This window comes from Anopheles funestus, chromosome 3RL (genome assembly GCF_943734845.2).
Source record: "Anopheles funestus chromosome 3RL, idAnoFuneDA-416_04, whole genome shotgun sequence".
In the NCBI taxonomy this organism is placed as follows: Eukaryota; Metazoa; Arthropoda; class Insecta; order Diptera; family Culicidae; genus Anopheles; species Anopheles funestus.
The window spans coordinates 14,969,485-15,434,257 of NC_064599.1; the positions used below are offsets into that span (position 1 = coordinate 14,969,485).

General features: G+C 41.9%; 43 protein-coding genes, 2 long non-coding RNA genes and 1 other non-coding gene across 98 annotated transcripts; 21 read left to right on the plus strand and 25 right to left on the minus strand.

Annotated features, from left to right (window-relative positions):
* The first annotated feature begins 7,386 nt into the window (after nt 1–7,386).
* LOC125769275 (uncharacterized) lies at nt 7,387–11,982 on the plus strand. Of its 3 annotated transcripts, none has more exons than XM_049437931.1 (3): nt 7,387–8,066; nt 8,193–9,003; nt 9,247–11,982. In XM_049437931.1, the coding sequence occupies exons 1-3, from the start codon at nt 8,052–8,054 to the stop codon at nt 10,449–10,451; spliced, it is 2,031 nt and encodes a 676-aa protein (XP_049293888.1). In that variant the 5' UTR covers nt 7,387–8,051; the 3' UTR covers nt 10,452–11,982. The 3 variants fall into 3 exon arrangements, with proteins under 3 accessions (XP_049293888.1, XP_049293887.1, XP_049293886.1); XM_049437930.1 differs by having other exon boundaries at nt 7,390–8,066; nt 8,193–9,132; nt 9,376–11,982; XM_049437929.1 differs by having other exon boundaries at nt 7,391–8,066; nt 8,193–11,982.
* Nucleotides 11,983–29,260: 17,278 nt separating this feature from the next.
* LOC125769293 (2-acylglycerol O-acyltransferase 2-A-like) lies at nt 29,261–34,431 on the plus strand. 6 transcript variants are annotated; one of them, XM_049437958.1, is made up of 6 exons: nt 29,261–29,371; nt 31,696–31,857; nt 31,927–32,024; nt 32,106–32,237; nt 33,043–33,584; nt 33,648–34,431. In XM_049437958.1, exons 2-6 carry the CDS (start codon nt 31,726–31,728, stop codon nt 33,803–33,805), a joined length of 1,062 nt encoding a protein of 353 aa, XP_049293915.1. In that variant the 5' UTR covers nt 29,261–29,371; nt 31,696–31,725; the 3' UTR covers nt 33,806–34,431. The 6 variants fall into 6 exon arrangements, with proteins under 6 accessions (XP_049293915.1, XP_049293917.1, XP_049293916.1 ...); XM_049437960.1 differs by lacking the exon at nt 29,261–29,371 and adding an exon at nt 29,414–29,673; XM_049437959.1 differs by lacking the exon at nt 29,261–29,371 and adding an exon at nt 29,723–30,071.
* On the minus strand, nt 30,538–30,640 carry Trnay-gua (transfer RNA tyrosine (anticodon GUA)). Its single transcript has 2 exons — nt 30,604–30,640; nt 30,538–30,573 (listed from the first exon to the last, which is right to left on the minus strand). It is a non-coding gene; the product is annotated as a tRNA-Tyr (tRNA).
* Nucleotides 34,432–35,430: 999 nt separating the features above from the next.
* Nucleotides 35,431–39,187, minus strand: LOC125769282 (kynurenine 3-monooxygenase). Its single transcript, XM_049437942.1, has 7 exons — nt 38,545–39,187; nt 38,032–38,101; nt 37,706–37,945; nt 37,490–37,577; nt 36,100–36,754; nt 35,855–36,016; nt 35,431–35,610 (listed from the first exon to the last, which is right to left on the minus strand). Exons 1-7 carry the CDS (start codon nt 38,632–38,634, stop codon nt 35,458–35,460), a joined length of 1,458 nt encoding a protein of 485 aa, XP_049293899.1. The 5' UTR covers nt 38,635–39,187; the 3' UTR covers nt 35,431–35,457.
* A 1,700-nt stretch (nt 39,188–40,887) lies between these two features.
* Nucleotides 40,888–41,686, minus strand: LOC125769312 (40S ribosomal protein S13). Its single transcript, XM_049437983.1, has 2 exons — nt 41,384–41,686; nt 40,888–41,287 (listed from the first exon to the last, which is right to left on the minus strand). Exons 1-2 carry the CDS (start codon nt 41,591–41,593, stop codon nt 41,042–41,044), a joined length of 456 nt encoding a protein of 151 aa, XP_049293940.1. The 5' UTR covers nt 41,594–41,686; the 3' UTR covers nt 40,888–41,041.
* A 5,586-nt stretch (nt 41,687–47,272) lies between these two features.
* LOC125769276 (uncharacterized) lies at nt 47,273–50,433 on the plus strand. Of its 3 annotated transcripts, none has more exons than XM_049437934.1 (3): nt 47,273–47,629; nt 47,755–48,188; nt 48,257–50,433. In XM_049437934.1, exons 1-3 carry the CDS (start codon nt 47,618–47,620, stop codon nt 49,860–49,862), a joined length of 2,052 nt encoding a protein of 683 aa, XP_049293891.1. In that variant the 5' UTR covers nt 47,273–47,617; the 3' UTR covers nt 49,863–50,433. The 3 variants fall into 3 exon arrangements, with proteins under 3 accessions (XP_049293891.1, XP_049293890.1, XP_049293892.1); XM_049437933.1 differs by having other exon boundaries at nt 47,275–47,599; nt 47,693–48,188; XM_049437935.1 differs by having other exon boundaries at nt 47,276–47,599.
* Nucleotides 50,434–52,247: 1,814 nt separating this feature from the next.
* LOC125769292 (purine nucleoside phosphorylase) lies at nt 52,248–57,578 on the plus strand. 2 transcript variants are annotated; one of them, XM_049437955.1, is made up of 3 exons: nt 52,248–52,452; nt 56,328–56,601; nt 56,667–57,578. In XM_049437955.1, the coding sequence occupies exons 1-3, from the start codon at nt 52,412–52,414 to the stop codon at nt 57,246–57,248; spliced, it is 897 nt and encodes a 298-aa protein (XP_049293912.1). In that variant the 5' UTR covers nt 52,248–52,411; the 3' UTR covers nt 57,249–57,578. The 2 variants fall into 2 exon arrangements, with proteins under 2 accessions (XP_049293912.1, XP_049293911.1); XM_049437954.1 differs by lacking the exon at nt 52,248–52,452 and adding an exon at nt 52,476–55,111.
* A 686-nt stretch (nt 57,579–58,264) lies between these two features.
* On the plus strand, nt 58,265–61,110 carry LOC125769296 (purine nucleoside phosphorylase-like). Of its 2 annotated transcripts, none has more exons than XM_049437965.1 (3): nt 58,265–58,858; nt 59,746–60,025; nt 60,444–61,110. In XM_049437965.1, the coding sequence occupies exons 1-3, from the start codon at nt 58,746–58,748 to the stop codon at nt 61,035–61,037; spliced, it is 987 nt and encodes a 328-aa protein (XP_049293922.1). In that variant the 5' UTR covers nt 58,265–58,745; the 3' UTR covers nt 61,038–61,110. The 2 variants fall into 2 exon arrangements, with proteins under 2 accessions (XP_049293922.1, XP_049293923.1); XM_049437966.1 differs by having other exon boundaries at nt 58,293–58,858; nt 59,749–60,025.
* Nucleotides 61,111–63,163: 2,053 nt separating this feature from the next.
* On the minus strand, nt 63,164–122,598 carry LOC125769261 (neurabin-1). Of its 8 annotated transcripts, XM_049437888.1 has the most exons (15): nt 122,173–122,598; nt 120,672–120,982; nt 120,353–120,545; nt 91,944–92,399; nt 83,265–84,847; nt 73,407–74,418; nt 71,588–71,608; nt 70,316–71,406; nt 70,154–70,251; nt 69,701–70,084; nt 67,794–67,847; nt 66,803–67,012; nt 65,619–66,720; nt 65,043–65,329; nt 63,164–64,973 (listed from the first exon to the last, which is right to left on the minus strand). In XM_049437888.1, exons 5-15 carry the CDS (start codon nt 84,823–84,825, stop codon nt 64,689–64,691), a joined length of 6,105 nt encoding a protein of 2,034 aa, XP_049293845.1. In that variant the 5' UTR covers nt 84,826–84,847; nt 91,944–92,399; nt 120,353–120,545; nt 120,672–120,982; nt 122,173–122,598; the 3' UTR covers nt 63,164–64,688. The 8 variants fall into 8 exon arrangements, with proteins under 8 accessions (XP_049293845.1, XP_049293846.1, XP_049293844.1 ...); XM_049437889.1 differs by lacking the exon at nt 120,672–120,982; XM_049437887.1 differs by lacking the exon at nt 122,173–122,598 and adding an exon at nt 121,069–121,085 and having other exon boundaries at nt 120,353–120,982.
* Nucleotides 86,427–88,746, plus strand: LOC125769285 (thyroglobulin-like). 2 transcript variants are annotated; one of them, XM_049437947.1, is made up of 6 exons: nt 86,427–86,884; nt 86,989–87,180; nt 87,320–87,511; nt 87,630–87,801; nt 87,871–87,950; nt 88,484–88,746. In XM_049437947.1, exons 1-6 carry the CDS (start codon nt 86,551–86,553, stop codon nt 88,681–88,683), a joined length of 1,170 nt encoding a protein of 389 aa, XP_049293904.1. In that variant the 5' UTR covers nt 86,427–86,550; the 3' UTR covers nt 88,684–88,746. The 2 variants fall into 2 exon arrangements, with proteins under 2 accessions (XP_049293904.1, XP_049293905.1); XM_049437948.1 differs by lacking the exon at nt 86,989–87,180.
* On the plus strand, nt 88,859–91,950 carry LOC125769287 (uncharacterized). The gene is made up of 6 exons (XM_049437950.1): nt 88,859–89,341; nt 89,415–89,606; nt 89,672–89,863; nt 89,945–90,116; nt 90,319–90,398; nt 90,505–91,950. The coding sequence occupies exons 1-6, from the start codon at nt 89,041–89,043 to the stop codon at nt 90,711–90,713; spliced, it is 1,146 nt and encodes a 381-aa protein (XP_049293907.1). The 5' UTR covers nt 88,859–89,040; the 3' UTR covers nt 90,714–91,950.
* Nucleotides 122,599–125,109: 2,511 nt separating the features above from the next.
* Nucleotides 125,110–133,682, minus strand: LOC125769272 (YTH domain-containing protein 1). The gene is made up of 3 exons (XM_049437927.1): nt 133,374–133,682; nt 130,275–133,022; nt 125,110–129,749 (listed from the first exon to the last, which is right to left on the minus strand). Exon 2 carries the CDS (start codon nt 132,934–132,936, stop codon nt 130,282–130,284), a length of 2,655 nt encoding a protein of 884 aa, XP_049293884.1. The 5' UTR covers nt 132,937–133,022; nt 133,374–133,682; the 3' UTR covers nt 125,110–129,749; nt 130,275–130,281.
* Nucleotides 133,683–133,917: 235 nt separating this feature from the next.
* LOC125769267 (DNA repair protein Rev1) lies at nt 133,918–137,816 on the plus strand. The gene is made up of 2 exons (XM_049437912.1): nt 133,918–134,090; nt 134,152–137,816. The coding sequence occupies exons 1-2, from the start codon at nt 134,043–134,045 to the stop codon at nt 137,638–137,640; spliced, it is 3,537 nt and encodes a 1,178-aa protein (XP_049293869.1). The 5' UTR covers nt 133,918–134,042; the 3' UTR covers nt 137,641–137,816.
* A 110-nt stretch (nt 137,817–137,926) lies between these two features.
* On the plus strand, nt 137,927–140,028 carry LOC125769280 (zinc finger protein 714-like). The gene is made up of 3 exons (XM_049437940.1): nt 137,927–138,148; nt 138,209–139,558; nt 139,639–140,028. Exons 1-3 carry the CDS (start codon nt 138,035–138,037, stop codon nt 139,792–139,794), a joined length of 1,620 nt encoding a protein of 539 aa, XP_049293897.1. The 5' UTR covers nt 137,927–138,034; the 3' UTR covers nt 139,795–140,028.
* Nucleotides 140,029–140,069: 41 nt separating this feature from the next.
* LOC125769274 (translation initiation factor eIF-2B subunit delta) lies at nt 140,070–143,792 on the minus strand. Its single transcript, XM_049437928.1, has 6 exons — nt 143,674–143,792; nt 143,466–143,611; nt 143,100–143,207; nt 141,022–142,871; nt 140,595–140,953; nt 140,070–140,421 (listed from the first exon to the last, which is right to left on the minus strand). The coding sequence occupies exons 3-6, from the start codon at nt 143,139–143,141 to the stop codon at nt 140,198–140,200; spliced, it is 2,475 nt and encodes an 824-aa protein (XP_049293885.1). The 5' UTR covers nt 143,142–143,207; nt 143,466–143,611; nt 143,674–143,792; the 3' UTR covers nt 140,070–140,197.
* Nucleotides 143,793–143,874: 82 nt separating this feature from the next.
* On the plus strand, nt 143,875–146,029 carry LOC125769307 (partner of Y14 and mago). Its single transcript, XM_049437978.1, has 2 exons — nt 143,875–144,254; nt 144,325–146,029. The coding sequence occupies exons 1-2, from the start codon at nt 144,227–144,229 to the stop codon at nt 145,101–145,103; spliced, it is 807 nt and encodes a 268-aa protein (XP_049293935.1). The 5' UTR covers nt 143,875–144,226; the 3' UTR covers nt 145,104–146,029.
* A 52-nt stretch (nt 146,030–146,081) lies between these two features.
* LOC125769316 (transmembrane protein 258) lies at nt 146,082–146,847 on the minus strand. The gene is made up of 2 exons (XM_049437987.1): nt 146,724–146,847; nt 146,082–146,641 (listed from the first exon to the last, which is right to left on the minus strand). Exon 2 carries the CDS (start codon nt 146,602–146,604, stop codon nt 146,362–146,364), a length of 243 nt encoding a protein of 80 aa, XP_049293944.1. The 5' UTR covers nt 146,605–146,641; nt 146,724–146,847; the 3' UTR covers nt 146,082–146,361.
* Nucleotides 146,848–147,032: 185 nt separating this feature from the next.
* On the minus strand, nt 147,033–149,131 carry LOC125769284 (tumor susceptibility gene 101 protein). Its single transcript, XM_049437946.1, has 7 exons — nt 148,830–149,131; nt 148,673–148,757; nt 148,378–148,607; nt 148,208–148,307; nt 147,929–148,137; nt 147,524–147,858; nt 147,033–147,452 (listed from the first exon to the last, which is right to left on the minus strand). Exons 1-7 carry the CDS (start codon nt 148,872–148,874, stop codon nt 147,266–147,268), a joined length of 1,191 nt encoding a protein of 396 aa, XP_049293903.1. The 5' UTR covers nt 148,875–149,131; the 3' UTR covers nt 147,033–147,265.
* Nucleotides 149,132–149,364: 233 nt separating this feature from the next.
* Nucleotides 149,365–151,419, plus strand: LOC125769279 (NF-kappa-B essential modulator). Its single transcript, XM_049437939.1, has 3 exons — nt 149,365–150,614; nt 150,681–151,006; nt 151,072–151,419. The coding sequence occupies exons 1-3, from the start codon at nt 149,514–149,516 to the stop codon at nt 151,283–151,285; spliced, it is 1,641 nt and encodes a 546-aa protein (XP_049293896.1). The 5' UTR covers nt 149,365–149,513; the 3' UTR covers nt 151,286–151,419.
* A 1,273-nt stretch (nt 151,420–152,692) lies between these two features.
* On the minus strand, nt 152,693–155,725 carry LOC125769277 (differentially expressed in FDCP 8 homolog). Of its 2 annotated transcripts, XM_049437937.1 has the most exons (5): nt 154,035–155,722; nt 153,789–153,953; nt 153,679–153,723; nt 153,134–153,600; nt 152,693–153,054 (listed from the first exon to the last, which is right to left on the minus strand). In XM_049437937.1, exons 1-5 carry the CDS (start codon nt 154,756–154,758, stop codon nt 152,839–152,841), a joined length of 1,617 nt encoding a protein of 538 aa, XP_049293894.1. In that variant the 5' UTR covers nt 154,759–155,722; the 3' UTR covers nt 152,693–152,838. The 2 variants fall into 2 exon arrangements, with proteins under 2 accessions (XP_049293894.1, XP_049293893.1); XM_049437936.1 differs by having other exon boundaries at nt 153,134–153,723; nt 154,035–155,725.
* A 2,031-nt stretch (nt 155,726–157,756) lies between these two features.
* Nucleotides 157,757–224,636, plus strand: LOC125769264 (protein phosphatase 1 regulatory subunit 12A). 13 transcript variants are annotated; one of them, XM_049437899.1, is made up of 18 exons: nt 157,757–157,801; nt 159,218–160,205; nt 197,107–197,219; nt 197,304–197,855; nt 197,969–198,060; nt 198,609–199,085; nt 200,499–200,795; nt 201,496–201,571; nt 202,531–202,776; nt 203,049–203,291; nt 204,790–204,955; nt 205,942–207,012; nt 207,648–208,157; nt 208,234–208,284; nt 217,417–217,550; nt 217,621–217,711; nt 217,780–217,869; nt 219,593–220,338. In XM_049437899.1, the coding sequence occupies exons 2-18, from the start codon at nt 159,951–159,953 to the stop codon at nt 219,710–219,712; spliced, it is 4,584 nt and encodes a 1,527-aa protein (XP_049293856.1). In that variant the 5' UTR covers nt 157,757–157,801; nt 159,218–159,950; the 3' UTR covers nt 219,713–220,338. The 13 variants fall into 13 exon arrangements, with proteins under 13 accessions (XP_049293856.1, XP_049293857.1, XP_049293854.1 ...); XM_049437900.1 differs by lacking the exons at nt 157,757–157,801; nt 219,593–220,338 and adding exons at nt 157,854–157,980; nt 222,209–224,636; XM_049437897.1 differs by lacking the exon at nt 157,757–157,801 and adding an exon at nt 157,854–158,048.
* LOC125769311 (uncharacterized) lies at nt 175,084–175,808 on the minus strand. Its single transcript, XM_049437982.1, has one exon. It carries the CDS (start codon nt 175,790–175,792, stop codon nt 175,310–175,312), a length of 483 nt encoding a protein of 160 aa, XP_049293939.1. The 5' UTR covers nt 175,793–175,808; the 3' UTR covers nt 175,084–175,309.
* On the minus strand, nt 177,721–178,932 carry LOC125769314 (uncharacterized). Its single transcript, XM_049437985.1, has one exon. The coding sequence runs from the start codon at nt 178,237–178,239 to the stop codon at nt 177,844–177,846; it is 396 nt and encodes a 131-aa protein (XP_049293942.1). The 5' UTR covers nt 178,240–178,932; the 3' UTR covers nt 177,721–177,843.
* A 56-nt stretch (nt 224,637–224,692) lies between the features above and the next one.
* On the minus strand, nt 224,693–226,272 carry LOC125769295 (RNA-binding protein squid-like). The gene has a single exon (XM_049437964.1). It carries the CDS (start codon nt 226,009–226,011, stop codon nt 225,007–225,009), a length of 1,005 nt encoding a protein of 334 aa, XP_049293921.1. The 5' UTR covers nt 226,012–226,272; the 3' UTR covers nt 224,693–225,006.
* A 555-nt stretch (nt 226,273–226,827) lies between these two features.
* LOC125769259 (trithorax group protein osa) lies at nt 226,828–322,900 on the plus strand. 14 transcript variants are annotated; one of them, XM_049437881.1, is made up of 18 exons: nt 226,828–226,980; nt 231,561–231,658; nt 231,879–232,378; nt 252,273–252,363; nt 270,481–270,567; nt 300,619–301,478; nt 308,618–308,839; nt 308,912–309,091; nt 309,184–314,633; nt 314,699–315,337; nt 315,689–315,742; nt 316,645–316,740; nt 316,806–316,882; nt 318,071–318,114; nt 318,179–318,308; nt 318,941–319,032; nt 319,184–319,248; nt 319,369–322,900. In XM_049437881.1, the coding sequence occupies exons 6-18, from the start codon at nt 301,428–301,430 to the stop codon at nt 319,430–319,432; spliced, it is 7,164 nt and encodes a 2,387-aa protein (XP_049293838.1). In that variant the 5' UTR covers nt 226,828–226,980; nt 231,561–231,658; nt 231,879–232,378; nt 252,273–252,363; nt 270,481–270,567; nt 300,619–301,427; the 3' UTR covers nt 319,433–322,900. The 14 variants fall into 14 exon arrangements, with proteins under 14 accessions (XP_049293838.1, XP_049293833.1, XP_049293832.1 ...); XM_049437876.1 differs by lacking the exon at nt 231,561–231,658 and having other exon boundaries at nt 226,828–227,431; nt 231,833–232,378; XM_049437875.1 differs by having other exon boundaries at nt 231,561–232,378.
* Nucleotides 322,901–323,664: 764 nt separating this feature from the next.
* On the plus strand, nt 323,665–325,753 carry LOC125769290 (gamma-glutamyl hydrolase A-like). The gene is made up of 4 exons (XM_049437953.1): nt 323,665–324,284; nt 324,362–324,847; nt 324,926–325,179; nt 325,393–325,753. The coding sequence occupies exons 1-4, from the start codon at nt 324,031–324,033 to the stop codon at nt 325,485–325,487; spliced, it is 1,089 nt and encodes a 362-aa protein (XP_049293910.1). The 5' UTR covers nt 323,665–324,030; the 3' UTR covers nt 325,488–325,753.
* A 60-nt stretch (nt 325,754–325,813) lies between these two features.
* On the minus strand, nt 325,814–327,046 carry LOC125769310 (uncharacterized). Its single transcript, XM_049437981.1, has 4 exons — nt 326,932–327,046; nt 326,815–326,868; nt 326,351–326,724; nt 325,814–326,278 (listed from the first exon to the last, which is right to left on the minus strand). Exons 1-4 carry the CDS (start codon nt 326,939–326,941, stop codon nt 326,174–326,176), a joined length of 543 nt encoding a protein of 180 aa, XP_049293938.1. The 5' UTR covers nt 326,942–327,046; the 3' UTR covers nt 325,814–326,173.
* Nucleotides 327,047–327,287: 241 nt separating this feature from the next.
* On the minus strand, nt 327,288–329,153 carry LOC125769297 (brachyurin-like). Its single transcript, XM_049437968.1, has one exon. It carries the CDS (start codon nt 328,463–328,465, stop codon nt 327,479–327,481), a length of 987 nt encoding a protein of 328 aa, XP_049293925.1. The 5' UTR covers nt 328,466–329,153; the 3' UTR covers nt 327,288–327,478.
* A 58-nt stretch (nt 329,154–329,211) lies between these two features.
* On the plus strand, nt 329,212–330,918 carry LOC125769300 (brachyurin-like). The gene has a single exon (XM_049437971.1). It carries the CDS (start codon nt 329,934–329,936, stop codon nt 330,852–330,854), a length of 921 nt encoding a protein of 306 aa, XP_049293928.1. The 5' UTR covers nt 329,212–329,933; the 3' UTR covers nt 330,855–330,918.
* A 519-nt stretch (nt 330,919–331,437) lies between these two features.
* LOC125769299 (brachyurin-like) lies at nt 331,438–332,618 on the plus strand. The gene has a single exon (XM_049437970.1). The coding sequence runs from the start codon at nt 331,635–331,637 to the stop codon at nt 332,556–332,558; it is 924 nt and encodes a 307-aa protein (XP_049293927.1). The 5' UTR covers nt 331,438–331,634; the 3' UTR covers nt 332,559–332,618.
* Nucleotides 332,619–333,574: 956 nt separating this feature from the next.
* Nucleotides 333,575–337,217, plus strand: LOC125772374 (transmembrane protease serine 9-like). Its single transcript, XM_049444021.1, has 3 exons — nt 333,575–334,831; nt 336,127–336,136; nt 336,192–337,217. Exons 1-3 carry the CDS (start codon nt 333,903–333,905, stop codon nt 337,128–337,130), a joined length of 1,878 nt encoding a protein of 625 aa, XP_049299978.1. The 5' UTR covers nt 333,575–333,902; the 3' UTR covers nt 337,131–337,217.
* A 34-nt stretch (nt 337,218–337,251) lies between these two features.
* On the minus strand, nt 337,252–339,498 carry LOC125769289 (collagenase-like). The gene is made up of 3 exons (XM_049437952.1): nt 338,327–339,498; nt 338,077–338,234; nt 337,252–337,937 (listed from the first exon to the last, which is right to left on the minus strand). Exons 1-3 carry the CDS (start codon nt 338,584–338,586, stop codon nt 337,264–337,266), a joined length of 1,092 nt encoding a protein of 363 aa, XP_049293909.1. The 5' UTR covers nt 338,587–339,498; the 3' UTR covers nt 337,252–337,263.
* A 3,893-nt stretch (nt 339,499–343,391) lies between these two features.
* LOC125769308 (collagenase-like) lies at nt 343,392–344,472 on the plus strand. The gene is made up of 2 exons (XM_049437979.1): nt 343,392–343,711; nt 343,776–344,472. The coding sequence occupies exons 1-2, from the start codon at nt 343,497–343,499 to the stop codon at nt 344,362–344,364; spliced, it is 804 nt and encodes a 267-aa protein (XP_049293936.1). The 5' UTR covers nt 343,392–343,496; the 3' UTR covers nt 344,365–344,472.
* Nucleotides 344,473–344,560: 88 nt separating this feature from the next.
* On the plus strand, nt 344,561–349,693 carry LOC125772375 (transmembrane protease serine 9-like). The gene is made up of 6 exons (XM_049444022.1): nt 344,561–344,893; nt 344,958–345,543; nt 347,491–347,592; nt 348,557–348,897; nt 348,957–349,108; nt 349,175–349,693. The coding sequence occupies exons 1-6, from the start codon at nt 344,646–344,648 to the stop codon at nt 349,615–349,617; spliced, it is 1,872 nt and encodes a 623-aa protein (XP_049299979.1). The 5' UTR covers nt 344,561–344,645; the 3' UTR covers nt 349,618–349,693.
* On the minus strand, nt 345,682–346,661 carry LOC125769315 (brachyurin-like). The gene is made up of 2 exons (XM_049437986.1): nt 346,358–346,661; nt 345,682–346,300 (listed from the first exon to the last, which is right to left on the minus strand). Exons 1-2 carry the CDS (start codon nt 346,612–346,614, stop codon nt 345,730–345,732), a joined length of 828 nt encoding a protein of 275 aa, XP_049293943.1. The 5' UTR covers nt 346,615–346,661; the 3' UTR covers nt 345,682–345,729.
* Nucleotides 346,757–347,796, minus strand: LOC125769303 (collagenase-like). Its single transcript, XM_049437974.1, has 2 exons — nt 347,321–347,796; nt 346,757–347,261 (listed from the first exon to the last, which is right to left on the minus strand). Exons 1-2 carry the CDS (start codon nt 347,757–347,759, stop codon nt 346,846–346,848), a joined length of 855 nt encoding a protein of 284 aa, XP_049293931.1. The 5' UTR covers nt 347,760–347,796; the 3' UTR covers nt 346,757–346,845.
* On the minus strand, nt 349,641–350,796 carry LOC125769298 (serine protease 1-like). The gene is made up of 3 exons (XM_049437969.1): nt 350,255–350,796; nt 349,948–350,189; nt 349,641–349,876 (listed from the first exon to the last, which is right to left on the minus strand). The coding sequence occupies exons 1-3, from the start codon at nt 350,769–350,771 to the stop codon at nt 349,700–349,702; spliced, it is 936 nt and encodes a 311-aa protein (XP_049293926.1). The 5' UTR covers nt 350,772–350,796; the 3' UTR covers nt 349,641–349,699.
* A 121-nt stretch (nt 350,797–350,917) lies between these two features.
* On the minus strand, nt 350,918–352,140 carry LOC125769301 (collagenase-like). The gene is made up of 3 exons (XM_049437972.1): nt 351,778–352,140; nt 351,316–351,712; nt 350,918–351,242 (listed from the first exon to the last, which is right to left on the minus strand). Exons 1-3 carry the CDS (start codon nt 352,089–352,091, stop codon nt 351,063–351,065), a joined length of 891 nt encoding a protein of 296 aa, XP_049293929.1. The 5' UTR covers nt 352,092–352,140; the 3' UTR covers nt 350,918–351,062.
* A 710-nt stretch (nt 352,141–352,850) lies between these two features.
* LOC125769302 (brachyurin-like) lies at nt 352,851–354,103 on the minus strand. The gene is made up of 3 exons (XM_049437973.1): nt 353,744–354,103; nt 353,277–353,673; nt 352,851–353,199 (listed from the first exon to the last, which is right to left on the minus strand). Exons 1-3 carry the CDS (start codon nt 354,055–354,057, stop codon nt 353,023–353,025), a joined length of 888 nt encoding a protein of 295 aa, XP_049293930.1. The 5' UTR covers nt 354,058–354,103; the 3' UTR covers nt 352,851–353,022.
* A 106-nt stretch (nt 354,104–354,209) lies between these two features.
* On the minus strand, nt 354,210–355,613 carry LOC125769305 (brachyurin-like). Its single transcript, XM_049437976.1, has 3 exons — nt 355,276–355,613; nt 354,800–355,208; nt 354,210–354,724 (listed from the first exon to the last, which is right to left on the minus strand). Exons 1-3 carry the CDS (start codon nt 355,509–355,511, stop codon nt 354,545–354,547), a joined length of 825 nt encoding a protein of 274 aa, XP_049293933.1. The 5' UTR covers nt 355,512–355,613; the 3' UTR covers nt 354,210–354,544.
* Nucleotides 355,614–355,660: 47 nt separating this feature from the next.
* Nucleotides 355,661–357,472, minus strand: LOC125769304 (tryptase delta-like). Its single transcript, XM_049437975.1, has 3 exons — nt 356,562–357,472; nt 356,100–356,496; nt 355,661–356,030 (listed from the first exon to the last, which is right to left on the minus strand). Exons 1-3 carry the CDS (start codon nt 356,828–356,830, stop codon nt 355,851–355,853), a joined length of 846 nt encoding a protein of 281 aa, XP_049293932.1. The 5' UTR covers nt 356,831–357,472; the 3' UTR covers nt 355,661–355,850.
* Nucleotides 357,473–357,563: 91 nt separating this feature from the next.
* Nucleotides 357,564–404,920, plus strand: LOC125769268 (prominin-like protein). 7 transcript variants are annotated; one of them, XM_049437915.1, is made up of 16 exons: nt 357,564–357,671; nt 358,215–358,454; nt 383,030–383,046; nt 390,859–391,460; nt 391,527–391,800; nt 391,899–392,251; nt 392,329–392,453; nt 393,402–393,425; nt 394,137–394,582; nt 394,665–395,157; nt 395,226–395,369; nt 395,449–395,787; nt 395,868–395,989; nt 397,476–397,526; nt 398,104–398,232; nt 398,966–400,671. In XM_049437915.1, exons 4-16 carry the CDS (start codon nt 391,166–391,168, stop codon nt 399,684–399,686), a joined length of 3,516 nt encoding a protein of 1,171 aa, XP_049293872.1. In that variant the 5' UTR covers nt 357,564–357,671; nt 358,215–358,454; nt 383,030–383,046; nt 390,859–391,165; the 3' UTR covers nt 399,687–400,671. The 7 variants fall into 7 exon arrangements, 6 of the variants coding, with proteins under 6 accessions (XP_049293872.1, XP_049293870.1, XP_049293875.1 ...); XM_049437913.1 differs by having other exon boundaries at nt 357,581–357,671; nt 357,902–358,454; XR_007419042.1 differs by lacking the exons at nt 357,564–357,671; nt 398,966–400,671 and adding exons at nt 400,678–400,853; nt 401,518–401,695 and having other exon boundaries at nt 357,678–358,454.
* Nucleotides 387,883–390,608, minus strand: LOC125769318 (uncharacterized). Its single transcript, XR_007419044.1, has 2 exons — nt 389,323–390,608; nt 387,883–388,901 (listed from the first exon to the last, which is right to left on the minus strand). It is a non-coding gene; the product is annotated as an uncharacterized LOC125769318 (long non-coding RNA).
* A 2,355-nt stretch (nt 404,921–407,275) lies between the features above and the next one.
* On the plus strand, nt 407,276–420,696 carry LOC125769271 (circadian locomoter output cycles protein kaput). The gene is made up of 8 exons (XM_049437926.1): nt 407,276–407,444; nt 411,294–412,077; nt 415,859–416,457; nt 416,534–416,864; nt 416,963–417,179; nt 417,254–417,565; nt 417,668–418,137; nt 418,206–420,696. Exons 3-8 carry the CDS (start codon nt 416,420–416,422, stop codon nt 419,823–419,825), a joined length of 2,988 nt encoding a protein of 995 aa, XP_049293883.1. The 5' UTR covers nt 407,276–407,444; nt 411,294–412,077; nt 415,859–416,419; the 3' UTR covers nt 419,826–420,696.
* Nucleotides 420,697–422,006: 1,310 nt separating this feature from the next.
* LOC125769283 (protein henna) lies at nt 422,007–426,119 on the minus strand. 2 transcript variants are annotated; one of them, XM_049437943.1, is made up of 4 exons: nt 425,866–426,119; nt 423,378–423,684; nt 422,680–423,302; nt 422,007–422,597 (listed from the first exon to the last, which is right to left on the minus strand). In XM_049437943.1, the coding sequence occupies exons 1-4, from the start codon at nt 425,893–425,895 to the stop codon at nt 422,211–422,213; spliced, it is 1,347 nt and encodes a 448-aa protein (XP_049293900.1). In that variant the 5' UTR covers nt 425,896–426,119; the 3' UTR covers nt 422,007–422,210. The 2 variants fall into 2 exon arrangements, with proteins under 2 accessions (XP_049293900.1, XP_049293901.1); XM_049437944.1 differs by lacking the exon at nt 425,866–426,119 and adding an exon at nt 424,798–425,798.
* An 875-nt stretch (nt 426,120–426,994) lies between these two features.
* LOC125769317 (uncharacterized) lies at nt 426,995–445,029 on the minus strand. The gene is made up of 3 exons (XR_007419043.1): nt 443,431–445,029; nt 430,840–431,833; nt 426,995–428,814 (listed from the first exon to the last, which is right to left on the minus strand). It is a non-coding gene; the product is annotated as an uncharacterized LOC125769317 (long non-coding RNA).
* Between the last annotated feature and the right edge of the window lie 19,744 nt (nt 445,030–464,773).

The window sequence follows — 464,773 nt, forward strand, 5'->3', positions numbered from 1 at the left end:
AGAATTTGAATAGACATCCTGAAAGATGGTTTTGGCCAGTGGCGACAAATTCATCTCAAACAATACGCACTTTCGAAACTCAGTTTACTTAAGGATAACCAAATGGGAAAAAATGGTTCCCGAGTATTGCCAGATCATAAGTTCAGCTTATCGGTCAGGTTCGACTGCTAGTTGAATGAACATCTCTCGAGGGTGACATTTGGACTTCATTAGATTACGTCGTACTGATAGCTGGTGCCTGAGTGTGTGATATTGTGAGTGCCCTAACCGCATCTAATTTATGGATCGGATTGGTTCAATTTTCAAGGTGTTGTTGACCACGCCTCGGCTGCTGTGTGACACCGGTTTGTAACGTGGTCAATCTGTCATTCACACCATGCTTGAAAGGCACAAACTGTGATGTGGCAGACGTACCTGGGCCCATCTACAGCTAATCGATGTCTGATTAGAATTAACTCCCATGTCTGACGATGAGGTTCGTCGCTTATCAAGTCACTGTATTGTAATTTAAAGCGTGTCGAATGTGACGGAATATGTTATGGGTGGACATTATAAGGCACTAACAACAGAATTTAAAGTAGGACGTATCAATATAACGGCATAAATGTAAGATAAAGAACGAAATGTGATGAAATGCTATTTCAATGATCGGAGATTGACACTTTGGTGATTTAAATCTTTTTGTTTACGAGCTTATATTCAACCTCTAACCATGTGCTATTAAAAATGGAGCTCGTTCAAAATTTGCTGTGGTATTATATTTGATTAATTATGTCTACTACACCTAGCAAGGTGAGCATGTGTAATGTCACGATCATAATCGTTACATCCTAATGCTCCAAGTCAGCTGTTTATTAAATTTGTTTAAAAAAACATTCATAACAATATGCTGTAAACAATCGCATACATAGTACTATGATCAATTTAAAGTCAATTTTCTGATTGTCTAAAAATAGCTACACATTAACCTTAACGAAGCGCTTGCTTCTTTTTTTTTGGCACGATTTGATCACCTTTATTCATTTAATAGAAAATGCACATTCGCCTTGATTCTGGCGGCATTAAAAATTGGCAGACAATCTTTCGAAAACCCCATTCGGACACACATGGACGCACGTTGTTCCCAGGCTAGTGTGCAGATAAAAGAGATCCATCGATCGGTCCTGTTAATGATGCGAAATTCCCGCCGATTTCGCTTGTTTGAGGTGGGCAAGGGTAATCGATTGCGTTGACTTATGATCGTGTTGCGCTCCGTTCCGTGAATGGTAGAGCGTAATTTGTCAACTTAATTTTCATTTAACGTTCGATTGCATTCGGCATCAGGTTGCAGCTGGGATGAGGGTATGGATAGGTGTTTACTACGAATGAATGTTTTTTGGGGACACAGATGCTGCATTGGGGAATTCGCGAAAAAGTGAAAACTAGTGGACCTTGTAGTTTTTTTATACAAATTATAATTTAGTATTCGTTTTTAATAATTTTTTTTCTAACGTTTATTTTGGGTTGTAGTTGTAATTATAAAACTTTTTTAAAGTTAGGCTTATTTCATTAAAATATTTCATTAAACCCATTTTTTAATATTAAAGAATCGTTTTTTTATCCAATAATGTGAATGACAGATAAACTTGAACGTGATCGGCCATGTTCAATTACTGTATATCTGTAACTTGGACTATCTATTGACGAACATTCAAAAGTGTGGAGTGGATAGGAGTCGAGTGGGTTGCCCTAGATTAAATTATTAACTGAATAACGTAAATTGTACAGTCCCATATAAGTACAGCCGAAAATCCTTAGAAATTCAAGCAACTAATCACTTAGACTAAAATCTTCAAGATAAGACATTCATAATCTTCAGAGACATAATAGCAGAGAGAGCAGGAAATTTACAAACAATTTTGAATGCTGTTAGTAACTATTATCAGGTCACAGCTATGAAATCCCACAATTTTTTTTTAAATAATACCTAATTCTCTAGCATCACCCATTGGACTAAGACTGATATATGTGACATATGCTGAAACTCACTGAGATACATGACTAAACCATTCAGATCTGCGTAAGACTATACCAACAAACTTTTCCTTCGATTTTTTTTGTCACTGCAAAAACACACCTATCATCGTTATCAATCAAAACCACTCCCTTGGCCATTACACCATTTCAAATGAGTTATACTATTTTTAAAACGTTTCCACAAACTGTTCATAGTATTCGACGAAATATTATTCGATTTCCATCTCATTTACATTGCTAATCTATAGACAACTATCAACGGTTGTGCTTTTGTCGTTCGTCAGCAGCTTCTTTTTTGTTGTTGGTTGGAGTTGCATGTATGCTACACAGGAGGAATACGAGCCACGAGCCAGGCTAAGGTTTCTAGCGCAAGGTCATCCGTTTGGCAAAGCTTCTGCCTTTGCTTTCTGTTTTGCATGCGACAGGAGCATCGAACCTGATTGCGTGACTTTGCCAACGATTCGATAGTAATTCCCATCGGAAGGTAAGGATACGCCAGTACCAGTTCCTTCCTGCGATTCTTCCGAATCAATCAAAATCAATCACCCTTCCGATACGGATGCTGCTGAAACGAACTACGGCACGTCATGAACAATTTTCCACTCAAACGGAAGATTTCCGGCGGAAAGGAAAAGACGCAATCGGACACCCACTGGACGTGTCACACGCAAGGTTATCCAGTTTTGCGGGCTAAACGCGTCACTATCGGGTGCATCGATTGCAACGTCTGTCAGCAGGTGAGTTTGTGTGCCGTGCAAAAAAATAAGGCAACTCTCCCTGGTTCCTCGGGTTTACCATTTCGCTAACACACTTTTCGCAATGCATTCGGATCTCGGATATTTGCACAATCCGCACAGCACACGGCTATGATAATGTTTTGTAAGCCTTTCGGTGCCGAAAGCGAACATGGCATACTGCTAAATGGTATGTCGGGTGGCGTTTTCGACACTGCCACTGCGGCAAATCGTTAGACTTTGTTTGGACGCACCATTCTCGGGCGTTTGGGGCGCAACCGTGTGGGCGCTTTCTTTCGACTGAATATTCATAACCGACCTGGCGCTGGTTGCGCAGGACAATAAAATTCGCTGTTCGACCAGAAGATTTTGGTTATGATGTTTTTTTTTCGTTTACGCAAAGAAACCCTCTTCATACCTGTCAGGCACAAGCATAATAACGAGCTACGCATATGTTCGCGAGCGGCAAGTAAGGGTATGGTGGTTCGATTATGTTTATGCGCCAGCTGGTAGCTATATGCAAAGCAATACGCAAACTCTCAAGGCTGCTTGTTTTAGGGTGTTTTTTGTCTAGTTCCATCATATTACCAGCTAGTAGTAGTAGTAGTAGGTGATGAATTACAAATTGGTGTCGGTTATGTCGCCTGGAAATCGCTAATAATATTTGATAAATATTGGCCTTTTGCATGCGAGAGTTTTTCTTATGTCGGTGTGTCGGATGATTAATGTAGTCCTTGACAGACAATTTAGCATCGTTGCTTGTGAGGATGTTGAACTTTAGGCAAAAAAGGGATCTAGCATAATCGGTGCATGAGTTATGTTTTGCGTGACGAAAGTTATGTTTCGTTTACTAATAAACGTCAATTTATTATTCATTTTTGTTTCAAAAATCTAAACTCTAATGAGCCTTATGCGACTGGACAAGCCGTATGGCCGGCCTAACGGAAAATAAAAAAGACTTATGAGACAATTTTAATGTTATTCTTATTGTAGACTATGAGAAAAGGTCAGATGTGGTGTAACATTGAATGTAAAGCATACAAATATAGTTTTTCCAGTTATAAAAAAAATTAAATTATAAAAAATAAATATGCGAACAAATCAATAAAAATAAACAAGAAATAAATAAAACATATCATCTGAAAAACTAGTTTTTTGTGTTAATTTTGTTGACCTAATTAAATAGTACAGACGAAAATGTTTGGATGTTTCACTAACACGATGCCTATTCTATGTGTAATCTATGCTGTAGTCTTTTTCAATTTATTATAATTTATTATAAGCTTCTGTTTCGGTCTGATGTGTGAATTGTGTAAAAAGAAAGTAATTTGTTACAAGTTTTGTAAATTCGAATAAATAATAAAAATCGATTTAAAATATTTCATTTGCATACTCAGTGGCGGATCAAGCTTCTCGGAGACCCTAAGCAGAATGGTAGTTTAGGCCCTAAAACGAATGATGATCGTACTGCCGACAAACTTACCCGTAAACCAGGGAGAAAAAATTTAAATTGTTGGTAAACTGCGACCGATCGCGAGAAGCCAAACTTTTAATGGAATGATCGAGGAGAGGACAGATTTCATAAGGAATGATGATCCCTTCTTCTGGTATTAATAATTCCAACCTTCGTTTGTGGGTCCTCCTGGTTGACGAGTCCTAAACGACCATCTACACTTCCTACCGTAGATCGGTCAATGAATCACGATATGTATATTAGTACATTGACGGTATGCATCTGCTTAGTTTGCGTACCTTTTAAACCGCCCCTGTGCGTATCTGTAGTGTCACCATCTTCTTCTTTTCTCTGAGAGACGCTTGGATGATACGATGGAGAGATCCAGCTTCCTGGGCCTTCCCCTTTTATTCCACCGTATTGGGTTTTCGCTCCAAAGATTCAACATTTTTTCGACACCGGCAACTTAGGCAATATGGTCCCTGTAAATCTTCGAAATAAATAGTTCCTCATGACCCAGCAATGAGTTAATTGAACAAGCAGACACACTTGGTCCGTAGCATTAGAGGATTAAGGAAACTAAAAAGTCGCTAGCATTTAATATGAAATAGCTTTGAGCCCTAATCACAAGGCGATCTAGTGATATCGGTAATAAATATTATTAAACAGTTATCAATTCAGTGAGTACTGCTATGGGATGAAATTTGTATGCCATTTCGAGGGGTTTGTAATATCTCTATAACAACCCTTAATCTACTACTTAATCATCCCTGGCATATAAAAAGCTTTCTTTGACTTTATTCGCTGAACCGGTTCGTAGTCAATTTCACCCTTGCTTTAATTTAATTAAGGATCAATCTGAAAATCTCGGCGTAGTAAAAAAAAATCGAAGTTATCCATTCACTATTGAAGCCTACACAAATACATTATATGATCACTGGAAAGAAAGGAAGAAGATTAAGTTTTAATTTGCTTGAGTTGCTCCTCCACAATGATAGACCATTTTGAAAAGTGTTTCATCGAATTGTTCACACTTTTAAACAAATGATTCAAACACCAAAAACAACTTAAAAATGGATGACTCTTTCTCCACTAGATGAACGCACGCGAAGCATCTTTCCTCTTGGGCTATTCCGACGAGACTGATTTAATTTAAATAGAAACTGTCGCTATTTGTATCACTGCCGTGGTAGCAAGTAAAATGTATAGACAAAAAACGTTTTAACACATCCACAGACATGGAAGCACGTTTGATACGGGCTGACAGTGAATGATCAGGTGGACCCGATTTCGATGTTGTGAAACAGAGTTTACTATTTGCCTTAAAAAAAAACTCGAGACATTTTCAACAACCTTGCAAAGCCGTGCAAGCAAGCGCATCTGGTATGTTAAATAGAGCTACGAAATTTGAATCAATTCGTTGAACTCTAGTTTTGATTCTATCCCGCTGCTTAGCATATTCAGTTTTACTGCTCTATTGGCATCTTATCGAAGCTAATTTTGGTCCCCACGTGTTTTTTGTTTTGTTTGCCAAGTTGTTGTTCTGTTTTTACGAGGCTTTTGCACATTCGCCTCTTTTGTTTGTCAAGTGTCAAATGTCAAAGGTGTTTCATCAGTAGGGAATGGTAATTTTGAGATAAAAATGTGTTAGCGAAAAAAAAAATTATCTACAGAATATAAAACTATTGGTTCCATTACTCTAAAAATACGACGCCATTGCTATTATAGCAACTAACATTTCTTATGAAGATAGTTTACGATTAGCTCCTTAATCCCTGAGCAAATTCCTTTAGTCCTTTTAGTCCAAATAGTCCTTTTATCATATGTTTTCAAATCATTTGTGTGCTGGAAGTTAGAAACGGATGTCATCAAACATATCCCCGCAGATATAAACTCGATCATCGCACAAAATAATTCTAAAGAATGTCTATAAATTTAAACGAACGCATAAATTTAGAACCACTTGCAAACATCCGGTTCTGGACCGTGCAAAACTCAACTGATCCTTAAACAAAACCACAAGGTTGGTATATTTTTGTCCCATTTGCACACATCCTACAGCACGGTTCTACACCAAAACCTGACTGCCTGGCAAGAAAATTCTGCGACCCGTAGCAAAAAGCGATTGCGGAATCGCGGGTCTGCCTAATTCCTTGCATTTAATTTTGGAAAACAAATGTAAAAAAATTCACCGATTCGATAAGAAACGGCCAAAACATGGCCATAACCAGTTCACCTCTTCAACTTTTTGGTCATGAAGTTGTGCGCTTGATGGGAGAGTTTTAGAACCGAAACTCCATTTGCCAGTTCTTGTTCGGGTTGACTCAGCGGGGAGATCAACATCAAAAGGTCAGTAGGATTCATCCGGCACCCCTCGGGTTGCTTCCTTCGAAATTTCTATGTCTTGGCAGCAATCTGTGGATGAGCCATAAAACTGGTACGATCTACCCAAGAACGGATCGACAATTTTATGAATGTAGAATGGAAATTTAGAGTAAAATGTATTTTGCAAAAGGGGCAGGTTTTCGCATCCCATTTCCAAGTGACAATGAAACAGCTTGAGGGCGCGCTTCCACATGACAAGACCAACAGGTATCAAATCGTATCCGGACCTTGTAGCAAAGAAGCAAAGAAATGGTCAGCCATGCCTTCAGCACCTCTAAGTTCGCTATGCTTTTTGTGCTTTACTTGATTATAAATTTCTTGATTACCTGGGAAGTATTAAATGGAAACGACACTTTTTTCCTTTAATTATATTTCCTGCTTCTGTTTTTTTGTTTAAATAGTTTAATCTGAAATGGTCACAGTGATAAACATCTCCGCCAATTTTCATCTCATCTTTGTCGACATCAATCAAATGGTAGAAGAATATCCTTGACTTTTATTGACCCCTTTCAACGTTTATAAGATGTGTTTTGGGTGGTAAATTCGATAAACAATATTGGACCCATCTGCTAGACCTACTGTATGCTGATTTCTGTATGTTTTTTAGCGTATCGTGTCACCCGCGATCGATTTCCTACCACCAACATTCAGAACCCGTCCGGCGCATAATGTACTATCGTCGCGCTAGGCCCGTTGCTTTGACCGGGGATCGGTCGGGTCGATTCGCGAACTTTATCATGTGTCCAAGCTCCAAGCTCGTCGAACAGGCCAGAGAACCAGTTTCACTTTCCGTCGCATCGAAATCACCTAAATGTTCCGAGTGTATCGCGTGCAGCATTTGTTTGGACATTTTTTATACATATGTTTGTTTCTGGCAAGATTTTTAATGTCCGTTTCTTCTTTTTGTTTCCTTCGCCCGTTTCGTGTTCGCTTACATTTCAGCACACTAATTTGCGGACTCTTTCTAACAGTTGCCGGCCGGCAGTGTCTCAAAGTTCAGCCAGTATTTTGCAAAAATTTCTTTCACCCGTCTTCCTGCCGAAGGTCACTGCTGTGTTAAATGATGATAGCAGATGGATCTTCAGACGAAAGATACGAACGGCCCAACCTCTCTTCGCTACCCACCATCAGAAGAGACCATCGGTCGGAGGGTGCAAAAAATGCTTTGATTCCATATTCAAATGAGTCAAAAACCGAAATGGTTTGAGCAAGAATTCGGACCACTATCATCTGGACACCAAGCCCGTGCGTGGATGGAGACATCTTCGGGCAGTAAAACTGGACTGCAGTATCGCCGATCGGCATGGTATAAATATGTCCACACAAAGGATTCTCTGAACTAGTCTCAGTTCTGTGCAGCAAGGTGTAGCTAGTAGTCTTATGGTTTCCGTCACCGTATGAGGATATCAGTCCGCCAGGAGTGCAATAGGATTTAGCTGTACTTATTCGTTACGTGCCGGAAGATGATGGAAAACAAGGTACTGCAAGCGTTATTCCATGACATCTAAACAGTGTTTTCGATAGTGCATGATAGTGATCGTGGTGCTCTGTACGAATGGAATTGATAAACGAAAGTGTTTCTACTTTTATTGTTTCTTCTGTAGATCGTTTTCCTACTCTTCCTTGGGGCACTATTTTGCGCCTCGTGGACGGAAGCTTTACCGGATGAAAGCTTCCTTATCACATCAGTGAATAAGCAGAACTTGTTGAAGGCATTGCTTCAGCAAGAATCGACCACTTCCGATATTGGCCGCCGAGGATCAGGTCAAAAGGATGATAATGGATATCACTACGATCGCCCTAAGGACCCACTGTGTCTGATAAATGATGGTCCACACTGTCAGCCGACGAAGCCCGACAATGGATACCTGCCGCCTTGCACTCAAGGTGTTCAGGGACCGAACTGTGAACCTGTTGCGCCTATTTGTCCTCAGGGTGGAACTCCACCGCACTGTTGCACCAATGGAGGAAACGGACCAAACTGTGTACTTCCGGATGTACCGCCATTGCCGCCGATACATGTTCACGGCCATGCCGGAGCTCCTATTGTTCAGGTGCAAACGTTCGTCTATGGAACCTGCACGAATGGTGGCACTGGACCTCACTGCTGTACCAATGGAGCAAGCACGCCTGACTGTATCTTGACCGCACCTCCGATTGTGATTCCGGCTCCACCACAGCCACCACCAACGAGGCCACCACCACCGCCACCAACTACCACCAGACCTCGTCCACCACCTACGACGAGGCCACCACCACCGCCCACAACGACAAGGCCACGACCTCCGCCGACGACACGACCACCTCCGCCACCTACCACCACTCGTCCTAGACCACCACCGACTACCACTAGGCCGCGTCCACCGCCAACTACGACGCGTCCTAAGCCACCTCCGACGACGACCCGTCCGAGACCTCCGCCAACAACGACCCGTCCTAAGCCACCTCCGACGACGACTCGTCCGAGACCTCCACCAACAACTACTAGGCCACGTCCACCACCAACAACTACTCGTCCTAAGCCACCACCTACAACAACGAGACCTCGCCCTCCGCCAACAACGACCCGCCCAAGGCCACCACCAACAACTACTCGTCCGAGACCTCCGCCAACTACGACGCGTCCTAAGCCCCCTCCGACGACGACCCGTCCGAGACCTCCGCCAACAACGACGCGTCCCAAGCCACCTCCGACGACGACTCGTCCGAGACCTCCACCAACAACTACTAGGCCACGTCCACCACCAACAACTACTCGTCCTAAGCCACCACCAACAACAACGAGACCTCGCCCTCCGCCAACAACGACCCGCCCAAGGCCACCACCAACAACTACTCGTCCAAAGCCGCCACCAACAACTACACGTCCAAGACCTCCGCCGACGACAACGAGGCCACGACCTCCACCTACCACTACACGGCCAAGACCACCACCAACTACTAGACCGCCGCCGCCACCTCCGGCACCAACTACACCATATCCGAGTATTCCCGTGACGCAATCGGTAGTGTATCTTGGATGTCCGAACGGAGGCGTTGGTCCGTACTGCTGCACAAATGGAGGAGTTGGACCGAACTGCGAGGTTCCGCAAATTCCAGTATTCCAATCGTGTGATAACGGTGGTCAACCACCGTTCTGTTGCACAAATGGAGGAGTCGGACCGTACTGCGTTGAGATTCAGCAAGCGATCGAGGTGCGTCCGCCAACGACTATCATTTATACAGATCCGGTATACCAACCGTCGGTCACAGTACCACAACCACAGTACCAACCACAGCCACAGTACCAACCACAACCACAGTACCAACCACAGCCACAGTACCAACCACAGCCACAGTACCAACCACAGCAACAGTACCAGCCGCAGCAACAACAGCAATTCCAGCCACAGCGACCTACTAACGCACCCAGTTACGGTTATCGACCACAAGGGGTCAGCATAGTACCAAGCTCTACAGCGGCACCGTTCTTTACCGGATCACGCGTGCAGGGAAATAATGCAGGAGGACAGTCATCGGCAGATGCATTCGTACAAGCCATTACACCACGCCCACAACAGGCTGTTCAACCGACAAGGCCAGCATCTCCACCGAGAAACCAGAGCACTCAGACTAGGCAGCCACCTCAGCCACAAACGCCACGACCACAAGCTACTCCAGCACCAGCTAGACAACAACCATCGGCTCGACCACAGGCACCAACCCCACAGCGACAAAATGCCTTAAATAGTGGCTTCGATAAAGACTTCTCCAAGAAGCCTCCAGTTAAACCGGCATCCGTGGCTGGAGCAGGAAAATGTGAAGGATCTAACTGTGAACATGGTTTTTACTACAAACTCGGTAATCAGGCAGTAATATTTTAGATACTAGGAAAACGTTCCGTACGCTGTAAGATTGGTATATGTAAATACACGAATGGTAGTTCCGCCGTGCTTGATGGGACAACGTTTATTTTGGGATTTTTGGTTTGGAACACCTCCAATACACACGTTAATGCTAGTGTGTCAAATGGAAACTGTATTAACATACCCAAATTGTTGCTTTCCTGTTGGTCATCAAATGGCGCAATTCTTATTAAAAGACTAGGCTAGGCAATCGTCTGCTTGATTCCGCAACAGTCACTACGTCATCTATTCTTCTCTTTGTTGTCGGAGTGTAAAGGTCACACTAAACATCTCGGATCGTTCATCCCTCGAGGCACAACGTTAGGTCGATAATTTGTTGCCCATTACCACGCCAGGCTGAGCGCCATCAACAACAGCAAGTTCCATGAGCCACGAACTGCGATACTCCCGAGCCTTATCTGTATGGTGCTATATCGATATTTATGGTATCCCTTTTCCGTGCATTGAGCAGTTCGAGTGCCGGTAAAGTGACGCGTGACGTGACGAATTAGGCTCATTGCACCAAAGGCACAGCCGCTTGCCCTGGCGGGAAGAGTCGAACGATGTCCATCTTTTTATTGTACGAATGAAGCACATCTCATAGATGAACTCTAACGAGAGCCATATGCATTGAAAGTTTTATATTACCTAGTGCTTTTCGTGCAAAATCCGATTTCTTCCTGTCCCTATAAATCAATTATTTATGACACTAAACATAATGGGAGCAACTTTGAAACAGGTTACGTAAAGTGATCATGATCGATTAAAAGGCTTAATAAAATTTTTAATAAGCTATTTCTTCTACTGACTTGCAAAGTGTTAATTACTATAACACATGCAATACCCGATCTTATCCATAAGAAACATCAATAAAAGCTTCATCTAGTACGAGAGATAATTTTTAATTTTCAACACTTAAGTTCTTTAAACATAAGTCTAGCTCAATGTGGCTAAAGAAATTACAGTGGAACGCCAATTATCCGTCCTCATCGGGACTCGGCAGCTGCCGGATAAACGAATATCACGGATAATAGGCACAACTCTTTGTATTGACAAATATTAGTATTTAGTGTGTATTGGGTGGAATTTTTTTCTAAAGCTAAATTGTAATATTCTTAGGTGCATTATGCAAAATAAATCTGTTCCATTTGGACGAACTGGAGCAAATAATATTATTCCTTATTGATCCTATTATTTCTTGCTATCACCGGTTTGCAGTTAATATGTCAATTCGCCTTTGGAACTGTCATTTCCGAGCTGCACGGATAATGGGACAGCCGGATAAAGGGTTCCCGGATAATCGGCACTCCACTGTACTTTTTTAAGCGATCAACTAATTAGTTAGATAGTTTGTATTTATTGAGATTTGTTCGACTTCCTGCTTATGCTATTTTCTTCCGAACATAGCAAAAGTAATAACGAATCCGTCCGTTCGCACTCTCTGAAGGTCAAGGTGTGTAGCTAAGGTTTGATCATTTACATAAGCATGGCAAGTGTCTCTTGTTGGAAATTTCGCTGTGCTCTTTGAAGCACTATACGAACATCCCAAGAAAAACAAATCACTCAGTTCATCAAATAACCGGAAGCGCATCGTAATTTTCTCATTTCAACTACTGGCAAGAATTTAAACACTTGCCTCATATTCGTGCTAGTAAAAACCTTGTCTTTCATTCGGAACGCACCAAAAAAAAAGCATCAGTTTTGGATTAACAAGTCAGTCAGCAAAAGTAAAAAAATCCTCATATTACAACAAGAACAACAAATCACTACTGACACGAAGGACATGTCAGTTTCCCAGATGTTTCGCTTTCGTTTTGTGGGAGTTTGGACGTAAAATTGACGTGCTAAGGGTAGACATTAGTTCGCCGCATCGGTCGGAAGCCCACCGATTCAAATGATTCGTCGTCAAAGATGAGGAACGAATGGGGGAAGAGAATCAAGAAACATGACAAAATAAAACACGAAAACAACACAAACCCACATCCGCAAGCACGCAATCAGCGTGATCGCGGGTTTAAGACGAACCGTCTTATTACGGTGATCCTCGAAGGTAATGATTTTTGTTGCAGAATTTTCGCAACAGCTGGGTCATGGCGGTGAAACACTACGATGGTACATGTGTTTGCTGACTTTCTTGCGAATTTCAGAGTCGTGAGAAAGTTAGAGTTACCGTTAGACGATTGCATTAAAGTGTTTTGTATTAAAGTGTCCAAAAATGCGTTTTAGTTATTTGTTTTTTATCCTTTTTTGGAATAGATCTTTGTTTATCGATCCTGTTTCAGATTCAAATCTATGACTTTCAGTGTGGAACATTGACCACTGTTCTAACGGCTTTCTACGGATTCAAAAATGATTCTTATTGCTACGGCAATAGTGCAATGAATAGACTGACATAACTTTATTTGAAGTTTTTTAAATTTTATTTTTAATTTTTAGAGATGTTATTATTATCCCCGCATTAACAAACATTAGGACGAACCTAATAATGTCACAACCAGCTTTTAGAACTTGACCCAATTCCCTCGAATTGATAAAATCAACTTCTGTAATGGATGTCGATGAAATATTGTGCGAAAAAAGGCATAAAATTAATTGCGTACCGGTCAGACAATTCTATCGGTATGCACCCTAGTACAACGCATGTCTAAATTCGTTTACCGATAGTTGGCTCCAGTAACGTGTCACCTCTAGTGAAATCCATTTTTTTTCGTACGGGCCCTTTCGATTAGTAAATTCAAACAGCTTATTACACCACACAGTAATGTACGATTATGATGTGCTAAGCTTCTTGCTGTCTTTTCACACAGTAAAATTGTCAAAGTAGTTGTCTCAAAAACGCAAGTTAAATGTGTCTACTATCTATAGGCGAATTTTGATGCTACTAACTAATAGATAAAAAGTAGAAAAAAAACAAACTTAAAAACAAAAGCTCCAAACTCATCTATAAACTCACACGCGCACTTATTCCCCCCTGGTAAAAGATGACCTTCGTAGGAGGCATCTTTTTCAGACCTACGCATCTATGTTTGGAAGCAAAGTGTTAAATTTTGAACCAAAAAGCGTAACCATTTACGCTGGCATGGCCTGGGGTGGGCTAAGATACCGATCGCGATCGCGTTTTATGCTCGCACCATAAACAACCCTTCGGCCGGCCGGTCGGTCGGAGTCGTCTGGGAAGTATGAAAAATGATACCTCGAACCGGACGATGGCTTCATGGCGGTGCGCATGAAGATTAATGTGGCACAAATTTCGCCATCAACTGTGGATCCATTCATTTGAATAGTGGAATATGCGTGGAAATCCGTTGCAGTAATTTCGCTCAGTGAAGAGTTTTTCCATTTGTATGGTATGTGGTTGGGGACGCCTTCTGCTTGTGGTGAAGAATGTTGAGGTTGGTTTGCTAACGCATATGAAGTGTGAAACCGGTGGCTATTGTTTGGAAATGGACCGGTAGATTGTGTTTTACGCTGTGATTGTGTGTTAGAAAATGGTGCTCTGTACAAAGTAGTTGTTTAGGCGTAGTGCACTCAGACTAGACGATATATTTTGAAGACATATAATCGTACTAGTATTAACGAATATGTATAATAATGCCGGAGTTAACTGTCACACTATATCTCCCAAATAACTTTGAAGAAGGATCTAAATCTTCGGAAGATCGATCTCGAAGCTTCTATGCTGCAGAGAAACTAATGGCGGACTTTTTCAAGTAAAACAAAAGATGCTATTTCAAATTTAAGAACTACACTTCATTAGAATATCTTGATGGACTAAAACTTCAAACAGATGTATTCATTCATACGATTAGCTTATCATGCTTGCTGTTATTTGGCAAGCACACCAAAAACGCATCATATAATACACCCACCCTTAGTCCCTCTTGTACCTCATGTCGATTCGGATTTATGCAAATTTGCACACCACAAGATTTTTGGCAAAAACCTACATGACAAAGAAACACTCCTAAACACTGTGGAACAAGCCGTACGACCTTGAGGATGCTGACCGTATCCTGATGCAGCGGCTCATTCCCTCTAGTTGTTCATCTTCAAACAAACAAAAGAAAACAAAAACGCCATTAAAAAAACATCAAACAGAAAGCCTAAACCAGTTCGATCAAGATATGGTGAACCCGATCGGCAAGTGGTTCACAAATGGTCGAAAGCTTGGAAAAAGAGTTCAAGTTTTCAATTTGTCTGTGACCTTGGGGATGAGCGTCTACGTCTACACAGGAAGCCAGTTTCATTCCGATCTTGATCGTTATGGTCGTTGAATGAATGCAGTAAATGGGCATAACTTATGTATGAACAAGCGTTTCTAGGCGTTGTCTTGGCGGATTAACGAGAGTTCTTCGGTGTTTAGAATTCTGCTTTAGAGCACGTGATATTTTCGCAATATTTGGATGTATTCCTACCATTTTGTTAAACTGTCTTGCTTTTACATAGCGAGAATAGTGGAAGATTACGATACAACTCACTTGAGCAAAGCGTACAGACATGGAACAGGTTGCATGCATTAAGCGGAATTGCAATTCCACTTCCATCTGATGATCTGTGACAAACTCATGAAGAAGGTAATTGATTTCTCTTAGAATAGAAAGCGAAAATGAATTTATTAGCCTTCCCGTGGCATCACCGTACCAGTGCAGTAGGTCACGGTTAGTACCTATTAGAAGCACAGGAAGGCCAGACCTTTACCGTCCTTTTTGTACAGCCCTTGGCATCGTATCAGGCGGCACTTACGGAACGCGATGTAATTTGCTGTGGTACGTTAACAAAAAGAGTGAAAGAGAAAAAGGGAAACCCTCTCCACGGACCGGCGAAAGGTGAGCCCGTGTTGTGCTAAGTTGGCGCTAACTCGTTCATCGTTTCATGGACCAATGCCACCTGATGGGGTTATCGCGATGCTACAGAGGTAGATGATGTGAGGATGATCATGATCAGTGCGCGTAACTTTTTTCTGATGATGACAACGTTCGGTCGAACGGAGATTTGGTGTGTTTCGCCCTCTACACTGATCGTAAAAGATCACGACAATGTTGTCCTGGCCGGGCAACTGCCGTTGGTTATGTAAATTGGTAGCCGTACAGGTACGACCTGAAGTCTTCTGTGGGAAGTTATGCGCAGATTCACACACCAGCGAACGTGCGGCGTGATAAAAGCAAATATTTGCGGTCCGAGCGCGTGCGCTGCTGCATTATGAACGAGCATGCGATGCTACAACATGGTCAGAGGTTGGATGGTTTGCACGGTAAACTGTTAGCTACACTTGACCACGACTCTGGAAAACTAGTTGCTCTTTAACGAGTCGGAGAAGCTATTAAACGACAGCGATGGTGTTGGATTTGGTGAAGTCCAGGAGCAATTGCATCTTACTAGCCGTTCCTTGATCGATTGGTTTCATGTTACAGTAGTTACCGCAGGAAAGCGTATAGATGACGTCAAAGACCGATTTCTGGCTCTGTAAGCTTCTGCTATAATCTTCCTAGCGCAATCATACCGTTGACCTTTTTCTATATTTCTTGATTCTGATCATTGGTTTAGAAGTATCAGCAGTTTAAGTCATCGAATTTTAGAAGTACAATTTTGAGGATTTTTAAAGGTCAAAGTAAAGATTACCGATTGAAGTGGACGATCAAGATATAGCTGAAAATATCAAGAACATAGAACAATACTTCGTTGTCCACATGTGCTTTTCGAGACATTGGTATCAGGAGTATGCAATAAAAAAAATTACCATACGTCTACAGACTATGTGGTACTACTCTACAAGCTATTCTGGGCGTAATTCCAGCGAGAATTCTGGCAAATAAACCACACTAAAAAGCCTCCTACAAACCAGTAAGCTTCTTAACATTTGATGAGAATAATTTGGTGTGCCCCATGTCCAACTCAAGTAGCGTCTAAAAGTCAAGTACATCACGCGCTGCGCTTTGATTCCAACTTCGGAAGGTCGCTGTTTTTTTCTCCTCAGATCGTTGTGTGTGGTCATCACCGAATAAGGAACAACGGTGAGCGCAAGATATTCTCCTGATGGAAACAGTTTCATTACCCGAAAATGTTGGCCCATAATTCAAGTGCAATCGAACTCTTGTTGCGGGGAAAGGTTTTATGGCATTGTTTTTAAAGCGTTTTCGGTTGGGAGCGTATTTTATGAACCATTTTGTAGCTTTTGATGAATATTTTACCCGGTCTCGTTTGAGTAGCACAGTTTGAATTGCAAAACTTGATCGTGAACGAAGGAGATTTTTTTTAAAGAATAAAAAATGCATTTTTGACTTGATTTCATCTGACTATTGACAGTGTGCCCATCTCTATTCCTACACTAAGTACATTAGTGGCACTCCTTCTAAGCAGTTGGACTATTTTCTGCATCTTTTTGACCTGCATAACACAGCACGGACTAACCGCAGCCATGCCGCAATGATGACCTCTGAGCATCTTTCCGTTCGTGTTCGGTGTAACTCCTATACGCTTAAATAGTTAAGCTGTCGTACGTGCATCAATTCGTCACCCTGTGCCAGCGATTTGTGTGTCACTAAACCTCGCTGCAGTGCACCGTAAGTCATCTTTTTTGGGATGTCTGTTCTGTTCGTGAAAGGTGTCTACGCCGCGACAAGCGACCCAACAATTAGGCTGCATATGAATGATGTTGACGATGCACCAGACGAATGGTCCCCGACCTGTATCATGCGTAAGCTTTTTCCTTCACGCTCAATCAATGAGACACAAGCAAATGCACGTACACACCATGGTTTTGGGTACGATTTTTGGGTACAAATCTCACGCTTTTTGCACAGCTGTGTGCTGGGGAATTTTACTAAGCAAAGATGCTACAGCTCCGATGAACCACGTGCAGTCGCAGTGGTGCAATGAGTAAACCAAGCACAATCGTTTGCCCTGTATTTTGGATTGCATTTAAGATAGTCGCTGCAAAAATGTATAATTTATGGAACATGCTAACGATTTTGCAATTTCGGTGTGCACAGTCAAAGGCTAAATATCAGACAATCACTTGAAAATAATATTGTACCAAAGGTGTTAATGATGACACAAGTGGAAAGGCAAAATTACGATTGTTTAATTTTATCTATTTTGAGAAAGTATATGAAATATCTATGTTGTTTATATCTATGTTATTATATTATATTATGTGTTTGTTTTCTTCCTATTTCATATAACAATTTACTAATTGTCCGAAGACTTTTGCATGCTTCAGTTCTGATGGTATTCCTTGCTTGTTTTGTCTAAAATGCTGATTGTTTTGCATTATCAAATGAAACGTCTTGTCGTTAGCTAACTGACACTCAATTGCGCTTACGATCCGTCACTATCGATCGTAAGCCATCGGTTAAATTTAGTTTGAACTGTGAATGGATGAAACAAAACAGTGCCAAAAATTGTTTCACCGTATAATCCATTTGTAAATGTATAACCTCAAATTATGTAAAGCTAAAGCGCGTTCGCTTATTGATCTGTTGCGATTGCTTTGCCTGGGTAACCTGGAATGTAAGCTGCATCCCACTATTAGACATGCTAGACACTCCACCCAGACCCACCATCCAGGCCACGTGCACGGTTTGCTCTTGCATCACGTACAGTAAACGATGTAGCACGCGCGCCAAGATACGTTTTGTTGACAGTAAGTGACATAATCTTTACGTTTGTCACCCGTGCCACTAGTGGATGCTGATGGACCCACAATCGGTGTACGGTAGACAGTCGGGAAGTGTTCACTTTCCGTATGCGGTAATGATGAGTTTAGCAGCCGTCTAGTGGCATTTACGAAACGGGTCGGGCCGGGAAGGAAGCAAAACACCGGGCAAAGGTGCTAAAAATTACGTTCCCCTTTTATATGTTCCATGAGGCTGAGCATAATCATGCGTCGTGACATGACGCGGGGGTATGTTTTTTTTTTGTAGGTTAATTCCTACTAACCTACTGAAGATACAGTGTAACCCCGTACCGACGAGAAACCGGTCACATACAGCAGGTGTAAGAAAAAGACACAAAATTACTTCCGCTTCGCTTCCGTGCGGGTGATGTCGTATCCATCAGACACACTGGAGTTCGATGACGATTTAACCTCACACGCTTAGTTCTCACGCCTGAAGGTCGCGGCTAATTACCCGCTGGGTAGGCTTTAGCATCACTTAAGATGCATGTCGCTCGACAAGCCACAGGTGGTACGTTATGTACCAGCATGTCTTTACCACCACTGTCGGTGACATTGGGGGTGATGGTGTGATTCTTGGACGATGTGTCGTCTACTCGGTAAGGTCTGCAATGGATGTCTAATTCCAAAAACCCTTGACAGCACAACATAATTAGCGCTTAAGTAATGAATGCTTTTGTGCGGTGGAAAGATTTGGTGAAAATGTGTTGATAGTCCCTTCGATGTATTATTATTAAAGGGACGTGCATTTATTTAGGATTTTATCATCGTTCATCTTTTGTCAGTTTGTGTTTGTGTATAAATATAAAAACAAAAATATTTCATTAGACGCCATAAAAGGGCTTCTGCACTGTTCTAATTGATTACGCCTCGACCATATTTCCAGTTTTTCACGCCCTGCTCGATGCCTCGTTGTAGTGAAGATGTCCATACGTTGGAGAACCTTCAAAACCTGTTCTCACCAACCCATCCTATATGGATGTTATCCTACTGTATTCAGGCTAGACTCCGCTAAACGCCAAGTGCCCAAGTGTTCTCTATTTTTGCCATTCGCGTTCCATTAGCACATCATTACGGCGTATCTTATGAGGTTTGAAATGACCTATTGGATTGCGGAGCATGTCAATGCATCACCCGAATCGAACGAGATGTGAAGATGTGTCGATTGGTAAGCTGGAACTGGAAACCACCCACACGGCAGATTGTATAGAGTGGATCTCCTCCATGTCTAGAGCATGGGCGGAACATAAATGCGCAATGCATGCTGGCCTCCGAAACTCCGGATGGCACTGGACTGGACGGCTCGAAATGAGGGCACCGAGGGCATTATATTTATTACGATTGCAACCAGTCTTTCAACGCTTCGGATGCAACGAAACGCACCTTATGGTATTTGAATTCCATGCTTTTGGATGACGTGTAGGGTGTTGTGAGTCATCGTGACCCAACAGCAGCACCATAATGCACCTTTAAATATAGCCAAGTGTGAATTCTAATGGTCGCTAGATATACCTATATGGACTCAAAAGCTGGAAATGTTATTGAAAATGGAAATAAATTTGGAATATTGTTCATCATCATTTACCTTTGGAGAAATATTTATGAAGCACTACGAATGCAAATTAACGTTCATTTCTATTATCGAAAACTTCTGATACGACTTTGGTCTAGATAAATCCACTCAATCATCGTAGAATTCCATGGGAACTAAATTGAATCATCCTCACCTGCCAAACCGTCCTTCGCGAATTGATCGTTTTTCATGCGATGATTTCATTTTAATTCGCGTGAAATGAAGGCTGCTTCTTTCGCTCAACGGCGGTTGGATCGGTAATGACCATCCGTGGAGTATCCCCCATCGGTGGATAGAATCGTATTAATATACTCACCGCGTTGCGTATTTTACGCTCGAGAATCGCAACGCCACACGCGGTGACATTATGTGCATTGTCACATTCATCTTCTTCAAAACGCATCGGCGAACGGCGAACGGTTCCCGCGGTTTTGGTTTGATGGTTTTATGTACGCTTCTTTATCCTCTTTTTTCCCCCTTTTGCGGGGCACTGCTTCAACAGATCTCGTCTGTAGTGGGCTATTTGCAGCACCGAAAGTTCAAGACCAGATCCGAATCAGTCCGGAATGGGTCGAATCGGTGGGAGGAAAATTAATCAATGCTCGTTACCCCGGCGGGCATCTTCTATTCATGAGCTGCAGGGTGTTCGTTCAGTGAAAGGGAGAGTACATTTGGAGGTCATTTGTGGAGTGGAGATTTGCACACCGGTCCCCAAAAAAAAGTGCACCGGTGGTAGTATGGATGTGAGTAATAACATCCGACCGGTTTATTCACATCGATCGAAGATGCGGATGGACGCCATACCGGACCGGAAGCAAGATGCATTCTGACTGTTGTGTTTGTAAGATAAAGCTGTACAAGCCAGTACAAGCATTTCAATTACGTAGCTACCAAACTGGCCGGATACGTCTGATGGGATGTCATTACACAGGACAGAAATTCTAACTAAAGCCCTGACTTTAAGACTACTTAAGGAATTATGAACGTTAATCGTTAGATCGTAATCGTAACCGCGATCGCGTCGTGCAATTGCTGTCAAAATGTCAGAAGCTCGATTAATCGCCTAATGCTGGAGCGGTTTCGCCGGTGATGCGGATGTCATGTAAAGAAAAGATACATCTCCGATCGCGATCAGCGAAACTGTGTCTTGAGATCGGTCTATGTTCTTCGTCAAATGTCTGATGCACTCTTCTCAAAGGTTTAGAGGTAAAGATCTAGAGATACAAAAGTGATAGATTCGAGTAAGGTGTTATTCTACAGATATTTATTGTTTATTGCATATCGTAGAATCGAGAAGAGCAGGGAATCAATGTAATAGAGCAAGAATGAAGCAGCAAATAAGGAATGACCCTGAAGGCGACTACGACATCTGGACTCTTAGTTCGGCAGGGCAAGAGAGGAACCATCCAGAAATTTGTGTACTACAAACATGATGAAGGATCGCACCCGTCCATTACGGATCCAAGCAATAGGAGTCCAAACTATAGAGCAACATTTCCGCAAGGGCCAGTGAGAAGAGTAAGGCCATCAAACACAACGGATTGGAGAAGTATCGAGCAAAGCGCTATCAATCAAATTATTGGGTTTTCCGGGTTTCTACAAAAAAATCTAGTTGCAAAGGGTGTTAACTAAATTTATATTTGATTATTATGACATTTGGAGTTTACTAAAAAAATTCTTCTGCTCTACATTATATAGTATAATACGTCTTGACGGACTATCCAGCTATGCGGTAATAAGTTCAATAAGTGAGAATTGGAAGACATAACCAGGTAGGTCGTTACGACGAAAAGAAGGCATTTCTCACTATAAGTCGTACTGAAGATGTGCATTTTCTGCGCACCATGACCTTCAACAACCATCAATGGACATAGCAAAATTGCAACAGACGATGCATTTTAAATGCGGGGAACACCAACTTCGAACTTTCGCTAATCCGTTATCCAAATGTAAATATTCAATTTACATCTTCCATGCTCAGCAGTATTGGCTGCGCTAAATTTACCTAAAAAAGCATTCATATTGCAACATTTGTTAACTGATGTTAGCTGAACAGAGTGTTGGATTGGAAAGTTGTTTTGGGTTGTCTTTTAGCAAGGATCACCAACAAGTGACATATGTGATTTGTATAAACTCCCAGCATTTAAAGTCACAGAAACTCACTATTATTTACTCTCTGCTTTAATGTGCCATGCTATTATAACCTTATCCCACCCGAAATATATGAGTTGCGCTTGCGAGCTCTAAAGGATTGTTAGACTCAAATGAGAAATCCAAATTTATCTACACGTGAGTGTCAGTGTCGTTCTGTACGGTTCAGTGGGAGTTAAGTGATTCGTTGTTAAATAATGGAAAACACCTAACCGCTCTTATGTTAAGGAACATATCGAAAGCTGCAAAACACATTACGGCTCGGCTCGATGTCTAACACCGATTCCAAGGAATAGGAGGGACCTTACTGTCAGGAACCGGTTCGTAGGCGAAGGTCTTCTTCCGCATGATGGAACGTTAGGCGCGTTAGGCTCCACGGACGGACGGGGGTCACCTATTCGGCAGCCTAGCGTTGTTTGCCTGTTGGCTAATGAAAGGGAATCTATAATTATTATGCGAGCTATCAAATAGTTCTTCTCCAGCAAGGTAGCTCCAGTGCGGATTGGTGTCAATGATGTTTGGCTCACCGCATTCACTCCCCCCTCTCGCCGGTTTACGACCTCTTTCTTCTGTGTAAGGCTCTGCACGTACGAAAAGGGATTGGAAAAAATGTTTGAAGGTGGTCAGTTACCAAATAAATTGTCGATCGGTTGGAAATATCAAAAGCCGACGCCCTTTACGAAAGCAAACACAAACGAAAGCAGAAATGCCCGATGAAGCCATCGGATTAAAATTTCGTGTTTCTCGTGTATGTGTATATAGAAGATTAAAATATTTAGATAAGGACGCATCTTTTATTAATGCGAAACATTGGTCAAACATTAATTAAATTCAGCTGAATACTAACGAATCCTCTTCAACCTGTTCCATATATTCGCGGAAGGTTAAAACTACGTACTATAAGCCATCGTTTAAGTTACTGTAAAAAATAATATATCTTATGTCTAAGAAATGATCCTGCTTATGAATGATGCCATTATCTCGCATCACCTACAAAACAATCATCTTTAGCAACTGATTCGGAAGCTATCTTCGCAAGGTAACTCCCTCTGTTCAGCTACCATCTAATCCGATCAACCTATAATTGGTCTCGCATCCATCATCGTATCGATCGCGGTAGGTCCGGTGAACGATTGATCACATACCTAACCAGCGTACCTTACCTACATGATGAAGACGAACCTTCTGCAGTGAAATATGGTCAATGAAATGCCTTCCAAAAGTGCTATCATTAGCTACCAAATAGACAACTCCACCATCACCGAAGCTAAGCTCGTAAATCCATCAAAATAAACGGTTTTTGCGATAGATTATAAACAATCCGACGAAAGGAACATCTACGGTGGTGGTGACGTGGTGTGTTAATGATTCAGAGATTAACTGACCGCCACGGTGAGTATTGTTTAATTAATTTTACATTTTATCTTCAACCGTTACGCTTTTGTTTTATGGCAGGTAATTTGTTGTATTTCTTTTCTATAAAAAAAATATCTAAATTGACAGTTAAATCTTAACACCGTTACGGTTAATCTTATCTTAATGGTTGTTATTACTAGAAACTGAATTCGTGTAGAAATTGCCCTAAAAGATTTATTGCTCTTTAGTGGCTTAATTTAGCTGCTTCCAACATTGCCTAGACCTTTCGGATCTCGAAATCTATTCTCTCACCGTCAATGCTACCGGAAATGAAACAAATCGCAATGTCCTCCGATGCATACCTCATCCGATTGATTCATCCCGTAACGTGTTAAAGTCGTCTGATTGCAATTTTATTACCTCTTTTCTAGGAGATGAGCACACACTTTACGACCGTTGCAGCTCGATACAGAGGTCAACAGTGGCATTTAGCTGCCGGTTGTGTTTTGCAGACTGACCAGTTTTAAGTGAGTAATTTCTCGCCGAAGGACATATGCTTGGCGTTCAATTTCGACGAGAATCTACAAAGTCAGTTAATCAAACTGTAAGACACTCAGTTTCCTTCCCAGCTTCGGTGTCATGTGTGCTGTTTGATTACCTAAATGTTTGTGTGGCATAAACACGTACCACGCTACCAGCCGAAATTTTGGAGGTTATATACACCTGTCGGCACCATGGCGTTTCCCGTACACCAGGAAAACAAATCACTTCCAACCGATACGCAAAAAAAAACAACAAAGCAGATTTGGAAACGACGCACAAAATTTCGTTGACAATTGAATATGACAGATTGTTGAACCAAGATGTGATAGGGAGCCGAGCTATTGCTACTAACACTTGCCTGCCTCGCAACTTAACTTGTGGCAGTCGTAACCCAAACGAACGTCAAATGTCAATGGGTCACCTAGTAAATTGGTGTGCAACCGTTGTGCTTGATCTGCCTCTCCCATTCCCCGGCAATACCTCGCTCAGTGGAACAGTGTATGCATTGTCATCATGCTCATCGGTGTGAGAGTTATTAAATGTATCCGCGTAGAGATTCGAGATTTACACGATCGGCTGGAGAGACAGAGAACAAACGCGACATACCGACGCGAAATGTTAGCTATTTGTCATTTGTGCAATCAAGTGATAATTTTTGAATTTAAAGTATCAAATCAAATTAAATGTTGCCTCTCTGATTATGTCTTGCCTTGTTGAGGATGCTAGAACTGCGCAATCGTACGTCATTTTTCCGACAGCATGTTGCAACTGGCAAACAGTGACACTAGGCGCAGGTGTCTTCGTGAAAGACGTGCTGATTCTTCTGTTCGATTTTGTAGCAAAGTGCATATTGTCATTTCGCTAGAATGCCATATGTTTACGGTCACAGTCTCAAAGGAAGATATAAGTTTAACAAATGGGTTCGCTACAATGAACTTGTTTAGGTGATTAGAAGGATCTTTTGTATTATTTTTTTCTTATTTTGATGTCATTAGTGTCACCTGCTTAATAGAAAACATTAACGATTTGTTAGTGAGCAGACTAACGTTGATTAATATTTGATTTGTTCGAATCATATAATTGTCTCCCGCACATAACAAACTACTTCAACATGTATTATGTACTGTAAAAGGTGAAGGTCAGAACAGAATCGAATTTTAGACAAACCTACCATAAAGCTAATGTTTACAATTTACCCGCTAGGTATACGAAACCACGCTTGGAAGACATTGGAGATTGAACAATAACGAATCGTACACATAGTTGGACGTACAATACAAAAATCTCAAGGTAACGTAAATTGGCGTATGAACTAAGGATTTTTTCGTACAAAAATCACGTCATCTTCAGATAATCGTAACCAAAAACTGATGCTGCAAATAAAAAAATAAACATTTCTTTATATCTGACTTTGTAAATCCCAACAGTTGGACCTGGGTTGGCTGCTTATAGAACCCTAACAAGCGGTAGTGACCCCTTCAACTTGACCCCAAGCGATTAGGACACCAGATTAGGGTCCTGCCATCAGCAAGAACCACACACATCCGTGATGTGTTTTCGGTCCAAGTCGAAGATCAGTCGGTCGATCAATCAACCACAAGGGTCTGGCTGTTGGTGCTTTGTGCAGACGATGCGCACACCCGATCTGAACGGATCATATAAAACTCGTGAGCAGCTCGTGAGTGTGTATTGGGTAAGAACGGGTCGAATGTTACCGCCGTTCAACATCGTAAAGTTGATTAATTAAACAAATTACATCATACATCTGTAGACGAGGTGATATTCGATACGGTACCGATGACACGATCTACGGAGGTAGCGAAGGATGAATGGACAAGTCTTCTTCCAAGCAACTGGTCGTCGAGAGATAATGAAGTTAACGCTTCTAGAACACCACGGGAAAGGCCGGACGAGGAAAAGATATATCCATTATTGTTTGGTACTTAGATCCGCCATGCGAATCCGTTTTCCATTATGGTTCTATAGGCCGGGAAGTCCCCGAAAAATGACTGACCAAAAATAGACTTCACAGAATGGTATGGGAGATACCTACCATTCCCGGACCTAGTGCAATCAGATGTTCATTTGTGTGACTTCAGGGTACTTCGGAGAAGTAGTCGTGCTTATACGTTGAAAGTAGTCATGCCACTGATTCTGTCAGCATTGTTGTCTAAGTGCAAAAATCGAGAAAATGTGAAGGCTGACCAATGAACTACATGATCGATGGGTTGAAAAGTTCCCAGGATCAAGTATTTTCAAACAATTTTTTACAGTTGTATATACACATCAATAATATTTTTTTACTGCCGTTTGACTCTAATATTATCACCCAACAATATCTTTAAATTGCCTTTAAATTTACCCTAAAATGTCTTTAAATTTACCCTACTTTTACCGGTAAATTATCAATCGTTTTCGAGGACTTGGCGAACCCGGATCACAAGCGTCGGTGGCAGAAAGAGAATTCATCCACTCCAAACCTGCATTAGCGTCAACCGCGGGAGGTCGAAGGTTGTGCCGCACTCTGCTGCTTCAAAGAGCTCCAAAAACATCCCCTCTGTTGCGTATTCAAATATTCAACCCTCCAGGAAGTCTAAACCGTTCGGAAGAGAGGCCAAAAATTTGCACGACTCATTAGAGATTCGTTTTCATGGTTGTCGGTTTGCGGTAGGAAAACGAGTTCCTACAAACACTTCTGTTCTTTTCCGCAGCCTCATTCGAACCGCTCGGTCAGTAATCATGTTTAGTCAAATAATTCGGCGCTATCAGTAACGCATTTAATTATTCAAATCCTACATAACACATCCTGGTCAGGATTGGGGAAAAAACCCTGCGATACGCTTTTTGATCTGTAGTCACACACAGTAGAGCTAGAGAAACAAAGCAAATGTTTTGTAATTCTCCGATAACGTGCACCAAATGTTTCGCTGGGTCTAGCAGTAAATTGGTAGTATAAATAAACAAAAAAAAACACATCCATCCTCTTCAGGTGCCAGAAACGACGCACGATCATACAGAGATCGGCAGATGGGTTGACATTTTCACATTAATATTTTCTGTCATTTATCAATATTAGCTCACAGCGTGCGGGTGTCTTCTGGATGGCTGGAAGGCGTACGTCAAACAGCGCCAAATACTTAGGAAAGACATCTCAAGCACCTCGCACATCTGCTTTACCTTCACTCGACTCCTATGTTCGGCAAAAAAAAAATTCTAGAACTACCAAAGTGTGAAGATGAAACACGGACGTGGGAAGAATCTCACACAGAGCTAATGTCAATTATTTGTCACTATAATATTATTTCTAAACGGCAGCAGAAGAATATGACAACCAGCTTTGTTCGTTTATGTAAAGAAAAAAAAACAACAAAACACGCGATCGTTCGACCACTGCTCCTGTTCAATAACGACAGAAATAAAGTTACATTTAATTACATCACCGGGCGACCGGTTCCTCTAGCTGCCTAAACGTCATTCTAAGCTCGTTTCCCCGTTCAACCGGACTCACTTTAATTAGTATACCCACATCAATATAACCGCTAATCGAAACGATGTCGGTTCGAACACGCCAATCGCTGGTTGCTCTCCGTAACCTTTCGCGCGCGTTAGCATAACCTTAAAGGGTTAGAGGGAAGAAAATTAACCTTCCGCCGCAGATCACGCAAAGCGTCAAGTAATGTGACGAGAGAAGCAGATGAGAAATGAAAAAAAAACGAAGCAAATTATTATTACTATCATTGCACGACTTAATCAATATCGCATTTGGGTGTTTGTACTTGACGTTAGAATGTCAACCCAAGCTGTTGAATTCGTTACAATAAGAAACATCTTCAAAAGGCTTCCTCTGTGCTTTATTAGAAGCAGAATAGGTGGCATCGGTTCTCATTATTTTTATTGCGCTTCGTCTGTAATATAAGCTTAAGATAATAAGCTTTTAAATGGCAAATTAAACGATCACAATAGAATTTATTATATATTTGAATGACTTCATCCACTAGCTTTAGATTTCAATGACGTTTCATTTCTATGAGTTCTGTTATTTTGACTATTGTTTATATCTTTTTTGTTTAATTTAATGTTTATTGTAACTTCGAATTAACGTTTGCGAATTTTTTATGCAATTTTTGAAACATTTATTACTGACCATACACACGTGTTGTTTGACGTGCAATGCTAATCATCGTCAGATGAATAGGAACCCATGCGCAATTCGTGAGACGAAGAGTCAAAAGAGGGGACGAGAGAGAAACGAGATCGTTCGCGATCGTCATAGACGCGAAAGACAGCATCAAAACAAATGGCGAAAGCCGGCAATAACGAATGAACGCCGCCGTTTAAGATGAATCTTCGCGGCGTGTTTGAAAATACAACCAAGGTTTATATAGGCATTGTGATGCGAGTCGTTTCGTGTACTGATGGAAATTTAATTTCAATCAAATTAAATGTTTTTCACTCTTGTGACTTTTTAACAATTAGCGAAAAGGTATGATTTTAACGTTTTCTTAATAATATTTTAACTAAATGTACCTGACTAATGATATTTTTCAAGAAGTAACTAGTAGAAATTATACAGAAGATTTTTTTTTAGTTTGACCTCCATAAAATTGTTTCTTTTAGACATCATCGATTAATGGACTATACCTCCTTAAAAATTTCAAAATTCTGACAATTTGAGTCTTCAATCAGGTATAGTCCGTGTGAGCATAAGAATGTCTTAGTTCATAAATCCGTCAAAGTGTGAGTACGTTCGGTAACTCGACAGAGCCTAAGTTTGAAACTCTGTGCGTCTGATTTCCGACTTCTCTACACAGATTGTAATAGGATCAGCTCCTTACCTTGCTTTCTTTTTTTCCGTCATTGTAGTTGAAGTGTTGAAAAAAAAACAACTAGGAACTTTTTTTGTGATGATTAACAATGATCAGTAGATTAATCAGTAAAAATATTAGTTGAAGTCCACCGGATTGTTAACATTAAATTACACCTAAAAGTATCAGAAATATGAGAAATCTATGGGACATTTACCATGAAACATTGCGCTATCTAAGTATGAGAATGTTTTCAGGCCATGTGGAACTACTGTCTCATGCGATCTAAGCTCGTATGAGATCAATTTTCCACGTAACATGATTTTGATTTCCGGATGTTGATGAGAGGTCGTTGAAATCAAAAGAATAAAAATGCCTAACGATGTCATTATCCATACAACTGTAAGTAAACTTCAAGTAATAGCTATCGTGACTTTTTTGCTTACCGATTTATGTATACAACACACACACAAAATAAATTACATCTCTCTTATTGAAGAAGTGTCCCGCATGAATAGCATTTGTTGCGATACAATCACCACACACATCGGGGTCGGTAGTGGTGTTTTTCCACCAATTTTCCTCCCAGAGTCTGAGATGAGCGATGCGAGAGGTGATCGTGCGCATATGTGATCGTGAGCAATCGTTGAGAGTTGCCGTGAAGAGAACAGTTGACTGTGCAATTATTGTAGCCAAGGAAACGACCTCCCGTATGCGTTGTTATCGGATTCTACATTGTACCACTGGTCACGTTCGATGGTGGTCAGAAGAAAGCAACGCACAGCGTACAATGTGGGTGAGTTATTTGGTGCTAACCTTCCTATTCAAGTGCAGCGTGTAAGAAAGGCTGATTCATCACATCAGTAAGCAGAAGCTTTGTGCTTGGTGTTTGATCGTTTCCGATCAGAACTCTGGTTCTGAGTGTTGACAGTGAAAGTGCTACAGCGAAATAGTTCTAGCTGACATTCGATTCAACAACCGCTTGAATCAACTACGAGATTCGTTGATTTTTCGTGAAATCTGGCCGTTTACTGAAGAGAGGAAGCATTGCCTGATAACGTAATTGCATCATCCACTGTAGAGCTGATAGCATCGACAGTAGGTACCGCGATTTATGGGACGATTTGTATACCTCGATTGAGACAGATTCTTTGGCCCTTAGTGGCCGTATCTAGCAGGCGTTTTCCCCCCGTTATCAGTTTAAGCCTAGATAAAGCAGTTCGGTTGGTTGAAAAGAAACTTTCCGATAAGTTATCGTTTGGCCGAGAACTGATCAAACTAACAAACAAAGGGCCGTGTAGAGAACTACCATGAGTTGATTCATGTTCTGACACCCGTATATGAAGACGCATGCGCCTTGTAACGTTTTGTCCCCGTGGAGCACAAGTTTTTTGTGTGACAAGTGCTACAAACCCTACAAACGAAGCAGTGACCAGTTGTTCGCTTTACGCAGGGAAAGCAACATTTAACGACGGTAAACAAGCGTTGATTAACCGGTACGTATACAGTGGACAGTGTTGTGACGACGTGCTCTCTCGACGCTTGGTTTCATCTCGCGCACTAAATAATAGCGCACTTGAGAACGCGCGAGATCAGTCGCAAAAAGATCTGCGTGTGACAAGCGTTTTCATTTGTAATTCTTACTCGTTGGATGTGAGTGTTGACGCTAGCCGCCCCACACGTTGATGGGGAACTCGAGAATTGTTATGTGTTTGCCAATTTTCCACTGAACAAGGATATATTGCGAACAGTAAACAGATTTAGCTGAGTGATGGTTTATTGCTTGTTTTAACTTTGAAACATTGGAAAAAAGATCGTCACCAAAGAGTCACGTGCGTGTAAGTGAACATTGACGTCAATTGTTAAATTTCTATCAATCACAAGAATAAGACAGTATTCCGGCCCTGCGATAAAAATTACTGAGATACAAAGTGCTTATTATATAAGAAAAAAAAACTCTACTCCTTCGAGCCGGATTTGAACCAGCGACCTATGGATGACTACTATTTGTATGAATACTCATTTCCTCTACAGTCCACCGCTCTACCAACTGAGCTATCGAAGGTGATGAGTGGATCTTCGCTAATCAATATACCTGTTTGTGAAATGTTTTGTTGTTTGTTAGTCGAGATCTTCGCTTATCGCTAGAATAATGTAAAACATTAATTTTATTACATTTCTCGTTTAACAAAAACGTTAAGATACACATGGAAACAGCAGATGGCATGCAGATAACAGTTTAAATGTTAACCATACGGATCCCCATCCAAATGGAATTACATCCATATGATGATTATACGACTGTTGGTATCCTCATTGAACTCTTATCAAATTATCGTTGTATCGCGATTGCAACCATTTCGGCTCCTCGTTGGCGGGTGAAGTCTGAACATTTATCTGACTGTTTGTTACGAAGGATTTATATTTCTTTAAAAAATATATTACCAAATTGCCCGAATCGTCCCTATTTCTCTTTCGATCAAATCAATTTACTATGGCATGGCGTTGCATTTCACCTATGCAGCTGTGTGTTACAGACACAGTTAAATTCATCACTCCTTCGAATGCATCGTGAAGAAGAATAGCCGTTTCTTATCATGCTGAATTCACCTGCTTCTATCAGTTGCGTTATGGAACCGGTCGGTTGAAAAATACAATTTAAATGGCGAGTTCCCCTCGGGACCTGATAACGCTGGTGTGCGTACATTCGACAAACACCCGAAACCACCTAAAAGTTTCAATTGTGTTGGGTCTTTGACATAACCACGACAAACCATAGTATACAGTCGAGACACCAAACGGAGTAATAGCTGCTCTAGATCGTTTGGCTCGATCAAGGCTAGAGAAGTGTTTGTAACAGCACAAGCTCTGCGTGCAGTCACATTCTAACCTTGCACCCGTGCGGATCCCAGTTCCGAGTGAGAGGTCGCGGTGCACCGTTTGTTCTAAGAGATACCTGTGTAACCCCTTGTGTAGTGACTTTTTTTTCTTGTAGTATAACGTGTTTTTTTTAAATGTGTTAGTAAGTGTTGCTAGATTCACTCACAATTGCTGCAGCTTCCATCTAGGATAATCATCTCTGGATAATCACATGGTTTTATAACTACTTTTCCTACACAGGTATAAACCGGTAAGCCTACACAGAACAACATGGGTAAAATCGAATGGGCACCGTTAAATGTGCCCATGCGCCGTCGTCTCGAAACTCTGTCCACTGCTCTGTGGATGTGGTTGATATTATTCGGTGAGCTGGGAATGCTCATATCTTACTTCATCCTGCTGGTAAGCTTTACTGAACCTTCGTCAAGCCACGTGTAGCAAACTAACCTATGTTTTGTGTTTCGTGTTCAGATTTATGGAAACTTATTTATTAAAACTCTGTGTGTCATCTACGGATATTTCATCTACACTGATCGTAAGATCACCACAAACGGTGGCCGAGGACAGGGGTAAGTAGTAGAGGTGTAACGTTGCGATTTCAACACGATGCTACTACTATAGCTCTTAACTCATCCGTCTGTATTCTGCAGTGTAAAATGGTTTAGAGATCTATTCTGGTGGAAGCTTTACCAGAGCTACTTCCCGGCGAAGCTGCACAAGACAGTTGATCTTGATCCAAACCGGAACTACCTATTTGCCGCCTTTCCTCACGGCGTTCTAGGGTGAGTAGATAATGCAGCGAACACTAAACCCCGGCAAAGGAAAATATTCTAGAAATACGCTAAAAGAGATCCCTGCTTCAGTTCAGCTGTCGTTATTGCGCCGAAAATAATTACTCAATTCTTTGTGCCTCCGCAAAGCTCAAGATGATTGAGCACGGGGAGGGCACCAAAGCTAGCAATCATCTATCGAACGCTGATAAGATACGCAGCTCACACTGTAATAGTGAAACTCCGCGCTTCAATTCCCAAAGTGAGACCCAGCAAAAGGGTCCAAAGTGTCAAGCGGGTTAACTTTGTTTACAACCAAAAACGGCTACTTTTTGGGAGATTTTGACTACAAGATAGCGCCACCTTGTATGGCCGTGCGTAATTGAGCAAATCGTTGGGGATAGGAAATTTTATCGATTGGCTTGTTTCTAGCGGCGATAATCTCAGGTATGACCGGGTAAAGATCTTGAATCGGTGTGCATGAAAAATTGCCAGCTTACATTTGTGACCCTGTGTTATCATGCTTCTTAAGCGCATTTGAATTATTTTCTTGCTTATCAAATATAACAGCTCTGTGATAGTGAATTGTAGCAAGGAATTCAGATATTTTTCTTCTGTGTCCTTAAATTAATAATCTTTTTTCTCATAATGTTTCTCACAATCTAATCTATGTTATTGATTGATACTTAATCGAAGTTTCGTTTTGTACCTCATTTAAATATCTCAGAGGTGGTTTAAACACTCCTTAAAATTCTACCGATAATATTATTTAGTTGCTTCAATAAATTTGTTGAATTTCTATTCAATTTTCTTCCAGGTTGGGTGCTTTCATTAACTTCGCAACCAATGCAACCGGTTTCCACGACCAGTTTCCCAAAATTCGTTCCCGTCCTGTGACGTTAAACTTCCACTTCGTAATACCTTTCTTCCGGGAGATACTACTCAGCTGGGGCCTAGTTTCCGCAAACCCCGAAAGCATTCTAAGTCTGCTGAAGGCATCGAACAAACCAGACAACCCGTTAAATGATGACGGCTACACATCAAACGCTGTAGTAATTGTGGTAGGTGGTGCAGCCGAATCTTTACACTGCCGACCCAACAACTACACGCTAGTGTTGCGCAAACGGAAGGGCTTCTGTAAGCTTGCGATTAAGGCTGGTACACCGATCGTTCCGGTCATGACGTTCGGCGAGGTGGATCTGTTCGATCAGCCCCCGAATCCACCCGGTTCGAAGCTGCGTCGATTCCAAGAGTTCGTCAAAAATACGACCGGTATTGCTCCTGCCGCGTTCGTCGGCCGTGGATTCTTCCAGTATAGTTACGGGTTGATTCCTCGCCGGAAGCCCCTTAACACAGTCGGTAAGTTGTGGTACCATCCACAATGTGGTGTGCAGAAAACTAATGTAGAATTTGTATTTTTAGTTGGTAATCCTGTGGAAGTGACACAGATAGACGATCCTACGCACGAGCAAGTAAACGAGGTGCACGAACGCTTCTGTCGCGAGTTGGATAATTTGTTCGAAACCAACAAATCACGCTTCATCGCTGACCACAAGAATGTGAAGCTTGTACTGGAATAAGCTAAGAAATAGACAAAAGGTAAAACGTAATGCCCATTGGACCCTACACAACACAATGTGTAAGCAGGATGGAACACCGTAAGAGACAGAAACACACTATCACGATCCTTCGCTACAACGTCTTACGCTGGCTCGTGAGTACTGTATTATAATGGCACCACATAGGACGATCCCACCAGCGAGATGAGCTCGTTTGCCATTCAGAAAGCAAAGGATTGAGACTGTACCAAAAACCGTACCAACTTTTCGATACCTAAGAACCAATCTGGCATACAGTTTTGTGGTGATATTGCTGTCCAGTTTTGGGAGTCAATTACTAGCGTATAAGTAAACATTAGGCAAACTGGGTGTTAGCATTTAAATTCCCTATGCGTAATTGTATCCTTTTTTGGGGTTATTTTTGTTGTTTTTCTTTCCTTTTTGTGGTTTTTTGTTGGGTAAACAAAGGGGGTTTTTTCGTTTTTTTCTGAGCATGTTTAAGGTAACATATTAAATGAAAAGGTGACAAAAATATCCACTTTAGATTGTTTTTCCCGTCTATTTTTGCCATATGTGTAGTTGCATGCGACATTGAAGTGGTGTTTGTGAGAAATGATTGTAAAAATAAATTAAACAAAACTATAAAATGCGTTTAGTGTTTTCCCCTTTCATCCGAAACAACTTGTATATCCTTGTATGTATATTACGTAGTTGACGAACTATCGGGGAGATTTCAGAATGTGAAAATGTAGTTCCTGACTTGATCTGCGCTAAGCAGCCCAATTGTCAGAAGTAAATGGCGTTTTGACTAGACCACCAGTTTACTCTTCGTCCGATATTACTTCGTCGAGATATTACTCTTCGTCCAAAAAAGATTGTCGAAGATTTCCATTTGCTAATTACTGATGCTATGTCCATAATTAGGGACCTTCTTTTGTGGGACTACAACCTCGAGAGGTGGCTTGCGATTACAGGCTTTCCTTGATCTAATTTGCCCGTGACAGGACAGTTAGCCCTGCGCAATGGCTCGGATAGGATTTGATCCCCGGTCCTATCGTTTTGAGATCGGCGCCGCTGCCATTTCTACCACCGGGCCACTAGTGATGGATAAATTATAAATTTTGCCGGGGTCGGATCAGCCCGCCTGTAAAATATATAAATTAGTCAGTATACAATTTACCCATAGCTACCGAGGAAATGAGCGGGGGGTAGGGTAGGATCAATCCCTGAGCAATTTACTCGATCTGACTCATCTGGACCCATTCGGATTCATCCGGAGTCGATCGAACCCATTCGGATTAGACCGGACTCGCCGGAGTCAATTATGGTTTTTTGTCGGAATCGGAATCAATTTTTCATGTACGGAGTCGAAGTGGATCCACGATTCCGGATTACCCATTGTAAACCACCTTCTTCAAATCTACGATACGACTACGATTGGTTTACGCTTAGACATTCTTCCGATAGAACGATAAGAAACGTTTTCTCGAACTCATTTATGCTATTGAGCTGTAGATCTTGTCCCAAACGTACTATGTTACGTTACGAGAATGACAATGGTTACTTTACGAGGATCTACGAGGATAAGGAAAGAATGGGATGACGAGGTTGCTATTTAATTGAATCGAATAATCAAAGAATATCTGTTGTGTATTGTAAATATTATGCATTTATTAAACGCTTGCTTTCGGTTTCAGTAGCTGGAACGTGGATAAGACCGCCGTCGAGAGCTGTTCGAGATGACCCATGGTCACGTGTCGGTAGCACAGACCTCCGATAGCTGCGATCGAAGCAAATGAAGCGCCATACAATACGCGTGTGAGAATCTGCAAGAAAGAAGCACATACAAAAAACGTTATCAGTCCAATTTGTTTTGATGCCTCTTTTAAGAACGATCATTTTGACTTGACTTATTATTGACGGACTATTTACAATTGGTGCAATTAATTATCAGCTTGTAATGATTGACTTTTTGCATCATGAGAAATGAAAGCGATGCACTACTAGCCTCTGTTAAATCTCAAATAAAGCACTAAGTCAATAAAGGAAAGGTGTTTAGCATAACCCTACCTTGTCCTGCCAGGCACGATTAGCAATGCACTTGCTGTATCGCATGTGAGAGAAGGATACGGAGTTATACAAGGGAACCCAGGTATTAGGCATCAACCAGAACAGCAACTCATCCAGCTTCTTGCGGAAAAGGTACGATCGTTTAGTAACCAAATCACGCATCTAGATCACAGATCACATCACAGATATTTTTATAGAACGGTTAATACTTCAACGCAGCTAAACACGCGAATTCATATACAAACCTCAATGTAATTGTACATTGCTAAGTCACAGATGGCATGGGCATCCTCCCAGCGCTTCTCACTGAACTCCGGCAAGATATGCGTCAGATCAGAACCGTACTTGTTGAACAGCTCCGTCAACACGCTGCAATCTTCAAAGCCCGCGTTCATACCTTGGCCGTAGAACGGTACCATCGCATGTGCAGCGTCACCAATGATGAGAGCTTTCGAACCGACATGATACGGCCGGCACTTGATCATCACGAGCGATTGCGGTTTCGTTTTGAAGAAATCCTTTATCAACCGCTCGCGTCCGATCAGCGCGATCGCATCGGGAAAGTACTGGCCGAAGAACTCAAGTAGTCGCTCATGATCAGTAATACTGTGGAACTGCGTGAACGGCATGAACAGCGTCACGGTCCAGGTGCGGTCCTGGTTGGGTAGCGCAATCATCATGAACTGCCCTCGGGGCCAGATGTGCAAATAGTTGTGCGGCATGGCGAACTCTCCATCGGCCTTTGGAGGGATGCAAAGTTCCAGGTAGCCGTGCTCGATGTATGTCTGGCTGAAGTCATAGCGTGGTCGTTTGACGATTTCCTTCCGAACGGCACTGTATGCACCGTCGCATCCAACGATCAGATCCGCCTTAGCGCTCTTGACCTCCTTCGTTTGCGGACTACAAGTGGAAGCAGGTGGAAAAGAATTAATTAATTATATTAGTCTCATTAATGGAACGCAAGGTGTAGGCTTGAGTATGAGGAATTCTGCTGTATAAATATTTTTTTCTTAATCCACACTTGTGCTGTATTAGCAACTACTTCAGGACGCAACATGCTTGCATGTGATGAGTCAGACGGAAAACTCGAATGTTTAAAGGACTCTTGTAGATAACGAAATCGAAATCCACAGTAAAGGCAGTTTAAAGCCCAACGCATTTGTTGTTTACGGGAATGTTTTCGATAGACTCTCTTGCAATCATCTAGTCAGATCAGAAATTTCAGTACGTTGCTGTTTACAGTAAATAAGACAGTTCTACCCATTCAAACGTATAAGAGAGATTAGATAGCATTCTTATTGCCTTAACTATCGAGACGTCTTCATGAATGATCTTGATGTGATATGAATGATTCAAGATTGTCTCGATTCAATGATGGTAATATCTCAAACGCCATCAAGTGCAATAATGAATGCTTGAGATCTTCTTATATCACGTTAAAACACGTGAGCATAATCAACATCCGTTGAGAATAATCTTCTTTACGATCAGAAACAACCCCCCACATAGTTCCTGTTTCAAATGTTTCTTCTTAGATGAAACCTCAAGCGGTAATCTGAATCCATGGAACTTTGGACAACAGCGAAAATTCCTCACGAACTAAATGTCTATATACACTACTTATTTGCTACTTACTCAACCATAGACAGATTGCCCTCGTCCAAATTGGCGCTGACCAGTTTGTGGTTAAAATGCAGGTGAATGTTCGGGTATTTCTCCGCCGCTGTTGTAAATAGAAGACGAAAAGAAGCCTTAGAACTGTGCCCTGCGCTGGAAACCGATAGTTTCCGTCATTTGTAACACAATACATTGTCCCATCGGACACAATACTATGCTGCATCTACAACGTACCGTTTAACAATACTTCATTCAAATGCTTTCGGCCGACGGAATAGATGCACTGGTTTGTGTTTGCATCGTACGGTACGATCTTCCGGTTACCGTGAATGTCATGTAACATTCGTCCGGACATTGGGATACCATGATTAAGTAGGGCTTCCTCTAGCCCGACTTCGGCCAGCGCCCGTCGACCACGGGCCGACAGGGCTAGATTGATACTTCGTCCGATTACCAACTCTGCGGTGCGTATATCTGTAAAATCATCCCAAATCAGGTATTATTTATTTAATTACAGCACAGCCATACACAAAGCCTGTATACTTTGAAAACTTTCTTACCTTCACGGTATTCGTACAGATTCACTTCGTGGCCTTTCTTACCCAGATGCAATGCTAAAAGTGAGCCAACCTAATATGGGAGCAAAGGACGATTAAACTGTCATTTTTACTATAATATTCTTATTTTCTTAACTTGTCGAACGAATCCTGACTAAACTACATCGCTATTGACCACGGTCAGTGCGACGGAAATCGATAACATTAGGTTGCGAAATAGGAAAGATTACTTCTAGAAGAACTTTACCAATAAAAACAGTCGACATAATAATTGATAAGCACCGACGAAGAACGTTTTTAATAGCACAAAAAACAGTACTTCCGGAAAACAAAAGAAAGACAAGAAGATAATACAGACGAGAGCGTTCTTTAATGTTTTAAGTAATAGGAAAACGTCTTTAAATTAATTAAAAATTAATTACACAATTTTAAATCACATTCTGTTCTGGCAACAATGCTCAAAACCGGTTGGGTTTTTCTCTTTATGCTTATTAACGAAACATATGCAATACTCACCAAACCACCGCCAACGATGGCCACGTCCAGTGGCTGATGCTGCATACCATTGGTGTTTGTACGCTTGTACTTGCCACTAGCAGTTGCCATTATGCGATTGTAACGTTAAATTTTTCACAATTAAGCTTCACTTAAACAAATGTTAACACTTTTCTTACAATGCACGATCAACGACACACGATACAAAAGCTTTTTGCTTGACTGAGATGCAGAAAATAAATAGAACATACACCCAACCCTACACGTGACTCGTTGTGGCAAATAGTACCACACTTTTGAAGAACCACCAGCACGGCCAAACGTCCAAATGGAATTGAACTCTGCGGCGTACCTGACCGGACAGAAAAAGCCTCGACGAGTCTCGATCGTCCTGCTACCGTATCCTCCTTCTATCGTCACGCTTCTGTCCAACCTTCGGCGTGTCTATCTCTTTCGTACTCTACCCTACAACCACCGGTATCGCTCGCTACTGGTTCTGCTTCAATGCACCTCCCGTTCCTGCTGCCGGCAAAAGCTTAGTACAACATGGTGGTACGTTATCACATTTCCAATAGTTTCTTTTTCTGAAGCTGCTAGTGTATTTGTGCGTGCGGCTAATACGACGCCAGACGCTATTTCTAGTGGTAACATTAGTCTTGTAAGCTGCAAAGGAAATTCCATTCCCGTCGAAGCCCGAGATATTTTTTGTGGTTCCTTTCCAGAGGAAACAGTAGTGATAGCATCAACATTTGATACGTTTTTGTTTGAGTACCCTTAGCGAAGGAAGTTAATTAAACCGAAATTAACCCACTACGGAACAAAAACACATGGTTCGTCTCTATCTACAGTCTTTTGTTCGGTGAAATAAATAGTCAAATTTTGCGTGTTTTCTTTTTTTTTAATGAAGCAGATTTGTGCCTGATTGATTAGGGTATTATCAATGTTGGAAAATCGTTTTTATTTGAAATATGCTCGATGCATGATTTCAATGTTTGAATTGTTCGGTTGTAAATGTAACAAAATTACAGAAAAAAATAAAAAAACAACCCTTTATGACAATATACCGCAATGCCAACAAAGAAAGCCGCCAGAAAGTTCCAACGAACTTGTTTGCACATATTCCATACGTTATAAATAAAACTCTTAGCAAGATCTTAGTGAGGATTATATATGAAAACATCGCTACTGAAAGCAGCTCCCTTATAAATGGCCAATTGAATGTTTATACTACCACTGATGCCATGTGCTGCCGTTTATCATCCAACAATCCCCGCCATAACAGCCACATACCACAGCCAGATACCACGCGAAAGTGTAATCGGTCGGTTGAAATAGTTTAACACCATGTTTGTTTTGCTGCAAATGACGGTGAATTCCACGAATAATGAGAGATAGGTACATAGATACATCTTCTTCAGATGATAAGGTCTCGAAGACTTTCCGTAAACTATACAACATTTTTCAGGGGCAGAAACGATCTACCACCACATCAAGACCAGACACAATGCAGACAATTTTACAACCGATCACGCTTATCACTTGATCTTGTAGGTCGATTGTAAGGGCTTACTCATTGGCATACCGAGTACCGAAATACGTTACCGGTTCAATAGTGTTTTGTTATCAGTATGTTGCTGTCGTTTGCAACATTGGTGATCGATCCGGAAAGATTAGCCACGGTTTACTGAACCTACTCAAGATCACGATCCATACAGCGTAGCGACGTGCTGTTGTTGATCCGTGGTGATTGTTCTTATCACAGATACGCAACGGTGTATGTGACATCCGTCAGGTTTGCGCATCTTTTTGTGGTTCATCTTTTTGGAAGTGATATTGAACCAGCATTCATACAGATCGGACAGAACCAACGTAGTGTAAGAATGAAGTTCACGGAGTGAATTCAAATAATCTGAAGACAAATATAACATCTGAAAGGAAGACAGGATCTCTTTGAAACCAAACTCCATAAACCTAAAAACAATTATAACGTAGCACAGTTATGTTTTATGCATTGTGTGCATTGCGCAGGTGGAAATTAATCTTCCCGTAGATTTATGTATGTCGATTCCATTGGAAATGGATAAAAATTGCTCTCAGTGGATCTGTTGTTGAATAGTTGCTTTAAAGCTCCTATCCATGAATTTAGTGTTACCTTTGTGATGCAAAAGGCTGTTCGGTTGGCGATTGATCACGAAACCCTAATATCAAGATTCGAATGACGACACTACTCACATCACCAACAACAATACCGCCGCACGCCATCAAAACAAAACACGCAACCACCATTTTCGCCTCTTTCAGAACGCCACGAAACAACGATATCAGGTGAAATGCATTTTCGGCTTCGCCAAGAACAATCGACACTTTCTTCGTAGAGAAACTGACTCCATCCAGATGCCAGCTGCTGTGTATTATTACATTTTCAACATCGCACGTTTGAAGTTGAACATCATCAGACCCTCAAAGCATTTTTTTTTCTTCAATCCGGTCTGTCCGTCTCTTCCCGCTATCCCTCTGCTTAGGCGACCAGAGCGGAAGCAGTGCTCGATTCGTACTTCCAGTTCGGTGGCAGGACTGCCTTGATCTTGTAGTACCGGGCCAGGCGGTGGATGCGAGACTCGATCAGAATCAGGCGGAACTTGCTGTCGATGTCCTTACGGTTGCGCTCCAAATGCTTACGGATCGATACGGCCTTCTTGATCAGGAAGTACAGATCTTCCGGAATGTCGGGCTTCAGGCCAACGGCTTTCATGATACGCAGCACCTACAATAACAAACCATTGTACATTATTACACCGATCTGTAGCACACGACCCCAAACACACGGGCGACGGCGTTGCGGGCCGGAAGACAAACTAACCTTGTTGCCATTGACGAAGCGCACTTGGGCGACACCGTGTGAATCTCGCAGAATGATGCCGATCTGGGACGGAGTCATGCCCTTTTTGCCGAGCTTCTTGATCTGCTCCTTCACATCTTCGGCGTTCAATTTCAGCCACGACGGCACGGAACGACGATACGGTAGCGCGGATTTGGAAATACCCTTACCAGGAGCGTGCATACGACCCATTTTTCGATATTTTTATTCGTGCTTTCGCACCGCGTGTTTAGTTCACCGAGACTTTGACAAAAAGAAAGATGGAGGAAAACGTCAACTTATGACACGGCACTGTTTCCGCACAAAGGGCATACATCTGGACATCACTGGTGTCAAACAGATTCCGTCAACAGCTATTTATTTTATTCTCCGATTTTTTTCTTCAAGTCCCAAAAACAGGATTCCACGATCGTCATTGATCAATAAAAATTTGTTGCAATGCTCGAATTTTATAAGCCACATATAGGCATTAGTTAACTGATAAAGAATTACTAATTAGCTACCACAATTCGATATGCAATACAAATGATTAGTTTACATTTTCACAACTAGAGGGCCGGATTTAAAAAAGGCCTTTTCCTTGCATCGGGCTGATTATTTTGTAATACGGATGTATTACGGAAGATTTAACTTTTCGGAAGGAGGCTTTGGTAGCCTAATAACAAAGACGGAAGGTATAACGGAAGAACGGAAGACAGAACGGAAGAACGGAAGAACGGAAGATGTTGCTTGTACAACGATCCAATAACGAATATCTTTATTCAGCATGACAGTTGCGCAGCACACTGTCATGTCCAATGGTCATAATTCACTCTGACATTTCGAAAGCTCTTCACAATGATACCGGTTGCGGACCTGACACTACAGTATATTACAGCTCGGCTATCCTGACTTAGGATTGACCTCAATTCTACTTGACTACATACCTGATCATATTTACGTATTAGTGGCCCACTTCCTAAGTTTATCAACTTCTAGAACGCCATCATAGGCCATTTGTGTATGTTGACATCCCTCAACATCTCTAACGACATAGCGGTCATGAGGAAGAATTTTGTGAATTATATAAGGGCCGCGAAACCTACAGTTAAGCTTTTTGTTGACACCGCTTGTGTCTGTATATTTGATAGCTACTAGATCTCCTACGTTGAATTTAGGAGCTGGCTTGTTCCTATCGGCTAAGTATTGCTCATTTCGATTTTGCGATATTTCGATATTTTCCTGTGCTTCGGAACGGAGACGATTAAGGTCTCGACTAACGTCTTCTGTTTTGGACTCAAGAAATTCACGCAATTCATCCAAGACCCAACCCCGCTGCTCGACCCCGAAGAGTAGAATGGACGGTAGGAAGCCCGTGGAACTATGGACCGTATTATTAAGAGCGTATTCGGCAGATCGTAAATGCGAACTCCAATCAGAGTAGTCGGTGAGCTCAGACAGTTTGCTTAGTATAGGACGGAGTACACGATTAACGCGTTCGACCTGACCATTCGCTTGGGGAGAGGCTGTAGCATTAAGTACATGGGAGATATTGTGAGACTCTAGAAATTCTTTAAAAAGATTCGAAGTAAAACACGTTGCTCGATCACTAATGATCCGTTTTGGTCGACTGTAGTATGTCATATACTGATTGAGTGCGTCACATACCTCGTTAGTGTTAGTTGTAGCAGTAGCATATAATTTCGTAAATTTAGTAAAAGAATCTATAATGACCAAAACATATTTCTTGCGAGACCCAGTACAGGGCAATGGACCCAGATGGTCCAAGTGTATAGTGTCAAAAGGCAGCGGTACTTTTGGGATGCTAAATAGGTTACGATTATTTATCCTAGAGGGGGCTGAATATACAATACATTTTATACAATTTTTAATAAAGTTCTCAATCTTAACTGTCATTTGAGGAAACCAATAATGCTGACGAATAGTGTGAAAGGTCTTAGTAGTTGCGAGATGACCAATCTTTTCATGGTTGTGTCGTATGACGTTATCTACCATTTCACGAGGTACATACAATTGGAGGGGATAGAGGGGAGACTGATGATAAACAAGACCATCTTGCAAGACGAATCCATTAACAGGACCGACTTCGAGTTTTCGTTTTAAACAGTCAATGGAAGGATCTCTTGATTGAGCTACCTGAAGTTGAAAATCAAGGTCTAATTCGCTAATTGCACCTACTGCTTCAGTTCGGCTTAATGCATCCACGTGAGCCATAGAAGTTCCGGAACGATAATGAATGGTGTAATCATAGTTTTCCAGAAAAAGAGACCATCGAGCAATTTTTGCAGATCCATTACGGTTCTTTAGGGTCTCGACCAATGAATTGCAATCTGTGAATATCTTCAAAGGGAGCCCGTGAACGTAGGTATGGAATCTCTTAAGTGCATAGATAACGGAGAGCGTTTCTAGCTCATAACTATGCAGCTTCGCTTCTTCTTTCGAGGTTGTTTTCGAGAAATAGGCGATAGGATGAAGTTTCTTGTCGTCCTGCCTCTGCAACAATACTGCTCCAAATCCGAATGAGCTTGCATCACAGTGAAGTTCGGTTTCCCTTTTTGGGTTAAAAATGGCAAGTACAGGAGATTGAATGAGTCTCTCGCGGAGAGTTTCAAAAGCCTCACGACAATTAGCATCAAAGCTAAAGACGGCATCCTTCTGTAGTAACTGAGTAAGGGGTTTAGCAATGCAGGAAAATGACGGAACAAAACGTCGAAAGTAAGAGAATAAACCCAAGCATCTTCTAAGTTGTTTCACATTTAAAGGCATTGGGTAGTTTCGTAAGGCCTTAATATGCCTGTCACTAGGTCGGATACCAGAGGCGCTCGCCTTATATCCTAGATAATCCAACTCCTCATGGGCAAACCTACACTTATCCACCCGTAGTTCTAGGCCAGACTGTTTGATTCTTTTCAGAACAGATTGGAGGGTTTCCAGGTGGGACTGGAGATCGGCGGAAGCAATAATAATGTCGTCCAAGTAGACCACTACTTTTTCATCATCAATAAATTCACGGAAGATTGAATTAATGAAACGCTGGAATTCGGAAGGAGCGTTTTTAAGGCCAAAAGGCATTTTGGTATATTCGTACTGACCGTCAGGGGTAACAAAGGAGGTGTAAGGAATGGAAGATTCTTCCATCTGTACCTGATGGAATCCGCTATTCAAATCCAACAAGCTGAAGAACTTTTTGTTACTGAGATGCTCCAAGCAAGTCTCGATCAACGGAAGAGGGTAGTTGTCCCTTACAGTAATCTTATTTAGCGGTCGATAGTCCACGCACATCCGTATCTCTCCACTCTTTTTCCTAACGAGCACCAGGGCAGACGCATAAGGGGAATTACTTGGTCTGATGACTTCCTCTTCGAGTAATTTGGATACGATTTCCTTAACTTGGTTCCGCTCTCCATAAGAGAGTCGACGGGGTTTAGTAAAAATAGGAGTCTGATGAGTGAGATTGATCTTCATTTTATGATTTACTAACTGAGTGCATTGAATAGAATCGTCGAGATAATTTTCCTTAATGATTGATAGGACAATAGCGGAATGCCTGGAAGATAATGTGGGGCCAACATCAAGCTCAATTTCCGATTCATAAACGTCAATAGCAGAAATTTCATTGGTTGCTACATCTAGTGAATCCTGGTTCTGGGTTTCAATTCCCACTCGATGGGGCTGCATAAGAGAGACGTAATTCTTGGAGTACGTAAGACTGACGTTAAACGAAGGGAGTATATCTCTACCAATAATTATTGGCCAGGCCATAGAGTTCTCGGGTAATATAATAAATGAATGATTGAGGATCACCTCCTTAAATTTTATACGGCACGTTACTTGACCACGAGTATAAAGTCGGGAGTTCCCAAGGCCACGAAATCGAGAAGGGGCTAACGGAGCCAGGAGTCCAACTGGCACTATGGATTCATTTATAAAACTTACAGAACTACCTGTATCAAATAGAGATTGTATTCCTTTTACTACCACAACCGGTTTTCCTAACTTGAGAAAAGAAACACTCACCTCTTGTAATTCATCTAATGCCAGAGTTTCATTATCATCACCCGCAATACGAGTAATTGGATCCGGATGAGCAGCAGCATTCGCGACCTTCTTTGGGCAATTTTTGTAGTTATGCCCCATCTGGAAACACGTGAAGCATGCCCCCGGTGGTCGGTTGGGGCAAGAACAGGCACTCTTAAGATGTCCAAACTCCGAGCAGTTGTAACATCGAATGATGTTCTGCGTTGCTCCTCGATTGGTCGAAACAGGAACTTTCTCCGGAATTGAAGATGATGTCGTCGTCGGCTTGGGGACTCTTCTGGACCGAATGGTCTCGAATTTCTTAAGCATAGGCTTCAGATCTTCCACGTTGTTTGCCATGAATCGCATCCCAGCAGTAAGAGATGGGCTATCCAGACCATCAAGGATAATGTTGATCAATTCAGGTTCCGGGATGGGGGCTCGGCTGGCAATACGTTGCATATCCAACACATAACGTAAGGCGGTCTCCTTTGGGGAGAGACGACGGGATCGTAATTGTCGAAGAACGGCTTCAACCGTGGGCGGCACACTCAAGGTTGAGATGAGTTCTTCCTTTAACTGTTCCAGCGTAAGGGCACGAGATGACTGGGCAACGATAGCCGCAGATCCTTTAAGCAGCCGACGAGCATGAACGAATTTATCAGCATCCTTCACACGATGTAGGGAGAAAGTATAATCGAGGTCATCCAACCATTGGATGATACATCTGTCGTCGTCTCCCGTGAAGGGTTCGATTGTTTTATCGAGTTTTAAGTCAGCAATCGGTGGTGGAGCACATTCAGACTGGTGTTCCAAAGCCTGAATCTTACGGCGCAAATCCACTAACTCCAATTGTTGCTGCAATCTGCGAATTTCGTCATCGTAAGTAGCCTGGGTGCATTTGTTAGTCGGGTTACATTCTTTGGCCGCACTATCGATATCAACACGCTCCGCTTCGGTAGCGTCCAACATGGCAACACCGCACTTTACGGGGGTAACACTTGAAGCGTCCAAAATGGCGACATCACGCTTCGCGAGTGTGGCACTCGAGGCGTCCAAAATGGCGGCATCGCGCTTCGCAAGTGTGGCACTCGAGGCGTCCAAAATGGCGGCATCGCACTTCACGGGTGTAGCACTCGAAGCGTCCAAAATGGCGGACAGGCACGTGGTAGGAGCATCGGTCAAAGGCGCTTCGGCAGCTGGTTCCTCGTCTGGTATCGGTGTGGCGTCAATTCCCATAATTTCGGCAAACAATCTCCGGATCTGGGCAACGGTAGCGGAAGGGGGAACCACAATCCCCGCATCCGACAGAACGCCCAACATTTCATCACGGCCAGGCATGATCTAAACCAAGATGACACAACGGCAGCACGGGGCGAATCCCACTTCTGAGATGTAATACGGATGTATTACGGAAGATTTAACTTTTCGGAAGGAGGCTTTGGTAGCCTAATAACAAAGACGGAAGGTATAACGGAAGAACGGAAGACAGAACGGAAGAACGGAAGAACGGAAGATGTTGCTTGTACAACGATCCAATAACGAATATCTTTATTCAGCATGACAGTTGCGCAGCACACTGTCATGTCCAATGGTCATAATTCACTCTGACATTTCGAAAGCTCTTCACAATGATACCGGTTGCGGACCTGACACTACAGTATATTACAATTTATTTTAATTTCATTTTCTTATTCTGTTTGCCAATAAATTCGAATGTACATATATTGAGGACAATTATCATTCTAATGCACAATTCACATATATCAGACATGATACATATCCGTAGAAATATGTATAATGTTTCTGTATCACTCGGCGCGCGAACGCAGAATGCCTTCGCGGAAGAACAAAAAGAAGAAATTCAAATTTTTGCTTCCACGCATGATCACGAAATTTGTCAGGAAAAGTAAAAACACAGCGATACAACTTGCCAATTGCTTAGAGTTATCCTCTATTGTGTGAATAATAAACAAGTTCATTTGTGAGAAAGCCTAAATTTGATTAGATTCGATCGAATTAAAAACATACTGCGGGTGAAGATGGAGTCCGGGTGGAGGGTGGTCATCAAGCGCCCAGCGGAACCACATCGCTGGTCGTAAATTTGCAACCCAACCACAAACATTTCGCTCGCTGTTGGAATACATTCCAGGGAACAACGTCTACGCACGTCTCCAAACGGTAATTAAAGGACGACCAATGACCTACTCGGTAACGCTAGCAGCAATTAATTTACTTTTGCATGAATTCCATCCCGTTCACACACGCCACCAGTGTCTCTCCATAGCATGCCCAATAGTGATTCGTCCGGTGGTATATACTCCCCTCTTCCACAGACGACACTGACCGATTCAGAAAGTGAAGAAGAGCTACTACGCCGTACTACGATAACTGTCCGTCGAATATCGGAACGCACGTTTAGCGGCAGTACTAGGGGTGGGAGCGGTGGTGGTGTTGTGACAGCGATCATGATGAACGGTATGAAGGGACGACCGGTGGCGGAGCTTCGGTCTGCTGCAGGAACCGAGAATGGCGGTGCCGCTCTATATAACGGCGGTTATCCACCGAGCCCTAGCGATGTGGAGGATGCAAGTGGCGTATTCCATCCGGATAATGTGGCCATTTTGCACGAGGCCGGTACCATTCCGGATCGTAAGATGTCCTTCCCGAGGAAATGTTGCTTCGTGGCATCGCTGGTCATATGTTTCTTGGCCGTGGTAGTGTTTCTTTGGATTATTCCATGTTCGGATGAACTGTCTTGTCCAGCGCGGTAAGTTACTACAAACATTGTCCCCATACTTCAAAGTTTGTTCATTGTGTCGTACCTTTTTCTTCCAGTGGTGAACGGGTAAAAACGCAAAACTGGATACGAAATTACGAGAAAATTGAACTGAAAGGTGTGATAAACGTTGTCGAGGGTGTGCATGGAAAGAGTAAGAACCTTGTCTTCATGTACCGAGGCGATAAGCTGTTTCCAGAGTTTGATGAGTCGTACAGAAGACGGAACGGGATCATTTCCCTGGTCGGTAGCTCCGGAAAGGTCGCTTGGTACGATCAGATGATAAACGAACCGAAGAGCATCGATTGCACCTTGCTAGATGCAGATCGTAGCGGGGCTCCAGATTGTCTGATACTTGACGAGTACGGTCAGTTGGAGTGTACCGATCCGCTGTCGGGAGAGTGGTTGTGGCACGCGGAAGGATACAATAAGAGAAGCAACAGTGGTAAACAGAACGACATGCTAGACTTCCCACTGCTCATACCAGACGTCGACGGGGACGGAGTGCACGATCTACTGTTCGTAACGAGTTCGAGCGAAACCAAACATAACCGTCTGGTTATGATATCTGGTCGGAAGGGCGTCACAATCGGTGATTCGTACGCAGTTAAAGAGTGTCTGTACGTCCACAAGCTTATGCTGGACGAGGAACTGAACGTAAAGTTTAACTGCGTCAAGGAGAAATCTGAACAGCAGAAAGCCAAATCACTACCCGAGCTGTACAAACTCATTCATCGAAAGGCACTGGATATGCGTGTGGTTCGACGAATGCCTACGGATCTGCCCCAGCACAAGTTCTTTGGCCAAAGGCGTAACACCGAGAAACAGCGCACGATTACAAACGTAGGAGGGAAACAATTAGTGGTCGAAAATCGCGGTAAATGTCCGGAGAATTGTTCCACCTCTGTGCTACTGACGGAGGAGTCAACCGGTGAATTACTGTGGAACGTATCAGGTCGTCAGCTGTACGGTATGCAACCGGTACGATTAAGCTTTTCGAACTTCGGTACCGACAATCGCTCCACCATGTACGGTTTCGTGATCAAGTTCTGGGAGTGGAGTCAGCGTGATCCGGACAATCGTAGCTCACGATTCAAGCGTACGATGTTCCGCAGACGTAAAAACGACAGCAAGCAAAATTTCAACCCTCAGCAGCCCTGGATAGGACCGCCCGGACTGGACGCCATCTCGAGAACAATTGTTTTAACACGAGGCCAAAATCAATCATCGTCCTCTTCGCGACCATCCGGTGTGTTTCGCACGCGTATGCGCTTCCTCAAGGAAACGATCAAGCTGATCGTGTTCAACTCGAGCTACATCAAAATCGAAAACACCAGCCAAAGCAATGTGATCCAGTTCTGCCGCGAGGCGGTCAATGGCGATCCGACGGATGTGCTCTGTCAGCCCGATTTGAATTATCAGGAAAACTCGCTACTAATCGCCGATCTGGACGACGATGGTTCGCAGGAGCTTGTGTCGTATTATTCGACCTTCGTCAAAACCACCGTCAGCGATGCAGACGGGATGGGAGCAGGTGTGGGCGTTGGACCGGGTGCGACCATGAAGCTGAAAACCTACGTCCAGCTGTTGCGACTCGAATCGGAGCTACCGAAATTATACTCTCCGCCTGCGGGACAGGAGTCGGAAGGCGTTAAGCATCGTTAAAGAGGAAGTGACATCCATCCAGCGGAAGGCGGAGGCCACATTCCAAAACATGTGATTTTGTGATCTCATACCAAAAACCTTGTTCCAATAGCTTTGTGTTACTTCAATGTTGTATGTTTTCCTTTTCTCCTCATAGACTGTCACTGTACTAGGTAGTAAATGGAAGCAGATATTCAAACAGCTTAATAATAGTAATGATAGAATAAGTAAAGGCAAGTCCAACAAACGATAATGATAACAATTCGATATAATGGAAGGAGAAGCGCCAGAGAGCATTTGGCCAATACGGGTGTTGAGGTGGCAATGGCAAGCCAAACAGGAGAAACATTGGAACGTAACATTTTTCCAAACCCAGTTTTCCCGGGCAACTGTGTCCTCTTTATTGTACGAGTAGTGATTTTTCATCTTGCACTGTTTGCACCGAACCGTGTCCTTGTATACACATGCACACTACCAGGCGCACGCTTGTATTTTTAGTACACACTACATGCAATCAAAAGAAATGAAGTACTTAGTTTCAGAGAGGAAAACAATGAGAGAGAGGCAGAAAAACATAACAGTTGAATATGAATCCATATGGACCTAATGTTGAATAGAAATGTGAAACAAACATGTCTAGCAGTAAATAATTTGGCTTTTTTTATTTTACATAAATTTATCCACCATCGGGAAAGAAATGACTTAGTAAATTCTTGAAGCGTGATACAAAATTCGTATTCTCGGTAAAGTAGGTTGACATTAACACTCGATCGCGGACCGGAATGATTACATTACAAGAAAAAGGGTTTTATTCATTTGAATATTACGTTTAGCCCCATTTTAGCACAGAGTGAAAATCTACTTTAACTACTTCTCCCGAGTCTTGATTCCCTTAGACGTTACGCACTTCGAAATTGTGGTATCAAAGTCGAAGATGTTTACGACAAAGTATGTTCGCCATTACTATCGTCATCAGTTCTTGCGTTGAGTAGCGCAGATAATCCCTTGAGTACTATGCGAACGTTTGTTTACTGCTTTGTGGAAGTGGACGATGATCTAAATATGATCACATCAAATGCAGCATTTCCAGAGTGGCAATGAGCGAGTTGGAAACCCCCAAAAACAAAGCACAACAAGAGGAAGAAAAAGATTCAATGTAGAACCGAATATTTCATCTTCATGTGGCACGTTTTAGTTCCTATCGTAAACTCGTGTGCAGCGCGTGATGAAAGAGGTCACAAAAACAGTAGTATTCTGTTTTCCTGTTTTGAGTATTTTGAGAAAAAAAACTGTTTTTTTTGTTCGCGGAACATTTGTTATAAAAGTTCGTACACTCTCTCGATGTTTCGGACGATCGTTATTTGGGCTGGGTTTTTTGATAAGGCAACGGTCGCGAAATGGCAAACCCGTTGTTCAACATGGTTGCTGTTTCCAGCTGGCACAATAAGAAGCACGATCGTAGCCCATAGCCCGCATAGTGTCCCTGGAAGTGCAGATCTTGCGATGCACTCGCGCGCTTAATGAGCCATGTTAAAGAGCAACGGCAATCAGCAGGGGTTGTTAAACGGGAAAATCATTTTTACGGACAATTTGAAGATTCTTTATGATCAAGGATCCTTTCCCGGGATCTTGCGGGTTTCGTTTTATGTCCGTCCGGTTCTTGTGGCTTGTTTTCCATCATAGCCATAAACATTATCACTTCTTGCGTTAACAACCATCGGTATCAGTTGGAGTCGCGAGACTTGTAACGTGTTTCCGCCGTCATTGGAAACCTCAAACCCGTCTCATCCGCCTTGAGCTCACACACTCACCTACTAACACCCCAGTGAAAGAAACCTAGACAACTCTGGAGAATCTTCTCACCGTCCTGACTGATCATTTCTTATCAGTGGGTGAGTTTGGCGGGGAGCAACCATCGTCGTTGGCTACAACACAAACGTTTGGATGCCTGCTGACGTACGTACGTTGCTGGATGCGAGTCCATGCCCACCCTGCCGCGTCGTACGATCCGATGTCATCGTCGATGGTAACCATGCGGTCGTGCCGATTACTACCAACTCACATACTCAATACACGATCGATTGTTTTTGATTTGATTCCCTGCCTTATACTTTCACCCACCAACGGTCTAATGCTCTCCGTCTTCCGTTTATGGCTAGACAGAATCCATCGCTTGGCTTGGTGTTTTTCGGATTGTCTAGAGAGTTTGCTGAGAATTTACCCGCTTCTCCACTTTTCCTGCCATGGGATGATCTTCGAACGAACGAAACCAGCTCCACCGAACCATCATCATGTGTACAAGAGCGTGAAGTGAATGGTAACAAAAAGTTAAACAAATAGGTTTACGAGTTTTGTAAACTTGATCAAGAATACGATTGCACCCATGCACGGGTCTTATAAATATAAGATCGTACGTGAAAGTGATTTCACTAAGCTATAGATAATCTAACTGAACGCATTACAGCTCCTCGATTTGCTTCCTGTAACGGAAAAAAGTGAATTAAAGTTACCATTTTCCCGAAATCAACTCTGTCAAACGGTGTGAAACATATCTGTGATTTATAGTACAAATGGCAGCCTTCATCGATAGCAAGCAGGGTATGAGCAGAATGTAAGTATGAAAACTAAATGCAAAGAAAGTGGAGAAAAACATGGTTTGCTAACGGAATGTGAATGTGGAACTGTCGTAACCAGCAGTGCAAATTGTGTAGTGATAGTTGAGATAATTAAACTGCTTTGCACATTGCCTACGGTGTCCCCTCAAGGTTTTGGAATTTAAAAGAGACAGGCCAAGGCCATGCAAAACAAATCGTAGCGATGCACATTTGTAGTTGCATCTCTATCAATCATCTGCACCAGGGCAGCATCAGAAAGCTATTGAAACAAGCGACCCAATGGTGTGCCAGTGTTCGATTCACACTCAATTTGCTCCGGATCAGAATTGCATTGGACAGAGGGAGTAGTGCTGTCTGTGGACGAATGGCAATCACCACCACCCTGATCACAAACAAGCCCCAATCATGGTCATTTGCTTGGTTACTAGGTAGTAGTTGTTGGTGCACAAATTACATTACACCAGTCGGGTGAAGGGCTTGGCAACATATACAGCTGGGGCCCTGTATCCAACAGTGTCGCAGTCAGTGTCTAAAGACTGCACAGGCGAATTGAAGATATTGGTGAAGTCTCTTAATTGAGCATGGCATGAGGCTGTTGCTTCCTGAAAGAGGACACTTTCCACTGCATGTGATGGTAATCAGCCTAAGCAAACAACAGTAAACAAAAGAGTTTTAACAAAACTAAACCACTATGGACCATTATCGCAAGTTGTGATCATTCTTTCTGGAACAGTGGGGCAATCTTTTCCGGGCCCCTAAAATTGTAAAATAGCTACAAGAAAAGAAAGTAAATAATAATACAATCAGTACTGATGAAAAAAAAGGATTTCAGCCGTCTCGATCTTTCAAATCGTCTTGTTGTCTCGTGTCGCTTGGTAAGGGAATCATTGAAAACAAACCAATTTATTGCATCACCTTGTTTTGTTTCCTGATCGCAATCCTTGTTTTGCTCGCGATCATCATCATCATGAAAGCATTCTTCTGTATGATGACCCCCTGGTTAGTTTGTTGTTTACTAAACGATCCTCTCCGGTTGATCGATCGCATAGATAGGAGGCTACGATGTTAATTCTGGTACTATTGCTGATCATTCAAAGCCATAATAATTTTTTCAGCATTACAAACGAAACAATAAGACACCACACAAAACACATCCCGATCACGTGTTGGTGTGTTTGCGATTTTTGCATATTTTTTAGAGACGTTTTAATGTATTTTTTTACTGCAGCCTTGACCTGTTTCAGAATGATAGCAATATATAGAGTAATATATGTTTCTATTACTAGTCCTTATCGTTGGCGTTTAGCTGAACATTGATGATCGCGTGACGTCTTCATCTTGCACAACAACATGTTATTTTGTTGATCCTCCAGACCCTTCTTAACCCTTCTCCGTCTACCACCAAGAACCAGTATTTTGTTGTACGCTAGTTGCAAACAACTGGGACATTCTAGTACGAAGTAAACCGGCATAACTTTTTGCACTGAGTTGATTTTTTTTTGCTTCATTTAATTCATTTCCGCCTCTGTTGTTGATCAAAAGGGGATCGCTAAATGCACGACAGACAAAGAGCAATCGCAAGCTTTAGAACAAAACAAAGAGTTTTAAAATTCGCAACTATTAAATACCACTCGGACAATCGGATTTATCACCGGTAACAGCTGAACAGTTTTCTTAACATAAAACTCGTTCAAGCAGAGCAACACGGTTGCGAACAAACAACAACTGTATCATGCGTCACACACTTCCTGTACAGCGCGTGCCACCAACACTTCAAACTGAATTCCATCTCTGCCAACGAATGGTTTCATGGGTGTAAAACTACGGCACAGTGCTACCTGTTTTTGAGATGCATCCATTTAAACGCATCGTCGATCCCTTTGGCAGGCATGTTGACCACCGCTCGCTCAATGGAAACAACAACACCATTACTTAAGAGCGTCATCATCTTTTCATAATTACCCTTATCCTCTTACCGCTCCCGACATGCTGCCCACTCGCCCTTAACTTTCCACCGCTGCAATCAGCGCAAACATTACTCTCGGACGCTCGTCTCCAACCGGCGCCTCCCAAATACCATCGTCTTGAGTCTGTCACGCGAAAACATGCGCCATCGGCATCGTCCAGCGATGGAGGTTTTATGCTATCAACCGGCAAAGCGTACCGTCACTAGTGATCGAGGTGCGACAGTGTACGGTTCAGTAACAAGGAAGCACACGGGCGACACGAATCTTGTTCAGTGTTGGTCCTTTAGTTTTTTTTCTGATTTAAAAGTTGATACTATTAAGAGCTTGTCACTTTTTCGTTCAATTTTATTAAGTTTGGCAGTGTAATTTTAAAAGTGATTGAAGAGTGTCTCTTCAGCGAATAGATTTTACTAAACTCTATCCGTTCTACAAAATATAACAACACCAAAAAGTGATAAGCGGTACTTAGTCTTTCGAAAATGAGTAAATTCGGTTACCTTCAAAATGGCAACGTACCGAACGGTGTTTCGAACGGTGCTCCTACAGCACATTCGAACGGTCATCATCACCAAAATGGACATGCGAGCGTGAACCGGAATGGTTACGATTCGTTGCCGGCTGCTGAAACCTTCCAGCAGAAGGGAGCAACGAGCGGTCCCTTCCATATGCCACGCACCGAGCACGTTGGGTAAGTTAGTTGGGCGTGATGGTGAACTTTTGTCACACCACGAATGGCTTCTGTCCGAAACCGGAACCAACCGGCACCGACTGGCCAGAGCGGTTGTACGTAGCGGGAAAGATGATCCGATACGGTTTTGGGCCATGGAAAACATGCAAGTGCAGGCGTGGTGAAATTGCACGTAGTACCTTCTTAAGATGGGTAAACTGACGACCAGTGATTAATATGGTCTATCGGCCCTTCTAAGTTCTTGGTTAGGCTGGTTAGATGTTGTAAAAGTGAATATAAATACTATGCAGAAAATTACTTTTGGTAATGATACAGAAACTCTAGATTTTGTAAATAGAAATCCTTGATCGAATGTCTTCAACATGATAAGCGTACTGACTGGCTTTCTACTCTTCTCGGTGGTACTTCAACACAACAATTTGCCGAACAATTGTTATTACCTACTTTTCTAGTCCATCAGTGACCCGTTAGGTCACTGTCTAAACCTTCGGAGAACGAAACGATTTTTCCCATGAACTCGTCGCCATGAAATTATCAGCACGGAATTTACGGCACCAACACCAACATCAAATGATGCGACATTCGCAAATACATGATTATGGTAACTCTCGAATTGATTCGTCGCTCACCCTTATCAGCTATCATCGAGAATGTTCGTGTATTCGAACGGAATAACAAGCTTTGCGCAGCTTCTCTAATTTATGTTTCTGCACTTCTGTACTGACACAGATCAATGGAGTGGCCGAAGACAATTGTGTTCGAAAGTAGTGGCGCTGCTCCACCGATTGTTGCCGATTGACTACAGCCTGGTGTTTGACGATCGTGCCCCCACGAACCGATCAGCAGGGTCATCGCTAGGCGCGTTGACGTCTACTGACAACACGGGTGTCGGTGGGAAAACGGTTTCGTCGCTGGCTGATAACGAGCGGTGCAGCGTAATTTATTTGCCCAGCCTTCGAAAGCCAGGTGAAGAGTGGTATTCCTCTTCACGCATTTTAAACAACTTGGCTTGTACAGCTTTCTTTTTGCCGCAACATTTAGAACGCAATTCTTCAGTGAAAGCTTTAGCATTTCGTAGATTGTTTGAATATCCTTCGATTCTTATTACCCTTCCAGCAATTCATTCGTAACTCCGATACAACCTTCGATTCATTGATCACTCTTTGCTGAACCTTAACGTTAATCGTTTTCCTTTCGCTTGTCTCACCCGACATAGGTACACCTACGACACGCTGCAGGAAATCGCAAATTATCTCCTGGCACGCACGGAACTCCGCCCGAAGGTTGGAATCATTTGTGGATCCGGGTTGGGTACGCTGGCCGATCAGCTGACCGATGTGGATAGCTTCGATTATGAGACGATCCCACACTTCCCTGTCTCTACTGTGGCCGGTCATGTTGGACGGCTTGTGTTCGGTTATCTGGCCGGTGTACCGGTGATGTGCATGCAAGGCCGTTTCCATCACTACGAAGGATATCCGCTCGCAAAGGTAAGCATTACACCACCATAGCAAAGAGCACACACCAAAACTAACCGTTTTCTTTCGCCCTGCAGTGTTCCATGCCCGTGCGTGTAATGCATCTGATCGGTTGCACACATCTGATCGCTACCAATGCAGCTGGTGGTGCAAATCCCAAGTATCGCGTTGGGGACATCATGCTCATCAAGGATCACATCAATCTGATGGGATTCGCCGGCAACAATCCGCTGCAGGGACCGAACGATGAACGCTTTGGACCACGGTTCTTCGGTATGGCCAACACGTACGATCCTAAGCTTATCCAGACGGCTAAAGTGATCGCTCGTCAAATCGGCATCGAGAATGAGCTGCGGGAAGGCGTTTACACGTGTCTCGGTGGGCCCAACTTTGAAACGGTTGCCGAGGTGAAGATGCTGGCCATGCTCGGTGTCGATGCTATTGGTATGTCGACCGTGCACGAAATCATCACGGCACGCCACTGCGGTATGACGTGCCTTGCCTTCAGCCTCATCACCAACATGTGCACGATGAGCTACGAAGAGGAGGAAGAGCACTGTCACGATAGTATTGTTGGGGTCGGCAAGAACCGGGAGAAGACACTAGGCGACTTTGTTAGCCGCATCGTGAAGCATATTCACTACGAAACTAAGAAGTAGGTGTTTAGGTGTGAAAATAATGTAAAGCGTGTTCCGAAGTGAGAAAGTGCAATGTCGGGAAACAAGGCGAAAATGATCGTAAAGTAGGTTTTTAACTCAAAAAGTAGCTGTAAGCGTCAATTTTAATTAGGTAAACCAATTATCGATTTAGTTTTAGGTAAAGTAAACCTAATCGTAATATAGATAGATATATGTAACTCCCAAGAACCTTATATGTGCTATAGTATATAGAGAAAACGATCAAATTTTTACTACAAAATAGGTCATTTTTACAAGTTGTACCGACGATCTGTGAGTAATGCTTAAAATAAACAATTTTTTATTAACAAACACTCAATAATTTAATTAATCTCGAGAAAGAGATAGTATCTATTTAACAAAATAGACCAGAAGTTAAAATGTAATGCATTCCAATTGATAGGCTCTCTCAACGTTAACTCAATTGCAACACCACTGTGACCCACAGCGCATTGACAATGACCCCGGATTGAGGGGACGCGAAAAAATGAACCACAAAGCGCATCACAAACCGCTTTTATCTTTTCAGCTGTACCGTGCTTTAATGTTCCATTGAAACCATTTACGCATCATATGTAGCAGCTGATTTTCTGCCAACTCGCACTGATCGTGCGCATATCTCTTTTACCGCGCGATCATATCAACCTCACCGACGGAAGCAATTGTTTCTGATGATGCCATTAAATTAGCCATTTTACCCAGCTCGGTCGGAAAGGATAAAAAGAGTCCATATGAATGAAACACTGGAATCAGTTCCTTTATGAAAAAAAAATGAATTTGCTGAAAGAGGAACAATACAGAAGAATCAAGAACAGTGATTGTAACGAGTTCCAGTCACTTTTCCATCCGATTATGGTAACTTGTGCAGCGTGCTATAAATTTAGTTATAAATGCTATAAAATTATTATTGCTAGCTAAAATGCAGAAACGTAGGGGGAAACATTTTACTACCAAATTTGTTTCGTAATCGTTTGAATCGTAAAACAATATTGTGTTTTTTTCAAACAATATTTTTAAATAGTGAAATATTTCATCGAAAAAAAAAACATTACATATAATCTGCTCGCGGACAAATTCTCGGAAAAATGGCATCGTGGATCACATAACACTGGAGGCTGTGTTTGTTCTGAAGCCATAACATTCCACGCTTCGCATTCGAAATCATCTCACCGGTCGTATCATCTCGTATCACAAACACCAATACAAAGTTCGCTGGACCAGTCCCAACGGCCACTATTCCACCATCCATTATTCAGTCACTTGCATTCGATCGGGCACCGCGCACGTTCAGACGATCATACACTACGTGTTTCGAACGTACTGTCGACAAAGTGTACAAGTGTACCAACGTGAAGTTTACCTTTGCTTTTAATTCCAATTTTGTGTACAGTGAAGATCTGTAACTTCAGAGCAATATAGTGCTTCACAAAGAAAACGAAAGAAAGTGTACATTTGGTTAAAAATCTAGTCCGTACTAAAATGAATCGTACGAGTGTTAGCGAAAATGGCAACGGACAACAGCTGGCTGCTAGAACCAAACCACCAGGCAAGCGGACCAACGGATTGCACAACCCTGTGCAGGACCATGCTGGGTACATATAAAGTGTTTAATCTAGCTATCAGCCTACGATGGCGAACAGAGTGTTGCGCCTTATCGACGTCTAGAGCAACTTACCAATAGTGTCTCCAAAACTGCATACAAATAGCATTGCAGTGTGTAGTCGGAGAACTCGTTCAACGAAAGATCTCACTGTGACAAAGAACAGACCGTAAAAGGCGACCGGAATGTCTAACGGCCACCCTATGATTGATGGAAAAAGCTGGTTGTAACGGTTTTTGAATTGTATCACAGAGGGGTACAGAAACCCACACTGAAATCCAGCTAGATGAGTCTAGAGCTGTGCTAGGGCAAGGTCGGAGCACACTATTAGCATGACCAGAAAACGCATTTAGTACCATGCATCGAGATACTTTCTCTTTTCAGTGCAGAGTTTAGAAGCATAGCATGTTTTATACAAGGAGTAAATATAAGTTAAGCACATCTGAACCTTCTTGAGAAGCAGGTGGAATGAAGAGTTTTTGATGTGTAATGATGAACGGCATGAAGAACAAATCTAAAACGAAGGATCAGAAATACAGCATTCATGCATGATGTAATAATTCTTATAACTTATGAATCAATTTCCAACTCAACTAAACATGTGTGAGCTTTTATACGGTTTCAAGAAATGGAAGATTTTTCATTTAGTATTCTTGCAACATCTTTGGGCAATATAAATCAGCGTAGTAAAAAAGAAAGGTAACCACTTACCTTGCCTTAACAAGTGATCATCATTTACCTCGCACAGCAAAACATTAGCGTCGATTCGTTCGGGACGTGTCGTTGTCGCAATTAAAACATCAACCAAACACCTATTTGTGACCAGTGGGTTTTTTTTCTTCTTGCTATTGTCCACAATCACCACCTCACACCCGGCAGCAGCTATGGTAGCTACGAGATGGTGCAGGAAATCGCCACTTATCTGCTGGACCGCACGCGTATCCGTCCCCAGTGTGGCATCATATGCGGCTCGGGGCTGGGATGTCTGGCCGATCAGTTGACCGACGTGGATAGCTTCGACTATGAGACGATCCCACACTTCCCTATCTCGACCGTACCTGGGCACGTGGGGCGGCTTGTGTTTGGCTTTCTGGCCGGTGTACCCGTCCTTTGTATGCAGGGCCGCTTCCATTACTACGAGGGATATTCATTGGCAAAGGTAAGCCAATCTGTAGTATACACATTATATATAGCAAAACACTTCTGCGTCCCCGAAGCCTTTACCACTAGTCACAACGAATGATGATAGAGTGATTCAGTCTTCACCACTTACACTGCCAATTCGGCACGAAAACCAATCACAAATAGTAACGCAACTTAGTAAAGCTTTTCTTTCAACAAACGAACATGAATCATTGTTTTTATCTACAAAACTTTCTCATTTCACTGCAAATTGCACGCGAAACTAATTTTTCGATCACTACGAAAGCGTAAACAATGTTTGACAGTTGCAAATGGACGCCCGTTGTGTTGTCTTCTACATATCAATTCAAAATTCAATATGGCGGGTAAAAAAAAATTAACGGTTTTAAATTTTAGTAACTCCGGCGATTTTTCTAATTCTGTTCTTTCTACAGTGTTCAATGCCCGTGCGAGTAATGCGACTAGTCGGCTGTACACATCTGATCGCCACCAATGCAGCCGGTGCCATCAACAACAACTTTCACGTTGGAGACATTATGCTTATCAAGGATCATGTCAATCTGATGGGTTTTGCCGGAAACTGCCCACTGCTCGGTCCGAACGATGATCGGTTCGGGCCACGGTTTCTCGGTATGGCAAAAGCGTACGATCCGACCATACTACAGGTAGCTAAAGATGCAGCCAAATACGTGCCCGGTCTACAGAATATCCTGCGCGAAGGTGTCTACTGTTGTGTCGGTGGACCCAACTTTGAAACGGTGGCCGAAGGCCGACTCCTAGCATTATTGGGCGTTGATGCAATTGGTATGTCGACCGTGCACGAGATCATTACGGCACGGCACTGCGGTATGACGTGCTTCGCCTTCAGCCTCATCACCAACATGTGTACGATGAGCTACGAAGAGGAGGAAGAACACTGTCACGAAACGTTTGTGGACGTTGGCCGGCAACTGGAGGGTCGCATCTGTGAACTGGTAACAAGAGTCGTCGGTACCATCCGGGATTCTAATGGAACTCGAAAGGAATAAGATCAACACGACAAACTCAATGAGCGCACAATCACACAATCACAATAAAAACTTCCATTTGTTTCCCATTTAACTACCTTCGTTTGTTGTTTATTGTTGCCGTTTTTATAGTATGGTTTCGTTTTTGTGTGTGGATGATACTTTGGAATTAATTTTATCATGTTTGAATTCACATTAACTTTTTTTTCCATTCGTTCGATTAGTTCCCCAATTAGTGTACGTTCATTTTGAAACGGTTCTATGTCTTACGTTTTTCAAACTTCCACAAGAGTAAATGTTTCTGCTTCTATTTATATCTTCTTTTATCCAGATTAATACTTAATACTTCATGTTTGTTTGTTAGCTTAACGAGCCTGTTGCCACATTAGTTTCCTTCTTTTGCCTCCGAATCGTTACATTCATCTCTTCCACACATACCAACGGTTCCAATCGGTTGAGCAACGTTGTACTTCTTTATATTCATTTATATTCGATTCGATTTTTATTTGTGTATACAAACATTCATTTCAGTAATCATTTGTTATACCTTAGCTTGGTGCTTTTATAGGCTCTCTGCCACTGGTGGAAGATATAGTACAATCAGCAATCAGTTGACGATGTTAGGCTTCTCTATTCATGTGTCTGTTATGGGTTTGCTTCATGCTTTTACTTCGCGTTTGTATGATGTAAATTTTAACTTTCCTTTCTAGATAGCGTTGTGGTAGTAGAATTGAAGTAAGAAAAGGGTAAAAACGTGTATTTCTTTTGTTTGTTATTCTTAAAATGTGTATTTTAAAGGGATCTCCGATTCTGCCTTGTGTGTTTGTTCCATTGATCCGTTTACTTTCTTTACAGCAATTGCTTAAATTCACTTAATATCAAATGAGCATTTTTTTGTGTGTGTAGATATTGGTTCTGGGATAATATTTTCGTCCATTTTCGTTAGCGTTTATCATCAAACAAATGGGAAAAATCTCATACACGTGTTTTTGGGGGAAGGCTAACGTTATACTGTGGGGCAAAAATGTGTTCAAAAGGTTAATACAAAAATTGGACAACTGTTTGTGTTTGAGGGGTTTGTTTTCGGTTTTATCTCACGATTTACCATCTAATAGTTGTATCGGTTCGTCTGGTTTCTTCATTTAAGTTGCTATCCCTGTCTTCCGACGAGTCTGTTTTTGCCTGCGTTTTGTTTGGTTTGCTTGGTATTAATCATCATTGATTTTATAATTTGGCGTTAGAAGTTTAGTATTTCATTTTATCAACATTTTCTTTGAGTTGTTATTATTTATTTCATTGCCTTCTAAACGAATGTTTAATGTTTCGTCATCCTCGGTCGTGTTCTTCTTTATCGGACAAAATCAAAATGAATGCGATCGGTTTCATGCTGGAGCTTTGCATTCTAAACATGTCAACCGTGTTTGAAATAGAGCTGCATAATCAACTAAAGCCAACCAACAAGCGTCCATCAATCGAATTGTTGATACGCAAAATAAATCTACCGGACATGGGCGGCAAATTATGTTAAGGCCGTATAGCATTTAGAATTCCTTCCCGTTCGAACAATGCATGTCACAACTGCGCCTACCATCCATGTCGGCGCTTTACAAGCAGCAGATTATTGTCTAATCATTGCTTCACCAGACGATCGACATCGACCGTAGGTCAAATTTGATTCGTCAGCACACCACCAGACGGCATGGGATGGACGACACCGTCCTTAGGGTCAGACGCACAACAATTAAATCACTGTGAGAGTTCGTTTTCATAGGACGAAAAAAACGCACACACAAAGAAACGATGAAAATAAAAACTTGCTAAACCACGTCACATCTGCCCGAAACAATATGTCGAAAGGTTAATGGGTAGCATAGCGGCGCGATCCGATAGGGCGGGCCCCTTCGCAATAAGGCAACCTCAGGGATACCGCACATACGCTATCAGCTTGTAAAATTCTTCACTCTCGTTGCGCAATTTGCCATCGATGATGTCCAAAAAGGAATGTTTCCAAAAACTCGATGTGAAAGCAGAAAAATGGAAAACAAACAAAATGGAAGACCTTTATAAGATTTTTAAACATTAAACAAAAAGTGATATAACACAGAAAAAAATAATTACAATCATGAAGAAGAGGAAAAAAAACGATAAACCTGATCGACTGTCACAATTTATTATCGTGATCGTTAATCTTATCCGATTGCTGCAGCTTCCAGTTGTTGCAAACAAACTAATCATTTACTCGTTACTTATGCATATTATACTTGCGTATGTGTCTCCTGTACTTACAATTGTTTTGCAAAAAAAATATCATTTTCACTACAATTTATTTTTTTGTTTTCATTTCCGCCTAATCTAATTCACTACAACGATGATAGAAAGTGCATTTCCTTGCGGAAGGAGGAGGAAGGATAGGAAGTTGGTGATGTGCACGGTTTGGTTTAAATCGGTGCTGCACAACGTGTCCACCATGTATTTTTTGGGGGCCGATTAATTCTTATGACACACATTCACTCACACACGGGCGGCACCTGCCAATCCATCATTCGAACTAACCAGCCACACGCACACGCGTTTGCTTTACGTTTTGGAGTTGTTTTCTTCTATCAATAATGATTACATCATACAATCGTTACATTTGTGTACCTTGTTGCACTGTCTGTTTCTGTCTGTGGCGCCATTTGGCCTGCGGATCTTAATTAATAAATGATCATACGAAGTTCTCAAATCGCTACTCAACTAAGCTTAATAGTGCACTTTCATCCTGTTTAACGGCAGATCGCTAGAAAGGTAGATTCTTTCCTATTTTCTTTTTGTTTCGCTTCTATCCGGATCTAACCGTTCCCAGTACAAAGACGAATGTAAAGCGGCTGGTGCTACGGTTGCCTCTCCGTTGCACGCTGAGTAGGTACCAAAACAACAGGCCCCAGTACAGTATGAAGCAGTAAATTGCTTTACTTTAAAGATATTTTTGATCATAGCTACCATGGTTAATTTTTATTATTTTTTTCTAGAACCTTTTGCTTAGCATGCGAGTTTTAACACGGAGTATGGTTTTCCCGCACAGTGCACGGGAATCGCTGTAGCATGCAATATCAATTTAAATAAATAAATTATAGCCAACACACGCGAACTCAAAATATGTTTTATAATTAAAACGAAAACTTAAATAAAAAAACTACACACGTCTTAAACATAGGAAAAACAAAAAAACTAACTAAAATGTTTTGTAAAGGTAAACAAATACCTCCATATGTATCTCGTCCTTCCTCTTTAGTATACTATTCACAAAAAAAAACTAAACACAGTAACTTTTACAATTAACTAAATACACTTTTTTGTTCTAAATGGGATTTGTTTTCCTGTTCGGCATTTTGTGTGGGGGAGAACAACACAACCATATGGGGCAATACACATGATACATCGTGCGAGTAATACTTATTCCGCATCCTGCATAGCGTTTCATTGCAAATGTCTCTTTTGTCATACTTGCATAACCATTCTAGCAATTATACACGAGTACACTTCCTTCCTTCTTGTGCTCTTCAGCCAAATTAACCGATGGAAATGAGTACAAAAAGGCGCGTTTCGTAACCATTTTCCCTACCCGAACCGTATCTCATAAAACGAGTTCTCTTCTAAATGCATGTCTTCCAAATGTTTGCACGCGCCGCCTTACTTCTGGTATCGCTTTTTTTGCTCCTTTTCAGCTTTCTTTTCTGCTTTTTTGAACAGTTTTTCGCGCTCGCGCCGCTCCTTTTCGTTCTGTTTGCGTTCTTTTTCGTTCAGCCGGCGCAGTTCCTTAATGTTACGTTTTAATAACTTCTTGTCGTCTCCGCCCACGTTCAATATCTTGAAATCGGGCTTGTCGAGCTGTAGCAGTGCACCACCCTCGACCGAGTGCTGCATGAAGGCCGGTATATGATGGTCGAGACCGATGCCGAGCAACCATTGACATACCTGTTGCAAAAAAATGCCAAGGAAAGTTAATAAATAAGAGCAACATGAAAGCCGATCTGCACACATTACCTGTTCGTTTGACCACTCTTCAACGGGACCATTTTTCCACTGATGTGTATCACGGATTCGATCGCTCGAGAAGCTGGACGTTGAACCGGAAAGGTCGAGCGTACGGCTCGGCGAGTAAGCACCGGGTGAGGTCGATCCGCTCGAGACGCTCGACGGTGATGGAGGGCCCTGCGATCCTGTTGTCGGACCACCGCTGGTGGATTGTCCCTGCTGGTGTTGCTGTGGCTGCTGCTGCCATGGACCATTTCCGCCTGGAGGAGATAAATTTTGTGGAAGTATGTTTTTCACTGCGGATGAAACGGAGAGAAAAAGAGAAAAAGCCAAGAAAAAAAGAAAAAAAACCAAAAGAATCTACAATTATCTTTTGGCTTTTGACTAGGCACACGAACTGATTGTAAATCGAAACAAAAGAGATACATTCCACTGTATCGAACAGATCGCTCCATCCCCGTTAAAAAGAGGAAGCAAATCGATACACCGAAAACATACGCACACACAATGGTTCACACATGCAGGTTTGGAACCACACAATCACAAACAGATAGACAAAGAGTTGTTATAAGCGGGATGCATTACCTTTCGGTTGTGCTTCGTTGACAGCTTTCTTGATTTCCACCAACAAATTTTGCGACAACGATGCTGCTGGACTGATGTGTCTTTGCTGTTGGTTGATTTCGGAGTAATCATCGCTAGAGTCACGCGATGAACCATCGTCGATCAAACCACCACCGGAACCACGACGACCTTCGCGTTCCGCCAGCCGTTCCTTCAGCTGCTCCGCTAACAACGGTGGCGTAATGCCCTTTAGACCCTTCGGCCGTCGGCTTGGGTACATCCAGCTATCGCTCGATAGTCCACTATCCTTCAGCTTATCCGTCGACGAACCGAGATCACTGTCGTACGAAGATGCATTCAGATCGGAACCGTAGCTCGAGTTTAGTTTCCCATTATCCGACCCAACAGCGGCACGGTAAATGTTTGGAATCGTGGTGTGTTGCTGTTGATCTGTGTGGCCCCCAGTGGAACTGCGGTCCTTGTTCACCTGGGCGTACACTGGCGGACCAGAATCTTCTCCCTTCAGTGTGGCCACCTTACGATTCATGATCTGCGGCGTACTGTACAGCCCACTGTACTCGTGCGAACCTTCCGTACCGGTTGTGCTCCTCGTTATATGACCCTCTTCGTCGCTTTCGTCCAGAGCACAATCTGAACCGCTATTGCTGTGACTCCGTTTGCCTGGCAGATTACGCTTCGCTAGACCACCTCGCGCTACCAAATCGCTCTTCCCTTTGTTCAGTGAATTATCCAGCAACTCATGCTGCGGCACGGCAACGTCTAGATCATCGTCTTTAGCCGACGGAGGCACCTTGCGCTCGACAGTGGCTGTTTTGCCGTCCTCACCTTCACCGTCCGGCGAAAGATCACTGAACTCGGTATCGGAAAGATCCGTTTCCAGCTTCTGGAAGACGGGTTTGGGTGGCTGGCGGCGGGACATCTGAGGCGTCAGCTTCAGGCTGGCACTGTCATACGGCAGTATCACCGGAAAGCCGGCTTTTCGCTGCGTTTCTTGCAGCTCTTGCTCAAGGCTGATGACACGATCCTTTAACTTCTTTACCAGCGCATTGTACTCGGTGTCTTTCTCTTGCAGATGCTGCAAATAATATTCCTGGAACTGAATCTAGGAAAGTGGAAGAATAAAATTGGAAAAAAGTCATTCATTTCCAAACACTATAAATATCTCAATGCCACTAAACACTCACCATATCCCTTTCCCGGTGCTGATAGTCGCGCAGTATTTTCTTAACCCGGCTGTACTTCTTTTCCAGCACCAAATACTGTGCCTGCGATTGCTGCAGCATGTTCTGATAGTTGTTGGCTTCCTTTTTAATGTTGGCCAGTTCACGTTCCGTTTGCTTCACACGCTCATTCAGCAGTTCTGCCTCGTTGCAGGTCTGCTGATATTTAATGAGCTAGTGAAGGTGGAGTTCGTAAGCACAGGCGGTTGAAGGAGTACGGAGTGTTTGGATACCGGGTTGCAGTTGATGCGTTGAAGGAAGGAACCGTAAAAATAACATTAGCTTAACATTCGTACGCCGTGGGATATATAAGGGGGGTATGTTTAATGTACACTTCTCTCCTGAAAGGTGAGTTTTTGTGTTGCAAAATTCTTCTAAAGTTTGCTTGAGGCAGTTAAACATCTGTGTGTAACATTGAAAAGCAATTAACCTCAACAATTTGCTTGTGTGTGCAAAGTTGCATCATTTCGTTTATAGAAAACCAGCCAAGGTACCTTATTTGAATAGAATTTTATAAAAATGATAAAATATTATTTGTAAATCGTGCCAATATGCCGTAGCTGACCCTAAGTGCTTAGTGTTTAAGTGAGTCTGTGAATAAATATTTGTTTCATTTTTTGTATTGCAGATGGATACATTTAAAATGCGTGAGAGTTTAATGCCAAAAACGAGAAACAGGACAGACGCATGTCTAGTCAGAGCAAAGAAATATTTTTTTTGCAGCAGAACACAACGAATGATCACACACAGTTGTTGTAGATTTGAATGAATTGCGTAAATACACACAAACAAAACGCGCGCGCGCACGTACACTCGCACACATATACAACACATCGCTTTGGTATTAACTTTCTTCCTTGTCCCAACGAAAGGAAAACAAATAAATAAAATAATCCCATCCACCCGCCGGTTAACATAAAAATGTAAAACATAAACAAATGATAGATTAACTTACCTGTTGTTTCAGGTTCAGAATGTCGCCCTCATGCAGTGCAATGGTTTTAAGGTTCTGGACATATTATTGTTTGGTTTTGTGTTATTTTCAAAAAAGTGGACCGATTCATTGCAATAACATTCCGAGGGGGGAAGAGGAAGTTCCATTGGCATTTTCGATGAGTAGAGTACGGTAGATTTGTGATGATTTCGGGGTCGTGTAAATTGAACATAATTTTGACACCGAGAAAGTAAGAGGTACGTGAACATGGTACAGCCAAAGAGAAAAGAAAATCAAATTGCAGTGGAATGGTGTGTTTGGTTTAAATGATTTTTTTTTTGTTGCATAGATCGGTTGCGGTTCAGGAATTGTTTTTTTTTGTTTACATAATTACGAGCGAGTGGGGTGGGTGGTTGGTAGAGTTGGTTGGCAGTGACAAAGATACAGATGCATTGCGTGTGGCGGATTGGAAAGAAAGAAAAGAAATTGGGAAAATATTCCAATAAACAGATGTGTTTTTGTTTCTTGTTGGTATCGGTTTGTCGTTGAGAGGGTAACGAAAGTAAACTGTCGATGCAAATTAAAACGATCGATGGGAATTCAGATTGTATGACGTTTCATCGATATCTTATTCTTCAGTATCAACGGAAACAGGTTTTTTTTATCTACATTATTCATCTACATTGCATTATCGCAATCGTTTGAGGTAAATATTTAAACAAAAAAAGTATAACCAAGAAAACACTACGACCGCGGTGCATCTGTGAGGTGGCAGTGCGAAAGAATAACAAGGTAACACACATGCATGCATTCTGCTCAGTTTTTATACCTAGCGTGACATGCAGAACAATCTTACCGTCTCAATGGAAAGAGTATGAAATTCTATATACATGACTCTTGTAAGCCTTTAGCATCCAGCCCATTCCGATCTCCGCGCTGCTTGGGAGGTTTCGGTCCAGCCATTTGCTTGCTCCAGTTAGAGAAAACCCATAACGCAAATCATATTTGCTCTAGTTTTCCAAATTCTATTATAATGGCAAAGAATAAGAAGCCGAAAAACGACACAAAGCAACTGACGGAAACACTAATGCTGACAATAACACTGCTAAGCTTCTTATAAAAGAAAAGCGAGGCAAAACAAATCTGCACAATGACTAATAGAAACTACAACCTAGGATTTTCATAAGCTATGTTTAACGTCAGTGTTACGTCGACGCACAGGTGATAAACGCTGTGAAACGCTTGAAGCACTATTAAACGAAACTTTACCGCTTTATGCTGCAACAGACATATGGCCATTCCCAATATTGGTTAGAAGGATTGCGATTGCACAGTAAAAAAAAAGAACGAAATGGAATAGAACAAACCAGTTAAACGTATACAAACGCGAAAAACGAAACGCAAAACACTAAACTTGATCGTAAATGAACACTCTGTACGACAAATCTTATCATTGATGCGAATTATTAGAAAATACAGAACAATTTAATGAAAAATACTAAGCATTTCCGGTAGGAAGGTAACAAAAAGCCATTCAATTGTTAATTTTACACTGCCGTTCAATACTAGCAATAATTGAAGTTAAGTTTTGGCTTCACTCGATTTAAGAGTTATATTATTGCAAAGTATTACCATAAAAAAGTGTGTGTTTTTTCTCTATTATTAAATCCATTGAAATATAGAGATGCAACAACTGATAAAAAGTTTCATTTGGTTTAGTTTTATCTTGGATTAATCAACATATAAAGCAACTCAGGAATGATTCATTCCGAAAAGCGAACAAAATCTCGCAGACGACAACGAATTTCAAACCAATTGACATGTTAAGGGACGGTTGCAATGTAAAAAAACTGATGATGGTTGCGAATGGTAGATGAAGATGAAACGATAATACAGTAAAAGCGGTACATTGGCAACGAACTTCTTACCTCCTGTAGGATCCGACGCAACGACTCAACGTCACTGCTTCTTGCGGCCTCTGTTTCGAACAGTGATTCGGCGGCATTCGTCGTCGGACTGACGGGACCTTCCGAAACACTTGAATTCGCCGATACCGGTAACGTACTATCTTCGGAGATTTCTGCATTTCGACGAATATAATCTTCTAGCTGTCGCTTAACGCGTTCCTCCTTTTCACGATCTGCCTGCAAACTTTGGCGGATCAGCTGAGCAACTTCCGAGTTTTCTGGGTCTCGCTCGCGTCCGATTTGGAACCGTACCAACCCGGAAGTGTTGCGCAGAACGGACGCTGCGTACGCCTGCGTAACACCGACTAGACTTTTACCATCGACTTCAATTATTTGATCGTTCACCTAAAATGTTAATGAATGATTGGAATTAATTTCAAATACGCAAAACCTGTGGTCAAAAGTATTGCAAACCTGTATTCTTCCATCACGTGCTGCTGCACCATTATCCGTAATGGTTTTGACGAAGATGCCTAACTTTTCCAAGCCAGCGTCCGCTCCAACACCCATACCTGTAAGCGAGCGAATCAACAAACATGTTACAACGGCTCTGAACTTATGTTAACTATTTCTTACCTATTATGCTCAATCCCAAACCCTCAGGTCCCTTCATCAGTTCCACCGGGAAAACGTCCATCTTTTCGACACGCTTTTCCAGCTCATACTCAGCCGAGGCAGCTACCGGATCAACGTCCTCATTTCGTCGATCGTAATCATTTACGGAGAACGTTGAAAACACTTGCATTGGGTTGGAGCTGAATTTCACCTTTGTGTTCTTTTTCACGTACCCTCGCAAATCATCATCATCGAGCTCTCGTTCCGCCTCTATCAGTCCTGGAACCTCCATCCAGAAGTTACCATCCTCGAAGAAATGCACCCCATCCGGATTAACGTACACCTCCTTGCAGCGTATGGGCGGATATTCGGGAATGTAGAACCCGGCCGAATTATTCGACTCATCGTCGGCAGAAACGTCTGCCTCACTGACAGCATCACCAACCCCGGTTACATGCTGTCGGTGTATCGCTCCCTGACGACCGCTGACCATATCCTTCTCCTCATCCTGACCTTCATCTTCTTGTGTTGCCTCCCCATCGTCCTCTATAGCACCCGTTTCACCCGCAGATTCCTCCAACTTACTCAGATTAACACTATCTGAGGTGGTGGTTGTAACGCTTGGTATCGAATCGCCAGTGTCGACGTACGAATCGGCAAGAATAGATGAGGAGTCGAGAATAGTTTGGTTAAGCAAATCGCAGGTCGTGTTGTTGCCGATGCTCGCGTCCTCCGGTTGACTAGTGGTGGAATTGTTTCTGCTAGAGCTGGTTGGTGGTGGTGGCGGCGGTGGTTTATCACGCATGGAAGATCCCACCGTAGACGAAGAGGAGGTTACATTTTTCGGTGCCTCCAGAACATCCTTTAGCCAATCCGGCTCGTCCGCTGTGGCAGTGGTTGGAGCTTGTTTTTGCGGGACCGGTATCGATGGAAGCTGTGACGGTTTGGTGGCTGGCCCTGCTGCAGATTGGCGTTCTGGAACGGATGATACAGGTTGGCGAGTGCTTGCCACTATCCGTGGGGATGGTTCATCCGTTTCCGCTTTGGCTTGATTATTGAGGAGAATTTGTTCCACTTCTCGTGCCTGTTCATCTGAGAGCAGCGGTCGTTGTCTATGAACGGTATAAGGATAAACAATCAATTAATTTATTTGCGGGTTAATAATACAAGTTTTCTTTTTCTAGCAAAAAAAGCAACACCTCCGATCTTCAACGAACATCGCACATAGATTAGGCGAATTACCTTACTTCACTAAAAGTTAACGTATTGAAAGTGGTTCAATCTTCACTTTACCTGATCTTGTTCTCCAATATTCTACTCCAACGAAGTAGTACAGGAAATACGGATGAAAATGGAACATAGCGAACCAAACGAAAGCGAAGAATCGTAGCCCAACGTAGCGTGGCGGTGTATGGCGATGAGGTGGTGATGATATGTATCGTGTGCATGAAGTGAAGATGGTATTTGTGCGTCGTAGCATGTTGTACATGATGTTTTGTTGTGTTTTTTTGCATGTTTCGAAACAATAGTTTGAATTTCCGAAAATAATCAAATAAATCAGTAAACATAACATGATGCGTGAGAAACAAACATATGAAATAAAAAGAAAGAGATATGAAAACAGTGATCAATTTAATTTCGAAATCGTAAGGACAGGTCCTCTCATGGTAATATATGTAGTGAGTGACGCTACTTTCGGTATCTGAATTGTGCACCCATAAAGATAGCGTGTGTAGACGAAAGCGACTGAAAGAGACCATGCAGTTGAGGCGTGTAATAAAAGCGAAACCGGTGAAGTGGTACCTTTAGATAACAGCGACCGACCAATCACGAATATATCGAATGCCTGAGATACTAATACTAATACTTCTTCGCTATACGTCAGACCGTCGTACCGGCCGCCATAAAACGGACACATAATACCAACCATATAGCTGTTTTATGCGCTACTTTGCTAATCATAAGACGATTAATATAGACATTGTTCCAAATGGAGGCGCACAGTGCCCCGTAAAAACGTCTGTTTGTACCAATGAAAGGTTCTACATACAAATAACAAATTTCATTACATTTTGAAGCTCTTTGATCATTATCATTAGCTGCTGGTTTTTGTTTGCCTAATTCCAATAATATACTTCGACAAATAAACTTTTACATACTATTCCAAGTAAGCGCTCGGGCAACTTTTTATTAAATGAAATGTTACTAAATCGTGCATCGGGCATTTAAAAAAATCTGCGCTGATTGACAATTGCTGCAATTATAATGCATTCAGCAATCGGCATTTATGTGAAGCTAAAGTGATTGCCTCTTTGTTTATTCAATGAATTTCAATCATATCTCTCGTTCCCACCAGAGTATGCCACTAGCGATTCATTACGTTACACACGAAGACAACTAGGTCCCCACTTACAGTTGACGGCGATCATGGAGAGATAGGACACATTTGTAATGCAAAATATGCAAACCCAAACCACCCGCTACAATGCATCGCACGGAAACTGTACAAACGTCACTATGATCGATAGACTACATTCCATGGCAGCGAAATTTATGCCCTTTTCTTGTCGGGTCGTAAAGGAAATGAGATGTGTGCTGCTTGTAAACAACCATTAACACACTACACGAGAGTTCCATTCAATATTACTACTACTGATTTACAAGGAACATAACTCACAAATCCCACGAGAAAACTAGAACTGGGTCAACACAGATCAGATCAGAATCGGGTGTTTACTCAATCTCAGCGGAAGCAAACGATGAGAACCACCGCTGTGATTTACCCGTGCGTGCGACAACTATAGACAGAGATGCTTTGATGGCTTACTCCACCGATTATACTGGGAATTAAAGATGCCAAAATTCTGTCGAAATAGCGCGTGGTTTCTTTTCTAATTTTCACCAAACAAACAGCACCCAATGGTCAATGGTTTCATTAGCAAACCTTGTGTAATACAAATGAACTGTTATGCGGAAAGAATTAGCAAATACGTTTTGTACACTTCGAACTGCAGCTTTCTTTACACTTTTAGGTGAATGTAGTGCCACCCTCCTTGTCATATAAACAACTCACTCAACTGCCACACTACACAAACCATACGGCGATACATACCTGGAGCTTAGCAGTCGCTCAGCTTCATCCGCCGTCATCTCGTCAGGTAACAGGCTATCCTGCTCATTATCGCTTGCATCTGCGAACTTCAGCGTGTCTTGCAGATTCAACGGTGGCCCTTCCGGAATCGGGGGCGGTCTCATCGAGGCAAGGGACGGTGGTTCGGGTAATGTTTTCGTACTGTAATCATCCTCCAGCTCACTGAGCGTGGTTCGTGTCGGATCGAGCAGTATCTGCGCACTATGGTAACCCTTCTCGCCCATCTCGCTTAACTCGTCGAAGTCCAGTATTTTGGCCTCGTCTCGTTCACCATCCATGAACGCTAGTTCACTGTCGGTGGCTGTCGTAGTTGTTGAGCTATTGTCACCGAGAGAGGACGGTAGAATGGATGCGTAAAGTACACGATCGGTCGATGCGGATCGTCCATTGGTAACGGCTGATGCGACACCGGGAACTTGCGGTTCCGCTAGCTGTGTACTGCCTTGTCCATTCAGCATGTTGTTACCGCTCGCTCCGGAAGGTTGAGATCGGTTAAGGGCCGTCACTTTACTGGGAATACCGGCCGGATGTGGCTTTCCGTTAATACTGCTATTTGTGTTGGCACTTCGATACACATCCACCTCGCCATAGATTTCATCACATTCTGTACCGTCTGGCCGGACTCGATAGCCTAAGTCGGCGTACGTTAGTTTCGCTTCCGCTGGGCTACCGACTGGGGAGCGATCTTCGCCGATCGGGAGCTTTCGTGGCGGGGACGCTGGCAATGGGAGATCAAACTCGTAGGCTGGTTTAAGTTTGGCTTTGATCTCTGGCGACGGTTCATTGAAGCCACCTTCGTCCGTGGTGGTTGAGCTACTGATGATGCTCGGTGGACGATTGCCAAGCCCAGCGGCTGGCACGTCAAAACAAATGCTCGACACCTTCGTGCGGCGTGTAACACCGCCATGCTGTTGCTGCTGCTGCTGTTGCTGTTGTTCACCGGAATGTTCATCGTCTGTTCGTGAGGATTTTCCTAAAAAAAAGAGAGAAAAAGAATCAAGCATTAGAAGTCTAATAAATGTTACGTTTGCACGTTTAAATCCACTCTATAATCTTCACCACCAATATGTGACATCTCCAGCCGATGTAGCCGATCGTACTGAAACAAGAGCGTCACCCAACGGCCGGTTTCATCCAACAAATGGAAGGGATCGCCAAAAAATAAATGCCACTCACCTTTGCAGTCGATGCAAAAACGGCGAATGCTGAGACACATCTTCTGCTGCTGATTGTGTCAATTTGATGTCGGTCAGTGCGAAATCGCGCTGCCCTCCTATAGCTTCTCACTTGCAAAACAACATCTTAACTAACTACAACACAATCTGTCGGTCCGTATGATTGTTTTCTTTGCGCGAACCTCAACCTCAATTCTTCGTTACCACACGAATTTAACCCGAATATATCAACTAGCGCACCATGGGCAGTCATTTTATGGTTCACTTTTCACACAAAGACGGCGACCCGCGCCCGTTCGAGATTAGCGTTGCAAATGCACACCTTACCGGAACATTGTTCTGAGACCTGAGACGGTGAGTACAAAAGACGAACTACATATTTTCACTTTTCGTTTTTCCATAACTCTATTACTGGTAGCACACTACTCCCAACCCCAATAATCAGTGGGCTCCCACCATTTTTTTTTATACCCAATTCCCCCTCTCGTGTTGACGATGAGCTATTATGTGTTAATGAATTGCATTCCCTGATGTTGTCTACCGTTGATGGTCACTTAGGAACACGATGTCCATTGCAAAACATTAAATGTTTATTGACTTTTTCGGTTGGATTCATGAATAAAATAACATACCGACCATCCGATAATGGATGAGCATGGGAGACACTTTGGTAACGCGACGGGAATTTTTTCAAATTTTGCTCAAAAAAAAGCAAACCATTCTGTCGCCAGTCAACAGGGCGTTTGTCTACTGTTTGTTTTTTTAGTTGAAGTAATCTCTCCATCATCTTTCCAGCACAATCTCAGCAAATATTGCCAAAAGATGACCTTTTCTAACGCGAAAAGATGATGATAAAAACAATGTTGTAAGTTTAGATTGCAGTTAAATATTTCATTATGGTACAAATTACATTATTTGAGTACTTTTTCGTCATTATTTCATAAGAAATATGAGAGAAACACAGTTTCTCTTGTTTATACAAACTTCAAAAACTTCTCTCAAGAACCCCAGCATCTTCGGCGTTCTACAAAGTCGCCCACATCGACCAGCCCCAAGTAGTATCGGGTGAAAACGCCTCTCCAATTTCAAGAATGTAATCTTGATTTATGTTTCTCGCTGCACCCCTGAGCTGCTCTCCTTCGTGTCTATATTCCGAGCAAATGGATAAACATATCTTCGCTCTCGTATCATATATCCGACAACATTGCGTGCATTGAACAATTTGTATCGTAGCGACAGAATACAATCACCAAAAAGTTAACATTAAAAAAAAACAACTTGGTTTGGAAGTACATTTTATCCGGAAGGGATATATTCTTTTCATACAAGAAAGGGACTCATGTTACACCTTTCAAATCACTACTTCTGTCATTTGAGACACATCACAAAAGGGGAACGGTCTGATTAATTTTTCCGTCAACTTCGCGTCCAACCCAACAACACATGTTCAGTGTCGAGTGATCATCAAACCACCAGATGGCCACCAAAAGAGTGTAAAAGGGGGAAAGAGACAGAGAGAAATACCCTAGGATCAACTAACTTTTTTTTCCGAAATATTGCGACGCCATCGTAAAATCAAATGACACTTGCTATCGATCGCGTTCAAGGCAAAGGAATGTCGACAAAGAATGTTGATGGTCGACAAAGGTGGACAGCTGCTTTCATAAGACTTGTATCTTGCTCTGTACAAGCGTAACAGCGCGGACGCACAAATAGTATTGGAATGTTTTAAACGAATACTAAGTGGATACTCCACATTCGGTTCACTACTAGCGTTGGTGGTTTCGATTTGCGCATTAATGTTCTCTTTGGAAATGATTCCAACACATGATCGTTTCCAAATGAAATTCGTCCCCCGAATCGTTTCGGTGGAATGCCGGTAATGTCTATCAGAATTTCACCAAAGTACTTTAACGTTCCAGTAAATTTTGTAGTCAGAATTAACTAGGTTGTGCTATTAATACACATAGTTGCTTTTATTAACCGAAAATTTCGTTTTACCTTCCATCTATTGCAGTATAAATAACAAACTTTCCAGATTTTTATAATTTCAATCTACATCTTCTAATAAATCAGTATCCAATGAGCAAAATTTCTTCCCTGACGTCATCACACACTTGCGTCAAGCAGATTCAAATAAGCTCGCTGACAAGAGACCCTCTTTTTCGATCTCAATTTTTTATTACACAACTAATGAATCACCTTCTAGGAGACCCACACGAACCACACAGAGCTGGGTCCGAGGCGAAATGCTTTTGGGATGGGAAGTAATAAAAATTAAATCAATCCTCACAATCCGTTTACAGCTGTCTGACAGCTTGCTCAAAGCGTGTGTGTCATCTATCGGGGAAAGCAAAAACCGATTTCACCAACATGGTCAAGATGCTGTTTACGGCCAACTAAATTGCATGATCAAATATCGGTTCCACTTAGACGGAAGATTCTCATTTCATTGGCTTTGATCTTGTGCCTGTCCGGTAGTCGCGCAATCGGTGATCGTCAATGATTTTGCTGACTGTTTGCATGTTAATTCTGAAAGATGTTGTTTTTTTTCTTCATCCCCCACATTGGTGGCTTTTAACAACGTTTTGACAAACCACTGTCTAGCCTCGGTGGTGAATGATCGTAGCCAAAAGAATGGGCGAAAAAAAAACACCGTTGCAGACAACATCCCCAAGTGTAGAAGGAACAAGCATCGAAAAAACTAAAACAAAAAAATGTACATTTTTATTTATAAAAATTTCAAACGACCTCCCGACTGTCTGGTCTGTTGACATTCGCACATGTACATGGGATGGTTGGATCATATCGTGGTTAAGGTACAAGTGTGTTTTTGAGGTTGGTTGGGCAACGCACCGCCGACCAAACAATGTCGAGCTTGATGCTTGATGAGCTCTTTTTTATGACAGATTTTTTTTCCTTTCTTGGATGCCCTTCGGAACATTTGGTTGTTTGTTTGTTTGCTATTTGTTTCGCTTCACAATGTTTGGAAGAATTTGCTGTGCACTTGCGTGTGATGGAACGTGTATGGAGTTCTGTGTAACGTAGCCAAACGATCATTGTTTACAGTGGAATGAACACACATGGAGCACGGTAACAGTAGATCGCCTGATCGAATTGTACATATTTGATTTTTTTTTCAATAAAAAAATCGTAAAGTTTTTGTGAAAAACCAGGTCGAGCTTGACATTTTATGTAGATATCAACCGTATTTGATCAACTCGTTATGAAAGCAAATTGAAGCGTACTCTTAATCTTATATTCATAACAAAAGTAAGAGCATTTGATTGAATACTGTTTTAAAACAAATCGCAATTACGTTTATATTCGGAGTATCACGTATATACAAGTTAGCGCCACTAACGCACAATCATGTATAGCCCCGTCAATGGGGATCGTCTGTTGTTTACAACAAGCGAGATTAAATTTAAAACACCACCCACAATTTACCTCCCAGTTCGTCTCAAATCACAATGTTTAAGGTCAGGCTCATTATATTCCTATTTTTAATCTTAACATTTAATTTAAGCACTTTCTTTATCAGTCGCCATCATCAGGGTGTGTGAATATGTGACGTAGAATTTCATTCAAGAAGAAAACGGGTTACTACAACATGGCAAAATGTTGTAGGCTAAAACTTCTCAATTGGGCTTGAAGAATTAACAATTAATAACTATCCGTTATAAGTCTAATGTTTTCTTCAACAACAGGATCTCAATATTTCACCCCATTGAGTCTGAAACTTCTAACACCGGTTGAACAGGATTTCAATAATTCACTACATTTAGTTTGAAACTTGTAAACTTTGCTATACTCAATGTAAATTCCACCCAAAAAACCTAAAAACTTCGACTAAAAAACGTCTAAAGTGTCTCAAAATTGATTAATTTTTCATAAAACTCATGCCGATAATAACTAATTGCATACTTTCAGGCGTCGAATACCCTAGACACTGCGAAGCGAGAGGTTCGTCTAATTGACTACGGAGCGCTCGTCAGGCAAAACGCAAACTTTTCCCCAAAAGCATCGCAAACATAATTGGCATTCATCAATTCCGAGACTATGTCCGATGTGTTGGTGTTGCAACTTTTGCATGATGATGGTGTTTGAACAATTTCAATGAATTTCAAGAGCCTTCCCTATCTCTCTATCTCTGTTGCTTGCAGCAAGAACCCCTCGGACGGAGTTAAGATCATTTGCTCCAATTAAAATGTGCCGGCTGTAATAGTTGACTTTGCTGTTGGGCTTTATTCGCAGATGGCACATTCCCACTAACTGACTGTATATGAAAACACACACTACCACTACCAACTAAATGGTGCAACTGCCGAGCACTTTGCAGCATATATTCTTGCCCCAATGTTGTGTGACTGGCTAACTTCACTTGACCGACACTAAGGCAATCTCACACAAACACATTTCATCGCGTGTTCTGCTAGTAAAGCGACAGAAGAATTATATCTTTCACACAATAAAATTATTTTACACCTTACACCCTTCCGCTCGTTACGTATGATTCCTCTATTTTGCTTCGTTTTCCCCGGGGGGAAACGATTTTTGCGCACATTTTTCATCATAGCTTGAACGAACGAACACACCACCGGGGGGAAATATATTCCGTTGCTCATTTTCAACCTTCGCTTGAGTGAAATACACAAACGCACACACAACAAATCACTTGGGAAGCATATTTGGCTTGAATTCTCATCCACTTTTCCGAACGGACATTTTGTTTCCCCTTTTTTTCATTCTATACCGAGCAATACTTTCACTGCGGCTGCTAATAGATTATGATCCTTTACGCTACGTGCAGCTGAAGTGCGGTTAAATATAATCACAAACATGGCCACAGCATCACTGGGATTCACGTGAATACACATAAATTACGTCAACTTCGGTACGGCGCCGGCAGGAGGCCGTTCAGCAAATTTTGTGTCAGAGATTACGAAAAAAAATTAAACAACGCGCGCAGGGCTAATGAATTTGCATATCGAAGATGAGTTGCATATAACACTGGCGCATTGCAGATAGTGTCACTACTGCGCCCAAGGCCATCTCAGCAAAACATTTCACTTTCGAATATTTAACGTCAATGGAGCGTTCGTGAGTAACGCCAAATGGACTGGATATCAACACATGTGACGGCGCTGAACAAATTGCTCTCAAACACCCACGCACCTCCTTAATTCCACACAAAGTTTGCTCACAAAGGATGACAAATTTTTAAAAAAAAAACTACACAGAAAACCAGTTAACAAAACAACGCGACTGAAAGTACAGCAAGAACGCGACGTGAAACACCGAACACGCACGTCCGCATGGTACCAAAGCACGGACGTGAAAATACTAACCGTGTGTCGTTGGCGGGTGTCGATCGTCGGTCTCGCGGATGATGATCGTGCGAGACACTTCACTCTCTCAACAGAGAAAGAGCACCATGCAGGCGATGATCTGCCGATCGTCGAGTTCCCTCCATTTGTGGAGCATACACTACAACTTTGGCGTCGGCGAGACGCCACGCAACATTAGGGTTGGGAAGGTTCACCCGAACATTATGCGTCGCACTGAGAAAAAATTCCAACAATTCTCTCTTTGCTAGAGTTTGCATCGAAATTACCCTCCAGGAGGGAGCTAGTGCACTCGGACGGCACGCATCCAATGATCTGCGCCCGAAAACGAAGTGGTTTGAATCGTATAATGTGATCGAACAGGCCTGAACATTGGTGAATGATCCTTTCTCATGGGAAGGAAATGGAGCTACGATCACAGATATGTGGGGAATTATGGTATAGTTTTTCACTATTTTTGGAAGTTTATTTCGCCGTCCACCAAACAGCACTTCATGCCGAGAATGATGTAGTGAAGTGTTCTGAAATCAGACGACTTGAGATTTACAAGAGCAAGTTCTGGTTTGCTTTCATGGAGCAACTTCATCTTCAACGAAGGCGCTCTAACCATAAACTGGGGCCATTCTTCAAAAATTAAATACAAACTAATACAGTTTAATGAAATTAATGCAAACTACTTCATGAATATTCCAGGCAGATTAATAGTTACTGTTCTCTTATAACAAAAATAATTTCTATTTCAAACAACAGAACAGAAGCTGCCGTATCACATTGCTCTACCGGGCAGCTGAACTCCAAAATGAAAGGCTACGATTGTACGAAACGTTGCCTTCAATCGTTCTTTACCCACTCCAATCGACCACTCGCGGCCAATGTGTTTTCCAGCAATCGTTTCCATTCTTTAGCCACCATACGGCAAATGCATCCAGAGCGACCGATCGGGTACCGGAAAAAGCCGAAAAGTGCATTTTCTCTTCAGTCCCCGGCGTCTGGGTCTATTCCCTTCGCCAGCACGTACTTTCACACTGTGGTTCTATTTATAAAAACGACACCCTTCTTTTGCTCATCTTAGGGAGTGCCGGACGCCAGCATGCTGTGCTGGAATGAGAAGCGAACGGCAACGGAAGGCATATGAGTGTGATGAAAAATGCACAACAAACACATGTCGGTGCTAGAGACTGTTGCTGATGAGGGTGGCTTATGCACTTTCTCCATCGATGTCGAAACGTCGTTGCATTACTTCACACTGACCGCGATTTGTTGTGCTTTTTGCAATGAAACAGTGTGTCAGTAAATTCATTCCGTATTTCTTGTAAATCGAAAACGAGAGCAAGAACGCTTGTTGCTAAGAGCTCCTTGGGCGATATTCGTTAGTAATGCAATATATTGATCCACTACTTAAACTCAACTGTTATTCCATAATATGTTTCATCTAAAACTACTAATATCATAATATCATACAATAGTTATAGAGACCATATAAATAACTTTTAATAACAAATTGAACATGCGCGTAATAAATGAGGTTTTTGCTTACTATCATCCCTCCAAATGAATAGTCTATAATATCATCGTTAGTAAGCAAATTTGCATGCGGTACACCTTCAAAACCCCAACAGACTGCCGAAGCTGCATTGGTGGATAATCCTCGAACAGTGATGAAAAATGATGCTGCTGGTACACCAACATCATTTAGTATTACTCGTTGCATTCGCATCGCACCATTCCCAAATGAATTTCCCAGCTCCAGGGCTAACTGCTTCCCCCATTTCTGCATGAGCTAAAGTTACGCCTAAACCTGGCAATGGACTCATTGCATCGCTCCAATACGTCTGGTGCACTGTTTGTTTAAGACCGCGATAAAAATAGGCCAATTTTACATGACCGCTGGTGAACAGTTTCGTTGTACCGGGTCGCGGGTGCCCAACCTTTTGCGACCAAAAACATGACGTAGAAAACACAATATTATTGCCCACACTCTCTTGCGCCCGCGAACGATGCACGGAAAATTTATATTTTCCTACATCCAGTGTTGGATCTGTACAGCATCTGGAAGGATTTAGAGATCTTCCGGTGAAGGTATATCCATAGTAAAGTGTAATCCCAAAGCAAACATACGGTGTGCTTGAGTTGCGATGCGGATTTAAAAAAATAACTTTAGTTCATTTATAGCAATTTTAATACATAAACACCGTCCGATAAACTAAAGCATTTGCAATATATCGTCTAACTTTTTAAATACATAGCAGCATGTTGTTAATGTGGATTTAGAATTGGACCTTTGCAAGTATGCAATCAGAGCTACAGCTCGTTAGTAAAACGTACGTCAGCATCGTCACCTAGCGTAACTAAACCCAAAAAGGAACCCCATACAAAAAGAACACCAAAGCAAATAATGCTCCATACTCTTGCCTCCTAACGATTGCCATCTGTAACCGCAATACGAAAACACACCCTACACACTATGCTCCACATCGCTGTTTGCTTTGCCCTATAATTGTGATCTACCACATCACACTCCCTCTCTTTCTGATGATGAAGATGATTGAAGATTTCCAAAAGCAGTGAAAATTAGCTCAAAACCCCAGTCGGACCAGCGCAACCAACCAACTGCAACCGGGGAAACGTTACGTTTCGTTGAAAAGTTATTATTATATCGTGCACGACCCGATTCTTCATCTAGTCGAATTTCTCGCAAGGGGTTCTTGTCGGTACCTTCATCATAAAAAACCAGCAGCAAAAGGGTTGTAAGAACACTCTCCAGGCACATAGCATGCATGGTCACGTTCCATGCCGAATCCAGTCTAAGTGGAGCCATTATGAAGTACTATGTGTACTCCACACTCCACAAGTACGTACCAGCAGTAGCACACGTTCGGCAACTTCCTGACACAGGACAAAGCTATTGAAAACGAACAACTGTTATGCTCCATCCCGTTCAGCAGACGGCACGAAATGCAAACGTTCAATGTGAAGTGTTCAATATAAACTGCTTAGTGTTGCCAATGAAGAGTCCTAATGAGCGAACACTCCGTGACTGCAAACAATGGCGGCCATCTGTGATACAAGCGGGACGAGATGTATCTGTTTCCTGACAAGGATTTGAATTTCCATCTAACAATATCGTTCCTCTTTCAAACGCGTTTCTTACTTTTAATTCTATAAAAATATGTTTTGAAGAAATTGATTCAAACCTAGTTTCATCCCCTCTTTAATGCAATAATAAATACATCCAAGTCTAGGATTCTGAAAATTTTATAAAATGATTCCACACGATTCCTAATTGCTGTACTCACCATTTAGTTCCTCTACCGTCTTCCCATCGTTCGCCGGTGGTGAGTCTTCGGCTTGTGAATCTTCCCGCTCGCTGCTGCCAACCTTCATCAACTTTTCCGTTGATTCATTCTCCTGCTTCTCGTCCTCGGTGTGAATCGGCGAAGAAGGACCCGACGATGCGCTCGCACCTGGGCTGGGCGAAGAACTGATGGCATGTGCTGGAGACGTAAGTCCACCAGAACCGGTATCCTTCTCGGACGATTGCCTTCTGGCAAGGGCTCCAAGTTCGGGATACTTGAAGTTTGCTGCACCATTACCTCCATTACCCACCGGTAACCCAGGTTGCCGTTCGTCCAGATTACCTTCGAGCGATTTCTTCCGGATTGCTTTTTCCGGTGGAGGCGGTGTCACCTGTTGTTCGATACTGGCACCACTAACAAGCTGCTGTTGCTGGTGGTGTTGTACCGTGGAAAGCACCGTGGTACTACTTCGCACAGGTGCAACCGGGGGTAAATTAGCGTGTGGTGTTGCATTTACCGGAGGCGGTTCGGCCTGTCTCGGTGGAGGTTTAAGCTTCTCCGGGCTCAGCTTGGTTGGACTAAGGGAGCTCGGATCGGTGGCGTGCGGTGGAACCGCTGGCGGTGTCTTTGTTGGGCTCGGGAATGAGTTTTGTCTTAAATTAGCCGTCCGTGGACCTTTCTCCGGTGGTGGCGGCGGAGGAGTCTGTCGCTTTGGTGGGCTTGGCGGAGGTTCGCTTGGAGATGGTAACCGATGGTGGCTGCTAATCATGGGCGCATGGCCATGGTTAACAGCATGACCGTTCCGTTCCGCAGCGAAAGGAAGCTGCTCCTTCGCACTTCCATTTGGAATGGCTGAATAGTTTCCGTTTGTGGTTGGGCCGGGACCAGCCGTTGGCGCTGCAGGGGTAACCGTATTTGATCCGGCTCCAGCAATGATACCCGTACCGGGTACTGTTCGAATGATATCGCACCGGTTGAATTCGCTCGCACCGGAACCTTTTGTTGTGCGCGTCTTCGAGAAGTGTGACGTCCAGTTCTTCTGCTTTTCAATTAGCTCGCGGGAATTAAACTTCCGCTCGGGTTTTTCGGGCTTTTCTGGCTTTTCCGACTTTAGCCTTGATTGGTTGAGGATACGATTCGAGTCAAGCTTGCCAATGCCATTGCTGATCGCTGACGGGGGTTGCTGCTGTTGGCCGTGCAGTTGCTTTCTCTTTGGCGATGGTGATCGGTCCGGTCCGGAGCCGATATCGGACAGATTGTCCTCCTTGCTGCTGGAATGTGACATCTTAATACTGAAGGGCGGCGGGCGATTAACGCGCCCCTCACCGAGCTTCTCGAACAGAGCGCGAGCGTTGTTGAAACGAGCGGCGTGTGATTCGGTCCGCACAACTGTAGCTGTTGGGGAGTGAGTTGTTGCGGTACTATCCGTGGTGGGTCTGTCCGAGCGCGTTTGTATTTCCTGTGCTAGTTCGACGGGTTTGCGCTGGAAAAGATTGGCTATCTGTGACACCTTAGGCCCGGCGGCCGATGCCGGATGAGCGGTGGCCGTAGATTTCTCCATCTTCAATATTATCGTTACAATTCTACAAAGAAAAGTAAAACAAATTTCATATTAAAATTTTTTTTACCAACCATTTACAAGTATTCCTCCCGTTTAGCGCTAACCATTTTGAATTAATCTTTAGCACAGAATAATCAGTACCGAGTGCAAACGAAAACAACCGAAAGAAGTGGAAATATGTTGTACCCACACACCCAACTAGTCTATTATGCAAACAGAATTGCGGTAATCTTGTATCTCGCTTCAGAATTCACTTGATACTTTAAACAACAATTAGACATCAGCACGATCCTCTCGGGTCGCGAAATGTATCACTACTGATTCGCAGATTAGCGCTCCGCACAACTACACGCAGCACAAGATGCAAGATACTGGCAAGAAACAACACCTTTCTGCTGATTTTCCCCGTGCTGAAAGCAAGATAGTATTACTGTGATGCAAGATAGTGTCACACGTTGGTGTCACCGTGCGCACAAACACTTCATCATTTGTAGCTTATTTCGGTTGGTACGTCGGCGGCGGTACGTCGAAAAGGTAAGAATTCCTCCAAATAACTTCAACATTAATTGTTGGTTATGCTGCTATGAACCTTTATCAAAATGATACAATTTTTAGTCCACCGCTTCCGAAAACAACGCTACAAGAGTAGCGAAAAGTGTCACTATTCTTGTTCAAGAAGCAATATGATGGCGTTGGTCACTCAAAGTTGCAGTAAATAACACGAGTAATAATCGGAACTACTCTGTCTTGTCGGTAGGTTTCACGGTTCGTTAGTGATAAGACAGGCAGTAAGTGTCTTATCAGAAGGTTCGCATTCTATTCGATACGCAAGCACTGTATTGTGATGTCATAAACACACACGGCGGAAACAGTACCAAAAGTTCCCAGTGCGGAGGAACCACATTCCTATCACGGGTGCAAATGCGTGCGGAACGGATAAAACAGAGAGCGATTAAATTATTTTTTTGTTGAGCCATTTCCGCCTCAAGTAAATGAACTTGTAAGACATAATTGTTAGGCTTAAACCCAGCAAGTTACGCCAAACAGATCTCATGGATTACACGGAATTTTGGATACAATCAACTAAATTTAAACTTGTTACATTCTTTCCTCCGGAAATCATATTTATAATACTCACATCCATTTTGATGAATTTTATGTAATATACACTACTAAACAAGGCGATTGTTCCTCACAATATAAATTAATTAATTAAAAAAACACACTAATATTGTCTCTACGCTCAATTGCACATAATATCGAAGAGAACACTTTCGATTCGAGCACTTCCACAGGAACAAATATATTATTACGACGTCCGGCCAATCGGTCACAAAAAATACGACTGTGTTTTGCCAACTGCCGACTACGTTTACCGACAGCGGATCACAAACATCAAGACAAAACTGATAACACTGTCACGAGAGGTAGTTCGGCTTCGCCGGTTCGGAAGCCTTGTTTAGCTACACGAAGCTGTTAGACTTTCCGTGATAAGTGTAGCGGGCGAAAGATTGGCCATTTGCAGAGCAGGATGACTGCATCGGTACACTGTTGCTTTAAACCGATTTAGAAAGCTATGGCCAGGCTTAATAGCACGCACATGACACTGTTACTACACTTCAGATAGTCTTTATAAACCAGATATTATTATATTTTCAAGAGGGTAGAACTATGATATAGTTTGAGCGAAAGCGAACTCAGTTGAGTTGTAGCCACAATCCAACGATGGCACTGGCTATGATCAAGTCCTGTACGATTCGAGTTCTATCAGCAGCATTACTGCTTGTGCTATCCAATCCCGTCTCCACACAGCTAGTTCCAAATTGTGCTAGTACACTCGGCTGTCTCTCTTATCCAGTCGACACTTCCTGTCCCAATCCGGACGAGTTTTGGTCACCGACGGCTGTCCTCGGCGGATGTTGTCCCGGTTGTGTACGAGGTCTTTCCCTTGGGGCACCGTGCGGTGATGGAACGACAACCGAAGGTCCCACGAATCCCGCCACTCCCTGTGCTCCAGGATTAGTGTGTGGTGTTGGTAATGTTTGTCGCTTGAATACGGGTGAGTGTATGCTCAATTGGATTAGGAGACACGAATCCGACGTTAACTTTAACCTTTCACTCGCACGTATCCCCAACGCACTTTCGGTTATTCTGTCTGACCAGGAGACTGTTTATCGACATACCACGTACCAGCCGATATTATCGGCTGGGTTCCGCAGTGTGATAGCCGCGGCCAGTTCGCACCCAAACAATGCCGCGGAGATCGAATCAACGGACGGTGCTTTTGCTATTCCGCCGAGGGTAAACGCATTTTTGGCTGGAGCTGGCGTAATGCAGAACAAAACATGACTTGCGGTCAGTAGTGTGTAGCAAGGGAGGGTTAGCATTCTTTTCCCGCTCATCATGGTTATCACTCACGCAGTGTGATAATGCTTAAACGCTAATGATACGTTCTAAAATACGACTCAATCAAAGCTATTATTTTGTCTGGCAGCTTGCAGTCGACGACGTGCCGAACTAGAAGCGGAAGGAAGGTTTGATGTAACGCTGCACTGTACACAAAATGGAAACTACGAAGAATTGCAATGTGATCAAGATGTCTGCTGGTGTGCAGATGCAATGACTGGCATTCAAAAGCCCGGTACTCGTGCAGTTCCGACGGATTTGTGGACTTTGCTACCTTGCTGTGAGTATGGACTATATTTAACAAAAATCTTCATGAAACTTGTGACACAACCACATGCTAACGCTAGTGATGAATGACCCATCGTTCTGATATCGGTACTGTCTTTCTTCCCTTTCAGATAACGGAACACTTCACGGCGTACAGTATCTGAGGCGTTGCGAAAGTATAGCATTTTCGCAGATACTTCAACGCAAACAATTCATCATGCGCGGCCACACGGGCGTAACGTTCACGGATACACTATGCGAATACGATGGCAGCCATGGCCGGTACATCATCGAGGGACAAGAGTACGTTAGTCACAAAATGTCGGGAAATGTTGGAAAAATGTTATGTTTTCCTTCCCATATTCTTTACAGAGCTTCCTGTACGTGGCTTGATGGAACTAAAATTGATCCCTATAAAACATCACTTCAAACACTGGCTGCCATGAACTGTAGTAAGTAACAACTGGTGATATGTTTCTTGCCATCGAATACTTAGCATCACAGCTTAGAAATTACCACACTTCATAATACTACACACATTCATTGCATACTTTCTAGGCGCAATCACTGAAGCGTCGACTGACAAAACGCTTAGAAAACACCACCTTGCGCCTAACGCTATGCAATTCGCACTACACTCCATTGCACTTCCACGGGTTTGCGCTTTGTACGCCAACCGGCGTGTGTGTCTCCCAAAACGAAACAAACTCACTCAACAAGCACAGCAATGTGGGAAAACCGTCACAGGATGCATTTGCTTTCATCATCCGGCGAAACAAATTGGTCGTAACGTAGTTACTTAACGAGAATAAGCACCTTTCTGCACGCAACACACTTTACGCCAGGGCATGTCATACACCGCTTCCAAAACCCTTTGTTCCGCGTCGGCCGACACGCCACGGAAATGGCAACACATTGTGTTTCAAACCGGGGCCGTTAAGCGTCTATTTCGCACTTTATTCTTACAACCACCTTTCCTTCACAGATTGCGCACGCGACTGGAAGCTTTTCACGCTGGCCGGACGGAAGATGGAGCTGGTTTGCGAGGGTAATGGAAACTATGCGCCTCTACAGTCGCGCAACGGTGCGCTGTTCTGCGTTGATCCGCACGGATTCGTGGTGGCGGAGAACGTGCCCGAACAGACGAACTGTGAGCAGTTCATTTTCGGTGCAAGTTTGTTGTAACGAATTGGAAATAAACTATACAATAAAATTGTTTATGTGGATGAAACGCCCTACCATGAATAATGCGGAGGTGATGTCGTTATTACGGAACATACTACTTATACTATCTTATACCAGTCACAACAAACCTAAACCCTTTACTGTTTGCTGCACGGAAAAGTACGCTTCTTGAAATGCTTCTTCGCTCGTCAAATTGGGTGATCTTATCGCAGCAAATTACATCGAAAACCAATTTCCTTCCCCAAAAAAAAACTGATATCAGGTCTTCCACAACTCAACGCTGTGAGTAAGTTCTGCCTGGAGTAGGAAGTTGTTGTATCTACTAGTCGAAAAGAAACCTCCGAGAAAGTCTCTACGATGAGTTATCCCACATTCTACGGAAAAGTGATTCCATTGGTGATTCTGTATCACTGCATTTTCATCTTCGTCGATGCAGTGGATCCTCCGACATGTGATTCGTCATACGGATGTGTTTCTTCCATCAGCCAGGAGGATTGTGCCAAAGGAGAGATATTGATCTCTGGCGGTTCGCTAAATGGTTGCTGCCCTGGATGTCGCGGTGGCCGGACGTACCTAGCCGTGTGCAATATGAACATCCCGGATCGTCGCTGTGCACCCGGCCTAAAATGCGTCGGACGCAAGTGTATCTTTGATCGTTGTAAGTTAAACCTTTCTATGAACGTGAACGCCCTACAGATGGTAAAGTACAGTGGTTGTGTCTCGTTTCGTAGCTACCTGTCTGCATACGATGCATTTAGATGGTGACTTAGTCGGTTGGATCCCAAAGTGCAATCTGGATGGTACGTACGCAGTTAAGCAATGCCGGGGAGATCGTTTATCGGGCCGTTGCTTCTGTTACAGTGAGGTCGGAAAGCGAATCTTTGGATGGGATTGGTACCGGAACACCGAACGTATGACCTGCGGTGAGGAAACCAAACGGTTTTTTCTATGAAAATGATAACAGCAACTTACAATCTCGCCTTAAAAGCATGTAGCAGACGGCGTGACAAGTTGGAGAAAGAGGGTCGTTTCGATGTCACGCTACACTGCACACAGAATGGGAACTACGAGGAACTTCAATGCGATTCCGGGCTCTGTTGGTGTGCGGATGAGTTCACTGGAAGTGTCCAGCTCGGGACGACCGTGGTGCATGACAGTTTGTGGCAGTTGCTGCCCTGTTGTGAGTATTACTCCGTACATAGACCACATCTTCAATATCGTGCAGCTAACAGTGACTTCTGGTGACTTTCCCGGTACGCAGATAACAGTACCCTGCACGGGGAGTCGTACCTGCGCCAGTGCGAAAGTGCTGCCCATGCGCAGAAAATGATCCTCAAGAAGTTCTACACGCGCGGTACCGTTGGTGTAACCTTCAATGAGATTCCGTGCGACTACGACGGTGCCTACGGTCGGTACAAGGTTGAAAATGGAGTGTAAGTAACGCAAGCGCGCGTAAAACGTGCTGGTGGCTCGTGTGTAAAGATCCAAACAGGGACAGTTAAGACACAGTTGCCTCTTTTTGGGGTGAGGTGCGCGCTGTCTTATCGCTTTCATCCCTCGGAGGTCGTTTTTCGGCGGCATGAGGTTATTTTCTTTAACGGTTCACGGTTACGGTTTTCACCCTTGCTTTAACAGTGTCTACTGCACTTGGCGTGACGGAAAGAAGATCGGTTCGTTTCAGATACGCTCCAGTATGCTCTCGTCGGTGAACTGTTGTAAGTAGCCAAGGCAAAAGGGTGTCCCACAAATCACTGGAGAGCTTTCCATCATTTTCCTACCACTTGTCGCTTCTCCTCTCTTTCTGGTTCGGATCTCGTGCAGATTGTGCCCGAGATACGATCATCTACCGGGAGGCGGGTATACCATTTACGCTGGCATGCGGTGGCAACGGCAACTACGAGTACTCCCAGGATCAGAACGGCCAACTCTTTTGCGTGGACAGCGATGGGTTCGTGGTAACGACGGAGGTCGCACCGAATGAGTCATGCGATAAGTTCATCTACAACTCTGCTTTCTACGACGAGGACTGATGGTTATGGGGTGATGACGTTTGTGTCTACGCAATATCTATAACGCTTGAACGTTCGCAGGAAAAGCAGAATGAATATACTGTGAGATACGTGATACATCATGCGGCCACCGCAAGAAAATTGCTGACGCTCTTGGTTGTAACTGGTTTGCACAACTTCAGTCATTCTCCGATGAACAATGAAGCCGAACCGAAAGAATCAAACCCATTGACATTGGAAACCGAGTCTCCCCGGGTGCGTTACCACAAGCGTATCCTTTACTGACCACACCGAACCAAACAAGTGACGCTCGATATGTTATGATTTTCGTAACCTAACACCCAGTACACCATATTTAACCAATTCGTAAACATGGTATGTAGAGCAATCCTATCGCAGAAAAAAACCTTTAACTTCGCACAACGAACCCCCTGTCACCGTTGAAACATTACGAACTATAGGGCAAACGCTTGACCTTTCCAAAACACAATTTACAGTTTTGCAGGAACCTGTTCCACTTTTTGTCGCAGGACAGGAAAGCGGTATGCAAAATGTAACCCATTCAAGGAACTCGCAAGTGATTTGCTTTGGTTTTGCAATCGGATGGAAAATTAGCCTAGTAGAGGGCGTTCAATCGTTGTAGTAAAAAAGGTTACGAGGCTCAGATGTCTACCGGTATGACTTACATTTTAAATCCGTTTATCGATATTTTTGCTCCAACCAGAAGGTGTGAAGTAAAAGTGCATTAGAAACGATTCAGTAAGAAAACACCAAAGGAAAGACGGATCAAATTGCCTTTTAGACTAAGCTTTTCATTTTCTAATATTTGGCATATGAATTGTTTAAACTGTTATGCTTCAGTCATGTGCTGAATAACAATTACCTTTAGGCAACATTTAAACACCTTCCTTTCTTCACTACAAAACACCTGGCACCGCTTTTGTGCTGAGTAATCCTTCTTTATTTTCTAATGAAACAAACAAACATGCCCCACATGGTGTACGCGCTGAAACCACTTCACTCCAAGCATGTGACATATTTAATTTTAGCCAGTAACTCACGGCAAAGTCCGACAGACTACGACATAATTACATTGTATTACAACTTCTTGTCATCTTGTCCGACACCGATCGGACCTGGGCTGCCCGAGTTTTATGGCAGGTGTTGTGGAGTGCTTCAGCAGAATACCCGGTGGATGACACAATCCCCCAATAAAAGTTGACTCGTACTTCACCACACCCAAACACTTACCTCGCAGGAAATAAATCAGTAGAGACAGCTTCTTCTGCTGTTCCGTCGTTCTGCGGTATAATGCTGGAATGCTGGATTCTGTCCCTTTTGCAGTAATTCACCGAGACACACACAAGCACGCGCTTTTTACTTGTGTTTCATCCATTCAAGCTTGTCACTACCTACGAAAGATAATGTACCGCCTTTTTGCAGCCGTATTCTATCTAAACGTACGTATGTGATGGTCTCTGCCGCCTTCTCCTTAATGCGGTTTGCTATCCGCGGTTAGATGTTACGCTCCTTTTTTAGTGGATTTTATATTTACGATCCATTTTCAGCATCAGCAAAAAGGACAGTTACATAGGGTTTGGGGCTATTGTTTACATTTTTAATGGTGTCGATCTTGACAACCGCCTGGAATGACTTATGGCTCAGTTTGTTCACTGCTGTGCTTCGGTTTTATTCGCTTCTAACAATCTGAAATGAGAAAATGATCACATGGAAATTATTAGTAAATTTGCAAATCAAAACAAAACACAGTAACTATAGCGAATAGAGATAAAAATGGCAACAAAAACTTAATCAACTTTTTTTTCCACCTCCCGCTCATTTTATGGCTATTTTCACACTGATCACCAGACCTCCTCGGATCTTAAGAGGCACAGCCAAAAGGGGAAAAAATAAATAAAACTCCTCTCAAATACAATTAAACTTTTTTCTTCATTTTCCAGTCGAAAGAAAAAAAAGAGACCACCAACCATTTAGGTTTCCATCTATCAAATGGTTTGTTCATTTTATTCGGTTTATAGTATGCGTTAATGTGCGCTATTTATTTCTATGATAGTCGTTATTATCGTTTTGCTTCTTCTACCGCATCTGATCGACAATTATTAATTTTTCTTTTAACTTAAAACGCTGTTGTGGAATTTGCTCTACTCTGTTCGATAGATTGTGTTGTAATGTAGCACGAGTGGTGAAGCGTGAAAAATAATTTCTTCTTCCCCTTTTCATCAAGCTGTGTATGATTTTTTGTTGTTGCTTCCGTGAGTCCCATTTATGCTTCAAAGCAAATGCTTGCTTGTTTGTTTAATTATTTATATGGACATGAAAGTGTTGTACCACGCTGAGTGATGCGAATTTTGTTGTTGTTGGTTTCCACTTAATCATCGATAACCCATAAGCATTTTTATTAATTTCAAAATTGGCATAACATCGTAACAATTGCTTAGTTGAGTAATAAATCATGCTCAACGTGAATATTTTATTTCGGCTCCATGTCCCTAATATTTCTCATCACCTACATGGCGGCCGTGATATATTTTTTTGATTATGTAGATGTATGTAATGACAATGGAAAACAGGGAAGATCATGTACAAACCATCGTAAGACACATGACTTACATTCTTTTTGCAAAAAAAAATACCCCTGAAATGTTCACCATGAACCTCGAAGACCCAAGAAGCGAAACTACAACACTTCTCCCTGATTCATCCTTCACCGGGTTGCTCTTTCTTTGTTACGAAAATGGAGAAAATTCTGTTTTGCCATGACCTCCACCACCATCCACTACTTGCGAAACACGCACATGAAGCCACCCGGAACGAGAACAAAGCAAAGAAGCTCACTTACTGGCGTATAATGTAAGTGAAACGAAGAAGCAAAAAAAAACAGTTTTGTGCAAAATGTATGTGCTAACCATGAAGAAAATTAAGAAATGAAATTTTCTTCATCCTTGGCATACTCTTGGTAGCGATTGTGTGCTCTTTCCCGCTTCGTTTGGTTCAATCCGTAATTCTTTGGTAATTTTTTTTATTATAGACCCCCTATAAAGCGACACCCCTAACATAGAAACCGTGCTGAGCGAATTTATAGCAAACTACTATTTGCGATGTAATAGTTCTCATGATTTGGAGGATTTCGAAAGTGTGATAATGCTATTATTTTTAATTAATAACAATTATTAACAATTTTAAATTTATAATTTGAAAAACTTTTATTCAAAGTTGTTTACACTCATACTCTTTATCAAGTTGTTTACACTCATACACATTTTTTTAACCGAACGATCGATGTCTTATCTAAAGCTGAATAAATATGTAATCATACAGCAAACTTTTCACAGACGATAAACGAATTTCTTACACATCAATAAACAATGCCCCCTTTATCAACAAATCCGATAAACACTTTGTATCCGATCCGACTGTTTGTTTGCTCAATATTGTAAATGACTCAAAAGGGGATTTCATTCGAGTGATCACAAAAGCCACCGCGATTGCTTCTTCGTTCGTATGACCAAAAAGCTGTGGGTTACAAATATAAAGATGTAGAGATTTATCTCATCGAAAACCCACTCCCAAGTGCCCAATATTATCATCGTCGCAACCGATTGCATATTTATTAACTCGCCGCTTATCTGTTTTGCACTATCAATCTTTTGATGTTTCTTTTTGCTTCCTTTAGCATTTGCGGAGGATTAACCTCCGTCTCAAAAATTAATCTGTTCTACCAATTCACAAGGAAAAATTAATCGAACCATGTTAACACGGATGTAACGTATCTATTTACCGCAAAGACGAGGGTTTGCTTCTTGGTAAATTTCCTTCTCGCGGAAGCTTGACGTGGCGTAAAGTTGCTTATAATTTAAAGCAGTAGCTTTCATATTGAAACATCGTACCAGCGTAATTTAATTTATTCCATTTATTTTAAGCTCTCCTTACATGTCTGTTTGCCATCGACACTCGAAATAAGAACTGCACTCGTTATTCTATAGAAGGTAAGAGGTGACGAATTGGTGCAACTTTACTGCTTGTTAGAATAAAATATAAGGCAATGATTCTGTGAGTCATCATTACCGAATATACGAAGTCGAAAATAATATGCATTTACACGTTTGAAAAAAAAAATAAATATTTTCAAGAATCATATCCTTCTTTGTACCAAATATAATGATGCCTAGTATGCCTGATTATTTTCTTTAACTAAACTTAAGAACTCAGTTACAGTGCTATTAATTTCCGACACCTAGTTATATACAGTTCAATTAAGCTGCGTAAGCACATAACCAATAGAACCTCCAAAAGGATTTGTTCGAACGCGAAACCGTAATAGAAATAGACCGAAATTGCTCACATAGATTTAGTCATCCGAACCGTTCGCTAGGCTTCATGGTCAGAAGCATTAAAATGGGCAACAGTTCCTATAGCGCGCGCACACACACACACGGTGAGATACGAACCCATTCGGGTTAATTTCGGGTAGTGAAATGAACACACGTCAACATGCCAACATGGATGCCGGAGGCGTTTACGAACACGACGAGCCACCATTTCGCTGTGTGTTGTGCAGGCTAGTGTGATCATTATCGTAATTAAAATGGTTTTCATCTCCTTCGCTATTGATGGGACGCTTTTTTGTTCTCCTGGACCTGGTTTTGCTACAGACATTTTGCTTAATCCAACGGCGAACGTGACCAAACGATCGATCGATATGAAATTAAATTGTATTCACATCACAAAACAACCTGTAATTAGCCACCACTATACCACTGCAGCATTCTTATACAAATAATAGAAATAAAACAAATCGTAAGATATTGTTGATATGTGATATCGTAAACAATGCAATAGATGATAATTTCGCCCAGTATTGTAAAGATGCAGATGATCCGACCTATTGACTATCCTGTTTTATGTACATAATTTTTTTTGAGGTTATAATGCTAAAAAAGAAGAAGCGTTGTTTCCAAGCTTCTCCAAAAACCGTCAAAAAGGTTGGACACTATACTTTATATTTGACATATTATGCTCAAATACTGGTTTCTATTAACGGGATACTACTAACAATGATAATGTTTGCTTTCATTAGGTAAACTAACAAGCCAAGGTCACATAACATACTTTTCTTCTTCCAAACACCCTTCATGATCATCGAGACACGTGCAGCTGGAGTTAATGTTACGCTGGAATAGAAATAGCAGTTATTTTCCCATTCAGCTCTCCATAATCCTGGTGCTGGTCAGAAATGGGAGTGACCGGTAAATCCACTAATCTTGCTTTTTTTCTCCTACAGCATTTGTCGCATTTTCTGAAACCAGTAACAAGGTACTCGCACAATGAGGGCACTGCATTTCTAACCCGTACCCAAGGCCAAACGCGTGACCAAGTCTTTAGATAGCCTTTTGGTAGTGCAGTAAGATAAAGCTGCACAAACAAGGTGCTTTAATCCCGTCCGCAGTGCAACACACGGTATGTAGGAATGTGGGTTAACATAACTTGGTAATAGTCACATTTTTGCAAGAATTTTTGCAATATTTGCACGAAAGTAATGTGTCCAATTCTAAAAGTTCAACAAATAGTATGGGTATATTGCAGTTCTAAAATTTGTTCTAAAATCAACCAAAGACATCCTGGAATTGAAGTGTCTAAAGAAGAAGATCCCTACCATACGACTATTTACTCGTCTTTTTAGGGTTACGACTTACTAGATTTAGCTACTTTGGTCGTTAAAACTTTCAAGGATTATCTGTATTATTTCAACCTTATATTCTACTTATATAATCAGATCGTAGCTACGCGGCGTGCTGCCGGTCCATATGAGATCTACGCAACCTTTAGTGTGCAACACTGAAAACTGAGCCATTAGACCATGAGGTCGCTCCTAACTATGTAGGCTGGAATAGAATAGAATAGGTTGGAAAGTTTTTCGTAAATCAAACATAATGTATCTTGACCCGAAAAAACGCAACACATCAAACGTTCGAAAAGAAAACAACAAAACCCTTCCAGCATCATAAATCAACTCGAAGCTTCACTCGACCAAAGCTCAGTTTTATACTTTCATAATCAAACACCAAGCTGTTGGCAACGGCTGTCCGGGTGATAAGTAGCACAAATCGTGCCCTTTAAAACCTGTTGACTGCTGCAATCTGTTGCCTGGTTTCGGTGCTTTTCCAGCGGCATGCTGTTCAATTTTTCATACCCGCTTCCGGGAATGATGCGAATTGGCAGATGCCTGTGGATGCAGTACGGACCTACGTTATGGTGTACGGTATCAGTATCGATATCATTGCACGTACAACAGAGTTGCTTCAGCTTTGCCAAACAGTCTACTATACGTACAATGCGGCTACCCATCATCAATATGCATTTCAATTTCAACTTATCAACCATTGAACCTACCATATTCATGAGCATACATTATTGACCTCCTTTTTGGCTTGCTTGTCTGTCGTCGGAAGATGTGAATCGAGGGGATTTGTATCGAACCATCCGAACACACACGCACACACACACAATAGGGCCCCCAACAAATGGTTAGACATCTCTTCCCGCTTTCCCATGGGATGGATGATTTTACCAGAGGTTCTCCCCATTTACCCAGTTATTCCTCTATTGGGGCATCATCAGAAGTGTAGCTAAATGAGCGCGTGCTGGAATTCCAAAGTCGTTACAAGCAGCGACCGGTTCTCTGTGCAAGGCCAACAGTAAAATCCCAAAACGTCAGGATCGAATGTCCCGGAACGTATTCGCTACAGCAGATGAGCAAAAGGAAATACAAAAATACGTTACAAACGCTTCGATTTCGACCTGGCCAACTGATTGCAATTACGCCTAAGGTTCACGTTCAAGTACCTTTCCCAATGGCACAGCCCAGCCGGTTTCTCATCTAAAAATAATGATACGGCTCCCCTATTAGAGCCACCGCATGCCTAACGGGGAGCGCAACATCCAGCCAGCCCAGCGTTGGTTGGTCAGTTGGCAGATTCCAATTTCAGACGAACAAATCCAGCGCATGTGACCTACCTCCCTTTTTAACGTCACTAGGTACGTATATACAGAGATAGGAAGACAACAGTGAACCAACGACAAAAAAAAAACACGTCAAGAGAGCGATTGAATTTTTCATGAGCAAATACCATCTACTAAAGCTCACACACATGCCACTTGTTCTGGGGGCGCTGGTCTATAGGCCAGACCACCATTGTAGGATGGTTTGGAAGCATTCCAGTGCGGCGGGTAGTGAGAGGCGCACTTACTCCATTCATCTCAGCTCATGAATCGACTGCGACGCCATTGAAAGCATAAAATCTGCACCATATGTATTGTACTTCGTGTTGAGTTAGACGACCATGGCAACGTACAGGAAACGGTTGCGAGTCGACGTTTTTATTTTGCCTTCCAGTGGCCTAACACGACACTCCCTCTTGGCTATACAAACCTTGCTTCCCAACTGATGGTTGTTAGTGAACTTCAACAGTTCAAAGGGGAGAATTGACCTACCGAGGGCATCGAGTGTGTATACACTAGAGTAGTACACACACTCGGTATGTCAAAGTCCGCAAATCCGACGTTTTGAAGCACTAATGAAGCCTCTTCTCTTTAGCGGTATTGTAAACTATCAAACCGGACATTTAAACCTGTCCAATTATCGATTTTTTCGCGGTCTTTCTTCCTTTCTTCCAAGTAGTTCTCTAGCACCTATTCCCAATATCTCGTTAGGCAATGCACAGCAAATTGGGCTACATAAAATGCGGAAAAAGGTTCATCACCATTACCGGGACCGGAATATTGGTCGTCATCATCAGAGCTATCTACCACAATTACTTGAGCATCTTCTGGCCATTCACCCATAAAGTGATACTTCTGTCCTCCACGTCGTCTAGCAGTGCCGTAAAGTATCTCACACGTGCAGAGTAAAGTCTATCGAGAGGGGAATATAATGCTCAAGAGCTGTATACTACAAGTAGCACGTTGGCTTCAGGCTAAGAAGACTGCTCCACCACCGTTCACACGACTGGTGTGTCACTGGTCCCGCATGTAAACATCGTTCGCAAAACAGTGCTGGCTTCTCGGTTCCGAACGAACAAAATTAAAGCACCGAAACCACAGTATGGCGCTTGTGCAAAGCTTACCTTCCTTCTAATGCCCTTCGGGCGATGTTCGGCGAACGGTGTTTTGCTGTAGCAGCCACACCAGCCAGAGTTTAGTGTCGTGGAGTTCTGTGTCTTTTGCACGTTTATTTAACTTTTAACAGTTATGCATGATAGCTCGTTTCGTTTCGAGTACGGGATTGGAGCAGACTACGAGATGTAATATCTTGCTTGAAGAAAACTTTTTCAAGAAATACATTCACAAATATATAGAGAAAAAAAATACAATTCTTACTGAACTCTTAGCAATGCCGTAAGCTGGAAGTGGATGGGAAAGAAGTTTTATTCGCCAAACGAAATTGGTACACTTAGAGTACTCGCGAATTTCCTGTCACCCTATGCTAGCTGGTCCAATGGGAAGGAAGTTTGTTCATATTCAAATCCGGAATGGCTCATAGCAATTTAATGGAGGATACGGACAATTGAAGCTAAAGGAAAAAAGAATTCGCCTTTTTAAATCGGGTCATATCCTTTCAATGGGTTTTTATCCCAAATGTAAAGCACTCTCGGTGTCTTTTGAAGTATTTTGGAGTTTTTCTTTCCTTTACCAATAAAATAATATTGCGATGCATCCACCACCGTGCAATTGTATGGACCTATTCCGGAAGCATTTAACTCTCATGAATAAAGCATCATACCGGAAGCGGCAAAACATAATATATGCCGGCACACGACACAACGGGGCGCGTAGATCTTGCCGATTACAAAACGTGAGAAAACTGTTGTGCATATCTTGTAGACCCTTCTATCCGCTACTGGTACGGCACAGAGTAAATGAGCAATCCAAAGCGTAACCAAACAAAAACATCCAACCCTGGCACACCTTCAAGACTTTACCCATCAAAAAGGGGAGTTTCCTCACATAATCAGTAGGTGTACCACTATCGGGTCAATTCAAAGATGTCTCTCCATCTATTGTTGATTATAGCGGAGACGATACCGTGCATTAGGAGCGACTAGTACGATTGAGTGCGAGACCCAAGCGTGGTCATAAACCTCCAGTATCGGTTCATGTTGATCGGTATGCTGGTGAAAAGGGTGTGTCTCCCTCACTCTGGACAAAGCATCTAGGCGGAAATAAACTAATAATTGTTGGGAAATCTACCACGCTAATAGTTCATCAAGCTATCAACACCCTTCGCACAAATACTGACGTGATGTGGACGGGAAAATTAATGACTCCATCAAATAACGACATTAGCGATACGGATGGTTCTGCTTATGTTCACAATTATAAAGCTCAGCAGCATTAAGGCATGCTCCCAGCAGTTGGGAGTTGGGAGATACAAAAGAAAGCAATAAAAACGAGAGATGGAAGAAGAGAAGTGTATCATTAAAGTGCATCAAATGATCTAATCGCATTGAAGGTAATTTTGCTCAATATACACTCCAAGTCCTTCCTTTTAAAACGACAACTTTGATTCCTCTGGCGAAAAGATCTTCCACGAGTTTGTGACCGGCAGACCGAGTTAATTGACTGTGGCAAAGAGACTCCCGCGTTCCCTTCTTCAAAAAAAGCGAATCCACCATCCGCAACTAAAACCAATGTTACGCAGTTCATAAAAAAAGGAAAACAGTTCATATTTAATTTCCATACCCACACACTCTGTAATGGCAGCGAGAGACCAGCCGATTCGATTTAACCGCTTTGGCGATTCGATTCACTCTCGTCTTCACGGGATAAAGTACGACTTTAGGAGGTGACGGTATCCAATCCAAGAAACTACAAATTACCGTGCTTAATTGACCAAGACGCACTCTAATTCGTTGCTTGGGTCGCAACACAGTCACAGAAAAACGGCAATCGTTTCGCATTCACGCGATACAGAACCAAACCAACACGAAACACCCGTGGCGCTGCAGTTCTTTTTGCCGACGGAAAGAGCATTCGGGTGTGTCCGCTTATGTACACGGATATAAACCACCATCCATATTTATAATTTGATCGAACGATAAGCGTTGACATTAATTCCAATACCGGACGGACGGAACATTGAGTTGGCGGAGTCGTCTAAACGCGCGATGTCGGAGAATTTTGACGAAGCGTCCATACCTGCGCTTGGTAAAGATTGATGTTTTTGGTGAGTAACAATGTGCTCAAAACTGTCAATTCTTTTACACCCAATAAGTCAGACGGTTTAAATGTCTAACCACCAACCAGATGAAGTGAGGCGTGAAAACTTTGGACCGTTACCGGTAGCTCGTTACATCACAAAAAGTGTGACAAAATCGTCTTTTGTGAGCCAATTTGATTTCTATCTTACAGCCGCTCCTCATTAAGACCCAATTCCCAATTCACATCCTTCTGCTTCAAGCTAATTAGTTATTAAATGAAGAAAAGAAAAAATATACACATTTCGTTCGATACTACCTAGTCATCCTATTAATGAGAAAGCATTTTTGGAACTCAGATTACGTATCGCACACGTCTAAACACCTTTTCGGGATGAGAAAAATTGATTAAGCATTTCGACGACACCTGGAAAAAATAACAAAGAGAGTCGTCCAATCGCAAGCACACGCAACATAAATCAATGAACGTAAGACACAATCTACCAAAAAAACAGAAACAATAAAATCAGCCCTTTTTCAACACGCGCGTGACATAACTCAGTTTTTCTTTTGAGCACAAAATCGACTAATTCCAAAAAGCTACAAAGAAATCACGAACAACCTAAGAGAACCGTGCCGTATATGCGAAGGCGCGAATTCATGGGACATGCCTTCTTCTTCGTTTTCGCTCACAAAAATTGATGGCTTAAGAAAATCCAACCCTGTCGCAACGCGGTTGCAGCAAAACGAGCTACCCCGCACCAGATTGCATTTGGCTTCACACGATTACCCAATGCAACCTATAGGTGCACTTCACAGCACACCTTGGCCACCGACCATCCGCTAGAAGAAACTTGAGGATAGTAACTTATTTACGTAAAAAAAACCTCAACATCACGTGCCCGCTATGGAGCATGGAGCGCAAGATGCTGATTGGGAGGTTGCGGTTGCACTTTATCTGCCTTTGGTTGGTTGCGGTTTTGTTGGTTTCAGATCAGAATGCACACACCCTACAAAAAAGCACGGATCTTGCAAGGGCAAGATCTCCCTCCCCTCAAAAACTCCAACTTCAGCAGTTGGTACACTGACTTTGTTAATGATGGTGGAAAACTTGTACACGCTGAAGGGCTAAAAACTGGATGATCATCGTCTTATGCGACTGAGCATATCTTATCGCACACCCCGCATCATGAGTTCCTCACGACTGTTTGCTGTTACGATGACACACGTCTAGTGACATGACCTAGATGAAGTGCCATGTATAGAGATGGTTCCTTTAACGTGGCGAAGTTTGGTTCGGTTGTCAAGTTCGTCTAAAATGGGGTTCTATGCTCTATGAAAGTAAAACAAGAAACTGGAAAACCTCCACAACGTGAAACAGTGGATTGCGCTTCTTGAACCAATCTGTCAAGGACAAAGCATGCATCAGTTTTTGGTTAGCTCGTGTTATATGGATAATCGACTTATTGACAGACACTTGAAGAAATCAAATTTTGCAGTCTTGACATGGTGAAACACATTTTGTAATAATTTTGAGATATAATTTTTCCAGCATACTAAAAAATGTTAAGCAAGTACAATGCTCCTAACAAGCTGCAATTTTGATAGAATAAATCTGTAACAGAGTAGCAGAACGACTTCTTCTCACCGTGACAATATTTAACATTATTATCATCACCAAAGCGTCATCCCGTCATGATCGGATGTTTCTGAACAATTCCTTTTCTTCACCAGTCTTATCAGCATTGGTCATATCGCACCGGTGAAACCTGTTTAAAGCGGAAATTCAGGCTTACCCGTTTCGGACATTAAAATCATATGCAATCACCGTATCACATGATGGCATACAACATTCGCACTCGACATTGCTTCAGATCATGACGCTCAAATCATTAGGCTTCGAACGAGAAACTAATGTTTGTTAAAAATAATACCGCAGTGCTGTATTCTCATGATAAACTCATTGTACCAACGTTTCATACACCGCTCTCTTGTAGTTATGTTGCAGCATCATGAAAACACTAATGATGCCCCCCTATTTGGGATTGAAATGTGTTTACTTTGGAAGCCATATTAAATTACAAACAGATGCGAAATTTGTCGCTCCATGGTCGCGACTTTCACGACCGAAAAGGGGGATTCCCCCATTCGCGTAAACTGATGATGCTACGAAAGCATGATCTTTATGTGGATCCTTTCCCAACATGTCTGTTTCGAAGTTTTTATCTTCCTGTTTTTCTCTCGGTGGTTCCGTTACGCGAATTTTCATTTGCAAACATCCATGCAGATGGATCTGCCGTATTCTGCATGTTTCATTATGCTGCAGGTATTTCCGAAAGTGGTTTTTTTGAATTACTGCAAGTAAGCAAATCGGTTGTAACACTATTACGGATTTTTTTGCAATGGTTAGCAAACTGCAGGATATGAACGAGTTGAGCAAAGAAGGCGTAAATATACGTAAATGTTAAATTTAACAACAGCGTAAATTTGAAATAAACATCAGTAAACGCCATCTTACTCTAACACAAATTGTACCATAAAAGAAATAAATTTACATTTTATAATATTTTCTCTTTTATATGTACATATATTATATGATTTCTGTTAAAAGAAACGCTAATCAATTTAATGAAATAAAATCTGAATCAGAAGATGATTTTTTTTCTTGCAAGAAACGTAAATTGCACTACCACTCTTGGGCTATATAAAACGATTAACGACACTTTTTACCGATATAAAACTGGTTATAAATTTATATTATACCTTCAATCTACTAAAAATATTTCAATCCATCCGCAACATTTCATTATCCATTATGACATCGAAGGAAAGTGAAAACAGAAGGCTTTCTTTACGTTGATTTTAACCATTGTGTCTTTCAGGCCACACAATGCTATCTTAATTTACAATTCCTCTCCCGTGCAATAAGCAAAAATTGGATTAGTCCCAGCATCCGAAAGCCATCGGTTAAACAAGGCGCCCACACGATACCAACAGACCTTTTCGAGTGATCTTCTCCACTAAACATAAAGGAAAGTTTTCTACGGTCACAACGATCCAAAGTGCCCTATTAATAAACGGTTCGTCTTGGGTACATTGCTAAAAATATCGCTTCGAATGCGTACCAAAAAGTGGTTCCGTATGTGACTAAAACCTAAAACGGTGCAGTTCAACGAGCTAGTGAATCAACTTATCAAAAACTAATATTTACTAATTCACTTAACTCATCCACTGTCCCATGATGGAACTAAAAATATGTATAAAGCAAGTTACTTAACAATTCTTTTATCCTTATAAAGCCTCTTTCGCAATCGCTTTTAGTGTGATCTTGAAGAAATTTAAACTTTAATTTAACTTTAAAGAAATAAGAAAATAGATATATATTTTTTTATGTCAACACTTTTTTTGAATCACCTTTTTACGCCTTAAACTGGAGATAGAAACTTAAAACGCTAAACCATAAAATGAACCATTGTACGAACCTTGAACATGTAATAAAGTAAATGCAAAGGAGGAAAATCCTAACTGCTTCCCAGGGAAAAATCTCATATCAGCGCAAGTGATTGCATGCAAATTTCCCTTCGAAACGATCTACCTATGAGCAAATTGGGAAAAGAAGCTTTTTGAAACCAGTAAAGCGGTTATAAGCTACTTCGCGGGAAGTAGAAAATATCATCAATTTTCCATCCAGCCATAAGAAAAGGTAAAAGAAGGTACGGGTTCTTCCCGTACCTTGCAGACTACCCTCCTGTGCAAATACCTAAGAAATTGAAAAAGCCACCAGACGACGAACATTTCAATGTGCACAAAAAATGCAAACAATATTTGATCAAAAATCAATATTAAATCGTCTGCCTTCGCCTGTCGAGACGGTATCCACCTAAGCATAACGTTCCTTCTTCTTCATGCTTCATGTAGTACAATTTGTGGCAGTAAATCCGATAATCCCACACGTTTCTTCGTCTCCCTGGGGTAGCGCAGTGTTTGGTGCAGGCCCGTTTTCAACAGCTTCATATGTTCTATTGCAGAGCCTGGGTGCGTTCAAATGGAATCCGATAAATTATTCAATCAACGATTTACAACGAGACTGTTCTTTAAGCGCTTTTTTGCTGTGGTTTTTGCTTAAGTCTTAGACAAGGAAACTATAATTCTTTTCCAACCACGCCCGTTTACATATTTAGACGAACTAGTGTGCGCTAATCATTATTCTAATCGTGTGCTTTTGCCGGTGAACGAAAGCAACATACATTTGAATGGAGTTAAGAGAGCAAACAAAAATTGGACGGCCGACATTTTCTCACGAACTGTTTTTGGCCGGATCAATCAGACCGTAACGGACGCCAGAGCCTAACACGGCTGTCACTTGTCACTGCTAACGGCACAGGATACAAACATCAACGGTTTCCGGTGCGAATTCGATTCAAGACAAGCGAACTGCAGGATTTTAAACCCATCTTGTCGAACATGGTTTGGGACATAATTTGATTGAAACTTCATTAATGTTAACTGCAATAAATAAAAAGTTATAAGCTTTAGACATGTTGTGACAGCTTCCCTCAAATAAATTGGTCGTGTACGAGCAATAACGAATGTGTCATTGCGTTACGACAATGTCCCATTCAAAACGAAGCTACTAAATCTCCCTATCGATGTTGTTTCATGGTAATAGATATTATAATCTATCGTATGTAACTTTCTTATGCAATCTAACCTTGCATTGTTTCTGGCCATCATTTGCCTTTCAATCGAATTCATTTCGCATCTGTTTTGCACCTGTCTCCTTCAAGGAAAGCGACAAAAACTATGTTATGGAAATAATGCAACACAAACGCATCCAGTGCACCGGTGGTAAGGGGAGTTTGATGACGACTGCAATTTTTACAACGAGTTACGTTAGTATTTACGGCACCCAGAACCACAATTTCCATTGTCACCGCGGGCGGATAGCGTTCCGCTCGATGGTCTCAATGGAGACATCTTAGATGCGAATAGCACCCGGAACGGCACATCTCGCTACCGAGCGAAGTGACAACAACCGGAAGGCCATTACCATGTTGACAGCTGTAAATCTTGCTCCACACGTACCACGGGCTATACTGTGTTTGGTAAGAAATTGTCAAGATTGCCCTGCGCCGCACTAAACAGCCCGAACGAGCATAGTTTGCTAAGCTCTCTAAAATTAGACAATGGCAACGATGACAATCTCCTTCGGCTAACGACAACTATGCTGGGCGCTCTTGTTCCTTGTTTCCGCCCCAGAAAACCATGCGATTACGGAGCGGTGTGAGAGACTTCAAACGCTTTAACACTGGGAAGGAAAAACACGGAAAAATGTTGTGTAAACATCTGATGCAACGTCACATTTTCTGGCGAACCATCTTCAACGGAAAACCCGCATGGAAAGTGATTCCCAAGACACAGATGCAGTTGATGCTACAATGGTGACAATTTATTGAAGGCAATAAGTATGTGTCACGATTTAAGGTAATATGCTATACATTTTAACCTAACGAGTTTTGTCAGAACTCTCCGTCCAACTATTTTGGTTGATCCGGGGTCTCTCAATTTTATTGATTTTTTGAAGAATAAACAATTTTACAGCAATTAATGTAAGACTTTTACATAAGCTATGCTAGACAAACTCCAAACTTACTTCAAAAGATGTAAAAAAACGAAAGGAAATTATGCAAACACTTACAAACATACAACAAATCCATTAAACCACGTCAGTTTATCAACTAAAACATCATGCGAATGAAACATAACGAAAATGTTGATAATTAACTTAACCACAAGATAATAATCAAGTTGGTAAAATAGATAAACCTTGAAGTGAAGTTCATTCAACTTAAACCGCGACTCGACACACAGTACAAAATTTGCATTTGACAGGTGAGATTTCACTTTTCCCTAACGTCACCATATATAGAATAAACGACCAATTTCCCATCCGGCTTTCCACTGTGACGCCCTCCCAAAGTAGTTCCCAAAGGTCTGTCTCCTCCATCCAAATGGGCACCCATTTAGCGCATAATCACTTTAACGTGGACGTGACATGATTTTGTCAAACGGTAACTCCTACTCCTTTGCCCAAAAAGAACGGTGCAGTAACAAGGGTGTCTTTCTACCGCCCAATGTGCAGGGGAACATAAAATAGGACAAACAATTAATTAATTGGATCGAAGACCAAGCAACCCGTCGTACATCACGTGTTACTGCGCGTATACCAAATTTGGAATCACTACACTCTTTACCTTTTCTTGCCTGGTTGCGGGTTGCAAAGCGCGGTTAGGTTTACACTATTTCTTCGATTACTAATTTCTCCTGACAAGCCTTCCCCAAACCCCATGGTTGATCAACTGTTTCCTGAGCAACCGATTAATGGTATCGTTAGACAGTGGCCTAGCTGAAAATGGAAGCTGATTTCCTGCCGGTCTATAGCGGGGGGAAGTAGTAAATGATCCAATTTGATTGATTTCACTACCGTTTGCCGTTGTGACTACAAACAAACCTACCGAAATGGACACGACAGTGGCAGTACCCGATAAATAACCCATTTCCAACCGGTACCGGGTGCTCAATCAATGAAACACACGAAAGCAACAACCGAAAACAAAAAAACATTTGTTTCCTTATTTGCCATTTCCCCCCCCCCCAACCCCCCCCCCCCCCCCCCCCCCCCCCCCCGCCAAAGTCTCGGGAAATGTCTGGTCTTGATCACGTGCACCTAGACATCAGAGTCTTTGGGGGAGAGCAGGTTGGCAAAATGGGCAATTTGGCGAGCACCTGTGTTTATGGCCGTCAAACAACCTTTTTGGGGGGGTGGGCACCATAAACCGCTGTTTTGGCACACGAGTCCGTCAAATTTTAGCACACTGAGGGTTGATTCTGGGCATGTCTGAATATCCCCGAGTACAACAAAACTTGTAAATCGTATTTTTACGCCTTATTGCACCACGATTGCGATGTTGAGTGAAATGAAATGAAACGATCGTTAGCGTTAGCTGCTACGATGGCATAAATCATAATGCGATCTCGTTAATAGAAGAAGCCAAAGAAACGTCACATATCTCTGTGACAGACCAACAACATGTGTCCAACATGTTTTTTTTAATTCTCTGCTTTGAATGTTCTGGACATGTTGAGGCGTAAGTCCAATTCTAAGCGTGTAAATAGCGTGGGAATTTTGTTTTTGAAAAACATTCAGTTTCGGTTGTACTTTAAGCTTAAGTTATAGCGTACTAAAGACGAACCACCTACAGTAAATGACAGTCAAAACCGGTCGGAAGGTTTTATGGTAGGTGAATACGAAGGCTTTGCACCAAATTCAACTCCTAAAATGTGTCCATAAATCAACGTCAACAAACACGCAACAATCAGAAACAAAAACCGCTCATCGCATATTTGAACGCTTATTTATTTGCTCCATATAAGGCGTACGCTCTCGTCTAAGTGTCCGCTATGTTGGGCGTACAAAAAAAAATCACCAAAAACAATGGCCTTACTGTCGCCTTCTGCCTTTGTAACTTCCACCAAAGGTGCGATCTGCGTTAGCGCTAATTATGATTTATTTTTATTGGATAATTTATATGTTTGCTTTCTTTTCCCGAACCACCATTCGCGACTGTCTATTTGTATAGCCTCAAAAACCACACACGCTACCAAAAGCAGCAAAGACACTTAAAGGCATCGCGGTGTGTATTAAACAAAGTGATTGTTGCTTGCGTATCGCACCAACAAATCAAATGATAACACACACACACACATGTCTTGGGGAAGATTTGCGGACAAGAAAACAATAAAACACTGGTCCCGCAAACTTGTTTTCACGTTCGAACTTTCACCCAGCACCGTGTTAAGAAAGGAAAAACATAAAAACAATTCGATGGTTGTAGGCAAGCGGAGGAAACCAAAAAGGGGGCCGATTAATGCTTTGCGTAGCGTTTCGTATTGTGCTTTAGATGGTTTGCCGATTTGTTTCTTTTCTTTCCTCATTTTGGCTTCCCCTGGTGGAACTTCAAAATTATTGCAAATATGTGTGTTGTGTGCGTGTATGTTTTTCCTCTCCATTTTCGCCGCTTCAAGCCATAACTAATGATGCAACGAATTTTAAACAATCAACGGATTATTATTATGCTGCTGTTGGGAGAGAGCATCGGATAAATAATGAGCGAAAGGTGTGAATAGTGGAGTAGTTTCAACTACCAATCAATCAGACAGATACATGCCTATTTTCCTTGCAATCTCTTATGCTCTGGTACTATTTTCATTTTCACAAATCCACACTCAAGACGCTTCAAATTGCAGTGGAGCGCCGATTAACCGTGTATCTTTTATCCGGCTGTCCCATTATCCGTGCAGCTCGGAAATGACAGTTCCAAAGGCGAATTGACATATTAACTGCAAGAAATAAAAGGAAATTATACAATCTGCTCAAATTCGACCAAATAGAACAGATTTATTTTACAAAGTGCAACTAAGAATATTAACATTTAGCTTTAGAAAGCAAAGTCCATCCATTACACACTAAACACTAATTTTTTTTTTGTTCGGTTAGAACGGCCTGGCCGTATCAAGACTTATTTTACCACGTAGCAGGATAGTCAGTCCATGCTACGGGGGGACGGTCCGGATAGGATTTGAACCCGGTCGTGCCGTGTGGACGGGCGCCGTTTTTCACATGCACCACCGGGCCGCCCCACTAAACACTAATATTTATCAATAAAAAGAGTTGTGTCTATTATCCGTGATGTTCGCTTATCCGACAGGGGCCGAATACCAATGAGCACGGATAATCGGCGTTCCACTATTTCCATAAATAGTTTAAAATTTGCAAAACAAAGCAGAAAAAACAGCAATTTCTTCAATTTTTTTAAGTAGCAAAGGGACTTTTTTCAATTCAACCATAAAAACATTGTATGCTAAATGTAGCAATTTTTCGAAGAAATTAAAACTACATCATAACTTTTTAAATTACATCAATAAAATATTCATAACGCAAAACTTCCCCGCTGCTCTGTTCAGCAAGTGGCTTGTATAAGATATATTATAAGGAACTTCTTGTTTTCCATGAATAATACACTGAAGTGTAAATAATCGCCCATTTGCAAACTTGCAAGCGTTACCACCGTATAAACAAAGGTGCATAAACATCAGCTGACACATCCCGTTCTCAGCGAACGCTGAATTGCACCGAATGCACCAGGGTCAGATTTGTTGAAATTCCCATTAATAAATCGCCAGCGGAATAAATTACAATACTACACCGCGTTGCGGTTGATGGCAGGCGGGCGTGTCGCGAGAAAAGCTTCGTATTTCATTTAAGCAAGCGAAATGATACTGCTCTGCGGTTGCAGCCAAGATATGCAGATGATACATATGTTTGAGCAATAAAAAAAAGGAAATAAAAAAACTAACATTTAATGAAGCCCTTTTTGATCGAAAAAGTTAAATGTTAATTAAAGTTGTACATAAAAAATTGAGTTTTTTTCTTGCTCCGAACGAAAATTCCTCGCAAATAACCCGTTCCTTTCCCAGATCGAATGCTGATGAACTTTCTTCGAACCTTTTGTCGTATCAGGTTTCAAAATTATCTAGCCCCACACGTGCGTCTTGGTGTAGGCAGGGTCAATGTAGGGCAGAGTGACAAAAAAATACGCCCCTCCACCCATTCCCAAAACCTTCATATTCCAACGAATTCCCGAAAGTCATCCTCACTAATGGAGGTGAATGGTCGACACTGGTGGTGGATGTCAATGAGCTCCAGTCAAGTTGTCCGGTACGGTGGACTTTGCGCGCGGCATCATATAAACATCGGGAACCCATGATCACTCGCTAATCGATCAAAATCACAGAACGCTACCAGAGGTCTTCGACCACGAGAGGGCCACGACACCACCACCACACTGTTTGAACTTCATCGAGGCATGACTCCATGACTTCAAACCTATTACCGACGACACCCAACGACCGGAGTCGAGCAGTTGTGTCGCTGATAGATAGTGGGAACTAACGGACCGTTGATGACTCGCCCTGTATCTCTCTCTCTATCTCTGTTTCTCTGTACTGCAATGTACCTCAACATTCGAAACCGCACTACACTCAGTATGTGTCGCAGCACGAAGTCCACGACAGTGCAGTTGCTGCACTCGAATGCAAATGAGCTGATAAAGAATTCGTGTCCACTTCTGGCCACTGCTCTGCCTCGTCTTTCGCGCTATTACACCACTATGCTGCGTCGCATGGCAGAGTTGCTTCACAGAAAACAAAGCGTGGATGAGTCGCGCTTCCAGACGTTCCTATCAACTTTCGCTTCTCGCACACCGTGTGGTGGTGGGCAGACTGGTGGATGGCATATAAATCCACGAGGAGACCGTACGGGACGTTCTGATGGTATCCAACGAGAACCCGTCGACAGTATATGCTGACAAAACTGTACTGTGGCACGCGTCTCGCCAACTCTTGTCAAACACTCGCAGAAAGTAATTTTGTTATTTGCGAAACGGAAACAATGAAGCTGTAGCCAACGTTGCGCGATGATGTACCGAGTGACACAATCGTATGCACCGCAGATAAGATATGTGTGTACAGTATTCAGGTTAAGGGCTTCTTGAAATAATTACATCCCGTGAGGCAGATGCGGAGCACGGTGCGTAAATAATTAGCCATCGTCATGAATACCAATCGATCCGCAAGAACATAAAACATTACATCAGCTGTTACTTTAACCGAGTGCTCCAAGCCTTTAAGGTACATGGGCTTTCAAGAAAACAAGCGCACTTCAAGCTGAACAGCCGATCCTTTGCTGGAGTAGTTACGCGTCAAGGGATTTACAACACCCGCCGCTAAGTAATACCGTTAGTGGGGTTTAAGCTAGTTCTAGGAATAGGAAATAGGCTGTTCAGTAGGATGGCCACTTGAAGGAAGTAGAGGAAAAGCGTTACACAACCCCGACCGAACAAGCTGAAATGGGGGAATTTAGAATAGTACGCAACATCAAAACAAAAGCATAAATTTGCAGAAAACTTCCTTAAAGATATTAGTAAAATGGCAACCAACAGATAAGATAATCCTCCAAAGCCAGCTCAAGACACAGCTAAACATTCCAAAAAAGGTATTGCCGTATAGACCGTTTTCAAACTCGAATTGGCTATATTCTTAATGCCATTTAGACGTCTTCTGTTTCAGCGTAGAATATATTTTTTTGCTTACTTTTTATCTTCGTTCGCTCTACCTTACCACTGAGCCTGAACCGGACAGAAGCGGAGCAAAAGCTTTCCTTTGCTGCCAACTATGTTTTTAACGGTAAAAAAATGGATATCTACTGTTCCGTTTGACCCATTCGCCACCATTGCATCAGATCGCGACGACGTCCAGAGGACGATGACCAGCGACCAGTGATGGTACGCGAGGTCAGTCAACGTGGAACGATGCGAAAATGAACGAAAAGCTGATAGAAGCACCAAACGGGGCACACACATGGTGGTTGTGCCGGTTCGACCAAAAACCTGTTTGGTTTCATGGATACTCATTTTTGGATTTTTGGCAACTTAGAAGGCTAGATGTTTGATGTCGATGGAACAACAATTTACGCGAGAATTAAAGATAGTTCAGCGCTGAACGGTGTACAGAATGTAACCTAGCTGATTTTGACATTATTTCCCTTTATGGAAATTTATTTATTATTATCATTCATTTTGCTTTCATTCATGTCACGATTTTATTCCCAAAAACAATATTTATTGTAGATAAGCAAAATGTATAAAATTTACAAACTTTTAAACCACAGATCTTAACAAATATTTTTCATTTTTTCCCCTACTTTCAATCTGTCTTCGATCATTAGAAAAAGGTGTGATTATACTGAGAACGATATAGCACACAGCAGGATTAAACCCACAACTAATGACTGATCAATTAAGCGTCGACGCAGCGAAGAAGCTAATGCTCGGTAACCATAAACAGAATGAGTCCCACGTGGCTGATTGAGAAGGCAATAAATTGCCAGGAGAACTTGGAAACTTTTCAACATAAGCAAATTTATATATACACGAACATGGTCTGTATCTGTGGTACCTAATATGAAGCACCGCTCACTGACAGCTCTTCATATTGAATCTTATCAGTAGCGTTTTAAGGCGGTATCCCATGCTATCGTGCTTTGACATTCGGTCTAATAATCCGAGGGTTATAGATAGAATATCTTTTGGATCTTTTATCTTCATGTAACAAGAACTGATTTTGTAGGAGAGAGAGAAAGAGAAAGAAAAAGAGAGAGAGAGAGAGAGAGAGAGAGAGAAATACAAAGAGCAGCTTTTTCAGTTGATTTATTTTCATTCGAAGAACACATATCTGGTAATTTTATCAAAATGTGTATAACAGTTACCGACTGGTCTATGAAAAAATTTGCCAATCTTTTAACGCCATATCGTATGGCGATCTGTCAAATTTCTGTTTGGCAAACTACGCCAAACAAAATAATTTGCTTGCCGAAAATTTGTTTAGCAAACTTTTTATCACAACTTATATTGTAAACAACAGAAAGCATTAAATTTACCATCTCTAAATTGGTTTGTCAAACGTTTTTCATAGACCAGCCGGTTAGTGACGGCCCGGTAGTATATGTGATAAATGGCGTCGGTTCTACACGACAGGACCGGGTATCAAATCCCATCCGGACTGTCACCCCATAACAAGCATGACTATCCGGCTACGTGTTAAATAAAGTTTAGTAAACCAGAAATGGCTCTAAACGACCTTTGAGGTCGTTAATCCAAGATGAAGAAGTGTATAACAGTTTTGTATTCTCTTAATTGTATCACTCCATAATCAACAAACTATTCCAAACATTTCAAATTTACAAGCCGAAAAAAAGTCATTTTCTTCACTTTTCACCGCCTAGCGAGCATTTTCATTTGATGTGTAACTAAAACAAAAAAAAAATGCTTTTACTGTAAAACCACTATCGATCGAATCGACCGTCGCGTACCGGCTTGTGTCTCAGCTTTTTTTTATGGTGGAAATCGATACAAAATGCGCTTTGAACAAAGCGATAAAATTGATACAAATCGTACCATCAATCAAATTTTTCCTACCCCAATAATAATGCACCATATTGGGTTAGCGGAAAAATGGAAACACATTACTCAATACAGTAACAATACAGTTTTCCATCTTCGACCATACGCTCCACACACTCGCAAGGAAACTCTACCGAAGCCCGTGTGCGTGTGCGACTGACAAATTGGTAATTTAAAACCATCGTAGCTTTTTCGGTGCAGAAATATATTATTTCTTTCTTGCCATCTCTTTGCCATGTCATTAAACAAACAGAAACACATTGCACGCGAAACACACTGCAATTAAAATGGAAACGGAAACAAGAAAAAAGGCAGATTAAATATCAACGAAATTAAATCATTCAATAAAGATTTATTTTGTGCACGCATCAATCAATATGTGAGGCACCGGTATTTTATACATGTTCGATAAGATAAGTATGGAGCAGCAGCAGTTTTGTTTACTCATGAAAAATATTTTGCAATGCTTTCCTTATCTGCTAGACGAGTCACCTTAATTTTTCGCGAAATGTCCATGTTAACGTGTAGAAGAGCACAAAATTGAAGTCACCAGCGAACTTCAATATCCGCCCAACAGTAAGTACTTGAGAGCTTGAAGATTTTTTTTTCTGAATTAGCACAAAAAAACACAGTTTTTCATGTGCTAAGACAAATTCACACAACCCATAAAGGAAAGACAAATTACATTAATTTGTCTTTAATAAGGCCACTGCTAAACGTGTATGATATATTTTCAAACACAATTTTTCCGACGTTCAAAAGAAGCATGATGATGTGTGGGTTGTCATCGTATACCTCGGTACTTCCAAACCTTGTGAAAGCCGTGGACCTTGGCTGCTGTTAAGTGGAACTGGCGCATTTTTTTTTGAAGATTAATATCTCTGCTAGCACGTGGTAACTAACAAATTGCTCAACGCCAATCGCAAATAAGGTTCTTCCACTAATGATGTACTCTTCATCACCTTGGTACTCTCGCGGTCAATAGACTAAAAGATACGGCCAACACTTGGCAAAATGTTTCACGACATCATCCAACATGGTTGCAATGCTTTAAGGATGCTTCATACCGGTTCTCAAGCACCATATTCCACACAGAAACAGCATGCCTTTACAATCAACAACAAGACATGGACTGCATTGAAAAACTTTCCTTCATTTCGTACACTTTATACTCCTCGAGCGTGTGCGAGCTTAATTTCGGCACATAAAAAAAGGGTGAATTTTGATGGATTCACACAAGCAGAGCGAAATGAAATTTTAAAACAAAATGCAAGGGATAGCGGACAACTTTCAGATCAGATCTCTTCCCGGGCGCAAACGTCACTGCAGGTGACATTAAAACTGGACGAACTGGTTTTTTTGGTTTGGAATTTTCACCACTATCAGGCTTTGTTCATGGCTACATCTACAAACTGTGAAAGAAAGTGACCACTGTTGATCAATGGCAATAAGCGTTTTACGGATCTGTCTCTTTCAGAGCAGACAAGGGTTAAGCAAACTCAGGACATAATCTTCCATTCCTATCAATACACTTGTCGTTTCGGGTGTAGCTCGGGTGGCCCAAAAACCATGCATGCAACCTTGGCAAACTTTCGTTTTCATTCACACTTTCTGGTGAGGAATTGAAATTGCCCGGCGTAGTTAAATTAAATGAAAATTTCATACCAGTGAAAAACTCCAGTAGAGGAGGTGTGCCAATCATAGAGGTTGGGGAGGTATAAAATAAGGCTATCTAAATTCCAAACACCCCTCTCCCCGAAAAGAAGGAAGAAATATAATGTGTACCATGCGGCCAGCATACCGACACACACACACACACAGTAACCCGCATCTCCACCAGCCAACTTAATCAGACACGAAAGTCGAGGTATCACGAATACCGCAAACACCACCAGGGCAGAGTTTGGTTTTGCTTCACATTTTTACCTCTGCTCGGTTGGATGCTTGTGCCGCCTTCATCGGGTGTCCGCGGTCAGCCGAAACACTTTCTCTTCGGCGGTTCGGTTCTCCGGAAGATCTTCGTAGCACCCCCTCAAAACATCATCGCAAAGCGAAAGCAGCCCCAAAACATTGAGTTTTGTTTTTATTTTCAACGCACTTAGTGAGTGATACTACTACTTGGGGGTGATGTATCCGGTTTCCGCTACGGTACCATCTTCGCCGGAACTGGCTGTGTGGTCTTCCGTTTCCGAACTTTATGTCCATCGCTGAACATAAACACAGAGCATGTGATGTACTACTCTACGGTTTAATTCCAGCTGTGGGGAGCTTTCAAACCTGCTTACAAGCTTGAATTGAGTGTCTAAGAAATTTGACCCTTTTTAACACATTTTACTGCCGCGTGGGTAGATGATAGAGGACACATCCTCACGTCAACACTATTAAGCTCTCTCAGAACAGATTTGGACATGATTTTTCTCTCGTTTGAAATACCTAAGAAGAATATCCTCAAAATCCTCAAGGTATTTCTTGACAGGTTGATCTAACTTCTACCTTCTGCAACGACTTCCAAAGCCCGGAAAGATTTATACATAAACTTCCCCCAACAAAAAAAAACGGTGATTGATTGACCATTCCTAAACAGGGATACAATTCTGGGAGATCAGATATTCGTAAATGGCTACCTCTTCTTAAGACCTTGATCTTTAAATTGAACTCTCCAATATAGGCACAATGTTGGGGAACCTACATCCCGTGTAGTGTGATCTTATTACTGAGCTAGAGTTAGTTTTGTTGGAGTAGCAATTCGTGTGGGCATAGACTTAAAGTTTGACTATAAGTTTGACAATTCGGTTAGACGTAAAGTTTGAAGAAAATTACTCGAAATACGTTATCAAGAATAGCAAAGCACTTCAAAAATATTATTTTCTCCCAGACGTTCTAAATAAATCAATAATTCAAAAAAAATATTTGCTAGATTTTGTCATTTCTCACACAAACAGAAGGCCAGCTATGTTTTTAAACCTTCAAAGTAAACAAGTCTAATCGAACACCTTTTTTGCCCAGTTTGATTCATGCGACTCTAAAAGATGCATCGGCTGTTTGGCTTCGTGGCTATAATCCAGTAAGGGGTAACGTAAGGGTTTCACCGTTACTGTGCTCGCCCTTCGGAAGCAGTTTTCCTTCATAGGTCAGTTTTATCCAATCCTATCACCCTCTCGGTCTAATCCGCTTATGGCGTTATCTGTTTTTTTTTTTGTTTTCGCAATCATTCGCCAGAGAACACGATTTGCAAACCGGTTGTTCACGGATCGAACAACGAGCGATTGCGAATGGGAGCGGGATACGTGTTGGATATGATTTCCGTACTTTCTGTATGCCCGTTTAAAGCAGGCAAATATTGACATTTTAGACTATTCTGTTCATCGAACTTCTCGCGTCAAGGGTCGCAAGCGTAATGACACGTAAACAGTCATGTGGAATGGTATCTTGCTGTCTTTTTGCGTACGTCCATCGGAAGCCAAACTGGTGGAGCGGATATCAGCAAAAAAAAAACAAGGTGCACCTTAATCCATAAATCTAATAAAGAAGTATTGGAATAATTAGAATCGTTTGGAATTGGATCGTTCAGAAAACAGTTTAGATATTTTCAATAAAACTAGAATTCCTGTAGTCCAGGAATTTTTGCTATTTCTTCACAAAATAGCTCCAAACTCCTTCCATTGCGACGCACACAATCCAGCTGCGGATAAATAAGTCAACTCAAGAAAAGCCAGACATGGTCGGACCTCCGAGGTTGTAGTACTCCAAAAAAGGAAAAGAATATACTCACCAGTATAAAAAAGCACATCTTCAACTCACTTAATATTCACGTGATTTTTCAGCATGCGGACATAACATTTCCCTCCAACTATAATTAACAGTTCCAACTAGTCAATTAACAGCTCCATTCCTGTTACTGCTGTAGACCAACAAAACATCAATATCTCATGTTGGAATATTTTGGACAAAACAGAAGGCTTAACATCAGTGTCAAACCAAGCCAACCGGACGATTCGGACGGAGAGAAATAGTGTGATGGTGTTGATTAAAATTCATAACCCAATGCGGTTCTAATCCCAGGGTACGTTCTGAACACACCTATCTTGCTTGCTTGGATATTGAAGACTGGACAGATCATGCAATTCCCACTGGAAGAAGGTTAGATTCATACAATATGCTAATTCGACGAAAATACTTCGAGAGTTCTGTTGTCTGTAGAGTGTATCCTGAAGAATAGTGAAGTTACTAGTTTTATAAACTTAAAAAAGACATTTATTTTTCTCACCAGATGGCGCTTTCGAATCTGCGACTTTCACAAGAAATTATATGTTTTTAACTGCGTATCCTTGTTACATTAAAGAGATGTTTCGAGCCCTAAAAAATTCGTTTGCAGGTCATTTCGTCCCGATATACTTTGGATACCGGCGTCGATAATTACTACCCCGGTTAACCTCGGACTACTTGTTCATTCACTTTGGCGCTCTACATCCCATCCCAATGCCCGTCCACCGGTGACGGAATTATGCGCCAGGTTTATAAAACGACTACCGGATCATTGGATCAACCAATCGACCGAGGTGGAGCTGGTACCTTGCAAGGCCGTCTTTCAACTTTCGTACGGCTTCGTGACCAATTTAAAAAAAAACAAAAGGTGGCTTCCACATGTACACCGCGAACATTAGGTGCGCCCGCTTCAAAGCCCTTCCAGTGCCGTACCTGTGTGTAAGAATAGGCAAACGAAAAGAACTTCCACTAGCGCCCAACCGATTGAAGAACCGAAGGCCAAGAAAATGAATGCCAGTGGGTGCTTTTGGAATTGGTCAGCGAATTTCCACACACACATACCCATTTGGCCCATTTTCAATGTCAACCGAAGTATGGCGAAAGACGTTAAACTGTAGGGAAAGGAAAATGGGTGAATGTTATGACTAAAAATTAAAACAAACATAATAAACTGGTACAGAAAATGGAACATTTCTTTGAGCCCGACACGGTGTTTTGGTGGCTTTTTATAGTCGTAACTTGTATTAGTTTATGGTAAACTCGCTCTATAGCCGCCTCTTGGATGTCTTTCAGGGCTAATATCGACCGTGAAAGGTTGTAAGAAATGAACATGTTACCGTACACTTCTTCTTCTGGCGGAAAGCGATATGAACTGTCGTTGGTGTCTAATATCGTACACTAAATACTATGCAATATGTGTTCTTGATAGAGTTTATATTTAGTTTTTTCCGTCATAAACAGATTACTTTCAACTTTTATACAACATTTTTATGTTAATAAGAGTTTTTAGTTTATGATTTACAACCGTTACGTGTTAACATATTCCGAAGTGAATGGTTGAAATTATCACCAAAAAATTTGTAAAAACAAAATGTGTTGTTGTTCGCTCCTCAAAAGACTAATCTTGCCTAATAAGACTAATAGACTAATAGATAGACTAATAAGACTAATGCGATGGATGTAAACGCCTGAAGGTATGCAAAATATATTTTGATTTAATTAGTATTGTCTAAACCAGAGTTTTTAAAGATTTTCACACATCATTTGTACTTCAGATAAGTTTTAGCTTTTCAAATAAGACAATTTTGTACACAGCTTTTCATAAAATTCACATAACGCATTAAACTACGAACTGTAGCGGCATTTCCTGCAGGAAGCGTACATTTTTTCCATCTTCTACCCACAATTAACTTTTGCACACTTAAACACACATACCAACAATCTGCCATCCTACCAAGAAATGTTTGGAGATTTTCGCATGCGCCAGGATGGAACCTTCGCGGTGAAACAACTCCCCATTTTCCATCTAAAAGGAAAACCAAAGCGGAAACGGTTTCGGTATGGTTTCGACCGTTTGCTTTTAATGGGAGGCTGTGGTGGCATGACTTTTGATTTTTATTTAGGTTGGAATCATACCCGGAAAAGGGTTCTGTACACACGTACATACCGGATCGCACACACACACACACACACATGCAGCTTTTCCTTCGTTTCCCATGTTCGTCCCGGTTGCGATGGGGCGTCCATCACCTTCTTCGTGAATGAAAGCAAACTACAGGGAGCGTCACACACTGGGGAACCAACCCCAAGGATGCTGAGCGAACAAGATTGCTCCCGCAATAGGAAAGGATACTCTCCGGCTCTGCTCCGGTGTGAGTGCGGCTGCGTGTGCGTGCTATGCTGGATGTAGTAGTGCGTACTATTATCATTAGTAAAAATCTGTAGGAAGGATGCTCCGAGAGAAGTTTCGCCGCTCTCAATGGGGCAAAAGGATGACAGTTCCGCCCTTTTTATCCGCTTTTTTTTAGTAAAATGGTATTTAAATTTTTTAAAGTTTTTTTTAGCTTAAATAATATCAAAAGTATAGAATAGTGTGCATTACCAGTAGACTCCGTCGATGCTCGCTACTGCGGAACAGTTTTCGATCGCAGTTGCTTCTGCTTCTGCTATTTCTCACTTCACAGGACTGCACACTTGTAATAAACCACCGAACAACCCTACTCACTCGATCAAAGCTTGCTTAAACTGCCGATCCAATTCACTTTCTGGCACCTTCACTGTATAATCCTTTTTTGCTGTTGGATAACGCACAAGACTACACATAAACACGCGTGCACAAACATACACAATCAACCTCCAGCCTCCCTACACTAGCGAGGGGAACAATTTTTACAGCGTTTTTTTAAGGTATTTTTACGTACCTTTTCAACTCGTTTTCTTTCGAACTCTCAACAGCTCAACAGCCCTTAAGCCCTCGGAAACACACATTCAAAACTGCACAGGGACTTTTCCTTGGCCTGCAAACCACACACCCAGGCACACAATTCTTCAGCTCGTATGCGCGGCGAACGCTGCTGAACTACACACACCCTTTGAATTACCGGGAACACACACACACACACACTCACATCGACATCAACAACATCGTTTCGATGCGTTTTTCCTTCACCTCAACTTCAGCAGTGCACTTGAGTTTCACTTATCAGCACGTCCCCGGAAGTGGGAATGGCGTCTAGAATAAGGGAAGGATAAGATGAATCAGAGGGATGAACGAAATTAATCACCAGCACTGTTTATGCACTATGCAATCATTTATACTTTTTTCCAAACGCGTTTCCATCGAGTTCACCTTTCAGATCGGAATTAAAAGCAAGATGCAAAACTATACCGTGAAGGAATATGTTTTTTCTCCAATGCACGCACAGCCTTCCTCGATGGAAAGTAAACAGCAAGAGTGGTGTGGTGCATGCATTCGCTTTCAAACCGATCGCTATTTTGACAAGAGAACAAACTGCTGCTTACTCTCTCCTTCTCTCTCACGCTCTTGCAAAGTTTTGCTCTCATTCGTTCTCATGCTTCATTTGCTCTCTTGCTCTTTCTCTCTAGTGGCGTCTAGTATCCAGTATTCCTTAACGCGGCCGTTGTCCCGGCGGCGAAATACCGTGTAAACAAAAGCCGCACGCACACACACTTATCGCAAACACCGCACACATTCTTTTTCTTCTTCTTCACAGTATCAGCGCGCACGCACACTAATATCATGCGGGAGGATGCGGAGAAGCGGTACTTGCGCAAAAATACCTCCTACCTTTTTTTTTGCTTCCAGCATCATCCCACCCTGCCTGATGATCATTTATGTATCCTGAGAGCAAAACCCCCCCAGGTCTACAATGAGAATAAATCAAATTCGGCGTCTCACTTGAGTTTTGCTTTTAGCTGGGAAAGGACACCGCAAACACTATCGTTCAAAGAATTTTCCAAGTCACATTTCATTCGTGTTTTGAGTAAAATGTAAATTCTATAACCATTGTCGGGGTGGAGGTACACTAGCGAACTTGTTTACGGACCTACCAGACTACCCTACATTATGCTCCGAACTATGAACCACAAATGAAGGGAAACGCACACACAAATACACGACAGCGAGCAGTTTAAAAAGTTCTTCAAATTCTAGTTCGATTTCCAGCCTCTCTGCCTGTCCAGCCGAAAACGAACATATTTCTTCATTGTTTGCACCCATTCCTTCATTTATCAAGTCATAATCATAAGCAAACATAAAGAAACATATAACCTGTACGCTAGATCACAACGATCTTTTCACAAACATTCACTAACCATTGCATAAATTATACAAACAATTTGATTATTTACTGATTGCAGTCGGATTTATTCTGTAAACTGTGGGAGAATAGTTTCTCATACCTTATTTCTTTTCTTTCAATTCGCAAACTTCTTTCACAGAACACTCGTCTTCCATCCTGTCCTGCACGACACTTCGAACTGTAGCTTGTGCGAGAAACAATGCCAAAAACTCCGTTCTGCTTGCAAGCCCCTTCCCAAGTAACAAATTTTCATATTCATTTTGACATATCTTTTAACTTCCCAAATGACAAATTTCAAACGTCTGACGTCATTCATCCTTCTAAGAGAAACTCTTATTTGACGGTTTACGAATTCAGACATGTAGCGATTATTTACTTATTTATTGAAACTGTAACACCTTTTACAATTTTACTCTTCTTTCTGGGCTTACTAGACTGGGCGCCGGCCATTTCTGGCTTACTAGACTTGCTTTAACCACGTAGCCGGACTTGCTTTAACCACGTAGTCAGTCCTTGTTATGGGGGGACACGGTCCGGATGGGATTTTGTGCCAGGTTCTGTCGTGTGGAATTGGCGCCATTTAACACATACATCATCCGGACCGCCGGTGGTACTTACACCACAAATACACGATGCAAACATTTTTTTTTTCATATGTTTGCCCTGATTTTTTTCCTGGAAATTCCCATGTCCAGGGCGAACATGAACCTCAGATATGTATACGACGTCGGAATCGTCGGACGTTTGACACGTGCGAAATTGTAGGTGGTACCTAAATTACTGTTTGCTAAGTTTTGCATTATTTTTTATCAAATGATTACTATTCGGTTACGAGGTACAAATAAGTCTAGTAAACCAAAAATGGCAAATATGACCTAATAGATCGTTACGTTACAAACAGCATTGTAGTGATTTGCGTTCCGGAATGAACCTGGTATGTTCGTTTCGTTCCTTGAAAAGACCGATCGGAACTAGGTTCGAAATTATGAACCTGATAGGTTTACAGAACTAGGATAGAATGGTTGTACATTTCCGTTCCAATTACACAGTAATAGCACGAGAGCATCAACAACAGAGTTTTTATAAATATTACAAGCATACTTACCTCTCATACTTAACTATTCTTCTATCTTCAAGAGTTCTTTCAAATACTATATTTATTATGTTTTTTTTAACTGATGCAAACATTATAACCGAGTAATCAGTTCTAAAGTTATTTGACTGATCAAGTCACGGAGTACCCAGTATGTAAGCCAATTAAGTTTTCGCAGTTATTTGCAGTCAATTTTCCCTTTTTATGTTTCAGAAAAAAGTTTAAAACCCTCGATAATCATTGATCGTCATCATCATCAGAAAAGGCTATTATAAATGATGACAGTGGATTGAGCATTTTTAGCCCTGGTCAGGGCGTTATTGGGGCGGTCCGTACGTGTATGTGTTATGTGTTAAACGGCGCCGGTTCCACACGACAGGACCGGATATCAAATCCCATCCAGTCCCCCACGTAGCAAGGACTGACTATTCGGCTATGTGGTTAAAGCAAGTCTAGTAAGTCAGAAATGACCTGCGTGACCTTAGAGTTCGTTAAGCCAAGGAGGAGGAGCGAAGTAAGTAAAACTTCCTTTGGTGTAAGGAGTATAACTTGAGTTATAGCATACCAACTACCATAGCCCCACGCATAACCATACCTTCGACCAAGTGCCGTATTTTAATATATACTCAATTAGTTGGAGGTAATAAAATAACTGCGACATATCCTTACCGGAGAGCAAACTATACATCTGCATGTACATTGCATTGTTCTTTCTAATTTAATTCCAGTCAAGGAATGTAAGGAACTTATTGCCTTTTCAGATCAATCATCAACCTCTGACTTGCAAATGTCTTGAATATGATGAATGCTTTTCAAATAGTTCATTTTGAATAAAACACAACTGTAATGGATAACCTGTATGGGTTCAAATCTCTACTGAACGGTCCCACCCATACTTAGGAACTAGTGATGTGTAATCCGGGGTGGAATCGTGGATCCACTCTGACTCCGCGTATGAAAAGTTGATTCCGACTCCGACTAAAAACCAAAATTGACTACGTCAAGTCCGGTCGAGTCATAGTTCGATCGAGTCCGAATGGGTCCGATCGATTCCGGATGAGTTCGAATGGGTCCAGATGAGTCCGATCGAGTCCGACTAGTCATGGGTGAATTGTAAATTTTGCAGGACTCGATCCAACGATTTTAAGTTTAGTCAAAGTTGATGTAAAGTCAAAGTTTAGTCATGACTTGTTGATGTAAATTTAGGATTTCACAGTTACCCACATATAGAAGACGGGTGAGCTTGATAAAGTGCCTCAATAAAGGTTCGATACCACCATTCACGGTAGTGTATTTTGGTCATGAAGCATTTCTTGGCCGTATCGCTCATTCATGGTCGGTTATTTCGATCGGGAAAATGCGATTCGATATTGTATTTTGCGATCACACCAAAACCAACAATTCTTTAGATTAAGGCTCTTGATGAATTATGTGCAAATTCCCAATTGGACAGTATCGACAGTTTTGCCATTTTTTTACCGTTTTATTCAGAACAAAATTTGCTTCGTCGATCATTATGCTTTTATGTAAAAAAATGTTGTTATTTTCATCAATAATCATATAGAAAACGTTCAGTTTTCCACGGTTAACAATTCCTTCGAATCACACAGCAATTTGCAAATTTGTATGAATTATATGGCGTTGGCACATCCTGTGTAATTAAAAAAAAATAAAACTTTCGTTGTAAATGCTGGTCTCTTCAATGAGCTTATCTTTTTGGATATCGACGAGCACAATTACCGCAAATGTCGAATTTCTAGCAAAAAAAAAACAAGAAAGGTTATGGAGTGAAATGATGGAATCGAATCTCCCACAACATTTGCCATATCCTTATTGAATCTTTTTGGAAAAGAGCTTTTTTTAATGAAATTTTCAAACAAATATGCTAAGATGATGACGAAACTCGTTAGAAAGAAGTAAAAATCAATTAAAATGCCGACGAAATTATTTTGCTTGTATGTAATAAATATTTGTCTTGCCAAAATGTATAGTAACATCAATGGGATGCAGTTATCTACTCACATCTACAGTTAAAGAAACACTTTTGCCATTCATGGTCATGGTTTTGCACCTAGAAACAATTACCACATCTTCTTGCCATCTATCCATTAGAACAAATATAAATAGTATCTGTATTTTGTTTTGTTTTGCTTATTCTCGACATGATCTTTGATATGAAGTTCTCCAAAGTAAGGAACTAAGTTATCACTTCTAAAAGTGAAACATTGACTCTCTTTTGTGTGTTATCAATATATCCTGGACTTCGACACACTCCAGGTAGGCCAAATGTGTACTTTCAAAAAGCGTTTATGTGTAAAAGTTTTAATAAAAAAAATATAGGCACAAATGCTTTTCCGCACCTTCACACGGAACTAGTTACCTCTCTTTAAGTTAAGTCGTTTCTAATGCAAAAAAGATTATCATTATCTAGTAAAAAAAAAATACATCCCTAAACTCAATTCCTTTCTGTTGTATTTTTCACATGGAATAACAGTAACCGCAACTGTCCCAATCACTGAAGGAACATAAGTCGAAGGGCAGTCGTCTATAGTTTCGAGTTTCGCTGACCGGAAAAGACTTCTTGCACTCGCAGGATAAGCGTCAGACTGGGTGCTATTAACAGATGCACGGTCGGTAGGTATTTCCAGTTGATTTTGTACAGGTACATCCGATTTTGATCCTTTCCGCCAAGCGCTCGCTGATGCTCTGATCTCCTGGTTGGGCTGGACCAAAGGTCCCTTTTGTTGGAAGTAAAAGTTTGATGCAAATAAAGATGTTAAGAATTCATCCACGCAGCAGAAGAGCAAGAAATCTTTCCCGATCGTTTTGTGCATTGCAGTAAAGCGTTTGTCAACTGCATTTCTTCTCCTTCATATTTTGGCATCGATACGATTAATGTACTGAACGCACGTTCCGCTTTGTGTTTGGCCACTTTCATAGAAAGTGCTATGGTGGACAATAGTAGCCACTATTCGTCGTTGGAGTAGCAAGATTCATAGAATCTATCACCGTAAGACATGGATTTTCATTTTAAAAAAATAGTCTCTTAATTCTCTCTCGCACACAGACACTCTTCGTTTTTCACTATTTCACGCTACGGACCATTCGTTTGTTTGTTGTTTTCTTTGCAGCAGTATAAGAACCCCCACAGAAGCCCAAATACTTTATCAACACGATTGATTCAATGTTGGAACTCGGAAATAGGCATTAGTAGTGGGTAGTCCTTAAGGGAAAGGGTCCTTTTTCTTAAATGAGCCATTTGTTTCACGAGCCATTATGATGATCTTAACACATTCCATACACAGATGTATAGATACACGCACTTCAACTTTGGGTGCATTTTCCGGTGTGCATGTGGACGGTAAGTTCATGGGTGTATCAAAAAATAAGCTCGTCGTTTATTCTCACTATGCACCACCAGCACCATCCAAATAGCACGAACGATTCCCGACGAACAATGAAGCAATGTTGCTATCGGGAAAATCGATCGCTCATTAATACACACACAACCATCACCTTTTTAAGTGATCTAATTTAACTCTCTCTTCGTATAGAATTAAATGATTGCACTTTTTGCACGTAATTCCACATCGCTGTAAAACTGTCATGATAAATACACTGTTTCGAAGCATTCCTCGCAACAACACTTGGAAGGGCAGCATCATCATGCTGAAAGTGTTGATCCTCCGCAAAGGATGTGTTTTTTTTCTCTTCTTAGCTGGATATGTTAGCCAGCTGCTTCATTAACGCAGCAGCGCTTGGAACAGTTCTTTTGGCAAATGTAGCCCCAATTTTCCCAGCACGATAACCATAACCACCCACCCCTTCGCAGCATTCACGCATTTTCCGTATGCCGGTTACGATGTGTGATTAGGTAGATTGGTATAGAGTGTCCACAAGTTTCGTGGTTTCCGTACAACCAAAGCAAACACACCAAAAGCACAGCCCAACGTAGCGCACAATTTTGCCGATCTTGCCACACACTGTTGTTACGCACTTTTATCAAGGAGTGATCCTTATTCGTTGAGCAAACGGCTGCTTCGATGTTGGTGCTTTCGATCGTTTTCATTTCGACACTTTTATTCTATCATCACATACACAGATTTTTTTTTCTTTGCTTAGATCGATAACCGTCAGCAGGATCGGCAAAAGGTCCATTTGGTGGTTTTGGGTTTACGGCTACTTTAGATTTTTGTTTAACTTTATTGAATACATTTATACTGCGTGTAGATGTAGTATTTGCTGTTTGATCGGCTTAGGACAGAGAGTGATTTGGGTGGGTTTTAGTAACATAAAAGTTCATATATATGCCTAACCGGTTCAAGGGAGCTGTTTTGTCGCACATTGTCGCCACCCCTTCCCTTGCTTTGTATGCATTGCTGGCGTCTAATAATTCATCGCACTACGACGATCTCTTCCTAACATAATTGGTTTTGCAATAATTTCAAATATGCTTTGTCGGGATCAATTCAGGGAGGATTCATACCATTTCTATGTGCCTATTGTATTACTTCCTATAATGCTTGAGATTTGTTTTGCGTCAAACTATAGATCGTTGTACGCGCACTGCTCCGTTACTCTCTATGTATCGAAGACGCTAATTTGCTGCATTTTGTTTACTTTCGTTATTTCACTGTGGGTGTTGTGTGCGTGTGTTTTTCGGTGTGCTTTTGTGTTTTGTGTTTTGTGTCATAATGTGCCTTTTTTATCGTAAATAATTTATTTTCATCGTGAAGAATCGGAAAGTTCGAAATTATATTTACACACACACACGCAGTGCACATGCACATACACACGCTCTTATAGAACAAATGATAAAGTAACACTCTTTGTTTGCCTGTCCTCTATAAGATTATGTTCATCCAGTCGCGATGCACCACATATACGTTCCGTGTATATTATTATGTTGTATGTTGCACCGACAACTTGGAGTACCCTTCTATCGTTAACGGGATGGTGATCGTTGAAAAGTAAACAAAACACACAAACACACGCACACACTAAGCGTCCTTTAGTATCATTTACATGACATGATCAATTGATTTCGTGCAGAGCGCTGGGCATGATGTTAAACATGTCTGTAGTGGATCGAGCGTTACGTACTATGCTTATTACCATATACTTTTATATGTTTAATTGTACCACAAACAGTTTATCCACTTTTTGTGTTTCGATTTCCGAACCTATATTTGTACGGATATGGATGTACTGTCGGGTTGGTTTTAATCTGTTTTGCCACAAGGAACAGTTCATTCAATTTTTTTTTGTATTATACTTTTGGGAACACCACTAACGCAATGAAAATTTTCTTTGTTGAATGATAAGAAATGTGAAGTCCTTCTGTAGTGTAGTTTCTGCTACTTGCTGTTTGTTTGTGTCAAAAAATAAATCTCCAATCTCTTCGAATTTAGCACCGCCAAGTTGTTGATCTTATGTAAATTGATTCCGCGTTACAATATTATTTCAGTTCGCTCCAGAAACTATCGATCGATTTACTCGTTTTCATTTTATGCTTTTCACTCGCTGTTTGTCGCATAAATGTTCGCTCTCATACGCAGCTTGTCAGCACAAATTTGTAATTCACCGTCTGATCCTCCCTTCTTCCGTTCTATTCTACAAAAATCCTTTAAAATCCTATTCATTTTCATACCAAAAACTATATTCCCCTTTTCTTATGCCTCTGAGATCTGAGCCTACAGCATCCTTTCGCAGCAAATGCACCAGCATGCATATCACACACTATGAATCACTTTGATACACCGAAACCAATTTAACGCCACATACACGAATTTTCTTCACGCAAATAAAAGCATAAAAACTGCACTCGACCGCACTTGTACTCCTTTTTTTTTTCTTCTTCTGATAATTCGCACTCGCGCACAATTGCAGAACATTTCACAATAAAATGCACCAACTACAACATCGATGCATCGCTCGTGATCATTCTGCTGCTGCTGCTGCTGTTAATGCCGACAGGCTATCCATGATAACCGATGATTGCCGGCTATGATGATGTTGTTAGCGTTATCCATTCTCCAAATCCGGCGGTATAAGACGTGAGAACGTCTGTCACACCGCCATCTGTAGCGCTGATTACAGAATCCAGACTCCGATGATGTGGCGATGATTACTCGTAGTATGTGATTAACAGGAAAGGGCACCGAAACATAACACGTTCCTAGTGCCCAAGCAACACGAAATGGTCAACTGGTACTGCTGCTTGTTGTGATGAAAGTTGCTGGAACGGCAATGTACGAAAGCTACCCATAAACGACTGATCGGAGACGATAGGAATCGATCGATCGTTCACGGTTTCGCACATGATTTCGTGATGGGTTGCACAATGGGGATGTGTTGGAGTGATCGCTAACATGACGCCTTATGATGCCCACCCACTATTGCACACGACGATGGGAGAAGCTACGGTGAATCAACGTAAGCGCGATGAGGGTTCCATGATGCATTCTTTGAGACATCACCTTATTTTTCTCTGGATGGATAATAGGTGATATAGATTTTCAATTCGATTCCTCCTTCCTAATACTAAAACCGATCGGATGGGGAATACTGGTGAAACGTCGAAGCTGCTCACACCCGTACGATCCGCAGGCAATGTCCGAAAAATTATGCAAATAGAACAATCATTAAATATTATTAATATGCTTATAAAAAAATACTACGATCACCCTAGAAGTTATGCTTCGCACGATCCATTAGTGAAGTATACATATTTACTGAAGTAACATTCTTCAAGAAGTACATTACATTTAAAATTACATACATTTCAAATTTGTTTTCTATTTATTATCTTACAAAAATAAAATTAAACATAACAAATAGAAAACATGAATCAAGAACCAAGAACCAAAGCTAAGTTATATAATTAAATATGATTTTTTTGGAAACGTTTATGTGTCATGATGGAAAATGAAACATTTGAAGTGTGGCACTACACCGAAAATTAGGCGAAAAACTGGCATTTCGTTTAATAGATATATGAACAAGATAAAGAAAAAGCTAAAACAACAAATAACTTTCTCGATTATCCAATACTCTCCATCAGTCGAATCATATGTGCAAAAATGGTACGATACACAGCTGGAACTTACCTTCGAATCATCGCCTATCACGATTGTTGTACCCACGGACACCGCCACCACCACCGCCTCCACCACCACCCCTGTGCTGGTTGCGATCGCTACGGTGGTTGGAACGATCTCGATCTCCACCCCGCTGCTGGCCACGGTCTGACGAATTGCCGATACCTCCATCCCCACGATCATTCTTACGGTGCATGTGATGATGATGCATCGGAGGAATCATCGGCGGAGGTACGTGGTAACCATGGCTTGGAAGAACCGGTGGCGGTCCCTTCATCGTCGGTATACCACCAACAAGCCCACCGACAGCGCTACTCAAACCTCCACCACCCTGGCTACCGCCAGTCCCACCAGCCCCACCTCCTCCACCACCGCCTCCGCTGCCTGCACTTCCGGTGCTCATGCTGTTTGCCGATTTCCACATGAACTCCTCCATCGACTGCTCGTACGCTCGCTTGTCGTACATTGCGGCGGCCGCCGCTGCAGCAGCCGCGTGGCTGCGGGGCGGAGGCATCCCACCAGCACCAGTTACACTGCCCGGGATGGAACCGGGCGGTAGGGGATATTCCGGTATTGGCAATCCTTCGTAGTATCGTGGTGGTGGCGGCAAATTATCGTACGGCATCGGCATACCCGGGTAACCGGGCGGTGGTGCGTACGGCATCGGAGGCAGCTGGTTCTGCATGTTGCGCATGTAGTCGGCGACGTACGCCTCGGCAGCAGCCGTAGAACTGTACCCATCGGCCCAACGGTGATGATGGGCCGGGTGATGCATTGCCCCGAGGCCCGCAGCTCGTGACAAACCGCCACCGCCGCGATCACCGCCGTCACTACCGTTACCACCTCCCATTCCCATGCGTGGTCCGCCCATTCCATGACCACCGTGTCGACTGCCACCGCCGCCAATACCTCCGCTGCCACCACCACCATGCCGGTCCTTCCGGTAAGGTGCAAACATCGAGCTTGCCCCGTGCGATCGACTTCCACCGCCTCCGCCATCTCTTCCACTTTTCGGCCCCGTAAACATACGTCTGCCACCGCGTCGTATCGGTCCAATGCCACCCCCGGTTCCTCCACTGCTGCGACTTCTCAACGATGACGATGTAGGCCGCCCGAAGTTCGGGGGTCTACGGAACGACTTCGACGCCGCCTTTTCCTTCATCAGCTTTGACGCTTCCTTTGATTTCTTCAGTATCGGAGTCATATCGATGCTTGTGTCTTCCGTAAACAATCGACACAGTTCCTCCGCCACCTTGGGCTCGATCTCCTGCCCATCTCTACCAATCTTCACCGGTTTATCGTCGTTCCAAGCGTTATAGAGATGGGAAGTGCTGGTAAACGGTAGCTCTTTCTTACACACCCAATCGATCTTGATCACCCCACCGAGGGCTTTCGCCGACATGCCCGGGGGCAGCACCCAATCGACGGCCGGTAGATCGCGCCTTGCCTCTGCACCCATGCGTGCGAAACCCGCAAACTTGCCACTTTCCTTCACGGAGTACAGCAGTATTACATTGCGGCTTTCCCGGAACGCTTGGTTCAGGTTAGCTTCGTTCGGTGGCAGGGTTGACCAGACGCCTTTCGTCTTGGACAGCGCTACATTGTCGTGATTGTTCGATTTGATCAGAAAGAAACGGGCTTCGCGGAACAGATAGTTGATCTTCGTTACGTAGTCGTATGATTTAACTGTGTTTTTCGTGCCGGCCGCATTACCGGCCGCTTTCGTGCGGCTACGCTTTGCTTCTGGCGCACCCGAGGCCGGGCTGCGGCTTCTAGATTTCCGATCGTCCTTCTTGCTACCAGCTTCACTGCTGCTACTGCTTCCGCTACTGCTACTGCTGCTGCTAGTACTTGTGTCGTTTGCATTGTTGATACTGTTGTTGGCCGTATCGTCCTTTGTCTCCGGACCATTGCTCGCAGCGGCGGAAGCCGTGTCATCCTTTTTCTTCCCGGCACCTTTTTTGCCATCCTGTGTCACAGTGGACACCTTCTTTTTCTTCTTCTCAACAGACGTTGTCTTCTCCGTGTCTTCTTTCACGATGGTTACAGCTGTTTTAGCCTTCTTCTTTACATGCTGCGGTTGCTTGGATGCGGCCACCTTTTTAGTGACAAGCTTTTTCTTCGTTGATACCACCTTCGCGGCGGTAATTTTAGTCTTTTTCACACGCTTGTTATTACGCCGTTCGTCCTGATCATCATCTTCCTCCTCCTCCTCTTCCTCCTCGTCATCTTCCTCTTCCATTGGATCGTCATCTTCCTCATCGTCGTCATCATCGTTTTCATCTTCATCTTCCTCGTCGTCTTCCTCTTCAGCATTGTTGTGTTTTGTATCATTTCCAGCCGCGGGCACTTTCTTCGTCTTTTTCTTCGTCATCTGCTTATCCTTGGCGGCGCCATTTTCCTGTTGGGTGGTTTTTGCATCGTCTTTTTTCTTTTTATCGCCTTCACCACCCTCATCCTCCTCTAAATCGGTACCGGAATCTGATTCGGCCGAACTGACCGAACTGATGCTAGGATGTGATCCATCCGCATCGCCAGCGTCGGCTTCATCGGCATCGCCGTCTCCATCACCGGATGCTTCCGATCGGGTGTCATATGAATTTTCCAGCGCTTCCGCGATGTCCCGTTCCGTTTCATCTAGCCCGAGATTCACTGCGTCCAGATCGGCCATCTTGACTCTTTCGGTGTGTACAAGCAGGCTGCTGCTCTCTCGCTCGCTCTAACGGTTTCACGAAGAACGAATCACACGCACACCACCTTAAGCGTTGTCGCGTCGGTGTTGAGTAGAGATTAAATAAAACAAAATAATGTAAGATTTTGTGTGCAAAACGTTTCTGCAAAATCAACTAAAATAGTAAAACACAATATACATTAAAGCGCTTGAATTTCGAACTGACTGTACGCATGCATTCGCAAGTTGAAAGATAAAAAACAAAGGAACAATGGGTGGGGGAACAGCGGTACTGATTAAATGGCTCTAGCGTTCCTTTTTGTGCACTTGTCTCTCAACATGAGCAACATCAACATAAACTCAGCTCCTGCGGTGGATATACTTAAAATAATTGAATGCAATGAAACAAATTCTAGCCGCATTATTTCCATAATTACCTATAGATAGAGTGGCTGCTGGTTCCTGTTCCTGCCCTTGTTCCGATGCAAATGTTTTGTGAAGGAAGAAGATTTTAGTTACCCACAACAACAGAATAAATACTTTGCTTTCTCTGCTAACAATGCCTACACGCGAAGTTGGTGTAAAATTCTAATCTAATATAATCTATACACTTATAACAACACTCATTCTCGGCAATATTTTAGAATATTTTTACGGTACTCCGTGGTCTGTGTCTTCCTTTCGGCTCGCACACAGTACTTGTCCCCATGTAGCCAAATGGATTTTGACAGCAATCGTTCAAACAACATTTAGAATCTTCGAATTTTTTAGAACATTTATTAGATTAATGAGGAATTTATAAAATTAGATTATTAAAAAAACTTATATGTATTTCTAACACACAAAATAGAATGCAATCTTCTGTGCCTATGTAAATCTAGGAACTAGGTATTCTGTTTATGGGCCTGGATTTTAAATTTGCAACCTGGTTTGTATGCCCATGCGGCAAAAATATCGAATGCACGACGAATTCATAAACGCACATTACTTGACATTCGGCTTATTTTGACGGTGATGCATTTAGATGTTTTCATATTTTGGGCGCTCTTTTCTACAGGATCATCGTTGGAACAAGGTGCAATGTATTGCAGGATAACTATCAAAACATGAAGCGTAAAGAAAAGGTTGAAAGCGAAACTGGCTTCGAAGGATGGGTGAGCATCACACAAGGTATAAAGTATTCCAGTAAATCAATTACCATTCTACTCTCCATAGGGCGATTATATGGATGCAAAAATTGCCAAACTAGAGGACCAGTTTCGGCACAGCTCAGCTATCGTTGGGGACAAGCTATCGAATCTGTTCGCAGGTGTATCCATTTTTGTGAACGGTTACACCAATCCATCCGCTGATGAGTTGAAGCGACTCATGATGTTGCACGGTGGTGTGTTTCATCACTATAAACGTTCCAACACAACGTACACGATTGCATCGATCCTGCCCGATGTAAAGGTACGTTCGATCACGTCCGAAATAATCATTAGTCCACGCTGGGTAGTGGACTGTTTGAACGAGGGTAGGCTGTTGGACTACTCGAAGTATTTGCTGTATTCGCAGCATAAGCCTTCACAGCCCAAGCTGGCTTTCACGAAGTTGGCCCCCCTATCGACCCATGTTACGGATATAGCGAAACCGGTACCCAAGAATGACGGCGATCCTAACGACATCAGTCGAAGCGAGTGTCTTAATGTGCTGGGTATGCTTAAACACTTCACCGATCAGATATCATCGGAAGCATCAGTTTCGAATGAACAACAAGAAAGTTCGCAGCAAAACACGGATGAAGATGTATCTAATGGTACCATGTCGTGTAAAGCGATCCTGCAAAACGGTGAAAGTACGCAACCGCTAACTAACGGCGATGGAGAGAAATCTGAACTTCCACCACAATGTTCGCCTGATGTGTTTTCAGAAGAAGAACCGCCCCCAACAGAAACAACAAATCAATCCAACTCAATAGTTAAAAGTCCATCGAAACCGGCGCCTTCTAAGCAGTCGCTCACTGCAACGGATCCTAACTTTCTAAAGGAATTTTTTAACAATTCCCGATTGCACCATATCGCTACGCTTGGGGCAGGTTTCAAGCAGTACGTATCAGAATTGCGCGAAAAATCAACCGGTTCGTTCCCAGCCCGTGACACATTGGTGCAGCATATTGATAGCCGTGCTGTTGCAAGAGACCCAACGGAAAGAGAATTTAACAACGAATCCATCGATCGGTACATTATGCACATCGATATGGATTGTTTCTTCGTGTCGGTTGGCTTGCGGAAGTATCCACATCTCCGTGGTCTGCCGGTAGCCGTCACACATTCCCGTGGCTCAGAAGCACGCGTTCCTTCGCATCCTGGACAGAACCGTGCGTTAGAGATTGAGCTGTATCACAAGCGGCTCGAAGATCGCTACAAAGCACCAGACATTCCAATCGAATCACGACTATCGGCCATCGATGAAAATAATTCACTTTCGGAGATTGCATCCTGCAGTTACGAGGCTCGCCAGTGTGGGGTTAAGAACGGGATGTTTGTTGGAGCAGCCTTAAAGTTATGCCCGGACCTTAAAACCATTCCGTACGACTTCGATGGCTACCGGGAAGTGGCATATCAGCTGTACGACACGATCGCACAGTACACGCTTGACATTGAAGCTGTTAGTTGTGACGAAATGTTTGTCGATTTAAGCGAACTGATTCAGTCGACCGGAATAGAAGTGATGGAGTTTGTGACGTATGTGCGAAACAGAATTTCCACAGCTACTGGGTGCGGTTGTTCAGCGGGAATTGGAGCAAACCGTCTGCAAGCTAGGATGGCCACAAAAAAGGCTAAACCTAACGGCCAATATCAACTGGTCCCGGGAGCGGTAGAGGAGTACATGCGGGCGATTCCAATAGCCGATCTACCGGGTGTTGGGCCAAGCACCTCGCATCGGTTAAAGAAGATGACGTATGTAACATGCGCCGATTTACAAACCATTCCCAGGAATGTTTTGCAAACCGAGTTTGGAAAAAAATTCGGTGAAACACTCTACAACGCATGTCGTGGAATCGACGAGAAACCGTTGGTGTACGATCGGGGAAGAAAGTCAGTGTCGGTCGATGTCAACTACGGGATACGCTTCACTACCGAACAAGAGGTAGATCGTTTTATGCGCCAGCTGACGGAAGAAATTCATCGCCGATTGTTGGAGTTACGTGAGCGAGGCAAACTCGTTACAGTTAAGCTGCTCGTACGCTCTCCAGAAGCACCGATCGAGACGGCAAAGTTTATGGGCCATGGGCTGTGTGACGTTGTGACAAAGTCACAGCCACTTCGTCAGCACACAGACGATCGTACACTGATCGAAGGCACTGTGCTGGGATTGATGCGTACGTTAGCGATCGAACCGTCAGAACTGAGAGGGATCGGAATTCAGATTTCCAAATTTGAAGGTGCACAGCGTACGGCGGATAGTAAAGCTGGTAACCGGTTGAAAAGCATGTTCCAGAAGGCCGAAAACAAACTAAAATCTCAACCAGAAACGGCTGAGATTGCCTGCAACGAACCAAAAGTAACCAAATCGAAGGAACAGTATCGTTCGTTGTTTCGGCAACCTGATGATCAGGAACCTTGTACATCTCGTAGTTCCACTGCCATACCTCATGCAGTACCTTCGCCGTTACGCCAGCAATTGAACACACCGACAAAGACAGATTTTAATGGTTTTATCAATTCTCCCAAACGAAACGATAATGCTGTCAACTCACCCAGTAGGAAAGCTACGGTTGGATCAAAACCTGTCACTAGAGGCCGACGTGGAAGACCTCCAAAATGGGCTTCATCGGGTGGAAGGAAAGATCAAACCCAAACCGCACAAAGCGTTGGTGTGATGAGGAAATTTTTAACATCTACTGCATCATCCAATTGGAACGACGATTTACCTGACGGACTCGATCCAGAAGTACTGGCGGCACTACCTGAAGAAATACGAGAGGAAGCCATACGCGACTACAGAAGACAGCAGCAACTGTTGCTTGCTGCTAATAATAAGCAGCATCATCCTCCTGCGGAAAAGACTCCAGTAAAGATGTCTCCACTTCGGGATGCATACCACCATGAACGGAAATCACCAATCACTCCACAAGCTGTGGCTAATGCAGGAGATGAACAGAAAATAAAGATCGAGCTAAAGTTTCTTCAAGCACTTCCGCTAGAACTACGCCTCGAGGTGGAAAAGCAGATCGAACTGAACAAGGACAACATGGTTGTAACATGCAATGAGCCGGAAATTGATGAACCTTTGCTAGTGACGCCAGAAAAAAGTCCTGTGCGGGAGATTTCTCCTAATAAAATAATGGAGCCCCAATATGCTACCCCCAAAAGAACGTCAACTGAGTGTAAAGCATCCAAGGATCCAAATATTCTAAGACGCAAAAACTGGAGAGAACTTGTGGAAGAGTGGATCGACAGTACCGACGAACCGTACGAGTACGATGTACAGCTGTTAGTGGTGAATGGACAAGAACTATGCGAGAACAAGTCGCTAGAACGTTTGTATCTTTTTTTGCGTTGCCTTCAACGGTTGGTGCAGGAGAAGAACAATTGCTTTTGGCATCTGGCGTATTACAATGTTGTTCGTCCGATACAGGATCGAATGATCGCACTGTACGGGAACCGGTTGGCAGTGCCAGGGAAAATTACTTGTGAAATGTGCAATAATAAGGTTTAGCATACCATGATACACGATAGCAGATATACACGATTAAGCTACACGTTCCAAATCATTTAACTATGAAATATTTTTAATATTATTTAAAAAGGAATAAAAGCAAAAACCTTCAAAAACCAACTGTTGGTACCATTGTTGTTTTGCTTTTGGAACTTTAATTCTGTTCTATCATCTTCAAGCGTATGTTTCGCCTGCAATAAATCTAGTAACTGATCATTTGAATCTTTTTTTCTGCTGCATAGGCATCTTTTATTTCATCTTTTCAGCTGTCACTGGTTGCCAACATGTCAACAAACCAGTTATCATATTTTTTGTATTCCAAAACATTTTGGGGTTTCTTGAATAATCACCAGTGCTTGCAGGACGAGATTTTCCAGATTTGCATAATAACACAATGGAAAATCTGGACCGAGTGTGTCACTTGTGTCTCGGTCGAGAAATGAACGACTTAATTTATTTAAACAACCAAGAACTAACAGCGAAGATAGATCGTGTATTTTATTTTCCGGTACGACACAATTTTTCCCTAATTGTTTCCTGATACTGACTCCACTTCTTCTCTATTTAGCTAACACAACTAACGCAATCAAGTGGGCTCATTTGTGGTACATGCAAAACAACCATAGAAGAATTTTATTGGTATGCGGAACAAGTAGCAAGCAATCAGGAACAGTTGAGTAACAAGATACGGACGGAGTTACCCAAACAAAACCTTCGGGAAAGAGCTATTGACCATTCCGCTGAAGATAATGGTTCGTTGGCAGTGGATCCTTTATCAAACGAGATTAAGCTTGAGATTTTAGTTGAACCCACTCAATCGAACGATGATTCCATGACAATCGACGATGCAAATGATAATTTTATGTTGAAGGAAGAAAGCGAAAATGTTCCGACATCGGATTCCGAAATCGAACAAAAACCAACACAAAAAGATCATCGCGTATCAAAACCTAAGGAAGTGGTTGATGAACAATCTCAAATGAAAAATGAACAGAAAGAATCATCAACAGTATGTATTCAGGGCGTATCAACAAATGAGGAAGTTATTGATAAACCCACCCAAGCCAGAAATTTACGATCAACTAACAACCAACAACAAACTGCAGGCGAACAATCCAGCAAAGAACAAACGACCAAACTCACTCCTGAACAGTTAGTGCTGCAACACTACAAACTAACGTGCGATATCTGTTCGGCACCACTAAGCGATTTTAGCGATCTGTACAAACACTACAAGCTCACGCACAAAGTAACGGGCTATTTGCGATGTTGCAATAGATCGATCTACAAGAAATGCTGGATGATAGAACACCTGCAGCTACACCTAAATCCGGACACCTTCCGATGTGAACGGTGTGCGAAAAGCTACTCCTCCAGCAAAGTTCTTAAGGAACACATCAAGGAGGTACATGCTTCCGATGCTGAACGTTCCTTTCCCTGCACCACATGCCGCAAAGCATTCGTTTCGCGCTCCCACCTTAATGCACACATAATGGTAGCGCACGATACTGTACCGTGTCCGCAATGTGAAAAGGTACTGTCTAGCCGAGGCTCTCTTCGGAAGCATCTGGTTGCGGTTCATGGCGAGGGTGAAAAGCATGTATGTGAGGTGTGTGCCCGCGTGTTTCGAACCAAGCAATGCTTCGAAGCACATCGGAAGGAACACGAAGGACGCCGCCTAGAGAGCAAGGTACAATGCGAACTGTGTAATGCTTGGCTCATTAACAAGTACTGTCTTACGAAGCATATACGTCGTAAACATACGCAACATGAAGGTGGAGAGGTTGTATGTGAGACGTGCGGCAAACATGCACCCAACCAGGACGCGCTGAAACTTCACATGTGGCGAGTTCACAGTGGAAGCCGATTCGAATGTGAATGGTGTCATAAAAAATTCAATCGTCCACATCATATGAAAGTAAGCATCTGGTGGTTATATGCATTATTCTTGGCAAGGTTAGTAAACTTTTATTTTCTATTAATGATTTTTGCTTGTAGGAACATGTCGCCATTCATCACACTGGAGAGGAACTGTATGGTTGCCAGCATTGTTCAGAACGATTCAACACAAAAAACAAGCTATATACCCATCGCAAAACCGTTCACCCACAGGAATATGCGGCAGAGCTTAGGAAACGAATGTTAAAAGAATAACTAAATCTAACAATCAACAGTGGTCTCTAATAAGTATTACACTACACGTAAAACGTTATTAGGGGCGGACCGGTGGTGTATGTGATAAACGGCACCGGTTCCAGACAACAGAACCGGGTATCAAATCCCATTCGTACCGTCCCTTCGTAGCAAGGACTGACTATCCGGCTACGCGGTAAAAAAGTCTAGTTAAGCCAACAAGAGAGAGAGAGAGAGAGAGAATAACACATTATGTTATAGTTTGTCAACATAAACTACAATTGAAGTACCTTTTTAGCAATGAATTCTTTCATTCAATAAAGCCTAAATTGGTTCTCTTCCTTTTTAACATTACTTTATCTTCGTCGTCATAATCGTTACTGGCGAAAACATTTCCTTTCTACTCTTAGAATCCCTTCATAGTTCAATACGTTACATCGGATGGTTTGATACGGAGAATTACCGGGACGCTGGTGCAAGGTAATATTGCCACTTCCGTAACGACTGCTGTCACCAGTTCCGGTGGCGTGACATCATAATGAAGGTTAAGAATTGTTAACGACGTGATCGTTTCCCAGTCAGCCAGCATCGGTTTTGCCTCGGGATGATCGCGTGTATGTGGTGCAAGGACGAGCTCGTTAGGGTTACCTGCTCGATACGGGAAACAAAGGGCGTTTATGTTGAATCCTTGTAATCATTGGCGGTAGGCAAATTAAGCGGTCGCGTTGGGCCTCGTGCTCGCAAGTGTATAAACTCAAAACTATTTTCTCAATCCAAGCATTTCACAGCTTCCAATTGCACAGAATAGAATATATACTTACCGATCTCGTTGTACACAAATGCATCCGTTTGCACGCGCTCGGTAAACTTGTGCGTTTCGCAGCAGACGAGCACGGGCACGTTGTAGGATTTAGCCACGAGTGCAATCTGCGCTGTTCCAACACGGCTCATTACGGATCCATTTGCCAGGAGAGCATGTGCGCCGAGCAATACTTTCGTCACTTCTGGCATCACGTAGCTGACCGCATTGATTAACACGCACATGCACTTGACACCAAGTTGGACTAGCTCTTCCAGCATTGCATTTTCTTCCTGCCGCGGTCGTGCATTCACGATTATCACGCGGAAGGTTTTCTTGCGACGAATCGCTTCCTCCAGGATATGTTTAATCAACGAGGAGCTGGGGAATATAAGTAAAATTAATTTTTATTTCCTTTGAAGCTCCAACAACAGGAGAGAAATACTTACCAGCCATAGGTCAAAATAACATCCCCATTACAGATCTTATCCTGCACCGAACAGCAGATTGCCTCTTCAGCTTTCTCGATCTGATCACGGATGTACGATTCGATCGATTCTAGCAAACACTCTTTCTGTTCCGACACGGAAACCTTCCCATCCAGTTGACGTGCGCACATCTTTACGTGTCGCAACGCGTTCGTCATCGAGACGGAGAAAGGCCGGCAGCGCTGCAGATGGTTAGCGGATACGCTTAACATTTCCTCAAAACTTCGACCAAACTCTTTCTCTGCCGGTGTCTCATAGTCTTCTATCAGCTGGTTTAGAACCTTTAGCAGGGCGAGACAGCGAGCTTTCGATCCAACGACCGCTCCCTTAGCGTACTGTATACCAAGCTTCGTTACAGCCGGATGCAATTCGGGCGAATTAACAATTTCGGTAGCGGCAAATTTCGGTTGGTGTAGGTGATTGAACAAATTAACAATATGCTTACGCGGTGTTGTCCCGGCAAGTCCCGCACCACCGGTTGGTACAGTTTTTTTAACCGGAGCTTTTGTTTTTGCAGGTTCACTGGTTATTTTCTGAACCTTTTTCGGATCTTGTTTATCAGAAGCGGGTGTGGTCGTGGTTGTTTCTCGTTTCTTAACTTGTTGCGCATCCGCTTTCGCGGCCCGTTGTGCTTCCTGGATTGCACGACGTTCGGCTTTCGTTAATGTTGGTTTGGCCGGTTTTGCTCCCTCTGATGCCACGAGGGAAGGATTTTTTGCCTCGAACAGTGCCTTTCGTTCCGCTTTAGAAAGTTCTTTTGCTTCGGTTTGGGCAGGACCATCGCTTATATGTAGATCTTTCATCTTTTCACAAATGCTTGCATCCGTGCTGGATTTTTTCAACTCAGCTGATGCTGTAGGTTCAGCCTTCGGTTTGACCGGTCGTTCTTGCTTAGCCTTTGTCGATGGTGCTGGTGCTTCATTCGGCTTCTCCTGTGCTGGTGTTTCTTTATTTTTGCTTTTAGTTTTAGCGGCTAACTTGGCTGCTTTCTTTGCTTCACGCTCCGCAAGAATTTCTTCCCGAGTTTTATCTGATTTAGCACCCGGGGCGGGCGCGGCAGATCGTTCACTCATGGTTGCCGATTGCTGTATGGGTAGACTTGTAGCTTGCGAAGACGTTTTCAATCCAACTGACACACAGTTCGGGAAAATCTGCTCAGCAGATATATCCTGCAAACCTTGCTGGACGTATTCAACCGTACGCTTTACAGGCTTTGCTTCGAAGACAATCGGTTTGAAGGCATACGATTCACCGAAAGTTAATTTTCCAGGGATTGTACCTCCAGCGTCGAACTGGAACAATTCTGGACCGGGGAATATTTCATCAAACGTTATATTTTGTACCAAAGTCGTAGGTTCGTTGGCCACCGGAAAAAGTTCTCGTGGACCGATGTCTATTATACCGACGAACTTTGCTGTATCGACTATCTGCTTCCGGGAAACCGACACGTTTTCCGGTACAGTTTCAAGCGTTTGCGGTGGTGTCTGACACGCCGCTTGTGTAACAATATTCCCGGGGGGAAATAATTCCTCAACCGTTATCGATTGTAGCTCAAGTTGTGAATCTTTTTTGTCACCTTTTGCCTTTCGTTTACGACGACGGCTTGGTTTACGGGAAAGCTCAGGAGCATCCGCTTCAATATCAAGGCGCTGATCAGACTCTATTGTAGTCTTTCCAGAGGAAGTGCTTATTGGTGGATTATTCTCCTTTTCTACTGTGGTTTTCTGTAATTGAGCAGTATTTGTCGTTCCGCACTGCGCTGGGATTTTTATCGCGTCTGGTTTTGGTTTCTTGTGCGCTCGATTTCGTTTCTACAAGCAAAATAAGTTGATTAAAATACGAAATATTTCATGGTTAGCTCCTTTATCAATCACAGTACCATGCATGTAATTCTACAATCTAAACAATTTTCAGTGGAGTGCATCAGAAAGGGAGGATCGTGCAAAAAAATCATCGATTGGGAAGGGAGGAAAACAAAACTTCCAATTTGCAAACAAAAAATACACACATTCAGGCTACATCGTGCAACCGTACGGTACCTTTTTCAACGTTCCAGCATCCGTTGGAGCGGCGGTCTCCATGGTGATGGTGAAAGGGGAGAAGTTAAATGGAGTATCTACAATCGTGGCAGTTATCTTTTCGATTTTCTTTTTTAATTGTACGTTACATTCCGACAGCACCGTAACAACAAGCAAATATATTGCACACCGGAACATGAATGAGATAAAATTAGGGAGAAAGTAGAAACACTTGTTAAAAGGATAACATCTACGGGATTGATTGATCGATCGTGCGAACAATCGGTGTTGCAAAGAGCAGTTATGTAGTGAACGTTCTTTAGTTAGTTGCAAGTTAGTAGCAACATTTAGTGTTGCTGATCATGCAATGGAACTAATTTGGTATACCTTAATGGTAGGGAGCTGGCAATTTTCTTGCCCTTGCTGCAACGTAGCAGGATTTGCTCTTTCAGAATCCACGGAACAGATTCCTTCAGCGCAGCGCAATGAATGAAACTTCTGCTATTGGGTCGATTGGGGCTTGCAGCTTCGTTCTAGATATGAATGAAAGGTATGAGCAAAAAAGCTATAGATAAGTTGAATATGTTTTACTTACCACAAATAAATAAATAAAATATTTGCCCGTCCAGCCCTTCGGGTTGCTGTGCGAGGAGGAAATGAATTTTGAAAGAGATAGGACGATAATCTAGCACCACTCGTTTGACGTTTCGAACAAATCTGCCAACGGGTGTTGACGACGAATTGTGACCCAAGGTGTGTAGATAAAGCACATTTGTGCTAATTGTGTGTGCAAACCGTAGCTGAGATTGTGTGAAAGTTTTTGCTATATACCGAAGAGGGGTTGTGCGAAAGGGGGTGGCTGCTGTACACATACGTATAAACACACACGCCAAGCAGCAAAAGGAATCCCATTTCCGAGACACCGAGATTTGTTTGCAGCCGGACGAAACGGCAACACGGTGGTTAAAAATAAACTGGCCGCCTTTGCCGTTTGGTATTGGTTGGAGGTGCGTAGCACGCACAACGCGAGCATATTTTCCCCGTGTGCCATCTTCTGAATGGTGTTAGCTTCACGGTGCGTGCATTTGTTTTGTTGATTGCTTTTGCTCTACTGCGGGTTTCCAGTGCGGCAGCTTAAACGGGAAACCATGACAACCTACTCAACCGACAGTCAAGGTAAGCTAAATCCGCTTGTCCGGCTTGCATAATGTGCAATTGAAACGCTACATTTCATCTACCTCGGCAGGAAAATTCATTCCGGCTACCCAGCGCCCGGACGGTACCTGGCGCAAGCCACGCCGCGTTCGCGATGGTTACGTACCGCAGGAGGAGGTACCACTGTACGAAAGCAAAGGCAAACAGTTCGCCCAGAAACCTTCTCTTCCACCCGGGTTACCGCCGGAGGTGGTGCAAAAGGCAAAGGAAAAGCGCGAACGTGACCGGTTACGGCAGCTGCGCGAAGAGCAACAGAGGAAGGAACAGCAGAACAAAAAGTTGCAACCTACCTTGCCTCCCGGGTTGTTAGCCGTCGATGGTGCTGTGGGAAGCAGTGACAAACAGAAGGTCAACACGGCCAAGAATATAAACGCCGCCTTACGTTGCAAAAAAACACCAGAACTGCCCGACATACTGTTGGAACAGCGACCGGTGGTTAAAACAAAGCAACCACCGCAGCAACAACACGCAAAATCATCACAACAAAAGCCCGCCGCCGCTTGCAACAGTGATAGCGCCGTGGAGGAACTGGCAAGCGCCTTCGCTTCCGGTGCACAGCTAAAGCAACAATCCCCAACAACAACAGCGACACCTTCGGTTGAAGGAGCCGAAGGTCAGCAGTTGGAGGTAGCGAAAAAGCTACGTAAGCTCCGGAAGAAGATACGTGAAATCGAAGCAATCGAATCAAAGCTAATGTCTACCGACGGGCCAAAGCTGGACAAGGACCAGCTAGAAAAGGTGAAACGGAAACCGGACATACTGCAGGAGATTGAAGAGCTTGAAGTGCAATATTCAGCCGGTGCCATGTGATGATAAAAAGCGATGATAAGTCAAATGGGTCCGACCTTAGCGGGCCCCTTTACGTGGTAGGAAGCGCGAGAGAGTGAACGAGGAACAGGAGTGTTAAGAATGGTTGCATTTAAGTTGGTAAGTATCCTGCGAAGAAGAAGCCACAATCCACTCGTTGTGTGTATCCCAGATTTAAATGAAGAAGGTTTCTTCGCTGTACAAATCCACTTTAATCAAACTAAGGGTGGATCGATGCGTTTGATAGCAAGCGCAAGGGAGCACTTAACTTACCACGTACGATGGTACAGCGGCAAGCTTCATCGACGGCACATACACGCTTGCCATCGTTTTACGTTGGGATTTCGTTGGCTTGACGAAAATGCGGCTGGAAAACTAATTTCGTAGGCGCCCGTGTTCAGCAGGGGTGGGCTATTTTCTGTCAAATGATTGTACATCCTCATAGATTTAATTTCAAGTTTCATCCTTCGTTCGATCGTACGATTCTACTGCCGGAATCTTGCTTTTACTTATCCCTGTAGGTTTAAGTAGTAGTAGCTGCTGAAGTAGCAGCTATCGTTCGCTATCTGTTTTGCGTAACATACGGCCTACGACTACGCTCTATAGTGCATAATTTCGATGCTTTATTTGCCCTTTCTCCAACAAGCGGAAGCACCGTCCCCGTGTAATAGTTGATTGTGGATCTTTTAGTTTTTCTTTTACTTCACAGTCCAACCATCTTGTGGACTGACTAGCAGTAACAGCTCTTACATGTAAGCAGTTTTCGTGTAGTAAGTACGTAGGCTTAAGATTAAACTAGTGCTAGGGATAAGTTTTAACGTAAATTGTTAAATGATATAAAAAGAAGAAAGAGAATACGATGGGAAGAGCTGGAAAAAACACACGGTTGAGTTAGAACACGAAAAGTCAATAAACGTTTTAAGGACCAACGTGCCCGTCTCGAGCATTTCTTTACTAAGAGAAAATGTTTAACCAAACGGATCAATGCCCTTCCGTGAGAGGAAAGTGAGTGTGTGTTTGGTCTGACGTGTATTTCTTATGACAATTTGCTTACAAATTAAAACATTCACCTTACTTCACACACATTTTAATCCATTTGTTCGTGCTGTTGGCAATTTTTTTCCCTTGCTGCGGTGCATTTCATTCGTAAAACCATCACATATCTTCCTCGTGGATGGGTTGCGTGAGAGTAAGATTCGGATTAGAATGTTGTGTTGAAGAAATGGGATGCGGTAAAGAACTCCTACACGAGGTACTTCCGTTACACATAGATCCCAACCGAAAGCAGAAGAAACAGCACACCGAATCCAAGGAACAGTGATGCGAACAAACTGATAGCCAGCTCCTTAAAGATGACGCTCTCCTTGGACGGTTGTTTTGGGCGGGATACTTCGAACACGAAGAACCACGCTGTGAAGAATGTGCCAAACAGCAGTAACACACTCGCCAAATGTGGAAACACGGCCGGGTTTACCGGCGAGACGTAGCGAACCATCAAATCCATGACGCTGTGATAGTTGTCGATGCGGTTTCCGGTATGCCTGGGGGTAATTCACGTTGGATTAGTTGATAAATTTGCTAACGGGATGCGTAACATCAGCAAGGGTATGGTAACGAACGTACAGCAATGGGCGAAACACAGTAAATCTACAAAAACAATCTACTTTCGCTACGTATAAATCGGCTTTTCCAGCAAGTCTCTTGTTGCCGAAACTGACGTGGCGTGTAGATGTTTTTTTTTATGCGAAATGACAGTTCATTTGACAGACGAGCGTAAACGGGGGGCAAATCAATTTGGGAAGTTTGTTTTGATTATGCTACCCCGGCATTTAATTACAGAAAACTCGAGCTACTTTCAATTTAGCTGCGTTTATTTTTTCAACTCTACTTGCTCCGGGCAATGTAATACAAAAAAATGCATTTCATCAATCGTGATGTTTGAAACGTGTAAGCTTTATTATACGCGATATAGCACGAAACGAATGAGAGGACTATAATATCATGATAGACGATGAAAATAACAGGTCAGCGGCGCAAACCTAACACAATCAAAAACAGGAAATAGGCACAGGAGAGATAACCGAAACGGAAACATGCACATATAGTCGACGAGGTTCCTTTAGGGTGTTTTCGTCACGAATCACGGTTTTCGGTTGCACATAGAATTAAACGCTAAAGCCCGCCTTCTGTCGACACTTTTGCATAAGAGCACGCAACATGAACTGCTTTCGCGATAGCTGTCGAACCTGTTTCAGGAACACCTCCAGATCAATCACCCCGCTGCGAAGGGCTTCACCCATGAAGTAGGTCGCGTCTTCTATGGCGGCTTCTTCAGCGTAGGCATTCAATAATCTGTGAAATGGATAAATTCGTATCGATCAATAATCTATCTGCTGCTATGATTGGACGTTTGATGTACGCACTGTTTGTAAAGTGGGGCAGTGGTGGTGACCGCTTCGTCGACATCAATCGATTCAACATTATCCAACGACTCCAGTGCACGTTCCAGCTCCTTTTCCTTATCCTTTAGCACGGTGATACTCTTCGTCAGTTCCTTTTCGTCGCGTTCGAGCCGCGTAAGGATGTCCTTAATCTTGACTTGACCCTCGTTCAGCTCTTGCTGTGTTCGCTTAAGCGTTTGCACCTCAGCCTGACACTGGTTCATCTTTTCCTGTACCCGTCGCTTCAGTTTATCCTCTACGGCACTTATTAGCGATGCCCGGATGTGTTCCTCTGTGATCGTTCCGGTACCTTGGTTCTGGAAGCAGCAAAAACCATGATCCACATTCATTTAATTTGTGATTCCGGACAAACTCGTTTCATCTTACCACGGCTGGTGTAGTTCCAGCTATTGTTCCTGGTGCTGGTGGATAGGGCATTCCGTAAGGCAATCCATAACCGGGACCGGTTGCACCGGGCGCTGGTTGTCCGTAGTTATTGTATCCTTGGCCTGCCACTGGATACGGGGCAAACTGTTGCGTTGGGTACGGAGGTATGTACGAGGTGCTGGTGGCCGGTGTCGGAGGCATGTAAGATGCTGATGGAGAAAAGAGCGAAGTGAATATATTACAGCTATTCCATATTAGATTGAATACACGTTGCCTTACGCTGCTGATACGATGTTTCTGGTCCTTTGGAATACACTGGAGGCACTTCGCCAAATGTGACGCTCATGATTTGAATCAGATCCAACAGATCGGCATTTTTCTGTACAGAAAAGAGATGGTAAAGTTTAGCTACCAACAATAGCTACTATTTCATATACACCGAGTCTAACCGGGTTCCAATCGTGCAGATACGGCAAATAGATTTTCCCATTGAAATCAACGTACGCCGACACCTTGATGCGCATTTCGGACGTTGGCTTTACGTAGCAAATAGGAGCATTCTTCGGGTGTGTATCCATAAGCCAGATACAAATGGGAATGTTATACGTATTGCCCTTATACTTCACCGGTATAGTGCCGTGGAGATTGAGTAACATTTTCGTGCTACCATCGTTGAACACTGTTCAGAGAGATAAATTCCATTAGTAAACCAATCGTGGGTCTGATTGTATGGAGATGACTCACCGTACTCTTCCATCCGATGTTGCAGTCCATGGTAAATGCGTAAAGCATTTGTGACGTCCTTCTTGGTTGCCGTAGGATCCCGATACTGTAATTGAAACGAATGTGACAATGGTGTTAGTTTCTACATCTCCGGACTAGCAGAGAAATCGTCACCTACCGAGGACAACATCCGGGTGAGTGCATTATCATCCAGCTTGTGCATTGTGTCGCTGCTCGTTGCTAAAATTCACCAAGGTTGCTCACCGATGTGACTATTAATTTAACGGGGCCTTCCCTTTACTGTAGTCCGCCTTTGCAGGGAGCTTAGGGTACTCCCTTCTTTGTGGCGAACAAAATTTTACGAGTGTTTCGTGCGTTTGATATGACGGGGATGCTTGCTACAATTAAACATTCTAAATCTTCTGCTACATTTGACAGTTCACACACACCATATCATCTGCTTTCACAGTAATGTGCTCGAGATTAGCAATTTTATCGAAAGGGGATACATTTTCAAGAATCGACATTTACATAACAGATAACATTAAACTAATGACTCTCTCAAAATTTCCAAATGTTTCCTCTATTTCCGCTATGTTTTCGTCAACACATCGACTAATTTGTCACGAAAATGTTTAAATTTATAAGTTTCATTATGTGATCATTTTTCGTTCCAGCTGGCAACACTGTTTTTTGTTTCGGTTGTCAGACCATTGTTATTGGATTTTTTTATATTTCAGTGCTTGTGTTCCCCACTGTTGGCGCAGTTCGTATTACACAGAAGAAGCGGTATTGTGGCAAGAACGGAACGGTTTCGGATAGGAAAAACTAGTGGCTATAATTAACACCCCCAGGGAAAACGATGTCTCTGGCCGAATCTACCCAGCGTTCGTTGGAGGAGGAATCGTTCATCATACTCGGGACCTCACCAACCCCGTCGATGGTCAACTATTCCATCGCCCCGGTCTCCTCGCAGCCAGTGTCGGTGGTTGAACGCGAAATTGCAGACTCAGCTAAATCATTGTCGAGCGTCTCAACTTCAGTCTCCAAGATGGAAACTTCCACACAACTTGATTCCACCACTTACAGTCTGCTAACGAACGGAGGGACCGCTATGCATGCATCGAAGATTGCACCACAAACGACAAAATCGTTGAATGAATCATCATCCCCAAAAGCGTCAATGATTGCGTCAACAGAATCAATGCAGCAAGCACCACGTTCGGTGAAAAGCCTGCAATCGATCGAGAACAAGGAAAACGTTCCGCGCGATGTTCTGTCGGCCAGCTTCACCCAGCCACCGACGGCCTCCTTTATCCTGGGAGAAACACAATCGATTCTGCAACAGTTTCCCAGTCTGGCTCATTCCTCGGTATCTTTCGAGGAGGTTCAATTGCTGCAGAAGCTTAGCATGGAACATAGCCAGCTGAAGGAAAGTCTACAGCGGGCTAATGTGGCGATGCGTAAGAACTTCACGTCCATACAGCAGCTGCAGGACGAAACAAAGGCACGCTCTGCCGAACAGGATGCCCGCATAGAGGAGCAGAAGCTGAAAATCGAACAGCTGTCGGCGGAAAACAGCCGGCTCGTGGCGGAATTGGAAGCATTCCGAGCGGCTGCCACAGCGAAGGAAAACGAGCTGCAGAGTTCGTATAAAGAGCTGCAAGCGGATTTGGATGAAGTTGGTCGCGTGCGTGAAGTGGAACGCCAAGCGGCCCAGTCCGAAGTGGACGAACTGCGAAAGGAATCATCGGAACGGCAAGCCATCATTCAGAATCTGTCAAAACATATCGAACGATTGGAGCTACAAATCAAAGGCTTTGTGGTGGTGAACAACAACAAACCCGAAAGTGACGATGGCAAGGCGAGCTACGTTTCGGAGGAGACTCACAAACGCGAGTTGAAGCAGCTCGAGAGGCATCTGTCGGCAGAGGTGGCCAAGAATTTAGAGTTTGAAGACATGGTAAGTAAATGGTATCTTGCTAGTTTTGGTATCTCTCTTTAGCAAATGCATTGCAATCCATTTTAGCGAAATGTCTACCTCGATGAGATCAACTGTCTCAAGGCAAACGTTAAGGCAGCCGAACAAGTGTATGCTGCAACACGTGTCGAGACGCAGAAGCTGTTTGACGACATAAAGTCGCGTGACGATACCATTACGGCACTGCGTGGGGAAATTACTGTACTCCAGGAGCGAGTACAGATGCTGACGGTGCAGTCCGACATTTTCCAAAAAGATTTCGAAGCCGAACGTACTGCTCGCGAAGAACTGGCTGGTGAAAAGAGTCGTATTTTGGGCGAATTCGAAGTACTGCAGCGCCGAAACATGGAGCTGAATACGCAAATTTCGCAAACGTAAGTTATGCCACCGCAATGGAATACCTTATTGCGTCACTAATGATTTGTTTTTATCTTGGCAGGGAGTCTGAACGTGTAGCATCTGCACAACGAGCCGCAATAATGGTTCAGGAAGCTACATCGATCCAGACGACCACTGAAAATGACACAACCTACGGGCAGGAGGAGGAACAGAAGGAACCGCTCAGCCTGCTTCGCTGTCCCCTGTGCCTTAAAGGGTACAAAGATTTTAGTACGTTGCAGAGCCATGCGGCTGATTGTATGGGCATCGAGTAGAATGTTGAACCACCTTGTATTACCATGAACAATCTAGAGGTTAGTTGCGTACTGTATTTAGCCAAACCCTATTTCAAATATTATAAAAAACTTATCCATGTTACAATAAAAGCACGCTGAAGTATAACCTTGGATTACGGTGGTACGAAACATAAAGTATTCTAATGCGAGACACAAGTAGAGATAAGGATTGCGTGACTCATGCGTTGGCAGTTTCCAGTGTTGACTCACCGAGAGGATTTGATGCTTGATAATGAACGTCTTATCAGAAACAACCCACTGATGATCCTACAGATATCGTCATACCTATTGTTTCGTTTTTCCTACCGCGTCATAGCAAGGAAGCTACGCTGTCTTAAAGTTGCTGTAGGAGTGCTCGGACTACGGTTCCACCTCTTCTAGACCAGACACATGGGCAAGCAAGTGGAAAGAACAAGCATATTTAATTTATTGTACATCCAGGGCCATCTATCCTTCTTCAGCTATGGGAAAATAGTGGAAACAAAACCGTTACAATACAATACAAAAATTCCACAAGACAAACTCAGCAATACGCACGAAACCAGCTGTCAAATCTAAACAAAACAAAGCCAGCTGAGCGACAAAAGTTAAGTTCGAAAGTGTAGCGTCCCGGAACGAGACTGAAGGAAATTTTTTGGGAGTATTTTCATCATGTCTGGTGATTCCAACACACGAAAACGCACCATTCTAATGGGAAGAAAGTGTTTCCTGTGTCAAAACACCCGCTACCGCAGCAAGCACTGCCGTTTGTTTCGATTTCCATCGCGTGGTACAGCCATGTGGAACCGGTGGCTTACAGCGATGGCACTCAGTGAGGAAGACATCCGCCCAAACGAGCATCCCCGCGTATGCCAGAGGCATTTCGATCCAAAGCACTTTCTCACACGTCAACTGTCCGGCATGGCTGTCCCGATGTGGCACTTAAAAAGAATTAATAACAAACAGCTCTGTACCGTCGAAGAATATTCCTCTAGTGATGGTAGAGTTTTTGACAGGGCAACAAAAGCTTCCGGCGACTGTACTACCGAATATAGTGAAATACTAGATGAAAAAAATACAAATTATGAAGAAGCAGAAAACGTACTATCGGAAGAGGAAGAACTGCTGCAGGATTTATGCTCAACGTTATTAACGAACGCAACTGGGAAGGAACAATCGAATGAAACTGTTTCAACACTGTCCGCGTTCAGTTGCACTATTCCTCAACATGCAGTCCTCGATGAATTGCTTTCACTGGAAAGGAATCGTGTGGAACGGCTACTCAAGATGAATGCCCAACAGAAACAAATAATAGAGGAACAGCGAAATCTTCTATGGGAGCTCGGCGTGGAATGCGTTCCGGACAAACTAGCTGATGATTCGGATTGAAAGGAAGCAGGCTTGATGGACCATTCAAAAGCAGGTGCTTTTATTTGCAATGTTTCTACGGGCGACAGAAAAGCTGTGTGCACGAAGCCACCGTGAGTTAATAATCTAATGCACAACCAAAGCACATTGAAGTAGCTTCCAAAGTGGAAAGATATGCGTTTAATTTAGTTCCCATTTTCTAGGTCCAGCTGTTCGCGCAATGTTTGCAAAGCACGCCGTCGTAACCGTGTACACTTTGCACATTTCATCTTCTTTCGCTGGTAGCATTCCCGATGGCTGACGGTATTGCAGCGCGTACAGCTGATGGCGTTATCGTCGAATGGAAACAAAATTTGATCATTGTTGCAGAACTCACAGATGTAGGCTTTACCGGAGCAGATCTGAAAAAGAAAACCGAACAAACAGTGTACGGTGCGGTGCAACAAGAACCTGACCCTTGCTAGACAACATTCCCCTTACCAAACATGTTCTTATATGATGTTCGAATGTGGCTCGTAACGTACGTAGCTGGCCTACCAACGTTCCATCCTCTACGCCAACCAGATCAGCCACACTGTACAGCTCGACCGATTCCATCAGATGACGCCGTTCACCGATTTGCTTCGCAACGAGCTTGATCTCATCTGCCAAACGGCACGCGATGAGATATCGTTTCATTTCACCGAGCTGGACACGGACGCGTTTCACTTCGGCCAGCTGCGGAATGAAGGTAAACAGACGTGGATTTTTTTCCTCCAGCCGTATGACGGGTTTGTGTAGCAAAAGATTTATCTGCTGCCGTGACGCACGACAAACTTTCCGTGGCACAAAGTCCCAGTTGTTGGTGATCCGTGCGGGTATGATACTGGTGTCATTCCAGTGACAGGATGGACAATAGTAGAGGCCGGTGTAATCACACAACCGAGGTTGAATCGAATTCAGTTTCTCTATTGCACAAAGAAACGAAAAATTAATCGATTTATGGTTTTCTGAAGGAATGGGGGGAAACAGGTGCACATCCTTACCTGCTTTAAACTCCATTCCGAAACAGTTTATGGCTGTGGATGTATCTAAAAACGGAAAAAAGTGTACGATTGTGATCGTTCAAGGAAACTGGAATCATGGATTGACTTACTGTAGCTTAGTTGCGTTCCACATTCAGCGCAGGTATACTTCTGAAAGGCCAATCCAATTTCCGGACAAATGCATTCGATCGGTTGCTTATGTTCTGTAGTTACGACGTGCGCACAGATACGTATAACACTGCGCAAGCATTTATGATGCACGGCAAAGGAACAATCTGTTGTGACAATTGCAGAAGGAAACTGCTGTAAGTGCCTTTAAATTTAAATATCAGAAAAATTGCAATAAAATTCAGTACCGTAGCAAACGTAGGACGCTTGCACAACATTCCAGATGACTCCCGAACAATGATCACAATACAGGTTCCGTTTGTGTTGCAACTGTTGAAAGGGAAATTGTTTCCGGCGGACGAAATGATGCCCAAGTATTACTTCCGTTTCTTCCAGCACCGCTTCCGGATCGCGGGAGAAATCGAGCAACTCCCGGTATCGGTACCGCAATTCAACCAAATGTCTCACCAACCATTTGCTTTGCTCCGTGTCCGGTCCGTAAGCATTCGTGCGTACCAGTGACCGACACACATCAATCGCTTGCGACAATTCCACCAATGATGCATTCTGATCCAGCGGAACCAGTTGCCACTTTACGCGTGGTACAGCTGTGTCGGGACCGGGTGGGATCGATCCTTGAACGTCCTGTTCCTGATCACCATCATTCTGTTCGTCACAGAAAGCACGCAAGGAGCCAACCGAACTGTTCATCGGTTCCAACGTTCGATCATTGCCCGGAGTACACGTTTCCGGTACATCTTCCTCCTGTTCACTGTCCTCTGAACCTGCTTCTTCATTCCCATCGTTGTTGTTATCATCCCGCGCGTTGGGTGAGGTTTTTTGTCCACTAGTTAATTCCTCCGCAAAGCTTCTATCACCATTGTCGGCGAATGTTCCGGCCAGCAGCAAGCTATTTACCGTACTCGGTAGATTCCACAGTCCTTCCCGGAAGTTTTGTACCGTACTCTGCATGGTTTAAACGGAACAGCTACCGATCGTTACAACTAGCCGTACTAACTACACATCTGGCTAATGGCACATCCGCTCATTTACACTTGACCGATAGTCGTTCGGTCATTCTTATCAGCGTTTTAGAATGCTTCATCGTAATTAATCACATTCTTCCACTAAGCGGGGTTGCTGACAGAGATTTAACTTACACACTTTAACTCATTCTTTAGCGACGAACGAATGCAAATGAAGATGTTAGTGAAACAGGAACCCTACAAATCGCCCGATTGATAGCTATGACTCAATCTATGATGCTTGTTTTTGTTTGTAAATTTTGTGGCTTTTTTCTTCGCGGCCAGTTTCTACAGAGCAAAGGCAATTAAACTAAACAAAGTAAGGAACGTGCTTAGTAGTTTACTCTTTTCAACTCGCACCGGAATCGCGTTTTAGAATGCTTCATCGTAATTAATCACATTCTTCCACTAAGCGGGGTTGCTGACAGAGATTTAACTTACACACTTTAACTCATTCTTTAGCGACGAACGAATGCAAATGAAGATGTTAGTGAAACAGGAACCCTACAAATCGCCCGATTGATAGCTATGACTCAATCTATGATGCTTGTTTTTGTTTGTAAATTTTGTGGCTTTTTTCTTCGCGGCCAGTTTCTACAGAGCAAAGGCAATTAAACTAAACAAAGTAAGGAACGTGCTTAGTAGTTTACTCTTTTCAACTCGCACCGGAATGGGTGTGTTTCGTTTCCGCTTTCACACAGTGGAACAGAAAAATAGAGAGAGAGAGAGGAGATCATATTGGCGGGAAAGGATAATTTCGCTCTCGGCAGGATAATTGACAGCATGCGAGCATGTGACAAGTTTAAAAATTAAAAGCCATTTTGAATTGCATGTGTAACGACATTTTATTGCGTTTATTTCGTTTAGAATAGTAGAAGTAAAAGATTTTCACAGTGTGTCCTCACGATTTGAATTACAATGGATGAGCAATTGTTTTATTTTCCAGGTAAAAGGAGATAAAACTGCAATTCTCAGGACACAGAGTGTCAGTTAACGAATGGGATTTTATGGAGATAGACAGCCTAAGAGAGATATATCTAAGAAGTTTGAAATAATCTAAAAAAGATGTCAGTATGATTTGTGTGAGACATTTTCGGTAGGTTTCACCATGCATTCTCCAAAATGTGTCGACAAATACAGACGATCAATCAATCACTGTTTCATAGTACAGTGACAACATTAAGATAAAGCTGTATTTTATTGAGGCATTAAATAGATAACAGACGAACCGTCCAATGCTGTTCATCCTACATGGATCCACTAAACTTCAGCAACAAATCAGGATCTCGACAATTTCTAATGCCGGTTACTGATCGTTTGATTAATCCTCATCTGAGAACAACACCGATCTTGTGATATAAATGACTTGGTGCTTTGAGATACTCTGCAAACAGCGGAGAAAAGCCACGATTGATGATAGAAACTTCAATGCTTTTGGTAATGTGGATACTACAAAACAAGTTGATATCACAATTACGTGATTTCGTATCACTGTACATGGTGTTGTTTGGTGTGAATGTAACTGACACATTTGGGGTAGGAAAGCAATTTGTCCCTGGTAATGATGGGCCATTCGCACGGGATGATAAACGTGTTAATTTAATCTACAACCGATAGTCTCGATTGTTGTCTCAAGTGTCTACGTTCTACGATAGGTTATCATCGTCTTTTCGTAGTTTGAATCATCTATCCGTTGGAGTGGGTCACAGTGTGGGCACAGTGCCAGCGATTTACAGCAATCGTTCCTGCTATGGCATTTGACGACGACGAAGCCGGCTTAGTCTCCGCTGTAGTGGAACCAGTTGAGAAGGACATTTCTATTCAACATGTTCCATCGGTAGATTCATCGGTAGGGGTGGACCTGTTACTGCTTGTTTGCTTCCTGGTGACGATTTTACTGATTGGATTCGTACTACGATTGTTTCTGCAAATGTGGCGTTCCCGTATCGAGTGCCAATGGTCAGAAGATGAGGCAGCGATTCGGCAGTTACTGTAGAAGAATAGTGAAAATTTATAAATGCCACACTGTGGGTATGGGAGTAAATTCCTCCCAAGCCGGTAAAGCAAGCGGATCTGTGATATTTAGTGCAGTTAACAATGTACGTCACGATGATAATAAACGTGGTGGTGCGATTTTATTGAAGGGTTTGTATTTTTTTACTGCCCGTTTATTTCACTGCAACAACGTGTACGCACTGCACTGTGATAGATAGAAGCAATGATGGACCTATTGTGGGCGTTAATATAAGCGAAAGAATAAAGTGCACAGGCTTACTAAAGCTCTTCAAGTAAAATAAAAAAAAGTTGTTCTTGTCTATAAAAGGATTTTTTTTCTATTTTGTGTATATTTTTCAATTGCAATTGTGGCTTTTATGGGTAATTATTTATTGAATGAAAATTAGTGTAAAACAAATACGAAGCAGTCGATCAATTAATGGAGGAGCTACACTCACGCCATCTATCGGATTCTTCCAAGACATAAACCAAATAATGCGTGTTTTATTCAATAAAAAAATATATTTTATGTGTAAATTTGTTGTAATGATTACTAACGCAGTGTACTGTAATTATAAATAGCAGTTAATGAAATAAAAACATGCATTTTTGCATATACATGCTCATGCGTATTTTTTTACCGCTATTGGACTGATCGTTTATATGTCAAATTTCACGCAACGCACTTTCTCGTCAAAGCATCAGGTCGTCATTCTCCTGTTTTTGATTTACCATATTACCGTGAAATTAATCATGCACGAAAAATGTTACTTATGCATAATCTGAAACATTAAACCAATCAGGGCATATGTGAAATGGTTAAAATAAATTTATATAGCAAATTATATTGCAAAATGTTATATCTGCCGTACTAAAATCAAAAGTGTAGAAAATCGCCCATGAATGAATACGTTCGAAAATCCAATACCGGTACCCCTTATGTCAAACGGTGAACTGTCATTATGCGCTAGATGTGCATACCTGCAGACTCTCTGGTACGTGTACGAAAGTGAAAAATGCAAAGAAATGTGAATTCGTAGAGTAAATTTCGCACAGTATAGGAGCGTTACCAAAAATCAGCGCGTGATTCGTGCCGCACAGTAAACTTGGCCCTTACCGACCCTGTGCCAAGAAGGCAAGCAAGCCAAGGCTGAGTTTTCTTTTCGTCCATCGTGTACGTTGCCTTCTTCCACTTCGCTTGCCCTGGTGTGCTGTGTGTGCTCCCATTCCGCGTTCTCGTGTGTGCGTACTTAAATAGAAATTTTTTCCTGCAACTTTTTCCTACCACCGACCGCTTGTGCCCGAATGGGAATGAATTTCCGTGATCGTGTATATGCCAACAAGTGTGGAATCTGCTGCTGCTGCTGTGTTTTAAAACGTTAAACGTTTGCTCTAGCGTACTGGATGCGAATGTGTGGTCCGCAACATGACGACGGATTCCGCCACAGTTTTCACCCCAAAAGGAAAGAGTGAGAGAGAGGGAGAACGAGAAAGAGTGAAGTGCATCTGTCCGGAGCAGGAATCGTTTTAGCAAAGGGGTTTAGCCGTGGTCTGTTCGATCGACGGAAAATAGTTCCGATTTTTCGCTTTACCGACGCATCGTTTCGAACGTTTGGTGTAACAACGGCAGGCCGTTTGTGTGTTTATTCGTCCCGTATGTCATATGCACATCGGTCGCTTCCTGTGTTGATGTGCGTTCGCGCACAGTCACCCATACCTGTGTGGTGGTACGCACCGTACGTGTGTTGTGTCGCTCTATCGCGTTCCCTTGATGGCGTTTTACGCGAGATGTGAAAAATTATTTTTATTTCAGCAGGCTAGAACCGTCGTGCCGTGTGTAAAGAAAGGGCAAAGGGGAGGGGGAGCGGTGGCAAGGCAGAGGAGAACATGGTCAGTTGGATTTATGTAACACGTTCGACGAGATAAACCCGCACACACACGCACTGTGTCCCCACAAAGATATCGTCTCCCCGTTCCGCTTCCATCCGTGTCTGTGGTTCCATCGTTTCTTTTCTTTTATTACTTCAACAAAAAGAAAAGACGATCAAATATCGGGAAACGCATTACGGATTGCAATTGCTGCTGGTCGGTAAATTATGTATGGCAATAACACAAATGCAGGCCGGGAGTACACAAAAATGCATTATTGGAATTAGTAAAAGCGTCGTCCTTCGGTTCGCACACGGAATGACGTTTCTACGGTGCTGCTAGCTGTCAAATTTGTGTGCAATGCCCCGTAATGTGAGCGGAGGGAAGAAGATAATGGTGAAGAAACGCGTTTCACAATCCCATCAGGTGGCGCCTGCTACGGTTTGCAGTAGAGTGTAGTAGTAGCTTGCAAGAGATGATTATGATTAGCAGCAGCAGGCTAGATTTTCTTTTAACGTCATGTTTTCGCTTTCCGTTTGCAGTGTTTCTCTCTAATTTTAGCATCATCCGAAGTGTTGATTCGTACCGTCTGGAGCATATGGGAAAAGGCAGCATTCGGTCGGTGTGTGTGAGATAGTGAAACAGAGCACAAACAGCAGCAAACGAACGAGAGTTGATTTGACCTTCCGGAGTAGTACCCGGAGCCGGAGTTTTTGCAGAAGCAGAAGGTGATGTGTGCGTCTATGGTTTCCGATTCGTCGCTGTTGGTAGTCGCTAGACGACGGGCAGCAGCAAAAGCCGCAGCCTCCCTTGGCAACGATTGCCACCGTCGGTAGTGTACCGTAAGCAGACGGGGAAGGGAAAAAAAATACATTTTCCACCACCATACTAACACACGCCGGCTAGCAGATTGGCGGGTGCTGCAAATTAGTAGGGTTATCCGAAAGGTTCTACCCTTTGTGAAACGATACCTATCAGGCGGATGCTTCTCGTAAAGGCGAAATTAAAAAAAGAGTAGTATACCTTCTTAGTGCAGTGCGCGTATGAGTGTTTGTGGTTCGGTGTGAATGTAACAAAAAAAAAGTTTTCAAACCCCTTTATTCAGTCTTGTGTTTTGTGAAACAAAAAAAATCGTGTATCTAACAAGTTTCCTTACGAATAGATAAGCTTTTGTGTGTAATAAGTGCATAAGCGAGCGGGTGTCGTTTGTATGTTCAGCTATAGCGTGTAGTTAAATCATCCTCAAGCCTAGAAGATACGCTAACTCGTACCATCATGTCGCTGGACAACCGGAACACGTCCGCCCAGTTTAAGCGGGCGGAACAGCTGAAACGCTGGGAGGAGTCGGAAATTAACAAAAAGTTAAGCGGCGTCCCGAAGAGTCCGTCATCTCGGCGGATCAAATTTTCGTCCGGCTGCATCTTCCTAGCGGCTTGTGTCGCTGGGGATAAGGAGGAAGTTGAGTGGTTGCTTAAGAATGGAGCTGACATCGATACGGCCAATGTCGATGGGCTAACCGCTTTACATCAGGTGAGTTGTTTTCTATATAGGAATAGGAACAAATACATGGATTTCAATTTTTTACAGCTAAGTTTATAGAGTAAAAAATTTAAGACAATCAACAAAAAAGATTCACGCTACATCCTCAAGATGTCCTCTCCAACCATTTCTGGCTTTCCTGGACTTAATAACTCGTAACGAAATAACAAAGATTAATCCAAAACGTACATACAGTACGGGCAAATAAGTGAAATCGATTATATAACCTTCAAAGAATACTAAAATTCGGAATACGCGGAAATTTGAAATGAGCAATCCGCATTAATAGTGTATCTCGGGGAAAACCTGTTCGAGACAGGGCTAAATTAAAAATGTTCTGTAAATATCTACCTACTTAGCTATATTCATATAATTTCAAGACACAGATAGACACTCACTGGGTATGATGGGCAGGCTATAAGATAGTTAATGAACTCATCATTCGTTGGAATTTCCTAAAATTTTAATGTACCAGATAAGACCCAAAGCTTTCTCCACTATTTTACTAGATCTTAGGACAAGTGATTGTACTAGTTCATGAGATTACTATAGTGGAGCGTCGATTATCCGGGTACCTTTTATCCGGCTGTCTCATTATCCGTGCAGCTTCTGAAATGACAGCTTCATATCGAATCCAGCCAAGGTATTTTTTTTTAATGCATGAGATCTGAGGTGCGTTTATATTCGTGCGTGCTTTCCAAAGAACAGGACGTACACACATGTTGATACCATATTTTCATTGGCTCAGACTTGAGAGAAGGTTCCAGATGTAACTCTACTTCGGTTTTCAAACTTCGAAAATTGAAGGTTTGTATAAACTAAGGATCGGAAGGATCTTCAAAAACTGTCATGTTTGGAACATGCAGGCGAGGAAAGCGCAGAGAAGTGGATACTAATAGATTCAAATTATCCTGGCTACGAATTCAAAAGCGACGATTATAGAAACAATATGCAATACGGACGATGAATTTAGTTCAGAATCACAAGATGAGTGACTGAAAAACCCTATAGATTTCAACTCTGCAAAATCGTATGCTAATGAGTGGTTAGAATTCATAGACAGCAAGGACAGCTACTTAAATGTAGGATAAATAAGAGCAAATATTAAAATGTATTATAGAAACGCATACCTGTCAACCAAACCTTGTGAACGTTTTATCCGTGTTGTTCGATTATCCTATCTTCACCTAACTTCATCTGTTGTGCCCTTAGCAAATTTGCCCTTTACAATACAATTTTCTTAATAAATATTTTTTATTTGTAGAGTGTACGTGTAATCTGAGAAGGAATTGAAATGCTCTAGTTGAACACCACATCCTAAGCAGAAAGGACGCATCATTTCTTTCCTTTGTTTACACATGTTATGCTGCAATGTTGGGCGCGTAATTTTATGTGTGTGTGTGTGTGTGGGATATAAACATCGCCACTCACCAAATAGATGCCGCCAACGTAGCTCACCGATTTGTTGTTGTTTTGCTTGTGCCGGGGTGGGCTTTTTTAACCACCTTCACCCCACAAATACTCCCAAGCGTGCGCGCGCCGGCCTCACCACGTTCAGCTGCTTTCTTTCATTCACTGGTTCATTGATGGGGCGGCAATTTGAACGATAAGTAAAAAAAAACACTGCAAAGGATAAGGGTTTTGCAGGAAGGCTTCGACAGGATGTTCTGGCACTCGATACTGCGCGGTCACTCACCCACACTAAATTTGTGTTCCATATTTTTGTTTCAAACGTACATGGAGACATGCGCTGTGATGGTGTTTCCTTTTTGGGGTGGTCGCTTTTCTTTGTTAGTAGTCGTATGCCGTCCAGCAAATGTGAATTCTTTGTTTACATATATTCGATTTGCTAGGATGGATGAAAAATAACGAAATTTAGCCTTTCGAAAAAAAATATCTTAAATTATCAACTAATCTTGAATTAAAGTAAAGCAATTTAAAACTCAATCCATTATATCATACCATTTAGGCATGGCAGAACGACAGGGTTTTATCTGCCCTGTGTCTATGGACGGATGAATTTCGCTAAAAAGGCCAAACAAAGCAAGCCAGCGCTTTACGGATGTGGCGGTGTTGCGATTTTCGTTGCTAAAATTAGCTTCCTTGCCAAACAAGAATAGCACGCATTTTCCGCACGAAGCCGATCGTTTGTGGTGCGTATGGTTTTTGCCTTTGCCCCAGACCAGTATCATCACGGGATGGAAGAAGGATGTATTCGGTGTTTTACTGCGCTGGTGGTGGATGGTGTTTGGGTCCCCCGGGGGGCGCTGCTGGCCATAATCTCGTCCCGCTTGTTGCGTTTACTGCAGATCTTTTAACTTTGTCCGCATCGCAACAACTCAAAAAGTAAAACCTTTTTCTATTCATCTTTCGCGTGCGCGTACACACCCGACCTGTGCAGAAATGTTAAGCGAGATTGTCGGTAAGCGCAACAAAGTAAATTGTTTATGGAGTTTGGTTTTGCTTTTTGCGGTGTGTAGCTGACCGACTGGCTAACGGAAATATACATTATCGGATAGATTTCTCGCTGTCTGTGCCCGGCCGATTAACGGAAGCCGATCGTGATTGAGGTTTAGTGTTTAGCAAGGCAAACACTATCTTAATGTTAAACGATAGAATGATCGCTTGAAATATGTTGAGGAGTAGAATAAGGGGCAATTCTACATCGTAATGTAGAAAACTTAAATTAAATATTAATTAATAAAATTAAAATTAATCGAATTTAACACAGATGGAAAAGTTAGATTAATAATATTCTTCTTCTTCGTAGCTTAACGACCTGTAAGCTCAGTGCCGACTATTTCAAGCTTACTAGACTTGTTTTACCACATAGCCGGATTATCAGTCCTTGCTACGGGGGCGGTCCGGATGGGATTTGATACCAGGTCTTGTCGGGTGGAACCGGCGCCGTTTACCACAGCCCGATGTATATTAATAATATTAGTAATGCATTAAAAAATAAAATTTCATTTTGTATAGATTATTTGTGCGAAAATACAGTAGAACGTCGATTATCCGGGGGTGGATTAACCGTGCGCCGAAAATTGACAGCTGTTAAACCGTGGTGAACATTTGTACAGATGTCAGGTTGGTTAAAACTATTAAAATCGTCACCAAACGATATTTTTGAAATGATTTTATTTTACATTCTAAACTGTAATTGTTATTTGATAATAATTTGCTTGATCCAGAATCATTTTTAGCATCAAAAGGGCTACCATAGTATATAGTTACTATATACGCTTTATTTAGATATATAAGTGACATTGACATTTAAGGGACTATTATCCGTAAAAGTCGATTAACCGACATCAGTCCAGTCCTGAGCACCCCGGATAATCGACGTTCCACTGTATAAGTTATTCAGTTTTTAAATCCAGCATACATTTGATACAACACTGCAATGTTTGGAAGCAGTGGCGCGTGCAAATTGCAAGACGTGCAGTGCTAGTAATAGCTAATTAAGTGATTATTTTTTTAACGATCCGCTGGTACGTCAAATGCTTAACAGCCTTTTTTACCCATCTATTGGCGGGATCGATAAAGTTTCGTGACGAATCGCTCACTTGAAATCAGTAATAAAACAAAAACCAAAACAACAGCAAAAAAAAAAATCAGTGAAAAGCGCAAGCGAGGTAGCGAATTATAATGCAACCACGTTCGTGAAGCCACCCTCTGTCATTCAATAGCGCGGGGGTAGGCCGTGCTCTACCCTCGGCTTACCCTCCCACCGCGGTTGCGCGGCATCTTCTTCGCGGCTCGATCGCACCCCCCCTGCACGCTGTGGGTTGTAAAAGGTCAGTTGCGATGAATGAATGAATTGAGCCATTGAATAAAGCATAAATTTCTTTAAAGACCAATCTGGCAAGCGGGCGGCAACGATTGTGTTGCAGTAAAAGCTTTCAATGTGTACGATTTTTGTTGCCGAATGCTCATTTTTTTTTTTGAAAGATATCCTACCTTTGAAGCTACCAGCGCAAAATCTTGGTGATTGGGGATGGTTTTGTATTGGGGAAGGTAGGGTCGCATGCACATGGAGATATTTTCGATACGATTCGGCTTGACAGTTTGGTACACCGCTTTGCGACGCGTCCGCGTCTGTTGAACCATTCGGCACAGTTGGGAAGCAAATAACAGCAATAACAAAACAACAACAAAAAAAAAACCAGTGCGAACAAGAAGTCACATTCGATCGCCCTGGACGGCCATCTTCGTGCACCGGGGGTGCACCGTAAATTAACCATAGCACACATATCAAAATTCGCATTAAAATCCTGTCTCCATCTTGCCTGCTGCTAAAAACGTAAATGTAAAAACGCGGGGGTTGGTTTGGGAGGGAAGCAAAAGTTGTCGACCGAACATCTTTCCCTCTCCTCACCTTAATGCTCTGCGCGGTGTGCCCGTTTACTGCTTGATGATCATGATGATCGGTCCATCGAGCGAAAACCCTTTACGAGATTCGATGAAATAAAATAAAAAATAATTCGATGGCCGGCTGGCTGGCTGGATCGGCTTCGGGGTGGGTTTGCGTTTTATTTTTTTTTTTCCTTTTGCGAATAATATGTGCTGATGGTGAAGGTAATGGTGAGGCCATTTGTTGCATTCGGACGATTTTGCATGCACGTCAGGTTTTGCACATTTGTACGGTATGGTGCAACGGCAAAAAAAAACAATTTTTCTCTCCCTATTCACCGCCCTCCGCCCTCAGGTCAGTAGCAAGAAGGGATGCGCGCCAGCGATGGCGCTTTGGGGATGCACTGATAAGATGCAATTAGTGGCTGATGTGATGGAAAATGTATATATATTTTCATGCACCAGTGTGTTGAATCCGGTGGGAGATTCAATATTGATTTTCAAATTTATTTATATCCATCTTCATTCGCTGAGCTTCTTACCCCAACGTTTGGTAAGAAAACGGGCGCGGGTGCACGTTGGTTATGTGTGTCGTGCAGGAAAATTGATTGTAGCACCCGTGTTTGTGCTGTTATTTGGTAAGAGAATGGTTTTTACAAAACCAAACTCCCATTACAGCCGGAGAAAGTATTCGCATGGTTGGGTAAATATGTGTTACAAAATGATTATAGCAAGACTTAATCTTGTATGAAACAGATGGTAGCCAAGTAAAGAAAATATGGATTGCGAATTAACTTTTAGCACTTAAGTGTTGGCTATTGTAGATAGAGTGGCGATAGGGTGTTCGTATCAGTATATTGTATATACTGTTTTTAAGTACAATTTTTTGTATTTAAAAAAAATACATTTAAAAATGTATTTTTAAAAATAAAAAAAGTATTATTAAGTGTTAAAAGTACACTATTTCAATACATTTTTTTCGAAATATAAAAAAAAGAAATATATTCTGATGGTTTTCAACTAAATGCCAGTGTATATCGCAATCTCTTTTTCGTACATTGTTCGAAAAAAAAAGAATTATTATCAAAACATTATACTATTCGGGATCATTATTAATGAATGTCTAATATTGCTAATTACTTAAATAAACTTTGATTTGAGCTTAATTTTGGATTTGTAGCTTTTCTGGATTCCTTTCAAGTTGAACTGGAATGTAACGAAATGCAGTGAAATGTCGGTTATCCGTTCTCATCGGGACTCGGCCCCTGCCGGATAAGCCAATATCACGGATAATATACACAACGCTTTTTATTGATAAATATTAGTGGTTAGTTTTTGAAGGGTGGATTTTTTTTTCTAATGCTAAATGTTAATATTATTAGGTGCCATTTGCAAAATAAATCTGTTCTATTTGATCAAGCTTGAGCAAATTGTATCATTTCCTATTGAGGCTTTTATTTTTTGCCGTCACCGGTTTACAGCTAATATGTCAATTCGCCTTTGGAACTGTCATTTCCGAGCTGCACGGATAATGGGACAGCCAGATATAAGATACCCGGATAATCGGAGCTCCACTGTAGAGCTGAAACTCTTTCCAAATTTTTGGAATTTTCTCAACCTGAAGTCGAATCTAGTAAAAGCTCTCTCAATTCCCACATTTAGGAAACCTTTTTGCAATTCTCAAAAAATAGCGAAACATCTTTATCTGAGATCGAAATCTATATCATCACATTTTTGGTTTTATTCGAAAGAAACCCAGAAATAAGTCCGACTTTTTCACATAAACTCGTAAGAATAATAAAGCCCTTAATTGTTATTATTATACCTTCCAAGGAATGCTAAAGGTAGGCGACCACAGGAAAACGAAAATTAAATGCACTAAAACTAAATGCTTTCGCCGCTTGTTTCAGGCGCGTAAGACTATGAGAAGCATGTGTGGCGTAGAAATATATCTAGACCAGACCTTCTTTAGAATAAAACCCGAGATGATCGTGCGCATTTTATGTAAGTACACCTTCTGCCGATTGCTGCGAGAGTTTCGCATACTTCGCTGCGGTCTACTTCCCGTACCGGATTCCGATCTAGCGATACGTTGTTTGCTCGCACCGCAACGCAAACACAAGTGGTACACCGTGGTCAAGATCGATAAAAAAAGGTAGGATTAGTTAGTGAAGGGGATGGTGTAAACATGGTTGCGGACGGAATCGGATCAATTCCAGGAGATCTGTACGCTTTACGATCGACACATCTGGATCCGTTTATAACGATCGGTTGAATTCCGCTGGCATATTTCCTGCCTTCCACGTATATTCCCTTCACACCATCCATTTCTGTAGCTTCATGCTTTCACTTGGGATGCATCTTTTTCCGCAGGATAATGGCCACGTCGTAAAATTGCATCTTATGCCCGAGTTAGCGATCACGGGGGCGATCAGCGATGTGTATATAGTTCTGCTAGTTTGGTCTGCTTTGATCTTGCGTTGCTCTACATCTTCATTTGCTGTATGGTTCTCCATTAAAGGTTACACCAACCAAAACACAGTACCTTTTTGCTTTTTTTTTTGCTCCTCTCGCAATCGTACCATTTCAACGAGAACGGTCTCGTTTGCCGCGTGTACGCAAGTGTCCGCGCTGGAGTAGAACGCAGTAACAACAGCATAATTATTGTTTTATGCTCAGGCACAGCACCCTTACCGCCATAGTAACCATGCTACACACTGTTGCGCTACCGTTATAACTGCATGTTTGTTATTGCAACCGTCTTGCGCCTTGCCACCGGTGCCAGTGGTTTATGAGGTTCCTGGTGCGGGGTTTTTTTTACTTGTTTCCCCCGATTTCCATGCTCTATGATTATGGTGTTTCCATTTCCAACGTGCCCCGGCGCACTGTTACAATTCGTTCGAAAACAATGCGGCTGCAATGGTTAATGGTGGTTCAGATTGAACTCTCGCTTCCTCCCCATGGCTTTTCGTAATTCGTGTATTGGGGTGGGCCACACACCATTGGGAGAACGAGATTGGAAGAGATGTGGTGTGCGGCGGGATTTTGACACGTATCAGTATGGTAAGTTCAACTGGAGCAGAGGCACCCGGCTGGAATATTGTATCATGATAATCCACCTGGAAAATCCTAAAGGCATTAGTGGGTCTCTCTTTTTTCCGTGGTTTGAATCTCTACCGTCACGGTCGGGTAAGTTCGATGTAAAGCCACACACGTATGTGCATTCTTCCTTTGTGGTGTTCCTTCTATTTGATTTGTTTTGTTTTAATTTGTATGTTTTTGCGCGTTGGTCAACAAAGGGGTTCGGAACATTCTCAACTAGGTCCATGGTATTAGCGATCACGCAAGCATTTTATTTTATTGATCGCTGGAAAAGAAAGAGGAAAAATAATAGACGTAAAAAGCTGTTGATAGAGTTGCATCCAAAATGTATGTTTGAAATAATGTTTACAATACAAAGATATTTTCTTTCTATTGCATATTTTGGCTTTTTTTGGATCGACCTATTGCTACCTATTGAAGAATCAGGTCTGACTGGACTAATTTTGAGGTGGTAATTTACGTTATAGACCAATATCCCTCAAAAAACCTAGATCTCATCTTTTGAGGTGGTAATCCACATTATAGATCAATATTCCTCAACAAACCTAGATCTCATATTTTGAGGTGGTAATCCACGTTATAGATCAATATCCCTCAAAGATCTTTATCTCACCTTGATCCCGACCTTACATTTACTAATTAGAAGATATTAAAAGGTTAAAAAACATCAAACTTCAAATAGGCAATGAAATAGACATTGATACAAAATTCCTAACGAATTGCTGACTGCTCTGGGTTAGTTTGAAATAACGAAATTAATCGTCCACGCAGATGGTGAAATGGATAAATTAAATCGAACATAACCAGCATCCCTATTTTACTGCTTCTTCGAATGGCGTAGCGCTCGCAACGATAATTTCGTTTTATTTGTTACGACCAAGCGTAAATTACGTCGAAGGTGAACTTTGTGCGTTTCACCCCTAGCCTAGTCGAAGTGTGCGCAAAGCACTCCGGAAGTATTTACCCGTTTTGGCGCTTTTCGGGATCAGTTCTCGGTATATGCTCCACATGATGAAGATCGCGCGCGCGCGCACACACCACTGAGACTCTACTGCTGCCTGGAAGTAATGGTGTGTAAGTACTCAACATTGGTTGCACTTTATGGCCCACGCCCGCTGAAGAATTCATACAACTTAGCGATTTAAGATATCTTACACTCGTGGTCAATTATTTCCCCCAAAATGCTTCAAGTGCAAGAGAAGAGAGAAAGAACATCAAGCACGAGCTAGCCCGTGTACGGCCTTAAGGAAGTTGCTTGATTATAGACCTCATCTGCTCCTCAACCGGAATCACTATCGAGATCTTTATGGATGAAAAGGCAGTGAAGGTTTTGTGCGAGCAGAGCAGATGATCTGCTTTATACCGTCTCACCTTAAACCAAGCTGAATTTCTTCCACCTTCCACGGGGTACCGGGCATCCCTCTGGCTTGTTGGTGCAGAACTGCGGTGGCGTAATTAGCTAATAAAACTCTCATTTTGCATCATTTCAACACTAGTGCCCTTGCCCCCACCCAGCAGCACCTAAAGCAGTCTCTGCGTTGGGTGGTTTTGTACTGCTGCAATGTCAGAGTGTGGGGTGCGGTTTTCGCCTCTGCCATTTAATGCAATACGCTTGCGTATGTGTCCATTGGTTGTGTCTTGATGCCTTTGCTCAGATTTTGTACAATTGTCTCGGAAATATCGTGCGTCTTTCTTTTGATAGAAAAATAATTGACAGGAAATGATCACACCTCAACTTTTCGCCAATTGCTCATCCAATATCCTCAAAACATTCGTTGTGCTTTGGGTCGATACTGCGCGTATCAATCTCAACTGCTACAATTCAATTCCTGTTTGGCGCACGGTTGATCCAGCATCACACACCATACACGGGGGGACGGGCTACAGAAAATGGGTCAGAACAACCTCGAGGACGACATCATCGTGCCCTGATGTCGGTGCTCCCGGTTAGTACCGCTCACCTCATCATCCTCGAGCTGAACGAGCGAGCACCACGCCACTGTCTACGCGATCACCAAATTCCTTCCACCTCGTAGTCTCCATGCTTTCGCTCGGGACAAGATCTGGAAAGCGTGAAGAAGAGAGAGAAACCTTCCAGCCCTCCAATATATCCATTAAGGTGTCAGGGTTGTTGGTGGTGGCGCGCGCGTAGTTAGGAAGGTGATTTATTCGCCATTTTTGCTGTGGCGCACATACGCACATGCATACACGGATGGATAGCAAAAAGGAAGAAGTGTACAGGAAACCCTCAAGAAGTGGCAGGAAGGGTAGCTACAATGGCTTCTCTCGTCGCGTTTTCTCTGCACATTTTCGCAATCGGCTGTATTGCCTGCGACGACATTATTGCGTACGAGTCTGTGTGTGTGTGTGTACAGATCTCCGACGTCTTCTTGGGTTGCCCCTTTTTATTGTTGCCGATGGAAAGAAAGAAAGATGTCGGTAGGAAAGGTGATGCCCTCCCTCCCCCCACACCTCCCTGGGCGGGGAGTTGGGCTTTCGCATATAAATCAGGTAGCGTAATATGTACGGGCTCTGGTAGTTCCTGGGAGTGTAGAGATACTGTAGGTACTCGCCATGTACCATAGGTTACACATGCTTAACCCCCCGGTCTCTAGTGCTGATCGTTTGATCATCGGACCCGACACAACGGAATCAAGCACCGACGCATTCGTGCGCGTACCTTTATCTAATTAAGTATGACAATTATTGTCAAAATAAAGTGAAGTATTGCCCTCCTGCCCAGACCATTGTAACCGGGATGGGGAAGGTTAACACACCCTTCCCGAGTCCTTTGTAGGTCAGTAGTTTATACCGGTGGGTTGTGATCTTAGGTATCGCGAAAAGGTTCAAAGAGTTCCACTAAATCACAATCGTGTGTAACGAATCATCTACAAAACTCAAACTCCTTCTACACGAATCTTTAGAATCTTTGTAGAATCCGAACTTGGAAGGATCCGAAAATGTTTTTACTTACTTTTGTAATTTTACACTCGAAGGTTGTATTGTTGAGGATCGACCTGCAGTAGAAGAGAGACAAGCGTGTGGAATCAGCCCGGCATTTCGGTGAATGGCTTCACCCTTAATGCCGTACATACATAACCTTGCCTTCGCGGTTCGTAGTTGCGGTTGCTGGGTTCTCTTCATCTTGCCTGCACTCCCTGTTTCTGTGTGTGTGTGTGTGTGTAGATCACATCGTACATCCATCGCTTTTACACCCTCTCCGTTCGCCATTGGATATCCGAGGTTCTAGAGAGGATGGACAGTAAAGGGTATCGTTTGAACGGGCGCGGGTGAACACGTAACCTGTGCCGGTTGTTGGGAGGCCCTTTTGCTCGCCAAAAGACGTCATCAGCGGGTGTACTTGAAAGGGTTTTTTGATCCATTCGAGCATATTCGTCGCCAGCAGCAACGGCAGCAAACAGGGGAGTCATCTTGCGCCGTGCTTGATCTTTTCCATCCTCCGTTCGCGCACTGTTACCAGTTTGTCGATCTCTCACTTGTCATTTGATATACTTCGAACCGGTACGCGAACAAATACACAGCAACCGTAGAGAACGCAAGCGCAAGTGACTCCTTCAAAACCCTACTGCTGCCCCCTATTCCCAGTGGTGTGTTGCATGCATTATTATTTAACTTTGGCATACATTTTTGTGGTTTTTGCTTTCGGCTTATGAGGTGCTGTTGTTGAGATTTTTCGTTTTCGTTTCTGTTTGCGCACTGTCAGTAGACGCAGCGAAGTGTGATGGAAACATTTTTGGGGAGTCCTTTTTTTTGTTGTTTAGCATTGTTGTGTCTCGGAACTGCTTCGGTAGCATGCGCTGAATTAAAATTGACCAAATGAGAGAAAAACAACAAAAAAAATCGTAAATAAATGGATTGATACGCTACGCAATCCGCTACTGCTTCGGAGGCTGTGAGAAGCAGAAGCCATAGGAATATCCGACCTGACAAGACGTTTCAAAACAAGATCGTGTCACGTGTGTTTTTTGTTTTTGTTTTTTTCTTCTGTGGATTGAAACATTACGCGCGCAGCCTAATGGTTCTTTTGTGTTTGTAAGCGGCGATGCAAAAAGGTGCAATTGTGGGCTTCCGTTCCATTGTAAATGCAACTGTGGGTTTGTTCTGTAAACAATGTTGCAGTGAGATTAACAGCTTTTATAACGATCACGAGGACATTATAATTTATACATATAAATTTCTGTAATTTAAGCCATATTTAACTTATCGTCGATTAACATCAACATGTACGCTTGCTTCATGAAAATTCTGCTCTAAATTAGACTGAAGTTAAGCAAACAGCGACCTACGACTAATGATCTCTATAGAGACTTAGGAAACTTGACGTTAATTGTGTCATGACATTCATCAGAATACGTTTATTAACATTCTTTTCTTTTTTTTTTGCTCTCTGGAAATTATCCAGTACGGAAGCTTCCTTGCTTCACAGTCACTGCGCTGGACACGCACACCGTACCGGGAAGCGCTGCGTGCCGCACATAATTTAATAAGCTTTAATTAACGTCAACAATTATTAAAGCAATTGATTGACAACTGTTCTGGTACGAAAAGCGAAAGCGAAATACCAGCTAGAAGTCGTGAGGAAGTCACAGGAGAGAGAGAGAGAGAAAGAGAGATTCATTATGCAGCCAGAACAACAACGATCGTAAGGCCAACCGATTGACCCAGGAGATCTTCGGATCGCGTGTACGCGCGTACACTATCCTCTGTCCGTCGTTCGTCACTTAGCTGCCATTTTGTTCTAAATTATCGACGTACCACGGTCTAGAGCGGTTTGCGTTCTCGTACACACTAGACACGGTAGTAGGCTAGAGATTTCTGGTCCATTTCCGTTGCGACGCCGGTGTTCGATTTCCGAAGGGACACACACACACTCTGAAGCGTCGAACAAAACAGACCCATAATTACGCTTCACCACCGCTAGCGGCACAAAATCTTTCATCACAAACCGGAGTTGTCTGCGGTTTACAATAAGCGCGAGCGCGATCGATATCTTCGAGCAGGCCTGCTACGTCAGAACGCCGGTTTTTGGTAGATGCTGCTAGAGAGTTCCTTCTAGTAGCACCACCACTAGTGCCACCTCCCCTAAGCTAAGTAGTACTACTACACTCGATCATGGTGCGTGCGCTACCACGACCACCATCATCTGGGGCTGATGGTTGCAGCAGTCATCGCTGTCATTGTTGCCCACCGCCCTCGTCCTTCCCAACAAAAAAAAAACGATCCTCCACCGGACCCGGTACGTCTGGTTGCGTGTGCGTACCTCTGGTACGTACCCGTGCCGGAGTCTAGTTGTGGGTCGGTTGGCAAGAGCTTCTAAAAATACCTCGAGCGGAAAGCAACAGAGCAGTGAGTAGCAAAGATCATTCTGCTGCTGCTGCTGCTGCTGCGTGTTTCCCTCGTTTGTCGTCAATGGTCTGATGCGCGGTTTCTCGTCAGACTCACAGTTGTCTTGACACGGTACGGTTAGGATCGGTAATTTGCACTTCTATTCTCTAGCAATGATGAAAAAGAGAAGGATGTTGGGGACGGTGGTTGTAAGCCTGAGGAAATCTTGCAGATGGCCGAACCACGCCGGATCGAATGAAAAGTGAAATTATATGGCCGACAAGGAGGAGTACGAATGAATTGAAAACAAATGGTTGAAAAAGGATCCAAGATTTTAACGACTTTTAATTTCTCAAGAAATTCCTTGTCAAACGTACCATAAATAGGACTTCTGTTTTTGCGAGTTTCATAAAATGTTTTGTAGAAAATTTATTTTATTTCGAGTTTTAAATTAATACCAAAGTGGTAGCACGTTAGACTATACTTCCTCAACATAAGTCTGATTGGCGTAGGGATGGAATTTATGTCTAAATTACTCAAAAACATATGCCCCATACCAAGAGTCTCAACTAATGGCCAGAGCTTCAATAAGCGATTGGAAAACGTTTTAAACGATAGGAGAATTTACTCCCGCTTATCTTCCTCCATCACCTTCCTTCTCCTTATTTGTCCGAAGATCGTGCCTTTCTCCCATGGGAAATGAAAAACCATCGAGGATGGCCATAATCGGTTTCGCTCCAGATTCTCCATTTCCCATTCGGCGAATGATGACGCACGCCGGTTTCGACATTCGGCAGAGGAAAATTCGATTGAAATAGATCTGCGAGGAAAACGGTATCGTCTGCCGGGTTGCGCTACGTCTGTATTGCCCTCGGGCAGACAAATCGGTGGGAAAAAGCGTTCCACCGTTGGCAGAAACACGCAAATGGATGTTGTGTGAAGGATGGTGGTTTTTTGTTACGCCTGTTACCAGAACTTCCACAAACTCCCGAATTTTCCATTACTCGACGCACGTGATGGCTATTTGAAGTAAGATAATTCTGGAACGCGCGGGGTTTTTTTTTCTTCCTTGGGACACTGTGGGTTATTATTGCCGTGTGTCTTTTTTGTGTTGAAGTTGAGGTGAGGTGAGAAAGAAAAATTATCCATACGCTTGTTTACGCGATCGGTGGTTAAATTTAATCGAACTTGTGCAGACAATTCCACCGACCAAATACCGCATGAAGAAGAAGAGCATGATGGCGATGTGGGCAAATGTATACAGGGTGAACATTCCTAGAATTTTTTTCCCCCCAAATCACACCATTTCCTTCGGTGGTAAAATTGAAATTTTCTCGTATGATCACCACGGGTTTTGTGATCTAATTTAGACGAGTGACACATAGACTTTCCCGTGTAGGGGCTGGTGATTTTTCTTGGGAGAGGAAAAAAAATACATTGCACGGTTGCGTGGACAACGTGTATTTACGGTGCTGGTATTGCCAGGTTGTTCAACCCACGTGGAAATTCCGGACCGAATTCTTGAGGTTGTCGATCGGTAAATAAATTTATCAAACCCCTCATCACCGGCCGTTCGTGTGGGCGTGCAAAGACACGTGCATATTCTCCGTCGTGCCACCTCGCCGTGCTTAGTGTGCGGTAAACGAGAAGAATTGTTCCTCACCATTTACCATCATTTATCAACTGTTTGATTAGTGGAGTGGATGATTATACTAGTGACACCGTTTATACCACACGATTGTGATCTTGTACATTACGACCTATTGGTGGGGAGTTCTTTTTTATTTAGACACTAGACACAAAGAATCGTTGAACATGTTAAGTTACTAATGCGTCCTTCATTTTGATTACACTTTAAGCATAACTTCTAGATAGAATTCTACAATGTCTAATGTCTGTCACAACGCTCTCGTACACTGACAACCGAAGGTTCATGCGGTGCTGCGACAAAGTTGCCTTAGAACAGTTCCTTCATTATCATGTAGTAGGTATAGGACGTCTGAATAAGCTGCAATTAGATTGTCGAAGCTTGATCGTATGCGTGTACTATTTGTACTAAACGGTGCGCTACTACTTACTTTCGCAAATGTCTCAATATTAACACTATAGAACTTGCCCGCCGTTATCGTTGCCTTGCGGTGTGCCTGAAGGATGATGCGTAGAAAATATTTCCGTATCACGATCGGCTCTTCATACCAGGCGCAGTTAAAAGCAGAATTGCTAATGGTGTCGTTCTGCAGGAGGAAGGTAAAAAGCCTTTTTTTTAAATTATGTACACAGAAAGGGTAATACGCTCATACCTCCTCCGTAAGTTGATTACCGAGGTAGGAGAAACACATCATGTCGATGAAGATGGAAAAGAACAGCACACCAACATTGATAACGTTCAGGTTGTGATTGCGTGTTATATAGAACAGTATGAGACAGAGTAGCAACAAGCATCCTATGAACTGGATCAGTAAAATTAAACTAAGTATATTATCCAGCAACTTAGTACATTCGATCGCTCTGTAGTGTAGCTCAACAATACGCTGTAGTTGGAAATGTTTTTGCCGTAGTTTTGCACCCGCAGTCTCACACTCGAACTGTTGCAGCAGCTGATTGACGAGTTGGTAGAGCAACGTATTATACCGAATCAGCATAAACAGTGAACCCTTATACCAGTGCAGGAGCGTGAAGAAGGCACAACACGGTGTGATCGATAGCCAGGAAATGGTGTAGTGTGCGATATTATGCCACACATCCAGCCCGTACAGGTCCTGCATCAGTGGGAGCATAAACTCAACGGTTCGATTGGCTGGCGGTAGCGTCGACTGTAGGTAATAGTGCGGATAGTTATAGACCGGCGGTCCCACATTGAACAGCAGTACGTACAACAGGTGCAGCTTGGCATAACCCAAACTAAACCGATGAATGTTGGCATTTACTTCGACGATCAGCTCGCTACACCGATCGTTTTGATCCCGAACTGCGAATTACCGGAAAGAGAATGCATTTAGAATGGCATACCCGGTTGGATGGTGGATGAGCAAGATTGCTCCACGACACGTACAGAGCGACAACGCCTGCTCCAGCTTTAGAATCACCTGCCGGAACGGTTCCGATTTGATGGCCAGGATGATGATCGTCAGGTAGCAGAGCGCGGCAAAGATAAGCTCGGCTACGCTTCGTACAATCGACTCGAACGGATGCCGGTCGGAAATGCGCAGCGGTTTTGGGATGATGATGACCACGAACGACACCAGCAGCACCACAAACAAACGGTACAACTTTCGTCGATCACCCCAAAGACCGAGGATGGCAAAAACTCGTAAATTGTACGGCATCACGCAAAAGTTATCCGCTGCAGTACGGGTTAGGAATTTTGCCATTTTTTGAAGTGTATGTAGTGGCTTACGTACGACAGCTTACTGTTTCTACTAAAATGTCTTCATTTTGAAGCCCCCGTTTGATTTCGGGTAGGTATCGCCTGATACGCTACTAATGAGAGGGGCGTTTGCCTTCCCTCAAGTATTATTACACCAAACAAATTGTCATATTGAAACCTACATTTACGAGGCATGTTGTGGCAATTGCTCTGAACTGCTATGATAGCAATATTAATTATGTATACGAGGAACGAATTATGATTAGTGGTTGACATTTGAACGCTTAATGACAGACAAACGTCCATAAATTAAAAGACAAGATAGGGGTTAAATATTATTTTGTTTTCCTAGCTCTAAAATAATTCTTTAAGAATAAGATAGTATGAGAAAATCATTTTCAAAAGCTAAATGTTAGGAATGAAGAATAAATATGTAAATCCAATATTAATCGTTTAGAACAAAAACGCTTTTGCCATGTACTAACTTGCCCAAATGAAGCCATATCCACGATGTAGAACTTCCCAACCGTTATTCCCCGTGGTATGTAAGCATGGCGAATCATCTGGTGAAACTCTTTCTGCAATGTCGCCGGGTAATTGTACCAGGCTGTATTATAAATCGTAACGGCAACGGAAAGGTTCTGCAAGTAATTTCTGTTAAAGATATTCCCAAGAGAAAGATCTTTCTACCGCGTATACAAACCTCGGTCGATAATCTGTTACCAAAGTATGAGAAGCATAAATTTTCCACAGTTAGCGCCAAAAACAGAAGTAACACATTCACTGCATCCGAGTTGATGTTCTAAGAAAAAGTTTTGGAAAATATTAAAGAATGTCCCCCCAAAAAGAGATCTCCTATAGATAGTTGAGGAAGAGCATACTTTTGATATATAGAACAGGAACAGACAGCACATAAGGACAGTGTTGGTAAACTGTACCAGTAGCATTAAATTGAGCACACTGTCAAGAAGTTTAGTACATTTGGTTGCGACACCGTGCTGGTCAATGATGTCGGTCAAAAGCCGACGAAATTGGGCCGTGGATGGGTCGAGCGACTTCAGCTCCTGGATAGATTTCGAAACGAGCTGATACTGCAGCGTATTATAAACGATGATGCCGATAAAGACTAATCCCTTCACTACGGTTAAATACGCAGTAAAGAGAAATGCTGGACACGCCACGATGGAGAAGATGGTGTAATCCCTTATACTATGACGTATGTCCATGAAGAAGAATCGAGACTCCACTGGCAGCAGAAACTCAACCGTGGCCGAACCGTTCGATGAGAAGTACGCATGGTACGTCACAAACGCTGGTAATAAATTGAAAATAAGGAAGTACACGCCCTGCACGGCGATGTACAGTAGGCTGTAGCGCATTATTTGTCGATTGACGAACACCACATAGTCACTGGCAGCCGCGTACTGGTGCATTCGATCTATGTACAAACAACCATCGGTATTAGTGGTTTGTTTCTTGGCCGGGATGTATTGAGAGGCCACTACACTTACACTTATCAAACAGCTGCTGGACGGTACCGATCAGCTGCTCGAACGGTTTCCGCTGTATGGCAAAGATTGCCATCATGAGATAATTGTTGTAGCAGAAGATGAACTCGGCCGTGCTGCGTGCGATCGAATCGAAGCTGTCACTGCCCGTGCCGAGCACCACCTTCGGTACGATTAGCAGCAGAATCGTACCGATCAGCATTAGCGCGAAGGAGCGCTTACGCTTTGGATCTCCCCAAAGTCCAGAGTATTCCAGCAGCTGAAGGCCGAGCGGCATTACGGTGTAGTCGCACGACCCGGCACGATAGTTTTGCCGCTGCATTATCGTGTTCGTTAGACGTCGGAACATGTTTGATTTCCGATAGTGATGGTTTGATACTGACTGGACAAACAGTCGAAACTGCTGTGGTAACGCATGTTATGTCACACAGACCTAGTTGGGGTGCAGCATGGCACTGGTTTTGAGTAAAGTTATTATTTGTAGAACAAGTCACGCAATGTGTGTCCAGAATTAGTATGATTATGTTGGTGCCAAGGATCTTTCTACTCTATTCATAGATATTACCGTTTAGGCACTTTTGGGGAGTTCCCTGTGGTAATAAAGTACTTGATATTTTGGATGCATCAATTACCATATTAAACCTCAACCTCACTATTTCACATATGAATGGATATTTCTGTTTAACAAGGAGTTACTTCAATTCCAAGGGATTCATTATTTCTGCAATACTGCATTAATTTCAACGTCAGTTTTACATACTGAAATGGTGAGCGAAGTGCACTGGGTTCCCACAGGAATTGAGGGAATGTAGCAGCAGCAGCTGTGTTTATCACTCTGATGTAATCGATTCTGCTTCATACACCCGGCGCCGTTGTGGTGGCAGTCTCGGACGTTGGAGATACAGAGTGTATATAGAGCACGACCAGAGTTCTGTAATGAGTCTTTGGTTTTTGGCCGGCAATATGTATGCGTTCTTTTGCACCAGCCTGCCGGTGCTTACTCGCTAATAATAGCTTAATTATTCATTCTGACGTGAAGAAGTGTGAGAGATTTGTCTTTGCGCGAAATTTGCTGAAATGACCCAGCAGTCGGTCAGGCCAACATGGATGGGCAATAAAAGTTAACGATTCAACTACGCGAACATTGTTGTTGATAAGAGATTTTTTTATTTGAACCATATCCCAAGTGTGGCAATTAAAATCACATTCGCTGTTATGTGCTTCGAGAAAAATAATTCCAAGTTTTGCAGAATGCGTTGTCTGTTTGGCGAATCTTAACTCAATCATATTTGAAGTCTGGGTTTACGATGAGCTCTCCCACCCGCATTGGCTGTGTGTGAGTCTGCCATCCCCAGGTGGGCGGAAGACGACGACAAGCTTCCGCGGGAGTGTATGGTGCCTTTCGTCTGCTGTGACATGTTGAAAGAGGCACAGGACAGGAGGGAAGTATGATGAGTGCTACCAGGGTAAAGGAAATAAAGCAAAAACATAAAGCGAAGGGGATTAACCCGTGGATTCTGAGGCTGTGCAAAATGGCGCGGGGTACTTGCAAACGACGTCATTAGCTGGGAAACGGTTAAAGTCTCGATCGCGGCTGGTGCTGCAAGGTGTGACTAAGCGGATTGATTTTTTTTCTACATTTGGAACACCCTTTCTCCCATTGTTTTCGTCCCTCGTGGTCTCTACTAGTCAGTTTGGTGGAATAGTTCGTCGGGAATCGTTCGCTAAATGTTCAGACAGGGGATTACAGGGGTTTCTAGCTGGTTGCGATCGCAATCACCCTTCGTCATCATCACCCGGTTGTTGTGCTTTGGGTGGGCATCACTATGGAACACCAATTCTTATTTCCTTCCAACTCTCGCACACAGTCTTTTCTGCTTATATTATTTGCGCACGGTCGACAGTAACGCCTCCGGGCAGGTTTATGATCTAAGATGCAATACTCCGTAAGCTTTTTGGGTGGCTGTTGGAAAGCGATCAGTGCTCCCCGCTGACAGACAGGATCAACGTGAGATGGTTTCAACGTGAGAAGGTGATGGTGGCGCACATGTGCGGGATATATCTCCGGAATCGTTGGTGGCAATTGAATCAAACGTTTTCGTGCGAGAACCTAAAAGGTGACAATGGGTAGGTTGTAATATCATAATAAATTGCCTCCAATGGATGTGAATTAGTTTGTCCCATTTGTGCGTAAGTTTGGTGTGCACCTGGTCAGGTATGAGTCGGCACTGTTGGAAGGAATCATTTCCAACGCTTCCCACAGGTGGCGATGGTGATGATGAGACTATCGTAGGTGGGAAGAATGTAAATACTGACCATTCTTTACGATCTGGATTAATTAAATGTCCATATTTATGTATCGTTTCGTTAGGAATAAGGTTGAAATTTATGTCCTAAATCCCCCTTTTTATTCATCATTGCACTTGGAGCGCAAAACGGTAGAGTACACAGTGATTGTGCAACTTCCAAATAATTTCTTTAAGGATGTAACGTATGGAAGTCACGCTGTTTGCGTGCGTCGAGCCGGCGTTAAAATGATCCATTCAAGTAGCTACTCAGGTTATCTTTATCCCGCGGCGTAAAGTGTCTCATAAAAATAAGCACACTCTTCTTCCGGCACCCGGTCACCCGGGTGGGAGTAATTTGAATAAAATAAGTTTCGACACTGTCATCGTTGGCTTTTATGGAGAAGACGCGTAGATCAAAGTGCGGCTTTATATTTTCGGCCACGATTTGTCGATGGCGTTGGGGGACTCCGTCATGGTTTACGGTGATCGTGGAGTTTCATTTTCATACGATGTATGGTTTGCATTTTTCATCACGTGCCTTTTTATCAGACCTGGTTCGTACCTTCCGAAACTGGACATACAGCACGGTGGTTGTGTAGCGGAAGAACTGTAAAAGTGTGAAGAATTAGTTGCTTTGTTCTGTTGCGTTTAGGCGGAAGAGGAAAGGATTTGTATAATATGGACAACCTCTACTGGTCTTAATAAAGGAACATCTTGCGCACTGCGTTCTGGGTGCTGAGGGAACTTTTCACGGTACGAAAAGATGAGCGCAATAAATTAATAAATGTTGTAAATAAAAGTGTTTTTTTTTTTCTCCACACATCAGCTAATGTTTCGTGCATGTCCCATGTTGTTGACACCATTGAACATCAAGATATACCGGGATGTTGTTGTAAACATAAATAGTTACAGAATCTTTTCCATGCCGCGTGGGATCGTTCGCTTCAATTGTGCCTGACTTTCGGGACGGAGGAGAATTTCTTGCGAAAAGTATGCCTGGATCGCGGTGCCTCAAGATTAGGGAACACTGTGTGTGACATGTGGTTTGACTAGCGGGTCGCTTTGCCGGATATTCGTTCCAGGTCTGGAATTAAAAACGTGGGCGATAATAAAGTATAAAATTTTGACAAGCAGGAAATAATCTTGAGTATTGCCTGTCGCTGCCGAATGTTGTCGTCGGTTCGCGCACCACACCACTCTGTGGCTTATCGAATCGTGACCAAGCACCACTTGTTCTTTCTTTCCCTGGACACATTTCGTGCTTGTGCTCCACTACCGTTACTGGGCGAAAGTGCACGCAAAACGAAAATGAATTAGTGCAAATTGTGAGGCACGAAATTAATTTGTCGCCGAGTTTAGTTTCGCCCTAACTGGTGGTATGGCGGTACGGTTCAAAAGGCCAACGTGTCGTCATCGCCTGCTTTAGAGCGATTCCGCTGAGAGAATATTGGGGGGAATGGATGTCTAAATAGAGACACGTTTTTTCAACGGCGCTGAACTTGGCTTCTGGGCACGAATTTGTTGTGTTGATGATGTTATGTTTATTGGTGAAATATTCAATGGGGAGAGGAGCGTTTTTTATAACACCATAACCGAATAATTTTTGGTAAAACTTAACCCAAGAATTGCACATTTTTTTCGAAACAGTCAATACTTTAAATAGACGAAGTATATGATGGAGTTAAGTTAGTTTCAGAACTTTAAACTATAAATATATGACAGATATTGTCGACAACTCGGAATACAATTTTCTGATTTTGACAATCTTGTGCAGAACCTTTCAACCATTCAAGGCTTAGTTATTATCTCCTGGTCCTAGTCCTGCAAATGAAGTCACTCTTTCATACAAGAATTGATGACTATTTTCATGAACTGTTTCTTATAAAACATTGCGCATATGTTTTGACCTAATGAGGTAAAGGTAGAATTTTCCTGTAGTTTCCTGGGCTATTCAATTCTTAATCTTAAATACCTTTCCTATTTGCTATATGAAAAGTTTTTCAATAAGCTTAAATTGGACGTATTACCTGTCTTCGTACCTCATCTAAAAATTGAATGAAATAGAAAAAAAGAAGTTGATGCGTTTAAAATTGTGATCGCGAACCACCGGAACGAACCAAACAACTCACTGGAATGCAGTTTCTTAAACTTCGGGAGATGGTGCGCACGCCTGAGCATGCGAATTAGGGACATGCGTCAGCGTGAAGTAAACTCCTAGTGGTGGTAGCGCTTTGATGTTGTTTGCCTTCGTATTGTTTCCCGTTTTATTTGATCGTTGTTTTTTTGCTGCTGCTGTTGTTATTGTGTTCGCCTTTTGGCTTTTGCAATAGCTAGTTAGCAACGGTAACAAGCCGCACTTTTTCTCAGCCTGCCGACTGAACCAGAAAGGAAGCAGCAAACAAACAAAAAACTTAAACGCATAAAGCCGGAGACACACACATGCCCAGGAGGAAAGTGTAATACACGAGAAATACTTTCACCCAAGGTTTTGAAGACGGGTGATGATTAGCTGGGGTATGTATACCTTCGGTGCTTATTTGTGCTTTTGTGATGTTGGCGCTTTTTGTTCCTAGAAATGTCACACTTTTTTCTTCATAATTATTAGATGTGGTTTTTCTTTTGATTTCTCCGCGCTCCTGCTTTGAACGTGATGCGTTTTCGGAAGCAACCCCAACATACCGGTGCCTTATTATTGCCGGTTTCCTGTATTTATTTTTACCCAAACACGTGCCTTTGATATCTATCGTGGTTGGAAACAAAATCACCCCACATGTTTTCTTCTGCATGGTTTAAATTGGTTTTAATTTGGGCTTTTTGTAAAATCGTGACCGTATCGTCTTTAGTGGTGGACCATTATTTGGAAGCATGGAAGCGAAAAATTGGCGCCCAGTTTTCTATTAGGCAAACTCTTTGGACTGTGGTGGCGCATTTTGGGGAGAAAGAGAAGATTATCTTGTTTTTTAAAGAAAAATAATTTTGTTATTTTTTCCGCAAATATTTTTTTATAACTATCCTACATGAGTCAACTTGACGGTAAGCCTCAAGTGCAATGCAATGAGTAATTACCTATCTAATGGCACACATTCTCTTACACATTTGCTTGGTCTGCCGGTTATGCCAAAGGGGAAAGTGCACTTGCAATGGGTCGCCTGTTGACTAATATCTTGCGGGCCAAAGATGGCCATACGGAGCGATGGCGTCACTTGTCGTTTGCTTTCCAGTGCTCTCGCTCTATCAATTAAACCTATAGACACATTAATCACATTCGCATACTGCTGCCGAGTGAGGACGACTTCGCTTGAGCCGGGCAAACCACGCGCACCCCCCTGCCCGGGGGAAATGTCAGTGGCGCTCGAGGCTGATGACATTAGTGGGGCCCATTTCACTTTCTTTCTTGCAGCGCTCTGGCTTCCTGTTACGAAAAAAGACGGGTAGACGGTTAACAATGATCGAGTGAATGTTGTTCTTGACTCGCTGACAGACACCGACATGTTTGTAGGCTCCTTCTTCCAGTACATATCGTTTATTGTAGCCGCTATCGGCAAGTGGATGGTATAGGTTAATTCTCACATTAAAGACGGTTCTTCACAAAACATTAGAAGCTATGCCACACAGCTGTCTGGACAGTTTATTGTGGAAAGTGAAACCGTTCCCCCCCCCCCCCCTCATATGCGGGGCGATCCAACCCCTCTCCCTCCATCCATCCTTCGGCGATTCACAATAATTTCTTTATGCTTCTTAACGCGAAGTAGATACAAGAAGTTTTATTGCGGCAATTGATTGGTTTTATTGAACTTCGCAATGGCTTCATCAATCGGTCTCGGTTGAACGCGGTTGTTTATTGACCTTTTTTTTGTATTTTGCTCTTCCCTGATTTGTTGCAAAGTGCCGTGAAGGTGAAGGTGAGCTTAGGTAAACCACACGGAGAACGTTACACGCAGTTTCTTTATTGTCGGAAGTATTTATCTGCAGGTGCAAAGTAAAAGGTATTTGGACGGCAAACGCGTATTTCTGGTCGACGATCTGGTCTTATCGGACAGTAGCATCAGTCTTTATTAGTTATCTGCCACAAAACGACTGGCCGTTTAACCATTTCTTATCAGACTTTTGTTTTTTTTTTGTATATTTTGTTTTTTTTTTTAATTGAAATGGTTAAGTGTCCTTAGAAAGTGTATTTTTCGAATAAAGAATGCAGTGCGTGATATGACTATATGAAATTATTTGAAAACATAACAATTTGTAAATATGTTTCAATGTTATAGAAGGAATAGAGACTTTTTTGTATGATTTTTCTTGAATCTGTAAAAAAAATCTCAAAATCCCAGATATTTCGCTGTAACTTAGCTCAAGGAATAAACCATTTATATACGGTGATGTAAAAATTAATAAAACTAAAAAATTCATAAACGTCAAAAAACAAAATAATTTAAACTTCAAATGCATTGTTATCTATGTGATTAATTGTTAACTTACTCGAACATTATTTTTATCAATACGGCCAGTCCGTCCCACCTTGTTGTACAATATCTTCTCACATTGCCTCCTACATTGAATGCTGCTCCCATATAGCACTTAAAGATGCGCATTTTAAATATATTCCATCACATGACGCTTCGGTCCGTAGTATCAGTTTTTACTGGTGATGATGGAAATTAACCCGAACATGGCGCCAATCGTCACAGGCGTTAGTATGCCGATGATTGACGAAAATTAAGCGACGAAAAAAAACCAAACAAAACCACATTAGAGGCAAAAGAAAGTTAGCTCTAGAACATATGGCGAAATAAAGATATTTTGGTCAGGGAGAAAAATTAAAATAAATTACTATGAGTGAAACGTTCTTCATGAAAAGCCATAAATTTTGAAAGTGGTTGAGTTATTTCCTAGCAGAAAAAGTTAATTTCGTACCAAAGTTTTATGGCAGATGTAAAGACGTTTCAACAATCAGGTTCAATTTGTTTCGAAATGTGCTTGTGCTATGTGTTATACGTTAATAATAACATTTTATTTTACTGCATTATCATGTGTTCGTTTTGGATTGTCATCATCCATATGCTGCTTTCTTGCTTACATCATGCTACTGGTGCTATTTTTACCCCCGTAAAGGATAGCATTAACTGCGACTTTCGCACACACTTACTGTGTTAGCGCGAATAATGTAACACTTCTCCTGTAACGCTTCTCCTGTAACGCTTCTCCTGTAACGGGCGGAACATTTGTATTATTGCCTTGATGCTCGATGACAGGAGCGCTACGTCAAAGATGTACTTGATCCGCGCAGCAAAGTAGGAAGCATACCGTCATTAATCAATGGTGAATTGTACGGTGCTGCTTTGATCGCAAGATAAGGGTATCAAATTACACTCAACGAGTGTCACCGGTGTTGTATGCTTTTTAACCCCCTGGGTGTGTTGCGTGTGTTTCCTTTTTTTTCCCACGCCAAACGCCGTCCCCTAGGTGGTGGAACAGTATCCTTCCTGACAAATTGTGATACACCACCGTCTCGATGGATCATAATGCTTCTCGGAATTGCATGCCCAGACTGGCTGGCCCGGGCAATATACAATGTAGCGAAATTGCAACCACACTTGCCGATCCCACACGGCTGATAATGCTACCCAATGTGGCCCGAATTGATTAATGATTCCACCAGCGCAAACAATCGACATATAATAATTCCACCCCGGGTGGGGGGCGCGCGCGCGTTTGTTACGGAGGACCATCGTCGCGTCCAGCGTCGAATCGAAAATGCGCGCGAAATATTTGCGCGTAACGCTTCGCATCGCACCCAGTTCGCTGTACCGTTCCGAAGCGGGGCAGCAGGTCCACGCAGGTGATTGAGAGTGGCAAACCGCGACAACACCGGGAAACGTGCCTCGGCGCAAATGATCATCATGCGTGTACGCATCGGGCGGCCTCTGTCGAACATGCGGAAATGCGCGTCAAACGTTTTGTTGCTGTATCGGACAACTTTCCCCTTTTTCGGGTTGGGGGGCGGCTCGGACCGTTTTGGTTCGGTTGCGCTTTTTTTTAACGTCTTCTTTCGTTTAAATTACTGACCGATAAACGCCACAGCAACTCTCATCGGTTGGTCATGCGCTGCAGATGTGCTTTCGGTGATATATGATGTAAAAGGTGTTGTTCGAAGGTGGAAAAAGAAATTGGTACATTAAAGCCAGATACGACCGACCGTGGCAGCAAAACGCATTTCAGCACGCACACCCGCTGTCAAATCGTATGCTTCCGCGCAAACGAAAAAAAAAGAAAAACATTTGAAAAATAAATTAAATAAATTTATTAATAATTCATGTGACACACTCTCCCGCGTAGTTTATGAGTCTTTAGCCGATGATGTGTAAGTACCTGTAAAGACTTTCTTTGTTACAGGGGACTTCGTTTCATTCGTAGTTATTTTTTGTTATTATCCAAAAAAATATTGAATTCCTTATCTAAATTTCAATTTTTTTTGTTTCGGATTATTTTTCGTCGTAGAATTGTTTATACTTGCTGGAAAGAGTACATTTTGTCACAAATATTTTATTGAGTTAAATTGAATAAAACTAATCAACCGTTTAACAAATATTTACTCATTTGACAATATGCTGGAGTCTAAGCTTGTCGTTTTCATTTTTGTTCAGGCTCATCAATGTAACTAATTTCCCTCTTCGTTTGAGTTCCATCGCTCCGATGACACGATTACATTGTCGGAGTTGTCTGATGTCATTCTCATGACATCGCGTTAACGAGTTCATCCCAGAAATATGTATCCAATATTTTTAATTTTTTTTACCGTAAGTTCGAAAAACCCTGCATTTGGCAAGGCACATAAATCGACCCAAAAGGGAAAATACACAATCGAAAGATTTTTAAACATTCTTATTTTTGTTTTTCGTTGTTCCATATTATTAAAGTTTCGGTACCTCGCGCCACAAAACCACCAGCCGTCATGCGTAATATGTGTTAACACGTTGCCTGGTGCTTTACACTGTTTCACATTTCACTTCGTTAAGATGCAATTTTCAACGCGCACACCCGCGCGCACGCTCGCTCATTTTGTCATGTGTCCATGCCTCCGTGTGCAAAATAAACAGTTCATCTCATTGCAAATGCAACGACGAGACGACGTGGGACATTAGCTTTTTGGTGGCAGGTTTCCTCTCGGGTTGCCTTTTTTTCTGTTGCTTCCTTCTTCCGGCATGATGGCCACGCCGTGGACGAACTGTTTCACTTTGCGCAATACGCGAACGCGGGCGCACTCTCATACACACGCACACACTGTAGCTTTCACTTGACTTAGTTTCATTAATAATGAATGGAATGAAATAAATAAGTAATGAAGAAATTAGCCTCATCAACGGCCACTGGTCCTCCTACCCTCCAAAACCCACCCCTTCCCCCGTTTCCCAGTGAACGATCAGTTTCATGTCAGCACGACGTTTCGTTGCGTTTGGCAGGTTTTGCTACATTGCGAATGCATTTATGCATACAGAATGCGTATGCGCACATTCGGCAGTGCGCAGAAATAAAATGACATCGAGCATAGTCAATTCGTCCACTGCAGTAACTCTGCATTTCGGCCCCGTCGCTGCATACTGGCATGGAAGCGGGGGTTGACAGGTGTCTGGGGGGCCTGATCATGCCCTCGCGTCCGATTCCATTCCATTTCGTCGATCACGTCAGCCCTGTCGGACATACCCGTAACACACAACACACAGTGGTCGCAATTATTTGGAGGTTAATTTTCATGCTCTGATTTGTTGGATCGTTTTCCATTCGGGACAGCTTGACGCTTATTGCTTACGGTCACGGTAATTTTCATCTTGCTTATACATAATTCCGAAAGTTTTATCCAAAAGTTTAGTTTTTTTTCCACTGTCGGATTAATTAGCTAGAGGAAAGAGGTATAAATTATAGTTATTGAATTTCCATTCATTTGGTTAGATTAAAAAGGTTTGTTTGCATTCTGGATAATGATCTTTAACGTAGAATTTAGAAATTGGGTTTCGTTTGCATTATTATAAAACAGTATTAAAATATCATTAAACAGTTTGCAACACATCCCCTTCGCATCGTCCATTTGTTGAGATTTCTTTACGAACCACTCCATCATACTTCCTCCCACACACACACAGGGTTGCGGTCACGGATTTCGCCCATAATGGAGTTGTCTAATGATTTATGAACGATCGGCAATCTTTTTGCAAACTACTTGCCAAAAAGCTTACCCGAAGAAAAAAAAAAGCGCCAAACAACTTATCCCGGTGGTTTAGCGATAGTTAATCTAATTATTGATACTGTCAAAGTTCCGAGGGCTTTGACGCAGTTGACAGTCAAGCTGACAGTTTCGTGCTTTTTTTTTATTTGCTCCATCCGTCGGTAGACGGACTCCATATTTCATACAGCTTTTTTTTGTTCACCTATTCGATGCAGCGTTTAGTACTGGCGACTCGTGGCGATAGGCCCTTTTTGCCCTGGCTGCCTACCCAACAGCTTAAATTGATACGCAAGAATTCCAAACAAATCCATCCATCATTAGGACCTGCTCGTGTGGCATTCGTCGTGGCCGCGGCAAATCGCTAAGAAGCTCACCGTTTCTCTCGCATGCCAAATGTGGAGTTGTGGACGGAGGACTTGAACGGTTCCAGCCACCACGCGGCGCAAGTTCGCCCGCTATTCCGGTGCACGGTGTCGATCTAAGCAAAGTGTCATACCACTGCACAAACAGACAGTCCTCTCGTCAGCGGTTCGGCAGTGTCCAGGTGCGGTGATGCATTTTTGCTTGCAGCAGAGAGAAAAAAAATGGCCAACAAACGGTACAGGGTGTTGGGCGATCGCGGTACCATACGGAGGTCGATGTCAAACTGTCAAAAGTGTTTATCTTCTCGATAAAAGTCGGTGAACTGGGCTGGTTGCAAACCACATATAGCTCCGCGGAGTGGATAGGGGTTCGCTTAAGATAACTCGCCGGTCGACGGTCGGTTGTGTGTCGGCCACGGTACGATGGCACACCGAGTCTCAAACACCCGGCTTCCCTAATCGGTGTGTAAAGCGATACACATATTTGCGAACGACTGTTCTTAGTGTGTCGCATGTGCTCGCAGAATGTGAAACCTGAGTTTAAGCCGTGCGGTTAAGATTTGATGTGGAGAATTTTGAAGGTTGTACAAATTCTTGTCCCCCAAAGTGTGAATCGATTTGGGTGGAGGCGCTAAATGAGATAATTGCACTGGTTTTTGTTCCCTTTATTCTTAGCTGTTGGGATTGTATACAAGGTTAATTATAATAGGCAAGAATAGATCCATCGGAACAGTATCCCCACAAAAACGCCAGAAATCTTGGATTCTAAAATATAAAATATATCCAAAGACATTTCAGGAATGCCCCTGAACAGACAACATTAATACTATAAGCACGAAATAGTTTAAAGTATCTTTAAGTATGAGAACAATATCGACAACATTGTCGACATTCCAGAAAGGTTGAGCTTATAAGTGATCGTACCATTGCTGCGACTTGTCAATTTCGGCGCGCCAGCGTATCTGTCAATTTGCAGTTTAACACTACGCCGCGTAGAAATAACTTCGTTCGGATCGCTTAGAAATAGCAAACGACCAGTCGACAACCGACGAACGAGCTACTGTGCAAAAAATGCGTTGTGACAGAGCGATCAAGTACGCGCCACGCCATATTGTGTATGGTGGTTCGAAATCTACCCGCCACAAGACCGTTGGCAATTCGTTATAAATCTTCCAATACCCTTTGGCTACCGTGTACTGATCGAACTCTGGTGAGCACTATATTGAACTACGGCTTCTGTAGCGTTCTTAATCGGTGGTGCTGCTTAAAAACATACATTTCTCTCCCGATAGCGTACGACAAATGGCTCTGTTAAGCCGATCTTACACGTGCTTTTTTGCGTTTCTTTAAGTTGTCCAAGGTTTTTGTGGAGTAACATTAAAACTGGAAGTTAAAGGTTTAAATATTAGGTGCTTAGGTCCCGATTGGATTGATATGAAGTGAATCCCGATTAGGAATAGCCCATATTCCTGGGTAGTTGCAGCTAACTGGAATATTTGAGTGAAACAAATTCCACGATTTGACATCACCAGGTGTTCTCGTCCAGGACAGCTGCGTAGGAGGAAGTGTGTGGAGGAATGTTAGAGACCTTACACAAAACCCAACAGCATTGTACGATTTGAACGAGAAAGTATCGTACCCAAGAATTGCTTGCGTATGATTTTCCGAATGCACCCCCCAAAAACAGAAATGGCTCAATTACAGGCACCAGTTTTTTTTTGGAGATGTGATTGAATATTAAGCGTATCTCGAAAAAAGCGTATCGTAAGATCGATAGCAAACGGCAAACCAAAAGTGGTCAAATTAGTTCGTAAATATGTCCGTTTTATGGCATCTGTCGAACGTTCCTGTATGGATTGCGTGAGATACTGATTGAAAAGCGGTGTATTTGTGGATCGTGTGTAGCGATTGGTATTTTATTCGTATGCCTTTGAAATTATTTTCGTACTTTACGAGCCCCAGTGCTGTGTAAGATATCAATCGTCGTTTAAAGTGCTGCATTGTGCATGTTATTACTATTCGCTCGACGTGTTTGTTATTATATGTTCTTGGTGTATTATAATTCAATCTTTCTTTAGCATGACCCCTCTTTTCACTAGCAAAATAATGGGTAAATAAAATTACAGTGGAATGCCGATTATTCGTGCTCATCGGAACTCAGTCCTTGCCGGATAAGCGAATATCACGGATAATAGGCACAACTCTTTCTAATGATAAATATTAGTAAATAGTGTGTAATGGGTGGACTTTTTTTCTAAAGCTAGATGTTAATTTTCTTAGACGCACTTTTGAAAATAAATCTGTTCTATTTCTTGTCATCACCGGTTTGCAGTTCATATGTCAATTTGCTTTTGGAACTGTCATTTCCGAGCTGCACGGATAATGGGACAGCCGGATAAAAGATACCCGGATAATCAGCGCTCTACTGTAATTATACAGTAGCCACTTTATAGTAGCTAGTTGCATATGTATTGACCCACATGTATCTGCAGAACAAATGCATCTCGCTTGTCTATCGCAACGTACGGTCAATAACCTCATCGTAACATCGCTTCATTCATTCCCTCATACAATCACACCGTGAACACGTTGTAAAGTGGGGATTCTATTTAGAACGCGACAATATGAATGTAATGGCATTCGCATTAAGTATGTTGCTTTATTGCTTGTTGTGTATAAAGTGAATGCTGAGATTACAATTAAGCCAGAAGGATGAGGCTGAAAGGGAGCAGTACGATCCAATTTGATCCTGCTTTTGTCGATCTTAAGCTCTACTAAGTGTAAGCAAGCCTCTTTATATGGTTGAATATTATTATTTCATTGCAATATATTGACTCAATGATTACTCATTACTTTACGCCTTAAGGAATGTATTATAAAGTATACTTATTTCTGCTTGGTAAATGGTACGTTTTCAAACACTAGTCCATTACTAGCTGAATACAAATGAAATATTTCATCACTACTGGTCACAGTTACATGCGTAGAGATTGCAATTCCACGATCGTAAACTGTGAACCGAGCGCTTTGTACACCATTTTAGATCTGTCTCCCACACCCCCATACACAATGCGCGTAATGTTTGGTACAAAATGGTGTCGTATTTCAGTGTTTTGTCATTTCTTCAAAGAGACAGTTCGAGAAGGAGAGAGAAAAAAGCGCCTAGACTACTGTACGTAGAGCCGTGTGTGTTGCACGACAAACTGCACCTATGGTTTTATATATTTATTACCCACAATCGCATGGTGGGTGAATAGTAATGGTGAAGTTTATTTTTATTGTTATAGCTATTTGATTGTTTTCTTCCACCTTTCCGTGGTTATTAGACTTCCGCGCTTGCATGACATAGTAATGTGACAATGTTTAACTCGTCCACAGACGAATGGGGACCGCCGGGTATTGGTTAAAAAAATAACTTTAGGTACAGCAGTATTTTAATCTGCTCTGGGATCATTAGCAAATGGGAAAAAACCCAATGAAATGAAGCAAATTAGAAGAAAATAGTAGAACATTAAGGCATTAAATCATAAAGTTATGGTAATTATAATTAATGCAACAAATTAACTGATTAATAGATCTTCTAAAACTTATTTCATTTGCTCTCTTTGCTGCATGTGAGAATGTTTCCATAAGAATGTAAAGGTTTAACAAACATTGGCACGTGGCCACTGGATCCGAGCAGCTAATCTCTTGATGCCTTCGATCCGAGATCTAACATTATTCAAATCACGATGCGATTTGGCATAAATCAAACACCATGGTGTGCAATAAACGATCCCCAACTCCCCTGAAAAGGTGTTTATTGGCAAGTATTAGGACACCAGATGCTGCTACTGCATTTGCATAATAAATTCAACGAAACTCCAGGAAGCTACCTCCTCATGCGCACAAGCTTGACGATGGTGCCCAAAATTATAAACACATCTTTAGCGAACTCTGCTCAATATTAGACGAGTCGATACAATATTGGAAGATAGTAAAGTTTGCTGTTTTTGGCAACGGATTGCAGTTACTCGTAGTCGTCTCAGGGAAGATTCTTGTCTTCCCGGGTTTCAATGCACATTATCCCTAATTGTGGATGGTTTACGATGTCGATTTATGAGACATTTCATTCTTTGTTAGTTCTACGATCCCAAACCAGCAGAAGACCCTAGTTTGTGTGGGTTACACAAAACAAGCATAACAGCAACAAAACGAGAGCAATAATTTGTCGATTAATCAATTGGCTACCGTTTAACTTTTTATGGTAACGTGCACATTTCCCGCTTGTATGAAAAGGAGAGTTTTTGCTGTGGCATTATACCCCACGAGTGTCGCATAAATCGTCCACCGATCGAGTCCGATCGTCTACGGCCCTCCCGAATGTATATGGCTTGTCATCTCGACAGCTTCACGAATGCAATCCCGTCATCCTTCTCTGTCTCTTCCATATCTGCACCAGCTGTTTTGTAGGTGGGAAATAAGAGCGCAGCAGCAGCAAAAAAAGGGATTTATCCCACACCGCACGATCGCACCGAACCAATTGAAGCAACAACGGAAAAGAGCTTCTGGTACTTTGTGTCAGATTTAAGCCTACCAAACTGTCGCTAATCGATAATAAATCCCCTCCTTTGCCGGTGCAGCGCAGTCTTGCTGCAGACTTGCGCTGACTGAATGAGAGTGGTGTGTTGAATGGGTGCGCACCTCGTAATAGGTCACCTCGTATACGAACCAATCGGATGGAAACGATCCGCAAAACGATCTTTTACGGGGTGGACTCGGTGAGAAGCTCTCGAATGCCCCGTTCCAATAAACCAGAAGCGTTGCTAATCTGTTTTATACCTCCTCTTCCCAGATACGGACACCTGGAGCCCTCCACTGTGAGGCTCGTTGAGTCATTGGAAGCAGCGTTGTAGTTTTTTCTACATATGTAGGTTTACGTTTTTGTTTCATCTAGAAAAGGAATAAAACTAGCAAAATGACTCCTATTTTTTGTTATATTTTTTTTTTCTTATTTAATCAATCCTGCAATAACTTGAAGTCGAAGTCTGCAAAATGCTCTGTTCCGCACAGTGATCCAAGTGCTACGGTTATGCTGTTTTAAGGTGACATTTTCACAGAAACACTTGGTTGGAGCGCACGAGTAAGATAGCTTGTCAAACCTTGCCGCAAAAAGGCTACAGACCGGCCACCGAAAAAAGTGCGGCAACTTCAACAAGCGTCGGTGCACACGGTTTGAAAGACGAGACGAACCCGGCTGTTACCAGTGTAAAGCCCACAATTTATGACAGGAGTTTCAAGCACTATACGCACCTACCCTGACGGGTCTCAAACACACACCCGATTGAGGGTGAAAACAGAGAGAGAGAGAGAGAGAGGTTGAAAACAACAAGTGTTTTTATTTTTTCGCTTTTATGACACACGCATGAGAGACGCATTCGCGCCTTCTTGTTATGAATGTAAGCGCGCATTTGTTTTTTCTTTCTTCTGTCGTAACGTTTTTTGTTTTATTTTTACTTCGCCACCGGCTCACAGACTCACTTAACCTGTCTTGTGTGTGTGTGTTTTTTTTCTTCTTTTGTGCGCTTATCATCGTCCTCCCCCCGGGTTTAATGGTTGATAGTTTATTGATTCCGATCTGTTCTTCTGTTGTGCTCCCTTGCCGTCTTTCGCTTTCAGTTTATCATTGCTTCTAGCGTTCGCGGTTTGACTACTCCACTATCACATTCTTGGTGGGGTGTACGCATTGGTCCACGAATGGAATGGTAGTTTTATGCTTCATTGTACCCGTCTTGTGTCGTCAGTTGTTGTGGCTATACCGTTTATGATTCTTGTTCGGTTCGTTCCGTTCCACGTTATGTTCGTGTAGGGCTCCTGCACTCATCGCCAACAACCCGCTACAGTGCCATGTGTAGCCAAATGTAACACAGGTGCACACTGTGACTCACGTAGGGTTGGAAGTGATGGAGCAAAAGGCATATTGCTCTAAAACCCGACCGTTACCTGCCCCGTGTGCAGTCAGCAAAGACGTGAGAAAATTTTCAGCGAAACGAAACCAGAAACTGTATCATAAATGATTAGCTCTCTAAACTTCTGACGCGGGTGTGTGTCTGGGGAGGAGCTGCCATAAGGGTCTAAGAATTCTCCCAGCGTTTTGACCCTTTCGAACAGCTCTCTCGTATCATATTGGATAAACCTGCTGCTGTGCGTCTACTAACGCTGCCTGCCAGTGCTTATGATAGCTCTGCTCGTTGAATTCTTCCCGCAAAAGGGCTTAGATTAATTGTATTTTCTTACCTACAGAAAGACGCGATACCCCCCCAACCCCTGCTCCGCTTAGTTTGCGAGTTTGATCTCAACAGGTTCGGTTCGGCCACACGGCCTAGACAAGACAGGGCCCTCAAGGGAGCACGAAAAAAAAATGTCCATCAGTGGTACAGCTTTCCCATTTGATGTGTCAGATGCCGGTGAAACCTTCTCCCCGCTGGTGATCGAGGCCGCATCCAATCCGCCTGTGGCCCTTGCACAGACGGGCAAATTAAGTCTTTAAGCAACACCTGCTCCAGTTGGCACGAGATGTGTATCACGCTAGAATTTGCACGAAGGCGACTGATTGCGTACGATGCCGAGCCCTCCCGAATTCCCACCTCGGAGACCAGTGGCTGTGGTATGGTGCAGAATGGCAATTTCCCCGTGGGAATTGAACGTGCATTCATTCACCAGCGCAGGGTACTCGGTGTGGGGGACTGCACTGAATTGTGCAGTGCGATTGCACACCGGTGCAAAAGGTGCAACAAGTGTAGGGGTTTTTGTGTTGTTTAAAAAAAAAACAATTCCCTGTTTGTTCTGATGTGAATGGTGTTTAGTAAATATAAAAGAATTAGATTTTTTTACCTCTCAACAACGATAGTATAAATATGTTTCCCTCAACATTGAACCACTGTTAGTTTTCTCGAAATATTTATATTTGTTTATTATTACAACAACCTGTCTGAAGATACCATGTCGTACGTCAAAACGTGTTATGCGCAGAAAGTAACCTTCGTATATTTTGTTTTGTTTTATCTTTTGTTTTAATGCAACTCCTCCGGACTGAGCTCTGGTTGTCCTTGCCGACACCTTATGGGGCAATTAAAACGTGTCCGAAAAAGAATCGTTAACAACTACGATCAAATGAACATTTTTATTAAACGCGTGCTGGTATGTTTGTGGAGCTGCACGATACACTAAAAATTCGTTAAAATGTAACGTACGCTATAAAATCTTGTTTGCTTTCTTAAGTGCTTCTTTTACCGATTGGATGCGTAGGATTATTATTGGTGATTGATGTAATTCAAGTGGGGGTGCTCTTACAAGAGCATAATATCCTTTAGGTTGAAGGATATATGTAGCTCTCCAATGTTCGGTACCCCAAGAATATATTAAAATTATTTTTTGTATGAATTAAATGCCTTAATCTCATAATATTCCGATATTCCTTTAAACGGTTACGATCGATTCCCCATTAATACAAACAGCGTTGGCAAAAAAATCCTATGCAAAAGGCCACCCTCTACAGCACTAATAATAATGGTTCCCTCGTTGTGTGACGATCACTGTCGCCGACCGCTGCGATTGACGTCAGAGAGAATTTCCAAGGTTTTCTTGAAAAACACGGGCGTGCGAGTGTACGCGATCGAATCCATGGCGCGTGCGTGCCTTTCTGCCGCTTGATCCTGTCTATTTTAGCTGTCTCGCGTAGTCTGTTCGCCCGCTTTGACTACCAGCATGTGCTTGCGATCCCATGCCGGCAGTCGTCTGTTTTTTCCGATATCAAATTTAAGAGCCAGTCCATTTGCTCGTGGGGCCGTTTATGTCGATTAGAGCATACGTTCAAGATCATCTTGTACGATCAACAACAGCTGCCGATGTGTGGCCGATAGGTGCGCGGTGGTCGAATCGGTTAAAGGCTACTAAAAAGTTTATACATTTCGTCTTACCACACTGTGGTACATCCATGTGGCCGTGCTGATGTATTTTTTCGACATGGAAATTTCATAATTTTCCCGGTTGGAAATTAAATTAACCTTGAACGATGTACAGCGAGCGGTTGAGAAACGTCAATAACGAAGAACAGATATTCAAATGGATGTTATGGGATGATGTCAGTTATCTAATGTAACTTATTGATGGTATTGTATATTTCTAGAAAAAATCAAGGAAGAAATTTAGTTATATAGCGTTCAAAAAATCATTTGCTACATAATGAAAATAAACTTAAATTTAAAGAGCAAACACTATCATAGAAAATATATCTTGTTGATGTACTTGAAAGCGATATTAAAATCAAAAATATTAATGCATGCTCTTTTATTCTTCTCTTCTATATCCAGGCGTGCATTGATGACAATTTGGATATGGTGGAATTTCTCGTACAGAAAGGTGCCGACGTAAATCGAAAGGATAACGAAGGTTGGACACCATTGCACGCCACAGCATCATGCGGGTAATATAAAGACCTCCGGTTGCAGGTTCTCTCTGGAGGATAAGTGTCAAAGGATAATAATGAACACCGTTTCGTATATTGCAGATTTCTCAGTATAGCACGCTATCTGATAGAGAATGGAGCCGATTTAGCGTCAATCAACAGCGATGGTGAGCTGGCGGTAGATTTGGCCAGCTCGGACGCCATGGAAGATCTCATCCAGCATCATCTCGACGAGCAGGGCATTGATTGCGATGAGGCACGTCAGGCGGAGGAGCGTATCATGTTGAGCGATGCCACCAAGTGGCTCCGTACGGACAGTTCCGACTGTGATAAGGCACACCCGAAGACGGGTGCTACCGCGATCCATGTTGCGGCCGCCAAAGGCTACATCGGTGTGCTGAAACTACTGCTCGAAGGTCGGGGTGATATCGATCGGCAGGATGTTGACGGATGGACACCACTGCATGCGGCCGCCTATTGGGGCCAGAAGGAAGCCACACAGATGCTGTTGAATGCTAGTGCAGACATCGACATCCAGAACTACAGTGGCCAGTTGGCGATCGACATTGCCCAGGACGATATCGTGCCTTTGCTGAAGGATGCTCGCAAGAACGTGAAGCGCACGAAGCGCAGACCACCTAGTCACGGAAATAGGTACGGCTGTATTCGCTTTGCATGGCGTACGATGGGCGGATTAAGCGTACCAGTATTTAACGTTGTGTTAATGTTTGTTTTCCTTTTTCGGTACACCACCATGGCGGCAACAGGATTACGGATAATTTAGAAAATAGTACGGAAACACCGACCAAGGTGATTCGGGTCGAGGTGAAGCCGATTGACAGCAACAAGGAGAAGGAAGGTAGGTGTATAGGTCGATCTGGTCACTGCGTGCCAACAGTTCGTAAACGGTTTGCACGAAAACGCTCTCCCTATTCCGATTGCATTCTTTCCTATATGCGGGTCGTGCTCTTATCCATGAGCGGTTCATTTCCAGTATTCAATTGGTCATTCGATTTTCCTGTGCCACCGAGAAACTCAATATCGATACAAGGGTCAATTGAGCTGGCAAGGAGAATGACTAATTGGATCTCAGCAGAGACTATTCGAACACGAAACACTGCAGGCTTTTTTTTTGACTCGGCCTTTTTCACGAGCATTCGCTATGTGTCGCTTTTGTTTTGGACGCACAAAAAATATATTCGAATCACAAGTTGTAGACAAGTTGGTTTTGCTTTTGATGGAATTGAAAAAAAAACACACACAAATGCCTTGCTGAATCTGACCCACTGGTATTCCAGAGTGAGTTCCGCTATGTAAAGTGTATTTTGTTAAGTCAATATGATTCCCTTCAATAAAATCCCCTTCCATCACGCGCCTGCTGGACCCTTGGGTATGGATTCATCCCAGCTGGATCCGTCGCCGTCGCCCACGACGACGACGACGAAGATGTTCACGTTGCACAACAAGAACCATCGTATGGCCCAGAAGAACCAGAAGAAGAAGAATCAAATGAAAAAGATGAAGAGGAGGAAGAGGAGACGATGGATGATACGGTAGACGAGGAGCTAGACGAGGAAGAGGCGGAGGAGGATGAAGAGGAGGAAGAGGAAGAGGAAGAAGGGGATGAGGATGACGAACAGGAGCAAGTGGTGGCCATTGAGAAAACGAAACATTCTGCCCAGGATGTACCCGATTCGATCGGAGGAGGATTATCGTATCAGCGAGTTACCGGGCAGGCAATTCGATTAGATGGTGATAATCAATCCAACCAACTTAAAGATGCTGATAGCGAAGTGGAAGAGGAAGAAGATGCCAGCGTTTCGTCGGAACCGTACTCATCCTCGAATCCATCGGCTGATAGTAGTTTAACCGAATCCGAAACAGGTACAGACACCTACCGAGTGCTCCGTTGGTGGAATATAAAATAACCCACGTTGCGTGCACGTATTTGTTGCATTCCACCAACTGGATGCTGTGTGTTTTTTTTGCCATTTTAAAACAAAATATGGCCACGCAACAAACCCTGTTTTTGGGCTCTGTTTGACTGTAGCCTGTTTTATTCCCCATACTAAAGCTCGTTCTGTTTGATTGTTTTTAATTCGCGTTTGGTTTGTTGGTAAATTTGGATATCGTTAATTCGCTCGATTCAGTATTTTGATTTTCAGAATTATGTTCAACACACTCGAATGTGTCTCCATATGATTCACAGATCCGGAAAGATAATGTTATAAAAATTGTTGTTTAATAAGAAGGTTTATCTCAATGAAAACATCGTTGCAATTAAAAAAAAAGCAACTTTACTTACGCTTTTTGTACCAAAGCATGTTAAGCGCAAAAAACCTGATAGCGAATGTGTTATTATTACTGGCACATATGTTTTTTCTGGTCTGTGATGAATACATGTTGTGTTTGGCTTATAGGCATGTTTGAATTGATTATTGAAAGCGCTGTTTTAAACTCTTTGTCTTCGTTAATATTAGTTTATATGAAACAATTATTATGAAGTTTATGTTGATGTTTCATTTATGTTTTTTGCGTTATAGATTTGACTCATTTTTTCTATTATTAACAGTGTGAGTTAACAATGGGCAATATTGCACACGAAACATGGTCTGCAACTTAATTCATGATGTTTTGCTTTGCATAAAAATATAGTGGTGTTCTAAGAAAACCAAACATATTATATAATTCAAAACATTTTATACTATGTGTCACCATCTTTATTAAACGTGAAAATCTATCTCAGCAGTAGTATTATAAACCCATTTATGCGTTTTATGCTTGTCCTTGCTAAGGATATATAATTGATCTTGCTAAGTTATGTCTGTAGATGGATTTAAAAAACTGAATAAAAAACTAGAGTGTGATAAACTACAAGGAGTCCTTGTTGCTCAAACAACTGATCATATGTGTATAGCACAACGTCATGAATTAAGTTATAGGCCTAAAAAAATCAAAAAGAAAAATCAAATTGTTTTACAATTGTAATGCTTAAAATATTTACTGTTTTGTTGTTGAGTTGTATCGATTAATATTTGTAAACTAATTATAATAGATAAAGCGTGCTGTTATTTGTTTTATGTTGTATGCTACGCACTGTTCTGACGCTGATACACATGTTCTTAAATGAGTCGTATTCTTTCTTCTTCTTCTTCTATTGTGATCTCTAAACCGTTCCTAACCGTTTCGTTGATATTGTATCGTGATGCCATTGATTGCCAATCGTTGTGATGTGCTTCCCATGCTGTGGCATGTGTGGTATTACTGTGCTTGGCGACGGTGCTATTGCTGTAATAGATGAACTCTTACCGCGACCTGTACCAATCATCTCTCGGCCGGCACCGGTACCACTGACTACGCAAATCGTAGTCCCGAAGGCACGTGTGACAGAATCGGTACACTCGGCAAATACTACGACGGCAGTACCTGTTAACAATCCTCCTCCACCAACGGCACCATGGCGCCGCCAGCGTGCCATACCGACGCCCGTTCCGCGCCAATTCTACGAGGACCAACCAACACAGCCCGCAACAGTATCACGTTCGACGGACGACGTCGACTACGCTAACCTCTATTTCACGTCCAAGCGCAACCGTAATGTTCTGTTCTGTTCTACTCTTGTTTCACTGTTCCGTTGTTCATTTTATTGCTACTAGTTTCTGTTGTGCTGTTTTTCTTTCATGTTTTGCCTTCTCAATTCATTATTACACGTTTGTTTTCTGTTATCATTGTATCGCTCCGTTTTCTATATCCTTCAATATCACGCCAATCTGGGGATCGGGATAATTGATACGATTGTTGAGTCACTGGCTTCATGTTCGTTTTCTCTGCATCATTACACATTCTTCGACTGATCGATCGGCATTTTGTTCATGCTTTGTTGAACCTTTCGCTATCGCTGCTGCAACCATTTGTAATCGTTTTAAGTAAATTGCACTTCCGAAGCACCCGGAAAGGTGGCAAAGTTTCTCGATTAACAAGAGAAAACAAACTCTGCCACCCATCTCTCTGCTGCTCATGGTCATGCTAACAGTATGAAAATTATGAGGAAACTTTAAACATCCGTGACTGCGTTGCGCTAGTTTTGGTCGTAAAATTGTATATTTTTTATAAACGCAAGAAATTTATTCATATATATAAAAAAACCACAAAAAACCCCATTAGCTTTTAATTGAGCATTGAACATTTGTTTGCGTTGATAGAAAATTTCTAAATGGCATATGTTTACTCTCTTCTTTCTTTTTGTGTTTTTTTTTTTGGTGCAACATCATCGGCTTCATCTTAAATCTAGCAGTTTCGGAAAAGGAAAATAAACCAACCGAACCGGATGTGATACTCAGGAGAACCCAGAGCTTCGAGAGCGATGAAAAGTGAGTATTATTTGCTTCTAAGAGAACTATATCCTACTACGTGTGTTTGTATGTGTTTGTGTGTTTTTATTTGAATATTACACAATTAATATTGGTTTGCAAATATGTTTTTATTTTATCAATTTTTATCAATCCAAATCTATAAAGAATATTAAATGTTTGTAAAGTTTGAATTGACATTTGATTAATTTGAAATAATTTATGTTAAGAAGAAACAAATGTAATACTTCTCATTGCTTCAATTTTCGGCGGGTTGTGTTTTGGATTTCCGACACCAGACAGTATGCAAATAATGTAAGAAGTTGACGAATTAGGATAATTTACCTTTTTAAACCAAACTTTGCATACCTCTATGCGTCCGAATCAAAGACAAAACTCAGCGGCAAACTGTTGGTAGGAGAGTAATGCATTGAAATCGTTTAAAGTATTAGAAAAAATGCGAATAGCTTTGCATGATTCATCGCCTTAAGTACTATTTTTCGAAATTCTGCAAAGTTAAACAAATGTTTCTAATTGGTATATAACTGTGTTTTATTATTGTTTTCTATAAAAAAAATCGTTTATTCTTCTTATTAATGGCTTGTGTTTTCTAATTGTTTAATAACCCCACTATTTATTGGCACTACCTGTGTATGTTGGAAACAAAACATTCCACCGGCACCCCTGATGTTGCATACTTACCAAAAAAACAAACAAACTCGAAACTACCGTATATGGCCGGTTATTTCCTGCACACATCATCATACCTCCGCACATCTACACGATCCAACACTACTCTTCCATATGTAACTTCCCCATCATTGCCGGTATCGGTCAAACGCGTGCCGGATTTAATGCGCCGCTGGAATATCCTTCTGAACGTGACTGAATCATGCCAATAACAACATCACACCATACCTACACAAACACAACACACTGCAAACAATGGTTACAATCATGCGTGTGCCACCCGATCGTAGGTTCTACCAGAGGTATGCAGAGCTGCGAGCACGAATACAGGCTAACTCATGCCCTCACACTATCCTACCATCGACGCCTATTAACACTAAAACCAGTTCTGCCTCCAACAACAACAACAACAACAGCAGCAACACCAATAATAATAACAACAATACTACCACTACTACGGTGTCGACGCCGACATCAAACATATCGTCGTACCTGGTGCAGCGGTCCGCTTCACTCAAGGATCATCGGACATTAAGGTAACACAACGATTATTCTTAAAACATTTTTTTTTACTCTGATAAAATCAAACTACACATCTATCTCATATCCTAAGCGCTTGTGGTTATACCGTATATACTCATCGCTTTGTAAGATTATCCTGCGACTTATATGCTATTTTCTTTTTGTTATTCGGTTTGTGGAATGATTTTGGATTAATTTATGTATGGCGCTTTCCAATCAATAACCGTTTTTGAACCGCAGGTTTTACTACGTTACTGACCGGTTTATTTACGTTTTGGTTTCGCAGGAAAACAGCCAGCAATTTGGTCATTGGAAGCACAACAACATCACCATCGTCAGCTACTGGACCTATGTCCGGCATACCCACTAATACCAGCATTGTGCCTCCAGCAACCGGTACAGCCACTGCAGTAAGCCAAGCAACGAACAACACAACCGGCAACGCTAACGCAACCTCTGGTGCCGTGTCACCGCCGACCAGTCCTTCCGGAACACCGACAACGACACCCACTGCCGGACAGATCAGGAGGTAAGGAAAAGGGAATAGTTGATGTAGACAGAAAGGGGACCTTTAGGGGTTTATTCACTAAAGCTTCACGGAAGAGATCTTGCGTTTGGTTTTTCATACATCGCAGAAAAAAAAACTCTCTCGCTATTATCCTCATGCCATTATGTGTAATATTTTATTCCACAAATATTTTCATGCTATATCGTGCGTACATTTGCAATTTCGTATCATACCTCTTTGTACGTTCGCGCGTGTTCCAACGTGTTGCCAACATGGTCATCAATCTTGCAGTTCCATACCCACACCAATCACCAACAACAACATCAACAACAAGAATATCATGACCAACAACAACACTGATAACAGTGCTAGTACGCCATTCGGTGATCGTTACCGGAAGCGGTACGAGGATCAACCGGAAGTGGTGCGTAAATTGCCGCCAGCGAACAACAGTCCCATTGCCGCCGATCATACGTCCACTTCCGTTTCCGGTGCTGGTGTCAATCGTACCGATCACACACCACACGATGGTACATTCACATCCGGTAGCGGCAACAACGCTACCGGTACCGGAACAACCGATACCAACAAGAATCATAGTCTGTTCGAACTCAATCGCAAATACATTGAGCAGGCCCAGAAAACGAAGATCAATAATGAGCGCAATAAATTTCTCTCCTCACTCAACGAGAAGAGACAACAGCAGCTCCAGGAACAGCAGGTACCCAACGAACATGGACGAGTGGGAAGAACGAGCGGTACTCCTGGCAAACAGGAAGCATCACAAGAAGAAGCGACGTTCGAGGAACCGGCGGAAGTGAAGTTGATAATTCCATCGTCCACAGCAGCACCGGCGATGGTGGAAGCAACCATTACACCCACGGCGACGACACCGGTGACCAGCAGCCCATCGTCAAACAAACTGTCACCGGGAAATATTTTCAAAAACTTTTTCAAGTAAAGTCCACAAAAACCGAAGGAAACATTTTAATGTCCTCGGTTGTTTATGGTGTTGTTCTAATCAGTGTTGTGTGCATTGTGTGAAGATTTAGAAAGCGCGAGACAATAGAGAGACTTCAACATTAAATACTTTTAATATCAATCATGCCCTGATTTGATATCCTTTAACTTATTGTTTCTCATTCACGTTGCAGGTGTATTATAATGTTTGCTAAGAATGTTTTTTGGATATCGTTTTCACAGCACTGTTTTGTTCTGTTGCATGTGCCAGTGCCAAAATGTGCGAATAACAAACTCCCTGTCCTTAGAGAAGTGTTGCTACTATTGTAAATCGCAATCCTGGAATAATACCTCGGCTAATCAGAGCGATCTTTTAAAATACCCTCATCTCACAACAGAATCTTCCACCTTTCGCCTATGCTTCATCATATAAATCATATTTTAAATTTTGTTAATCCTTTGCATAATTAACCAGTGTTGACATTCAATATGGTTTGTTTATGTACCATTTCTAATGTGTGTGTATGAACTTTTCCGTTTCCAATAATGAACATTACAGATCATTTGTACCACCGACGCGGGATGAAGAAAGCGAAACTCAACGAAAGGCTCATGCTAAGCGCGTACGAGAGACGCGTCGCTCAACGCAAGGTGTCACTCTGGATGAGATCAAGAGCGCTGAACAGCTTGTCAAGAAGAAGAATGCTTCAGGATCCGGCAACGAAGTAAGTGTAGCTAGAATATCCTATTTCTTGCGCAACAGGAATAGAGTATGATATTTAAGTGGAAAGCAAAACTCAATCAAAGATAGAAAGAATAGGCACGGGAGAGTATTTACCATTCGATTGTTGCGATGTGTGAGGGACCTTGAGAATCATTGAATATAATTTGAAGTTTTGTTACATTACTTAAGAAGAACCTTTTAGGTAAGTAATATTTATAAGGGTTTGCCTTTATTTCTTATATTTTTACATTTTAATGTGTGGCAGGTGTTTTCGAAAGCTTTTTAAGTTTTTTTTCCTCATCTTTTGTTCGCTTCTGTTTGGTTTTTGTTAATAACGCTGTTGGTTGCGGTGATTAATTGGTTTTGTGAGATAGTTACAAATTTCTTTCTAGTGTTGTATGCACTATTATGATGATAATGTATTACCAATCGATGATTTTAATTTTCATATTTATGCGGGGTAACAAACATGAATGTGATCGTAATCGCCCTACAATCTTAAGGTCGATAGTTACATCTACAAAAATGTTATTCAACAGTTGTGGAAAGTAATGAAAGTGGTTTTTTTTATTACATAGAGATCCTTGAGGTTATAGAAATGTTACGATAATGTTTAGTTTTGATCATTCCATGTGTTCATGCCGGAACCAAGTTTGCTGTTGCGTATATAGGTGTAAGCAACTATTAGTATAGACTAAAAATATTCGAGCACTCGAACATACGGCATTGGCCTTTATGCTTTCGTTAGCTTATAAAAGCACCCATTAACATCCTTTGCAACCTCCACTTGCACACTCATGTTTAATATGCATTTTTCTGCAGAAGATGTGAATCATTTATTTAATATTCCTTGTTAGGAGCGACGATATATTAAGCGTAGGACTTTTTACTTTAAGACAAATGCATTAAGTTGACATTGGAAGTAGTGAATTGGAAGAAACCATGAATGTATATAAAACATTCCTATATCAACTCTGACATCAACAGAACGACACAACGGCATTGGTGACTGCAACATCCGCTAGTACAACGATCACGCCATCATCACCATCCTCATTATCATCCTCTACATCACCCTCATTCACCAACAACGCCAACGCGACAACGATATCGGGCACCGCGTCCATCAACGATCGTGTGCCGTCGGTTGGAGAGATCAGTGATCAACAACAGCAACGCGGTAATCATGTTGCGGAAGGACTCGGAAAAGGTTCCAGCAGTGAGGTAAAAATGGACGATGTTGCTGTGTGTGCCAGTTTTACGCTTGCTGCACCGGGAACGTCTAGTGAAGGCGGTGGCGATGGTGGAGGAGGCAACCGAAGGCATCGTCGAAGTGTGGGCGGAAATGATGGGGAAGAGGATGACAGTAAAGTGACGGTCTCTTATACCATAAGTGCTCCCGTACGGCAGAGTTCACCCAGTCCACGGACGACCGTGAACAACTCCAAAGAAAGCACCGATCCACTAGCAGGAAGCGATATGGGGGGCGATGTTCCTGTCGTATCGGCCACGTTCCACGTGCCAGCGGTGTCCGATGCGGAAGGTGTTGCAACCACTGCCACCATCCGAACGACCGCAACTGCGGGTGGTATCGTGAGTAATAGCGATAGTAATACCACCTCCACCATCACCAACACCACCTCCAACAACAACACCACCAGTGCATCCTCTAATACCAACCACAACACAGCCGCAACCTACACTAAACGTTCACTGTTCGATATCGATAATGCGAACTCACTAACATTGGCCGAAAAGCTACGCCACGAGGCAAACAAGTATGCCATCGCGGCAGTAGCGGATGGCGATCTGGACAGCCATCTTGTCACCCGGGTGCCAAATAGCAATAGCACTACTAATAGTGGCGGAGAAAGTAACAGTAACAGCGGCAGCAGTACAAACGCACCTGTGGACAATAGTGCTGTGAGTGCTGCTGCTGCCGGTTCTGCCGTACCGCCGTCGCCGACGCTACGGAAGTCGGCGGATTCCGTTGCAACGACGGGTGCAACAGCCGAACGAAGGCCCTCGTGGCGGTTGAAAGTGGACGGTGGCAGCAAGGTAAGCGTTGTGTTAGTTGCATGTTGTATGTAACCTCAATCAGCACAGGTTGGCAAATTGTTGTAGCTTTGTTCTACACTGTCGCATGTGTTCGGTACATGGGGGATAGAAATATCCTTGTATGTATCATAAATAAAGTTTCATTTAATATGGGTTTTAGCGTTTTAGTGAGTGTGTTTTTCTTCTTAAAACTTAAGCGCATCCACTTACACATATATTGTTTTGCTTCCTTTTTAATTGCGGTTTTACTCATAAAGCTTTTTGAATTACACATATTGTGGAAGGTTTTTTAAAACTAATGTTAAATATGATAAGCGAGTTTTGCAGTAAATATGTCTACAATTGTGTTAATAGTGTGGTGCAATAAGCATGAAAGTTATGTTGCGAATATAATTCATTGTCAGTACCAAAGTATGCCTAAATAGAGTATTGTAGTGGTTAATTGATTAGTGTTACTAAATTGAAAGAGACACGTACGATGAATTATAGATAAATCAAAAGGCACACTGTTAATTGGTTCAAATACCAGACACACTACAAACTTGATAGGAAATGTAGAGTATTTTATTTAAATCCTTAAATCTTTATTATATTATCAAACAATCATTTATGCCATCATCTTCTGCCATTTGCAGTTCAAACTGGAAGATGCGTCCACACCGAATGCCGCCACACAGTCATCGTCGGTAGCGACCGGTTCGGTGTATGAATCCGTCCCCGCTACTCAGGCAACAGAGCACGGTTTGACCACTACTAAGCTCACCTCCTCGTCGGCGCTGGCTCAACGGAGGGCGCAGCAACAGAATGGTGACAGTACCACTACCGGGACAACAGGTTCCAGCATTGCCGGTACCGCCGGTTCACGGCCACTATCAACGTCGGGTCTTGCCGCTGGCGAACAGTATAATCGCGTGCCTGGAAGCGCTGCATCTGCTGGAGAACAGACCGCAACAGCCAACAGTGGTGACGCTAGTCCACTACACCATCTTCGGCGGCCACCAAAGTCGACAACGGGAGGTGAAGAGAATAAGGAGAATGACAAAGAGAACGACAACCGCAGTACGGCACAGGCGACGCAGGCGGTCATCCAACGGCGCCGGCGACAGAAGCGTCGTTCGACCGGTGTTGTCTCCATGGGCATAGAGGTGAATATGGCGCGATAGTGCGAAGGGGAGAAAAACGAGGTTTTAATTTTAACTTTAAACATCTTTTATTTTTCAGGATCTTGATCCTGATAGGCAAGATTCGCCCGTGGATGGTGATGACAAAGAGGTAAGTGGTTGTTTTCTACAAACTTGATACATTATTTGAGCAAACTCATTCGGTAAGATTGATTATTTTATTCTTGCATTTATAAATTGTTTTGGAAAAAGGTTCAATTTCATTTAAAAATATAAAAAAAAATCCAGTTAATCTGTTTAATAATTATTGGTTGTCTTTTCTCGTTTTGAAATTTGAAACGGTTCCATTTCGCGTGAACGAAGACAGACGGACGCCACTATTTTCATAACACTTGTGATGCGCTTGTCCGTCTATCGTTGTACCCGTGACATGTTGCTATCCCCACCAGGTTCCGTATTCTCAACGACGTCATTCTGTCGTTTGCCGTTTTTTCGTCTCGAAAAACACCATGCGTCTCCATCGTGCATTGAAGAGAGATCAGACACAAATTGATCATGGGCTTTTAGATTGAAACGATTGCAGCTTTTAATGAACGCCCGGGTACGATGCGTATATAAACCAAAGCGCGTAACGTGAAAACCCGAGAGGAACACTGTGCCGGCACAAGCTGACGATGATATATTTGCTATAAAAATAGAGCCCGGCTTGATTTCCTCTATGAACTCGGCGCTTGGCTATACTAGAGCGTAGTGTTGGCAGACGACGCGCTTTGTCCTTTCGAATGTGACAGTTTTAATTTACCACCTGCCTTTCGGATTTATGATGAGGACATACACAAGGGAAGATGCGCGTACGGAGGTTGTGAATAAATGTGCACTTGTCTAATTACCTGTTTATTTCAAATGGATGATTTGTGCACTTCGGGGTAGATTGGAGCTGCTGTGTACTGGTTTTAAAATTGAACAGTAATCAAGTTTTAGTTGTTGAATCTACGTTTGCCTAATACTTACACTCTATTCCGTATGCACCATTTGTTCCAGATGAGCGTTAATCGTCATGTTAGGGAGGTGGTAAAGTTTCTTGACCTATGCGTGGACATATGATGAGACATTTGCAGCTTGTACACGTCGTTATTATATCAAGTGTGCGCTAGAGAGCGACAGGGCACGAGATGGGAAAACACCGTCTTAGAATAGTGCAATGAACTACGTATGCTCATTTTTAGCAGACAGCAGTGAACACTTTCGCTTCTTACTTAGCTTTGGAGCAGTTCTAAATTTGTCACTGCGCGTTGAACGATCTGCAGAGTGCTGCTTGCCCCATTCTATCATCCGGCGGATAGTAAAAAAAATCAATCCAAACAAAGAAAAGTGAGTTTAGCAGTTGTCAAGAGTAGTGACAGTTTAGAGAGATTCCTCCCTATTACAGATGGTTAAGAGAAATACACATTAGTCATCAGTAATGGGTCGGGTAAGCTAATGAGAAATAACCGTAAGACTTAAACAGCGTTCTATTTTCAGTAATATCGATTCTTATTTTTAGCCTAATTGTCAATCGATTGTTTTTCTCCGCAAAACTGATCGTCGTGGCATTGAAGAGAAACACTCGATTGTTTTCTAATGAGTCATTCGATGAATCAGCGTTAAGTTGGTAAAGGTTAAACCATTCACCAAGGATAGGGGCTTTACCAACGGTGCTGAATGTTTGACTTGACGTCAAAAATACATCGCCTGACTCTTTACTTTAAGATGACGTTAGCCATTCATCACCTCAAGCGTTGATGGTGTTGAAAGACTAGAATGCAAACGCGATTTCTGCAGGATGGTCAAATCTTCAATGGCGAACCTCAAATTGTGCACAGTATCGCTTTTAACAGGGACGTATTACTACACTGATTTATTATGATATTATTTTATACATTATCATTGTTATATTTGCTATCTATTAGCTATCTACTAAAAAATTTAAACAATATCCGCCTAATTAACTCCTTAAAAAAATCAATAATCAAAGATTTTTTGTTCGACGCAAAACATAAACGTAAATATTCCTTCCTTAGTTACCTGACCTTGTTCAGCGATCGATCGCACGATCTAACATTAGAGTCATGTGATACACTTAACGGTCGGATCAACCTTGCCGGAGAAAACTCGCTCAATAGCGATGGAGACGCATGGTGGTTGGTGTATTGTAGAGTAACTTTAATCTTTTTTACACTTTTTTAGCTGCTCTTTTCTTTCAAAACAAATTAATCGTAGCAAATAATTGCTTCAACGAAGGAATAGTTTGTATTATTGCGCCTCCACCTAATGCTTCTCCCTAACAAATCTGTATTGATTTTCCATTAAACAGACTTTGTTGATGCATTCCTGGTTACTATTCACCGAATAATTTCCTTACCTGTAAGGCTAAATATAGTACACTGGGTGAAAAATGTGTACAGATCGTGCTAGTAAAGACAACACCGTACGCCAGCCGCATGCAGCAGTATCGAACGATGGAGAGCGGGATTAAGAAAAATCAACCATGTAAACCGATCGGCTTTGAACCGGTCTTGCGTTGCAGTGGGTGTACGTTACATGAAATTAAACAGACCACTTGTTGTCGGTTCGAGACGGGTGCGCTTTCTGTTTCGCTTCGATACGAAGCATTTGGTTGCGGAAGTTTCGCGGAACTAAGCCAAATGATTCCTGGTGGACCGTTTCGTTCTTTTCTTGCTTTGTAAACGTACAAGTGTACGGTTTTCTCTGTGGCATGGTTGGCACTTATCCATGAGTCTTTTTTCTAAACCGTAGACACCGCTTAAAAATAAAGATATAATTGAATTGAACAAAACAGAATTAATTTCAGATTTGTATTTTTTCATTCTGATATTTTTTTCTTGAAAATACATCCAAATGTTTGGAAATTTCGTTTTCAACCCAAGAACGTAATAGCCCCAAACACGACCAAATGATTGATGAGTGTGCTTTCAATCAACAGTGTGCCATTTGCGTTTCTGGGTTTTTTTATTCTCCGCTTCTTTGCAAACCAGGAAAACTTGCAAAAAACACAGCTGCAGTTGCAAATTTTCCTTCACAACAGACGAAACGACGCATAGCTATACAGCTTTTCGTTTTCATCCGCATAGCCATGACTGCATAGCCATGGTCGGGTTCCTAGTGCATCATTTCTAAATTTAATCCTAGAACGACATACACAGACACACACACCACACCTCTGCCCGTCTTCCTTTCTTCCCAGGTTGGATTGCCGTTCTTATTGTGGAGCGAAGGAAGGTGGCCACTAATATAAATACACACATCCATTTGAGGTAGAAGAAAGATTCGTGTGAGGTGCGATGCAGAACGTGAAGCCCCAGATTCTTGCAACCTCCCGTTGGAGCTTCGCTCGGTATGAACGCTGTCCGGGGGGGGTTATTCAATGCGTATTACCATTTAGGTGGAAATGTACCGAATCTTTGCGGTTGGGGCCAACAAATATGGCTAAATTTGTTGGTAATTTTTAACCTAGAATACCTTGTGAAACGAATCTCAATTCGAATTGCATGTTTATTTGTGCAAAGAGTTTTAAATGGGAAGTGCGTGTAGTTCGTTTTCCATTACTGGTGCTTGTCTATTATGTTTTCCCTCCCCAAAACGACTTATAACGGTCCTTTGCCTTTAGGTACCGGATGGCAATGTCCTTGTACGTTTGTCGCAACGCATATAGGCCATAGGATTTGTGTCGAACACACATCACTCAGCTCAATGCTCTCGCACCAACGTCTATCATATATCTTTTGTCGAAGAATCATCCGTAGCACGGGTTTGACGGGTTTGGTGTGAACCAGTGTCTCAGGGATACCAAAAAAAAGAAGATGCTGTCGATAATCCTGTCCTGGCTGAATGTTTGCTTTTGCGTCACCATCCATCTCCATCCAATTCCCCTACGAAAGGGATGTAAAAAAAAGGGGAAAAGTCGTTCTGACACAAAACACATTCACAACACACTCTAACCTCCACCAACGTTCAAAGTGCAGGCATTATTTAGACAGACACATGCGGATAGTTTTTTTTTCTCTGTTTTTGTTTCTCCCCCACCCCGTACCCGAAAATTCGTCTAACCTTGACTTCCTTTTCGGCGAACGGTGGATCCATGTTTAATGTTTTGTAAACTATGACACCCTCAACAGAACGCTCACACGAAAACACCGGTCACGTCGGAAACTGACCGCTGACGAACTTCAGTGCCAAAAACGATGGTTCGGCTTTTGGTCGGTTTATGAATTTAAAAGCAATTAATGGAATGCCTGACCGTGAAGTGCATGCAGTTAAGATGTGTTTTTTTTTCTCTTCTTGGAGCAAACCGTCACCCGGGATCAGCTGGGATTGATGAACGGTGAAGATGTTGCGAAGGTTATGCGTGTTGTATGCTACCGGAGGACGCTGTAGACGTGGCCCTTTTTTGCGGTCGAGGCCATCACAGGTGTTAATAGTGGAATTATAAAATCTTCTCCTTTCGTTCGTTCGTGTTAGTATACGCCAGATGTAATTTGCTGTTGAAGTGTGTATAAGATTAACCAATCTGATTTTGTCCGATGTCATTAACAAGCACATCCTGAATGCTAATGAGTGAACTAAATTAAGATTTATACGATCGGGTAATTAAAATCGTGTAGCAGCTCTTATCTTTATCTTTGACGCACCATCACTAAAACCAGATTTGTAAATATCTTAGGAACTCTACCAAAATAATCCAGTGAGTGATGGAAGAGATATGAGAGACATAATCCTTGCCTAAGTGATCGAGGGGAAGCTACCAATCTTCTACTATGGAATGGAATAAGTACACTCGCGATCGTTCTCACTCTCTTTGGACCGAAATGAGTGATCGTGCGCCACTCTCATAGCGCATAACACCGCGCGGTGATGGTAACTCTCGCTGAACTCCGGGCGAATCTTTCTGTGTTTTTGGCCGTTGTACTCCTTGCTTGGATGTAGAAACCAGTAGTCACCGGTCGCTTCTAGCATTCGCAGTAACTGGCCGTACCAGTAACTACAACGCGTTATCTACGACGAGAATCGAAACCATAATACGCGCGATACCATCTGTTTAACGGTGTGCCCTGTATCATTATTGAAGTGAGTGCAATATCTAGGAGAATTCTGCTACTGTTTTCAATTTCTGCGTGTTAATGCTGAGCGTTGGATAACTAAGAAAAAAACGACCTTTGTTATTGTTGTTTGAAGCTGTGTAAAAAATAAGTCATTCCTATATGTTTCATTCGTTTCTTTAACGCGAAACATTCTGCACGAGAAGAAAGAAGCATTGAGAGGGGAAAAAACATCGATACATGCTGTAAAAGAAATGTGTGTCAGTTGTGGGTCAACAGCAATGTGAGATTTTTTTTTAATTTGTGACCATATATGGCGAACTGATACGAAACGTGCGAATTGTGTGTGTGGATTGTGAGGTTGCATCGGCAACAGCTGAACGATATCAGCGATCGCTTCTGCACCCCATCGGTTTTATACATTCCATATATCTACCGAAAAAGGCAAAACACCTTCCCCTCCGGTGGCACTGGAGCAACAATCCACAGGCAGCCGATAGGCGTGTTCTAGCGAGCCGCGAATAAGAGTTGAACGAGCCATTTTTCGAAGCGATACGATGGATGAACTTAGTTACAGATGTTTGATTTTTACACGGATTTTTCGGTTACGATTTTTTTGATTTGTGAAGAAAAGTGGTCAAACCTAGCGGAAGATATATATTTGACCTTTGGACGCAATTTTTTCTTCCCAACTTTTGCAAATTTCCATCCACATTGGAAGCTAGCAGATGTGTGTGTTATGGGAAGGATAAATATTTACATTATCGTCAGCGATGAAAATCGAATTCGAATCACACGCTTTGACCCCGAAGGTGGATGAAAGCATCGAATGGTCGGATGTTGTTTAATTGAACATCTAAGAATGTGGTTTCGTTTTGCTTTGTCTCTGCTATTTTCTTGCCTTCAGTATAAAACCAAGCGATACGCTAATAGTGCGTAATAGGATTTCAAAATTGACCGAAACCAAATTCTGGCAAATTACGGTTTTTCCTCTGACCGTCTGAACAGCGCGACTAGTTGATTTATGTTTGGCGGGTTTTCTTTCTGCTCCAAAAAAAAAACATTAAATTCGTTAGTGTGTGATGTGTCCCCGTGTTTACAAACAAGTGGATTTGATCGGCTTATGTAAAAAAAGCAACGATCTAAAAGGAAACATTGCAAATTTACTAATGAAGAAAGATCTTCCTGCTTTATGCTGGTATCCATAGCGTTTCTCATTTCTTTTTCATTCCTGACCACTAATGTTGATATGAAATGGATGTTTTGGCAACCCACGTGTATAGTTAATTTGTCAACGAAAAGTGATTCCTCCATGTGCTTTGCCACTATTTATACCATCGTTCAAAACTTTGCGCATTGTTGTTAAGGTATTCCATTAATCATTTCACTTAGTCAGTCATTTATTTTAGTGAGGATCACAATTTTGAAAAATGGAACATTAAAATGTTTACTATAATTTGTTAAGGTTTTTTTTGGTGCTTTTCTTCCAATATTGCCGAGATTATCTTCGGCGCAAGTCGATTTGGAAAACGAAGAAATGGTTTCACTTGATAGATCTCTGGAACTTCATGTTCAATTTCCCAATAACTCAAGGGTGTGAATGAAGCAAGGCGTTAAAAACCCACGCCTTAAAATCGGTTTATACGGTAATCATTTGTTTTGTAATGCATCTAGCACCGAAACTCAACACATGCGGCGATGATTCCATGACTAATTTTAGCTATCGTTGCACGAGAAACCTCCTGTCATCTTTTGTCGTCGTCATGTAACACTTGCAGATCATATTCATGACGACATCTGCCCATTCGCGAAAGACTAATCAAATTACCGAAAAATTTGCTGCTAATATTTTGTGTTTCGGTCTGAAACCTCGGCTGCTTTTCGATGTCTTTTGCACATGCAACGTTTAACTAATCTCAAATTTCATCGGATAATCGATGGACATACAGAATTGGTGATCTCAGCTGGTAGGTGATGTCATTTGTACACGGGAAACAATATTTTATAGAGTTTTAAAGGCCTTATTGAGTATTAAAGTGCTAAATTGAAAATCTACTTGAAGCTCCATTAAACTAATTTATAGATCTTATAAAGTAACATTTTTCGACATTAATCTTAATATTAACAAGAAAAGAAAAACTCTCTACGACTGGTCCTATTGCAATAAAATAGCATTTATTTATGTGTAGTTTGTTTGTCAAACAATCCACCAGACACACGGTGCACATTCAACTGCATTTTTAGATGCATTCCTTAAGATTTCCGCTTCCGCATGCTCAGTGAAAGTGAACCATGAAAAAAAGAACAGTTTGTCGGCGTCGTTTCGTAAAAACTTTCCTCTCTAAACAACCCGGTCGGGGTGTGCCAGTAAAATGTTGATTTCACTTTTACACCGTTTACCGATCGTAGGAAATGGAAAACCAAGGGAAAGGGCGGGGGAGAAAATTTGTGAAAGAAACGTCACATGTGCGTGTGGTGGATGTCTAAAAGGAAGTCATTGGAAGAGCCGTTTGAGATCGATCGGGTTTGCGGATGGCCGTTGCGCCTAAATATAGCTCTCGTCCACACAGAAGCTGATGTTGTCCGACAAGGCAGTCGGACGGAACACGGATGCTTTGAACAACGGAGAGCGTGAAAGAATAATCATCCACCAGAAAACACTACTACCACCGTGACGATCTCCACCCACTTTCCAATGCTTTTTTGTTGGAGAAAGGCGCTCTCGGCCCATGCTATAGTAATGACCTCCGTAAGCAATGGGGGGGGGCGAGAGTCTTCGACCGCTATATTTAAAAATTATCCCGTGGGTTGTAGTGTCGACCGATGTGATGTCCGGGAAATTGCGAGAATCTGACCGAGAAGTAGGCGCTAGTGAGAACCGATGATCCGGTACGGTGAAGGTTTACTTTACGAGTTTTGCGTCGTTCCATCGCGCCGACAGTATGTCAACTGACCTGGGTAGATCATTACGATGACGCTTCAAACAACAATAACTCACGTCTTGTATATTTCCCACGTGCCACAGTGCCAGCGTGACGCAAGTTGAATACAGTGTACTATCAACAACCTAGATCAGTCGAATTAGTAATGTGTTTAAATATTTTTTCTTAATTTGATTTTTCCGCATCATCTGTTGTAGTTAGCAGACAGACAGAAGAAAAAAAAATCAAACGAATTTTTATACTTATCGCAACGAGAGAAAAAATCGGTCCCACACAATGTCCTTTCGTTCACGATCACGTACGGTGCAGCCGATAGTGACACGGCGCGCATCATCCTTGACACGCACAATCACACCATCGTCCGTGAACGGTGTCACTGGATCGTCCTCTCTGGCATCAAGCTATGCTGGACGCTCATATACCGGGCCGTCCGGTATTACAGGCAGCTCGTATGGGAGCAGTGGCAGTCCGCTAGCAAGCAGTAGCTACAGCACATCTTCATCTCCGTACGGAACAACCGTGTCAACTAGCAGTCCCTCTAGTCGCTCACTACTCGGTACTACGGGCAGCAGTACAAACGGTGGTGGCACATATTTTGACTACTCGAACCTATCGCGGCGTGACTCGTACGGTGGCAGCAACAGTAGTCTCGCGTACAAATCACCTTATAAGGATAAGGATCGCTATGGAGGAGGCATAGGTACGAACAGCTACACGACGTCGGCTGGATCGACGGGTTCGGCGTACAAAGATCGCTATGTTAGTCCCTACACTAGCTACGACAACGGAATCACAACAGCAAGCTTGAGTTTATCAGGATTAAAGCGCCATCATCATCTCTCCAGCAATGGACTATCCGGATCCAACACGAGCCTAAACAACACTTACACACCCTCGTACGGTAGCAGTCTTCATGCGGGATCACACCATCACAGTGCCGGCGTTGGCCGGAGTCAATCATTGCGCGATCACGAACGCCGTAGCCGAAGCAGAACCCGTGCATCACAGGCTGCTAGTAGTGCGGCCGCCTTATCTAGCTACCCGTCAAACGGTTCACTATCGCGATCGTACAGTACCGCATCAGTGCAGAGTGAAGGATATGAAGTAAGATTTATTGGGCGGGTTTCACATCTTTCCCGAAATGAGTTTGCTCAGTTAAATTAGTCATTAATTTTAACAACTACATTGTTTGTAATGTGAGTCGTTTACTAATTATACTCTTTCACTCGTATTTGCGCACACTAGACTGGCTCGGAACGGGGTCGATCGCGCGTCGGCTCGACCGCCTCCGAGTTGGACACGGGAAACCAGCCGCAAGATTCCACACGGGAAAATGGTGGCGACTGTATCGACTATAAAGCTCTCTATGAACAGGAAAAGTAAGTAGTTATTTCTAAAGCTAAACATGATCGAATGATCCTTATGCTTTTGCTTTCCGATTTCTTCCAGAGCCGATAATGATAAGCTTAAGATGGCACTACGAAAGAAGGATGAGGAGGTGGTAACGCTTAAGGGAGCCCTTGATCGATTTACTACAGCGGTAAGAAACATGCTTGCGTGCATCTATCCTTCTACAGCCCTTTCGCTAATTGTTATGTTTTGTTTTAGACCACCAAAAACAACTCACTGTCGGAGCTCGAGAAGCGCGAACGGCGCGCCATGGAACGGAAGATGTCTGAGATGGAAGAGGAGTTGAAGGTAATGTCATATGTTTTATGCCGAATTTTATGTTTTTCTTTAACTACTCTATTTCCGTTTTTTTCCGTTACGAGACGAACGGTTTCTACGTTTTATATTGCGTTTCTTCATACTATTGCCGAACCCCGAAAGGATTTATTGCAAGGGTGGCAATTACTGCGTTTTCGTTTTTGTTTCTTTTGTTTTCTGTTCCTATTGATTTGTGTGTTTTCCGTTGCTGCATAATCTTTATGTTGGGTTTCCATGTTCCTATAGTTATTTATCTTTTGTCTAGTATAAATTGTAACATCCCAACCCTGTTCGTCTCAACATACTTACAGTTTTCATAGTCTTCTGTTTTTTTCTTAACAAAGCGTCATGATTTTTTTTTTTGTACGATTCTTTTGCGCTTTTGCAAAAGCAAAACACTAACACATGGAGCAATATTTATGCTATTAGTTTTGAAACATATTTTAAAACATGAAATAAATAGTAGTTACCACACTAAGTCATACAATCACTTCAACATAACAACAGCAACAACAGTGAAAACAACAACAACTATTCATCCTTACGTTTAACTAACACATACATGTGTAACTAACACACTTACCTACAGTACTACTGATCAACTGATGGTACACGTCTTCGTACGGTTTAGTCCAGCGGCAAATGGGCAAAGAGCTTAATACTGTGCAAATCTAACAAATGCATTTGTTTCTTTTCGTTTCCTAAACAATTTTCCATTCGCAAGCATTATATATGTGCTGAGAGAGATAATAGCTGTACTGGAAAGATCATTGATCTTGTGTTTGTCAAAATCGCTGTTCCGTTGTTAAACTGTTCTGTAAACTATTTCTCGCATTGGATATATGTGTATTTCTGTGCAACATGCAAATTTTCAAAATTAATGCAAATTGTATACATCATTACATTCAATTGATTGGCGTTTGTCTTTGAATTTGGCTCATAATTTCGTTTCAATTATGTTTGGACAACAGATTGATGTAAAGTAACTTTCCAGTCAGTCTTACAAAAAACCAATGATACATAGCGCTTTGCCTCTTTGGACTTCATTCCCATTACACTGATACTTCTTTACCGAACGCGTTTACCCGTGAATAAGTCCAACAAATTTACACATACGTACAACGCTCCACACTTCATGCGATTTTGATCCTGTTTTCTTCTTATATCGTTTTAACACATTTCTGTACTTAGTTTTGTGCATCGTTATATGCGCCTTTTCTTTACTCCTCCATACATATTTGTCAAGTGTCCGTGTTTTCTGTTTGTCCATGGTTTTCAAGTTATTGTTTTTTAAACTGTTTTCACTTCATAAAAAAATGTAAAAAAATGATGTAAATCATATTTACGGGATATTAATCCCAATTTCAGCGTATTACAATTTAAAACATCCAAAGCTTTAACACAGTTCATAATGTATTAACTACATCGAACCGGACCCGGTTGTTTCATGATCTGTTTTTCTCTATCTTTTTTCTCTTTCTCTCTTTTTTCTCTCTTACTCGTTTCTGCTCGTCGATGAATCATTTTCGTATTTTGTAACCGTTTACCTTCTACCGCACGTGGGACTCGTTAAACAACTTTTTTTTTCTACGCCCAAACTGTTATTACTCTCCGGTTACTACCTTCAATTTATCTATTGTGTTTTTTACCCTGTTAATAATAACGGAAACCACATTGCTGTATTCGTTCTCTACTCTCAAATTCTTTTGGGTAGCTGTTACAAAAGTATAAAACCGAAAACGAGCGGCTCCGGGCCGAAAACCGTGCCCTAACGCGTGTTGTATCGAAGCTGACCACCTCGGCACAGAACCAAGTACACGCCAACAAGCAATAGCGATCGTGTAATAATTCGCAATCGTTTGACTAGCGGGAAACTGTTGTGGCACATTGGCTTTTCTTGTTGATTGACTAGAGCAGGGAACTTTTGTGCCAAAAAAAAAAAAAAACGTACTGTAGGCAAACATTCTCTCGCTGAAGTAGAGCGAGTAGCTATATGGTATCATGCAAAACGAATCATCGACAATGTTGCATCGACGCTACTACCCTTCGTACACCAACTCACACAACCAGAAAAAGAAATAATCAAAATAATCGTAGACTGGTTTTCCAAGCGTTAAACGGTTGCGGCGGTACTGTCCCCAGCAGTCGATCGGGAAAATACATCATTAGGAGAACATTTCACTATAAAGATCCCATAACTTAGAATTAAATTATACACAAATTGTTCATTAACGTGGTGGTATATAGCAAATGAAAAATTTGAACTTTGTTACCATTATAAAATTATCACATAGTTACTCAAACTCCACACACACAAAAAGTTGATTATGTGTTCGAATTAGGCATATAAACGTATTTATGTCACTGTTATCGGAAATGAAACATTTCCGAGTACTATTCTTTCGAATTATGATAATTGAAAATTATAGCAATATATGGAGGAAAATTGGTGAAATGAAATGAGTTTGTTTGCTTTCTGTACGCTCTCGACATCTTAACCGAGCGTCCGTATGAATTTTGTTGCGTTCTGTCTGTCATGTTGCGTGTGTCCTTCGCTGGAATCTCTGCCGTCTTCGTGCTGGTACATGTAGGCCCTGGGAATACACCGTGTTCAAACATCAATGACCGTTTCACCATTATGACTACTTCCACCACAAAGACCACCCGAACAGGAATCCATCATCACTCTACAACCACCACCACCACCACTACCAACAATCACCAACCACCAACAACAAATTTAAGCAACAAATTTTCACCGACCGTTGGGACCTGGGATATCCTTCTCGACCGAAACACATGTTTCGATCACCATGCAAATGTCATTAACAAGCGGCGCACACAACATCCAATCGCATAAAGGGAGCGTCTGTTAACGATCGACTGGGGGATCATAGTTTTCCCTTCTTTTCGTCGCATCAAATCCCACCGTCAACTGAATCCTTCCCGGGTATGACTGTATCCATCCTTGGCGCACACTACTGCCGGCAACATATTTCTACTTCCTGTGCGCGTGTGTGTTTGTGTGTGCCGTGCCTTGTGTAACTTTGTTTTGTTAACGTGTTTTTTTCTTAATTCCGTGTTTCTTTTGCCATTCTACTATCACTTTGCACCGTTTTCCTATTGCTATTCCTCTCGTTGAGTCGTGGTATTTTGTTGCCAAAAAATATAACATTCACACAATTTTTTTCTTGTTTTGGTTCTACACTGATCTCATACGTGTGTGTGTTTTTTAATCGTGCGTCATATTTGTTTTGTTTATTGGTTTACTACCTAAATAACACATTGATTGTTTCCGTTCGAAAGCTAACCGGTTTACAAGAGAGAAAGAGAGAGAGTCGTATGTTGTAAAATGTGTTATTTATTACATGTTTCAAACTATTTATCACATTTTTGTTGTGTGTATTCTTATGCTACCTTGCACTATTATCCTTAATCATGCGGCATTCTGTACGTTTGTTCACTACTACATTCGTGATCTGTATGCTTCATTTATCATCTTTACTGACCTACTGAATGTTGTATCGTCGAATGTGTAGTTACACATTTTTTATCAATCTTCAAAGCACATTATTATCGACACTTAATAATATTGCATTCATCATTTCACCTTTCAAGCATATTCACATTTCCCGGTTTCTTACACTCGTTGTGTACCATCTGTTCTCTTCTTGTAATAGATGCTGTTGTTTTCGTTTGTATTGTTGCTGTTGAATTTACTGCTGTTTTTTCGATGTTTATTACGTTCTATATTGTACATGTTGATGGATTCATTCTTCTTCAGCTTAATTGAAGGCGTTTTTGTTACGATAAAAACAATTTGTTACTATAGTTAAAAGGGCATTGTAATAAAACGCCAACAATGAAGTAGAAGAAGATCTACTAATCGCCATCAGTTTCAATCATTATCGACATTGACACAACACACAACATACACACAATTGTGCATACATTTGCTCTAGCTGGTAGTAGTACAAACTTAACAATGTTTCTATTTAACTGTTATCTTCTGTGCTATTGAACAAATTTGTAAAATGCTACTATTAATTTTGTTCATATTGCATCTCTTTGTATATTTATGCAACTTTTTAACTCTACGCTCAAATACTAATCTTCACCTATCAGCTACTAAACTGTATCTTTGTGCTAGATGTGTTGTTAATAATCAAATGAAAAAATAGCGTGTTGTTTGTTCTCTACTTTTATTTTCTGCTAATTATCGATCATTCTCTACATCACCCTCACTAAAACTGTTATCGATTATATTGATTTAATATGTATTTTTCTTTCTATTTTCATCTCGATCTCTTTCCCGTTGGCACAATGGCAGCTATTGGAAGCACTCAGAACGGAAAACCAACGACTTAAGGATGAAAACGGTGCCCTTATTCGTGTGATCAGCAAGCTGAGTAGATAATGTGTGCCGGCGGAAAGTGCGGATATCTTTCTGATAGTAAACACACACACACACACGAACACTTTCCATCACAACCAGCAAAACAAAAGGTCAACGTATTCTCGTAGAGGACAGAAGACAATATTTGAAGGCTACTGCTGCTTTCCGATCCCCTCGTTGCCTCGTTTCCTTTTTTTTCTCCCACGTCCCCCATAAAACAGTTTCTATCCACCGAATAATATATAAATGTATACAGTGAGCGTCCATTTGCCGTGCCTCAAATTAGATCGTGATCGGGCACGCCATTATTTGCCCAGGGCGAGGACGGAAGCTGTCCGGCGTGCGCGCGCGTGTGTTTGTGTGTGTGTGTGATGGTTGATCGGATGTGAAATGCTGATCTCTGGCCACTTCTTCCTGTACGACTCGCCTATAGAAAAACTAAACGTACACAACATGGGAACACTTTAGGGATTGCATTGTGCGCGCATATTTGCAAGGCTGTTGACTAGTGCTTAGCGAAAAACGTATGAACCGCGCCCCCTCCCCTATTTTGCATTCTGCTTTTAGTAGATAGGAAGGTGTAACCGGAACCCTTCTTTCATTCGGAGCCTCTACTCTGTTATTAGATCCTTCTGCGGTGTAGATAGAAGTTAGTTAGGATGAATGGAAACGATAAACTGTGAAGAAGGTAGAAAGGGGAAAGAGATTTCAAGCTTATTAAGGAGCAATAAGAAAGCCACAGAGAGACTGGTGGAGATATTCAAGGGAAGATATTTGTAGTACGGCCGTGGTGTTTAAACCCGGCTTTAAAAGGGTTTAAGCATTTGCGCGTTACAGCTATAGTATAGAAGATCCCAATCGTTTGTAGATGGAGCACAGTACGCTCGAATTATGTGTGTGGTGTGCGTGTGTGAGTGTAATATAAATTCTTGCGTAGTCAGTCATCCGCATGTCCGATACGCCAAAACCTCAAGCTTCTACTCAGACAATTGTATACGTTTTTCGATTTATAGTTTTCGTTTCGCTTATACTTAACTTCGTTTAAAGACACGTGTCAGTGAAAGAATCCTTATTTGTACGAACTTTAATTTTTTTATAATGTTTTTTTCTCTTCATTTTTGTTGAGTATTATTATTGTCTTATCTATATGCACACACTTTTACCTATCGGATGTCGGAATGGAATGTGTTAATTTAAATTAAATTCACGGATGTAACGGTAATGCACCTGAAACGTGCCAAGCAAAGGATTTAAATGCGCCAATAATAGTGGCAAAACACTTAGAATTATGTATTGTTTCACATTGTCTAGATTACGTCCATTTATGAACTATGTTGCTTGAAGCGCACACACCTAGTTGGGGACCGGAGGCAGACAGATCGTGGAATTGTACAAGAATAGTAGAAGATTCACACGTAAAACAGAAAAATGTAAATGATTGCAAAAGCGTGCAGGAAAGGCAACCACAAACGTGCACTTGTTTGGGTCGCTGTATGTGTACGGGAAAGCTAGTAAAGAATGATTTGAATATATGATATTTTGTTTCGGTTGTAGAAAGTAAGAGCGAAGGCAAGGAATTACAGGGAAAATTAAGGAAGCAGAAATGTGGAAGAGCATTGCAATGAGGACGATATGTAGATGTTTATGCTAAATTAAAGTACTAGAACAAAACGAATGATAGTTAGAATGGAAAGGAATCAGCCATCACTGAGTGGAATCGTTTTTTTTGTTATCGATTTCTGTAATTATCAATCAATCGAATCAAAACAAACACATTGACCCAAGGGTTTTCGTTTTTTTCCAATTTTATTTCTTAATCTTTTACACGGTACCCGTGTTGCACTATGTGTGCCCCCCCGACGGGCCTTGTTTAAGTGCATTCTGCATTCTACAATGTGTTGTGTTTGTTAACTTTTATTTGATCTCGCATTTATTTTTCATTTTCTACCATTTTTATATATGGGCCAATCACACACACACACAGACACGCCTGAAGGGCGAGATATATTTATAGGTAAAACTGTGTACCCTTTCTCCGCTCGACAAGAAGAGATGAAAACCGGCAAATTTAACAAACGATGCACATGCACATATGGACAAAGGCGTGTGCAAAAACCCAGCACACACGCATACATACACACACCATCGCACACGTACACAAGAACACGTTTGATAAATTATGTCTATTCGCATCATTGTCCATTACAATTATTACTATCTTTACTCTGTTCTTTTTAAACTGTAATTATTATTAATATTATGATTATTAAACTATTATGTAGATTTTTTTTTTATTTGATAGGCGACCAATTGCGATAAACTCGGATGATTTAAATAAAGAGGAAAAACTGAATCCAACAGACATGGGAAGAGAAGGCTAGCGATGATTGAAAAGGAAAAGAAAGAAACTCACAATGATCCTTTCCACCATTTGTTTACTGTTTTATTGTCTGTTGAAATGATACAAGAATGCAAACACTATATAAATGTGTGTATGTGTGTAATTAATATGGTAGTGGAATAAAAATCCCTGATCTTCGCCTGTCTTGCTGCCTGTTCCTCGTACTCTAAAATACATAATCTCGTTTTCTACGGACTTCGAGACTCGGGCGGGAAGGTCGATCATAGGAGAAGTTGGTGGGAAAGGAAGGACACGGACTTTACGGTTTATTTAACTAGGAAAAAAAAACTAAAAGTAAAAACCGGATAGGAAGAAAGAGGATTTTTGATTTTTAATATGGTGCATGCCGGGGTGGACGATCGCCACCACCTCCTCCGGCGCCGCGCTGCTTGAAGCCACCACTGCCTCCCTTTCCACCTCGCTGGCCACCCTGGCGGCCACCATTCATATAGCCACCGCCTCCGAAACCGCCACCGCCGTACCCGAAGCCACCGTCAAAACCGCCCCCTCCGTAACCTTGGCCGCCGTATCCGCCACTGTAGCTGTCGTAGCCATAGCCACCGGGACCTCCCCAGCCACCACCGAAACCACCCTTGGGTCCGCCTCTGCCGCGCATACCACCCCGTCCGGGCATTCCACCGCGCATGTTACCGCGGCCTCCTCCCATGCCCCCCATACCACCGCCCATTCCACCCATCTGGCCGTCCGGTTTGGGGGTGGCTTTCTTTACGTCCACCTCCTTTCCAGCGATGGTCTGCTTGGGCGTCTTCAGGAGCTCATTCACCACCTGCACCGACTCGTACGTGATGAAGCAGAAGCCCTTCCGCTGATTCTTTTGCTTATCGAACGGTAACTCCACCTCCACGATGGTACCGAACTGGCCGAAAAATGTTTTTATCTCATCATCGCTGATGTCTGAGGTGAGTCCACCGACAAAGATCTTGCCGGGCCGTGCCTTGGCCCGCTTCGGATCGACCTTCTTGTTGTTGAGCACATGCTCTCCAGCCGCCACAACCTTGTCGATGGAATCGGACGCTTTGTACACGATGAAGGCAAAACCACGCGAACGGCCCGTGTTCGGGTCCGTCTTCACGTTGATGCTTTCTATCTCACCGTATTGGCCGAAATGTTCCCGCAGATCTTTTTCGGTGGTTTCCCAGCTCAGCCCGCCAACGAACAGCTTCCTCTCGTCGTCGCGAGCATTCTGATTATCGCTGCCACCGGCACCACCGCCGTTATTGCCACCCATGTTGTCCTCGCTGTCCATCTGATTTTGTCCGTTTTCCGGCACGTCTTGGCTGCTGCCGTTCATTTCCGCGTCCTGTACATCGGCCATATTTGTTTTCGCTTGCTGCACTGTCTCCGTTGTCGCGCCGTGCGTGGTTTCGTTACGGGCTTTTTCGCAGTGAAAAAGGCCGCGCTGCTACTGCTTTGCTACTTAACGGCACGTAAAAGGCGCAATTACTTTCGTTTCCCTCGCGTGGGATTTGTTTGCAGTTGTAGTTTTTGCTATTTTTACGTTTTATTGTTGGCTTCACACTACACGGCTTGGCTTCTTCCTCGGATTTCGCTTCTGGAACAACGAAGGTAAATGTCAAATGGAACAACGATTTAACGAAAATGTCATCATCGGCTCGGATTTGACGAAGCTACCGGTGGACGAGCAATTTCGAAGGAAGTTGAAAATTCCAAATATTTCCATGCATGTTGAAAATATTGTAAATAATTCATGAAGTCCCAAATGCTGTTGTTTAGTATACGTTTTGTTTTTTTTTCGTGGAAGAATATAATGCCAATGCAAATTGTTAGAACGTGGATCTTCCTTGTCGTAGCTAAAATTGAAAACAAATTTATTTTCATATAAAGAAAATACGTGTAATACGCGGTGCGTGTAGTATAAACGTTTGTTGGGCATTCTAAACAGAGCAAATTAACAATTATGCAGAATAATAAGGAATTTATATTTATTATTGGGGATAAATCCCACGGTAAACACATTCAACCCGGTTTTGTAAACAATCGTGTACAATCGACGTGTTGCAGCTGTGTGCGTTTCATCGGGAGCGGCGTCTCTCCGGTATGCCAAGATTGCACGCACACAAAATGTCTCGCGATAGGCGACACCAACACTACCGCAGCACAATTTTTCGCTCAGCATGCGTTGCCGCAGAAGAGAGTCCGTCGTCTCGTCGAACACACAGGCACGAGCCGTTGCGTTTTTCAAAATGGCTAACTTTTGCGGACCCGCCGTCGTTTCGTTGCGCGAAGAAGTGTCGTCGTAGTGGCTGAGTAGTAGTTGCTGAAGGTATTATTTTGTGTTCAGTTTGCTGGGGAAATGTTAACGGTCACGGTGGTGTAGAAGTTACTGCTCGGGAAATGCGCTGCATAACGTTTTCAAGCGTATGAATTACGTGCGAGGAAAGAAAAAAACACGGCCAAGTTTTCGGTGTGGCCTAGCATATTTTCTTTGTGTTTGGTGTAATTGATCCAAGGGTCAAGCGGGAACCGTTGCCCTCTGGTGGTGTGTGTACATGTGACACGGTGTGTGAAAATGTGAATAAAGCTCGCTGATCGAACGTTGTTCGACTGGAATGGAACGCGTCAAGTGGTGCTAAACGCTGGTAACATCGCACCGAATCGTGTGCCCGTGCGTGCGTGTGTGTGCGAGTGTGTGTGATTAAAGAAAAAGAAGTATAAGAATAAGCAGAGGGAGTGCGAAGAGCTTCTTAATAATCTTCTCCCGCAATCGGAACAAAGTAATGATCACCGGAAGTGGTGGGGTGTGTAAGGGGGGGGTATAGCGAAGGAGGGGGGAGGAGATGGTTGTGTTTCGTGAATGTGCAGTTTTGTTTTACTACTGTTCCGCTCGCATCAATTGCCACTACTGTTGCAAATCGTGATTTTAATCGCTAAATACATTCAGCAATTAGTGGAGGCGCAAGCATCATTAGGTTTGCAGTGTGTATATTTATTCGGTGGTGAAAATAAAAATGGAAGACATGTTTCATTTCGTGACAGCAAGAAGACACGACGAAATGCAGTTGGTTGGGTGATTTCTTTTCTCCAGTATCAATTGTAAATTGGTTGTAAAATGTGGAAGAAGAGTAATGGAAAACGGGAAAGAAAAACATAACTAAAAGGGAAGGAAACAACGCCATGGCTACCCTTTGCCGCTGGCTTCTTCTAGTTGCTCTTTTTTTTACCTACGCACCTCACAACCACCACCACTACATCTACACTGTCTCGTGCGGTTACCATCACCATCACCACCACCAACAACAGCGGTGCGTACAATGAGGGTAACGTCAAAGGCAGTCTGCTATGTTTTAACGTCAAACCCTACCCATCTCGTCATTTTCACGATTTTTTTGTCCAATTCTTATGAAGTGTAAATGGTGAAACATAAAAACCATATTATTAAAGATGGCCATTAAACGTGTGCAATTCCTTTCTCTGTGATTACTTTCACAATATTTGCTATTGTTTGTCTCTGGTGTGTTCGTAGTTTTTTTTTTGATGTGACAAATGCTGTGCTTTGCTTATTTTTGTTCCTAATCTAAAGTAAGCTGCTAATAATCGGATATCTTCTTAGGTGCGGCTTTGTGTGTGTGCGTGTACCAAGTGTGCATCGTTGTGCGTCGAATGGTAGAACAATCGGTAGGCATTACTTACCTTTTCGTGTGATTGATGATGCTGCTAATGCTTTCACAATTATTCGGGAAGTACCGCATTGATGTGGGAATGAATTGAAAAGGAAAACAAATTTCCCGGATGTGCTTCTTTCTGGGAAAATGGATGGATTGATTGCTTCCGCAAACATCAAACGGGCTGAAGATATTTTGTTTATTTTAGCAGACGAATCGGCCAGAAAAGAAAACTTTGTCATTCGTCGTTTATTAACTGCGTCCAGTATAAAGTGTGTTGGGTTGAAGATTAGATAAAAGGGTTTTTTTTTTCAATGTTTTTTTCTGTGTACACAACGTTTGATGTGCGTTGTAGCTATTCTAGACAAATTGTAAATAGAAAGATGAAGATGAAGAATCTTTGGAATATTCAATTTGATATTTTCGTGTTACGATTTTACTGAATATTTAAACATCTTTTACTTAAAGTTTCGATCACTTTTCTGCTGAAAATCGCACGTGCATATTTAATTACAACATGTGTGTGTGTAAATTACACTTAAAGAAAAGCAAACAATGCAAGGGCTTTTCAGTGTAAAATTGTGTATAAATTTTAATATTTAATTATAGCTACACTTTATTCCACACTGTGCGTATGATTCCGGTTATTAAATATCAAATGAATATTTTATTTAACACACACACCACCTTTTCTTGTGGCTGTGTTTGGATTATTTAAAAAAATGGCATAATTCATTGTTGATTGCCGACATTTCTGCGAAGGATTTGCCCCTGCAGGCGCGCACCGGATGATCCTTGCAAATGCATGCAAACACGCACAAACACAAACACATGCAAAGCGCGAAAACACAAACGTTTGTAACTACACCAACACCACACACACACACACAAACACATCTCACGCTACACCATCTCAACGCCTGCTTTTGCGTCCTTGCGCGCGCTCTCTATGTGGAAAAGTCATGGAAAACCAAGAGAGTGCACACACACACACACACATCCGCACAAACAAATGCACATGGCGACTGATACGTAGACTATTTTCTATCCTACACGCACACACTAACACACAATGTCATGTACCAAGAAGGAGTAGCAGTCGTCGTCACGCGCACTTTCCATCCTTCGTGAAAGTGTGTTTGGAATGGTGGAAGAGAGTGGTGGAAACGAAGGGGGAGCGCGGTATGTGGTGCGCGATGTCCGAACGATGGAGTGAAATCGGGATTCAGTGTTTGGGGTTTGAGGGGGAAAAGGGTGACGGATGGTAACGGTACGAGATCATTAAATTAGCATAAACAATCATGTTCGCAGTTTGTCTCGTAAATTAATTTCAATTGATTGCGCACACACTCCATTTTTCATAACTTCACTCGCTTACCGCTCGCTAGTCGGGGTTTGTGTGCGTGTGTGTGTGTGTGTGTGTGTATGTTGGTGGTTGAAAAGTGCCATTGACGTTGCAACGCGCGCGCATTGCGGAAGGTACGAGATCCGGGGCGGTTGATGTCGTTCAGCCGTTCCTAACCGCTTAAGCCCGGAAGCTGTAGATTATTGGAAAACATTGCGGGAATGTTTAAAAAGCCATACGGCCTTTTTCCCGTCACTCCTGGCTCTCCCTCCATTCACACAGTCAGTTTTTCCTCTGTCTTTTGGTTCGTTCGTTCGTTCTTTTCACTTCATCTGGTGTAGCTTTGATTAATCCGATCGCTGGTGAACATCATTTATGTTTCCACTACACAACAAACGTGCGCTTTTTTTCATTCACATTCGTGCGTCCCTTTATGCTCACTGTCTCACTTTTTTTTTGCTATTTTGTGTGAGCCGGCCATCTTTCTCACTGGCGAGCGTGCGCTAGTGCAAAAGGTACGGAAATCTTCTCACCGCACAAGAAAGCCGTCGGCAAAATGGGCTGAATGCGGTTTTTTGAGTATGATGAATGTGAAATATATTATCTTTTCTTAGTGTTTCTTCAAGCTGAGTAGGCGACATTAATTCACGTGGAGATGCGTCTCTGATGCACTTGTAGCAAGAGAGAGAGATAAGACAAATAATTAACTTCTTCTTTACCTCAGAAGCAACAAGCATCTTTAGTGTCCAGTTATTATTGTTAAGAATAAAAACGAAGCAAAGATTTACGAGAGAGTTTGGAATAATTTTGGCGAAAATTAAATGCCAGTCGTACACTTCGAAACACAAAACGAATTTGAAATTGCACACCAACCCAACATTAAAGCAGTGCATTTGAAAGGCTCAAGGATACGCAAAAATATAGCCGACAGCGATGGTGAGAAAGGTTATAAAAATTAGCCACTTTTGCAATCGTAAATATTCTTCCTACCTCAGCAAAAAGCGCTTTTAACATTGGTCCTAATCCAAGGGACGATTGTAAAAAAATCGATCATCTTTCATTGCCCCGTTCTTCTCTCTTCCATGCTTTTAATTCCAATTTCGGCATAATCTTTGGCAACATTCCAAACGTTGCGTGTGTGTGTGTGTTTGTGCTAGTAGAACGAAACACTTTGTTATTATTGCAAATCTCCTGTACGAAGGAGTTCTGGGATGAAACGTTCCGATGCTGCTTGTCAAATCTAGTAAACCCGTCGGCACGACAACAAAGCACAATCAAACAGTGCAGCTCGAAAGACGAAACAAACCACAGTGCGAAGCTAGAAAGGAACGAAAGTGTACCAATCGCAAGGGTCAAACAAGAAAAGCTGCTTGCAAATGTAACCAATCTTTTCCAAATTGCATTACAACACAAATCCCTGCAAGCCCTTTTCTTCTTCATTTATTTGTATCTCACTTACGCGGGTCATGCAGCAAAAAAAAAAACAAGTTAAGGTGCAGTGTGATTTGAAACGCGGCCTTTCTTAAATATCTGATTATGTGTGTATGTGTGCGAAAATGTGTATGTAGGTGGATTGTTTGTGAGTGACACCAAAGGCCAGCAAGTAGAAAGCAACAACCGCTTGATGACCCCGTTCCAACGATTCGATGGGCAAAACAAAAAAAGTGCGTTTTCTGTTGCGATCCTATGCAGCAAAAGAAAGCAGTGAAGTAGCCATTATAAACGCCTTCCCTTGAGGTGCATAAAATGTGATTTGTCAGGATTGTATGTGCGAAAAGAGCCGGTGTAGCCAGTTTTAATCCTGCAAATCTCGGCAATTACACGGAAAATGTCATACTTTGAGTGTGTGTAATTTCTCCATCGTACGTACGTTAATTGAGATGGTAATCATTTTAGTGTATGTACAGGCGTTATGTGTTGCTGCAGCGTACCCGATCAATTGTGTGTTGACAGGAGTTTGACAGAACGGTGTGACGGAGCATAAAACAACAAGAGTAATATTTATCATCTGATTACACCGTGCACTAATCGGAAATAGTTCTAATAGTGATTATTATCCTGTGTGTGTCAATGTTTCTACTACTATCCCGTGTATTGTCTGCATGCATTTGTGTATGTGCGCGTGCGTGTGTGACGGAAGAGTGATTATGGTTATGATTTAATTACAGGTTTCAGCGAAATAATCCACCCATCCTTTCTATTATCGCCCGACAGCAAATCAAACGCATCGGTGTGTGGATTTGAGTGTGTATCCTTTAATATAGTGTAGTGCTGGTGTTGCAGGAGCAGGATTATCCCTTTCCGGACGGATGTGAAAGTGCCCGTCGGCTTTCGAGTGTTGTTTGAATAAGAAAAGCTCAATAAAAGGATACACAACTACACCCAAAAGAAAGTGCAAAAGTGAATAGTGAACGTTAATACAGTGCGCGTGTGTGTGTTTGTTCTGCGTTCTAAGTGAGTTTAAGTAGTGTTACAAAGTGTTGAGATAATTGATTGTCAAAAGAAAACCAAAATATATATAAAGAAAAACCTTCGTGGAGTGTTGCCAAAAGTGTTTCCATTTCCTAGACACAGTTTTACAGGACATCGTGAAAGCAAAGAGAGGAGAAAACAATCGATAAATAAACATTTCATTAAATGTACAGCACGAATCGAATTGGATTTTTGAACATTTGCTGCGTACATTAAGAGATTGATTTTCTTCATTTACAACGGTAAGTACCTAACTTTAATTTTTCATAGCTGAATTATCAGTTCTGGGTATTATCAGAAGATTTCAACCCAAACCGATGTATGTTGTTATGTTTGATTGAAGTGTAAGTGTAAGCGCTAAGTGTATTTGTCGTCCAAGAAAACCCAACGCTTTCTTCTCACAAAAGCTCACAACATAGTCCTCCAAAACTGTATTACATTTTTCAGTTCTTTTGCATCCTTTGCATGAAGGGAATCGTTTGATCTAAAAAAGCAACAACGAAAGGGGAGAAAAATGAGCAAAAGCGAGCAAATGCTGGTAACCACCATGCCCGAAGCAAAGAGCATGGAAGCGAAAGTGAGCGTGTCATTAGTATCAATCAATCAATTGATGACTACTGGGTCCGGAATTCGAAACGGCTAAATCTCTACCGTGGTCGTCGTCACCGGACCGGATTGATTACCAATATTATGCTTGTCGAAACATGTTCGTAACCGTGGCGTGTATATACACAATAGAGACCATGCTTTTTATGCTCGACAGTCATGCACACTGTTTTGGTGTGTCTGTGTGTGTGTGTGTGTGTTTGTGTGTGGGAATGGGGAAATTAGGTTCGATTTCGTTTCCAAGGGTGGATCAATTTCCTTCTTCTGTTTCTGTTTTTTTTTCTTCACTCCAGTGCTTACTTTGATTCAATCTCGTTTAACCCTCTCTCGAGTGATCCGCGAGAGTATATTGGTTTTGATTTAAAACGAAAATCACGGTATCCTATGACGGTTGCCAATAGTATTTACTATTATTAGTGTGTATCGTTCGTTATGTTTTGTTAGGGTCAACCCCCCGGCCCTATCCAACACAATGCGGAGAAGGGCAGAGAAGGGTGAGGGGGATGTACCGCAGAGTATGGCGGTGCTTTTATGTTGATAATAATCATTATTATTTCACAACGATCGGTATCCACCTTCAATCCACCCTTGCGCTTCTTCCTTCACGTTTGGTATATTACATTTCTCAGGTTTCTTCTTCCGGTGGAAGTAAAATGAGAAACATTAGTCCGAGGGGGAATGGATGGGTGAAACTGGTTGGCGGTTGAGCCAATAATAAGTGGTCATTAATATTTGAATGACCACAGGTCAACACCGTGTCGACCATCAGCCATAACGTACGCTTCTCTACTTTACTGCTACGGAAAGAATCAATCGATGGAGAGAAAGAGAGAGAGAGATAGAGAGAGACAAAGTTGGAATATAGCATGAATCTCGTACCATTTGCTCTACATTCATGCATGTATATAATTTATGTTAAAATATACAGAAAAGCTTCACGACAAGCCCCCGCACCCTTTATTATGAATACAGTGTAACGTGTGATCCACCCTCCGTAACGCTGCGCAGTGTAACGTAAGTTAGCGCGCCGTTATCGAACACTTAGACGCGTGTACATGTGGCCATTTAATCGTAAACCGTATCTCATCGTAAACACAAACATTTTAATTGTTTCCCTTCAACCCTGTTCTTGTGTTTGTGTGTGTGTGTGTGTGTCTGTCTTTACAAGCTTTATCACTGTATTTTGTTGTTGCTCTGTAAGTAAATGAATTAATTGATTGCCCACGACAACGATTAATAATTGATAGCATTAGTGTCAATCCAGTTAGTAAGTTCAACGCGTTGTTTGGTGCAATTTACGGTTCATCAAAAAAGCTTCGACAATAATAACAGCAAACGCAGAAAAAGAAAGGCCTTTAATCTCTCTTTTCTCTTTCTAACGTAAACAGCGCGTGTGTGTGTGTGTGTGGTCAACTAACGAAGGGCAGGGGGAAGGGGGTTAGTGTTTTATGTAATGGATGTATTATAAATAGTTAATTGCTGCGCCAATAAGTTGCCAAACGATGGATGTGATATGGTGTGTAGCCTCGTGGGAATGATTTATGGAAAGGTCTATGAGTACTAGTGGTAATTTATTCATGTAAGTGGCTTGATGATGATGATGAAGATGATGATCAGCTTACACTCGAGAGTAAAGACAATGGCGCCTCAAGTCTTTAGAAGTTCAATACATCCATTATCCATGTATCGATTTTGGTAGGTTTCAGAATATTGTTAATTGTTTTTTTTTATTTATTTCCTAACTTTTCTTTATTTTTTTTTGACATATTATATACTCAGAAAATCATACACACATGCATAAAAATTCTATACAAGTACACTACTTCAAGGTTTCTAGTGCAAGAAAGCAAAAAAAAGGGATTTCAATCGGCATTCGGCCAAATGGAGAATCGATCACCCACTTGACTATGTGGCAAATATGTATGCCTCTCTTCTCCAATATCCAGTGGCCATAGTCAATTATCTTAATGAAACTAATTGGCCTGACCCGAATTGGAAACTTATCGTCGTCGTGGTGGGGCTGGGAAAAGACTTGAACCTTTTTCCAAGGACCGTAATAGGTCGCTTAGCTTTAGCAAAGCATGTTGCTGTTCCTTGTGTTGGTTAGGGGTTCTAGTTCGCAAACAAATATTGTATTATGTGCTACAGCCATTGATCGATGCTGATGATGGCAAATTAAAAATAAGAGCTAATTTGGTAGCATTTTATTTATCGTTTTGTTTCGATATCGATATGTCGATTTTCAGAATTGAAAGGAATATTTTTTAACACTAGAACTATCAAGCGTTTTAAGCGTTTTTCGTTCGTGGTTAATTTTTAAACAATTTCGAAGCGTTGTTGTATATTTTATTGTTTATTGGAGATCGTATTATAGAATAAAAGAGAAGAGAGTAAAGAAAATGAAGCGTTTCAGTCAAAATGACTGATCCGGAAGTTCTAGTGGCAATATCCTGGTCACGGCACCAAAATATGTTCCCAATCAAAAATGTTCTCTACTCTGCTTTTAAACCCTTAACATTAATTCCAACGTTATTCACAGTGTATAAATGTCCGGACCGTTTAAAGAACAACTTACTTTTATTCCTGGAAGGTCTTTCAATATTCATTACTGGTCGGGTAGTTCTAGTGTTAATGCACACACCGATTGTCGATGTTTACCGATTTTCTACACGATTGTCAATGTTATGTTCAAGCTGTCAAATTAAGGGTTAACGGAGATGAAAATTGTCTTCTGTCAGTCGGAAAGATAACTTTACGACGTAAATCCGTATTATGAAGCCTTATTTGCATGTCTATTGCTCTTTAGCATATCGAGTGCCAGCAAATAAATTATGAATGATGTGCGAGATAGGTTTAGCTACCTTCAAATTGGTAATGCCCTCTTAGAATCGTGCCAAATATGAGATGAGATTTCAGCAAATTTCCAAGGACAAAGCTCGTGTTTTATGCTGTTCGATTAAACTATTACGTATCGAATCATACAAAATACCCTTTGAAAAGCATCTTTCTGTGGAAATCACTGCTTTGTGCTTTCGTCTATCATTTCAGCCATTTTGCTTCCCATTACACGTCGTTTTGTGGGTGCTTTTATTCGAATCACACCCATACCCGCATACCTCAGCTCGAATTTCCACCCTATCCCTCTCTCTCTCTCTACCTTCTTTATTTTTCCTCTCTTTCTGTTTGTACGCACAAGGAACTCAATCACGGAAAATAAACTTCCGGAAAATGATCCCTCTTCCTCGAATATGTTATACCCCACCCCGCGTTTAGTGTTGTGTCGTGTGCGTCCGCCCATCTCTTCACTGTCCATTTTCTCTGCTGTTGCTGCTGCTGTTGATTGGGTTTTTGGGGGGTGGTGGATTATTCTTTCCACTTTTTGAAGGTTTTGGGAATAGCATTCCGTGACCATATGCCATCATTTCCATTCCCCATTCGGTGTATTAGATAAATGATGATGATGATGATGACGGGTTTCGCTTTTCCATTTGAGTGGTTTGCTAGTTGCAGGGAAATATACAACACAACCAGGGAAAATGCTCCCTAAAAGTAGGTGGTTTTTCGAAGGGGTGTGATGGATGAATGGATGAAGAGGAGGGAGGTGAGTTGGGGGAGGGAAATATTACCATTGAAGTAGTGGCGCTTTATTCGATTCTAATCGCTTAATTGGGAGCAAATACTTGAAGGGAGCGAGACTATTTTGTTTGATCCATCATGGAAGTGAATGAGTTTTATGTGGAATTTATATGCTAGAAGCATAAAATTAGTATTGAAAAAATTGTTTTCAAGTTTTTTTCTCACATTTGTGGATTTTCCACTAAGGATGATGCTACTTGATCAGTACTTATAGAATTTAACACTAGAACTACCAAGCGTTTAAAGCGTTTTTCGTTTGTGGTTAATTTTTAAACAATTTCGAATAGTTGGAATATATTTTATTGTTTATTGGAGATCGTACGATCGAATATGTATGTGAAACTCATGTTTCACCTACCTTAGAATTGTTTAACCCTAAAAAATTATGTGATGAAAATGAAGCGTTCCAGTCAAAATGACTGGTCCGGTAGTTCTAGTGTTAAAAATCTTCTAATGATCATAATAAAGATTTTTTATTTTAAAAATGTAATTTAAGCTTTGTCCTATCGCCGGATACTTTATCTTCTATTATTGCTTTCAATTATAAAGGCTTGTGAAGACTTAAATAGGCGGTAGACAACGAATAATATTGGGAAAACATGATTTTCAATTTGACAGAAACATTTTACGTCACAATTGTTCAAATAATTTTTTTTATTTTTTTACAATTTTATTTCAAACACATGCTCAAACTGGGAAAGAAAGGAAAAGAAAATTGTTTGTTTACATCACTTTTTTATATAGCAAAAATATGTTACATTTCTGTTCACTTCCTACACTTACTACTAGCGGAACTAAGGTAAAGGAAGGAAAAACGGTTAAAATGGTTCCTCTGATTTGTGCAATGCACCCACAAATGGGGGTGAAAAATTCATGCGTGCAGCCGCGAGCACATTGTTGTTTGTTAGGAGGGTTGTATCCCCATTTTATCAGATGTTGTTATAAGCAATACACACATGCCCCCACCCCCCTCTGCCTCCCCTCAACACGCGTTTGTTCGGTGTAATGATTTTTGTTTTACATCAAACCCACCGTGCCGATGGAATGGAGGTGGCGGCGCCTCTTTTCGAAGCTTCTGGGAAACGAAAGCGGAAAGAAAGAAAAAAACAACCAAACGAGCACCAGGCCGAGCAATGGTTAGTGAAAAACCAAACACAAATTATCTGATAAAATGGGCCGACAACTATCGAGCTTCTATCGATCGCCGCACGCGGGGCCAATTGGTGGTTGTTTATGGGTTTTGTTTTTTTCTTCTTTTTCTCCCCCACTTGAAATAGCTTTTCTTGTCTCCACTTGTTTCTTTGTCGAATCAAAAAAAAAAAAAATACGATGTCACGTGCATCGTCGTGATTGGTTTTTCGATCTTGACAAATTTGATACAGAAAATAACTATGTTCCTTTTGTACCGGCACCTGCCGGCACTTAACACGAATAAAAAATGTGTTTTTTTTAAATGCTATTTTCAGTGCCGTACGGTTGGTACGCTGCTTCACTTAAGTTTAAGGCGATTTCAAGGCGCATTCTTTTTCAAGGTGATAATTGGACAAGTTTAGGCAACAGTTGAAGTCACAATTAAAAATCGACACAGCCGTGTTTAATTGCATATCTAATCTATAACTAGGCCGCCAAATCCGTTTGTTAACAACATGCAGGAGGGGTGGGCTAAAAGTTGGGAAGACACCAACAAAAAAAAGGGAAGATACAATTTAAGATGATTATAAACGACCAGGGGCGGAACAATCTGCACGGATTTTACTACTGGTTGGTGAGAAAATTAAACGATTATCACTCACTTGAGCATTTTTGGCTGCTTTGCCTGCATCTCGCTTCTTTCATCATCGTCCGCAAAAGATGCAAAGCAATGTCAATCTTTTTCAGGGGTGATTTTTTTTTCTTCCTCTCGTTTTCTTCTAGTGTTTTGTGATTTTTAGGTATGTGCTGTTAATGTTATTCGATGCTACCGCGCCGCCGCATTACGAACTTCTCTACCTACCACCATCCTCCCTTCCATCATCCCTTTTCTCGTTGTTTTCGGCAATGTTTTTCCTTCCTTTCTTGCGCTGTGCTGTAAATTCCCCTTTGGCCGTTTCCAATCTTTTCCTTGTTTTTCCTGCTTGCGTTTTTTTTCTGCATTTTCGTTACCTTTTTTTCCTTCTTTGTTATCTCTCCCCCAATTTAGGCCGCCTTTGAGAAATGAGGGACACACATACACACGCACACACGCACACATATATTACACAAAGGGCTTGCTGCATTATTTGATGGTTTAGCGCGCTTTTCGTCGGTCGATTGAATCGCTTGTTCAAATGATGGAGCGGAACTACCACGTTTCATTGAATGTGTGCGTGACTAAGAGTGGGTGTGTGTATGTGTGTGTGTGTGCGTGCTTTCATCCTTCGTTTCTTCCGTTTACACCACACGGCACACCGCCGCCTCCGTATCCGGACGCGACTCCCAATGGTGCGGAGAGCGCGCTTTTATGTTCGTGCTAATATGTTATTTAATCCATAATTTGATTTGGATGGTCGTCGTCGTCGTCGTCGTTCTTTTCCTCGACATCGTTTGTCGACATCCCGTATAAAACGCCTTCATGCTGCGAGAGAGAACCGAACATCCAAACATGAGTGAAGAAGAGGCTACACCGTGTGCGTGTACGTGTGTGTGTGTGTGTCCCCGCGCAACAGAGACAGAAGAAAAACCCACCCCGAGGTTGGTGAAACTTGGACGGACATTTTGTCAGCACAAACGGCAGCAGCCCCCATGCTGCTCTTCTGCTGCTGCCGCCGTTGGGGTTTTGTGTTTGGATACGCGCGCGTGCGTGTATGCGTGCGGCGTGTGTGTGCGTGTGTATTTTTGTGTGTGCGCACATCGTCATGAAAACTTCCTGCTTCACTCCGGCCGGCGGGAGTTTGTGCCGGGAGTTTTTCGGGAAGCGTGTGAAATCCGTGTACCACCGTGCGGCCATGAATTAAACTTTCAATAAACTTCGTCACAAACACGGATTTACCTTTGCTTCCTATGGGGGGGGGGGGGGATGAGATGATATCCTCTAAGCTCTAGGGATGCTAATTTCTCAGCGCTCATCCCTTTGTCTACTGCTGGCAAATATTGCTCTCGTTTCGGTTGAACCTTTCGCAAAACGGACACTTTACTCTCTTACTTGTTCGCTCTTTTATGTTGTTCTGTAGCGGCAAAAGCAGCAACCACTATGCTGTTTTACAACAAAAAAAAGCCTTGTTCACTTTGCTGCCTAAAAATGACGTCACTTTTGTTTTTTTTTAAATTCGCCAAACTCTTTTGTCACGACATCTTCAATTCGTTTACGAGCGCAATTTCATCACATCGTCAATCGGCAACTTCATCATCTCATTCCCTCTGACAATAAGGGGAACATTTTGCCAATTTATTAAAATTGGGTGATGAACGACATGAACTTCTTTGCCAAAAAAAAAGAAAGAAAAAGATAAAAAGAACAAAACTATCCGCTCATATCGTGTTACTTGTGTTGTATACCAGTCTGTGCATGCAGCGTGATAAAGCTCACGTTCACGTTTTTCGCCTACTCGCTCATCAGTGTCCCCACGCGCAATTTGCGCAAACCTCGAACGGTGCGTCGTGGAGACCGCGAAATTGAACAACCAAACGAAGTTGGAATTCTTTTCCTCTTTTTGCTTGCTGTTCTCTCTGTCGCTTAGGAGGGAATCTGGTTCCCCACTCCTACTTGAACCTTTTTCGTCCTCCCTTCACGCTACCTCCCCACTACAGTCCGCCCTGTCTCCCTTCCCAAAAAAAAAGAATGTGTAGCCATCAACTTGCCGATGACAACCGTCCGCCATTTTTCGTTGTTTTACAACGGATGCTCGCCGAGTGGGATAATTGATATGCAATTTATAGTTTCCTCCCTTCGTGCGCGCACACACACACAATCCTCCCCGTTTTAGTCCGATAAATCTTTTTTCTTTTCATTCTCATTCTTCGTTTCATCGCCCTTGCCCCCCATAACCGTGTGAAGGAGATTTTTGTTCTTTCCTTTTTCGAGTATGTTTCTTGCTTCTTTTTGCTTTGTTGGTTACGGGTAACGCGTTTTATCTTACCTGGATCATGTTTTTTTTTTGCTTCCAAACCCACTGCAAGAGAAATCTTTTCCGACCGTTCCCTTTTGAACCGATGTTTCGCTTGAAGAAAGACAAAAGAAAATACAAAAAAAGAAACTAACACAAAGCAGGAGCAGCCGTGTGCACAACATCATCGATGACGGCCGCTTTGACGTTACGAGAATGCCCGTGACGTTCGCTCTTCGGGTTTGACACTGATGACGTTTCGTGTGCGTGCGCGTTTGTGTGTGTTTTTGTATTTTGCCGTTATGAATAGTTATGACATTATCATAAAGGGAAGCGGAATGAATTCATCACCCAAGTTCAGGCGGGTGCGCGCGCGCGCAAAAGGTCGATTAATGTCGCATTTACATTCCAAACGATTACAAACCGAACAACCTTTTAGTTTTATTATTCTCGCCCCCACCTCGCTTTTTGCTTCTTTTACCTTTGGCCGAGGTGGTTTTGTAATGTGTTGTGACAGCTTTTGTGTACAGGCCTTCTAAACAGGCGTTTCCATTTATGTGTGTGGCTTTATCGCCGGCCGCAATCACTTTTTAACATTTCAATGTTAGCGCCTTGTTTTGATGTATTCATTCTAAAACGGTAATGGTTTGTTGCTGTCTTATAAATGATCGTTTATAAATAGCTAAAATACACAAATATAATGCTAATAGTTGGTGCTGTTCGCTGTGATAAAAAATATAAAAAAAAAATGCATTTCAGTTTGAAAAATTTTAATATGCGGCGCGAAAGATTCCTTTCACCAACATGCAAAATGCAATCGAAATGCAATAAAAATTTACAATCTTCCATGGAATTCCACACTTTGCAACTTCGAATAGCCGTTCCGACAGTGTCAAAAATTCTTGGGAAGCTTTATTGTTAAATGCATTCCTTCTTGGTTTCTTCCTTTTGATTTTCCTTATGAATTTTTTCCTTTTTCGTGCTATTTCTTTACAAGCTTTAGTGTTTTATGTGGGTATTCCGTTACTTTTGTTCTGTTGCATATTTGATATTGCGTTTTAGTTGGTCCTTTCACACATTTTTGTATTTTTCGTAAATGTTAACACCAAAGCTGCCAGATCATTAATTCTGATTCGTATGCTTTCCTTGGATCACATTCATGTTTTGGATTCAACAATTTAAATTTTTTAATTCGATAAGAAAAAAGTTTAACTTAGTTACTTAACTACATAATACACAGTGAAGAATAATGTACACATGTACGCAACCAATAGAAAGGAGCCTCCCTGTGGTTTTTGGCAGTAAAACCATCCGGGCCACACAGACTAATTCAGGCAGCTGGTACTGCTTCTGTTCTGTCATCCTTCAACGATTCCCTTGGCTACGTACAGGCGAGGTCTCGCAAAGGAATAACACGGGAGAGGCAATTTATAAAAGGTTGAAAGGTTGGGCCAAACCGTGCCTGCATCCGTAAGGGGCAAAACGATGAACGAAAAAAGATAAGACAACCCGCATCACCTTTCCCTGGCCGTTTTGCTGGATTGGGAGGGAGCCCTCTGCGAGGGGGTGGGGCAGACGAGAAGCAGAGGAATGTGAAATGCATTTTACACGTGCTCGAAAAGATACCACATCTCTTGCGCTTGTGTTTTGTTGCACATACTGTGGTGGTGTTGCAATGTTTCATGTTTCCTCGTACGTTCCCGTGCTGCGCAGCCTCAACTAACGAGAGCCGTAAGCGTGTGTGTGTGCACGTGTGTTGCATTTTGCAGCGAACGATAATTATGCTGATTTGATTATCATTGCAACGCCCAACCGCGGGTAGGGGCATCGTCGTAACGTCTGTTTCTTCCTTTTTCACTATTTTACAAGTTGTTCTCACTGTCAGTTTAATGGATAATGAAGATGGAACAAATGAGGAACAAGAAGTATGTTTAATGGGAAGGTATGAGTCCGTGTAGAGGCATGAAGGGGGGGGGGGGGGGGGACCCTCGCTGATGGCAAATGATTCTGGCAAGAGGAGAGGACATCAAAAGGAGCAGCAAATACCTTTTTAGCTTGCATTAGAAGACTCGTCCGGTTTTCCCCATTTTCCTGGCAAATGCAACTGACGGTGTGGCGAGGGTAACGAGAGTGAAAATTAATTATGTGTGTCGCCTCCGAATTGCTTGGCAAGCATTCTTCATTACATGTTTCCACCACACCCCACTCGAGTGTAGATATGATTTGAAATTCAAAATCTCAACCTTGTCTCTCGTGTGCTTATGGCGAGAAATGTGCTGCAGCGTTAGCAACACACCAACAACCGTTTGTATAAGTGATACAACGACTACCGCTTTCCAGCAAAATATGCTGTGATTTTCATTGTTGTACACATACGGTGGACAGTGATTGATAGTTCGGTTCGGTTCTCTTCTCTCTCTCTCTCTCTCTCTCTCTCTCTCTCTCTATCTCTCTCTCTACTCCATCTGTCGGTGGTCCACAAATAAGGGTGCGTGGGGTGGACGCATATCATCCCCATTGGGAAGAGAGACGTTATCGGGAAGCTAATCACTCATTCTTCAAATGCTTGAGGAGTGCAGGGTAGGGTTTTCCAGTGGGCCGGGGAGACAAATGTTCCAAGGTGTTGCATGATGCAAAACTGGCCATCGTTGCTTCTCACTCTTACCACCGTTAGTGAAACATATGAACTGAACGAGTCATCCGACAACATCATTAGTCCCCTGTAAGTGCCCCATGTAAGTATCCAAAGACAAGTAAAAAAAAAATAACTGAATGACAGAGTGAGAGAGAGAGAAAGAGAAGGTAGTTTGATGGAGAACATATTCTCAAGTGCAAAAAAAAGTACCATTACCATGCTGCTACTGGCTTTTTGATAGTGATCAGTGCAATTGATTTTCGGACACTTAACACTTAACTCCAGTTTGACACTGCAATGTTACCAAACCAAAAAGGGGTGTCGTCAACTACACCCAATCAAAATGCTTACAAACCGTGTGAAATGGTATAGAATTACTATACACGGACTCTATAATTCGGCCGAGAGGAAATGATTGACTATTACTTGTGTGTGTGTGTGCATATATACGTGATAAGCACCTGTATGTGACTCGGCACATACAGTGGATGATGTAATATTGACTGTTTTTGTTGTTTTTTGCGTGCCCCCAACCCCCCAAACCCCTAAATCGTCACCCTTGATCCATGGATAATTGTGTTGTGATATGGTATTTATGGGGCTGTCGCTAATACCCAGTATTAATTACATGGTCGAGCCAATAGGCTATCTGCCTAGCTGGGAAGCCCTTGGGCTAATTGTAAAGTGTAGTTAATTGATTTAAAACGTTTTAACAGTTTTACCTTTGACACTGATCCAGCGTGCGAGTGTTGAAATGTTGCTTGTTTTTATCGTGTTCTGACACAAGCTTAATTATTTTCATTTCTCATTATTAATATTATTGAATTATCGATTGGTTAATTACACTGTAACAGTGTTTATTGTCCAATTGACAGTTACTCTTTGTCATTCATTGTCCAAAAATACATCGAAAGGGAAAAGCTAAAGTTTTAGTTATGGAAGGATTTATTCAATAAGACAAATTCAAGGTCTATATAGTATAGAGGTTGATGCATTCAGTGCAAAATGGTATCCTGTCAAGGTATCCGTTGTCCCTAGTGACGGGTAAACCAACGGAGTTGGAATATTCCGACTCCGAGACATTCCGGATTGCACTCCGGAGTAACTCCTGCATACTTAACAACCACAATTTGTGAGATTGTAAAGTTCAATTAACTGCAACCTGCCCACCAACTCCTTGGTGGATTACTGTAGTAATCCACCTCCAGGACCAACTCTGGAGTAATCCGGAGTAAACTCCAAATTTTTCTTGGAGTTGAATCTGGGTTTTATACGTCGGAGTCGGAGTCAGGAAACCAGTTCGGAATTCCTACCACAGCTCCAGGATACACAGCTCCAGGCAGCTTCTGCGCTTGTAGTTTGTTATGGATTGTGACTTTGTTTAAAAGTATTAGGAATTCGCATTGGTTCCTCAGATGCTACTGTTTTTCTATAACCCTGCTATTACTTCTGCTGGAAACTGCTATTGAAATTCCATCTTAACACGCTAAATAACCTATTGATCACTTGGGTATGATTAGACTAATAAATTATACTCTTGGTTATGTCCTGATAACTGTATTTCTAATGTCAAATAACTTTGGATCATTCGAAGCAGCTGCAGTTTTGTTTGTAAACAATTTCTGGTCTAAACGTCAAAATAATGAGTTCAAAATGCCGGTCATTGAAATGTTTGACGTTTAGTTGTATTAAATGCTGATTGTTTTGCCATATGAAATGAAAACCTGTCTGCAATTCCGTACGCTGTCAGCTGTGGTTGGGTTTTATGACTAAAATAAATGTTAAACCATGTTGACAATAGCGGTATTGGAATGTATACTAGTGTTGTACGGCGCTATTTTCTTGACAATTCTCTTAATCTGGTAAATATCAAGATACTGTCTGTTTGGCCCGTCATCATAAAGCCTTATCATTCGACCTGCACCAGTTGTTGTATAAATACACGACTGCTGTTGTTATCAGCAGGGAAACCCTTCCAATTAAAGTCTTACCTTCAGATTTATTTCACCTGTCATTTTTATTCCACTGAGCAGTTAGATTTATGTACACTCGCAGCTGTGGTAGAGTTGGTTATCCTTCCTTTTCGTAGGTGTGTTATAATGCTTTATTATCGAAATGTTTTACAGTGTGTTGACGAAGCGAAGGGAAAATGGGAAACTTACCTATTTACGTAGCCTTAAATTGTCGATCTGATTTGATGGTGATTAATGTATAAGCAATAAAACAAAAATGCGGATTTGTTGCGGTTTTTTTGTAGCCTTCATGTTGGTGGAGTTTGTCCACTATTGAGATATGTGCATAAAGGTTTTTTATAGCTTAATTCTAGCCACATAGACATATGATCATTACTGCAGTCGGTGCTGTGGACTTCGCGTAAGATGAAATTCAATTGAACGAAATTGTAACGATGGCGTCGTATCTCAAGGAGATGAATGTGTTTATTGGTTCAGCAGCGCTTAAAACCCGGCCCCATTCTCGATCGGTTTTTATTGTCCCGCTTTCCAGTTTAAGAAGGTGGTCTCAGATCCTTCTTTGCTGAGGTTGAGCGTTTTTAAGAGCCCAATCAAATCCCGGTTTTGTAAAAAAAACCCTCAAAACTGACCAGCCAATCGACCACGAACCGGGGGGCGGTTGGTTCCTTGCTTTTCATTGACTCCGGCTAGTGTCATGAGTGAGTTGTTTTGTGTGGTGCGTTGTCGCCCATGCGCGCCGTTAAATGAAATAAAACGAGCGGTAGTTAAACAGAAATTATACCACTAAAATAGTTGAGTATGGGGGCCGGTCGGATATCTTGGTTAACATTCCCCCTTTGCTAAATGCGACCCCACAATTTCTCGTCGATGGGTGTGCGGCCACACTCATTTCCTGCGGTGTGTTTTATTTGGCCACTGTTTCTTGTTGTTTTTTTTTATGGAACACGGTGGCCCCCTGAGTGCGCCCGGGCGCATACTCACTCAAGGGTGTAATAAACATTGAACGGTGCATAATTAGAGAGGAAGTGTATTCCCGTAGCTGTAGCTGTAGTATATATGGTTACCCCGCCAAAGCACAGATCGGGTGTAGGATTGACTGACTGTTTCGTGTCTGGGCATTTTGTTTCGTTATGGCCTCCGGGCGAAAGTGAAGTAAAGTAGCGTTCGCACGCGCGCTCGTCCTCAGTGGTTTTTCGTGTGAATGACGATGATGGGGGTTGTTGTGGGACGTTGGGCACGAAGTTGCGCACCATTCCTCGTCCCCCTTCGCTTTGCAACTTACTGCCAAAGCCAAATTGATCTTAATACCCATAATTGTGGGCTCGAAGTTAACGGCTGGCCGCGCGCGCGCCATCCATCGGCAGAGGGACGTACTAATAGTCAAAGCACCAATTTTTCGCCTTTTTTCACTCATGGGCAAGGACGAAAGTGACGTGCGTGTGTGTGTGTTTGCCTCACCAATCGATCATTCGGATGTGTTGGGGTGGTAGAAAAATTAAAATGAATGCTTTTAATGTGTCGGTTTTGTTCTTGGGAATATTTATACAGTGCGCATCATAATTTTAAATGTAGTTATATTTTACATAAATTCAAAAACCTTCAAGACATACATAAATATATTTCATTAAATCTGAGGAAATTCCTTTAGATAACAGAAGCGATATGTGCACACTAATTTGTTTTCAAAGTTATAATTCTATTGCTATTCTATTGCTAAAACTTGTTATACTTCAAGACATTTTGCTAAATCATCATAATTAAATTCCCTGGCCGTTTTTTTAAAAAAAACAAAGCAAAAAAAACATTGCCATGGGGTAGATATGACTCCCAACAAGTAAAAAAAAGGTACTAATTACTTGGAGTCATCTTCCACCAGTCATAAAACTGGTATCAAAAGAAAATGGCAGCAACAGAGATCAAACAGTTTAACATTTACATGACAATAAATGTAAAATAGTGTCCGTATACGTTTAAAAAAGGGATTTCCCAAGGGTGTGTGTAAGCCTTTTTATTCATTGGAAGGAAGAGTCACACGAAAAGAAAAAAAAAAGATCGCATAAAGGCCAAAGGTCCTTCGTCGCTGTTGACTGTTTTCTTCTTCTCCAAAGCCAAAAAAAAAATTGAAAAAAAAACCCTCGTTCTGTCACGGGGCACTGAGCACACAAGGGGGCTTAAAAGTGTTCAACACGAAGGAGTCAAATTAAGTGTCCATAAAACAAATACCTGCTGCTGTTCCGCCAGTTTGGTACTTTGGTTGGTACTGGTGAACTGTTGCCAAAAAAAAAACCTACCCCGTTTGGTGGGGGAGAAAGCATTCTGCACGGGGGGAGAGGAACATGAAAACTTGCCACTCGGGCACTTTGCCAATCACTTAAGGCTACTTGGCGTGACAGTGCGAGTGAGACACGAACCTCAAAACCTTGCTAAGAGAGGGATAGCAATTAAGGGGATGATGGGCTTCATAAGATGTGTGTGTGTGTGTGCACCATAAGGGGAGTTGTGGGGATTCACCTCTTTTTTTTATGTTGCTAGCATGAGTCGAAAAATGGTCCGTCGTTGTTTTTTTTTCCCCTTTTGCTCGGTTGACCACTGAATTCCATTCCGACTCCTCGACACCACCGGTTTCTCGAACGGTCAACGGTTTTTCGGTGTTAAAAGTTCGTAAAATAACCTCATTTTTAATGTTACCAGCAGCTGCTTCTGGGCACGACGCTCGGTTATGCCAGTGTCCGCTTGCCACCGCTACTGGGGGACGAATGGTTTTTTTCTTCTTCTTTTCAATTTCTGCTGGTACAAGGGGTTTTTCCTTCCACTTTTGGTACCTTCCGTACCTTTCTCCCTTGACACACCGGGGTGGTTGTGGTGATAATAATAGTGTGTATTGCTACACGTCCAATCGTGGAAAGGAAATTAAAGGCTTGGTAAAAGTTGGTCCGTTTTGGGAAGAGGGAAAGAGAGGAAGAAGGAGTGGAGTGACGGGAGGGCAGCATAAAAGGACAACCAAGGGAAACATAAAATCCAATCGAGAGAAATTCAACAAATGTGAATTCAACACGACGCGCCGGTTGCTCTTACACCCCAAAAGCATTGCGGTTCGTATTGCGCAGAATGGCAGCACTAAATGTGTACCGGAAAAAGTGTAATGATTGTGTGCAGCACACGGAACACGATATCCTTTTGCACGATAAAACCGGATAAGGACCTTTCATGTCCTCGCACACTGTTTTGCGGAAAACGAAAGACAAACGTAGAGCGAGAGAGAGAGAAAGAGAGAGGGAGCGATTGAGGTAAAAGTGGGTATATCGTCGCCAATTTCGAAATAGAGGTATTTTTTTTATTATTACATTTAACTTCTGATTCCAACTCATGTACCAAAGGACTTGTAGTCGACGGCAGGGGGGGGGGGGGCAAAAAAAAAGGAATGGAACAAAGGACATCAGCAGTGTGCAATTGGAATCCTTCTCGTAGAAAGAAGCTGTTCACTTCTTAACCACCTTAAATGGTGGAATTTTTGGTCTTTCTTCTTAGAAATTCTTTCTGATATTGTGTGTGGCCCTTTCAAAAATGATATCACACTTCATAGGAGCGCGCCTAGAACATTTGTGAATGGGCATTCGGTTGTGTTAAGCGCGTCAGTTGGATAGCGTCCAGTCCTTTTCATCCGGTGACTCCCGATGGTGGTTACCCCGAGCGCGTGCGAGAGTGGGGTGATCCCTCTTATTAAGGAAGGCGCAAAAAAGGGCACAATTTTTCAGATAATCTTTTTCCGGTCGGAAGGGCATAAAAGCTGTCCCTTTATTGTCGAGTTGCTGCTACTGCCACACGTTGCCCTTTCAGATCGTTTTTTTTTCGTTTGAGGACATACGAATGTGCCTGAATAGCACCTGTTATACCACTGTTGTTCGTGTCGATTGTTATTTTCCGTAACATTGGAATTTCGCTTTCTGCTTGTGTGACTCTCTTAAAACTCATTTTATTTTAGGTAGAAGTTCATTGAAAAAAGATCCTCCAATTGGGAGAATGTTGACTTCCGGAAGGTAAATGGTTTTTTTTTCTATCTCTCTTCCTCATTGCCAGTAGTAGAAATTACTGTTTGAGAACCACTGGATTTCTCAAGTGTCCCTAATCGGTACAAACACACAGGATCTGATAAAAGTTGTACGAATAGATTGGACTTTTAAATGGAAGAAAATGACCGAAATGATGTGAAACACACATGTTGCTTGCTTGCGGGTGTTATTTGGCTGTTTTATTTTTAATTATTTATCGGCTGCTTCCACCATCCTTGACCGGTTAACCGTAATTGGTGCCAATTTTATGAAATCGACTTCGAAAGTTTGTTGAAAAATAACGTTTTTTTCTCTCTTTCCTTTTGGGCTGAACGATTTGCTTTGCTCGTCCTTAGCAGGAACTCTGCAAGGAGAAATCAAGGAGAAAGTTTGCAGGATGCTGTCATAAAATTCTACAAAATTGCGATGGGAAATGTACTTTTAGATTTTCGTATTTATCGTTTAGCTTGAAAATAACTTCAAAGATTTCCTGTTGGTCATCTATTCCATTTCAACTTGCTCTTTTGAATTCTCTCCCTCCCTCTCTGCCCCTCTCCCTTAATCTCCAGAGATAGTCTCGTCCGATGGCCCTGGGGGAGTTTAAAAATATGAAATCCCCTTCGGGTACGATGATGATTAAATGGCTGTTACACACTGAGATTTACCTCCCCTCCCAACCAAAAAAAAAAAACGTGAAAAACGAAATGCAGAAATGATGATGTATTCTGTGCAGATGATTTCCGACTACAAGTTGGCAGTTGGCGAAAAGTTCGTAACGGAAATGAACTTTAGCCGGCAGCACTTTCGAGAGCATAGCAGCAGCAGTGGTGTAACACTGACGCTAATTTGCCAGCTATACTGTGGCCCCAGGGAAGCGGACTTTACGACCGTGTTGCGGGATGAACGGTTTTGTATATGCAAGTGATGCTTCTGGGTTTTTGCGCACCGTTTAGGATGTTTTATGTTTTTTTGAGATATGTTTAAGAAGTATCAGGCAATTTATATTAGGTTGTTTTCCTTGCATTAACTTTAAAGAATTTCATTATTTGTTTTTATTTATTTTGTTGTTTATTTGTTGTTTTTCATTATTTTGTTTTAGTTTTTCTTCATTTTTAGTTATGTACTTAGTTTTTATACTTCTGATCGCCTTAGATCTTATCGTCCTGAGGACAACGATTGTCCATTGGTTGCTTATTGCTTACGCGTTTACACAAATTGATTTTTCACCGTGTCCATAATAATTGTTATCAATTAATATTCTTTGTAATGGTGAAATATTCCCCCATTATTAATTTCTTACCGTGAAATTGATTTTTCGTAGTCCCATTGTCAAAAAAAAAAAAAATGGGTTGCCTCATTTCATCACATCCACGTGGGAGATTGCATTATCAACAAGCGGGCAAAAACCATAACAATTTAAAACTCATTTAAGCGATTAAACGTCATGTAAATTCGTTCTAGAAATGTGTTTAGCGATAAGGTATTTAATGCCAAATCTGTGACGGTGGATTTATGTTTAGTCGACCGCAGATTAAAAGGTCTTCCTTTCCAGAAGCGAAGATGGCATTGTTTATATTTCAGTTCATCCTTTTCTATCTCATCTGTCGCAATGAAGCGCGCATTGAAATTGTTGTGCCCCTCTGCCCCCATAGTTTTGTTTTTATTTGTGAAGATACACTCTGAATGTTCAAAAAACTATTTAACAAAAAACATTCAATCAATTGCTTCACTAGCAATAATTTTTTCTCCATATTGATAAGGGAAAATAGATTACATTTCCTATCTTATTTATTCACACACATACCAAAAGAACCATTCAAGCGAAACAACACGGATTTTATAAAGACTGTCTAATGGAGAGAGAAAATGGCAGCAAAATGGGAAGGTTGGTTTGGGTTGGCTTATGCTTCCTATGCAGCACCACCCGGTCGGTTGTTCCGGTAAATCTGTCGTTCACGAACACACACGAGCACGCACAATCCAAAATTCTCTCCCTCAGAGCAAGAAGGTGGACACGGACACACAAAAACACACGCACAAAGCCATTGAAAAGACATATGCACGGAGCGGCAAGGATTTGCTCAATGTTTTATAGGCAAAAAGGCAAAATGGCACGCGTGCGCGCGCGCGTGCCATTCGCAAGGGAAAGCCGATTTTCCATCAAACCCCCTGCACCCCCCAACCATCTCACCATATTGTGTGTGTGTGTGTGTGCGTGAGAGGGAAAGAGCACCATCGAAAGTGAACTTAAGCGAGACAAATAAAGGCACCGGAGCGGCATCCTCTTTCTGGTTCGAGCGAACACGACAGGACGATAGTGAGAAGCATCAGGATTTGTAGGGATGGATAACTTTCCTTTCGTCCGATGGAACCACACAGACACAGGGTGTCGTGGGGGGTCAGATTTTTCCCTATCCGGTCACGCACTCTTCACCCTCCGAGAGAGAGAGAAAGAGAGGGATCTTCTGTTTTAGTCCTTTTGTCTTCAATCGTTCTCTCTCCTTTGCTCTCTCTCTCGGTTGCTATTTCTCTTAGTTGTCGCGGGATTTGAAGATATCATCCGTGGGGTTGTGTGGAGTGGCCCGATGAATAAAAATGTAAAGTGCCGCGACGACGAGAAGTGAATAAATTGCTTAAATAAAGTGTTTTCACATGGCGTCCACTGGTGCCCTCTCACTGTCCCATCATCAACCGTGTCCCTATGCTGCAGCAAAGGACGGACTAAGGACGATGACGCCGAACTCTGAACTTCTTCTTCCCCCATTTTGAGTATGTGTTTGTGTGTATGTGCGTGTCTGTTTTGAGTATGCCATCGATCGATGTTGTCGTTCGCGCTACGGGTGGCTCCTTTAGGTTTGTAAAACGGAAGAGGCGCCACAACTCGGAATCTTTTCCATTTTTGCCCGGATTGACTTTATATCTACCAAATGGAGGTTGGGTTATTTTTTTAAAATAAAGATTTCATCGTCCAAGTCGCTGGATTAAACAAGTGTCGGAATGCAATTATTATCTCCCAATAGGGAAAATTCTTGGCTAAAAAATTGCCAAAGCTCCACTTAACTTTATTAGAAGATCATCTATTCTCACGACGTTTCCTGATAATGCAATCGTTACGAAAGAATGTTTTATATTAATACTTTGTTTTTTGTTAATTTTCTTCCCTTTCCAAAACTTAGAAACGCCAACACACCTAATCGAGACGCGCTCGTTGGATTGTTTCGTTCGCAAAACTTTGCATGCGCGCGCCCGTAAGGAGGAGCATTTTCGGTAGGTACTTTTGGTCATTTTTGTGTTGTCTAACTCAATCCCATTCGTTTCGCAGGCAGATTATCTTGTTCTCCTGGTGTGGTTTTGGAGTAGCGACAGTCGGCTAGATTTTATCGCCGTTCTCATCATCATCATCAACACTGTTGAAAGCACGTGTCCATGCGCTGCGAGCGATCCACGGTGACATACGTGTTGGCAAGCAAGTCTACCGACGGAACGAACCGGACTAATGTACAGTTGATTGAACTTGAGAACTCGACTAGAACGAAGCGGCCGCTCTTAATTTTGGCCCCCTTTTCAGAATATGGTGCATTTTGCTGTTCCGATTCGTCGATATGATGCGATAGTGTGGTGCAAAATGGAAAAGAAGACTTCCGCTTTGATAGTTCCGTACACTAGTCAAAGTAGCAGAACTCCCTGGAGCGGTGGACAGTTTGTGGCCCTTGATGCGCTTCTGTTTGGGATCAATTTTTCCACCGTTTTTGTTCTAATGAAAAAAATTGAAGTATCATGTCCGACAGAGATGTTCTCGAAGGGGGTTATTCGTGGGGTTTTTTTTTATTCTTCTGTTCTCGTCACACACCGAACAATATACCAAACGTGTGTGCGCCTTTTTGGGTTGGGAAAAATCGCCCCCACCCCCCAAACATCCCCAGAATAAAATCCACCCAAAAAGCACCTATGTGGCGAGCGAGAGTTTTCGAAAATCCATTATTCAATCCCGGGCTTTTGCTTTGCGTGTGCGGTTGTATGCCGTGACTGCCCCGAAGGGTACATAACAGTGCCCCTGACTCCTCTCTACTGTGTGCGGTAGACTTATGTTGAGCATCATAAATTTGTGGACGAGACACATACGTCCAGGTGAAAGCGAATGGCGGGAGGACGCAAAAGGTGTGTGTGTCGGTCGGAAAAATTAGCAGTTGTTTGCTTTCCTTTATCACACCTTTATCCAAACTCAACCGTGCTCAAACGGATCCGTACACCAAACCGCTTTTTTTTGCTTCTTTTGCCTCGGCTTTTCGTCATCCGATTCAGCCGGGCGAACTCTTGACGCCGGTGTGTGTTCGGTTTTGTTGCCACAACCGTATAACCTGCTGAGCAAAGCAAATACCCCAGGCCCTGGTTTGTTGTACCGTGAGGGATGGAAAGAGTTAGCTTGACGATGGCACACGACGACAGGGCTCCACAAACTTACCCCTTACCCTGGCCTTCCGGGTCTGTATGTTCGTGCGCCGTGTATATTCGCATGGGGAGTCGCTTATGGATTGTGCAGGATATCGTACCCTGTATAGCCGTTTTGTTTTTTTTTTTCTTTTTTTGGCCTACCTTTCCTTCCTTTTTGGAGGGCTTTTTTATAGCCGATCCGTGTGTTCTTTTTCCCCCTGTTTTTTTTTGCCCATATCCAGTACGGAACCTTTTCGTAGAAAAGAGGATAAATATGCTTTCAATTCCAGTGAGCCGTGTTCTTTGCTGTCGTAAACTTGCTGCTGGGCTAGAAACTCAAAGGACCAAGAACGAGGAAATTTGTGCCCGCCATTTCGGCGCGTTTTTGGTTTCCATCCCTTTTTGGCCGACCCGGTGTCCGGATGGCGATGTGCTTTGTGGCAAAATGGCCGATGATGATGAACCTCTTCTTGCTTCTTTTTCCTTCCTTTTCTACTGTGTTGCGCACTCTCTCTCTTTCACTCTCTTTTGGCGTATACCTTCGATCTTGATTTTAGGTAGATATCTCCGAGGCACTTCTCCAGAGTGAAGAGAAAGAGAGAGAGAGAGAGTGAGAGTGAGAGGGACAAAGGATCCTTGGGTTCTGTGTTCCGGATGGAATGGTTTTTTCTCCCAACCACCATCTTCCGACATCCGACCGTCCGCTTTTAGTACTACCCCATCCGTAACTGGTGTGTTCTCTGACGGATGTGATTACAGTGATTGACGTAATTGTCGAAAGCCGTGCTGGTGCAGCGGCAAAAGAAAGAAAAACCCCTTGTGAGAGGGTTTTCTAGGGAACGATTTACACCCAGTGTCAATATTTATCCAATTTTCACTTTTCCCTACGTGCTTGGTAACATTGTTCGGTACGATCGACTACGTCGTTCATGATATCCTTGGAGCCACCTTCTACGGACGAGCAGTAGTATGTGTGCGTGTGTGTGGATGATGAAGTTAAAGTCAGTTATGTTTCGATAGTTTCGAAATCTATCTAATCGTGCTGTGCTTTTTCCATTCTCCTTATCCGTACCCACCAAGGAATGGTGATAAGGGAGAAAAGCAAGTTGTCCATGTTGACAACTTCTCTGCCCCGGAAAATGTTTCCTGCCATTCAATTAGCCCAAACCAATTCCTTAGTCACAGGCAGCCGATGGCGTGTTTGAGCAGTTTAATTTACTCATCGCTTTCATCGCGTGCCATGCCGTCACAATTTCGATGCCGTGCATCCCTAAATCCCTCCCACACACACACACACACACACACATATACGTACTCATGTTCGGATTGCAACTAACCGTGTCGAAAACTTAATCGACGTACGACATCAACGACCAGAAAAGGCAAACCCCATATAGGTGGGAATCGAAAACGAAGGTTCGACGGAGCAAGGTACGGTATATGTGGTGTCCAACCTTTTCCCCGTCACCGTTAGCCGCTCCATAAGATAAGGTCTTTGTGTTGAGTCGGAATTGTTGCACGTAACTAGCGAAAACCTGGTCGCAATGGGTAAGGGGAGGAGGAATGACTCCTTCCTCAAGGAACTACTACTCCCTTACCCAAGACCCGAGAAAGTCTTTTGGGATCGGAAGCCGGATGATGGTTAATGGTTTTATATGACTCCGCTATTTTCACCACTTTATCGACCCAGGTTTCGAACTGAATGAGCGATCCAAACCCCAGGGTGGCGATGATGATGATGATGTTGGTGATGATGGTGAAGAGATAGATAGTGGAACAGCAGCGATATGTGCAAAGGCGATGGTTAGGGTCACCTCAATAGCAGTACTTACAACACAAAAGGTCGACCATTGCTTCCATCCCGAGAAACAGAAGGTTCTCGCTGATCGAAGATATTTGCCATTTGGATAGCTTATCGGACGTGGTTTTGGGGGGGGATGTGTATTGATGGTGTGATCTGGAAGATGAAGGAGCTACAAACCCTTGGGATATTTACGCGCCCTCCTTCTCGTCTAAAGCCATCCATGTCTGCAATTTGACCTGTTCATAGTCCCTTTTGTCACAAACCGAACTGGGCAATCGATTCCCGCAGCACACACACACAGAAACGAGGAACACAAAGGAAGCGCCGTTGAGACAGGCTTGCTTTAGGCCGCTTTAGCTGAGGACTAATTCTCGACAAATCTCTGACCTCGAATAGACGGGGAATGGTGCGAATAAAAAAGGAGCAGTCTCGTGTAGTAGCTGTCCCAATGTGAACGATTTTATCCCTTTGATAGTCTCGAATCGATTGGTTCGATCTGCTATATGTTCAGGGAGTTGGAAAACATGGACAGTCTCGAACATTTGCACACGGTGCAGGTTTGTTTCAATCTACAGTGAAGATCCTTTTCTCCTTGTGCTTGATAGGAAAACACTCGACGCTGTTGCCTCCAGAATGATAGTCTCAATTTCGCGTACGATTTGAACCAAAGGTTATGTGGTGCTGTTGATGATGCCCTCATTCACACGTTGCGGCCCCTTTGATTATTGGGCAATGAACTGTGTAGTGTACGTACTTGAGCTATTTCGGCACGAAGTGCTCAGTAGTAGTTTTAGAAAAAGAAAAAAAGATATTCCTTTCCGTCGAGTGAGAGGTGGTGGTTTTGAATCAACGTCACTCTCGAACGCTTTTTGTATCGGAAATTGTTTTGGCTATATCCCCTACAGAAACGGGTGACGCTAGTGTGTCGGCCGACTATCGTGAGCGCTATTCAACCTCCCCAACAAGACATCAGGATGGAGTCGACGGCTGGAGCGTAACTGCATATTTCCGTGCACCGTTTCCTGTGCGATGTTGTACGGCCGCGGTACTGAGTTACATGTTGTTCCACAGGATACACAGACACCTTGCAGTGTCGATCGATAAGCTGCTCCTCCTACAGTCTCCCCTATTCTACTGGGTTGGGTGGGTTGAGGAGATGTGTGTCGCACATTATATTTTGCCGAAGGTTTAATGTCCTCTCCGCCCCGGGGCGGCCGCTCGCGCATTTCTGTTGTGTACCCGTCATCGTTTGATTGTTGTGTTAATATTATTAAGTAGATGTAAGCAGTTTAATAAACATCGCCCTTTTTTGGGGGCGTTAAACGGTTGCTCCCGGTGTGTTTTGCTGGTGTATTGGCATTTGTGTCCCCTTTGTTTTTTGTTGCTGTTGTGGACCCTCATCATCGTCATCATCGTTCATGATCAACATCATCAACAAGCGTGCGAGCTACTCGTCCGTGAACATACTTCAGCATAAAAGGGATACCAAAAGCCGTGTGACTGTGTCCGTGTGCATCGTTACACGCTTGTTCCGCAACTCCGGATCCGAATGCCATATTGGAATATCATTCTACCGTGCTGTTCCATCGTTGCGCAGGTACCGATCCCTCTGCTTATCCTTCGAGAGACCCCATTCGAGCGTGTCCTTTGTGCTGTCCGTCCGTGTAAGTTTTGCGCTACCCATCACGCTTGTGGTATGATGTATGTTTGAGCGTATGTTTGAACAAATAATTATACGCTTGCAAACGTCGTTGGTCGTCTGTCAACGGTTTAGGGGTTTTAGGAAAATGGAAGCTTGAGCTGCGCTACAAACGAGAGTGAGAACGAAACCCCGTGAAAGTGAGCGAACGCGAACATACCGAGGGGTTGGTCGGACGTTTCGTTACGGTTTTGTGTAAATGAATATGTTATGAAATATTGCTTATGATGGTAATTAATTTCATTTAGCGCAAAGATTATCGCCCAAGGGTGGCGTGGCGTGTGTCTGACTGTGGTGTCCTGGTTGAAAGCCCGTGAGGCCGCTCTCGTTAGGGTGTATCGGTGTGTATGTGTGTAGTGTTTTATATTTCCCTTTCGGAGGTCGAAACCGAGCAGAGGGGGAATTATGGTTCGTTACGCAAAAGTTCTAGATACTCTGCCACTGCAGGAGAGCCCGCTTCGTGTTGTTGGGCACGGAAAGTGGTTCTACTAGGAGTGTTCAATTTACAAACATACACACCGCAAACCCTTGGGTGAGGAGAGTAATGTCAAGGAGTGCATGTCATCCATGAGCGAAAACGGGAACGTTACCGACTGCTTGGAAGGGACAATCGAGTATCAAGTTCGTTGGAACATTCATAAAACGAGCGTCATTGGTCTTCATGGACATTAGGGATAGATTTCGGATGTGGTTCTGGCGCCGAACCGAATGGAGTGAGCAGCAAATAAGTGTCCGTTTTGAGTATCGCCACAGCAAGCATACGAAACCGAGCGGCGTCAAAAACAGGATACAGGAATTAAACGACATTCCCGGAGTTTGGAAATCTGTTTCCAGTCACCTTCTAATCGTACCAACGGCCAACGGAATTGGCTATACGCTTTGTATTAATTGGCAGTATGGTTGCCTGTCGAGTTGTTTGGCAGTAAGTTTTCGCCTTTCTGTCTTACAGGGAAACACACATGATAAGCTGCGGAGAGCCCACTTTTGGAAATCGCGCAAGCGAATATGAAAGTGCGGAAGGTTGATACGGAAACACCCAATATGTTAGCAAATCGCCCAATATAGATACGAAATCGCGTGCAATTGATATAAAATGTCAGATTGGCGAGGCGGATTGAATGCTGGGTATATACTTGTCGGTTCGAGAGTTGAAAAATGTAAACAAATATTTTTAAAATAATTTTTAATTAAATTAAGTAGTTTGTGCTTTCGAAAATCGAATCAAAATTATTGTTTAATAATATTATTATAATATTATCTCACTCAAACTGAAATTGCGAACTATAACTGTAAACTGTATTTCAAAAACATGCTAAAATTCAAATTGAAGATTTCAACCAGTGCCTATATACACCCGTGTTCAAAACTGTTCTGTTGAGAAGGCTAAAATTCGTTGGGATATAGAAAATATTTCATATTGGTCTACAAGCGAAGCGTCTACAGTTTTACGGATTAATCTTTGGCAAATTTTGTGTGCTTTGTGGATATTTACAAAATAGCATAACGTACGTTAGTTTTTGGTGTATACAATCATGCCCCTGAAGGTATGTATACGTTTAAAATAGTTCAATAGTTCATTTAAAATAGTGTAAAAGTTTAAAATTTCCGTGCTTTTTCATGTCTTGCAGGCGCTTGAGTACGAAAGGAGTAATTTCTTTGCCGATGAATTTTTGCTTCAAGAACGTACCGTGTAAAAGTAAAGTAAGTTACAATAGAGCAAAGGACTGAGGCAAACTAACTGTAACTAAAATCGGCAATTTTTAATTTTATATAAGCAAACATGAGCTCTAGCCAAAGCTCTGAACTAGCTCAAAGTGCAAACGGGGCAGTGCAAGCACTTCGACGTCGAAAGACTACGAGCAACGAAGATAGAGAGCGCGTGGTAACGGCGTATGAAAATGCAGCAACTCATGCTGCCATTAGCCAAATGCTGAATATAAAACTAACGACAGTTTACGGTATTGTCAAAAAATACCAAACAGCATTTCAGGTCGAAGCCAAGAAACGTGGTGGCAACGGGCAGAAAATATTATCGCAGCAAGCCATAAGTGATATTCAATGCTGGATCAACGACGATTGTACGGTGACGGGATCACTCGCACAAAAATTTTTGCAGGAACACGGTGTGCGAGTTTCCACTACCACCATAGCGAGGTGCTACCCCTCGAAGATGGTACCATCTTCAAGAACTACCCCTTGAAGAAGATGAAGCAAATACCGGAGCGGCGTAACGCACCGACGACCATCGAGGATCGGAAAATGTACGCCACACAATTTTATGGCGTGGCGCGCGATGTTGGATTTAATGTCAGCATGCGCACGCTTAAAGGACGATCTCGGAAAGGTACGCCGGCCACCGCCACCGTACCACAAACTACGTAATATAATTAAAAAATATTTTTTAAAATGTTTGTTTACATTTTTCAACTCTTGAACCGACCAATATATACCCAGCATTCAAACCGCCTCGCCAATCTGACATTTTATATCAATTGCACGCGATTTCGTATCTATATTGGGCGATTTGCTAACATATTGGGTGTTTCCGTATCAACCTTCCCTACTTTCATATTCGCTTGCGCGATTTCCAAAAGTGGGCTCTCCGCAGCTTATCATGTGTGTTTCCCTGTACTGTCTCCGCTTAAGCAGTGAGCAAACACAAATATTGACCAAGCACAGGATAGGAGCAGATGGTGCGAGGGAATGAGCGATAGGGCGTTTTCGAGTGGTTCTGGTACCGGAATATACGAGGCGAGAAGGATTTAATAGTCCGAAGCGTTTGGTTTAATGAAGAAACATTTTACGATAGCTTCCGGTGTTCCTTCCCCCCTGTCAACCATTTCATCTGGTATCTGCTCTGCTTTTGGTCCAACATCCCCATCTTCAAACATCCCAAACTTGCCCCAAAATCACGGAGTCTCTCCGTCCGTTCGGGGAAGTGAAGTAAAATAAATTGTTTTCCAACCGCTCGCTTTCAATCTAACCCTCCCGATTTATGGGGAGCCAGAACGAAGGCGATGAAATGCTCGACAACGAGATGCCAAGCGCAGTATACGCAAAATTTTATTAGCCATTTCGATGGAAATGGCGAAGGTGGCCACCATCTTCCTTCGCCTCGATTTATCAAGCAAACCTCAACAAAAAATATACCCGGAGGCTCGTAATGGTAAAGACCCGAGTACTTGGGGGCGAGTTTTCCTTACCAACCATCACACAAAGAAGCTCGGGAAATTGTTGGCAAATTTTACGCCTTCTCTACACTGTGCTGTCGTGCGCGTCTATGATACATTGTTAGGTGAAGATCGTTCGCGTTCGTTGGCAGTTTGTCGAGAATGGCGCGGGGAACCCTACGGAGTCTTGGGTCTTGATTTTATTATCCTGCATATCCGTGACTCGTTTGACGCAACCGTCTGACGGGGATGATCCGGATCAATACTTTTATTAACTTTGACCGGGCTATAGGAAGGAAAATGGGCGTACGGAATCCTTCAAAAACTGTTAATGGACATTGTTTGAAGGCAGTTTCCTCTGTGGTGTGGTGGTGGTATTTCTTGAGTTCTTGGATGGTGTTGTAGAATGCGCCGTGTGTTCAGTGTGTCTGCCGGATCGTATAAATTCTTTTGGCCTTGTAAGTTACGAACGAGGTGACGAATCGTCGCCGTTATCCACTAACCGGGAGTAAGTGAGCCGTAGAATTAATTTAACGTGTCGATTGAAAGCCTATAGGATGGCGTGGAGGGCCTCCGGTCGCGTTAATACTACAGCCCCAAGGCAACGCTCCCAAGCGACTGAAGGAATGTGAATTGATGGATGAGGTAATTAATATTTTATTTGTCTAGCTAGGTCTAGAGAGCACGACATTCAATTGAGCAGAAAAGAATGAGGGTTCTGGTTGTTGGATGTGGTGTAGAGTTATGCTGGAGTCGAGGTTTCAGTGATTTGTGCGGAATGTTTAAGATTTTCCCTACCCTGTCGAAGGAAAATTGATAAGCACCGGGAAACATGGTGCCCTATGTTTCTTCTCTGTTCGTGTGATTTATTAACAACAACAACAACAACAACAAAATCCTCATCAGAGAAGTAGTGCAGCAAAATCGTAAAGTAATCAATCGCCGCTATCGTCTTATGACGGCAGCAGTGTAACATAAACGACGACCGGCACTGCCGTATCGACCATTGTGGGCGAATGGATGGATCGCGTGAGTTGCAGCTAAAGCTCAAATCATTTTACGACACCGAAACCTATTCGCCGTCCACTTAGAAAGGCAATGACAATGAGGAGGACAAAAAAGAGACATTTGTGAGCCTCTCCCCGTGGTCGCCCTGGCTTCTTCCATCGCTTTTTCGTCACACGTGCCACTCTACTACACTACAGTCGGTTGGATAGGAAGCGCATCAATTTGCCTTGACGCTCGGACGCTTCGTTTGTTCCGTTGGAAGGAATGTTGGCGTGTTGGCGCAGGGCGACGAAACGAGTGACAACGAATTGGCGACATAATAGTCAACCCAAGAAGGTGCAGTTGAAGTTTATCGAATGTGAGCTAATGATGTGAAGTGGTGTGTCTATTTGTATGGTGTGTTTCTTTTTTGTGTTGTCGCCGTATCTTCAGCCCGGTCTTGGCTGCCCCGACAAGAAGTGAGTTCGATACAATATTTATCTGCTATTGCTATACGACACACCGCTAGGGGGCGCTCTATGCAATGTATCGAGGTTTGTATGGTCCTCTAGATAATTGGATAGTAAATTGCACGCTTTACCTCTCCAGTTGTCATTGTGGACAGGGCGCGCTTCTAGTCTGGCAAGAAAGTATGAACACACTAACGAACACCTCAGTGTAGCAATTTCGGACTTCTATCAAGATATATAGAAAGAGAGAGAGAGAGAATAAGAAAGAGTGAGGATGAATTGTTTATTCATTGATCGACTGTTTGCTAATACTTATAACTGCTACTTACAACTAGTAGCTTTATTACATGGGGCTTTCATTTGCTTTTCAAGCAAAATAGTATCAATAACAACCATAAACATGTGGTCACACTATCCAGGCACAATTTAAGACAAATGATAATGCGTTTTGTGGTACGAAATAACGTCCAGGAAAATTGAGAATGTTTCAATATTTCTTCCAAGTTGTCAACATACATGTCTACGTTTCTGTGGGAGAGTTACACAATCATTTGATAAAGGTGTGAGGTTTGCCGTAAACTACATATGTGGTCGTCAATTTTGTTGGACATTTATTCTGTAACACTTAAGATCGTGGATCGAACCTCATCTAAACCAATTCCCTGTTATAAAGGTCTTAATATATCTGGGCAAAGACGTAAAAATAAGTATAGTAAACTAATTGCATTAGAAATAACTTGGGATTGGTAAGAATTGTATTGACATTTGAATTGATTACCTTAGTGTACATCTTTACTTAGCTAGTGAGAGTCTAATATGAGTGTCCATATTATGATTAATTTGAAACAACGCCAAGATGATGACGCATACACTAAATTAAAATTTCCTCAGTGTTCTGTAGCAATGGGAATATCGAAACTAGTACAAACGTTATGCGAGAGTACCTTGAGGTAGGGTATTAAACTTTCATGAGTAAAACACTCTCTTACTCCATCCTCGACTCAAAACGCTCTAGAACACTAGCAATCGATGCGTGTGCGCTTTACGTGTATATACTCTGCAGATGATTAGTTTATGATAGTTGTTCGAACGATTGAGGAAGCTTTTAGTGCAAACTAGTTATAACCATGTAGGGTTTTCTTTGATTCGTTGAGTTGATTGGAGCTCTAGGGCACGTCCAAGTGCTGCTTCCATTTGTTTGATGAGTTTGTACGTAGTGTTGTGTTAAATTTTTCATCGACTATCATTTCATACACACACCGGAGGTACGGTATATCGCGATGGTCTGACCAACCACGCACGGTGGGTGATGCGCACTGGTCCGTGATTCATTACGACTTACACTCGGATTGTGCCACTACCCTATCGGCTGCTAAATCTCTTCCGTTGCTTTCCTTTTTAGCTTGTCGACCAGAGCAGAAGTATTACTTTAGCTACTAATTGGATCAATTAGGAAGTATGAGAGTGCTGTTTCGCGGAGGTGTGGTGGATGGGAGTAGACTCGGTTCCGGTAGATGCAATTTCATTGCCTGTCTTTCGAACGTAAGCGAAGTACAGTATATATATCATGATTCCGGTATCTCTTTTCCGCACCCATCCCAAAACACACGCTCTCTAACGGGTCGGTTTTTGCTTAGAGGAAGATTCGGTGTGCTTAAGATTGAACTTTTCCACGTCCCGTTTTCTGTCGTGGGGAGGGGGGAGAGTTTGGAAAATGGGGTCGGATGGAATTAATTTTTCATCGCCCTACCCCACCACCGTCCAGGGAAGCGGTGATCGGTTCCTTTCATTCTCTTTTTGTGTGTAATGTGTTCGTTCGCTGCTCGATTTCCATTCGAATGTCCCCGGGAATCCTCAATTAAATTTTCCAATTTTCATACCCCCGGGGCAAAAGGAATGGGACGACAGATGACAGAACGTCGGGTTTGAAGAGGGGGTAAAGTTCGTCCCTTTTTACCCAATTGCCAATCAATTGACGACCCGGGCCCATCACCCGTATATATCCAACCGGCTGAGATGCCTGATACTGCTGCTGCTGCACAAACTATGCTGTGCCGCTGAGTTTGATTGATGAACTCGTTTCGAAATTGATCGGAACCAATTCATTGGGCATTTTCCTTTCAGCAGTCGTTTTTTGGTTTACCTTTCCGACTGATGTTCTTGCTTGATGCAACCGAGACCGGTGGTAGCGAGATAGGTCGAGCACTATTTTTTTTTGTTGTGCCATCTCACGTCATTCTCCCTTTGACGTTTCGTCAGCCGCGGACGGTCTATGACGTCAAACCAGTACGGTGTGGTGACGCTTGGGAAACATTTTTCTTATCAGCATTCGGAAATGTTTAATTATGGAGTTGATTTTTTTTTATTTACATTGACCACACCGGATTGATCGATCTTAGGGACGAAGAAACTTTTGCGTAGGGAATAAGGAATGGAAGATAAGAAGGTGTCAAAGCAGCTGCAATGTGGCAATGTTTGTGTATGTCATAATCGAGAAAAAAAACATGACGTTATGTGCTACCGTAACTGTGATTTTAGTTGCTCTTCTTTGGCGTCGGTTTGTGTATGCATAAGTGCCATTTAGTTATGTGTCAAGGGTTTCTTCTTTAAATGGTTGTTGCCTTTTTAATTCTGATTGATAATTTGTTGCTGTCCGGTAGAAGGTTCTAATTAAGGAATTATGCTGATAACCTTTCGTGCTTTGATAATTTGTGATTGCGATGAAACTGGAACGTGTGTGTTTTTATTCTATTTTTAAGTAGACATTTTGTATAGAAATATGAAATAATGAGGTTAGTTCTAACAAGCAACATTCGGTGTCACTCTTAGTTTATGTGTTTTTAGTATAATAATTCTCACCGAACCGATTATCTAAACGTGGACGTGAGAGTATTATAATGCAGCAGTACAAATTGATCCTGTATTTTGCGGGTCATGTTTTGTACCTATCGCTTTATGGTTAGGTCAAACTCTGTCGGGTTCTTTGCCACAATGTTGACTGTCAGTAGCGGGAGTGTGAGCTTTTAGTATGCTGTTCACCCTCCATTCCAGTCCAGTCTACCTCCTCGATTAATGAGTATTTGCGATAATTTGCTTGCATCGCGCACGGTTGATAGTGGACGCGATGATATAATGGACTTTCTCAAGCGAGGGAGATACAACACCACCATCAACCGCCACGCCTGTTGGTGTTCCTGTCCAGAGGATTATTTCAATGCATATATCAACACCCAGCGCTTGGTGTGTGTCTCCCTACGTAGCATTACTCGGTGGTCGAACGTATGCCGTTGTGGTGATAGTAGGTGATGATGATAATCGATAAACTTTGCCACCCGGTGTTGTGTTTTGTCCGACCTGGTCGATGCTCGGACAAACCTCCAAACCACAAACGTCGTTGTGGCCTGTTATTATTCCTATCCTGCAAACATTAACAGCATGTTTAAAAAGGGGGGTTTGTCTCATTTCCCACATGGGAAAATAGTTACCACCGGGGGGTTTTTGTAAATGTGGTGGAAAGCAGTATAGATGACCTTACCACACACAGTGTGTTGGTGCGGCACATTCATCAGCTCTGCAAATGATGTTCATAATAATGATGATGATGATGCCCCTGTTCGACGTGACTCTATATATGTGGGACAGTACGAAGATGCACCGCGATAGCACAATGATGATGAACTCTCTCTCTCCCTCTCCACTCTGCTCTAGAGTACGTCATGACACGCGATAAGAATCGATTCGCTCAATAAATCAGTTCATTCGCGTTGCGCACTGCCTTTTGTCCATCATGTCGATTGGGTGTGTGTATATAACCCCCTGCTGAAAGTTTAGGGAATAGGTCGTACACACTCCGTACGTGGGGTGGCTCCATCTAGCGGGAAAAGTGGTCTCAAAATCGATGGACACAATTTTGCTTGCTTGGCCAAGCGAGAGGAGTAATGGAAATGCTATTTGTTTTACGTATGATTTCATACTTCGTACAGTGTTGTGGCTGACGATTGGATGATCAACGAGGTGTAGTGATCAATTGGTCTGTCCTTCATTTGTACAACGCTCATAAACACGATTTATCAATAGGGGGGAAAACAATGTGATGCCATTTTTTTCTAACTTAGTTATTTATCTCGAGCAACCTAATTTAATTTTTTGCAATTGAGATTTAATGAAATTTGTTACATTTAGCTGTTGATAATTTATTTTACCATCTTACCATCAGATAAAATATTGTCTCCTTTGTTAGTATCCTAATTTTTTCAGACACAAAACATTGAAAAATACCTCAAAATTTCCCGAAATAATCCTTTTCCCTATGCTTACAACAAAGTGTTTTTGGCATAAGCGCACTTGCACTTACTTTTTTTTTTGAGTAAAAATACTAAAGAGCAACATTTAAGAGTACCTCACAAAAACCCCACTCCAGCTGTCACATACCTTTGCCGGCATATTTGTTCCAGCATAATAAAAAGAAAAAAAAGATAAGACCCGAAGAGAGTGAAGTTTCTTCACCGCAAAATACAGCTCGACAGACTAGGAAAAAAAACTCGAAAAAAAAGTTGGTGGCTCTGTTAAGTACTGAAAGCATGGAAGTGGAAAAACGGCAGTGAGGTCGTGTCATTTTCCGCTCAAATAAAATCAACTTCCAAAAACCCCGTCGACAGTGAAAATCCGACGAGCTTTTGCTGTCACAAAAAATAACAAAGTGTTAAACACGGTTTTAGCGTCGAGTTTTGCTGTTCTTTCCACCTATCCATTCTGTGTCTGTATGTTTTTTTTTCTCTCCTTTATTGCGTTTTATAGAGTCGTAATAGATAACGGTGGAAAAAAATGAGAAGAGAGCTCTAGACTCCCCGTGTATGTGGTGTGTATAAGAGCATAGTGAAAAGGCAAACGCCGCTCTGTGTTGTACTGTTTAAGGGTCGAGGTTTTGCTCCGGATTCCACCCACACACACACACACACACACACACACACACTCGAAAATCCGCTTGGCCCACAACATCATCATATCCCTCATGGTGTTTATTTTTTTCCCCTGCGTCGAGGGCGGCCACTCAGCCGTTCCCGTTCGGTTTCTTTTTATAATCTTATCAAAACAGTCATCACTCGGGAGTGATTCCGATGTTCAAGTACCGTTTTGTTTGTTGCTTCACGTGTTTCCTACCACTTGCTACACCCTCCTGATTGTGCTGGTGCTGGTGGTGAACCGTATGTTGTGTGCTGGTTTGTATTGGTTTATTTTTTCCATTTTCCCGTACTTTTTCTTCTCGCCTTCATTCAGATGTGTTTTAGCAAAATGTTGTTTTTTTTAGGGGTTTTTATTTTATGGCAATCTGAAAGATATTTGCCCTCCTATTTGTACACTCCTGTAGTACTGGCCCCGTAGGTAACGACATGGAGAGAGATGTATCACCTTCCGGTTGATCAGTAACCGAGATTGACAGACAGCGGAAGTAAGTGAAACGAAATAAAACAGAAGGATTTAGACTACTTACTTGAATTTTCAATTTTTATACGGTGAGCAGGAGGGTTTAGCACCGAGAACCATTGAAACTTCTGTCAGCATGACTGTCATTCGTGATGGTTAGTGTTAGCTACCGTTTCATGTTGCCATTTTTCGCAAAGTGTAGGGTTTTTGTTCATTGTTAAACCATTACTAACAGTATCAAACGCTTTGGAGATTGATTTCACGCTCAAAAGCGATGTTTTTTGTCCTCATCTCCCTAGCTCACATCCGTTTGCAAAATACGTTCGATGAAGCGAATACTCAGCTTCCGAAAGAGGTTCATACTGTGGGGGAAAAACGTAAAACAAAACAGAAAGAAAAAGATACAATATTGTGCACTGCATTCGCTGTTACGCACATGAGATGCAGTTGCAGCATATTCGAGCAGAAATGGTATCGTTTCCGGGTTAGAAAAGAATAAAGATGTGAAAACAAATACACAATTTCAGTTAGCAAAAAAAAGCCGGTGAAATAGCACAATCCTTCCGTGCTAGAAACATATCCTTTGTGAATGTTGTGTGCTCCAGTGACATAGGAATGTAGTATATTGCGGTTGTTTAAAAAAAAAAAAGATTTTTTCTCTTGATGCATTGATACACACGACAGCCCGAAAAGACCACCTAACAAACCAAATCGTGTGTTATCTTGTTTTTTTTTTTTATTTGCTTTGAGAATATTTTTTCCCTGTATTTCTATTGCCAGCAAAGACTCTGGCTGGTGTATGCACTATAAATGCGTTAACTTTTTGTTCCAACCTTTTCGCATGAACGGTAATTGCACATCTGCATTTTCCGGACCGAACGCTGAGTTTGGTGCATCCGTGATCGATAGATTTTATGGAATTGAGGAAGTAGAGAATGAACTAAAAGAGGCCATTTTGGACAACCGGAACCGGAGGAGTTTGTGATGCTCTGTGAGCGGTTTGTTCGTTCCGAAAGAAATCGCACGGAAAGTGCGTGGAAAACATTTTCCCAACCACATTGATGCGGTGTAGTGTTTTTGAAGATAAATTTTGGAATCTTCCGTGTTGGTTGGTAAACGAGTTAGAGTAGAATCAAAATTAGATTATCACTGTGGAATAGGAAATGGAGAAGTTTTATTTTTTACAGTGTGAAACATAACTATACTAACATTTGTTTTTTTTTAAAAGAAATATAATGTTTCAGTAAGTTTTCTAAAATTAGTTCTATAGTTACTAAATTACACTAACAGCAGCAAACAATTTTTCTTATCACACATAATTTTAAAATTCATTCGAAAAATTAAATTATTTAGAGAGCCCTTCGAATATTAATGTTTTATGATTTTTTTTTTTAATTAAGTGGCTGAAATGACTCGTTTTAGTCCTTCAATTCATTCGAAAAAAAACAAACACTATTGCTTGTATAGTTATGTTAGGCACTGTAAAAAAAGGAAAGAATTAGAGATCGTTAAAAAATTATTTATATTTGTGTATATATTTTCCCAAATCAATTAAAAAAAATAGGATTTGTGTTTCATCGGTCCTACATCAAATGAAAAACTACGTATCACTAACGTCTATAATGAATTAATTTCATCGGAATGTATTAATACAAAGTGAATAAGCACACTTGAAAACATTTAATTGATTTGTATTTCCCCCCCTTCTTTCTATCGCAATTAACCACCCAAATCGAACATTCTTTCTCACATTTCGCTTCGATACCATGTCCGCCATCATGATATCAGTTGACCATATTGTTGTGCTGTACATTAAGCTCCATTCAGCTGCCGATGCCCGCGGCATTTCGCAATTGATTGACACCAATTTAATTTGGGCTGTGTTCCAGCAAAAATTCCATTCCTCAACAACCATATTTTGGCATTGCCATCCACGACGGGATCGCATGCATTTCGATGCATCGCAACCCGATGGCAGGAGAAGGGTATCGACCGGTGCCAAATATACCGCGAATAAACTCACCCTCGCGGTCATTTTGCGTTATGCAGGGTTGAATGGATGGGTGGTAGCGAGAAGCTTTAGCTGCAGTTCGCTTTATTATGAAATAGTTCACACGATGCAAATGTGCGCAAGGGGGGAAACGATGGTGAGAGTTGGGTGAAACGTGTGCAGAAAACCCGGCAAACCGGAACGAATTAGCCACGTGAATGGAGCGTTTCGCGTTTTCGGGGCGGTGGTTTGGGGTGGTTTTTGGGAACGTAGCCAAACGCCGGATTCACCAGTTTGCCAAACACATGAGCATAAAATCGGAAAGCTGAACAGCGAGCGTGCAATTCGTTTATGCAAACACAGCCCTGCAGGACTTTTGCAAAATATGCTGTTCAACATCAGACGTGAGAGAATGAAAGTGATGTTCTAGTGATGATCATCACCGGCCCACCAATAACCGCTCCTCAGTACACACACAGTGCAATATTTTATATCGCAAGTTCACATTTGCACTTTGTTCGGGGGAAAAAATAGAAATAAAACGTTCAAATGACGAATGGGGGATGTTTTTTTTTGTTGTGAAAATATTTCACTTTTTCCGATCCGCCATCCATTTTTTTCGGTCAATCGAACGCGATCCAGGTTTATGGTTTCGAACCGGTCGGATTCCCTCCTGTAGGGCGAATCAGATGAAAAGTCCTGTGCGCGAGGTTGGGTTGGTTGTGTTTGCATATGCTGCGGTGCAGATTTGCAGACAGTTTTTTTTTCATCCCCCCGAACTAAACCAGCGTGAAAAATCATTTCGCAATTCTTGTGGAGGAAGAACTTTGGAGTGGTCGAGGAGTCACAATGTAGAGCAGCATGGGTGACCCGTTTGGCATGTGTAAAAACGGGATAGCAATGTCAGAGGTTGCATACAGTCGGGAGGGAAGAAAAGGTTGGTTCAAATGGGAAATACCTGCCACTTTACAGTCCTTTTGCTCGATTTTTCCCTACGGTGCGCTGTGGTTTAACGCGATTCGAGTGGAAAATCAATGTCGAACGTAGCTTCCAGGTTCCGCTCCCTCATTTCCTTGACCATTCTCTCCTGTTGCCTTTAGGAGGTAAAGAGATTCGCCTATCTCTAACATATGAAATGAGAGAATAAATCATAACAGAGTGTTTTGTAAGTTTATTTTCAAACTGTAATTTAATTTGCCCACTTTCAAACCCAGTTTTGTGGTCGCGCGTGTGTTTACGTGAAAGCATTCGAATTGAATTATTTCCATTTGGTTTGGCCATCACTTGTGGTGATGGTTAGAATTATATCAGCAGATAATAGAAACAAACCACACTGTAATTTACTTTTATCTTTCCCTTGTTGACGTTTAATAACAATTTTGCTCTTTTTTTTTGCTATTCATTTGCAGAGAACAATGGAGACGTAGAACGTGTTCCGGAGAGCGCAATCCAACCACCCCCCCCCCCCCCTTCTCGGCCGGAGTAGGCAATTAAAGGTAGGATTTTGAAAATTGGAAACACTTCCAAGTGCTATTATCGCACTTTGTTAAACGTGCGTAAGATACACATTTCTGCGGGGCGCAACGCATCATCATACGCTCGGAGGAATGTTAACTTTGGTGTGTGTGTAGTTAACGCGCTTCACCGGTGCGATAATCGGATTTGGATGGCGCTGTCGGTCGGTGCCGGGTACGTTGCAACATGTTACAAACACTCTCCTTCTTCCTCTGGTCGGAACAAGCGGGGTAGAGGGTTGCCCATCGAAATGATTAATTGTTATTCGCTGGTGTTCCGCAAATGTCCGAGACGATGCGGGAAATGTTCGGGATTAAACAAGGGTGAAAATTTGTTGGAAAATGGTAGGAAAAGAAAGAAAGAAGTGGAAAAAAAAGATGTTCAGCAAAAAGAATCCACCCAACATGTGAATCTTTTTTTTTCTTTCCTTGCTTTATAACAATGTTTGCAAGTAGCGCGTTCGGCGGAGGAAGTTGAGAAACGGTTCGGTTCGGTTGGGAGGAAAAACAATTTTCCAATTATTATTAACAGCTCATTTTTCAGCTAGATATGGTGTTCCACGTTTAAGAGATTGTTTTGTGGGGGGTGGGGCATGAGCGCCGGTTTGGATGGAAAACAATTAAACGCGAGATAATTAGGGGATGGTTTCGTGTTTTGTTGCTGCTGCTGCTGCTGCTGCTGCGGCATTCAGCAGATTTTCCATTCAGTGTTGATTAGATGTAACTTGTGTTGTTTGAAATTAATATGCCGTTTTAATTTCATTATTGTGGCTTTAGTTAATTGGAGTTTTTTGTTGTTGCTGTAATAATAAACTATTTTAAACATCAGCCATTTAGAGGAGTACGAATAAAGGCATTTGGTAATATGGACAGTAGCTAGATATAAACCAAAAGCTGTCTAATTTGATATCATCGCTTCACATTCAGTTTTGAATTTAGTTGATAGAACTCCCAATTTTAGTCTCCATAAATCAAAATATACCGCAATTTCATTCAAAATCAAAACTCAAAACTTCTTTACAGACATCGTAATAAATAGTTACCACAAAATTGCTAAGATTTCCAACCGGTGGATGATGTACAAACAGCGATGATAGTGAGAGTCGCGACAAGCTTTTCGAAAATCAATATAATACCCAGTTGTTGATGGTACAACGTCTTACACATACTTACACAACGCGCCCCGTCCCTCTCCTCCGCTTCCCATTTTCACCCCATTTTGTGTGCGCCCTTGCCACCGGGGGCCACACGAATCAGCGGACCAGTGCCAAAAGTCAGCAGTCCGTAAAATATTCGACACGACACTAATTGGTTGAAACGCAGTCAACTGCGCTCAAACCGGCGGCAAGCGAGAGTCGCCCCCACCGTAACCCGGGGGATGGGGGGAGGGAGGGAGGCCACCTTAACGACCGCCGTGTGCGCTTTAATGAGTAGCGGGCGATAATGGCACTTGGGGCCATGATTTACCGCCATCCCGATCTCGTGACAGATTGCTGGACTGGTGAGATACAGCGTGAATGGGGAACAAACGAAAAAAAAACACAAGAGGAACGTCAGCGTCTTTTTTGTCGCGACCGCTGCCAGGGAAGCAGGTTCCGTTGGCCAAGCAAAAGACCGAACACTAACGCCGCAGCAAAGAAAAGAATCTCCCTCCCGCGGTGACACTAATTCCAGTCTCGTAAATATATATCTTAAGTAACAATAACAACTCTCCGACACTGTCGACTGTCTTTTCGCGGTTCACTTGTGAATGCGAATCTGTTTCTTTTTTTTTGCTTCTGTCCGGATCCGGATCATCCCTACTTCTTCCTAGCGGTGGGTTTTGTGTGTGTGTGTGGTTTTGCCAAAGGAATAAGATTCAGGTTTTGAACAGAAATATCGTTCAATGGATGGAAATGTGTTCCGGGGACAGAGGGTGAATATAAGTGACAGGCACAGCTTGACGTGCGCGCGTCACCCGAAGAAGATGATACAGTTGTCATCGGCGTGTCACAATAAAAAACAATAGCAATAACAATAAAAAGTCAACATATACACACACAAATAAAATAAACGGATGGATGACGCATTAATCCGGAACCACCGTCATCCCCTTGTAAGCACCACCACCACCACCAGCGGTCTACTGCTCCCTGGGAGTGCTTGTTGCACCGAAGTTATACATCTCTTCCGTTACGTTCCTCCAATGGTTCGGTGTCGTGTTACTACTACGTTCGGATGGAATAAAATAAAGATATAGCCGAGGAACCAGTGGTGGACCCGGTGGAATGAGAAATACTGCCATCACTAAATTTACTAGTAGACACACACATACAAACACGGAAGCGTTACACCAACCGCAGTTTGTTGTGCTGCTAGGAAACAGACCCCCAGGTTTTTGGTATATGAAAGATCGTCACGGATTTTCTTTTCCTGTCGTTTTATTTTTATGTTTATGTGTGTCTATTCGGTACTGCTGGTGCTGGGCGATGTTATTGCAGCACCACAGCAGTGTACTACACTGGCTTCGAGTTGGTCTCCTGCATGTGGCACTTTGCATGGAAGCTCCCCCAACCATGTACAAAACAAAAAACTCCTCCGTTGGGAGGAAGGGGAGAATAAGTACCTAAAAAAAAAAAGAAACACAAAATAGCAAGCCCCAAGCCCAGAAAAGTCATAACATCTGTGTCTCTATTATTTCCATTTTCTCGTTTGCGTTTTGCTTCATCACCATCCAACATCGCGTGAGTGCTGTGGAGAGATGGGTTTTTTTGCCGTCATTGTCGTCGGCTTTGTCGGCCGTGTGTGTCCAAGAGAGCTGTCGACGACTCCCCGTTAATACGCGACCAGGTCTCTAGGTGGGCTCCCTAGGAGACGCTCAAGTCATCACCTTGCTTTTCTCTTTCTCTCTAGAGGGTATTTCTCGGTGTGTCGAGTAGAAGATTGTTGGAGTTTTGTGATATTTTCCTTCCGTTGCCTGCCTGTTGTGTTTACAGCAGATTGAGTTGAAATTGCTAGTAGCAAAATTCTTTTGGTTCAAACCACCCCCCCCCCCCCCCCTCGTTGCTGCGTTGTAGCCAGAGAAGGAGAAAAGGTGTGATGGTGATATTGTAGCGAATTTGAGGGTTGGAAAGCGCTTGCTAATCGTGTGGCACACGGTGAACAATATTATGCTAAATTGTCATGAAATTATGAGATTAGCAACAACAGTAGCTGCCTGCTGCTGGTAGCTGCAAACGGTAGCGCCACCAACAATACTCCATTCGTGCGACGGACTTTCACGGGTACCGAGGGTTTTGTGTGCCAACGGAGAAGTACTTGTGAAAAGTGGCGAAAAAATAAACATTGCCTCGCGGCGGCACCAATGAGATGATGGTGATGGCTGCTTCTGGTCCCAAACGTGAAGGCTAAGAAAACAAAGAAGCAAAGCGCGCGAATACGAATAACGATGCTATACATCGAAAGAAAAAGAGATTATAAAAGTGGAGGTTTATGGGGAATTGTCTGGAATTGCTTGGGAGAATGCACAGGGTGTGTGTTGTGCTTAGTTGTGGTACCGCGGTCTGGTCTTCTGCGCTTTCAACTGCGCCATCTGAGAGAGCTTGGCTGTTTGGAGAGGTTGCTAGAGTTTCCTCATAAAGTATGCAAGTTAACTTCCAATTTACCAAAGTAGAGAAATTTTCTGTACAATTTAGCAGCCACACAAAGTTGTTACAGTTGCGATATATATACATATATAAGGTAGATCCAGTTCAGTGCACTGGGCAAAGAATACTGTCGAGAAATGTTGGAAAGAAAGACAGAGAAGGAGAGTAAGAAAAAAACGAGTCCCTTATTTCTTCGATTGAATCTGGCAAACGGCAAACGAGATCAATCAAAGTTTGCCGATGAAAAATTGCTTCGCCAATTCACATCTTCTTTAATCGCTTCTTTAGCGAGGGGTTTCGGTCCCATGAATAGTCTCGCAAATGTCTGACAGGTTTGTGGTGACATTGGAAGAATTCTGACACTGGGACATGACTTCAGGAATGAATGGTTCGTTGAGTGCCGATTTGTTAGTTATCCATCATGATTCTTCTTTTCCGTGGTCTGCTGCAACCCGTGAGATCGTTCTTTCAATAGCTGACGACTTTTACCCCCTTGCAACTACAGCTCTCGGGCGGTATGTGGAGTACCTTGGGATATTAATATTGCTATTGCGTTTTTCGTAACTATTCCATCCCAGGGGGAAGATTGCACTTACCTTGAACACTGGAGCACTGATGGATGTATGGATGGAATTCCATTTCTCCATTACCTATCTCTACCGTTTGTTTCGAACGAGCTGGCTGGGTTCTGTGGCTCTGGGATCTGTGTGTCGTCCTTCGCTGCTGTCCGACGACAGACACTTCCCTATGCACAAGCTGCACATTTTCGCATTATGTCTCACCAGCAAGCAGCAGCAAACGCAGAAGCTTCTGTTGCTACCGTCACTAACCCCGTAGTACGAACTTTCATACCAACGTTTCATATCAGGAGTTGCCCACGGGAAAGAAAAGGTTACGAAATGGAACAGCAAAAGAAAAGAATAGTGGCGACCCGGCTTCGGTTCGGCAGCGGTTAAAAGCCGGAACAAAGGGGAGCACCAAAAGAAAGCCCTTCACATCATGGAAAGCAGAAGCAAGTGTACAAACCACCCCAGAACAAGAAGCATCGGTGGAGTCCCTTTTCTGGTCCACAAAATCACGGAATCGAGCGAGAAATCGGTGTAACACGGATCGAAGGCAGAAGGCCTTCGGGAGGGCGTTGAGCAGAAAGGAAACCGAGGAACGGTCGTTTGTTGAGCGGAAAATGCCGAGAGAAGATTATGACGATTTTCTCGGTGTATTACAAATTCTTTGCCGACTTGGGGGTTTATGTCCGCACGCTTGTTCTTCACCTTCTTGGTCTGTACTTCTTCGATCTCACCTTCGTTTTTTTTGTTCGTTCGGTTGGCTTCTTCATACGTTGAGAGTGCTTTGCTGGTTGGAGAATGGTTTTTTTTTCGCGTAGCCTGCCGCCGCGACCCTCCAGGCGAAGGCACACTTGTGCGAATTTCGATCCATGTTTCCAGCAAAGTATGAGCAATGCTTGTGCTCTCTCTTTCGTGAGCATTGGTAGACATTTTCTGCTGCTGAAAGCACACAGAAGCAATCGTTGGAGGGCAATAGGGCTTTGCTCAAGGGCTCCACAGGAATTGAGCTTTTCGTCACGGGGAGTCTTTAGCATAATCGTGTTCGGATAGGAATATTTTAGCATCCATTCTTCAGTATTGGTGGGCATGCTTGTACGTTGCTCAGTTAGGATTTTGATCTCGTAACACTCTGCTGTTGTAAGCACACATACCTTTGCTTATTGTGTGGATCGTTGCGGTGTCGTGTATCGCGGGACATCCAACACTGGTTTTATGATGATAGAAATCGACAGAAAAGAACCTTGAAAATAGCCACCCCATGGGGGTGGAATCCATGTAACATCATCCATCTCTTCGCGGTGCTTCAAGGGCTTTCGATTCGAAACAGAGAAGGGAATACAGAAAGCAACAGGCTCCATAGAATCAGAGGGAATTAATTTTCTCTGGTCTTTTGGGAGTTCAAATTAACGTTTACGGGTAAAGTACTTCATCAAGAAGAATACAGATTCAAACGTGGAATTGCTGTGACTCCTTGTTAGACATTAATATTTTTGGATTGGAATTATTATGATGATGTTCCCTGTACGAAATAGAAGTTTTTAAAAGGTACCGTTACTATTTTTCTTGTCGTCAATATAGTGTGATAGCCTTGTCGAATAGAGTATTCTCATTTTATAGTCTCCAATTTTTCCTACCTTCATCACAATCTTCGTAGATCTCATCGTTACCACGAAACTACGTAAACCTTTTGCTCTTCACAGTCACATTTGAATATTTGCACGCTAATGAAATTTAAATCCAATTGAGTTATGACACTTTCCACCGCCACTACGCGCGTACCACTGCACTACCGGTGACCGGTACTAGCACGATAGACGAGAATAAATGCATGAAGAAAAGGCTACAAACAAATGGAACCCCAGATTTAACACCGGCGGCGGATGTGTATGTGAATGCTCGCTTTCTTCTCGTTAGAGCAAAGATGGGTGCAGATCATCATTATGCATTCATAGCATAATCTTCATAATGCTGTGACGCCTTGCTGAGTGGGTAGAATATTATTCCGTGATGCTTCTCTTTATTTCTTTTTTTTAACACTTATTTTCATCTTCATAAAACCGTTTTGTGGACGTGTTTCGCTATCGTCGGGATTGTCGGGATACCGGTTTATGTGTGCTCCATGTGCTATGCGTTACTCTAGACGCGTGTATGTAGGAATAGTAGATGCATGTTATCATGAGGTGTTTCTCAAAGTTTTGATTGAAGTTGATATTAGAAAAAACTTTTTTTGCATTTAAGTAAATTAAGGGAGAACTGGAAGTTCTGCCATGGGGCACAACATTCAAAGTTTGACATTTAATATAAGGGAAAATGGAGGTTGGCATTTCTGTACTTGGAAACGTTGGAAATTTATTGGAAATTCTTGTCTAATTTAATGATCTTCATTTTCTTCCTTATGTTTCAATAGTACAATAATTGTGGAAAAAAAAAGATTTTTTTTCCCTCTAAAGTAATCAATGTTCAATGCTCAACGGGAATATTTTATGACATAACAATTAACCAAAAACTTTACCTAACACCTGACAAAAACGAGGGTTTGCCTTCCTTCATCCATTATTTTGCGGTGTCTAAAAGCAAGCCACACTACCATATATAGGTTTCAACGTCCGGTGAAATATGAGAAACACGAGCACGAAAGGATGTCATCTACCGGAAGGTGAGATCGACAGAAAACGTTTGTTCTTTCCGTGCAAAGCAACCGAAAAGTGAGTATAAAAAAAAATGAAGAAGTAAATATGATGCTCATCTTTACCGATGGCCAAACCCAAAGGGGATGTGGGTTTGGCGATGCGATGGCGCTCACGTAGAACGTTTCGTGCTTAATGTGGCTTCTCGTTGTTGCACAAAACCTTCTCGTGATGTACACGTATTTATACCTGGGTGCCACAGCACATCGGGTAGGTTTCTGTTGCGGAAATACGATGATGATACGATGATGACGATGATGATGAAGTTGATATCGAGAAGCGACCGCCGCACAAGGAAAAGTGCAGAACAGATCGGTGATGAACAGTGCCTTCTGTTCTGCAATTGCATTCTGGTACATACATACTACCCACACACACATAAGCGAGCCTGCAAGCAAGCAATATCAATTGAATCAGACCGTCCGTTGCTTCCGACTCCGAAGTACCTTTCGCCTTGCGCTAGGATGGGATATCAACTGTGCACGGATGCGGAACTTTATCCATTGGGATTGGGATTTCAGGCAGTCGATAGTGCGATGAAGCTCTGGGTACCAGCGATACCAGCCAGCAAGCAAATTGCCTTACTCTAACTGCCCCTTTCCCCAGGTTTCATTCCGCGTCCAGTCCTTTCAACCGGTGGTTCTCAGCAAGAACTTTCCAACTGATAGGAAATTAAATGAACCGAAAGCAACCAACCAAGAGCCCGGGCTGATGTGACTGCCTTTTGCAGATTGTGGAAAGATGTTTTTTTTTATTTTATTTTTTATTTGGCCGCCGTGGTGTGCTGGCGGAACTTTTACCGGAGTTGTGTGTTGGAGTTTTCCCAGCCGGTTAGGGGTTTAGCGGTATACGGCTGTTCGGTGGTACGCGGGACCTGTTATTTTCAATCATGGCCATTGAGAGCTTTAGTGTTTCGTTTCTCGATGGATGGAGGTAGCGTGTGCCAGGAAGATCACTTGTGCTATTTTCTACTTCATCTCTACCTTATATCCGTGCAATGATGAAGTTTTGATCAGCTTGCAACACCCAGCACGTATGAGAATGGGTTGCATGTGGATGATATTATGCCGGAACGGTAAAAACGGATGCAGCAAGAGGAGGTTGTACAGCTGAGCAACGTGTCTTGACTACCGAATCAAGATCTGCGTGCCCGACCGATGGTGGAAGTATTAGGATTAATTTATGTGTTTTGATTTGCTTGTTTGTTGAGACGTAGCACCAAAGCAATCGGCGCCGCAAGAGAGAGAAGAGATGTGTGAGAATCTGACCAAAACTTTGATCGTCGTTTTTACAAACTGTACAGGTTTCACGTGCTAATGTTTTAGCATGTTATTGTTAATAAACGACTTCATAAATTTATGCTCCGAAGAGAGCCTGATAGCGCAAGGTAATGTTAGCACTTCGCGTTAGTAAATGAGCTGATCTTTATGAGCTAATTTACAGTCACGAATGACACCGTTTCGAATGTCACAACAAACCGACCCGTGTGCGTGAAGATGTTTTGAATATTTTAATGTTAGACATCGAAGTCACATTCAGCTTAAAAATAGATAAGCTTCCATCTCAGAGTTGTTCTATCGTTAGTAGCTTTATTGGTGTAGTTTGCAGCAGGGTTAACGAGTGCTGTTGTTTACGAAAAGAGTAATAAAATAAAAAAAAGTTGTAATCATGATTGTTTCAGCGTTCGTAATAGAGATGTCTTATTTTAATTTACCATTACCATCACGAACTGGCTTGGGATGCACAACAAAAGTGTTAGCTTTTCCCTTTGTCACAGAGTAATTCATCGTTTTCTTTTCATGCAATAAAATTTACCCAATAATTGCATGTTTGAAATGTTGGCAGTTAGTTATTTTTTTTCTACTCCCTTTACCACGCTGTCTATGTTAGGTTTAAGTTCCCCTTTCGGAGCGAAATGGGATGGAAAATTATTTTATGAATCCAATGATCCCACCCCATATTTTTGGGGCGGTTTGAAACATTCTGAACCGTTCTCAAACGCTTTTTGCGCTTCCCTATAAGGCTTATCTCGTCGTCTATTGCTGGTGCTGATATAGTCAAAATAGTCGGCGATACGCAACAGACATTCACATGTGTCACACAAATGAAAATAAACTAATCCATTTATTTAACAGCCTCTGTCAGCCGCAGGCATTACGGAGGGACGCTGCGTTGTGTTTAACCCCTTTTCGTGGTGTGGAATCGTAAAATTCTCTTCAAAACCTCCACCGTACGACATAACAGACCACATAGAGGCAGTATATGTGGGTCCGGTTTATCTTGATCTGTTGTGAGCCATCGTCGCCATTTCTCGTCCCGCATCGCGTTGTGCTTCATCCGATGATGACGGTGATGATTTGATTGTCAAGCTGCTCAATTTAACTCTCGTGCGTTTGCCGCTGGCCACATGCCAAGTGATGAAGAAGAGGTTTTTTGACAGGCCACGGATATCTATATACGTGTGTGCGTGTGCCTGGCTAGTGTTCCTATATCCTCTCATCAGCTTCCGGTAGAATAAATTGTAACGCGCTTCTGTTAAGCCCGTTGGCGACTAATCGGCTCATCAACGGTCGGTTGAGTCGGTCAGTGTTTTTTTTTGTTACGAGGACATCAAGCATGAGGAATATGTCCGCGAGGGGAGAGGAAGTCATTAAGTTTTACTTAACCAAAAGAGGTTTGTGGCCGTTTGGGATTTAGTACTCTAGTATAACGTTTAAAAAATTTGAAGAAGATTTCGCCTTTTGGGAATGCGAGAAAGTATGTGATGACAAGACCTCCGGTATGTGTGGTGGGTGTTGCGAATAGCCAGAGATACAGCGGATTTACTAGGGCTTAAGTTGTTTTTTCGGGATTAACATCAACGTTTGTGTGTGGTACAGATCGTTTCACCTTCGCCAACTCCTCCATCTCCACGTGGGACTCTTCATTCAGGTCGATTCCCTGTCTGCTCATCGCGACGAATTACGCCACTTCAACAGCTTCGTTTCAATCGGTCATTTTGTGTAAGTTTACAACCTACCTGACCTCCCCATATGGCCCCCACACAGCATATTGCAGTGAAGCCAAAGCGGTGTGTGAGCCTCACCTCAGCTAATAGAGGTGTCAGTTTCAACAGGCAAAGCACCCCAGCAACGGGATGACGTTAAATGCAAGATTGGCCACAAACGGCCGAAGAGAGAAGCAACGACGAAGGTACTACAGCACTAGGTGTCACGGATGGATACCCGAGCGTAGAAAGGTTTCAATTTACTTGTCCGCGCGGCAACACTTTGCGTTCTCTAGTCCTCGCCCTCTCGATGTTGCCGTGTGTGGCAGTCGATTGTAACTCTTGAGGTCATGTTTCTTGCGTACATATGGGCCGTCGGGCATGTAGGTGTGCCCGTCTGTGTGCACCAGAATGTAGCATAAAAGTAGGTGCAAACTGGAACTGGATTGGTTGGAGAAAATAATTCTTCGCTCGTTTGACATCATGCTTAGGTATTATGGCGTTCGTTGCTTTGGTGCAGTTTAAGCCACTAGGGAAGGAGCAACTAGGTGAACACTTTCCAATGGTTGTGATTGTGCCAACGATGTGGAATGGGACAATAGAGCAGAAGAGAGTGTGCATTCTACGCTTAGATGCAATTCACGAGGTATTATTCTGAGGTTCTGAGCTTGGCTTGTTTTCTAAAAACACTAAGGCAATTGAGGAGATGTCAAAAATCCTTGGAGAATCTTTTTTGTTGGAACTGGGCAAAGTGGGGTTTTGGATTTTTAATTGATATCGTTTGACCTCAGAGTCATGAGAAGGCTAGAAAAGCTTGAACTAGGAAAGAACTAGTCAAATTTTCAATATATAAAAGAGGAGGTTTACAAAGAAGCGAAGAGCGTAATTGTACAAGGCGTTTTCGTGAAAAGAAGACAATATTCGAGTTCTACTACCTTAAGTTCACAGTGAGGCCCAATCGAGATTTGATGCTAGAGACTCTTCGTGTTTTGCTAAGCGATAACTTTATCTTTTATAGCATTGAACAATTCAAATTTATTTGGCTTTCTTTAAGCTACACAATGTCCATCTTCTGCAGTGACAGCACACTGTCCAGCAAATCACTCAGAAGAAGTTTCTTTGATCGTTCGTTCGTTTAGTCGTTCAGTCGTTCGTGTTTTATGACCCACAAACACGACGCAGTACAATTTCGGTGTTTTCGCGTAAAGATTTCATTCCTTTCACCACCGATATGACGACTACTACACCCGCCTTAATACTATCCGGTCATTTCTCGCTCGAATGGATTGGTTTTATGGATTTTTTTTTCCGTTGCTCGTTTCACGAATCAAATCATGATAAAATTATACCGTTTTATGACAGGTTTTCGGCACCATCGGTTTTTTTTTATGTGGGCGGCGGTTGTGTGTGTGTGTGTGTAGTGGCGGTCGGAGTTGCCATTTTATTTTATTTCCATGCACCGTTTTGTACCGTTTGCGGCGTTACGGCTGTTGGCACCTTAGGATCTGATTTGCATTTTCTCCGTCCATGTTTATTGGAACACCACGACCCACGGAGCAGGTTTGTGGGTGTGTTTGAAGAGGGAAGGATGTTTTATGGTTTTGTACTTTGACAGAAAGGTGTCTCACCTTTTCAAATATCGTCATCTTCATCACCGTTGAACCCGGTGCGCTCCCATACGGTCGGTCGCCTAATTTGTTCACTGTCTGCTAGCATTTGTTGATGTAACTAATAGCAATATTCATGAGGTAATGAATTTCTGGTGGACGTACTAGCGACACCAAATCACAATACAAAAAAAAAAAAAAAGAAAGGCGGGACCCCTTAGGGCCAATCTCATTTGAATTTGAGACATGCTTCTGCGCTGACGTGCTCATTCGTCGTTGACAATTGTAACCAAACGATGGTTAGTATCCGCATCAAAATGTCAACCATTGCTATAAATGTCTGATTGTGATATGGCGGGAAGCGTTCTGGAAGAGGGGTTATGTACGGTTAATAGAGCACCTGCTTCGCTAGTATCCGGCTCTACATGATGTGTTGACACATGGAATGTGTTTTGGCATAAGATTTACCAAAGCATAAACCGTCTCTCATCATCGACGAGGTATGGCGGTACAATGTGATTGCATGGAACGCCAGAGATCGTTTCTCTACGGTTTGAACGATGATCGTGAGAAAGCAACCATCCGTCACGGATACACAATGCGAAATCGGGACTTCCAGACGAGCAGTACGTCGAAAGTAGCCCGAAAAGTTTGTTGGGGAGAGACGTGAGGATGTTTGTTTTGCATGCCTAAACTTTCGCCGTCGGGGTAAAGATGGAAACACTTTCTTCGCACGGTAATACGATTCGGGTACGAGTGTACATATCAGCATCAGCAGCATCATCATCGTCAGCGGTAGCACCCGGGGTCTGGAGTCCCATTGTGCTAGCGATGGCGAAATAATTCTGGAGTACATTCATCATGTACGGCGGTACACCATGTTGACGGAAATACCTACAGATATTGAGCAGATTTTGAGGTTATTGCTTTGTTCGCAACCAGAGTTGTTCTCTGCTTATGCCAAAATCTGTAAAGATCGTGTAGAGAGCAGGAAAAAAAGAGCGTAACATTATGTTGGGGGGAAAGAAGTTGGTTTGAACAAACATTACTTAACTCCGTCAACTCTGTTGGTGGTTTCGTTTGATTGATGCCGTCGTCTTCGGCGTTGGAACAGAATTGTGTTTGTGTAAGACAATCCATCCCTGTGTGTGTGTATGCGTATGGTGTGTTTGGATCCTGGAGCTTTTGCCAGTGCCGCTTCAAACATTGACAGCACTCCAATCATTTTGGAGTCAAGTGTCAATCTCTTGTCTGTGGGTATGGTTTTTATTCTTTACGCTATCGCTTGTTTGTCCGTTGGTTACACATGCACTCACACTAGTAAAAGTGGTATGTGCACATGGTTCCCTAGCTGTGGAAAGTACCTTTGGAAGGATAAATCCCAAGGAATGTTTTCTAGATCACTTCACATTACTGCTCTTCGGTGGCTTCAGGCGATGAATACACCCTTTTAGTAAGGTGGTACCCGACCGGTGTTGTTCAAACAACGCGAAATCCTCGATATTACGGATGTACGTGTGCACGAGTTTGTGTCGTTTTCCGGTGCGCCGGGTCGCATATCCTCTCGAGCACAGGGAAAGTGAAGTTGCCAGAAGTGATATATCCGTTATAATACGAGACGGATGCTCTCACGGTACCTTGTACCACTTTTATAAACCTTAGTAGAGAAGCTCTGGTTTTCGCTTGACGCTGTGATCCCTCCGGGAAACGATGGAAACGGTTTCGCCAGTGAATGTCACAGCGTACCAAGAAGAATAAAAAAAAAGTTCGCTCAATCCAGCATCAACTTGTTCGGATGGCTGTGTGTTTTCTTGTTTGCCTTTAGATTTTCGCCGGCATCTCGTACCTTGCACAATTGAAAGCGCATCTCGTCTGTTGGAAAATAGTCAACGCCTTCCTCGCACGATATATACATGTGCATCATGTATGGTGGTATACTTTTGCGCCAAACCCCACCCCTTGAGCACCGAAAATCACTTGACGAGGGAACAAATTCTTTCCGTCACCAACATCGTCACTGGCGGAAAAGGTTTTTCCGATTTTCGATGTCAACGAGTTTTCCACGAGTTTTGGCTGCTGCTGCGCCCTAGTCCTTCTGCCAACTCCCTTACCAAAAAGGTGAAGGTAGAGAAATTGCTGTTGGAAATGGTTCTATCCCGAGTGTCTACGACTACGACCATTGAGGAGGACCCGTCACGTCCGTGAATTAAGGAAACGAGATTTTATCGTTCGTGTCGTGTCTCTTTCCCGGTGTACCGTCACACGAACGAAGTTGGCCCAGAGCATATATACGGCACCAAAGGAGGGGAAAGAAACGAGGTTATGCTGCCCCCAAAGATACACTTCCGGGCGTTGGGTGTGTATGGTACATTCTCGGCGATTGGACGACTGCAGTTTTGTCTTCCTCTCATCTTCCTTCGTATACACCTCACAATGACGTTTTAATGGTGGTTTGGTTGAAGAACATAAATTGTTATCGACAGCCGGACCGTGTTGTGGCCGTCGTTGTTGTGGAATGGCAATCAAGAATTCACACACACACAATTTCCCGCCGGTAAGGGCAACAGTCACATGTGGGTATACTACCTCAATCGATTGAATAATAGTTTACCGTGTGTCACCTTAGAAACGTAAGCCGGTCTGGAAATGGGAAGACAGCTTGTACTTTAGTACTCGGTTTTGGACGAATCGGAAACTAAAATGCTATACTTCCATCTCAATTGGATTTGTGTCAGAACATCAGGCTTCCTTCCGAACACAAAACATAAACGCTTGTTCGGAAGTGAGAATAAATTCAAATAAGTAAGGGTATTAATTTTAGAGTTCGGGGTTTCTTAACTTCTTTGAGATGGTGTATCAAATCGCACATAGCTCTAACTTACAGAGATGTACTCAATTGAGGATGTACTCTGTGATCAATAAGATATTTGATAATGCTTTGGAATAAACCAAGTTTTAGTCTAATAGTTAACTACACAGGATCTCTTCTTGTGTGTCGACCATAAGGATGTTAATTGCCCAAGAATAAGAGAAGTACTCACACTAAACATAACTAGAAAAACAAGGACGCTTGAAGCTTGCCTTCTCTTGTTCGATGTGATGAAATTAGAGTTCTATATTTTCAGTGGCCTATCATTCTACTATCGCATCTTCAACTCTCCAATAGGTCTAATCGAAACATGCATTGAGGTTAGAGAAAACGCAATACGTAGAGACCGCTCTTGATGGCATGCTCTATTTCGCTTCTGCCAAAAAAAAGAAGTTATCTACCAGCAGAGAAGCATCATGGAGATGTTGGAATGATTCGAAATGGATCGTTGTTTTCTATTTCCTCGTATGCCACACCACACTACGACTTTGCTAAACATGCTGATGCATTCCGAACCATATGTGACCCGACGGATGTATATGATGGGCCACAGAAAGTCACAAGGACATACCACTCCAAAAAAAACACACAAGGCACACAAAAACTGTGATTCTGCAAAACACACTCTGGCAAAGTTGTGTTTGCCCTAAATCGAATATTCATATCCGGCTCGTTCGTTGTGTGTCTGTCGTCTTCGTTGTCGTTATCATCATCAAGGGAAAATGATTGTTTTTTTTTTGCGAAGGGGAAAGTTTGTCCCTTTTCATTGCTGAAAAATACGTTCTATCCCGGCGCAGTGATATATCCGTGCCACGCAAATCCAATAGAAAAGGTGATGGCAATCCTTTGATCGTGTTTTTGTTTGTGTGAAAGATCTGATTTTTAACGCCCTTTCCCTCCCAACATGAAAAGCGTGAAACACCGAGTGTCGGGTTTGTTCCCGGCAGTAATCAATAATTTAACAGCCATTAATTTTTTTTCCTGCATGATGCGCATCATATACACATGACCGGTGGCGGTATGGCCGGTTTTGTGTGTCTGGCTGTGGCCTCGGTATATATGTTATGGCAAGCAAATTGATATCACTTCCGGGAAAGGTGTGGTTGGATGTAGCACGTAAACCCACCTGCATCCGTACAGGTCTGTTTGTACGCATATTCCTATGTGAACTCCGTGTGCCGGCAGGATAAAACAGGGAACAGAAAGGACAATAAAGCACATACGAACGTGTGTGTCCGGTGAAGCTAATTTAATTTGTACAAAATAATATCGTTACTCCACCATCGTACACCCAATCCGTGTGGAATGAAAAATGAAGGTTGCTAAAGGTGAGAAGAGGAGGTTCTACAATTGAATTGCCTGCTACCAAACCATTCCTACAACTTCACTCCAGCACCACCCCCATTAAGGGCTGGACATACTCTGAGTAAGGGATATGAGAAGAATGGTTGCATTCCAATCGTACCACACACCTTACTACATTATCGGCATTGGGGAATCTCACAGTTTTTGTCCGGTTGTGTAAATGCCCGATACACACACTCCGAATGGGGGACATATTTTCTATTTCTTTTTCTGTTTTTCTGCCCTCCCATTTTGGTCTAGTGTGTTCGTTTGTATGAAGTGCCAAATGTGCCAAATTCATCGTGTCATTTAATAAAATTGTCAAAACTTGCTGACTGCGTTTTCCTCACACTTTTGGTTCATTCTTTACTCTCCTTCCAACCGGTTTTTGTGTGTGTGTTTTCATCTACCATCCTGTCCTGCTGTCCCTTTATGCGTATGCAGGGATTTTTCATCGTTCTGGCTGAAAATACAACCGACCTCGAAGTTGGTGGTAAAGTTGTCTAATTTTTTTTTCTCATCTCCTCAATCGCTTATGTTGAGCTCTTCGTTTTTGGGGGGGGGGGGGGGGGCAAATGTGGAAGAAGTGGAGTTGTTTCCAGTTTTACCAGCAATATGGCCAGTTTTCCCATTATTCGTTTTGTTGTTGCTGTCGTTGGAAAATGTCTATCGCATGCTGACTTCAATGCAAACACACACACACACACACACATGACCCAACTGTGTGTGGTTACGACGTGGAACGAATCGAATAATTTTATTTGACAGACCAAAGCAACTGAATCGGAATCCAGTCAAACGCGGGTCCAGGGTATATGGGACTCGAACCTACTGTTTGCATCCATTTTACTTTCTCTTTCACATTTTTTGTTGTTGTTGGTTGATTTTCAACAGGGAGGCCAGAAATTCAACTCGTTTTTTATCTCTCTCTCTCCCGAAGTTATATTGAATGTCTGAAAATGTGTGGAAAAAATAGTACCCACAGGATCAAACAGTTTTCCACAGCCAAGGGGATGTTTTACTACATTTTGAGGGTGTGGTGAGGGTTGATTGGAGAATATGGAATGTTGCGTGTATTTGTACCGGCATCATTTTCTGTAAGGACGGGATTTTGCAGGATAAATGGGTTTTGCGAATGAAAATTCCATCCACTCCAGAGGCATTTTGACGTTTGGCTTTTGTCGAAACTTTGCAACCAATCTCGACAAACCAACTGGAGCGACATTGGGATGATGAGAGAAAAACAAAATGCTTTCCAGTAGAATATCCCTGGTGAGGACAAGGGTTGATCTGTGTGTGGGGTTTTTGTGCTGAAGGGGTTGAAAATGCTTTTGCATTGAATAAAATTCCAACAGTTTTGTGTCGATGTGTGCGTTGATCTCCTGCAGCTCTATCCGAATGCATCGGAATACATGGACGTTTATCGGTTGAATAACCCACCGATCGGGAACGGGAAGAAAGAACTCGTTGGTGGAAGGATATAGTTCACATTGCAATGGTGCAAACGTTTTTTTTTTGGTGTGTCCGAACCTATCATCCTGCTGTGTACGGTATTTACTCGGTACAAATCGAGTTCACCTGCAAACAACAAGTGAATTTATTCAATTTCATTCCCCCTCTTCACGGGGAATTTAATTCGAATGATGGAATTGCAATGGTTTTTCGCTTTTCGGTTGCGTTACCCATTACCCCTTTTCCGGGCGGTTGTGTGTTCCGACTTTTGTCGATTTTGTCGAATATGTACACGGATGAAATTGTTGTGCATTCTCGCTTATCGACAACATATCGACCGCAATCTGTTTTTCTTCCACATTCTCGTTAATTTACTCGCTAGAATTGCTTGCGTTTTATCTCCGGCCTTCCTTTTTGCGATAGCGCCAGCCACCCCAACACGTTTACGATGACAATCCAATTTTATGAGTCCGTCGAAAGCAATTGAACCATCATGAACGAGGTGTATTTTTATTTTACTGTTTTCCCGTCGGTTTGCTTGAGCCGGTTGGATTGTTTGTCAATCCGATTTCAGCAAAGAATCATCTCCCCCCCAGGAACCGGTTAAGCCACTTCCGGCTGGAGGTGATTCTGATGTGAGAAAAGATTATCGCCTCCTTGCTTCGGCGAACGGAACAAAACATTTTGGTACCGAAAATTGGGAGCAGATGTATCCTTTTTGTATACGTCGATCCCCCATCACCGGATCTGGAGATGGATGAGAGGCGACGTGATCTCACGCGGATCGATAAGTGGAGGTTACCGAATTTATCTGTCCCTTTTCGTTTCGTTCCATTTTGCATGCATTCCTTTGATTATGTCTGTCTCGTTCTGTTTTCTTTGTTCCCGGATGATACACAGTTCGGTTGTATCCTTGACAAGGGAACAGCTTAACATATTGGTTCACTCTTTTGCTCCAATGCTAGTTACATAATTGCCTCTCCTGATGGTTTATGTTGCAAAATTCGTTATCCTTGTTCCTTCATGAATCGCTCTCTCTCTCTCTTTTTCGTTTTTGTTTCTTTCTCTCTTTCATGCATCTCTTCATGATTTCTCTTTTTCTCTCACAAACATTCCATGATGGAATGTTTCTGCTTCACATCCGCAAGTCCTTTTTCATGCAGCTTTACGACCATGATTCTGTCTATGTGTTTGGGAAAACCCCTTGATGCGAGGGAAAAGTATCATAATCGGTAGCACAATGGCAGTTGGGTACCATCACCACCGCCGCCACCATATCATTTTGGCTGCTGAACCGGTCCCGTTATTCTTCCGGCAAGTACCGACGTTTTCACTCCATTATGATGATGATATATCTATCTCGCGCCGTATGCCCATCTGTATCGACCAATAATTTCATCCCTTGAAGGCAGCCCCTCGGGTGAGGCGGAACGGCACCGGGGGAGATAGTGCCGCCTCTCGGATCATATTTTATCGCTTTTCTGGCGTATTTGGCGTAAATGGGGGAAAGGACTGCTTCTGGCTTATCTATCGCGTGGTTTTGTGCTATCCGAGAAGCTAACCTTCAATGGATGGATAAAAAAGAGGGATGATATCCTTATCCTCTCTATCCCCCTTCCGGATGGTACTGAAATTTCTCGTCAGGAAAAATAATCTTCCAAAAAATCTCTCATTCCATCCTCTGACCCCGTGCGGGTGGGGGGAGACGCTGATATGACGCTTTTTCGAAATCAATATTGTGTCGTCATGTGTCGGCTTTTGAAGATTGGTTTTCCATCGTTTTGCTTGCGAACATGCCGGCAGCCACAATGTCGTTTTCAAATAATGTTTTTCTTTCTTTATCTGCCGAACCGAAGGGTGGCAAAAATCCCGTACAGAACGGAAACCCGGGGTTTTGTTTGACGACGGGCAACGACGACAGTGATTGAGTGCCGAATTGCGGACAAAATGTTTGTGTGTTGTATTTTTATTAATAAACTACCGGAACGCCACCCCGGGGGGACACACACCGGGTTGCCACCTTCATCACTAACCGTATGTCATGTTGTTTCCTTCTGATCGCTTATTCATGCCTTCTCTTTCCTTGCTGATCCCTTTCTCTCTCTACCTCCTTTTGCTGTGCTGGCAACTAGACACGCGAAATTGTTGGCCACCGGATGTAGCCTTTTTGGTTAAGCGAGCATACCAACAACCTAATGGAGTGAAACAACTTCGTCTTCCTTCCGTTTTGGATTGGTTTTTTTTTTATTTCTCTCTGTTGGATAGCGTCGAAGAGAGAACATAAGACGCATTACGGCCAAGGGGTGAGTTTTGGATGGCGTTCGTGTGAAGAATGCGCAACCGAATGGCAATCGAAAATTGGTGTGAAGCACCGGCATTTAGTGATAGTGAAAGAGGCAAAAGCGAGAGAGAGAGAGAGAGAGAGAATTATAAAGTGTAGGATAAAGCGCGTGAACATTTGCGGCATTTCGAAAACGGTCACCACCCCGTAATTGGATGAAGGGAATTTAAGTGGCGAATGATACATTTCCCTCCTTCCTGGCTTTTATTCGTCTCGCACTCCCCACTTTTTCTATGTTTGTTTGCCGTGTTGAAGGGTGGGGTGGGGCGGTTATGTGTGAAATGCGATTTACTGACACCACCATCGTTGGCCGGCTTAGTATACTGACCCAAGCCGGACGGTGGAATGCTTTTGAAGATATTATGCTACCAATGAGGCATGTCAAAAGGGAGAAGGGTTAATTTGCAGTCGGAAGCGATTAACCCTTCAAATGGGGGGGAGCGAATGTTATTTTATGCAGCTAAAGCTAGAATGGACAGCGGTAATTTGCTTAAAAGTTTGTAGAATGCCCTTGAGAATGTTGGGGCATGCGAGAAAGGATAACACCGTTTTCGGTCAACACCGAAGCCTGGATTAGGAAAGTTTCAAGGACATCTGTTGATATTTTTGTAACGATTTAATTATTGACAAAGCTCCCGGCACACTGGACAACTACCGCTGCACATCTTGTCCTTAAAGACCTTGGGAATAATTTATTATTATGATCGTGTTTTTGAGGTAGAGGTATTAATTTCTATTTTATATTGCTAGTATATACATTATATAAAAGACTTCATAAATGTTGTACTACAATAATGAATTTTAATTCCATATTGCTAAAAGCACAACTTTTTTACTAGATTTGCTTGCAAGGTCTTTCTTAAATACAGTGCAATTACAAAAGTAAACAAAAAAAGACATCCACCGGTAACGAACTGAACTGCAAATGAATGAAAGTCAGAAGTGAAAGAGACCCTAGAGAATCTGGCCATGCAACGACGATGATAATGGGGTCGACCCGCTAGTGGATAATTAGAGAGCACTATCATCATCATCATCATCATCATCATCATCATTGAAACTCACCAAACGTCGTAAGTAGCGCCTAAAGGCGGGTACGCCTGTCGGATTACGAGCAAAAGCACAAAAAAAATCTACAAAACGAGCAAGAACTAAAGAAAACGGTCACTTAAAACAGGCACAGAAAGAATGGAAATTATGCGCAATCGAAGAACCTTCCGCTACCGTCCACCAGATCGTTGTCCATTCCACCCTACTTAAACCCTGGGTTGTATGTTGCGATGAAAACGGCATATTATCTTTGCTACAACGTCCGAGAAGTTTAAGATACCGGCAGTCCAAAGAGCGCACTCGAGAGCTGCTCCGGTATCTTTTTTCTTCTTCAATTTTTTTTTGCGTAGTCTCTTCCACCCCAAGAAATTACGCCTTCGTGCAGTTCGCATTTTTGTGTTTTTTTTGGCCCGTAGGCACAGTAAAAACGCGCAAAGCAAAGGAAGCGATAGGAGGAGGACAGTAAAAAAAAAGAAAGAAAAAAACACATGAAGATACGAAAGGTAAATCGACCGTCAAGCCAAACGAAGAGAAGGTGCAAATGGCAATCTGAACCGCGACCGGCTCATATATTTCTGATGGGCGCGCCCGGGATTGTCGGGTAATTATGTAAATGATCATCAACCGAATGGAAATGGAGACAAGAAGGTCTCCGGCACTGGTTGCTTACCACACAATGAGGAAGGAAAGAAGGACGAGTAGCTCAGGGAGGTTGTGAGGGATACATTTCAAAATGATATCCGTTATCTGCTCGTGTCCGATATGATATGCACGTGAGGTGGCTGGTGATGGGATTATAAATGTGATCACCGGTCATCACCATCATCATCTCGCGCGGATGCTGATCTTGACGTCGTGAACGTCGCCATTATCGTAACCATTGGCAATTCCGAAATGACGTGACGTGACGTTCGCGGTCAACATCTTAATAGGAGCGCCCGCTGTGTGGACGAGCTGAAAAGCAAAAGCGCGAAAGAGTGTGAGGGATTCTTGGGAGGATCGGAAGAACCAGACGTTAGGTTAATTTAGTTGTTTTGTTTTGCCGTATTGGTGACCTATAATTAGGATAAGAATAATTATGACGCAAGGTTGTGAAATGTCACGAGAAAGGTGAAACTGAAGCAAGGACATTATGCACAACTATGACACTGTTGGTTTCGTATTAGAAGGAAAACTCTACGCGTAAAGCGATAAGAGAAGCAACCGTTAATAGAAAACATCTATGTAACATCTGCCGACAAAGGAATGATTCCTCTCGCCCCGACAACATGAATGTCGCACATGTGTCAAGTTGTTAGTTAAACTGAGTTAAAATTCATAGAACCTACCCTCCCGCGGCCTAGCACTAAACAAATGTAGAACATTTTGCAGGTGATTAAACAGGGAGACAGTGAGTATTTTGGGATGGGTTTTTGCGGGACGATGCTGGGATGGTTTTTACTACTTACCAAGTTGTTAAGTGACACACTTTGGTGGTAAAACATGGCTGAGTTGTTGCGTGCGTGCCACCACACCTTTTGCTGTGTGGTGTTGTTCTGTTAACGCCTCTTGTTCAAATTAGCAAATTGTTTTCCATCCGTCCCCTCTAACAGCTTCTGGCAACTGCCACCAGCGCCGGTGCACGTTGATGATGGATGCTGCCAGAAACAAGTGTTTCTCAATTTGTTCTCACAGGTTTAAATAATTGAGTGAACGAGAGAGATGATGTTGTTTTTGTGGGGAAAACTTTTCAACGGTGCAATGGAAAATGATTAAGAAAGAGAAGAACGTGGTAAGGTGAAATGTATCATTTGATAATGAAAAAGGAGCATCATTTAAGGTAAACCAAGTAGCAAATATAGTTCTTCGATCGTATTCTGATCGTTGTTATGTTACCTTTCAATACTTACTTAGTAGTGACTTACATATCTTCCTCAATCACTTAAAATCATCCTTGACATTTGTCTCGTTTACCTTAACTACTGACTAGTTTACCATATCAAGTGAAACGCTCTGCCTAAAACCTCAACGATCGTCTCCGTCATGAATTGGGAGAGGTGTTTTGAGGTGACAATTCAATAAAACTCTTGGCTCCATCTCATGGTTTCATTGTTGCTCGAAGGTACCACACTAAATCAGCAAAGCGTGTCGTCCTCCACATCCACTTAAACAAGCGATGAAAAGAAAAGATTGAATTGAGCGATGGGTGAAACGGAAGTGGGGGAACACACCAATGGGCACATAATGGGGAAGCATTCAAGAAACACCACGCGCATCGTTTACGCTGCCTCTGCGCGATCGTTTCCCCAGGTCGATATGGCTCCTCAACTCGCGCAGTCCAGAGCGTGTGTGTATATGATGATGACGAGCCAGCAGTAGTGCGTGTGTTGTGACGGTTGGGTGCATTTTCAACAAATTAGCTGCATAATCAATAACAAGCGGTTGGCATCCGTTTTGCAAAAAGAAAAAAGACTCCTCCTTGTTGTGTTCGGGGGTTGGAACAACACTGGAACAAAACCGTGGTGCTGCGACGAAAGGTGGTGGAAAGGGTAGTACAACCTTCGTCCATCGTTTCACACTTAGTCAGAACGATTAGTTGTGTGCAGCAAAACGACGAAGCGCCAATGAGTGGATGATGATGCTTGATGACGGTGATGGTACATCGCCTCAGTGTCAGTTACGCAAAAAGTTTGCAAAACGAGGTCTCCATCTTTCACTTTCAAAGCAAAATGAATAAGAAGAAGAAGAAAACAGTCCATCTTTTTAGCACATGAACTTCTTTCCCAGCGACGCTTCGCTGCTAACCTGGTGTGGTGGTGTACATCATCTCCTGCTAGTCAGTGTGCTACCGTCGTTGTGTAGACCTTTTGGTAGCCACGGTACAGTGAAGCAAACGTAAAATAAAAATCCCGATTCGCATGTCTGGGTTCGTTAAAATTAGTCTGCAGATTGGACGCGTACTACCCCCCAGGCCGCGGGTACTGTGGCGGTGTTTCTTTATATTTTGCCCTCTTTGGTTTCTCATTCCACCTTTGGCCTTCTCAAGGATCATCACCGGGGTATAAACCGTGATCTGCCTCTTCTGTCGAGTGATAGGTCGCAGCCAAGCATAATAAGCGAACCGAAGAAATGCCACAAGATAACCTCAGTCTCTCTCGCTCTCGTATGTACAATGTTTCGTTGCACTCGAGCCTCGTACAGTGTGTACAGCCACACCGCTAATAAGACGCAGATAGGTCACAGTTATTGGAGGTGAGTTATGAAGGATGGTTCTATCGTCTGTTCATCACGTACTCGTTGGTACCTCTAATATGTGTGCATCGTTTGGTCTGTCGACGTGCTGTCATTAAAAGGAAGGATGAATTAAGTGGGAGAGTTCTCTTTCTCTTGCTTCTTACTTTCCTCCATGAATTTACCATAACTCTCTACCAGACGTCAGAGATATTCATATATCTTCGAATGAAGATGCTAAAGTGTATATTCATCTCTCTAAAAATGGCACTACTTTATTTAACGTACTTCTCAGGAAGTGTCCAAAAAAAAAGTAAGATATTCCATCTTCCTGCATTGAAATATAGCTTCGCTGGTTTGGCGTTAATCGAATACTCCACCAGAAGTCGTTTAGTCACACGAGCGAAGAGGCCAAACGGCTTAATCGCCGGGTTTGAACTCGACTTCGGACAACCTTCTAAATCATTCCGCTGCGGTTGTTCCCGACCGTATCGGCATCCACATCGCGCAATGCACACCCCCGGTTGAACTTTTCCTCGCGAAATCCCGCCACAAAGTGAGTGGAAAATTTATAGATCCTAATGCGTGTGTGCCCCCAGGTATATAGCCGCTACCTTGCTACGGCTTTTCTTTTTTGTTTGAAGAGGAGAAACACTACCCCCGGGTGTTTGGCTGGTCACCAATCATTCGGTGGATTCGGCCACCTAAGTATCCTGTACATCGGACGAGCAATGGATAGAGCTGGGATTACACTTCCGCAAAGGCCACAGATGCTGCTCTTATTGGTGGCCTTAGATTCGGGCGAATAAGGTGGCCAAATGTAATGAAAATTCACTGACCACAAAGTTTGGGGGGTGAGTGTATGAAGAAGGGAGGGTGTTAAGATTTATGTACCAACTCTCTCTCCCTCTCCCTCTTCGCTTACAGTCGGTGGCTTTAGAGGAATAATTTGCGCTTCGTACGGGAACCGACGATGTAGTACTCCTGAAGTACTTAATTCTCGTTGCATGCTTGTATCCTGCTGGCCACCAGAGAACGGAAGGTAGCTTTAAACGGTGATATCGGAAGTTTGATCATTAAATGGAAAGCTACACTGAGCTCTGTTCGGAAGATATTTCCGTTGCAGAACTGTTCACGGGATATACTGTAAATTGTCGGTTCGTATCAGTACACAAAACATAACGAACCAGTGAATCGTGCACGACCGAAAACTCCCTCGCTGTCTCAGCACCGGAGCAGTTCGTGGTAAATTTCACGCTTGTACAATTTCATCGTTGTACGAAGTTTTTGCTTCTGGTGTTGCTCTTGGTTCCCAACAGCTCCGGAAGCTGGCAAGATTTTCGGCAACTTTTTGCTTCATTAGCGGTACGACAAACACACGGTCGATGAGAGAAGTTGGCACAGTTGGCAACTCCACCTCCCCAAGTGTCATTTCTCTTGGCTCGTTGAATCTCGGCACAAATGTACACAGACACCCCAAGGTACAGATGAGCACGATTTGTGGTTGATGACAACCGAAACATTGAATGTGTGTGTGTGTATGTGTCCTGATGCGAAGTCCCACGTTTCATCGCTGACAAGTTGGTTTTTGCTACACGATGATGTTGGAGCGTCCTGGATGCATTTTGCTACATTTGCTATTCTGCTCACGATTCTACGGTGTTCCAATTCATCACTAATTTGGTATGTGCGTGTGCGTCCAGAGTGCAAGGCAGAAAAAAAGACATAAGGGCGAAGATGATGGAATTGATGGTCGGACCCTCCGGTTCGAAGAAGCAGCGAATTCTTGCTGCAACCGGGAGAGAGAGCCCAGGATGCGAGGAAAAAGATGCGTTTGTTTTCTTTGGGTAATTAAGATTTTTCAACGTCAATTGCGGCGTGTAATAAATTACATACCCCATCACTATGAAGATCACCCCCCCAACAAAACACGGTGGGGGCAGGAAGGTAACGCTTCGTTATGGGAATTTCTTCTTTACGTTCCTGCATTCTACCTTCACCTGCTCCCTTCAAACCCAACGACAAACGGTGGCCCAAGGAGAGGCGTACGCATATGACAAGCGACGTTATTGTCGACGTCCGCTTTGCTGGCGTTTCGAAACAAATTCCTCGAATTAAACTTGGCTGAGTTTGTCTCAGGCGCGAACGCGCGCACGGGTTGTGTGCAACGGACGAGCGCACGAGAACTCGTTCGTCGGTGTGTAGAACATGACAAGCATTATGGGTGCGCGGCACAGACCACGACCATACCAGGGTCGGCGAAGCGGCGGTATGGCTCTTACGGTGCTAAATTAGTCGCTGTGGCAGGTCGCTATGCTGTTGCGAATATTATTAAGTCGGTAGAAAGCTACCGCGACTAATAGAGTTGATCTATCTTGCCTCTGTTCTTTTACGGCACATCGTGTTTTGTGAGCGTTTGTTTTATGGTTTGGCACACGGGGCATGTGAGATAATCTGTGATCGCCACTTGAATTATGTTCGCCATGTTTTGGTGCGGGTTGCAGCTTTACAGCACCGTTTGTCAGGTGTTGTGTACTGCAGTTGGAACCGTTTGAAAACCAATAGATGGAGGTCAACAGAACTAGCACTCAAACTTTGTATTACAGTGAAATGTTTGATTCGTTTCAGTTCAGGCTCTCTCTCTTTTTCTCTCTCTCCCACGCTACAAACATGTCTGGAATGTTTCCAGACATTTGTGCTCAGTACCGGAGATAATTGATTCAAAAGACCATGACCATGTACTTACATTTCAACAATTAACCCGCTATGTCAAGGATTCGTTCTATCTGGTACGGTTAAGTGCGCTATCACAAATGGGAAGACAAATTTTGCTCCACAAAGCAGCACAAAGTTAATCACCTAAAAAGTGTATCCACGGCAGGAACTTACACGTCAAAACCTAATCGTTCCAGTTCCAGTCGACGCCGTGGGCTACCTACCGTGTTACACATAAACGCTCCACTCTCATGGGTAAGGCTGAGATGAATTCTAAGCAGAAAAATCGATTTCTGCTACACACCGGTACGAAGCAGAATTCCCAACCTTTCTGCTGATGATGTGTGTGGTGTGTAATCGAAGGCTCATTTGTTCGTCACTTCATCACACGGGTCGCGTGTGTACTCGCTGGCGTACGGTTTACTGCTTGTTCGTCGAGGTTTTTTTTTTGCCCCAAACCCCAGATTGTCAAAGGAGTCTTGCGGTTGTACATTTTTTGAGGGTACGAACGTACGAAATGGAAGGGTAAAAACGGCACACGGCATTTCTTGCTTCTACGGTAGCTAAGTCGTCAACCAGTCCTGTCAGCTAGTCAGTCAGTCAGTTAGTCAGTTAGTCAGTCAACGAGGACGGTCGAAAACGAAGTAGCTGTAAGAAAGTACGAAGAAGCAAAACAGCCCTGACAGCGAATGAAAGGAAGAAAAAAAAAACGGTACCACGGCACTAGCAGCAGTACGCAGCAATCCGACTCAAGTGCTGTGTGGGTCGGACCTTTAAACAAGCCGTTAATATGCTCGCGGAATGTGGGTCTCCCATTCATTCCTGTGATACCTCGTTTAACCATGTGGCGCATAAAAAGAAGTGACCACCTATCACCCCCTTCCCAGGGTGTGGAATGCTTTCTCGGGCCACCTGCATGGTTTTACCATTTGGCAGTATGTGCAATCCAATCATCCCCGTCCACAAGTATTACCCGCCAGTAGGTGTAGTCTTGTGGTGTATTTTCACATCGTTTACTTTCGTCGGGTCGTTTCGCGCACGTCACACGCGGCTTTGTGATGCCTGCCAACCGAACTGATGTTGACTTCATTGCCGGCAGTGTCAAAGTCAAAAAGGCGAAAGGGTATGCGTTGGTCTGGAAGTGGTCGTCTATTGTTATGAATTCGTGTAACTATCAGAGGTATCGGGTGTACGGTGTAATCCCATCATTAGAGGCAATCTTGTAAACTTTACCAGGAAACAGATTTTGCACACATATTACGTTTTGGGACGGATGCATCGAAAAGCTGCGGGAATATTGAAGAAGTATAAACCTGGAAATGTGAGACCTGACAAGAGTTCCCGTTAGTAAAGCGCTACTCCTGTTCTAGTCGTTGGAGGTACTCCTTGGGTTGAATAGTCATAACAAAACCTTGGGGAACTCTGTAGACAACTTCATTAGTGTAACCAACTCCAAGTCGATATCAAAGTCCGTAGGCTCTCTTATATAGGAGTTGATGAAACATAGCGTTTAGTTTGTCATCATTAGAACCACTTTTACGTTCCGTATGACGTACACGCTTCTTCCTTCGATCTAGTGAAAGGAGGAAGTTTAACTTTGGACGCACCCTTGCTCCTCTGTCCCCCAAACTGTTTTTGTCATTCCCATCAAAAAGCACACAAGATGTGAGTTTCCAACTCTTTATCACCTCCAAAAAAAGGCCCCACAACGCCACCGTCGCGTCATACACACACACACGCGGCAATAGGGGCTAATGAAGATGTATACATCGATCGTCACCTCATCGGCACACTACCGTGGTCGACATCATTTGCTGCGTTAGTGGAACGTGAAATGTCAACCCGGTAGCACCATCACCAGCCATCATCATTGCCTTCATCGTTGTCTCGTTATCGGAAGCCGGTTTCGTCGATGGGTAGTCGCAATCGTCCACATTGGACCTGCTGCCGCTTGAGCGCTGGCTAGCATCGGAGGATGGTTCTTAAAATGGTAAAAGACATTAACGGTAATTATGTGTGTACGGCGGCGGGTTATTGGTGTTATGGTGGTGGTCCCCGACCGTTGAAATGGTCGCACCATCAACTTGCCTTTTACCATGATTTCCCTCATCCTCTGTACACTGCCTCCCCAACAAAACTTTCGGCTGCTCTTTATCGGGTCGCTCTCTCCCTTTTCTTGGGGATGTAACACGATGGATATGTTCATGCTCTCCAGTGTATGCACCGGAGTTATTTCTGCATCTTGCCACTACTGCACCGTGTGAGTGTATAAATAAAAATGATATAAATTGCAACCTGCCATGCAAACGCGCACACCCAATTCACGCTCTACACGTGGAGATGGCAAAACATACAGAGGGTTCTGTCTGTTGCGCGGACTGTTCGGAGCGGGTACTGCAACGGCGCGTGATAAATTTTGCTGCCTTCGCACTTAATCTCGGTGCAAATTTGTGCCGCTTATTATTTACTTTCATAATCGGTCCAGCAATAAAAAAACGAAGGGAAAAGATGATGTAAAGCCGGTTTTAGCTAGGGTTTTTAGTGAAGTGATGATGAGACGCTGCTTTATGCAGAATTTGCAAAATGTTTCCGCCAAGTTAAACTGAGCCCCAAAGAGAGGGTTGGTTGATGTTTCTTTAATTTTTTTTTGTAATATTTGTTGCTCTCAGAGGGATGGGGGGAGAGAATCGTGCCTTTTCTCAAAGGGAAGAATCATTCGCTGAATGAATGGCACCGTTTATGGTGGTTTGTTTAAAACCGTATGTTTGTTTGTCTAAAGCATGAAGCGTAAATCTCTCGGTATAAAGTCTTGCATCTTTCCCCGGGACTAGTCGCTGGGTGTGGGTTTTCTATTATAAATAGAGCATGTACTGTATCGACCGACCGGAACCGTTTCTGCGCGTAGCCATTTCGAACCTTTTTGGGAGGGAAAGATACAAGCGTTACGGTTGAATTGGTCCCCCTTTCAAAGCCTGTTGAGTATGTGACCGTTGTTGGTTCCCTCTTTTTTTTTTATTTTTGGTTAAGTTCTCTATCCAAAATCCCTGTGATTGCTAATAGAGTAGAGGGTTACCGTCATGTAATACCCTCGGAATGGGAATCATTTTAATCGGATATTCCCCTTATTTCTTCTCGAGCTGAGAATTTAGTAGGGAACCTCAACTCTCTTGACGTGGATCGTGCAAATGGTTGTACGAATGTACATTAATGTCACGTTTCAAACACGCGCAATTGATTGATGTAACTGCTCTGAAGGTGTATATGTACGCTGAAGCGATATATGTACAAATTGGGGTCATCCGAAAGGGTTATAGAAATTCCTAAAGGTCGAAAGGAGTGGACCAATGTGTGACGTGCAGTCCGCACCAACTTACTCTGCGTGGTAAAGTATTTGCGGCTCACCAAACCAGCGAGATGAGATTGTTTCGCCATTAATTGTCTGTTATTTTTGTGATAATTTGTTGAAATTCCTGTGTTACTAACTTGCCGCTCACTATCTCACACTCTCTTCTCTTTCTGTTTTCTCCCCCTTTTTTTTCTTACCATCATCCCAACTCGACAAACCCTATGTGCCGTGCAGCAGGAATTCAAACCTCCCATCTAACCGGACGACGAAAGGGGCCCGCGACGGGCAAGCTTCTTCAGGGGGTTTCTCATCGCAAAGGCACAAAAACCGCACACTCGGACAATGCAAACTAATGGGTCGACGCTTTTGGACCGCGTTAACGTCAAGCTCGGTGGCGGCCCATCGTCAACCGGATTGTGGTGCCAGCTTCCGCGGCAACAGCAGCTCCAGCGGGAACCACGGCCGGCTAGTGGACACTAAGCAGCGGACACAGTAGAGACAGTAACACGGGGTATGAGAAAAGAATCGGGAAAGCCAACGTTGAAACTAACGTGCTGTGCTAATCACACGACGTGCTAACGACGGATGCTAACACACACACACCCGGCAGTAACAGCACCCGAAACCACATACCCGTTCGTTTCTTTTCCTCGGAAATCCGGTTTAATTAGCACCTTCCCAACTGTTGCCGCGAACCGGACGAGTCCTTTACACTTAACCTGTGCGAACGACATTTGTTGCAAGAGGCAGAGCAGAGCCCCACATCGAGCCTCCCCGACAAATCCACGTCCCACCCCCCCACATCTATATTTCCCTCCCCCGGCCCGTTGAATGCAGAGCGTGCAGGTGCAGCAGCAAGGACGAGCAGCAGCAACACCGGCGGCACAACGTCCACGATCGCTAACCGCGCCCAGCCGTCGTCTCGCCCGGTACCACCGGAAGGAAGAGATCGCCATCTCTTCTCGCCGTCCAACTGGTGCCGCCGTGGTCGTCGCGCGTGATCCCCGCTCGATTCATCGCCGCCGTCGTCATTTCGGGGTAATATGGCCACACCGCCAACCGAAGGAGAAATCAGAGTGGGTCCCGGCCATCAGGTAAACGATAGCTATGTACGTATTCAGAGCGCGACAGAAAGCAACCAGGAACTGCAATCACCTCCAGGGACAGCACCAAGAAGGTGGAGGGGTTCTATGAACGAATTGGAGAATTGATAACGGGAAGGGATGTTAATCTGCTAATGCCGCCGCATAAAAGATTTTTCTATATCTTGATAGCATTCGGCATCGCTTTTCGTTTTGTTGATAAAACTCTGGTCGCTTCCTTTGTAATTATCCCTGAGGATTCGATCCATAAATCAGTTTGCAAATTAGACAGTTTCTCAAAAGCAATATCGTCAAAATGATGGTTCGCGATAAAATAGTTTCAAACAGCTATAGATGAGATCTGTCTCCATATATTTGCTTTAAACTTTCCGAAACTAGTTTGTTTCCTTCCTTTCGCTGTGAAGTGTTTTTTTTATGACCATTTGGCATTCCCCGGGAGGTCTTTTTTAGTGATAGAAATTTAATTTTGTTTTACTACACCGTGTATTTTTTTTTGCGCACTCTCGTTCGCTCTTTCCCACTCTCTCGATTGCTGTTTGTTTTGCAACTTTATTATCTTTACTATCTGTTTAGCTTAACAGTTCTACTTTTATGATTCGTTTGTACAACTTATGGTGAATTCTGTTTTCTGTTTTTTTTTGCCTTCTTCTTGTTCATTTGTTCTTTTCGCGTTTATCTATATCCATCTTAGGGGAGATTTGTTACTCTTTTATGATGGGGGATTCTTTATCGTACTCACCGCTTTCTGTACCATAGACGAGATAGCTTTATTGTTTTATGATACGCGAACACCTTTTGCATGTTGCGTAAATTAGTTTTAAAAATAAATTGTTTAGCTGCATTTTCTTTTATTTTCATAATGTTAGGGCAAGTGGTTCCTTGTATTTTATTATCTTTATTTGTTGCAATCTTTTTATCTGGTGTTTATTTCTCATATAAATCAAATTTACTTGTTCTAAGTTGTTTACAAATGGTTATACATAGGTACAGAAGATTCATAAAAGTAAAGGATTTTTCGTTTTGTATAACGTTATTTTTTGGGATTTTTTCTACCAAAGTTAGGTATCTCAATAAAAACTTACCAATTTTCTCAACACTCTTTTATGTGGTTAAGTGTCGTAATCTCGGCCAACCCCTGACGGCCACTGGCACTGATGGTCCGGAATTCATAATTCATCATCTTGCAAAACAGAAAGACACCAACAAAAAACATGGCGGTTCCGACTGACCATTGTATTGTACCTCGGTCTCATCCCTCTGCCCCGATGCGCCATTTCCAGTTGTGTCGAATTCAATCCAATAAAAATCGCACGCAACGAATCCTTCCCGTGACCAATTTCGAGCCGCCAGACGGCGTCATCTCAGAAATGGTGTGTGGTGGCCGGTCACGTCGGTCAGATGAAAGATTTTTATTTTATCGCTTCAGTTTCGGTTTTCGGGTGTTCGTTCGTTCTTTCGTTTCCGGCCAACAGTTATTGGCTGGCTGGCTGGGGTGTTTTTTTTTGTTCATTCCTCTTCTTTGACTTTACCAACATCTCTTGGGCCATTTCGCGGGGGGAGTTATTGTTGTTGTCATAGAGAGAAGAGTAGAAGAAGGGTTGTTTCCGAAACAAATTGTTTTTTTTTTCTTCGAAATCTTATGTTCTACTACTTGTGTGTATGTTTACGCTTCGAACCGCGCACGGTAACAGGGTGGATCATATAGAAGAAATAACCGCACGTTAAAGTCTAGTATGACCACACACACATACCAACTGTACGCCATCAAGGTTTCCCATTCTTGGCCGGGTTGATTTCACGTGGAGCTCAGCGCAGTTTCTGTTATCCGGGCAACAACACATCACCCCACCGGGAAACGGAGAGGCTAGTAAAACCCTTTTCATCCCGACCCCACAACCAACACCGAACAACCCTGCTCTGAGAAGAAAAGCCGCGGTTCTGTGTTGTTTACCGCTAAAAAAAAAGATGCCAGTTTCACACGTTTAACGGTCAATAAAAAGTCATAATTTACGAACCCGGGGGTTTAGGTTGCAGTTAAAATTTCGCTACGCAGCTAACTTCATTTTCATTCCGGGTGTTTTATTTACACCGCGCCATTTTTTCTACCGATCGTTCGGGGAGTTTTTTATTCTTCTCTTCTTTCCTCTTTTTATCGCTGTAACCTTACCCAGCAAGGATGTTTAATTTTTTTAAATTAAAATATTTGTTCTAGTAGTGTGTTGATGTGCGATAAGAATGTTAAAAATCTTCCTGTTTTTTTTGTATCCAATTCTTGCATATATAAACATCCTGCAATAGAAGGGAAGTAGCAAAAATTGCCTACTGTTTACTGTTGCACATTTTGAAGTTGAGGAAAACAATAACACCCTTCATAAGCGGCGGGCCCTTGAAACGCTGGAGGAAACCTCGTTATGTAAGCAACCAATAATTAGCAACTTCCATTGGAAATGGAGAAGGTTGACATTGTTTGCAAACGAATCAAACCCCGAAAGGTGTAACACGTTCAACAGCACTGGAAATACGTCGATTGAAATAAACATTTGATACGGGGGGTTTTGTTTGCTATAACTTGCTGATAATTGCCATTTTTGTAAAGTGCACGCTCCCTAAATAGCTTCTGCTATCAAAATTGTGTTTTTGCAAGTGTAAATAATAACAAGAAAAAATCATTCACCCATGACCATAAACTTTGCTAGCAGCAAGAGAAGCTTCAAATGTTATTAAAATCGCAAAGCAAGGGCAGCAAGCCTTTTCGTGAAATTAGGCCATTTTTTTACGCTTCTGACTTATACCGCACCATTTTGTTGATCATTTTTTGTGCAATTCGTGCTATGTGAGAATGAATTATTTTTTCACTCAACACAATCGTTATTCAATAAATTTTTACAAGTTGTTCAATCACTTAAAAAAAAAGAAAAAAGAAGTTTGATTCATGGTTTTCCTCCTTCCACAAGTTTCCCATCTCTTTTTGCACCTCTCATGGAAAATGTGAAAAACAAAACTGTCCGTAGAGATGGTGTTAGGTTTCGCTTATGGTATAGGATGTAAATAAACAAAATATGTGTTACAACCTCGGGGCAGGCGAGCATATACACCACCATTGCTGTTTGAAAATAATTAATGACCGTTGTTTTATGATGTTTGAAAGGATCGAAAACACAACTTGCACCGCCACCTTTTCAATAAACGCGCGAAGAAAGGGGGCGATGGTATGGGGTCAACAGAAAAGGGGGGTTGGTGGTTAGTTTGCTTCTTCAAATTACTCTGCCTGCCACCGCCACACAACTCCCCAAAAAAGGTCGTTCGCCATTGCAAACGAGCGTAAATTTTCCAATTTAGTGTGTGTCTCGCCCTTGCTCGCTTACACACACGTTATTTCACCCCCCCTCCCCCCCCAGAGCATTTGTGTTGAAGTGTTTTTGGCGTGGAGGGAATGGGGTGATTTGCTTTCAGTTGCGCTTCTACACGCACGGCCGTGTAGAAAAGCCAGAAGCCATAAGAAAACGCACCACCGCCGTAAATCCGATTTTTCCGCCCGCGTTTTAATGTGGGGTGGAAAGAAAAAAGATGGGGGTAGGAGGGGGGAGAGAATGAAAATCAATCCAACCGTTGAACGACACGTTATAAATGGAACTTTAAACCCCATTTGTTGTGTTAGCCACGCTCCACCATTTGCTTCACATTTCACCCCTTTCCGATGTTTATGTTTGCACCCTCTAATAGGGTGGCCCAGGGATATTATTGAGAAAAGGCAATAAAAATCGACTGCCCTTTTCGGTGCAACTGGGTGGAAAAGGCGCAAGAGGTAAAAGGTAGTAGAGTGGCGACAACAAAAGTGTTAAATATTTCACTGGCACAGATTAACGCAAAAGCAATTGCTAGAAACATTGTTTACTTTTCTGTATGGGAGAGTGGTCGCGATGTAACCACCCTTCCGTGGTAGGTGGTGGAGATAGAGGTGGTAATAAAGAGGATTTTTGGAGTATGAGCGATGTGCGTGATAGGTTAATTTCAAATGAAAGCATTCTTCCTCCCCTCCCTGTTATGCGTTAATGCTGTTGACGAATGATCGAATGATCGATTTTTGTTTAACCCAAGAACAAAAAAATAGGGTTGCCCTTGAATAGGAAGGCTTACAGTGACACGTTTGGAGAATTTAATGTTTTCTTCTTCATTATAAATTGATGAAATTTTACACAACAAAATCAATTTGTTTATATGGGTTAATTATTTATCATTACGTTAAGATTAAATAAATGAAGTGCTCGATTACATGTTTTACTGTAAACCTTTGGCACGGTGTGTGCATTTGTTACTGATCGAGTTGATCAGAAACGGCTGTTACCCCCTTGCAAAAGAAGTTGTAAAAAAAAGCAGTACAAAACACTAGCAAAACGGTACCATCCACAGACAAATTGGCTCATCGTGAAGATGATGATGATGGTGATGATGTAGTATTGTTGAGGTTCTTTCTCTTCAAACCGTATTTACCATCCTTCAACGCTTGGTGAATGTGAATTTTCACTAACAGTCACTCCGTTTCGGTTGGTTTTTCCTCTTCGAGTGTTCTCCTCGCCCCCTTGGGAGCAGACCCACTGCTTACCGATCGTTTCATTTTTTCCCTTTTTTCACACCACTTCATCTGCTCACCGGTCGAAAGAGCACATCTCGTAGTTGTTTTTTTTTGTTTGCTCCTTTCATCGGTCGCATACCCTCCCAGCCTCACCCCACCACCTATGGATTTTCTTTATGAGGGTCAGGCACAGGGTGGTCACCGTTCATTTTACCGTTCGCCTAGGCGCCGTTGCGGCCGGTCGGTAGCGGACAGCAGGCAGTAGTGTAGTAGTGCATCACCATCATCACCACATAAGCGCCTTTCTTTCTTGAATGACCACACCGTTGGCCACAGGAGGATGATCGTTCGTGATGATGAGATGATTTTTCACCGAATGAAAAAAAAGCAAGGGTGATTCACAGAAGGCGGCAGGTTGGAGCACATCAAGCAGAAACGACTCATTCCATCCATCCATCTATCCACGACGGATGGACGTGTGTATGTGTGCGCGCAACAAACCGTCAATCTCACCTTTGAAATCTTTCCACCATATTATTGGCTTATTAGCCATAACGAAGCGATTTGAAATTAATTACGGACAAGCGAAAGCAAAAGCACGGGGTAAACACATATTTGAACAACCGGGGGCCGTGTGTTGTGGCTTTGCCGATCGTCTGCGCAAGATCCTCACGAGGGGGGTTTTTGAACGATCGAACCCCAACGATGGGTACGATGAGGGCAGAAATGAAGAAACAACCCCCGTATAAGTAGGAAACGGTTATGGATGTGGGGTAGAACACAAGCACACACACACACAACCAAGCGTGTTTTGCTCTCTAAAATGTAACCACCATAAGGGTTGAGAGAGAAGAATCGCGGTTTCTGATGTTATACTTCAACTACTGGAAAAGAGGGTACGAAGGAATTGAACAAGAATTCTCCTCAATTACAACCTCCTTCCAAACCGCTGAGTGTGAGATGATCATGATCCAGGAAAACGTAAAGAAAAACCGATCTCTTTGAATGGATGTGCGTTGTGTGGGTGTATTTGGGTGTGCGAATGAAAATGAGGAAATTGGAATCAATTTAAGCACCGCATATAATAACCACCAAGCACTTGGGTGCTGTTATGCCGGCGCCATAAAAGCGAACAAATCGAGCAATGGAAACTTCAACCTTCCTAATAGCGAATAACCGTGTGCGTTAGGCGCGCGCTTCATGCTGTGTGGAAAGTGTTTAAATGCAACCTTACTTGTGGCGAAATCATGTAGCAGAAAGAAGACGCCCAGGGGTGGAGAGATGGGCGGACAGATGGTAAAAATAATTTGCCTTGCATCTACAATTATAAGCGGGAAGATGGAAAACTAATCACTTCATTCAGGAGATTAAGCATATGAATAAATGAGCGCATTTGAATTCTTTCAGCTTGATTTTTGTAGTAATGAACGTTTGCGTAAGGATTCGACAAAAAAACTCTATCGTTTCCATCAAGAAAATTATATATTTTAGGAAATTAAACGCATAACAACATGGTTTTATATGTTGATCTTTTATAAGCCACATTTCCACCGGAAACAATCAATCGCCGAATAAATGGAAATAAATCTTTAACGGGAAAGATTAAAAAAAAAAGATACCTATGTTCTCTACATTACTTTCGGCTGATCTTTGTGTTAAATTTCACTGCTTCACCTTTAGGTGCTGCAATAAAATAAACCTCCGTATAGGTGAGAATTTCGTGCTGCTTTCTGACGTCTCTGAAAACGTACACTGGTGCTCTACAAATGATTAATAATTACATAATTATCTCATTACACATGCCACAAACTATGCGCATTATTTTTTATTTTTCATTTCACCTTCATCTTTCGGTAGTGCCATCAATAACACACACTTAACACACGAAAAAAATATCATAGGCGACCGATTTCGTTTTTCGCTGCATGTCTTTCCTTTTGAGAAATAACTAATAACCACCCAGAAAACACTGGCGTAACACTGAGCGGGGAAAAAACACGCATTGCAATAATTTTCATCTGCGGTAGTCATATTTTTCTTCCGCCTTCTTCTTGCCCCATTCAAATTCAAGCTACAATTTGTTTACTCTAATTTGATTAATTTGCTAATACACGCTGTGCTACTGCACTCGGTTATCGCCGAAGGTTATTTTCAATGTTTGAATTATTTGGCCAAAGCATAACTACCGCGTAATGTAAATGTGTAGCAAGGCGTTGATTTGTTTAATTGATTTCACTCGTTTGCATAACATGTTCCGGATGAGAAATTTAATGCTTACTTTCACTACATGTATCTATTTCCGTCAATTCATAGGTAACTATTTATTGGTAACTCTACATTAATTCTCTTATCTCTTCATTTGCAAATCGTGCGGTATATTTATAAAAGTTACCAAAAAACGTCTCATTGCCTGCTTTCAATTCTTTATACTCTTACAAAACACATCACCATTTTCACCAAAAACATCTCCTTATGTTGAATAGTAGCTTATTTAGGATAAACATTTTATATACTTCCCATCAAACATTGCTTGATGTTTCGTTTCGTCGCTTTACAGGCAACATTACCAGACTATCAACCGATCGAGAACTACCGCTCCGAGGACGATGAAGATCGCGACCTAGAAGATCCGAGATGGACACCCGGACTGTACATTGATAATGATTTGTTGATGTACCTGACCGCCGCTCGTTCAATATCCGCTTTTCAGGGTATGTGCGAGGAAGATGGTTGTATGGCAGCTAGTCGTGACGATACAACTATAAATGCATTTGATGTTGTAAGTATCAGCTTCTCACCATGCAACGTTATCCTGTGCTCTGATGTATGATTTGCTCTTTCCGCTTGTCAGCTACACGACTCAGGATACGACGCCGGTAAAGCCCTAGAAGCACTACTAAAGTGTCCAGTTACGAAGGGAATCGAGAAGAAGTGGACAGAGGAGGAAACGAAACGCTTCATCAAGGGTTTGCGACAGTTTGGGAAGAATTTTTTTCGCATCCACAAAGACCTATTACCACATCGGCCAACGGTAATATGCGGGATAGTAGTGATCCTTTGGTACCCTTGCCGGTTGGCCTTGCATTCTAATGACTTTTTGTTTCCATGTTCTTCTCCCCGTAGCCGGAATTGGTAGAGTTTTACTATCTCTGGAAGAAGACGCCGGGTGCAAATCAGAACCGGCCCCACCGCAGACGACGGGCGAGCTCGCTCAGACGACGCAACACACGGACGAACAGTAATGCGAGTGGCACCCCGCCAAACAGCAGCGGTAGCAGCAGTAGTAGCAGCAACAGCAACAGCAAAAAGGAACAAACCCCCGAGCGGACCGTGACAGATACCGGTTCGTCCCGACCGTCGCCGATCGGCAAGGAGGAGAACAGCTCCGTTACCGAGGACGACGTGAGCGAGTGTGACAGTGATTCGAGCGCCAACAAGGCGACCGCAGCTGCGGCGGCTGCAGCGACAGCCACCGCCAACGGTACCGGCGTTGGAGGCAACGGCAGCAATAGCAGCATCAGTAGCGGAAGCAGCAGCAGCAGTAGCAGTAGCAGCAGCAGCAGTAGCAGCAGCAGCAGCAGTAGTAGTAGCAGCAGTAGCAGCAGCAGCAGTAACGGAAGTAACGGCGGCGTCGGCGGTTCCGTCGGCGTCGGAGACTTTACGACGACGGCCAGCAGCGGCGGCGTTGGCGGGGGCACGGTCACCGGCGAGGAATCTCCGTCGAGGATGCGGACCCGCCAAAAGCCAACTAAGGAAACGAATGCTACCAATGCGAAGCGACCAAAGCGTGGCGGTACGGAGACCCCGGAACAGCAGACAGCAACCGGCACATCCGCCACCGCTGGTGGAGGTGCTGCTGGTAGCAGTGGTAATGGTGCAAGCACCTTGGACAGTCCGAAGACGCCAAGCAAAACGACGGGTAGTAGTGGTAGCAATAGCAGTAATGCAACCGGAAGCTCTACGAGTGCTACCGGTGGTGGACCAGGGGACGGGAAACATAGTTCGCAAAGCGGAAGCAAAGGCAAGGGATCATCGTCCTCGTCTACCGGTGGCGGTAAGACGGAGACGACTCCCAGCAAGGGTAAAAAGCGTGCTAATGAGCTCGAAGTCGACGGCAACGATGAAAAGGATGGACAAAAGCGAAAGCGCGCGGACAGTCCTGCCGAAAGTCTCACCACGGATAGCCGGCCCGGTTCCGTGCTGGATGAGATGGAATCGGTTAGCGAGGCAGCTACAGAAACCAGCATCGGTACAAGAACTACCGGCACCCCAACACCGGTGGGTCACGACCGGTTGCAGGGTGCGAATGCTGTCAACGCAGGAAATGGCCCAGGTGGGCCTGAAGGAAGTGCCACAAGTACGAAGGAAGACGACAAGGATCCACTGTCTCTCGGACCACCGCTTATCGCTGCGGAACCGATGGTTACAGAATCGAACGAAAATAGTAGTAGCAGCAATACGACCACCTCAACAGTCGCAAAGTCTTCATCCGGTGGTTCGGAGGACAAAGATGATGATTCGAATGCGGGTGCTACGGGAGCAGTTGTCGCATCTGCGGTAGCAACGGTTCCCACCGCAGCAGACACGGCCAAGCTTCCCGAAACGGAAGATATATCTCCACCGTCGACAGCGGCCACAACACCGGTTGCGACTCCCGCACCACCCGCAACGGGGGCTTCACTATCCGCAGCGGATGGTAGCAGCGAACCGCAACAGGGACCTCCTTCGGCGGAAGAGGCAGCTACTGCAAACGGAACGAGTAGCGTGTCTAGTATGTGCAACACCACTGGGGATGGTAAACCGTGTGTAAATTCCATCGGTGCCGCTTCGTCCAACGATCAAGAAATGGCTGCAAAGTTGGCAAACATGAAACAAGAAGCATCCTCGACCGGTTCGTCTGCCGGTGCTCCGCCCGGTTCGGCAACAGCGGTTGATTTCAACTCCAAAGATGTGTTCATCAAGAAGGAACCAAACGAGGATCCTGCTGCAACCGGAATAGCTTCTGCTAGTGCTTCAGCTGCTGGAGAACAGTCTGGATCTGGTAATAGTGGTGCCGCATCAGCGACGGGTGTTTCTAGCGAGCCGCAAGATTTAAAGCTCAAAATCGAGGTAAAATCGGAAGCAAAGTTGATGCCATCCGGTGCGAACGAAGGGTCGAACCAAGGTACCGTACCCGGTGCGGATATGAAATACGACCCAGAGAATTTAGTGATGAAACCCTACGAAAGTCATATAAAATATGGTGGCCATCCCGGTGAGGATGGAATGAAATATGGTGAACATAAATATGGACCACTGCCGCCACATCAGCAGCTTCCCGGACCGGGGGAACCGCCTGGGTTAAAGTATGGTCCTCCGGGTGGACCACAGGACGAACCGCTGGAATACGATATGAAACGCTATCCAGCGCACGGACCTCCACCACCGCCATCGGCACAGGATGGTGGACCACTGCCACTGAAACTTGGCGGACCACCGGGACCACCGTCGGGTTCTGGAGCACCAGGGGAACTACCATCAGCGGGACCTCCGCAACATATGAAGCTTTCCCAGTACCCACAAGATCTGACGAGTTTGAACCTGAAGTACCCACCGCCAGACGAGCGGACAAAGTTTGCCCCATCGCCTGCTTCGGACAGTGGAAGTGGAAGCGGTGTTGCTCCACCACCATCCGGTATCGGTGGACCGCTGCCTCTCATCCCGAAAAGTCATTACCCTGATCCGGCGCAGTTAAATATGTTGCGGCAGCATTACGAACATACGTTCAAGTACGATCCGATGGCGGCAGTGAAGTACGGTCCACCGGGAATGCCACCATTCGGAGCACCACCCGGTCAACCAGGACATCATCATCCGCATCATCCGCTGGCCGGCGCACTGCCGGGACAACCGCAGTCACAACCACAAGATCTGAAGTACCTTCCACCGGAGGCTGCCGCTACAGGCATGGGGCCTCTGAAGTATCCACCCTCATCAGTAGCGAACGATACGCCTACGTCGCTGAAGAACAACAGCTTTTCAGCGGACAATCTTCTCAAGAGCAGCTCGTCAAGCAGCGGTGGAGGCAACGATTCGTCCAATCCGCTGGATGTTTCGGCTTCTGCGCGCCATGCTGTGACGCCGAATCAGGACAGTCAGGGCAGCAACAGCAGCTCGCAACCAACGGCACTGCATGGCAGTGGCAGCAGTATCGCCTCACCGCAGTCCGGTGGACCACCGCCATCATTACCACCACACGGTGCTGGAACATATCCACCGCCGCACGGACCACCACCACCGGGACATCCGGGACATATCGTAAATCCGGGATTAATGCCAACGCTGCTCGGAACCGGACCGAACTCATCGCCGGTTCCACCAACATCGCAACCGGGTGGGGTACATCCGTCCTCGCTCGGTAGCCATCCGTTGGCCCATCCTGGATCGGTACCTCCACCACAGCTACTACCAACTCCTCCGGGTTCCAGTCCGTATCAGCCTAGCAATATGCATCGATCTGGAGGGCTTCCACCATCATCGGTACCGAGCTCCGTATCGTTAGCAATATCCTCGAGTGGCAGTACTGCGCTAACCTCTACTACCGCATCGTCCGCTGCTTCCTTGTCTTCAACGTCGGTGACGTCGCATTCGCCGGCACCAATGAGACCGTCGTCCGATAATGGACCGCTTGGTCTTCAGCCAATGTCCCACCATCATCGTTCGGACCGTGACCGAGAACCACCTCGGCCAGGTGCAAACGATATGCCTCCTACCCGTGCTTCCCCAATCAACTCGCTACTACAGGGAGTTCCGCCTCCTCACGGTATACTGTCGCATCCGCTCCCACTGCATCTTGGACATCCGGGTATGCAACTACCTCCGCACCATCCAGCGGCACATTTGGCTGGTCCGCTAGGACACGCCGGACTATTACCACCCTCGTTGGCAGCACATGGCGCCGGAATACCGCTACTAGGCGGACCGACACCATCCGCGCTCGGAAGCTTAATGGAGGTGGCGGGCGCAGGGCGTCGATCGCCTTCCTCCGGTCCGGGAAGTTTAGCGGGCGGACCTCACTCTCATTTGCCACCGACATCGATGCATCAGTCAGTCAGCGCTCTGGCGCAATCCCCATCCACTCCGACCGGAGCAGGCGGAGGACCACCGTCATCGTCTGCGTTGAGTCGTGCCAGCCCCAATGTACCACCTGGTGGTCCGGGAACACCCGGAGGATACCCCGGCCCGGGAGGACATCATCATCGATCCAGCTCACCTGCCAATTCGAGCAGCTCCGGTTTGAGCCGCGCCAGTCCTATGCACCTCAGCCATCATCCTTCCACACCGGGTGCTGGTAGCGCTGGTGGAAGTGGTGGATCGTCGGCAGCTGCAGCAGCTGCGGCGGCCGCATCAGCCGAACGGGACCGACAAATCATGCGACAGCAAAGCCCCCACATGACTCCTCCACCACCTTCGTCGTCTGCACCTTCGGCCGCGTTGATCTCAAGTCCGTTGAGCAAAATGTACGGAGGCCCGTCGGGACAGCGATCACCACCTCCATCCCATCCATTCCGGCCCGGTGCTTCACCGCCGGTTATACGACACCCCCAGATGCCTCTACCTCTACCGATGACGGGTCCGATGGCGGGTATTCCCGGGTCGGTAATGCACGCCTCGCAGCCGTACCCTTTGATGCACCCGTCACTGTTTAATCCGCACCATCACAACCCATTCTACGCACCGTATCCATACGGACCAGCCTATGGGCCCGGATTTTCCTACATGAAGCCCGGTGGCTCACCGCTCGATAATCCAATGCTACACGGACACCCGACAGCGATACCTCCCCCCCGACCGGAGGACGCACCAGGAGCAGGCGGTCCAGGAGGAGGTATCCATGGCAATGCCGGTGAGAAATCAAAATCCTCCAGCGGTGGTAGTAAATCACAGCAGCCACAAACGTCATCCTCCTCCACATCGTCAGTGTCTTCACTGTCTGGGTCAGGCGGTAATGAGCGATCGAAACAATCGTCCTCATCAGCAGGAAACGGGGGCCCTGGCAGTGGACATTCCAGCTCGTCCAACCAAAGCAGCTCATCGGCAGGTGGACCACCCGGTGGACCTGGCCGGGGTGGTCCTTCACCTAGCGGAGCTGGTCCCGGAATGGTCGGCATGCCGGGAGGACCTCCCGGTGGACATCCGCTCAGTGGTAGTCCGTTTCATCCGGCCGGTCCGCCCCACCATCACTCACCTTATGGTCCCCCGCAACCTCACAATCCGTTCATCGAGAACCAGTTGCCACCGGTCGGTGGTGGTAAACCGACCAGTCACATGGATGCACTGCGCGCACACGCTCATGCAGCGGCTGGTGGAGCTTTAGGTCCGCCACCGGGACACCATCCGCACCATCATCCGGGTCATGGTCCACCACCGCCGCCCGGACATCATCCAGCGCATCCGAATGAACCGGTGCACATCGAAACGCTCGATATAGATCCGGACCCGGAACCACCGTCACCAGTCCATGATATGAACCGTGGTCCCAGCCCCGAGGCCAAACCGGATGACACCGAGTGCCATCGGTCCCAGTCGGCAATGTGAGTATTTCGGTATAGAAAGAACCAAAGTAAGATTGATTATTTGCGTTTCTTTTTACTTTTAGTTTCGTACGACGCTGTGATCGAGGTGATTACAATTCGTGCACGCGAACCGATCTCGAATTCAAACCAACGCCCGACTCGAAGCTTGCGCGGAAACGCGAGGAACGCGACAGAAAGCTCGCGGAGAAGGAGCGGGAACGTAAAGCACAACAGGCGGCACAGGCGCAACATCAACACCAGCAGCAGCAACAGCAATCGCATCATCCGTCGATGCAACCGCATCCCCATCAGCCTCCACCATCGCACCCGCACCATCCACAGCATCCGAGTGTGACGGCGCATCAGCAAGCAGTGGCCGCTGCCCAAGCCCAACATCAAGCTGCAGCTGCTTCGGCAGCAGCAGCGGCGGCCGCAGCACAACAACATCACCATCAGCAACAGCAGGCCCAACAACAGGCACAACACCAAGCACAGCAGCAGGCGCAACAGCAGGCCCAGCAGCAGGCAGGAAAGCCAGGTAGTGCTGGTGGTAGTTCTGGTGCATCGGGACCGGGTGGGCCACCGGGTCCACCACCTCCTGGTCATCATCCGGGGCATCCTTCACCTGGCCAACAGTCGATGAAACCGGACATTAAACCATATCCAGACACACCAGCCCTAAGGCAGCTGTCCGAGTATGCGCGGCCGCATGTTGGATTTAGGTATGCCATTATGTTTAACCTTTAATCGAATGAACTTTACCTTTTTTGTCCAGGTCAAGCAAAGCCAACAGTAGTCGACAGAATGGAATTTCCTGATGATTGATGATCTAATTGGAGGATCGTTACATCTGCTGTGTTAAAATTATAAAGCAAATTTTGATATTTATTTTTGGTGCAAAAAAATAGTTACATTAATCTTAATCATCATACACAATACATTTTATGCCAATATTGTTCTTTTGCGACTATGTTCGTATTATCATATTTCCATTTCTGCATACATGTTATTCATGGTTTCTCTTTTTTCTTTTCTCTTTCTGAAATATTCTCTTGTTCCGGTTTCATTTGTAGTCCTGTGGAAACGATGGTCCCGCCACCATACCATCCACTGTACAATAGAGAAAGGTATAATATATGAAATACTCATTTTTCTTATTTTTTACTTTTATATTTTACGCTTTTACGCTCTGCTGCATAAATATTGCAATCAACACATATTTTTTTGTGTTCTGCTTCTACAAATTATCATTATTATCATTTTAGTACTGTGCCTCACATGGTATTTAATAACTTTCTAAACACTTTCTTGTTTCTCATACATTCTTTATATCTTTAAATTGTAACCTTAATTTTATCCACTGGTGTTGTTATCATTCATTCGCATGTATTTCAAACAATTGGCTGAATCTATAATATTTTGAATTGATTTTTGACAAAATATAATTGCCTTCAGCAATTGAACATTGTTTATATATCATCTTTCTACAAACCATGTTACTATATTGCAAGTGGCAGACAATATGGAAATATGAATGTAGACAGATAGTATAGTTTGTCGAAGCTTAATATTCGATTGCTTTCAATCTCATTTATCAAAATTCAATATCATTTATTATGCACGATAGCTACAAGGAACAAACAAACACACAAACACACATACTTTTATCAGTATTCGTTTTCGCTAATTCACATTATATACATTACTATCTGTATGTTTCATGGTCTTAAATTTTGAAAAATATATTTTTTATGTCAATATTCACAACCATACAATAATATTAATTAACTCAACATAATTTGTTTCATCATCATAATACACTATATTTTTTCTAACTTGCTTGCATACATTAAAACAGTGCTTTGCTAACATCCATAAAATTGGTCGTATCCCTCAAAATTACATATGTTTTGGGGTTAGTGTGTGTGTGTTTAAGTTTATTTTGTTTTCTATATTTCCCCATCGTCCGTGGTGCTTTCGTTCATAGAATGATATTGATCGATTTTTGCGAAATTTCTCCGATTAACAGGGACATCTTTTTTAGGGAATTTGAGGACCTCAAAAATCAACAAGGCATGGGACCATCCCGGCTGGACCCGCACTGGATGGAGTACTATCGAATGAGGTAAGACGAAGCAAATAAGAGGTGGTATGTAAATGAGTACTAATTCTATTTACTACTGTTTACAGAGGAATGCATCCGTCACAGTTTCCCGGTCTTTACGGTAATCCTGCGGCCCTCGCACAGCTAGAACGGGAACGAATAGGTAACGTATCGAGCGCATGACACCAAACAGTTGGCCGACGGTAAAAACCGTTCCACTGTTCCGGCTGTTTGAAGAACCAATCAATTTATGCTTTCTATCTCTTTACTTTTATACGTCACATGTTTCTTACGTTTTCCTTTTTTGTGTTTCTCTTTTCTTCTTCCTCTCACACACGCGGGTACGATTTACGCGATCGAAATGTACGAATCTTCCCGCACGCGTGTTGTGTGTGTGTTTATGTGTGTTTAATTTACGCGATCGCTCTCGTTGCGGTGATGAACAACCATGAACGAATCTCTGCGACGACCGACCAACCGATGAACCGCGCGTGCTTTACTGGGCGACCCCGACCCTAATGCGTTTAATATGATTTAACATCTTCCTGAATGCTGATACACTCCATCTTTTCCCCGTCCATCCTTTTACATAACCACGCGTCCTTATATCTTTGTATGTGTGTTTGAGTGTGTTTCTATCCTTACAACAAAAATACAAACATCATCTGAATGTGTGAAAATGCCTGTAACCGTACCATTACGCCGATGCCGACAACCCCGCGGCCACTGCCAACATCTCTGCCACCCGCAACAAATCTGAATGCTAAACTGCGTCGTGTCTGCACTGTAATTGCAATGGGAAACTTTGTTCAATGCAATCATGTACACAATTAACCAAAAACAAAACCCCTACTTTATGAACAATTCAATCGCGTATTCTATTTATGTGGCATACGGGGGGAAAATATCGCCACCCTTCGCCTTATATATGTATACTTTTTTGGGTACTTTTAAATGCGTACTGCGTGTGCATCTTACGATTGTTGTCTTTCTTTCTTTTCTCTTTAATTTGTTGACCTGTTGGACGTATGGCTTTGCGTACTTTTCGTTGCACGGCCGGACGGTCTACTACACCAATGATGATTGTGATTCCGACCAAAAAAAAACAACCTTTTTTCACGCCCTTTTCTATTTGCGATTTGGATGAAACTGAAACTGAAACCATCATCAACCTTCAACACAACGATGATCCCAATGCGTGTTATACCACTGCCAACCGGGGAAAATGCTGGTCGTACGAAACGAACGTTGGCGTTCTTCCGTGAACGAATAATCCAAAAAAACGTTGCACGAAAAACGATTATGATGCCAAACATTGAAACGCAAAACAAACCAAATGATCGACACACAGGCTTGCCACCGCATCCTGTTGGGCTGGATCCATCCGATCCGATGGTACGTATCAGCATCGAAACGTCAATCATGTTTTATGTTGTTGGTTTCTGTTCACTTGTTACAGTTGCGCTTGGCTGGCGAATATCATGCACACTCCCATACGCACTTGCACTTGCATTCGCAACAGCAGCAAGACTCGGCAGCAGCGGCGGCGGCGGCAGCGGCAGCGGCGGCAGCAGGTTTTCATCTACCACGTGAGTTTGTATTGCAAAAAAAAACGAAAAAAAAACACGAAACCAAATCAAAAATCTAAACTCCCAATCTCACATACTGTTTAAAACTTCTACTCGCCACAATCCATCCAACCTGTTTCTTTCGCTGTAAAATGCAAATGAAAACAAATCCACATCAAATCCGTCCATTATCCTGTGTTTTTTTTTCCATGCCGCGTATCAGCAATTCCTCAACTGTTTGTCTCCATCTATTCATAATCGCTCATTTATCGCTTGATCGTAGAGAGCCAACTGATCGTTCGTGGGTGGTATTATCATTAACTTGTTTTAAGTATTGAATTTGTGCCGGGCTCGATTAAATACATTCGGAAAAGTGGTTTCACACACACATACACACACAATCGCGTACATTATCTTCCATTTAAATTAGCTATTGTTTTATTAACATTGTATAGAAGAACATCAGCTTATGTCGATGACCAATATTTGGATCTTATGTTCACCCTCATTCTTCATTGTTCAGCAATTACATTTTTACTTCGAATCAATTTGCTCATATTTATCATTTGTTATTTTGTTTCATATTCCTTCCTGCTGCAACTGAAACTATATGGATGGATGCTGCATTGCTCTTGAACCACTTCATCGTATAGCCAACGTTCCGCCCTATCCACGGCCGAATGTTTTAATGCCGAGGGATCCACATTCGGAAGTACTTTTGCGTATGTCCTATGATCCATTGCAGGTAAGCACGTTCACTACACAGTATGTGTATGTGTTTCTGTGTGTGGTTTACGAACCCACCTTTCCCCGAAACTTCTCAGCTCTGTCGGAACTTGTGCGATCAGAGAACTTCATATTAAAATCGATTTAATTAACACGGTTTCTTCCACCAGGCTGCTGAATTCCAACGACAAAGTGCATTAGATCGGGCCCAGTCGCTCCATGAGCAGTATATGAGGTATTTATGATGAACCATTATGCAAAAAAAAAAGTTGATTAAATCATAGCAAAATTGGCTTTTTAACGACAACGATGAGGAAAATTTAATTTTAATGACTTGTTTTTTTTTATTTTACAGGCAACACGAACGTGAGATGAAGGTGCGTGCATTGGAAGAGGCAGCACGGGGCGGCAAACATTAGGAAATTCTTTACCAAACCAAACAGTTACGTTTCCCAACCTGCCTCCGATTTACCGCGAGCGACGATTGGGAGTATGAAATGCGTGCCACACTCGAAGCCAGATTTCCATCGGTTAATGCAACAAACGCTCTAACAACCACTGGTACCTTTTTTGCAGTGTAAAAGCTGTGTAAATCACTTACATCCCTTCCTGATTTCTTCCCAATTTGACCAAAAAACACAACAACAAAAAAACCAACCAACAAACAAAATGTTAAACACTAGATTGATACAAGAAAACTATATACATATGCATCTATATAGTGGATAACGATGTGTATTTCCAGGCAATGATGTCGCACCCAATGTTAAAATGCGTGCACAGAATTAGGTTTGATCAGGAAACATGATCGGTACATATGTTTCGTCGTATCCAGGACGATTACGGTAGACTTACATCTTAGTCTTTTTTCTCTCTTTGATTAGATTATTAATATTATTATGACTTTGTCAGCGTAAGCTAGCCAACTAGTTCGATTGTCCGCCGCCGGGTACGGTATGGTAGGCCCCTTTTGACGATGTAAATATTTAAACAAATATCGTTTAGGTTCGCATTTGATAACTATATCCCAATTTTATCAATTTAAGCTTAGTGACTAAGCTCTAGTGTGCGCTTCATTAGTTTACGATGCCCTCCTTATTTTCTGTTAAATGACACACCTTGCTCCGTCACTCGATGTTATAATGGAAAAAAAAGATATTTTATGTTTTGGTACATAATTTAAACTAGTGCGAGGAAGGTAAAGCAATCAAGATTCACACACAACTGCTCAGAGCGTTTCATCTGCCATTTAACACAACACAAAACAAACATGAATATATTCTCCCCAATAAATGCTGCCGTGGGTTGCAAACTGCAAAGAAGGAAAGAAGAAAGTGTAGTGAAAAGTCTTCGAGTGCTAGTTCATTTTAATTACTCTTTCCCACTTTCGTTTCGCTTGATTCTCATCGAACGCATGATGCCACGATACGTTTGTCGCTATCATATTCATGTGCAAAATATAAAGAAATGGGAAGACATTGAGCACTGTTGCAAATAGGGGGAGAAAGGGTAGAAGAACGATATTAAGTGCGGCAATTAATGCAATTGGGGGTACAACAAAAGTGAACAAATGCGAAAGAAGCGAAACACTTCGGTAACATGTAAAAAGAAAGATAATGCGATATAGACAACAGAAAAACAACAATATTAGCATGTAAGTAGAAAACGGTATATATTATATATTTTATATTTATGATGGAACGGAGAAATGATAATATTATACACCTTAAGGTAGCAGACAAACCGATCGAAGGGCAAACATTTGTTTGCTAGCTGATCGTGTCGAGATTCCGGCGCACGGCGGTGCACCATTGTTCGCCGCCGATCGGAATTGGACGCAAATACAACCGAACAATTAACTGAGCGCACACACCATTAGCGTTTTTGTCGCCCTCCTCCTTAACTGTACACAAATGAATCCTTGCTTAGAGAGTAGTGGCGTTATTGCACGGGTAGTTGAACAAAACAAAAACAAAAACAGGAAAAAGAGGGAAATGGAAACAATGTGCGGTGTTACGATATGAGTAATAATGGGAGCGAAAAAACGCATTTAATCAAAAACCCAAACGGTGTTGTATAGCGGAGGAACCGATTTAGATATATTGTAACTCGATAGGCATGTGCCTGTGTGCGTTTGTGAGCGCCCGGGCACAAGGTTCTGTGGGTGGAGATCAGTTAAAACGATGGGATGATGTATAGTAGCATCAAGTTTCCCACTTTTCCACAGATTGCATTATGGTTCCATGCAAACAACCAAATCGTGAATGCGTTTCGTACGACTCGCATTGTAGGTGGTAAGCCAGGAAGGTGAAATGTGTGCAGATTTTTGAACCCATTTCTAAGTGTCTATATTTATGGAAAACCGATGAACATAATGCTGTCGATCTATCATCATATATATATAAGACATATATATATAATGTGCAAGTGATCGGCAGAAAGTATGGGTACGTGTGTTTGCGTTGCATATATGCACAGGTATGAAAGAGGAACTTGGGCGAACGAACGGATGTTCGCGATTAGACTGACTGTTGTTATATGGAGACGTATGGAGTGCGTTAGAAGACTGGAGACATTGGTGAATCAGCACCCCCAACGATGCGAAAGTCAACCTAAGTGTGATTTGCATTAGATGAACTGCCGGTAGCATCTTGAGTTTTAGAGTTCTTTAGTAAAACTCCCCAAAAAACATGTCGTCCATGCTTGCTTAAATCACCACAGCCGTGTTACGTCTGGACACTTGGTTTTAACGGCGTTCTGCTAAGTTTAGTTGTATACGTTACTTCGATAAAGTTTTTCCTTTGTTGTGCAGTCCGCAACCCCTCGGTTGCCGCGCACTACGCTGGAATGAAAATAGACAAATTACCATAAAATCCTCCCTCACCCCCTGCGCCGTATGTAAAATAATGTCTTAGTTGTTATAATCCCTTCAATACGTGGTATTCTTTACGAGAGATAGTAAGCAGTATGGGGGGTTGGCGAACTTTGCAGCTCTCACTCGAACTTGACATTCGAACGTGCGTGGTACAACAATCGGCAAATGTGTATTTATACTAGTGAAATACGATGGATTTGAATGATGCGAATTCTTCTTAAACCTCCTTGCGCTGCGATCTGATTACCGGGCTAGTGTGTTAAACCGGTGTGATCGACGATCGTGCTGTGTGTGAGACGACATCATCAGAGCTGGTGGAAGCATATGCAGGGGTGGAGAATGTTTTAAACAAAAACCCGATCATCGTTATTGTTTCATCAAACAAAATTTACCTAAGAAACAGCCTGTGCAGCATAAATATGTACGGTGTATAAAACAAAAAAAAAACAAACAAACAATCGGAATCGGAAAAGCAAGATGGAGTTTGATTCAATCTTTAAAAAAAGGGTATCTATTTAAAAATAAAAACAAGAAACATGTCGATGAGGGGAGTGAAACAAAGTTTAAAATGTAAAGGAAAATCACACACCTACACACCTACCATAGCCGTTCGCACAGGAACGCACGCAAATGTGGGCAGAAACAAATTAAATATAGTATTGAGTAACACCGTAAGGATACAGATTTGAATAGTAGTACGATGATAAGTCAATCGACGAACCAAGCGAAAGCGGATAAGCAAAATAAATGCGTACAAGCGAAGAAAAAAGCATGTTATCAGCCGCAGCAAGAGTAAAGCAACGTGTTGAACGTTTTGTCACTATTGATGACGAAGGAACGCAGACACAAACAACAAAGGCGATGTAATTGAACATGATGTAGATGTAGAAATTAAGCGACTAGGGTCCTGTCACAGTGAGCACAACGCACAGTGGCTATACTTGTGAGCGAGAACTGGTGATGATAAAAAAATATACGAATATTGAAAAAAATATATATATGAAAATTGAAACTCCAGCTGCAGAAAAACAAGTCGTTCAAATGTTCGTGATGACACTGCGCCCGTTTTGTGCGTTTGTTTTTTTCGGTAGTAAGGAAGCAGAGGAGAATAGATACTTATTGTACAACGGTTTCACAATTTAGTAAAAAAAATCGGTAACATTAGTGAGTAGTTCGATTGTCTTGTAATCCCGTAGCGCCTTGGAAATGTGAAGAGATTTTAATAGTAAACTCCTTTAAGAGAATCCCCTATTCATGTTATACTTTTCCAGGCATTTGAAGTCTCTTCATAGTGTGAACCAGTTTACTAATACTTAAGAACTAAAATGTTACCTTCGAAAATAGTTTGCACGTTTGTGTGTTTGACAAGCCTGTAAAGCTTGGCAAGACACGCGGATGAGGAGAAGAGTCGCGCGATCATCATTTTTAATCGGTAAACCAATTTAACGCAACTCGCACACGTTGCTCAAGTGATGCTCTCTCGCAATTCAGTGCATTGTGGTTGTTTGAAACATCTTTTTATACAATGTTAAAACGGTAAACGCTTACCGATTAAAGGTAGAAAAATAGAGTGTGTAAAAAACCATCAAAAGTGCATCGGTTTTTGAACATACTTGGAGAAAAGAGATGATGTCAAGAGAATCAAAATGAAATTATTTCGGTTGTTGGACACATGTGTACGTCACCGTTGACGTCATACTGCTCATCGCACAAGATCGAACGCGGGATGAACATTCTGGTGTGCGTACACAAAATAAATCATTCGTTTGTTCTCTCCTTACGTCTATCGATCGTTGCTGATCGTTTTTCTTATATGATGTATGATCCGTCTGAAAAGGGCTGATATACTCGTCGTCTGCATTGGCAGCGGTTCGTGTGCTGATGCGCGATAAGAGTAATCTGCTACCATCTGAAGGTATGAGAAGCGTAATACGGTGCACGGTTTTCTCTGCCAATGGTTGTTGTTGTCGTTCCCAATGGAGCGGTAATTAATTATTCAGTGAGCTTGATAGCAGAGAGTGCACTTGTGTCACCACCTTATTTGAACCGAAAGCCTCGCTCGTACAGCAGTTAGTATCAGCTGGACCGGTACCGAGTGTGGATGCAAATTGCTGCACGGAAAGTAGTAGAACCGGAAGCATAATGAAGACGCAAGTGTTTATTAGTTTGGTGCTGCTGTTGGTCAATCAGGGTCACGCAAAGCATGTGATCGAAAGTCAGGAACGATTCGTGCCGTATGTTACAATGGTGAATGATGAGCCCGTCATTGGCATTCTGTCCCAGGAGCTGTCCTATTTAATGACGCAAAACTATGGAGATGAAGGGTACGACAGCTACATTGCAGCGTCGTACGTAAAATTCGTCGAGGGAGCAGGTGCTCGCGTCGTACCGATATGGTGAGTGTTCCAAGGGCATGTTTTATGTGCGAGGAAAAAAAGCTACAAAGAATAAAATCAAACATATTAATCAATAGGATCAACCAACCGGTGGATTATTACAAAAACATTATGTCCAGCCTGAACGGAGTGCTCCTACCGGGCGGTGCTACCTGGTTCAACCAGAGCAACGGTTATGCTGAGGCTGGCCGACACATTTACGATATAGCGGTGCAGTACAACGAAAATGGCGATTACTTCCCGATCTGGGGTACTTGTTTGGGTTTCGAACTGCTCACCTATTTGGCAGCGAACGGTAGCGAACATCGGGCACACTGTAGTTCCAACAGCCAAGCACTGCCGTTAAACTTTAAGAACGATTTTCGCAACAGCCGTCTGTTTGCCGGAGCACCTAATGATGTGATCGACATCTTGAGCAACGAGCCAGTAACGGCCAACTTCCATCAGTTCTGTGTAACCGAAGCGAATCTGACTGCTTACGGGTTGGATCAGGATTGGCGCGTAATGTCAGTCGACCAGGACTGGAACGGGATGGAATTTATCTCCACTATCGAGCACAAGGCGTAATGTTTCCATCACATAACGATGCCCCATTCAGATGTAATTTGTTGTACTAATGTTGTTCCATTCTTCCCCTACAGCTACCCATTCTACGGTATTCAGTTCCACCCGGAGAAGAACATCTACGAGTGGGTGCAGAACAAGAACATCTCCCACACCGCGAACGCTATCCGGGCGGCACAATTCTTTGCCGACTTTTTCATTGAAGAGTCACGCAAAAGTGATCATCAGTTTACGAGTGAAGCTCTACTGGAGAAGCACGTTATCTACAACTATCAGCCGACCTTTACCGGACTGAAGCGATCCAGCTTCGAACAGTGCTACATGTTCCGTGGTAATTATATCGATCTCCCGGACACACCATTCCCTGCTGATGATGATCCGGATAATTCTGGCTCTAGCATCGCATTCCTAACTTCCTGCATGCTCCCTTTGCTAACCCTCTATTTCATCACCATCGCTGATATTTAATTCCTTCGTTCGTATCATTCGCCTTAGCATGTAAGTGTATTGAAAATGCGTAATGTTATGGTTTCTCCGCTTTTAGAATCCCCCAAAGTTCTACCTAGAGTATCGAAATCGAAGAAGATCGGACTGAAGAAGAAGACCTTCCTGCGTAATCCCGTTGGCGTTAGAGTTTAATGCAGCATCAGTAAGAGGAGACCAAAACAGGAACGGCATTGTAGCATACAATGTTGTATTATCAGGGAAGTAACATCAGCCCGTTCAGATATTGCTTATTGACAGCTACTGTTGGCAATCTTTACTGATACCGGTCGACAGCTGAGAATGATGATAGGAAGATGATGCAGACGACAATTTGTTATCTTAATTAATCGCGCCAGTGGGCACTCGAAGGGGGCATCATGATTGGAAACGAGCAAATAGAGATATTCACGTGCAACAGATCTGATGACGGGTTGGGTTTTTTTTAAATCTTTAATAATATTTTTAATTTCACTTGTTCCACCTTTGAAGAGCTTTTTACATACCTAGTATGAGATAGAACTATCCTTCCTGTGCGTCACAAAACATACGGTGATTTACCATCCCTTCTCTTTTTTAATCAGATTCCCAATCGTCATGAGCTGACTCATTCGTCAGCAGCTAGGAGCATGGAATGCGTGATTTTAAGATGAAACAAAAGTCCACCAAATGGTAATCGGGGAGAGAACATGTCAGCAACAGCAAAAATCCCCGTAAAGGACGGTGGTATGTATATTTTTGCCTTTCCCATAATGTATGTCCCCAGTCTCGTGTGTGATTTCCCATTTTTTTTGTACCTTCGGATGTTTGTATGCCTTTGTTATTATTCTCCGTTTGTTTGTTCACTTATCAGCACCTCGCCGTCCAGCATCCTCCTCTTCCAGAAGACGTACGTTTGCGATCAGTTCATCTAATTTGATGTCGTCGGGAATGCTTGGAAGAGATTCCTATTGAAGAAGAATTTTTCTATTACAGCTGTTTCATTTTATTTGTCACAGCAAAGTGTATGCAATACTTACAATTTTGCCCTTCACAACTTCATTATTCTTCTCCTGGTTAGCCTTTTTCTTCTCAAACTCATCCGTTGACGTTGCGAGCTTCTGCGCATCTTCGAGAAAGCTTTCTAGCCGGCGCACATCCTTTGCCTCATTGTCACATTGCCGTCGTAGTGAAGCAACATCCGAACGTAGTGTAATTGCTTGTGTTTTAGCTTCGAGTCGTTTGGCTTCCCGCTGATAAAGAAACTCCTCTAGAAACGACATCTGGGGCCCTTCGATACAAAGCCCGGTGTTAAGCCGTATCTGTACGAATTGGTCCAACAGTTCCTGTGCGGAATCGGCTAATGTAAACACATCGATGCCGAAATCTTTTAGCAGTTTATCGTTTTGTGCATCTGTTTGAAACCATTTATGACGAAAAGCATGTAAAACATAATTACATTTTGTTGAGGGGCACAAAATATGTTTATACGAAAACAACATACTTAACATGCGCACTTCGTCCACTGTTTTACAGATATTTATGCGTCGTGATGTATCTGCGGAAGGAAACATATAAACCCCGTATCGAGTAATTGTTGTTATACACTGTTTTAACTAACCTTTATCCATTATTTCGCTGTGAATCTCTTGCTTTTTACAACCGTGCTGGATGTTGGGAAACAGCTGTTTATTTTGAGTGGTTTTAAACCGCTGACAGTTGGACGTAACGGTTTGTTCGTGGAGCAGCGTTACAAAAGCGCAGACGTTACAATACGTTAGACGATTTCAGACGTTTCGTAAACCCTTTTGTTTGATTTTGAACAATCCGTTGTAATATAAAAAAAGGGCTTTCAAATGTAAATTGTGTTTATTTTCTACTTTCACCTTTCTTTCTTTTAGAAATATTTACAAGAAATATGTTTCGTCCAAAATGATGTTTTTTTAAAAAGAAATAACTAGTTTTCGAGGATTGCCGTTGTAAACATTTATATCCATTTTATTTATTTCAATGCAAAAACTGTTCACATTTACTTGAAAGATTAAATGAATAGTTTTTATACATTATGTTTAACGCAGATGTCGATCTGTGCGATTTGATATACATGCTTATTAAAAGATAAATAAGCACAATATCAGACAGGATTCTCTTTTTAAACTGAAGCTCATCTACGTAACTATTCCCGTATGGTAAACGATCCATTCGACGTAAGACGAGACGCGCGTATACACGCCTGGTACACCATTTTGGCAGCCAAGAACCGAACCGTACGAAACGATACCGACCTGCGTCAGACGATGGCCATCGAACTTCACCGTCAGCGGTCCACCGGAGTCACCCTGGCAAGGATTGCGACCACCTTCACCCGCCACACAAATCTGTTGATCGCGAATGATCGACCCATACACTCGGTAGCACACTTCATTCGGGACAATCGTATTGGTAGCATAATGCAGTTCGAGCCGCATCTCGTCCGCAATCTCAGCATAGTCATCGTTCGATTGAGCGCCCCAACCGGACACTATCGAATCATATCCGGTAAGATCGGTGTACGCATTCGTCCAGGACGGTAAACGGATCGGTTGCACGCGGGATGAAAAGGTAAGTGGTTTGGGCAGACGGATAAGTGCAATATCGTTGAGTATATCAACCGGATCGTAGCCCGGATGTAGGATGGTATCGGAGGGTTTAACCGTCACGGTAACGGTATCAGCTGCGAACGGAATCTGTATCCCCGTTTGACCGGGAATAATTGTCGCTTCGTGCATTCCATACAGACAGTGGGCGGCAGTTAGAATGTAACGATCGGCGAGAATAGATCCACCGCACAGCGTGTCAGAACCGTCGGCAAAGATAAGAATGATTGCAACCAGATGCGGGAATTGTTCGTTTTTCGCAATCGTTCCACCGGCCACCTTACTAACCGACGCTCGATCGATTATCAGTTGCGGACGGTACACCATGTTGGATGCAGCCGATAGAAAAGATGACGATGATGGTGCGGATGCGTTCCGCATCGTCGTCCAGAACATGCCCATCTTCGACGGTTTCGTTCGTCGCAGCACTGGAGAAGTATCTCCATTGGAGGCGCACAATATTAACAACACTAACAGATACGGAACGACGATACACCAGGCAGCTAGTAAGGATGACATCCTGTACACAAATGCGCGTTTCTGTGTTTTGTCCGGTACAGCACTACGGTTTCACCAACGATCTGAAACGGTCACCAATGGTGTGGAACAATTTTATCACCCATTTTGCGATATCGTCCAATGTCTTTGTCTTTTTGTAGTTGAGCGATATGGGAAAGTACTGGTCGATCTGGACGATAAGATTGTCTCTTCGTCGGGGTCGATCTCGGAAGTTGTCAATCAACAGGAGCGTCCAGCTACCGCACACCCATCGCAAAACGCACGGCACAGAATCGTCAGTACGTCAGCGAAGGGTTAAGTTGGGAGCTTTGAATTCTTATACCAAGGTTTTGCCATTTTGGACCAAGTGTAGTGATTTTAGAATGCCATTCTTCGAAGGGAAAATGGCCTTCTTTTCATGATCAAAAGGTTTGATTGTTGGATGTAAAAATAACATTTAATTGAGGTTGACGACCATGTTGGTGATGATATGATCATTATCATAAAATGTTGACGCTATGCGCCACATGGCTATGATTCATCTTTGGGACTATGTAGGAGCTGCACAGCAAAGAATCGTAATATGAAACCCCCAAAAACCTAGTATTTATGCTGGCCTACGTCTATTTTACAAGCTATAGATCAGTATAGTAAAGATGCAAGTGATATCTTTGAGCATTTTACACCTTGATATACTACTTCTATCAGTATCTATGTACATATGTATGTATGTCTTAGTATTTCTAAGCATTTACTGTAAAACGTTGGAAAATAATCGTTGTAGACGCTGACCAACTTATCTTGGACTACAGAAAACAAGACTAAACTTAAATTAGTACATCACTACGACTCTCTCGTCCACTCTATTTCAAAGATTCTACATTCATTTGTGGCACTACAACCTCAAGAGGTCATTACTATCTTTCCTTGACTTCTTATTTACCCGTAGCAGGATAGTCATTGTTAAGTCATGTTAAAAGTGACGAAACCATGGATAAACTGATCATGTCATGAGAATGATATCGGACGACCCAACCCAAAATTTCCTTCCAAGCCTATCACGAGGATGGTCCAAAATAATGCGATAATCTAACTTTTACTGTTTAAAGCTAATCAAATGGATTAGTAAATATTTTGCTGTGCAAAAAGTTTTTGGGGTCAAACCTTCTGTTTTCATACATTATGACATACGGCACATCGTAAAACGTTGTTGTCTTTTGAATTATGAAGGCCGTTATCAGATACCCTAGAATGCGATGCGCTAACCAAATTGCCGTAATTCAGTTTGTCACTTCAGATAACTTACTCCACAAAAAAAAAGAATGGTAATAATTCTTTATCTTGTGTGCGAATTTGGTGGTTGACCTACAAACCTCCATTCACGTGTGGTTTGTGCTGAAAAATTTGGGTATAAAAATGGCACCCCACGATCATAGTTCACAGTTCACAGTAGAAGTTTGGAACGAATCAAGCAAGTTGAGCTTAAAATATGGCCATTAAACTTTGTGTGTTGATTGTACTGTTGGGCGGTACCTTTGCCAGCGAGCAAAGTGCAATTAATGGCACGGATGTCGATTGGTCCAAGGTACGATCCATCGACGAGTTCGATCACTATTGGACAAGGCTCCCGGTGGAGTTGCAGCAGATACGCAATACGTTACCAAGTCCTGCGAGTCGCATTGTAAACGGGTACGTTGCTATACCGGGCCAGTTCCCATATCACGTGGTGCTACTGTCCGAATTCACGCTAGGTACATCGTTCTGTGGAGCAACCGTACTGACCAACATCTTTATCCTGACGGCTGCCCATTGTGTGGCGGAAGGTGCAGGAATAAAGGCAAATGGAGGTCTCGCCATTATGGGTGCGTACGATCGTACCATTGTTGAACCAGAGCAGCAGCGTATTAGATTCAATACGGCAGGCATTACGATCCATCCAGGATATTCGTTCGTTAATGTACGCAACGATATAGCGACGGTACTGTTGAATGCACCCATCAGTTACACGGCCCGCATTCAGCCGGTGCTTCTGCCTGAACCAACCGATCAGCGAACGTTCGTCAATATGCAGGGCACCGTGACTGGGTACGGGCGTACATCCACGGTCAGTACCACAATGTCCCGGTTCCTGCGCTACACGCTCAATCCGATCATTACGAACGCCGAGTGTGTCTTGTACTGGTCTGCGTTCTACGTGGAAGATCAAAACATGTGCATGAGTGTCGCGAGCGGAAGGTCTCCTTGCATCGGTGATTCTGGCGGCCCGTTGTTGGTGAACGGTGCGTTTGGACCAATGCAGGTGGGCATCGTATCGTTCGGTGAAGCGGTCGGTTGTGCTGTTAGCTATCCATCCGTTTATGCACGCATCACACACTTCCTGCCGTGGATTTTGGAGAATTCGGATTACTAATAGAGGAAGTGCACTTATATTTATATAAAGCGGTTTAAGTTTTGTTTAGGAATTCTGTCCTATTTCACCTATCGTTGAGCCTTTGTGTACCATTTCAAATCTTCCAATAAATGTAACGTTACGCTAATTAAATGCGTGAACATGACGAAGTGAATGAATATCTTCAAAATTCTCTACATCCTGTTATGCATTTTATCACGATCATCCGAAGAAAGTGCTCCACTGCGAATGTATAAATAGTATAAATGTTTTGAGCGCTTTGATTAGATAAACGACGTTTTGTTTTCCTGTCCGATTAAACCAGTAACCCCAATTAAATTACACACCAATCCGTGTCTGCAAAAGATTACCGAACCTAGTTCTATTTTGAAGTCATTGAACACGTAGATCGATAACGGTTGGGCGGACGATACCAGGGTGGGTCAATCGGTTACAAGCGTCCACCAAAAAGGTATAGTAAACAAAGCATAGTGCTACGGTTGCTAGGTAGCAAATAATACCCGGTACAAACATGTGACCCACCGTGTAACAACAGTTAATTAAACCCGAAAATCATAAGAACTAAACCAGATATCTGACTAGCCGTGCAAGACCTTTGACTGTTTTGTTTGATGGACCTTTTATTGCCCTGCTTATGTACTCGGTGTGCTTATCTCGGTTCGATCCTAGCGATATAATCCGAATCGGACCGATCGGGGAACAATAAATAGCGCGCGAAACATTCAACCGGACATCAGTTGTCTAAAGTTTGCGGTCTCCTCAATACACACAGTACTCAGGATGAAGTTTGCGGGTGCGTTCGCTCTTCTCGGCTTGCTGGCCGTTTGCAGTTTGGCAAGTTCGAAATCGATCGATTTCGATTTTACGCGAGTAAAGTCGATCGAAGAGTATGATCGTTACTGGCGACGTTTACCGGCCGAGCTGCAGTATCTGCGTACCGCCGGTGATCCTCTGCGCCGTATCACGAACGGTCAGCTAGCTGCGACGGCTCAGTTCCCGTACCAGGCCGTAGTGTACAGTGAGGCCGGCGACGGTTACTATAGCTTGTGCGGTGGAACTATTCTCACGAGAAATTACATCCTGACGGCGGCCCACTGTGTTACGAACGATTTCGACCAGGCGGTGACGGGCGGCATTGTCTTCCTCGGTGCCACAGATCGTAACGTCTTTCAGTCAACCCAGCAGCGCATGTCGTTTGTTACTGCTGGCATCCGCGTCCATTCGCAGTACGATTCGACTAGCATCCGTAACGATATCGCTACCATCCGGTTGGATACACCGGCCGTCTTCAACACCTACGTGCAGCCGATCGATCTTCCGGCACTGTCCGACACGCGTCAGTTTGGTGGTGTACAAGGAACGGCTTCCGGTTTCGGTCGTACCTCGGATGCGTCGGATCCCTCTACGGTGCTGATGTTTGTGCGCAATCCGGTCATGACCAATGCACAGTGCAATCAGTACTGGAGCACTACCGTTGTACAGGCGCAGAACGTTTGCTTCGACCCGACCGGTGGACGTTCGGCATGCCATGGCGATTCTGGTGGTCCACTTACGGTGCAGGATGCGGGCCGCAGCCTGCAAATTGGTATCGCATCGTTTGTTTCGGCCAATGGCTGTACATCCGGCGCTCCTTCCGTGTGGGTGCGCGTTTCCTACTTCCGTGATTGGATCCGCCTGAACTCGGACTATGTATTCCGTGCTTAGATTTGCTTAAACATGAATTGCGGTAGTGGTTTGTTGAACTTGAATGATGAATAATATATAATATCATTTGAATAATATATAATATCAGCGAAGGAAACAATCCGTTGTTCATTTAATTGCTGTTTAACAGTGGTGGGATCACGAGGATGCTCGTAATATAGGGAGAAAACGGGTTTTAAATGATTAATTCTGAAAATTCTCACGAGTACTCTTTAGTATCTAATCGTCTGGGTAATCATATTGTCCAGAACCGGAACACGAGAAAGCCTGTTAATAAATCCTGTAAACTTTAGATTACCCCTTACTATAATCTTATCTGCGAAATGATTGACTACCGGAAAAGTGAGATATTGAATGAACGATAGCAGACTAGGTGGTAATTTATGATATGTTTTACACAGCAGTCATGCTTATTTGCGGTGGGTGGTCTTATCATTTATGATAAACATTTTGTTTGCCAGATTAATAAAATAGGTTTCCGGTATGTTTGTTTATGTGATTGAAACCTGCAACAGAACAAATCACATTTCTATCGGATTGTTTATTGTATAATAAGAAGAAAATATAAAGCTTGTGGAAGACTTAAACAACTACATGCTTTTGTGTAAATAAAAACCTAAACGAAAGGAATTATCACAGGTTGTATAGCTAGGAAAATGTGGTCCTTTTTTCACATAAAGATCACAAACAATCAAGGCGTGTGTTGCTCTGCGCCTAAAGATATGCAATCTGAAACACATTTGACGTTATCAATCTGCTATGGTGAATGTCATGAGCTTAGTGGTTTGTATACAGGCTAACGTACGAAGAGACATGGTTCTGAATTGTTCCGTTGTCTATGGAAGTGACAACGACAAAGTGATCCTCCTTTGATGGATGATCGGTTGCTTAATCCTCAAGGATTCAAGGAGAGAAGTACATTTCCAGTGAATATATTGATGCAAACAATTTCGGTAACCGCTATAACGTCAATGTTACTAACAATGAGTAGAGCCCTACAATAGTGTCCGATCGACCGAATGTTTGCAAAGTTCTTAGGCATATACTTAAACGCATCTTTAGGTCCAGGTGTGAAACATTCTAGGTCACTGCTTGGTGTTTGAAATTGGAAAATCCTTTCACCAAAATGAAATTCATCATACCACAACCGCTTAATGTTAAGTATTATCACACCATGATAATCTCGCTCTGGAAAATCCGGTCGGAGTTTTTGATGGTGGCACTTATCGCAACACAATTCAACAAACCGGCAATCGTATCTTGTGATAAACGGATTACCACACGGGGGCAAATAAAAGCTTGTGCCAGACCGCAGTTTCAGTATCAGTAGTCCTCAGAGAGCCGATGGTAAGGAATCTAGTAACCATGAAGATCGCTGGAGCGTTTGTTATTGCCGGTCTGTTGGCCGTTTGTTCTTTGGCCAGTGCCGAATGGATCGACATTGACTGGTCGCAGGTGAAACCGATCGATGAGTTCGATCACTACTGGCAGCGTTTGCCAGCGGAAGCACAGTATCTGCGCCGTGTTCGTCCATCCCAGCGCATCGTGAACGGTGTTGAGGCTCTGCCTGGTCAGTTCCCTTACCAGATTGCGCTGCTCAGCAACTTTGGCGCCGGTACCGGTCTGTGCGGTGGTACCGTCATCACGAACAACTACATCCTGACGGCGGCTCACTGCGTCGTCGATGGTGGTGGCCAAGTGGCGGGCAGTGGTACCGCAATCCTCGGTGCCCACGACCGTACCGTTGTGGAACCGACGCAACAGCGCATCACCTTCACCCAGGCCGGTGTGTCCGTACACCCACAGTACAACCCGTCCACGATCCGCAACGACATCGCCACGGTCCGTCTGAGCACTCCGGCCGTCTTCAATGCACGCGTTCAACCGATCGATCTTCCGGCCCGTTCGGATGCCCGCACGTTCGCTGGTCTGGAGGGTACGGCGTCCGGTTTCGGACGTACCTCGGACGCAAGCACCGCTACCTCGCCGGTGGTAATGTTCACGCGCAACCCGATCCAGTCCAACGCTCAGTGCAACAGCTTCTGGAGCACGGCTGTCGTACAGGACCAGAACGTGTGTCTCGATGCTTCCGGTGGTCGCTCACCATGCAACGGTGACTCCGGTGGTCCATTGGCTGTGCAGGATAGTGGCCGCAGCCTGGAGGTTGGCATTGCTTCGTTCGTGTCGGCACAGGGTTGTGCTTCGGGTGCTCCTTCCGTGTGGGTGCGCATCTCCTTCTTCCGCGACTGGATTGAGCAGAACTCGGACTACGTGTTCGGTGCTTAAATAGTGTCGGATGAAAGCCAAACTTTCCCTCGATGAGTGATGAACATTTAATAGCAGTTAATAATAATGTTAATATCAACACAAAGTAAACTTCATTGCGTTTTAATTCGTTCAACTATTTTTGGGCGCAGGGACTACGATTATGAAAAACCATTTATGATAAGCTTACTAGACTTGATGAAATTACTCTAATCAATGTGGCATTCCAGTTCATTCCTAAGTTCCTAAGTTGTTAAAGACAATGGTTCGGTTTGTTCCCACTTGAAGTATTGTCCAAAATAAGACCATTTAAGATTCGGGGAAGGGAGCGATCCGATGGTGTATGTGATAAACGGTGCCGGTTCTGAGTATCTGAGGATCGAGTATCCGAGGATCGAGTATCCGAGGGCCGAGTATGAAATCCCATCCGGAGGGTCCCCCCGTAGCAAAGACTGACTATGCGGCTACGTGGTAAAATAAGTCTAGTAAGCCAGAAATGGCCGGCATGATCTTAGATGCCATTAAGCCAAGAAGAGAGAGCGAGAAACAAGACTAGGGGATGAAATAATCTTCTGTAATTCAATTAATATTCTCGCACGCTCCAATGACATTGGTTTAGACCTCTCTAAAGTAGCAGACGTTTATCAAAGAATGAAAGAAATGACAAAATGTTTCTAAGGTTATTTAAAACCTCATCCTTGTTGGTCAAAAATCTACACAGACAACACATTAGTTTCTGTACAAAGGTGCTGATCGGGAACAGGTTATATTTCTGTCTGTGGAAATTAATAAATACCCAACATGCACAGAGGGGTCTTGGTAGGGCTTAACTGAGGTGGTGTAATGGCTTTCTAGCTCCTCCAGAAAGGTTACAATTAGAAGAGAGTATCGCGACATGTTCAAAAGATATTCAATGGCCAGTTGATATTCAGGATATAATATATTTCCAACAATTCTTAGATATCTTAGTACATAAAACAAACCTTTAATATAAAATCACGCTACGTGCCTTGGAGTTTCCAATAATCGTCATCTTTTGTACAACAGGCTTCAAACTGCTTAACCTTTTATCAAACTGTATGATAAGGCCAAAATTAATGAAAACATACAAAAAAACCCCACTATCTCTGCATTGCCATATCTCTCGTTGGGAAATTTTCGATAACAAATAAATCATAACCGTGGTTTTTTGTTGTTGTTGATTTGAAGAAGCGTACCAACGTCCCATGTATTGGAATTTCCCAAAAAGACGCCTTGAATGTGTTATCTTGCGTTGATTAATCCACACCTTTACGCATAACAGGGTTGACGTAGTAATTCGTCGGGACTCTGTATAAAGTACCTCACAAACCGTTCTGCACCGTGTAGATCGTCGGTAGAATCAGCGAAAGCAAGATGAAAACCTTCATTGTGGTTGCCCTGTTGGCGTTGGCTGTGGCCGCTAGTGGCGAATGGATCGACATTGACTGGTCGCAGGTGAAACCGATCGAGGAGTTCGATCACTACTGGCAGCGATTGCCGGCAGAGCTTCAGTTCTTGCGCCACGCCCGTCCATCCCAGCGTATCGTAAACGGGCAGGAAGCCGTACCCGGTCAGTTCCCGTATCAGATTGCGCTGCTCAGTAACTTTGCTGCCGGTGGTGGTCTCTGCGGTGGTACCGTCATCACGAGCAACTACATCCTGACGGCGGCTCACTGCGTCGTCGATGGTGGTGGTGCTGTCGCTGTGGACGGTACGGCAATCCTCGGTGCCCACAATCGCATCAATGTCGAGCCGACCCAGCAGCGTATCGGATACGTACAGTCCGGTGTGGCCGTACATCCGAGCTACAACCCGACGCTTATTCGCAACGACATTGCCACGGTTCGTCTAAACAGCCCAGCTGTCTTTAACGATCGCGTACAGCCGATTGATCTTCCGGCTCGCTCCGACAGCCGCACGTTCGCTGGTATGGTTGGTACGGCGTCCGGTTTCGGACGTACCTCGGACGCACTCCCGGGTGCGTCAGATGTCCTGATGTACACGAACAACCCGGTCATGACGAATGCCGCTTGTGTCAGCGCATGGAACATTATTCTGGTTTCGGATCAGAACGTGTGCCTGGATGCTACCGGTGGACGATCGGTGTGCAACGGTGACTCGGGCGGTCCCCTCACGGTAGTGGACAATGGTAACAGTCTGGAGATCGGTATTGCTTCGTTCGTGTCGGCACAGGGCTGTGCTTCGGGCATTCCCTCCGTCTGGGTGCGTGTGTCCTTCTATCGGGACTTCATCGAGCAGAACTCGGATTACGTGTTCGGTGCTTAAGATGTAAACGTTTAGCTTACCTCCGATTATATAAATATATCAAAAAAAACTATACTTAATTGCATATCATGTACTTGATGCTTTATTAGTGTGACTAACTGTCACTGACTGAACTGACCGTTTATCTGGGATCTTAACGATGTTCTACCCTAATGTTTGGTTGGTGCGTCCTGTGTGGAGGCATAAACATTTGGGTGGTAGTGGTAGGCGGTAGTTCTGTAGTGGTCGTTTCCATCGTAGTAGTGATCGTCGTTTCCATGGTAGTAGTAATCGCACTGGTTGTATCAGGCGCACCAGTAGTAGTGGTGATTGGAGTCGTTTCAGTTGTTGTTTGTGGCACACCAGTAGTAGTTGTCTGCGGATTCGGTGGCGTTGGGAAGAACTCGAAATCGTTACGTATGACGACATCCGAGTTCGCTTCAATCCAGGCCAGGTAGGGTGTAAGCCTTGTGTATACTGCTGGCCGATCAAGTTCACAACCCAGTACCGATATGAAAGCGAACACACCGATTACGGTTTGACTACCGTCTGCGTCTTCTACTGTTAGTGGCCCGCCTTGATCACCCTGGCAGGGAGAACCATTGTTGGTGGAAACACAGACATGCGACTCTGCAATGCCGCCAAGAAATTGTAAACTGCAGGCCGTATTACTGATGACGGAACCGTTCACACGGTGCAGATTGTTCAGTGGCAGAATTTCGGGTGAATTCTGTCCGAGTGCTCCCCAACCGCTAACAGTAGCTAGCTGATTTAGGAACAATGAATCGGCCTGTCTCCAGTTAGGCAATCGTGCTAATCTGATGTAATCTGGAAAACAAAGGACAAAGCTGTGTGTTGGTACTCGATTGTGGTTTTGGGTGGTACAATTATCGGTACAGATTGATTTCGAGAGCGGATGTGCGATAACCACCTATCGGCATGTGGAGTTTGAGTTCGGTTTACTTACTGCTAATGTTAGCTGGCCGGGACAACCGTACCAAGGCTATATCGTTAAGGTTTTGGTTCGGAACAAACGCTTGATGCACGATGACGTCGCTTGCCATAACGATGTCCTCGACGTTGGTCATGTTTGAGGCACCCAGTAAAACCGTTGTTGCACCCGGACTGTAGAGTAACCATAAAACCGCGTGTTAATGTTTACTTCAGCATTATTAAGCTGCCACTGTCTGAACCACTAAACCTATTGCGATACTCACTTCGTGAAACAGTTAGCTGCCGTAAGCACATAGTTGACTGATACTAAAGTTCCACCACACCACCGATTACCAATTGGCTGTTGAATCATCAATCCTGCCGCATACGGAATCTCTCCCGGTTCCACAGGAACGCCACCACGAATGCGTGGAGTTTTCTCCATCGGAAGCTGGATTCGTCGGCCGGCGAGTAAGTTGTTTGGCAAACATAGTGTACACGTGAAAAGGACGGCTAGTATCAGCAGTGTCGGACTGTACGCCATCTTGACGTTGGGTTTGCTAATGCACGGATCGTTTATGACTAACCTCCGAACGGATTAGATTAACGTGTTTTATACCGATTTTTTCCGGCTACTTCGGACTCGGTGAGTAATTTAATGGGCGTTCTGATAAAGCTTTAAACGTTGGTTGACGGGCGATGTTTTTTGTTGCGATGTTACGTACAGGGTTCAGGGTTGAATGGAACCTTACAAAAGTTAGCCGTGTACTAACAATGATGTATTAAGGGATAATAATTTAAATGCCAGGAAAGTGATTTTATGCGCGAGAAGTTTATTTATTTAAATGAAAATATTAATTTGAAGCTGATTGTAATTATATTATTGTATCTCTATTTTAAGTTTTAATTTTATTTAATATTAATACAGACGTTTTACAAGAAATCACAATTGAATTTTAAATCTGCTTTTAAACCGAATATTTTAGTGGACATCCACAAAAGACATAATAGAGGGAAAATGTACTTAATCTACAGATTCTATAAACTTACAACCAAGAGAAGCTTTGTTTTGATGCACAATTCATTTACTTAAGACATCCATTTTAAGGTTTGACAAAATGAAAACACTTGTCCTGATATTCCATATAAAAAAAATTGCGAAAACTCGCTATACGTGTGTTTTCAGCGAAAAATCACTAGGTATTGGAAGCGCGACTTGACGCCATGACAGTTTTCTGTTAATGGCGGCCAGGATAGCTCGATTTTGCAGGCAATAACAAGGCAAACAAATATAAATTCAAAAATTAGATCGGTTGAGTGTCATTACATATTGTAAAGTTTGAAAAAAAAAATCGAGAGCTTTTTTATTTTTACAGTACGTACGTGTTGTAAATAATTAATGTGAAAGTAAATACTATTTTTAAAACAGAAGAATGGCTGTTACTTCCAAAAAAATGTCATCTCGTCGACATTTCCCAAAAATAAATTCTATAAATTTTCCAAAGGGGCGGCTCGGTGGTGCATGTGATAAACGGCGCCAGTCCACACGGCCGGACCGGGTTCAAATCCCATCCGGACCGTCCCCCCGTAGCAAGGACTGACTCTCCGGCTACGTGGTAAAAAAAATAAGTCTAGTAAGCCACAAATGGCCGCCGTGACCTGTAAGGTCGTTAAGCCAAGAAGAAATTTGCCAATCTCCTAAGACTATTCCTATTATAGCCTTATCCTTTTTTCTTGGGAAATGTAGCAAAATTTATAAATAGATGTATTTCAATGCGAATTGGTTGAAATAAGTTTCTTTTCACTCAAATAATGTTTTAAATAAAAAAGATTAAAAAGTAATAAAAAAAATATGAATTTAAAAATCTTCTAAGGCTCATTCTTGGACGGCCATGCCCTCAGATGTTTGTGCCAGAAGTTATTCGAGGAACCATGTTCCATACCCTGTTTGAGAAAATGTAAAATTTTCCTCATTTTTGAACAATTTAGCAAAATTTTAATGCGAATTTGTTGCAATAAGTTTCTTTTCACTCAAATAATGCTTTAAATTAAAAAAAGAATAAAAAATCAGAAAAAAATTTTAAAAAAATTTTTAACTCGAAAATTTCATAAGGTTTACCCCTTACGTTTTTTTGGGAAATTTTGCAAAAAAATTTAAATTGATTTATTTCAATGCCAATTGGTTGCAATAAGTTTCATTTCACTCAAATAATGTTTTAAACAAAAAAAAAAATGAAAAATTATAAAAAAATTGAAAAATTATAAAAATTTGACACTTTCATAAGGCTCATTTTTGCGCCAAGTTTTGGCTATAACTCGGTCGGTATCCAACGGATCGCCAATCTTTAACCTGTGGTCGATAGATGGCACCAATGGCTACATTTTCTTCTTGGACGGCCATGCCCACAGATGTGTGTGCCAGAAGTTATTCGAGGAACCAAGTTCCTTATCCTGTTTGAGAAAATGTAAAATTTTCCTCATTTTTGAGTAATTTAGCAAAATTGAAAAATGTGGTATATTTTAATGCGAATTTTGTTGCAATAAGTTTCTTTTCACTTAAATAGTGCTTAAAATTTAAAAAAGAATAAAAAATCAGAAAAAAAATTTTAAAAAATTTTCAACTCGAAAATTTCATAAGGGGTACCCCTTGCCATTTTTTTGAGAAATTTTGCAAAAAAATTTAAATTGATTTATTTTAATGCCAATTGGTTGCAATGAGTTTCTTTTCACTCAAACAATGCTTTAAATAAAAAAAAGAGTAAAAAATCTGAAAAAATTGAAAAAAATATAAAAATGTGAAAATTTCATAAGACTCATTTTTGCACCAAATTTTGCCTATAACTCGGTCGGTATCCAACGGATCGCCAATCTTTAACCTGTGGTCGATAGATGGCACTAATGGCTACATTTTCTTCTTGGACGGCCATGCCCTCAGATGTCTGTGCCAGAAGTTATTCGATAAACCAAGTTCCTTACCCTGTTTGAGAAAATGTAAAATTTTCCTCATTTTTGCACCAAGTTTTGCCTATAACTCGGTCGGTATCCAACGGATCGCCAATCTTTAACCTGTGGTCGATAGATGGCACTAATGGCTACATTTTCTTCTTGGACGGCCATGCCCTCAGATGTCTGTGCCAGAAGTTATTCAAGGAACCAAGTTCCTTACCCTGTTTGAGAAAATGTAAAATTTTCCTCATTTTTGCACCAAGTTTTGGATATAACTCAGTCGGTATCCAACGAATCGCCAATCTTTAATCTGTGGTTGATAGATGGCAATAATGGCTACTTATTTTCTTCTTGGACGGCCGTGCCCTCAGATGTTTGTGCCAGAAGTTATTCGAGGAACGAAGTTCCTTACCCTGTTTGAGAAAATGTAAAATTTTTCTCATTTTTGAACAATTTAGCAAAATTTTAATGTGAATTTATTGCAATAAGTTTCTTTTCACTCAAATAATGCTTTCAATTAAAAAAAGAATAAAAAATCAAAAAAAAAATTTAAAAAATTTTTTAACTCGGAAATTTCATAAGGCTTAAGTTTTTTTTGGGAAATTTTGCAAAAAAATTAAATTGATTTATTTTAATGCCAATTGGTTGCAATCAGTTTCTTTTCACTCAAATAATGTTTTAAACAAAAAAAAAATGATAAAATATAAAAAAATTGAAAAATTAAAAAAATTTGAAAATTTCATAAGGCTCATTTTTGCGCCAAGTTTTGGCTATAACTCGGTCGGTATCCAACGGATCGCCAATCTTTAACCTTTGGTCGATAGATGGCACCAATGGCTACATTTTCTTCTTGGACGGCCATGCCCACAGATGTGTGTGCCAGAAGTTATTCGAGGAACCAAGTTCCTTACTCTGTTTGAAAAAATGTAAAATTTTCTTCATTTTTGCACCAAGTTTTGCCTATAACTCGGTCGGTATCCAACGGATCGCCAATCTTTAACCTGTGGTCGATAGATGGCAATAATGGCTACATTTTCTTCTTGGACGGCCTTGCCCTCAGATGTCTGTGCCAGAAGTTATTCGAGGAACCAAGTTCCTTACCCTGTTTGAAAAAATGTAAAATTTTCCTCATTTTTGAGTAATTTAGCAAAATTGAAAAATGTGGTATATTGTAATGCGAATTTTGTTGCAATAAGTTTCTTTTCACTTAAATAGTGCTTAAAATTTAAAAAAGAATAAAAAATCAGAAAAAAAAATTTAAAAAATTTTCAACTCGAAAATTTCATAAGGGGTACCCCTTGCCATTTTTTTGATAAATTTTGCAAAAAAATTTAAATTGATTTATTTTAATGCCAATTGGTTGCAATGAGTTTCTTTTCACTCAAATAATGTTTTAAACAAAAAAAAAATGAAAAATTATACAAAAATTGAAAAATTAAAAAAAATTTAAAATTTCATAAGGCTCATTTTTGCGCCAAGTTTTAGCTACAACTCGGTCGGTATCCAACGGATCGCCAATCTTTAACCTGTGGTCGATAGATGGCACCAATGGCTACATTTTCTTCTTGGACGGCCATGCCCTCAGATGTCTGTGCCAGAAGTTATTCGAGGAACCATGTTTGACCCTGTTTGAAAAAATGTAAAATTTTCCTCATTTTTGAACAATTTAGCAAAATTTTAATGCGAATTTGTTGAAATAAGTTTCTTTTCACTCAAATAATGCTTTAGATTAAAAAAAGAATAAAAATTAAAAAAAAATATATAAATTTAAAAATCTGCTAAGGCTAAAGTAGATAAAAAAGAATGAAAAATAATAGAAACTCCTTGCTTTTGGTAAGGTTGGTAAGGGTCATGTTAACGTTATCGCCAAACAGCATTGCACCTGACGATTTATCGTAGTGCTTCTATAGGTAATAGTCCAACCCGATGGACATGACGTCTAATCGTCCGATCGGGTACCCCTATCGTTCCACCATTGATAAAGCGCCGGGTAACGGAAGATAATTATCAAACAGCTAGGTAAGGCATTTTATCAATGTCTCCAGGTGCTACCAGGTATGAGGCTCGCGTGAGCAGATACGGTAGGCATCGGTGGATGTACCGGGAAAAACCCTGAGACACACCTCACAACAAACTATCTTCGACGCGTACCTAGATATGATCTTTTGCGGGTATTCTGTCTCCCTTTTCCATCTGATACATCGTCTGGTGTTGCTGTTGGATGTGAAAGTACAAACAACAATCATTTGGGCAGATTGTCTACTGCCGACAGTGTTCCAATTCCTCTATAGCCTGGACCATAATCCGTTGCTATCGATACAACTACGCACGGACCTCGTACGTGTGGAGCGTTTTATCAGTAGAGAGTCAGAAATATTACCGATCATTACACGGCAGCACGCTTCGATAAGCGAAAAGTTGTAGTCGAGGTCGATCGGTGGTCATAGGCGGCATTAAAAAGCGACCGCCCGATACGGTACGCGCTTAGTTTGCGTTTGAGTCCTGAAGATGAAATCCCTGTTCGTGTTCGCCCTGCTGCTAGTCGCTGTGGCGGCTTATGCGCCCCGTGACAAGCGTGTGGTTGGCAGTGACTTTGCCACCCTCGGCCAGTTCCCTTACTCGGTCGGTTTGATCACGCGCATCAACATCTTGTTGACAGGACAGTGTGCTGGTTCGTTGGTGTCGGCTAATTTCATCCTTACTGCCGCTCGTTGTGTATCTGGGTAGGTTGAGTTGGAACGTGGAATTCTGTGGAAACGGTGCATTACCCATTTGTCCTATTTGTAGAATTCAGAGTGCCGTTGCCGTGCTCGGTGGTTTGCGTATCAACGATGCTAGCGAAGCTGGTACGGTGCGCGTCACCGTGACCGACTTCATCATCCACCCACAGTACGAGGCCGAGCCGGACATCTTTGACGTTGCCTTGGTACGTCTGCCACTTCCGGTTCCGTTCAGCGATCGTGTCCGCCCGGTGCGTCTGCCGAATCTGCGTCAGGTTGCGGCAACGTTTGTCGGCCAACAGGCTACCGTTACTGGCTGGGGTCGCTTCGGCGAGGGTACCGCCAACTCGGAAGAGCTTCGTTTCGGACGTGCTCAGGTCATCTCGACGCTTGCCTGCCGCATCAGTCTGCCAACGAACACGATCGTCGACGAGCACGTGTGCACGGATGGTGCGAACAGTTCGCCATGCCAGGGTGATGTCGGTGCCCCGTTGACCATTGTCGATGCTGACGGTATCACCACGCAGATCGGTGTGTTCTCGTTCATTTCGATTCTGGGCTGTGAGTCGGGTCGTGCTGCTGTGCACACGCGCATGTCCTCCTATCTGACCTGGATCGGCCAGAACTCGGATGTCGAGATCCGTGAAGACTTCTAAGCGAGTTGGTCTGAGTTGCGCTGCGGTTCGATAAAAGCACCCAAAATAAACTCCGTCTAATCTTATCAATGCGAAATGCGCTTAGGATTAATCTGGAACCCAAGGTTTTTTTTTGATGATATGACTTCTTCTTAATGGTTTCTTTGCTCTACGACTCGATTAACTTATCGCGATTTTTTTTTTTGCTAGAAAAAGGTTCGATAGATTGTATAAAAATCTCACTAGAGGACACTACTGGCAGTCAGTAGTGAACGTGTTTCTAGCGCATACGGACTGGTGATATGATGCGGAAGCTCTCTGTTATATTGCTGCTGGTCGCAGCCATCTGCTGGACAAGTGTGGTCAGCAGTCCGGTTGTGTCCGCCGATGCATCCAAGGGTCGTGTAGTTGGTGGCGATCTAGCGTCCGTTGGACAGTTTCCGTACTCCGTTGGTTTGATAACGCATTCGACTTCCATCTTTACGGGACGTTGTGCAGCATCTTTGATATCGGCCAACTACATCCTGACGGCAGCAAGCTGCGTCCAAAGGTTTGTGTGACTGAGAAGACTTCTTTGTTTATCAGAACTTATGTATAAGTTATTCCCCCTGCAGCGCTACATCTGCCTTTGCATACATTGGAGGACTTCGGATCGACGATCAATCAGAAGCGGGTCGGGTGCGTCTGCTAGTGGAACGTTTCATTCTTCATTCGAGCTTTGTTGAGGGTGGTGAAAATTTCGACGTTGCCCTTGCTCAGCTTCCACAAAGTGTCGCCTTCAACGATCGCATCCGTCCGATCCGGTTGCCAAACCGTCGCCAGGTACAGGCAACGTTTGCCGGACAGCAGGGCACGGTGTTTGGATGGGGTCGGTTCGGTTCAGGCATCAGCAATTCGGCCGAGTTGCGTTTCGGCCGGGCAGAGGTCATAACCAATTTGGCCTGTCGGGTTAATCTGCCAACGAACACTATATCCGATGCGCACATGTGCACGGACGGTACGCTTACTTCGCCGTGTGCTGGAGACAACGGTGCACCACTTACGATCATGGATGCGGACGGTATCACCACGCAGGTCGGTGTGTTCTCGTTTAACTCGGTGTTGGGCTGTGAGGCAGGCCGCGCCGCTGTGTATACGCGCCTTTCGGCCTACCTTGACTGGATCGGTTCGAATTCGGATGTGATTATTCGGGATGACTACTGAGCGTCGGGTCTTTGTTGGCAGTTGGCTGAAACTCTCTAATAAATCAATGATTTCGAGTACTAAATTTAGTGTTAGCAACAATGAGATTTGTTGTAGAATTTATATGAAAATTTTGAAATATATTACACTGCATGCGAAAACTAGTCTGAGAGAGTCCTACATATGACATCGTGCGATCTTTATTCACATAACGACAGCATCTGAATTGTTTTCTATCCACGTGAGATACTCTGTGATGCGCGTATGTACCGATGGCCAGCTACGTTCGCAACCCATCGAAAATCCGAACGAATGCACACCAATCAGAATGGTCTGCCCGTTCTCGGTCACCGTTACTGGACCACCTTCATCTCCAACACAGGCGGCACCGGTTCCGGTCGATGTACAGATGTTGGTGGAGCTAAGATACAGTGGGAAGCTAACCAGACAGCTTGTGTTGGTGATGACCCGTGCCCGGAAATACAGCAGGCGACGAACCGGAACGATTTCGCCCGTATTGGATCCTGTCCGTCCCCAGCCGGCAACGGTTGTTTCGTAGTTATTAAACGAATGCCCAATGTACAGACGGCTGGGAAGTTGAGCGATCTGAACTCGTTCACTGAGCTGTGCTGGACGCGAGAGCGTCAGGATGGCTAAATCGTTCGAGACGAAGAACGAGCTAAAGTTCGGATGAACCACGACGGACGAGACGGTAATGAAATCCTGCACCATAGTCATATCGTGGGCACCGAGCATGACAGTGATGGTACGATAGCTGGAAACACATCACTCGGTTAGTTTGAACACTTTACTACTCCTTCCGCGCGCTTACCCATCCACACAGTTGGCAGAGGTCAGGATGTGGCGCAGAGAGATCAGTGTACCTCCGCAGAAGTAAGTTTGGGAAGGAAAGGTTACGAGAATACCTGCCGCGAATGGTACATCGGTGGGACCCGCTTCTACCCCATTGTTGATCCGTCTGTCTGGTACGTCCAGCAGTGGATTACCGGTGATTGGAGATATCAAACAGCAACACACGACACCAGCTAGAATGAATCCAATCGTACGATCTGTCGATGATCCTGCCATGGTTGGATGATGCTTCCCGTCTAGGCTTGCCGGACTACAGCGGACATGAGCAACAGGTAACGTCGTATTTATGTGTGGAAATTCCTTGTACGCAGAAAGTTAATAACACATCTCCCATTCCAGTAACGGACGTAAGAGATAAGATGATCAGACACAAGTTTGATGACGATAAAGAGGATTTTATTGCTTCTGAAAGAGCGCTTGCGTTCGATGGTCAGCAGACCTGCCGATTTACGGTCGGATCAGAGCGTCAGTGTTCAGCTCGAGCCAGTTCATGTACTCCGTGAGACGTACGTGCACGGCCGGACGGCCACGTTCACAGCGCGATGCAGTAAACACGTGTATACCGATCAGGAAAGTTTCGCCGTTCTCTGTGACCGTCACCGGTGCACCCTGATCACCAACGCACGGTGCTCCGCCATCGGTCGCGGAACAGATGTGCGTACTGCGGATGTTATTCAGCAGGAAGGACAACTCGCAGCTCAGGTTGGTGATGACAGGGCTGCGAATGAAGCGAAGATTCGGCATCGGCAGTGGTTCGCCCGTGTTCGTACCAGTTTCACCCCACCCCGAGATCGTCGTGATGTAGTTGTTGAACGAGTGGCCAATGTACATGCGACGCGGTAGGTTTATAATTTGGATTTGGTCTAGAAAGGAGCGTGATTGTTAATGTGGGAACACAGCATTGGATCACCACCGAACTTACCATTCCAGCGTGGTTGACGGGCCAACGTCAGGATGGCGATATCGTCCCGATCCAGGAACGAGCTGTAATCGGGATGCACTCGTATATGAGACACAGGCACAAAGTCCGACGTCATAGCAATGGTGCTTGCACCCAACATCGCCGTAATGGATGACTGGCCATTCACACAGGATGCTGCCGTCAAGACGTGGGTCGGAGAAATCAATGCACCGCCGCAGAAACTCGTTCCGGACGTAAGCGACACAAGCAATCCGACCGCCCACGGTACATCGGTAGGACTTGCGATCTGACCGTTGTTGATGCGACGAACCGGTACGTCCGCCTTTGGATCGTAGAAACGACGAACCTGGCTCCAGTCAACATCCTGCGCCGATCGGATCTCACCCGATGCCACAGCCAGAACCGTCGCCAGCAACACTAATGCGCAATACTTTGCCATCTTGTTCGTGCTAACAGTAGACGTACAATGAATTGCACCTGACGGCAGTTGGTGGGTTTTTAGTGCGAATTGTTTCTCACCGATGGAATAAAAAACTCATTAACGTGGAAGTGGTGGAAAATGGTTCGCAGGGGGGATTGTCGCAAATGGAGCTTTTCTTTCTTTAACATCGGTGATCGCTTATCGCAATGGTGGTGATTGGACAGAAAAAAATACATTGGTCGCCTTAAGGAGCACCAACGTCCACTATCGCACCAACTGTGTGGCTAATAAATAAGGGGTTTAATGGCGTTAAGGCGATGGTTTGGGTATGAGTTGACCTGGCTGTTATTCTTAAAAGATGCAGGTGTATGTGGAAATTTTGTTAGCTTGGGGGAGTGAGTGATAAATGTTTGCCTTTTTGATTGTGAAGCACGATGTGCGTTCTTTCGAGGTGTGTTTTTGTAACAATTTTGCCTTCGAGTGGGTCTAATAATAATTTAAAAAGGTCAACATTTCAAGAAAGAAACTCTCAGAATCTAATTTAATCTCTTTCAAAAATGGTTTCTAACATTAATACGACTACAGTGCTCTATCTTATCAATATTCCAATTCTTACAAGATAGCCACTGCGAAATACTTGGAACGATGTGGATCGATCGGATAACTGAAAGTTAGCACAACACCCAGCTATGCAATTTTGACGTGAGAAACTCAAACGCAATCAGACAAACTCTTATCAGCATCGTGTTGCATGATTTGCAATCCTAATTTAAACAAAGCTTTACCATCAAAACAACAGTTAGTTGCATTCCAAGAGTCACCCCAACCAAATCATGCACACACTGCAGGTGATCGCTTTAATTGTGTGCTTCGGCGCTGTAATAGAAGCGGCAAGAGTAATCACTGGCCCGGATGATATCGATTGGTCCACGGTACGATCGATAAGAGAGAAACCAACTTACCCTCGATCGGGATCGATCGAGCTAGCAACGCAGTTGAATCGTTCCGAACGTATCCTGAACGGTGTTACGGTAGCACGCGGAGACATTCCGTATGCGGCAGCCATTTTAATCAGTGAAGAATTTGCGACTTACTTTTGCGGTGGTGCACTAATATCGGACCACTTCGTACTGACAGCTGCGTCGTGTGTCGATGGGTATGTAGCGAAAACAAGTTCCGTTGTGGTAAAGAAACTATATCATTGTCGTTTCACAGTGATCGTGATCTCTCGATAACGGTTCTGCTAGATGCAGCACAAATAAATACAGCGGGCGAATTTATTGCCGTATCGGAGATTATAGTACATCCGTCACCGAGTGACAATGATATTGCGTTGCTACGTCTAAATCGTGCCGTTCGACTCAATGGTAAGTCCACCGCGAATACATTGCAAAAAGACCTGTAACTGATGCGGAGTTGCGATCTACTTGCAGATAACATTCGTCCTGTCACGCTACCGAACCGTAGACAGCGCACCATGACATTCGTCAATCAGCTGGCATCGGTCTCCGGTTGGGGTCGTACGGCTTCCAACACCAACGAAGCGTTACCACTCAACAATCTGCGATTGGTGCGTAACCACGTGATGAGCAATTTCAACTGTGGCGTATCCTTTCCGTTCCAAATCTCCGACCAACACATCTGCATAACGGGTGACAGTGGTAGTGCGTGTGCCGGTGACGAAGGTGGACCACTAACGACGGTGGATGTCGTGACGGGACGCACGTTCCTGATAGGATTGTACTCGTTCACATCGTTCCTGGGTTGTGGTATGGGTCGCCCGACAGTTCATACCCGCATCACGGAGTATCTGGATTGGATTGAAGCGAACTCGGACGTGATCATACTGGACAACTGGGACACAAGAGTGGTATGAAGGCTAAAGCAATAAAGACGAGATTTGGTACTCATTTCATGCAACATGATTGTATTTATCGATAGCCGTTTATGAACGATTTCTACGCCCGAATGGTGGCTCCAGTGTAGATTTCAATCCAGTTAAGGTAATCCGTAACACGCGTATGTACGGCTGGCCAACTACGAGTGCATCCACGGGAGTACGTATACGAATGGATTGCGATCACTGTGGACTGTCCATCTTCCTCAACAACTGTTACTGGGCCACCTTCATCACCCTGAGAAAGTAAAGTAAAAGTTATATCATCATGTTTTATTACTGCACTAAAAGGTCATGCAGTGTTCTTACCACACAAGGAGCGCCACCATCCGACGAGGTGCAAACGTTGGAGGAGCGCAGATAAAGCGGAAAACTGATCGTGCAGCTAAAGTTCGAAATGACTTGCGATCGAACGGAACGGAGCTGTTGCATCGGAAGTGCTTCCCCGGTGTTAGAGGCCGTTTCACCCCAGCCACTGATTGTGGTCCAAACGTTGGAGAACGATTCACCTACCTGAGCACGACGTGGAAGGCGTGCTATTTGTATTTGATCTGCAATTCAAAAACCAATGAATGATTGGTGATAGCTTAAACTTCAAAAACGATCGATTAATTACCGCTGAATCGTGGTTCCCGGGAAAGGGTCAGTATGGCCAGATCGTTCGCTTGGAAAAAGGAGCTGAAATCAGGATGCACCCGAACGTGACTGACGAGCACGAAGTCCTGAGCGCGCGTAATGTCACTCGCACCAAGCAGTACCGTAATCGAAGATTGTCCTTCTACACAAGTGGCCGATGTAAGGACGTTTGTTGCCGACACCAGTACACCACCGCAGAAGTATGTTCCGTGTACGACCGACACCAGCACACCGACAATGTATGGAATATCGGTTGGACCTACGATGACGCCATTGTTGATGCGGCCACTTCGTACAGGTGATGGTAGCGGTTGCACCGGTTCAACGTTAGCCAAAAACCGATCGACAAAGCTGGACGCACGGTTTGCCTTGAACAGGGGACTTTCCTGTACCGGACGTACCTCGGCCCAGTTGATATCTTCCGGGCGTGTAATCGCCGCCTGGCTCAATGCGACGATCGTCACCACCAAAACGCTAAACACTGATAGTAACCTCATCGTTAGCCGATTGTATGACTGAACGTGGATTAGCAACTAGCAGGTGTATATATGCAGCTCGCTAGCATACTTCCCGTTGATAATGATAATTGGGCGACTAATCTTATCATGTTGATGTGAAATATGTTGGTCTGGCGATGAAAGGGAAATGGTTTCGAGAAACACCTTTAATGAGTGACGCATTTACAGAATGAAAAACAGTGCAGACCACGCCTAATAACATACATTACAGGTGTCTGGTTGATACAACTTGATAAGGATAGATTTATTTTCATTGAACATTCGATACAACTACGGCTCAACAATGGCATCCGAATTTTGCTGAATCCAGCCCAAATACTCCGTAATGCGCGTGTGTACTGACGGACGTCCACGATCACATCCGAACAGGCCGGAGAAGTGGAACGAGTGAATACCGACGAGGAATGTACGTCCACTTTCGGTAACCGTCACCGGTCCGCCTTCATCGCCCTGGGTATTGAAAACATTGAGATTTGATTAGTGTTCTGTGTGCTCACTCGCTAACCTGTGTGCCACAACTTACATTGCAAGGTCCTCCATTGTCTGTCAGGGTGCAGATGTGCGTACTGCGAATAAATGTGTGGGACAATCCACAACGCAAGTTGGACGTTACCGCATCGATTGCAAACTGTAGATTCTGGACGGGAATAGGTTCATTTTCACGCCGTCCCGAGTTGCCCCAGCCTGCGGTCGTAGCAGCCCAACTGTTAAAATCATTACCGACCTGACTCTGACGGGGCAGATCGATCGGGCGTATCGTGTCCCGGATTGGAGCTTCCGAAGAAAGCGTCAGAATGGCAATGTCGTCCCGATTGAAGAAGGAACTATAGTTCGGATGTGACAGAATGTTCGACACACCGATAAATTCTTCGACGCGCGTCATATCGGAAGCACCCAGCAGAACGGTTAGTGTGTTGGAGCTGCATACAAGATGTAACGATTTAGTAATGAAAACGAAGAAACCAAATGCTTGCCTGTTACACACCCAGAAATGCACACAGCGGCCGTCAGGACATGACGCCGGGAGATCAGCACACCACTGCAGAAGCTGTGTGACGATGAACCGGATATTAGTACACCAACTGCCCAAGGGACCTGCGTTGGTGTTGCAAGCTGACCATCGGCAATCCGGGCCGAACGAACCTCATCGTCCGTTAGTGGAGGAAGTCCTTGCTTCGCGCGGATTGCATCAGTTTGGTGCAGAGTGCGTACCAACGTCCAATCGATCTTCCGTGGATCGACACCTATCGAATGTACCGTGGACAGAATGACGACGGTAAGGAGTAGTGTTGTTTTCATGCTTGTAACTACTGATTAACACCAGAGACAACTGATCGGTTGTCTTCGAAACCCGCCTCAATTTATGTCAACCGTGACGGCATATTGACGTTATCAATCGGAAATGATATCGTCACTGCGTTTCCGTCGGGTGGGTCAATTAGGGACCATTCAATTATTACGTTGCGCAAAAAAAGTAGATTTGTTGACACCGGACAGACAAGTTGACGGACTGACGGGTTTTGAAGAGAACTAATCCCATGACCCTCGATGTAGAAGTCGAACACCGATCCTTAGGGCAGATCGCGGTTCAGACGTTAGGATGGTTGTTGTGTTACAAACGCAACATGAAATTAATAAATCATTGCCTACAGGAACATTTACATTCATTCTTGAAAGTGTAGTTTTTGTGTATACATTATCAAAAATTTCAAAGCATTTAAAAGCAAACGCTGATAGTGACCTCTTCCAACGTTACGTTATAGTTGAATGATCCCTGAAGTACTACATACGCAATAAGGTGATTGATTTTCTTTGTATGTTATTCTTCTCGTGATGATTTTTATTTTTATCTGATAAGATTTACTCACAAACTTATCAGAATATGATATCTATTGTTGTACTGCTGAGTATACTTGGATCGCTGTTGGGCTCCGAACAAAATTGTATGCAAGTGACTGGCTACATTATTACAGATAAATAGTATGTCAAGTTGTGCTAGAATCTTCCAGAGTTCTAGCGACTAAATTGAGCAGAGACGCAGTACACACTAAAACCCATTTGCAAAAGACCACAGTCACATCTCGAAACCAATAGTTTCCTTGTCCTATTGATACGAGTTTGTTGATTTATTTAGTATCAGTGAACTTTGTACATTACATCTTACATCAATCGCCTTCGGCATGCTTCGTAGCGACTTTGTAGCAGCAAATCCTTACGAGCAGCTCCACTTTTACTGAATGGTAACATCCGTATTATCCTGGATCCAGCCCAGATATTCCGTGATGCGCGTGTGCACTGCCGATCGTCCACGATCGCACCCGAACAGGCCGGAAAAGTGGAACGAGTGAATACCGACGAGGAATGTACGGCCACTTTCCGTAACGGTAACAGGACCTCCTTCATCACCCTGGAGAATAGAGAAAGGAAACAGTTAAATCGTTGGTAAGAGGACAATCGTCAAGATTCCCAACCCTAAACACTTACGTTGCACGGTCCTCCGTTATCGGTGGAGGTACAGATGTGTGTATCACGGATGAAAGTATGCGAAAGACCACAGACGAAGTTGGAATTGACCGAGTCCACTACGAAGTGTAGGTCCTGGATGGGAATGGGTTCATTTTCACGCCGTCCCGTGTTACCCCAGCCAGCGGTTGTGGCAGCCCAGTTGTTGAAGCTATTGCCGACATCACTCCAGCGTGGCAGATCGATCGGACGAATCGTATCCCGGATCGGTGCTGGGCTCGAAAGCGTCAGAATGGCAATGTCGTCCCGGTTGAAGAAGGAGCTGTAGTTCGGATGTGACAAGATGTTCGACACACCGATAAATTCTTCAACGCGCGTCATGTCCGAAGCACCCAGTAGGATGGTCAGCGTGTTGGAACTGGAGCAGAAATAATCACAAAACACTTTTAAAACACCTCACACCTTGACGGTTTGTATCGCTTTTTTACCCAGAAATGCACACGGCAGCAGTAAGGACGAAGCGAGGCGAAATCAGCACACCACTGCAGAAGCTGTGCGCGGAGGAACCGGAAATGAGCACACCTACCGCCCACGGGAACTGGGTGGAAGTTGCCAACTGTCCGTCGGATATTCTCGACGAACGTACCTCATCATCGGTAAGACGCGGGAGTCCTTGCTTCGCACGAACGGCATCAGTTTGATGGAGCATACGTACCAACGACCAGTCGATCGTACGCGGATCTACCGGCGAGGAATACACCGTCCCCAGTAGGGCGGCAACTAGCACAATGAACAACTTCATGGTTACCTTCACAATGGGTGGCAGATAACTAGGCAAGGGACCGTGGTGTGTGGTCCGTTTTTATAGATCAAGCTTATCGGGTTTTGCGAATGGAATTGGGTTTGGGTAGGCCCCCACACGTTGTACATGGATTGGTTCAACAGGTCTGTAGAATCTGTATATCACGCTGTTGATAAGGTAAATTTTACGAATCAGCTAGGCTACCTGTTTTATGATGTTGGGGTTGTTCTGCATTCTACAACTGAAGATTATACGAGTGTTAACCGTTGTACATGCAGGTGCATTTCGTGCGAGATGACAAACTTTGGAGAAGAATTATATCCAAGGAGTTTTATAGATTTGCTAACATCCTCTCATTTAGGGTGATAATTGTCCAAAAATATTTTCTTTCAAAGAAAACATCCCTGAATGGAAGCGAAGTCACTTTCATCAAAAAAATTTTTACTTGTAGTAGCTTTCCTTTCGTTTGGGTTTATTTCTGAACTATTTATGGTCTAATCACTGCATCACTGTTGGTCTCGATCCAATCAAGATATTCTGTAATGCGCGTATGTACCGAAGATCGGCCCCGATCGCATCCGAACAGTCCATCGTAGTGGAACGAATGGATACCGATGATGAACGTTTCACCACCCTCTGTCACCCAAACCGGTCCACCTTCGTCTCCCTGAATATTATAAAGGACAAAATTGAAGCAATAAAATCAAAGATCCTAACGCTTAAGACGCTTCTTGAAACTCACATTGCACGGCCCTCCATTGTCGGTGGAGCTGCAGATATTTCCGTCACGGATGAAGCTGTGTGAAATTCCACAAACAAAGTTGGACACTACCGATCCGGCAGCGAATAGCAGCTGCTGCAGCGGAATAGGTTCATTATCCCGGTTACCGGTATTACCCCAGCCGGCTACCGTTGCTGCCCAATCGTTAAACGTGAAAGCGGTATGGTAGCGGCGCGGTAAATTAGCCACCTGAACATTCGGTGTAAGATTAGCTTCATGGGACAACTGCAGCAGGGCAATGTCGTCCCTGTTTAGCAGCGAACTATACCCCGGATGGACGATTATGTGCGAAGGAATGTTGAGCACTGGGATGATCTGTTCAATGCGCGTCATATCGGTTGCTCCTAGCAGTACTGTGAACGTGTTGGAACTGTTGCAGTAGAATAGAGATTAGTTTATATAGGAAAGGGTGTCTTCTGTATGAAACCATGTCTTACCCAACAACACAGGCAGCTGCCGTTAGCACGAAACGGCGAGAAATCAGTGCTCCAGCACAGAACGATCGTTCCGAGGTGCCGGATATAAGAATTCCCGCAACGAATGGGAACTGGGTCGGATCTGCCACCTGTCCATCGCTAATGCGTGTCGAAGGATCGCGTAAATCGATCGCTAAAGTAAGTCCAACCGTGCAGCACACCAAAGCAACCCACAAACTCACACCAGAGAGCTTCATCGTGATGGATCGTTCCGTTCGAACTGCACAAACTCAACTGAGCTAATGTTGTGAATTTTTCGTCCATCCTTTGTGGTGGGATTTTCCCAAACTTCCCCTCCAAAATCCAAAAACTAATCGTTTGTCATGAAATTCGATCGTGATCAGCCATAAAAATAAATTTGTACGCATTTGTTGCCATTTCGTTCAATTTATTGCCAAAATCGGATAAGATAAAGGATTAACGGGGGGCTTACGTACGGGGATTAGGCAATGACGTACGGCAATACCTCCCCCACGTAGACGGGTTTCCGAAGGGTTGTGAGCGATATTTACGCTGTGGGTAGGACGATGATGGGTTTACGATCTGATTACAGCGTCCGAGTTACCGTCAATCCAGTTAAGATAATTGCTAAGACGCACATGCACTGCAGAACGGCCACGATCACAACCAAACAGTCCGCTGTAGTGGAACGAATGCATTCCGATCACGATCGCTTCACCGGCTTCCGTTATCGTTACGGGACCTCCATCATCACCCTGTAGAGGCATAGAAGCGTAATATTGTTAGACGGTACAGTTTTCCCGCAAACCTCCCTGAATACTTACATTGCAAGGACCTCCAATATCTCCGGAGGTGCAGATATGATCATCACGAATGAAGCTATGGGACAATCCACACACAGTGTTACTGATCACAGGCGTCCGGATAGAATGAAGGTTCGGAATCGGAATGGGTTCGTTGTCACGATTTCCCGAATTTCCCCAGCCACTGATCGTCGTTCCGAATCCGTTGAAGGAATTGCCCATATGCGACCAGCGTGGGAGGTTAGCTACCTGAATGTAATCATTCAGCGGAGTAGGACGATCCATTGTCAGAATGGCTATATCATCCCGATTCAGCAACGAGCTGTAGTTGGGATGGATTAGTATGTTTGCCACACCGATAAACTGTTCGATGCGTGTCATATCGCTAGCGCCTAGAAGTACCGTCAGTGTTGGTTGACTGTAAAATTGGAGGGAATCTTGAAAAAAAAAAATTTCTAATCTGAATGTGGATAAAAGCATTACCTCGATACACAACTAGCGGTCGTGAGGACGTGCGTTGGAGAGATCAAAATGCCGGCACAGAACGAATGGGCCGATGAGCCGGAAATTAAAATTCCAACGATGAACGGAACGGCCCTCGGATCGGTTAGTTCGCCACCGGTAATACGGGAATTGGGATGCGCATTCTGTGACACATCGCCGATGGCCAACGCACCACCGGCAATAAAAACACAAAGCACTAGCAACTTGAACATGGTCGGTTCAGCGTTCATTCGGGACTGGGCAAACATTCGGATATAGATTTATTTTCGAGCGTCTGGTTACATTGCATGGTGCGATAAGGAGATGTGAAGTTATCGTTTGATAAGGTGTTTTATTGGAATCCAAAATTGGTTGTTTAGTCTATGCATTTCAGATTGATTCCCTTCTTTTTGCGTTCTGTTTTGGGAAATTCAGCAATAAATACAGCAATTTATTCGGGACATTTTGATAATTAAATACATTTTTGGCTGTTGATGCTTGTTCTCAAATTTCATTTTTATTTTTCATTATCTTTTAATAGGTTAAAATTTAATGATAAAAACATGCTAAGGCAGATAAATAATTTGAAATAAAAATGCGAAAAACGTGCTTGAATAAACTTTCAAACTGATTGACAAACGGTCGGATAAACTGCTCGAGCTCGATTATCCGTGCTGCATGAAGGGTGCATTCTACTGTAGGGGTGAAAGATATTGGAATTTAATGCTGTGTGAGTAATATTGCTCTTTGTTAATTAATGTTTTATGTAAAAAATTTAAAGAAAGTTTCAGCTAATAATGAAACACATACGATTATAAATCATTTGAGAATGATAAATTTAATGTTCTAACTATTTTATACTTTTTTTCTAGCATTCGGAAAAAGTAAACCACTCTCTCTCTCACACTCTCTTCATTGCAACTGTAGTGTTGTTTGTGTTGCGCATGGATGGAAATACAACCGTACGCGCGTACGGCACGGTTAGGCGGATGCTCGTGTAGGTGTGTGCAAACGCCGCTCACAGTCATTCGAGCAGCCACAGCGAACGGACGTGCGTGCGGTGCGTTCGTGCCTCGCTCCGAATGTTTTGCTTAGCACAGTAAGATTTAGGTATGCAAAGCAGCTAATTAAACTGTATCGAATAGAAATCAGTTCGCTTAAAACGAAAAGATTTGAGAGAAAATCTTCCACCGTAGGACTGCCTTTGTCCACGGGTGTTTGGTGTTTTCAGGGTGGCTGTATGGCCATCGTCTGTCTGTGGTGGGCTATTTGTGTGCATGGTGGCCGGTGAGTGTACGATGGTGTAGTGAACATGGTTTAACAGTTTTCTTTACGATTAGAATTCGACAGGAAAAGCAGCGATAACACACCCCTGAGATTTTTTTGTGTCTAAATTCTGTCTGCGCTGTGTTGTTGTTAGTGGTGGTGGCGGTCGTGTGACAAGTGCGGTGGGTGGTGTATGCGTGTGCGTCTGTTGGCAAAGTGTTTGATTGATCCTCCCGTGGCCAGGCAGTGTGAAAAGTTGAATGAAAAATGCATCCATAAGTGCAGGCGTGTAAAAAAGCATAATCTGCATTAGGTGAATATGTGAAGTGCGTTTCTAGCTTTTTCACTGGAGGAGGTCAATCCATTCTTTTGGGCTTCTTTGTTTAGTGTGTGCAGAGTTGCGAGAGCGAGCGAAAAGCTGTGTAAAGATACGGAGCAAAAGAGAGAGAGGAAGTGATTGAGCGAGCAGCGCACAAATACGCCGCAAGAGAGCAGCGAGTGTGTGTGTGTGCGCAAGAGAAGAAGAGCAAGTGAGAGAGCGAGAGAGAGAGAGAAGGGCGATACATGTCTCTACGAAACAGAAAATAAACGAGCAGAGGAAAAAAGCAAACAGCAGCCAACGACCGCGTGAGTTCTATATTTTTCTTCTTAAATTAAATGCAGAAAAAAACCCAGAAAACTCATGTAAAGATTAAAGTTTCCGCATTTCTCGTACAATTTCGTCAACATTTTTTTTTATCTCTGTACGTTGTTTTCCATCGCATACACAACATGCGCATTTTGGTGACTGCATACAGCAAGAGTAGGCAGTAGCACGCACAAATTTGGGCCAGGTAGTGTTTTCTTTTCTTCTTCTTGTGTCCCTTTTCGCTGGTGCGTTTATGCTGTCCTCTCTTACTCATACTTGTTTACCTGGCCCAGCATTGGCCCGCAGCATAAATATCGCGTTGGAACCGGTTTATGGGAGAATGGGAAAGTAGCGAACCACACAATAACATTACAAAAACGCACCGAACATGTCGCCGTTCTTGAAGAGACCAGTGTTTTCCACGTCACGAAATGAATTACAATAACAGATCGTAGGTTTTTTTTCTACCCCTATTTTATTTCATTCCATGATGGGTTTTTTGTGATTTTTGATTGCTAGACATAAAATCCTTAAAGTTGTCCAATGTGAAGCTATTTAGGAATTGTTTTCCTAAACCCTTTTTTCGTTCGATATTTTTGTTAAGTTTAAGTATTTTTTATAATACTTTATTTTGCTCATTGATCTTATTTTATGTGACTTTTTTTTTAAATATTTCGTTTTATTTTAAATTAGTTTTATTCAACGTTTTCTTATTAAATTCTTTAATAGTGTTTGTTTTTTTTCCTTTTTTAGAAAATTATTTTGTCATACGTAATACTACTTAAACGATGTTGGTTTATCGTTCTTTTTTATCGAATTCTGATAAGGTTCGAATGTAGAATACACAACTACACTGAGAAAAACCAATTTAATTTCGTCTAAACATTGTAAGTCATTACAACTTTAAATAAGAAACTAGTACCCATTTTTTCCTTTCTCGGAATTGCCTTTGAAATGTGTAAACCCTAATGCAACTGAATCTTTCATTGCTCAATATCCATCTTTTTTACACCAATAAACTTGAACAATCTTTTGCACAGTAATAAATTGATCCTACAAATTATTGATTGCCAATTGTTATTCTAACAGCAAAGTTCGATTTTTCTACTCCCCAAAAAAAAACTCGCCTTGAAACCTTGAACCAACAAAGTGTAATACGAATCCGTCCTCCCAATACCGATGGATCTTCTTCCGCTGATCGGTTAATTGGTATCAAATTTACGATTTTATTGAGCAAAGCGTGTGCCGATGCTCATGGGACTGTAGTTTATATAGTTCAATAAACTTATGCCCGAACAAGCAGGAAGTTCGGGGTTTTAGGTTCTTGATTTCACAACATTAAGGCCACAACATCCACTGCAAAGAGGCGAAAGACTGAAAAATACAAAAATTCATTTCATTCGAAGTTAATTTTGGAAGCTCGCTCTATTGTCATGACTCACGAGCATACGGAACATTGCCAATGTTTGACATGAGTGTGAAGTTTTCATAGCGGAAGTATAAATTACGGATTATTCTTGATGGCGCAGCAGTGCGAAACACTGCTTGGAAGCGTTTGTCTGGGGAAGATGATTATTCATTTGATTGGATCAATTACTGTAGTAATTGTGGTGCCGTTTTATTATTCTAGCAAAACGTATTGAACTCATTTCAATTTGACTTATCATTCTTCCTGCTCGAACTGTTATTTATTCACATTAATTTTTAATACAAATAATATAAATATTTACTATTTTCAAATATAACTTCAGTTTCTTTAAACGAAACAGAACGCATTTTTAGTATCATCAAATGGCGATTGGCATGAAATCTTAAGTTCCGAGTATTGCCATCGAAAAACTCTCATTGGTGTGAAAACGTGTTGAACCCTTCAAAAATTTAACAAGCAGATGAACAACGTTTTGAATTTTTAATGTATCGCTTTCGGGAGGAGTGTTGAAGCAAAAAAAGGATAAAATTGAGCAGATTGTGAAATTGGAACTTCAACACGTTTGAGATTGGTTGTTGACTTATCAACATAATTAACAAACAAAACAAGATGAAGAATTTTTCGATAAGTGTGTTCCAATTTACTGTATCTATGTAGAGAAAGGTTTATTCTGCAAATTCATTATTTCTCTTAAGTTATAATCCTTAATTATATTTGTGAATATCCATCTTTTAAATTATTAGTGAATGTCCACGATCGCATACTTAGTGCTTAGTAACTAATGAAGAATGAGCTTTTCACCCATTTAGTTAGCTCATTGAAAGGTTTTCCCCTAAAAGTCACGTAAAAGCTAGTGTGATTCAAAATATTAAAACTGATACTGCTAAACGGGGTGCGGTTTTTTATGCTTCAATTTTCCTTGATAAGTCCCCATGGAGTTATTGAAATTCGGGGTCTTACTACACTCCGGGAGCACAACAAAACAAAGGACGAGGACTGGAAATGGAGACTGTTAATAGCACACAAACCACCCGAACAGCATTGTAGAACTTGTGTTGACCTGGTTTTTTGGTGTTCTCCCGTCCAGCAGTACGTCTGTTGAATGAGATGTGCTGAAGGACATAGGTTTTTTTATATTATTTTTGGAGGGGTATGCCCTGAAGGTCGTCTGTAAGATGCTTTTTTGGTATGCATTTCTATGCTGGTTTCTTTGTTTGAAAGAATGAACGAGAAAACTACACCAAACAGAAGCACCAAATTTGATGATGCTTATGATCCTGGTCATGGCACCATAAAGTTCCACGCGATAAAATCGATTGAAGGAGTTTCGCATTTCTTATGAATTTTACGAAAGGAATTTACTGGGTTGCCTTTTTTATTTTTTTGGTTCAATAAACAGGTGTTTGTAATGTATTTTATTGTACAAAAAAAACTGTTTGTCTCGATAAAGATATAAGCATAAGATTAATCTGTCCACAGTTACATATCATCTTTCAATTTTCTCAAATTAAATTTAGTAAGAAAAAATAATACCAAATCAGAAAAGTGTTTCTGTGTGTGACTCGTGCTATTTCATGGTGTTTCATTTCCCGTTGCTGGCGATTATTATTATTATCCAAAGATCCGTTGATCATTTTCATGCGATTATATCAACACACGCCAATGTGAGCTGCTCGTTTGGCACCATGGAACGATCGTGAACCGGAAAGCATTTACTCGCCACCCATTCCCCAACCTCCACGAAAAAGCACAACCACAGGAAGGCTCGCTGATGATCTCCAGCCAGGCGGAAACTGGCCGTGTTGGAGGTTATGTTGCGCACACCATTGTTTGTCTAGTGGTGCTTTTTGTTTTTCAACTACCCCTTACCCGGGCCGGCCAACAGTCCCATCAGAATTGCCTCTCCGGTCCGGGGTTGATACTCATTTCGAAAGGTTGATTTAGAACCCCGCACTACTTGGGATGGGGATTGGGTTGTTTGGAAATGCGCTCGTGTGCCACGTTCGCCCCGATGTCTTCCGGGGTGTGAAACGCGCCACGGACAAGAACGTACGTTCCGGGTTGGTGTTTGGTAGTCTGTTTGGAAAATTTCGTTCTTTTCCGGGCTTTACGTGAATGGTCCACGATGTGGACATGTGATCGAGGGAAGTCGTGTGATAACGTGGCACCGTGCTGACGGTGCTAAGAGCAGCAAAAAGGGAAATTGTAAATAACGTTACACTTGTCATGGAGCTTTCCTGCTGCCCGGTTGTGGACGGTGTCGAGATGTCGAGGTGCAACACTATTTGTTGGAAGAGACCCTGCTTAAACATCAAGGTGTACATAAACGCGCGTGTATTGTTTACTGGCACTGGAAAAGGTAAAGTTTTAGAGGGTTTTTTTTCACTCCCCGAAGTGTGTGGAAAGGGTGACAATTTTTTTGTTATTTGACAAACAGTTGGACACGAGTTTGAATTTTAAGCATTCTTCCACGACACTGGTATTGCAATACGTTTCCAGAGAGATGTTTTGTGTGTTTGTTTGAACTAAACTGAAAAATTGGAAAACATTGTTCAATTGCACCTAATCCACTGCACGTTCATTTTCTCGTTGATATAATAATGTTTAACAATATCATCTTTAGGGGGGAAAAACTTAAACAGTAGGGGAGAATTGTTACACTCCAATAAGCAAATACATGGACAAAAGAAAAAAGGAAAACCTTCATCTCATTTGCTACTAAAAATGGTAAATTTTTGCAGACAAGGTAAGTGAAGATGATGTGTATACGGGTTTTCCTTCTTTTCTTTGTTCGTTCATAGTTCATGGCACGGCCTGTTGATTTTTAAGGATAATTGGCCGCTCACACTAAACATTAAAGTTGTGATGTAATTTTGCTCCACAAAAAACACGACTTACACGAACGCCACAAAACTCAGAACACGCAGCACTATTAGGCCGTAAACGCATCAAGAATGCGCCGTTTCAGCGGTTTTAGTTTTTTGCGCTTCTTCTGTGGCCATCCATCAATTAGTGCCATTAGCATAAAACCGTTGCTTTTAGTGAGTGTGTGTGTGTATGGGTGGATGTATGTTTTTTCTGTTGTTGTTTTACTTTTATATTCGTATCATTTTCGATGCTACGATGAACTTGAGCATGAACAGGTTAATGTGTGGCGCAAGTGCGTGTGCGTGCGTGTGGCGGTTTAACATTCGGCCACAATCATTCGCTTACGGTTTCATTATTTGCAGTCCATGGCGATGGTCAATCCAGTTCGGGGTGGTATTGGGCTTGACCGTGGCATTGGGGAACTTGATGGTGCCAAACTTGCTTTTTTTGTGCAGCCCTGGTTGATGATATTGTGACCGGTTTCGAGGTAAACGCGGATGAAAAGAGCTCACTAAAATTGGAAGCTTTTAAGGACAGTTCCATGGTTTTTCGGACAGTTTGTCGTGCATCATAAAAATTTTAAATTTGGAATGCAAACAGTTTATTTTGTTTTTCGCTTGTCTTGTTCCTGATTTTCCTGATTTTGAAGCCCAGGATCTCTGGAATATTTGGAAAAATATCAAACAAATTTTCCTACAAACAAAGAACTCCAAAAAGTAAACTTATCTCTTTATATAGATATAAAACCCTTTTGTAGGTTAGTTCCCAGAAATTCTCGAAGACCTGAGACTTGACTTGATAAGAAATTTTCATCAGGTTTTCTTTACTAAATTTACTAAGACTTGTTGGGACCTTATTTCTGTAGACTGATTCCTCATAGATTTATAGATAACACACTGACAATTTGGAAATCACAAATTGCTGTATCAACTTCAAACGTTTGCCATTTTGTCATAATTCGAAAAATTTTAAAACCCAGTACAATATGTAATAGATTTACTTAGTAATAGTACCTTCTTTCAAAATATGTTCAAGTTCTTGAATTTTGACTATTTTTGAAGAAATGCCAGAGAGTACAGTAAACTTGATTTTCCTTCGAATCGATCAAAACTCCAGACAAAATAGCGTTGTTGTGTTGTGGATGTGCCTTCAAAGCATGTGTGACCATAATTCTTACGGGACGCTTAACCTGGAACTTGGAGATTTTCTAAGCCATCTCAGTAACATTCACACTCCCCGTAGAAAGAGACACATCAAAAGATAAAAAACTAATATTCCCATCAGTTCGGTGCCAAGCTTGGCAGAGGGAGGTTTCAAGCATCGGGCTAAACCGCTTTCCTTCACAGCCAGGGCAAAAGTGTGCCAACTAAGCAGCTGAGAACGTGTGCACACCTTACTACTCTACACCGTCCCGGTCCCGGAATGGACGCCATCTTGTTCGACACTCGACACTAATCGTCCGGCCACTTTCAAGCTGAACTCTTCAAACTTCTTCTCGGCACTTGTCCCTGTGTGTGTGCGCGCACACACAGACGGAAGTATGTCACTGGGAGACCCCTGGAGTGTGGAGACAGCTCGGCGAAAGGTTTTTTTTGGTATGTTTTGGTATTAGGCCCTACAAAAACCCTACAGACTATGGCTTCTTAAGCACGGAATGCACAAAACGGTACCTTTCTTTTCCCAGCTGAGAAGATGCGCTTTGGTGCTGTTGGATGTTTACATTTATACTAAGTTATGGGAGATGCTATAATGAACTTTGAATTAACGAATAACAAAGAAGAACTAGAATAAGAACAAAATTTAGAGAGAATAAACCAGTCCGAGTAGAGCAATCATTGAAACCACACGCGTCCCTAACAAGCACCCTTTAGAGCTACGAACATTGGTCCTTCGAACCGGATCGCTGGATTAGGGACAGGGCTTACAGTTGAAAATATATCATTGCCAACAGTTAGAAGTGATTACACTGTGGGATAATAAGTGAATTCTTATTAACCATACTTTCTGCGCACTTGTAAGAGTACTAGTGATGCGTCGGTATACGCATTCGTGTGCAGCAAAGGAACTTTGAACGTGTAAAAGGTTCATTTCTTAAAGTGGTTGTGCTGCGTGTGAAACATTAATACGAGAGCGAGCGATCTCTAACCCGATGATCACTGATAAGTGATTGGACGTATTAGTGTGAAGCGAAGTGAATTGATTCGCAGACACTTTTGGCGATTTGTGAGGTCAACGGCATCGTGGTTGATTGGCTCAGACTGTGCGCGTCAGGTGCAATGTGTGTGTAACGTTTACGCGTAGTGCGTGTTGAGACTGTATAGAAACGATACTGCCATATCAGTGCAGCCATTTCGGTATCGTAGAAGCGCGTCACATGGTTACAGTGTGGGTAATAAGTTTATGCGTACTTTCAATACCCGAATTAAATCCATCGTTTATCGGAGACAAACTAGTGGCTTTAAGCTCATTATAAGTTCTGGTGATTAAAGGAACGATAGTGTCGGACCGGAATAATTTAATTCACCAATATGCCTACCACGGACCAGCCGACTGGTTCCACAGCGTCCACTGGGGATAAGGTAGTGGTTCAACCTGCCCCCATAACGGATCGACAGTTTCGCAGGTTGAAGAGAATTTACAGTGACTGTTTGCGTAGTATCGATCAATTTAAAGAATTTGTGGATGATTACAATGCAGAAAGGCACAGCGTGCAAGTACAAGTGCAATTGGAGCAGCTGGAGGACCTGAGAAGCGAGTTCATTAGTGCGCGAAGACAATTACTGCATGAAGACGATTGTGATGAAGATGCCTTAGTGGAGGAATATAAACAATTTAATAAAACCTTTATCGAAGTAAAGGGATTTCTTAAGAGTAACTTGCATCCGGAAGCTATAATGATGCCAGCAGCTAGTAGCACAATATTGCAAACATCTACGTATCGCCCTAAAGTACGGCTACCGGAAATAAATTTGCCTTCGTTCGATGGTGACGTCACAAAATGGCTAACCTTTAAGGACCGTTTCACATCCATGGTTCATGAGGTGGTTGAACTTTCAGACGTAACCAAGCTGCAATATTTGTTAACAGCCTTGAAGGGAGACGCAGCTACTTTATACGATCACACTCAACTCATAGCTGAGAATTACGATATTACGTGGAAATCATTACACGAACGCTATGATGATTCCAAGCGTATAAAAAGGGAACATTTTAAGGCATTATATCAGTTGGAACCAATGAATGGATCGTCGGTCGAAGAATTATCGCGTTTAGTGAACGAGACAAAGAGATTAGTGAGAGGCATGGAACGAACAAGTGAACCGGTAAAGCATTGGGACACACCGTTAACGTCGCTCGTGATTTATAAGTTTGATCCTAAAACGCTTCTAGCATGGGAGCAACACTCGGCTGACCAAGAAGCTGATTCGTATAAGGAATTAATGATTTTTTGTGAGAAGCAAATCAAGATCCTTAATAGTTGTACTATGCGAAACAAAACGTCAATTGATACTAAACCAGCAAAAACAGTCAGTGGTGTGCGAAATCAAATTCCTCGGTCGAAGAAAGACAATGCAACATCGTTAGCGTGTTCCGTTCAAACGACGAACCCATCAGTAATTGTGTGCCCGGTGTGCAAGGCTGATCATGTGTTATCAAAGTGTAGTTCCTTTTCAACTATGGACCGTTCGCAGCGACAAGAACAGGTTAAGGAACATAGGCTGTGTTTTAACTGTCTGAGGAGTGGTCACAGTATTAGGTTTTGTCGATCGCATTCGAGGTGTGAACATTGTAAAAGAAGACACCATTCGTTACTGTGTGATAAGAATGCATCTGCTGTCAGTGGAACGCAAGTCGTCCCCATTAGTGCAACATTACAGGACGGCAGTAAGCAGGAAAGGAAAATGATTTGGTTATCTACGGCACAAGTGTTGGTGTCGAACTGGAATGGTGAACCTGTGCCGGCGCGAGCGTTATTGGATATGGGCGCTCAATCTAACTTCATAACCGAACGTTTAGCTCAACAGTTAAAGTTGCGGAAGACGCGAGTACAGAAACCTCTGTTTGGAGTAGGAACGGTGGCCTTGACCTCAAGCAGTACAGTTACAACTACGGTCAAATCAGTAAACTCCTCACATGCGGCCACATTAGAGTTCCTCGTGCTAACAAGTGTCACCGCAGACTTTCCTCCAAGGTCAATAGATGTACAGCAATGGAACATACCATCAGGGTTTGTATTGGCTGATCCAGGTTTTAATAAACGTGAGAAGATTGATCTACTCCTTGGTGCAGAGATATTTGCTGAGCTGTTGGAGCAAGGACAACTAAGTTTAGCGCCGAACCTTCCAAGGTTATTGAAAACCAAGCTTGGGTGGATTGTAAGTGGAAAAATGATTACGAACCCCGAAGACACGAACCAATATGATCTTGCCTGCTGTAGCGTGATGGAAGAACGCTTTAACAACTCGATGGATCGTCTCGTATCGCTCGAAAATTTGCCAGAAGAAAGGATTCCGTCAGAAGATGACATCGCATGTATGAAACATTATGAGGAGACAACTCGGCGTAGTAGAGATGGCAGGTACATTGTAACTCTTCCTAAATTACCACAGTTTTCAACATTGCTTGGTGAGTCACGGGAGATTGCCTTGAGACGGTTTTTGGCAATAGAGCGAAGAATGAGAAGAGAAAAGGAACTTAACGATGCTTATAAGGAGTTCATGCAGGAATATATAAGCTTGGGCCATATGTCCTGTATAGGCACATACTCGGAGTTCGAGGGGAAGAGTTCGGAGGTGGCATATTATCTTCCACATCACGCTGTGTGGAAGGCTGGAAGTTCAACGACGAGATGCAGGGTAGTCTTCGATGCATCTTGCAAGACGAGCTCAGGGCGATCGCTGAACGATGTCCTGATCACCGGACCTCAGATACAAGAAAACATCATATGCATACAGTTGAGGTTCCGGATGAAGAAGATTGCTGTGGTGGCGGATGTGGCGAAAATGTACCGGCAGGTGCTAGTAGATGACAACGATAAGGCATTGCAGAGAATCCTGTGGAGAGATCATTCTGGAGAACAGCTAAGAGTGTACGAGCTTAAAACCGTGACGTATGGCACAGCATGTGCACCTTTCCTAGCTGTACGTACGCTACAGCGTATTTTTGAAGACCACGGAAGCAAGTACCCAAAGGCGTTAGCATGCAAAAGGGATTTTTACGTTGATGATTTGTTGTCAGGTGCAGATTCCGTTCAAGAGGCTCGAGAAATGGCGGATCAGTTAAATAAGTTAATGAACGAAGGTCAGTTCTGCTTACGGAAATGGGCATCAAATCATCATGGAGCGTTAATCGGTATTCCCAGTGAGCAGCATGCAACCGGCAGTCAGTTAGAACTTGCCACTGAACAAGACTCAATTTCAACACTAGGATTGGTTTGGACTCCAAGCAAAGATACTTTAAAGGTCCAGGTACGGGTACCAAGCGAAGTAGAAGTCAAAACAAAAACACATGTTTTATCATGTATCGCTCGATTGTATGATCCGTTGGGATTCTTGGACCCGGTCAAGATGAGAGCGAAGCTCATTATGCAGACGATATGGGCATTGAAAGATGCGGAAGGAAAACCTTGGAGTTGGGATAAGGAGCTGCCAAAACCAATAAGTCAAGAATGGTCATCATTTGTTACCCAACTGAAGCTGTTAGAAGATGTGAAAATACCACGATTAGCAGTATCCAATTCCGCCGAGCAATATCAGTTGCACATATTCTGCGATGCATCCGAAAAGGGATACGGTGCGTGCTGTTATGTTCGTAGTCTGGCAGCGACAGGAACAGTTGTGGTTCATCTATTAATTTCGAAGTCTAAAGTAGCACCTTTATCGCAGAGAATGACCATTGCTAGACTTGAATTGTGTGGAGCATTACTTGGAAGTAGATTGTATAGTGTGGTGAAGGAGGCGTTGGTAACCGATGTGTCTTGCTACATGTGGACTGATTCTCTCACGACATGGCATTGGATTCAATCGCCACACTCTCGTTGGAAAACTTTTGTTGCCAACAGGACTGCAAAGATTCAGGCGTTAACCAGAGGGGTAGAGTGGAGACATGTTCCTGGTAAGGAAAATCCAAGCGATTTGGCATCGAGAGGATGTGATCCGGAAGAATTCTTGCAGCAGAGTGCACTATGGTGGTCGGGGCCTGGTTGGCTTTCCCAATCTGAAGATCAGTGGCCAGAACCTCCTGTGGGTAAACTGACAATTGTAGAGGAACAGCGTGCAACCACGCTGTTAGTAATGTCCGAGAAAGAAGAGAGTTTCTCAGATCGAATATTTTCGCGATATTCAACATACGCGAAATTGAGAAGAGTGATTGCATATTGCTTGCGTTACATTGCTGCTTTGCGGAAACAAAATCATCAAGGGGAATCAACAGCGCTGACGTCTGAAGAGCTAAGGCATGCAGAAGACGCAATTTGTCGTATCGCTCAACGAGATAGTTTCGCCGAAGAACTGAAGACACTAGGTACGGGAAAGAACATAGCTACAACATCGTTGCTGAAAGGATGCAATGTTACAGTAGACGACAAGGGTATCCTGAGAGTGCAGACCCGTATTGGAAATGCAAAGCTTTCAGAAGACGTTAAGTATCCAATAGTAATCGCCAAACGTCATGCGTTAGCGAAACTGTTAGCCGAACATTATCATGCCGAATTATTGCACGCTGGACCACAATTAATGATAACGACCATCAGACAGCGATTTTGGATCATGGGAGCAAGATCAGTAGTGAGGCGAGCTTACCATCAATGTATAAGGTGCTTCAAGTCCAAACCGAAGTTAATTATACAACCCATGGCTCCTCTTCCGACTACACGTGTGAATAAGGCGCGACCTTTCGCGATATCAGGAGTTGATTATTGCGGACCGGTAATGATAAAGGCACATCACCGACGAGCAGCACCAACCAAGGCGTTCATAGCAGTGTTCGTATGCTTTGTTACACGTGCCGTGCATCTAGAGTTAGTTTCTGACTTAAGTACTGCAGCGTTTTTAGCGGCTCTTAGAAGATTTGTTTCACGGCGAGGAGCAGTATCAGAGATCAACTCTGACAACGGAACAAACTTCAAGGGTGCCGCGAATGAACTTCAGCGGCTGCATGAGTTACTCCAGTCGTCAAACCATAAGGAGGCAATCACCAACTGGACGGCGGAAAGAGGAATAAAATGGAAGTTCATCCCTCCACGAGCCCCGCACTTTGGAGGCTTGTGGGAAGCAGCTGTACGTTCCATGAAATATCATCTAATCAGAGTCCTGGGTACAGCTGCGGCAAGCTACGAAGACCTGACAACACTGCTGACGGAAATTGAGGCGTGCCTCAATTCACGCCCACTCACTGAGTTATCTGCGGATTCGACTGATTTAGAAGCCCTTACTCCAGGTCATTTTCTAACCGGTTCTCATTTGAAATATATTTCAGAAATTGACTTGAAGGACATACCAGAAAATCGATTGAATCATTGGCGTGTGATGCAACAAAGGCTTCAGCACTTCTGGTCGCGGTGGCAGCGCGAGTACTTGCAACAGCTAAGAGCAAGGACAAAATGGCACAACCCCGCTGTTCCGATCAAGCCTGGAATGCTTGTAATACTCCATGAAGACAACATGCCTCCGATGAAGTGGCCGCTAGCACGCATAACTGAAGTACATCCAGGCAAGGATGGAGTCGTCAGAGTGGTCACGTTGCGCACTGCACAAGCGTCGAACGTAAAGCGTCCTGTGGTTAAATTAAGCATATTACCAACGGAAAATTAGGGGGTAAAGGGCAGATAGCAGGAACTAGAGCGTCTCGTAAGAGGAATCTGAGTGAATTTAAAATATCGGAAAGGGAATTAGGTTGCAGTAAAATATGAAATTGATTACTTACTTTAAGTTACAACTCGGAATACTAGTTGTTATAACGCCGTTACGAAATAATGAATTGAACTCAAGATTAAGTAAAATTACCACTTAAGTAAAATAACGGATTTTAGGTGGTCGGAATGTTGGATGTTTACATTTATACTAAGTTATGGGAGATGCTATAATGAACTTTGAATTAACGAATAACAAAGAAGAACTAGAATAAGAACAAAATTTAGAGAGAATAAACCAGTCCGAGTAGAGCAATCATTGAAACCACACGCGTCCCTAACAAGCACCCTTTAGAGCTACGAACAGGTGCAATGAACCTCATCTCCAAACCTGTCGTCGGCAATTTTCACAAGTCTTTTTTTTCTATCAGCTTTTATTCCCATTTCGTCATTCGAACAAATGCATCGGAATTGAACGATTTGCAATACAAGCTTCAAAGGACACAGGCACGTTTGGTTTGCTGCAAGTCCCAGCCCAGTTCCAGACTACAAAGACAAACTCTTTCTGCCATTCCGCAGCAAGACATCAGCAAGTGTCGTCCAGGGCATTGACGTCGAAACGGGGCGCGGTCCTCTGTATATGTTGCCTTCATTACGCTTTCCGACCACGTGTCGTAGCATGTTTTGCCTGTTCTTCTGCACACTTTGTGGCGCAAAAAAACGGCCATCGATGATGCATACGGAAACCTCTGGGCCCCATGTTGCAGGTTGCAGAAAGAAGATGGTGCCCGTTAATGATGATTAACGTAACTGTTCTTAAACCTGCTCTGCCGTACGAGTATGACTCAACCATCCAAGTGAAAAGGCACATCACAATCGCAAAAAGATAGATTTCCTGTTTTTACCCAACATTTCCCAACGGTGACTCAGACAGTGCGTGTGTCTTGAGCTGATGTTGAACGCCAAAATAGACACTTTGACCGAATTTTCACGCGCATTCAACGAAGGGATGATGGATGCATTGATCGATGCAATTCTATGCACATCATGCAACTTCGCTCACCGCTCACCTACGGACCTTTCGACTGTTGACATGGTTTCGTTTGATTTTACGTTCTTTTTTGCCATGTTTTAAAGCCTTCTCTTGTGTTTTTTTGTTGTTCCGGGTGGTAGCAGTGTTTATATCACGTTTTTTGCAGTTTTTTTTCGCACTACGTCACTTTTCCATTTTTCTTTTCCATCCAGCCACACTTTACCTAAAGAGGGAGTGTGGATCGCGTGTTACAACCCCTTTTTTTGTTCGAATAGGTGTATCTCCTCCTCTCCCCATACATGTGGCTGGGGATAATTTAAAATGGCCCTTCCGAATAGAATGAGACCATCCGGGAGGGTGGTGATGGTCGAAGTGGGCCAGCAGCAATCAGGGCAAGTGGTGCAGCTTGTTTGGCCAATATCAAAATGGACGACAGGGCTTCGCCATTCCATTAGGGTCTCCCTCGGTAAACTGTCTACTGCTGCTGCTGCTGCTGCTGAGCGTATGTGAGGAGGGCATATACAAAATGGGTCTAATTTTACTGTTCCCTTGTGCCGCAGCCATTACTGCCCTGTACTGGCTGGGGGTCGTAATAAGTGTACCCCGGTCGTGTACTTTCTGTGAAGCAAGTGTAGAATTTGTAACTGATGACGAGACGCGTATGATGGTGACCGGTCATTTACCCTTTCGTGAAATAATGAGCCCTGAGTGTGGGTTCTAAAGTGACCCTATTTTAGTATTTTTAGTCTGCTAAAGTAACACACACCCAAGGATTCCTAATGCATTTGTTTAGAAAAATTTATTGTAAATTTGTTTTTTGTAAGTGCTCAACACGTTTTTAAAGTTTTGTGCGATTGAAAAAAATAATCTTCACTTGATATGATAAGAAAACCAGAATTTATCGCAATTGAAGCAAATTATAAGCCAAAAGAATTTCGTATTAAAACTTGTGAATAGATGTTATCACTTCAGAGTGTCCATAACATTGGTCTACATCTCTTTATATATCTAAATTCAAGATCTATGAGCAATCCAAAGTGTCGTCACATATTTTCAACTAGATACAGTGTACAAACGATCTGTTTCGCCTGCCTAAAATAAAATCCATTTTATAATATTAAATAACAAAAAAACCTTTTTTCTATGACAGAATATATTAATTGCATAAAGATAAATTAATTCTCCTATCTTCATTGTGTCCTCCTCCTCGATTGCTATCGTACTATACAATGTAAGGTAGATAATAGCGACGACCTGCAGTTACTGTCCAAACAAAAGTGCATCGCAACAATGCAAAGTGCATATTTCTTTGTGCGGGCTCCAACAACACACCAGCAGCAGTGGAAAAGCGAGACCTTAAAAGAGATTAAATGAAGCCTGCCATGATTGTGTGAATGTGTGTTCCTGTGTGTGTGTGTCCTCAGGGAAAGGGCGGAGGGCCGTGTAAATTCTATTGTACCCGTGGTTCATCGTTCGCTAAGAATCGTGTTTAGAAGGCCTCACACAATCTCTGGCCAGGGAAGTGGATGGGGTTGTGTGTGTTTGTGGGTAGTTAAAAATCTCAGTTGAATGCGGATATTTAGGTTTTACCTTGGGGTGTGTAATACACCCAAGTAACGGGGTGGAGTACAATTTTGCAATTACAATTCTCCGTTGTTGTCCGTTGTGAAAGGGAAATTGAGGGGGTAGCAAACAGATATTCTGAATGTGTTCCTAGAGCTCAAACATACGGTTTCTTCTATAAAATATGTATCTTATTTTGCTATAAAAATTATAGCTATTATTTTTTCCTTTTTCACACATGATTTAATCCAGCATAAACTATGCTAGGATCACACATGACATAATTCTTAAATCGCATTGTGTGTTAGAAAGGTTTCTGGGATTAAGTTCTACAGTGAAGGTTATAAGTATTTGCAACAAAGAAACCTTTTTGTTGTAGTCGAGTCGGGATGATAGACGAGCTCAACACATCTCATCCCCCCTATCGCATGATGGGAGGGGAGACACTGGCAAGAATTATCTTCTGAGGCGGAATAAAAGATTACTGACACTAGTGGCAAACACTTGTTATGAAACCATTTCGATAAAGCATTGTTACTAGGAACTGTAAGCTTTGGTTGCAAAAGCAAACTTTTCTGCGTGACTTTTGGCGGCTTGTCCGGATGCTGAGAAAAACAACTTACGTTTCACATACACAATTGATACAAGCTCGTACATACTTTAGATTTTTTCTCCTTTTGACACTATCAGACGTGTTTCGCATTAAACAATTCAATGGCAAACCAGCAATCGGATCAGCTTTTCAGACAAGCGGGAAAAGCGGGTAAAGGCCATGTGAAAATAATCGATCGTATCATTATTATCTCTCACATACTGACAGGAGATACACACAAAATCACTGCGGTGAATTTTAACAGCAAACGGTTTTTTATGGATTCATGCTGCGGAAAATTCATGCCTCGTTGTGTTTGTGGTGTGGCGCCGGGAGCCGTTAACAAAATTTCGGTGTCAATCGGAAAATTTTTGACCAAAAACGCACCAAAAATCGATCGATCGCTTTAGAAATGGGGTCCTTACACGGGTTGGGTTTGGGGAAGAATTTTCCAGCGCATTCTGAAACCTGGCACTTAAGCTACGCAAAACCACCCTCCTTGACGGCGCCATACGGCGGATCGTTTGGCAGAGTGGAGAGCGCCATTTTTTGGGGTTGATGGTCAAGCAGTAAATTTATTTCACTTCGTGTGTCATACTGCGCGCTATATTGGTTGCATCGAGAACGGAGCAGCTGAAAAAGAAGGTCAATTCGAATTCGGATTGTTGGATCATTACCCACGCCCGAAAGTGCATTTGCGAGCAGTGAAATGTGCATCTCTTTGGCGTTGTTATTTGTTGCCCTTCCTAGAGGAAACCAATCCACTGTACAAGTAAAACAATTTTTCTAGTGTGTCAATAAACGGTTGATGGATACATTTTATCCATTTGCTTCTCTCGTTGCGACATCGTTGGTGAACAGAACTCAAAACCACCCCCCGGGGGGGACAAAAGGTTTCAGTATTTCTTTGCTGTTAGAATCTCGTTACACGGTCTCCATCTTGTTGCTTCTTGTGTTCGTTTGAGCGTAGCATAACGGAATCGACATCAATTGACATTAAGTCGTCGGATGGGGGTAGAGTTGCAGCAGACTAATAACGGTCCCAGTTTGTTGTGGTTAGCACTGGTGTTAGTGCTTTAATTAAATTCTACCAACTGGATCTCTGTGGGGGTAGTTTGATGACCGTGCATTACTTCATTTGACTATGGGGATGATTATATCATAGTTATTAAAGAAACTAAAGAAAAAACTCAGGTTTTAGACACTAAAAAATAGATTCAGTATTCCCCGAGTGAGTGAGTGAGTTTATTCGTGCAAAGGAGTTTATGGTTTCAACTCAGCATAAGGAGTTTTTATGGATCTTTTACTTACTCCTTCACATTTTACTCACTCTCTCTCTCTGTGCCGAATGATTCATTCCTTGGCCTTTTTTCTCACGAAGTGTATGTCACAATTTGTGATATAATTTATTTTTGGGTTATACTTACTCACTCTTACGTTTTGCGTGAGTTAAAACGCAAAACAGTGAGTCATTAGTCGGCAGAGAGTGAGTGAGAGTGAGTGAGTAAAAACGTCAAGGAGTAATTAAAGGATTAGTTTAAAGTGAGTTTAAAAGAGTGAGTCCTTATAATCACTCTTTCACTCTGTTTCAACTCTCTGAAAAGAGTGAGTATCCTCATCTCTATTTCCCAGAGAAAACTCAATTTTTAGTCACTAAAGAATAGATTCAGTATTTCCAGAGCATATTCTGGGATTCGTTCCCGGTTTCCGAAAGGTGTTCATCTTTGTTTATTTGCGCGTTAATGGGCGGTTTAATTTTGAAAATAAATTAGCGTTCGTTTATATAGAAAACAATTCCAAAGGCTTTCAATAGAGGCAAAGTTATGTTGAGAGGAGTATTTATTTTTCTTTCTAGTAAGAATTTAAGTGGTATAATTATTTTTATTTTACTTTTTTGTATTTGATTGAAGAGAATTTATATTTTGAAGCGAAAGTTACAGAGACTAAAATTATGCAATTCAAAAAAGACCTTCTAATGATGAAATACTTTGTTGTGCTTCCTTTTTGAAGTACATAACGAAGTCAAAAATATCTCTAAGTGAGGGATTGTGTTTTGGGGATGCTGTGAAAGGTCGTTTTTTCTGTTGTTACAAATTATTAGCGAGGTACAGCTAATGAGCGAAGAAATTGAGCATAATTTCAAAATTACACTTAAAGCCTTTCAAAAAAGGCAGAAAATCATACACAATCAAGCTTTCTTTTTTTGCTTTTACATCTTTCTGATGTAAAACATTCTACATTCTGCATGCTAATTGGATGTGAAAATATTGACCCTTTTTCTCTATTGAAGGCCATTTGTAGAGTATGCAAATCCATCTCTTTTCGCTTCACACTTTATAACTTCTTCAGCTAAGGCTTTTCGAATGTTTGAGAAATCAAATATCTTCAAATTCCGTCATGACATGGTTGGTGCGCTACTCCACCCGCTGGACAGTTGATGAAGCTCACTCACTTGATCACTCGTCTGGTAGCGTCTGAAAGCGCAAGTGAGAAAATGGCAGCGATCATCTCAGCTCACAAAATCCACTTACACAAACCTTCCAACTCCCCATGGGGGGTGTTAGAACCCAGCTGCCTTTGTCCGAAGGCAAGCGTTGCATTTAAGTTTAATTATAAATTCACTCGTTTCCGGTGCTTGGTTGCGTTGCGTTGCTTCGCCCGGGTGCACGACGATGGGTTTTTTGGAGAAGCTGAGAAGCTGGTGAGGAGCCATCTTTTGTGTGCCAAAGTGAGCATAACGAAGGCAAATAATATTAGCCAAAGCCAGTGCTCGGTTCGGTACGGGAAAACGTGGTTGCACGTCGTGGAAAATTCACTCGTCATGCGAACTGACTTCGAAACTGGTGTTGATAAGGCTTTTGCAAACACGGGAGAGAGAGAGAGTGATCGTAGTTGTAGGTAGTAGATCGAAACCGGTACGGCACATGGGCGAATGGGTTTGATTTATATCCGTACTCTGTATGCAAACTTGTGAAGGTGACACCGGACCGGGTGGTGGTGTTACCCCGGGTGTTATGCTTCGTTGGATGTAATTGAATGCAAAAGGCTCAATTTAAAGCACACGGAAAGCGAAAAAGGAAGCGCATTACAAGCATTGAATTCATCGGAAAAAAAGAAAGAGGAAAATATATGCACAGATGCGCACGAGTGTAGACAAAGCGTAAGTGTATCTCTATACGGAGTTTGGGCAAATTATAAGATTCCGGGGGTTATTTTGGGAGTTGAAGCGTGGAATAGAGTTACAATCACACTCTGGTCGAACGTGATGTAATTGAAAATTGGCAAAATTAAAATGGCATAAAACTGCCGATGCTGTTATGTTGTAAAGTGGGATGGGAAGTATCGAACGACGGAGAAGATGTTGGTTTTCTTTTATTATATTATTGAGGGTGTCTGTTAATGGGTCCATTTCCTTCATAGCATAATCGAATGACATAACATGTGTTTTTTTTAATGGAATTGTGATGGAACTTCAGGTCAGGTTCATATGTGAGTCAGTAGGTTAGAGAGATATTTACATTGAAAGAAAGAATAAGAAAGGAGGGTGCCATAATCCAAAGTAGTACCAGAATGATAGAGGACACGAAAAGGAGTTATCAAAACATGTGCGCAGAAAGAGGCAAACAGAATCGAAGAGTTCCGAACCCAACTTTAAGTCCATTGAGCACCTTGGCATCAAGACTTTGAGGTATCGGCCACCGAAATACGCAAAATGAATATAAATATTGGCTACATAAAAAGGGAAACGCAGAAGGAGCGAATTGCAACACATGAGAAATGCCGGAGACCGCCAGACACATGATCATTTCTTGCAAGAAGTATCTGCTGTTAGACCTGTCTTTAGAAGATCTGAAGAGACATTGGAAGGATGAAGTCGAAAATAAAAACAATTAGACAAATCATGAACTTCGTAAGAATACATATGCTAGGATTCTCACGAAAAGCCCAAATAATCATAAATTAAACCAATATCACTCTCAGAAGTCGAAAGTCAAACTCAGAGATAGGTAAACCTCAGAATATGGACATTGAAACAGAGGTTTAACTGATCATATGAGGTCACAGACATCTCCCATATGAAGAAGAAGAAAAACCATCGGATTAATCATCACAAGATACAAGAGTGTTAAATAAAAATACATGCAGAAAAAATAGACTAACGGAGTCCTATGATCTAATGTCCAAAATTTGGGAGTTCCACGCAGCTGTTTGGGAATTCCTCCGAAGCTAATGAATTTCAAACTCTTTTTTTGGAGTTTAGAGGAGCATAACTTTGTTTCTCCAAGTGAGAACACCCCTCCAACGATCTGTCCAGTTTCTTCTTATATTCACGCACTGTGATAGCCATTTGTTTCGTTGATCGTACCATTGAGTCATATTATTGTAATGGATCGTATGGCGCAATTGCGTCTCTCAACCATGTAGTCAAGTCTCTGTGTGGGGGTCGTTGGTATTTAGTACCAATGAAAACCGTAGTGCACTTCACCATGCCAGTATCCAGTAGGTGGTGCTGTAAAGAGTAACATTGCTTGCGAATAGCACGGCAAACGGCAATGAAGGTTGTAGCTTTGGGAGCGAAACCAAAAAAAACTGAAAGTCAGTTTACGGTATATAAACCAAGAGTTGGAAGGCGTTTTAGTTTGCCAGCGGAAATTGTGCCGAACCTACCGTGTACCAGTTGACCTTGCTTTGAAGCTAAGCCTTTTGTAGGTTGGTGTGTGTGTTTTTTGCAGCATACTTGCCCATCTGATCTTCTACGGTTAATTTGCTACTTTACCCTCAAATCTGTTGTTTCTTGCAATGACGAAGCTTCTGTTAGAGGGTAGCTTTTGGAGCTCATCGTGCAAGATATACCTTCAATGAGCATTAGCAATAACAAATTAACGTGCGGAGGGATTAAATTAATGGCGAACGGTTATTTGTCAGCGACCGTTGGACGTTATTTGCATGTCGTGCTGATGAAACATTAATTTTGATGGAATTAGTCCCCCGAATGAGCTGTTGATTTGTTGGTGGTAAATTGCAAGATTAGTCAATGGATCCTCAATATAGCATAACAAACGTAAAAGTTACCCAAAAAACAGGAGTCGTAGTAATTGTGGCACGTTGGACTAATAGTTTCATCCATTATTGGTTAATGCAGAACTTGATTTCCATTTCAGCAAATTTGCCGAAACGCCGACCGGGTCGGGTACGGGTCACAGAATCTTTCATTTGCATTAAGGGTTCCTTTTTGTACCTTTTTTCTCAATTGTGTTTGTATTCTGTGTCACTAATCTTTGTTGTACTGCAGTGTAATTACCCAAACCACCCCCGGGGTACGACGAGCATAAATTTTTGGCCCTGAGTGGTAGGCGGACATAATCCAAAAACAAACGAAGCCGGAAAAAATCCCGGAGCCAATGGACAGCTTTGGTTGTCGGTAATCCTTTAGAGAGATGATCGGTAAAAGTGATTGTTGTGTATCCCTAGTGTTGCCGCATTGGAAGTTGGGAACTGTGGCGCATATGATCATAAGTGCTGCTGCTCATAAAACCGGGTAAGATCTCACGCACACTTTTGTGTGCACGTGTGTAGAGAACAGAACTGAAGAAGAAGGATCTCGCCTCTTTACCACATGGTTTGTGAACCGTCTCGATCGGTAAAACCCGATTGTTTGTTCAAATGAATATGTTTGAGTGTGTTTACGTGATGGAACCTCAGCCGCATATTACACAGCCACAGTGGGCACAAGTGTTGTGGTAGATAATGTTCAAGCGGCTTTTTGGCCGTGGGTTTTTTTTCCCAAGCGGTGAAAGATAATGAAATTGAAATCGGATTGTTTAAAACGAAAGATATGCTTCACCATATGCCCTGCACGCTGTATATCGCCGGCTGGTAAAACCGTGGCCAGCAGCTAATATAAACAAATCGTTCAGTTTTAATGGCGCGCCCCGGCCGTAATGGAGGCAGAGCGGGTTTCGGCAGAGCGTATGTAAGCATTAAAATGATGTTTAATTTGTACCGTGGTTTAATTTGGATTGTTTGCATTTTTAGGGCAGCTTGTCAATTGCGGTAATTGTATCGAATATAGTAGCAACATTAGAAATAATGTTGCGGTAGGACTTTCGGTACATTAATTGATATGTTCGTATGCTACCTTTATTGGCTTCAGCTCCAGTACCAATAATCCAAAGTGAAAGTAACATTCTGTGGAACGATATTTATTTTCTTGTCGATGTTCCTAATCTTCCAAATATTTACATTCATCATTTTGAGTCGTGTTTTTTGCATTCGATGAATGTATAACATCAACATGGTTCACACTCGATGGTATCAATTTACCGACGCTGTCAGCATGTATTTCTATCAAATATTTTTCTCCAAAGCATTTACCATGCGACGACCGGGAAGGACCGATTAGCAAACAGAACGATAAGTGATAAAAGTCGGAATCGCTCTTACCGGTGTCGGCCGGATCGATCCAGAGAGGCGTTAGGTGTGAATTCTTCGAGTAGGACTTATCAAATAGCGACGGGATCATCCTATCAGTGATTGAGTGGAATATACCTGTGTAAAAATGATAAGGCTCTGGCAATTGGCACGATTAGTGGCTTGTAAGCATTAAGAATCTCAAGGACGTAAGAGTCCTGATTTCATGCACTTAATGAGACTCTTCACATTGAGCTGTGGACATAGCATTAATGTCTCATCTATTTGATGAATTCATATGCATCATTTGCATCATGATTCATTTTGATGAATCATATGCAATTTCGTTTTCATCGTGGAGTTTTTTTTTTCAATATTTAATCGCTACACTTTCGTCATTATCATTGATTAGGGTTATCGTGGGATTGTGTTACGATTAGGGTTCCAGGAAATTTCTACGCCAAATATTAGCAATGAATAAATGTTGAACGAATTTCTACGGAATTCATAAGCGACTGTAAACGTAGAATTACTGTTGTCCAGATAGTGACACATCTTATATGCTTCCAGTAAATAGTGTATTGTGGAAGTCACCAAAGTATTTGACCACCGTTACTTCTTCGTCAACTGTGGATTATTTTTGGGTCTTAAAATGTATGTAACTTGGAAAGACTTGTTGAATAAATAAAAATTCCACAGTTTGGCCAGACATTCTTATGAGCAATGTGTGGAGAATTGGTTCGAATATTTCTTCCAACGCCGTAAGATTTGTTCCGGGATGATGCCCGTAACGCTCGTCTCCACACGAATAGGCAAAACCCGGCAACCCTCTAATCATCTTCGGAGAGGTGTTACGGAACGAAATTGCCTCCCATCAGCTAACAGTGTTTGGCAAAGATTTGCTTACACCCTTGGTGGTGGTGGATCAGCAGGAGGGCAAACATAAGAAACCTGGCGGCAGCTCCGAGAGTTTTGCCCAGAGGTTTAATTTTCTCGTGTAATAAAGCTGAAAATCGGATCGTTTTTGTGCGCTGGACCTGGAAGCCTGGAACCCGTGCAATGGCGTGGCGTGTGTACGAAGCGCAAGAAGGGTCGAACGCGGTGTCGAATCGCGTGAATCCTCCGTCCATCGTGCGTAAATTGCGATGATGATGCGTTTATCAGCAATTTCCTGTATCTAGCAAAGGGGGAAGAGAGATGGCAGCGAAAAAAAAAGTACGATGGTGAAATTGTTCCCCATTCTCGCGTGACACAGGACAGCAGGTCTGGGTTTGTGTCACCTGCGGGAACTTGCGATGGGAGGTCAAACTTGGTAAAGGAAGTAGAGTACCTCTGGGACATTTATATCTTGCACGAATTAGACCATCGAAATCAGCATACGACTACACACAGCAGCTGTCCAATCTGATCATCGCCTACAACATGACATGTTCCTGCCGCACTATCTCGTTGGCACAGGAGGGTATAGTAAGAGCCAATAAAAATGCCAAGCAATGGGAGGGAAGGCAATGGTTAGACAAGATGCCAGCGGAGAGTAATCAATGAAGCAATCATTTCATTCCCTTCGTCTAGCAGAGCGTGTTAAAGATGCGTCGTTGCGCGTAGTTCAACAAATAGCTTCACCATGTCTTGTTCAACGCTTGTTTCCGCACTCCCGTTACAAGACGACCGGGAAGAGGCAAAAAGGGTGGAAAGATTCTTATTCGCTCTACGTCAGTTTCACTGACACATCGTCCCACTCGAGCGTTTGATTACCATACCGCCGACCTGTGCGTTGGCCAGCGGGAATATGTGGTTGATTAAATTTACAACGAAAAATCCGTGGCATCTTCCCGTGTTGTGGCGTGTGGAAAATATGCGGATGCAAATATGTCTTGCCCATATTCTCCAACTTTGTACAGCAGGAAAATGTGTTTCCTATCGGACCTGGCAATGGCTATCAGTTTCTAGGAAATACTGCTGCTGGAGATAACAAGAATGAGTAGATAAGATTCGTAATGCTCATGGTAATGAGTCTTTCGAATGGAAGCATTCGAACAAAGCCATATGCTTGAGCTGCTGAAATCGTTGGAATGTTTAACTGATGTACTTGCAACTAGATATGTGGTCGTTAGGAAGAAAGTGAAATGGTCAATGTAACAAAATAGCTGACTATCAGCGGCCCGGTTCCACCCCGTTCGTGGGAAGATTAGTTCGGCCCAGTTGAGAAAGTGGAACTAAATTGCAATGGAAGTGAATTGTCTTGAACCGATTGTCTGTTGACCTAAAATACACGGCTAACAAAAAGTTGTGGAAGGGAAAGAAAACCCTTTACCTCTCGGGGTGGAGCTCCCAATATATGGTGTGTTAGTTATCCCTTCTCCTGTGGTCATTAACACCCGACAAAAAAACGGTGGAAAGTTGCTAACCAAAACAGCGACGAATGCGGACACGTTTTCGGTCGTGTGAATTTCTTGGTGTCGTATCGAGGAATAAAAAAAACTTGATGACAAATCACAATAAAGGGAAGTGGCAAGGGAGCGGGTGGATAAAGTGTTGAAATGGCAGTATTGGTTTCGAACTGAATGAATACTTTGTGTTTTGACAACAGTGTAGTTACATGTTGTTACCAACAAATGGTTAAACGCAGCGAAATAACATTTTCGGCGATGTCATGGGAAATATTGGGAGCTACGTTGCTATCTGTTTGTTTGACTTATTTTTGTTGAATGAAGCAAAAACAACAATTTTAATGCTTTTAAACAAAAAAAAAACTGTTTCTTCTGACTATAAGAGATAGAATTGCTCAATAACTAATAGTTTTTTTTCTCTTTCATTTTCTTCCTTTAGATTGCACTCATCCCTAGGTATGTATGAGATTGAGGATGACTACTCTATGTTCTCGTGACGATTCACACTTTCCGTGGATGCATCATGGTAAATTCCAACTCTGGCAACATCACAACGAAGTAGGAAGATTTCACAAATAAAACTCTCGATGAGCAGCGCTATTCGTGCATTTTCCCATCGTCATAAAGACAGTTATAAGCGCGAAGATTTCGTCATCATTGCCTCTAGCGCAGCATTTCAAAACATGGTCGTGGTTTGCATTTGCATTTGCAAATGCAAAAACTCAACCACGACGAATACCCCCCCGCGTGCGCGATTGGGTCAGATGAGATGGACCGGTTTTTGGTTTGTGGTGCTAACTTGCAACTTCAGGTTCTTTCGGCGGTTTTTTCGGTGAAACCTTTCAAGCGGCTTCCTACCCAAAAACCTAATGCAGTTAGGGGGTGGGAGTAAAGCAGGAGTGATATACTATACCTACAGGAGAGGTCAGTGGGTCACACACCTGGCGCACTCGGCTGGAATGGGCCACGCTGAAGTTATGTTTTCACTTTAAAACTTATTTTAAGCTCGGTTTTCGGGTGTTGTCGGCATGGTTCTTTTGGGAAATTTTCTGGAACTCCAGTGAGACATATTCGTAAGTTTTTGGCTTATCGAGCTACTAGGTCATACCTTTCACCCTGTCATATAATATGGCTTACTGGCTTATAGTACGGTGTAACTCGATAGTCAGTCTTAGTCTTAGCAATGTGAGGCAGCGATCAATATAAGATTCGATTCCTGACCTTTGGAGTATTGGACGAGACTTCTGAGTACGTCACCCTGGAATCGCTTATCAAGTTTGTAGCTAAGTTATAGTCTAGAATAGAAAAAAACGAGATTAATTGATGTCCCGATATCAGGATGATATCATACGATATTAATTAATTTAAATAATGATAAGTGTTTTATTTTCTGAGAATTAAGTGATTCGTTTAGAGCTAATGATGATTCTGTTACAATATGAATAATGTGGAACGATATCCAGTAACTTCGGAGTTGTCTCCTCATGCTAATGTTTGTGGATTGCTTGTTGAATGTTGGCATGCGTGTTAATCATAACTGCTTCTTGGATAGCAGACAGTTTGCACCAAATCCGACTGTCTTCTTCCATTACCGTGATTAGCATAGACAAAAAGTAAAGAAAAAAAAAATACTCAGCATTAGTGCGTCGTTTGACGGACGTGTCGTTGAATGTGACAGTTGCACGATGAACCAATGTGGCGGTTCAACAACACTCGTTTCCATAACGTCCATAAGGAGGAAAGCCAGAACACCATATCGTCACGAAGTGGATGGCAGCATGTGCGGTAGCTTATCGGCCAGAGTTGGTGGCACTCTTTTTTTCAATTGTTGTTTTTATTCCCCCCCGTTGCGTAAAGCAGAAGTGGAAAAGACATGTGTGCTGATTGTTGGCACATTTCAGCCAGATAACCGGGCTGATAGTTAACATGTGGATGGATGCGCACATGTAAACAGGTGTCCGATGTATCTTCCACGTTTGCCGATCGTTGTGAGATTAGAATGGGATGCCTTGAAGTGTTAGGGCCCATGCATCGTTAATGAAAGGCATCGACGCCCGACACGAGCGACTTTTTCCAATTATTTTCTATCTATTCTCTATGCGATTATTTCACCGGATGGGCGAGACTCACTTTCTAAGCTATCGCGACTTAAAAAAGGGGAAATACAAACGCTTGGAGCACTTTGGAAAAAAAGTAAAAGAACCTCCATGCTCTCGAAAGCGACCATTGGGTTGTGGGCAAAGACTTAATGTTGAGCACTAGAAAGTCACGATTTTAGACGAACTGATGGCCGTTGCTAAGCTGGACGGAAGTTAGGCACAGGTTGCGTTAGTGGTGTGGCTTTTTATATGGCCAGCTCTGGTGTATTGGTTCGTGCGCCAGAAGCCGATCGGTCAAGAGCCGTCGTCATCAATATTGAATGAAAAACCCGAAAAGAAATGGAGGAGTTGGGGAGGATCTAAGGGCCGCGATAGTAATGATGGTTCTCTGTCACGTTACGGGTCCCGAGAGCATGCTCTGAATGATTGATGAACGGATGCGACATGGACATGGGTCCGGTGCCTGCCTTCCTTCTGTCCACTACAGTAGCAGTGGACTCCCTCCCTTGTACAAAGTGCTGACAGTTAATGGTGCAGAGATATTCATCTTCTTTCTTTTTTCGGGGAGGCATTTTGCTTACTCTGTTGTTGTTTTAGTAGTTCTCCATATATGCGAAAATATCACCTCCTAGCCGTCACATGGCTGTGATACTGATTGGAACATTTCGTGGATTATTTTTAGAACTCCATATTATTTCCAGAACGAACCGTTGCGTATGAACCAGGAAATTGAATTCCCCCGTGCTAGGTTCAATAAATAATCATGAATTCTTTGCGAATCGATCGAAAAGGTGCTTCAGGATTGATGTGCGTGCGAAGAGGGCTTGCGTGTGTGTGTCTCAAAGGACATATTGTTGATGAATATTGATAATCTAAAACCAATGTTAGCGAGGGTGTACGGTAGCATGCGTTTTCCTTACGATTAATTTGATGTATGCTCCAATGAATAGGACAAAAGGGTGAAAACATGCTTTAATTAATGTTTCAGCTTTCCCTTTGCATCGCACTCCTTCTGAAGCATGGCGTGATTGAAGGATGTTTTTCACACTTGAGCTAATGGGGAGGAACTGCAAGGGATACAATAAGTTGTTGGTTAAATGAATTTAAAGCATTTTTCTTTTTTTTTGTATATTGCTAGTGGTGCCTTGGAGAACAAACGGTCTTGTAGTTCTTGACCTATTTATTACAGTTTATTGCGCAATATGGTTAATGGCCTTTTTCCCTGATACTTTAAGCTGAGTTAAAGCTAATAATATGTTTCTCCACAATGCAAATTAATCCAAAGCTGTACAATTGTTTACCGATTATCCTCATATAAATGTACCCAGGGAGCTTTGATGATCGGTAAGCAAATGTTCCGCATATATTAGCCATAAATGATGACGGTTTGGAGAAAGATGGAACCAAAGTCGCGAAAGCGATAGAAACTCCCAGCGAAAGGTGGTTAGTTATGCGGTTGAGCTTCCCCACGACTTCTATATATTTTTTTTACCTTTTACCCAAAATGACCCACTTTGGAAAAAAGAGAACGTCACTGGCGAACGTCACCAATACGGGTCGTTCCTGTCGATGTGGTTGGGGCACTTTCTCGTGCCGCTGGTCGTTTGTTTGTTTCCCAGCACCTTGTAAGGCGGATACAGTTTTTTGGCGGGGGATAAAATAAGGAAGGAAATAAACAACCCTCTAGTGGCATTAGTGTGGTGCCACACAAAACTTGAGCTCGGTCAAAACAGTCGAACCGTTTGTTCGATGAACCAAATGTTGGCGCTAACCGGCAAATGCGTCTTTTACTGGGGAAATTTGTTTAAGAACTAAGGGAACAAACAAGCTTAGGCTATATAGCGTGGTAGGAAAATGTTTTTGATCGACACGTAAATAAACTCATGTAAAATATTTGAAGCAAATATTAGCAACATATCAATGCGTTACGATCTTGTTCATTTAAAAAAAAGTTATATGAAGTATAAATATTATCGATGAAACGTTATCATGTAGGTTACTATTTATAGCGTGTGATACATTAATATGAATCAATTCTTGTACTGTGGTACAATTGAACTGCTATCTCATGCTATATGTCGCCATTGCTAGTCTGTATTGTTCGACACCAGTTTATTGCGATCATCATTATAACCCCGAATGCGACCTTTTCAATATAAACTGCCATGCATTGAAAGTCATACTTCAATCGTGTGTTGGTTATGATCAGTCTTATCAACTTTTTGTTTGTTTGTTGTTGTTACTGTGAGAACTGTTTATACCACCCTGGAACAGCTCGAGTGCATAAAAGTTATGGCAGTAAACGGAACCTCAACAGGAAGCATCCTATCAATCAGGAGAGCCGGCTGTCTCTGGTCATGGGAAGTGATGTACTGGAGGAGCCAGACCATAAGCACCCGAACACGCATTTTTAGTCTTTGCCACAGGGTGTTTCATAGGAAAGGAGAATGGAAAAGTGCATAGGGGCCACAGCATGACGATGTTGTTTTGCCGTTGATCCGTACGTCAGTGAAAGGTAATAAAATTATTGATTTAATTTCCCTTTCCGCCGCAGTGCCTCAAGGCCACCGGCAGGATGCTTTATTGCAGGAGAAAAAGCCAAGAAAAAGGCAGTTGAACGAAGGAAAATAAATGGTCCAAAGGGTTAACCGACATTTTATGGAGTTTCATGAGAAAAAACGAAGAATTATTCTCGGAAGCAAAAAAAAAAAGGTTCATCACTGGTGGATTGTTAAATTAAACTTCATAGTGTAAAATGAAGCAGGTTGTTGAACATATTTTTGAATTGTAAAATTCAATATCAACTTAAAATGTATCAAAAATCAAGTGTTACAACTCGATCAGTGATACAGATTGTGAGCTTTGTTTGTTCTTTAGTTCAATTACCGACACGCGAAACAATATCCTCTATCGAGGCTCCATTGAGCGGGCTTGCAAACTTCATCGGCCGTGTTTAACTTCGATATAGATAGCGCACAGGAATTTGATACAATTAAGCCACTCTTAAGCGACTTGTACCCATGTAATCGGTACCATCCAATTAAACCGCTTTAAACCGTTTTTTTCTACAGCAAATGTTTCATATTTTTTCCTTCCTTTAATTGTTCATTTTGCGGTGGTCCTATTTGACTCGTGATTTTGTACACTCATATTTATTGTTTAATTTGTTTTGCTTTTTTTTTGCTCTTTAATACCAGCCACATTTCAAGTTTTATAAAAACAAACGATTATTATAGGGATCTTATCGTTGTCCGTGATGGCATACGGACGCATGATAACGCAATGAAGACAACATTCGAGTAGGGGCGATAATAAAACATAGCAAACAAAATATGTTTAGATTTCCAACGTGACCGTTTATGGACCTGAAACGCATTACGTGCGGAAACATGTGAAGTGTTATGAATCATTTGGGGGAATTTTTAACTTTGTTTTGTATCAAAAAATGGAAAATCAGTTTTTAAGTGGTTTCACTATTTAAACCGTTGAATGAATCAAAATATAAACAAACAGAGTTAGTGGAGAAACAGAAACATTTATTTCACACTGATGAATGTTTATGATTTAATTTTACTCCCTTTTACTCCCATGTTGGCATTTTCTTAATCATCGCAATTTTCTTGTTGCATCGTTCGGTAGCAGTAAACCAAATTGCTTAAGAATGCACTGCAGGATGAAACCATGTTCTTCTCAATCGCCAACGAACAAGGAAGATGCACTGCAGCTGTCACCGGGCCGAACCGGGATGTGGTTGGGTTTGTTGGATATTTATAATATCAGTTTTGTCTCTCCATTTTTCCCCCCAGTCTGGGATGGTGGTTTTCCTTCGCGTTGTTCGTTTGCTGCACAAGTCGAAACGCCAGATGACGAAACTAGCACACTTACCGAACGATCGCTGAGGTTGATTAGCGCTGCAGGAGGTCACCGTTTCGGTAAAGAGAGAGTGTTAAGAATGGTGAACGAAACGAAGTATGTTTGGGTTTTATTTTTCATTTAGAAGTACGCACTCAAAGCCAGAATGAAGAAAAATGTGTGATAAAATATCGCCTTAAAACCGGCACAACACTAATCGGTAAACGGATGACGAGGACTGCTATTGTACGACACATGGGGAAGAATGATTGTTTCTATCACACTTCTTTTGTGGTTGATCGGATGAAGTTTGTTTAGATTTTAGTGGTCGGGTTAATTTGTAGCGTATCGTAGCGTCCGCTGTTAATCAAACAATTCCGCAAAACAAAAAAATTAAAACGATATTGAAGAAAGTAAGATAAAATACACTGTTCCGTCTACTCCGTTTTACTCGTTTTGCATAGATGTACGCTATTTTGGGCATTATTCTTTCAGGCACGATTTGTTTGGTTAAAGTGTTGCTATATGCGGTGTGTTTGCGTTTTTCTGACACGTTTTGTTGCTGTTAAGAAACGGCAGAACGCACTCGCTGCTAGAACAATGATGCCTGGACGTTTGGAGTTGATAACACGTGGACGTAACAGACGCAGTACACGGAGTTTGTTTTAAGTCTTGACCGTGTAGTCCCCAATGGACAGTGCAACATCGTTGAGGTCTAATGGTAATTCGCCTCACCGACAGTCGATTATAGCGGAATTTTCTTCTATTTAGCATTACCAACCTCACGAAGATGCCTTTAGTCTATGATGCATCACCGGGTGATCCTCGGGAAATAACACTATAGATCAAAAACTGACTGAAGTTTGTAGAGATATACTTGTCGGTACTTGATTTCTTTTTACTTGACCTAACCCAGTGAGGTAGAGATACAATCAAGATTGGAAAAACCAATATTTTCTTAAAGTGTTTAAATTACTAAAAGACTTGGCATGGTGTTGATTCACATAAAAAGAACCAGACGGCACTTCACAATTTGTCGAGAGTCTTTCTGTTTCTACAGAAAGCTATTACCATAAAAGGATGATTCACTTGATTGCTCATGATCTTTGCTTATCACATTTTATGGTGCGTTTTGCTCAGTAAGACCAACGGATGAAACCAAAAAGGAGACACACAACTAGCAGAGTGCGTGATTTACAAGCATGTTAACCTGTTGGTAACGGAGTAGTTTGTCATTAGAACTCACCTATTAGCACCAAAAAAAAACCGAATATTTCGTGATGCTTTTACCTGAACCAACGTTACGTGCCAGTGGAAGTAACACGGACTCTTTAGAAGAAAAAAAACGTCTCACCGGAATATCGGTGGATTTCTTTACAGGTCCGTCAATCGAAGCAGAACTGGAACTGCAAAACACCACGGAACAAGCTATTCATGCACAACTACCGTAAAAAGCGTGACCACTGAGCCACTGAGTCATGGATGCGGCAAACAACAACAAAAAACGTGAGGAAGTAAAATAGGTTTCGAAACCAAAACCACCTCCCAAGGGAGAAATAAATTGAAACTGTGTAAAGTTACCCTTTTTGTTGCTTCTGTTCCGATGAATGGCGAAACGGACAGTAGCGAAATGAGTGTGTGGTTTTCGGACAGATTTTAGCCGCCATTTTAGCGAACCAGTTTTACCCCACCAAAATCATATTTAGAGTGATCTTTATGTGTATGATCGTTTAAGTATTTGTGTGTAATAAATGGACTCCGGTTTTTTGGCTTCGGGTTGAAAAGTTTAACTGCTTTACGATTAGTTTTACAGCTGATAGTGGACGTGTGGTTGCTTCTCGCAAGGAACTTCCATCACCGTTGTAAACTCTCTTCGTATTTCGAAGACTTCACCGGTTTGTTCAGTTTTATATGAACTAAACACGCTACAGCTAAAGCTTGGTGAAGGTTATTGGTAACGTTTTATGAACGAACTTAACAGGGAAAGTTTATGATCAATATTGCGGATATCAATATTCTCACCCGAACGGTATCAACACGAAGATCGCTTGAGTTTCCAGCTAGTTAAGAATTTATGTTTGGAAGTTAGTGGCACTGACGTTAAGTTCTACCAAGTTATTGCAGAATTCAGAAATAGGATGTTCGACACGTTCATACACTTTGCCACTAGAGAAAGGCACTTTGAACAATAATTACACATTAAACTTTAACGTTTAACTTGATCGCAGTAGTCTGTCGAAATATACGCTGTACATGTATTGCTTGGATAAAAACAAAATATTAATAATTCCACCTGTGTTTCTTCTTTACAAAACAGGTTCATCAGCAACAGCGAGGAGTGCATCGTATAGAGTGAAGAATATTCACCTTCTACAACGTTCCCACCGACAAACCGGAAGTTGGCACCGTCGAAGGGTGAACCTTTGCCGGGCTTGCCGCGTAATCTTCCTCCATCCACTGCCTCGTAACGTAACCAAAGTGGCCAAAGTAAGAGTCTGCCATCGAACCGATACCGAAACCCGTCAATACACTCTGCCAATCCATCCCCGGAAGCTGGACAACCACAGACGTGTTGTGGTCGCACAACCGGCGTGTTGTCGTATCTATCCAGCAGCCATCATTTAATGCCAACAGCAACACGTACACCAACCATGGCGGTGCCCATGGTCTCTTCCACGACGGGCCTGTCCCGGCGACAGATGCTCGGTGTCGTTCTATTGCTCATCCTGCCTAGTGCATTCGTAGTGGTAGCGCAAGCGGAACCAATTCTAAAGATCCGCACGACTGAGTTTACGCGTTATAATGAAGTGATTGAATATCAAAGCTCAACGTCATATAATCCACGCGGTATGGCACCGCTGTACGAAATCACCAATCACGTCATCGATCTGTTCGTCGATGAGTATCCCATCCCGGACGGTAAGACTAACGGAATATATTATTTCTATATTTTCGAATTAATCGATATCGCTCTCGCCGTTGTAGGTTACATCACCATCCAGGAAGGCTCAATTGCTGCAGGACCAAACGTTGCGGACAACAATTGGGGTCCGTTGCTGAAACAATACTGGGCGATCTTGCTTGTGGCGGCAGTGTGCATCATCATGATTGCAATCATGCCTATCATGGGGCTGTGTTTGTGTTGCTGCCGATGCTTCGGTGGATGCGGTGGACGTTCCCAACCGTTCGACAAGAAACACGATACTTGCCGTCGAGCAATTTTGGGCTTCCTGTTGATTTGTTCAACCTCGGCATTGGTGTAAGTGATCCTCTAGTATAGAAGCGATGTGAATGCATCCATATAAGTAATGATGATATGTATTAATTTGTTTCTTTTCTTTTCGTTCAAAACAATAGATTTGGAGTGGTGGTTGCATTTGTTACCAACAGCTATATGCAACATGGGGTGGAAAACATTACTATTTCCGCTCGGCATGGTGTGCACGATACTCGGCTATACTTGAAAAGTACCTCGTCCCACATCGATCATGTGCTGAACAAGAACTACCAGGAGCTAAACAACGATCTCAAACAGATGCTGAACGATGCGTCCGGTACCATAATCAAACGACTTGAAGAACAATCTAAGGCAGAGAAGCTAACGACATTGTATCAGTTTGTTGAAGATTTGCCAGGAATTAGCAAAAATTTGGAAAAGATGAAACAACTCACCAGCGAGTTACGGATCACGGCGTCTCAGCTAAACGATGGTGAGTGTTAAATATCATTGCGGTGGTAAAAAAAATGTTTTCATTTCATTCATAATTTTTTATACCAACACTCGTAGGGCTTCGTGGCGTGAAGAGAGAATTGCTTACGTCGCTTAATAAATGTGGCACACAGGAATGTATTAAAGTGATGGAAGACTACAAGATTGGACGCTTGAATGTGAACGGTATCGACTACAACTCGGTAAGTTAGTCAAGAATCGAAAGGAGCTTTAATTACCGGTGATGTTTTGTGTTTGGTGTTGGTGGTGACCGTGCAGACAATTTTTTGATGCTTTTCTTTTAACTTTTAAATGATTTTAAAGGTTTCATGCTAAAATAAGTTACCGTGGATGCGAACTAAACCACGAAGAAGCTGCACTATTATCATACATTGAGATACATTTATGAAAACGTTAAAAAATATAAACAAATGAAAGGCTTTAAGAACCCTCTTCAAGCGAGAGTGGGATTGTTTATATTATATTCAAACCATAAAATGAATACTTCAAACAATGTAATTGCTTTACAATGTTTTGTAAATATTCCATTATTTATGTTATATTAATGAAAATGTTTACGAAAATGGTGTGGGTCACGTAACAAAACGATTTGATTACGGTAGCAAAATCGTTGCTAAAGGAATGCGAGTGGAGTTACCATTGTTTTGTTATAATATGGGTAATTGAAATTAGTAATTCCATTTTCTAAACAAAATTGAATCATCATAATTGATATAGGCCATAAGTGTTTCATTCGTTGATTTGTTAGATACATTTAATTGATACTTTTGCTTATTGAAATATACCAATTCATTCGCCATTTAGGTAGATATTGTTTTACTCATGCATATCCATCCATTGTTAGATCATGCGCATACATATGTTTATACATGAAATACTGCCCATAAGCACCATTCATCAATCGTAAATTGTGTATTACAATTCGACGTTTGCAAACCTTGTGCAAGCGTACTACATTTACGTCAAGGCGTTTGTTAAACGAATCATGTTTTTTTCGCTCACCACCACCTTCACCATTCCAACACCGTAATATTTAACACCCACAAACTAACTCAATTAATTAAACTCTCAACTATTATTCATCCTGGACACATTAATCCACCGTACATACTTTCATCGTCGAATACAAGATACAAGACAGATACTTCCCGAGGGTAGGTGACTCTTTCGGCTTTACCGCTAGTGTTGGTTGTGTTGTGTTCGAGTTGTGTTACGTTCCTCTTTTGTTAACAGTTTGTGTTTTGTCTTGCTCTGTATTTTATTTGAATCGATTCGTTCCGAAACTTTTGTACAACTGTGTCACTGTGTTTTCTGGAATAAGTTTATTAAGTTATTTTTCATTTCGTATATGCTATGCTCTACTTCCAATTGTTTTTTTATTTATTCGTTTTGTTCATGTGTATCGGTCAAACGATGGTTTTTGTTTCCTAAATTGTTTTTTGTTTAATATACTCTATTATCAGTTCATTACTCCATTTATGTGTATGTGTGCGTGTGTTTGTGTGTGATATTATCTGCAATGTTTCTATGTTAACCCAAAACCTCACCAAATTGACGCGTGTGTAAGCGTACCACCAGCGATTGGAGAACAAAATTGGAGGCACAAGCAACAAAAGACTAATATCATTTCATACCACATGTTGGCATCATCTTAAATCCCATTTTAAACCGCAGTTTGCAACTTTAATTTTAGTTTGTAAGATAATTATGCACTGTTTCTGTGTGTAAGTACTGTCTGTTTTAGTGCAAGTATTTTCATTTCTGTTTTCTTTACAAATACAAAGCAGCTTTTCCAGCTCCGTATTGGTGCGTTTTGCTGTGCAGTGTGTACTAATGTCGTTTGACATCTTTTCTGTATCCTTCAGCTGCCGGATTTGTCTGACATCATCGAGAGCGTTAAGGAGCTGATGGATAGCAGCCTTGGAAGTGCCATACGTAAGGGCGTCAAGCAGATGGAACAGCTGAAGAGTACGCTCAATCAGACCGTGCTGGAAAACATACCGAAAGTGCAGGCCGCTTCGGATTCAACGGGCAATGCAATTAGGGAGGTATCGAACCTGCTTACTTCGCGGCTAAGCAATGTGGCCGATACGCTGGGTAACAACTCGTACAAGCATCTGGATACGGCGGACGAGTACATACAGCAGTACAGCATCTACCGATACTATGCCGGACTAGGAATCAGCTCGGTGCTATTGTTGATTTTGATCTGTCTTGTGTTTGGGCTGTTGTGTGGAATTTGTGGAAAACGCCCAGACGGTTATGGAGATGATTGCTGCAATAAAGGTGCCGGTGGAAGGTTTTTAATTTTGTAAGTGATTGCATTTAAACTGCTCGAAAGGAACCGGGAAAAGTGCTTATTTAAAATGATTTTTTCTTCCTTTTCTTTCCAGCGCCGTTGCCATTATCTTCCTTACGTTTTCTGTGATCCTGGCGGTAGCTTTGGCTTCATTCCTGGTGGGCACACTTACGCGTCGTGCTGCATGTGACTCACTTCGCGATCCGGCCAACGATCAGATTGTCAGCTATATCGATCAGTTCGTTGATTTGAACCGCCTGTACGCAGATCTGCGGGCACAGGCCGAACGCTCAAGAACCAAGCTGCAGGTCAGCGATAATATGGAACAAGTAAGCATCGGTCAGGTGATTATGGCGTGCCAACAGAATGAATCGATCTACAAGGTGCTGAAGCTGAACAACTTTGTCGACATTGACACGATTCGTGAATTCCCGGAGCAGTACGGCATTACACGCGAACTGAATGCGCTTACGCTCAAGATTAAAATCAATCCGGTACAAATTCTTACACCGGAAGCGACCGAAGACATAAAAGCACTGCAGGCGTCGAAGCTAAACGAGTTCGACGTGGATAAGTTTACCGATAATGTAAGTTGTAATGGAGAGAAAGCGCTAAGATGTGAATATTTTATGTGGTACTTGTTGTAATATTCCAGCTGACGTACAACATCACCGAGTATAATCTGAATGAGATAGCCCAAAAGCTACGCGATGTAGCGGACCGCGTTCCACCCGGAAAGGAAATGAACGACATTAAAGTGAACCTTAAAAACCAAGCTCTACATCTGTCTTCGTATCAGGTAGGGTTTTGTTTTTAGCTTGATAAAGAAAATCGCTCAGAAAATGAATGATATAATCTCTATTGCTTTACCTTTGTAGACCAACCTTGTCGATCCGATGATTGTGTCGACAAACGAGCTTATCAAGCTCTCGACCACGCTGGACAGCAGCTTGAAGTTTGGGGAAGAATCTTTCTCAAAAGCCATCGACAAATTCTTGACGCAGATCAAGGAAGCTGAAATTTACATTAACAAACACGGCATGACTTTCGTGCAGAATATTACTGAGGAACTGGTAACCGGTTTTACCAACCAAATTTATGCGTACATCAAGTTCGTGATCGATTCCACACAGGACGATATTGGTCTTTGTGGTCCAATGTACAACGTTTACGAGTCGGTGATTGTTGCATCGTGCCAACGAATCGTTGATCCATTTGTAAGTACACAAGCATATCGTAGAGCGGCTGGTGGAAATGAAATTTATCGTAATTATAATATTTGTTTGTTTTGTTTCAGAATGGATTCTGGGCTGGAGTAGTGTGGTGTCTGCTACTGTTCCTGCCATCAATTATTTTTGGTGTGAAATTGTCAACATTGTATCAAAAGTCGGATCCTTATCCAGGGCCGATGGTGGAATCGTAAGTGCAACAGCTTAGTTCTTCTATGCTCTATTTATGAATTCACAGACTATAGTAATTACTCAACTGCATGCCTATATATTTCCCAAAAAGTAAACAATATTTTGTTTATTGCATGTTTTATTTAATCCTAAAAGTAGTTCCTGTAGTAATCATTGCATGATGGTGCGTGTGGTTTTTAGGGATGTTTGGAGCAGCTTGAATGTAGTGATACAATTTGCGCATGCAATTCGCTAAAACGCTTCCAAAAATATCAGTATTATAAAGCATGGTTTCCGAGTTCCACTTTTTGCTTATAATTTTGCTTTATTTTTTGAGGAAAAAATAGTAATAAGAACAATAATTTGATGGTATGATGTTGACCTAAATATGTTGCAATGTTATTAACAATATTAGTAAATTATTAGACGTTTGGCAAGTCGAAATTGATTGTGATTATCGAACCAAATTATGTTTTTCCCTATAAAAAAATAATGATTTGTACCATAAATGGTTGCATTCAACTTAAAAGAGATTCTACTACGATATTTAATATACATTTATTTTAGTTTTATAATTTTCGCGTTCGTTCAAGTTTTACACTGTACATCGAATGCACTAATTAGCTAGTTAGATCATGTAAGCCAATTGTAAATATGGCATCACAATTTTGGAAATAGTGTGTAAATTTCTATATAACCGTACAAAACGTAGAATAGGTAAGTGTAGAAGAATACGTTACACTCGATAATAAAACAATACTTGACAATAAAACAAACATAATATTGGTAAGGTTTTGGCAGTCTGGGATGTTGATAAATTTGTTTAATATAATGGCAATTACATTTAGTTAGAATTAACTATGACATTGCAAAAGCAAAACAGCGGTTCACGAAGTGTTTTTGGACTATTGCTAAAAATCTTGCACCGTGTGGTGTGGGAATTGATTTGATTAAAATTTTCTACTTACGTTCCACCGTACGACAAATTTTTCGTGAACTGTGTGTTCTGTTCGTTCTTCATTTAGGTGGTCGTGTAAATGTGTTGGGTCATACCTTGACAAATTTTTTTTCACTCAACCGATGCACGCGTACTATAAAGAGCTGCACTTGACTTTGCAAATAAACCTGCATCGTGCACAACACTGCATTACAGCAAGAGAAAGTTTGATTTGTTGTTTAATTTGTTCTAATTGAAAACTCATCTCATGTAACACCTACAAACTTCATTATCGGTTAGTCCCGTTCATTCTCGTTCGTGTAGAATTGATTCATAGATTGGATATATTGTTTTTTTTTCTCACAGTTTGAAAAGAGTGTACAATAGATTAATTTTTTGCGTTATGTTTTGTTCACTGGTATTAGTTTATTGCAAAAACGTTTCCAACAAAACATCTTCTACTGTTCTTGCAAGTGTTTTGCGTGTGGTGATGGTGGTTTATCCGGAATGCGATATTTTATGTTTGTGGTATTGTTTTTCTTCTTGTCATTTTCCGTTCTCATTACAGTGAGTATCTGTATGATGCCTACACCGAGCGTGATAACATTCCTCTTGCGAGGTAAGTTCATTCCCCAGATCAGGCTGCCAGAAAAAATTGCAAAATGGGAATATCGAAATAAAGAGGGCTAGGAATGATAAAGTGCAATTCTACAAACCTGTTCGATATGTTCCGATCACTAAAGACCCCCGAATCATACGTACCACAGTAATCCAATGCTCCCGTTTATGTACGAAACGTTTATGTAACACTTTCATTTGTTAATCGCCTGCATTTTTATGTTTCTCGACTGTCTTTGGTTCTGTTTTGTATGATTAATTCTATTTTGCAATTTGTATTTGTTTGTTATCGTTTATCTTTGGGTTTGTTGCTGTTTATTGGCGCTAAAACGCCTGATAATGGATATGTCTAACAGATGTTTTTTGAAATGATTTTTAGGTCTCTTTTAATATATGATATATTTATCGATTTTTGAAAGTATTGTATCGTACCTCATTGTAGTGCATAATGAAATCTTTAAGGAATCAAATATAATTTAAAACAAAACAGTACTGTCTGAAGTAAAGGATGGTGTACTGATGTGTTGTGTGTTTAGAGCAATTGTCTTACCTCTTTTCTGGATTTGTTGTGCTTTCAGTGGTCCAAAGAATAAACGCCGCAAGAAGCAAGATCGCCGCCGTGAATCTCGTGATCGTCGGGAAATCTATTACGAAGAGGGCAGCCCATCGCACAGTCGTGACCCAAGGTACAACGATATGGCTCCGAAGTAAGTTTTGCGTTGATAGTATAACGACACACACAAACATTTAAACTCTTTGGACAGTTGTATAGAGAGTGTGCCCGAAATGTATGAACTATAAACGAGAATCACTGAGATCGTGAAGTGCACCTGATTCGCATTTTCATGCCATAACAAATGATACATACACATACACATGAACATGCATTGTACGATTCCATCACAACCAAGCATTAACGTACATTTGTCAACGAAGCAACGCGCTTCAAATACATTTTTTGATGGTAGTGAAAGTACATGAGAGGATAATAATGCGTGTGCATTTTAATTCATCATACCAGTTCAATAGCAGGACCCACTAGCAATGGTGTTGATTTTGATTTTGTTGTACCGGAATAATGTTTGTAGGAATGTAGTAACGCTAGGGTAGATGTTTTCGGTCCTTTTAGTAGTAATCAGAACATTTTTGTCTAGCTAGAAACCATTCAACAGTTCACGTTTTTAGGCATTGAATTCCTCGAAAGCACACCATGAACTGACTACGGTTGTGGCAGTTTAACAACTATCCCATTTTCGTACCATTACCGTAAATATGCGATCGATTGCATTTCGTTGCGCGGTGTCGCTCATAAAACAAATCAAGACTGAAAGCCTTCATTGAACGAACGAAAAACAGCTTGTTTTATGTCGTCTGATATCGTGCCAGTGACAGTGTACGTCACTAACTTCCTGCATCTCATATTTCTGTACTTCCGAACAGTGTAGAGTCACAGATCCCTTCAATACTAACCCATAGCGGAAGCGATACGGCGGCATCTTCGCCACCGCCGATACTACTAACAACTTCCCACCAGCAACGCCATAATATGCACCAACGTCACCATTCTACCCCCTTACCAATGTCACTGCCAATGTCGTTACTAACGTCCCATGGCCCCCAAGAACAGGACGCACCGGCGTCCTACGGGGTGTATCAGAATACCAGTCCGTCCGGTGAACGCACCTCATCGCCTATGATCGCGTCATCGTTCCAAGCCTCACAACAACCGCCAGGGACCAACGGTTCACCGAACCGTATGCTTAGCCGGTTGTTTAGTAAAAGCTTCTTTGACGACTTCCAAATGGCGCTGAAGCAGTACGACCAGTACGTGCCGGCTGGTGGATCGTCCGATCTCCTAACAGTGACGGGACACGATCGGCGAAGCCACCATCATCAACCGTCTTATCTGCCTTCAATGCTACAGCATCATCAACATCTTCACCAACAGCACCATCAGCATATGCCACGCACTGGCAATGTGAGCCGTAGCAATAGCAGTAGCGTTGGATCGGTACGATCGATGGCGCTCGTACCAACGCGTACACCCTCACCGTTGGACTTTCGTACCATGTCCTTCCGGCGGCCACGATCGCTGGCTAGCGAGGAAAGCGGTGGAAAACAATCGGCAACACGCACTGACAGTGGTTACGAGAAATACTAGCCTCCCTGGCTCAGTGTTGAGCTCAGTAGTTCTATAAAAGGATACGTTTGGCTGATGAGGACTCTAACGTAACGAACAGATTGGACACTGCATATCGCATATCGAGCCAGAAAACGAAAGTGTACATAGATGCTGCTATTACAGCCAAGGAAGCGATACATTGTGGCAGGTTTTCCTAACTGACCTTCAACTCTTTATGAATCTTGCTCTTGTATGTTGTGGCCAGATCATTGCAAAACCATCCCCATGTTGTGTGCTGTTGTTGCGTAGCTGCATTGTTGTCGTTTTGTTCCTGAAAGACCACACCCCTCCCCCGGTTTTCACCTTTGTATTGTATTTTCCTTTGATAACACCACTCTCTTTGCCCTGCTTGGTTGTTTCATGTTTTATCCTTATTAGGCTGTTAGTATCACTGTTTACTGTTGGTGCAAAAGAACGCTTCCAACTTCACAACTTGTTGTGGCATTTTTGAAGCGTGTTTTGCTAGAACACAGTTTTATAAAGCTTTTTAAAAGAGAGTTTTATTGGCACACGGACGGATTGGCTTTATGGGATTCGTAATTTCCTTGTAAATACACTATTCTTTCAATTGAAAGGTATTGGCCTGATGTTTCGATTAATGTTGTATATCCCACTCTATGCAATGTGCGTCTTCTTGTTGGTTAATGCTCACCACACCTTTAGATACTCGTGTTAATCTGTTTCGTGTTACCATCATGCACAAAATCATGCATTCTTCAACATTCAAACTATTAGTCCCACATTTCTCATTGGTCCCTTCAAAGACTATCGCTTATTTCTATTCTTACATGAGGTACTTTTAATGACTTCCATTAATACTATGTGGTGCATTATGTTAATGTATGTGTTTATTTTTGTACACTTTTATCTTTTTTCCTCTTCCTACTTGTTGTACTGTGTACAATCGATTCTATCTACCCGTTCGATGGCAACATCCAAAACTTTGCTTCTCAACCACACGAATTAATAGATGCCACTATATGACCTGCGATGGTCGACCGCGACCCGGGTTCGGTTTGCAGCAACAGCAACAGTACTATCGTCCTATATCGTAAAGACTCTTCCGTTGTTACTAGTAAAGACCAAACTCGCAATGATAGATACCAAGACAGTCGACATACAGCCTATATGCCTCTACAGTAATCTGTGAGTAAAACAGTTCGTTCTAGTGCATACATTGGTGCCCCAAAAACTGATTCCTCTTCCGTAGTTTTTCTTATAGCATACTTGCACACTGTTCCTATCCTATTTGTCGGCTATTTCCATAAGCGTCCCTTTCCCTAAATGGTTAACCTTTCGGAGAACTGGTTGTGTTTTTTTAAAATTTATTGCTTAATAAAATAAGGTTAGAATACATTGGCAGTTTGAGGGAAAGAATTATTGCGAATTATTACATCGTTACTGAGGGTTACAAAAACATTAATATTTGGTATTGAACGATTGGTATTGAAATTAGTTAAGGAAATGAATGGTAATGCCAGCAAGAAAAAAAGTGGAAAAAAGGTTTAGGATTGATACTATTATTAGGTCCAAAAATATATGTTCATGTGTATGTGTTTGGTGATTTAGATGAAGGTGCGGTACGGAAAAGAAAGTGCACGTGCACGTGTCAATGTTTATGTAAATGATTGTGTACATAGAACAAGGAAAATTTGCACTCGTTTCTATTTCCCCTATTTGCCCTTCACACCATTCTTTCTTTCTGAATTTGCTAGCCGTAGCGAATTTTTCGCGCAAACTTGTCGAAAACGGACGACATAAGATCAGTGTAACTAACATGTGTTTCGATTGTGTGTTTGAATAATTTCAGAAACTGGGATGGCGCTCCACCGCGGTACCAGAATCCCCCGATGGCACCACCAGCAGCAGAGTATGAACGACCACCGCCGTACTACTATCCGGGTGCACCGAGTGAACATGAGTAAATCCCGTTTCTTCGCTTCATGGTCCGGATGGTGTGGTCGTCGTCGTTTTTTTGTTTTGTTTTTGGGAGAAAACATAGCAACTGTTCTAAACCGCGTCGTAAAATTTATACCGTACAAAACGAAATAGACATCGCTTGTTCTACGAAACACTCGCGTGCCAACGTACGATTGGAAAATGTTCATTTGCTGCACTAGATCATCAAAGGCGTGCTGAATTTTGGTGCACAGTGTGTTTTCTTTTTACTATGATTCATCAATTCGCCATCGACGATAGAAAGGATTAGTGTTTCACGGATAAACTGTTTCAATTCTTTATAATATACTCAACATGTGTAGGGAACTGCAGAGGCATTAAACAATAAGGAAAGAATTGTGTTTGGATGTAAGTGCGTAAATTTGATTTATAGTTTTGATATTCTTCTGTTGTGCTACATAAAGACAGGCAGCAATTTAAATCGATTTTTATATTTGCATTTCACTTCTAACACGCGAACGATTGATTAAAGCATTTAAAAGATAGAAAGTGTGTTTGCGTACCGGTGCGCCATAGCAGCAGTATCGAGTGCAGAATCTCACGGGTGAACAGCAGTAAGATTTAGAAAGCACCCATCATTAACTATTTGGCACAAGTGACACGTTTTAACGGAGAGTGGGGCGTACATGAATGAGCACACCGAACCTTTGGTTTCGTTTCGAGCGGAAACATAGCACGTTGCAAGCAGTAGCATACAATTCATTCCAAAAAAAGACCAAACAATTCGAATGAGATCAATCAAAACACATATGTCATCCTCGATAAGTACAAGCATATACATATATATTTAAATCGATCATCCTCCCTGCACACGTGTGTTTGCTCAACGATGATAATTTTTTTTTGCAAAAAGCGTAATTGAACTATGGAAATTGTAACTAGATTATGATCGTGCGATCAATCAGTCTTTTGCCGGACAAGGAAATCATATACTGCCCCTTTCGAAAGAGATTGAATACTGAATTCTTACATTCTGTGCATTTTCTACACTAACTACGTTCGTTGCTCTTAACACGAACCACTCACTCTTCAAAACCTGTAATCGGTAGTGAACTCCACTGCTAGATCTCGTTTAGAAACGGTGGACAATGCTCAGTTTATATCCGTAGGCATAGGCATTATCGGGACGTGGCAAAGTGATGGCGGAGTGCGATGGAAAAGTACAGGAGAGTAGTACGGGTAAAGGATTGGACCCAAACGATCATTATGCGTCGATGTTTGGTCCGATGATCGATGAGAATGCTGAGATTAGGCTATAGTTTCACTTTGAACGAACGGGGACACGTTCCTTAGTTGCATGCAAAAACGACCCGCATTGCCGGATAAAAACAAAGCAAAGGGGTCAAACAATTGTGCTTGTATAATGCCCAAGGCTGATTAGCTGTATATGTAAGTCAAATTCCAAGCATGACGTTGAAACAGCACTGAAAAGTACTGTATGCAACGAAGCCCTGACGGCTCCCGGAAAAGTTTTTTTAGTGTGTTTTTTTTGTTGATTCTTTCCGCCCGGTTCTCGGAGCAGTGCTAACCCTAGAAGTCAGTGAAATAGTTTGGATTGACTAGGAAAACTGGATTATCGTTTAAAAGTAGCAGAATCTCGCTTTTAGTTTGTATGTTTGTGATTTTATACTGTTTTGCATACAAAGCAGTCACATAAAACATCTGCTGGAACTCCGATTGCGCCAGGGGATTAAGTCTAGGGCCATGGGTATCGTCACCTATGGCGCTTGTTGATGCGTGGCTTTAAGGCTGAATTTGCATGTATGGTTTTTTTTTAATAATTCGATCGTTCGTTTAGTTTAATATAGGATATTTTAAAACAAAACAATACATTGCGCTTCGTTATTCGTTTAGTTTAATTTGTTGCACCTTAGTAGCACACACCTATATCGGTTTATTATTAGTTCGAGAAATTTAGTTCGTTTGTCAGCAAGTGATACGGAAGTATATTCCCTTAACTGCTATGTTTAAACTACATTTAACAGTCGGGACAATTATGGGTAAATAATTGTGAAACATTTTTACGCTAAAAAACATATTGCAAGGAGAGAACGATAAATATGTATCTACGAAATTATCATGCTCAGCAAATAGAATTTTAACACTGTGTTGATTAAGTAAATGAAAACAGAACATCTACAAGCTCACATCCTTCTTCTTGTAAGTATGTTAGAGCCGAACCGTTTCTTCCGGTTTTTGTTTTGCCTTCGGTGGCAGAATTTTTGTCAGAAGTGCGTGCCGTGCATATGTAGAAGCGGGATAAGACTTTCTTAACTTACTATTTAGCAAACAAAACAAACAAACAAAAAAAAACACATAAACAACTTTCACCAACCTATAGATGTGACGGCTGCGCGCGTGCTTATGGAGAAATGGAGAACAGTCAAACACGATTCTAAATGTACGAACAATAGTACTAAAGCTATTAAGAAAAAAAAACAATACAAACTTTTTATCCTTCTCAACCACGGGTGTGCTAAGTGCGCGTACAGCACATACATATACATACATTAAAAAGAAAGTGCAAAAACTTAAAGTGGTAAAGGGATGAACAAAATTTACATAGAAGGTTCCGCTCCGTGGTAGTTAGCAAGGTAAGATTTAGAGCGATGATTTAAGCACCATTTCGATAGAGACTAAAAAGCAAGAAGACAACATCATTTGGCATTTGGAAACAATTCCACTCCATTCGCGCGAAGGATGCAAATTACATGTTACATAAGGTGTTGTAATGAACTTTTCAATGTGGTTTTCTTCCTTATGGCATGGCAGACGAGCAGAACGACGCATTTATTCGTGTATAATTCGTGTGTACCTACTAAAGCACATGTGGCAAGAACATGTGGCGTATAGAATTCGATTTCAACATGCCAAACAGCAGCTGCCTGCCCTACACAATTGGTGTTGCCTGATTGGTGTACATGATCGTAATACACAAACATTATACATCATCCAATGAAGGAATTAAACGCAAAACGAAGGCAGAATTAAATTCGTAATTAGTCCTAGTGTACTTGTTTTTTTTTCTACATTGGAGCTTGAGATGGAACCGATCGCGCGGTATAAAGCGCGGTTTGTGTACCGGGAGAGGGAAACATAGAAGAAAAGTATGAACCATTTCCAATGTAATACAAAGAAATACCATACAACAGCAACCAGAGCAGTGCAGGAGCGATACAACTATGGCAGATAACAGAAAACAAACTAAAGTGATAATATATGAATAAAAATGACAACAGTAAACATAATCGAAATGACGATCGATCGCGCGGTGTACGATCGTATTTGTTTTGTTTTTTTTTTGCTGTGGAACCGAACCGGAAGTTAACCGTAGTTAAGTGAGCGAGATTAAGGAATTGATTGATTATCGTGCTAGTCGACATGACATTGTGCTTTACACATTTTTTGTCGAATGGATCAAGAAGATCTCCATGCAGTGTGTCGATGAGGTCAGTCATGATGACAAGTCAGATGAGCCGCAGCACTCTCAGGCACGGCTGGTGAGTGGATCGTTCTCACTCTCTACTCGCACACAACTGCAACTTTCCATGCATTGAAAGTGCATAGTGCAGCTTGGGCAGGGTGGACAGCTTGCACACACAGCCCCAAACGCGATGTTATGCAATCTAATCACTGCAATACGAGAACGGTACTGCACGAGCCATTTTGCCGGTGGCATTCTCCCGTACTCTCCAAAGAAAAAAAACCCAACATGGCCGCCGGTTCACGGTTGCCGATCGCGCTCAAACAAAACAAACTTACACGAGCCGCGTCCGCAAGTGGCATCCTCTTATCCCTCACCTCATCCTCTGTGGATGTGTGTGTTTTATGTGTTGCCACTAGATAATGAGTAGTAGTAGTCCCCGGGTGTGGGTGGCTGGAAGCGGGCACGAAACGAAGGGAAATTCAACAAGCAAATGCGCCACATCGGCGGCAGTGGAGGCTTCAGGGGTTTTGGAATGTGGACGTGACGTTTTCTGAGTGACGAAGGGGGAAGGGAATGATCCGATCGCAACTACAAACGAACGTACGCCCTCCTGTATGTCTGCATCCATTGTGAATCTTGAAGCCTTGGGGGAGTTGGTTTTCGCGCCATTTTAGAAACAGACGTAGTATGAATGTAGTAAAACCTCTATCTGGTGTGTACTTTGAACTGTACAGAGTGAAGAAATCCATCATAAGTCGTAACCGTAAGTAGACCATTTTTCCCCACAAACAGTATTCCTTTATTGGTGTTATATATTAGTATCGTCTTAGCTTGAACCATTTGAAATTGTTATTGATAAAAGTTTGGAGATTTAACCTGAGTCACCCGTTTTGTACTCGTGTGTTTCCATCCAGTCCAGAACCATCGATTCGGATCTTCAGGAGGAGGAGGATCTTGTGATGTATCTTACGAGGTCATATGCAAAGAATGAGGGGAATCCGGTTAAGAACATCGCCTATTGCTCTCTGTCTGATGAAAGCAAACACGATCGTACGGATTCGGTAGCTCCAAAGTGCATCTCTAATGCTGGATGATTTGTCTGCTGTGTATACGATTCCAGCCGGTTCCCTCCGTTGAACCTGCATACGGACAGCACCGTTTACCATAAATCCATGCAAGATGAGAAAGGCGCCATGAAGAATTTTCTTGGACTCGGATGAACTTGCTTGTTCGTATGGAAGTTGCTCGAAGTTGTCGCAGCTTCCCTCTCCCAGCAGCGATCGGATGGTCGGCTGTCACAGTTTTTCACAGTTTCGAGAACATTTCCCAGACATTACACTCCATCGAGGTGAGGCGTTACCGGGGGGGAGTTTTGGAACCACGAGACACGCCGGGGAATAATTTACCTGAGACACACATTTTAGTGACATACCAGTTTTTGGACATCCATTCGGGGAGGTCCTAGAGTGAGTGTGGTTGTTGTTTGTTTAGGATAGTCACCGGGACCTATCGATCACTGTGGGAGGTGTTGAAATGTTGATTTGTTGCATAATGTTGATGCTTTTCGCGATCGTGTTTAGAATGGTCTGGATGGTTAGAATGGATAAATAAAGGTTGGTCTGCTAGCCAGAAGTTGAAAGCTGTTCTCGCAGTGGAGTAACGCTTGAGTGAGAACCTGATGACGCATTTCGTGATGTGTCATTCGGTATGTGTTTGAATATTGAAGGAATTATACTGGACGTAGAATTGGATGCTGAATGACTAGCGTGTCAGCATAGTGGGTTAGATGTTCTATGGAGTTTGTGGAGAGCATTGGAAAGTATGGAGGGATTTTTAAATTTTCTGGAGTGATTCGTTTGCCGTACGGTAAAATTTTTAAATAGAAATTCTTCCGTATCTAATTGTATTAAATTTTGGACGATAATTCAACCTGGAAGAGGTAATAACTTGGACATCTTCGGTAGTAATTTTAGTGTGTACCGTTGTCTACTAGCAAATGATTCACGAACCAACAACTTTAGGCGCGTGCGCTTTTGCATTCATGCATTCGCATTAGAATGAATGCTCGCGAACGCTCGAGATCCGAGAGAAACTCTCTCTCTCTCTCCCTTCAATCTCTGAATCGTCTGCCTGTGACTCCCTGCTTTGTTAGCACAATACCTCGATGAATTCGAACACAGCTCACCAAAGCCTACCGACGACGAACGCGCTCGTTCAGTTGGCCGTTGACGCGCGTGCAAGGTAAAGCTGTTCGTACTACACCAGCTGCCATTGACTACGGCATTTCGATTTGTTTTTTATCCAGTTTGATAAGGATATTTAAAAAAAAAAACATCCGGAAGGAAACGAAGGTATTCTTTCGTCTGCATTTTTAGTGTAAAAAAGTGCGTTTGTGAGAAGAATAATTCGGATGGCGTTCTAAATCGGATGCGGTTTCAAGAAATCAATTCAAACACGGGCGGCGTGTGTGAATGTTTTTTTTTGCTTTCTTCTGTAGTGTGTTTTAATGATTAGGCATCCTTATCATCCGCTTTGTGAGTTGTTGACCGGAGTGTACGATGCTGCCTCGTGTCCCGCGATACGGTCCACTCGAACAACTCGCTTGTGTACGATTGTGTACGGTTGTTTTTATCGTAATTTATTTATTGTTTCATGGCGTAAAAGAGATACTTCAAAAGCACAGGGTGACCATCAAAGGTGGATCCAGCCAAGGTGGATCATCGTGTGGCGCACAATAAAAGCATCATCTATCGGGAAGTGTGTGTGTGTATGTCCGCGTTCTTGTTCTTTACATCACTTGTTTAGCTGCAGTATCAGCAGTCTGTCGTCAGCACAAAACCTACCCCACCACGCCTGGTACAATCTCACTCAACAGTCTCTCACGATCATCTGTCACAGGGCGGGTGGAACAGTAGTAGTAGGTGACGTGCTATTTCGTGGGCTGCTATTCCAATGTGCACACGTGTCGCGAAGTTTTGCCGCCCTTCCTCGTGTGTCCCGTGACCTTGCTCTTGGGTGCCGAGTGGGATTGAGGGAGAAGTATGTGTGTGTGTGTGTGTAGTGTGGGGAAAAAGGGAAGGGTCGCGTGTGTGCTTGGATGTGGCGGGGGAGGGAATAAGAGTGAGTGAGAGAGAAGAAAAAAAAACAACACGAGAAGAGATAACAGCAAAAGTGCAATTTGTTTAGCCAGCTTGCAAACTTGCATCATCAACGGTGTTGCGGTTTTCTTCTGCCGGAAGCATTACGCGCGTACAAGCATTTTATGTATTTGTGCGTATGGTAGAGAATGCAATTCTACCTGATGTGGTGAATGGAGAGTGGAGAAACACACTTCCCCAAGTGCCGATCGGCACACACACACACACAAACACACACGCGCGCGCCTGACAAATGCAGTTAAAGAGCAGGCAAAACTGCAACGCGATGCAATTTTTCGTTTGGAACGTTTGTGTGGTAGTGGTTTTGTTATACTTCGATGCGTGGTGCCGTTTGTGCAATGTTTGCGGTTTTGAATGTCAACCAGTGTGCGAAGCGAGTTAGCAGTGGATGATTAGAAAGATCAATTAATTAAACCTCTATCTTGTGTCTGTGGTGGTGGTGATGGTGTCGTTTAGAAGTTTATATGGAAACTTTGCTTTTTTGTCTTGCTCATTAATGTGAAGATCAAGTATGTGATCGACGATCGAAATTGGTAAAAAAAACCGAAAATTGCAAAACAAATCCGAAACGGAGGCGCCTGGTGTTTGCTGTCGGGTCAAGCGTTAATGCGTACTGCGAACGTTTTCGGTGTTCGGTGTGCCCTGTATCTGTGTGAGATAAGGAAAACGATCATGTGAATGTAAAAAAGCCAGTGTTGTTTGACGGTTGTAGCGCCAATTTGAAGCCTATAGTGCGACCACACAGTTTGCGTTTGTGTGGAAGGAAACATTACGAAGCGAAGGGTTTTTATTCAAACTTTGCTTTTGTGGAGAAACATTGTATTTTCTGATTGTATTTCCCACTTTCTTTAGTTGTCTTTCATCAACGTAAATGTACCTTTTTTTTACTTGCTAAAATTAGTAGCAATAAGCGACTTACAGTTTTCCCCTTGGTGCAAAGTTTTTCCAACAACAAAAATGTGCAATTTGCAATGGGGACTTTAGCGAGGTCGCTTTGTCCTTCTTTTTCCCCCACCCGTGCCCATTACTGCGTTCGAGCAATCGAAGCAACCGAGTACCGAAACCGCAAAAGTGCCGTCCTCCGGAATCCAACTCAACGTTCCCGATTCATCGTCATTTCCAGTACGCTTACGGAATAGCTTGTGCTTTGGGGTTGGTCTCGTTTTTTTTTTTGGTTTTTGTTTTCGCCAAATGTGGGCTAGGAAGAGGCAGAAGAAGTAGGAAAAAGTACAGGTTGGATATTTTGCTGTCGTCCATATCGCAACAAAACATTCGAACTGCCGAAACCCTCACCCTTGGATCAGTTACATCATCATCCGACCCGACGAGCGAGCCTGTTGAATAACGCACACTCGTTCCGTCCTGCCAGTCGCAGGCGCTGGGACTTTTCCACCATTACAAATTTATTTGTGAGCAAGGAGAATATCCCGCAAGGAAGAAGGATCCGTTCGTCTGGATGGGATACGTAGGTTTTTGGGTTGGAACAGGTGTATAACCGTTGCAATTTGAAAAATATTCGCTTCTGCTTTGTGTCCTGCGTGTTGATTTCCTCCTTTTTTCGCACGTGGCTTTTCTCACTCGCTCACTCTTTTATGTTTGTTTGTGTGGGGATTTAAATTCAACGTTTAATGGTTGCTTGGATGGATTGCAGGATAAGTTTGTCTCGTCTGCAACCCAGGCACACACATATATGCACGATCGTCGGTAGGGATTATAGCGAGCAGGATTACCGTGGTGGGCACGGGTCGTAGGGTGAAACAACTGTGTTTGCGTAATATGTGAAAGAACCTTGCAAACGATATGATTTTTTTTTCGGTTGATATCTTCTTTTTACCGGTTTACGGATGCCTTAGCGCCAGGGGTTGAAATATAAATTTTTAAAGTGTGTTTCGGTTTTACACATACAACTGTATGATGAAAGCAATATGGTGCATAAGAATGTTTTACATAAAATGTGCAACAGTTTGCAATGTAAATTTGAACATTGAGCTGTATTTTGACTCTTGTGGAGTTATCCAAATCTTAAGTACTGTAGATAGAATTCCCTTAAATTACATGTTAAAATCGTCGTGCTTGTATGTAATCAGTCTCCAATATGGAAGTGATTGATCAGCAAGTTTGCGTGTTCATGATGGCGGAATGTTATCCGCAAATACACGTGAACACATTGCCGGTCAGATCTTATTGTTCGGGGGTTGTGATAGAATTCGTCTTCCCAGTTTCGCGTCCCATAGAGGTGAGGTCTGTTAAAGGTTAATTCATACACAAACTTCACTTTAATCATATCTCCAGAGCCTACGCATAATATCCAAATACAAATACATTTAGTGCGAACATATCCACCGACGTTTGCCGGAAAATTGCTGCTTACCTTTAATTAAGTTAACGACATGGTTGACAGGGGGTTGAGAAAAACTGACCGTCCACCGGGCACACAAACCGACTGCGCGTAACCGAGGAAACCAGCAAAATTCTATGGGAAATTCAAATACACGTATAGCAAAAATCATCCGTTGCCATATGAAACAGAATGACAGAGATGGGAGCAGAAAGCATTCCGTTGATCTTTTGCTATCTCGCTTGTTCACTCGAGTTTTATTTATGCTTCCTCACCTTGCACTTCATTTTCCTGCAACGTCTCCATTATCCTTGAATGGTTGTGGAAGTGGAAAAAAAGGAAGCAAAAAAAAGTTTTGCTTCGTTTGTTACACGATACGGCAAGTGTAAGTGGGTGTTGTGTAGTAGTGTTTTGCAATAGTAGTGGTGAACGAAGGAGGAAAAATCCCAGCACAAGTAAAAATAAAAAAAAATCGGTGAATTGTTTGTGAATAGAGAGAGAGAGAGAGAGAGAGAGAGAGAGAGAGAGAGAGAGAGAGAGAGAAGGGAAAAAAACGAACGGGTAGTCGGAAAATACCGACACCGGATGTTCCGGCAATGTGAAAAGCAACAGGAGGCTGCGATAAGGAAAGAAACAGCATCCTTCTGTCACACCGTCCTTATAACGTTGTGTGTGTGTGGTGAATTATTTTTTTTCTTGCACAGCTTCCTTTTACCAGCGGAAGTACTACAGGTGTTCAAGCCAACTGAGTAAAAGATTTCTCCAGTGTGCGTGGTGAAAGAAAATGGTTCAAAGTGGGAGGAAAATGAAGCCGCCACATTTTGTGTTTGTGCAATCACAGTAGTCCTGTCGCCGTCGTGTATTGTATAGGAATCAAAAAAAAAAAGGAAAACGAAACATGGTTGCCTAGGATTTCATCCCCGTTTTCAATTCCAGCAAATGCAACGTGAGCTTCGGAGAAGGTGGTTGAAAAACGGAGTTTGTGGATACAACGTTCTTCAGTGAAATGTCCCGAGTGGATAAGTGACTTGAGCAAACCCCGTGTAGGAAATCAACAAGTGGAAATCAACCGGCATTATTTGGGAGACTTGCCGGAGACGGAAATTTTGTGCCGTGTCGTACGTGTGTGTTTGTGTGTGACTTCCAAGAAGATAGCGATCGTGCGCTGATAGTGTATTAGTGAGATGATGGTGAAATACGAGCTTAGCCAGTACTGTAGTGGGTGACGTAAGCTGTAAACGCAGTGTTTTGTTGCGTTTTTAGAATAGGTGGCGCTAATTTGCGAGCAGTTCCCATCTGGTTCACGTTCCCGGGGGCTACTAGATTGGTGTTTGCTGGGAAAATAAATTTCCTACCAATTCTTGTGGTATGTGTACAAAAGTGTTGTTTTTTATGTTGTATGGTTAGTGTAAGCAGAGTTGTCAGTGATTTACCGTAGAAGGAAACAGTGAAACAACGTTCTATTGGATTTCTATCGCAGGACCAAAGGTAATGAAATATATCAACATTGTTGCAGTTTTCCTATGCATCAACCCGATCCAATAATTGACGAAACAGGCATAACTTGAAAAGAGGGGATTAGATAACAACTTCGGGCTTGAGATACTTGAAAGAAGTAGACGAGAGGGAAGCATGCTGCAAACTTTGGAATCGATTTGTCTGCCAATTTTCCAACTGCCCGTTGGTGGGTGGGTTCTTTCGACTTTCGAGAGAAGACGAGAAGACGAGAAGACTTTCAAGCGTGTGTGATTCAATTATTCAAAACGTCCGACATTGTTGCGTGTGTGTGTGTGTGTGGTTCTAGTAGAAGATGTAGACCTCCGCCACTCCGTGACATTAAGTGACTGATTATGTTGGCATATAAGTGCCAATAATTTGCCAATTGTCGTGTAAGTGGAGTACGTTACGTACACTGCCAGTGTGGGCTATAGTGAAGGAAGCAACATTCTAAGCATATCGCTATTGCCTTCCCTGGGAAATGTCAAACAGAGCATCAGGAGAAGTTGATCGGTTGATGGATTTACCGTTCTTGTCTCAGAGTTCATTGGTGTTGAAAATTGTATATGTTCTGTAATGGGAGACATTGTCCAGGAACTCCCATCCCGTTGCTCCACCAAAGCAGACCGTACCGGAAAGCTTATTATACTTGATAATATCGACATCAGACATCACCGACAATCTGGCGTTGGTGTTCCAATATTCAAAACAGACCATCTATTAGATCACAACACGTACAGGAAAGGTTTAGTGGCGATTCCATTTCGGATGGCGCCGGTAGCGTGATGTTGCCTGCCGGCTTCTTCACGTACACGTAATATAGAAGCTGTCCGGTTGCTGACGCGTCGTACAAAGCTTCAGAAGTATTGACATCCGCAGATGACTAGAACGCATCGTTCAATATCAAGCTGTCAAGGTATGGCGTTCGACACGCGAAGAAGAGACTCTCGGGGCTGTTGAATAACACATATACCGCGAGATGATGATGTCCAGTCCCCGGCTTGAGTTGCAAAATGCATTTTTGGATTATATTACAAGTTCTTCTTTTGTTTCTTCCTTGAGTTTGAGTATATTTTAGTTTTATTAGTTACTGTCCGTTTCGCCGGGGATGATTCGATCACTTCTAGATGGTACTCGTGTGTTTGTAGCTTTGGAAAGAGTGTTGTTATTGTTTGGATGAATTAATCACGGCCATTTCCTCCAATGGACTTCGGTGGATTGAAGGTTTTCTTTTTGCACACCGAAAGAAAGAAAGTTTCCGTTGCAAATTGTCAGGGTGGATCGATTGTTCTGGAGGGTCGTCGCTTGGCAAAAGGGCTAATAATGCAAGTGCTGCAAATTTATACACTCTTCCGTAAGAACATGGCTTGCATGATGCAAGGTATTGCGGATGGTTCTTGATTCACCTAGTGGTCCAGGCGTTGATTGTCTGCTGGAGGTGCTTCTTTTGTTGACTTATGCATGACGCATTCATACGTAGTTGTTCTCTGAATGAATGTTTGAATTAAATCTTCTCGGTAGCGTAGTTTGCAACATGCGAAGTTGTGCAACATTTTTTATTAGGTACTGCGATCACGTGAAGGATGTTTAGCATGGAGCAGACAAAATGATATTTCTCTCGATATTACATTTTTTTAATAGTCCGATAGCCTTCCAAAGAGTTCCAAGCAATGCAAAATTGAGGAAATCGGCATCAATTAGTCTGTATGTAAAGCTAGTTTAGGATCGGTCCCATGGTCCCATGGAAGTTAGTGGATTGAATCCGTTTTGCGCTAAAGTTCTTTGATTGGACTTGAAGAATAGACGTGGGAAAATAGTTGCATAAGAAGACATTTACCCAAAAGCAGAACATAACGTAAAGTTCAACATCAAATTCAGCTTACGTACAAAAGGGATGGCCTCTGAACGATTAAGTTATATGTATATTGTTGGAAAGAGAACAGGCTGAAGTTTACTTAACTAGTATTAGTTAACGCGATGCTGGAACTCTGAATATGAAAAGCTATAATCAGGTGCTTCTCTAGGTGCGTCTAGACGATCCGAATAAAGGAAGAATATATTAGTAGCAAAGCACTAACTAATCACACACAAAATTTGAATTGAAGCCAAAAAAAAAAACTAAAAATGATTATGAAAATTTTATAATTGTTTGACACAATCAGTTTCCTGCAGCCATTTGCGAGAAGCCAAGATATGATTGACGTGAGCGAACCAACAACGTTCAACACCGTGTAATTACGCACCTTTGTGCAATCGATCCATAGGTAAAGCGAGCGAAACATTGGGTAGAACGAAGTTTTGCCAGTACACAACGACGCGGTTCCCGGCCAAATCAAATTACGGCTCCAACCGATCAAGGCAAGCATCTTTGCTAGTGGTTGTAATGCTTTTGCTCTGCTCGGCGTTGCTATTGTGAACGTTCTTACAGCGAGTGCAATTCTAACGGTGCATCATTCACACCGTGTGCGGTAGTTGCGGGTGCACCTCTAAGTGCCTCCTACTGAACAACCCCCAGGCATAGTGCGCTACACTACAAACACAAAACCCTAGCCAACAGCATGCCACACGGCTCTGTAAGTTCAACGCTAGTTGTGGAATTGCGTAACACCCGTTGGCACTCACTCTGCTGCACTTCAAAAAGCGTTGTCGCGACGACGGTCCACTTGTTTATGACGCGTACGCGGTTTACTACGATTTGTTTGTGATGCCGTTTCCATATCGCACCGGAATCATTCCACCAACTGTGGCAGGTTGTTGTGATCGGTTGTCGAAGTCATCAAGTCGGTACATATTTGCCTGTGGGAACTGATGATCGGTGATGCGTTGTCAGGCTTCAATGTAGTGTCCGTGAAAACAACTCACAACTTCCGTTGTATGTATAACTGTACGGTTTGTATGGTTATCGAAGAATTGTTTCCGCTTTTTTTTGTCACACGCTCAACCACAATGTAACGGGCTTTCGGATGCTGTTTTTTTCACGGTAATGTCGTTTCTTTTAACTTCGATACTCGTACTTCTGATGGGAGCTAAAATATGTTTCGATGTATATTACTCTGCTTTGCCATTTCCTTCTCAAAGAATCCCATGAATTACTTAAAACTTCAATTATCGTTCATGTACTTTTAAATAGACCTATTGCTCTTATGTAATTAATACACCTTCCTGGGAGAAACATTGAAAAGAAAATATTTAAATAAGTTTGAAAATATTCTTGGAAATTTCACAAAAATAAGCTTCATCGATTGGATGATAAAAATGAAAAAGTTATTTGCACTCCTACGCTTGTTTTACTAAGAAACCCGCTGAATAGCTCATGGAAGGCGTAAAGCGACACGTGTTTGGTGCCTTTTTATTGGCGGAGTTATCCTCCAATCTCCAACCGGTGTGGGGTTATGATGAAAAAGAAAAAAACAGCTTTATGATGCTATCCACGTGTCAAAGATTTATTTCATTTTTTTGCAATTTACTGCCATATCCACTAGCTATGGATGTTTACTCATCGCTTCTATTGATGGTAGAAATACTCCGGAGTACTTCTTCTTCGTGGCTCCACGAATTTAAAGGGCTGACATTTTTTTCTTTATCTTTTATGGTACTTTAGCTTCGTACCAATGAACGGTTGAGAAAAGTTTTGGTATCTCTTACTGTGTTCAGTGATGAGATTTCTTGGGAATATTATTTCAACTTAACCTTGTCTCCACAATTGAAGATCTTTATATTTCTTCATATTTTTTACAATTTTTAATGTGTTTAATTACGGTGTTTTTTACAGGACATTACCCAAACCGAAGAAAGTCGCTCTGCAGTCCCAGCCAATCTAAAGCATGGCCCATCGATCTGATGATATTTGGTGTCAACGATTGGAGCATACACTTCCGTGCTATTTGTTTGCGAACGTAACCTAATCGAAAGGAACAACAGACAAAACAATCCTTTGGTCACACACGAACCACACAAACAGTCAAACGCAAAACGTTCCGTGCAGTTGTTGGAAGTAGCAGTAGAGATCCTTAATGTGAAGCGCTATTACCCTGCTAAGGATACGTGTATTGTTTTATTTTTTAGGAGCTTAAGAAAATCAATTTCGGATCCCATTCCAACCGCGACATTACGATCAGTGGTGATCGCTTAGTGTAAGGGAGCATTTTAGACTACTTTTTCTTCTGTACGCGCGGGTTTACGGGTCGGCAAAAAGATTGAGGAACTAAAGCACAACCCCTCTCGGGGGACCCTGTTCGACGAGGTGGAGGGGTACGGCGGGTCGATCGATCTCGATCACCATCATCATCACCATCACCATCATCACCACCATCACACGGATTCGTACTCGGCGATGGACGAAGACCCTGACGACAAGGATGACACGAAACGGTAAGAACCTGTCCCATATTGAACCTAGTAGGATCTCTGATGCATGGATGACTTGACGTTGTGCGTTTCATTTTAGAAAATCACGCAATCTCAGTGAGAAGAAGCGACGTGATCAGTTTAATCTGCTGGTCAACGAGCTCAGCTCGATGGTATCATCCAACAGCAGAAAGATGGACAAGTCCACCGTCCTGAAGTCGACGATCGCGTTCCTCAAGAGCCACAATGAGATTGCGGTCCGTTCGCGGGTGCACGAGATACAGACGGACTGGAAACCATCGTTCCTATCGAATGAGGAGTTCACCCACCTTATTCTGGAAGCGCTTGATGGGTTTATCATTGTGTTCTCCTCGACGGGGAGAGTATTTTATGCATCTGAAAGTATTACCTCGCTGTTAGGGCATTTACCGGTAAGCAATACTTAGCTTGGACGAAGACTAAAGAGTAGAGCTTACGAATATTACGTACGAAGTTAGCTAACGTTGTTTTCTTCCATTGCCTTCTCCAGAGTGACCTCCTGAATATGACGGTGTATGATATGGTGTACGAAGACGATCAGAACGATCTGTACAATATATTGCTAAACCCAACAACTGTAGTAGACCCGCTGCAGACAGGCATTAGTCGTGAGAATCAGGTGACGTTTTCTTGCTACATTAAACGAGGAACGGTAGATTACCGGGCAGATGTGTCGTACGAGCATGTGCAGTTCACGGGGTATTTCCGTAAGTAACAATAGGAACGATTTCTAGTATTGAGGAAACTTTAACCATTACTCCCAATTTTCCATTACTTGCAGGGAGTGACGTCGACACGGAATCGCTTATGACGACATCCCGGTTTAGTGGGTACACGAGCGATGCCGACTCGCGGCTTGTGTTTGTCGGTACGGGACGGCTACAGACGCCCCAGCTCATACGTGAAATGTCGATCGTGGATAACACGAAGAGTGAGTTTACGTCCCGCCACAGTCTCGAGTGGAAGTTTCTGTTTCTCGATCACCGTGCGCCACCCATCATCGGTTACCTCCCGTTTGAAGTGCTGGGAACTTCCGGGTATGACTATTATCATTTTGACGATCTGGAAAAGGTGGTGGCTTGTCATGAAGCATGTAAGCTCACAGTTATGTTAAATTATTTGCCACTATCGGTCAAGCTGGCACGTCCACTAATGGCTGGCCCGTTTTCCCATTTATATCGTTCGTTCGTCGTAGTGATGCAGAAAGGCGAAGGTACTTCGTGCTACTATCGGTTTCTTACCAAGGGTCAACAGTGGATCTGGTTGCAGACGCGATTCTACATCACCTACCATCAGTGGAACTCGAAGCCAGAGTTTGTCGTGTGCACGCACCGTGTGGTGAGCTACGCTGATGTGATGAAGCAGATGCGCAATCAAACGGCAGGTGACAGCAAGTTCTCTGAGGATGCGGACAGTATCAGTGTGCACGGTGTGGAGCGAAAGTTTCAACAATCGTCGTCCCAAAGTTTGCTAGCTACTTCGCCGTGGAGTTCGAAGAGCTCCCGTACGTCCCGGGTAGCTCCAACGCCCGGTGTTTCGCCGACGGGACTATCGAATCGTGGTCGACATCGGTACAACACGTACCATGGTCCGGGGTCGGATTCGGCAACGTCCATTTCTACGGAATCTCATACCAGTCGTCAGTCGTTGGTAACCCAACATTCGGTAAGTCGCAATTCCTTGAGCAAATTCAAACCGTTCAACTAAACGAGTTTTATTTTCTATGATTTTAGCGTTCTCGCATGCGAACCAGTACATTTCCATCGAAGGTTTCATCGCACGGTAGTCAACAGGACAGGAATTCCGTGTCCCATTTCCTACTACAGCAACCGCAGCAATCGCAACCGAACGTGGGACATCATTTACAGCCAGGACAGCTTCAGCAACAGCAGCAACACCTTCAACAGCAACAGCATCAACTCCAGCATCAGCAACAGCATCACCAGCAATCACATCCACTGATGCAGCAACATCAACAAGTACAAGGACACCAAGGTCAGCAGCAGCATCAATCGCTACAGCATCAGCAAACACAGCATCAAACGATGATTCAAAACCCACCGGTGGTTGATGTTTATCCACATCAGCTCCAAGCTCAACACCCTCATCAGCAACCATCTCAGCAGCAGGTCCATCAACAGCAGCAGCAGGTAGCTTCACTTCAGCAGCAGCAATCAGCTGTTCAACAGCAGCAGCAACAACAGCAGCAACAGCAGCAGTCCATTCCACAATCGTCTACCACAGCAGCGATACGACCTCCGGCAGCGATCATCACCCCACCGGTAACGCAAATCATCACGGCGACCGGTTTCATCGAACCTCAACAGTATTTGACCGCCATACCGGTGCAACCGGTGGCTGGCTTTACGGAAACGGCCCCCGGTGTCCTATCGCCTATTCAGTCCACCTCCCCGCACGGTGCGTACGCGGTCGCCCATCATCCTGCAGTCACTGGGACGGGCGGTGTTGTCCTAACGCCCAGCCAAAATCAGGTGCAAGATCAGCTGCAACGGAAACATGAGGAGCTGCAACATTTGATACTGCAGCAGCAGGAAGAGTTGCGTCGCGTACAGGAACAGCTACTTATGGCCCGGTATGGATTGCTACCATCGATCGTGTCACTCCCATTCCCACCCGGAGCGGGCAATGGACCCGGACCCGCGCAGAGTGTAGGACCGGGCGAGCGTTGCAATAGCGGAGGTTCGTTTCTACAAGCACATCACCAGGCGGCACATGGGAACTCGTTCCATCATCACCATTACCATCCAGCTTCAGCACAGGCACAGCATCCTCCTAGTCATTCGGGAGTGCTTCATGCACAACAGTCACAGCATCACGCCCAGCAACAACAGCACCTTGCCCAAGAACAACAACAGCAGCTGTGCGTAGTTCCACCGGATCAGAAACCGATTTTACATTCGGATCCGGATCAGCTAAATTTTACCGACACTGGACAGGGAAAGCTAGGCGAATCAAATGAGATGATATCGTACATGCAGCTAACGCCTGTGCCACTGCATCACTTACAACAACACCAATCAAACCAAACGTCCACATCAACACCCGCCTCATCCGTCCTAAATCAGCAGCAAAAGCAGCAACAGCTCATGCAGATGGGTACACAACCGGACGGTGCCACGGGTGCTAGTGGGAACGGTAGTAACGCCAACAACATGGGTTTGCTCCAGTATCAGATGGCGCAGGAACAGGCGCAAATATTATTTACCTCCGGCATGGAACAACAGCAGGGTCAGCAACAGCAACAACCGTCAGTCCAGCAGCAGCAACATCAAGGGGCAGGCAGTTCCGATGCCGGATCCCGAACCTGTCCTTCGCAAACTAGTGAAATGTAGTTGGAGTGTAAGGTAGAAGAAAGAATTAGTTTGAACCTCAACATACAACGAGCTTAACAACAACGAATCAAGGGATTTGAGGTAATGATGCTCCGACAGATGAGGTTTAGGTAACGAATGATCCTAAACGATCACCTTTGTATGAATATATAAACGATGAGGTTTCAGCTTGTCCAGCCACCAAAGAAAAATATTCCATAGTGCAGATTAGCGTTTATATACGGTAAACTGTATACCTATATTAGCTATATAGCCCTTATTGAGCCATTGTACTAATTAGCATTTGCGTAACTAAGTAGAAATAAAACCGATAAGTTCCTCTCTCGGTGTGTGTTGTAGCTAGACAAAAAGAGAAATAGACAAAGAGAGAGAGAGAGAGAGAGAGAGAGAGAGAGAGAGAGTAAAAGAAGCGAAAGAGTGTAGTGGATAGTATACAAAAAGTGGTGATAAATGCAGGTTTCTTGTAGGGTGTAAGTATCATCACGCAAGGGAGAATCGGTCGTTTTAGTCGGTTTAGTACAAACCAAAAAGTATAGCTGTTAGTATCGTGCCGTATCCACATACATACACACAGGCAAAAGGGTGTGATGAAACATTTTTACCGTGTATTTTGCACATTATTCTTTATGTCTTTTTGGTAACACATGTGGAAACAAATATTACAAATGGATAATTTTACCGTTTTACTTCGATGCGCTTTTGGGAGGAATTTTTAAACGTAATACAGGTAGCAATGAGTCCTGAGAAAGGGATGAAGTGCTTATGGTTTGTAGTCTTTTTTTGCGATAAAGTGTGAGGGATGATGAAAGTTGGAGAAGCGATAAAAGAGACGAAATAAATGACAATGTAGCGAGGGGAATGAAAGCGAGAACATCAGGCGGATGTTTATTTACACGAGCAAAGAAATCTTTGTTTTTGTAACTTATTTCCATTAACAATTTTTTTTACTTTGTTCGCTGTCTACAAGAATAGGGTTTCATTTAAAACAAAATATATGCATTTTAACTTGAATTGAAGTCTAACTACAGCGAAAGCGCCTGAAGGTATGCAATACTCTCCGCATCAATGGGAGTGCTTTTAAGGATCACGTTTTGCCACGATAGGGAGGAAGGGGGTCAAAAATTCACATTTTTTTCATTACTTCATAGTTCAATCATTCGTACACATATTAATACAAAAATATGCTTTTTTTGCTTTAAGAGTTTTACTGGACGATTATGGGGAGGTTTGCGGAAAGCAAAAAGTCCAACAAACTTTTCATCCTACTTATCCTCGCTATTGATCATAGCTGGTAATTTATACACAGGCATTAAAAATCCACAATTATAGAAATATTTCTTAATGTTCAACCTCTGCCCTTCCAGTGTTACATTATAGTTAAATGATCCCGTATGAGGTATCAAGCACAATGTTCTCTAGAAACCTCCTGGAGAAAATAAAAAAGCTCAAAACAATCTTTCTATTTTCCATGAATCCGCCTTTACATGATTTTGTGTACGTGACTAACAAAGTATGTACGATGTACGTTGCGTTTATTTTAATCATCGAAACGTTTGAGAGTCGTGCTCTAAAATGATAAGCCAATCAATATTTTGGGAGGCGCGACCTGAAGTTTGTTGTTTTCTCTGCTACCATGACGAATCAAAGTATACGTATCAAAGTAAGTATAGAGATACTTGAAGCGAATATACAGTACGTTTGTTGCTTTAAAGAGTGTTTAAAAGCAAAACAAAGTATACAAAATGAAAAAATTTTGTTTAACGGAAATCACCTTTCAAACCACTCTTTACGGTTGCAATGGCTTAAGAGTGTACCGCCAGAAGCAATCAGCGAAAACCGATAATCAGTCCGTATGATGACCTTGCGACCGGTTCCGCATGATCGCAGTGCCAATTGGCCGAAACACAGTGACACAGTGAAATCGCACATTCGGTGTGGAGATGTTTTTTTTTTGGTTTTTCGTGTTGTACATGTGAGACTAAAATAATCAGCAAAAATGAATCAGGTCAGATGGCCTTTGTGTGTTGTTTTGTGAAGTGGCGTCTTATTTATGGCTTATAGCGTGACAATTATCAATCTATCTCGAGGAACAAAAATAGTATATTTGTTTGCTGCGACATAAATATACAACATTGGACACGCTTGAGCAGCATCTCATGGAAATTGACACAAACAAGTATGTATATGTAAAAGAACAAAATATTTATTCACCCTGTAGCTTAATCTTTTGTAGGATAACGCTTAGAAAATATCATTAAAGTTCGCCCGGTTGTTCCTGAGCCATCTCGCTCTCTCTCTCTCTCTCTCTGAGCAATCTCTTACAAAAACTTATCTAAAAGCACCAGCATTGTACTGTTGTGGCTCGTGTAAACTATTCGCTTTTTCTTACAGCTTCTTAAACGCATTCTGCAACACCTCAAACTCGTTGTGTATGTTGCGCATGAGGTTCGAAATTTGTGGCACAGAGTCCAGAATTTCGATGCTCTGTGTATAGGCATCGTACCGCACACCGAACGGGCGGGGAATCGTATTGGCGTAGTTGATCATCTTCTGGATCGCATCCTCAAAGCTGTCGGACACGAAGTACACCGGCTGGTATTCCGTGATCGGATACTTCTGCTCGGACGTCTTTGCCGGATCGAATTCCCGCAGTTCCGGCTTGTCCGTAAGACAGTACTGCAGCTCACCGAACGAGGAAAGCAAACCGGCACCATATGCCTTCAGCTCACCATTCTGGCGACACATACCGTACTCGACCGTAAACCAGAAGCACTGGGAAAGAAATGAAATGAAAATCAATTAATGATACATTTGGAACAGAGAGAAAGAGAGAGAGAGAGGGCTGCTTTCTTACAGTGGCTAGCTTCTCGACAAACTCATCCGGAGCTCCCAGCGAAGCTAATCCGATCTCTTGCGAGAACTGCGCGAATGAGGGATCGGCAAACAGGGGCGCATGTCCTAACAGTTCGTGACATACGTCCGGTTCAGGTGTGTAGAGCGGTTTGCTCGGATGCCGAATGTATTGCGTTGAATGGAACACACGGAATGCCAACCCGGCAAGGAAGTCTCGCGATGACAGCAGCCCAGCAACGGGACGAAGCGTAAATCCGGTACAATCCTTCAGGAAGTTCGACACATCCTCTAGCTGCGGGATATTGTCCTCACGATATCCACAGTTCTCGATCAGCAGCGGAAAGACGTGGTTGTGTTCGCGGCAGGCATGCGTCGGGTAGAGCTTCGTAAGGTTACGGAACACCGTACGCCAGGTGTTGGTTTCCTCCTCCGTGTAGTTCACGTGTGGTAACGGTTGACCATGCTTGTAGTTGAACGCAATGTCGGCAAAGTACTTGCGGCGCTCCCGGTACGTTTCGTCGGTAAAACCGGGATGATCGGAATCCAGTTCCGCACCGTACGAAAGGATCTGGTTAGCAAACCGATCCAAATCACGGATGCGTCTTGGGAACCACGGAACGGTGGCTGATGGGGAAAGGAAGATACACACGATTAGTTTACAAACAAAACATCCTCTAGGCTGAACTCTCTGTGCCATACCTTCGTTATCCTTATAGTCTCGCGAGATAATGTTGAAGTAGTTGCTGCGCTCCTGAATGGCCTCGATGGCGGGCCCAAGTGCACCACGCTTACCGTCACACTCCACCATAAACTCGTACCCGGGCCCACGGGTAGACGACCGGGACTCGATGTGGAGCAGATTCACTCGATGATCTTCAAAGATTTTAAGCATCTTCGCCAACGCTCCCGCTTCTTCCTGCTCGGGCGAGAAGATGAGACACACGTTCTTCGCCTCGGCCGCATCGTGTCCTTCCATAATGTACGAGCCGCCTTCCTTAAGGGTGGGCTGTGTAGAAGAGTTTGCACAAGACGCAGAAATAATATGTCAGCACTGTGGCTCCTTTCCCAAAAATACTAATGTGAAAGTTCTTCCACACTAAAGCTTGAAGGAAACGGTTATGAACAAGTAAAGCAGAAGGATTGCAAAACACTGATCGCGAATCGGATCGCGTTCTGTCGCTTTATATGTGACCCCTTCCAATCGCTTGCTACTACTTCCCCGTGCTGTAAAGGAATTAGATCGCGTACACTGGTTCGGATTTCCTACCCAGCGAGATGGTTAACCAGTAGCGGTTAATGGCGTTTCCGTACTGTGTTTTGTTTGCTTTGTTTCGAATGATGAAACAATCGCACAAGATTGCTGACCGATGTTCGACGATATTCGGGGACGCTTGGGTTGGAAAGTTGTGATGATTCGGTTTGGGATTTTGTGGCGTCATAAAACGCGGCCAGTTCTTATCACGGGCGAATAGAATGGGCGAGGGAAAAGAGGTTCGATTTGTAATAAAAACGGAAGTCACTGTAACAAAGTGTGCATTACGGACAAAACCTTCCCTGCGGTGACACACTGGCACTAGGGTTGGGGTTGGTGAGGAAAACCTGTTCACATTCATCATTGCACACTGCTGACATTGACGGGTGATTGCACTTCGCTCGGTGGACAGCGTTGCAGAGAGGCCGCTGATGGCAATGGCTTGGAGGTGACGTTATGCAGCAGTGAGTGCAGCGAGTCCGCCAGCAGGTGAATGCGGAATCAGGCACAATTCAACAATCCTCTAGTGTGATTGTTTCTTTATCGAGTTGTACTGGACGATCGCAAAAAGGTCACAGATACAGCTAGGTCAATTATGTTAAACATGGAAGCTGGTTTGCTGTTGGCTTGTTTTTTTTTCTATGCACATAATTAAACAACAAATAAAGCTAGTTTTGTTTTCTCCATCGAACTGTATTTAATGCAGAGCTAGGCGTTATTGGTTCTGAGCAAGAAATGCGTCAGAAAAACAAGAGTATTTATGGGTTTTTTTGTTTTCCCTTTCATTAGCGTTATCAATCTGTCTAATCAGCCGCTAAAAAGGGTCGGGAATATTCGAACAGAATTTCACACATTTACACTACGTACCCCCTGCGATTCCTGACGTTCGTACATGGCGAGTTATGTAGTTTCGATAGGTAAGGAGTAAGCAAACTTTAACACACTTCACTTCACCGAATAAAAATGCAACAATCACTGAAATAATGGCACAGTTTGCTGAGAGTCACCACGAAAGCTTGTTGTCAACTGTGCGCACCGATCCGAGCGGTTGTCCAACTTGTAATGTGCCGGTACGACACCAAGAAGGAAGCATTTAAAAGCGCCTTTTGCAACACACGAGCGATAGCGCAACAGAGATCGAACGATCTAGTGATCTCTGCCTGGGCCGTATGTTAAAATGGTCCTGATTTGTGTGTTAGATGGCGTCAATCCAGCTCCAGTGGTGTAACGCTGATAAGTGGCTTTACGGCATGAAGCAGCAGCCAACGAAAGATCGATGGTTCTTGTAGCGATCAAGCAAGGGCGGTGTGTCCCGATGTGCGTTACTCAACGATGTGTGCGTATGCGTTATCATGGACCTCTCGAAAAGGAGGTTACCCAACGAACGACTGCAAGAACCAAACAACGTACAGCGGACACTAATTGGGCTACCAAATTGTCATCCCGGCCGATGGTTTATCGGGACAGCTTCCGTATGAACGCACTCATGCGAACAGATCATCTCTTATCGTTGGACGTTGTTTTTTTTATTGAAATGTTCAAACGATCCATTTCGGGTAGAGTCCCCCAAGACCAATTAAAGAATCAATTACTGCACGTGCCTTGCAATGCATACGTGTCTAAGTTGATCAATCAAAGTGATGGTTTTGTTTGTAAGGATGCTGATAATACGAGGTGAGTTTTGTTTTGAAAGGTTCAAGCTGAAAGTGTTGTTAGGACACGTTGTTTGTTGGTATTTTATTTGTGTTCCTGTTGTCTGTTGTTGCTAGACACTCGAGCTGAAGGCAGTTAGAGATTGGAACAATATGTTTTCAATTGCTTGACAAAGTTGAAAACTATTGACTATCGTGTAATGGTGTTTTGGAAAACAAAATGTTACAAATTTTTGATTTCGAAATATTTTTGGTTTCACTGCATCAGGAAAGTCTACATTACCTTTTCCAGTTCCTGATTTAATCGATACATCTTGGATTACTTTAAACAATTTTGTTTGAAGAATGTTCCTGATTTAATTCGAATAAGTTCACTTCTTACTTGGGACTTCTAAAGTTCTTTTTGATTGCGTCCACACAGCACGAAAGTAAAAGTACAACTGAACGATCGTTCCGGTGTACCACTGACTGTTGAATCCGGTCACCATCCGGCTTCGTTCTGTAGTTTAGACGAGTTCATCGTGTTACTGGACCACGGGAGAGAGGGACAACCAGTCCGGGACGGGTTGTGATAGACTGTCCTGTTTATAACTACCGCTGCATCAGATAGTAACAAGATAGAGGTGAGCAAATGCTCGAATGGTAATTATGAAGAAGAAAAAAGTTTCTACTCGCATGACGCACTAGATGCATCTAGAGGCAGTGCACAATGGGCAAGGGCCATACAAATGCCGGGATGAAAATCAATTATATGAGCCATGTTGGTTATTTTCTTCAAACATATATGATATAACTAAAAAATGTGTGATTACATAATTGTTCATTATTTTTCTCAAATAATAGTGTTTTCAATAATGAGTACAAATAGGAACTAGTATGTTTGACAGAAGCTAGTGGAGTTTGACTTCAATTAAGGAGCACCAAATTGATCAAACAAGGAACAAATTATGACAAGGATGTACTAGGTTTTAAACTTGAAAAAAAAAACAATAAATTATTAAAAAGTAACTAAATAAGTAATATTAAGTCAATTTTACGAATAATAATGAATAATAAATCAAAATCTTTTCGTTTAGAAAGCGACGCCGCTATCATATCACGAATAAGGGTCTTTCCAGAAAAACTTTAATATTTTTCACGGCCGTGTATGGTCGCAACCAAGTAAATCAAAAATATATAGAAAAAATTTTAGCCTTTCATATGATATATGACACAAGAGTTAACTCGAGACCAAACATAATTTTTTTCATTGTCTAATACTTCATTTCTGAGAACAGCAAGACCTTCTTTTGGTTTTTGGTAATTTTTGAAACGAAAATAATTATATAATCAATACAATGAATACAAATGAGAAGTATATATATATTTTTTTATTTTATTCATAAAGAACGGCCTGGCCGTATTGCTACAAATGAAAAGTATATTAAAAAACAAATTCAAAACAGTCAACGTTATTAAAATCGCTCAATTGGTTTACTCAATACAACGGATTTAATGTTGCTTGCAATATAATAGATTTTTGAATCAAAACATACCACCTACTATTCTGATGTACTGTTTCTCAAAAAGTTTCAAATTCCGATGTCTGTCCCAGAAGTTATTCGACGAACCAAGTTCCATACCCTGTTTGAGAAAATGTAAAATTTTCCTCATTTTTGCACCAAGTTTTGACTATATCTCGGTTGGTATCCAACGGATCGCCAATCTTTAACCTGTGGTCGATAGATGGCAATAATGGCTATATTTTCTTCTTAGACGGCCATGCCCTCAGATGTCTGTGCCAGAAGTTATTCGAGGAACCAAGTTCCTTACCCTGTTTGAGAAAATGTAAAATTTTCCTCATTTTTGCAACAAGTTTTGGCTATAACTCGGTCGGTATCCAACGGATCGCCAATCTTTAACCTGTGGTCGATAGATGGCAATAATGGCTACATTTTCTTCTTGGACGGCCTTGCCCTCAGATGTCTGTACCAGAAGTTATTCGAGGAACCAAGTTCCTTACCCTGTTTGAGAAAATGTAAAATTTTCCTCATTTTTGCACCAAGTTTTGACTATAACTCGGTTGGTATCCAACGGATCGCCAATCTTTAACCTGTGCTCGATAGATGGCAATAATGGCTATATTTTCTTCTTAGACGGCCATGCCCTCAGATGTCTGTGCCAGAAGTTATTCGAGGAACCAAGTTCCTTACCCTGTTTGAGAAAATGTAAAATTTTCCTCATTTTTGCACCAAGTTTTGGCTATAACTCGGTCGGTATCCAACGGATCGCCAATCTTTAACCTGTGGTCGATAGATGGCAATAATGGCTACATTTTCTTCTTGGACGGCCTTGCCCTCAGATGTCTGTACCAGAAGTTATTCGAGGAACCAAGTTCCTTACCCTGTTTGAGAAAATGTAAAATTTTCCTCATTTTTGCACCAAGTTTTGCCTATAACTCGGTCGGTATCCAACGGATCGCCAATCTTTAACCTGTGGTCGATAGATGGCAATAATGGCTACATTTTCTTCTTGGACGGCCTTGCCCTCAGATGTCTGTGCCAGAAGTTATTCGAGGAACCAAGTTCCTTACCCTGTTTGAGAAAACGTAAAATTTTTCTCATTTTTGCACCAAATTTTGCCTATAACTCGGTCCATATCCAACGGATCGCCAATCTTTAACCTGTGGTCGATAGATGGCAATAATGGCTACATTTTCTTCTTGGACGGCCTTGCCCTCAGATGTCTGTACCAGAAGTTATTCGAGGAACCAAGTTCCTTACCCTGTTTGAGAAAATGTAAAATTTTCCTCATTTTTGCACCAAGTTTTGGCTATAACTCGGTCGGTATCCAACGGAACGCCAATCTTTAACCTGTGGTCGATAGATGGCAATAATGGCTACATTTTCTTCTTGGACGGCCTTGCCCTCAGATGTCTGTGCCAGAAGTTATTCGAGGAACCAAGTTCCTTACCCTGTTTGAGAAAACGTAAAATTTTTCTCATTTTTGCACCAAATTTTGCCTATAACTCGGTCCATATCCAACGGATCGCCAATCTTTAACCTGTGGTCGATAGATGGCAATAATGGCTACATTTTCTTCTTGGACGGCCATGCCCTCAGATGTCTGTGCCAGAAGTTATTCGAGGAACCAAGTTCCTTACCCTGTTTGAGAAAATGTAAAATTTTCCTCATTTTTGCACCAAGTTTTGGCTATAACTCGGTCGGTATCCAACGGATCGCCAATCTTTAACCTGTGGTCGATAGATGGCAATAATGGCTACATTTTCTTCTTGGACGGCCTTGCCCTCAGATGTCTGTACCAGAAGTTATTCGAGGAACCAAGTTCCTTACCCTGTTTGAGAAAATGTAAAATTTTCCTCATTTTTGCACCAAGTTTTGACTATAACTCGGTTGGTATCCAACGGATCGCCAATCTTTAACCTGTGGTCGATAGATGGCAATAATGGCTACATTTTCTTCTTGGACGGCCATGCCCTCAGATGTCTGTGGCAGAAGTTATTCGAGGAACCAAGTTCCTTACCCTGTTTGAGAAAACGTAAAATTTTTCTCATTTTTGAGTAATTTAGCAAAATTGAAAAATGTGGTATATTTTAATGCGAATTTTGTTGCAATAAGTTTCTTTTCACTTAAATAGTGCTTTAAATTTTAAAAAGAATAAAAAATCAGAAAAAAATTTTTCAACTCGAAAATTTCATAAGGGGTACCCCTTGCCATTTTTTTGAGAAATTTTGCAAAAAAATTTAAATTGATTTATTTTAATGCCAATTGGTTGCAATGAGTATCTTTTCACTCAAACAATGCTTTAAATAAAAAAAAGAGTAAAAAATCTGAAAAAAATTAAAAAAATATAAAAATTTTAAAATTTCATAAGACTCATTTTTGCACCAAATTTTGCCTATAACTCGGTCGGTATCCAACGGAACGCCAATCTTTAACCTGTGGTCGATAGATGGCACTAATGGCTACATTTTCTTCTTGGACGGCCATGCCCTCAGATGTCTGTGCCAGAAGTTATTCGAGGAACCAAGTTCCTTACCCTGTTTGAGAAAACGTAAAATTTTTCTTTTACGGCCATGCCCTCAGATGTCTGTGCCAGAAGTTATTCGAGGAACCAAGTTCCTTACCCTGTTTGAGAAAATGTAAAATTTTCCTCATTTTTGAGTAATTTAGCAAAATTGAAAAATGTGGTATATTTTAATGCGAATTTTGTTGCAATAAGTTTCTTTTCACTTAAATAGTGCTTTAAATTTAAAAAAGAATAAAAAATCAGAAAAAAAATTTTAAAAAATTTTCAACTCGAAAATTTCATAAGGGGTACCCCTTGCCATTTTTTTGAGAAATTTTGCAAAAAAATTTAAATTGATTTATTTTAATGCCAATTGGTTGCAATGAGTTTTTTTTCACTCAAATAGTGCTTTAAATAAAAAAAAGAGTAAAAAATCTGAAAAAATTGAAAAAAATATAAAAATTTTAAAATTTCATAAGACTCATTTTTGCACCAAATTTTGCCTATAACTCGGTCGGTATCCAACGGATCGCCAATCTTTAACCTGTGGTCGATAGATGGCAATAATGGCTACATTTTCTTCTTGGACGGCCATGCCCTCAGATGTCTGTGCCAGAAGTTATTCGAGGAACCAAGTTCATTACCCTGTTTGAGAAAATGTAAAATTTTCCTCATTTTTGCACCAAATTTTGCCTATAACTCGGTCGGTATCCAACGGATCGCCAATCTTTAACCTGTGGTCGTTAGATGACAATAATGGCTACATTTTCTTCTTGGACGGCCATGCCCTCAGATGTCTGTGCCAGAAGTTATTCGAGGAACCAAGTTCCTTACCCTGTTTGAGAAAACGTAAAATTTTTCTCATTTTTGAGTAATTTAGCAAAATTGAAAAATGTGGTATATTTTAATGCGAATTTTGTTGCAATAAGTTTCTTTTCACTTAAATAGTGCTTTAAATTTTAAAAAGAATAAAAAATCAGAAAAAAATTTTTCAACTCGAAAATTTCATAAGGGGTACCCCTTGCCATTTTTTTGAGAAATTTTGCAAAAAAATTTAAATTGATTTATTTTAATGCCAATTGGTTGCAATGAGTATCTTTTCACTCAAACAATGCTTTAAATAAAAAAAAGAGTAAAAAATCTAAAAAAATTAAAAAAATATAAAAATTTTAAAATTTCATAAGACTCATTTTTGCACCAAATTTTGCCTATAACTCGGTCGGTATCCAACGGATCGCCAATCTTTAACCTGTGGTCGATAGATGGCACTAATGGCTACATTTTCTTCTTGGACGGCCATGCCCTCAGATGTCTGTGCCAGAAGTTATTCGAGGAACCAAGTTCCTTACCCTGTTTGAGAAAACGTAAAATTTTTCTTTTACGGCCATGCCCTCAGATGTCTGTGCCAGAAGTTATTCGAGGAACCAAGTTCCTTACCCTGTTTGAGAAAATGTAAAATTTTCCTCATTTTTGAGTAATTTAGCAAAATTGAAAAATGTGGTATATTTTAATGCGAATTTTGTTGCAATAAGTTTCTTTTCACTTAAATAGTGCTTTAAATTTAAAAAAGAATAAAAAATCAGAAAAAAAATTTTAAAAAATTTTCAACTCGAAAATTTCATAAGGGGTACCCCTTGCCATTTTTTTGAGAAATTTTGCAAAAAAAATTAAATTGATTTATTTTAATGCCAATTGGTTGCAATGAGTTTCTTTTCACTCAAACAATGCTTTAAATAAAAAAAAGAGTAAAAAATCTGAAAAAATTGAAAAAAATATAAAAATTTGAAAATTTCATAAGACTCATTTTTGCACCAAATTTTGCCTATAACTCGGTCGGTATCCAACAGATCGCCAATCTTCAACCTGTGGTCGATAGATGGCACTAATGGCTACATTTTATTCTTGGACGGCCATGCCCTCAGATGTCTGTGCCAGAAGTTATTCGAGGAACCAAGTTCCTTACCCTGTTTGAGAAAATGTAAAATTTTCCTCATTTTTGCGCCAAATTTTGCCTATAACTCGGTCGGTATCCAACGGATCTCCAATCTTTAACCTGTGGTCGATAGATGACAATAATGGCTACATTTTCTTCTTGGACGGCCATGCCCTCAGATGTCTGTGCCAGAAGTTATTCGAGGAACCAAGTTCCTTACCCTGTTTGAGAAAATGTAAAATTTTCCTCATTTTTGCGCCAAATTTTGCCTATAACTCGGTCGGTATCCAACGGATCGCCAATCTTTAACCTGTGGTCGATAGATGGCAATAATGGCTACATTTTCTTCTTGGACGGCCATGCCCTCAGATGTCTGTGCCAGAAGTTATTCGAGGAACCAAGTTCCTTACCCTGTTTGAGAAAACGTAATATTTTCCTCATTTTTGCGCCAAATTTTGCCTATAACTCGGTCGGTATCCAACGGATCTCCAATCTTTAACCTGTGGTCGATAGATGACAATAATGGCTACATTTTCTTGTTGGACGGCCATGCCCTCAGATGTCTGTGCCAGAAGTTATTCGAGGAACCAAGTTCCTTACCCTGTTTGAGAAAACGTAAAATTTTTCTCATTTTTGAGTAATTTAGCAAAATTGAAAAATGTGGTATATTTTAATGCGAAATTTGTTGCAATAAGTTTCTTTTCACTTAAATAGTGCTTTAAATTTAAAAAAGAATAAAAAATCAGAAAAAAAAAATTTAAAAAATTTTCAACTCGAAAATTTCATAAGGGGTACCCCTTGCCATTTTTTTGAGAAATTTTGCAAAAAAATTTAAATTGATTTATTTTAATGCCAATTGGTTGCAATGAGTTTCTTTTCACTCAAACAATGCTTTAAATAAAAAAAAGAGTAAAAAATCTGAAAAAATTGAAAAAAATATAAAAATTTGAAAATTTTATAAGACTCATTTTTGCACCAAATTTTGCCTATAACTCGGTCGGTATCCAACGGATCGCCAATCTTTAACCTGTGGTCGATAGATGGCAATAATGGCTACATTTTCTTCTTGGACGGCCATGCCCTCAGATGTCTGTGCCAGAAGTTATTCGAGGAACCAAGTTCCTTACCCTGTTTGAGAAAATGTAAAAATTTCCTCATTTTTGCACCAAGTTTTGGCTATAACTCGGTCGGTATCCAACGGATCGCCAATCTTTAACCTGTGGTCGATAGATGGCAATAATGGCTACATTTTCTTCTTGGACGGCCATGCCCTCAGATGTCTGTGCCAGAAGTTATTCGAGGAACCAAGTTCCTTACCCTGTTTGAGAAAACGTAAAATTTTTCTCATTTTTGAGTAATTTAGCAAAATTGAAAAATGTGGTATATTTTAATGCGAATTTTGTTGCAATAAGTTTCTTTTCACTTAAATAGTGCTTTAAATTTAAAAAAGAATAAAAAATCAGAAAAAAATTTTTAAAAAATTTTCAACTCGAAAATTTCATAAGGGGTACCCCTTGCCATTTTTTTGAGAAATTTTGCAAAAAAAATTAAATTGATTTATTTTAATGCCAATTGGTTGCAATGAGTTTCTTTTCACTCAAACAATGCTTTAAATAAAAAAAAGAGTAAAAAATCTAAAAAAATTGAAAAAAATATAAAAATTTGAAAATTTCATAAGACTCATTTTTGCACCAAATTTTGCCTATAACTCGGTCGGTATCCAACGGATCGCCAATCTTTAACCTGTGGTCGATAGATGGCAATAATGGCTACATTTTCTTCTTGGACGGCCATGCCCTCAGATGTCTGTGCCAGAAGTTATTCGAGGAACCAAGTTCCTTACCCTGTTTGAGAAAACGTAAAATTTTTCTCATTTTTAAGTAATTTAGCAAAATTGAAAAATGTGGTATATTTTAATGCGAATTTTGTTGCAATAAGTTTCTTTTCACTTAAATAGTGCTTTAAATTAAAAAAAGAATAAAAAATCAGAAAAAAATTTTAAAAAATTTTCAACTCGAAAATTTCATAAGGGGTACCCCTTGCCATTTTTTTGAGAAATTTTGCAAAAAAAATTAAATTGATTTATTTTAATGCCAATTGGTTGCAATGAGTTTCTTTTCACTCAAACAATGCTTTAAATAAAAAAAAAGAGTAAAAAATCTGAAAAAATTGAAAAAAATATAAAAATTTGAAAATTTCATAAGACTCATTTTTGCACCAAATTTTGCCTATAACTCGGTCGGTATCCAACGGATCGCCAATCTTTAACCTGTGGTCGATAGATGGCACTAATGGCTACATTTTCTTCTTGGACGGCCATGCCCTCAAATGTGTGTGCCAGAAGTTATTCGAGGAACCAAGTTCCTTACCCTGTTTGAGAAAATGTAAAATTTTCCTCATTTTTGCACCAAATTTTGCCTATAACTCGGTCGGTATCCAACGGATCTCCAATCTTTAACCTGTGGTCGATAGATGGCAATAATGGCTACATTTTCTTCTTGGACGGCCATGCCCTCAGATGTCTGTGCCAGAAGTTATTCGAGGAACCAAGTTCCTTACCCTGTTTGAGAAAACGTAAAATTTTTCTCATTTTTGAGTAATTTAGCAAAATTGAAAAATGTGGTATATTTTAATGCGAATTTTGTTGCAATAAGTTTCTTTTCACTTAAATAGTGCTTTAAATTTAAAAACAAATAAAAAATCAGAAAAAAAAATTTAAAAAATTTTCAACTCGAAAATTTCATAAGGGGTACCCCTTGCCATTTTTTTGAGAAATTTTGCAAAAAAATTTAAATTGATTTATTTTAATGCCAATTGGTTGCAATGAGTTTCTTTTCACTCAAATAGTGCTTTAAATAAAAAAAAGAGTAAAAAATCTGAAAAAATTGAAAAAAATATAAAAATTTGAAAATTTCATAAGACTCATTTTTGCACCAAATTTTGCCTATAACTCGGTCGGTATCCAACGGATCGTCAATCTTTAACCTGTGGTCGATAGATGGCAATAATGGCTACATTTTCTTCTTGGACGGCCATGCCCTCAGATGTCTGTGCCAGAAGTTATTCGAGGAACCAAGTTCCTTACCCTGTTTGAGAAAACGTAAAATTTTTCTCATTTTTAAGTAATTTAGCAAAATTGAAAAATGTGGTATATTTTAATGCGAATTTTGTTGCAATAAGTTTCTTTTCACTTAAATAGTGCTTTAAATTAAAAAAAGAATAAAAAATCAGAAAAAAATTTTAAAAAATTTTCAACTCGAAAATTTCATAAGGGGTACCCCTTGCCATTTTTTTGAGAAATTTTGCAAAAAAAATTAAATTGATTTATTTTAATGCCAATTGGTTGCAATGAGTTTCTTTTCACTCAAACAATGCTTTAAATAAAAAAAAAGAGTAAAAAATCTGAAAAAATTGAAAAAAATATAAAAATTTGAAAATTTCATAAGACTCATTTTTGCACCAAATTTTGCCTATAACTCGGTCGGTATCCAACGGATCGCCAATCTTTAACCTGTGGTCGATAGATGGCACTAATGGCTACATTTTCTTCTTGGACGGCCATGCCCTCAAATGTGTGTGCCAGAAGTTATTCGAGGAACCAAGTTCCTTACCCTGTTTGAGAAAATGTAAAATTTTCCTCATTTTTGCACCAAATTTTGCCTATAACTCGGTCGGTATCCAACGGATCTCCAATCTTTAACCTGTGGTCGATAGATGGCAATAATGGCTACATTTTCTTCTTGGACGGCCATGCCCTCAGATGTCTGTGCCAGAAGTTATTCGAGGAACCAAGTTCCTTACCCTGTTTGAGAAAACGTAAAATTTTTCTCATTTTTGAGTAATTTAGCAAAATTGAAAAATGTGGTATATTTTAATGCGAATTTTGTTGCAATAAGTTTCTTTTCACTTAAATAGTGCTTTAAATTTAAAAACAAATAAAAAATCAGAAAAAAAAATTTAAAAAATTTTCAACTCGAAAATTTCATAAGGGGTACCCCTTGCCATTTTTTTGAGAAATTTTGCAAAAAAATTTAAATTGATTTATTTTAATGCCAATTGGTTGCAATGAGTTTCTTTTCACTCAAATAGTGCTTTAAATAAAAAAAAGAGTAAAAAATCTGAAAAAATTGAAAAAAATATAAAAATTTGAAAATTTCATAAGACTCATTTTTGCACCAAATTTTGCCTATAACTCGGTCGGTATCCAACGGATCGTCAATCTTTAACCTGTGGTCGATAGATGGCAATAATGGCTACATTTTCTTCTTGGACGGCCATGCCCTCAGATGTCTGTGCCAGAAGTTATTCGAGGAACCAAGTTCATTACCCTGTTTGAGAAAATGTAAAATTTTCCTCATTTTTGCACCAAGTTTTGCCTATAACTCGGTCGGTATCCAACGGATCGCCAATCTTTAACCTGTGGTCGTTAGATGACAATAATGGCTACATTTTCTTGTTGGACGGCCATGCCCTCAGATGTCTGTGCCAGAAGTTATTCGAGGAACCAAGTTCCTTACCCTGTTTGAGAAAACGTAAAATTTTTCTCATTTTTGAGTAATTTAGCAAAATTGAAAAATGTGGTATATTTTAATGCGAAATTTGTTGCAATAAGTTTCTTTTCACTTAAATAGTGCTTTAAATTTAAAAAAGAATAAAAAATCAGAAAAAATTTTTAAAAAATTTTCAACTCGAAAATTTCATAAGGGGTACCCCTTGCCATTTTTTTGAGAAATTTTGCAAAAAAAATTAAATTGATTTATTTTAATGCCAATTGGTTGCAATGAGTTTCTTTTCACTCAAACAATGCTTTAAATAAAAAAAAGAATAAAAAATCTGAAAAAATTGAAAAAAATATAAAAATTTGAAAATTTCATAAGACTCATTTTTGCACCAAATTTTGCCTATAACTCGGTCGGTATCCAACGGATCGCCAATCTTTAACCTGTGGTCGATAGATGGCACTAATGGCTACATTTTCTTCTTGGACGGCCATGCCCTCAAATGTGTGTGCCAGAAGTTATTCGAGGAACCAAGTTCCTTACCCTGTTTGAGAAAATGTAAAATTTTCCTCATTTTTGCACCAAGTTTTGGCTATAACTCGGTCGGTATCCAACGGATCTCCAATCTTTAACCTGTGGTCGATAGATGGCAATAATGGCTACATTTTCTTCTTGGACGGCCATGCCCTCAGATGTCTGTGCCAGAAGTTATTCGAGGAACCAAGTTCCTTACCCTGTTTGAGAAAACGTAAAATTTTTCTCATTTTTGAGTAATTTAGCAAAATTGAAAAATGTGGTATATTTTAATGCGAATTTTGTTGCAATAAGTTTCTTTTCACTTAAATAGTGCTTTAAATTTAAAAAAGAATAAAAAATCAGAAAAAAAATTTTAAAAAATTTTCAACTCGAAAATTTCATAAGGGGTACCCCTTGCCATTTTTTTGAGAAATTTTGCAAAAAAATTTAAATTGATTTATTTTAATGCCAATTGGTTGCAATGAGTTTTTTTTCACTCAAATAGTGCTTTAAATAAAAAAAAGAGTAAAAAATCTGAAAAAATTGAAAAAAATATAAAAATTTGAAAATTTCATAAGACTCATTTTTGCACCAAATTTTGCCTATAACTCGGTCGGTATCCAACGGATCTCCAATCTTTAACCTGTGGTCGATAGATGGCAATAATGGCTACATTTTCTTCTTGGACGGCCATGCCCTCAGATGTCTGTGCCAGAAGTTATTCGAGGAACCAAGTTCCTTACCCTGTTTGAGAAAACGTAAAATTTTTCTCATTTTTGAGTAATTTAGCAAAATTGAAAAATGTGGTATATTTTAATGCGAATTTTGTTGCAATAAGTTTCTTTTCACTTAAATAGTGCTTTAAATTAAAAAAAGAATAAAAAATCAGAAAAAAATTTTTAAAAAATTTTCAACTCGAAAATTTCATAAGGGGTACCCCTTGCCATTTTTTTGAGAAATTTTGCAAAAAAATTTAAATTGATTTATTTTAATGCCAATTGGTTGCAATGAGTTTCTTTTCACTCAAACAATGCTTTAAATAAAAAAAAGAGTAAAAAATCTGAAAAAATTGAAAAAAATATAAAAATTTGAAAATTTCATAAGACTCATTTTTGCACCAAATTTTGCCTATAACTCGGTCGGTATCCAACGGATCGCCAATCTTTAACCTGTGGTCGATAGATGGCAATAATGGCTACATTTACTTCTTGGACGGCCTTGCCCTCAGATGTCTGTGCCAGAAGTTATTCGAGGAACCAAGTTCCTTACCCTGTTTGAGAAAATGTAAAATTTTCCTCATTTTTGCACCAAGTTTTGCCTATAACTCGGTCGGTATCCAACGGATCGCCAATCTTTAACCTGTGGTCGATAGATGGCAATAATGGCTACATTTTCTTCTTGGACGGCCATGCCCTCAGATGTCTGTGCCAGAAGTTATTCGAGGAACCAAGTTCCTTACCCTGTTTGAGAAAACGTAAAATTTTTCTCATTTTTGAGTAATTTAGCAAAATTGAAAAATGTGGTATATTTTAATGCGAATTTTGTTGCAATAAGTTTCTTTTCACTTAAATAGTGCTTTAAATTTAAAAAAGAATAAAAAATCAGAAAAAAATTTTTAAAAAATTTTCAACTCGAAAATTTCATAAGGGGTACCCCTTGCCATTTTTTTGAGAAATTTTGCAAAAAAATTTAAATTGATTTATTTTAATGCCAATTGGTTGCAATGAGTTTCTTTTCACTCAAAAAATGCTTTAAATAAAAAAAAGAGTAAAAAATCTGAAAAAATTGAAAAAAATATAAAAATTTGAAAATTTCATAAGACTCATTTTTGCACCAAATTTTGCCTATAACTCGGTCGGTATCCAACGGATCGCCAATCTTTAACCTGTGGTCGATAGATGGCAATAATGGCTACATTTTCTTCTTGGACGGCCTTGCCCGCAGATGTCTGTGCCAGAAGTTATTCGAGGAACCAAGTTCCTTACCCTGTTTGAGAAAATGTAAAATTTTCCTCATTTTTGCACCAAGTTTTGCCTATAACTCGGTCGGTATCCAACGGATCGCCAATCTTTAACCTGTGGTCGATAGATGGCAATAATGGCTACATTTTCTTCTTGGACGGCCATGCCCTCAGATGTCTGTGCCAGAAGTTATTCGAGGAACCAAGTTCCTTACCCTGTTTGAGAAAACGTAAAATTTTTCTCATTTTTGAGTAATTTAGCAAAATTGAAAAATGTGGTATATTTTAATGCGAATTTTGTTGCAATAAGTTTCTTTTCACTTAAATACTGCTTTAAATTAAAAAAAGAATAAAAAATCAGAAAAAAATTTTTAAAAAATTTTCAACTCGAAAATTTCATAAGGGGTACCCCTTGCCATTCTTTTGAGAAATTTTGCAAAAAAATTTAAATTGATTTATTTTAATGCCAATTGGTTGCAATGAGTTTCTTTTCACTCAAACAATGCTTTAAATAAAAAAAAGAGTAAAAAATCTGAAAAAATTGAAAAAAATATAAAAATTTGAAAATTTCATAAAACTCATTTTTGCACCAAATTTTGCCTATAACTCGGTCGGTATCCAACGGATCGCCAATCTTTAACCTGTGGTCGATAGATGGCAATAATGGCTACATTTACTTCTTGGACGGCCTTGCCCTCAGATGTCTGTGCCAGAAGTTATTCGAGGAACCAAGTTCCTTACCCTGTTTGAGAAAATGTAAAATTTTCCTCATTTTTGCACCAAGTTTTGCCTATAACTCGGTCGGTATCCAACGGATCGCCAATCTTTAACCTGTGGTCGATAGATGGCAATAATGGCTACATTTTCTTCTTGGACGGCCATGCCCTCAGATGTCTGTGCCAGAAGTTATTCGAGGAACCAAGTTCCTTACCCTGTTTGAGAAAACGTAAAATTTTTCTCATTTTTGAGTAATTTAGCAAAATTGAAAAATGTGGTATATTTTAATGCGAATTTTGTTGCAATAAGTTTCTTTTCACTTAAATAGTGCTTTAAATTTAAAAAAGAATAAAAAATCAGAAAAAAATTTTTAAAAAATTTTCAACTCGAAAATTTCATAAGGGGTACCCCTTGCCATTTTTTTGAGAAATTTTGCAAAAAAATTTAAATTGATTTATTTTAATGCCAATTGGTTGCAATGAGTTTCTTTTCACTCAAACAATGCTTTAAATAAAAAAAAGAATAAAAAATCTAAAAAAATTGAAAAAAATATAAAAATTTGAAAATTTCATAAAACTCATTTTTGCACCAAATTTTGCCTATAACTCGGTCGGTATCCAACAGATCGCCAATCTTTAACCTGTGGTCGATAGATGGCACTAATGGCTACATTTTCTTCTTGGACGGCCATGCCCTCAGATGTCTGTGCCAGAAGTTATTCGAGGAACCAAGTTCCTTACCCTGTTTGAGAAAACGTAAAATTTTCCTCTTTTTTGCACCAAGTTTTAGCTATAACTCGGTCGGTATCCAACGGATCGCCAATCTTTAACCTGTGGTCGATAGATGGCAATAATGGCTACATTTTCTTCTTGGACGGCCATGCCCTCAGATGTCTGTGCCAGAAGTTATTCGAGGAACCAAGTTCCTTACCCTGTTTGAGAAAACGTAAAATTTTTCTCATTTTTGAGTAATTTAGCAAAATTGAAAAATGTGGTATATTTTAATGCGAATTTTGTTGCAATAAGTTTCTTTTCACTTAAATAGTGCTTTAAATTAAAAAAAGAATAAAAAATCAGAAAAAAATTTTAAAAAATTTTCAACTCGAAAATTTCATAAGGGGTACCCCTTGCCATTTTTTTGAGAAATTTTGCAAAAAGATTTAAATTGATTTATTTTAATGCCAATTGGTTGCAATGAGTTTCTTTTCACTCAAGTAATGCTTTAAATAAAAAAAAGAGTAAAAAATCTGAAAAAATTGAAAAAAATATAAAAATTTGAAAATTTCATAAGACTCATTTTTGCACCAAATTTTGCCTATAACTCGGTCGGTATCCAACGGATCGCCAATCTTTAACCTGTGGTCGATAGATGGCAATAATGGCTACATTTTCTTCTTGGACGGCCATGCCCTCAGATGTCTGTGCCAGAAGTTATTCGAGGAACCAAGTTCCTTACCCTGTTTGAGAAAACGTAAAATTTTCCTCATTTTTGCACCAAGTTTTGCCTATAACTCGGTCGGTATCCAACGGATCTCCAATCTTTAACCTGTGGTCGATAGATGGCAATAATGGCTACATTTTCTTCTTGGACGGCCATGCCCTCAGATGTCTGTGCCAGAAGTTATTCGAGGAACCAAGTTCCTTACCCTGTTTGAGAAAATGTAAAATTTTTCTCATTTTTGAGTAATTTAGCAAAATTGAAAAATGTGGTATATTTTAATGCGAATTTTGTTGCAATAAGTTTCTTTTCACTTAAATAGTGCTTTAAATTTAAAAAAGAATAAAAAATCAGAAAAAAAATTTTAAAAAATTTTCAACTCGAAAATTTCATAAGGGGTACCCCTTGCCATTTTTTGAGAAATTTTGCAAAAAAAATTAAATTGATTTATTTTAATGCCAATTGGTTGCAATGAGTTTCTTTTCACTCAAACAATGCTTTAAATAAAAAAAGAGTAAAAAATCTGAAAAAATTGAAAAAAATATAAAAATTTGAAAATTTCATAAGACTCATATTTGCACCAAATTTTGCCTATAACTCGGTCGGTATCCAACAGATCGCCAATCTTTAACCTGTGGTCGATAGATGGCACTAATGGCTACATTTTCTTCTTGGACGGCCATGCCCTCAGATGTCTGTGCCAGAAGTTATTCGAGGAACCAAGTTCCTTACCCTGTTTGAGAAAATGTAAAATTTTCCTCATTTTTGCACCAAATTTTGCCTATAACTCGGTCGGTATCCAACGGATTTCCAATCTTTAACCTGTGGTCGATAGATGGCAATAATGGCTACATTTTCTTCTTGGACGGCCATGCCCTCAGATGTCTGTGCCAGAAGTTATTCGAGGAACCAAGTTCCTTACCCTGTTTGAGAAAACGTAAAATTTTTCTCATTTTTGAGTAATTTAGCAAAATTGAAAAATGTGGTATATTTTAATGCGAATTTTGTTGCAATAAGTTTCTTTTCACTTAAATAGTGCTTTAAATTTAAAAAAGAATAAAAAATCAGAAAAAAATTTTTAAAAAATTTTCAACTCGAAAATTTCATAAGGGGTACCCCTTGCCATTTTTTTGAGAAATTTTGCAAAAAAATTTAAATTGATTTATTTTAATGCCAATTGGTTGCAATGAGTTTCTTTTCACTCAAACAATGCTTTAAATAAAAAAAAGAGTAAAAAATCTGAAAAATTTGAAAAAAATATAAAAATTTGAAAATTTCATAAGACTCATTTTTGCACCAAATTTTGCCTATAACTCGGTCGGTATCCAACGGATCGCCAATCTTTAACCTGTGGTCGATAGATGGCAATAATGGCTACATTTTCTTCTTGGACGGCCTTGCCCGCAGATGTCTGTGCCAGAAGTTATTCGAGGAACCAAGTTCCTTACCCTGTTTGAGAAAATGTAAAATTTTCCTCATTTTTGCACCAAATTTTGGCTATAACTCGGTCGGTATCCAACGGATCTCCAATCTTTAACCTGTGGTCGATAGATGGCAATAATGGCTACATTTTCTTCTTGGACGGCCATGCCCTCAGATGTCTGTGCCAGAAGTTATTCGAGGAACCAAGTTCCTTACCCTGTTTGAGAAAACGTAAAATTTTTCTCATTTTTGAGTAATTTAGCAAAATTGAAAAATGTGGTATATTTTAATGCGAATTTTGTTGCAATAAGTTTCTTTTCACTTAAATAGTGCTTTAAATTTAAAAAAGAATAAAAAATCAGAAAAAAATTTTTAAAAAATTTTCAACTCGAAAATTTCATAAGGGGTACCCCTTGCCATTTTTTTGAGAAATTTTGCAAAAAAATTTAAATTGATTTATTTTAATGCCAATTGGTTGCAATGAGTTTCTTTTCACTCAAACAATGCTTTAAATAAAAAAAAGAGTAAAAAATCTGAAAAAATTGAAAAAAATATAAAAATTTGAAAATTTCATAAGACTCATTTTTGCACCAAATTTTGCCTGTAACTCGGTCGGTATCCAACATATCGCCAATCTTTAACCTGTGGTCGATAGATGGCACTAATGGCTACATTTTCTTCTTAGACGGCCTGCCCTCAGATGTCTGTGCCAGAAGTTATTCGAGGAACCAAGTTCCTTACCCTGTTTGAGAAAATGTAAAATTTTCCTCATTTTTGCACCAAATTTTGCCTATAACTCGGTCGGTATCCAACGGATCTCCAATCTTTAACCTGTGGTCGATAGATGGCAATAATGGCTACATTTTCTTCTTGGACGGCCATGCCCTCAGATGTCTGTGCCAGAAGTTATTCGAGGAACCAAGTTCCTTACCCTGTTTGAGAAAACGTAAAATTTTTCTCATTTTTGAGTAATTTAGCAAAATTGAAAAATGTGGTATATTTTAATGCGAATTTTGTTGCAATAAGTTTCTTTTCACTTAAATAGTGCTTTAAATTAAAAAAAGAATAAAAAATCAGAAAAAAAATTTAAAAAATTTTCAACTCGAAAATTTCATAAGGGGTACCCCTTGCCATTTTTTTGAGAAATTTTGCAAAAAAATTTAAATTGATTTATTTTAATGCCAATTGGTTGCAATGAGTTTCTTTTCACTCAAACAATGCTTTAAATAAAAAAAAGAGTAAAAAATCTGAAAAAATTGAAAAAAATATAAAAATTTGAAAATTTCATAAGACTCATTTTTGCACCAAATTTTGCCTATAACTCGGTCGGTATCCAACGGATCGCCAATCTTTAACCTGTGGTCGATAGATGGCAATAATGGCTACATTTTCTTCTTGGACGGCCTTGCCCTCAGATGTCTGTGCCAGAAGTTATTCGAGGAACCAAGTTCCTTACCCTGTTTGAGAAAATGTAAAATTTTCCTCATTTTTGCACCAAGTTTTTGCTATAACTCGGTCGGTATCCAACGGATCGCCAATCTTTAACCTGTGGTCGATAGATGGCAATAATGGCTACATTTTCTTCTTGGACGGCCATGCCCTCAGATGTCTGTGCCAGAAGTTATTCGAGGAACCAAGTTCCTTACCCTGTTTGAGAAAATGTAAAATTTTCCTCATTTTTGCACCAAGTTTTGGCTATAACTCGGTCGGTATCCAACGGATCGCCAATCTTTAACCTGTGGTCGATAGATGGCAATAATGGCTACATTTTCTTCTTGGACGGCCTTGCCCTCAGATGTCTGTGCCAGAAGTTATTCGAGGAACCAAATTCCTTACCCTGTTTGAGAAAATGTAAAATTTTCCTCATTTTTGCACCAAGTTTTGGCTATAACTCGGTCGGTATCCAACGGATCTCCAATCTTTAACCTGTGGTCGATAGATGGCAATAATGGCTACATTTTCTTCTTGGACGGCCATGCCCTCAGATGTCTGTGCCAGAAGTTATTCGAGGAACCAAGTTCCTTACCCTGTTTGAGAAAATGTAAAAATTTTCTCATTTTTGAGTAATTTAGCAAAATTGAAAAATGTGGTATATTTTAATGCGAATTTTGTTGCAATAAGTTTCTTTTCACTTAAATAGTGCTTTAAATTTAAAAAAAAATAAAAAATCAGAAAAAAATTTTTAAAAAATTTTCAACTCGAAAATTTCATAAGGGGTACCCCTTGCCATTTTTTTGAGAAATTTTGCAAAAAAATTTAAATTGATTTATTTTAATGCCAATTGGTTGCAATGAGTTTCTTTTCACTCAAACAATGCTTTAAATAAAAAAAAGAGTAAAAAATCTGAAAAAATTGAAAAAAATATAAAAATTTTAAAATTTCATAAGACTCATTTTTGCACCAAATTTTGCCTATAACTCGGTCGGTATCCAACGGATCGCCAATCTTTAACCTGTGGTCGATAGATGGCAATAATGGCTACATTTTCTTCTTGGACGGCCATGCCCTCAGATGTCTGTGCCAGAAGTTATTCGAGGAACCAAGTTCCTTACCCTGTTTGAGAAAATGTAAAAATTTTCTCATTTTTTGAGTAATTTAGCAAAATTGAAAAATGTGGTATATTTTAATGCGAATTTTGTTGCAATAAGTTTCTTTTCACTTAAATAGTGCTTTAAATTTAAAAAAAAATAAAAAATCAGAAAAAAATTTTTAAAAAATTTTCAACTCGAAAATTTCATAAGGGGTACCCCTTGCCATTTTTTTGAGAAATTTTGCAAAAAAATTTAAATTGATTTATTTTAATGCCAATTGGTTGCAATGAGTTTCTTTTCACTCAAACAATGCTTTAAATAAAAAAAAGAGTAAAAAATCTGAAAAAATTGAAAAAAATATAAAAATTTGAAAATTTCATAAGACTCATTTTTGCACCAAAATTTGCCTATAACTCGGTCGGTATCCAACGGATCTCCAATCTTTAACCTGTGGTCGATAGATGGCAATAATGGCTACATTTTCTTCTTGGACGGCCATGCCCTCAGATGTCTGTGCCAGAAGTTATTCGAGGAACCAAGTTCCTTACCCTGTTTGAGAAAACGTAAAATTTTTCTCATTTTTGAGTAATTTAGCAAAATTGAAAAATGTGGTATATTTTAATGCGAATTTTGTTGCAATAAGTTTCTTTTCACTTAAATACTGCTTTAAATTAAAAAAAGAATAAAAAATCAGAAAAAAATTTTTAAAAAATTTTCAACTCGAAAATTTCATAAGGGGTACCCCTTGCCATTCTTTTGAGAAATTTTGCAAAAAAATTTAAATTGATTTATTTTAATGCCAATTGGTTGCAATGAGTTTCTTTTCACTCAAACAATGCTTTAAATAAAAAAAAGAATAAAAAATCTAAAAAAATTGAAAAAAATAAAAAATTTTGAAAATTTCATAAAACTCATTTTTGCACCAAATTTTGCCTATAACTCGGTCGGTATCCAACAGATCGCCAATCTTTAACCTGTGGTCGATAGATGGCACTAATGACTACATTTTCTTCTTGGACGGCCATGCCCTCAGATGTCTGTGCCAGAAGTTATTCGAGGAACCAAGTTCCTTACCCTGTTTGAGAAAACGTAAAATTTTCCTCTTTTTTGCACCAAGTTTTAGCTATAACTCGGTCGGTATCCAACGGATCGCCAATCTTTAACCTGTGGTCGATAGATGGCAATAATGGCTACATTTTCTTCTTGGACGGCCATGCCCTCAGATGTCTGTGCCAGAAGTTATTCGAGGAACCAAGTTCCTTACCCTGTTTGAGAAAACGTAAAATTTTTCTCATTTTTGAGTAATTTAGCAAAATTGAAAAATGTGGTATATTTTAATGCGAATTTTGTTGCAATAAGTTTCTTTTCACTTAAATAGTGCTTTAAATTAAAAAAAGAATAAAAAATCAGAAAAAAATTTTAAAAAATTTTCAACTCGAAAATTTCATAAGGGGTACCCCTTGCCATTTTTTTGAGAAATTTTGCAAAAAGATTTAAATTGATTTATTTTAATGCCAATTGGTTGCAATGAGTTTCTTTTCACTCAAGTAATGCTTTAAATAAAAAAAGAGTAAAAAATCTGAAAAAATTGAAAAAAATATAAAAATTTTAAAATTTCATAAGACTCATTTTTGCACCAAATTTTGCCTATAACTCGGTCGGTATCCAACGGATCGCCAATCTTTAACCTGTGGTCGATAGATGGCAATAATGGCTACATTTTCTTCTTGGACGGCCATGCCCTCAGATGTCTGTGCCAGAAGTTATTCGAGGAACCAAGTTCCTTACCCTGTTTGAGAAAACGTAAAATTTTTCTTTTACGGCCATGCCCTCAGATGTCTGTGCCAGAAGTTATTCGAGGAACCAAGTTCCTTACCCTGTTTGAGAAAACGTAAAATTTTCCTCATTTTTGCACCAAGTTTTGCCTATAACTCGGTCGGTATCCAACGGATCTCCAATCTTTAACCTGTGGTCGATAGATGGCAATAATGGCTACATTTTCTTCTTGGACGGCCATGCCCTCAGATGTCTGTGCCAGAAGTTATTCGAGGAACCAAGTTCCTTACCCTGTTTGAGAAAATGTAAAATTTTTCTCATTTTTGAGTAATTTAGCAAAATTGAAAAATGTGGTATATTTTAATGCGAATTTTGTTGCAATAAGTTTCTTTTCACTTAAATAGTGCTTTAAATTAAAAAAAGAATAAAAAATCAGAAAAAAAATTTTAAAAAATTTTCCACTCGAAAATTTCATAAGGGGTACCCCTTGCCATTTTTTGAGAAATTTTGCAAAAAAAATTAAATTGATTTATTTTAATGCCAATTGGTTGCAATGAGTTTCTTTTCACTCAAACAATGCTTTAAATAAAAAAAGAGTAAAAAATCTGAAAAAATTGAAAAAAATATAAAAATTTGAAAATTTCATAAGACTCATTTTTGCACCAAATTTTGCCTGTAACTCGGTCGGTATCCAACATATCGCCAATCTTTAACCTGTGGTCGATAGATGGCACTAATGGCTACATTTTCTTCTTGGACGGCCTGCCCTCAGATGTCTGTGCCAGAAGTTATTCGAGGAACCAAGTTCCTTACCCTGTTTGAGAAAATGTAAAATTTTCCTCATTTTTGCACCAAATTTTGCCTATAACTCGGTCGGTATCCAACGGATCTCCAATCTTTAACCTGTGGTCGATAGATGGCAATAATGGCTACATTTTCTTCTTGGACGGCCATGCCCTCAGATGTCTGTGCCAGAAGTTATTCGAGGAACCAAGTTCCTTACCCTGTTTGAGAAAACGTAAAATTTTTCTCATTTTTGAGTAATTTAGCAAAATTGAAAAATGTGGTATATTTTAATGCGAATTTTGTTGCAATAAGTTTCTTTTCACTTAAATAGTGCTTTAAATTTAAAAAAGAATAAAAAATCAGAAAAAAAATTTTAAAAAATTTTCAACTCGAAAATTTCATAAGGGGTACCCCTTGCCATTTTTTTGAGAAATTTTGCAAAAAGATTTAAATTGATTTATTTTAATGCCAATTGGTTGCAATGAGTTTCTTTTCACTCAAGTAATGCTTTAAATAAAAAAAAGAGTAAAAAATCTGAAAAAATTGAAAAAAATATAAAAATTTGAAAATTTCATAAGACTCATTTTTGCACCAAAATTTGCCTATAACTCGGTCGGTATCCAACAGATCGCCAATCTTTAACCTGTGGTCGATAGATGGCACTAATGGCTACATTTTCTTCTTGGACGGCCATGCCCTCAGATGTCTGTGCCAGAAGTTATTCGAGGAACCAAGTTCCTTACCCTGTTTGAGAAAATGTAAAATTTTCCTCATTTTTGCACCAAATTTTGCCTATAACTCGGTCGGTATCCAACGGATCTCCAATCTTTAACCTGTGGTCGATAGATGGCAATAATGGCTACATTTTCTTCTTGGACGGCCATGCCCTCAGATGTCTGTGCCAGAAGTTATTCGAGGAACCAAGTTCCTTACCCTGTTTGAGAAAACGTAAAATTTTTCTCATTTTTGAGTAATTTAGCAAAATTGAAAAATGTGGTATATTTTAATGCGAATTTTGTTGCAATAAGTTTCTTTTCACTTAAATAGTGCTTTAAATTTAAAAAAGAATAAAAAATCAGAAAAAAAATTTTAAAAAATTTCAACTCGAAAATTTCATAAGGGTACCCCTTGCCATTTTTTTGAGAAATTTTGCAAAAAAATTTAAATTGATTTATTTTAATGCCAATTGGTTGCAATGAGTTTCTTTTCACTCAAACAATGCTTTAAATAAAAAAAAGAGTAAAAAATCTGAAAAAATTGAAAAAAATATAAAAATTTGAAAATTTCATAAGACTCATTTTTGCACCAAATTTTGCCTATAACTCGGTCGGTATCCAACGGATCGCCAATCTTTAACCTGTGGTCGATAGATGGCAATAATGGCTACATTTTCTTCTTGGACGGCCTTGCCCTCAGATGTCTGTGCCAGAAGTTATTCGAGGAACCAAGTTCCTTACCCTGTTTGAGAAAATGTAAAATTTTCCTCATTTTTGCACCAAGTTTTTGCTATAACTCGGTCGGTATCCAACGGATCGCCAATCTTTAACCTGTGGTCGATAGATGGCAATAATGGCTACATTTTCTTCTTGGACGGCCATGCCCTCAGATGTCTGTGCCAGAAGTTATTCGAGGAACCAAGTTCCTTACCCTGTTTGAGAAAATGTAAAATTTTCCTCATTTTTGCACCAAGTTTTGGCTATAACTCGGTCGGTATCCAACGGATCGCCAATCTTTAACCTGTGGTCGATAGATGGCAATAATGGCTACATTTTCTTCTTGGACGGCCTTGCCCTCAGATGTCTGTGCCAGAAGTTATTCGAGGAACCAAATTCCTTACCCTGTTTGAGAAAATGTAAAATTTTCCTCATTTTTGCACCAAGTTTTGGCTATAACTCGGTCGGTATCCAACGGATCTCCAATCTTTAACCTGTGGTCGATAGATGGCAATAATGGCTACATTTTCTTCTTGGACGGCCATGCCCTCAGATGTCTGTGCCAGAAGTTATTCGAGGAACCAAGTTCCTTACCCTGTTTGAGAAAACGTAAAATTTTTCTCATTTTTGAATAATTTAGCAAAATTGAAAAATGTGGTATATTTTAATGCGAATTTTGTTGCAATAAGTTTCTTTTCACTTAAATAGTGCTTTAAATTTAAAAAAGAATAAAAAATCAGAAAAAAATTTTTAAAAAATTTTCAACTCGAAAATTTCATAAGGGGTACCCCTTGCCATTTTTTGAGAAATTTTGCAAAAAAAATTAAATTGATTTATTTTAATGCCAATTGGTTGCAATGAGTTTCATTTCACTCAAACAATGCTTTAAATAAAAAAAAGAGTAAAAAATCTGAAAAAATTGAAAAAAATATAAAAATTTTAAAATTTCATAAGACTCATTTTTGCACCAAATTTTGCCTATAACTCGGTCGGTATCCAACGGATCGCCAATCTTTAACCTGTGGTCGATAGATGGCAATAATGGCTACATTTTCTTCTTGGACGGCCATGCCCTCAGATGTCTGTGCCAGAAGTTATTCGAGGAACCAAGTTCCTTACCCTGTTTGAGAAAATGTAAAAATTTTCTCATTTTTGAGTAATTTAGCAAAATTGAAAAATGTGGTATATTTTAATGCGAATTTTGTTGCAATAAGTTTCTTTTCACTTAAATAGTGCTTTAAATTTAAAAAAGAATAAAAAATCAGAAAAAAATTTTTAAAAAATTTTCAACTCGAAAATTTCATAAGGGGTACCCCTTGCCATTTTTTTGAGAAATTTTGCAAAAAAATTTAAATTGATTTATTTTAATGCCAATTGGTTGCAATGAGTTTCTTTTCACTCAAACAATGCTTTAAATAAAAAAAAGAGTAAAAAATCTGAAAAAATTGAAAAAAATATAAAAATTTGAAAATTTCATAAGACTCATTTTTGCACCAAAATTTGCCTATAACTCGGTCGGTATCCAACGGATCTCCAATCTTTAACCTGTGGTCGATAGATGGCAATAATGGCTACATTTTCTTCTTGGACGGCCATGCCCTCAGATGTATGTGCCAGAAGTTATTCGAGGAACCAAGTTCCTTACCCTGTTTGAGAAAACGTAAAATTTTTCTCATTTTTGAGTAATTTAGCAAAATTGAAAAATGTGGTATATTTTAATGCGAATTTTGTTGCAATAAGTTTCTTTTCACTTAAATAGTGCTTTAAATTTAAAAAAGAATAAAAAATCAGAAAAAAATTTTTAAAAAATTTTCAACTCGAAAATTTCATAAGGGGTACCCCTTGCCATTCTTTTGAGAAATTTTGCAAAAAAATTTAAATTGATTTATTTTAATGCCAATTGGTTGCAATGAGTTTCTTTTCACTCAAACAATGCTTTAAATAAAAAAAAGAATAAAAAATCTAAAAAAATTGAAAAAAATAAAAAATTTTGAAAATTTCATAAAACTCATTTTTGCACCAAATTTTGCCTATAACTCGGTCGGTATCCAACAGATCGCCAATCTTTAACCTGTGGTCGATAGATGGCAATAATGGCTACATTTTCTTCTTGGACGGCCATGCCCTCAGATGTCTGTGCCAGAAGTTATTCGAGGAACCAAGTTCCTTACCCTGTTTGAGAAAACGTAAAATTTTCCTCTTTTTTGCACCAAGTTTTAGCTATAACTCGGTCGGTATCCAACGGATCGCCAATCTTTAACCTGTGGTCGATAGATGGCAATAATGGCTACATTTTCTTCTTGGACGGCCATGCCCTCAGATGTCTGTGCCAGAAGTTATTCGAGGAACCAAGTTCCTTACCCTGTTTGAGAAAACGTAAAATTTTTCTCATTTTTGAGTAATTTAGCAAAATTGAAAAATGTGGTATATTTTAATGCGAATTTTGTTGCAATAAGTTTCTTTTCACTTAAATAGTGCTTTAAATTAAAAAAAGAATAAAAAATCAGAAAAAAATTTTAAAAAATTTTCAACTCGAAAATTTCATAAGGGGTACCCCTTGCCATTTTTTTGAGAAATTTTGCAAAAAGATTTAAATTGATTTATTTTAATGCCAATTGGTTGCAATGAGTTTCTTTTCACTCAAGTAATGCTTTAAATAAAAAAAAGAGTAAAAAATCTGAAAAAATTGAAAAAAATATAAAAATTTGAAAATTTCATAAGACTCATTTTTGCACCAAATTTTGCCTATAACTCGGTCGGTATCCAACGGATCGCCAATCTTTAACCTGTGGTCGATAGATGGCAATAATGGCTACATTTTCTTCTTGGACGGCCATGCCCTCAGATGTCTGTGCCAGAAGTTATTCGAGGAACCAAGTTCCTTACCCTGTTTGAGAAAACGTAAAATTTTTCTTTTACGGCCATGCCCTCAGATGTCTGTGCCAGAAGTTATTCGAGGAACCAAGTTCCTTACCCTGTTTGAGAAAACGTAAAATTTTCCTCATTTTTGCACCAAGTTTTGCCTATAACTCGGTCGGTATCCAACGGATCTCCAATCTTTAACCTGTGGTCGATAGATGGCAATAATGGCTACATTTTCTTCTTGGACGGCCATGCCCTCAGATGTCTGTGCCAGAAGTTATTCGAGGAACCAAGTTCCTTACCCTGTTTGAGAAAATGTAAATTTTTTCTCATTTTTGAGTAATTTAGCAAAATTGAAAAATGTGGTATATTTTAATGCGAATTTTGTTGCAATAAGTTTCTTTTCACTTAAATAGTGCTTTAAATTTAAAAAAGAATAAAAAATCAGAAAAAAAATTTTAAAAAATTTTCAACTCGAAAATTTCATAAGGGGTACCCCTTGCCATTTTTTGAGAAATTTTGCAAAAAAAATTAAATTGATTTATTTTAATGCCAATTGGTTGCAATGAGTTTCTTTTCACTCAAACAATGCTTTAAATAAAAAAAGAGTAAAAAATCTGAAAAAATTGAAAAAAATATAAAAATTTGAAAATTTCATAAGACTCATTTTTGCACCAAATTTTGCCTATAACTCGGTCGGTATCCAACAGATCGCCAATCTTTAACCTGTGGTCGATAGATGGCAATAATGGCTACATTTTCTTCTTGGACGGCCATGCCCTCAGATGTCTGTGCCAGAAGTTATTCGAGGAACCAAGTTCCTTACCCTGTTTGAGAAAATGTAAAATTTTCCTCATTTTTGCACCAAATTTTGCCTATAACTCGGTCGGTATCCAACATATCGCCAATCTTTAACCTGTGGTCGATAGATGGCACTAATGGCTACATTTTCTTCTTGGACGGCCATGCCCTCAGATGTCTGTGCCAGAAGTTATTCGAGGAACCAAGTTCCTTACCCTGTTTGAGAAAATGTAAAATTTTCCTCATTTTTGCACCAAATTTTGCCTATAACTCGGTCGGTATCCAACGGATCTCCAATCTTTAACCTGTGGTCGATAGATGGCAATAATGGCTACATTTTCTTCTTGGACGGCCATGCCCTCAGATGTCTGTGCCAGAAGTTATTCGAGGAACCAAGTTCCTTACCCTGTTTGAGAAAACGTAAAATTTTTCTCATTTTTGAGTAATTTAGCAAAATTGAAAAATGTGGTATATTTTAATGCGAATTTTGTTGCAATAAGTTTCTTTTCACTTAAATAGTGCTTTAAATTTAAAAAAGAATAAAAAATCAGAAAAAAAATTTTAAAAAATTTTCAACTCGAAAATTTCATAAGGGGTACCCCTTGCCATTTTTTTGAGAAATTTTGCAAAAAGATTTAAATTGATTTATTTTAATGCCAATTGGTTGCAATGAGTTTCTTTTCACTCAAGTAATGCTTTAAATAAAAAAAAGAGTAAAAAATCTGAAAAAATTGAAAAAAATATAAAAATTTGAAAATTTCATAAGACTCATTTTTGCACCAAATTTTGCCTATAACTCGGTCGGTATCCAACAGATCGAAAATCTTTAACCTGTGGTCGATAGATGGCACTAATGGCTACATTTTCTTCTTGGACGGCCATGCCCTCAGATGTCTGTGCCAGAAGTTATTCGAGGAACCAAGTTCCTTACCCTGTTTGAGAAAATGTAAAATTTTCCTCAGTTTTGCACCAAATTTTGCCTATAACTCGGTCGGTATCCAACGGATCTCCAATCTTTAACCTGTGGTCGATAGATGGCAATAATGGCTACATTTTCTTCTTGGACGGCCATGCCCTCAGATGTCTGTGCCAGAAGTTATTCGAGGAACCAAGTTCCTTACCCTGTTTGAGAAAACGTAAAATTTTTCTCATTTTTGAGTAATTTAGCAAAATTGAAAAATGTGGTATATTTTAATGCGAATTTTGTTGCAATAAGTTTCTTTTCACTTAAATAGTGCTTTAAATTTAAAAAAGAATAAAAAATCAGAAAAAAAATTTTAAAAAATTTCAACTCGAAAATTTCATAAGGGGTACCCCTTGCCATTTTTTTGAGAAATTTTGCAAAAAAATTTAAATTGATTTATTTTAATGCCAATTGGTTGCAATGAGTTTCTTTTCACTCAAACAATGCTTTAAATAAAAAAAAGAGTAAAAAATCTGAAAAAATTGAAAAAAATATAAAAATTTGAAAATTTCATAAGACTCATTTTTGCACCAAATTTTGCCTATAACTCGGTCGGTATCCAACGGATCGCCAATCTTTAACCTGTGGTCGATAGATGGCAATAATGGCTACATTTTCTTCTTGGACGGCCTTGCCCTCAGATGTCTGTGCCAGAAGTTATTCGAGGAACCAAGTTCCTTACCCTGTTTGAGAAAATGTAAAATTTTCCTCATTTTTGCACCAAGTTTTTGCTATAACTCGGTCGGTATCCAACGGATCGCCAATCTTTAACCTGTGGTCGATAGATGGCAATAATGGCTACATTTTCTTCTTGGACGGCCATGCCCTCAGATGTCTGTGCCAGAAGTTATTCGAGGAACCAAGTTCCTTACCCTGTTTGAGAAAATGTAAAATTTTCCTCATTTTTGCACCAAGTTTTGGCTATAACTCGGTCGGTATCCAACGGATCGCCAATCTTTAACCTGTGGTCGATAGATGGCAATAATGGCTACATTTTCTTCTTGGACGGCCTTGCCCTCAGATGTCTGTGCCAGAAGTTATTCGAGGAACCAAATTCCTTACCCTGTTTGAGAAAATGTAAAATTTTCCTCATTTTTGCACCAAGTTTTGGCTATAACTCGGTCGGTATCCAACGGATCTCCAATCTTTAACCTGTGGTCGATAGATGGCAATAATGGCTACATTTTCTTCTTGGACGGCCATGCCCTCAGATGTCTGTGCCAGAAGTTATTCGAGGAACCAAGTTCCTTACCCTGTTTGAGAAAACGTAAAATTTTTCTCATTTTTGAGTAATTTAGCAAAATTGAAAAATGTGGTATATTTTAATGCGAATTTTGTTGCAATAAGTTTCTTTTCACTTAAATAGTGCTTTAAATTTAAAAAAGAATAAAAAATCAGAAAAAAATTTTTAAAAAATTTTCAACTCGAAAATTTCATAAGGGGTACCCCTTGCCATTTTTTGAGAAATTTTGCAAAAAAAATTAAATTGATTTATTTTAATGCCAATTGGTTGCAATGAGTTTCATTTCACTCAAACAATGCTTTAAATAAAAAAAAGAGTAAAAAATCTGAAAAAATTGAAAAAAATATAAAAATTTGAAAATTTCATAAGACTCATTTTTGCACCAAATTTTGCCTATAACTCGGTCGGTATCCAACGGATCGCCAATCTTTAACCTGTGATCGATAGATGGCAATAATGGCTACATTTTCTTCTTGGACGGCCATGCCCTCAGATGTCTGTGCCAGAAGTTATTCGAGGAACCAAGTTCCTTACCCTGTTTGAGAAAATGTAAAAATTTTCTCATTTTTGAGTAATTTAGCAAAATTGAAAAATGTGGTATATTTTAATGCGAATTTTGTTGCAATAAGTTTCTTTTCACTTAAATAGTGCTTTAAATTTAAAAAAGAATAAAAAATCAGAAAAAAATTTTTAAAAAATTTTCAACTCGAAAATTTCATAAGGGGTACCCCTTGCCATTTTTTTGAGAAATTTTGCAAAAAAATTTAAATTGATTTATTTTAATGCCAATTGGTTGCAATGAGTTTCTTTTCACTCAAACAATGCTTTAAATAAAAAAAGAGTAAAAAATCTGAAAAAATTGAAAAAAATATAAAAATTTGAAAATTTCATAAGACTCATTTTTGCACCAAATTTTGCCTATAACTCGGTCGGTATCCAACGGATCGCCAATCTTTAACCTGTGGTCGATAGATGGCAATAATGGCTACATTTTCTTCTTGGACGGCCTTGCCCTCAGATGTCTGTGCCAGAAGTTATTCGAGGAACCAAGTTCCTTACCCTGTTTAAGAAAATGTAAAATTTTCCTCATTTTTGCACCAAATTTTGCCTATAACTCGGTCGGTATCCAACGGATCTCCAATCTTTAACCTGTGGTCGATAGATGGCAATAATGGCTACATTTTCTTCTTGGACGGCCATGCCCTCAGATGTCTGTGCCAGAAGTTATTCGAGGAACCAAGTTCCTTACCCTGTTTGAGAAAACGTAAAATTTTTCTCATTTTTGAGTAATTTAGCAAAATTGAAAAATGTGGTATATTTTAATGCGAATTTTGTTGCAATAAGTTTCTTTTCACTTAAATAGTGCTTTAAATTTAAAAAAGAATAAAAAATCAGAAAAAAAATTTTAAAAAATTTTCAACTTGAAAATTTCATAAGGGGTACCCCTTGCCATTTTTTTGAGAAGTTTTGCAAAAAAAATTAAATTGATTTATTTTAATGCCAATTGGTTGCAATGAGTTTCTTTTCACTCAAACAATGCTTTAAATAAAAAAAAAGAGTAAAAAATCTGAAAAAATTTAAAAAAATATAAAAATTTTGAAAATTTCATAAGACGCATTTTTGCACCAAATTTTGCCTATAACTCGGTCGGTATCCAACGGATCGCCAATCTTTAACCTGTGGTCGATAGATGGCAATAATGGCTACATTTTCTTCTTGGACAGCCTTGCCCTCAGATGTCTGTGCCAGAAGTTATTCGAGGAACCAAGTTCCTTACCCTGTTTGAGAAAACGTAAAATTTTCCTCTTTTTTGCACCAAGTTTTGCCTATAACTCGGTCGGTATCCAACGGATCGCCAATCTTTAACCTGTGGTCGATAGATGGCAATAATGGCTACATTTTCTTCTTGGACGGCCATGCCCTCAGATGTCTGTGCCAGAAGTTATTCGAGGAACCAAGTTCCTTACCCTGTTTGAGAAAATGTAAAATTTTCCTCATTTTTGCACCAAGTTTTGGCTATAACTCGGTCGGTATCCAACGGATCGCCAATCTTTAACCTGTGGTCGATAGATGGCAATAATGGCTACATTTTCTTCTTGGACGGCCATGCCCTCAGATGTCTGTGCCAGAAGTTATTCGAGGAACCAAATTCCTTACCCTGTTTGAGAAAATGTAAAATTTTCCTCATTTTTGCACCAAGTTTTGGCTATAACTCGGTCGGTATCCAACGGATCTCCAATCTTTAACCTGTGGTCGATAGATGGCAATAATGGCTACATTTTCTTCTTGGACGGCCATGCCCTCAGATGTCTGTGCCAGAAGTTATTCGAGGAACCAAGTTCCTTACCCTGTTTGAGAAAACGTAAAATTTTTCTCATTTTTGAGTAATTTAGCAAAATTGAAAAATGTGGTATATTTTAATGCGAATTTTGTTGCAATAAGTTTCTTTTCACTTAAATAGTGCTTTAAATTTAAAAAAGAATAAAAAATCAGAAAAAAATTTTTAAAAAATTTTCAACTCGAAAATTTCATAAGGGGTACCCCTTGCCATTTTTTGAGAAATTTTGCAAAAAAAATTAAATTGATTTATTTTAATGCCAATTGGTTGCAATGAGTTTCATTTCACTCAAACAATGCTTTAAATAAAAAAAAGAGTAAAAAATCTGAAAAAATTGAAAAAAATATAAAAATTTGAAAATTTCATAAGACTCATTTTTGCACCAAATTTTGCCTATAACTCGGTCGGTATCCAACGGATCGCCAATCTTTAACCTGTGGTCGATAGATGGCAATAATGGCTACATTTTCTTCTTGGACGGCCATGCCCTCAGATGTCTGTGCCAGAAGTTATTCGAGGAACCAAGTTCCTTACCCTGTTTGAGAAAATGTAAAAATTTTCTCATTTTTGAGTAATTTAGCAAAATTGAAAAATGTGGTATATTTTAATGCGAATTTTGTTGCAATAAGTTTCTTTTCACTTAAATAGTGCTTTAAATTTAAAAAAGAATAAAAAATCAGAAAAAAATTTTTAAAAAATTTTCAACTCGAAAATTTCATAAGGGGTACTCCTTGCCATTTTTTTGAGAAATTTTGCAAAAAAATTTAAATTGATTTATTTTAATGCCAATTGGTTGCAATGAGTTTCTTTTCACTCAAACAATGCTTTAAATAAAAAAAAGAGTAAAAAATCTGAAAAAATTGAAAAAAATATAAAAATTTTAAAATTTCATAAGACTCATTTTTGCACCAAATTTTGCCTATAACTCGGTCGGTATCCAACGGATCGCCAATCTTTAACCTGTGGTCGATAGATGGCAATAATGGCTACATTTTCTTCTTGGACGGCCTTGCCCTCAGATGTCTGTGCCAGAAGTTATTCGAGGAACCAAGTTCCTTACCCTGTTTGAGAAAATGTAAAATTTTCCTCATTTTTGCACCAAGTTTTTGCTATAACTCGGTCGGTATCCAACGGATCGCCAATCTTTAACCTGTGGTCGATAGATGGTAATAATGGCTACATTTTCTTCTTGGACGGCCATGCCCTCAGATGTCTGTGCCAGAAGTTATTCGAGGAACCAAGTTCCTTACCCTGTTTGAGAAAATGTAAAATTTTCCTCATTTTTGCACCAAGTTTTGGCTATAACTCGGTCGGTATCCAACGGATCGCCAATCTTTAACCTGTGGTCGATAGATGGCAATAATGGCTACATTTTCTTCTTGGACGGCCTTGCCCTCAGATGTCTGTGCCAGAAGTTATTCGAGGAACCAAATACCTTACCCTGTTTGAGAAAATGTAAAATTTTCCTCATTTTTGCACCAAGTTTTGCCTATAACTCGGTCGGTATCCAACGGATCTCCAATCTTTAACCTGTGGTCGATAGATGGCAATAATGGCTACATTTTCTTCTTGGACGGCCATGCCCTCAGATGTCTGTGCCAGAAGTTATTCGAGGAACCAAGTTCCTTACCCTGTTTGAGAAAACGTAAAATTTTTCTCATTTTTGAGTAATTTAGCAAAATTGAAAAATGTGGTATATTTTAATGCGAATTTTGTTGCAATAAGTTTCTTTTCACTTAAATAGTGCTTTAAATTTAAAAAAGAATAAAAAATCAGAAAAAAATTTTTAAAAAATTTTCAACTCGAAAATTTCATAAGGGGTACCCCTTGCCATTTTTTGAGAAATTTTGCAAAAAAAATTAAATTGATTTATTTTAATGCCAATTGGTTGCAATGAGTTTCATTTCACTCAAACAATGCTTTAAATAAAAAAAAGAGTAAAAAATCTGAAAAAATTGAAAAAAATATAAAAATTTGAAAATTTCATAAGACTCATTTTTGCACCAAATTTTGCCTATAACTCGGTCGGTATCCAACGGATCGCCAATCTTTAACCTGTGATCGATAGATGGCAATAATGGCTACATTTTCTTCTTGGACGGCCATGCCCTCAGATGTCTGTGCCAGAAGTTATTCGAGGAACCAAGTTCCTTACCCTGTTTGAGAAAATGTAAAAATTTTCTCATTTTTGAGTAATTTAGCAAAATTGAAAAATGTGGTATATTTTAATGCGAATTTTGTTGCAATAAGTTTCTTTTCACTTAAATAGTGCTTTAAATTTAAAAAAGAATAAAAAATCAGAAAAAAATTTTTAAAAAATTTTCAACTCGAAAATTTCATAAGGGGTACCCCTTGCCATTTTTTTGAGAAATTTTGCAAAAAAATTTAAATTGATTTATTTTAATGCCAATTGGTTGCAATGAGTTTCTTTTCACTCAAACAATGCTTTAAATAAAAAAAGAGTAAAAAATCTGAAAAAATTGAAAAAATATAAAAATTTGAAAATTTCATAAGACTCATTTTTGCACCAAATTTTGCCTATAACTCGGTCGGTATCCAACGGATCGCCAATCTTTAACCTGTGGTCGATAGATGGCAATAATGGCTACATTTTCTTCTTGGACGGCCTTGCCCTCAGATGTCTGTGCCAGAAGTTATTCGAGGAACCAAGTTCCTTACCCTGTTTAAGAAAATGTAAAATTTTCCTCATTTTTGCACCAAATTTTGCCTATAACTCGGTCGGTATCCAACGGATCTCCAATCTTTAACCTGTGGTCGATAGATGGCAATAATGGCTACATTTTCTTCTTGGACGGCCATGCCCTCAGATGTCTGTGCCAGAAGTTATTCGAGGAACCAAGTTCCTTACCCTGTTTGAGAAAACGTAAAATTTTTCTCATTTTTGAGTAATTTAGCAAAATTGAAAAATGTGGTATATTTTAATGCGAATTTTGTTGCAATAAGTTTCTTTTCACTTAAATAGTGCTTTAAATTTAAAAAAGAATAAAAAATCAGAAAAAAAATTTTAAAAAATTTTCAACTTGAAAATTTCATAAGGGGTACCCCTTGCCATTTTTTTGAGAAGTTTTGCAAAAAAAATTAAATTGATTTATTTTAATGCCAATTGGTTGCAATGAGTTTCTTTTCACTCAAACAATGCTTTAAATAAAAAAAAAGAGTAAAAAATCTGAAAAAATTTAAAAAAATATAAAAATTTTGAAAATTTCATAAGACGCATTTTTGCACCAAATTTTGCCTATAACTCGGTCGGTATCCAACGGAACGCCAATCTTTAACCTGTGGTCGATAGATGGCAATAATGGCTACATTTTCTTCTTGGACAGCCTTGCCCTCAGATGTCTGTGCCAGAAGTTATTCGAGGAACCAAGTTCCTTACCCTGTTTGAGAAAACGTAAAATTTTCCTCTTTTTTGCACCAAGTTTTGCCTATAACTCGGTCGGTATCCAACGGATCGCCAATCTTTAACCTGTGGTCGATAGATGGCAATAATGGCTACATTTTCTTCTTGGACGGCCATGCCCTCAGATGTCTGTGCCAGAAGTTATTCGAGGAACCAAGTTCCTTACCCTGTTTGAGAAAATGTAAAATTTTCCTCATTTTTGCACCAAGTTTTGGCTATAACTCGGTCGGTATCCAACGGATCGCCAATCTTTAACCTGTGGTCGATAGATGGCAATAATGGCTACATTTTCTTCTTGGACGGCCATGCCCTCAGATGTCTGTGCCAGAAGTTATTCGAGGAACCAAATTCCTTACCCTGTTTGAGAAAATGTAAAATTTTCCTCATTTTTGCACCAAGTTTTGGCTATAACTCGGTCGGTATCCAACGGATCTCCAATCTTTAACCTGTGGTCGATAGATGGCAATAATGGCTACATTTTCTTCTTGGACGGCCATGCCCTCAGATGTCTGTGCCAGAAGTTATTCGAGGAACCAAGTTCCTTACCCTGTTTGAGAAAACGTAAAATTTTTCTCATTTTTGAGTAATTTAGCAAAATTGAAAAATGTGGTATATTTTAATGCGAATTTTGTTGCAATAAGTTTCTTTTCACTTAAATAGTGCTTTAAATTTGAAAAAGAATAAAAAATCAGAAAAAAATTTTTAAAAAATTTTCAACTCGAAAATTTCATAAGGGGTACCCCTTGCCATTTTTTGAGAAATTTTGCAAAAAAAATTAAATTGATTTATTTTAATGCCAATTGGTTGCAATGAGTTTCATTTCACTCAAACAATGCTTTAAATAAAAAAAAGAGTAAAAAATCTGAAAAAATTGAAAAAAATATAAAAATTTTAAAATTTCATAAGACTCATTTTTGCACCAAATTTTGCCTATAACTCGGTCGGTATCCAACGGATCGCCAATCTTTAACCTGTGGTCGATAGATGGCAATAATGGCTACATTTTCTTCTTGGACGGCCATGCCCTCAGATGTCTGTGCCAGAAGTTATTCGAGGAACCAAGTTCCTTACCCTGTTTGAGAAAATGTAAAAATTTTCTCATTTTTGAGTAATTTAGCAAAATTGAAAAATGTGGTATATTTTAATGCGAATTTTGTTGCAATAAGTTTCTTTTCACTTAAATAGTGCTTTAAATTTAAAAAAGAATAAAAAATCAGAAAAAAATTTTTAAAAAATTTTCAACTCGAAAATTTCATAAGGGGTACTCCTTGCCATTTTTTTGAGAAATTTTGCAAAAAAATTTAAATTGATTTATTTTAATGCCAATTGGTTGCAATGAGTTTCTTTTCACTCAAACAATGCTTTAAATAAAAAAAAGAGTAAAAAATCTGAAAAAATTGAAAAAAATATAAAAATTTGAAAATTTCATAAGACTCATTTTTGCACCAAATTTTGCCTATAACTCGGTCGGTATCCAACGGATCGCCAATCTTTAACCTGTGGTCGATAGATGGCAATAATGGCTACATTTTCTTCTTGGACGGCCTTGCCCTCAGATGTCTGTGCCAGAAGTTATTCGAGGAACCAAGTTCCTTACCCTGTTTAAGAAAATGTAAAATTTTCCTCATTTTTGCACCAAATTTTGCCTATAACTCGGTCGGTATCCAACGGATCGCCAATCTTTAACCTGTGGTCGATAGATGGCAATAATGGCTACATTTTCTTCTTGGACGGCCATGCCCTCAGATGTCTGTGCCAGAAGTTATTCGAGGAACCAAGTTCCTTACCCTGTTTGAGAAAACGTAAAATTTTTCTCATTTTTGAGTAATTTAGCAAAATTGAAAAATGTGGTATATTTTAATGCGAATTTTGTTGCAATAAGTTTCTTTTCACTTAAATAGTGCTTTAAATTTAAAAAAGAATAAAAAATCAGAAAAAAATTTTTAAAAAATTTTCAACTTGAAAATTTCATAAGGGGTACCCCTTGCCATTTTTTTGAGAAGTTTTGCAAAAAAAATTAAATTGATTTATTTTAATGCCAATTGGTTGCAATGAGTTTCTTTTCACTCAAACAATGCTTTAAATAAAAAAAAAGAGTAAAAAATCTGAAAAAATTTAAAAAAATATAAAAATTTGAAAATTTCATAAGACGCATTTTTGCACCAAATTTTGCCTATAACTCGGTCGGTATCCAACGGAACGCCAATCTTTAACCTGTGGTCGATAGATGGCAATAATGGCTACATTTTCTTCTTGGACAGCCTTGCCCTCAGATGTCTGTGCCAGAAGTTATTCGAGGAACCAAGTTCCTTACCCTGTTTGAGAAAACGTAAAATTTTCCTCTTTTTTGCACCAAGTTTTGCCTATAACTCGGTCGGTATCCAACGGATCGCCAATCTTTAACCTGTGGTCGATAGATGGCAATAATGGCTACATTTTCTTCTTGGACGGCCATGCCCTCAGATGTCTGTGCCAGAAGTTATTCGAGGAACCAAGTTCCTTACCCTGTTTGAGAAAATGTAAAATTTTTCTAATTTTTGAGTAATTTAGCAAAATTGAAAAATGTGGTATATTTTAATGCGAATTTTGTTGCAATAAGTTTCTTTTCACTTAAATAGTGCTTTAAATTTAAAAAAGAATAAAAAATCAGAAAAAAAATTTTAAAAAATTTTCAACTCGAAAATTTCATAAGGGGTACCCCTTGCCATTTTTTTGAGAAATTTTGCAAAAAAATTTAAATTGATTTATTTTAATGCCAATTGGTTGCAATGAGTTTCTTTTCACTCAAATAATGCTTTAAATAAAAAAAAGAGTAAAAAATCTGAAAAAATTGAAAAAAATATAAAAATTTGAAAATTTCATAAGACTCATTTTTGCACCAAATTTTGCCTATAACTCGGTCGGTATCCAACGGATCGCCAATCTTTAACCTGTGGTCGATAGATGGCAATAATGGCTACATTTTCTTCTTGGACGGCCATGCCCTCAGATGTCTGTGCCAGAAGTTATTCGAGGAACCAAGTTCCTTACCCTGTTTGAGAAAATGTAAAATTTTCCTCATTTTTGCACCAAGTTTTGGCTATAACTCGGTCGGTATCCAATGGATCGCCAATCTTTAACCTGTGGTCGATAGATGGCAATAATGGCTACATTTTCTTCTTGGACGGCCATGCCCTCATATGTCTGTGCCAGAAGTTATTCGAGGAACCAAGTTCCTTACCCTGTTTGAGAAAATGTAAAATTTTTCTCATTTTTGAGTAATTTAGCAAAATTGAAAAATGTGGTATATTTTAATGCGAATTTTGTTGCAATAAGTTTCTTTTCACTTAAATAGTGCTTTAAATTTAAAAAAGAATAAAAAATCAGAAAAAATTTGTTAAAAAATTTTCAACTCGAAAATTTCATAAGGGGTACCCCTTGCCATTTTTTTGAGAAATTTTGCAAAAAGATTTAAATTGATTTATTTTAATGCCAACTGGTTGCAATGAGTTTCTTTTCACTCAAACAATGCTTTAAATAAAAAAAAGAGTAAAAAATATAAAAAATTGAAAAAATATAAAAATTTGAAAATTTCATAAGGCTCATTTTTGCACATAATTTTGCCTACAACTCGGTCGGTATCCAACGGATCGCCAAACTTTAACTTGTGGTCAATAGATGGCACCAATGGCTACATTTTTTCTTGGACAGCCATGCTCTCAGGTGTCTGTATGTCTGTATAGATGTCTCAGATGTTTCTATAAATATGCCAATCACCTAAGGCTGTATAGCCTTTGACTTTTATTTGAAGTAATTTAGCAAAATTTATAAACGTGATATATTTTAGTGCTGCAATAAGTTTCTTTTCACTCAAATAATGCTTTAAAAGAAGAAAAGAACAAAAAATATCAAAAAATAAAAAAGCAGTTATTCGTGGAACCAAGTTCCATACCCTGTTTGAGAAAATGTCAAATTTTCCTTATTTTCGCACCAAGTTTTGCCTATAACTCGTAACCAATTAAATCAAAAATATATGGTAAAAATGTTGGCCTTTCATATGATATATGACACAAGAGTTAACTCGAGTCCAAACAAATTTTTTTTCATTGTCTAATACTTCATTTCTGAGAACAGCTAGACCTTCTTTTGGTTTTTGGTAATTTTTGAAGCGGAAAATATTATTTTATCAAAACAATGAATACAAATGAAAAGTATATTAAAAAACTTATGCAAAACAGTCAACGTTGTTTTAATCGGTCAATTGGTTTACTCAATACAACGGATTTAATGTTGCTTGCAATATAACATATTTTTGAAACAAAACATACCACCTACTATTTTGATGTACTGTTTCTCAAAAAGTTTCAAATTTGAAAATGAGATATTTAGGTTTTTTCTTAGTTAAAGTATCTATTCTTCAAACATGTATTAAGTTTGCATGAATGACGATGTAAGTTTTTCGATTTTCATACAGGCATTTGCCCAATGTGCAGTGTCAGTGCTTCCAGTGTTTTGTGGAATGTAAATGTGCAGCTATGGTATTTTATTGCAACAACATCTGGCAA

Coding starts and splice junctions, on each gene's coding strand:
- LOC125769293 (XM_049437958.1), top strand. CDS start 31,726: ATGGGTAAAATCGAATGGGCACCGTTAAATGTGCCCATGCGCCGTCGT. Junction 31,858..31,926: donor TATCTTACTTCATCCTGCTG/GTAAGCTTTACT, acceptor TTTCGTGTTCAG/ATTTATGGAAACTTATTTAT. Junction 32,025..32,105: donor AACGGTGGCCGAGGACAGGG/GTAAGTAGTAGA, acceptor TGTATTCTGCAG/TGTAAAATGGTTTAGAGATC.
- LOC125769282 (XM_049437942.1), bottom strand. CDS start 38,634: ATGGCAACTGCTAGTGGCAAGTACAAGCGTACAAACACCAATGGTATG. Junction 38,102..38,544: donor CCATCGTTGGCGGTGGTTTG/GTGAGTATTGCA, acceptor CTCCCATATTAG/GTTGGCTCACTTTTAGCATT. Junction 36,017..36,099: donor CAATGTACAATTACATTGAG/GTTTGTATATGA, acceptor TCTGTGATCTAG/ATGCGTGATTTGGTTACTAA.
- LOC125769312 (XM_049437983.1), bottom strand. CDS start 41,593: ATGGGTCGTATGCACGCTCCTGGTAAGGGTATTTCCAAATCCGCGCTA. Junction 41,288..41,383: donor GCTTCGTCAATGGCAACAAG/GTTAGTTTGTCT, acceptor TTGTTATTGTAG/GTGCTGCGTATCATGAAAGC.
- LOC125769276 (XM_049437933.1), top strand. CDS start 47,707: ATGCCCAATAGTGATTCGTCCGGTGGTATATACTCCCCTCTTCCACAG. Junction 48,189..48,256: donor GAACTGTCTTGTCCAGCGCG/GTAAGTTACTAC, acceptor TTTTTCTTCCAG/TGGTGAACGGGTAAAAACGC.
- LOC125769292 (XM_049437954.1), top strand. CDS start 54,903: ATGAGTAAATTCGGTTACCTTCAAAATGGCAACGTACCGAACGGTGTT. Junction 55,112..56,327: donor CCACGCACCGAGCACGTTGG/GTAAGTTAGTTG, acceptor CACCCGACATAG/GTACACCTACGACACGCTGC. Junction 56,602..56,666: donor AAGGATATCCGCTCGCAAAG/GTAAGCATTACA, acceptor TTCGCCCTGCAG/TGTTCCATGCCCGTGCGTGT.
- LOC125769296 (XM_049437965.1), top strand. CDS start 58,746: ATGAATCGTACGAGTGTTAGCGAAAATGGCAACGGACAACAGCTGGCT. Junction 58,859..59,745: donor CCTGTGCAGGACCATGCTGG/GTACATATAAAG, acceptor CACACCCGGCAG/CAGCTATGGTAGCTACGAGA. Junction 60,026..60,443: donor AGGGATATTCATTGGCAAAG/GTAAGCCAATCT, acceptor TTCTTTCTACAG/TGTTCAATGCCCGTGCGAGT.
- LOC125769261 (XM_049437889.1), bottom strand. CDS start 84,825: ATGGAGAAATCTACGGCCACCGCTCATCCGGCATCGGCCGCCGGGCCT. Junction 67,848..69,700: donor TGCGTCGGATCCTACAGGAG/GTAAGAAGTTCG, acceptor TAATATGTCCAG/AACCTTAAAACCATTGCACT. Junction 67,013..67,793: donor TTCTGAACCTGAAACAACAG/GTAAGTTAATCT, acceptor CACCTTCACTAG/CTCATTAAATATCAGCAGAC.
- LOC125769285 (XM_049437947.1), top strand. CDS start 86,551: ATGGCACTGGCTATGATCAAGTCCTGTACGATTCGAGTTCTATCAGCA. Junction 87,181..87,319: donor AGAACAAAACATGACTTGCG/GTCAGTAGTGTG, acceptor TTTGTCTGGCAG/CTTGCAGTCGACGACGTGCC. Junction 87,802..87,870: donor TACATCATCGAGGGACAAGA/GTACGTTAGTCA, acceptor TATTCTTTACAG/AGCTTCCTGTACGTGGCTTG.
- LOC125769287 (XM_049437950.1), top strand. CDS start 89,041: ATGAGTTATCCCACATTCTACGGAAAAGTGATTCCATTGGTGATTCTG. Junction 89,342..89,414: donor CAAGTGTATCTTTGATCGTT/GTAAGTTAAACC, acceptor CTCGTTTCGTAG/CTACCTGTCTGCATACGATG. Junction 90,117..90,318: donor TACAAGGTTGAAAATGGAGT/GTAAGTAACGCA, acceptor TTGCTTTAACAG/TGTCTACTGCACTTGGCGTG.
- LOC125769272 (XM_049437927.1), bottom strand. CDS start 132,936: ATGGCCGATCTGGACGCAGTGAATCTCGGGCTAGATGAAACGGAACGG.
- LOC125769267 (XM_049437912.1), top strand. CDS start 134,043: ATGAAGCGTAAAGAAAAGGTTGAAAGCGAAACTGGCTTCGAAGGATGG. Junction 134,091..134,151: donor AAACTGGCTTCGAAGGATGG/GTGAGCATCACA, acceptor TACTCTCCATAG/GGCGATTATATGGATGCAAA.
- LOC125769280 (XM_049437940.1), top strand. CDS start 138,035: ATGGAAAATCTGGACCGAGTGTGTCACTTGTGTCTCGGTCGAGAAATG. Junction 138,149..138,208: donor ATCGTGTATTTTATTTTCCG/GTACGACACAAT, acceptor TTCTCTATTTAG/CTAACACAACTAACGCAATC. Junction 139,559..139,638: donor ATCGTCCACATCATATGAAA/GTAAGCATCTGG, acceptor TTTTGCTTGTAG/GAACATGTCGCCATTCATCA.
- LOC125769274 (XM_049437928.1), bottom strand. CDS start 143,141: ATGGAGACCGCCGCTCCAACGGATGCTGGAACGTTGAAAAAG. Junction 142,872..143,099: donor ATGCTGGAACGTTGAAAAAG/GTACCGTACGGT, acceptor TTTTGCTTGTAG/AAACGAAATCGAGCGCACAA. Junction 140,954..141,021: donor GTTATTTTGACCTATGGCTG/GTAAGTATTTCT, acceptor TATATTCCCCAG/CTCCTCGTTGATTAAACATA.
- LOC125769307 (XM_049437978.1), top strand. CDS start 144,227: ATGACAACCTACTCAACCGACAGTCAAG. Junction 144,255..144,324: donor CTACTCAACCGACAGTCAAG/GTAAGCTAAATC, acceptor CTACCTCGGCAG/GAAAATTCATTCCGGCTACC.
- LOC125769316 (XM_049437987.1), bottom strand. CDS start 146,604: ATGGATTTGATGGTTCGCTACGTCTCGCCGGTAAACCCGGCCGTGTTT.
- LOC125769284 (XM_049437946.1), bottom strand. CDS start 148,874: ATGCACAAGCTGGATGATAATGCACTCACCCGGATGTTGTCCTCG. Junction 148,138..148,207: donor AGAAACATCGTATCAGCAGC/GTAAGGCAACGT, acceptor TTTCTCCATCAG/CATCTTACATGCCTCCGACA. Junction 147,453..147,523: donor ACTGCCCCACTTTACAAACA/GTGCGTACATCA, acceptor TCCATTTCACAG/ATTATTGAATGCCTACGCTG.
- LOC125769279 (XM_049437939.1), top strand. CDS start 149,514: ATGTCTCTGGCCGAATCTACCCAGCGTTCGTTGGAGGAGGAATCGTTC. Junction 150,615..150,680: donor ATTTAGAGTTTGAAGACATG/GTAAGTAAATGG, acceptor AATCCATTTTAG/CGAAATGTCTACCTCGATGA. Junction 151,007..151,071: donor AATACGCAAATTTCGCAAAC/GTAAGTTATGCC, acceptor TTATCTTGGCAG/GGAGTCTGAACGTGTAGCAT.
- LOC125769277 (XM_049437936.1), bottom strand. CDS start 154,758: ATGCAGAGTACGGTACAAAACTTCCGGGAAGGACTGTGGAATCTACCG. Junction 153,954..154,034: donor AGCGTCCTACGTTTGCTACG/GTACTGAATTTT, acceptor TTGTCACAACAG/ATTGTTCCTTTGCCGTGCAT. Junction 153,724..153,788: donor TGGAACGCAACTAAGCTACA/GTAAGTCAATCC, acceptor TTCCGTTTTTAG/ATACATCCACAGCCATAAAC.
- LOC125769264 (XM_049437899.1), top strand. CDS start 159,951: ATGTCGCTGGACAACCGGAACACGTCCGCCCAGTTTAAGCGGGCGGAA. Junction 203,292..204,789: donor ACTGCCGGACAGATCAGGAG/GTAAGGAAAAGG, acceptor TGAACATTACAG/ATCATTTGTACCACCGACGC. Junction 207,013..207,647: donor AAGTGGACGGTGGCAGCAAG/GTAAGCGTTGTG, acceptor TGCCATTTGCAG/TTCAAACTGGAAGATGCGTC.
- LOC125769311 (XM_049437982.1), bottom strand. CDS start 175,792: ATGCTCCCACTGATGCAGGACCTGTACGGGCTGGATGTGTGGCATAAT.
- LOC125769314 (XM_049437985.1), bottom strand. CDS start 178,239: ATGTTCCGACGTCTAACGAACACGATAATGCAGCGGCAAAACTATCGT.
- LOC125769295 (XM_049437964.1), bottom strand. CDS start 226,011: ATGGCCGATGTACAGGACGCGGAAATGAACGGCAGCAGCCAAGACGTG.
- LOC125769259 (XM_049437876.1), top strand. CDS start 301,428: ATGGCCACACCGCCAACCGAAGGAGAAATCAGAGTGGGTCCCGGCCAT. Junction 301,479..308,617: donor GAGTGGGTCCCGGCCATCAG/GTAAACGATAGC, acceptor GTCGCTTTACAG/GCAACATTACCAGACTATCA. Junction 309,092..309,183: donor TATTACCACATCGGCCAACG/GTAATATGCGGG, acceptor TTCTCCCCGTAG/CCGGAATTGGTAGAGTTTTA.
- LOC125769290 (XM_049437953.1), top strand. CDS start 324,031: ATGAAGACGCAAGTGTTTATTAGTTTGGTGCTGCTGTTGGTCAATCAG. Junction 324,285..324,361: donor GCTCGCGTCGTACCGATATG/GTGAGTGTTCCA, acceptor ATTAATCAATAG/GATCAACCAACCGGTGGATT. Junction 324,848..324,925: donor TCCACTATCGAGCACAAGGC/GTAATGTTTCCA, acceptor CTTCCCCTACAG/CTACCCATTCTACGGTATTC.
- LOC125769310 (XM_049437981.1), bottom strand. Junction 326,725..326,814: donor GGACGAAGTGCGCATGTTAA/GTATGTTGTTTT, acceptor GGTTTCAAACAG/ATGCACAAAACGATAAACTG. Junction 326,279..326,350: donor AAGTTGTGAAGGGCAAAATT/GTAAGTATTGCA, acceptor CTTCTTCAATAG/GAATCTCTTCCAAGCATTCC.
- LOC125769297 (XM_049437968.1), bottom strand. CDS start 328,465: ATGTCATCCTTACTAGCTGCCTGGTGTATCGTCGTTCCGTATCTGTTA.
- LOC125769300 (XM_049437971.1), top strand. CDS start 329,934: ATGGCCATTAAACTTTGTGTGTTGATTGTACTGTTGGGCGGTACCTTT.
- LOC125769299 (XM_049437970.1), top strand. CDS start 331,635: ATGAAGTTTGCGGGTGCGTTCGCTCTTCTCGGCTTGCTGGCCGTTTGC.
- LOC125772374 (XM_049444021.1), top strand. CDS start 333,903: ATGGTAAGGAATCTAGTAACCATGAAGATCGCTGGAGCGTTTGTTATT.
- LOC125769289 (XM_049437952.1), bottom strand. CDS start 338,586: ATGGCGTACAGTCCGACACTGCTGATACTAGCCGTCCTTTTCACGTGT. Junction 338,235..338,326: donor GCAGCTAACTGTTTCACGAA/GTGAGTATCGCA, acceptor GTTACTCTACAG/TCCGGGTGCAACAACGGTTT. Junction 337,938..338,076: donor CCGGCCAGCTAACATTAGCA/GTAAGTAAACCG, acceptor TTTGTTTTCCAG/ATTACATCAGATTAGCACGA.
- LOC125769308 (XM_049437979.1), top strand. CDS start 343,497: ATGAAATCCCTGTTCGTGTTCGCCCTGCTGCTAGTCGCTGTGGCGGCT. Junction 343,712..343,775: donor GCCGCTCGTTGTGTATCTGG/GTAGGTTGAGTT, acceptor TCCTATTTGTAG/AATTCAGAGTGCCGTTGCCG.
- LOC125772375 (XM_049444022.1), top strand. CDS start 344,646: ATGATGCGGAAGCTCTCTGTTATATTGCTGCTGGTCGCAGCCATCTGC. Junction 344,894..344,957: donor GCAGCAAGCTGCGTCCAAAG/GTTTGTGTGACT, acceptor TTCCCCCTGCAG/CGCTACATCTGCCTTTGCAT. Junction 345,544..347,490: donor TGATTATTCGGGATGACTAC/TGAGCGTCGGGT, acceptor CCATTCACACAG/GATGCTGCCGTCAAGACGTG.
- LOC125769315 (XM_049437986.1), bottom strand. CDS start 346,614: ATGGCAGGATCATCGACAGATCGTACGATTGGATTCATTCTAGCTGGT. Junction 346,301..346,357: donor TCTGCCAACTGTGTGGATGG/GTAAGCGCGCGG, acceptor ATGTGTTTCCAG/CTATCGTACCATCACTGTCA.
- LOC125769303 (XM_049437974.1), bottom strand. CDS start 347,759: ATGGCAAAGTATTGCGCATTAGTGTTGCTGGCGACGGTTCTGGCTGTG. Junction 347,262..347,320: donor CCGTCAACCACGCTGGAATG/GTAAGTTCGGTG, acceptor GCTCCTTTCTAG/ACCAAATCCAAATTATAAAC.
- LOC125769298 (XM_049437969.1), bottom strand. CDS start 350,771: ATGAGGTTACTATCAGTGTTTAGCGTTTTGGTGGTGACGATCGTCGCA. Junction 350,190..350,254: donor CCGGGAACCACGATTCAGCG/GTAATTAATCGA, acceptor TTTGAATTGCAG/ATCAAATACAAATAGCACGC. Junction 349,877..349,947: donor ATGGTGGCGCTCCTTGTGTG/GTAAGAACACTG, acceptor TTACTTTCTCAG/GGTGATGAAGGTGGCCCAGT.
- LOC125769301 (XM_049437972.1), bottom strand. CDS start 352,091: ATGAAAACAACACTACTCCTTACCGTCGTCATTCTGTCCACGGTACAT. Junction 351,713..351,777: donor GCCGCTGTGTGCATTTCTGG/GTGTGTAACAGG, acceptor TCTTGTATGCAG/CTCCAACACACTAACCGTTC. Junction 351,243..351,315: donor ACAATGGAGGACCTTGCAAT/GTAAGTTGTGGC, acceptor TTCAATACCCAG/GGCGATGAAGGCGGACCGGT.
- LOC125769302 (XM_049437973.1), bottom strand. CDS start 354,057: ATGAAGTTGTTCATTGTGCTAGTTGCCGCCCTACTGGGGACGGTGTAT. Junction 353,674..353,743: donor GCTGCCGTGTGCATTTCTGG/GTAAAAAAGCGA, acceptor TTTCTGCTCCAG/TTCCAACACGCTGACCATCC. Junction 353,200..353,276: donor ATAACGGAGGACCGTGCAAC/GTAAGTGTTTAG, acceptor TCTATTCTCCAG/GGTGATGAAGGAGGTCCTGT.
- LOC125769305 (XM_049437976.1), bottom strand. CDS start 355,511: ATGAAGCTCTCTGGTGTGAGTTTGTGGGTTGCTTTGGTGTGCTGCACG. Junction 355,209..355,275: donor GCAGCTGCCTGTGTTGTTGG/GTAAGACATGGT, acceptor CTACTGCAACAG/TTCCAACACGTTCACAGTAC. Junction 354,725..354,799: donor ACAATGGAGGGCCGTGCAAT/GTGAGTTTCAAG, acceptor TATAATATTCAG/GGAGACGAAGGTGGACCGGT.
- LOC125769304 (XM_049437975.1), bottom strand. CDS start 356,830: ATGTTTGCCCAGTCCCGAATGAACGCTGAACCGACCATGTTCAAGTTG. Junction 356,497..356,561: donor ACCGCTAGTTGTGTATCGAG/GTAATGCTTTTA, acceptor CCAATTTTACAG/TCAACCAACACTGACGGTAC. Junction 356,031..356,099: donor ATATTGGAGGTCCTTGCAAT/GTAAGTATTCAG, acceptor ATGCCTCTACAG/GGTGATGATGGAGGTCCCGT.
- LOC125769268 (XM_049437915.1), top strand. CDS start 391,166: ATGCCAACAGCAACACGTACACCAACCATGGCGGTGCCCATGGTCTCT. Junction 395,990..397,475: donor CCAGGGCCGATGGTGGAATC/GTAAGTGCAACA, acceptor TTCTCATTACAG/TGAGTATCTGTATGATGCCT. Junction 397,527..398,103: donor GATAACATTCCTCTTGCGAG/GTAAGTTCATTC, acceptor TTGTGCTTTCAG/TGGTCCAAAGAATAAACGCC.
- LOC125769271 (XM_049437926.1), top strand. CDS start 416,420: ATGGACGAAGACCCTGACGACAAGGATGACACGAAACG. Junction 416,458..416,533: donor GACAAGGATGACACGAAACG/GTAAGAACCTGT, acceptor GTTTCATTTTAG/AAAATCACGCAATCTCAGTG. Junction 417,180..417,253: donor GCAGTTCACGGGGTATTTCC/GTAAGTAACAAT, acceptor CATTACTTGCAG/GGAGTGACGTCGACACGGAA.
- LOC125769283 (XM_049437943.1), bottom strand. CDS start 425,895: ATGTATCGATTAAATCAGGAACTGGAAAAG. Junction 423,303..423,377: donor AGACTATAAGGATAACGAAG/GTATGGCACAGA, acceptor TTTCCCCATCAG/CCACCGTTCCGTGGTTCCCA. Junction 422,598..422,679: donor TTGTCGAGAAGCTAGCCACT/GTAAGAAAGCAG, acceptor TTTCTTTCCCAG/TGCTTCTGGTTTACGGTCGA.